This window comes from Schistocerca gregaria, chromosome 1 (assembly GCF_023897955.1).
Source record: "Schistocerca gregaria isolate iqSchGreg1 chromosome 1, iqSchGreg1.2, whole genome shotgun sequence".
NCBI lineage: Eukaryota > Metazoa > Arthropoda > Insecta > Orthoptera > Acrididae > Schistocerca > Schistocerca gregaria.
This window is the reverse complement of record NC_064920.1, coordinates 790,944,734-791,521,449: the sequence shown is the minus strand read 5'-3', so window position 1 is coordinate 791,521,449 and position 576,716 is coordinate 790,944,734. Positions and strand designations below refer to the sequence as shown.

The 576,716-nt window shown below is 43.5% G+C and overlaps 2 protein-coding genes and 1 non-coding gene across 4 annotated transcripts; 2 read left to right on the top strand and 1 right to left on the bottom strand.

Annotated features, from left to right (window-relative positions):
• Window positions 1-35,446: 35,446 nt before the first annotated feature.
• On the bottom strand, window positions 35,447-35,530 carry Trnas-gga (transfer RNA serine (anticodon GGA)). The gene is given in 2 exon segments: window positions 35,447-35,481; window positions 35,491-35,530. It is a non-coding gene; the product is annotated as a tRNA-Ser (tRNA).
• An 82,374-nt stretch (window positions 35,531-117,904) lies between these two features.
• On the top strand, window positions 117,905-154,931 carry LOC126273928 (keratinocyte proline-rich protein-like). The gene is made up of 4 exons (XM_049977070.1): window positions 117,905-118,104; window positions 136,022-136,253; window positions 150,448-150,752; window positions 154,697-154,931. Exons 1-4 carry the CDS (start codon window positions 117,905-117,907, stop codon window positions 154,929-154,931), a joined length of 972 nt encoding a protein of 323 aa, XP_049833027.1.
• A 25,026-nt stretch (window positions 154,932-179,957) lies between these two features.
• On the top strand, window positions 179,958-471,705 carry LOC126269699 (transcriptional regulator ERG homolog). 2 transcript variants are annotated; one of them, XM_049974011.1, is made up of 7 exons: window positions 179,958-180,174; window positions 200,437-200,487; window positions 292,102-292,173; window positions 372,898-372,945; window positions 376,804-376,993; window positions 396,028-396,236; window positions 463,187-471,705. In XM_049974011.1, exons 1-7 carry the CDS (start codon window positions 180,090-180,092, stop codon window positions 463,318-463,320), a joined length of 789 nt encoding a protein of 262 aa, XP_049829968.1. In that variant the 5' UTR covers window positions 179,958-180,089; the 3' UTR covers window positions 463,321-471,705. The 2 variants fall into 2 exon arrangements, with proteins under 2 accessions (XP_049829968.1, XP_049829969.1); XM_049974012.1 differs by lacking the exon at window positions 200,437-200,487.
• Window positions 471,706-576,716: the final 105,011 nt, after the last annotated feature.

Here is a 576,716-nt window from a genome sequence, read left to right as displayed (position 1 = left end):
ATCTGTCTCACATATCTTGCACACCAGGTGGAATTATTTTGTCACGGCTGCCTCTCAGTGTCGTCTATTAAATTCCTTGTTTCCACTTGTCTGTCAAATTCTTCTTGCAGTATCGTTCTCCTCGCCCATTTAATCTTCTCTTTCTATATCTATATCTATCTCCTCAATTTCCTACTGTTTTGCAATTTCCTCAGTTTCAGTTGGCAGTTCATAGCCGCTAAATTATTATCACTTTTAGTGTTTCCAGATGTTTTCCACGTATAAAATCTTCTTTCATGATTCTTAAACAAAGTGCTAGCGATGATTAAATTATGCGCTTTGCAAAATTTCACCTGGTGATTTCCTTTGTCATTCCTTTCCACCAGTCCATATTCTCCCACTATTTTCTCTGCTCTTTTTTTCCTACTACAATATTCCAGTCGTCCAACAAAATTAAATTTTTTCTCCTTTAATTAAGTGAATGATTTCCTTTACCCAATTATACATGTTATCAATGTTCCCATCATCAGCAGGACTATATGGCATATAGACTTGTACTACACACGGGAGTTAACTTCGTGCCTACTTTGACTAAGGTAATGCACTGACTGTGCTGTTCATACGAACCCTTTTTGCGAGCGTGTGCGTTATTTATTCGTTATTAGATCTTCTCTTGCGGTACTCCTGTTTGGTTTTCTCTTGAAGCCCTTTACTGATCTGACTAGAAGCCCCATTTCCCCTGTCACCCATGGTTCATGGGAGGACTAAAACCGTATAATTAGAAAAAAACGAGAAAGTGTCTTCTGACTGAGCAGGGATGTACCAGGAAGGTGAAATGGAAACAAAATCCCTCGTAATTCAATGTGGTGAAGTCAGTAGAGGAGTGGGTTATTCATGGGAAGAGAAGACACTGTACTCTGCACCGTTATCAGGAACTAATCCAACGGACTGGCAGTTCCTAGATTGCTTATAGGAGTAAACACAACTACAGAGTAACTGATATTAGACTTTCAGTAACTAACAAAGTAGTAATCTTCCGTCATAGGATTATTTAAGCAGCACTCCTGGATTCCCTCCCACCTCCTGTTTCTCGTGAAATGAAACACTAATAGTAACCAATACGGCAGACCACTGACATGGTGGCATCAATACACAGGCTTAGAATAACAGCCGCTACAATGTAGCTAAAGACTCTTTTGTGAGTACGTTACTGGTGAGCATGGGGACCTAGCCATTATAATACGTCTTCGTTTCTTATGCCGTAATCTCACTCTCTGATTGCATCTTTTCTCAGACTTTAGGACTTTAGGAAAAATTCCCTGCTAGCAACCTAGCTTTCTCATAGGATGTAAATTATGACTTTCTCCACCCTGTTTTATTATTTACACAACCTATTTCGGTTTACCTATTTTCTTCCCCACGTACGGGCTTCGCCTCGACCTTTTCAAAAATTTTTGCTGATGTGCTGATCACTTGGGGAAGGCAGCATAATACCTATCATGGTATGCTTTTACTCTGACAGTGAATAAACCCTCACAAGGCTCTAGTGACGGAGTAGAAGAAATCTACGACGCTGGCGACCCAGAAAGCGCCAGAGGCTATGGTGGATTCTGTTTGAACCACACTTGTCACAAGATAGCATGTGGAAACGTCTGCATTCTGGTTCGTACAGATATCGTCCGGTAGTGGCTTTCCATATATATCTCACCATCAGTGCCCGCAGACGGCCACGGAGTACTGCAGGTAGCCTTGCACGGGACCTTACCGCAGCCACTGGAGCAGTTGTCTCCAGACACACAATCTACACACGACTGAACAGACATGGTTTATTCGCTCGGAGACCTGCAAGGTGCATTCCACTGACCCCTGGTCACAGGAGAGGTCGTAAAACCTGGCGTCAAGAACACAGTACGTGGTCATTGGAACAGTGGTCCCAGGTTATGTTCACGGACGAGTCCAGGTATAGTCTGAACAGTGCTTCTCACCGGGTTTTCATCTGGCGTGAACCAGGAACCAGATACCAACCCCTTAATGTCCTTGAAAGGGACCTGTATGGAGGTCGTGGTTTGATGGTGTGGGGTGGGATTATGATACGTACACCCCTGCAGGTCTTTGACATAGGAACTGTAACAGGTCAGATGTATCAGGACGTCTTTTTGCACCAATATGTCCGCCTTTTCAGGGGTATTTTGGGTCCCACCTTCCTCCTGATGGGTCATAACGCACTGCCACACCGAGCTGCCATCGTGCCTTGAAACAGAAGATATCAGGCGAATTGAGTGGCCTGCCTGTTCTCCAGACCTAAACCACATCGAGCACGTCTGGGATGCTCTCGGTTCGCGTATAGCTGCACGTCTTCAAACTCCTACGACACTTCAGGAGCTCCTACAGGCACTGGTGCAAGAATGGGAGGCTATACCCCAGCAGCTGCTCGACCACCTTATCCGGAGTATGCCAACCCGTTGTGAGGACTGTGTACGTGTGCATGGTGACCATATCCCATACTGATGTCGGGGTACATGGCAGGAAACAGTGGCGTTTTGTAGCACATGTGTTTCGGGACGGTTTTCTCAACTTATCACGAATACTGTGGAATTTTCTCATTTATATTCTCAGATTTAATGCTTTAAACTGCTTTAGGGACTGGGGTGGGGTGCTTGGTGTTTAGGCGTCTCTTGCCTCGACCCTTCTCCTGTGTCAGCTGCCATACCCATTTCTCTTTTGTTTTGTTTTCATTGCTGCTAGATACCGTTAGTTCCGTCTTTCTGCCACACGTTATTTTCCGTTTCAGAGGTAGGACACCGACTGAATAGTAGGTGCTGTTCGCACCTCTACTTCCCTGACTATAACGGATCGGGTATGGAACGCTCTGGATAACTTAGCTACTGTCGCATGCAGAGCCCTTTTGGGTTACTCGCCTGCTACCCGCCTGCTACCTTTATTTTTCCCCTCACCTTGTTTTTATTTTGAAAAGCCAACTGATGTCCGTAACTTTTTTACCTTTCCCACTTTTACTATTACTATTACTTTTACTATTGCTATTTACTATTTACTATTACAAATCTCCAGGATACTAATCTCCTTCTCTTTAAATCATAAACTCATCGTCGAGCGACCCTAACCAACACACACACAAACACAATAACTTCTCAGTTCAGTATTGCTTTCAGTGCCTCAATCATGCCACTTCTACATACTTTCATAATTCGACCAAAAGTTTTGGCAAACCACACTAACTCCAGATGAACTGTCTTTTGACCGAGGGACTGATGTCTTTGCTGTTTAGTCCCTTAATCCCCAAGTAACCAAAGAAAATTACAAAATAGACCTTTCCTAAGCAACCACCGAATTCGTTCTGAATCCTTGTCACTCAGAGTGTCAACATTTCCCAACAATTCACGGGTCACTCTGTACTGTGAGAAAACCACGTCCGTTTCATTTTTCCAGTACAAGTTGGCAGAGAAATCAATAACAACAAGGTACTAGGGGTAATACAGTGGTTGCGGAAGTACTTAAATATTTACAGGCTATTACGCTATGATCTCACGTATTTTCTTTAAAATCTTATCGTTTCATCCCCATTTCTGAAGCTCATGTTCAGGGGAAAGGGGGGTGATACCTGTAACGCATAACCAAAGAACACTATTCAGTACTGACTGGATGAATTTTCGATTCACTGTAAATCTGTGCAAAACTTGTAGTCACACCCTGGCCTAATTTTGTCGTTTTTAATTGTACACTTTCTCTTCATTACAGCAAACCAGGTGCATTTAAACCTTACAACTTCCAATCTCCACTTTAATTAGTGACATATATAGTAGCCTCTACCGGTTCTCTGAGTTCGCTCCTGGTAGCTCCGCCTTACTTTTTGTTAAACAGAGTACTGTCGTTTCCTTGCTGTAGTGTGATACACTATAACTAGTTCATTGCTTTCGCTTCCTGTAAGTTATTTCTCTGTGCCTATATTAGTTTTTTGACCGTTCTCTTCGCAATACTCACGCACATATACTCGCAGCCCAACAATATTCTATTTTATCCAGCGGTTATTAACTGCTGATAGCGTTCTTTTTTTATATTAGATGCTATTGTATCTGTATGTTGGTTTTTGTATACCACAGTGGTAATCTGTTATTCTAAATTATTTCCTGTGTAGTCAGTAATATATTTAATGAAGTTTAAAAAGATGTTTGATTTTGCAAAGTTCCTGATATCCACATGAAGTCTCTTCATGATCATCGCAAACCCCATTTCCGGACGATGTGGCTGAGCAGTTCTAGGCACTTCAGTCCGGAATCGCACTGCTGCTACGGTCGCAGGTTCGGATCCAGCCTCGGGCGTGGATGTATGTGATATTCTTAGGTTACTTAGGTTTAAGTAGTTCTAACTTTTGTCCGGAGTGACTTACCGCCGTGCTCGCAGCGCCGCGTCGCGATCGTCCCCGCAATCAGATGTTAAGTCCCATAGTGCTTAGAGCCATTTGAACCATTTTGCAAACCCCATCCCTTACTACCAGGTGCTTACCCTCTTTTTCAGAGTGTTGCTGAGATTTTCACTTTTTTGAGCAATTTCGGTTGGCAAATTTTCTGCTCTGTTTAAACAACAAAAAATATAGTTCCATGCCGTTCCTTATAAAGATGAGTAATTCCGCATTTTGAATTGTACAACAGATGTTTCGATGTATTTCATTCCATCAAGGAAGGTCACCAGAAGTGACATAAATGCTTAGGCTGCCTGGGCCGTAATTTACGTTGTGCTCATACATTACTCGACTACGGCATATATTTCAGAGACGTTCTTATTTTAAATATCATTTGGAAGCATCACTAAGGCATGGACATAGAGCACATTCATGAGTTGAAGAGGTGGAAGCGTCTTCATAATGTGAACAGCATCTTCGCACACAAACCTGCCAGAACGCATTGTTAACAAAATTATAGTGTCATACGACTATTGTTTATTACTGTAACTTCTGACAACGGATTCACTCCAACGTAGGCGAGGAAAGCACTCGGAAAAAAGGCCACTCTCCAAGTAAATTGATAGCTCTTCTTTCACTGTTCGCAGCATCGTGTACCTAGGGACAGGCATAAAAATCACAATTGCAATTTCTCGTAACAAAGAAGAGAATGGTCGCTGCGAAAAAAAATATAATACATTAATTGTAATGGGAAAAATTACAGAATAACGCGTAAGACACATAGCAGGAGAGAAAAACAGATCATTTGCGGAGAACAAAGGATTATAAATTACGTACATTTGTTCCGGAGCACAATGGCCGCGAGACGGCTTCATTTTGCGGAATGGCATCGACGGGCGCGCTGAAGACACCTCTGTCCGCCCGCTTTTGTCCGGAGTGACTTACCGCCGCGCTCGCAGCGCCGCGTAGCGATCGTCCCCGCAATCAGCGGGGCCCCACTCGTAAATCTCGCGCCACCCAGCCCACAGCTATCCGTCTCGAGGGCGGCCGGATGGGTGCTGGTATTCCTCCACACACGGCCCCTGCGCCTCCAGCACCGCCGCTTCCGTGGCACGAAAATCGCCTCTCACTCCAAGTGCCAGACTGCAATCCCTAATAGTGGCACGTGCGTACACAGGGCAGCCAAACTTTGGGCATGACACACTGGGTTCAGTACATGGGGGAAACGGACCAAAATGGCAATAACTCGAAAAACAGAATGTAAGTGACACGGAATCTGAGAAAATTATTGCTGCATGGAATTACAGTAGCCAAAGCAGTTACCGAGCGAGGTGCTTAAGGCATTGGACTCATATTCGACAATGGATTTACATGTGTTAGTAAGATATCTACATGTTGTGTTACGACTCTGACACTGTCTAGAAGAGAAATAGAACCACCATTTCAGAACATGGTTTTGGCGATGTTTTTGTCATATTCTAAACGTATATCTAAATGTGAAAGTAGAACAACAAAAATAGAATACCTCTAGTGGTCACTAGCTTATTTCCTTGTCGTAATACAGCACAAGTAAACTGTCATACTTTTTAGTTAAAGATGGCGTCTGGAAACTGCTAGTTGCAAAGAACATATAGCAAAACAAAAACATTATCTCGTAATGCAAAGACTACATAGCAAAACAACACAATTATTTCAGAATAAGTTGTAAATGATTGTGGAGACCTTTCGTTGATTTTATGAATGCATGCATTAGAATAAATATTTCAAGTGGTGTACAAATCCTCAAAAGCTCTTCAGTATTCTTAAGGAAACGTACACATTCAATAATAACAGAACACTTAAAAACACATAAGGATTCACACAACATCTCAAAAACAAAAACTGAGCGATGTGGCGCAGTGGTTAGCACACTGGACTCACATTCGGGAGGACGGCAGTTCAATCCCGCTTCCGGCCATTCTGATTTAGGTTTTCCATGATTTCCCTAAATCGCTTCAGGCAAATGCCGGGATGGTTCCTTTGACAGGGCACAGCCGATTTCCTTCCCCATCCTTCCCTAATCCAATGAGACTAATAACCTCGCTGTTTGGTCTCTTCCCCCAAATCAGTCCAATCAAAAGCAAAAGTTATAGATGGAGCCACGCTTCCCCGTTTGAAATACAAAAGCTTTATTCCTTTGTATAGTAGACACCGTACTACAGATAATTAGTGCCGCCCTACATAAGCACAAAAGATCCCTTCAACTCACATTACTGAATTAATGGATCTGTTGGAAATTCACACTCTCACACAATTATTTCGAGGTCAACAATAAACACATATTTACAAAAAGTTAAGAAGACAAAGTTCTGAGCCCCAATCACCACCTCCTCAAAAACGTAATCTACTACTACAAATATGTAGGTGATACTATCATTTTTATCAACGGCATAAAAGATTATTTCAGTGAGCTGAATCGGTTATTCGACAACTCCCATAAAAATATAAAGTTCACAGCTGAGCACCAAGCAGGCAATGGTATAAATATTCTAGACTTTACTATTAAATAAAGAATAATAGATACCAATTTATTGGAAGCCTACCACACCCACCCACCCACCCATCCACCCACACATCCACACACACACACACAAACTCCACATTCCCCTTCATATTTACCATAAACAACGAGTTATGTCACCATGACATTTCCCAAATGGACAAGAATGGCCTCATTTACAAATATACTACCACACCAACAGCCTGTGCCCCGTTATCAGCTGGAGACTATCTGTTTCTGAATTTCTCTCCCTCCCTCCCTCTCTCTCTCTCTCTCTCTCTCTCTCTCTCTCTCTGACCACCTCCATTCTCCTCTTCATATTTTCCATTAATTAATTAATTTAGTTATTTACTTTTGCCTCCGTTCTCCCCTTCATAATTTCCATGGGTTAATTTACTTATTTGCATGTTTCCTTTAATATTTTCCAAATTAACAGTAGCTTATCTAACTCACAAAACTTAATAGATCCATTGGAATGAAACCAACAGCTTGTATCTCATGCCTACCTGATATTACATATATTTGTTTATATGAGTACATCTAACTGCATATCTTTAATTCGGTATCAATGTGTTACTTCAGCATTTAGCTAGTTATAACACATAAGAGATGTAAGTTCAACAAATCCACAGCTCTAGCATATCAAAAATTTAGCTCTCTTTCTCTTCATCTTCTGTCTCTGAACCTCAGTCGTTATTTATTTATAATTCTACCATTGCCGGCAACATATTTATTTTACTTGAGGTTTGCAACATGTCACCTGATCCTATAAATGAGTATGAAATTTAAGCTGTATAAATTTGACAGAAAAGGTTTTTTACTGTCCTATCACTTAAAATATTTATTGCACCGAATGTATTCATAGACTAAATAAAAAGAGTCCACAATCCTTTAGCACTTATAAAATAATGGTATTGTTTTGATATACATTCATCTCACTTCGAGATAATGTTTCTGTTTTGCTACACACTCTTTGCAAACAGTGGTTTCCAGACATCATCATTGTTTATAAAGTACATATACATGAGACATGTTATGACAAAGAAAGGAGCCTGTGACGACTGGACGTATTCTGCTTTAGTTGTTTTATTTTCACATTTAGATATATACTTAGTTTTCGGTCAAAAACCTCCTGAAGTCCATGTTCTGGAATAGCTTCTTGTTTTCCGATAGGCAGTGCCCGGGGTTATCCTAAAGTCGCAACACAACACTCAAATGTCGTACTAATGCATGTAAATCCACCTGATGGAGGTTCAATCATTGCGGATATAAATAAACAGCGACTCATGACAGTAAACTAGTTGAAACTTCCTAGCAGATTAAAACTGTGTGCCGGACGGAGACTCGAAGTCGGGACCTCTGCCTTTCACCGGCAAGTGCTCCACCATCTAAGCTACCTAAGCGTGACTTACGCCGCGTCCTCACTGCTTTACTTCTGCCAGTACCTCGTTTCCTACCTGCGAAGAGGTTCGCAGAAGAGCTTCGGTAAAGTTTGGAAAGTAGGAGACGAGGTACTGGCAGAAGTAAAGCTGTGAGGAGGGGACGTGAGTCGTGCTTGGCTAGCTTAAATGGTAGAGCACTTGTCGGCGAAAGGCACATAGTTTTAACCTGCCAGCAAGTTTCATATCTGTGCACACTCCGCTGCAGAGTGAAAACCTCATTCTGGAAACATCCTCCAGGCTGTGGCTAAGTCATGTCTCCGCAATATCGTTCCATCAGGGAGTGCTAATTGTGCAAGGTTCGCAGAAAAGCTTTTGTGAAGTTCGGTCCGGCACACAGTTTTAATCTGCTAGGTAGTTTCATACCAGCGCACACTCCGCTGCAGAGTGAAAATCTCATTTAATAAACTAGTTGTTTCATTCGACTTTGTCATCGATGGGATGTTAAAACCGAATCTTCCTTCCTTCCAAACCTGTTGCACTTGAATCCGAACGCATCACTTGTATACGACAGACAGCCGTATTTGTGACACTACAGTCTGATTTTAATTATGCGGCATCCGACATTTAATGGTAAACGTTACGACGTTGTCGCAAAAAGTCCCGTCTGCATGCAGCTGCCATACCGCTCCGTTCTCCGTGGTGATAGGAAATCACATAATTTTTGTCTCCTATAGATATCGAGAGTGCCTGTAACCGCAGCAAACATCATCCCTTAATTTTAGTTAGCGCTACATGTTACTTTCTTTTTAAACAGGTGAAATTTTCCGTCACGTGATATCTGGAAAAGTATTGAACTCAATAAATTAACTTTCTTTTGTTGATTATCAAAACACCTCGCTCAGCAATGGATCTTTCCCTAGTTGCGTATCAGATGCTTTGATGTTTTGTCAATATTACACCTGTAACACATATTAAATTTAAATACTCTGTCGTCTACAAATTATAGTCTAAATCTCTACAGTGTCTCGGCTATGCACCTATTTCGACTAATTTCAGCGCACATCGCAATACACGCGAAATTAAATGCTACACGAATATTCCACTCCAATAGACCCAGCAGGTTAGCCGAGAGGGCTAATGCGGCGCTTCCTGGACTGGGGTAGATGCACCAGTCTCGCATCGAATCCGCCTGGCGGCTTAACGACGCAGGCCGGCCTGGATGTGATTTTTAGGCGGTTTTCCACATCCTGCTAGGTGAATTCCGGGATAGTCCCCACGACCCACCTCAGTTACACGACTCGCACACATTTGTAAGACGCTCGCACTCTTTCATGATTTACGCTAGACGCAGACAGTTGGGGTACACTGATTCCATCCCGAGGGGTAGGTGGTGGCGGCAGGAAGGGCGTCAGGCCACCCTTTAAAATTAATGATGCCAAATCCGATTGTAACCCTGCGAAAACTGCGGGACAAGGCACAAGCAAAAGAAGAAGAAGACTCCACTGTAATAACTCACTGCCATCGGGCGAGTGCAATAATTGTCGCTGCAAAATTTGCAACATAGTGGTAGGTGACATTGCTAGGTTCTCATTGGTGTAATGGTAGTGGGAGGAGACTAGCCTGCTAGCCATTAGTTGACAACTATTTCAGGCAACTGGTGATGTGAAGGTAAGAGAAGAAATCTGGAAAACTGCTATGGGGTATCAGCGACAGATTAAAGGCAAAAAATGACCATACTATTAAAATTTCATATTTTTATCGTTCATAGACAGTAACAATAACATCTAACAACAAAAATTGTTACTAATCTATTTAATGTTTGTCGTTATGAACGAACACGAATGTTGACCTATCCCAACTACGGTATTGACTTGCTGCAGCAACCAAAACGCTAACACCATTGAACATGCTGTATGTCACATGGTGGACGCATATCCCTCCATGCTTTCCCACGGGAAACTACATGTGCCACTGGAAATAAGGCTTGCCTCGTGGACGGATGTCTCCAATATCAAGCAACTCAGGATCAAAATGAATACTGAAACTTAATCCCGTGCAGTATGTTTGGAATGATTGAGGGAAGCATGCGCTGTTCGCCGTCCTTCTCCCCAAAGCGTTCGTGCATTGAGGGCAGTTTTAAAGCAAATGATGCCAACTACTTCGTTTTGGAGCCCAACGTTAAGAGCTTCGTTGTAGTTGCTGTGCTGCTGCTTGCGACAAAACACGTCGATTTGGTGTTACTTTTGTGATACCGAACGGACTTTGGGGAAAACGTATGTAATTTGTTTCCAGTTAAAAGATACATTTTTTGTTCAGAAATTGATTTTCAGTGTTTGAGGAATGCCTTGCTCTTCCATTTACTAATTTCCAGGACACTCGACTCGACTTTTAGACTTATTATTCAATACGCAGGTTTCGGCAGCAGGAGTCAATCTCATAAAAATACATTCGCCTATACTGTCACGTTATCATTTGAAATGAATTACTAAATTAACTGACGTTCAAAATCTGTTGCAATGCCATTCGTCATTGGTGGCTATTTTGCTGGGGTGGCTGCTTCAGTACGTTGCGACTCCCTGAAGATCAACGACATCAACATGGTTGTAGCCTATCCCCGATGTTATTCAATCTGTATATTGAGCCAGCAATAAAGGAAACAAAAGAAAAGTTCGGAGTAGGTATTAAAATCCACGGAGAAGAAATAAAAAGTTTGAGGTTCGCCGATGACATTGTAATTCTCTCAGAGACAGCAAAGGACTTGGAAGAGCAGTTGAACGGAATGGACAGTGTCTTGAAAGGAGGGTATAAGATGAACATCAACAAAAGCAAAACGAGGATAATGTAATGTAGTCGAATTAAGTTGGGTGACACTGAAGGAATTAGATTAGGAAATGAGACACTTAAAGTAGTAAAGGAGTTTTGTATTTGGGGAGAAAAAAACTGACGATGGTCGAAGTAGAGAGGATACAAAATGTAGACTGGCAATGGCAAGTAAAGCGTTTCTGAAGAAGAAAAATTTGTTAACATCTTGTATAGATTTAAATGTCAGGAAGGTTTCTGTAAGTACTTGTATGGAGTGTAGCCATGTATGGAAGTTAAACGTGGACGATATTGTGGCACAACTTATCTAGAAGAAGGGATCGGTTGGTAGGACATGTTCTGAGACATCGAGGGATCACCAATTTAGTATTGGAGGTCAGCGTGGATGGTAAAAATCGTAGAGGGAGACCAAGAGATGAATACACGAAGCAGATTCAGAAGGATGTAGGCTGCAGTAGGTAATGGGAGATGAAGAAGCTTGCACAGGATAGAGTAGCATGGAGAGCTGCATCAATCCAGTCTCAGGACTGAAGACCACAACAACAACATGAAGAATCCACACCTTAGCAAAAAACTATCTACTTAGAGCCATTCCGACACAACAGAAATGTAGTTTATTTTGGTATTTCAGCACTTTGTATATTTTATATGACGTCGAAATGGCACTTCCATACGGAGTTTAGAAATGTGAGTCCGTAGTTCCTATTTGGTGATTTTTGTTTAGCTTATGAAGTCGGTGTATAACGAGTAAACAGTACGACCTCGCCCCACCCCTCCTCATACACACACGTATATATACGTTGATAGCCCAACATTTTGTAAGCACCTATTTCGTAACATTTTGTCATACTTGAAGCGCAATACAGCAGCGATTCTACATGACAGAGATTCGAGTAGTCGTTGGTAGATTTCCGAATGTGTGTGCGAACAGATGTCTATGGCTGGTGGCCGATAGCATCTCAAATGTCTTTCATTGGTTTCACATCAGACGAATTTGGTGGCAAAGACGTCAACGTGAGTTCACTTTCATGATGCACAAACTAAGGAAGGCGCTGAAGTCACGCGTCCGTCACTGGGGGGACAACATTTCTTGCCTGACCCGATCATTGCTGCTCCGACAAATTTCAGCGCTCTAGACTTTCAAAACCTACAATCTTTCCTGCCTCTGTCCTGGGACCGAAACAAAGACCACTCACTGAACTTACCGGCAGACGGTGGACCAACTCGCTTCAAACACTGGACAGAACAGAGAAAAGAGGCACACGTTTCAGTTTAGTCGAGCAAAATCTTGTGTAGACTGCACTGATTCATACTTGCCCAATAATAATAATAATAATAATGTCGTGTGACTAGGGCCTCCCGTCGGGTAGACCGCTCGCCTGGTGCAAGTCTTTCGATTTGACGCCACTACGGCGACTTGCGCGTCGATGGGGATGAAATGATGATGATAAGGGTGCTACGGTGTCATTCCATTCTTAAGTCGATATGATATGCCCTGTGACAGTTGACGGTAACGTGAATCGGACAACGACACATTTTTCAGAAATTGTTCATGCGGCCTGTTTAATACATGACGGCAATTCTGCCTGATATGCCGTAATCGAAGCTGCCCCTTGGCCGATTGGTCGGCTATCTGAAGATGGGCAGGAAGCTGGGAATACAGATACCCGGTGGTATCGAGAAGATTTTACCAGTAAATATCCCCGTGAGATAACGATGCATGTCGTATTCCATCGGCTTCAGGCATATTCGGATTCTTTCACCTCGAGAGTACAGAAAATAACAACTGAAGAATATAAATAGTTGCCACCTGAGGTAAAACATCAGCTTTTCAAACGATCTTCTAGTGGAAAACACGATAGCGACCGTTCTGAAAGTAATAATGACACGAGCGACGAAGGGGACCATGATTTTGATCGAAAAATTTAACATATTGAACAAAACATTTCATTATGGCTATTTGGATTTCTAATTCTTCATCAATGACTTCACAATAATTTATACCTGAAATTTTACTCGAATCCACTAAATTTATAATTTTTGAACCACCAATTTGGATCCAGAAGTTTGACTTTTGTAACTCCGATATTAGATTCCTAATCATCGACCCAAAGAATCTAACAGGAACACAGTTTTGTAGAATTTTATGTCCATTTTTCTGTTATGTCCATGTTTTGAAGCGAGTTGCGCCACTGTGAGGCGAGAGGCGGAAGCAAGCATACGCAGAGACGGACATCAGTGTCTTCAGTGCCGCATCCTGCTATAATATACGCTATATTCCGCCACTCCTATAAGCTAGAATCCCTATCAGACAGGTGCTCACAGGTTAAAAGATTCACAAGTACAAAATCAACGACAGCTTCAAGTTCACGCTGAACGTTATCATTCAGAATATGCGCTTCAGTTTATATTGGACGCATCTTCAGAATATGTTCCCAGTACACGGAGGGGACAAGCCACCCATTTGCTGTGTGTGCACTCCCACGCTGGCATCCACTATGAGAAAATTGACTTGTTACGCGCAGCAAGCCGCCACACTAGGCACTGTCGTTGATCCTAAGTTGCCGTACGCAGACTATTTGTGTGAGGTCAAGAACCACAGAAAAAATCAATGACAAGAGATACGGAACGTGTCCCAATAAACGAAAAGTGATTACTACGCTGTGCTACGATCTTGAACACCTGCAAAGCCGTGGTTTACGAGGACACTTTGCACCGATCAGTGATATGAAGCATCATTCGACTCCGCGTCATCAACGTCTCTTGGACGTTTTGGAGACATTGCTCAACATGAGGTATCACCTCCCTCAGTCAGGTTCTGTCTCTTTCGTTCAGCAAAGACATTCAACTTCATAAATCGAGTGTTAATTACCTTAAGAGTATTGGGGAAAATTTTTATGTCTTGCTTGTGATGCAATTTCCGTAATGGTGTAGATTGATAAATCACAACTGTCTAATTTGCTTCCAAATCTACTTGTTATCAAATTATGGTGGACATAATTATGGAAGAAAGAGCTCTTATATCACTGAATATTAATTTCTGCCTTACAGCATCACTTACCCGCAAAGCCACCAGACGATATTCAGCCTCACGGTGGACAGTAGTATTCAATCAATTTCAAGGCAAAATCCTACCTTTGAGTAGTCAAAAAAAAGTATCTAACCTGTCCAGTATAAAATAACCTTGTTGATCAAAGTCCTCTGTACATGTGATCGGTGACCACAATGACGCAGAAACGAACAATAAGAAATGAAAGCTGAAATATAAATTCTGTCTCCAGAAATTGCTTGCAGGAAGAAGATCACAGAAGAGTCGCTACTTTTATACGCTCCATAGATGCGAAAATGATAGGTATGGAAAGAAGCAAGCACATCTGAAAATGAAATAACGCCTACAAAAGAAAGACTACTAGATCTTACAGGAGCAGCCGTTAGAATTTACGTAAAATATACGGTATAACTAGGCCCTCTTTTAGAGGCAGTCTATCGTAAGTTGCTGTATCAGCAAAGCGTTCTACTTGATAGGATATAGTCGCGGGTCGTTCCAGTCTTTAAGAAAGTTCACAGGACAAATTCACAGAACTAGCGACCTGTCTCAGCGAAGTCAATCCACTGTAGAAATTTGCTTTGTGCTGATATGTGTCTACGTATATCTCATCGTAAAACTCCTTTGTAGGAAAATAACGATCGTGTGAAACTCAGATTCTTCTATTCGCTCACGAGACATGTTGTTGTTGTGGTCTTCAGTCCTGAGACTGGTTTGATGCAAGCTACTTCATCTCCCAGTACCTACTGCAGCCTACATCCTTCTGAATCTGCTTAGTGTATTCATCTCTTGGTCTCCCTCTACGATTTTTACCCTCCACTCTGCCCTCCAGTACTAAATTGGTGATCCCTTGAGGCCTCAGAACATGTCCTACCAACCGATCCCTTCTTCTGGTCAAGTTGTGACACAAACTCCTCTTCTCCCCAATTCTATTCAATACCTCCTCATTAGTTATGTGATCTACCCATCTAATCTTCAGCTTTCCTCTGTAGCATCACATTTCGAAAGCTTCTATTCTCTTCTTGTCTAAACTATTTATCGTCCTTATTTCACTTCCATACATGGCTACAATCCATACAAATACTTTCAGAAACGACTTCCTGACTCTTAATCTATACTCGATGTTAACAAATTTCTCTTCTTCAGAAACGCTTTCCTTGCCATTGCCAGTCTACATTTTATATCCTCTCTACTTCGACCATCATCAGTTATTTTGCTCCCCAAATAGCAAAACTCCTTTACCATTTTACGTGTCTCATTTCCTAAACTAATTCCCTCAGCAGCACCCGACTTAATTCGACTACATTACATTATCCTCGTTTTGCTTTTGTTGATGTTCATCTTATACCCTCCTTTCAAGACACTGTCCATTCCGTTCAACTGCTCCTCCAAGTCATTTGCTGTCTCTGACAGAATTACAATGTCATCGGCAAACCTCAAAGTTGTTATTTCTTCTCCATGGATTTTAATACCTACTCCAAACTCTTCTTTTGTTTCCTTTACTGCTTGCCCAATATACAGATTGAATAGCATCGGGGAGAGGCTACAGCCCTGTCTCATTCCCTTCCCAACCACTGTTTCCCTTTCATGTCCCTCGATTCTTATAACTGCCATCTGGTTTCTGTACAAGTTGTAAATAGCCTTTCGCTCCCTGTATTTTACCCCTGCCACCTTCAGAATTTGAAAGAGAGTATTCCAGTCAACATTGACAAAAGCTTTCTCTAAGTCTACAAATGCTACAAACGTAGGTTTGCCTTTCCTTAATCTTTCTTCTAAGATAAGTCGTAGGGTCAGTATTGCCTCACGTGTTCCAACATTTCTACAGAATCCAAACTGATCTTTCCCAAGGTCGGCTTCAACCAGTTTTTCCATTCGTCTGTAAAGAATTCGAATTGGTATTTTGCATCTGTGACTTATTAAACTGATTGTTCGGTAATTTTCACATCTGCCAACACCTGCTTTCTTTGGGATTGGAATTGTTATATTCTTCTTGAAGTCTGAGGGAATTTCGCCTGTCTCATACATCTTACTCACCAGATGGTAGAGTTTTGTCAGGACTGGCTCTCCCAAGGCTGTCAGTAGTTCTAATGGAATGTTGTCTACTCCCGGGGCCTTGTTTCGACTCAGGTCTTTCAGTACTCTGTCTAATTCTTCACGCAGTATCGCATCTCCCATTTCATCTTCATCTACGTCCTCTTCCATTTCCATAATATTGTCCTCAAGAACATCGCCCGTGTATAGATCCTCTATATACTCCTTCCACCTTTCTGCTTTCCCTTCTTTGCTTAGAACTGGGTTTCCATCTGAGCTCTTGATATTCATGCAAGTGGTTGTCTTTTCTCCAAAGGTCTCTTTAATTTTCCTGTAGGCAGTATCTGTCTTACCCCTCAGGAGATAAGCCTCTACATCCTTACATTTGTCCGCTAGCCATCCGTGTTTAGCCATTTTGCCCTTCCTGTCGATCTCATTTTTGAGACGTTTGTATTCCTTTCTGCCTGCTTCACTTACTGCATTTTTGCATTTTCTCCTTTCATCAATTAAATTCAGTATCTCTTCTGTTACCCAAGGATTTCTACTAGCCCTCGTCTTTTTACCTACTTGATCCTCTGCTGCTTTCACTGTTTCATTCCTCAAAGCTACCCATTCTTCTTCTACTGTATTTCTTTGGCCCATTCCTATCAATTGTTCCCTCATGCTCTCCCTGAAACTCTGTCAACCTCTGGTTCTTTCAGTTTATCCAGGTCCCATCGCCTTAAATTTCCACCCTTTTGCAGTTTCTTCACTTTTAATCTATAGTTCATAACCAATAGATTGCGGTCAGAGTCCACATCTGCCCCTGGAAATGTCTTACAATTCAAAATCTGGTTCCTAAATCTCTGTCTTACCATTATATAATCTATCTGAAACCTTTCAGTATCTCCATGCTTCTTCCACGAGACATAATTGTGTAAATTGTTGGGTACATGCTGATGTCGTGTTTTTTCCACTCTCAAAACTTAGTTTCGCACTGTCACGTTGTTGGATGATTGTTTTGAAATGCAAGAAGACATGAAGATGATCAGCGGCGGTGCACTGATTATTTGTTAATCATCAACATAAAGAAAAGTAATGTAATTCAACGTAAACAGACTAAACAAGGATTTCTCTTACAGTCCAAGGGAGTAGGCAACTGAGCTCGTTTGCACCGTTTCCAGTGTTACAAACAGCAACAGGATGCCTTAAATAATCTTATTTGTTTCGTGAGAATGTGCTCAGAAAGTGTTTCATTATTACCAAAGCAATATTGGCAATTAAAAAAATACCAGCGTAGTTACACCAAAGTCAGAACATTACCTAGATCATATTGAATACAGAATCAAAATCATCAGAAAGTTTCAAGACAGAGGTGTTTTGACCCTACAACCACATGAATCCGTGGCACAAAGATATAAAGTGGAGGAACTTAGTGGGGAGATCACATAACGTAGTCCGTGGCACAAAGATATAAAGTGGAGGAACTTAGTGGGGAAGTCACATAACGTAGTCCATGGCACAAAGATATAAAGTGGAGGAACTTAGTGGGGAGGTCGCATAACGTAGTCCGTGGCACAAAGATATAAAGTGGAGGAACTTAGTGGGGAGGTCGCATAACGTAGTCCGTGGCACAAAGATATAAAGTGGAGGAACTTAGTGGGGAGGTCGCATAACGTAGTCCATGGCACAAAGATATAAAGTGGAGGAACTTAGTGGGGAGGTCGCATAACGTAGTCCGTGGCACAAAAATATAAAGTGGAGGAACTTAGTGGGGAGGTCACATAACGTAGTCCGTGGCACAAAGATATAAAGTGGAGGAACTTAGTGGGGAGGTCGCATAACGTAGTCCGTGGCACAAAGATATAAAGTGGAGGAACTTAGTGGGGAGGTCGCATAACGTAGTCCGTGGCACAAAGATATAAAGTGGAGGAACTTAGTGGGGAGGTCGCATAACGTAGTCCATGGCACAAAGATATAAAGTGGAGGAACTTAGTGGGGAGGTCGCATAACGTAGTCCGTGGCACAAAGATATAAAGTGGAGGAACTTAGTGGGGAGGTCACATAACGTAGTCCGTGGCACAAAGATATAAAGTGGAGGAACTTAGTGGGGAGATCACATAACGTAGTCCGTGGCACAAAGATATAAAGTGGAGGAACTTAGTGGGGAGATCACATAACGTAGTCCGTGTTTCACTCCGCAACGACTCACTAGATACTGTCGTGTTTGTAAGCGAAGCATCCTGATTTAGAGAGAATGTAGAGCGCACTACAACCCCACCTGTCTGAGACTAGCAAGCCGTTGCTTCTGGACAGATGATGTGGGTAATAATCAGTACTGCAGGTGCGTCAACCACCACGCCATAGAAACGGTTCTTCCACCGCCAGAGGACTCAAAGCTATCTTCTCTTTCTTCGCGTGATATAAATTTTAGAAATTCTTTGTCTTTTGTGGTGGCAGTGCTCTTCTGATAGCCATTAGTTGATGGACATCACCCTACAACATGACAGTGTTACTCGTAGACCGCGGCCAGCGTGATATCCCGTCTTATATTCCCTCCCAGCACATCCAGCATTCCCTTGGAAGACATACCACTACTAGACCAGCAAGCACGACGTCCGTTCCAAAGCCAGTGATATCTCTTCATCAGAACCGGCGAAATGCCAGTAAGGAGGTCACAAATGATCTCGTTGAACCTGTGAGGCGCAGGTGTGAGGGGATACGGGAAGTTCTCAGTATTTGGGGATGGTAATTGTCGCGTCGTGTAGTGAATGTTGTAGACGAGAACGAGAAATACGAAGAATCCACACCAGCACATTCGGCTACACTCTTAAAATGCTTGTTTCGTTCACTAGATCCCTTGGAATCGAGGAAACAGGGTCCATTAATCCCAGTAAACAAAGAACGAATTTGTATCACTGAGGGGCAATTTTCTTTGTGTATCATCCCTGGGCTTTGAGCTCAGAAACTGTGAATGAATCATTTACATTGGTGGACAATGTGTTGTTCTGGGACTAAATAAAACTAAAATACTAAATTACAAAAAAAATGTTTGATTCCCAAAATTCTAGGACATATTCAAAGTTAATATTATTTACGTTAAAAAAGCTGAAACAAGTGCAGTACTTTGAAAACGCAATATTAAATGCCCAAAAATTATGAAACCATTGATACTGTAGTGTGAGAGTATAAGTCGTTGCAGAATGTTGACGCAATGCTACGTCGAGAAAAATCCTTTGCTGTAGTTTTGTGATGAAATAAACACCCTCTTTTCGATAGTGTAGAGTATTTTAGGATGTTACAGAACATTATAAACATATTATTGTCCAAAATTACTTTCACGAAGAAATTTCTTTTATGCTGACACTGCGATAAACAGCTTTTTCAAGCAGATGCTGACACATACTAAGAACATACAGAAACACAAGTGAACCACAGAAGGCACGTTGTGTATAGCATGCATAAAAAATAATCATCCGATTCCGCACATCTATATTCTGAAACTAATATACACATACAATGAATTTCGTTTTTTGATGAATGGGAAACTCAAAAAGTTTTTTTTTCACACCTCTTCATATATGTTCAACATGTCTCCCTTGACAACTTCCACAGCTGCTGTTATGCGATGTCGCTGTCACTCATTTTTGTTTGCAATGGAGGAACATAAACAAAGTTTATTTATAAAACCCTACAAGAAATATTCACATATAGTCAGGCCAGGTCATCTTGGAGGCCAATAATTTAAAGCTGAATCATTTGGTCCAGTGCGACCGATCCATCGTTCAGTTATCCTTTGATTTAAAAATTCACGCCTTTCCAGATGCCAGTGTGCTGATGTCCCATCCTGTTGGTTAATTAAGTCTTTCAAATCACTCTCCAGCTGTGGAGAAAGTAATTTCTCAAGCATACCGAGATATGGGCTTCCTGTAATAGTGTTCTTGGCAAAGAAAAATGGACCATACGCCTTTTTCCGTGAAACGGCACGAAACACATTAAATTTTGGAGAGTCCCTCTGATGATGTACAACTTCATGCGGTTGTTTCGATCCCCATATTCTCACATTATGACGGTTCACCTTTCCATTTACATGGAATGTTGCCTCGTCACTAAACACTAAGTGTGGAAGAAAACTGACATCCTCCATCTTGCCAAGAACAAAATTACAGAACTCAACACGTCGTTGTTTGTCACCTTCACAAAGAGCTTTCAGCAGCCAAATTTTGTATGGTTTCATGTGTAAACGCCGACGCAACACGCGCCTGACGGACATCGGCGGCATGTTGAGTTTTCGAGCTGCACAGCGAACGGATTTCTGAGGACTCCTTGTGTAACTATGGTAGATGCTTTCGACGTTTATGTGAGACTCTCGGTGATGGCCCATGAATTGTCTTTACACAAACAACCTGTTTCTCGGAATTATTCATGTCGTTGTCTAATGCTTGTTCTGCAGGAGGATCCACACAATACCTAGTACGAAAGTCAAGCTGTACAGTTATTACTGTCCCGCACTGCGCAAAACGCAGAACACAAAACGCTTTCTGTTGCCCTGACACCATTTTTACTAGAACTGAAGTGGGCGCACACTGCTGCTACCTAGCGGGAACCGTGTAAAACACGAGAGTTTCCTCTTTCGAACAATACGTTGCTCACGCACATATCTCAAATAAAATAATAGTTATGATTTTTTAGTATATGATGATTCTTTTTGATACACCCACAGTGACTGTGTCAGATCGCACTATTTCTGCAGGCAGCGATTACTCATCAGTTGCAGAAGACCCTTGCGGACTGGTAACCTAACAGTTGTGGTAAGTTTTTGTCCAACGCTTGTTTCTCTGTGAGACGAGATTATTTCGCGCTACAGAGTGTCTGAAGCTTGCAACGGATGTGTGCAGGAAAGTGTGGTTGACGGAGAATTCAGTGATCTGCTCACATTTTGCGAGGTCTGACACATGAGTTTGTGTGCCCATTGAGGGTATATTACGACAATGAAAGAGACAATGGTGCTACTCTGTTGCCTCTAGTAAAGATAGTCGAAAGGACTGCAGCCTCTTTGAAGGTTCACTAATACAATGTCGAAAAAGTTTCCAAGTATAAATACTGTGCGGAACAGGAAGATGCTGGTGCGTCTAAGATACGGACACCCATTAAAAAGGGGAAGACAGAACGGGTAAAGAACTTTGACACATTTCTGCGAAATGCTATGGACGGGCACAAACTTCGTGTGCTTGTGATGTGTTCTCTTAAAAAAAAGAACTATTGGATCGTCCAAATTTCAATGAAATGGTGATAGGTTATTTTGCAGCGCAGAAGCGGAAACGAGCAGATTTGATCTATAATCAAATGAATTAAGGTAAGTAAAACGTGCACTAATAGGTGATAACAAACCATTCCTTTTTTTGTAACTAACTATTTATCTTATTAAATATATTGGTAACATATTCTCCACCGGCGTCACATTTTCCAGCATTTTAGCACAAGGAACTGTAATAAAAATGACGCGTTTTGGAGAGATCTTAATACGGTGTCTTATTCAAACCATAAATTTTGATAATACACAAATATAAATACCTAAACGAACAAATAAGGTATGTTAACTTAGCAAATACTTCAACATGCTGGCTGCCTAGTTTGCTTCTGTCAGCCAATTACAGAACAAAGCCCGTTACGTCACGGAAACAATAAAACATTAAATGTCTTAAGTTTAGAACTGAAAAGACGAGAAACATTGTGTATGCGGCGAAAATAGCACACCCGCGTTACAGATATCCCCAAAACGCATCTTTTACTGCAATTTATTGTGATAAAATGTTGAGAAATGTGACGTCAGCAGATAAATATGATACATATAGATCTTATCTTTGGAAGGTACCCTCCACCAAGCATCATAATGTGGCTTGCTGAGTATGTATGTAGAAACCTTGTAATGTAGTTCGAGGTCTAGGTTAGTTCCGATCGGTAAATGTCGCAAATTTCCTCAGTATGGAAACAACGATCCGCACCTGTGTAGACTCTTACTTAGTTTCCTCTTTTTTTTCTTATCGGCTATAGATTTGATTTATAGCTTTCTACCTGAGCAAAAAAAGTCCGTTAGTAAAAATAGTTCAAATGGCTCTGAGCACTATGGGACTTAACTGCTATGGTCATCAGTCCCCTAGAACTTAGAACTACTTTAACCTAACTAACCTAAGGATATCACACAACACCCAGCCATCATGAGGCAAAGAAAATCCCTGACCCCGCCGGGAATCGAACCCGGGCACCCGGGCGCGGGAAACGAGAACGCTACCACACGACCACGAGATGCGGGACTGAGTAGACTTAGAATTACTACAGTATTTAGAGAGGTCAGGTTTTTCTGTAATTGTATGTTCCTGACATTGCCAGTCTGGGGGTGCTGCAAAGTATCATGATTACAGAAAACTTAACAAACCAAAATCGCTAGAAAAGCATTTTATTGGATGACTGATTTTGACAGAGCTGTACTTTCATAATTGGGGCTTATGCTTCAAAATTTTATTTCTTTAAATTTTTTAACTCAGAATGTTTTGTAAAAAATGTAAAGCATAAGTTACTATGATGATAGTATAGTTTTTTCGAAACTGGTCATCCAATAAAACACTTTTTTAGCGAAAATGGCTTGTGAAGTTTTCTTCAGTTACAATTTTCTGCATATGTCACTAGATGGTGATAAAAGGGCACTCAATAAAATTGATTGTGTGAATGGTAATATGAGTACCTCTCATGACACAGCAAGAAATATACAGTAGCTCCTAGTAGACGACGAAGACAGGTGTAACTTGTCTGTATGATCATAGTTTTTTCCTGTAATAAACACAACGGAGTGTTATAGTTTCCTCGCTTTAACAACTTTAGTACAAGCCTTTGAGTGGTGCCCGAAGGAGTGGTCAAGAGGGTAGTTTATGAATCCTTTATCGCGTCCATCGTCAGGTATGAAACACACAGCGTATGGTGAAAATCAAAGCCAAATTGAGGAATTTCGTGGTGTTCCTTCCTGATGAAGAAGAATCCACACGATTAACAGCAGATGGCTATAAATGCTGCGGCAGATCGTAGGGAGCAGCAAAGTTCTTTCTGAACACTGATGATTCATTAGCTATTCCCGATATTTCATGCAGAAGTTTCTCAAGAAGAGGACACACTAAATGGAATAAATGGAAAATGTAATTTTGTCGTACATAATCCATGGTAGTTCGAACAGTACTTCATACAGTCATACACACCTGTATAATAAACTTCCAAAATATCATTCTTCATATATTTATAACAAGTAAAACTATTGGTGTTTGTTTTGTGTTCTTAAACTGTGGAAATGATAAGCACTTTGTGAGCGAGAAAAAGGATAGGACAGTCAAACGTCAAGTAACCGGTAAACGGAACTCAAAGGCGAATTGGTCTCAACGCCTAACGAAAGAACTCTATACATCACGTATACACCACACAACAGAAAGAACACAGGCGTCGTATTCTGTGCAGTACTAAGACTTTGATTTCTGTTATTCCTGTCTCCTTTCGCCTATTGCTGAAATACATTTTTGTTAGTTTTATCGGATATGCAGGATGGTCCATTGATAGCAACCGGGCCAAATAAATATCTCGCGAAATAAGCATCAAACAAAAAACTACAAAGAACGAAACTCATCCGGCTTTAAAGGGGAAACCAGATGGCGTTATGGTTTTCTCGCTAGATGGCGCTGCTTTAGGTCAAACGTATATCAACTGCGTTTTTTAAAATAGGAACCTAGATTGTTATTACATATTCGTGTAGTACGTAAAAAAATATGAATGTTTTAGTGCGGGCGCTATTTGCTTCGTGATACATTACCCGTGTTAAAATGGGCAGTTTACCAATCGCGGAAAAGGTTGATGTATGGCTATTGTGATCAAAATGCACAACAGGCGTTTGCTATGTATGCTGCTTGGTATCCTGGACCCTAACATCCAAGTGTCCGGATCGTTACGTTATTTAAGGAATCAGGAAGTATTCAGCCACATGTGAAACGTCAACCACGACATGCAACAAATGATGATGCCCAAGTAGGTGTTTCAGCTGCTGTCGTGGCTAATTCGTACATTAGTAGCAGACGAATGCACGACAATCGGGAATCTCAAAAACGTCGGTGTTGAGAATGCTACATCAACATCGATTGCACCAGTACCATATTTCTATGCACCAGGAATTGCATGGCGACGACTTTTAACGTCGTGTACAGTTCTGCCACTGGGCACAGGAGAAATTACGGGACGATGACAGATTTTTACATGCGTTCTATTTAGTGACGAAGCGTCATTCACCAACAGCGGTAACGTAAACCGGCATAATATGCGCTATTGGGCAACGAAAAATCCACGATCGCTGCTACAAGTGCAACATCAGCGACATAGGAGGGTTAATGTATGGTGCGTCATTATGGGAGGAAGGATAACTGGCCCCCATTTTATCGATGACAATCTAAATAGTGCAATGTTTGCTGATTTCCTACGTAATGTTCTACCGATGTTACTACAAGATGGTTCACTGCATGACAGAATGGCGATGTACTTCCAACAGGTTAGATGTCCGGCACATAGCTCGCGTGCCGTTGAAGCGGTAGTGAATAGCATATTTCATGACAGGTGGATTGGTCGTCGAAGCACCATACCATGGCCCGCACGTCAACCGGATCTGACGTCCCCGGATATATTTCTGTGGTAAAAATTGAAGGATATTTGCTATCGTGATCCACCGACAAAGCCTGACAATATGCGTCAACGCATTTGCGAACATTACGGAAGGCGAACTACTCGCTGTTGAGAGGAATGTCGCTGCCCGTATTGCCAAATGCATTGAGGTTGACGGACATCTTTTTGAGCATTTATTGCATTAATGTGGTATTTACAGGTAATCACGCTGCAACAGCGTGCGTTCTCAGAAATGATAAGTTCGCAAAGGTATATGCATCACATTGGAACAACCGAAATAAAATGTTCAAACGTACCTACGTTCTGTATTTTAAAATAAAAAGCTACCTGTTACCAAATGTTCGCCTAAAATTGTGAGTCGTACGTTTGTGACTATTACATTGCCACCTATCACAAAGCGAAAAAAGTGGTCCAACTAAAACATTCATATTTCTTTACGTATTACATGAATATGTCATAAAAAATGGGGTCCCTATTTAAAAAAAAAACGCAGTTGATATCCGTTTGACCTATGGCAGCGCCATCTAGCGGGCCAACCACAGCGCCGTCTGGTTTCCCCCTTTAAGTTAGGCAAGTTTCGTTCTTTGTAGTTTTTTTGTTTGACACTTATTTCGTGAGTTATTTGGCCCGGTCACTATCAATGGACCACACTGTATATCAATGGTTAATATATAGTTTTCTCATAGGATGATGCAGTATTTCTTATAGTTGTTTATGTTGTGTATTAAAAGGCTATTACTGGATCTGGAACGTCGTCTATACTCGTGACTTCTTCTGAGGTAGACGGTTACCAGTAGTCGTGTGTGAAAATAATATAGAAGTGGACAACATATATTAGTCTACGTAAACACTTATAACTCGCCAGGCTGTTCTGGTACTGTGTTAACAAGGTACCGCTAGGTATGATTAATATTTTTGCGAGAGACTTAGATTAGCACGTAGAGTTGCCTGACTAACTGCGATCGTTTCTCCACAGGTGTGTCGAGCAGCAAGAGCTACCACTCCAGCTCCAACGCAGACTCGCTGCGCGCTTCGTCCAAGGCCGGTGAGTGTCGTCTGCGTCGTCTTTATTAAGAACTTTTAAGTTGCGTTATAGTATAGCGTAAAATGGCATCCAGCTGTGGTATAGTCCTACATACACTACGAAATTTTTAGGAATTACATCACTCAAATGAAACTACAGTCACAGAGACTTTTCAAGTCTCAAACATCTATGATGTATATATTCAGACTACAAAGACGAAATAAAATGTATATCAAGGCCAGGATTCGAGCTCAGGTCTCTTGCAGAATGGACAGATGTGCAACCACTACGCCATACTGGCACAGTGGGCGGCCATCACTGCGCGGACTACGCTAAGCCCTCTTCCCCCAAATTCCCATTCACATCTCAGCTTACGGGCGTCCCCCTAAACTTGAACAGCATTGCAGAAGCTGCAACAGCATTGGAATAGCACCTCGACACTGAATGAAATAGGGGATCCTAAGTGGAAACCAAGTATAAGTGCTTTGATCAAATGAATTTATATTTCCAGAGGCTTTTTCAGATCTCAAATATCTACGAACCTAAGTCTGCTCGTCAATAGGCAGATATGCTAACCACATGTCACGGTGGCACAGTGATTTTGCACACCTGCATGGACTAACCTAGAACGCCTCCTTCCTCATTACGGGAAATCCCATTTAGTTCGATGCTGAGGTGCTATTCCAATACAGTTGCAAAACCTCTGCAATGCTGTTCGAGTCTAGGGGAATATTAGCGAGCTGAGGCTTGAGTGCGAGCTGGAATTGAGGAGGGTGGCGTGCTAGCGTAGTCCGTGCAGGCGTGTTAAGTCACTGTGCCAGTGTGGTGTAGTGGTCAGCGCATCTGTCTGCTGTGCAAGAGGCCTGGGTTCGAATCCTGGCCTTGAAACAAATTTTCATTCGTCGTTTCAGTCCGTATATATAAATTTCATTTCCGTTTTGTATCAGTATTCATTTAATTTTGCCTACAACTAACGGTAACGTTCGAGAGATACATTTCATGGGAACGATGTCACTTGGACACGAGGTCATTTCCTTGTCACATTCATCTACAAATCAAGGCAAAGTTCATAAATCCCTCTTTACTGACCTGGTTATTACGCTATTACTTCTCTTGTAATAGGTGTAATGATACTCTTATATTCATTTTCACGAGTGAATGGTATGTTTCAGTGATGGAAGAACAGCGGACTATGAAACCAATAGCAAATATTCGCGTCGTCAGTAAGAACGCACAATTAGTAGTTGGTGTACGCGCTGAATTGTCACTAAAAATCCTCGAGTTTTATGTACGTTTACGGGAGTTGTATAAGTCACCTACAAGATACCTCTTGGGGCGAATATCTCTGCAGGGTGAGGTAATTACATAACCAAGTGCATGGCCAGTTCACTGGTAATTTTCACTCCAATCATTTCCTTAACACATTGGTATCAGTGGCAACAGCAGGAGCCATCTACTGTAACAAAATCAAAACAAAACACAAATCTGTCTACCTTGCTAGTAAACAACAAGAATTGGCTAACCCAAGAGCTATGCTCAGCGTCAACAGTCAATATTTTGAAACTATTAGTTACAAAGTGTGGTATGGAGTTTTTGCAGTAGGGAATTTTAGGAGATAGGTCAAGACCTCATTCTGCCACACGTTGAGGCCTTTCTCAGCGTACACTATGGCTAAGAGTTTGTGCTACGCTGATCAGTTTTGTCGCGACTGTTAATCATTTTCTGGCTAACGTTTTAACTGTACAACTCTTCTCAAGGGCAAACCGCGACCAGAGGAGAACGACTCCCGAGCATCCTCAGTTAGCTCAAAGAAGTGGAAAAGTTCACTTACTCATTTGGAGAGTGCATCTCGTATAGCCTATGCCTACCTTCCTCATCGACCGCTAACGATAATCCAGGGATAAATTATATGTTTTGTGCATAGCACTCTCCTTCATAGAGAAGCTGTAGATACTTCGTATGTCGTGATGCATGTAGCTGCCCAAAATATTCGAGGGAGGCATGTCTCATTTGTGAACAGTACCGTTACAAGTGACTAGATCTAGCGTCATTATTAAAATTTTCCATCCGCTTCTAAAATAAAAAGACCGCCTTTCAAGACGACCATGCATCTAGTACAGGTCTCGCAAGGCCATATACGGCACAACTGCTCCCCAAATTGTTCACGCCATCAGACTCCAACTGTCACGGCCAAATTCTGAAGACGTGTATGATCAGAATTTGTCAGTGCTAGCGGTTTTAGGGCTTAGTTCTTCAACAGACTGTGTCCCTTGCAGGTCCGATCAGAATAATCGAAGTATTCATGTCCACCAACTCACCTCTATCGGCTGGGCACTATAATCCAGCGTGTGGTACCCAGATAGTGCACATTAGGCATTTGTTCACGTATAACGTAAAATTATGCGTTTTTCTGAAGGTATTTGTGAAGAGCTTAGAGTTGTACACGATTAAACGTGGACGATTAAATGTCCAGGCAAGAAGAGAATATAAGCTTTTGATACGTGGTGCGGAATTGGTTCTGAATTGAACTGGGAAAAATTTGTAGCAGAATTTAATTAAAAAGAGATTGTCAACATGATAGCGCGCGCCCGTCTGTGTGTGTGTGTGTGTGTGTGTGTGTGTGTGTGTGTGTGTGTAAGGTTGGGTGGAGGGGTTGGTATTACAAACGAGAGACACTTCTCATAAAATCATAAGGACTGGAGTTATTTTTGAAATACGTGGTCCAGCTGATTTAATGTGACCACCGCCTACGTTGAACGTCAAAAACCACTCACAGATGGTAGGTGGCAGCACTGTCAGTGGAGCAAATATAAGGAGTGTATAAATGAGGGGTGGAGGGGATCACCGAAAACAGTACAATCATTCTCGTAACGGGCAACGGCCTTGCCGCATTGGACACACCGGTTCCCGTCACATTAACGAAGTTAAGCGCTGTTGGGCGTGCCCGGTACTTGAATGGGTGACCATCCGGGCCGTCATGCGCTGTTGCCATTTGTCGGGGTGCACTCAGCATCGTGATGTCAATTGACGAGCTACTCGACCGAATAGTAGCGGCTCTGGTCACAGAAAACCATCATATCCACTGGGAGAGCGGTGTACTGACCACACGCCCCTCCTATCCGCATACTCAGCTGAGGTTGACACGGCGGCCGGATGGTCCCGATGGGCCACTTGTGGCCTGCAGACGGAGTGCTTATTCTCGTAACGCGGAAGCGGAGCGATTTAGGTGACGTCTAAAAAAGCATGATCATTGGCTTTTCGGGCCAAGAAAGCATTTCCGAAACGGAGAGACTACTTCTGAAGTCATGGTCTTTTAAGTATTATTTGTTTTACGATGACAGGTTTTGACAGAATCTTACTGTCATCATTTTATCTCCGGAAATATTTCCAAAACCGCTAAGTTCGTAAACTGTTGGCGCGCCCCTGGGGTTAATGCATAACATGCACGACAAAAATGCGCTATCGTTAACCGGCGCTGAGGGAACTGTGGTGCACCGTGGGCTACAGAAGACGGGGGTGAGCAACGGCTGCGGAAGTGTGTACGGCAACTATACGTGCAAGTGCTGAGCACCTGGCCGGCCAGAAGAACCAAGGGGCTGCCAACAGTGTCTTCTCAACGACCGTTCAGCTAACGTTGCTGCGTATGGGCGTCCCCCACCAGGCTCTTGGTTCATGCATATATGCTGATTGCCGTTGATCAGGGACGAAGGCTGGAATTCGCACACCAGTACCGCAACTGGACGTCCGCTGAGTGGCGATAGGTGGCCTTTTCAGATGAATCACAGTTTATACTCTTATCAGACAGATGGTCGTTGGTGTGTACGGCGTAAAAGTCTGATAGCAAAGGGTCCAGACCGGAGGAGGTATCGTTATGGTCTGGGGAATTTTTCCGTAGCACTATACCTGGGTGATATAGTCATTCTGGAAGGAACAATGGATCAGTACAAGTATGCATCTCCCTTTGGGGAGAGGGGGTGGGGGGAGTGTTCACCCTACACGCAGTGTTTGTTTTTCCTCAGCACGACTGCACCTACCAGCAGGACAATGCAACGTGTTTTACAGCTCACAACGTACGTACGTGGTTCAAAGAGCACCTTCGTATAAAAGGAAAGATTGCGTAGAGGTTTCTCATTTAGAAATCGCGTCTGAATGTTGGTTGTTCGTGAGAAAAATGTGCTGCGCCTTTCTTTTATACCGGGATAAGTTTACCGTACTGCCCTGGCCGCCAAACTCCCGGGATTTAAACCCCATGGAGAATCTTTGGGGCTAATTCGACTGGGCCTTTGAGGGCAACCATACAAAGTAGAATCAACGCCATCTACATATCCTAAAAACTAGTACCTTTGATGCTAATTTGAAGCCTTTTGCATCGCGTTTCGTCGGTTTTGCAGCTTTAGTGGCATTAATAATGGATTGTGTGTGTGTGTGTGTGTGTGTGTGTGTGTGTGTGTGTGTGTGTGTGTGTGTGTCTCACATCTCCTCCTGAAACACTGGACCGATTTCAATCAAAGTTGGTACACATATCCCTTACTATCAGACAACAGTCAAAAGATACGGCGTCATCAACAATGAGATTCACGAAAAATTGCTGCATCTTACATGACGTTTAAATGCATTACTTCTGTGTTAATCAGTGTGTCCTCAATACATTTCGTAGTCAGTATCCACATGTGCCGCTAAATGCACCCACAAAAGTATATCAATGGCACCACATATAGCTCATGAGATATGACGTCATAAACACTGATATGTGCGCAAAACTGCCGCATTGTGCACGCCGTTTAAATTTATTACTTCTTTTCTGCTGACTACATTAGCAACACATTTTGCTGACTGTATCCACGTATGCCGCTGAATCGACATACAAAATTATATCACTGGATGGCACACATATCAGGAGATATGACATCATAAATACTCAGACGCAAAAAACCGCCACGTCATTCATAGTATTTAAATTAATTACTTCTTTGCTACTAATTCTATTCACAAAGTATTTCTTATACAGTATCCACACATGCAACTGAACGTACCTACATAAATATATCACTATACGCCACGTAGTTCAAGAGATATGACGTCATAAAGACTGAGACGCGTGAAAAAATTTTACACCACTCATGAAGTTTTAATTCTTTTATTCTTTACTACGAAGAGACTGCTGCAGTCGAGTCAAATGAAGGGAATCCCTAACACCTGGCAACACTTTTGACAGCTTTCAGCTGCGAAGCGCAAACGGCTGTAGGCGAAAACGATACCCGTTTATAGAACTATGAAGAGGCGCAATACTGGGATGTTTACAAGATCCCGTTGCAGACACGCGAAGCAGCCGTGCCCTGCGTACAGTAATTGTCCGACATCATGTTTCTTAGCCTGGATACTGCACTTATACATATGTACATTATGCATATTTCTTTGTGCGAATATTCCATAATTTCGAACCAATTTTGACGACTGCGTGGAAATGAGATTTTTTCCAGACTATATTAGAAACACACATCATTTTTTCGTTTCTTACAGAAAATTGGCAAAATTAGTACTCAGGCAACGCTGGGTTTGTCAGCTAGTCTGAAGTATAGAACTGTGCCGTGGGAAGTTACATATGCAGTTATCTGCTCTAACTTTCGCGTTTAGCATAAACCACTGTAATAATAATAACGGCGTGTGGCGAGAGCCTCCCGTCGGGTAGACAGCTCGCCTGGCGCAAGTCTTTCGATTTGACGCCACTTCGGCGACTTGCGCGTCGATGGGGATGAAATGATGATGATTAGGACAACACAACACCCAGTCCCAAAATCTCCGACCCAGCCGGGAATCGAACCCGGGCGCTTAGGATTGACAGTCTGTCGCGCTGACCATTTTTTTTTCTCATTTTGTTCTACATTGCTAGTTGAATTTGTTCGGGGCGGATGTCCGATGACACCCGTTCAGGTTCTTTGTTAATCCGTTCACTCAATTTTTATATTGCACAGCGTAGCTAACCCTCTGACCGAGCACGCTGAGCTACCGTGCCGGCACCACTTATCTACCGGGGACGTATATAAACCACTGTAAAGCGGCTGAGGACATGGAGCTATAGCTACACATTAAATTACTGAAGTTGTCAAGAATGAACGCTTTAATAAGGAACAGCTACTCTAAAGGGCAAGGTCAAAGAAGTCAGGTGTTAACAACCAGCTAATATATGAACACTACGTAGCAAACAGGGTTTGTGAAATGACAAATATACAGTTCTATGAGAGTCAATCGAAGATCATTGGGGAGTGAGCATAATCCATCTATGTTTTTACACTAGTTGGGATTCCACTGGCACTATGAAAAACAACGAACATCTCTACCAGGTATCGTTAGCCGAATATCGGCGGACACTCAGTAGTGTTCTCCAGAAACAACGAACATCTCTACCATGTAGTGGTAGCTGAATATCGACTGACAGTCAGTAGTGATCTCCAGTGTCCGGGACTCTAGAATTACAAGTAAGACTGCATTTATTAAAGTACAGGCATGACGTTATTCCGTGAAAGTGGCTTCAGATGATGGGGAAAGCAGTGGCTGTTATTTTTTGGGACCGCGGCGGCTTGGCGGTTTCGCGTGTCGGCAGCCGGTGTGAGCCGGCGGCACAGCACGCGGCAGTCAAAACTTGGCGTGGCGTGGCGTGGCACGGCAGATAGGCGCAGACGTCCGCACAAAGCGGCATCTGGCAGCTGACGCGCTATCTGAGCCGACGCGCCCGGTGCCGCCGCCGCCGCCATCCTACATGCGTTATCCCTCAAGATGCCAGCCGCCAAAAACACTGCCTCACTCCCATGATCTCGACTATGTAATTCAGTTCGTTAAATACTAATACTGAGAGCCGTTCGGTCGTAACAAACGCGCATGCTTTAGGAAAAGATTTCATTGCCGGGTTTAGTTTCCTACAACTTTCTTCGCCTCTGTACGTAACCGTCGTTCCCTTCTGAGCATTCTTTGTAACGTTGCACGTTTCAACTCTACGTGCGGAAGTTCCTCGCATGGGAAGCGAACGTCTACAAGCATCACTGCGCGCCACCATATTACACGCGATCCTCTCATATTAAAGTAATCACCGCGTATTTTCGATGTCAGCGCGCAACAACAACCTAAAAATGGCAGGTAGCGGCATTAGTAGTGGAGAGTACGTAAAGTGTGTTGGGGGGGGGGGGGGGGGGGGGGTGCTCGGATAACATTCCAGTCGCAATGCGGAAACGGAGCGCTTTACCTGACGACCATTGAATATTGTAATCCACAAATCCTCGAAAAATAAGCGAAAAATATACTTATTCAAAAAAGCAGACAAAAAATCACTTGACGCCTTCCTGAGAGACAATCTCCACTCATTCCAAATTAATAATACAAGTGTAGACCAGATGTGGCTTCAATCCAAAGAAATAGTATCGGCAGCAATTGAGAGGTTTATACGAGACAAATTAACGAACGACGGAGCTGATCCTCTTCGGTACACAAAACGGGTTAGAACACTGTTGCAGAAACAACGAAACAAACATGCCAAATTTAAGCAGACGCAAAGTCCCCAAGACTGGCGATCCTTTATAGAAGCTCGAAACTTAACGCGGAGTTCAATGCGAGACGCCTATAACAGTTTCCATAACGAAACTTTGTCTCGAAACCTGGCAGAAAATCCAAAGAGATACTAGTCGTATGTGAACTATGTTAGCGGAAGAAACAATCAATGCCTTCTCTGCACGATAGCAATGGAGATACTATCGAAGACAGTGCTGCCAAAGCAGAATTACTAAACACAGCCTTCCGAAATGCTTTCACAAAAGAAGACGAAGTAAATATTCCATAATTCGAATCGAGAACAGCTGCCAACATAACTAACGTAGAAGTAAATATCATCGGAATAGTGAAGCAACTTAAATCGCTTAATAAAAGCAAGTCTTCTGGTCCAAACTGTGTACCAATTAGGTTCCTTTCGGAGTATGTTGATGCATTAGCTCCATACTTAACAATCATATACAACTGTTCGCTCGACGAAAGATCCGTACCCAGAGACTGGAAAGTTGCACAGGTCACACCAATATTCAACAAAGGTAGTAGGAGTAATCCACTAAATTACAGGCCCATATGTTAACGTGGATATGTAGCAGGATTTTGGAACATATATTGCGTTCGAACAAGAAAAGGGTCTATTGACACACAGTCAACATGGGTTTATAATACTCCGTCCCTGTGAAACACAACTAGCTCTTTATTCACACGAAGTGTTGAGTGCTATTGACGAGGGATTTCAGACCGATTCCGTATTTCTGGATTTCCGGAAGGCTTTTGACACTGTACTACACAAGCGGCTTGTACTGAAATTGCGTGCTTATGGAATATCGTCTCAGTTATGTGACTGGATTTGTGATTTCCTGTGAGAGAGGGCACAGTTCGTAGTAATTGACGGAAAGTCATCGAATAAAACAGAAGTGATTTCTGGCGTTCCCCAAGGTAGTGTTATAGACCCTTTGCTGTTCCTTATCTATATAAACGATTTGGGAGACAATCTGAGCAGCCGTCTTAGGTTGTTTCCAGATGCCGCTGTCGTTTATCGACTAATAAAGTCATCAGGAGATCAAAATAAACTGCAAAACTATTTAGAAAAAATATCTGAATGGTGCGAAAAGTGGCAGTTGATCCTAAATAACGAAAAGTGTGAGGTCATCCACATGAGGGCTAAAAGGAACTCGTTAAACTTCGGTTACACGATTAATCTGTCAAATCTAGAAGCCGTAAATTCAAATAAATACCTAGGTATGACAATTACGAGCAACCTAAATCGTAAGGAATACACAGAAAATGTTGTGGGGAAGGCTAACCAAAGACTGCGTGTTATTGGCTGGACACTTAGAAAATGTAACAGATGCCTACACTATGCTTGTCCGTCCTCTTTTAGAATAGTGCTACGCGGTGTGGGATCCTTACCAGATAGGACTGACGAAGTATATCGAAGAAGTTGAGAGAAAGGCAGCACGTTTTGTATTATCGCGAAATATGGGAGAGGGTGTCACAGAAATGATACAAGTTTTGGGCTAGACATCATTAAAAGAGAGGCGTTTTTCGTTGCGACAGAATCTCCTCACGAAATTCCAATCATCAACTTTCTCCTCCGTATGCGAAAATATTTGGTTGTCACTGACCTACATAGGGAGGAACGATCACCACCATAAAATAAGGGAAATCAGAGTTCGTACGGAAAGATATAGGTGTTCATTCTTCCCGCTTGCTATACGAGACTGGAATAATAGAGAACTGTGAAGGTGGTTCGATGAACCCTCTGCCAGGCACGTGAATGTGATTTGCAGAGTATCAATGTAGATGTAGGAAAGTGCATGCTCATTGGATTTCGGGCCAAGGGTGGAGGCATTTCATAAACGGCTAAGTTTGGTTCAAATGGTTGAAATGGCTCTGAGCACTATGGGATTTAACTTCTGAGGTTATCCGTCCCCTAGAACTTAGAACTACTTAAACCTAACTAACCTAGGGACATCACACACATCCATGCCCGAGGCAGGATTCGAACCTGCGACCGCAGTGATCACGCGGTTCCAGACTGTAGCGCCTAGAACCGCTCAGCCACTCAGGCCGGCAACTAAGTTTGTAAACCGTTCACGTACCACCGTGGCTGAAGTACAATGTGCGTGGCAAAATGGCGCTATCCAACACCGGCACCGGGACAACTGTGGTGCACGACGGGTCATAGCTGTCAGGGGTTAACGAAGGCTGCGGATATGTGTACTAGCAAACAGACGTGCAACTGTCGAGCAACTGAACGCCCGGATGAACCAAGGGGCTACCGACAGTGTCTTCTCAACGGCTGGTCATCAGACGTTGTTGCATATGGGCCTCCACAGGAGGCGCCTGTTCCATGCACCCATGCTGAGTGCCGTTCTTCGGCAGCAAAGGCCCGAATTTGCTCGCCAGTACCCCAACTGGACGTCCTCTGAATGACGGCAGGTGGTCTTTTCAGATGAGTCACGTTTTGTGGTCCATCAGGCAGATGGTTGTTAGTATCTACGGCGTAAAACGTCTGAAACAAACACCCTGCAACAATCTACAGAAGGGTCTGGGCGTTAGGGGGGAGAGTTATAGTTTAGGGATTATTTTCGTGGCGTTGCTGGTTGATATCGTCAATCTGGAAGGCACAGTGGATCAACACAAGTGGGTCTCTATCCTTAGGGACCATGTAAACCACTAAATGCGGTTTGTTTTTCCTCGGCACCATCGCATCTACCAGTAGAACAATGCCCCGTGTGAACGTGCTTTGAAGCCACCAAGATGAGTTTTACCTTACTCCCGGATTGAAATCCTATCGAGAATTTGTGAGTCAGTCTCGATCGGCCTGTTAGCGCCATTGATCCTCAATGGAGAAACCTAGCGCAGCTGACCACTGCGCTGGAGTCGGAATGGCTCCACAACCCTGCTGGTACCTTCCAGAACCTTGTTTACTTTCCTCCTGCATGCCTCGCAGCCATACATGCTCCAAAAGATGGTTCTATAGGGTTTTGACAGGTGGTCACATAAACGTGATCTGTACACTGTCCTTCGAAAGTATTGTGTGTACTACTGTCATTTCCCCACTTACCTACCCCAGTCGCAAGTAGTGCGCTGGAAGAACGGTAGAGGGTAAAACTCTGCGTGAGCTCTTATCTTTCTCATTTTACGTTCACAGTGTTTTAGCGACTCATGGGTACGAGGGGGTAATATACTGATTGACTATTCTAGGAACTTAGGCTCTCGGAATTTTAGCTGTTAACCACACCGTGATGCGAAATGCTTCTCTCGTAGCGTCTGCCGCTGGAGTTGGACGAACATCTCCTTGACACTTTTGTCCTTAGTAAACAAACATGTGACGAAACGCGCCTCCCTTCTTTTCATCTCATCTGTTTCCCGTAACAATCACATCTGATTCTGGTTCCAGGCTGACGACCAATGTTCAAACGTCAGTCAAAAGAGTGTTCTGCAACGAAACTTACTCGTGTGTGGATTACACTGCGTGACCATCCTTCCAGTTAATCTCAGTCCAGCATCTTGCCTCTTGTGATTAATTTTATGTGGTCTTTCCGCTTTAAATACTTCGCACACGTACTCCCCGATGTTTCATGTATGCGAATGGTTCCACTGAATGTCCGGCAATCGTGTAGTGCTACAATAACAGACCTTTCCGAAAATGTTTAAATAATACGTCACATTTGTTTACGTTGGCTGGAAATTGCCAATCCCTGCAACAAGTATCGATTCTTTCTAGCTCTTCTAGCATTCCCCTACAATTCTGTAGCATTGCGAATTCCTGTGCATAAAGGTAACATCGGCGAACAGCCTTATGCAGCTTAGGACGCTATCCACTACTTCATTTATATTTGTTCTTAAATTAATATATCCTGTAACGCTACCTTGGGACACGCTCGAAGTTATTGCTACGTTTTAGGATTTCGCTCCGTTGGGAACGAATGGTGTGTTCTGTTTGCTAGGATCTTTTCAGTCCAGTTACAAAGATGGTCTGACATTCCATATTTTCGTCTTCTGTTCATTAGTCAACAGTGCAGAACTGTACCTGACGCCTTCCAGAAGTCAAGGAACTGAACCAGTTGACAACGGCGGTCTTGAGTTCCTCACCATCCTGAAACCACTGTCCAGCAAGGGTTGCAAAAGGGAGAAGAGATACACTGATGGCCATTAAAATTGCTACATCATGAAGATGACGTGCTACAGACGCAAAATTTAACCGACAGGAAGAAGATGCTACGATATGCAAATGATTAGCTTTTCAGAGCATTCACACAAAGTTGGCGCCGGAGGCGACACCTACAACGTGCTGATATGAGGAACGTTTCCAACCGATTTCTCATACACAAACAGCGGTTGACCGGTGTTGGCTGGTGGAACGATGTAGTGATGCCTTTTATAAGGAGGAGAAATGCGTACCGTTTCCGACTTTGATAAAGGTCGGATTGTAGCCTACCGCGATTGCTGTTTATCGTATCGCGACATTGCTGCTCGCGTTGGTCGAGATCCAATGACTGTTAGCAGAATATAGAATCGGTGGGTTCAGGAGGGTAATACGGAACGCCGTGCTGGATCCCAACGACTTCGTATCACTAGCAGTCGAGATGACAGGCATCTTATCCGCATGGCTGTAACGGAACGTGCAGCCACGTCTCGATCACTGAGTCAACAGAAGGGGACGTTTGCAAGACAACAACCATCTGCACGAACAGTTCGACGACGTTTGCAGCAGCATGGACTATTAGCTCGGAGACCATGGCTGAAATTACCCCTGACGCTGCATCACAGGCAGGAGCGCCTGCGATAGTGTACTCAATGACGAACCTGGGTGCACGAATGGCAAAACGTCATTTTTTCGGATGAATCCAGGTTCTGTTTACAGCATCATGATGGTCGCATCCGTGTTTGGCGACATCGCGGTGAACGCACATTGGAAGCGTGTATTCGTCATCACCATACTGGCGTATCACCTGGCGTGATGGTATGGGGTGCCTGCCATCGGTTACGCGTCTCGGTCACCTCTTGTTGACATTGACGGCCCATTGAACAGTGGACGTTACATTACAGATGTGTTTCGACCCGTGGGTCTACGCTTCATTCGATCCCTGCGAAACCCTACATTTCAGCAGGATAATGGACGACCGCATGTTGCAGGTCCTGTACTGGCCTTTCTGGATACAGAAAATGTTCGACTGCTGCCCTGGCCAGCACATTCTCCAGATGTCTCTCCAATTGAAAACGTCTGGTCAATGGTAGCCGAGCAACTGGCTCGTCACAATATGCCAGTCAGTACTCTTGATGAACTGTGCTATCGTGTTGAAGTGGCATGAGCAGCTACAACTATACACGCCATCCAATCTCTGTTTGACTCAATGCCCATGCGTAACAAGGCCGTTATTACGGGCAGAGGTGGTTTTCTGGGTACTGATTTCTCAGGATATATGCACCCAAATTGCGTGAAAGTGTAATCACATGTCATTTCTAGTATTAAATATCTGTCCAATGAATACCCGTTTATCATCTGCATTTCTTCTTGGTGTAGCAATTTTAATGGCCAGTAGTGTAACTGTCGCTGGACGAGAGTTCTCCGCCGGTCGGTGTGGCCGTGCGGTTCTAGGCGTTTCACTCTGGAACCGCGTGACCGCTACGGTCGCAGGTTCGAATCCTGCCTCGGTCATGGCTGTGTGTGATGTCCGTAGGTTAGTTAGGTTTAAGTAGTTCTAAGTTCTAGGGGACTGATGACCACAGATGTTAAGTCCCATAGTGCTCAGAGCCATTTGATTTGAGAGTTCTCCATCTCTTTCTACATACGCTCCGGCGATGATGATCGAGGTGAAGGGCTACGATCTCTTGAGTTACTTGTATTTCCTATACCCACGGATGCTGAACGTATGTTCCATGCGTTAGCTAAAGTTGTTGCATAGTCTGTTCTCGTGACTGTTTGAAAAGTCTTTTATGAAATTTGGGTACATTGCATTTTCAACACGACATTCGAGTGGCTTACGTCCGATGTAACAGAATTCAATTGGTACCACGCTGTGTAAATGTTACCCATCTACAGAATCCGCACAAAGTACTTGCGTCTTCTTTATAACGGAGTTTAGGTTATGCGAATATTTGGCAACTGTGTACTAGGTCTCTCAGGGTGCTATTGGTTGAATTAGAAAACCAAGCTTACAAGTGTTACATCCAACTGCCAACTAACCTATCCTCCATAATTACGAAAGTAATCATTAAATATTTGTGTAGGGTTATTTTATCCATGCTGGATCTCGTGAACTTCGCGGCAGTTATCAACCGAAAATTTTTACAGAGCATCCCAAAATAAATAGTGAATATTTCAGAAAGTTAGGAGTTCTAAAAAACATCTCGTTTTCAGTTATCAATGGTTGTTTGAATTTGACATGTATAATCTCCTTGTGAGGTTGCATATCTGAAACAGGTGCTCACGACTCTAGTGTCTCAATTTAACGATAATTCAAAGCAGTCTGTCTGTTATATTATAAGAATCCACATTGGGTTAAATCCGTGGAACAATCGATTATAAGAAGTTGTTCATCGTAGTGTGGCTACCAGACTTACCACAGAAGATTTTTGTTTTACCCTACATATCGCTTCATTTAGGATGCAAAAACGTTGAACCAAACTTAAATAGATTTTTGAAGTGCAGAAGTAGAGCAGAAGTTAAATGGACGTCAACATATTACTCTGCTAATGACTTAAGTTGTGACGGTGGCGGAGACGATTGTGGGAATAGCATGCTCAAAAGGCTGTTATGAAGTCTGGAGTTCTCGACAGACTCTGTTACAAAATTGGACATGGTTTACAGTGACAACTGAAGGTAATTCTCAAGAATTAATTCGGAATTAACAATATAACGCACCGTCATATTATCACCGCATTGCTGCACATTGTTAAACTAGAGCAGAGAATCATGTATAGCGAGCTACGACGTCGATCTTCTCAGAAGGTTCGATACCAACATTTCATTTCTTTGCTGCACCGTTCGTCGACTGCTACTCGCACATAAAACGGGTAACGGAATCTGGATACGTTAAGAATAACAGATACTGAAGACAAACAAGAAATTTCTTTCAGATTTAGTGAAACCTTAAAACGATTTTATTTCCAGATATTCTTGTTAAGCAGCAACGACAATGTAGAAGTGTTTGTAGTGAATACCATACAAGGTAGAGGGGATCCTACCGCAGTTGAGCATCGTAAGAAAAGTTGGTTTGAGTTCACGACAGAGCGATTTCTATCTTTCTAGTTATATTCTGTTTGTGAGCTCATGGCGTATTTACGGTGTGACAGACAGCGTTATAGATTATATACCGCAGATAATGACTGTGAAAAGTTGGTCTAAGGTCATGACAGAGCGGTTTTAGGTTCCGCACTTAAATCTCTTATGAGAATGTGGTTATAAGAAATAAAAAGTGCATAGTTAACGGGAATTAAACCGCAACAATTTACACAGTTATGTTCTTATGCACACATGGAAACAAAATAAAACAAAATAAACAGGTAAATACAATGGACATAGGTAATTTATTATAACATTTAAGCGTGGCTGACTGTTCACTGAAGTAAAAACAGATGACCCGCCGGTCTGAAACATTATAAACACCTCGAACCTGGAAGCTTACACTCGAGTGCTGGAACTACAAGACATTTCATAGTTTAACCACACTCGTCTAGTCATCAGCTAAAGTAGAAGCCGAGTCTCTACTTACATTTGCTTATGACTTCTCTACAAAATACGATTTACACTCGGTTAAAATTAGCGTCTAGTGAATTGTTCATCATAGGCCAGGATGGCCCTTTGGCCGAAGTATGAAGCCATGTGTAAATGGACACTCTCCATTCCGAGCCACGTCATGATGTCTTCTTCCCTTCGCAGTGTCAGATGTCAAGTATGCCTTGCCTGATATTTGCATATTGTGTACTGTTATGATATTATCCCTGGGCAATCTGAAGAACCCAAATTTTAATAAACTTCCTAGCAACTCGAGGGTTCCCAGTGCACATGTTTCATGTGAATGTGTAGTTGTACAACATTTAGGTAGAGTAGAATCCACGATTTTCTTGCTAGAAGGCAATGATACAACGAAGACAGGAAGAATTATATACCTATCCATCTATATCACACAAAGACGCGATAGGCATTATTTCAATATGATTTGCGGATGTAACACCTACACGAAGGGGATAAAGGTCGTCCATTGACATATTGTCGTGGCGTACTTACTAGTGCACATTAATTACATCTATACATACGTCATTGAAACTATTACCGCGAGTAACTATATCGACAATAAACACATATAAAGTACTGTCAGTTAATTAGATCCTCGCTTTGTGAATCTGTTTTTACTTGGGATAGTGTACTGCAATCTTTGTAACAGAAAAGCGTGTTTCACCGTGTCAGGTCCTCCGTCAGATACGCATTACATATCTGTAATGGGATGCAGTACGTAGGGCGCAGGGCTATTCGCTTGCAACGCATATTCTGAACAGTGAATCTGATCCTGCCTACGACACACTACTCATTGGATGGCAATTTTTTTTTTTTTTGTATGGATGAAGGGGGGAGGAGGGGGGGGGGGGGGAGCAGGAGGGCCATCAGACATCTAACTGGTTTGATGCGGCCCATGTCAGCTTCCTTTCCTGTGCGAACCTCTTGCTCTCAGAGTAACCCCTACTCAACGTCTTCAATTATTTGTTGGATGTACTCCATTCTATGTCTCCCCCTACGGTTTTTTACCTTCTACAGCTCCCTCTACTACCATGGAAGTTATTACCTGATGTCTTAAGATGTCACATCATCTTGACATCTCCATTTATTGTTTTCCACATATTTCTATCCTCGTCCATTTTGCGAAAACCTCCTCATTTTCTACCAGTCTACCTAATTTTCAGTATTCATCTATAGCACCAAGTCTCAAACGCTTCCATTGTCCTCTTATCAGTTTACCCCACGCTCCACAATGACTTCCTTACAATTCCCTGCACCGAACCTCCGTTCTCAAAATTTCTTCCTCAAACTTATGCCAATGTTTGATGCTAGTAGACTAATTTTGACCATGAATTCTTTCTTTGTCTGTGCTGGTCTGCTTTTCACTTTCTACTTGCTTCGTTCATCACTGTTATTTTGCTTCCAAGTTAGCGACTGTTCATTTCGCTTAGTATGTCCTATAATGTTTTGTCGCTTCCACTGAGGATAGCAATATCATTTGCGAATCTTTCTCGTTGATATTATTTCATCCTGAATTTTAATCGCACTACTGAACTCATCTTTTATTTCCGCCATTCCTTCTTCGATGTACAGACAGCAAAATGGGAGAAAGACTGCCTTACATCCTTTATCGTTCTTGGTCTTCCGTTCTTCTTGGTTCTTATACATACTGTGTGTTACCGTATCGCTTACACCTCTTTTTCAAAAATTTCGAATAAATGGCAAATTTATAGCACACTTTTTACTAGAGAAAAATTAACACATCTCAGAACAGACAGTGACTGAAATGCTTGTGGTACCCAATCTACATTTTTCTGATTAGTTCGCCCAACAACTCCATTTTGTATTAGCTGCCTGTTTCTCAATATTAGCCATGGCAGCTTTCAAGTTTGTACGTAATTCATCCTACTTATTGCTGGCCTGATTCCAGTCTATGCAAAGTGTTTCGATTATACTGAAGACAAGTGAAGTTAAATTTCAAACCCATGCTAAACCTGTGCGTATTCCTTGGAAGTTTAAAATAATAGGTCCTCGGAGAATGAAACTAAACACTGACATGTATTCAATCAAGGATTTGAATACTGGTGGCGTATCTCCTATAAGGACAGCAACATCTGATGGAAAAAAAAAGTCATTTCACTCATCTCATTAGGCTGGTGGTTCGTGCCACAACCTAAACTGGAGTTTCTCGGCATCCTCTGATATGCCATTTGTATTCGTTGTCGTAACGCAAATAACGAGAATAATTACTTGTGTCGTATAACACATACTCAATAGGCATGAAACCTCACAGACAGTAAACTGGTCCATTTGTCCGATATCTACATTACATTTCAAATACAGCGTTCGATTACTGATCCCTAACTGCGATAACAGAGACCGCCGATTTGTGTTAAAGTACTTTCATCGACAACTGAAATGTAAGAATTCATCCATTTCGCTAAATGGTTTAATTGGAGTGACCGAGCGAGGTAGAGCAATGTTAAATACATTGGAGTGGAGAATACTCCAATATTTACCTACGATGTTTGCTCCCGGAATATCCGGATGAAGCAATTAAAAGACAAACGTCTAGCAGTGAGACAAATTGTGGTTCGATGAAAGCAGCTTTAAAGGGTTTCATTTAAATATAGAACATTGTGGGATATTTCCAGCAATATCTTCACAATCATTATTTGAAAACATTTTGGGTTTTGAGATACAAATGTTGCAATAAGCGTCGTCAGCATTCTTTCTGTTTTCCTGTAACCGAATTGTGAATCTGTGAGTCTATGGTACAAAGATATATTACTTTTATTTACGTACAGTTACTGACGGATAATTCGGAGCGGAGGGAAGTGGAGTTCCATGTAGATACATGGAAAATAAAAAAAGCATAAAATTTCTTTCTTTGCTATGAGTGAATTTAATGCTAAGAGTTATGCTGACCACAACAATCAATAATAAAATTCCTAGAAGCCAAACTCTACGTTAAGTAGAATCGTAGCGCACCTAAAACCCGGAAAAAGGTGTGAGGACGTTCCTGGCGTCACGGTTAAATATTTGCATCACGTTACTGTTTTCCACTCATCATCTTGCCATCATCGTCATAAGATAGAAAACTGCTTTTTGGAGTGCAGGGTAGGAACGGACCTTTAACTATACTTTTTAGTTGCCAATAGAGTATTATCAAGGAATTAGAAGAATATTAGTCTTCGACAGCGTGTCTACTGCGAAGCTAGAAGCAAAGACCAAACGTAGCCTTTCATCTAAAAAGATGTTAAGAAGAATTGCATATGCCTTACAAACTGACCATTGTAGTCTATATAAAAAATAGATAATTATTATAGAAGATTTCATGCGGAACGAGCAGAGTGAATGACCCAAAAATTTTATTTTGTGATTAGTAGGAACAAGGAAAGAAAGACTGGGACTTTAGTATTTCCTCCATGTGAACATCATTACACAAGGATCGCTAACTCATTTGGAGAAAGACGATGTATCCAGAACCTCTCGATAAAGAGGTCGGAGATTGAAGTAGTGGGTACTACTTACATTGTCATTATATGCAGCCATTCTTCTTCAACTGCTAATTCAATACAGTTTGCTTTAGCAAAAGTTATAAAAATCCGTAACCGACTGTAACTAAAGCCTCTAACTGTTAACACCTTGATGATTATGAATCTGTTTGTTTTGTTCTGTTAGTATTCACAATATTTTATGAAATACAACACATTCCTACTTATTTCGAAGATATTTTGATCATCATCATTGGTTCTTTTGTTGCATCTAAAAGAAAACAAAACTTACTGAAATAATTTAAAAATGACTATTTGCTAATTTACAAAAATTAGTAATTTAATCTCAATTCAGGAGTTGATTATCAGAAAAAGGAGGAGAGCGAAAAATGATGTTGTTGTTATATAGGGTTGCATCCTATGTTTAGTGGAACTGCCTATATTGGAAACATGACGATATGGCATCAGTTAATATTTTTTAATAACTATTTATTTTATACTCTCTGCATATCAGTGGTTTAAGTTACGACTTACGAGTTCCATACTCCGTTTTCAAATCCTTACTGTCGGAATCATAATACTTTGTTGCAGAATTGCATCACAACTTTGTAAGCACTAAGCAATGAACACTGACCTTACATAACTTGCTGCAGTTTTTTCTCAAATACTCCGAAGAATTCGGTTTGTAATTGCACATAATACTTTCACAATTTTACTTCAATATGGCGGATATCCAGTCCATGTAAGGATATCGATTCTGTCAACGTCGATAATTGCGGCTGTAATAGCTACATAATCTTTGGTTTACCGCTGGCGACGCCTACTTCTATTACAACAATTTTGGCTTACAAATACCGAAGAATTCTGTGCACTGAAACAACGTTATTTCATATAGAACATTATTTGCATTTATTGCATTATGAATGAACATTTCCATTTCCTCTGTATTGATATGTGAACAAAATTCACTCACAAGGCCCCGGGAGTAGACAACATTCCATTAGAACTACTGACAGCCTTCTACCATCTGGTGAGCAAGATGTATGAGAAAGGCGAAATACCCTCAGACTTCAAGAAGAGTATAATAAATCCAATCCCAAAGAAAGCAGGAGTTGACAGATGTGAAAATTACCGAACTAACGGTTTAATAAGTCACGGCTGCAAAATACTAACACGAATTCTTTACAGACGAATGGAAAATTTCGTAGAAGCCGACTTCGTGGAAGATCAGTTTGGATTCCGTAGAAATGTTGGAACACGTGAGGCAATACTAACCATACGACTTACATTAGAAAATAGATTAAGGAAAGGCAAACCTACGTTTCTAGCATTTGTAGACTTAGAGAAAGCTTTTGCCAGTGTCGACTGGAATACTCTCTTTCAAATCCTGAAGGTGGCAGGAGTAAAATACAGGGAGCGTAAGGCTATTTACAATTTGAACAGAAACCAGATGGCAGTTATAATAGTCGAGGGGCATGAAAGGGAAGCAGTGGTTGGAAGGGAGTGAGACAGGGTTGTATTCTACCCCCGATATTATTCACTCTGTATATTGAGCAAGCAGTAAAGGAAACAAAAGAAAAATTCCTAGTAGGAATTAAAATCCACGGGGAAGAAATGAACTTTGAGGTTCGCCGATGACACTGTAATTCTGTCAGAGACAGCAATGGGCCGGGAAGAACAGTTGAATGGAATGGACCGTGTCTTGAAAGGAGGATATAAGATGAACATCAACAAAAGCAAAACGATGATAATGGAATTAACTCGGGTGATGCTGAGGGAATTAGATTAGGAAATGAGATACTTAAAGTAGTAAAGGAGTTTTGCTGTTTGGGGAGCAAAATAACTGATGATGGTGGAAGGAGAGAGGATATAAAATGTAGACTGGCAATGGCAGGGAAAGCGTTTCTGAAGAAGAGAAATTTGTTAACATCGAGTATAGATTTAAGTGTCAGGAAATCGTTTCTGAAAGTATTAGTATGGAGTGTAGGCATGTATGGAAGTGAAACATGGACGATAAATAGTTTGGGTAAGAAGAGAATAGAAGCTATCGAGGTGTGGTAATGGCAGAAGAATGCTGAATATTAGATGGGTAGATCACATAACTAATGAGGAGGTATTGAATAGAATTGGCTGAAGAGAAATTTGTGGCACAACGTGATTAGAAGAAGGGATCGGTTGGGAGGACACGGTCTGAGGCATCAACGGATAACCAATTTAGTATTGGAGGAAAGAGTGGAGGGTAAAAATCGTAGAGGGAGAGCAAGAGATAAATACACTAAACAGATTCAGAAGGATGTAGGTTGCAGTAAGTACTGGGGGATGAAGAATCTTGCACAGGATAGAGTAGCATGGCAAGCTGCATCAAACCAATCTCTGGACTGAAGACCACAACAACAACATATCATGTGACTGGTAGCAAACAAAAGAAATCTTCTGATATTTATAAAAACGAATACTAGTTTGTTTGTTCGTCTTCCATGCTTTCCTGCTCAATTCATCCGATCGTGTTGAAACTTCGCTAAATCGTTGTTTGCATGCCCGTGAAGGTTTCTGTGGGGTAAGTACCACCTATCACCTGTAGGTATTAGGGTGAAAATAGGGTGACAGGGAGGCTTAACTCAAGAGCGCCTGGAGTAATTTCAAACAAATTTTGCATATAAGTTACTCATTATTTGTATAATTATTGTCACAAAAATACTGTATAGAAATATACCCTAACTATCTCTTGACTTGGGGAGGGGGGGGGGGGCGGGAGAGGGGGAGGGGGGGGGGGGAAGTCGTGACATACAAAAATATTCGACAACAACAGTTATTAGCGTCAAATCTATAGTTTTCGGAGTCGCTCGCTAGATTTCTTGGTGCCAGTCACGACGACACTTCACCCAAAGAGTTGGGGTTATGAGTGGGGTTCAACGACAGCGATGTTTTAGCATATCTCTGTAACATCTGAAGGAATTTCTCCCAAAACTGGCATACGTATCACTTGCTGTATGGAAAAAGGTACTGAGAGAGTAAGACACCCCTAGTGCTGTGGGTGAACAATTAGGGTGAAGGGGAGTGAGATAAAAAGTAACTCAGGAACACGTGGAGCAATTTCAATCAATTTTGGTGTGTATATGACTCATTATTTTTGCAAAAATACTGCGGGAATAGGATACCCTTACTACCACTAGAAAGGGTGGTGGTGGCGGGGGGGGGGGGGGGGGGGGACGGTGACGAAGAGTAGGGGTTTGATATAGAAATGTTCGAAAACGAGTTGTTGGTATTTCTATCCCGTAAAATGTTGACTTCGAATAGTTTAAAAGTGTGAAACACCAAAGTGTCATCTGTCTCGTATTTATCGTTGTTCGATGCACATCGTGAGAATGAGTATTGCACGGAACCAATAATAGTATTTCGGGACCAAAGGACATGCCACATGGCTCAATACCACTGATACATTTAACGTACTCTCTAGAACATCATGGTGTAAAATAGCGGAGAATCAGACGGCTGCCAGCGACATTCCTTTATCTCAAAACTCCTCAGAGTTCAGGTGGACCTGGCGGATGATATACACTAGAGATAGGGATGAAATACAGGGTGACGCATAATATCGAGCGATTTTAAAAAGCGCACGAATCAAGCTGCGTCGGAGGGAGGTGGATAGGATAGCATCAGTTACGTTTGGTGCGAAATAGCACTTAATCATAATGGAGGGCTGGACCCCGCAGCATCGTGTGTACACTGTCAAAGCATTTTATCAGAACAGTAGTTGGTACCAGGTAGCACGCCGTGCATTCCGCAACTACTTCAACATGAACCGGAATCGCCCAGTGCCATCTACCTGTGCGATTAAAAAGTGGGTTGAGAACTTAGGAGACGGCGTCAACGACAAAGAAGAAAATTGCAGGACCAAAAACTGGGCGCACAGCTGAAAACATCGAACGTGTAAGAGTTGTCATTGAGATAAGCCGTCGTCACTCAGCTCTCCGACATAGCACCATATGCACTTTCACCCCTACAAATTCCAAATTGTTCAGACCCTTAAGGAAACAGATTACGCGAGCCGGAACCGGTTCTGCTTAGAAATTTTGGACATGATGACTCAAGACGAGGACATTGTAAACCGCTTGTGGATGAATGATGCTCAATTCCGTCTCCGGTTATGTGAACAAACAGAACTTTCGATTTTGGAGTGACGTTAATCCTAGAGAACAGCATCAGCAGTTACTGCACTATACAAAAGCTACTGTGTGGTGCGGCATGTCTTCATTGGGTATCATTGGGGCATACGTTTTTGAAGATGGCATTGGCAAGGCTGTAACAGTGACTTCGCAGGCATACGCAGACATGTTGGAAAACTTCTTTACTCCACAACTTGCACACTACGAAGTGAACGAAGAGATATTTTTCCAGCATGCGCGAGTAAGTATGAATATTGTCAATCATTTTTTTTTCAGAATCATGTAATCTCCAGAAATGTGGATACTGCATGGCTCTCTCGTTCACCAGACCCCGCAGCATGTGACTTTTTCTCGTGGGGTTATCTGAAAAGCAAAGTTTACCAAGATAACCCTGCTCGAACAATTGAAGCCCTGAAAGAGCGGATCCGACAGGAAGTTGTTCAAATCCCACTGGCAATGCTGAACAATATGATGAGTCACTGCGATGTCCTGCTGGAGGAATGTGTGCGTCTAAACGGACGACATCTTACCGGAATTATCTTCAAAAAATAACCGATGTTTTACTGTCGTAGAAAATGTTTTTCATGTACTTCACGATCAAAAAATAAATTTTTTAACGAAGTGTTTTTACTTAATAGTCTTTTAAAATCGTTCTTTATTATATATCACCCTGTATGCCTACGAACACGTGTGTCATGTGATAAACCTAAGTGAACTACACAGGACTACTATAAACGAATCAATCGAATTCAAAACTCTATATTTTCAAAAGTATGACATGTGCGTTAACAGAACCTTCAACTCACCAAGTTTGCATTTTGCACTCCATAAATGTTCTATGGATGCCACTTTGATCACACGACACATGCCCACGTGTTAGTCAACTTCGTTCCTTACGTGACGCAGCAACATACTGTCAATGGTTATCAAAACACCACTGATGCGTTCTCTGGGCTGTTCCAGTGTTCCAGGCAATGGAAGTAATTAAAAATGTCCTTAATGTACCCCAAAAGGAAAGTGTCATAAGGCGTTAGGTCACGCAACCTGGGGCGCCTAGGGAAGAGAGCCACATCATCTTCACTACTGCAACCAATCCAGTGATGCGAAAATTCATCTTTTAGATAGCGACGAACATCGATGTTCCAATGAGGGGGTGCCGTGTCTTCTTGGAAGATGAAATTCTTGGACTCAGCAGTCAATTGCAAAAACAACCGCAACTGCGACATATAATGGTAAGAGACATACATTGCAGTCTCCTCTCAAATAAAAAACGGTCCGTAATGCATCTTCTTCGAGATTGCACAGAAAAAATTAACCTTGAGCTGATCTCATTGACGCTTCACAATTTTATGGGATTTTCAGTTCCCGCAATCTAACATTGCGGCTTTTTCCCTTGCCAGATAAACGGAAGGTTGCTTCGTCGCTGAGTATCAGTTTGGAAGAGACATACTTGTCGTCAAGTGCTTCCTGTATTGGGATACAAAATTGAGGGTGTCAGCTATAACCTTCCGGTTTTAATTTTTGCAATAAGCTTCAGACGGTATGGTCTGAAACGTAACCGCCCCGGCCGGAGTGGCGAGCGGTTCTAGGCACTACAGTCTGGACCGCTACGGTCGCCGGTTTCGAATCTTGCCTCGTGCATGGATGTGTGTGATGTTCTTAGGTTAGTTAGGTTTAAGTAGTTCTAAGTTCTAGGGGACTGATGACCTTAGAAGTTAAGTCCCATAGTGCTCAGAGCCATTTGTACCATTTGAACGTAACCGCCGTCGAAAAATCTCCGACACAGTATGCCGCGGTATTTACAGTTAGTGGGTTGCGGGGATAGTTGTTTTTTTTTTTTGTCTTTGGACTGTGTGCAGAGCTTTCCCTCACTCTCTCCACGGTTGTGTCTGACCCATTAGGTCGACTGGTACTTTTCTGTTTACGTAGATAACCAGTGTCCCTAAATTTGTCAATGTCGATTCCACAACGCTCTGTTTGCATGGTGATTATTTTCCGTAATTCTTTATGAAAAGCACGCTACACAGTTGTAACAGATAAAGATCTTGCATATTCCAACACGCGAAAAGTCTTTTCTTGCTTTGTCGACGTTTAGATAGGGTACTGCACTCGCAGCGCCAACTGGTGGGCACAGTGAAAACTCTGTGAGTCCGGTTCTATTCATGTAGCAATTATAATTGCCTAGGCATATTTTGGAAAATACGGAACTTTGAAAACGACTGAATTATTTATAGTAGCCCAGTGCAAAACATACAGCGTGACCCAGAAGTCTGTTAGCATTTGAAAATCTAACACATATGATTGAAATAATATGAGATTTTATTGAAACCAAACAAAAGTGGATAAAATGGCAACATATGGAGCTTCATATGATACTAAAGCAATCATTAGGATAACAGTTGATTTTTAGCATAGACGGTGTTCGTTATAACAAATACTCAGCATGTCGGCCGTCACTCATCAACAATACCTGTAGTCGAGGGACAATGTTGCAAAAAGCTCTGTACAGCATGTTAGTGGTTACGGTGAGAAACTGACATTGGATGTAGTCTTTTAGCATCCCTAATGAGGCCGGACGATCGCGATAGACTTGCAACCTCAGGTAACCTCATAACCAATACTCACACGTAAGGATGTGTGGGATCTGGGAGGCCAAGAATGATGGAAGTGGCGGCTCAGCAGGGGAACGTCGCCAGACGATGTGCGCAAGAGATCGTTCACACGTGTAGCAATATGGGGTGGAGCGCCATCCTGCGTAAAAGTCCTACATTTCAGCAGGGTTCATCAGCCAAGCTTGGGGTTATACGAATCTGTAACATTTCGGCGTACCTCGCACCAGTCAGGCTCACAGTTTGAAAAGCAGCAACCCGCATCTCCCGGAAGAAAAAGTTCCCGAGCACGATTGATGTGGTAAATCCATACCAAACCTTACAGTGGGGTTGCCACGGCAGTTGTAGGATTTTCTGTAGCAAAAATTTTGTGTTTGTGGGTGTTGACAGATCCTCGGAGTGTGAGTGAAAGGGCCTCCTTCGGTCCACAACACGTTAGATATCCAATCGTCAGCATTCCCCATTTTTTGTGGTTCTACATCTACATTTATACTCTGCAAGTCACCCAAAGGCGTGTGGCGGAAGGCACTTTACGTGCCACTGCCATTACCTCCTTTTCCTGTTCCAGTCGCGTATGGTTCGCGGGAACAACGACTGCTGGAAAGCCCCCGCGCGCGCTCGAATATCTCTAATTTTACATTCGTGGTCTCCTCGGGAGGTATAAGTAGGGGGAAGCAATATATTCGATACCTCATCCAGAAACGCACCCTCTCGAATCCTGGACAGCAAGCTACACCGCGATGCAGAGCCCCTCTCTTGCAGAGTCTGCCACTTGAATTTGTTAAACATCTCCGTAACGCTATCACACTTACCAAATAACCCTGTGACTAAACGCGCAGCTCTTCTTGGGATCTTCTCTACCTCCTTCGTCAACCCGACCTGGTACTGATCCCACACTGATGAGCAATACTCAAGTATAGGTCGAACGAGTGTTTTGTACGCCACCTCCTTTGTTGATGGACTACATTTTCTAAGGACTCTCCCAATGAATCTCAACCTGGTACCCGCCTTACCAACAATTAATTTTATATGATCATTCCACTTCAAATCGTTCCGCACGCATATTCCCAGATATTTTACAGAAGTAACTGCTACCAGTGTTTGTTCCGCAATCATATAATCATACAATAAAGGATCCTTCTTTCTATGTATTCGCAATACATTACATTTGTCTATGTTAAGGGTCAGTTGCCACTCCCTGCACCAACTGCCTATACGCTGCAGATCTTCCTGCATTTCACTGCTATTTTCCAATTTTCTAATGCTGCAACTTCTCTGTATACTACAGCATCATCCGCGAAAAGCAGCATAGAACTTCCGACATTATGTGCTAGGTCATTTGTATATATAGTGAAAAGCAATGGTCCCATAACACTCCCCTGCGGCACGACAGAGATGACTTTAACGTCTGTAGACGTCTCTCCATTGAGAACAACAAGCTGTGTTCTGTTTGCTAAAAACTCTTCAATCCAGCCACACAGCTGATCTGATATTCCGTATGCTCTTTCTTTGTTTATCAGGCGACAGTGCGTAACTGTATCGAACGCCTTCCGGAAGTGAAAGAAAATGGCATATACCTGGGAGCCTTTATCTAATATTTTCTGGGTCTTGTGAACAAATAAAACGTGTTGGGACTCACACGATTGCTGTTTCCGGAATCCATGTTGATTCCTACAGAGTAGATTCTGGGTTTCTAGAAATGACATGATACGCGAGCAAAAAACATGTTCTCAAATTCTACATCAGATCAGTGTCAGAGATACAGGGCTATAGGAATCAACATGGATTCCGGACACAGCGATCGTGTGAGACCCAATTCGCTTTATTTGTTCATGAGACCCAGAAAATATTAGATACAGGCTCCCAGGTAGATACCATGTTCTTCACTGCAAATGCTTTCCGCGTCACAAAATCCGACTACCTCCCTCAGTACAACACATTTTGTATACGATTCTCATGAGGCTGTGGGGGACAAACGAGACTGCGGCTTAAATCGCGGGTGAAAAGTGAAGTCCTTTAATCAGAATAGTTATTTAATAAGAATTCAGTTGTAAAAGGCGAGTATCAGTTATTCTTGTCTACAAGATAATCAGCATGATGTGCAAAATGGGCTAAAGCGCTAAATAAAGAGTAGAGCGTCAACGAAATGTAGTCTCGAAGTAAGGAAACTAAAGGATGTCGAGTGAGAACTGAACGTACAATTGAATGTTATTCGGTGTGCAAAGTTTTCCTCCGCGGTTAACGAGGCGCCGTGTAACAGGTTGCGGCGCATGTGTCTCTCGTGTTAAAACGGGAGCTTCGCAGCGCGCCGCCGGCTCGGACGGCGTGAAGATGACGAACGGCGGTCGGCGGCCGCCAGCGCGCGCTGCGCTCCCGCGGCTCCGCACAAAAGTCCTGCCCGCGCTAAGTGTTATAAGGGCTTCTGTCGGCGGGCGATGCGCGCCGCCCCCGCTCTTCCGGTGCGCCGGGGGCGGCCGCTCCCCGGCCCGCCGCCCTATGAGTAATCTGAGGGGACTTCCGGGCTGGAACGAGAGATCCACACGTCAGGGCCATTTCCGGGTTCCGGCGGGCGCGTGCGCCATCTTTGACGAGCGGGCGCGCGCCCGGCCGCTGCCGAGCTTCATAAATCAGCCGCTAGGTGCGCCTGCAGCGGCGGCAACAATGGACAATTGTCGTATCGGTCATTATCCGCCGTTACGGTGCGGCGCGCTGATCGACAAAGGACAGAGCCGCCACAAAGAAGCGGGAGGCCATTGTGCGCGGGGCCGTGCTGGCTGATAGCGAATTTTCTGCTCTAATTATCACAGGGGAGACAAATGACACGGCACCAAAGCCGCGCCGGCTGCTGCAATCTCGAGATCTGAGATTGCTCGCGTGTGGTCTCAAAGGTGCGCGACGTCTACCGCGGAGGTAGGACAAATGAACCGCTGTACTCGTTTGTTACTCTGACAGCTCCATTATATTGCGAGATCTCCGCGCTGCATAGACTACGTTGGCTGAGAGCGGCTGCGTGAAAGGTTAATTTTGTAAGGAAATGTCCACACTAGTTAACGTCATTCATAAATGTGTCTGCCGGTCGTATGAGTGAAATATGTAACGCCTATTAAGAAAAGCAAGGAATCCATTTCTGAAAAAAATTTATTAACATCGAACATAAATTTAAGCCATAAATACACGCAGGTTTTCTGTGAGACCAAGGAGAACAGTTTAGCATTAATACAATGCCTGACAATAGCTTCGAAGAAGTTATCTTCTCAGTAACTTTAAGTGTGCATGGTATTCGAATACTTGTCGAGCATCGTGAGATGGTGTCAGTTTATTATCCGTTTTGCTTAGGTTATTTCCGTGTGCTCATGCTGCAGTGGTGGTCTTGTTTTGTGTTAGAACAGGCTCTTTCTTGCATTGTCCCTTATTATAATGTCCTGTAAGTATTGTAGCTGTACCATGGCATATTCTTAAGAGGCAGAAGAGAAGTCGGCAGGTGGTTCAAATGGCTCTGAGCACTATGGGACTTAACATCTGAGGTCATCAGTCCCCTAGAACGTAGAACTATTTAAAGCTAACTAACCTAAGAACATCACACACATCCATGCCCGAGGCAGGATTCGAACCTGCGATCCTGAGGTCGCGCGGTTCCAGACTGAAGCGCCGAGAACCGCTCGGCCACAGCGGCCGGCTGTCGGCAGGTGACTGGATAAGAGGTGCCTGAAACTGAAGCTAATGATTCCGAAGATTCGAGACAGTGATTATGGTGCGTAAACTGAAATGTTTGTCGGGAAGGACGGAACAGTATGGAAGTCACGGGGTTCGCCACAGAACTCGCTGACGCGTTATCATAACATCGTAACTCATTTATTGTGCGTGAAAAGTGCTGCAAAAAATGCTATAAATCTTCTACAGCCCTGGAAACTGTTTTGTTGTTGAACAAATTACGCACGTATTCCGTAACTGTATTTACAGGTACGTTTAAAGTACCGAGGGTAGCTTATCTGAAAAGAGAGAAGCCCAACAAACTAATAAAGGTGAAATGGAGGCTTTATCGTCATTCTTGTACCACGCTGGTGTAATGCGTGCCCATCGAGTAAGTCAACAAAATTTTTGGCGAAGAGATGGCACAGTATTTGAAATATTTCGTGTCAAGATGGGCATAAACAGATATCGTTTCCTCCTTCGGTGTCTCAGATTTGACGATAAAGAAACAAGATGTGAGCGAAAGAGAACAGATCACATGGCTATGAAAAGCAAGATTTTCAATCTAATTGTTGAAAACTTTCATAATGCTTATACAGAATGTCAGTACGTGACAGATTAATGGAAAACTAAAAGCACTCCGGGGAAGATGCAGATTTGCTAGTACATGCCAAATAAGTCCAAGAGTTATGGAATACAGATTTTTGCAGCAGTGGGTGCCAGAACGCTTTACACATTCAACATGGAGATGTATGCTGGACGTCTTCCTCAAGGCCCATAGAAACAGCACAACAGGCCTGTTCAATTCATTCATAGACTTTACCGGCCTGTCACGAATACATGGCAACATCATTTGCGTCAGTTATTTTATTGGTTACGAAGTTGTAAATGTACTAATAACACACAAGACGACCATCATTGGTACTTGTGAGCAAGAATAGGAGACAAGTCCGCTTGGGAGGAAAAACCGAAAAGAAAAGTCACCTATATTTGGCTTTCTGGAAAATTGCACCTTTGTCCGTTATGTAGCGAAACGAAATAGATTGGCGTTACTTAGCCAAGAAAGATAACTTAGTGGAATGGAGACCTTTGTGGGACGTAAAGTTCTGAAGAGGAATTAACGTTAAGCTCACAGGGATACCGTGGAAACTGCGAGAAGCAAAAACCTAAAAACCAGATTTGTTTATATAAACTGCAAGAATTAAATTTGTCTTGAATATTCTGTTAGTGTGAGCCATGACTTTGTCGACAAAATACCCCACATAATACTTGCTTTATTTTGGCATCAGATCCTTTTTATACACGTCCATTTTGCGTAAATTCCTTTGACCAAAATATAAAATGTTTATGTTATATAAAAGTGATTGATAAGTATACTACTATATTTACTAACATTTCCCTCTATAAAATATATCACAGTGTCAATGAAAGGCCGATGGAAACTCTAAGGGTGAGTGAGACCACCGTTTGTCTGAGTGAAATTTGTAGCACCGGTCAAGAAAAGCAAGAAATTTAGTTCTGAAAAACACAAATTTGTTAACATCGAATATATATTTAAAAGCTAGGATGTCATTTACGAAGATATTTTTCTGGAATGTAGCCTTGTACGTGACGATAAACAGTTCAGACAAGGACAGAAAAGAAGCTTTTGAAATGTTGTGTTACAGAACAATGCTCAAGATTAGAGGGATAGATTGGGTTACTTATGAGGACATAATGAACCGAAATGTTGAGAAAACAAAACTATGCCACAAACTAACTAAAAGAGGTTTCATGGAATACATCCTGAAGTATCAAGAAAGAGCCAGTTTCTTTGCTAATGGAAGGACAAGCCTGCACACCCTCAATTGTGTGTGTGTGTGTGTGTGTGTGTGTGTGTGTGAGAGAGAGAGAGAGAGAGAGAGAGAGAGAGAGAGAGGGAGAGAGAGAGAGAGAGAGAGAGAGAGAGAGAGTTTGCGGAAGGTTGGGACGAGGCACAGGAGGTAAAAATTTGCTGAAGAAGACCAAGGATTGATTGCAGTAAGCAGGTTCGAGTAGCCATAAATTGCAGTAGGTATGCAGAGATGAAGAGGCTTGCTTGCATAGGATAGAGTAGGTTGGAGAGCCGCGTCAAACGAGTCTTAAGAATAAAGACCATAACAACAACAGTGTCAAGTAAAATGATCGTCTTCGTTAGGTCGAGCAAAGATTTCTTCCAGTAATGTTAACAGAACACGAGTAATATCCCATTGTTAAGAACATGCGTGTGTACTATCGGAAAGCTGTGGATTATGAGTGTTTAGATATATTCTTACATTCATATGAACCAGGAACTATAATAATACGATAGAAATAGAGAGCTACTGATGGTAGCCTTCCAATTGTCACGTTATTCTGGATTAGTGTTGGCTAAGGGTGCTCATCATAAAGTGGCCAATTGTTTACGTTGTTTGCTGTAATAGCTTCCGTGTTCAAGAAAAAAAAAACTTGACTATTTTACGTACGAATGAATCTGAAGAAAAGGTGAATGTTCTGACTGCACATGCAAAATAAACGACGAATAAGGAAAACGAGACTAGCTGTTTTGCCAAATGCAAAAACCAAAAATTAGGCCGGCCGGAGTGGCCGAGCGATTCTAGGCGCTACAGTCTGGAACCGCGGGACCGCTACGGTCGCAGGTTCGAATCCTGCCTCGAGCATGGATGTGTGTGACGTCCTTAGGTTAGTTAGGTTTAAGTAGTTCTAAGTTCTAGGGGACTGATGACCTCAGAAGTTAACTCCCATAGTGCTCAGAGCCATTTGAACCAAAAATTAGTGACTGTCATTCTAGACATGTGTTTTTTTAATGTGCTACGTGTTGACTTATTACTGCTATTTACCAAAATATTAGCAGTAATTTTGCAGGGTGGCAAAATTTTTATTAAAATAGGGAGCAAAATATGTAATTTCCTGTATTACGCGAGGGCTGGTCAATAAAGTATTTAAGGGTCATAATTTCTCGGGATAGAATTTAATCTTAAGGTACTCTGTTTGCTTAATACGTAACAAACACGCCGTACTAGTTTCATTGTTGGTACACCTGGTTCGTGCCTATTAGTGGCGGACAAACTGAGACTATGTTCAGTACAGCAACAATGGAGGTGACCCGCGATGAACAATCTGCGGCTTAGAAATATTGCTTTCTTCTCAAGAAATCTTCAGCAGAGGCCTATGCAATGTTACGTGAGATCTGTAGACAGTCTGTTCTTCTCTACAACACAGCTGGATGATGGTGTAATTTGTTTAAAGAGGGGAGACAGTCAGTTTCAAAGGACGGTGAACCCGTCACTCCAGTTATTGATCTTATTGAAGAAATCATCAACACTGCTGCTGTTATTGTGAGAGAGGATCGACGAATGACCTTAAGAAGACTTTCTAAAATAATGAAAATTTTTGATGGGTGCTGCTCACACGTTTGTGACAGGAAAATTACACAGGGAACGTCATTGTGCGCGGAGGGTTCCAACTTCCACGGCTCCAGATTTCCGAACAAAAGGACATTCGCGGGCAAGTCTGCATGCAACTGAAGTTGATGTTAGAGAAAGATACTGAGTTGTTCTCAAAGATAATCACTGATGATGAAACTTGGCTACATAATTTTGATCCTGGGAGCAAAGCTCAGAGTGGAAATCTCCTTCATCGCTACCGCTCAAAACAGCAAAAGTGGTTGATTCTGCTGGGAAAGTTACGGTCACCTCATTTATTAATGTTGCACCTGCAGACACATTAGTAATTTGACAATACTACAGAAATGTCCTGGAAACTCTACAAGTCCATATCAGGTGTAAAAGACACCGTGTTCTCGATTCACTACACCACGATAGCGCACGGGCACATATTGTAAATGTTGTTGCTGAGTATCTTGCAGGTACATCTCCCTCCCTAATTGTAGTGCCGATTTAGCCCCACGTGACTTTATTCCCTAACCTCAAGAAACACTTTTTTAGCAGGCGTTTTCCATCATCAGAAGCAGTAGTGATGGCTGCGGAGGCGATTCTGAAGGACCGTCCCCCCCCCCCCCCCCAAAAAAAGTAATTTGCAGCACGTCTTTGCAGCTGGCAGAAACGCTGGGACAAGTGCATCGCATCCAAAGGAGACTAATTTAAGAAGCACCATAAAAGTATGAGGTTGAGTAAAGGTATATAGTCAATAAAAATTATGATCATTCTTTATTGAACAGGACTTGTATAGTATGTTACGTGGAAATGGAGATCACGAGAAACATACAGAGCTGTAGAAGTTCGAGTGATACTTCTTTGGCAATAAATACTTTTGCTAAACGAACTTTACTGCACTTTACGATGAACTGACTCAGGTCTCGCTAGATGTTCTTGTGAGCTTCTAAGTCATGCTGCATATGCTCTTATTTAGATCAGTTATCAGCACTAATTATGATACTACGACAAAAACAGTGGAGATCAGACGAACAGATGAAAAAGAAAGTTCTAAAATACTCGGAATCAGCCAACAGAGCGAATGTGTTATGCGTGATTATGCAAGACAGTAAGAGGTATGTTTAAGACTCTAACAGTCTCCACGCTTTTTAAATTTTCCCTATTCTACTACTTGGCGTCTAATCCTCGGCTCATGGGGTTTGTCTTGTAATATCAATATTAATTATCTTGCACGTCATTTATATGTTTCACTTCGATGATTCTGTAAGCTATGTTCTGTATATTTTCTTCATTGCGAGTGATCTCTGTAGCATTTCATATTCATGTAAAAGAGTAAGCTTTCAAGGCCACAGTACATTTCAACAAAATACTTCTGGGTATGTTACTACGTCCAATTTGAAGAAACTACCGGCACTGTATCTAAAATGATCACACACCCAGAAGAATTTTATTGAAAATTCATTTTTACTTTTCGTAATTCTAATTATGACTACGTTATTGAGCTCGCTCAAGATCTTATTCATCTGACGAGCTGAAGAGTGTAATTCAGTTATCTTGCAACGTAAAGTTGAATAAGTAAAGTAGGTGATTAGTAAGAATTAACTTTTACTGCCTTATAGGAAGCACCATTGAGTGCGAATGAGATTGAGAGGAACCCTCAGTTTGTTTCCACCTGAGACAGTATGATAGTTACATAACATTATTTTTGAGAATCCTGAGGTACTTAATTAGAACAATCAATTGTTTACTTATAAGGATTAAAAACATTCGTAAATGAAAATGTTTTGTGGCAAACACTAAATACTGATTCTTGTTTAAATCTGTTAAACGACTTCTCTAATCACGATAAAAATATTTTTTTACGTTCCTCAGTAGGTTTTCAAATCCTCATTTTTATCTCTTCTGTGGTCCCATCTGTAATTACCATTCGTATCAGTCATGAGACCTTACACAGCGACTAGCGCAACTGTATTTGATATTAAAACTGCTTCCATACCTATTGTATTATTCAGGACCCTATTTACTGTATAAATCTGAGTTACTGCTTATCACAATAATTCCTTAACGTTTTACATATTAAAAGAAAAATCTTGTTGGAGATGGTAATAATTTTAAATCGTGTGTTTCGCACCCTTTCTGTTTTCGTTGGTCCCATAATTTTAGGTGTAATGTCCAAGGAGCTTCTGCGACTGATGCTGAGAAACTAATCTTGAAACAGTTTAAATCATTTTTTCTAAATTTCTGGTGACCGGCTCCATAGACGATATGTAAAAAACTATGGGCTCTGAAAAAAAAGAAAGGATGTGATGGATGCGGTTCAAAATTACTGCCACCTACAATTAGAGTTTTCTTTTAATAATGAAGCAGCGTTGCCAGCATTCACGTAGTATCCTACACTGGGAATCACTGAGTAATGTAACATAAAGAAGGTTACAACAATGTTGTAAGCGTCACCACCTCCTCACATTTTAGCCTGAATATGGATTAACTGGAACCGGTCACCGGGAATAAATAAAAAAGTGGCTTCGTCTGTTTCAGGATTAGTTCTTCAGAGTCTGTGGTGTCACGTTTCATTTGAAAATATTCGTACAACGTACTTTACACATCCCAATATAACAGAAGCATATGGACCCTAAAATTGAAAGTGATCTCTTTTTACACGTAGTACTGCTTTTATAAACTTACCCTAACATTGAAAATTCATTGTTGCTTCATGTTTACTTACGATATATGGAACAAATTTAAGTCGCGACGAGGAATAGTATTATTCATTTTTTGGTTTATGTTTGTGAAGTCTCTCACTTCGTTGTTTATTTTAGAATTTTAGTGGAAACTTTGTCTTCTAAGATATGTGTGATATTTTTTATTTGTGTTTGATAAAACCCTTCCACAACAGAGAATTCTTCATTAAATTTTAAAAGTTAGCAGCGGATGATAGTAAATGGCATTGTTATCCACTTTTAGTCGACAGTACTGACTGTCATAATTTCATATTTATTGGTATCCTTTTAATTTATGATGTCAGCATTACTCTAGATGCAAAAGTTTGGTACAGTAAATGTCGAGAACATTTTAGTAATTCCTTATTGTAGTCAGTAGTTTCCATTGATTTTTTTGCTCTTAGCATAGATGTAGGGCGTAATGCACATTGTATTTCGATTATGAATCAGCCATCAATCTGTTCTCAATATTTAGCTGCTAAAGGCTTCTCCATTCTGTTGAAGTACTGGCTCCAGACTTCCACGCAACGTGCCTTCACTGAGAACTAATTACAGAATCGTCAACCCTCGTCATTGGAATTTAAATTTGGAATACCCTTTTCTATTTTACGACTCAACATTTTAACATCAATTCTTATTCATAATTTCAATATCATCATCTTCAATTTGTCCGATTTTGTTACACTTGATGCATAAAAAACATGTGTCTCATTTTATAGGCGGTTGCATTTATATCCGTTCCATAAACTCTTCTTTAAGTTGTGCTTTACGGCTTTGATAAATGGCTTTTCCATTATACCAAAAGAATGCTGTTATAAAACTTTATTTTTCTGGGACAGGTTAAATTATTTGGTCAGTATATGGCAGCTCAGAGTGGCAGAAACAATAATGATGCTTACATAATGTTGTCTTTGAGAATCCTGAGGTACCGCATTTGAACAATAATTTGTTGGCGTGAAGACACTGTACATGTAAGGATTAGACTGAATATGGATTAACTGGAACCGGTCACCGGGAATAAATAAAAAAGTGACTTGGGCTGTTTCAAGATTAGTTCTTCAGAGTCTGTGGTGTCACTTTCATTCGAAAATAATTGTACAACGTTCTTTACACATCCCAATATAACAGGAGCATATGGACCCTAAAATTGAAAGTGATCTCTGTTTACACGTAGTACTGCTTTTGTAAACTTACCCTAACATTGAAAATTCGTTGTTGCTTCATCTATACTTATAATATATGGAACAACACGCCAAATACAGCTGAGTAGAAATTAATATGTAATTGTTTGGTGTTCTTCGAAACAAATAAAATGCTGAAGACTGCTTCCTTCGCTTACCCTCAACTATTCATTCTGTCTTCTTTGTGTCTTTTACCTTGTATAATCGTCTCTCCTCGACAGAAGAATTCTTTAACTTGTTCTGTTTTATCAGTCCCTATTTCGAAGTTCAACACATTCCGTACAGCTACGATTAGTCGATGGGAAAACAGGAATCCAGAAATAAATCATCTGTTGTGGTCTTCTAAAAACAGTTGGAAAGTAAAGAAGAGCCGATAACAACTTGTGATGTCAAGTGCTGGGAACCTGTAGTACACAACAACCTCATTGTGTACTGGTGAGACCGGCATTCCCACATAATCATATGTACAATAAATATTTCTAAACTACACCTATAATCCCACCTACTTATGTGCACGACCTGAGTGCATACGTTATCTCGTGTGTTTCCGCGTGCGAGTTGCTAATTGTTTACGTCTCCTCTTTCCAAGCAATGGCACTGTCATACATCGCAAGCCATCCAGGGCACCAGTAAAATTTGTGTCGTGCCCCATGTGGGCAATGGTTGTCCGCAGTGGCAATTGTATGTTAACTTGTACCCTCAACGTCATTTTCACAACTTGATATGGCCCTTCACATCGCATATTAAATGTCTTCCTTTTACCCTTCACTGTACAGGGACTGGCTAACACTACCCATTGTCAACATTGTCCAACTCTTTACTTTTGCAGTTTAACAGTGCGCCATCCCATTTCCTCTTTTGCATTCGCTTCCATATACCTTTTACTGTTTTAGCAAAAGTCCGTATGGGTGCTTCATTTTTCCCTATCTTAGGTTTAATAATCTCAAAAGATGATGGTATCTTTCTTCTGTACAACACCTTGTACTGCAAGAGACCAATGATATCACGCACCTTTGAACTATATGCAGCCATGACAGCCCAATCATAATGGTGACAATTAACATAATACCTCAGCATCTTCCCTATGGTTTGGTAAATTCATTTAGTTCTCCTGTTAGCTTGTCGAGACTGACTCTTAGTTTTCGGATTTACAGCAAGTCACACAGCTGTTTCATTAGCTCTCATGTGAATTTGTTACCCTGATTTGTGATTACTCTGTCAGGGACACCAACCATCAGTAAGCAGTTATTCAGCATTGCTTGTGCTACTGTACTCGCTAGCTGATTTGGAATGTCAACCATTGCGAAACAGCACGAAAACTGGTCTATAATATTCAAAATGTAGTGGCTGCCCATGGATGTTCGGCTAAATATATCCAAGATGTCCATTGTGAGGGACTCATATGGCTTGGACGCCTCTGGTAATGTTTGAAGTAATTCTTGTTGATGACTTTATTCTGCATGTCATGTGCATAGCATGCAATTTCTCACATGCTGGACGATTCTTGTCTTATCATTCTCCCACAACATTATTCAGCTGTCCTTCGTCCTTCATGTTCAGATAGCACCTGGTTATGAGTTTTTCTCAACAGTTCTTCCCACTTTGCAACAGGCATCATGATACCTGCTTCGTTATCCCACATAGCAATCCTTCGTGTACGGTGAACAGTAGCTGTGATTCGAATGGCATGCAGTCTCTGACATCGGTTTGTTCCTTCTGCCATTCCATAAGGCTCTGGAAAACCTATCGTACCACGCCAATGTTTCTCCTTAGTCCATGTGCATTCCCATGCTTCCCGAGCAACTCGTGAGTTACCTCAAAGCCGAATTCGATTAGTTTCAACGGCCACTAAGTCAGCGGGCTTGAATGATCTTTTAACCGTAATAGTTATTTTAATGCTGCACGGTCAGCTATAACTTTGTATTTCCTGTCATATATATAACATCTGAAGTACATGGCTCTGTGTATAAAACTTAACATTTCTTTTTCCATGTTCAAGTAAATTACTTTATCTTTATTCCATTTTCATGACACATAAGGCACATGGTGCTCTTCCCCTTCTCTTTCTGGGTTAGAACACATCCTACATCTTGATAGCTTGCTTCATTTCATAGAATGAATAGCTTTTCATGATTTGGGCATGTTAACATAGTTGTTAGTGCCTCCTTTATCACTGAAACGTCTACTGGAATTTTACTTCCTTGGCCCGCGGTCATGACTGCTGCTATGCAGAAGCGCTATTCAGTCACTGATTATTCTTTATGTTTTACTGTCCCCGTTATACACGTAAATAAAACAAATATTGCTCTAAACTAATTTGGAACTGCACTATCAAATATACAAGTCAAATTCACTTTAAAAATGACTTTGTTTGCAATTGGAAACAAACCGACTGTTCCCATTCACACTGGGCAGCACAGGAAAGACAGAATGAGCAGTTATTTGTGTTGGCTGACTCCAGTAGCAAAAACGAAATTTCACATACAGCATCATAGACACCGCAGTTGACAATTATTACGAGCGACACCCTATATGTGAGCCAGGCTAACTACACTACTGGCCATTAAAATTGCTACACGAAGAAGAAATGCAGATGACAAACGGGTATTCATTGTGCAAATGTATAATACTCAAACTGACATGTGATTACATTTTCCCGCAGTTTCGGTTCATAGATCCTGAGAAATCAGTACCCAGAACAACCACCTCTGACCGTAATAACGGCCTTGATACGCTTGGCATTGGGTCAAACAGAGCTTGGGCGGCGTGTACAGGTACAGCTGCCCATACAGCTTCAACACGATACCACAGTTCATCAAGAGTAGTGACTGGAGTATTGTGACGAGCCAGTTGTTCGGCCACCATTGACCAGACGTTTTCAATTGGTGAGAGATCTGGAGAATGTGCTGGTCAGAGGAGCAGTCGCGGCTGGTCCCGGCGGAGGTTCGAGTCCTACCTAGGGCTTGGGTGTGTGTGTTTGTCCTTAGGATAATTTAGATTGAGTGGTGTGTAAGCTTGGGACTGATAACCTTAGCAGTTAAGTCCCATAATATTTCACACACATTTGAACATTTGGCCGCAGTAGAACATTTTCTGTATCCAGAAAGGCTCTTACAAGACCTGCAACATGCGGTCGTTCATTATCCTGCCCAAATGTAGGGTTTCGCAGGGATCGAATGAAGGGTAGAGCCACGGGGCGTAACACATCTGAAATGTAACGTCCACTGTTCAAAGTGCCGTCAATGCGAACAAGAGGTGACCGAGACGTATAACCATTGACCAATACACGTTTCCAATGTGCGTTCAGCGCGATGTCGCCAAACACGGAAGCGACCATCATGATGCTGTACACAGAGCCTAGATTCGTCTGAAAAAATGACATTTTGCCATTCGTGCACCCAGGTTCGTCGTTGAGTACACCATCGCAGGCGCTTCTGTCTGTGATGCAGCGTCAAGGGTAACCGCAGCCATAGTCTCCGAGCTGATAGTCCATGCTGTTGCAAACGTCGTCGAACTGTTCGTGCAGATGGTTGTTGTCTAGCAAATGTCCCCATCTGTTGACTCAGGGATCGAGACGTGGCTGCACGATCCGTTACAGCCATGCGGATAAGATGCCTGTCATCTCGACTGCTAGTGATACGAGGCCGTTGGGATGCAGCACGGCGTTCGGTATTAACCTCCTGCACCCACCGATACCTTATTCTGCTAAGAGCCATTGGATCTCGACCAGCGCGAGCAGCAATGTCGCGATACGATAAATCGCTACAATCCGACGTTTATCAAAGTCGGAAACGTGATGGTACGCATTTCTCCTCCTTACTCGAGGCATCACAACAACGTTTCACCAGGCAACGCCGGTCAACTGCTGTTTGCGTATGAGAAATCGCTTGGAAACTTTCCTCACGTCAGCACGTTGTAGGTGTCGCCACCGGCGCCAACCTTGTGTGAATGCTCTAAAAAGCTAATCATTTGCATATCACAGCATCTTCTGCCTGTCGGTTAAATTTCGCGTCTGTAGCGCGTCATCTTCGTGGTGTAGCAATTTTAATGTCGAGCAGTGTAGCATTTCTTGTAGGGCAGCTCTCCATGGCTGCAAGTTACAAAATGTTGGGGTGGCCAGACGTAATTGTTGGGAAACTATGACTTCATTTGCTCCGGTTTTTCTGTCTGGTCAGCTCTTCCAGAAATCCTGTTGGAAATGGGAAGTGTCAGAACTTCACTTTCCACAGGCGCTGGTTGTCATTTGCTGTAGCCGCGCGGAGTGGCTGCGCGGTTTGAGGCGTTATGTCACGCATTGCTCGGTCCCTCCCGCTGGAGCCTCGAGTCCTCCATTGAGCATGTCCGTGTGTGTTGTTCTTAGCATAAGTTAGTTTAAGTAGTGTGTAAGTCTAGGAACCGATGACCTCAACAGTTTGGTGCCCTTTGGAATTCACACACGCACACACACACACACACACACACAAACACACACACACACACTAACACATGTATATTTCTGTCATTGTACTGAATACGTGCTCTTGTGTCCTGAATTTGCGTTCTTGTGCCATGGTACATAGTTGTCGAAATGATGTCGTTCTCCTGAATAGACCCAGGATTCATTCCTTACACCTAGAAAAGGCACAGTGCAACACTAGGTATACAAATGTAACGATGATGTCACGGCATGTCACTTTCAGTGAAATCAGTATTGTTTCTCTTGCGCATTCCTTAACTTTCGTGAATCTAAAATAATTATTCATCAACACTCCCTTTCGTCCTTGTCATGTGTGAAATTGATTGGTCTCGTGAATATTTGCCAGCAGAATTATCAGATAAAACGTTCCTGGAATTCTGAAAATACATCTGAGTTTTCCCGATTTTGGTACACTAGAAAACCCGTGTCCTTTCCTCATCGTATCGGGTTTGATTGTTCCATACTTACGTTCTGTCCTCATGTTACACCTGGTTGTGAAATTTATGGAGGCCACCAAGGAAAGTTTGGTGGTTGTCCAGAAGTATCTTCAGAGTATCGTGGTGTAAGGGACCCATGATCTCCACTGGCTCTTTACAGAGGAATAATTTAGGCCTACGTGTGATTTATTTGGTTTGTTATTACCGTTATCGTTGTTTCTGTGGAAAAACCTTCACCGCAATGAAAGAGTATGTAATATGCAAGCACCAAACGCGAACAACGCAAAATAAAGAGTAATGCAATAACCCACACTGTGTCACTGTTGCAGCCGCTGCAGGAATAGTTCACCTTAGCATCTCGGTGTCGATCTTCTATTGTATTCAGTGAAATCGTTCAAGCCCTGGCAACTCTTTATCAGGAAACCTAACCATGCTGCTGTGTATCATTATCAACGCACAACTGACACTCCCGGAACAACAAACAGGATGCAAACTTAAGAGCCAGGAATAAAGCGAGCATTACTGATATCAACAGAAAGTACCGGGTGTGACGAATGGGCTTGTTTCCAAACAGGGCACACAGCACATACCATCGACATTTGCACCGTTGTGCAGATGTATTTAGTACAGGACAGATGCATTAATAAATGGGGGTAAGAAACGAAATGTAATCACGCTGTAACGAGCTACCGGCAATAGGCCCTAATACCAAAATATTCAGGAAACTTAACAGCTGCAAACATTGTTCGGTGAACTTAGGGTTCACCCTCTACAGTTGATATTTTGACATGTGATATCCCACTGTGATGGCGGCGCGTACAGCCATAATGTTAGGGCTGTTCTACTCTTTCGTCCTCCAACGAAACACAACGAGGTCTTTGGCTTTGAAAACACCCTGTCGCTACTTATCCATCCATCCATCCATCCATCCAGGCCTATAATTTCACAATTATTACTCTGACTTGTTTGAAGACGATAGACGGAGGTACTCTTTCGGCTCTTGAGATTAGTATATTATTACCTCTCCATTGATTGTACGTTTGGATTACTAATTTTTTTTTAACCGAATTGTGTTTTGTATCAGTCGTAAGGCTCTCATGATTTATATGGTAAAAATTCAGCTTTTCTTTCCCTTTTCTGGTGGAAAAATTTCTAAATGCTTTATTCGTTTACTACTTTTTGGACTGATTTCCTCGGGTTCTGAGTACTTAGTATGATCATATAATCGGATCAAGTAGTGTGTTTTATGGGAAAGCCATGCAGTAGACAGAAGACACTGCTAATTTTTGGTGACGTTCTTGCAGATGTGGAAAATTGGCTTTACGGTTTCCTCACCACGATGTATTAACAAATTTCGTTACTGTTCACACTTGGTGAATATTGTCAGTTAATTTCTGCACTGTTCTCTCTTTCTTATTGTACTGATTTGTATATATTTGTTAACGAAGTATGTTTACAAGTTAGAAATGTTGTCGCTTTACACAAGAAGTCAAGTGCTGGTAATCTGTGTGTAACGAACAACGTAAACTTGTCTTGTTCCGAGCTACAGCACTTAATTCACTTTCTAGTATGTCTTTAATACGAGATATTGGAAACCAGGTATCTTATCATGACAATAATTCGTACGTAGTGAAGAATACACATTTCTTTGTCTCTTAATACTTGGAGAACCTTTGGAATCTATGATACAAATAACGGTGATTTAAATTTCTCTTGCTGTTGCAAATGACAGATGTTTGAAGTAGTCGCAGCGACGAACGCAAACGAAAAAACCGCGCCACTGTTAACGATTGCATCGATAAACTGAAAAGTAACATCTTTGGAATGACTGCCCTATTTGATTCCCAATTCTGCCACTAGATGGTAGGACAGCCTCCAGTAAGTTCTCTGTATGTCTGGAATTTAAGTTTTCATGCTTGGTTACAATTTTTTTTTTCAAGTTGTGTTTATTAACATTGTGTCATGGTTCATTACGTCCGCGTAATAAAAGATTAAAATAGTCTATATGGCATTTAATAGTAGAAATTGGGAGTGAAATGTAAGGAAGCGTCGTGTATGCAGTTGCCGAGAGATGGCAGCTCCCACTGCAGAAGCTGCATCGATTCACCAGCCTTTGCCAGCGTCCGACAGATGGCAGGCACATGGTGGCTACAGCGCCGCCTGTTTCGACTTGGTGACTTCATGGCTATAAACGGATCGTGATGTCGGTTCTAGCGGGAACACACGTGTGCTTCAGTCCGCTGACCGGCCTTGGGAACCTGGAATGCAGGCCACCATCGCTATACACGTACCGGAACCGCTTTCCTCAAACAAAGAGGCATGACGAGAATAGGCGGCGCTACTCTGCGCGCGCTTACGTCAGAGCTCAAAGCGGGAAGTCCGTTGCGCGGGAAGCTTATTTCTACGTAACGCTAGGAAAAGAAACAGTCATTGTTTCAACATCCATGATTTCACTATGACTGAAGCCATAGTTGAAAGTATTCAGTTGTACTGATGCAGTAAGACGAAATACTTGGAATGACGCGTGACAGCGTAACGGAGAAAATAATAACTGTCTGTTCCATACTTACTTTTAGTGTAACTGCTATGCCAGTGGTTAGCTACATTTCTGAGAAAGTTACCGCTGATCGAGATCAGATACCAGATAAGACCCCCAACGAATTTTAGTCCCAGCATAAGAGATGAAAATTAATAGTTCTGTTTTTAAGTGGTAAATTTTATTCAATGTAAAATAAAAATACGGATCATTGTACTACGTTCCATTCGCGTATGGAGCGCGGGAACGCGGTTACTGAACTTTTTCAATTGATAGTACATCTTTAAGTATCTAGCAGTTGAAACGTGGCAGCGTTTTCATGACGCTGCCACGTAAGAAAGACACACCTATGACCATTCGCGCTTCCATTCTTTCTATACGCTCTGCATCGTTTGTTTGTCTCATTCGGAACAGATCCCACACACTTGTGTAATGTTCTAGCACGAGTCAGACGAGAGTTTTCTAAACAACCTCCTTTGTATACAGTTCGCATTTTCCCCGAATGAACTTAAAGCTACCACCGACCTTACCTAAGAGTCAACCTAAGTGAATATTTCACTTCATATACCCACAAACTGGTATCCCCAGATGTATATGAGTTGACCGATTCCAGTTGTGACTGAATCTTATTGCAATCATAGGAGAGTACATATTGAACAGTTACGGAAACTGCCAAGTTTTGCGCCATTCTGAACTTTGTCTAGATCTGACGGAGTACTAACGCAGCTTTTTCTGACACTGCTTTACTATTAATAACTGCATCATCTGGAAAAAGTCTGAGATTACTGTTCATTTTGTCTGCTAGGTAATTAATATGCAACATGAACAATGAGGGTCGCAATACTCTTTTATGGAACCGTGTTGTAGTTAATGTAAAATGAAGTTTTAATAAACCAAGGCGTTCAGCAAGGCTATAGATTATCACCCGTCCCCTTTATTTAATTTACATATTGACGACTTATGCGTGAACTGGAAAGATGAAACACAGTTATGAATTAAAATAGGATCTAGCGTACCATTAAATACTCTTTTGTATACTGATGACCAACTAATTACACAGCAAATGACAGATAATTTACGAAGAGCAGTATATAGGTAAATTAACTATATCTGCAAATAGGGCGAAGATAACGGATTCAAAGGCGAAGGATTCAATCAGATCGAAAATAATAATAAATGAGAAAATTATAGAAAAAATATCGCACGACAGATATCTAGGATGTATTAGTTGTTTTAGTTATGAAGAAGACATTGAGAAGAAGGTTAATAAATGTCAAGCTATCTGCGGAAAAATTGAAAGAACTTTGGAAAGATGAACAAGAAAGGAAAAAAAGATGAAACGCCACAATGTCACGTCTGTACCTACTCCTGTATATGGTTCCTTATCATGGACAGAAAGTATGTAACGAATAGAGACAGCAGAGATGAAGCTCTTGAGATATGTAAGGGCTGTAATGAAATGGATAAAATAAGGAGTGAATCGAGAACGAGTATATCCCCATTCAAAATAACACGCTGCGTCAATCCTCTAAAAAAAATCTGAATCCAGTCACAATTTTGGTCCGACAAGCCATATTGTCGTCCTTTTGTTACTTAGTGTTGCTGGGATATTGTGTCAAATGTTTTTCGAAAGTAAAGAAAGTCTAGCTAATAGACTTGATCTATGGGTTTCAGGATATCATTTGAGAACAGTCCGTGTTTGATTATCCACGAGCGACAGTTTTGGTCATTCTGTTCGAGATCAGAATACGATTCGACAACATATAAATGCCAGTGATATTGGACGATAGTTCTATGGGTGAGATTTGTGCTATCTTCTCCATTTCCTGGGAAAAGACGTTAGAGGAATCTACGGAACATTATGATTAAAAGTCGGGCTAAGTCGACCGGAAATTCTGTATAGGATCTCATAATAAGTCAGTCGGGCCTGAGACCTTGGTCAGTTTCGGAAATTATAGTTCTCTCTCAACAGTTCACACACTAATATCTATGTCGCCATCTTTTCAGTGGAGCGAGAACTAAACTAAGGAGTACTCATGGATCTTTCTTTATAAAAGAACATTTGAAAGCTGTGTTCAGCACTTCTGCTTCTGCTTTGCTTTCACCAATTTCACCTTCTTTGGCACCTATGAGTGTTTGGTGCCACAGGCAGCTTTTAAACATGACAAGAATACTTTTGGGTTTTATGTGACCTGAGAGGGATGAGGATATACCGTACGATGTCTCATCCTTCTCTCTAAATATTAACGAACAATAGTCGGTCATCATTGTAGAGTTTCACAATCTCTGATAGGATTCTCTGGTAAGAATGGCTTCGTGGAAGCAGTCATCATGTTCATCGCTAACACACACCAAATATGGCGGGAAAAAATCAAGGTGTTACGTAAGAAGCGTATTTTAATGACATTCTACACTACATTATTTTGTAGTTATCCAGTAGTCCATCCAATACAGAAATATGAGTGTCTTCTCTTCTGTTGCCCAAAAAGCCATGAACGGTCGTTCTGAGAGAAGCCCGAGTAACTAACTTAACATTCGTGAGCTCAGAGACAATGGTTCATCAATCAACAATTTTCTGATTTTTCGCCTGTTAAAGACACATTCTTACAACTTAGCCTTGGAGCAAAGTTGATTAAAATAATTGAAACCCACACCATTTGATAAGATCCTTTTCAAATTTCTTCATCACGCCTTAAAAAAAAAAAGTCACCATGTCTACGAAGGACGGGAGATGATCAATAAAAACTTATCATCTATATTATGTATGTAACAGATGATGACCTCTATCGTGCGTTAGGGCAGTGTGCGGCGACCTTATGTATGATAGCTTTACTGACACATTACTATAGGGTTGGTTGTGTTAGTTCTTCTGGATACTTACTGCTCATCTTCTATTGATGTAGGAACGATCTAAAGTACAGCTAAAGACATTGTCGTACTGATACGGCGTGTTAACTGCTCCGCATGCATGTGTAATGTCGTCACTTTGGCGTCTTCATACGACATTATCCTGCTTCTTTTAAATTTGTTGCTTTCGTGCTCGTGGGCGTTTTCATTTTCGTGAAACTGAGTCTCCTTTTTCCACGTATTTTTCATATATTGCCTCATAAAGCAACACTTGTCACCTGTACCAGACGATGATGTATTCACTTTATGTGCTGCTTGCATTATCCATCAAATGCCAGAGTAGTTTCATCACATGTGACCTACGGGCACTATGAGGATGATTCGTTTCTTTCACCCGCCGCAATTAGCGTGTTATTGCCTTTGAGTCATCCAGCTATGCATATCAATATGTGCTTCATTTACATAGGCTCTTACAACATTCGCCTTCGACTATGCAGCTGGAAGTGACGATAGCTTCGCATTACATAAGAGATCTATTCTGAAAGTAAGGTCGTGGAATGAAAACCATGGTGAAAATTCGATGAAGCTTTGCGCAGATAGTTTGTACAGTGTCTCTAGTATGCCTGTCGATCGCAAGTGAGCACACAGCGAGCGCGTGAAGATGCCTACAACAACATTGTCTCCCCTCAAGTAAGGATGCCTGGTTCGAGGTTTTCGCCTGATTTCATGCAATCCCACATAACGTACCTGTCATCCATTTCCTTCTTCATGACCATTCTCAGTCGCACACTGCAGGGGCAATGAGAACGCTCCTGTAGCGTTTAACAGGGGACGTGTCTGATCGCCACCATACAGCCCGCACATGGCTCCCTTTAGTGCTCATCTCTACTCACACGAACTGCTGGCGATGAAGGCAACATTTTGGTACAGACAACGAACCGCAGACCAGTGGCGGAAAGCACGGGCAGCTGCCTTCTATGACGAGGTTACTGGAATCTCGGTTCAACGCTGCGGCAAATGCCTAAGACGGAGCGGCGACTGTATAGAGAAGCGGCTGGAAGGTGTAGTAAACTGTTGCAAATGAAACATTTTGGATTCTCACTGTGGTTTCCATTTCGCTACCGATCGGATCTTACTTTCCGAATAGCTCTCGCATTATTACGCGTTTACCACACAGATAGGTATCAGTAGGCTTGGCATTAAGTGTATACTACGTGACCATTAGTGCCATCTTGTGTAGTGAGATAACATACAGTTTCAGGTCGTGATCGAGTTTACCTCTCTGCGTATGGTGGGGAGGGCTGTATTGATTATTTCAGACTGATAGTATCGCAAGGGTTTTCCTGGAGTGATTTTGTCTTGCGATAGTAATTTACAGTGACTGCAAGCTTGACTTTAATTTTGATCAGTGAATACTTGAATTTTTGTTATGAACTGGAGGGCAGCTTGTAAAAGTTTTGTCTACATTGTTGTTGTTGGGGTTGTATGTTACGTTTGGTGTTACTTAAGCACAATTTTTTCACGTTTTATCTGAAGTAGAGACAACTAGTGGTACTTTGTAGAAAGTCAATGCACATTTGGATTGGCCGGCCAGAGTGGCCAAGCGGTTCTAGGCGCTACAGTCTGGAACCGCGCGACCGCTACGGTCGCAGGTTCGAATCCTGCCTCGGGCATAGATGTGTGTAATGCCCTCAGGTTAGTTAGGTTTATGTAGTTCTACGTTCTAGGGGACTGATCACCTCAGAAATTAAGTCCCATAGTCCTCAGAGCCATTTGAACCACATCCAAATAGACATGTGATTGTGAAGTATACTGGGTCGAGGGTGATAGTCTTCTTTTGTAGCCGTTTGGAATTTATAGTTATTACATACTCTCGATGTCTAACTTGCTTACTCAGTATATACGACTGCCTACTCCTATTAAGTAAAAGACCGGTTTTGTCAGCATTTACTTTGACATTACATTTTTTCTTGGGTGACTAATGCTGTTGTTACATTTGATCTACATAGGTGTCAGATGATGGTGTAGTGTGTCACCGAAATCGTTCACATTTAAATAACGAGATTTAAACACACGGCTGTGTTAGTATTAATTCTCATATACGGACCACCCAATGCCCCGCTATTCATCTGAAATAGAAGAAAGTTATACGAAATTTTGTGGTCTAGGACATTTACTAACACTGCAGAGCTTTCTGATGACTGGGCTGTACCAAAATGCAGACACCATCAGTATTATATGTAATCAGGCTATAAATCTGCAAGTAGTGAACGAACTTGAAACTCACATGCTACAGAATGAATGGTTTTGAAACTGGCACTATGTAACCCAAAATATAATAAAGTAACTTCAAAGTGACATTCTTTATGTTTTGAATAGGCTACATAAAGAAAAAATAATAAAATCGACTCATAATGTAAGAAAATAATTAGTAATTGAAAATGTCTGGAGTGCTTTACGTGAAACCACTTTTCTAAGCGTACAATTCGTTCGACAACCGAACATATAAAGGAACTGAGCTGTCACACACTAGGTGAAAAATATTTGTTCACCATTGACAGCAGTGACACTATAGTATGTCGTACCCCCACCTCTTCCCTTGCAGTACAGTGGCGTTGCTGGTGTTACCACATACTGGCCACTTGCTAACAGTATGTCTTCTCCGTGAGGAGAACCTTCCTGCTCGGACGTCAGCACAATTCAATGTGACCCTCCAGCTCCGCCAACCTCCTCGGTTTCTCAACAGAGTGCACTTACCCGACTCAGAATCAGTTATCGACTTCATGCGGGCTCAGTCGAATCACGCCGACTGCGAGTTAAACAACTTCCTTTACAATCGCAACTGGTTATAAAGAATGAGTCGCCTAGAGGCACTTACCGGACGCAGCTGCTGTCAGCCAACAGTGTTAGCTGATAGTAGAGCGTTTATGTAGAATTATGTCGTACGATTTCATAGTGGCTATGAATGTGTCTTGAGCGGCCGAATTAGGGATTAATCTCATTCCTCGGTTTCTCTCTTGAAGATGAAAGCCAATAAGTTAATGATCGAAAAGTATCTGACTAATCAGCACACTTGGTATACTCGCGAGATTGGATGGACATTACAATATGCTGCCCCTCTTGTGTAAGGCGCAGTTCCCACTGAGGCGATACGATACTCGACTGCGACTTTCGATACGATGCAGAAGTAACCCGCGTTGGTCGAACAGGTAAGACAGTAGCAGGAGCGACTTGACTGATTCACTCTGGGGCGACAGCGATGCGACACCTACACGTATCCCGATGGTATAGCTTGGATCAACAGCGAGTGTTTTCAGCTCCATGCAACTGTGTCATATAACAAAAAATTCAAGTTATCAGATGAGCGAATCTACGTCCATCTATTTACTTAGTTTCCCATTAAAGCTTTTGTTTTTTGAGCAAGTAGGTAAGAACCACGGTTTTTAAATTCGCATGTGTTCTCTGTTCTGCAGTATTTCTTTTTCGAGTCTAGGCAAACTATTCGTATATCGAATTTTCTCCCATTTTCTAGTCCCAGTTTTATAATGAACTGGTTTCCTTTTCCTTGTCGCCCATAGTTACTGCGATACTTTGCGATACTGACCAGTTTATGTTCGGTGCATTTTAGATTGTATTGCTCCATGCGAAATATACATAATGTATTTATATTCTGTAGAAAATGCATGAAATACTCGTATATTGCAGGTTGTCCACGAGGAGAATGGCAACTATGTATGTGTAGCACGCAACGGTACTGCCGTCTTCTCCGCAGTGCTATGTGTAGTGAGGGGTTGCATTGCGTTTCGCTTTTCCACATGCTCCCGATACAAGCAGAAGCTAGAAATGAAAAATTGTGTTGCAGTACTAAGACACCGGAAGTCATTAGCTGATGATACCGAGCGGAGTTTGTTTCAGTCTATGCTCCCTGCCTTCAGGCAACTTGGTGGCAAGCGTAAAAGGGTTCTGAAAGCTAAATTCCTGTTACTTCTGAATGAGAGGCTGGACGAAGCTGAGAAGGACATGTTGAGAGTTTCCTTGTCATCATGCTCATCTTCAATTATTTCAAAAATGTTCAAATGTGTGTGAAATCTTATGGGACTTAACTGCTAAGGTCATCAGTCCCTAAGCTTACACACTACTTAACCTAAATTATCCTAAGGACTAACACACACACCCGTGCCCGAGGGAGGACTCGAACCTCAGCCGGGACCAGCCGCACAGTCAATTATTCCAAACACATTTTCAGCCTCTATGCAGATATCACCACCCATTGCTGCACCAACGATGGTCACTGATCTCACTTCAAATTCAGCGACGTCGATTCTGAATAGTTGTAGAAATACTATTCTCGCTTTATTAGTTTGAAACCAGTATTTATATATGTAGTATATTGAGTTTATTTATATATGTACACTATGTGATCAAAAGTATCCGGACACCTGGCTGAAAATGACTTACAAGTTCGTGGCGGCCTCCATCGGTAATGCTGGAATTCAACATGGTGTTGGCCCACCCATAGCCTCGATGACAGCTTTCACTCTCGCGGGCTGGAAGGTTTCTTGAGGAATGGCAGCCCATTCTTCACGAAGTGCTGCACTGAGGAGAGGTATCGAAGTCGGTCGGTGAGACCTGGCACGAAGTCGGCGTTCCAAAACATCCCAGAGGTGTTCTATAGTACTCAGGTCAGGACTCTGTGCAGGCCAGTGCATTACAGGGATGTTATCGTCGTGTAACCACCGTCCGTGTATTATGGACAGATGCCAGATCGTGTTAAAAGATGCAGTCGCCATCCCCGAATTGCTCTTGATCAGTGGGAAGCAAGAAGGTGCTTAAAACATCAGTGTAGGCCTGTGCTGTGTTAGTGCCGCGCAAAACAAGGGGTACAAGCCCCCTCCGTGAAAAACACGAACATAACACCACCGCCCCCGAATTTTACTGTTGACACGACACACGCTGACAGATGACGTTCACCGGGCATTCGCCATACCCACACCCTGCCATCGGATCGCCACATTGTGTACCGTGATTCGTCACTCCACACAACGTTTTTCTACTGTTTAATCGTCCAATGTTTCCGCTCCTTACACCAAGCTAGGCGTCGTCTGGCATTTACCGGAGTGATGTGTGCCGCTCGACCATGAAATCCAAGTTTTCTCACCTACCACCTGTCATAGTATGCGCAGTGGAGCGTGATGCAGTTTGGGTTCCTGTGTAATGATCTGGATGGATGTCTGCCTATTATTACACATTACGACCCTCTTCAACTGTCGGCGATCTCTGCCAGTCAACAGACAAGGTCGGCTTGTACGCTTTTGTGCTGTACTTGTCCCTTCACGTTTCCACTTCACTATAACATCGGAAACAGTGGACCTAGGGATGTTTAGGTGTGTGGAAATCTCGCGTACAGACTATGACACAAGTGACACACAATCACCTGTCCACGTTCGAAGTCCGTGAGTTCCGCGGAGCGCCCCATTCTGCTCTCTCACGATGCCTAATGACTACTGAGGTCGCTGGCTGATTTGGAGTACTTGGCAGTAGGTTGCAGCACACTGCACCTAATATGAAAAATGTATGTTTTTGGGTGGTGTTCGGATACTTTAGATCACGTAATGTACCATAATGAATAAAGTACCAGCCTTGTCAGTCTTATAAAAAATAAATTTCTCGTGGTGGCAATTTTAACTTGATTTACACTTTTCGTCTATTTATCATATAGTAATAAATAGCTTCTCAGTAGGAGAAATAGTACATCGAAGATTGTGTTCTGCTTTGTAGAATAGCTGATACTAGTTGCTCCAAAAATTGGAAGCTGTCCGCATTCATTCGGTAGAAGTCGTAGAACGTGTGTTCGTGTTGAGAGACGTCATAAGAAACCAAAGCCAAACTTTGATGTTTTTGGCATTGTACGGATACAAAGAAATCAGTAATTCCTTCCTTTTTCAGTTTTCTGATTTTCAAATGATGATAAGCCACAATAACGTTCTCTTCACAAGAGCTCGTTATTGCAACTGAAACAGAAACAGAAACGTTATTCGTGCTGTGTTGTTGCTTTTCTTCTTTTTTTAAATTCTTATTAACAATACATTATAATTATACAAATGTAACCGACCACCTCAGTGATTAATGGGTCCTAAGTGTTACAATATTGTTATTTGCAGCTAATTACAGTTTTACTTGTGAACTACAGACAGTGCAGGTTAATGGGCAAACTTAAGTTCTATGTTAAGCTACACACACTAATACCTACTTATGGCTAATCTCAAGGGCCTGCAGCGTCACAGGTGTGTCAGTGTGAATATAAACCTACTGCAATGCCTTGCTCATCGAGCTAATCCCGATGAGCGTCAGTCCAAGGTCACGTTTGAAAAATCTGCGTCCGGTGACTTGTTAAAACTAGAGCCGCCGGCCGCTGGCACACAGCCAAACTCAATTCAAATTTCGCGCGCAGCCCACACAAAACACACAAATTACACCATAAGTATTCAAGAATGGGTTGTTTGGGATGGGTCATTCATGCTGACCCAACAGGTCTCTTCATTTGCTGTCACGTGTATATTAAAATTAAAAAAATTAATTTAATGAATAATCAATATTTATTACATACTATAATATAATAGTCATATCACCAACTATTTTACATTTCATGTAGCATTTCTTGAAGCACTAGCATGCCGTATTGGTCAGACCATGATGACCGTGGAGGACTGGCATACCGAAGCGCCACACACGCTTACAATAGATGAGTAAATCTGCTATTGTTGAAACTTGCCTTGGCACAGGTCATCCTATGGAATATAACAACACGGAGATTCTGGCGTGCCAGCGCCTGCGTTGTTAGGGAATCAGTTCGAATTAAATTGGCCAGTGACGTTGTAAATAGAGCTGGAGGGTTTTTCTTAAATTCTGCGTGGAATACTACTCTTCCCCGTCAAACGATAACTTCGACGTTGATCTTCTTTGGCTGTGCGCTGGCGCTAGTCTTCACATTGTGTTCATGTTCATAAATGTGTGTGAATTCGTAAGAGACCAAACTGTTGATGTCATCGGTCCCTAGACTTACACACTACTTAAACTAACTTATGTTAAGAACAACACACACACCCGTGCCCAAGGGAGAACTCGAATCTCCGGCGGGAGTGGCTAAGCAGTCCATGGCATGGCGCCTCAAACCGCACGGCCACTACAGGTGGCCGGTGTGCATTCGTCGAAGACGTCACCTGCCTGCATCTCGCTAAGTTAGTGCAATATGATTCTACCACCTGGAGAAAATGAAACTAAAAGTTCTGTGTAAGATCTGCGTTGCCCAAAGGCAGTACCTAAATTAACGTTTGTATAGTTTTAAGAACCATATAATTGATGGTGTGCGCCGATAAATTGATGTAGATAAGACATGGACGTATTGTATCACGCGAGAAAATTCACAGCTCTCAAAATAATACCATTCTATGACAAATGTTTTCAAGGACCTAAAAGGAACTCTTGTTATTGTTTGCGGGTGATGATGATATGAATAACTGACGATCCTTTCCTGACGAGTTAGGTGAAAAGTACGCGTGAAATGGGCGGGATAGTAAAAGAAAATCACTCTCAGAGGACCAATGAAATTACTGTGACATATAACACGAGGTGGTTAGAAAATATGTGGAATTTGTTGTGGGACATCATGGAGTATTCGCGCTTCAGCCCCTATTGTTCCATGAAGTTTCGACTGGTGACAGAGCTCTCCGTAGCTTTCAAAATGGCGTCTGTAATGGAGATACGTTCGAAGCAGAGAGCCGTCATCGAATTTATTTTGGGGAACAACAGAGCAACGCAGATATTTATGGGCGCTTGCAGAATGTCTACGGATCATGACAGTGAACATAAGCACGATGAGTCGTTGAGCGAGGCGTCTGTGATTGTCTGTTCAAGGCCGCGTGCTGACCGACCGCTCACAGGAATGACTCCTGCAAAGTTGGAACGAGCGCACTCTCATTCAAGGTCATCGGCGGATCACAGTGAAACTCCTCGCTGCACAGCTGGACGTCTGTTTTGGTAGTCCTGACACACTCGTCCACCAGTTACGGTACTCAAAGATGTGTGTCCGCTGGGTTGTCACTAGCCTAACATAAGACCATAAAGAACAAGGAAGGATCATCTTTGTGGAACTGACTGCGCGTTACGAGGTTCGTCGTGATAGTTTTGTGTCGAACATCGTCCCAGGAAATGAAACAGGGGTTCATCATTTCGAACTGGAACAGAACGGCCATCCATGGAATAACTCGTCCGAAGAAAGTCGCACCCTCAGCCAGGTAAAGTCATGACGAGGATCTGCTGAAACTCTGAAGAGGTTACTCTACTTGATGTCCTTCCTTATGATGCAGCGATCAACTCCGAAGTGTACTGTGCCACCCTCAGGAAACTGAAGAAATGATTTCAGCGGGTTTTTCGCCACAAGAAGATAAACAAACTTCTCCATGACAACGAAAGGCCTCACACAAATCTGCGCACCTGAGAGGAACTCTCAAAACTTCATTCCTTCTCTACCCTAGCGCCGGAATCTAGTACCTTCCGACTTTCGTCTGTTTGGGCCAATGAAGTATGCACTCTGTGGGAAGCAGTGCGTGCATGATGCAGCAAGACGTTGGCTTCGTCAACTACCAGAAGAGTGGTACCCTGCGGTCATACTAGTTCTCCAAGCAAGGTGGCGTAAGGCCGTCGCACTTGAACGGAGATTATGTTAAAATATAGGATTATGTAGCTAAAATCGTGGGGAATAATATGATAAATTGAAATCCTGAACAGAACCCAACTATCCTCAGAAAAAAATGTGTTGCATTATTTATTGAACGCCCCTCGTACGTTCGAGCATCGTGAAATATCCCGATGAAAACGATCTGTTGATGGATAACCGGTATGGATAGAGAAAATATCTTACTTGTAAAACACATGAGGTAACGAGTGATATCGATAGGTGATCTGAAGTTGATTCCGTATTTCTCAGTTTGCCGAATGATTTTGACATCGTTCCTGACAAGCGACTTCTAATCAAATTGCAGGCGTATGGAGTACGGTTTCATCTATGCGACCTGATTCGCGATTTCTTGTCAGAAATGTCATTGTTCGTAGTCATCTACTAAAGCTGATGGTATATCTGGGGTTATAGGAACTCTGCTGTTCTTAATCTACGTAATCTATGTAAGGCCAATTTGAGCAGCACATCTTAGGCTGTTTGCACGTTATACTGCAGTTTACCATATATCAAAGTCATCTGAAGATCGAAAGTATTACAAAATCATTTAGACAAGAAATAAGGATGGTGCGAAAAACGGCAATTCAAAAAATTGTTCAAATGGGTCTGAGCACTATGGAACTTAACTTCTGAGGTCATCAGTCCCCTACAACTTACAACTACTTAAACCTAACTAACCTAAGGACATCACACACATCCATGCTCGTGGCAGGATTCTAACCTGCGACCGTAGCGGTCGCGCGGTTCCAGACTGTATCGCCTAGAACCGCTCGGCCACCCCGGCCGGCCAAATGGCAATTGACCCTGAACAATTAAAGATGTGCGGTCCTCCACATGAGTACCGAAAAGATTCCGTTAAATTTCGGACACACGATATATAACACAAACTTAAAGGAAAATTAGTACCTGTTCAGTACGGATTGTACTAACCTCACCAATCACTAGACTCGGTAGACTCTCACTGTAGCGTATTTCAACACCTGAAGAAATAAGTATCTGAAAAGCATTTGAATCTATGTCTAGATCTACATCTACATGGGTACTCTGCAATTCACACTTAAGTGCCTGGCAGAGGGTTCATCGAACCATTTTCATACTACTTCTCTATCATTCCACTCTCGAATGACGCGTGGGAAAAGAGAACACCTAAATCTTTCCGTTCGAGATCTGATTTCTTTTATTTTATTATGATTATCATTTCTCCCTACGGAGGTGGACGTCAACAAAATTTTTCGCATTCGGAAGAGAAAGCTGGTTATTGAAAATTCGTAAATAGACCTCGCCGCAAAGGAAACCACCTTTGTTTCAGCGACTGCCACCCCAATTCGCGTATACCGGTGAGACTCTCACCCATTATGCGCGATAACACGAAACGAGCTGCCTTTCTTTGCACTTTTTCGATGTGCTCCGTCAATCCTACCAGGTGAGGATCTCACATCGCCCAGAAATATTCCAGCAGAGGATGGACAAGTGTAATGGAGACGGTCTCTTTAGGGGGGTTGTCGCATCTTGTCCGCGTCATGAGTCCTGTGAATAGGATATGACCACTGGGTAAGTTGCATGCTTTCTCGAATGGCATTTCAGGAATGGAACCTAGTGACAAAGTGCCTTTAACAAAAACTTCATCGTAGAATAAGTGCATTTTTCATACGAAAAGCAGATGCCTTTCTCTTTCTTCTGGCTAACTTGCTATCGCCTGAACTGAAACAAACGCCAGAGGAGGAAAAGAGCCGGTGGCCGCGGCAGCGCTGGGCGTTGGGTTTTTTTGCAGCTCGGCCTGCCCCGTGGCGCGGCGTTGTTAGCAGGTATTGTTCGCAGCCACGAGAGGCGGCCGGCCCGCATAGGCGGCAAGAGCACCCTCGAGGCTGCTCACTTGCTGCTCGACACATCTGTTGCCGTACCGCCGCCGCTGCCACCTGTCCGACAGCGGGGCTTTCCTGTTTTGTCGGTACTCGTGGCAGCCGCTGTGTCGAAAGTGACGGGGTTTTAGTAAGTTTCTGAACGACATACTGAATAACGGCAGTTGTGTTGCCGAGCAACACCTCTTCCATCGTCTCCGATCTGAGTTATTACAGGTCTCATACAAAGAGCGCAGAGACTTTTATATGTGGTACCTTAATATGTACACACAACAGCGTTTTGTCTGCTTTTTCTCTGCATCGAACATTCTTCCAACAAACACGTCACTTAATTCACAATCTGGTGTTTTCTGCACAGTCGTAACAGCACCACTAAGTGATGTCTTTCTGTCAGTACAGGCTAACCATTTGCGTCCACACGTCCGCGCTTCAACACCTGACCTACTGCTCAGGGAAAAACATACCTTGGCTCGCTCTTGCCACATGTACTTGAAGGTACTAACCAACCTAAAAACATACTACTCCTAACAGCTATAATTATTAGTCTGCAAATGAAGTAAATATTAATGTAATTCTGTTCTGTACACTGCTCTGAATCAACAATAAAAATATCTGGACTTATACCCATCACAAACAGTATTTCCAACAGCACAAACATCTAGAAACTTGTTGAACACAGAGTCATACCTTTTCTTGAGTATTTTGTTGTTCTTGCTTGTTTTTGAACACTATCTATGAGGTGGTAGGGACTGGTTGGGGAGTGGTAAGCTGCTGAGTTAACAAAATTGTAAATACTTATAACAATTTCACACTTTTCAATTAGTTGAATACAACTTTTAAGTGCATGTGTTCAAGATGATAATTAAAAAAATCGTCGAAAGTTGGTGGATCCAAAATAAAATCTCCTTCATTTTCTTATCAAAACAATCTAAAGTACTGAAGTGCTTCAAGAAGAACTATTATCTGCTTTATGGCATTGTTCGTTAACAGGCAGTTACAGGTAATGAACTTCTGTTGATGAAACAATTAACTACACGTAGCAACTGCACAAAGGTCTTATTTTTTTTTTTAAATTTGTGGTAAGAGTCTTATGGGACCAAACAGCTGAGGTAATCGGTCCCTAAGCTTACCCATTACTTAATCTAACTTAAACTAATGCCAAGGACAATACACACACACACACCCATGCCCGAGGGAGGACTTGGACCTGCGACGGGGACAGCAAACGGTGTAAGACCAAATGTTCAATGCCTACCAGAGCGTAGCCCTTTCAAGTAATTAAATTTTGTCAGCATTTTCATCATGATGCCTTGCCCCTAAAGACCATCTTACGACAACACTGGCCAATCTTAATTGCACAAACTTTCACTATACAAATAATTTAATATCATTTAAGTGAGATACTGGATAACAAAATCAAATGTCGGCAACCACACAAACAAGTGTACAATGGGCCAAGGTCTTTTAGGATTGACACTAAATTTTATTAAGAACGCGAGATGTCCACTAATAATCATTTGAAGGGACGTGGGCAGGCATGCAGGCTCTCAGGCTTATAAATACAGTCAGCCTTACGGCGCAGTGGCTGATCAAAAACTTCTGGTACAATGTGTGACATTTGTGAGACCTCCACAGCGGACTGCATACAATATAGAGCATGTCGCAAACAGCCGAACCAAACTTTTGCTCCAAGCTGCCTGTAGACGGTGTTGCTTCGATTTACTTCACCAGGGTTTAGAAGGAATAAATTTCACTAATTCCTAAGGGAATATAAACCAACGGCACTGCCAAGTTGGTAACACCGGCTCCCTCCCGATCACCCAAATTAAACAACGGCTTGGATGGAGAACCGTTCGGGGAAAAGCGAGTGCCGTTGGTTTTAAGGACACACAAGTCGCCCAATCGGCATTAAGTTCAAGTACTTGCACCAGATTGAGATCTCACACGACACCTACTTCATTTAGCATAAAAGTAAAACTCCCTGGCCCGTACCACATACAACTGTCCGCCCCTGCTAGCTGAGTGTTCATCTCGACGGAATGTCATACCTAACGGCCCGGGTTCGATTTCCGTCTGGGTTGGAGATTTTTCTCCGCTCAGGGACTAGGTGTTGTGTTGTCCTAATAATCATCATTTCATCCCTATCGACACGAAAGTCGCCGAAGTGGCGTCAACTCGAAAGACTTGCACCAGGCGAACGGTCTACCCGACGGGAGGCCCTAGGCACACGGCATTTCCTTTTACCACATACAACTGAAATATAGAACCCTAAAGTAAGGCAGACACTTAATCTCATGGGGTTTACAGGCAAGCAAACACCGACAGTAGCCGATCAGATATATAGAAACAATTAGCTAAGCCCCGCGGGCAGAAACGGAAAACAAACAAATCACAATATAATTATTACACATGTGCCTAGTTTGGAAAACAGCAAATAACCAGTAATGGGGATTTACTAGACTCAGTAGGCTGCATGTGTCGTAGTAAACCATGCCACGCTACCAGGTAGCGTGGTAAAGGAATCAAAATCGAAAATACAATCCACGTTTTACACAACTCGCGAGTTCGCCTACAGAAAATTGGCTAAACGCAGCCTGGAAGAAAAGCAGAAACGAGCACCATCGCTCACAATAGGATAACAGAGACACAACGACAAATACCAGCTAGATCCGAGAGGAGCCAGGATGCAGTGGTTCACACATCAGGTAAGCACAAAACTTCAGCCCGTTACAGAAAAGGGCTCATCTTAAAGTCCAGAAGATACACACGCGACGGCTCTCCTACCAGATTCGGTTCCTCCAGCGGTCGAGCAGCTGACTGTTAAACTCCAACCAGCGAGATGGCGCCACTAACACTCCACAGGCTAAGCCGCCGCCTTCCAGCTTTGTTCGGCCACCTGAGCGCTCACACATCCGAGGTAAAACCGGATCTCCAACTCTTCACATGGCTGCCGGCGAGTCCCTCTCGTCGTAATTGCCACGCACGCCCCTATACCCGTACATGCCGCTGCTCACGCGCCCCCTTGCCGGCTAGCGTCCTCCTGTTTCCCAGCAACAGAGCAGAGACATTCGTAGGACAGATATTGTCGCTAACTCAGCGCCAGCGACGCCGAAGGTATGCGGAACAATCTACTTTCTGGTAGTTGTCTGTAGTGTGTCACATTTGAATGCAATATCAGTTTCATAAAGTGGAATCAATAATGGCTACATAATGCAAGTATCATGTATGCTTTTAAATAGGAATTAAATACTTAAGAAGCGACATACTGCTTGGTTATAAAGTAATAATACAATAATTCCTAGAAAATACGCTGCACGACAAGGAGTGAAGCCTCCGGAAGAGGTCAATATAACTCCGTACAAATATACATCAGTGTGACAGGTAGAACAGCGACCAGCGTGTATTCGTGTTGTTCGTGTCTGGTGTTGCTACCACGTGTTGCAGGGTATACAGGGTGAACATTAATAAAGTCGACAAACTGCAGGGCCAGATTCCTGATTAGAAACGGAAGAAAAAATGTCCTTTAAACATGTATCCGGAAATGCATCGTTGCCACGATAGATGCCGTTGACGAATCATAGTGCCTTTGACCAAGTGCCGTGTGTTCCTTGCATGTTGTAGGCTGTGTAATTGACGCAGCCTACTCTAAACAGTGTAATGGTCCAGTATTCATGTCGGGAACAAGCAGAGATGGTGTTTGCGCACGGCCAAGATGATGGAAACGGTCGCGATGGAGCACGGCTGTAGCAAAACAAGTACCCCCACGGACACCAACCATGTCACGCAACATTTTAAGGCCTTTTTTGGCATTTGTGCGATTATGAGTAGTGGCGTACTATGCGTACACCAGATTTGGAGAACCGCATTCTACAGAGTATTGAGAAGAAGCCTAGTAGCAGCACCAGGGAAGGGGCCTGCCAACTCCTGCCTGTCAGCTAAAGTACGGATTTTTGTATCCTGCATGACAGCCAGTACTATCCTAGTCACTATGAACATTTGTTGTGCCGCGGACGCGATGCAGCTTTGTGCTGTGCTCCGGCACAATTTGTTGTCTTGCACGCACACCATCCACTTCCGGACAATGTTCATAGCGCATTTCCTCCTCAAATTCCAGTCAGGAATCTGTCCCTTTAGTTTGTCGATTTTATTGATGTTCACCATGTATAATGAACACAATCAGCGTCAGATGTTGGGTGATCACTGTCAAACACGTGGTGATATCGTGTGCTCGTGTTGGACAGCGTTATGGAACCTGGCAGAATTTGAAAAATGCCTCGTTGTGGGGTTCCATTTGACCGGCTGGTCTAATAATGCAACATTCAGATCTGTGGATATCCGGATGCGGCAGCAGCCCGATGTTGGACTGCAAGGGAACGTGAGGATAGGCATGTCCGTCGTCAAGCTTTCAGTCGACCACCTCCGACCACCACAAGGGAGGATTGCTATACTGTGCATCAAGCACATCATAACTCCTTCACATCTGCGCCAGCCAACCTGTGCCGTCTGCACCAGTGGTCGGAGATTAGCAGCAACCGGACTAGGAAATTAATGTCCGATGCGTAGACTGTGGTTAACACAACACAAAAGGCAGTGTTTGGAGTGGTAACGTGACTGGAAAGCATGGACTGATGGCGGAAGGCGCCACACTGTATTCGGCATCGAATCGTGCTTCTGCACTACTCTGAATGATCATGGTCACCGAGAATGGCGGTGACGTGGAGAGAGGTGTTTCAGTGTTTTGGAGAGTCATGGTGGTGTTATTCAGTAATCAGTGAGTGACTCGCTGATTTAGTGAGTGTAGTGGAATAATGTCATGTCTCTCATTATCCAGTCACAGGCTATTACTATGTTATTTTTTACTAAGCCACACATCCCACCGATTCAATTTATCTGCTGCCAGTGCATTTCCCATGAGGATTGTAATCTACATGCACTACGTAACTATACATAAGTATCATTGTATCTACATAACGTTTGAAACGTCCCCTTTGAAAAATTGTACAAGACTGTGCTTAAACTGACACACAATATTTTTAGCGCAACGCAATCTGACTTCCAAAAATCCCTACGAAAGAATGGCCCTGACTAACATTAACCTATACCTTTCACAAATCACTTACCTCACAAAAATCATCCTTACTCAAGCGACTGCAATACAGGGAGCGCCACTACTGCCAACTAAATAAAAGATTCAAACTACTGAAGGCACTAACTACTGATAGGCATAGTTAGCAAACGAAAGATTTTAATACAGAACAAACAATGTATTTACCTTAATAGTCAAAATATATATAGCAGTTCAGGACATCCAATCTTACAAATTTCAAAACTCCGCCATCTCTCTCCCCACGTCCACCACTGCTGACGGCTCACCTCCAACTGCGCAACGCTATGCGCTGTTAACATCCAGCTGCCCAACACTACAATGGCGAGTATTACAACAATGGCAACCAGCCACAGCCTGCACACAGCACAACCAGTGATTTTCATACAGAGCGCTACGTGGCGGTGGCGTTACCAATAAAAAAACCTAAACAGCCCCCATGCTCCCCACAAAAAATTTTACAAATTGTTTTGGGCACTGGCCAATAGTGATTTGATAAAATTTTTCATCATTACAATAACAAAGATATCAAATGCACGCACTTATTGATACGATGTTGGTCAAAAGATAAAATTTTCTCACAGTCCATAAAGACAGTCCTGATCGTTCATCACAGTAAAATTGCAGTTTTTTTCTCAAAGTCTGAGCAATAAAAGAAATTGCACTTGGAAGTAGTAGATTTCTAAGCAGTCTTGGAGAAGTAGTGTTGTCCTTCCAACGGAAAGACAGTGCTGACTCTTGACATGCAGACAGGTAATGGGCCACAACAGAGCAAACCCACAGTAGACTCACTCGAAGTTGAAGACTATTGGTAGGTAGGTCATCACAGAGCAGACCCACTGTAGTTCATACAGAACGCTACTTGGCGGCGGCGTTACCAATAAGAAAACCTAAACAGCCTACTTATACGTTTACGAATACTAGACATTCCCAGTTAACTGTTAAACCAATGTTCGTGTGGTTATTTAAGAAGCAATATGGTCTATACGCCACAGTCGCCCCTATCTTGAATGTAACAGCGCCGGCGATGGTGACGATGCTCTCAATAACATGTTGCAACAGTTGTTTCACCACAGCAAGCAGCGCCTGAGATAGCCCGAACACTGCTGCTCGAAAAATGTTATACGCCTGAGCAAATGCTACACCATGTCATCACACTCATCAAACACAAATCACTTACCCCTCTGTTGCGGATACACGGATACATTCCCATTTTCACGTAAAAGTAGCTTAACGCCGACCATATGCTCCAGTACATCACACATGGAGGAATTAAGAATACAAGTGTCTTGAGAGAGAAACTGCGAGGCTAATTACATGGTGCCGCAAAATACGGCAGCTTGCTAACCTAAATGGAGAACGGTCTAGATAGCCTTAAATATGTATGTCTGATACTTCAGAAACTGAAAAATGTTGTGACTTTATCTACCAAAATCTTCATATTCGGGCATCATTCTACCTGCCGTTACTGGATTCAATGTAGTCTGTGCCCACTGAAAGTAATTATTGCTCTGTTGTAAGCGAAATGATTTCTCTTTAATGTTCCCCTGATGTTTGATAGAACGTTGTAATTTTGTCCTTCCTCATCTGATTTATCCTAGTCCCTATAGTAAGATCTCAGTCTTTAGTATCGAAGCCGGATTTTGCTTCCTGCCCTACTATTAGTGAGACTTGCAGCCGTTACCATGAATCCTTCTCAAGCCAGTAAGAAGGAGATAGGTATCTACCTCCATCACTTGGACGAAAATGTAGATTTAGTTTGGACGGTAAGGGAGAAACTGCGTGACAACGAATCGAGGAAAGGTGGACACGGTACTGCTGTGTGATTTCTCAGCTGAGAACCAGATGTTCCTGTCACTGTGCTCCTGCCCAAGGCAACTTAGAATAAGTGTATGATTGCGTGGTATCTGTTATTTCGAACATATACTTCATTCGCCTAGATGGGCAATGGATGCTCCATCTTCAGTGAGATCCTGTGGGGCCAGCCGGAGCGACCGAGCGGTTCTAGGCGCTTCCGGTCGCAGGTTCGAATCCTGCCTCGGGCATGGATGTGTGTGATGTCCTTAGGTTAGTTAGGTTTAAGTAGTTCTAAGTTCTAGGGTACTCATGACCTCAGATGTTAAGTCCCATAGTGCTCAGAGCCATTTTTTTTTTTTTTTTCTAGGCGCTTCAGTCTGGAGCCGCACGACCGTTACGATAAAAGGTTCGAATCCTGCCTCTGGCATGGACGTGTGTGATGTCCTTAGGTTATTTAGGTTTAAGTAGTTCTAAGTTCTAAGGGACTGATGACCTCAGATGTTAAGTCCCATAGTGCTCAGAGCCATTTGAACCATCTGAACATCCTGTGGTAATCTCAAATGGTGTGGATGGTGACTGCAGGCAGGTGGCACTAACTAGGTGAGAATGTTGGTCTGTCGGGAGGTGTGCCGAGATAGTTAGGGCAATTGTAATGAACACTGTGGATGGATGGCACAAAGTAAGCAGAAGAGCCCGGGTTGGAATCCCGGTCCGGTACACATATTCACTCGTCACCGATGATTCCGCAGGAAATCTCGTTGCCGCTGACTTCAATAGTTCCTTCCCTTTCCTTTCCTCCCCCCCCCCCCCCCTCCAGCACCTTCAATTTGCAAGAAATTAGGAAAAATGGGGGAAAATAAATTTTTGAAACTTTGGGAAAACATTAATAGGGCATGTAGTAGTAAGAAATACAAAAGTTCTTTCATTAGCGGGCGAACACCCCGTCACCCACTCTTTAATGAATTAAGGAATTCTTACTACTACATTTCATACCGTTTTCCCAAAGTTTCAGAGCTTCATTATCGAAAGCGAAATGCGAGGATGAAACATTTGAAATACCTGGTTTCGAGATCCCAGATTACGAAAGAAACACATGGCAAGACGAAGTTGCAATGGGGAAAAGAATGAACGAGGCCTCGTTACTGACAAAATCGCTTAAGCTATTGCTTTACGTTTTCTCAAGTGGGATTGTTTACTACTTTTCTCTTTTATCATACACACGATATACTAATTTTGGTAAAGTTTCAGCGACCATAACATCACCATTCTCAGTCAAATCAGTGATATCTGGATAATCGGCAATACTGTAAGCAGTCATTCTTCTATCTTCACGGATGTTGACTGCAGTTGCTTCCACAATACGTATCAAATATTAAATGTAGAGTCATCACCAAGTGTACAACATTGTAAATGTGCACAGCTCGTTTATATGGACTGTATTGAGACAGACTTTTATGACAATTATATATTTTGGTTGGATCATGTTTGAAGAGAATATATGTTTGATTCATTGACGCACACTATTTTTCAGCTGCATCGTGCTGTCTCGTAGGAGGATATCCCATTGCTATTATTTACACACTAATGATTATGAAAATTTCCACTGACGTTACTGGGAAATCTGAGCCTTTGGCCAGCTCAAGGAAACTTTACCTCTAGGCCTCTGGTAACTTCTCTCGAGAGCCAAAGCATACTCAGCTTTGGGAAAGTTAGCCTCCGTTAAAGGAGATGCTGACGAAGAAGCCAGGTGCCTGCAAATGATCCGGCTGCGTCTTGTGTACGCCTGACAGCCATTATAACGACCAGGAAAATACGTGCGTGCTGCGTCGGTCATCGCACTGAATCTACGTAAAGGAATTCCGAGACAAAAATTTCTGTGTGCGCAGTTCGGGTACGCCCCGAACGTCTTTTGTGGAAACGTCGGGATAAAGTTATAAGAAATATTTCATATGAATACGTACTTTAACTATCGATCTTTCAATACAGTGCTTAGGAAAGAGTGGAGCACTGTGGACAGAAAGCGGGGGGAAGAATTTTCAGATCTTCGTCCAGCTTTCCAGATGTAGGTCTTCCTTGATGTCCTTAAACTGCTTGCGGAGAATGCTAGGATGGTACGTTTCAAAAGGGGCGGTCGCTTTCCTTCTCCACTCTTTCCTTATCCGAATTTCTGCTGCGTTTTAATGGCCTCGTTAAACTCTAATCTTCCTTCCTTTAGTTACAATGACTACACGCAGTAGTATAATGGCTATAGAATAGTTTAATCGCAAGTTTGGACTATCGCTGAAAGCTGTATGTCCGATGGGCCGGCAAGGTAGCCTCCATGCGCCGTTTTTGCATTACCTTCTCGACTCTGCCGTAGCTATCACATTCGCTAGGCACTGGACGTTTTTGGCTTCTTGGATTCCCTTCCACCCGAGCTCTCCTCTGACCTGCGTCTTGTATAATTCCGAGCATATTTACGACTCATATGAGACGACATCTTTCATTATTTTGCACTTTTAGATTTAATACCATTTTTCACTTATATTCTGGCACATATTTTTGTTGTCTTACTTCCGGACCTAGCAAGCTCTTCACAATGAGACCCGCATCAGTCTACTAGCTAAAAACGTTTCCTCGTTACACTGATTTATAATTATACGGAAACTTAATTGGTAACTAAAATGCGCATGCGCCTATGCTAGTACGACGTTGTCACAAGCGAAACAAATACTGCGGGACATAAATGTACAGACATGATCTATCCGTTGTGGACTCTACCATTGTTTACGCGTTATTAGTGTCGCAGTTATTGACGATTCAGAGCTGTCGATATTTTGTCACACAAGAAAGTTCGAGCAACGAGCATGTCAAAAATCAGGATGGAACACTTGCACTACTATGGTAAACTTGAGGCGAGCGCGGTATAACGATCCGGCCTTGGAGGCGGTTATGTGGGAGATTTGTCTCAGAGCTGCATAGTGACAGATGGTGACGCGAGACTGGACGCGCACGTAGTTTATGTATCAGCCGATGGAGGGCAATATTGGATAGGGGGACTGTGATTTTAGTTTCGATTGTGCCCACTAGAGTGCAATAAAGTAATAGAATGTTTTTCATAAACTGCTCTAGTATTTTCATAGAGTGTTATTATGTCTTTCTCTGTATGTAAAATGTTATAAATGTGTTTTAGCAGTATGAATGATGAGTGAGTGTGGTTTAAGGTTAATATGAAGATAACTGTTTAACGAGTTGTGTAGTAGGATTTAGTGTGGGAACATTTCGAAGAAGTATGGATATGGACAAAGGAGATTTTTGTAGAATAGATTTGTATAGCAAGTTTATGGTAAAGGGAAAGTTAATTCCGGTATAAATAACAATAATAAATAACTTTATGCATAAGCAAAACTTCAGCATACTAGATAATTACGTCGGAAAAAGTGCAGTCGTTAGGTTTATTATTTTGCGACTGGTTATTGATGAAAAGCGCGGATTGACGCGGGAGAATGTTGTTTTGCTATTGGCTGTTGAGTAAACTGACCAATGGTCAAGCAATATTGTTCGCGTGCCTTTCTCTGCTGGTAGAGAAGAGTTACAGTATTTTAGAGAGGAGTCGAAGCCTAGCCATGAAACAGATCGGACGTGTGTAGTAGTAGTAGTACGATGGAAATGATAAGCTGCTGGGTCTAACTGTGTTTCATACATCAAAAGTGATGGAAAGTGACGGCATAATTATTCCTATGTGTGTGTAGAAATTTCGGGATTTTTGAGTGAATTTTGTGACGAGAAAAGACACATATTCCGCGTGGCGTATTGAGCAGGTCGGTGGCTAAGAACTGTGACTGCATTTGGTACCGACAGACTTAGTATTTGGCGAGCATTATCAATCAAAAACAATCAGTATTTTTGTAGCTATTAAGTTTTCGGGAATTGCAACTCCATAAACTTGCTAACGTGAGTGAAAGGGATTGTGAGTGACTGTGTTATGGCTGGCACGAGCTTGGCAGTGATACTTGTTCACTTAATTTTCAGAATATATTAATTGAGGACAAAATTTCCAACCTTTCATTTGTGTGAAAACTTCTACACCTACATCCATACTCCGCAAACCACCCGACGGTGTGTGGCGGAGGGTACCTTGAGTACCTCTATCGGTTTATTTATTTATTTATTGTTCCGTGGGGCCACATTAAGGAGAAGTCTCCATGGTCATGGAATGAGTCAATACATGAAATTATAACACGACTGTAGAAACAGATAAAATGAAATATAAGAAACATATTTAGTTGTAGATTGTACAAACAGATAAAATTAAATATAAGAAACATATTCAGGCGACAAGTAGTTAGTTTAAATAAAGAAAATCAAGAACGTAAACTGGAATTTGCTTAATTTTTTAGCTCTTCCAGGAGCTCCTCGACAGAATAGAAGGAGTGAGCCATGAGGGAACTCTTTAGTTTAGACTTAAAAGTGTTTGGGCTACTGCTAAAATTTTTGAGTTCTTGTGGTAGCTTATTGAAAATGGATGCAGCAGAACGCTGCACCCCTTTCTGCACAAGAGTCAAGGAAGTGCATTCCACATGCAAATTTGATTTCTGCCTAGTATTAACTGAGTGAAAGCTGCTAACTCTTGGGAATAAGCTAATAATGCTAACAACAAACGACATTAAAGAAAATATATACTGTGAGGGCAATGTCAAAATTCCCAGACTATTGAATAGGGGTCGACAAGAGGTTTTCAAACTTACACCACACATAGTTCGAACAGCCCGTTTTTGAGCCAAAAATACCCTTTTTGAATCAGAAGAATTACCCCAAAAAATAAACCATATGACATAAACGTATGAACATATGCGAAGTAGACTACTTTTCGTGTTAAAATGTCACTTATTTCAGATACTGTTCTAATGGTAAATAAAGCGGCATTTAGTTTCTGAACAAGATCCTGAACATGGGCTTTCCACAACAGCTTACTATCTATCCGAACGCCTAGGAACTTGAACTGTTCCGTCTCGCTTATAATATGCCCATTCTGTCTGATTAAAATATCAGTTCTTGATGAATTGTGAGTTAGAAACTGTAAAAACTGAGTCTTACTGTGATTTAGCATGAAATTATATTCCACAAGCCACGAACTTATTTCATGAACTACATTATTTGATAATGTTTCAATATTACACACAAGATCCTTCACTACCAATCTGGTGTCATCAGCAAACAGAAATATTTTTGAATCACCTGTAATACTGGAAGGCATATCATTTATATAAATAAGAAACAGCAGTGTCTCCAGCACCGACTTTTGGGGAGCGCCCCACTTAACAGTGCCCCATTGGGACTGAACATCACTACCACTCTCAATATTGCGGAGCATTACCTTCTGCTTTCTGTTCTTAAAGTAAGAGGCGAACCAATTGTAAGCTACTCCCCTTACTCCATAATGGTCCAACTTCTGCAGTAATATTTTGTGGTCAACACAGTCAAAAGCCTTCGTTAAATCAAAGAAAACACCTAACGTTCGCAACCTTTTATTTAATCCATCCAAAACCTCACAGAGAAAAGAGAATACAGCATTTTCAGTTGTTAAGCCATTTCTGAAACCAAACTGTACACTTGACAGCAAATTACGTGAATTTAAATGCTCCAGTAACCTTGTATATACCACCTTCTCGATAACTTTAGCAAACACCGATGGCATAGAAATAGGTCTATAATTGTCAATATTATCCCTGTCTCACTTTTTATAAAGTGGCTTCACTACCGAGTACTTTAATCGGTCAGGAAACCGATCACTCCTAAAGGAAAAGTTAGAGATGTAGCTAAGTATTGGGCTAACAGACATAGAACAATACTTTAGTATTCTGCTAGATACCCCGTCATATCCATGAGAGTTCTTGGTCTTTAGTGATTTAATTATTAACTCAATCTCCCTCTTGTCAGTATCATGGAGGAGCATTTCAGGTAACAGTCTCGGAACACTTTTTTCTACGAGCGCTATATGATTCCCTGTTGAGTCTAGGTTTTTATTTGGTTCACCTGCTATATTCAGAAAGTGATTATTAAATACTGTACATATATGCGACTTATCAGTAACAAGGACATTCCCACTACGCACTGATTCTATATCCTCTATCTGTCTCTGCAGACCAGCCACTTGCTTTACGACTGACCATATGGTTTTAATTTTATCCTGAGACTTAGCTATTCTATCTGCATACCACATACTTTTTGCCTTCCTAATAACTTTTTTAAGCACCTTACAATACTGTTTGCAATGGGCCGCTGCATTTAGATTGTGACTGTTTCTAACGTTTTTATATAATTACCACATTGTTCTACAAGATATTCTTATCCCTCTAGTCAGCCACCCAGGCTGCCTGTTTTGCTAGTACCCTGTTTTGAACGTTCTAACGGAAAGCAACTTTCCAAGAGAATGAGAAAAGTCTTGAGAAAAGCATTATATTTATCGTCTACTGTATCAGCGCTATAAACATCTTGCCACTCTTGTTCCTTGATGAGGTTTACAAATGTCTCTACAGCAACTGAATCTGCTTTCCTAAACAGCTGATGACTATATTTAACACGCGATGCAGCACAAAAATCTTTTAGAGTTAAAATTTGTGCATCATGATCTGAAAGGCCATTCACCTTTTTGCTAACAGAATGCCCTTCTAGTAATGAGAAATGAACAAAAATATTGTCTATGTTTGTTCTACTGTTCCCTTGCACTCTCGTTGGAAAGAATACGGTTTGCATAAGATTATATGAATTAAGGAGTTCTACCAGCATCCTTTTCCTTGCACAATCACTTATACAATTAATATTGAAGTCACCACATATAACTAACTTATTGTATTTCCTATAAAGTGAACCAAGAACCTCCTCTAGCTTTAGCAAAAATGTTGTGAACTCGGAGTCTGGGGATCTGTAAATAACAACAGTAAGAAGTTTAGCTCCACTAAAGTTAACCACATCTGCACAACATTCAAACACCTTTTCAGTGCAGTACTTTGAAACATCAATTGACTCAAATGGGATCGGTTCTCCCTTCTATTCCAGTCTCGTATTGTTCGTGGAAAGAAGGATTGTCGGTATGCCTCTGTGTGGGCTCCAATCTCTTTGATTTTATCCTCATGGTCTCTTCGCGAGATATACGTACGAGGGAGCAATATACTGCTTGACTCCTCGGTGAAGGTATGTTCTCGAAACTTCAACAAAAGCCCGTAGCGAGCTACTGAGCGTCTCTCCTGCAGAGTCTTATATTGGAGTTTATCTATCATCTCCGTAACGCTTTCACGATTACTAAATGATCCTGTAAGGAAGCGCACTGTTCTCCGTTGGATCTTCTCTATCTCTTCTATCAACCCTATCTGGTACGGATCCCACACTGCTGAGCAGTATTCAAGCATCTGGCGAACAAGCGTACTGTAACCTACTTCCTTGGTTTTCGTATTGCATTTCCTTAGGATTCTTCCAATGAATCAGTCTGGCATCCACTTTACCGATTATTAACTTTGTATGGTCATTCCATTTTAAATCACTCCTAATGCCTACTCCCAGATCATTTATGGAATTAACTGCTTCCAGTTGCTGACCTGCTATATTGTAGCTAAATGATAAAGAATCTTTCTTTCTATGTATTCGTAGCACATTACACTTGTCTACATTGGGATTCAATTGCCATTCCCTGCACCATGCGTCAATTCGCTGCAATCCCCCTGCATTTCAGTACAATTTTCGCTTCTGTAGCACGTCATCTTCGTGGTATAGCAATTTTAATGGCAAGTAGTGTAATAAGAAGTGTTTCGTATGAATACGTAATTTAACCACCAATCTTTTAATACAGTGCTTAGGAAAGAGTGGCGCACGGTGGACAAACAGTGGGGGGGGGGGGGGGGGGCGATTTTTCAGGTCTTCGTCCAGCTATCCAACTATCACGTCGAAGTACAGTAGGTTTCACTAGGCTTTCCTACTGATGATCTGCTGAGACAATGTTCACAGTTAGCTGCAGGTTCGTCGTAAAGGGACGGAAAGAACCGCGCCGCTGCAAACTGTCCCAGAATGCTCGGAAATGATATATCGCAAATGTGAAAATCGCATATTTGGCGCGAAGATACAAAACAGAGACTGTGCCGGCCAGACGAAATCCGGCCGCCACTACCTCCCCTGCCTGGAGGAATGGAAGCGAGGGCAGAGTAGGGAAAGGTGCAGGGAGCAGGTGGGGATCGGGGCACCCCTGTTGTGGCACGTAAAGCTGTGTGGGCAGGGAGCAGAGCAGGAGCCACGGCACGCCACACCGGCCTACACTACAGGTCCCTCGGGTCGACACGCACGGTGGGCCAGAGCCCCGCGGGAGCATTTGCGGGCCCGCCGCACCCGGCAGCAGGGGCTGCGCCGCCCTCGGGAGCAAATGATTAAATCCGGCGAGCCGGGGGAGCTCCCGAGACATATGTGCGGGTCGCTTATCTGATGCACGCCAGATTTACTCCCGGCACCCGCGCTCGGCCAGATATGGACTGTTGTTCGTGAAGAAGAGAGCATCGAGAGTCTCCGAAAGTTCCGGAAATTGTCGAGCAGAGTTCCAGGTTTGAAGCGGGACATTTCATACGGTGATGATTTTTCCACAAACATGTTCTCACTTTCACTTACGAAACTTCAGGTATATACAACCGAAGATATACATTTTAACGATGACATGTGCTCAATAGCCGGCCGGGGTGGCCGAGCGGTTCTAGGCGCGGTTTAGTCTGGAACCGCAGGTTCGAATCTTGCCTCAGACATAGATGTATGTCATGTCCTTAGGTTAGTTAGGTTTAAGTAGTTCGAAATTCTAGGGGACTGATGACATCAGATATTAAGTCACATAGTGCTCAGAGCCATTTGAACCATTTTTCTAGGGGACTGATGACGTCAGAAGTTGAGTCCCATAGTGCTCAGAGCCATTTTTGTGCTCAATACAAAAAAGTCAGATGATTTATGACATGTAAGTAACTTGGTTATATTTTGCTCTACTTTTCCCTTACTTCTCTGCTCTTTGTACTATTACTGTGTATTCATTTATCCTAGTTGTAATACCTTTGATGTATGAAATAATATACTGCCGGTAGATTCCATCATTCCATCTTCCTGAATTCCCGTAAGGTGTTCGACAGTGTACCATTTCGTCGAACGATATTCGCAGATCTCTGACTGTCTCCATGAATATTTGACAGACAGAACCCAATTCATTATACTGGACGACGGATTTTGGGCAGAAAATCCGTCTTGTGGTAGTTAGTACATAAATTTCCGATAAAATAGCTCGAATATTTCCCTAAAATCAGGCTACCCGTTGATTGTGCACACATGAGCGCATAAACACACACACACACACACACACACACACACACACACATATATATATATATATATATATATATATATATATATATATATATATATATATATACTCACACCATTTCGTACACAGACAATCAAATGTTCTGGTTTAAATAATAGTTAAAAAAAGAAACAAGTAACACTGCAACAGACAAGTCTGGCCGAGCCATCACTAAACTAAAACAAATTAAGCCAGTGAGCCAGAATAGATTATAACTTCCATCGAGAACGCTTATTGGAAACGTAAGGAAACACAAAACGTTTTAAAGCACACAGCACACTCACTTCGTTGTCAGCTACACAGACTAATTTATATTTAAAGTTAAAATTTGTTCACTGTTCGTACCCTACAGGCATCTCTTAAATCAGATTATATAGTCCATAAGTGGACAATATCCCGTTCAAATAGGTGAGCCCAACGCGAATATGCGACAATCTGTTGGATAAATGCCGCATATAATTAACGCCTTATTTACCCTCGTCATTGTGGCTAGCGTTTCGAGAGGTGTTCCAAACAATACAGCAATTAACTACATGTCAGTTGTGGTTAATGAGGAACTGATCATATTCTTGTTAACAAAAGTCCGACAGGGGATTAAAAAATAGGGGGGGGGGGGGGGGGGGGGAAGCTACAGTGGCTGAATTTTGTAGTTGACACGTGCAGGAATGATAACGACATGTATAACGTGATCCATACTGTAAAGGGCGCTATTGATTTCCCCCCCCCCTCCCACACCCCAGAACCTCTATACTACATATAGTCGTTATCTAATTACCCTTACTTCTGGATGTACTTTCGTTTATTTGCTTTTTAGTGCAAGTTCCAATCACATTCACAATTTTTTAAAGTAATCTCTTACTCTCCATGTTCAGGTTCAAATTTATGTACCTCCATTAAAGTCGAAATATTTGTTTTTTGTTGTGCTTCATGCAACGTCCTAGGCTAGTTTTCTGTGAACTACGAAAGATAAGGTTTAGTCTCCGCATCAAATCATAAGCTCAGTCCTTTGCAGCTATCTCAGAGTTTTTGTCAAATGTATCTTTAATATTGTTGTCAGAATAATCCTAAACTAATATTCTGAAATCTTTGAATGTTAACCTAGTTATATCAGCTCAAACATCTGAATGTTCCACGACTTCCATTCTGGCTCATGAAAAGTTCTTCCCAATCTTCCGAGTGTGTTTATACGAGAATCCTAAAATAATAAGGGTGTAGGGGTACTAATTTTCAGTTTACTTTCACGTAAGTAAGAGTCCCTGTAATAAATATTTTAAAAAACGTGTAGACAAAACTAAACATGAAAGGTCCTCGAATCTCTGAGAGCAGCTCTACTTATTCCGAGCTCCCTCACTAGATGTCGTCTAGTCTTTCCATTTCTCAGGTTGTCTTCTGCAGCTTCCGGAATTTCTGGTAATGTGTGATTTCCGATGAGTATTTCTTTAGTAGACGCTAAAATAATTAAAACTGGAGTCCTACAGTCGGTGTATTTGTAACGCTAATAAACGTTACTAGTTTCATACTGACGATAAAACTGATTATGGTAACGCACGAGGTTAGATTACGCCCTACTAGCAACGGGTCGAGTTGCCCCTAATACACTGCTTCTGATTTTATCTGCACATGGAAACAGTTTCTAGAAATATCGATGTGTCAGTGTATCTTAAGAATGGCAGTACATCGAAATTCATGGCAGTATAGAGTTGAAGTCGCTAAGCTCATTGTTGGCTGAGCTATCACTTACTAGTGCAACACAAATTTTTATTTGAAAGTAACGTAATACTGTTCCCACCGCATCGCACAACGGTTTGCGCCAGGACAGCAACCAAACTACGGTAACAAACAATCAAACATAGAAACTTTTTGGCGCCCAGCACAAGAGTCAACTGCTGTATTACGAGAACAGAGACATACGCGTTGCGCAGTCTTACTCGGCGAGCAGACTTAACTCGCACCCCTCTCTGGACTACGTACATTAGAAATATGACTCGACAACATAAAATAATACAGAGACCCTTAGAAAATTAGGCGTTGCGCCTCTGGGGTGTGACCTGATAGCGAATGACAGAGAGGAACGGCTGTCGCCCCGTGCCGACTTGCCCGTGTGCGGCGCACGACATCATAACATGCGGTGTCCATCAAACCGGAGTGATGTACGGACGTTGCAAGCTACCATTCACCGTTGCAGATCGGAGATAAGAAAATGAAAACCATTTGTCAAAAGGCAGAACGGGGAAACAGTTTTTCTTTCCCAGTGGAGATATATGGAGGAATTTAATGGGCTCCAATATCTGAGAACCCTCATGGCCACTTTTTAACGCTCTATATGGCCTCGTGTATCTCTGCAGCAACTTTTTCATTGTTCCACGGTGGTCCTGACGGGCACCAAATTTACTGCGCTATCTAACTCTTCGGCCATCTCACACAGGGGCAGCAATTTGCACTCCTGCTAAAATTGAACGTATACTAACATATTTTCAGAGCACCCAGTGTACTTGCATGTGATGCTGAGCCGGCCGGAGTGGCCGAGCGGTTCTAGGCGCTACAGCCTGGAACTGCGCGACCGCTACGGTCGCAGGTTCGGATCCTACCTCGCGCATGCATGTTTGTGATGTCCTTAAGTTAGTTAGGTTTAAGTAGTTCTAAGTTCTAGGGGACTGATGACCTCAGCAGTTAAAGTCCCATAGTGCTCAGAGCCATTTTTTTCTTCAAAAAAATATAGACCTATGATAAATGGTACCGTAAACCCCCGCCACACAGCGACCTTTTCAGGATGAAGTGGTACTGGTTGATTTGTGTATGGACTTTCCGTTTCCCATATTCGACAATTCTGTTTATTGACATATCCTGTCAAATGGAAGTGGGCTTCGTCTGTCCACAAAATCTCCCATGGCCAATCATTAACCACTTCCATGCGAGCAAGAAATTCTAAAGCAAAGGTTTCTCTTGCTGGCAGGTCAAAAGGAAGCAACTCGCACACAAGGGTAATATTGAATGGATAGCAAAGAAAAATGCTTAGTAGGATTTTACGCACCGTGATCACGTGTACGTCCAATGTTTGGGCACACCACCACTCGTCTCCTCCTGCATTGCTGTGGCCACTGCTTCCACTGACGCCGAATCAATTCGTTTCCTCCCTCTAGCAGGTTGCACACCAAAACAACCTGTTTTTTCGAATTTCCTAATCATTTTCTCCAGACTCACGGCAGTCATCGGACCAACGCCTTTATTCACCCCTTCAGTGTCCGGAACTTCCCCATTGCGACGTGTGCACAGTCATCATTCTTGTAATACAGCCTTACAAGCAGAGCGTGATCCTGCCATGAGACAGTCATGGCGAATGTCGCAGACGCGAAAGGAGGAAACGTCACGTACCCGCGTGTTTATATCACCTTCAATGGGTCGTGCACATGACAGATGTTTTTATTTACGTATTCTGACACATACAGTGGGATCCACTGATCAATTTTGAAACTATTTTTTTTCTTCTGCTATACGGCCTCCGATAATATTCCGTTGCAATTTGGGGTCGTTTAGACCAATGGTGTTATTTCTACGGCGTTTTGCAACTTTAACTTTAATTATGATCACCCTGTATATTAGTCGTCAAGGTTCGACTATGTCTGACCACCACAAGGTAGGATCGCCGTAGTTTACACTAAGCATGTCGTAACCATTCACATCTGTGAGAGCCATTCGAGAATAAGCAATGGACTTGGAAAATTCTCTGTCACTTCACTCCACTGATTGGAGATTACCAGCACCCGAGCTAGGGTTCAAATGGCTCTTAGACTATGGGACTTAACATCTGAGGTCATCAGTCCCCTAGACTTAGAACTACTTAACATAACTAACCTAAGGCCATCACACACATCCATGCCCGAGGCAGGGTTCGAACCTGCGACAGTAGCAGCAGCGCGGTTCCGGACTGAAGAGCCTAGAACCGCTCGGCCACAGCGGCCGGCTCGGGGTCAGGGAAGTAACGTCCCATGTGTAGGCTGCCGTTGGCACAGCAGTACAAACGGTTGTCTCTGGAGTGGTATCGTGACTTGGAGTCATGAACTGAAGTCCAGTTCTGTGCAGCGATGAATCACAGTTCTGCGTTACCCCGGGTGACTATAGTCACCTATGGAGAGGCATGTTTCGTAGAGGCACAGATGTGGCTTCATGGTGTGGGGAGCAACTGGGTTTGACTTTAGGACAAGGCTAACAGTCATTGAGAGAACTCTGACGGCACAGCAGTACGCCACGAGCGTCCTGCATCCTCTCGTGGTGCGTTTCATGAGACGGTGTCGTAGTGCTAGTTTTCAACAGGGCAATGCTTGTTCACACAGCGGCACGTGTCTCTATGAACTGTCTACGTGATATTGAAGTACTCCTGTGGCCATAAATATACAATATCTAGAATGATATTTTCACTCTGCAGCGGAGTGTGCACTGATATGAAACTTCCTGGCAGATTAAAACTGTGTGCCGGACCGAGACTCCAACTCAGGCCTTTGCATTCGGCGGGCATGTGCTCCACCATCTGCGCTACCCAAGCACGACTCACGACCCGGCCCCACAGCTTTAATTCTGCCAGTACCTCGTAGGAGACGAGGTACTGCCAGAATAGAAGCTGTGGGGCGGGTCGTTTTTGGTACAGCAGTTGCCCGCGAAAGGCAAAGAGACAAGTTCGAGTTTCGGTCGGGCACACAGTTTTAATAAGCCAGGAAGTTTCATGCCAATATCTATCCATGTGTGAGGCCATTTCGAACTCCGTCCGACTACCAGTATCCAGGATAGCAAGGATTAGTTAGAACACCTGTGGGTCAGCTTATCTCGGAGGAGGATACAGTGGTAGTATGACATACCTCCCATCCGAATCGGTGTATGGATCCGGACCAGAGGTTGTCGAAGGTCATGCTGATAAGTGGGCATATGCTACCAAGTTCTTTGTAAATTTGACTTGATTTGGTATTCACATCAGATAATCTTTCGACCCGTGAAGTTTCATTTCCTTTCTTCCTCCCCTTTCGGTGTTTCCCTATTTTTTCCCAGGCAGTGTATTATAAAAGACTATAGAAGCGCTATAAATGAAGGAAAATGCGTGTATACAGAATATTGTGTACACTGGCTACTAAATGTGCCCCGTAAGGAAGATGCTGAGTGTAGCGCGAAGAGTGAACAACGTGTGGACACGAGGCGAGTGCTGTGAGGACGGAGCAGGTGGAGAGTGGCGAGTAATTGAAATGGATGCTGCAGGTTGGCGCGCAGCGGCGCGACGCGGCGTCTGTGCTGCGGATTGCAGGAAGCCGCCTGCCGGCGGAAGCACAATCGATACCTGCCTTACCGCAGACGCGGCCGCCTCTCCTACCCTCTCCTGCCCTCTCCTACCCTCTCCTGCCCTCTCCTACCCTCTCCCGCCCCCTCCCCCCGGGCCCTCCTCAGCCCCACCCTGCTCTGCTCTGCTGCGGATTAAACACGGCGCTCGTGACACGCAGAACGCCCTCCTCCTCTCTCACCAGTCTCACTTAGCTAATGATACTGCACGATAGGGAGGGAAAAACCGACTGGTTAAGACCGATACCGGTAATTAAGTGCTGAATAACCTCTAGTTTTCCGTATTTGTTCTGTCATGGTTACAAAAGGTGCTTTTTTAAATTATTGTACTAAAAACCGAGTATAAAAATCGAACTGTCAAGTAGCCATTGCAGCACCCTAGTAAATTTTGATAGTAAAATTTGCATTGGCTTTAAATATTGGTTTATTATAGACGATGAGATAAGAGGTAAGTGCTATTTTAATAACGATGCCGACAGAAACGAGCAGCAAATACATGGCAATATATTTTTAATTAATATCGTGTTTATACTGGTTGCTGGTGAGGAGGAAAGTTAGTTATTAGTATTTTATTAATGATCTCATTCATAAGCAGCCATATCACAGTCATCACAGTCGCTCAAGAAGTTATAATTAAGCTTTACTTGTTCAATCAGAATCGGACGATGACTCTCCTCGTCCGCAGTCTCGATGATTCGGAGTGATCTGCAATCCTGTGTAAATAAAATGTCTTGGTTTTCTTGCGTTGCGTAGTCAGTCGGGAAACCTCAGATCAAGCGGAAAGTTTGCGTTTATAGAGTTTAATTATCCGATGAAATAATGGAGCTCTTGGATCTAGTAATTGCAGGTTCGTTTCCAATTCTTCGGAAGTTCCCTCCTGATTACCAACGAAACGACACCTGCGTGCAAATTTCCAATTAGAGAATACATATATAATGAAATTCCTTACACACCTTTGATGTAAATGCTCAGTATATATTTTCTTGAGTAGCATACAATATATTTTCAATCCCTTTCTTCCAGTAATCTCGATAGCAAAATTATGATTATTCGATGCGGCTATTCGGCACAGAGAAGAACCTAGAAGTCCTCTCAACATGTTGTTGTTGTTTTATCTTCAGTCCTGAGACTGATTTGATGCAGCTCTCCATGCTACTCTATCCTGTGCAAGCTTCAAGCCAGTACTTACTGCAACCTACATCCTCCTGAATCTGCTTAGTGTATTCATCTCTTGGTCTCCCTCTTCGATTTTTACCCTCCACTCTGCCCTCCAATGCTAAATTTGTGATCCCTTGATGCCTCAGAACATGTCCTACCAACCGGTCCCTTCTTCTTGTCAAGTTGTGCCACAAACTCCTCTTCTCCCCAATTCTATTCAATACCTCCTCATTAGTTATGTGATCTACCCACCTAATCTTCAGCATTCTTCTGTAGCACCACATTTCGAAAGCTTCTATTCTCTTCTTGTCTATTTATCATCCATGTTTCACTTCCATACATGGCTACACTCCATACAAATACTTTCAGAAACGACTTCCTGACATTTAAATCTATACTCGATGTTAACAAATTTCTCTTCTTCAGAAACGCTTTTCTTGCCATTGCCAGTCTACATTTTATATCCTCTCTACTTCGACCATCATCAGTTATTTTGCTTACCAAATAGCAAAACTCATTTACTACTTTAAGTGTCTCATTTCCTAATCTAATTCCATCAGCATCACCCGACTTAATTAGACTACATTCCATTATCCTCGTTTTGCTTTTGTTGATGTTCATCTTATACCCTCTTTTCAAGACACTGTCCATTCCGTTCAACTGCTCTTCCAAGTCCTTTGCTGTCTCTGACAGAATTATAATGTCATCGGCGAACCTCAAAGTTTTTCTTTCTTCTCCATGGATTTTAATACCTACTCCGAATTCTTCTTTTGTTTCCTTTAGTGCTTGCTGAATATACAGATTCAATAATATCGGGGACAGGGTAGAACCCTGTCTCACTCCCTTCCCAGCCGCTGCTTCCCTTTCATGCCCCTCGACGCGTATGACTGCCATCTGGTTTCTGTACAAATTATAAATAGCCTTTCGCTCCCTGTATTTTACCCCTGCCACCTTTAGAATCTGAAAGAGAGTATTCCAGTCAACATTGTCAAAAGCTTTCTCTACGTCTACAAATGCTAGAAATTTAGGTTTGCCTTTCCTTAATCTATTTTCCAAGGTAAGTCGTAGGGTCAGTATTGCCTCACGTGTTCCAACATACCAGAGAGAATATTACAAAGAGAAATTATGCGCTCATGGAATAGTAAAAGTACTGTACTACTTTGCGCATCGATTCTGCGAGTATATAGATGGTCAAGTAGGAAACGTAATTCACTCATAGAATTGTGCAGAGATAATTAGTAGAATATAAAGATATTTACAGCAAAAGAAATGGTACTGTATTGCTGCGACAGTAATGTGCAACAGAGAAACAATTATCCATAGCTGGTCTACACGGTAATTTCTCGCTTTTGCCAAAAGGTATCTGTTGTATTCCAAAATAGCGCCAACCCTATTCTGGAAATATTTTTTAACTATTTTTGTACCTATGAAGTACAATGCTTCATTTGCTTTAAAATGTTAAAGGTTTGTTCCCATTTATGTGAAACAATAACAGAGGAAGGAAATTTTGACAACGGTGATAAATTAACAACTTAAAAACAATTCATTCATAGTATACAATACAAAGCGCAGTAGTTCATATCTTGCTTTTGACTGCATAATACGCCTTTATCTGCTTGTAGACCTTAAAGGCCGGCCGGTGTGGCCGTGCGTTTCTAGGCGCTTCAGTCTGGAACCGCGTGACCGCTACGGTCGCAGGTTCGAATCCCGCCTCGGGCATGGATGTCTGTGATGTCCTTAGGTTAGTTAGGTTTAAGTAGTTCTAAGTTCTAGGGGACTGATGACCATAGATGTTAAGTCCCATAGTGCTCAGAGCCATTTGAACCATTTGATTTAGACCTTGAAAACGGACAAACAAACACGAAAAACCTGACTATTCGTAATGCGAAAATAGCGGTACGATCCCCGATTACAACATGATTTTTGAGCAGAGTTGCAAAAAGTTAGAATCAATAGAGGGATACTGTTGATTCATCACTTATTACTTTTCGACAAAACCAGCAAACAGTGGGCGGGATGAACTTTCTTTTTTTTCCCCCAAATTAATGTAATATTTTCACTATGTATCTTGAAACTAAAAAGAGTCAAATTTTTCAATCTTTGTTAGATATCTACTTTTATTACAAGAAAAAATAGGAATAGAAGACTGAAAATCGGTTACTTCAGAAACCGGTTATTTTTAGCGGCCATATCAAGTTAAATTGGAGTGGAGGAAATCCGATATTACCGGAAACCGGTTGTTTCAGCGATAAGAATGCTTTCAACGGCTGAGAACAGTTTCTCACTCATGTTATATTCTTCACGACTCCCGAATAGGAATGCGGAAAAAAAGAAAAATTAGATTAGATACAAATTTACATCAAAACGAGAAACCACTTGTGTGTTAGCTTGGAGTCAAAAAAACACTGACGGACAAAGCAAGAAAAACATAAGAAGTATACCGACAGAGACTCATGTTATATTCTTCAAAAAAATGGTTCAAATGGCTCTGAGCACTATGGGACTTAACATCTTAGGTCATTAGTCCCCTAGAACTTAGAACTACTTAAACCTAACTAACCGAAGGACAACACACACATCCATGAACGAGGCAGGATTCGAACCTGCGACCGGAGCAGTCCCGCGGTTCCGGACTGTAGCGCCTATAACCGCACGGCCACCGCGGCCGGCTATATTCTTCACAACTCCGTGATAGGAATGAGGAAAAAACAAAAATGAGATTAGATACAAATTTACATTTAAACGGGAAACCACTTGTGTGTCGTAGTTCATGAATTCTGTTACCTTGCAATCAAAATAACACTGACGGACAAAGCAAGAAGAACATAAGAAGCATACCGACGGAGACAAAGAGGGCTTACCTTCCTAAGTGGAATTTACTAGAATCAAACATCGGCTTTAATTTGAGGAAGAAATTTCTAATGATGTACGTCTGGTGTACAGCAATGTACTGAAGTGAATCATGCACTGCCAGACAACCAGAAAAGAGAAGAATCAACGTGTCTGACAAGTGGTGTTATAGAAGGATCTTGAAAACTAAATCAACTGATATAAAAAAAATTAGCAGCTTCTCTGCAGAATCGGCAATGGAAGAAGTATGCCAAAATCCTGACTAGACGAAGGGACAGGATGATAGAAGGTGTTTTAAGAAGTCAGGGAATAACTTTCATGGTATATCAGGAAGCTAGAGAGGTAAAAACTATGGAGGTCGATGGATACGGGAATATATCCAACAAATGGCTGAACACGCTGCGTGTGATGGCTACGTGCTCGGTAGACGAGAGAAAATCATGACCGATCATATTAAATCTTCCAGAGGGCTTAAAAATGTTCCGTACAAACTTAAATATGTAAATAGACAGTTCATACATTCCGGGAAGCAAGAATTTCGACCATTTTTGCCCATTAGCGACATTGATCAGGAAAAAATGACTTTTTTTTGCTCATATGACGCATTTCGGAATTTATCCATCATCAGATATCCAGGAGTGATTACTAGTCTGCTGATGTTTGTTTCACATACAACTTGAAAAGCCATATGCACGTGCAATAATCGCTCCTGGATATCTGATGGTAGATGAATTCGGAAACACGTCAAATGAGCGATAAAATCATTCCTTGCCCGATTTTTTGCTTTTACCATTGCGATCCAGCAAGCCTGAATGCGGTACTACTGATTATTTTAATTTGAAGTTTGACGCCGAATCACAAATGACAACAGAAATATTTTTTCGTGTGATGTAATTGTAAATTAATAATTTTGGAGCTTTAATTTACTTGTACTCTGAAACCGTAGTTCTTGCCAAATTTAATCATTGCACATCGATGGAAGTACCCTATAAGTTCTTACGAGTGAGTTTGCGAGGATCAAAAAATGTGACACATACGGCCGTACCTTTTGGTTGCATTAGCTTAGAAGTTTACATTTAACACACCCGCAACAACTTGATATGTCTTCCCATTCCTGAGAAAAAGGGTTTTTAACAGTCGGACGCACAGATGGACAAACTGACCATACAGACGGGTAAGAAAGCGATTCTGTAAGGGTTCCATTTTTACCGGCTGAGGCACGGAACGCTAAAAATAGACTTCGTTTCTCCTCCTCGTAACCTCTCTTATTCCCAATGCATGCTGGGACGATGCACTGCAAGCTGTCAGTATAAACATTTTAACAAATTCGTGGTTGGGAGGAACGAAGATTATGTCAACAGAGGCTTGGGCTGGAGAAGAAAGCTACTTGGAACTTGCAACAAGCAATGTAAGGGAATCACAGGAAGCCTAGATGTCGAGGACCAGACCAGAATTTAAATCACTGCTCTCCAGAATGTCTAGAGTCTTCTCACTGAATCACCTCGCTTTGTCACACGTCTTATAATGTACGTGAAAATATTGAGTGTGACCTTAATCGTTGCCGACATTACTCCTGTTCATCAAGTAACACCCCGAATCATAGGCGACGATGTTGTTTGCCCAAAAAATGGATGTCGTTCACACTCGTGAAATAAATGTTAAATAGTTTCCACCTGTGTTTCATTCTGATCCTCAGTTAATTTTTGCGACTAAATTCGGGCAGCACATCTGCCTACCCACTACTGCGAATGATGTCGACAATATTGTCGTGTTGTTTCTCAATTACATCACAATTAACACCAGCGACAGCAGCTAATATTGTTCCAGTTGTCGCACTTACTCGGTATTGTCCGTCCTACGATAACAAAGGATAAAAGTTTGAATTCAGTGGTAGAGTAGACGAAGGGAAGATTGAATCTGTTAGGGTTCAAATGGCTGGAGAAAATTACATCGTTTATCGCTTAGTGTGTTCGACGTTACGTGACGTCTCTCTCTCTCTCTCTCTCTCTCTCTCTCTCTCTCTCTCTCTCTCTGGACAATAACAGGCATGAACTCAGTTACCAAACAAGTTGCCTTTTGTTCAGTCCAGTTTCCAAAGTTTAGAGGCACCTTCTATATTTAAAAGTAAATTTTGCCGTAACAGAAACAGAAAGTAAATTTATAGATACCAAGAATATCATCTCTTACACAGTGATGGTTGGCGGAGTGGAGGAAGGCAAAGGAGCAACTGCAGACGTAGCTTTGATAATTGATCAGAAATGGGAGAATGAAATAGACTATTTACAAGTATATTAAAGAGAGTATGATACTAGCTCGTTTTAAGATTGATGAATGACATCTGTGTCTGAAAGGCATTTATGTTCCAGAAGAGGGTAGAGTTGAAGAAACGGATGTCTTCCATTAACAGTTACAAGTCTTCATTCAGCACGATACACGAGACGATATTTTTATAGTCGGAGGTCTGAATGCTAGAATCGCCGAAACACTAATTCAAGGAATAAAGATGCTCTAAAGATTACAGACTTCTCCGTTTTTAGCTCCTTGACGATAACCCGATAACCAACACCTTCTTTTGAACGTAAGAAATTAGTAAATGTACCTGGTGTGCAAGAGGAACTAAATCCGTTATTGATTATGTAATCGCTAACCACAGAATAACACTACAGCAGATAGACACAAATGTTTTTAGCGGAAACCGTGCTAACTCACATCACCAGAATACAGACATGGGCTGATAGGAGAAAATCGATACAGAAAAATATTTCCAAGCATGGAGAAAAATATAGGATACACCTTCCGCAAATGGGAAATATTATATACCTCTATCAGACAAGATTAGCTCATAAATTAACTGCTGCAAGTGCAAGAAATACCAGAAAAAGAATGGCATGGAGAGCTGCATCAGACAAGTCTTCGGATTAAAGACCACAACGAAAACTGGTCTGTGATTGTGTTGGTGTGCTAGCGTGTAGCAGTCATTCGCCTAGATGATGGTGTATCTGGATAGGTCGATAATGTGGAGCAGTGAGAAAAGTGACTCATCCAAGCAGGCGACAAGCTCCAATCTGCAAAGCCCATTCCTACTGCTAACGTAACAGACGTCGGGGAACACACAAGGAGGAGGAAGAGTTTAGTGTTTAACGTCTCGTTGACAATGAATTCGTCGGAGACGGAGCACAAACTCGGATTAAGGAAGGGTGGGTGAGGAAATCGGCAGTTCCCCTTCAAAGGAACCATCCCAGCATTTGGCTGAAGCGATTTAGGGAAATCACGGGACATCTAAGTTAGGACGGCTGGACCCGGATTTGAACCTTTGTCCTTCCGAATGCTAGTCCATTCTGCTAACCACTACGCCATCTCTTTCGGCAGAACACACGGGCGTCGTCTGCTGCTGAACCCCTTGTCTAAGAATGTGTGCTGAATGGTGTGCTCCGAAAAACTCGTGCCGGCACCGACAATGTACTGTGTCGTCAGATGTGTTACAGACTGCCACCTGTCCTGCCTTACAGACGAGCAAAGCGTGGTGTGGTAAACCAACAGCTTGTGGCTAACTCTTGCCTTCACCGTCCTTAAGCCAGTTTCCGTAGATGCTCACGACAGTAGCACGCAAACTGCCTATCAGCTTCGCCATTTCCGAAATGCTCACTCTCAGGCGTTGGTCTATAGCAATTTGCCATTTGTCACGTCCGAGAGAACGACACCACGCATTCATATAATAGATAACGCCTCGATGGGCTACAAATCCACAGAATTGAGCGCAAATGCTCATTTATCTTCGACCACAAGCGGGAATCTAAAAGTAGCGAGCGTAGAGGACTGCCGATGAATATTGGCAGTAACAGTCGGCCGACGAGTGTGCCCAGGTAGTCCGCGCATTTGCGTTTAACACTGTATCCGGTACTGCCTGGTAAAGAACACATCCCGGTTTCGAGTCCCTACCCGGCACACATTTTCACTCGTTGCTGCTGACTCCGCATTAAGTTGCGATGAAGCTGATATCACCAGTTCCTTTCCTTTCCTTTGTATCTGCATCACCTTCAGTTTACATTAAGTCACTTATGTCAATGAATTTCCGTATTTTAGGCCCGATCCACCACTAAAATGATTCCCCATTTATCTCCGAGTATACAGGGTGGCCCATTGATCGTGAACGGGCCAAATATCTCACGAAATAAGCGTCAAACGAAAAACTACAAAGAACGAAACTTGTGTAGCTTGAAGAGGGAAATCAGATGGCGCTGTGGTTGGCCCGCTAGATGGCACTGCCATAGGTCAAACGGATATTAACTGCGTTTTTTAAATAGGAACCCCCATTTTTTTATTAAATATTCGTGTAGTACGTAAAGAAATATTAATGTTTTAGTCGGACCACGTTTTCCGCTTTGTGATAGATGGCGCTGTAATAATCACAAATGTATAAGTACGTGGAATCACGTAACATTCCGCCGTTGCGGACGGTATAATTACCCGTGTTAAAATGGACCGTTGACCAATTGCGGAAAAGGTCGATATTGTGTTGATATATGGCTATTGTGAACAAAATGTCCAACGGGCGTGTGCAATGTATGCTACTCGGTATCCTGGACGACATCAACCAAGTATCCGGAGCGTTCGCCGGAGAGTTACATTATTTTAGGAAACAGCAAGTGTTCAGCCACATGTGAAACGTCAACCACGACCTGCAACAAATTATGATGCCCAAGTAGGTGTTTTAGCTGCTGTCGAGGCTAATCCGCACATTAGTAGCAGACAAATTGCGCGAGAATCTGGAATCTCAATACGTCGGGGTTGAGAATGCTACATCAATATCGATTGCACCCGTACCATATTTCTATGCACCAGGAATTGCATAGCGACGACTTTGAACGTCGTGTACAGTTCTGCCACTGGGCACAAGAGAAATTACGGGACGATGACAGATTGTTTGCACGCGTTCTATTTAGCGACGAAGCGTCATTCACCAACAGCGGTAACGTAAACCGGCATAATATGCACTGTAGGCCAACGGAAAATCCACGATGGCTGCGACAAGTGGAACATCAGCGACCTTTGCGGGTTAATGTATGGTGCGGCATTATAGCGGGAAGGATAATTGGCTCCCATTTTATCGATGGCAATCTAAATGGTGCAATGTATGCTGATTTCTTACGTAATGTTCTACTGATGTTACTACAAGATGTTTCACTACATGACAGAATGGCGATATACTTCCAACATGTTGGATGTCCAGCACATAGCTCGCGTGCGGTTGAGGCAGTAGTGAATAACATATTTCATGACAGGTGGATTGGCCCGCACGTTCACCGGATCTGACGTCCCCGGATTTCTTTCTGTGGGGAAAATTGAAGGATATTTGATATCGTGATCCACCGACAACGCCTGACAACATGCTTCAGCGCATTGTAAATGCATGTGCAAACATTACGGAACGCGAACTACTCGCTGTTGAGAGGAATGTCGTTACACGTATTGCGAAATGCATTGAGGTTGACGGACATCATTTTGAGCATTTATTGCATTAATGTGTTATATACAAATAATCACGCTGCAACAGCATGCGTCTCAGAAATGATAAGTTCATACAGGTACATGTATCACATTGGAACAACGGAAATAAAATATTCAAACGTACCTAAGTTCTGTATTTTAAATTTAAAAAACCTACCTGTTACCAACTGTTCGTCTAAAATTGTGAGTCATATGTTTGTGACTATTTAAAAAAAACGCAGCTGATATCCGTTTGACTTATGGCAGCTCCATCTAGCGGGCCAACCTCAGCGCCATCTGGTTTCCCTCTTCAAGCTAGACAAGTTTCGTTCTTTGCAGTTTTTTCGTTTGATGCTTATTTACTGAGATATTTGGCCCGGTCACAATCAATGGACCACCCTGTATACTTCTCTTATCGCGTAACGTGTTCGCAGCGCCACCAGTGCGTATTCAATTTCACATTGGCCAGTGGTCATAATTTTTCGGCTCATCAACGTATTCGATACTCAAGTCAGTGGCGGATTGTAGCTATACATCCGAAATTATTTTACAAACGGCTAATCGGCCCATCTTTGTTCACTGGAACGTTTTTGCTTCTATTATAGTCTCATTTCACTTCTGTCAGCTTTCGCTATTATCTCTGGTACACATGACGTAAATTACAGTTAATTTGTCGGTGGATGATTAAAGTATCGATATAATGACCGGTATCGTGTCGTTAAACTTAAAATTCAGTCATTCATTGGGATGAATAACAGACTTGCCGCAGTGGTAACACAGGTTCCCGGCGGATTACCGAAGTTAAGCGTTGTCGGGCTGGGCTATCACTTGGATGCGTGACCATCCGATCTGCCGAGCGCTGTTGGCAAGCACATTCAATGGCGCCTGTGGTCTGAGGATGACATGGCGGCCGGTCGGTACCGTTGGGCCTTCATGGCCTGTTTCGACCGGAGTTTAGTTTTTATTGGGATGAATACAAATGTTCCTAAGGGGAAAAAACGGAAGGAAACGTTTATTAAGTTCTACAAAACAAAGGCGTTCCCGGCTTCTCTCTGCGGAAGCTCGCGCGGAAGAGTTCGCTCAGAAGGAACAAACAGTGAGGGCGGCCTCTGCGACTCGTTTTCGCCGCTGGCCGGCACCCTTGCCAAAGGGCTCTCAGGAGGGCGGCAGGAATTAAAACCGGAGGCCCGTATGGGCCGCAGCCCGGCGCTCCCCACACGCTAATGGCACTCGACGCTTGGTCGCCGCCGCAGCCGGGAACGCTCCACTTGTCGAAGCGCGAATCAGCTGCCGTGCCTTGTCCACTGTGTCACTCACTGCTCGTTGCTTCTCCAGCCGTGACAGATGGCATGACAGTCGGAACTAACGTTACGTCACAGATTCTTCATGCATGAAAGTCCCAATAAAACCTTTCTGGTGTTCTTCATGACGGATTACAACTCTTAGAAACGTTAAAAAAATCGAACTTCAAACTAAGGAATACAAAATATTATTCTCACCTGACAGAGGACTCTAGTAAAGGCTGGTACTTGAAACGTTGACCGTCATGTCATAGACTTCCTTTGGGCAGTGCACTTAGGTAAAGTTCCCTTTCCTTTTTTTTTTTATTATTGTGTCGTTTTTCCCCTGCACACTTCTTTCTTAGCATTAGAAAAAAAGTTGTCCTTAAGCTTCTTCCGTTTGTATCACTTCTCATCATTACTTGTCTCTGTTATTTTAGCTTGCAGTTTTTTGTGTCACCTTTTTCAGAAGGAAATGTCACCTAAACTTTATTTTCAGCATACCATGCAAGCTTCTTTCGATAACGAAACTCAGTTTCTAGATTACATCCCTTGTAGTTTAACGACTGAAACCACATACAACTGCGGAATAAACGATCGCTTGTTACGCTTCATCACTTGATATCAAGCCGCTCGTGAAAGCAATGGAGGAGAGATGTTGTGGGAAACTGAACAAACAAAAAACAAAAAAATATTTTGCCCCTACGAAATTTTTAGAGAAAGCATTCCTTTCCCATTACACTACATGAGTAACCTTTTCCCTAATACATACCATGACGCGTTTCAAGAATTAATTCTCATTGTGAAGTGCAAATATTTTCGTTGATATCGTATGTGATATTTAGATGTTTGGTGTTCCGGCTATGCTACGTGGACTCTTAATGTTGTGGTTTTACTGCAATCCGACAATATAAATCCTGTGACTTTTTTATGTGCTAATGTTAGAAAATAGTATTTTTTGTCTGCCTAGGTACACTTACTGTGCTCAAAATAGTATTTTTTGTCTGCCTAGGTACACTTACTGTGCTCCCTTCGTTGTACAGAAATTCATGCTTAAGCGTTTGGCAGACCGTTCATCGAACGACTTAAGCTCAAGACTGAAACCGTATTGAGCTCAGTAAATTATCACAATCTTCGTAGACATCACCTTTGTGACTTTATCAACGTGTATCCCACATTGTCACCATGTACAGTAACGAACACGACGGAATTATACTTACTACATTTTCTACGTGTGTTTTTGACTTGTTTGGCTCTTAGTTCTATGTTAATAATAATAGACTTTATTCTGGAACTGAAGAGAATACGATGTGTGTATGTACAGGATGATTCAGCCGGCACTACATATGGATTTTAAGCAATCTGCAACATCTTCGAAAAAGACGTGTGAGATTTTCATATTATCTCATTCGTAAGGGCAAACTATTAGCCCTACAGAAAAAAAGTTCAGGACCTTTTTGTAGGAAATTTAATCTAGTTAAATTTTGTACTGGTATATGTTATCGCTGGAGGCGAAGACAAACATACAAAAGTGGCCTTCAAACGGTTTTTTCTTTAATAACTCGAAAATCGTAGCCTCCAGCGCGAACGAATCTCAGTACAAAATGTAGCAACATTTAATTTCCTACCAGAAGGTCAAGTTCATTTGTTGTGTAGGACTGTTAGTTTGCATGTTGTGAGCGAGAGAATATGATAATATACCGTGCGATTTCTGATGCTACTGTAGGATGCATAAAACCCATTGGTGGGGGCAGTTGAATCAACCTGCATCAGATGGCATCGACTATTTCCAAAAATCAAGAGCAGCTTAAAATTATACTGTACTTCGAACTATTTCGTAAACTAACTGATAATATGTAACATAAAATTCTGATAAACATATGTAAAACATGAAACTTCCTGGCAGATTAAAACTGTGTGCCGGACCGAGACTCGGGACCTTTGCCTTTCGCGGGCAAGTGCTCTACCACCTGTAATACATTACATAAAATAACCACAGAGAACTGTTTGTGAGGCTAATGTAATCTCAAGATAATGAAAATTAAAATCAAAGGATATTTGCCGTTAAGATACATCACATTTTTCAGCTGTACAGATGACGATACGAAAATCTTTACTACGTTACACGTTGATCATGCCACTTTTAGTGTAACCGCAAAACGGACGACACTATCCACTATTGTGGGCGCTTCACACCAGAAGTGGGCGCACACCACCTATAATGACTCACCAGAAGCAGTGTGACAAACTGCCTCGCCGATACGATAAAGATCGCTGCAGGCGGCCGGGGAAACTGAGCAGCAGAAGTGCGGGCCTCGCGTTCTCCGGAGCCGCCGGTGCTCCTGCGGCTGCATTCTTGTCGCACCGGAAGAGCGAGGCGGCGGCGGCGGCGGCGGCGGCGGCCCCCAATCGATTGCCGATGTGGGCCAATTAGGGAGCCGCGCCTCGGTTTGGCCGGCCGCTCGCCTTGGGGGCCTAATTGCCCGCGGCCATTACCTCGCGCCGCGGCTCCTCCCGGCCGAGAATTGCGTCAATCAGCTCGCTATTCATTACCCCTTGCCTTAAGTGCGGCCCGGCGCCGGGCCAAGTGACAATTGGCCCGGATTACGCGGCCGCCGCCGCCTCCTCCGCCTTGCCCGCCGCCCCCGCGCCCGCCCCCGCAGCCACTCCCCTCGAGAAGACTGACGCCTGCAATCAATACCCGGGTCCTCAAGGTGCATTCAGGCGCGCCCGCTGCCAGACACTGCAACACGTTATTAAAATTACGGCCCCTCTCCGGTCCAGCCCTACGACCAGCAGGCGTTCTTTCATATTTAAAAGGGGGAGCGCCTCCCACTAAATCACCACTCTGAGAATCAGCTGCCGTTGTGTCTCAGCCGCCTGCGAGGACGAACCATTACCATGCGTGCAAAAGTGTAATCTCTGGCCTGACAACTCTACATACAGGTAACGTGTTTCGTCTGACTGACTCTGAATATTACGACATATTCATTTTTTAATAGTTTAATATATTTTTTTCAATTTTCTATCTTAGACACTAGATTAGATGGCCGTCGTGTGACGAGGGCCTCCTGTCGGGTAGACCGTTCGCCAGGTGCAAGTCTTTCGATTAGGCGCCACTTCGGCTACTTGCGGCTGGATGGGGATGTAATGATGGTTATTAGGAAAACACAACACCCAGTCCCTGAGCGAAGAAAATCTCCGACCCAACCGGGAATCGAATCCGGGACCTTAGGACTGACAGTCTGTCGTGCTGACCACTTTTTTTTAAAAAATCTCATTTTGTTCGTTATGGGTCGTTGTATTTGTTTAAGTTCATCGTGTCCGCAACTCGTAGTCGTGCGGTAGCGTTTTCGCTTCCCACGCCCGGGTTACCGGGTTCGATTCCCGGCGGGGTCAGGGATTTTCTCTGCCTCGTGATGACTGGGTGTTGTGTGACGTCCCTAGGTTAGGTAGGTTTAAGTAGTTCTAAGTTCTAGGGGACTGATGACCATATATGTTAAGTCCCATAGTGCTCAGAGCCATTTTTTTAAGTTCATCGTGGACCCATTGACTCAGTTTTTCTTATTACAGAGGGCAGCCAACCCTCTTACGAACACGCTGAGCTACCGTGCCGGCACCTCTCAGCTACCGGGGGGCGGACAGATTAGTTGATGTGGAGGAATGAGACATTGCCAGGTGAATGGAAATTGGCCATCATACAACGAGGTGGCAAAAGTCATGGGATAGAGACATGCATATATACAGATGACGGTAGTATCACGAGGTATAAAACAGCGGTCCATGGCGGAGCTGTCATTTGTACTCAGGTGATTGATATGAAACAATTTCCGATGTGATTATACACGCACGACGAGAATTAGCACTCTGTACGCTGAATGGTAGTTGGAGCTAGACGTATGGAACATTTCACTTCGTAAATCGTTAGGAAATTTGACATTCCGAGATCAACATTGTCAACAGTGTGCCGAGAATACCTAATTTCAGACATTACTTCTCACGACATATAACGGATTGGCTGACTGCCTTCACTTAACGATCGAGAGCAGCGGCTTTTGCGTTAAGTTGTCAGTCCTAACAGACAATCAACACTACGTGAAATAACAGGAGAAATCAATGTGAGACTTACGACGAACGTCTACGCTAGGACAGTTCGGCGAAATTTGGCGTTAATGGGCTATGGCAGCAGGCGATCGACGAGTGTGACTTTGCTTACTGCGCTACAGTGCCTGTAGCGCCTCTCCTGGGTTCGTGACGACATCGGTTGAACCCTAGGCGACTGGAAAATTGTTGCCTTATCTGATGAGTCCCAATTTTACTTCGTGAGAACTGATTTTAGGGTTCGAGTGCAGCACAAAATCCACGAAGTCATGGACCCAAGTTGTCGACGACGCACTTCGCAACCTATTGGTGGCTCCATAATGGCCAATAGGAACCTATCATTGACTGGAAATGGTTGTGTTCGGCTACTTTGGACTCCATTTGCAGCAATTCATGGACTTCATGTACCCAAACACCGATCGAATTCACATGGATGACAATGCCCCGTGTCACCGGGCTACAATTATTCGTGACTGGTTTGAAGAATATTCTGAACAATTCGAGCAAATAATTTGGCCACCCAAATCGCCCGACATGAACCGCATCTTCTTCTAATCGAGAGGCCAAGTCGTGCACAAAATCTTGCACTGGAAACCCTTCCGCAAGACGTCTATAGAGGCAGTATGGCTCAATATTTCTGCAGGAGACTTCCACCGACTTGTTGAGTACGTCTCACGTCGAACTGCTGCACTACTCAGGGCAAAAGGAGGTCTGACCCGATATTAGGGGGTATTCCATGTCCTTTTTCACCTCAGTGTGTGCCCGATATAGGAGAACGAAACCAAAATAAAATGTTATAACAACAGAGGCATTAGCTTGTTGAATGTAACATACAAGATACTGTACAACGACACTAGATCACATTTAAACCCTAAGACAACTATTTGAAAAACACTGGTAATTTGATAAAGATATCTACAGTCTGTTCAACGTGCATATTACAGCATCTACAGAATCAGCCTGTACAGTGTCGTATCTGACTTCAGAATCCATGAGAAGGTAGTGAGAATGGGGCAAACTTGCATAAATGGATCAAAGACTGCAGCAGTACGTTTCCGAGGGGTCACGTCAGAAACGTTCTAGATTGAGACAGGTCTCAGACAGCGGGATGCTGTCTCATGTGTTCTATTCAATGTCATCTTAAAGAAAGCAATATGGGAATAAAGGCAACAGGAGTTGGCTGGAGTACAGATGGATAGCAATTTGAAATGTCTCGCATTTGCAGGTGATATAATAATGCAAAGTGAATAAAGCCGCGACTTGGAAGAAAATGGACAACTAGGCACAGAATATTGGGTTAAAGGTGAATCAAGAAAAAACGCAGGACATGCGGGTAGGAAGAAGACAAGAGCAGCAAGAATTTCGTGAGGTAGATGGCATGAGGTTCAATAGAGTTCTACAAATACTAACAATCTTGATTTACGAGCAACAACAGCGTAGAAATGGACACCAGGGAAAGAACAGTAGTGGGAGGAAATGCATGTTTTCCTTCGGGGAGACGTACAGCTCTAAATCATTTTTAGTGACTACTAAGATATAACACTGTGACATACCCAGCAGTCATATACGGTTCAGAAACTTGGACAATGACTAAACGAGAAAATGAAAAACCGTTAATACCTGAAATAATAGTAGTGAGGAAGTCAAGGGGACCGATCGTAGATAAAGGAGAATGGAGAAGGAGGTAGAATGAGGAAATCTACCTCTTGATGCAACAGGAAACAAGCCTACAGCAAAACAATGCTTTGGTCGAGCCATGTGGCCCGCATGCCAGAACAAAGACGGCTAAAGAAAGCTCTTGAGGGGAGACCAGACACCAGACTCGCCATAGGATGGCCAAGACAGTGCTGGATACACGCCCTGGAGAAGGATTTGGCAGACCTGGGGACTGAAGACACCTGTGGGAACTGAGCAGAAAACAAAAAGGAATATAGGCAATTTGTGGAAGCAGCGCGTGGTCTGTAGGCCTGTGATCAATGTATATGTATACATATGTAGAAATAAGAAACTTAGAAGTCGACAACTGCTATTTACCACCACATCTGAACTTCAACTGGAAACAGTGTACACAGCGCTCCAAATCTTTAGTGTAAAAATTACGGGAATCACAGAGGATTCTAAGCTGAGTACTTTGAGATTTGGAACCAGTGTCGGAAATTATTATCTGAGGTAGTTCTAGGTCGTGAGTGAGTATCGTGTCACTTCCAACAAACGTGCCGAAGCAGATGCAAGACAGCTACCACTCTGACATCATCTACCCGAAACAACACTAACCCTGACAGCCCAAAGAGAACTCCTCAACATATGTACCCAGGAACCAAGCAAGCTCTATGTGCTAAACATACAGGAGGTATCGACAATTCTCCTCATACAGCCGCATTACAACTTTTGTTGACATTCCTCTGACGCCTTTTCAAAACGATTATCCACTTTCACTCAACTGCTCTTCCAAGTCTTTTGCGTCCCTTACAGAATTACAATATTTTCGGCAACTCTCAAAGTTTCTGTTTCTTCCCCCTAAACTATAATTTCCTCTCCAAGTGTCTTCTTGATTTCTTTCTTTGCTTACTCAATGTACCGATTGAATAATATCACAACCGGCCGATGTGAACCGAGCTGTTCTAGGCACTTCAGTCCGGGACCGCGCTGCTGCTACTGTCGCAAGTTCGAATCCTGTGTCGGGCATGGATGTGTGTGATGTCCTTAGGTTAGTTAAGTCTAAGTAGTTCTAAGCCTAGGGGATTGATGACCTCAGATGTTAAGTCCCATAGTGCTTAGAGCCATTTGAACCATTTTGAATAATATCGCCGATAGTGTACAACCCTGTCTGTCTCTCTCTTCTCAACCAAAGATTTCTCTTCATGTCCATCGGTAACAGCGACTTGACGGTAACCTGGAAAAAGGATCAATAAACAGAACAACATCATAATTGAGTTTATTTTTCCGGAATAAACACAATACAAAGACTCTAATGTTTTGAAAACACTTCCATTTTGTACTTAGTTAGGTCTACGTTTGGTACAGCTACACTGTTATAAAAAACGTCAATCCCACATCCTTGTAGGAAGTGTTACTAACATTCACAATTGTGTCCTAGGCGGTGGTTTACCATGAGTATCCCGTTATAAGGCGTTAAGTGTGGGTGCTTGTGCAATATAGCGTTGTTTCTTTTTTCCGTGTTATTTGTGAGTACGGCAAGTGAGAAAAAGAGAGAGTGAAAAACAGTGCTGCTTCACAGACTTCCCAAACAACTCCAATGGCTCACAGGATTTATCGATGTCATCAACGGATGAAATGTAATCTACAGTGCCACATGGCGTCACACCCTAAGACCCTGCAGAGAGGGTGCGTATTAATCCACGACTTTATATATGATCATGAATTTTCATCACCATCGCTACTTGTCTTGCTGGTCAAATACTGGTAATGAGAATTTCTTCCAGTGTTGAAATTCTAACTGGTTACCTGCTTTTACGGCATCTCACTAGCAGCGTACATTAATGGTTTCGGCACCTGACGTGCGAAACAAAGAGAACTGAAGAAATTTAAGTATTTTGGTTTCTAAATCAGATGATGCAGAAAGAACCCATTTGTTAACAGTAACTCACGTTTTACGTATACTATATATATACACTAAAGAGGAGGCAAGACCTGCTGTTCAAATTACCCTGCCGAAAGTAACCTATAAGAACTTCTCTAGCATTATCTACAACAGGTTAGCACCGTATGCAGAAGAGATTCTGGGGGAGTACCAGTGTGGATTTCGGCCTAGAAGGTCAACTACAGACCAGATATTTGTGTTGTGGCAAGTAAAGTTCATGATAAGGTATATAACATTGAGCTTCATAGCCTCTACGTAGACTTCAAGCAGGCCTTTGACAGTCTCGATGGAGCACAAATGCTGAATGATTTGCAGCTGCTTGTTATACCATCAGAGTATGTCTCACTTTTCAAGCAACATTGGCTGGTTCCAAGGCTGCAGTGCAAAAGGATGGGGAACTGAGTAATTGATTTAGCATTAGCAAAGGAGTCATACAAGGGGACACACTCTGCACAATGCTTTTCAATCTGACTCTTGAAGTAGCAATGCGGAAGCTTACATAGGCACAAAGTCGACTGAGATATGCGCATATGCTGACGATGTAGCAATTATTACTAGAAGAAGAGCATCACTAGAGAGGACAATATGGGAGATGAAAGAAGCCATAGAACTTAGAGGCCATTATATAAATGAATCCTAGTTTTAAGTACATGAATTTCACCAGAAAGGAAAATAATAACTTGGATAGACTATCAGCATACGGTTTCAATTTTGAACATGTGTAGAACTGTGACCATTTGGGCTCTAATATTAACACTACAAATTCCATGTCAACTGAAATAAAACTGCGCATCCCAAGTTGTAATAGATGCTTCCATACGTTTAACAAATTGTTCACCTTCAGGTTATTAAATAGGCAGCTCAAGCTGCAACTATATAAGGGTATGATCAGACCAGTTGAGAAGCAGGGATGCGAAACATGGGCGCTAACCTTTGTTGATGAGCAGCAGCTCAAGATATTTGAACGTAGAGTGCTGCGCAAGACCTATGGAGCAGTTCAGGATATTAATTGTTTATGGAGATCTAGGACGAATACTGAGCTGGACCGCCTCGTACAAGGGGCTGGCATCGTAAGATTATAAAAAGTAGAACAGCCTGACTTGGACGTGTCCTCAGTATGGATACTGGAAGAACAACAAAAAAGATTTTTGAATGAAGGCCAACCAGAAGAAGACAGAGACGAAGACCACGAAAAAGGTGAATAGATGATGTGGGAGAAGATATAAGATCTCTCAGAGTCTGAGAATGGCGGAGAACCACGCTGGAGAGGATAGTATGGAGGAAACTTGTCGATGAGTCTAAAAGCCGAATAGGATTGTATTGCCGTGAGAAGAGAGAAGATATTTTGACAATCTACTCACAGCACTCTATGTTTTTTTCTCATCGAGCTAGCTAATAACATGATCGTTTACCAACTGTCGTTTTTGTAAGTTTTTATCTCCCAAAGAAAGAAAATATGAAGTACTAAATAATAGAATGACTATCGGAATTCAAATTTAAGTATATACCAATTAATGATTGTTGAAGGAGTTCCTAACTAGCCACAAATATTTTTAAAGGCAAGCATTATTTCATTTCCATGACTGGTTTCGAGCCATTATGCCATTTTTCACAATGCCACACTTGTTTCAGTAAACATTCCGTATCATCAGCTGTTACCGTCTGCTCCTCTGTTTCAGTTTCCGAACGACATTTCGATCGTCTTTTGTCCTGATGAATTGCTCTGGGACGTAGTGCGGAATATTCAGATGTGAACAACACACACACACTGCGCAGTCGACTGTAGCCCACGGGCACACAATATTCTTCGTGACATTGTCGTTTCAGGAACGGCCTTTACACTCAAAGTATACGAATTTCTCGGAACAAGACGTTGGGTTAGCCTCGGTACTACCTTCCCTCCAGATTATTCTCTATGTGTACGTCTAAAAAGCATACTTGAACTTTTTGTGTACTGTCGAATAGGTTCGGTACATGTATTTACTGGCTACATTCTGCACATTATAGTTCTTCCGTTAACAGCACATAATGGGCTACCGATGCGGAGGCAGTCTGGTAGCGAGATGTTGTCTGCTGCGCGAAACAATGTGGCGAATTACAGAGGCACGGCTATGGGACGTGCTGTATGGGGGTGGTGGGGGAGGGGGGTGGGGGAGGGGTAGGGGGAGGGGAGAGCTTTTAGGAGGCGGCGGCTGCCAGCTCGTCCTGAAAGCGGCCGAGCAGCCGGCACGGGACGGGATGGCTGAGCTCCGCTCTTTTTCACTGGCGAGTCTCGCCTCCGACTTGAATGCCAAGAAAGATAATCCGCAGATACGATTACTCCTCATTGTTTGCCGTTACAGCGGTTATTTTAACCCATTAAGTCCGGAATTGGCCATGAAGTATTGCGGAACACAATGCTCTTTTCTTTCGGGGATTCTTTTCTCTTTCTAAATGACAGCGTGAAATACGTCTCAAAGAACGAAGCAATTAATTCACTGTTGTTTACGTCTCCAGTGGCGGGCGTGTCATTACGCCGTTTCAAACACAACAGCTCCCTTTGTCTTCCACATTCACACCGTGGCTACTGCGGACTCGACACGCGGTCGCCGGGTGCATTACACATCTTTTCTAAATGTAGCTGCATAGTACTTTTCCCAACTTTCGTGCTGCGTGTCTGGGGCCTATTCATAGTTAATAACCTCAGATATAACTGTTAAATAAATTACGCTGCCTAGCAAGGATACTAAAAATGAAAGACAGGTAAATCACTTTCTAACAGTTGCTAATTTTGTATGAATATTTGCTCTGAGTAATAATATCACTAAATTTTGGTTAATTTATTTTCCTCCTAAGACATGTTTATATCTATTAATTGCTTAACGATTTCAATTAGGAAGCTGTTCAGTATTAACAACTACGCCTTACAAAAACTGCTCAAGTTACCATTAGAGTTCTGCATATTAATACTGCTGAAGCTCGCACAAAACACACTTATACAGGACTGAAGCTAGCTAGGATAAAGACTGTTTTGGCAGTAACGAAACAATTCAGTTTCTTATTATGGTCAAAACAAATATACCAACGGACAAATAAAAGGAAGGTATTTAACGTCAACAGGCAGCATATAAAAAAAACTGTATGTGTAATCTTTGAAGCTAATCTTAGAGTACTGGATATTAATGCTGTTGTCGCTTGCACAGAACAAATTTGCGCAGGAGTAAAGCTAGGGAGAATAAGCTCTATTTTGACAGTAATAACCAGTCACATCTAAATTGAGCTTCCTGTTATGACTAAAACAAATACACAGACGAATGAAAGGTTGTGCCATCGATGATCAGAGCATGTAAATCATAAGCATGGGATACTACTGAATGAAATTGACAGACTTCAGAAGTGAAAGAAATGCTTTCTTGTGTAGATGTGCTATGACTACTGACAAGAGCAAAATAGAAAAAATTAATTACTCTGCTACACAATAGTTTTAAGTGCCTCGTCTGATATTTATCAAAGTGACTATCTTGTAAAGTTCTCGGATATTCATGGTAAGTGCAGAAACGACTGCTACTATTATAAATACTCCATATTTATCTTTTGTAAACAATATAATTTTTTCGTTGGAATTTCATTGACCCTCAAAATGTACGGTCATCTTTCCAAACATAGAAGGTAATTCTGAAGGCAGATCACTTGAATTTTCAGGAAGCACTTGGAGAAGCCAGAGAGGGGCTTCAGAATTCTCGTTGAGAGCTGGTTTTAGAAACATTCGGTTCTATTGATGTACTTGTAAGCCAAACAAAAGTTATCACTTACAAGGGAACTTCCCCATCGCACCCCCCTCAGATATAGTTATAAGTTGGCCCAGTGGATAGGCCTTGAAATATGAAGACAGATCAATCGAGAAAACATGAAGAAGTTGTGTGGAACTATGAAAAAAATAAGCAAAATATACAAACTGAGTAGTCCATGCGCAAGATAAGCAACATCACTGCTGATTGTGAGCGCAGGAGCACCGTGGACAAGTGGACAGCGTCAGCAACTGCGGAACGAGAGGTGTTTGGTTCAAGTCTTCCCTTGAGTGAAAAATTTTTCTTTCTTTATTTTCGCAAAGTTAGGATCCGCCCGTTCGTTCACTGACGTCTCCGTTCACTGTAATAAGTTTAGTGTGTGTGTTTTGCGACCGCACCGCAAAACCGTGAGATTAGTAGACGAAAGGATGTGCCTCTCCAATGTGAACCGAAAACATTTGATCGAAAGGTCATAGGTCAACCGATTCCTCCACGGGAAAACACGTCTGATATATTCTATACAACACTGGTGACGACATGTGCGTCACATGACAGGAATATGTTGACGACCTACCTAAGTTGTACACTTGGCGAATGCGTAAACAGATTCTTCTACCTTGCCCGATTTAGGTTTTCTTGTGGATTTCATAGTCACTCCCAAAAAAGTGATGAAAACATAAGAGTTTGTCACATAAACTGCAACAAATTTATGCAACAGTTTCACAGTCGCACAGTTTTCCCTGTGTCTGTCAAAACATATGTTTTTAATGTTTTCAAATTTTTTCCGTGCGCAGACCGTCAAATCCTGCATACGTCCAAGCAAATCTGAACACGTCCTGGAATTTTGGAGAGCGAAGTTGATTATATGTGAGTGTCTGAACTTTGATAATTGTCTGAAAATAAAAAATTTAAACTTTTCACTCGAGAGAAGACTTGAACCAAGGACCTCTCGTACCGCACTTGCTCACGCTAACCACGGGACCACGGCGCTCCTGAGATCACAGCTTCCTGTTATGTTACTTATCTTGCGCATGGACTACTTATTTTGTATCTTTTGCTTATTTTTTTTCATAGTTCCACACAACTTCTTCCTGTTTTCTCGATTGATGTGTGTTCAGTTTTTCAAGGCCTATCCACTGTGCCAACATATAACTAAATCTGAGGAGGGTGCGATGGGGAGGTTCCCTTGTTAGATATGATTAACCGTCACATTAGTCAGTGGATTAAATATCAAAAACCTTCCGAACGATTTATGGAGCAAACTTAAAAGTAAACATCCAACCGACAGGTATCGTTGGTACTGCCAAACCCAAAATGTTGTGTTATTGAGTACAATTTTGCATTTGTGTGTGTGTGTGTGTGTGTGTGTGTGTGTGTGTGTGTGTGTGTGTGTGTGTGTAAGGGTGAATCAATGCTCATTACACACACACACACACTCACTCTCTCACTCTCTCACTCTCTCTCTCTCTCTCTCTCTCTCTCTCTCTCACACACACACACACACACACACACACACACACACACACACAGACATACACGCGAATATACACATATAAACACAGAACTGGTTGCGAAACAAGGGAAACCACAGCATAGTTCCTGTGAAGAATACGTGTACTATATTTCGCAAGATGGAAATAACGTGTAAAGAAATCGAATGAAGGAAACACTGAAAAAGTGTGAACGGTAAGAGAGAAAGCATGTTTAGTGGACTACTGTCTCTGCTAGAACTAGGAAAAGAGTTACCGATTTCAAAATACGTAAATCTGAAGATTAAACACCGTAAGCAAATTGTACACCACGTTCGTAAGCAAAAATTGTTCGTAACCAAAATGTAGGAAGGTTCTATGTGGGGAATATTCACAGAACATCCATTGACGATGGAGAGAAAGCGTTTGGTGTGACAGTGTTAAATTACAGTACGCTTAAGACTGCCAAAAAATAACAGATAATTGATGTATGCTTGTTTTGTGGTATATCGTGCTGCGCACATGAGAATACTCATGTCAAGGCCTCGCACAAATTTCGCGCGCTACATTTGCATCAGTAACCGTTGCCGCTGGAGGAGCAGAAAGACTTCCCGCGGTTCGGCTGACGGGATCCGCACAGACTTGGGCGGATTTGGTGAGGCGTGTCCGCTGGTTAAGAGTACGTCGAGGCCCGGGGACTGCCCGCCGTTCCGGCCGGCTGCGCACCTCCCGGTCGCGTGCGACCGCCGCCCCTCGCCCCCCACCCCGCCTCCCGTGACCCTCCCCCTCACTCCTCCCCCCCTCCTCCCCGCACACAGCGCTATCGATAACGCTTGTCGCCGCGCACGCACAAAAGCCCAATTAAAAAGGTGAGAGAAGCCAGCGTGCGTGCGCGCGCGTGTCCCGCTCGAGTGGCCGCCGCGATTCATTGCGTGTACGCACACACACGCACACACGCACACGCACACAAGGCGCGCCACGCCTCACGGCGTCACAATACGGGCGCTGTCGTTCGGGACCTCCCCAGGATACGTTTCTCATCAAATCCGACCGTGGACACACACACAAACACACACACACACACACACACACACACACATTTGCACATCCTCCTTTCCACTGCACAGCTTTTGCCAAAGTGTAAATGGAAAATAGGTACAACAGGATAAATTTCACCCTCTGCTTTAACACTGACTGTCCACATAAATTACAGTCCGACTTCGTTGATATTTTGTTCCGATGCCGTTAAGACTGACACATATCTGCAGTCAATACGATCGCTGCCCAAACGTGCTTACCTGTAGGATTTGCGCCACGTCGCACATAACTGAAAGTTAGTTCTCCTTGTCCTTCCACCTCGATTACTCGAATTATGCCGTAAGTTATTGTAACACATATCTTTTCGGTAGGCTTTGCGGCTGCTCCCGGCGGAGGTTCGAATCCTCCCTCGGGCATGGTGTGTGTGTTATATAGGTTAGTGGATGATCAGTTTGGATTGCATAGAAATGTTGGAACACGTGAGGCAATACTGACCCTACGACTTATCTTAGAAGAAAAATTAAGGAAAGGCAAACCCATATTTCTACCATTTGTAGATTTAGAGAAAGCTTTTGACAATGTTGACTGGAATACTCTCTTTCAAATTCTGAATGTGGCAGGGGTAAAATTTAGGGAGCGAAAGGCTATTTACAATTTGTACAGAAAGCAGATGGCAGTTATAAGAGTCGAAGGACATGAAAGGGAAGCAGTGGTTGGGAAAGGAGTGAGACAAGGTTGTAGCCTCTCCCCGATGCTATTCAATCTGTAGATTGAGAAGCAGCAAAGGAAACGAAAGAAAAGTTCGGAGTAGGTATTAAAATCCATGGAGAATAAATAAAAACTTTGAGGTTCGCCGATGACATTGTAATTCAGTCAGAGACAGCAAAGGACTTGGAAGAGCAGTTGAAAGGAATGGACAATGTCTTGAAAGCTGGGTATAAGATGAACATCAACAAAAGCAAAACGAGGATAATGGAATGTAGTCGAATTAAGTCGGGTGATGCTGAGGGAATTACATTAGGAAATGAGACACTTAGAGTAGCAAAGGAGTTTTGCTGTTTGGGGAGCAAAATAACTGATGATGGTCGAAGTAAAGAGGATATATAATGTAGACTGGCAATGGCAAGGAAAGCGTTTCTGAAGAAGAGAAATTTGTTAAAATCGAGTATAGATTTAAGTGTCAGGAAGCCGTTTCTGAAAATATTTGTGTGGAGTGTAGCCGTGTATGGTTCAAATGGCTCTGAGCACTATGGCACTTAACTGCTGTGGTCTTCAGTCCCCTAGAACGTAGAACTACTTAAACCTAACTAACCTAAAGACATCACACACATCCATGCCCGAGGCAGGATTCGAACCTGCGACCGTAGCATTCGCACGGTTCCGGACTGCGCGCCTAGAACCGCGAGACCACCGCGTAGCCGTGTATGGAAGTGAAACATGGACGATAAATAGTTTAGACAAGACGATAATAGAATCTTTCGAAATGTGGTGTTACAAAACAATGCTGAAGATTAGATGGGTAGATCACATAACTAATGAGGAGATATTGAACAGAATCGGGGAGAAGAGGAGTTTGTGGCACAACTTGACTAGAAGAAGGGATCGGCTGGTAGGACATGTTCTGAGGCATCAAGGGATCACCAATTTCGTTTTGGAGGACAGCATGGAGGGTAAAAATCGTAGAGGGAGACCAAGAGATGAATACACTAAGCAGATTCAGAAGGATGTAGGTTGCAGTAGGTACTGGGAGATGAAGAGGCTTGCGCAGGATAGAGTAGCATGAAGAGCTGCATCAAACCAGTCTCAGCACTGAAGACCACAACACCAACAACAAGCTTAGGGACTGATGACGTTAGCACTTAAGTCCCATGAGGTTGAAACACATTTGAACATATATTTTTTCGATAGGACACACACACACAGAAAGTGTTTGCCTCCGTAGCTGACAGGTGATGGTTCAAATGGTTCTGAGCACTATGGGACTTAACATCTATGGTCATCAGTGCCCTAGAACTTAAAACTACTTAGACCTAACTAACCTAAGGACATCACACAAAACCCAGCCATCACGAGGGAGAGAAAATCCCTGACCCCGCCGGGGATCGAACACGGGAACCCGGGCGTGGGAAGCCAGAACGTTACCGCACGACCACGAGATGGGGGCTGAGAGGTGAGCCTAGAAGTCTGTCGTGCGGAGGACTGATACTGGATGTGCTCAAGCTTGTAATGTCAACAGAGGAGCTACTTGACAGTAGCGGCTCCACGGTCTGGAGAGTTTTCCAAACGGCCAGGAGAGCGGTGTGCTGATAACATCCCGCGTCTGCAGGACACGCCGGCCGGTAGACATCCCGTGGCCCCTCATCGCCTGACGGGGTTCTCGCATCCACACAAAATTAATCGGATAACAGCTTTTACACCAGCCAGAACAATATGACCACCTCCCTAATAGCTGGTATGTCGACTTTGGCATGTGTAACAGCGGCGACATGTCGTCACTTGGGAGTTGGGAGTTGGCATCACATCTGCACACACAAGTCACCAAATTTCCACAAATTCCGGAGAGGGATCGATGAGTTCTGACGCCACGTTCAATCACATTCCCAATGTGCTCGATCTGGATCAGATCTGGTGAGCTGGGTGGAGGGGGGGGGGGGGGCGAGGGGGTTCAGCACATCAATTGAAACTCGCCACTTTGTTCCTCGAACTACCATCACACACCTGCATATAAGCTATGTTACTATATTTTCAAGTTTTTCATGTTGTTGCTAGCGACAATTCATTATTTTTCGTAGATGGTTAAAAAATACGAACGCAAAACTATTCGTCAACGTTAGTCTGCAGAATACATGGAAGAGGCAGCGACAGCTGTTGTGAAAAAGGAAATGCGATTCAGCGAAGCCATTATGCACTTCAATGTTCCTAACACATGCCTCCAGAGACAAATGCAGAAAAGACTTCAATATAAGAGCTTTCAAACAGACAAGAAAATTTTGTCGTGTTTTCTGGAATCAGCAAGAGCTCGAAGTTGTAGCTTTTATGAAAGGCATCGATGGAAGATTATTTGGATTGACAATGAAGGTGTTCGGAGTGTTAACTTTTCAGATCAAAAATGGTTCAAATGGCTCTGAGCACTATGGGACTAAACATCTGTGGTCATCAGTCCTCTAGAACTTAGAACTACTTAAACCTAACTAACCTAAGGACATCACACACATCCATGCCCGAGGCAGGATTCGAACCTGCGACCGTAGCAGTCGGGCGGTTCTGGAATGAGCGCCTTAACCGCGAGGCCACCGCGGCCGGCTAACTTTTTCAGTTGGCCGGAGAAAACAAACTGAAGCACCTTTTTAATAAAGAACTGAAAATGGCGATGAAGAAGGAATGACAGTTTCTTTTGACGAATCTAACATCCCGCCACTTGTAGTGTCATATGTTTGTTTTTGTAGCTTTTAGGAAATATTGTATTTTAAAGTTAAACTTGTAATGAAACAGAAATTTGTTACGGCTATTATACTATATTAATGTGATGAATACGGTTCCCTTCTCCCTCAGGACTGTGGCGCAACGGACTAATTGTCAGAATTTTTCGATTTTTGAAATTTTTCGCCTACGTGGGCTTTACATGTGATTTCTTTGTTTCACTGTTTAAAGTATTGTTAAACGTCAGAGATATTTTTTTAGCTTTTTTCTTTACCATTTCAATTGGAGTGTGGTTCTTCTAATGTTAGCGTTACCATCCTGCACTGGGTTTCCCTAGACGTGAAGAATAAAGATGTAGAATGTTAATAACGTTTGTTTTATCTAAAATGGCTTTAAGAGTTTTCACATAAAAGATTCGGAGGCGTTACTTTTGAGCAAGCCCTCGTAGTAGGCAACGCTTCGTATCTGCTTAACTGCTATATGAAAAAAAATTGCTAGTTCCCATACAGTTTACATTCGATAAAAATGTGACTGATATCTTTTACTGTTACCCCATCACGTTCGCATTAAGGATTATCTCGAACGTGTATTCGGTGAATATGGCTGGGGAATGACTCATGATTAAATTTCATGCCAAATAAGGAACTTACAACCTTTTTATTCGCCTGGATATTCTGGAACAAAGACTTTGAGCGAATGTTTGGCTGTCCTTGACCTTAGTGTGTTGACGATTGATATTCGTTATTGGTGTCTTGTTCTTGTGTATGATGTAATCTTCTGGTGGTGGTAGTAATATGTTTTTAAATGTACGATTCTGAGCGGTGATCTTCGCTAAGTAATCGATTATATCATTATATTGAATGTTAGCGCGTTTCTTGACCAACATAAACTTTGTCTTGTTCCCGAGATTTTTGTTTTGCTTGGTGGCTTTCATAATACCTGTACCGAGTGGGAAATTTTATTGAGAAGGGTTTCTGCCAGAATATCTTGAGGTTAAGTCCTACGATCTGTTAAAATCAAAAGTTGGACCTTGAGCTTCTGCAAGTAATGTTAAGTCTATTTATGGCTGTGGCTTTTGCAGAAAAACTAGAAGTTTCACTGGGAAGCAAAAACAGTTTCCTGTGACCTGCGACTGGACAGAGGATTCCACATTGCCATAACAAATGGTTTTGGAGACGTTAATAGAGAGGGGGTAAATTTTAAGTTGACAATCCAGAACAACTCGAAAAATAAGCTTCACACGAAAAAATGTGTAGAATCCAAAGTTGATTATTTTCGAGGGGGACATCTGTTGGTACTAAAATTAGCCCGCCACTCCAGCCCCTTGGTGGTGGGGCGGAAAGCAACTTCAAAATTTCAAATGGGAACCCCCATTTTTTATTGCAGAATCAGATTCTACATAAAAAAACTACATACATTTTGTCTTAAACATTTGCTTTGATTCTTGGTAGTTGCCGCTGTAATTCAAGAAAATCCAAGTTCTCATTTTTTCGTGGAAAAAGATTACCGATAAATAAAAAATACTTATTTACTTTGTAAACTCTCCCTCTCAGTCCTTAGGGTGGGGTTTGAGAGAGAGTAATGGCGACTGCAGGGAATCGTTCAATGTGGCAGAAGTACAGCCGTTCCGCAAATTGCTGTAGATTTCAATGCTGGGCCACGAAAAAGTGTCAACGTGCGAACCAGTCAACGAAACATCATCGATATGGGCTTTCGGAGTCGAAGACCCGCTCGTGAAGCCTTGATAACTGCACAACACAAAGGTTTCATTACACCTGGGCCCGTCAGCACCGACATTGGACTGTTCATGACTGGAAACATGTTGCCTGGTCGGACGAGACTCGCTCCAAATTGTATCGAGCGGATGGACGTGTACGGGTATGGAGTCAACCTAATGAATCCATGGACCCTGCATGTCAGCAGGGGACTGTTTATGCTGGAGGAGACTATGTGATGGCGTGCGGTGTGCGCAGTTGAAGTAATATGGGACCCCTGTTACGTCTGGATATGACTCTGACAGGTGACACGTACGTAAGCATCCAGTATGATCATCTACATCCATATATGTCTATTGTGCATTCCAACGAACATGGACAAATCGCACAGGACAATGCGACACCCCACACGTCCACAAGTGCTACAGAGTGCCTCCAGAAACTCTCTCCTGAGTTTAAACACTTCCACTGGACACCCAAGTCCTCAGACTTGAACATTATTGAGCATATATGGGAGTACTTGCTACGTGCGGTTCAGAAGAGATCTCCGCCCCCTCCTACTTTACGGTTTTATGGGCAGCCCAGCAGGATTCAAGGTGTCAATTCCCACCAGACAGCCGGCAGTGGTGGCCGAGCGGTTCTAGGATCTTCAGTCTGGAACCGCTCGACCGCTACGGTCGCAGATTCGAATCCTGCCTCGGGCATGGGTGTGTGTGATGTCCTTAGGTTAGTTAGGTTTAAGAAGTTCTAAGTTCTAGGGTACTGATGACCTCACACGTTTAGTGCTCAGAGCCATTTTGAACCCTTCAGGCGTTAGTCGAGTCCATGCTACGTCGTGTTGGGGCACTTCTGCGCGGTCGCGGGGCCCTGCACGATATCAGGCAAGTGTACCCGTTTCTTTGGCTCTTCAGTGCACATAAAAAACACAATTTACGTAATATCAGTATAGGTTGGAGTCAAAGTGTCTGTCGTTAGCAGTCGTGATAAACTTTCCTTTTACAGCCTATAGTCGACTTCGAAATTATAGCACAGGGGGTACAGTCCATTGTACAGCGTAAGCTGGATTGCTTAGCACAAGTAGATATAGATGAAGTAGAAGCCTTCGGGTACTGATTCCTCTCGATAGCTACACAATCATTTTAAAAACTGCGTCCCTCTTACGAGAATCATTGCAACAGCTAAGTGAGTGGGACACCGGAGACGTGGTGAGGCGGTGATCTCCCAAAGAGTCAGCGAGCAGCTGCCGGCCGGGCCCCCACGAGTGGACACGCGCGTTCACGGCGTGCGACTGTGGCGCCGGAGGGCGCTGCCGCAGATCGGATTACGGCCGCCGTTGCGCGCAACAGACACCGTTTATCAGCGCCGCGCCTCGGCGTGGGAACGGCGCGTGGCCACCCAGCGGAACCGTGGCCCGGCCAGGGGGTGCTGGGCCACCCGCGGGCCGCCCGTCCCACCAGACGTCAGCCGACAGCGCACATATTGCCCCTACAAGTCCCTCCCCTCTCTCTGCTGACAGGCCCGTCGAGTGGCCTTGCTACAGTGTGCTGCAAATACACTCCTGGAAATGGAAAAAAGAACACATTGACACCGGTGTGTCAGACCCACCATACTTGCTCCGGACACTGCGAGAGGGCTGTACAAGTAATGATCACACGCACGGCACAGCGGACACACCACGAACCGCGGTGTTCGCCGTCGAATGGCGCTAGCTGCGCAGCATTTGTGCACCGCCGCCGTCAGTGTCAGCCAGTTTGCCGTGGCATACGGAGCTCCATCGCAGTCTTTAACACCACTGGTAGCATGCCGCGACAGCGTGGACGTGAACCGTATGTGCAGTTGACGGACTTCGAGCGAGGGCGTATAGTGGGCATGCGGGAGGCCGGGTGGACGTACCGCCGAATTACTCAACACGTGGGGCGTGAGGTCTCCACAGTACATCGATGTTGTCGCCAGTGGCCGGCGGAAGGTGCACGTGCCCGTCGATCTGGGACCGGACCGCAGCGACGCACGGATGCACGCCAAGACCGTAGGATCCTACGCAGTGCCGTAGGGGACCGCACCGCCACTTCCCAGCAAATTAGGGACACTGTTGCTCCTGGGGTATCGGCGAGGACCATTCGCAACCGTCTCCATGAAGCTGGCCTACGGTCCCGCACACCGTTAGGCCGTCTTCCGCTCACGCCCCAACATCGTGCAGCCCGCCTCCAGTGGTGTCACGACAGGCGTGAATGGAGGGACGAATGGAGACGTGTCGTCTTCAGCGATGAGAGTCGCTTCTGCCTTGGTGCCAATGATGGTCGTATGCGTGTTTGGTGCCGTGCAGGTGAGCGCCACAATCAGGACTGCATACGACCGAGGCACACAGGCCCAACACCCGGCATCATGGTGTGGGGAGCGATCTCCTACACTGGCCGTACACCTCTGGTGATCGTCGAGGGGACACTGAATAGTGCACGGTACATCCAAACCGTCATCGAACCCATCGTTCTACCATTCCTAGACTGGCAAAGGAACTTGCTGTTCCAACAGGACAATGCACGTCCGCAATATCCCGTGCCACCCAACGTGCTCTAGAAGGTCTAAGTCAACTACCCTGGCCAGCAAGATCTCCGGATGTGTCCCCCATTGAGCATGTTTGGGACTGGATGAAGCGTCGTCTCACGCGGTCTACACGTCCAGCACGAACGCTGGTCCAACTGAGCCGCCAGGTGGAAATGGCATGGCAAGCCGTTCCACAGGACTACATCCAGCATCTCTACGATCGTCTCCATAAGAGAATAGCAGCCTGCATTGCTGCGAAAGGTGGATATACACTGTACTAGTGCCGACATTGTGCATGCTCTGTTGCCTGTGTCTATGTGCCTGTGGTTCTGTCAGTGTGATCATGTGATGTATCTGACCCCAGGAATGTGTCAATAAAGTTTCCCCTTCCTGGGACAATGAATTCAAGGTGTTCTTATTTCAATTTCCAGGTGTGTACACGCCACACCTCAAACCAGACGTGGGGCATCTGATGCCTTTTCCAGCTTTGTAATAAAAACTATCGTCACACTGGCATGGAAACCGTGGGCATTTAATACGTTCTCAGCCAAAGACTCCAGACTTCACTCATCACAAAGGCACCAAATCGACAGATAAGAAATGGGCATAAATTTTTAGAACACGTATTGCGCTTCAGCGGTTACTCAGGGATTTTTTCCTGTCATTTGATATAGGCAGATCAGCGTCCAGTCTACGATACCGAGCAATCGCATTTCCTGAGAAACCGAACGGAAATATTGTACCCAGGAAAACGTTCCTTGAACATATTAACTGAACCTGGTTGTTCAGTGTTAGCACACTAGACTCGTCTTCGAGAGACGCTCCAAGCTCTGCCACGAGGGCTAATTTATACTCTGCCATTTCCGTAAATCACGTGTAGTGAATATCAAAGAGGTTCCTTACAGCCAAAGTCCATACCCGACGGATAAGAGCGTGTTATGCTTCTCTTCTTGTGTCAGTCTTGAGAAAATGTTAAAATCGAACGTTAATTTCCACCATTCTTCCAGAAATGATGACCTATTTGTATATGAGGGTCACTCCAAAAGAAATGTACACTCTTTTTTTTTAAAAATACAGTTTTCATTCTGCATGTGTGAAAGTTTTGTAGCGTGTACATACATCCTACCCGCTTGTTTCCAAACCTGTTCCCGAGAGTGGCGCCGTCACAGCATGTCTTATGTCTTCAAGATGGCTGCTACACTTGACGTTTGTCAGAAGAAACGTGCTGTCATAGAATTCCTGTGCTGTGAAAACGAGACAGTGGGAAACATCCACAAGAGGTTGAAAAAGGTGTATGGAGATGCTGTTGTCGATCGCAGTACACTTAGTCTGTGGGCAAGCAGGTTGCGTGATGAAAGCGGGCACGGCAATATTGAGGATTGTCCTCGCGGCGGCAGGCCTCGTACTGCACACACTGCAGACAATGTGCAGAGAGTTAACGAATTGGTGACTGCTGACAGACGCATCACAGTGAACGAATTGTCACGCTACGTTGGGATAGGGGAAGGAAGTGTTTGCAGAATACTGAAAGTGTTGGCGTTAAAAAAGGCTTGTGCCAGATGGGTTCCCAGGATGTTGACAGTGGCTCACAAATAAATGGACAACACTGAAACACCCGCCTTACGGTCCTGACCTGGCTCCATGTGACTATCATCTCTTTGGGAAACTGAAAGACTCTCTTCATGGAACAAGGTTTGAAGATGATGACTCCCTTGTGCACGCTGCCAAACAGTGGCTCCAACAGGTTGGTCCAGAATTTTACCGTGCAGGTATACAGGCGTTGGTTCCAAGATAGCGTAAGGCACTTGAGAGGGGTGGAAATTATGCAGAGACAAGAAAATATTGTTCCTAACGGACACAGTGTAGAAGTTTCAAACATGTAGAATAAAAGATGGATTTTACAAAAATTTTGGAGTGACTCTCGTACTTAAAGTATGTTATTAACAAAAAACGTGCTCCACCATTTGCCTAATGGTTCGAGTATCGATCGATACATAATCCTTTTTTATTTCTTTTACTTTTGTACAACAATTGTAAGATATAGGAAACTATTCTTCTAGGTGTTCTAAATTTGATGTTTCTTCTGCATGTGAACGAAGTTTCGAACAGTTTACATAGACCGCACGGCCATAGTGAACCATCAATATGGCGTCGAAAGACGCACTCGTTACATGCAGCGTACTATAACGGGTTGCAGGAAAAGAAACTGTGTTGAACATCATCAAACATTTGTGTTGGTAATGAAACAGTTGAGAGAGCGCTGTTGGACAATGGGAAAGCGAGTTAAACGGGGCCGGAATGCAGAAGCAGAGCTCCAAATTTGGCTATGTTCGGGACGTCATGTCACAGCCACTAGTGCCAACATGGCGAAGCACGCGGATGCCACTATTCGTGCAGAGCGTCGCATACATATCGACAGTTGTTGTTACTGCTTTTGGTGAGTTTTGGAACTGCGTGTGCAATGATTGAGACTCTTGGGTATCCAAAGCTGAGCTCGAAATGGTTTCCACGAATGCTCACTACAAGTTTCAAAGTAAATCCTGTCATTTGAACTGTTGGAGCACTTTGAAGTCAACGGAGAGGTGTTAGAGTTGGCTAAACCTCGGTGGGTCACTTTCAGCCTCAAACAAAAAACCAATCGCTTTAGTGGCACCACTACCACAACAAAAAGAGAAGAAATTCAAGGTATCTCCCTTTTCTGACAAAGTCATGATCACAGTCTTTTGAGGTAGTGACGAAGTTATACTCGTGGGTGTGTCGTTAAAATCGTTAACCATTACTTGAGTGGCATATGTCAAGCCTCTGGACAAAGAGCGTTTCCGACGATTTCGGTGTAACAGCAGTCCAAAACAAATCTTACTTTAATACGACAGCGCACGCCTAAACTCGTGTTCGCCCGGCAACGCATGGTCAAAGTGGGTTTAACGTTGTTGCCTAATCCAACTTGTAGTACAGCATGGTGACCGAGTACTTCCATCTACTTGTGCCACTTCAGGATTTTCTGTTTAGGACACGACATACTTCGAGTATGATAGAGCGTTAGGAACAGGAGACACGAGCTTTTACCAAAAAAAATGTTCAAATGTGTGTAAAATCTTATGGGACTTAACTGCTAAGGTCATCAGTCCATAAGCTTACACACTACTTGACCTAAATTATCCTAATGACAAACACACATACCCATGCCCGAGGGAGGACTCGAACCTCCGCCGGAACCAGCCGCAAAGTCCATGACTGGAGAGTCTTAGACCGCTCGACGAAGGCGAGATTTTACCGCCGCGAATACATGCTCTTACACAACACTGGTGTAAGGGCACAGAACGCGATGGCGATTATGTACTAAATCAGTACATGTAACAGAAATGTTGACTAACATCGTCACCAAAATCTACCTCTTCTGAATAAATAAATTCTGAGAAAAAATTGTGGTGTGTTATTTATTTAACGATCCTTCTATTCGTTAATCAAACATTTACGCGAATGTGTTCATTCCTTTACACTGGTAACCAAGTGCTAATTTACAAAACTGCACTCACCTTCAAATGCAGAGATATGCAAATAGAATAGGGCGCTGCGGTCGGCAAAGCCTATACAAAACAAATGTCTAGCGCAGTTGTTAGATCGATTACTTCAGCTACAATGGCAGTTTATCAAGATTTAAGTCAGTCTGAACGCAGTGTTGTGGTCGGTACATGAGCGATGGGACACAGCATCTCCGACGTAGTGATGAAGTAGGGATTTATCAGTGCGACCATTTCATGAGTATACCGTGAATATTAGGAAACCGGTAAAACATCAAATCTACATGAACAGGACCAACGACGACTGAAGAGAATCATTCAACGTGACGTAAGTGCAACTCTTCTGCAAATTTCTGCAGATTTCAGTGCCGCGCCATCAATAACTATCAGCGTGGGCACCATTCAACGAAACATAATCGATATGGGCTTTCGGAGTCGAAGATCCACTCGCATACCCTTGATGACTGCACGACACAAAGCTTTACGTCTCGCTTGGGCCCGTCAGCACCAACATTGGACTGTTGATGACTGGAAACATGTTACCTGGTCGAACGAGTCTCGTTTCAAATTGTATCGAGCGCATGGAAGTGTACGGGTATGGAGATAACGTCATGAATCCATAGATCCTGCATGTCAGCAGGGGACTGCCGAACTGGAGGAGGCTCTGTAATGGTGTGGGGTTTGTGCAGTTGGAGTGAAATGGGACTTCAGACACCTGTAGATACGACTCTGCCAGGTGGCACGTAAGTAAGCATCCTGTCTGATCACGTGCATCCATTCATGTCCATTGTGCATTATGACGGACTTGGGCAATTCCAGCAGGACAATGCGAGACCCAACACGTCCAGAATTGCCACAGAGGGGCTCCAGGAACACTCTCCTGAGTTTAAACACTTCCGCTGGCCACCAAACTCCCCGACATGAACATTATTGGGCTTATCTGGGATGCCTTGCAACGTGCTGTTCAGAACAGATCTCCACCCCCTTGTACTCTTACGTATTTATGGACAGCCCTGCAGGCTTCATGGTGTCAGTACCCTCCAGCACTACTTCAGACATTAGTCGAGTCCATGCCGCGTCGTGTTGTGGCACTGTCGCGTGCTTGCGGTGGCCCCAGACGATATAAGGCAGATATAACAGTTCCTTTGGCTCTTCAGAGTACAAGACTGAGAAAGGAATATTTCTAGCCTAGAGCGTTGCCACATCGCTCATATAAATGATTTTCTATGTTTTGTTATCTTTTCAATTACACACATTATTTTAACTGATAGAATGTGAGAAGGTAACTGGTTCGCATTTAATTTAAAACCAACGCGTCATGGTGCCATTCAAACCTAACACAACAACAGATTTCTGTATAACGAGCAATTGGAGGCCACAGATTTCTTACATAAAAACATTTATTAAACATTATCTGAAAAATCGTTGGATATTTGTTAATGGAATTCAGAAAGACACTGTATAAAATGGAAATACTGAATTAGTTAAATATAGACTGTAACAAGTCATTTAAATGACGGTTATTCCAGTATTCTCAAAAAGAAGAACTTACGTTAGTATTCTCAACCCCCACATTCGGCAAATGAGATACTCAGCAGTTAAAGTCGTGTCTGAGTAAATACAGGGCGTTAGTGATATAAGTGCAAATATTTTTATTGGAAACTGAGTATAGTGTACTGAACAACATTATGTTAGTATTTACTTCTATTGCAACCTAATAAATGTAGCTATTAGAAGTAATATAAAGGGGATTAAAAATAGCGTCCAATGAAATAAAACACATAGCTTGGTCCATTTTCTCCACAGAGATCTTCGTGCAGTCTTGCCAGGGCAAAACTTTTGTGTGGCAGGCTCGATAACGCGAAACAAACGTGACGTGCAAGTGACGAAATAGTCAACTTATATAAAAAGAATCGGCGGGAAACTTTCATCTGTAGGAGTTAACTCCTAGATAATAACGTTACTCTTGTATGCGTTCGTACTGTAATTCCCTAATATTGGACCGTGTTTGGTACAGGAGTCAAATGAAAATCTTAAAAACGTAATAAACACACAATTTCCCGCGCCATTATTTTGTAAGTTGCCAGCACAATTAACACTGTTTTAAAGAGTATCCAATAGGTAGCAGCATGTTTAGATTGCCAGTTACCATGGCTATCTTGCATGCAACAATCACCAAAATCAGTGTTCTCTCATACGTTTGCTGAGCAGCGAAAGTACAAAATGTGCTGAAATACATTGGCGAATAAACGTCGAGTGTGGTGATGGATGTTGATTACCGCTGCCAGTGCACGAGTGAAGTAGAAGACATAGAAATCGCGTGACTTTGTAGTAGATGCTTCTCGCCCAGGTCAGGCACACCGTATTGTGATACAAAACTCTACTGCAATCATGATGTGCCATAACGGATGAAGGGGAAGAAAATCCGGAATCAGTCACGGCTCAGAAAATCACATTACTCATGAGGTGCTTAGGTTTCGCAAAGTATCTGTAAGTTGGCGCCACCGGCATCTTACTCCGGAACTAAAACAGCAACCTGTGAAGAACTTTTGCTGCTTCCTTTCAGGAATCTTTACGGAAGGTAAAATCTGGGCCTACTACCATCAACACGAAACCAAGAAAAGGCATTTCTTAGAAGCAAAATACAAGAGTTCAGGGCGGCAATGAAGGTAATGCTGCTAACCGTCTTCTGGGATAAAGGAGGCGTTATCATGGAACACTAAACGCCTATGGGAAACACAACCAGCAGTGCATCGTATTCCGTTTGGCTAAAAATCATTTTAAACCTGCCATCATACCTTTAGATATGACTGCAGATGCCGTTTTGCAACATGACAATGCTTGACAGCTTAATGCGCGTGCAACAATAGCAGCCAGTAATGACCTTCAGTATGTGTCTGTTTGTTTCTAATTCAAACAAATTCGCAGTTTTATTCTTATACTGTTGAAATTCTGCACGCTTTACCTTCAAGACAAGAGGAAGATCACTGTCTACATAAGATTTCGTAATCTAACTTGAAACATTACCAAACATTACCAAATACCTCTAAAATTTCTTGGCCGATTTACTTCAGATTTCTACATACAGGTGAAACAATGGAGAAAATCTATGAAAAATTGAATGCCTAAAGAACGACATATAGCGCGGTAAACTGACTGTAATTCCAACTGCAAGAATAAATTACAGCGGCAATACCCGTCTTCGACATAGTACTATCACACGACAGTATATCGCAGGACGTGGGAAAACTCGAGAATTTGAAAAGAACATGATTGAAAACTCTTATTTATTGAGTAGTTACGTTTCTTATATATGACATATACCCTAGAAGATATTGTAGTCCGTGTTCCACAGCGCCATACAAACGCCAAAACAAGCTGTAGGTATAGTACCAACGAAAGTCATTAGATCGCAGGCCGATCAAAAAATCGAACAGAACCCGAAATTTCCCGAACTATGGCGTAAACTGCTAGATTAATTCGAATCGTGCTCGAACACAGCCCTGCTTGCAACGGTGAAAACTGAGCTGATAAAATAGAAGGCGAATTCTCCAAAAACTCAGTGAGATTCTTATCGCAAAATGTAACAACAAATGGCACAAATAATTATTTTTTCATACAGGTGAAGACGTATTCATTCGTTGCATTCAGCTGACTCCCAGCGATTCAAAGATGTCCTTCGCTTTAAAGTGACTGAGTTTCCAATGCGGCTTGCATGGCAAAGGGCCAGTCACTTTAGTGGCAGGTATTAAATATCCCAGGCAACGATGAACACTGCAACTAGTATGGGATACTGAGATGACCAAGTGATTACCAAACGTTTGCACCACTCAAAGAGACGACAGAAGGGAAGAAACATCGATCCTATAAAGACGTGCACCAAGCGATGCACGGCTGTCTATGCACACGACCAAAACGTGAAGCACGTTTCATTCGACCTCCAGCGGGGATCACAACATGAAGTAGGTTCCATTCGACCTCCTGCGGGGATCTAAGACAAGCTAGCACGGAGAGCATGGACGGGGACTGCGGATCAGCGGTGGTATGTGGGAATGTGAGTCGTTGCTTCAAAATGTTCAAATGTGTGTAAAATCTTATGGGACTTAACTGCTAAAGTCATCAGTCCCTAAGGTTACACACTACTTAACCTAAATTATCCTCAGGACAAACACACACACCCATGCCCGAGGGAGGACTCGAATCTCCGCCGGGACCAGCCGCACAGTCCAGAACTGTAGCGCCCCCCCCCCCCCCCCCCCCCCCCTAGACCGCTCGGCTAATCCAGCGCGGCAGTGAGTCATTGGTGACCGTGCCCAGGTAGTTGCGCATTTTGCGACAAACACTGTGTCCGGATGGTGCAGTGATAAACGCAACTACCTAGTAAACGGGAGCCCTCTGGTTCGACTTCCGGTCGGACACATATTTCCATTCGTCGGCGCTGATTCTGCACAAAAATCCGACGCAGCAGATATAATTAGTTCCTTCCTTTTTCTTTCCTTTCTCCCCCCTCAACTACATAAAATCTGAAGATATTCGAAGAACGAAACCAATCATAGCACAATAAACGTATAATTACACAGCTGAGGTGATTTTCATCACTCAGTAAACTCCATAACTTGTCAATGTCGTGGTCGTAGGTAACTAGCAGCAATGGAGATCTGTGAAGAAAGATTGCATCGACGCTTAATTCAAGCAGTCACCACCGCACGCATCTCATCTACACTGAGGGGACAAAAGTTGGTTCAAATGGCTCTTAGCACTATGGGACTTAACTACTGTGGTCATCACTCCCCTAGAACTTAGAACTACTTAAACCTAACTAACCTAAGGAGATCACACACATCCATGCCCGAGGCAGGATTCGAACCTGCGACCGTAACAGTCGCGCGGTTTCGGACTGCGCGCCTAGAACCGCTAGACCACCGCGGCCGACTGACAAAAGCGATAGCGATGTACACAGGTGCAGATGGTAGTATCGTAGGCATAAGGTATAAAAGTCAGCGCATTGGTGAAGCTGTCATTTGTACTCGGGTGATTCATATGAAAAGGTTTCCGGCGTGATTATACAAGCACGACGGGAATTAATAGACTTTGAACGCGTAAATGCAGTTGGAGCTAGAGGCATTGAACGTTTCATTTCGTAAATCACTAGTAAATTCAACATTCCGAGATCCACAGTGTCAAGAGTGTGCAGAGAATACCAAATTTCGGGCATCACATCTCGCCACGGACAACGCAGTGGCCAACGGTTTTCACGTAACGACCAAGAGCAACAATCTTTTCGTAGCGTTGCCAGTACCAACATCCAAGCAACACTGCGTGAAATAACCGCAGAAATCAATGTGGGACGTCCGGTGAACGTATACGTTAGGATATTGTGGTGAAGTTGGGCGTTAATGGGTAATGGCAGCAGACGAACGACACGAGTGCCTTCGCTAACAGCACGACGTCGGCTTCAGCGCCTCTCTTGGACTCGTGACCATATCGGCTGGACCCTAGTCGACCTTGGTCTGGCAGGATGAGTGCCGACTTTAGTTGGTAAGAGCCGATGTTACGATTCGAACGTGGCGCAGACCCCACAAAGCCATGAACCCAAGTTGTCAACAAGACTCTTTGCAAGCTAGTGCTGGCTCCATAATGGTGCGGGCCGTGTTTGTATGGAATGTACTGGGTCCTATGGTCCAGCTGAACCGATCACTGACTGGAAATAATTATGTTCGGCTACTTAGGGACTATTTTCAGCCATTAATGGTCTACATGTTCACATACAACAATGAAATTTTTATGGATGACAGTGCGCTATGTCATTGACCCACAATTGTTCGCTGTTTTTTTAGAGAACATTGCGGGTAATCCGAGCGAATGATTTGACTTGCCAGGGGGCATAACCTGAATCTTACCAAACATTTATGGGACGTAATCTAGAGGTCAGTTAGTGTACAAAATCCCCCACCGGCAACACTTACGCAATTATGGACGAGGCAGCATGGCTCAATATACGCATCTGCTGGAGTTCCAATGACTTGTGGAGTCCATGCCACGTCGAGTTAATGAACTACGCCCAGTAAAAGGAAGTCCCACACGACTTTAGGGAGCTGTTGGTTGGAGTGCTGAGATCGCAGTTACTAATAGTCTGCGTAAACCAGTTTTGTTGGCCACTGATGCAGCGTATATATGGGTCTTGATAACACCTTCAGCAGCAACTAAGGCCTAATCGCACTGAAACGCCGAAACTGGTAGCTACACAATTAATAAGATCATAAGGAAGGCTGTAGGCGTTTAGTTTTCTTACAATAGTGAACAGCCGTGGTCTCTAAGACCTCCAGTCAAAAGGATGAGCATACAAAAATTCGCTATTAGTAGATAGGTCTATTGATATTTTGGAAAATATCGGGTCTCCGGTATACCGATATTTAAAAATGTCGTTATAGGTGGTCGATACATCGAAAAATATAATCGATACATTGATACGTAGAAAGAAAAGATAATGAGGTACCGGCCTATAAAAATACCTGCTGCAGATTATAAATATACTGCCGGTTTTAGAGTTGTATGTTTAAGTACCGATTTATGATAGATATTCTGTGCATCAACAGGCTAGCAGCCTGCTTATCTCCATTAGAACAAGAATTGACAGGAAAACGATGCACGTTCACGCTTGGCGATAACCACTTTGTTAACAGTCGTAGCCGCATGTAAGTGGCACAAGAAAAGTTGTCCGATGTGTCCGTCATTCGATTTCGTCACATATCGAATTTGTCTGGAACACTTCATGTTAACTTCCCTGTTATTTCATTTCTTCAAACGCCAGCAGCCTATCAGTTGCAGTGTCAAAACTACGTGGTGAAGTTAAACGTTGCAGTTTCTGCTGGTAGCGCCGAGCGCCGATTACTTCAGCGTTTCCCCTCACACGTCTCCACGCTTCGCAATGACCAATCTTGTCATTTAAATTTTTGTTCACCATTTTAGTAACTGTTTTTGAGGAGTGGCGATGTGCAGAAATAGCACATTAGTTGCTTACAAATTGTTTCTTTTCTTTTTTAATGCAACTGGTGTGCTATTTCTTCACATCGGAAGTAATTCTATCCACACAGCCCCCCCCCCCCCCCCCCAATGCAATCGGACTTCTTCTTTGTGCCTCCTGTAGTTACTTCACACAGTCAAAGTGAAAAGTGAAAGACTGGGCGTGATGAAAGCTCAAAAACTAGTAACACTCCTTCCACATTGAAAGTATAATTATGTTTTCCTACTATTTCAAAAGCACAATTTCAAATATTGAGTTAACCCTGTGGGCTGTTATATAAAAGATTGAGAATGAAGCAAAATTTACTGGAGTTCTAACATTTATTTTTTCAAAGGAAAAAACCAATCACAGATTGTGCTAAACAAGTTATTGATTGAATACCATAAACAACTAATAGTTGGTTTAAGAGTACAATGGACAAGCATCCTGGGTGGCAGAAATGAGCCAAGTACGCTGGCCCCAAAATATGGATAAGAACTAGCGCTCCGTCTTCAGGCCACAAGTGGCCCATCGGGACCATACGACCGCCGTATCATCCTCAACTGAGGATGGGCATAGGAGGAGCGTGTGGTCAGCATACGGCTCTCCCAGTCGTTACGATGGTTTTCTGTAACCGGAGCCGCTACTATTCGGTCGAGTAGCTCCTCAATTGGCATCACAAGGCTGAATGCACCCTGAAAAATGGCAACAGCGCATGGCGGCCCAGATGGTCACCCATCCAAGTGCCGGCCAAAAATGTGGATAACGCAATCTGAAATGATCTGATGCTGAGCAGCCTTTGATTGATTAAATCTACTGTGGTTTCACTACATAGTTTCAGAGTAGAACAAGTGGCGATTAACATCTGTATGCCCTGACAGTGCCGGAGCAGCAGTACGTTACCCTGTTTGCTTCATGCAGAGATGTAACTTGCAGCTAGCGAGATGGGTAAGGCGGATGTGAGACGTGAGGCGGCATCTGTGGATCAATTGCAGCCATGAAAGAAATGAAATGATCTCACGGCCTTGCGATCAGGCAGATGGACCGAAATTTACTCTCTACCAGAGCCCTGAAGTCATGGTAGATTTCAGTGTGTGACACACCCATTTGCTGGTCATACCGAGGATCAATTTGGTTCACTTATATGACAGAATCCACAAGGATACCAAATGTCAAGACTGGCAAACCAAAAACGAATAAATGTGCCCCCGACGAACGAGTAGTCCGAGAAGTCACACTGTCGGTACAGTAACTACTCGCAAGTGAAGTGAGTCTCAGGACCGGTCCCAAGCACCAACCACACATGCCAAAGCTTCGATCAGAAGTCTCTTACCAGACCAAAGTCCAGCACAGGAGTGCCTTGCACCTCCGCAGAAAAGAAAATCCATTTTTCCACAAAGTGCACAAACGACAGACACCACCTTTGCGCCGTCTTGAGCCAGTCATAGGGCTCTAGAGGCGCTAAATCTCTCCTCCCACACAACAGCACAAACTGTTATCAAACCAGTGCAAGAGTTAAGAAACTTGGGTCTCTGTAAAAAAAGGAACCGCCAATTACTGGCTTTTTTAAGTTTTTGCACAGGGGAAGATGTTTTTTTTATCTAAATCACCTGTGCTTGAAGATTGTTCGTCCTAGCGATGAGGTTTAATAAAGGTGTAAGTTTCTCAGACGCCAAAGTTTCTTATACAACATAGGCTGCCAATGGTAGTGGGCCACAGGCGTATTTGTAGTATCGACAAACACGAAAACTTGTGAATTTTTATTACGCGTGGCTCTGCACACAGTTACCAGTCTATGACTCCACTGTGTAGATGCGTTCCCTCAGTCTGTCGCCCCCAGCCCAGGCTTCTGCTGGCGCCAATGCAGGTATCACGACATTGTTCTGCTGGAGACCTGCCTTGATGACAGGCTGCTCTTGTCTGTCCTGTATGGCTGTGAGCTGTCCGGCAAGATTTACTCAGGGATGGGCTCGCCACCAAATGCTTCCAACTCCCAACATGCCATTTCTATGAGGTAAGAACCATAAAAATAGCTCATGCTTTTAGCGTCCTACCAGGCTCTGTCAACATGTGCTCAGATCGTTAACTTTCTAGCGTCTCGCTCAGATGTGTCAGGTTGTAATAAAATCTTTAATAATTTTCCTTATACAGAAAATATATGAGAGAGTAACTTGTCCTCTTCGAATATTACCCAAACTTCCAAACAAATAATGCAAAATAAGAATATCTTCATTCAATATTGTCATTTCGATATTGTTATATCGATATACAACCGAAAAATTGAGTAGATATACATCAATACTTTTTGTTAAAAATTCTGATACATCGATTTTTTATCAACAGCCCATTAGGAAGTGTATTATAACTTGTGTCACCTCAGTGTATTTCAAGAAGAGTACCTACAGTACAGTAGCGCGGTCAAAAGGTGTTCGAATGCGAGTCGTTACAAATATAACCGCAATGTCATTTTAAGCCGAGAACTGCCTCGCTCGGTAACTAGTGAAGACGTTGCGGTCGGCGGCGTCCGGCCAGAGGCTGTGTAGCCTGGAGTGCTGAATGGCCGCACGTGTTGTCACTTGTTGGCCCAGCGTGGAGGTAAACACTGTACGCGGCACGCTGGAGGCGAGGTGCGGTGCGCGCGGCCAGCGCCGGCGGCCGCCCTCGCGTGTCTGATGCGGGGGCAGGCCTCGCCGGAAGTGTCACCATGGCAACGCCAACACATCGATTCGGAGGGAGCGGCGCAGCTCGGCTCGCTAGCTGGCGCGGTCTGCCCGCGGCCGCAGCCGCCGCCGTCACCCGCTCCCCCTGGCTGGCCCGTCGCGAGGCCCTCTGCTGTCGCTCTGTCACCTCCAGCACCTAGCCCGTGTTCTGCACCAGATGTGCTCAGGACTAGGTATCTGCATCTAGGCAGTATAGTTTTGGTGCAGAGCACTCACTCTCTAAAATCATATTGTCTGATATATTATTGGAGACAACTATTTCTGCCACTATTCCCTTTTGTCTATGCTTACCTTTTTCTCGAAAGAAGTGCGTTACAATTTTTGTCTGGTGGAGTGCATCTCATTTAATCTTGAAGGGCCACATATTTTATGGTACATGGTTGAAACTCGTAGAAAGGAAGTACCTGTAAACTTGAAAATTTTATATGGAATATATTGGCGAGAAATTTTTTTTGGCTTGTTTAGAATTCTAAATAAACTTTTTTTTCCCGATTTCAAGGATAAAATGCATTATTTTCAAGCAGAAACTATTCTTCTATTTTACAAACGCTTTTACTTGGTTAGTCAGGACATGAACGACCCATTTTTGCGGTCTTCAGAAGTACTTGGAATTAAAAAAGGTATAATCGATTGACGAAGTTTTACAAGAACGGATCATAGGTACAGTCTCTCAAATCTTCTTCTGGATTATGTGAGCTTCCATTTTGTTTTCTTCTTAAGATCAGACATCAGTGCAAAATTTCACTCGTAGTCCTCCTCTGTATATACCGCTAACAGTAAAGCTGCTTAGTCAATAAATGCTTTATGGATTTACATTTTTGTTAAAATATTTTCTGTATGGATGTTTCAACGTCATATCACATTGATTTAAGTTCGTAGGCTTTCACGAGCAGTGTCATTTTAAATAATATAATATTTCGTATTGCGTCGCGTCACATTAAACTACTAAAACAGCTAAACTGCTGACTTTTAGACCGATTTCTGTGAATAACCCTGAACAGGACAGCAGCAAGTCGATCGAAACATCGGCCTTTTACCTGTTTTAGTAGTTTACAATGACGCGGTCCAGTACCCGTTTCTCTATACAGTATTTTATAGTCATTTCTCCGTGTCCCTGTTTTCAGCTGTCTTCTCTTACGTCGATTGAGAGTGACATGTAGTCGTTTTCTAACTCCTCTCTGTCTTCGTGTTTATAGGTTTGACGTGGGCGCGTATGACCCCCAGTTGTTTTTTTGCGCTCTAAAACAAAACTAACAAACAAATAATATCGTCAGTGCCCTAAAAATGAATTGATGAAAGTACTCGAATATACTTATTATTTTGTCTAACGCACTTTGTGTATGACCCAGCTACATCTACTGAACAATCTAATAAGATATGCAAACTTTCAGAGAGAATCTTTCTTCAATGCGGTATCTCATATGACAAGACAGCTACAAAGAGTGACTCTACAAGATTTGGTCAAGTTCACGGGTGACATAGCTGTTAACAAAACTGACTTCTACAGTACTGGATTTCAAATCCCTATGCACGTAAAAAAATTGCTCGGTTGGTTACTTCTACAATGTCTGTATGGTTACATCGCCATCCTATACCGAAAGCGACACAGCTCAGTCTCTAATAACCTTAATCCATCGTTGACTCGTTAAGATCTTATAGAATACTTGATGTCTAGATAAATAGCGTTTGAGCTGAATCGTTGAACAGTTTCTCAACAGATTCGTTGTTTGCAAACTACCAACGCTGTATCATTTGTACCGACAACAAGGGCAGTATTAATTTCAGTAAATTGTAATACCAGCGTTTAATTGCCTATATTTCTATATGCAGATTCATTTTTTCTTATTGTTAGTATTAAACTTATGATGTTCTATCACAGGGTTACCTTTAAGAGGTAAAATCCATCTTTGTCCACTACATACAATAGAGTACCATGGGATACTTGTGCCCAAATCTCAGTTTTCTTACAAATACAGGTATTAGTATTCTTGATCTTAAAGTTATTTAACAGTTAATAAAAAGCTCTCAGGTCTGTGGATTTAAAATATCCTTCCTAACGTGAAGAAGAAGAAGCAGAAGAAGAAGGAAATGCCGGCCGCGGTGGTCTAGCGGTTCTAGGCGCTCAGTCCGGAACCGAGCGACTGCTACGGAAGCAGGTTCGAATCCTGCCTCGGGCATGGATGTGTGTGATATCCTTAGGTTACTTAGCTTTAAGTAGTTCTAAGTTCTAGGGGACTGATGACCTCAGCAGTTAAGTCCCATAGTGCTCAGAGCCATTTGAAGAAGGAAATATAACCGTGCGACACCTCATACAAGGATAAGCATTGGCAGAAATCAAAATAGAAAAACCAAGAGGAGAAGAAAACTGCTGCATAAGGCGATGTCACGACCTATCATCGTTTTTGTGCTACTGCTTGCAGGACCGACCGAGATGACGTAGTGGTTACCACGTTGGGCGTCTAAATGTTGGTTTTCTGTGGTTTCCCTGAATCACTCCAGGCCAATGCTGGGTTGGTTCATTTAAAAAGAGCACGGTCCATTTCCCCATCCTATTCTTCCGTAATTCCAGCTTGCGCTGCGTGCCTAATGACCGCACTGTAGCTGAGTGGTGGAACTAACAGTGGCTATGTATGGAAATCATTTCTTCTTTGCGCTTTTTCTCTTTATTTGTTCGACGTTTCTCTTAAGGCAGTACATATTTTCGAGGAACAATAGTATTTTTAAAAATATTGTATTTGGCTTGTACAAGTCTAGTCTTCATAGTCTTCAAAGTAATCCCTTTTTCTATTTATTTTTCTATTTCACTTACCCACACAGCTCACGAAAATTTCTTTTGAGGTGCTCGAAACCAATACTCATAACTAACTCCAACAATGGCCACACGGCATCACTTCACCATTGATTTTAATTACGTAAGCAAGAAACGTCACATGGAGCAGTTTGGATGTATAAGATGACTTAGGAAAGACAACCTTCTGACGGTTGCTAACACCCGTGACCAACGTAGGTTATGATATCTGTAAAGTTGCTTCTAAAATGTAACGTGTCCAAAAATGTTTTCACCAGATTCACTCAAAATTTCGTTTCTCGTTATTACTTCGAAGAATCAGGGATAGTAAAAGTCGCCACCATCACTGTATCATCTTTTACTACATCGTCCGCCCGATAGCTGAGTGGTGATCCGAAATATCGAACATATTAAGCAAATTGCCTTGATTGATCCCCCACCCAGTGGGGGTGTCCCGGGTAGGAGAGTGTAATTATTGTCTGTAAGTACCAGAACAAGAAAGGACCAGGGCAGTGGAGGGGATCCACCACCACACGTGAAGACGTACCCGGCACCATCGCGAGGTATAACGGGATTAGCGAGGTAAGCGCCCAAGGAGAGGAACGTGGTCCGTTATTGTTTTGTACTGACAGAAGCAGAATATTTTTTTACTATTATGTGAAAAAGTCCAATTATTTATGTTTCCCAGAAATATTTCAATTTAAAAAGGTCATCGTCTTAAATGAAAAATGATAGAAGCAGTTTATATCCGTTATTGTTACGCCATTATGTAAAAAAAATCCACTTATTTACGTTTCCCAGAAAAATTTTATTTTATAAAGGTCATCGTCTTATTAAAAAAAAGTAGTTGGCGTGATGGATTGGCGTCTCAGGTGCCTGGGTTCGATTCTCGGCTGGGTCGGGGATTTTTCCCCGCTCATGGATTGGAGTGTCGTGTTGTCTTAATCATCATTTCATCTCCACCCGGCGTGCAGGTCGCCCAATGTGACGTCGAATGTAATAAGACCTGCACCAAGGCGGCCGGACCTGCCCCGTAAGGAGCCTCCCGGCCAATGACGCCAAACGCTCATTTCCATTTCCTACTACATAAACCATAGTTCGGAAACTAACGAGGTACGAACAATGCAGTTGCTGCAGAACGTGTGATGTACGCAGTGCTCCAAGCAATATAATTTTGCGCTTGTAGAGCCCTTATCACTGAATGACTGGAAGTTGTAAGGGAAGTGAGAACGAAGCGCCTTCTGCAGTGGTCCCTCAGCGTTCTCCGTTGGCAGAGACAGCGGCGCGCTGACCGTTGAGTCAGCTTGAGCTGCTGTTTGCCCACGGGAGGGCGCTCTCGCCTCTCGCCGCCGTTATGAGAGAAGTGGCGCTGCGGCAATATTCGCGGCGCGGCGCCGCGCCGGAACCAGCAGCCAGAGATTGCGTCACCTCTGTAAACAGCGGCCCGATATGCCGCCGACAACAGGCGCCTCGCCTCGCTCGGCCTCGCCTCACGGCCCGGAATGAGCAGAAATTTCCAGCTCTGTGCCACTGCTCCGTCTCCTCCGGCAGCTCTGCAATATGAGGAGAGCACGCTCCGCCCGCCACCGTCAGTTCAGGTCGTAGTTGCTGCGATGTAAAGGCTCTCTTCTACACACAGCACGAGGAGGACAGGCTCCCCGCATTCCTTTGTTCTGCAGGTCTAACTGCCGCATAAAACGAATAACTTTATGACGTCTTTCTTTTTGCACCGAGAGACGACACGAACAGTGGGTGGGCCCACATGTTGCCAAGGTTGTTTCGAGTACACTGTAAAAGTTTCAGTGAGATGTACTTACACATCCTCCATACATTCCCAGCCTCTCTTATACGATTTCCATATTTTCAGAGCCCTGAGAAAAAGACGATCGTCGGCGCCAATTTTCTTTCGGACGAAGAGGTGCGCAACTGGATATAATTGTGGCTCTGTAGGCAACCGCAAACATCTTCCTATTAAGGCATTCAGCATCTTCTCACACAGTTGGATATATACACTGAAGAGGCAAAGATACTGGTACACCTGCCTAACATCGTGTAGAGCCCCAGCGAGCACTCAGCAACACGACTTGCCATGGACTCGACTGATATCTGTGGTAGTGATGGAGGGAAGTGACGCCGTGAAGCTTGCAGGGCTGTCCATAAACCCGTAAGGATACGAGGGGGTGGACATATCTTCTGAACAGCACCTCGCAAGACATCCCAGATATGCTCAATAATGTTCATGTCTGGAGAGTCTGGTGGCCAGCGGACGTGTTTAAACTCAGAACAGTGTTCCTGGAGCCACTCTGTAGCAATTTTGGACGTCTAGGTGTCTCATTGTCCTGCTGCAAATGGCCAAGTCCATCAGAATGCACAACGGACATGAATGGATACAGATGATCAGACACGATGCTTACCTACGTGTCACCTGTCAAAGCCGTATCTATACGTATCAGGCGCCCCATATGACTCGAATTGCACACACCCCACAGCATTACAGAGCCTCCACCGGCTTGAACAGTCCTCTGCTGACATGCAGGGTCCATAGGTTCGTTAGGTTATCTCCATAAACGTACACGTCCATCCGCTCCTTACAAAGTTCCATCTGATTTTCATAGTGGTTTCCATTTCACACCTAATCGGACGTTACTTTCCGAATACGCCTAGTACATTGAAAATTACTGCTGGATCGAGGCTTAACGCCTGCACTGTCAGCAACCGACACCACATCAGTGTTTCAAAGATGCTGTGGATGGGCATGTGGTCGGGACACCCCTCTCCCTGCCCTTTAGCAGTTTCTCCAGTCCGTGGGGCCCCTACTGCTCAGTCAGGTAGCTCTTCAATTGGCAACACATGGCTGATTGTACCCTGGACCAATTCTCTCGCCAAGGAAAAATCCTTGGCGTTACTGGAAATCGAATCAGGGGCCTCTGCTTGACACCCACCTACGCTGACCACTCAGCTACAGAGGCAGACGTAAGAGGTAGACAATGTGAAAAAATTTCTCATCGGGAAATACAGTGGAAATAACGAAGAGGCTGCATGAAGCAAATACATTCCATAAGGTCTCAAATCACTCCTAGGATTTTTATCTGTCGATTTTTTCTTCTTTCACCTTAGACAGCATTGGTTAAAGTGAAAAATGCCTATTTGCACCGTGCTTCGAAATTCATGTTAACTGTAAGTCCTTTTGTAATAGCCGGGAGAGTCAGTTCAAGGTTCTGAAGAAGACAACGGGATATCACCTCCAATAAGACCATGCACAGGAAAGCGCTGTGGTGTTCAAACCAGTTCTCAAGTTGATAGCAGCTCTACCTTACGTCATTTTATGTCGTAATTCTCTCCCGTAAGTGATAATAAGTTCTGTCAGAGTTGGGAAAAACTCATTTATCTCGACAGGATACAGACGTATATGAAGTGCCATTCATTAGAATACGAAGTTTGCAAAATAAGGTACCCGACTGCAGACTCTTAGTGTGGGTATGAGCATACGAAATAGGTTCCCAGATATGTGAGTGGCTCGAACACTTTTTGAGTAACAAAATCAAGTACGTGGTCCTCGACGACGAGTGTATATCAGTGGCAAGGTTATCGTCGAGAGTGCCCTAGGGTAGTGTGACAGGACCGCTATTATTCTCTATATACCTCAATGCTCCCCCCCCCCCCCCCCCTCCCCATGAACCATGGACCTTGCCGTTGGTGGGGAGGCTTGCGTGCCTCGTAGCATGGAGAGCTGCATCAAACCAGTTCAAAATGGTTCAAATGGCTCTGAGCACTATGGGACTTAACTGCTGTGGTCATCAGTCCCCTAGAACTTAGAACTACTTAAACCTAACTAACCTAAGGACATCACACACATCCATGCCCGACGCAGGATTCGAACCTGCGACCAAAGCGGTCGCGCGATCAAACCAGTCTCAGGTCTGAAGACCACAACTTCAAAATACATCAATGATCTGACGGACAGGGTGAGTAGCGATCTGCAGATGTTATCTAATGAAGGGTATACGAAAAGGTTTTGTCGTTGAGTGACAGCAGGAGGATACAAGATGACTTAGACAAAATTTGTAATTGGTGCTACGAATGGTAACTAGCTCTAAATGTAGATAAATGTGAGTAATGCAGATGAGTAGGGAAAACAATCCTGTAATATTCGAATGCAGCTTTAGTAGTGTACTTCTGCACACTGTCACGCCGATTAAGTATCAAGGCGTCACGTTGGAAAGCGATATGAAATGGGACGAGCATGTAAGGACTGTTGTTGGGAAGACAAATGGTCGCCTTCGGTTTATTGGGAGAATTTTAGGAAAGTGTGGTTCATCTGTAAGGAAGACGGCTTGTGGAAGACTTATGGGACGCATTTTTGACTACTGCTCGAGTGACTGGGATCCCCACCAGCTTGGATTAAAGGAAGACATCGAAGAATTCAGAGGCGGGATGCGAGATTTGTTACCGGTAGATTCGATCGACAAGCGAGAATTACGGAGAATCTTCGAGATCTCAAATAGGAATCCCTGGAAAGAAGCTGATGTTTTATTCGAGCAGCATTATTGAGAAAATTTAGAAACCCGGCATTTGAAGGATTCTATTGCCGCCAATGTACATTTCGAGTAAGGACCACGGAAGTAAGATAAGTGAAACTAGGTATCTTCCGGGGGCATATGGAAAGTAGTTTCTTCCTCGCTCTGTTTCTGAGGCGCACAGGTAAGGAAATGACACTACGATATTGCAGTTCCTGTATTGTTAAGGGGAACGATAAAATTCCCTTCGGACGAGCTTTCATGTCCCAACGAACAGACGCTGCGGCTTCTGCAACGGTTAGGAAATATATGAAATGTATTTTGTAATTTTCATTGTATCATTCCATTACATAGCTCATGGTTCTTCGCATTCTCAACTGCGAATGCATGTCAAGAAAGGAAATGACTAATAGTGGTGTAAGTGACACACCGCCACGCACCATACGGTGGCTTCCGGAATATGTATGTAGATGTAGGAGGGAACAGACGTTCTGTGGTAAAAAAAAGACTAAAAAATGGAAATTTTTGGTAAGGTCTTATGGGACCAAACTGCTGAGGTCATCGGCCCCTATGCCTTCACACTACTTAATCTAACTTAAACTAACTTACGCTGTGGCGAACATAGACACCCATGCCCGAGGGAGGACTCGAACCTCCGACGGGGGCAGCAGCACGGACCGGGAGAAGGCGCCCTAGGCGAAAAGAAAGACACAATAGCAAGAAGGCACTACAGTCTGGAGCCGAGCGACCGCTACGGTCGCAGGTTCGAATCCTGCCTCGGGTATGGATGTGTGTGATGTCCTTAGGTTAGTTAGGTTTAATTAGTTCTACGTTCTAGGCTACTGATGACCTCAGAAGTTAAGTCGCATAGTGCTCAGAGCCATTTTGAATAGCAAGAAGTAAAGGGCAGTATTAAAAGTCTACTGTACATGTCAGTAATAGTGCAGCACACGCGTGAGACAACCATATTCTGAAGCTTTACAAAAAGCATCAGCGCACCACCAAATGGGTATAATAGCAAATATATTCTCTCGGCTTAAATCACTTTCATTGAAAAGAAAGCTTAAAAAAACGATTGCTGAGACGTCTGCAGTAGAATTTAGAGAACAATTCTTGACTCGCGTCTTTTGTGGCGTGTCTTTATCGTGTGCCTCCTGTTGCGCTGCGCTTGTGGTGGTGCAGCGCGCCTGTGGACTCCTTGGCGGGACCTGCCGCTTTGCTGTGGAAGGGGCGGGCCGCACAATGGAGTGCCAAGCCGTGACGTGTGCTGAGGTGAGGCGAGGCGCGGTCCCCCCAGGTTCCCAGGCGGGGCACCCCGGCAGAGACCCCGGTCGCACGCCACGCGCCGCATTAACATACACGCAATGTTTGCAGCCTTCTGACACTTCTATTTGCATTTCAAGTGCTCCTATTGAATAACTATTGTGCTACCAGCTGCTGCGACACATTTAATATCTCCGTAACAGTTATTATTAAATCCATACAACGGCGAGGAGGCTACCAACCGTGACGTAATAACTTATTGCCTTTTGCGAATATAAGCTACAGCACCCGAGTCTCCACAAAAGGTCGTTCTCAAATTTCGATGAAAATTTTCATTCTTTCGAGTATTTATATATACTAAAATTATAATTAGATTCAGAATCTGCTGGTAGCACCTGAGTCGCTGTTGTCTTTCAGTTACTTGATTAAGACCTTTTGAAGCACTTGACCATCACCAGGTGGTACACTGCATTACAAAATAATCAGAATTAAGCTATTTCGCGCAGCGCTAGGGTTTTACACTTTACTATATCCGAATTAAGAAACTTGAAATAAACTCTTTAAAAATACGAGGAGCGTCATATTGGACTAATTTTGTTGTCGTTGTACAGTGCATGTGTTATTTGTCTATATAGTGGCTATATTTTTTCGAGCATTTTTGGTAACCTTACAAGTTTTTCGGAGCCAGTGTTGTACGAGGTCGGGCCCTGTGGTCGTAAGCAGGTGATCATTGTTGATGTGACTTTGTCGTCTGTGTTGAAGTGCTTACTTCAAAGATGATCTTTGAGTTGGGGGAGCATGTAATTGACTTAATCGGAAAAGTTAGGGTGTGTTTGTATGTGCGAGGGGTGGGGTTACTAGATTGTTTAGCGTGGATTGTAAATCATGGTGCTCGAAATACGAGAGTTGTCCAGAAAGCAAATGGAAACCACAGTGAAAATCAGAAACACTTTATTTGCAAGAGTTAGCTACGCTTTCCAGATACTACTCTACATAGTCGCCGCGCCGACTTAGACACTTGTCGGAGCATTATACCAAATTTCCAACACCATCGTCATAGAAGGCAGCCGCTTGTGCTTTCCGATAATTCTCTATGCTGGTCTATAGCGCGTAGCCTGCGCGCAAGAGTTGTCTTTGTATCTAGCGTTTCATGTGTACAGAGATGATACTCGGGACGAGCCAATTAAGGCTGTGTTGTGGGTGACCGAACACTTCCCATCGAAAAGGCTGCAGGAACGTCTTCAGTGCCCCTGCAGAGTTCGGCTGAGAATTTCCATGAAGAAGGAAGTGCGTGGCAGTTGTGTTAGGTGGGCTGCATTCAATAAGGCGAAGTCTCTCAGCGTGTCCTCCTACTTGGCGGGAGACATCGTTGTTCTAGGCACGTTTATTCCCTCACAGTGCACTCACAACTGGAAAGAGTGTCTTGATACGATCTAAGGTCATGCTAGAGACACTACCCAACACATATGTGCAAAGCCTCATCCGGTTTTCACTGTCGTGTCGATTTCAAGATCGATCGGAAATTACTTTCTAGACAACCCTCGTGTAATGGACATAAACATTCGACAAAAGAAAGAACCACAAAACAACTTTTATTCACTTTCAGTTAACTGAATTAGCAAAGATAATAAGTTTTCGCGAGGGTTACAAAAGCTACGAGAATCCAAGCTGTGATCTACCCCAGAACATCTGAGTACTTTCCAATGAATCTCACTGGCATAGCACGATTTCGCGTTCGGCAGGTGGCTGCTCGCTGACCATCCTTCCACTGTTTCTGCGAACTCACTCCATCCCTCCCCTCCCCCCTTTTTCGTGTCACTGTTTCCTCACTGCAACTGTATACACCAGGCTACTGTCACGTCATGTCTGTCTCTCGCGTCTCTTGTTGTTCTCCTTGAACAACTAACTATCTGCTCCCTACTTCTCATGATAGCGCCACCCGAATGGCTCTCTAGGGATTCTTGAAAACAGCCTTACGACTGATGCATATGTTCTCTTTCCTTGCAGAACGTTGAGGACATTATCATTGAGGTACACTCTAGGAGTTCTGTATACAGTACCTCCCGACTGTGGATCTGTCGTAATGGCGGAAAAATTCACGTGCTATAGCAATCGTGTTATCCAGGCTACCTGTTATCGCGTTAGACCCCGCGGCACTCGTTAGCGGCAAATCCTTTAGTACAGCATATCTGCTATCCTATCTCCCGGGGATACTCACAGAACGGAATTCAACACTACAGAAAAGAGTCGCAAAACCTCATTTTCCACTTTTCTCTGATTGCTTCTTTCCATATACCAAAGACATACATATGGCAAAAAGCGGTGTTACACAACTACATAGATGTGCACTGTGCGAATTATGTGACTGGGAGTGGCATATAAGGAAATGTTCCTAATATTCATTTTTATTTAGAATTTGCAGTGAACTTTAACTTGTGAAATTCTGAAGTTTTAATTTTAAATGGCTTGGTTCAAATGGCTCTGAGCACTATGGGACGTAACATCTGAGGTCATCAGTCCCCTAGAAATTAGAACTACTTAAACCTAAACACCCTAAGGACATCACACATATCCATGCCCGAGGCAGGATTCGTACCTGCGACCGCAGCAGTCGCGCGGTTGCTGACTGAAGCGCCTAGAACCGCTCGACCACCACGGCCGGCTTTCATTTTATACAGTCTAATTTTTTCTGTCACTGTTGGTACTTATCGTGCATATTGCTCTTCTTTGAATAACATGCCGCTGATGGTTGATTCGATCAACGTAATACACTAGCTGATCGAAAGTATCAGGACACTTCTGTTTAATACGGAATTGAGCACTGCGTGTCAGGAGAAGCGGACACAGCATTATAAAAGGAGGTGGCGAGTATTGCGTTTTCGGCAGAGGAGCAGTAACACCAGAATGGGTCGCTTAGGAGAGCTCAGTGACTTCGAACGTGGACCAGCCTCTGGATGACACTTGAGTAACAAATGTACGAAGGACGTTTCAGGCCTTTTGACGCTCCCCAATCGACTGTTCGTGATGTCCCTGTGTGTGAAGTGGAAACACGAACTACAATCAAGGCCACGCAGACTTCATGTACTGGGAGCGTCGAACACTGCGTATCGTGGTTGTAAAGAATCACACGATATCAGCAGAAAGAATCACTCGTGAATTACAAAGCATACAGTTACTGAACATCTCCTGATGAGCCGCACATTTCTGTAGCCAGAGTTAAGCGACGCTTGGAGTGGCGCAAGGAGCGACACCACTGGACTGTGGATGACTGGAAATGAGCGACCTGGAGTCACAAATTGCGCTGTAAGCTGTGGCAACCCGAGAGAAGTGTCAGATTTGGCGAATGTCTCAAGAACTGAAGTCGCCATGTGTAGTATCAACACTGAAGTACGGAGGAAGTGGTATCAAGGTGTAGGGGTGTTTCGCGTTGTTTGGATGTGGTTCCCTTACTGCGCTTGAAAAAACGCTGCATGCAGAAGGATATGAACACGTTTTACAGCATCGTGTACCGCGCAGAGTAGATGAACAGATTAGAAACGATGGTGGTTTGTGTCAGCATGACAGTCCATGTTGTCGTGATGCAGCATCTGTGAGGCAATGGTTTGTTGATAACAACACTTCTGAAATTATCTATCCTGCTTGAGTCCCTACGTCAACTCAATAGAACACTTCTGGGATGAGTTAGAACGTCGGCATCGTTCAAGCCCCCAGAGTCTAACACCAGTAACTTCTGGCTTCGGAGGAAGAATGGACTGCCATTCCTCCACAGACAATCAGAGACCCCCCTGAAAGTGTCCCCAGAAGAGTTCAAGTCGTCATCGAAGCAAGGGATGGACGCTCTCCACATTAATGTCTATTAATTATTTTCCGCATACTTTTAATCACGTAGTGCTTATTCAGATGACAAAAGCTTGATTCAAGACTTTTGCCCTTATGATTAGCAAAAGTGTTTTTCTATTTCTTCGTCACTAGCGCTGCTCTTCAGATAGACAAGAGCTCAATAACAGTACAAATGGCTCGGTTTGTTCACATCTGTTCATAGCTAGTCCAATGGAGGCAGCAGGAGTCTTTGGGAATATGAATAACAGCTCTGTTCTCAAATGTGATAGTGCAACCTACTTCTGAAAGTAGATTCAGAATCATCTTGCGCTACCGTTATATTGACGGAGTTAAAACGAATTAACTTACTGACATCTCCAGATCGCATCACACTATCAAGAAATTACTGGACCTCCTGGCTCAGCTTTCATTAAAGTGTAAGCTACAGAGGAAAACCTTCCTGTCGGAGACATCCTCTATTCCTGATACAATTTATTTTAAATAGGTGAGGTGGTAGACCCTCATGTCGGCAAACATATGTAATTTTCTTGCTCTTTTATACACATATTGCATATTGGTGTGATTTTAACCAACATGGTTGAGAGTGTCAGTGTGATAATTAACATTCAAATGGTTCAAATGGCTCTGAGCACTATGAGACTTAACATCTGAGGTCATCAGTCTCCTAGACTTAGAACTACTTAAACCTAAGTAACCTAAGCACATCACACACATCAATGCCCGAGGCAGGATTCGAACCTGCGACCGTAGCAGCAGCGCGGTTCCGGTTGGTTGGTTGGTTGGTTGGTTTGTTGTGGGAGAGGAGACCAGACAGCGAGGGCATCGATCTCATCGGATTAGGGAAGGACGGGGAATGAAGTCGGCCGTGCTGTTTCAAAGGAACCATCCCGTCATTTGCATGGAGCGATTTAGGGAAATCACGGAAAACCTAAATCAGGATGGCCGGATGCGGAATTGAACCATCGTCCTTCCGACGCAGTTCCGGGCTGAAGCGACTAGAACCGCTCGGCCACAACGGTCGGTAATTAATCGCAAAATATCATTCATTTAAAATCACCTGTTTCGCCACATAGAGTAGGCCATCTTGAGATTGACTACACTGTATATTATAAAAGTTATTAGAGAAGTCAATCTTGCATAAAATGTAAAAAGATGAAACTAAAAAGGCATGATATTTTAGCCATTTGCTACAGCTGGCGATGTGCTGACCACCTGTGTGTTGTCAAGCCTATAACTACTACTAGTGGCTGCACTGCCACGCGTTAAATAGTGCCTTATAGCACCCCAGTTTGCTCCATTACGTTACCTGCAGCCAGGGGGTCTTGCTGTACGTCAAATTATTTATGACGCGCAAATAAATCAATAACTAACAGTACTGTTGTATGTGTATCCTTGCACAAGAGCTGTTCCTTAACTAAATAGTGCAGGTCATTAATAAAATTGCTTAACTTTAAATAAACTTTAAATACACATGCACCAGTACAAAAGGTTGTGCGAACGTTGAACATCAGCTTGTGATCCTTTTTGGTACCTCAATTCGACGCCGTTTCCATGGAAATGGCGATGTGTTGGACGTTGCTTGTCAAAGACCATGCTACAGCACGCTGTTGCCTAGGCGATGTTGTATAGTGTCTATTGGCATCCAACGATGAATGTAGATTACGTTGTTCAGTAGGTAGGTCCTCATATTGCCTACCATCTAATACGTGTGGTGTACAATTCACATTCATTTACTACCAAGTCACAAATAATCAGCCCAAATATTTGTCTGAGTACCACAACATTGCACTAGACATTGGTGCTATTTGAAAGTATGTAACCTTGTCTTCTTACGTTCGCATAACTGTCTCACAGAGGAATTTATAGGGAGTCTTGAGTTAAAATTCAAATGACGAGTGAAAGTCACTTCACAGCTACTGTAAAGTAGTCATAGGAGCAAACAGCTACTGCTCAATGGACACTGCAAAAGACTGACGCCTAAGAACGACAGAAATTAATTGCAACTGTAATATGAAGATTTCAAGCCAGGCGAAAGTGGCTCTTAGGGTAACTGGGTCTACGTCAGGATCTTCTTGTTAAATTCAATGGCAACATCCTTCAACAGTATGTGAAAGTGTACTGAGCCACCACAAGGTAATCCATCACAAATATAAGTAATACAAACATCTTTTTCGTCATCATCCCAAAGTTTGGAGTCTCATTTCATGTTGACCTCCTTTCACAGACCAGTAAAGATTGGTAACACTAGTAGTTTCATCATAAGTGCTGATAAAATGTCCTGGTCATTCTGTTAGTCTTCAGTATATTTCGTCAGGTGATCTCCAATGTTTCTGCTCCTGTTAAATGTTAGTCAGCTAATATCCTAACTATGCAGTCAGTAAGTAGATTATTTTTTTCAGATAAAGGTGCGAAATGAATAAACAAGTTTTTCCGTTCTGCTTAACAACAACAATAAAGAAATAATAAAAGTACCTGGGGGCATATTTTCTCCTCAGGGACAGTGTTGGAACCACATATCGGATGGTTGTGGTGTCCAACGTAGACCCGAACATATCTGAATCACGTCAGTGTTTAATAGCAATACAGTTTCTTGTATTCAGAACCGCTGATTTACTGCTGTTGCTGTTTTCCAGTACGAATGCGATGACCGATTTCTTTTTCATATTCTTTCAATCAACATTACATTTGTGATAAACATAGTCAGCACCTAAGATAAAATTAGCTACTTTCTGAACAATTCGTATTGTTTGGCCTTATGACACACATATATTCAAATCTCGTGACAAAAGTTCTGAGTTCAGCGCTACCAATGTGTACTTATTGTTTCTAGGAAAATATATAGGCACCAATAATACTCTCCTTTGGAGGCTGGGTTTACATAAGTGTACCCAAACATGGAGTGCACATTATTTTTTAATGTTGATAGCAACAGGAGTACATTTTAATGGAAAAATATGCACTACTCCCACTTACTGTTCCAATCACTCTGGTGTGGATGTATATACATCTAGCCTTCAAAGAAAAGTATTATTTTTGCCTGTTATAATAACTTGTTGTGAGTTCAGAGCTGTTCAGGAAAAAGGCAAATTTATACTTTCAATTTTGAACCGTATTTCTTCTTTGTTTCATCAGTGTCACTATACGGGGTGATTGACCTAAAACATGCACCGCAAATATTGCGGAAATTGAAAGTGCTCTTGATATACGGTTTTCACATCATGGACTGGTAGTTAGCGGTTCATATTGTTAGCCAATAAACAGATTGTAATAATATTTAGAAAGTGTATGTTTTATGCAAAGTCCAGTTTTTTTAAATGGAACAACGTCTACTGACATTAACAGACTAAAAGCGAGGTAAATTACAATGGCAGTGGTTGTTACAGGACTCAAGTGCGTGTCGTTTACGAGATATCATATTTTGAAAAGTTTCTACGCTTGTTTGTGTGTTTCAGTCTACGTAGTTCCTAGGTATGATTTGCTATTTCTGCTTACAGTGCGCTTATGTGTGCCTTGAGTGGTAGTCAGTCATTATGTGACATGCACGCAGTAGGTTGTGAGCGGACGATGGGATTTACCAATACAGAGGAAGCCGATATGCTCACGGAGTACGGAGAGGGTAGGAAGAATGAAGTTGTACGGTATATGCGGCAAGATATCCCAATAGACGTCAGACATCTCGGCAATTATTTATCAGTCTCTTTAACCAGTTACATGGAAGTGGTAGCGAAACACCGAGACAACGTAACAAAACGAAACAAGTGACGATATAGGAAGGGGAAATAGATGTACTTGCTGCTGTTGCAGTTGATGCGCACGTTAGCTCCCGCACAATCGCACGAGGAAGTGGCATGAGGCAGGCAAGTACCCTAAAAAATGGTTCAAATGGCTCTGAGCTCTATGGGATTCAACTGCTGTGGTCATCAGTCCCCTAGAACTTAGAACTACTTAAACCTAACTAACCTAAGGACATCACACACATCCATGCCCGAGGCAGGATTCGAACCTGCGACCGTAGCAGTCGCACGGTTCCCGACTGCGCGCCTAGAACCGCGAGACCACCGCGGCCGGCGGCAAGTACCCTACACAATCCCCATCGACATAGATTCCATCCCTATTACATCTCTCTTCATCAAGAGCTGTATGGAAACGGTTATCGTGGTAACTTCTGTACTGGGCGTTAAGACAAGATACTGCAGATGTATCATGTATCTTGTTTAGGGATGAAGCCACATTTACCAATCATGGCCAGGAAACCGCCGAAATATGCACTATTGATCCGCTGACAAACCCCATTGGTTTCGTGAAGTGTAACGTCAGCTTCCATGGAGCGGAAACGTGTGATGTGGAATAGTGAACCATGAACTCATTGGCCCGTTTTTCATAGACGGAACACTGAACACGTAGAGGTATCTTAGCCTTCTAGCAGAACATCTTCTACGGATGCTAGACAAAGCTCCGCTGCAGTCTGTGAGGAACCTGTGGTAACAACACGATGGCTGTTCAGCCCATAGTGCACGAAGTACTACAGCAAGTCTTCACGAATCGTTTCCAGATAGGTTGGACACAGAGGACCTGCACCTTGAACGGCACGCTCCCCAGATTTGATGCCTGTCGAGTTTTTTTCTGTGGGGAAAGCTGAAAGACGCCGTTTACGACGTACCAACTACATCCGACGATACAGGTCGGCTGCTGTGGCCGAGCGCCTCTAGGCGCTTCAATCTGGAACCGCGCTGCTGCTACGGTCGCAGGTTCTAATCCTGCCTCGGGCAGTTAGGTTTAAGTTGGTCTAAGTCTAGGGGACTGATGACCTCAGATGTTAAGTCCCATAGTACTTAGAGCCATTGGGACCATTAAAATGAATGATTTATATATACTTTGTAGATTATTATCTGGTAAACCTATACATTGCAATACCCAGTTTGTCAGTGTCCATGGTACACATATACACTACCTCCCCCTACCTTCCCTGCTAAGTTGTAAGCTGCAATGTTCAGTTTTCTGTGTTCATGTCACGTTCGTTCTCTTCGTTATAGATATTATCCTGCATTTATCCACCTTTAAAGACAGCTGCGAGTCACTGTACCAAGTTAAATTTCCTAAGTTACCTTGTGATGGTCCAAAGACGGTACTTTCCTGCAGACATGAGCAACGTCGGCAAGCCATCTTAAGTTGCTGCTGATATTATATGATAAATCGTGTATATACAGGGTGTTTCAAAGTCTTTGCATCAAACGTCTGAGGGTGATAGATTACGCCATACGGAACAACTCCTGTCAGAGAGAAATGTTCGCTAACGCTTCCCAGCGAGGCTAGGCGCCCGGTAGTATTGGCCGGCTCAGGGACGACGAGATTGCACCGATATATCTCGGTCCCCTAACCAAGTGTGGTGCATACCGCCTTCCACAGTAAACTGATTGAGTAATTTTAAAGGAAACCTCACGAATGAGTTTTTACATGCGAAGACAGATATTTCAGAAGCGATTCAAGAGGTTTAATTTTTCTGGACCTACCAACTTCCACAAGGAACAGGTGACTGTGTCGTAGGCACGCTACAGATTGCCCACGCTCTGCCACCACTCAAGTGCATAATTTATACAAAAGAACGCCTAGCGTCGGCGGTAAACGTATGTTAATTTTTGTCTCTTACAAGAATTGTTTCATCTGGCGTTATCTATTATCCGTAGATGTTTTATGCAAAGGCTTTGAAATACGCTGCATACTGAGAACATTGAAGATGCTGTTATTCTTCTTTGGGTAGCATCCGATATTACTCTCGTTCCTATTGTACATTCGCTGTTCTGTAAAACACAGTGTGTCTCATTAGTCAAATATATATCGAACAAATCACGTAACTACAAATACGATGTTCTTCAGTATCGAGTGGATGTTGGAAATATAGGAAGGTGGTATCTGCATTTTCACTTGCATCAACTTTTTGTAAAATATCGAGCATGAATAATATAAGATTTGTTTAACAGGAGTAGTCTTTCCTTTGCTAGAAGCTTATTTTCCTGCAGAAACTTCATAATGTTTGAGGTTAGAATATGCTTTAGACCCGGAAACAGACTGAATGCTTTAAAATGATTCCTTTTGTAGTTCTTTTGTGCATAGGAGTCACTCGCAGTCTTTTTACAGTCAGGCGATCTATTCACTGGTGAAGAGATTCTAGATGAATTGTAATAAGGAGAGGGACTAATTACGCTTCGTGAACAGTATGAAATTTACCTGCAATACGGATGTCGGATGGTATCTTGTTCGTTTTGTGAAGTGTTCATTATTTTCCAATACTAGAAGTATCTATCATTTTTCAGGCTATGCAGCCTCCAAGCATCAGTTCAATAGTATCCTCATGCGTAACGACCTTCTTAAAAGCGAAATTTGATATTTCAGCTTCTTTTTCTACTCTCTTCAATTTCAACACTGGGCAGAGTCAAAAGAGACTGAACGGGAGATTGGGGACCTTGCAGACGATAGTGACTTCCTACGTTTTTCTTGTAGATATTTCTGTGGGATCTGATCGTGAAAATTTTTGCAGTCTTCTTGTTTGGTCTTCTTACAGTTGCACGAGTTGTTATCAAGTTTTCTCCATAAGGTTCCCTACAGTCACATTTGTAGCTACCGCGTAGTAGAGTCTGTTTGCAACGCTCTCCGAATGATACCTTTTAACCAAGTTGCATTTTTGTCGTCTTTTATTACTATAATTGTTATGTACTTATCTAAACCATGGCTTATAACGGCTTTCAGCTTTATTCGCAATTGTTCTGCATTTGCCATATCTGAAGTAAGTGTTCTCAGATCGTCTTTTAAATAGTTTGTTAGTGGCTCTGTCAGTTCGAACAAACACAAATATTTTCATAGCTGACTTAATGACCTTTTTGCATATGGACACCATCGCTCTTGTAGAATCGTAATGGTTTGTTAGTGGCTCTGTCAGTTCGAACAAACACAAATATTTTCATAGCTGACTTAATGACCTTTTTGCATATGGACACCATCGCTCTTGTAGAATCGTAATGGTCACTGATCTCTCTGTCAGTTCTGACACTATCGAGATCTAATCTGTTTGAAGATGCGAGATTTAAAATATTTTTCTCTGTGAACATAAACGCGTGACTTAGGTTACCTAGAATCATTCATAGTGAGTTATTTTTTTATTGTGTTACTCACCGTACTAAAAACAAAACGGCTCTGAAATGGTGAACTGATTATTAGTAGACTCATCAGTCGAAGTTCTTAAGAGTTCTTCAAGTATTAGCCGAGATGTCACAGAAATTTGGTAAGTCCTGAACTTCTACGGTGTTGAGTTAGGAGCTGGTGGTTCCAGACACGCTGGCAGAACTGGCAGCCGAAAGCAGAGCAGAGAGAATGTGTACTCCGGGTTGCAGCGCGCGCCTTACTTTGGTCCTTCCTCATGCGGCAGCTGTCCTTCCGGAGGCAGCTGTCCCGTATCGTTTCCTGTAGTGTAACAAATACTTGTGCTTAAAGAAGGTATGGTACACTAAACATACCGACCCCTATAAACAGTACATTCAAATGAATTAAATCTCTAACTTTGTTACAAAAGCTTATCGTATCAAGATGTCAGTATCTTCTGACATGGTTGTGTTGCCTATCAGTCTTTTCCTCTTTTTATTTTACTCAGCCAACATACACTTCGTGTCAATTGCTCAATAAATCCTAGTTTCCACAGAGTTATATAATAGGCTGACGAGAAATAAGCGCTATGAATTCGAGTGTAAAGCGATGTTTTCTGTGTGTCTGCCGCGCGGGGTAGCTGTGCAGTCAAGGGCGTCTTGCCATGGTTCGCGCGGCTTGCCCCTTCGGCGGTTCGAATCCTCGCTCGGGAATGGGGGTTTGTGTAGACATGGCATAAGTTAGTTTATGTTAGATTAAGTAGTGCGTAAGCCTAGGAATCGATGGCCTCAGTAGTTTGGTCCCATATTCATTACAACAAATTTCCAAATTTTCTGTATGTCTCTCAACGGATTAGTCTTTAATTTCATTTGGCAGTTTATTGATCAGATAAGATGGATAGTTTTTATGAGGCACTCAGTGATGTAGTTGTTAGAGTAAAGGACAAGGACAGTTTTCTGCTTATGGGTGATTTTAACGCCAGGATTGGAAATCGAACAGAAGGGTAAAAAAAGGTTATGGGTAAATTTGGAGAGGATATGGAGGCCAACAGGAATTAACTGCTTCCAGTTGCTGACCTGCTATTTTGTAGCTAAATGATAAGGGATCTATCTATCTATGTATTCGCAGCACATTACACTTGTCTACATTGAGATTCAATTGCCATTCCCTGAACCGTGCGCCAATTCGCTGCAGAACCTCCTGCATTTCAGTACAATTTTTCATTGTTGAAACCTCTCGATACACCACAGCATCATCTGCAAAAAGCTTCAGTGAACTTCCGATGTCATCCACCTGGTCATTTATGTATATTGTGAATAGCAACGGTCCTATGACACTCCCCTGCGGCACACCTGAAATCACTCTTACTTCGGAAGACTTCTCTCCATTGAGAATGACGTGTTGCGTTCTGTTATCTAGGAACTCCTCAATCCAATCACACAATTGGTCTGATAGTCCGTATGCTCTTACTTTGTTCATTAAACGACTGTGGGGAACTGTGTCAAACGCCTTGCTGAAGTCAAGAAACACGGCATCTACCTGTGAACCCGTGTCTATGGCCCACTGAGTCTCGTGGACGAATGGCGCGAGCTGGGTTTCACACGACCGTCTTTTTCGAAACCCATGCTGATTCCTACAGAGTAGATTTCTAGTCTCCAGAAAAGTCATTATACTCGAACATAATACGTGTTCCAAAATTCTACAACTCATCGACGTTACAGATATAGGTCTATAGTTCCGCACATCTGTTCGACGTCCCTTCTTGATAACGGGGATGACCTGTGCCCTTTTCCAATCCTTTGGAACGCTTCGCTCTTCTAGAGACCTACGGTACACCGCTACAAGAAGGGGGGCAAGTTCCTTCGCGTACTCTGTGTAAAATCGAACTGGTATCCTATCAGGTCCAGCGGCCTTTCCCCTTTTGAGCGATTTTAATTGTTTCTCTATCCCTCTCTCGTCTATTTCGATATCTACCATTTTGTCATCTGTGCGACAATCTAGAGAAGGAACTACAGTGCAGTCTTCCTCTGTGAAACAGCTTTGGAAGAAGACATATAGTATTGCGGCCTTTAATCTGTCATCCTCTGTTTCAGTACCATTTTGGTCACAGAGTGTCTGGACATTTTGTTTTGATCCACCTACCGCTTTGACATAGGACCAAAATTTCTTAGGATTTTCTGCCAAGTCAGTAGATAGGACATTACTTTCGAATTCATTGAACGCCTCTCGCATAGCCCTCCTCACACTACATTTCGCTTCGTGTAATTTTTGTTTGTCTGCAGGGCTTTGGCTATGTTTATGTTTGCTGTGAAGTTCCCTTTGCTTCCGCAGAAGTTTTCTAACTCGGTTGTTGTACCACGGTGGCTCTTTTCCATCTCTTAGGATCTTGCTTGGCACATACTCATCTAACGCATATTGTACGATGGTTTTGAACTTTGTCCACTGATCCTCAACACTATCTGTGCTTGAGACGAAACTTTTGTGTTGAGCCATCAAGTACTCTGAAATCTGCTTTTTGTCACTTTTGCTAAACAGAAAAATCTTCCTACCTTTTTTAATATTTCTATTCAAGGCTGAAATCATCGATGCAGTAACCGCTTTATGATCGCTGATTCCCTGTTCTGCATTAACTGATTCAAATAGTTCAGGTCTGTTTGTCACCAGAAAGTCTAACGGGAAACAACTCTTGGATTTCTGTGTCAGTATGGGCTTAGTAATCACAAACTCCTTTTTTAAACATAAGAACATTCACCGGTATACTTGGGAAGGCAGGGGAATCAGATCTGTCATTGACTATATAATAACAGATCAGGAATTCAGAAAGGCTGTGAGGGACACAAGTGTATTCAGGGGATTCTTTGATGACACTGATCATTATTTAATCTGCAGTGAAATTGGGATTGTGAGGCCGAAAGTGCAGGAGGTCAGGTTCATATGTAGGAGGATAAGAGTGGAGAAACTTCAGGAAAAGGAAATCAGGCACAAGTACATAACAGCGATCTCAGAAAGGTACCAGTTAGTTGAATGTAGTCAATTAAAGTCTTTGGAAAAGGAATGGACAAGGTACAGGGACACAGTACTAGAAGTGGCTAAAGAATGTCTTGGAACAGTAGTGTGTAAAAGTAGGATGAAGCAAACAGCTTGGTGGAATGACACAGTCAAGGCAGCCCGTAAAAGGAAAAAGAAGGCGTACCAAAAGTGGCTACATACTAGAACTCAGGTAGACAGAGAAAGTTATGCTGAAGAAAGAAACAAAGCCAAACAGATAATTGCAGTATCCAAGAAGAAATCTTGGGAAGACTTTGGAAACAGGTTGGAGACTATGGGTCAAGCTGCTGGAAAACCATTCTGGAGTGTAATTAGCATTCGAAAGGGAGGTAACAAGGAAATGTCAAGTATTTTGGATAGATCAGGAAAACTGCTGGTGAATCCTGTGGATGCCTTGGGCAGAGGGAGGGAATATTTTGAAGAGTTGCTCAACGTAGGTGAAAATAAGATCAGTAATGTTTCAGATTTCGAGGTAGAATGGGATAGGAATGATGATGGAAATAGGATCACATTTGAGGAAGTGGAGAAAATGGTCAGTAGATTGCAGTCCAATAAAGCAGCTGGGGTGGATGAAATTAAGTCGGAACTCATCAAATACAGTGGAATGTCAGGTCTTAAATGGCTACACAGGATAATTGAAATGGCCTGGGAGTCGGGACAGGTTCCATCAGACTGGACAAAAGCAGTAATCACACCAATCTTTAAACATGGAAACAGGAAAGATTGTAACAACTACAGAGGTATCTCTTTAATCGGCGTTGTGTGTAAAATCTTATCAAGTATTGTTGAAAGAAAAGTGCGAGTATTAGTTGAGGACCAAATGGATGAAAATCAGGGTGGGTTTAGGCCTTTTAGAGGTTGACAGGACCAGATCTTTAGCTTACGGCAAATAATGGAGAAGTGTTATGAGTGGAACAGGGAATTGTATCTATGCTTTATAGATCTAGAAAAGGTATATGACCGGGTTCCTAGGAGGAAGTTATTGTCTGTTCTACGAGATTATGGAATAGGAGGCAAACTTTTGCAAGCAATTAAAGGTCTTTACATGGATAGTCAGGTAGCAGTTAGAGTTGACGGTAAATTGAGTTCATGGTTCAGAGTAGTTTCAGGGGTAAAACAAGGCTGCAACCTGTCTCCACTGTTGTTCATATTATTTATGGATCATATGTTGAAAACAATAGACTGGCTGGGTGAGATTAAGATATGTGAACACAAAATAAGCAGTCTTGCATATGCGGATGACTTAGTTGTGATGGTAGATTCGATTGAAAGTTTGCAAAGTAATATTTCAGAGCTAGATCAGAAATGTAAGGACTATGGTATGAAGATTAGCATCTCCAAAAGGAAAGTAATGTCAGTGGGAAATAAATATAAACAGATTGAGTGCCAAATAGGAGGAACAAAGTTAGAACAGGTGGACGGTTTCAAGTTCTTAGGATGCATCTTCTCACAGGATGGCAATATATTGAAAGAACTGGAAGCGAGGTGTAGCAAAGCTAATGCAGTGAGTGCTCAGATACGATCTACTCTCTTCTGCAAGAAGGAAGTCAGTACCAAGACTAAGTTGTCTGTGCACCGTTCAATCTTTCGACCAACTTTGTTGTATGGGAGCGAAAGCTGCTTGGATTCAGGTTACCTGATCAACAAGGTTCAGGTTACGGGTATGAAAGTAGCTAGGATGATTGCAGGTACTAGTAGATGGTAACAATGGCAGGAGGGTGTCCACAATGAGGAAATCAAAGAAAAACTGGCAATGAACTCTATAGATGTAGCAGTCAGGGCGAACAGGCTTAGATGGTGGGGTCATGTTACACGCATGGGAGAAGCAAGGTTACCCAAGAGACTCATGTGTTTAGCAGTAGAGGGTAGGAGGAGTCGGGGCAGACCAAGGAGAAGGTACCTGGATTCGGTTAAGAATGATTTTGAAGTAATAGGTTTAACATCAGAAGAGGCACCAATGTTAGCACTGAATAGGGGATCGTGGAGGAATTTTATAAGGGGGCTATGCTGAACGCTGAAAGGCATAATCAGTCTTAAATGATGATGATGATGATGATGATGATGATGAGTTTATTGATCGAGAGTTCGATCGTGTATTGTGAGTGATCTACTCATTCCGCAATGCATATTGCTTCAAAATGGTTCAAATGGCTCTGAGCACTATGGGACTTAACATCTGAGATCATCAGTCACCTAGAACTTAGAACTACTTAAACCTAACTAACCTAAGGACATCACACACATCCATGCCCGAGGCATGGTCGCTCAGTTCCAGACTGAAGCGCCTAGCACCTCTCGGACACACCGACCGGCGATGCGTATTGCCCGTTAAGGGAAACTATACTAGGTTTTCACTGTGTATCTTCTTTTAAACGACGGTACACAAGTTTACCATAACTTCCTATCTAGTAATTAATAAATAAAGTTCTAAAATTTTTGTATTCTTCGACTTATGGCCAATGAGTCGTAAGCCATAACGTATTAATTACTTGACGGGAGAATTTTACATTATTTGTCCAGAACTGCGACTCTGGTATCAATAAACTGCACATCGAGCTTTAATGGACGATAAATCTTTTTCTTTTTCTTTTATTTTGCATTAATAATCTATATCAGAGTTCCCACTGTACTTAAGGTTTGACTATTTTAAAAGATTTGTATTGAATTTCATGTCTCCGCAGTTACCTCAGGGAGGGGAGTCGTGTGTGTCAGTTGTCTGTGATTTGTGTAAATGCTGTCCTGTATGTGATCCTGTTTTAAATGTCTATGTATCGTATTTTCTAAGGCTGAAGTTAGGGACTACCCCAGCATTCGCCGTAACAAGCGTGGGAAACCGCCTAAACCCACATTCAGGCTGGCTGGTGCACCGACCACAGTCGCTAATACCTAGGTCAGATTCGATTTCCTTATTGTTTCGCAAGCTAGGACGCTGCGCATTACGTTGTACGAGCAGGACGCGATAAATGGTAGATAATGTCCTAAAATTTTGCAGTGGAACGCACGTCTTCAGACGCTATCAAGGTTGTGGGAGCAGCTATTTGTATATCTAGAGTATACAGATAGGGCGTAACCGGTTTGCTACATGCATCGCAAAGCTTGCTCAAATTACTCGATAGGAAAAGCGAAGTTCCTGATATCTAAAGAACCTACGTCACTGAACAGTCTCTGAAGAAGTTTGGAAGGTAGGAGACGAGATATTGGCGCAAGTAAAGCATTTGCCTGTGAAAGGCAAAGGTCCCGAGTTCGAGTCTCGGTCCGGCACACAGTTTTAATCTGCCAGGAAGTTTCAATCTCTGAAGAGCAACCCCCTCCCCTGTCCCCTGTCCAACGACAAATTTCCTCAAGTCTATTTTGAGAAAATTTCGGTGATTTTTCTTCGAATGCTTTATTACAAATGCGCTGGTGGTTCGAAGTTATAGTTTGATAGTTGTGTGTGTGTGTGTGTGTGTGGTTGTCTACGTACGGGAATGAGTCCCTTGAGACGTGACTTCACTCCGAAAGCGGTTGCTCGTCCACTGGAATCGAGTCGTCCCACAGAGAGCCAGTGGCACGGCGGTGGCGTGCGCCGCAGCTCCGCCTGTTGCGGCAGTTGGCCTGAAGCCGACAAATTGCCTTCGATCGAGACTCGGGCGCCCAGCTTAATTGGCAGGCACTTTTCCCCGAAAACAGTATCCTCTAGCGCGGAAGCCGCGGCCTCTTCTTGCGCGACAGCCGCCTCTCGATGCCACCGGGAACGGTGGGAGGACGGAACGAGGGTGGTGTGTCAGGTAGCGCCACGCACTTGGGAAATAAAGACAAGTTTGGAAGAATGCTGTGTTTCTCAACTTTGTAAAATGTGCTCTCTTCAAAACACAGCAGCTGAAGCACCAAAGAAATAAAGTATGTCTACATCATTTCAGAAACAAAGAGCTTACTGCAGCTTTGATTGACATTCGGTAAAGCACACCCTGATCCACCTCAGGCAGGTCGCCTCGGTACACGTCCGCAGCTAGTGCAAGGTCTAAAGTTGGTACAAGTTTTCAGCGATGGCAGTAGCATTGCCCTGGCGACGTATAAAAACACTTAAAATTATAAAAGAAGATACTACACCCTTTTAAATACGACATAAAAATCCTAGTAGGACATGACTCATCTAAGAGCTGTGTTGGCAGAACTGCATGGAAAGTGCATTCTTCGCGTAGCGATACACAAGTACGAACACTATAGAGCAAAATAATGTAACCATACCCTAAAATAGTCTCTACTGCAGCGCATGATGGTCTGTATGGAACTGTTTAAAACTCACTACAGTTAAATGTATTTACCCCTAGGTCCCTCATAAAAGCGAGTGTTTGATTGTTTCAATGATCACCTGTGATATTTTGAAAGGAAACAGAGCACATTTTCTCAAATTAAACGGACCGATTTCGGTTGCAAAATCAGCTTCAATCTAGACAGGATGCCTACTCATTTAAACTGGACCTATAGACTTGAAGCTACAAAAATGCATAAAAGGCGATTCTACATAAACGTTAACAACTTCAGTGGCTATATGAATACTCCTCTAATGAAAAAAAAGAAAACGATAACAAATAAATAAAATCATTTAATAAGCTTGTATTAGCGCACCGAAACTGTGACGAGTAATCATTCATAAACATACAGCACTTATAAGGTTACTAACGATGTGTCAATAGAAGAACAGAGTAACAGCAAGAAATGCTTCGCGTTGTTGATTCTTATACTGGCGTAACAACGCAGTAATAATCGATCACAACGTAGGCACTTTATTTTGGAAAAAATTAAAATATCGTCTCATTAAGCTTATCCATTACGGATATTTTAGAAACCGTGACTGTTAATTGAATGTAAATAAGTTGCATAAAACTTCAACCAGGCACGGTTTTGAATAATTATGTTTTATTCCATGAACCTGTTTTCCAAACTTTTCAGGTTCATCTTCAGATGGTTTCTGGAGATTAAATCATTATTTTTCGCATAATGCTGAGTGCTGGCTTGGGACAGTATGGGCGTCTTTTTTCGTTAGTGTCCATGTGTCTACCTCCATTTGATGGGTTTTCCAAAGAAAAAGAAATTACAGATATGAAGATTTGAGGCTTTCTACGATGGTCTGATATTTGTACAGCACATACTGGATGCTGGCAAAATTTCGCCTTCAGAGTGTAGATTAATATATATTGTGTTAAAGTGTGTGAAGTGATATACCAACTGACCATCAAAATGGAGGCAGACATACGGACACCAACGAAAAAAGCCGCCCATACTGTCGCAAGCCAGCACCCAACATTATGCTAAAAATCATGACGTAACCTCCGAAAACCATCTGAAGATGAACTTGAAAATATTCAAAAACCGGTTCATTTAATGAAACGTAACTATTCAAAAAAGTGACTGGTTGCACTTTTATGTAACTTATTTACAAAAATATCGTCTTGTACAGAAAAGATCTGCACGGGAAAAAAGTCAGATATGAACATCGCAGCATACGAAAAAAGACTTTTTTCACCTGGCTTGGTTTCTACATTCATTTTTTGTACCATTTGAACATATACCCTCAATGTGCTCATTTCGCTGTGACAGTAATAAAGTCTGTTGTGGTTATAACACCTGTCGGAGACAACGTGCAAAATGAAAAGTACACCTGGATGTCTGAAGAGTTTAGGATACCTATCACAGAGGAAGAGATCGAAATTTCACACAAAATTATGTTGACACAAAACAAACATATCTTTATCAGAGAATGTAAGAATAATAATTAAGACTCATTGAATGATTTATTATTGTTTAGTAACACAGTTACTCAGTAACAGACATGCAGAATTAGCAAGTTTTGGATTTTCCAAAGAGAAAGAAATTACAGATATGAAGATTTGAGGCTTTCTATGATGGTCTGATATTTGTTGTTACATATTTCATGAGTTAGCTTATCCCGGACTAAATCTGAGCCTTTCCTTCATCTTCCAAAACTACTTTTATCTATTGTTAAATTTGACAGATCCTCATATTGGGTGCGTCGTATGTGACTGATTCTCCATTTCTTTTTTTTTTTATTTCTCTTTTAACAAGAGCTTGAATTTTGTTCTTATTGCCTAATTACTCATTCACCATAGTAATTGATTCTTCTAAGAAAGTACTATTCTTACAATTTTATACTTAGCACTGCATTAATAGCTTAGTGATTAAAAACCACGGTATCCTGTGGGGAGCGCAAAAACTTTTTTCAAAGTTAATTTTCTCTGTATATAATAACATCGATTGCGTGAAGGCGGTTGTAGCTGATGTAAGAAAGTAATGGGAACAGGGATTTGGGAAATGTCTAACCACGCCTGGGGCCGACACGCAACACGTCACGGAGGTGCGTGGCGTAGTGCGGCGTCGGCTTCGGCTCGGAGGTGATTAACTCTTTGGGCGGAGGGGACGCAGGTCGTCGGTTTCTTGCAGCTGATCGATGCCTGCGAGAGAGTGTGGGCGGGAGTTGTGTTTGAGGGGTGAACAGGCGGGGACACTGCCGTTTCCTATCTCTGGAGGGCCGAGGAAGGAAAGGAAAGGTCCGCTATCTCCATAACACGGCGCGCCGAGGCCGGCGAACGGCGGGTGGCGGCGGGGCGCCGTTTGTCGCTCGTTTCCCCCGCAGCGTGTGCTCTCCGCCTTCGCGGGACGGGGGTGGGGGCGTCAGCATGGCGCCGCGCGCCGCCATTGGCCCGCGCGCCGCCGGCCCCGCCCCCCACCCCCGCGCCCCCTCCCCTAGCCGGCGGCGCTCGCCTCGCGGCGCTGGCCGGCGCGCCGGCACTTGCCGCGTGCGATGTGCCGCGAACGGAGGCGCCGCAGTCGTCTCCCGGTGGTGACGAGGGTAGCGCGAGCATAGGCCAGCCGAGCCGAGCCGAGCCGAGCGCAGCCGAAGCCAGCAGCCGGCAGCCGTCATGCTCGACATCAAGACGTCCGCCGACTACCTGTCGCGCACCGCCGCGGGCACCTTCACCAACTTCTCCATGCTCTTCGCTGCCGGTAAATATCACTGCGCTCCGCCGACAGGTGCTCTTTGCCGTGACTGGCACCCTGCTCGACCCATCGTTTTCTGGTCAACTACTTTCGTGCAGCAAAACTGCAAAATATCACCAGTGCCAGTCGGAAGGTCATTTCTACCATCTTTGGGTCGTGCCTCTTCGATGGCATTATGACTAACACAGTTGTCTTCTATTGGGTTTTCTAAGTTAGACACTTTTTAGAACTTCAGAATGGACAACCTTACAACAGAGGCTGTCTAAAGCGAAAATAAAAAATAAAAGATAGAAAACAGCATTTGGAGAGAAGAATATGGCATGTGTTCACGCTATCAACGTTGCTTGTTTGCTTGAATTCTACAGCAGCATATTTGTGGCTGTGTGGAGCTGTTTCAACGACCGTGAATTTGCCCCGTGTTTAGCGATACAAATTTTATGTCTTTTAATGTTGTTACCTAGAGCAGAAAGCATTCACCTTGGGGTAGTTCTCGAAACTTGTGCAGCAGCAAGAGCAAGAGTAAGAATAGAAAATTTCTTTTACTCATTAAATGACCCAAACGGTCGCTTTAGTGGTGCAGTTCGACGACGTAGTTCCGTAATTGTTAATGCGCGTGTGTTCCTTTACATAAATCATGTAACTACTCCCACTAGCCCAAAATTTTCCCTATTTTCATAGTTAACATCCGCATTTGCAATCGCGATAACATTTGTTGAAACACCGAAGTTAAAAACAATTTCCGAATTTTTCTCCTATGAAATGAAATGCAGATGAAGGAAAAACATAATACATCATACAAGCTGTACTTCCTTTCTTCGTTATTCTGTGGGATGATATGCAGGTCTGTATTTTTATAAATTTATGTTTGAGAGTAGCGGAGTCTTCTTCCGCACATGACGGTATTCTACAGTAACCTTCAGGAAACAACACAAAAAGTTTATCCTTGTTACAAGATACAAAAGTAATTACAATATTGTCAAAAAATGGGTAACTCCAGTTGTATGGCAATACATAATCTTCGAAGCATGCTTTCATATTATTATTTTCAATCTAGCCGTGAAACTAATTGCTGCACATGAAGTTTGTCTTGCCAGTAAGCACGAGTCACACAATTTCTAAACTGGAGTTACTCATTTATTTTGCTAATTACACTATTCTTAAATTGTCAACCTCGGGCACAAATTCACCACCCTACTTGCGGGACTACATTTTCCGTGAATAAATATGGAGGAATTGTGGATATGAGAGTCACATTTAGCAAAAAAGTTTCATCAATTTCCGCGACTTATCATCAAGGATCCTAGAACACATATCGAACTAGGTGTCGCGTACGAACGAGTTCAGTTGAGTGATACAACAAAAGATTTAGCTTTATGAGAAAAATATATAAGTCTCCTCGTGGGTCTCATAGTCTTATTTCCACTTCCTTACAGGTTCAGTTCCGTAACACTGATGACAGAAGACTCCAGTTATGTGTTCTTGTAGACCAGAGAAAGATGTCTATGCTATTCTCAACAACTCCAAGCTCATTTGGGTAGGGGAGAGAGGTGCATTGTTGGTGTTCGTTACAGAAAATGTAGTCTCGCAGAACGCTGAAAAGACTTCCACTTAGTCTTGACTATATGACCAAAAAAGTCACTCACAGTAGTAGTAAAGTGAGTACCATCGTTCACTCAAGATACCAAATGGGACGACGGGATTAAGAAACCAAATAAATGTTAAACGAAGAGAGCAATTTCCTTCGATATTACAGTCACATAATTCCTGAATCTGATGTGATGGTGAATTGCTCATTCATTTTGCTAGTTACACGAAAGATACATTCTCTGAATATCAATCCCAGGCACAAATTCTCCACCTTGAATCCGGAATCACATTGTCCATGTGTAAATGTGGGCCTATGGATGACGGATGAAGTGACTACCACAGTTCTCTCAAGATACCAAATGTGCCACAGCCAACAAGAAACCAAATACGAGTGGATTAATTTCATTTGCAATGTTTAGTACCTCACGACGGCAGATAAAGCAGAAATCGAAAAGCAGATAACACTGAAACATGTTTTCTTAACAGTCATGTAAAGGTACACTACCCGAACTGTTGCACACAAAGATTACGCCCTAAAAGTAGATTATGTATTTAACAATGAAGCGATTTTCTTAAGAACATTCCGCATTACTGCGAAATGCTGATTTTCTTGATATTATTCTTAAGTGGTTTACTTTAAATTGAAGCAAGATAAAAGATTTTCAGTTCGAATGAAGATATAGGCCACAGAGAATCTCTTACTAAATAGTGATTTAATTTCTTTTGTCGTCAACAGTTTTCCAAGTTTGTTTATACGCAGTAGCTCCTGAACATTTCCGTTGATGTTGCTATTCAGACTGGAGAAAACACTAGACTATCTACGGCTTACAGCGACTCAACGATCAAGTTTCGAGTGAAACTCTGAGTAGTTTTCATGCATCAACAGTTCCCTCAAATGAATACTCTGCTTAATTACTATGAAACCCTATGTCTGGTAATGATTAAACAGGAAAATGCATTTTCTTTTATTGTACAGTTCGATTTGCCTACTATCTGGAATGTTAAAAGCCGTGCAGTATCACTCGTGTAAAAGTGAGTTATAGATTAAGTGCAAATAGCACGGAGGATCTGTTCTGTTTGTACTAGCTCCTCTAGTATGCATTCGTCTCCTTATGTTGTCGACTTTGAACATCAGAGTTCAAGAAGGTTGGTAGATGTCTTTGCTATCTGAAGTTTAATATTTAAAATCTGTCTCCCCAAATTGTTCGACTATGTAAAGCGACCCGTTTCCATAAAGTAAACATAAAGACGGTTCAGCGAAGTTTTATTATGGAGCCACGACAACTAGGATTAAAGCCGCTTATTCCATCAGCCGATTAGCTTCAAAAGATTTGGTAGACGGTTTATTACTAGTCTCAGCTTGTCACCGTTACGTGTGACGCTCAGACCACCAAAACGTTAGATAATTTTGGTATTATGTTTACCAGTGTCAACTTCTTGCCTAATAAAAATGTTGGACAGTTCTGATTAATATTTGACAAATCTGAATTGCTATTTAGGAAATATACTTGGAATTAGAACTCAATAATTTTGACTAAGTACATGCAATCCACGCATATGTTTCTCCATAGTTCAAAACAGGATGGATCTAGCAGTATATCGTTATTGTTTCTTTACTGAGGTAGTTTTTCAACAATATGAATACGTCAGCTGTTTCACATTGAACTTAGAAGTCTGTTCTGTTGCGCAGTTACACCTTCAAAACAATTTTCGTACAGCCTAAGTAAAATTTTTGTCAATATTTAGAATACTTGCCCTCTATGAAGCACACAAAACAACATTCTGAACACTCATAAATTCGCTCAGTCATTTTGTAAATTTTGTGCATGAAATACATGAAACTACTTTGTGTAAATTCAGCACTCAGGTTCCAGGAAATGCATCATTCATTTTGAGAGCAGCAAGGACTTCGTAATAAAAATCCAGTTTGACAGCTTGTTTCTAGACCTTCACTATCTGGTATTCACTGCTTCTTAGTACATCTTGATTTTGTTAGATCTTAGTTTACTTCCTTAACAATTTGATTTTCAAATAATAACATGATCGAACGATTCGAGTGAGTGGATCAGGAAAGCAATAAATTTAGCTTAACACAAATCAAAAGCAAGTCAAAATTAAGATAGAACACGATGATGAATTTCTGGTGAAACCAGATGTTGTAGCAAAGTACGAAATACCTGTTCGTTTCATCTACCTTGGGTCCGCTGTCTGTAAGGATCGCAACTACATCTAGAAAATACAAAATAATACCATTTACGAGAAAAGCAACACCTTACTGTGATAATCAGACAAAATTAAGATGAGTAAGATCGGAGATGTTTGCGAATTTAGTGAATTTAGAAAGAAGAAAAGAAACAAATATCTGAATTCTAAAAGAATGAAAAGGTGAAATGAGACTGTTGATAATGTGCTATTACATCATTCTATAGCTAACTTATCACAAAATTTGGAGCCAAGGCGTCCTCTTAGAGAAAATCATCCTCCAAGTGAAAACCGAAAGCTGAATAGCGCGAACAAGACGTCCTCGTCGATGGGTATGCTTAACTGATAAGAAGACCAGCCAAACATAATAACAACTGATTTGATAAATGGAAGATTGTAATCACCGGTGAGAAATTTGTATGAGTTACTTACTTTCAACATCGGAAGGAAAGCATAAAAATACAAACGGAAGTATCAATTATTTAATGATGATGTTTTACTAACTAGTTATTACCACAATGTTGTCACCATTATTGTGAATGAACAGTTCCTCTCCTTATTATAGTATCCAGTAAGTATCTGTATCGTGTGGGCCATGAGAGACGGAGGAAAAAGATAGACATTAACCCATGACATTGGCATAACGTCTGATTATCAACAGCATAATCTCGTGCTATGGAGCTTTTCGCCACTACATTTCCCGCCCTTGCTGATCACATTTTCGCCACCAGGGTGAAAAGCATCGACAGACTAGATGCATCACTGAATTACAGGTATTAACCACTGATCATTCGTCAGAGCAAGAGCAATTACTCATATACCACGCGAAATTCATTTCATCTTTTTACTATACATTTGCACAATTCCCTGGTTGTGGTTGCTAAACTGTAAAACTGTTATTTTTGTCCATAGAACTTTGGCCATTTATCACCAACGGAATTTAGAAGCTTAAAAGCTGAGTGTTGAGGACATGCAGCTACTTCCGTCCATTATAATATGATGGAATTAATGCACCCAACATACATTGGTGGCTTAAGTAACTATAATATCTTTGGGATACTTACATTGCGCTGCCTTTTGGTATCCCTAAGAAATGCATTCCGTTAATGTACATTTTACCAGGTTACACACCCACCAACCTGCCCACCCATTCAGGCGCTCAGTCCGGAACCGCGCGACTGCTACGGTCGCAGGTTCGAATCCTGCCTCGGGCATGGATGTGTGTGATGTCCTTAGGTTAGTTAGGTTTAATTAGTTCTAAGTTCTAGGGGACTGATGACCGCAGATGTTAAGTCCCATAGTGGTCAGAGCCATTTGAACCGTTTTTGAACCTGCCCATCCACCCACCCACTCATACACATATACACATAAGCACGCATTAGCTCATATACACAAATGCACACGCGCAAGCGAACTAGAACATAGTATTTATATGCACTTTGTTTCATTCACAGTAAACAAACATTGAACGTATGTACGATGATTCATGATGTCACGATATTTGATATGAGACACTTGTAAGTAATTTATTCGTAATTTAAGATACGTGTATCATGTGAAACATCGCAATTTGTCAAAGTATGACATTTCACATCTTCCACGCTATTTAGGAGCAGTAGGGTTTATATTAAACACGCTGAACTCAAACACAAAGTGTATGAAAATGCGAGATGTTGTACTTTGACACTTCGCGATGTTTGACATGATATCAGTGTCTTAAATTGCGGAATAAATTACTTACACGTGTCTCATATCAAAGATCGTGAAATTATGCATCGTCATACTCTTTGTACATACGTTCAGTGTTTGTTTACTAAGAACGAAACAGAGTGAATCTAAATGCTGTATTATAGTGCGTCTGCGCTTGTGCGTGTGTGTATGTGCGCCATCACGCGCTTGTGTGTGTGTGTGTGTGTGTGTGTGTGTGTGTGTGTGTGTGCGATAGACAGAGAGAGAGAGAAAAACGAGAGACAGTGTGTGTGTGTATGTAAGCCAGTGCAATATAAGTATCCTAAAACACAAGGATCTTCTCGTTTCGTGAAAATGCCATTCACTAAATTTCTGTTATTTCCGCTAGAATCGCGGCTCTAGCATCTATCTGCGCCTCCATCAGATAATGAGTCGGTAGTGTTTTGAAAACTAGTGGTTATGTTACTATGAAAAGTATCAGACTAAAAAAGCAAATGGTTGGATATTATACCAATATATGATGTCAGTTTAAAATGCAACTAAAGTTCCTCATACCAATGGAATAATGAATGTGTTGTATGGTCATCACGTCTCCTACTCTCCACAGGTGGACATTTGACACTGACTGGAGGGGTACAGAAACGATAACCTGTAAGGCTGCAGAACGATAATTTGTAGGACCATCTCGAAGTGACGGTGTGTGATTTGGCCTTGTTATTAACAGTTTCTTCCCAAGGCTTGTGGTTCCCGTTTACGTCTATCACAAACGAGGGTCCTCGAGAGAGCAGTAGGCACTTGAATCAAGCAGCTATTGCCAACAGAATGTATATTTTGGTCCTTCAGCGAAATATCGGAATTTGATCAGAGTAGCTCATCTCAATAGGATTGAAATTCGAACTGAATATATTAAAACTTGTAACGTGGAAGAGGTTGTGTCGATGTAAGAAGCCTAGTTGTCGCAAAACACCTAGATGGTTTGCATTGCCGCACAAGTCTTAGGTGTTCTGCAATCTCGCGCGCTGAGCTCTACGGACGTGAGCGGCCTGTGTAGTGAGGCGCGGGGCGGCCATTGAGGAGGAAAGGTGTGGCGAACAAGTGGGGCGAGCGAGGCGTGGTCGGAACAAGCTGGGGTCGCGGGCGACGCGCCACCTGCGGCCGACACGCAGAGCCACGCCAGCAGGGGCCGCTTATGCTTGCCCGCTGCTCGCGACCGCTGGCAGCCACTTCACCCCTAAACAGTACCCCACACGCCAGACCTTCAGCTTGTGCATGGCCCAGAACTTCTGTTCCGATGAACCCACCTTAACTTGTGAAATGATATGACTTTGAGGGAGCAACGCACGTCTTACCTGATTTGATATTCTTTTGGAGAAGCTATTAGGGGCCCTACACACGGGAGACGGATTGATAAAGAAGACGGAAATGCTAATCTACAAAACTGCTTTTGAAACGATTTTATTGGGAACTGTGCACGACCACCCGGGTCCAATTGTTGGTTGCCTACCGAACCACTTCTAAGTGCAACAAAATTTGATTTTCAGAATTTCATATAATTACAGTTCTAATTTAAAAATTTAAGATGAAGTCATAATCTACTCAAATGATATAATCTTACGTTAAAAGTTTAACACATTAAGACAAGTATTAAAGTTACAAACTGTCAGAAACAGTGGTTTTGTCCAGGCGCAGCGTAACACACCATGCGCAAATAGCAAGTTTATATTCATCCACTATTTGAGGTTGAGAACAATTAACAACATTCTACAAATTTTACACGTAATTTCAAAACTTATGAAAATTTTCTCTTTCAAACCGCATCCCACAAAAGGATGTCTCTGCAGTAAAAATGCAGTATCGGGCAAGACGTTTAAATTTATTATTTCGTCACTACTAACTCCATTCGCAACAAATTTTCCACTCAGCATTCGCTTGTACCACTGAAGAACAAAAGGTTCAAATGGCTCTGAGCACTATGGGACTTAACATATTAGGTCATCAGTCCCCTAGAACTTAGAACTATTTAAACCTAACTAACCTAAGGACATCACACAACACCCAGCCATCACAAGGCAGAGAAAATCCCTGACCCCGCCGCGAATCCAACCCGGGAACCCGGGCGTGGGAAGCGAAAACGCATCCACACGATCACGAGATGCGGGCACCCCTGAAGATACCTGCAAAATTATATTAGTGTGCGACACATAGTTTAGGAAATATGACATCATAAACATTGAGATGCACGAGAAACTACATTGTGCTTAAGTCGGAGCTCAGATTACCAGGAATATACTCGCTCAGGATTTGATAATGAGAGCACTAAGCAACTTACAAGAAACCTCAATGAGATTTTCACTCTGCAACGGAGTGTGCGCTGATATAAAACTTCCTAGCAGATTAAAACTGTGTGCCAGACCGAGACTTGAACTCGGGACCTTTGCTTTTCGCAGGGAAGTGCTCTATCAACTGAGATACCCAAGCGCGACTCACGGCGTGCCCTCACAACTTCAATTCCGCCAATAGCTCGTCTCGTACCTTCCAAAGTTCACAGAGCTCTTGCCCGCGAAAGGCAGGAAGTTTCTTATACAACAAACCTTTTCTAATTAGGGAATACATTACATTGTTCAGCGATGTCAGACATGTTATGTACATATTTCCAATCTGTAGTTCGCAAAGAAATCTTAAACTCTCCAGTTTCTCTTTCATTTAGTAGTCTTTTAGTAAGACTGCAAGGAATTACACAGTGATTTTGAAATCTTGATGTTCCTTTAGAAATATTATCGAATGTTCCATTGTTGGTTTCCGTAGCTCTTGTACTGAATTGTACGCCGGAGAGTTAGATTATATCAGATGACAAGGGACTTAAGTACAGTTATAGAACGGGTATGCCCAGCACACCTAAGTTAAAATGTACATTTAATATTATCCCTTACAGATTCGAAGATAAAACATTAATAATGCTTTTAGCTGTTTCATGAGGAGTTCAAAATGATCAGATGCGGCCCTGTATAACGTGAATATTGCTTTGAGCTTACCATTTATTTCCACTTCTGAAGCACAAGCTTCAAAATGATAATCACTGTAAGGTCCGATGGCATCAATTTTTTCATATTTCTGTTCCTTTTTAGTATAAGTGGGAAAGTCACCTTCAACTTCACCTTTCAGTGTGACTGTGCTCATTCAATAACTACAAATTGTAGCATGATGTTCTAGGTCTACATGACCACAGAAAAATGAAACAGTAGTACACAACCACACTTTATGTCTAGGCAAGCGAGTCCATATCGTCACGCGTCGCGTCAGGAATTTTGAGAGATCTGTGATCGTCAGCTGCGATCTGCAATTTGCCCACACTTGCGCTGTGGACAGATCGTGCGACATAGTCACGGATTGCTGCAATCCGTCCCTGAATGTGGGGCTCTTACTAGATCAACATGAAATATCCTTGGCCAACCTCAGAGATATTGCTGGTACAAATTATATATTTTGTCTTTGTTATGCAAGTATACGTTCCACTATGAGCTCAAGTGTCATAATGACTTGTGAACTACGTTTCTTCCTAGTGCTTTTTTAAATTAATGGAAATGAACTTCCTTCTCTCAAATGGATAAACTAAATCGGATGCTGACATAAACGCCTATGTTGTAGGCGCTTTATTGCCAACGAAACATTAACTGCAATTGGTGGTTGTTTATGAACTTGTTTCTTCATTCCCGACAGTTGGAACACGGACAGCTTAAAATTATCCTAAACTTACTTCTTTACATGCGTAAAACAGATCAAAACTTGAAGGAAGTGCAAAGTACGGTATTGAATGATAGACGCATAAATATATATGAAATAGCTAATATCATAACCATATAATAAGAGAGAGTACCGTACATTATTAACTATAACAAAAGTTTCTGCAACATTTCTGCCACACTTAATGAATATTGACCACAAGAAAATGTGGATCACATTCCGAAATGTCTGGAATATTTTGAAAATAATCTAATGGATTTTGTGTTCCTATTTAATTCTGTGGATGAGACGTGGGTCTACCACCTAACAACAGTAACGAACTAACAGCCAAATAGTCGGTGGAAATCATTTGACTGTACAAAGATTAAGGTCGATTTCCTCTGTCTGTTTCAAAAGGAATTCTTGTTATTGACTAATCTGTAAAGATTAAAATAGTAACTGACAACTGCGCAAGTCATCTGGATCGACTGGAAGAAAAAATTGTGGTAAGACGTCCGCATTACAACGGAAACCATCGGAATAACGCCCCTGCACCAGGGGTTTATGACATATTGTTGAAAATTCAACCTATTTACCAGATTTGCCTACTAAATTCCACCTACATCAGCTTTTGACGAAATTTAGGACCTGCTGATGTTAAAATGTAATAAAGAGATTATGACAGCCACAGTCGAAAACCCTAGACTCTTTTGAATATCTGACTCATCAATGGGATAATCTAACTCGGAAAAGTAGGATAATACACAATGAGCTATAACTTAACAATGTGAAAATTAAGTGGATTTCTGTCAAGAAACACACAGTACTTCTCAACCACTCAGGATTTTCAATACTTGCTTGTTCACATTGTCACAGAGTTAATAGGTGCACACTGGTTGACGTTCTTATTTTAGTGTTATCTATCGACTCGACCGTCTGAAATACTGAGACGGTATAAATAAGAAAGTAACAGACTTAATTCAGAGAACCTATTCATGCAGCTTAGGAATGAAGCTACACTAAGTGAAAGCTTGTATTTTTGGGAGTCATGTAACTGCATGTTTTCTTTATGCTCCCCATACTGTTGTAACAGCACTAGACCTTTGTATTACACTAGTTACAGTTTTAAAGAGTGTGATACGTGTGGTTATCTTTGTTCTCAATGTTCAATAAGACGCGACAAACAGTCAAAACAGATGAAACGCGAATTATTTGAGATTTCTGGCCCTGTGGTAAAATGCCACATCAAATCATCAAAACAATACGGCAACATTTTTTTGATAAATGGACTGTATACCATCGGAAGATCATCCACTGATAAAACAGAGAAAATGTTGCACAGTATATTCACAGATAATTTATAGATTTCATTTACATTCCATCTGATGATGAGACACGTTAACAGTATTATTCATCGAGTGTTTTGTGTCAGATATCGAGAACATGTCTACGAGGATCCATCACTTTGTGGAATTAGTCTCAAACTCACTCACATCTTTCAGGGCTACTATCTGACACTACAACGCTTATTATAATTTGTGTTTCATTCTGAAGGAAATATACAAGCTTCAAGTCGATTATACATTAACGTGTTCACGGCATTAGCTCATGAATATGTCACTTTGAAGATGAATACGTAGTTCAACCATCTGCTCTGTTCCCATCCATAATGACAATTGCTTCCATTGTAATGAATTTATGGTTCCTGTAATTTATTCACTCCGGTGCTACCCTATTCCACAAAGGCAGAGACGTTTACCATTCCATAAGCTATCTCCGGTAATTGTGTTTCGTCTTTCATAGTGAGTCGTACTTTATGTGCCGCTAAGCCCACTTGTCACGCATGTTCGTTACATTTAATTGCATAAACGAACAAACGTAACGATATTTATTAAGCAATAACTAAACAATTTAATTCCTCTGCAAATTTTTCCACATTCAATTACACAAACTGCGCATAGGAAATTAATGGAGAGTAGAAAGCTCCACAAGTCACATGTGTGGCTTAGTTTGCTAAGTTATCGGTACCATTGTTATTTGTGGATATCCAAAGCGAAAAATAATCTACCGTCTTTTAGCATCTGATTTAAAAAAGAAAATTTCCGCATACCTTTAGTACCTTTAGTATCACATGCAACCCAACATCTAATACTGTAGGCATGTGAACATTGTCTGATGATTCCGGACGAGTCTTACTATGTGAAGGCTTTAATTCTTCTCCCCAAAATGCCCATCGAAATCCCCTTGCCCACGGAGCGATGCCGACAGGAAATTGAAGTACCTCTTCTTTTTTTTCTTTTCACTTCCATCGAGTCATATGGAGGCGATGCCGCAGCAATCATCTCTTACCCTCCTCGTCAAGAGGAGCAGTACATCCTGCACCAATGAAGAGTTTTCCCACTCATACATTTGGCCCCTTAGGCCAGTATCTTGCCGAGTCATAAATAGCTGGATTTTAAGGAGCCCAAAAAGTTATATATTTAAGGAAATCGAATGGAAGCACATAAAACTTGGTAAAATGACGATTCTGCGATCGGGATTTTATCCAATAAGTGGATAAACGTCACTACCCTACCATTGGAAATTTTTTAACCTTTCACGAATCACACAATCTACATAAGCAGATAAATCACTTGAAGGTTAGGTTTAACCTGAACAGAGGGGCTAGAGTACAAAGGATCCCACACCATGCTTTACTTGAGTAAATGAACTTTTTGAACAAGTCTTAAGTACTTTCAGCACGGAGAGGAACCGAAACACGACTCAGGAGAGTATCCACATACGTAATACTCGACTCAATGGCGTGAACACTCAGGCTACTTCTCTGAGCCAACGACGCTGTGTACCAATTCACATGTCAAGGGAGATCTCAAAGTTGCTGATGCACGCAGAGATACAGTGTCTTTTACCTTGTTGCGCACCTCAACTACGTTTGGACTCCAAATGACACAGGAGCATATGTCGCAGATGGTTTGTGATTCGTCAGACCAAGCAGTCTGTCATTCCATTCGTGAAGTGTGTGTGAGAGAAATAATTGCTTGTTTGGATCTATATGAGCTTCAAACTTACCGTTTGGTCACTATGGGAATTGTAAGCGGGGAGCAGTGATATGTTCGCTAACCGATCGAGAGAAGGGCTCTCAGAATTTTAACACATGTTTTCCTCGCTAGGCATACGTGCTAAGGCTGGGACGTATTTTATTTTAATTTTGTCTTGAGCATAGCTGCTCTGAATTCCGACTGCTGCTTTTGTACAATGTAATTTTGCGATTCTTCAAAATTTCATTCTGGTGAAGATACGCTTAGTAGGTGTCGAAACTAATTGTACCAAACAGATATTTGCAACCAATTGGCTGTAAAATTCCTATGTTCGTTTTAAATGAGTTGTTAAGAAGACATGTTCTGCCCGGATGCAACGAGGTGCGGGGTGTTTGTACGAGGTCCTTTAACCACTGAAGAACTGGTGTCAGTAGGGGGAAGTTCTCATTTAAAATATGGGGCTTCTGGACATCCATTGTGAGTGGCAAAAGAGGAAACTGTGCAACACCTGTGCCGTTGCTCTCCTTGTCCATTTACCTGTTCAGCGCAGGAGCTTATGCTTGAAAAGGATAGTTCTCGATGTGTGACTGATTTTTTGACAAATGTCACCTGATTTGTAAGTTTGTAATATGATATTGCTCAAAATTCCTATTTTGTGAATACGTCTTTATAACACTGTATACCGTAAATGTAGGCCTCAGACACGAGTAAATATGAGGGGCGTTCAGTAAGTAATGCAACACTCTTTGTGAAAGTAGGTTGGTGTCAATATAATCTCCTTTCAATGCGACGGCCTTACGCCACCTTACTGCGAGGGCCTCTATCCTTCATGGTACCATTCTATTGGTTGACGTCGGAGCCAACGCCTTGCTGTATCAGGAAGTTCCCCAGTGTCCACGTACCTTTTTCACGCAGAGTGCATCCTTCATTGCCGGCCGGTGTGGCCGAGCTGTTCTAGGCGCTTAAGTTTGGAACCGCGCGAACGCTACGGTTGCAGGTTCGAATCCTGCCTCGTGCATGGATGTGTGTGATGTCCTTAGGTTAGTTAGGTTTAAGTAGTTCTAAGTTCTAGGTGACTGATGACCTCAGAGCCATTTGAACCATTTGAACCATCCTTCATTGGGCCAAACAGATGGAAGTCGGTGTATGGTGGATGAGGAAGAACAGTCCATCGAAGTTTTGTAAGCTCTTCTCGGGTCCTCAGACTTGGGTGAAGCCCTGCGTTGTCATAGACAAGAAGAAATTCATTTGCATTTTTGTGGCGACGAACACGCAGTCGTTTCTTCAGTTTCCTGAGGGTATCACAATACGCTTCAGGGTTGATCACTGGTCCATAATAGAGGACATCAAACAGTATAAGCCCTTCAGAGTTCCAGAAGGCCATTACCATGATTTTGCCGGCTGAGGAAGCGGATTTGAACTATTTGTTCGGAGGAGAAATGGTGTGGCGCCCCTCCATGGATTGCCGTTTTGTTTCCGGTTTGAAATGATGAACCCTTGATTCATCTCCTGTGACGATGTTCAGCAAAACACTGACACGATCAGCCACGTAACGCGCAAGCAGTTATTCCGCATAGACGATCCTTCGTTGCTCTCTATGGTCTTCTGTTAGACAGGAAACCCAGAAGGCACACTCGTTTGAGAACCCCGACTGGTCGACATGTGTGCCCGCACTATCAACAGAGACATTCAGTTTTGCAGCGAGGTGTTTAATTGTGATGCATGGATCACCTCGAATGAGAGAGCTTGCAGGTTGCAACATTCCAGGAGTCACACCTGTGTGCGGCCGGCTGGCACGCTGGAGAGCGGACGCGTTGGCGCGATCTTGTTGCGATGACGACAGACGCCTTGGCCAATGATTCACCGTGCTTTTGTTCACTGCCAGGTCCCCGTAGACATTGTTCAAGAGCCTATGAGTGTACACGATGATCTGTCTTTCTAGCAAAAGAAATTTAGTGACAGCTCTCTGCTTGAAAAGTACCTTCTTATGGACGGCATTTTGAAAGCTATATATGGCGCCAACACCTACCAGAAATTCGTGAAACTATAGGGTTTGAAGCGGGAATATTCCACGATGTCCCACGACAAATTCCTCATTTTTTAACCGGAATTATCTGATAAAAATGAGTTGCTTTACTCATTCAACGCCCCTCGTTGACAAATCCCGTAATGGTCAGGTTCAACCTGAAGCAGAGCGGTCAGTTTACAAAGGATCTCCGTGCTTCACTTCGGTGAATGAACTTTTTGAACAAGTCTTATTTATTTCAAGAGAGTATGTATGAAAGCTGAAAAGCACCTCCACGTAAGGTATGTTCGACTCACTGGTGCCTATATTCACATTATACGCATGAAGCGAGCGAACCTACGTGCCACTTCGCATGTCAATGGAGATCTCAAAATTGCTGATGCACGCAGGATTACGGTATATTTTAGCATGTTACATGACGCAGTCACATTTGGTCTCTAGAGTACCACAGAGGACCATGAGGTAGATGGTTAACGATTCATCAGAGAAATCTGTCTGTCCTTCTCCCACCCATGAACTGCTCATATGATACGCAGTTGCTTGTGTGCACGTGTGTCAGTTATAACCGTCTGGTTTCTATGAGACGTGTAAGTGGGCAGTAGGACAGTAGGAAAAACTTCGATAACCTCTGGAGAGAACTTTAAGATCGACGCTACTGTGAAGAATCACGTGACTATTTTCAAAATTATCAGCCCGATCTTTTAAAAGTAGCCTTCTTCGTAGATAATTATTAGCGTCTAAGCAGTTTTAAAATCATATATTCTCTTTTCAATTGTTGTTAACTGTCTTAGCTTTTCCATCTACTGATGTCTCGATTATTCTAAATGAGTTGTTACAAAACCGCTAGATTCGTTCGGCCCGGTCGCAACGAGGAGTGGTGTGTTTGGAGGCCTTTTAACCACTGAAGAACTGGTGTCTGTAGGGAGAAGTCTCCCTTAAGCTATGAGGTTTCAGGATAACAAGTGTAAATGCCAGAGTAACAAACTGTGGAACACCTGTGCCATTGTCCTTGTCTATTTACCTGCTCAACACAGGAACATATGGTTGAAATCGATAGTGCCCTAGATATGGCTCAATTTTGGAGAAACGTCGTATCATCTGTATATAACTGTGTATAATGGTGATTACTGTAAATGTGGGTTTCTGATACGAGTAAATAAAATAAAATAAATTGTTTAGGTTTTTAATAGTATTCGGAAGTTCTGGAAAAGGTAGTACATCGTCTTGTTAAACATCGCGCAAAATAAATGGGAAACGTGTTGAAAGAGAGCTAAAGATATCGGAAAAGTGCAATTTTAGGTTTGTTATGCGATGTTTACATGACACTGCAGGTGAAACTGCGCTGTGGCAGCTGCCATATTCTGTAACTGTAGCACGTTATCCGGCAATCGAGGAAGAAAATTTGTAATTAGAGCCCTAACAACCATAATATTTCTGTACTTCTTATTCCAAGAGCTTGCCACTGACTAGCAGAATTGATGTCCTCCCGAGGTATATCGTGCCAGATTCTGTCCAATTGGCCCCTCAGACCGTCAAAATCCCGAGATGTTCGGAGGGCCCTGCCCATAATGCCCCAAACGTTCTCAAATGGGGAGAGTTGCGGCGACCTTGCTGTGCAAGTTAGTGCTCGGCAAGCACCAAGACAAGCAGCAGAAACTCTTGCCGTGTGAGGGTGGGCATTATCTTGCTGAAATGTAAGCCCAGGATGGCTTGCCATGCAGGGCAAGAAGTCGGACTGTAGAATATAGTTGACGTACCGCTGTGCTGGAAGGCTGCCGAAGGTAACAACCAATACGGTCCTGCTGGCTGTTGGGCCGTATGACGGGCGACCGTCAGTTTGGAGCGTATCCACATACGTCTCCAATGGCCATAGGGCTCAGTTTGAAGGACTAATCACTAAAGACACATCTACTCCAGTTATTGACATTCCAGGCTCAATGTGCCCAGCACTAATGCAAACGTGCTTCTTGGTGTACAGATGACAATGGCAGTCGCCTATTAACCGCCATTGTGGTCACTGAAGCACCAGATACACGTTGGCTCGATGACGATAATGGCTCTGAGTGCCCCTCTGACGATTGCTCGGTCCTCACTTTCTGTCGTCTCCCAAGTCTACCGCTTCCTTCTTGATACTGTGTTCCGCCTTGGTTCACCCATTCCTAACAACCTCGTCGAATAGTGGCATCGCTTCTGTTCAAATTTCGAGCGATTCGCCAGTTACTCTAACCAACTTTTTTCACCTCAACTACATGTCCTCCCTCAGATGCCGACATCTGAGTACATTTTTCACGCGCCTCTCTGAGACGCATAGTTACTGCCCAGATGAGTACACGGAATGAAACTGCGTAGACTTCGTGCCCTGGTATCGACTTGTCCCCTGTATACTATCCGTACCAGCTGCGCCATGAAACTGCGCAGGAACGCCCACATTCATCCATTCGCAGTCAAATTTAACAATTTTGCATTTTCCTTCGATACCAGTATGAATATCTATTTGCGACCAATTTGCATAACTCATTCGTGGTGCGTCGTTTTTCCATCGTAGAGTGTATAATACATGAGCTTATGTTGCTGGGATATATTCCAAACTCTTTCTGTTTGGACCCACTCCATGTAAAACCTCTCCTTGTACTTGGAACAATGACTTGATGGACAACTGTTGTAAGATAACGAGAAACTTAAGACTATCGTTGTCAATTGGTTTGATTCTCCAGACGGAGAACTTTTAAGCAGAGGTTACTGGACGTCTGCTCCACCTATTACGGGAACTTGTTTTTTATTTTGTCTTATTTTTTACTGCATCAACACAAATATATAACTTTTATCTTTAGAAAACACACTGTTTATACTGCTGCTGTGTGTCCAGTCCATCTGGGACACGGCAGAAACATCAACACTGTGTTTTGCGAAGTGCAGAAGTGTTATTTACGAGTGAAGTTGAGCAAAATATGTGTGCTGTTTGCGCGTGGATTTCAACAACGGATGACACTGCAGATGAGAAAGGATATTTCGAAGCTAACTACGACAAGCTGCCAATATCCAGTAATGTTCAGGGGGTCCTAAGCAATAATTTAGAAAAATTTATAACTGAATGAAGAATACCCAATGTCTATGACACAAATGTGCTGAAAAATGTAGCTACAGAAGCAGATGTTTCATACTTATGGAGAAGGACTGAATAAACTAGTGAAACCTTACAAAAAGTGCTTACAAGTGAGCAACCAGTACTAGGAAAACTGAAGTACACTTACAGCAAACAAAAACCACTGATAAAGTCCTTTTATAATAAACATGTTTTTTATTACTCAATGGGCCTTACTTTTTGCTACGCCTCCTATTATCTAAAACACAAGGAACAGCGCACCACTACCCCTGTCAGACCCTGGTGCGTAGTTCACAATGCAAACCAAACCACTAGAACCAGAATAGATTCTTTCTTAGCGACATTTTTACCTAGTGGATCCAAAAAATCAAACGCTTTCCGATATTTACGATGCGGGATTGAAAACACGAAGCGACAAACTGTGTACGGCAGGCCTTGAAAATTTGAACTTGTTGAACAGCAATGTCTATATCGTCATCGTCGACATCCATCACACGTAACCCTCGTAAGGTGCACGGAGGCGGGTACGTAACGTTCTATATTTCTTCTACCTTCACCTCCCCTTAGCCGTTATGACTGTTCTGTTAGCAGATGCCACACAGGAAGAAGGATTGTCTGTAATCATATGTCTTATTCCGAATGTATTAGTTTATTAGTCTCATTCTGCTATCTACCTAACACATTGTCAGATTTGTGTGGTTGTGCTATCTGAAATTTCCCCTGGCTGATACTCCTAAACATTTAATAGCTGTGGCTGATTGCCGTGACTCAGTTGGGCCTATATGCACCGCCGAAAGGAATACGTAATAGCCGATAGCGTAGTGAAAAGATGCCGACTCTTTCCTTATAATTACGCGCATTACGTGACGGCTATTTATGTTTGTCAGTTTCCTGTTGATGTACCAAGTGCTAACTATCTGCAAGTTTTATTGCAGTTTATAACCACTTTCTAACGACGTGGGCTCTCCGCACACAACTAAATATCGTTAAGATCTGTATGTTGGTAAATGAAACTAATGTTATCAGCCATTGGGGCGTACATGTAAGGAAGAAGGGGGAACAAATGACTTACTTTCAGAATGCGTTAAAATAATTATTCTGCATTTTCGTACAAAACCTTATTGCCGTCAATAAAGTAAGATGACAAAAAAATTTCGAGACGCATGTACGGTAACGAGAACATAAAAAGAAAAATACATGCGATTATTAGTGGAAACCGGATAACTGAAATAAATAAATCCCTAGAAATATACATCTCTTCATAGTTTCTGTCACCTGGACGCCACGTTGTAGAGAACGAAATTTATTGGGTGTAAAATGTTAACTATTTGATACTCTGCTGGTCTCGTTTCTATCCGACAGATGCATTGTTCGTCAGTTCAAAGGGAAGAGGAAATGTGAAAATCAAACGGAAGTACGAAACCTTTGTTGTTGATAGACCATACAAAAATTCAGCTCTGACAAATGAGATATAAACGCCCCATTGAGCTCCTGCTGTAATGTAGTACCAACATTTCTTATTTTCATTACATGTTTGGTCACCGATCAATGGATACACGCTACTATAAGCGAGATAACTATTGTTAATTATGTTCTCCTTAGATACCTCACACGATTTCATAATGACTTATACTACCTCCAATGAATATAAACAAACGAATACTCAACTATCAAAACTACAAATTTCGTCTAACTTAGACATTTTCTTTAGTTTTGTCTTTTGATTTGATAAACAAAGTCTTCCATTAAGTTAATAACGGCTGTCACTCTAGAGGATATGCCCAGACAGAGAAAGCAAGGCTTTTTCGTCTATTTCTTACACTCAAGAAATCAATAGTGTCACAAACATTTTCTGAAACCTCTGTCAGCTCACTATTACGTTATTGCTGCTCCTTATGGAATGGTGCCATCGACATCATGGTAAGTGACTTAAATGCAACTGCTCACAGTATCCAAATTCATGGAGCAATGAGAGACTTTATAACAGTCAAGAGTTTTTCCTTTTACCAAGAACGCCCTTTTCATGCTTCTTTAAAATAGTTTTCCCGTGCAATCATACCTATAATTTTGAATGTAATTACTATCGTAACTAATTAGTGACTAACTGACTAATTTTACGTTTTAACAGAAGTCTCTTGTATAATATTAAATGATGCACTGGCTACTGCAAAGGTTAAATACGCCTTGTGGCACAGAAATGGCTCAAAAACAGTATTGCCCTTTATATATGACATCATTTAGTTTTCTGATTCATAAAGAGGCTTGAAAACTGCAGCAACGTGCATGATACCTAATATTAATAAAAGACGTTAATGTTATGACATACAAAGCAAGCTATCCGGCAGTTAATTCTCTTTATAATTCACTTTGCGAAATATCATAGTTATCTATTTCCCTCTTACAACTCATAATCCCTTATTGTTTCACTTGAGATCACAAGTACAAAAAATAACCTAATTTGTATTGCATACTGCAGTCAGTTTGTCTCATTATGCCGGAGTTTGGGTAAGGCCATATGAAATAAAGCTGCAAAACTTGAACTCCGAACGGAAAAAACACAAAGGAGCTAATATCCTCGTAAGTTCTTAAGTTCTGAATTAAAATTTTAATTATTCGTGGATCTGACGTAGGATTGAAAAGTCACAGGGAGTATCTTTTGAATAAAGTTGACTGATGAACACTTAGATTACGGTTTGGTCTTGCCAAAGATGATGCAGACCCAGAGATTATTTCGACAAGGAATACATGTTTTCTCTTTGGCAATAATAATTTGTTGCTCCATGAACCTGGAGTATTGTAAGCTGGAATAAGTGCCATTATATTTTACAGATAGTATTGCTCATTGCTCCATGAAAATGGACAGTATGTGAGCGCAGCCGTAACTACTTGTTATTGTTTTGCAGACACGACGTACAAGGGATCATGGACGACGCATTCGGCAGCGCAGACTCAAGGTAAGCATACACCAAGCTTCCCACAACTGACGGGCTGCCCTTGGTTGTGTACCTGCAGTTACTAATGTGTAGAACTGAGAAACTTTTTAAGGTATACGTTGGGACTTCTGTAGACATTTTGCCTTATACTTTCAGCGTTCAATGAGTAGAACTGTCTTTGTTTGGTTCCATCCCACACCTGAAAATAAAATCCTAATCTACTCTGCCAACTGCTTTCCAAGAATATGTAAACTGTAAGAGATTTTCTTTGGATTCGTCCCACAAGAATTCTCTCTCAGCAGCAGTATACTTATAAAGTGAATTTTAACTGCTTTCAGTATAAGCTCAGCACAAGTCACGAATCGCTAATAATGAAGAAGAATCTTTGAACACAGAGCATTTTTTAGTTTTGTAGTTACTCTTCTTGCAGTGGCTGGCGTCTTTCAAATGTTGTGAATTGCTGAACAGCATACTGGGATCGATTTCCACCATTTTACTTACCGGTTTATTGATATATATTCCTACAGTAACTATTCTCTCGTAAGAGAAATAAGGCGACGGTCTTTTCAAAGTTCTCTGAATGGTTGTTTTACTAGTTTTGTCACTGACACATTCGAAAAATAATATGACGCGCTAAATATTACTGACCAAGCTTTAGTGTCTATTCAAGAGATTATAGAAAAAAAACGAAACTCTTTAATCAGTGTGTTACTGCTAGATTATGTAATGGTTCAATATCTATTTATGAAGAACATATTCTTTGTCATTTTTGTACACAACCACTAGGAACTTTTGGAAATAATAAATAAGAAAAATTCACGATGTTCTACATTCTCCTTTTCCCCTTTCCTGCAAATTATTATTACTATAAATGCTGTTATAAAGTTAAAAACATACTTCTTGCACACGAATGTTCCTTATAACACACATCAAACAGTTTCACATTTAGGGTATTCCGTTACTGTTGACCTCAACTTACATCTGTTTTCGTTCCTCGTAACAGATAGGATCTATCCATGTCAAGTGGACAATTAACGCAACGAAATGGCTCATGTATTGATAGCACGTTATCGCGAAGTAAAAGTACGCTAGAGAAAAAATATTACACTCCATGGTTAGCACTGTTACCTTGTTATCTGGTAACATATTCAACAACTGCCAGTTTTCCTTTCAGTGTGCTGTTCTTGAGAAATTTATTTGATAGCTGTAAAAGTGAGAAATATATTGGTAACAGATGTAAAAAAAAAAAAGACTCAGAGTTGGACGTGATGTGTGTCATCTTTTGCCATATGACGTCATGTGGATGCTATATGGAGGGTCATTGGATGAGTATACCTTTCTTCCGTTGTCAACTTTCCAGATCTTGGATTCTTCCGATTAAAAGGCTCCTCAACTGGCATTTCAAGGCAGAGCGCATCTCGTTCCAGTTCGCTCCAATAAGGAAAAATCCCTGGCACTTTTTGGGTCCTTCTCATAGTAGCCAGAAACGGTGAACTCTCGGCTACAGAGGAGGATATAAGGGTTTTCACTGACCGTTAACACACAAATCACAAAAACAGAGCCGGCCAGTGTGGCCGAGCGGTTCTAGGCGCTTCAGTCTGGAACCGCCCTACCGCTACGGTCGCAGGTTTGAATCCTGCCTCCGGCATGGATGTATGTGATGTCCTTAGGTTAGTTACGTTTAAGTAGTTCTACGTTCTAGGCGACTGATTGTGCAATGTCTTACAGCAAGCTTCTGCATTGATTGTCTCATTACGAGGCAGAAATTCCACAAGCAATACTCCTTTTCTGTCCCAAAAAACTGTGCACAATATTTTCCGGGTATAAATTGTTTGCTTAAACTTCACTTTTCTGGGTGAATCTGAATGCCGCCCTTCCATGGACTGTTGTGACTGGTGTGACGTAGGCCACCCATGTTTCATCTTGAAGAAACACCTGGGCGGTCAGCGTCTTCAAGACGATGACGAGGTCAAAACAGTAGTGATGCAGTGGTTAACAAGTCAGGCGGCAGACTTCTATGAGGATGGTATTCAAAAACTGGTACAACGTTATGACAAGTGCCTCAATATTCACGGAAATTATGTAGAAAAGTAGGCTAAGGTACAGGCTTTCATGTAAAAATAAATCTTGCACGTCTTTTTTTAAATTTCAGAACGGTACTTATTTTAAAAAAACGCGCCTCGTAATAAAATATCTGTATTCAAGACGTGTCATTTCGAATAAAATTCTCGTGATTTCCACAGCTAGCTTCGCCTTTGTCTTCAACAGTCAGTCTCACGAGGAGTTTCATAGCGTCTCAAGCAGTACAGTTTACAGGGCATTTTACCCGTTATTCCAGTACGGTTTCAGGTGGAGCAGCCGCAGTGTAGCTGCCGCCCTCGTAGCTAGTATGAAGTTGCAATGTTTGGACAGTAAAGCCGACAAAACAGCTGTTTGCCGCGTCCCCAGTGAAGTGAAGTGGAGAAGTTGAGCGTTTCCCTTAGAGGGGCGCGCCGCCAGTGGCTCCCCACAGGCCGATGCGGCGCCAGATAGCGGCACTACTTCTTACCTCCCCCGCACCCCCCTCTCTCCTCACCCCCGCGCCGCTCCAGCACCCTGGCTGTCCCTGATTAACGGCGACGCCTTGCGTGTCCGCTGCCCGCCTTACCGGCGCACCGCGTCGTGACCTCACACTCTGATTCACCTCCCGCGCCCCAGACACTTCCCAACCCACTGGCTCGTGCTTCAAAATGTACAGTTGTTGTCTCCATACGTTTCGCATATTTATTACTGCGGTTGAGGCGTCGAAAACAGGGCCGATTTAGTAACGTGCTCTGTACTAAATTCGGTTTATCTCGCGATATCAGCGTTGCCGCAGTCCGAGTAAGTGCATTCCTTTTCACATGAAGTAACCTGCTGGTGCAAGGTGATGCACTGGAAAAACCTGAAAACGAAAGTTTATACTTTCTAGAAAACAACGTCTATTACCGGCTGCAGCGTTTTGTCAGCGAATTCGTTTCCACTCTAGCTTGCTGACAAATCGTGATACCATCGAACATGCAAAATAGTTTGGAACCTCTCTGTTTTATTCACTGGTTTTTCAGGTTCAACAGGGACGCTGTAGTTCCTCTCTTTTAGGTGATTAAGCGTGTATGTTAATTTTTCTGAATCATTTTAACGCCGTTTTGACACATGTTATTATAAGAAAAACTTAAAGCTGCTATTGGGTCGGACATTGAGAATGTGTTGCACTAAGTTCTCCTTCCGGCAAATTTGGTATATTCCGCCCTGTTGTGCAAAACCTGGGGACGAATGTAATTTGCGCATCATGTATCACCGCTAACTCACATAGCTCGGTGGATCTTGGACCATACATAGAAGGAAAGGCTGACTGAACGGGTGACTGAAAGAAGTACGCAATGGAACGAACAGACATGACATTATTGTTCAAAGACAATAATTACACTGAAATCACCACGATTTTTGGTAGTGCTCCGAACATTAGAAACGATGGAACACGGTTCTTAATATACATTGTGATCATCGCGACTGGCAATGAATACTCTGCAAGGTGCTCCTATGCTGGGTGCAATACTTACAACGAATTTTTGCGGAGAGCGTTCCCCTTCTTTCACCAGCGCGACTGGTAACCGCTGAATGGTCGGTGTAGCATGTGCCCAGAAATACATCTCCCAGCACATCCCAACGCGTTCGAAGCGATTTAATTCGCGGGAACGGGCAGGACATTCCTTTGCCGAATACTCTCTCGTTTCAGAATTACGCAGTTCGATGCGGTCTCACGTTGTCATTGATAAAAATGAAATTAGGGTCGAATGCACCCTTAAAAAGACATATGTGTGGAACGAGATCAGTGTCACCGTAGTGTTGACTGGCGAGTGTACCGTTTTCAAAGATTTGGGGTCAGTACACAAACGCAACATTGCGCCTCCCCACAACATAAAACCTGGACCACGAAAACGATCATGTTCGATAATTTACCTGCATTTTTTATGTACCCTCATATGGCAAAAAGTGGGAATACGTAACAGAGCATCAATTTTAGAAGCAGTGAATATAAGGTTTGTCGAGACATCGCCCTAAAAGCCGAAGGAGAAAAAATTATTAATTGAAAGTATTTGACGGTAATGACGGTGTTGCTATATGCACCAAACTAAGCTGTTTGACAATTGCTAGGCTACAAGTGACACTTGCTAAGGAACAACTGACACTTGCTACGGCACAGCATCCAATCTCTGCGGAACACCCGATCGATGATTGTAAAGTTAAATGTAGAGGGCGGCAAGTGTTAACGAAGTGAAGCCTGTGCAAGACCTCTCTGTGTGCATTCGTAAATTCATGAAGTTGCGGCATTTGGACGAGCAGTTGGACTGCTCGAAGCCGGTCAAAGTGTCAGTACCGTAGTTGTATCCAAAAGAGACATCTCGCAATTAAAAACTGCCTACGAAGGTGCAAATGCTATGCGAAAGCATACCAGTAGTCGTAGACTAACTACCACATGTCAAGAGGATGGATACGTAGCCCTAGTGGAGATAAGTCATCTCAATCCTCGCCAGATCGCTAAAGACCTTTAAATTGCTACCCGTACATGTGTCTCTGCCAGAACTCTTCGTGGTGATTAAATGAGGCTGTTTTGTATGCTCGGAAGCCTGGTAAATGCATCCCACTTCAGCAAAGCCATCGTCGTGAAAGAGTTCGGTGGTGATGGGAGCATGTTTGTTGGAATCCGCAATAGTGGTCCAGAGTGATGTTCTCCGACGAATCCCGCTTCACTGTGACAAGTGATTCTGGCCACCAGTTAGAGTGAAGAGAGAGGCGAACACTTTACCATAGAATGTTCATGAACGTCATCGGTATGGCCTCGGCGTTATGGTGTGGGCAGGCAGACATTGTGCACAATGGCCGAACACAGCAAACGTTACAGTACAGTAATATTGCAGGAAGTTTTTCCGTGGTCACGTCAGTCTGTTCATGGACGACAAAACTCGTCCACACATGGCCGCTGAGGTCTCAGACACACAGGAAAGTGAAGATATTGAACTTATAGAACGGCCTGTGAACTCCCCGGACCTAAATCCCTTAGCTCATGCCTTGGATGGTCTTGGCAGACTTCTTCCACAAGGAACACACCCTCTCTTAACCGCGCAAGAGCTGGAAACCGCCTTGCGAGATGAGTGGGTCAACATTCCTTCAGCACCACTCAACAGTTTCGTAACCAGCATGAATATCAGACGCAAAATATGCGTTAGTGCCAGAGGAGGCCATATTCCTTGCTGAGAGTCCGATATCGACCTTATATACTGGGAGCGTGACATTTGCCAGACACGAACGTCATTTATGTCTGTTATCGTGCTGTCCATGGGCTGAAATCGGAACATTTTTTGATATAAATACACAACTCCACTTGTATTACGTGTGTACTTTGTTTCATGTCGTCCATCATTGTCTATGATTATTCCTGTCCAATAATGTCTCTGTTCGCTAGCAACTGTCATGTGGTGTAGAATGCTATTAACCTACTTATTCAGTCACTTATGTCAAATCTTTAACTATGGCGCTGGTATTAAAAGCTGGCACCAGATGATTCACATAACCGCTTCACAAAAAATTAATTCCTTTTAGACTCAGAGAACATGTTCCTCATACAAAAGCTTTCAAAGTCAGCTCTAGTCACCTGTACTTTCTATACCTGGTCCACAACACAATGACTGGTGAGAGACTTGAAACGGCATCGATAGAGCGCTGAGTTGCCGGTGGAAAGTAGCACTCCGAGAACCGTCTTCACAGCAAGAGCTGAGACGGTGGGTGAATATCCTTGAATTTGCCCGCAGATTTGGATGTAGAATTCCTTATTCGTTTCGTTACTTTGCTGCGTCTCCTTCGTTTGGTTCTACTCTGCAATTTAACTTCGTCTTACTATAAGTGCTCTGGTTTGTGCCTGTTGCATGAAATCAAAAGACAAATGAAGTCCACGTTGGTACCTGTTCCCAACACGGAATCACAGTGCTGTGATAACTTGTAGCCAGTGCGCTGAGCACCCAAGTTCATCATCCCTCAGCTACCTTCAAATGGCTGTGAGCACTATGGGACTTAACATCTATGCTCCTCAGTCCCCTAGAACTTAGACCTAATTAACATAAGGACAGCACACAACACCCAGTCATCACGAGGCAGAGAAAATCCCTGACCCCGCCGGGAATCGAACCCGGGAACCCGGGCGTGGGAAGCGAGAACGCTACCGCACGACCACGAGCTGCAGACCAGCTACCTTCAAGCACCACACGCTATACTACTGATTTTCTGTTGAAGTCCCTATTTCACTTTGTGTACGTAGGTCATCTGCATTTGACGATGAGTAGCGACTGTGAATGAGTTTAAAACAACTACTTTCATCAATATTGCACGCTAATGAAAAGAAAAAATTTTAAGCCTACGAAAAGATAGCTTCCACTATCATGCCATTATACATACCACCACGCCACAGGTCCCAACAGGGCAAGTGGTGCTCTGCTGCAAATATTGATTGGTTAGATTTGTCTTTAATTTAGTTCTGCGATACTGACTGGTCCCTTCAGTCATGCCTCACTATTACGGAATGATATTAATATTTAAAACAAGCAAAAACTTCAAGCAACTGTTGTGTAATCATACTGTTTCTTCGATTCAGCATGCATGGACTGAGACGAAAACACACAGGACACCACCAGAGGAAGTATGGCGTGGTTTTACCATAGATACGGCTTTTGAGGACAGGCACGATGAGCGCCCGGCAATTTTAAGACGTATCAAGCCCCAAGGAAAGTAAAAGCTTTGATATGCTGGGAAACATCGTCCATAAATCGGGACGAAATCGACAGATTTAAATGTTATTTCCAGTGAACTCCGATGGACAATTATGAGCTTTTTATCGATTACAGTCTACAAAAATGATATACCGGATAATTCTGAAACTACGAAAAGCATATCGCAGACGAGTAAGATAGCAACGCCAGCAGACGTGCAAAACATTGATGACTGCTGTAGAAGCTGACAGTCGACCGCCAAAGTAAATGAGTGTGGTGTATTGCGCACAAATAGGCGAACTACAATTGTTCGATGAATGTCTTGAAACAGTAACAACTGTAAAATACCTAGCAGTTGTTTGAAAAGAAAGTCTCAAGAATAACGGAAAATCAGAAAAGAAGTTCTAGTTGACGAAGATTTGTTGTTGTGTCCACTGACAGAACAGTAAGTTCTGGAAATCGTTCCTACGCAAGCTTGTTGTAAGTGGTAACAGGGACCGAAATGGTCAACAGTAAGAAAGTGAAAAAAATGTGCGTGAAATCTTATGGGACGTAACTGATAAGGTCATCAGTCCCTAAGTTTATACACTACTTAACCTAAATTATCCTAAGAACAAACACACACACCCATGCCCGAGGGAGGACTCGAACCACCGCCGGGATCAGCCTCACAGTCCATGACTGCAGCGTCTCAGACTGCACGGCTAATCCCTCGCGGCTTAGAAAGAGATGTGCATTTGTTTTACGAATACCAGTCTCCTGTTCAACCTTGTGTGCACTCACGTGCGGATTCATTGCAACACAGCCGACAACAGTTGACTTTCGAGGCTTCGTCCGTTCGAGTTCTTCAGCGATTGCGTTGCCTTGGGCTGAAGCTTCCCGTTTCCTGAAGCATCAGAACAAGACGAGAAGACATACATCGGGAAGAAGAGTTCCTGTCAGGTTATCACTTTCTGTAGACTTCCTCTGTCTGAGTGTCATTATGTACGTACTCCGACCGTACAGGCCTTGAAGGCCCAAATGCACCGACCGACCGCCGTGTCTTCCTCAGTCCGTAGACATCACTTGATGCAGATATGGGGGGGGGGGGGGGGGGGAGCAAGTTGTCACTCTCGCTCTCTCGACCATTCTCAGTTTTCGCGAATAGAGCCGCTACTTCTCAGTTAAGTAGATTCTCAACAGGTCTCACAAGGACTAAGTGCACACCGCTTGTCAACAGCACTCGACAAACCCGGATGGTCACCCAACCAAGCCGGCCCAGGTGGCCGAGCGGTTCTAGGCGCTACAGTCTGGAACCGCGTGATCGCTACGGTCGCAGGTTCGAATTCTGCCTCGGGCATGGATGTGTGTGATGTCCTTAGGTTAGTTAGGTTTAAGTAGTTCTAAGTTCTAGGGGACTGATGACCTCAGAAGTTAAGTCCCATATGCTCAGAGCCATTTGAACCATCACCAATCCAAGTGCTAGCCAAGCCCGACACCGCTTAACTTGGGTGATATGACAGCAACCGGTGTTACACTGCAACAAGGCTGTTCGCCTAAGTATCCTGAGTCTACCTTTAATCTCAATAAAACAAAAATAATTAAGAAAATTTTAATAAAAAGTAACTTTACTGTAACAGTGGACAACGTATCATTGTACTACCTGGGGGCCTACTGTACGTACCCGTCTATATAAATAAGAGAACATTATCGTGATTACTTTCTTTGTTAAGTTACGTTTTCCATAGATGCGTAGCGCTTCCACCTTCTCTTCGTTGGCTTACATTTTACTCACACAAACCCTCAACGGTGTAATGTGCAACCAGTGTGTAATGTCCTTGTGTATCCAGTTCGTTTACTATCAACTTCAGCAAGTGGACGCGTAACGTTATCTCTGGCACTATTGCGTGGTATTACAAGACAGTCAGTTCAAAATGGTTCATATGGCTCTAAGCACTGTGGGACTTACCTGCTGTGGTCATCAGTCCCCTAGAATTTGGAACTACTTAAACCTAACTAACCTAAGGACATCACACACATCCGTGCCCGAGGCAGGATTCGAACCTGCGATCGTAGCGGTCGCACGGTTCCAGACTGTAGCGCCTAGAACCGCTCGGCCACCCCGGCTGGCATTGTCAGTTCAGTTTTATGTTACTTTTTCAAGTTTTGTTTACGTGAATACTGCATTGTGATATATTTTTGAACATGTTTTGATGAGAGGAAATGGACTGGGGAATAAAAAATATATGAAAGGCACTGTTTTAAAAAAAAGACGCACTGTATGTTCATATCGTCGTAACGGAGAAAGTGACAAAAAGGTAGTCATGATGGTTAGTGGAGCTAGGCTTACTTAACATTATCTGCTGGATATATATATATATATATATATATATATATATATATATATATATATATATATATATATATATTATTTTGCTTTTGGACTAAAAGTTATTTTAGTGGTCAAGGTCAATGAGACACGCTACATATGATGCTGTAAACAGCTCTCACGGCACTGCATTACATTCATTCGAAATTTCTACCTTGGTCTTTATAAATGAAATAATGACAGCCTTTGATGGTAACTGCATGAAAAATGAGATGGTGTTAAGGCGCCAGTAGGGGCGGCCGCAGCGCATTCCACGGCTCTGTGGGACGCGCTCGGTCCATGCAAATGTGTCGGGCGTGGCCGGGCGCTTCCCCGCACAGCGGGCGTAATGAAACGTTAATAACTGCCGTGAGCTTTATTTGTGATGGTAATTGATTGGTTTATGTTTGTAATGCCGTGCGCCGCGCGCCGGGCGGGGGCGTGGTAACACGGTTAAGCGGGCGCTCTCTGTCGCCGCCGCCGCCGCCGCCGCCGGGAAATCGACTGCGAATTGGCGCCAGCGCGCGGTGCGCGGTGAGCGCCGGGCGGCGGCGCTGGCGCCAGCTCCCGCGTCACCCTAACTGGATTGCAGCGCCAATATGTGTGCCCGGCGCCCCGCGTCGCCCGTTAATAGCCTCAAAAATAGACGCGAGAGACAAAAAAAGGACCCCGGTCGCCTTTTATTTCAGCGATCGGGGTATAACATCCGGTGCAATTTGCTGAACCGAGCAACTGCTATCCCAAATATGGTCGCCACGGTTTTTCTCTTTCAGATGTCCCCTCGTAAATCTCCACCGTGTCCCTCATCGTCTGCCCTTTGCAAATTATTGCAAGGTTACCAGGGGACTGCAATTATAGTTCGCCACAAAGTCAAACTTGACATTAGAAATAATTTTGTACTTTCATTAAGTTGTTTTCATGTAGGGTGACAAAGCCACAAATTTATTAAAAGACAATATCCGTTTTCTACTCCGCTGTATTACGACCACAGTTGTCCACCTCACGCGACCAGCTGATTTCGGTGACGTGCCATTTTCGGTGGTTACTCGCAACCTGTGCGCCTGTCATTCAAATACAAGGCGTGTTGAAAACTAATGCCTCTGGATTTTGGATGTGAAAATGCTCCGTTTCAGTCTCCATTTGCTACTTGTATACTTCTTCGCCTGCGACAGGACCAAGCACGGGTTCGTACATTTTAGACAAGACCCATCTTAAAAAGATGATGGGTAATTTTTCTTCCGAATGCTGTCATTTTTGTCCAACTTTGTTAACCTTCAGCGAAGCAGGGAGAAGATGGGAAGAACCATCTATGTGTTGTTGCCAACACTGAAATGTCTGTGCGTTGATTTAAACACTCAGAATATCACAGTCTGAGGGATGCATTCCAGGAAAATACAAGGGTTGGAACTTTAATAGTGGCAACTATTTATTTACAGCTCGTACAAAATACATAATTGTTTCAAAGTTTTACTGACATTCAAAGTAGTCACCAGCATTGTGTATAACCCGTTGCTAGCGATGAGGAAGTCGTAGGATACCCTTAGCAGTTCCAGTTGTGTTGACAGTTCGAGCGGCGCGGTCTATTGCCCGACGAATTTGTGGCACTTCTGAAGCGAATGCCGTGAAGTGTTTCCTTCAGTTTATAAATCGAGTAGAACTCACGAGAGATTAAGTCAGGGGAGTGCAGTAGGTGGTATAGCACATAGCAGCCCCATCAGCCAATCAAATCAGTAACAGCTTACACTGTGTGTGCTTGAGCACTGTCCTGCAAAATGATGGTCAGGTCCTGCAGAAAGTGTCATCACTTCTGTCTCTATGCTATTCATTTTTGGAACACAACCTACAACCAGCTTACAGACAGAAATGATGACACTTTCTGCAGGACCTGTCCATCATTTTGCAGGACAATGCTCAAGCACGTACAGTGCAAGCTGTTATTGATTTGTTTGGCTGATGGGGCTGTTAAGTGCTATACCACCTACTGCACTCCCCTGACTTAAGCCCTTGTCGGTTTGAAGGTCAGTAAACTTTCAAACACGTATCTATTTTGTACGAGCTGTAAATAAATAGTTGCCACTATTAATGCTCCAACCCTCGTAGACTGCGATTTTCAAAGTACAAACTTGAAAGTGATACGCGAAATACTTCGTAGAATTATTTTGTTAACTGTAACTCATCTCTGTCTCTATTGGACACCCTACTTAACAGTGTGTGAGACAATCTGGGCCTACAGCCATTCACTAAAAAAACCACTGTGAAGTGCACGGCAAAGTCTATTTCCCATTTAGCCGCATATTATAGTTTCTTCCCCGCGCATTCGCGGTTGCGTCGTGGGAAGAATGCCTACTTGAATGCCTTCGAACGCGCTGTAATTAGCCTAATATTGTCTACGCGGCTCATACTGGGTCGATAAGTGAGGAAACTGTAACATACTTTTGCATTCTTCGCTTAGTACTGGTTTTTAAGTATTATAAATTGGATTCCGCGGCACAGATTGCATGTTTACTCCTCTGGCATTTCAGGTTCTTCAGTATCTGCGTAACGCTATCAAGGGAACCCTTGAGTGAAACACAACTGTGGTCATTCGCTCTGTTCGTCTTTGAATGCGTTCAGTATCGTCGTTTAGTCCTATCTCGTACGAGTACCACATACTTGAGCAGTATACTAGGATAAGTCCCACAAGTGCTTTGTAAGCAATCTTCGTTGTAGACTGGTTGCCTTCTGTCAGCACTGTACCAATGAACCGAAGCCTACAATGGAACCGTCGTGATCATTTCAGTTCATATACACACACATTGTTACAAGCTGGTATGTGTATGACTTGACTGACTCGTTTTGTGACTAACTGGTATTGTTGTCATGTAACACAGTGTTTCTGCTTCTTCTGAAAGAAATGCAGATTTATATTTATGAACATTTAAGGCAAGTTGCCTATTTTGGCACCAATTTAAAATCGTGTTAGGAAGTGACTGGATATTTGTGCCGTTTTTTTCAGATAGTACATCATTAGAAAACACCATGCGTAACAGATTTTCGGTTGCTACTAATCTTGCTTGAAAAGTAATTAATATGCAATACAAGTAATAGCAAAGATTCCAGTACACATTTTTGGGACACGCCTGAAGTTACTTCTACTTCTGTCGATCACTTTCCATCCAAGATAACATGCTGCGTCCTCCCCCTACCAAGAAATTTTGAATCCAGTCTTGATACTACATATGATTCTAATTCCGTACCTTGTGAATGTCAAGTTTCCTTCCCCACTATTTCGGGACGAAACACGACGTCTCAGGTTTCATTGCTTCTGAGGAATAATGCACACAGTTCAATGAATGATATGAAGGTCTAAAATGTACTGTAAGTATGGAAATACATTAAGGGGAACAGTGGAATAGTTCTTTGACTGAAGGGTGGTATACAATATCTTACAGAAGAATAAGCTTATAACAGTAGCTGCAGCGGCAAAGAGGTGTAAATGACATTCAAGACATCTCTGTGCAAACGGCCTTGTCACCGAAGTTAAGCGCTGTCGGGCTGGGCTAGCACTTGGATGGGTGACCCTCCGGTCTGCCGAGCGCTGTTGGCAAGCGGGGTGCACTCAGCCCTTGTGAGGCAAACTGAGGAGCTACTTGATTGAGAAGTAGCGGCTCCGGTCTCGTAAACTGACATTCAGTTGGAAGAGCGATGTGCTGACCACATGCCCCTCCGTATCCGCATCCAGTGACGCCTGTTGTCTGAGGATGATACGGCGGCCGGTCGGTTCCCTTGGACCTTCCAACAGCTGTTCGGAAGACATCGCTGTCGTAGACAGCTCAGTGCTTCTACAGAAAAGAAATAATGCATGGTAAAATGTATAGATAAACGCTGACACTTGTAGTAATCTCATTATACCACTCATTGGGGTCAAACCCGTTGGCAGAATATGTGCATTACCTATTTACCTCGTTGTCCAATCGTTTTCCTTATGAGAATTAACCTTGAATCTTTTTTTACCTTACTGACAGAGGCGACTAAGGCATTTGTCATCCAATCGTGAAGAGTGGATAAAATCGATTCTTGTAACTACGTGGGGACTCCAAAGTTTGCGACTGTAACATTTTCCTTGATCTGAGAACCAATACCCACCAAGCAATCGAGATTTATTTTTTTGTGATTTGTGAAAATCGATTAAAACGAATGCTGGAGTGGTTACTTCGAACGTTGCGTGGGCTGTGTCTTTTCCCGTGATTGCGCTGTTCGAGGTAATGTCCAGACCCCAGTAGTTTTTCTTAATTACATACTGAATATCACAATCTTGCTTATGTTCTCTGAACGTGAAATGTGTTTTCGTTTTCCGGAGGTGACAGTCTTTGCTGTGTCACGGTTTGGAACCAATACCACTTCCGGATGCCGAGCGCGACGCCCGCGGAGCGATGCTCTGTACAATAATTTCTCGGAGCTATTTTAGTTACTTATGAGTTCCATCAAATTAAATCTGGTATTCAGAGTTTAGGAGTTATATGAGCGTAATCTTTCGCAGAGGAGGAGGGGGGAGGGAGGAGGTGGGGAGGGGGGAGTCGGTTTCAATCATTCTGGACGTGCGACCTCATCATGGTATGATAAAACTGCCGACTTTTCGGCTACGACTGCTAGCAATCTTCATCTAGGTAGTTTTATCATATTATGAGGCATTCACAATTGATGAAAAATCTTGGTGAAATTTGGACATTGTATTTATGTTGATAAAGTATTTAATCTTATCATATCAGCGCAACTCGTTGTGGAGACGTCCCAAAGCTGTGGTTAAGCCATGTGTCCGCAATATCGTTTGGTACAGGAGCGCTAGTCCTGTGAGATACTCATTTTTGTGAAGTTTGGAAGGTAGGAGACGGGGTGCTGGCGGGAGTAAAGCTGTGAAAACAGGTCCTGATGAATCTTGCTGGGGTAGCTCAGACGGTAGAGTACTTTCCGCGAAAGGCGATGCTCCCGTGTTCGAGTCCCGATCCGGCACACACTTTTAATCTTGCAGGATGTTTCATTCAAAGAATGTAAAGTTGTAAACTCTGCTGGTAGATGTTTTTCAGGGGAGGAATGTGGGGAGGGGGGGGGGGGGGGGGAGCGAGGGCAACGGATGCAGTGCACTGTGTTCTAAGGCTGCAAGATATTTAGCGTGGTCTGCAATCGCCCAAGTGATGTAAGAGTACGTTGTGCTGGGTTTACTGTCAAGCATAATCTGGCACCGCTCGAACAATTCATTCAGCGTTTCTCCTAGGGCGCAACAGTTTTCTTTATGCATTAAACATTGCATCCGGATATGTTAATGAACTGTGCGGCTGTGTTTCGTTTCGCTCAGTGCGCTAAAGCGGCGATAAAAAGCGCCTCCCGCGAGCTGCCGGCCCTCTCGTGACAACAACAGCAACCGCGACGCCGAAACACGGCGTGGGCTGTGGCCGGGACGCGCGACTGTCACGCAACGCCCAGCGCCTGCGTGTCCCCGGGACACGCGCTAATTTGCCTCCCCAATTTCCTCCCAGGCGCCATCCTTTCACAGACCGTATTCCGGCGCAGATTGCTTCCACGGCGACCACTGATTTGACTTTTTGTTTGACAAAGCTGCCACTTTTCCCGTCCTGATTTCGATGAGACTGTTGACGTTGGTACAAGTGCCTAGGAAAGTACTTTGTTCTAGTATCCATAATAATTCTACTCGTCCAGACGTAAACCAGCAACAGCTACTTTTGTCTCTTTACATTTAAAGTAGTAGTAAATCAATATAATTCCACGCTTGCTTTTCTGATTCCTTTTAAGGGGGACAGGAAGACAAACGGGACGACTTGGAACTGGAGCGACACCACAGGACAGTTTAATTTCCACTGTCTATACTTTTAAAAATAAATTCATATAACTTTGTCAGAATGGCTAGAAAGGAGACAGGATTTACACTTATAATGGTGGAAGTTCAAAAATATAAGAATTTATTTTTTTGACGTTTGTATTTCACCTTTTTTCACATACCATTGGCTGAATTTGTTGCTACAGGTACACTTTTCTTCATAAGTAAGGAAGATTATTCTATGAATTTTCCACAACATACAAACCATACTTAAAGGTGTATGAAACTATAGAATTTTCGAAATCTATAAAAAACTGTGATAAAAATTGAGATAATTAACTATAAAATTTGAGTTTTTTCTAAACATGAAGTTTAAAATATAACAGCGTACTCATTTTTCATAAATTAAATAATTTCTAGAGTTTCATACACCTGTAAATATTATTTATATGCTGTGCAAAACTCATCGCAGAATCTCTCTTACTTATGAAGAAACGTGTACCTATGGCAACAAACGCAGCCAATAGAAGTAAAACAAAAAAAAGGATGAACTTCCACATGCAAAAAAAAATTTTTTTTTGAACTTCCGCTGCTATGATTGTCAATTCTAAATTCTTCCTTGTCATGCTGACAAAGTTTTATAAATTTATTCGTAGGAGTATAGATAGTGGAAATTAAAATGTCCTGTGGTGTCTCTCCTGCTCCAAGACGGCCCGTTTGACGTCCTACCCCCCCCCCCCCCCCCCCCCTTAACCATTTACCTCCAACCAACTACGTACAAGAGCAAGAGTCTTCGGATCGCGCTTGATGTAGTTCCAATGACACCTTGTGCTGCTGTTGCAGCGATTAATGCACGGAGGAGATAACTTCCTCCATATCCGAGTTTGATAACGTACGTCTCAGCTGACACGGAAATAACCGGCTCCAGTTCTGGCGGTAGAGAAATTTTCGCCAGCCGTGTTTGGCCGGCAAGGCGAGGAGATGAGGTAGTGCAAATTCCCTTTTGAACAGATTTTCGCAGAGACTTCGGGTTAAGCCTCTCGGCAGTGTCTGACAATTGAGGGCATGTGAAACTTTTCATGGTGATTTGTCCGTTGGATGAGGTATTAAGCTAGGCGGTTCTCTTGGCATTACTGCAGATGCGTAGGCCTTGCGCCAGCACCAGGTAACATCCTCTTCGTTCTTCCGCTTGCATACGACTCAGTCACCAGACTAAACACGTAATACCAGGTGATCAAAAATTCAGTATAAATTTGAAAACTGAATATATCACGAAATAATGTAGATAGAGAGGTACAAATTGACACACATGCTTGGAATGACATGGGGTTTTATTGGAACCACAAAATACAAACGTACAAACGTTCAAAAAAAAGTCGCCCGCATCTCGTGGTCGTGCGGTAGCGTTCTCGCTTCACACGCCCGGGTTCTCGGGTTCGATTCCCGGCGGGGTCAGGGATTTTCTCTGCCTCGTGATGGCTGGGTGTTGTGTGATGTCCTTAGATTAGTTAGGTTTCAGATTTGTGAGCACGAGGATGACTGCCACAACCACCGGATCCCAACATTATGTCTTTGTGGTTTGCTTTCTGGAGAAGGGTTAATGATCACTACCAACTTTCATCTTCGTTACCTGAACTTGCCACTATTTTGCAGGGAAAACGGTATAAGATTCCCTTGGAAACCACACAGGACCTGTGTTCTCCATTCCAGGAGGTCTGGTAGCTGCTTTGAGCACCAACAGTTTTCCTACAGGTCACGTAGAATATTTCAGTCGCATATGGGAAAGATGTTCAAATTTATTCACCGTTTCTGGTACTGTTTTCACATACACCTTTGTGCGCCAGTTCCAGTCTTATTAATAGTCTGGGGTTCGACGTGACGGAGTGGTTAGCACACATGACTCATTCCGGGGAAAGGTGGTTCAAATCCGCTTCCGACCAGTTATTGTTCGGTTTTCTGTGATTTCGTTAAATCGCTCCAGGCAAATGCCAGGATGGTTTCTTTGAGAGGACACAGCCCAATTCCTTCCTCATCTTTGAAACAATCCGTCTCTAGCGACCTCGATGTCGACGGGTCGTTCAACCCTAATCTTTTTTCCTTCTTTTTGAGTAGCAATATTTTTATGACTGGGCGTAAGAAGATATGTATTTCGGTTAATGATAGTCGTTTCAAAACTGTGTTCATTGACTTTCACCTTTGTCAGCACTTGCACCAATTGTAGCAAATACTCTGTTAATACATAATGACTCAGGTTCCTTGTTTCCGCGAAAAACCATCGTTCGACAATTGTGAGTGTGGAATAAAACTGAATATTGCATTCACATTGCCGCACTAAAAAAATCTGACATGAAGTCATGTCTTCTTTCCCTTCCGTTCTTTCTCTCATTTTCTCCCGTTCATCTCTGCCTACAGTTAACTGTGAAACCATCATTCCTCAGCTCATCGTATTCTAGTAAACTTCGGTGCTCAAAGGAAAACTATTATTTTTTTAGTTTTCAGGCAACTGTTGCTTAATTTTAATCTCTTAGCAAATTTAAAATAAGTGTCATAGATATCAGATTCTTGCAGTAGGTTATACATACATCAATCGTGCTGCTCCACTGGTTTCTCTCGAAATAATTAAAAATATTTTTAAAAGTTTATTTGTTCGAATGTAATAGTTCACTGCTCCTTGAGTTAAGATTTCATTGCAACTATCTGTTACGTAAAACTCAATCAGTGCGTGCAAAATCTGAGTGCAGTAGGAGTAATATTTTTGGAAGTATCCAAATGCATAAAGAAGGGATATCAGTATATTATTCTGTTGAGTTATTATGTTTAGAAATATATCTGATACAAGGCAGAAACAACGCGAAGGGTCATTAACAAATTCCTTACAGCTATAAAATTGGAAAATTTAGTAATGTGGCGAAAATTTACAAGTAATATTTAAAATGTATTTTGTACACGTGAAACACTTATCAGAAGCACTCTCAGCGTTACGTTGAACGATAAATAACTTCAGAGTGAAACACAAAGGTTAATGATTGGCAGAATCGGAGTACAGCTGTCGGCATGAGACCCGTAACGTAAGAAATAAACCCATTAAGGCAATAATAAATCGAAGTAGAATACAAATCGGGGTAAAATCAGTATATGAGCGTCCTAAGTATTATATGGAGAGTGGTCATAAACAGTCTCAAAAGTCTGTAAGGGTGTTACGGCGTAGACTGTGCTGAGAAATAAATGTTTAAAAAAATTGATACGTTGCGCCGTTTCCGAGTTAATTAGGACTGAAATTTGCCGATCAGGCCGTTGGGCGCGCAAATTCAATCGGTCCGCCAGAGATGGTATCACGAAATGTGTTCTTCCTTTGGTTTCCTAAAACCGACTATGGGACCAATATCAAAGGTGAATATGGGACGGTAGTAAAGACCGAATGCGATCCAAAGGCTGAGCAGTCTCATGCGCTGTCATCTACGCTACGATGACAACTGACACTAATTGTATCTGGTGGGCCGCTTGAATTTGGCGCGCCCAACGGCCTGATTGGCTAACTTCAGTGTTAATTAATTCGGAAACTGTGCAAAGTATCTGTTTTTGTTCTTAACAATTATTTCTCAGCGCAACCTGCCCTGTAACACCCTTACATGCTTATGAGACTGTTTCTGACCAGCCTGTATGAAGCACCAAATTATATTGGAGCAGATACAGTCGTAGAAATCGAACTTACAGATATACTGGAAGTGGTTCTTTGTTGTCTTCACGAAACCCTGTTAACAGCCATGACAGCTTCAGAGTCAAGGGGGAATCCGCTGATATACACTACTGGCCATTAAAATTGCTACGCCACGAAGACGACGTGCTACAGACGCGAAATTTAACCGACAGGAAGAAGATGCTGTGATATGCAAAATGATTAGCTCTTCAGAGCATTCACACAAGGGTGGCGCCGGTGGCGACACCTACAATGTGCTGACATGAGGAAAATTTCCAACCGATTTGTCATACACAAATAGCAGTTGACCGGCGTTGCCTGGTGAAACGATGTTGTGATGCCTTTGTGTAAGGAGGAGAAATGCGTACCATCACGTTTCCGATTTTCATAAAGGTCGGATTGTACCCTATCGCAATTGCGGTTTATCGTATCGCGACACTGCTGCTCGCGTTGGTCGAGATCCAATGACTGTTAGCAAAATATGGAATCGGTGGGTTCAGGAGGGTAATACGGAACGCCGTGCTGGATCCCAGCGGCCTCGTATCACTAGCAGTCGAGATGACAGGCATCTTACCCGCATGGCTGTAACGGATCGTGTAGCCATGTCTCGATCCCTGAGTCAACAGATGGGGACGTTTGCAAGACAACTATCTGCACGAAAATTTCGACGACATTTTGCAGCAGCATGGACTATCAGCTCGGAGACCGCGGTTACCCTTGACGCTGCATCACAGACAGGAGCGCCTGCGATGGTGTACCCAACGACGAACCTTGGTGCACGAATGGCAAAACATTAGTTTTTCGGATGAGTCCAGGTTCTGTTTAGAGCATCATGATGGTCGCATCCGTGTCTGGCGACATCGCGCTGAACGCACATTGGAAGCGTGTATTCGTCATCGCCATACTGGCGTATCACCCGGCGTGCTGGTATGTGGTGCCATTGGTTACACGTCTCGGTCTCCTCTTGTTTGCATTGAAGGCACTGTGAGCTGTGGACGTTACTACCCGTGGCTCTACCCTTCATTCGATACCTGCGAAACGCTACATTTCAGCAGGATAATGCACGACCGCAAGTTGCAGGTCTTGTACGGGCCTTTCTGGATACAGAAAATGTTCGACTGCTGCCCTGGCTAGCACATCCTCCAGATCTCTCACTAATTGAAAACGTATGGTCTATGGTGGCCGAGCAACTGGTTCGTCACAATACGCCAGTCACTACTCTTGATGAACTGTGGTATCGTGTTGAAGCTGCATGGCAGCTGTACCTGTACACGCCATCTAAGTTCTGTTTGGCTCAATGGCAAGGCGTATCAAGCCCGTTATTACAGCCAGAGGTGATTGTTCTGGGTACTGATTTCTCAGGATCTATGCACCCAAATTGAATGAAAATATAATCACATGTCAGTTCTTGTATAATATATTTGTTCAATGAGTACCCGGCTGTCGTCTGCATTTTTTCTTGTTGTAGCAATTTTAATGGCCAGTAGTGTATTGCGAATCAGAGTCTCTCTGTTGTCGACTGTGAAACCGGTAGCTCATGGAGGCTAAAAGCCATCAGTACTGTCACAATCCTGACGGGTTTTCATAACGGCGACTACTTTATGACGGGTATGGGTATACAGGGATTAGCAGCCAGTGAAAAATGTAATGAACTGAAACTCACTCATCTTTGCTCCAAGTAAGGCAGTTTTACCTAAAGCCACATTGGATCATTTGTTAATAGATAGTTAATGCTACCAACAGACAATAAAATTAATGAAATCCGTGTATAGCTGATGAGCCACACTCTTCAGCTAGGTAAGTCGCTCCCAGTGGAATGAGACGGCCTCGTGAGGCTGCGCCGGGGTGCCCCGCTGGATGTGGTGAAAAACATGTTGGGTCCCTCGTCGGCTGCTGCTTGCATACTTGCCCCCTCACCCTCCCCTGCCCTCCCACGTAACTCACTCTGAACGAGCGCGGGCCGACGCTCGCGGCGTCGTTTTACGGCATCGTGATCTGGTCGGCTGCCAGGGCAGAGGCTCGGGGCCCGCGCTAGACACACTAGATTCCCAGTAATGACGCACTCATCGTGTTCCGTTTCTAACAACTCTTGTATAACAGCGGCTCATGTCAAGAAGCTCTAATGGACAGCCACAGTGCCGGCCGTCACCGTCCACACAGGCTCACACGCACACACACACTCGTGTCACACACTCTGCTGCTTCCTTCGTCGTTGCCAAGGCCCATTTTACTAAAATCTTAGTTTTTATAAGGACATGACGAACTTGCACAAAACCTCAAATACACAATAAAATTTTACTACAATCTTATCTTTTATAACGACATTACAATCTTGCACAAAACCTGAAATATACAATAAAATGATCGATTTCCGTATTGGTGAATTTTTGCTCAGTCTCCCCGTGTTTGCGTGGGGCCATTCTAAAACAGAACATTTTTCTATTTTTTTTCCCAAGCCCCATGCGGATCACCTTATTATCAAGATAAGAATCACATATTCTGAAAAAATATATTACTAACAATATACGGTTTCGTAAATTCCAGAAATTTGCAAGGGGCTGGTGTGCTTCTTAGAATAAAATTTCCAGCTTTGTTTCATTAATGTTGAACAAAATTTTAATAACAAATGTGTGATTTAAATTTCTGTTGATATCTAAATAACTGTCACTGCGTTCAGGGTTCTGACTTGATCTAGGATACAATACCTTTCGACAACTGCACTTACTACAAAATAGCCACTAGTTTACATACGCTGCTCTGTAAAACTTAAGGACGAGATGGATAAAGTACCACAAGACATTAACTACTTGTTATAAATGATTGAAAGGAGCGATCGGGGATGGGTGTGTGTGTGTAGGGGACCAAGTTGCCAGATGTCTCCCTGTCGTGCTACAGATAGCTGGACGTCACATGTCGTGAGGTCAGCGTGACTATAGCGCCAAACGGGGATGGCCTCGCAACTCAAGGCAGTTAAAGTAACTGGAAAAGACAATATGTGTTGCTCAGGGAGCAGTTACTGTGCACTGCGGCGGTGCTGAGCATTACAAGATGAACCAGAGACAATGTCTGAAGGACTTCACACCAGGAAGAATCATCGGGAAACTGGCAGAAGAACGAAGTGTGGCGAGTACAGTCCCGGATTGTGGTATTACTGACAGCTAGAAACTATTCAATAGCCAAGATCGCATAAAATAATTTTTCAAATTTAGGACAAGCGGTTTCAACAGACTATGCTGTCATCTTCAAGTTTTAAGATCTTTCGTTGTAAAACATGTTCATTTTACGCTTATGTAACGCACAAGATGTCCGCTTGATATCTTGTGCGTGAGATCCGCGTAAAATGAACATATTTTACAACAAAAGGTTTTAAGGCTTGAAGATGACAACATAGTCTGTTAAATCAGCTTGTGTTAATTTTTTTTAAGAAAAAGTTATGAAGTCCTAGCTGCTGAATGGTTTTCAACAATTAAATCCCACGCCCGGGTTCCCGGGTTCGATTCCCGGCGGGGTCAGGGATTTTCTCTGCCTCGTGATGGCTGGGTGTTGTGTGCTGTCCTTAGGTTAGTTAGGTTTACGTAGTTCTAAGTTCTAGGGGACTGATGACCATAGATGTTAAGTCCCATAGTGCTCAGACCCATTTCAACCATTTGAACAATTAAATAGACCCCCCTTCAGTTCTCTCAAAATCAGAACATTCAGACACTCAGAACTTTGTTTCACTTGGATGCGGAACGTTCCGAACCACAGGCAATGGTCAATCACGGTAAACTTCAGCAACTGAAATGATGACCACTACATAGTGCAACAGGCGAGAAGGAATTTACGTCAAATAAGGGGTGCAATTGGAACCATACTTATTAGGACTGAAAGGGTCCTAATTTCAAGCTCCACTGGGGCACAGCGACTGCAGGGGGCTGCTCAGTTTGCCCGACGACGGCCCCGTTGTGTTCCTCAGATCGGCAGCATCATTTGCGATAGTGCCAAAAGTGCAGGGACTGAACCAATGAGAACTGTATTCGCGTGCTCTTCTCGGATGAGACCAGATTCAGTCTGATTAGACGTTCTGGACGTACCCTCATGTCACGAGAGGTGTGAACATGCAATCTGGCCAGATAGATTGTCGATCACGATCGTCCTGTTCGTCAAGTTATTATGGTGTGCGGAGGCATAATGTTGCATGGGCGTACTGACTTCTCAGTGTTTAATTACAGTACACTCAGAGATCAACGTTATTGTGACACTGTACTCTTTGCCATGTGCGTCTTTTAAGGGGTGCATTCGGCCCTGACTCCATTTTTATGGATGACAGTGCGTGACCTCATGGAACAGCGTTGCTACAGGAGTTCTTGGAACGACGGGATATTAGGCTAATGGAGTGACGTACTCTTTCCCTTAACTTAAATCCCATCGAACACGTGTGAAGTGCGTTTGTAGAACGTATTGCACAAAGTTCACATGCACCAATGACCAACTAACAGCTGTCAACTGCGCTGGTGGAGAGCTGGCACGCCCTACCACAAGAATTTCTCACCAATCTTGTAGCGACCGTGGGAGCACGTTGCAGAGCATGAATGCAATGCTGTCCCGTGGTTGCCACATGCCCTGTTAAGAACTGTGTCCCGCCTTTTCTAATGTATAGAGAACAATCATAAATATCGGTGACTTCAGTGTAATTATTGTCTTTGAATAACAATATGAGTTCTGTTTATCTCATAACGTATGTCCTTCAGTTAACTTCTGTACTGTAGCAGTTATTTCTATGTATGGTCCAAGTTTCATGGAGCTACGTTACGACGCAGTGAAACGTCATGCAAAAGTTACTTTTGTCCTTAAAATTTACACACAATAATTTTTGTACACACATCAAAAAAAGTTTTGCATCACCTCGGTTACGAGAGTTCCGGAACCTGTACAGAAAGTTGGAATAGAGATTGACATAAACATCATTTCTGCCTTTTTTTATTGCTCATGAAAACCACACATTGCATCTTGTACCGCCATACAGCGAGACCTTCAGAGGTGGTTGTCCAGACTGCTGTACACACCGGTACCTCTAATACCCAGTAGCACGTCCTCTTGCATTGATGCATGACTGTATTCGTCGTGGCATACTATCCACAAGTTCATCAAGGCACTGTTGGTCCAGATTGTCCCGCTCCTCAAGGGCGATTCGGTGTAGATACCTCAGAGAGGTTGCCGGGTTACGTCGTCCATAAGCAGCCATCTTCAATCTATCCCAGGCATGTTCGATAAGGTTCATGTCTGGAAAACATGCTGGCCAATCTAGTCGAGCGATGTCGTTATCCTGATGTAAACTATGGAGGCGCAAATTGTCGTCCATGAAGACGAATGCCTCGCCATTATGCTCCCAATAAGGTTTCACTATCGGTAGGAGGATGGCATTCACGTATCGTACAGGCGTTACGGTGCCTTCCATGACCAGCAGTGGCGTACGTAGGCCCCACATAATGCCACCCCAAAACAACAGGGAACAGCAGGGACCTCCACCTTGCTGCACTCACTGTGTCTAAGGTGTTCAGCCTGGCCGGGTTGCCTCCAAACACGTCTCCAACGATGGTATGATTGAAGGCATATGCGAGACTCATCGGTGGAGAGAACGTGATGCCAACCAATCCTGAGCGGTCCATTTGTCATGTTGTTGGGCCCATCTGTACCGCGCTGCATGGTGTCGTGGTTGCAAAGATGGACCTCGCCATGGAGTCGGGAGTGAAGTTGCGCATCATGCAGCCTACTGCGCACAGTTTGAGTCGTGTCACGATGTCCTGTGGGTGCACCAAAAGAGTGGGGGTTGCTGTCAGGATTCCTCCGAGCCGTAGGTTGCGGTCATCAACTGCAGTAGTAGCCCGTGGGAGGCCTGAGCGACGCATCACATCGACAGTTACTGTCTCGCTGTATCTCCTCCATGTCCGAACAACATCGTTTTGGTTCACTCCGAGACGCTCGGACACTTCCCTTGTTGAGAGCCCTTCCTGGCACAAAGTAACAATGCTTACGTGATCGAACCGCGGTATTGACCGCATGGTTGAACTGTTGACAACACTAGCCGTGTACCTCCTTCCTTGTGGCATGACTGGAACTGATGAGCTGTCGGACCCCCTCTGCCTAAGAGGCGCTGCTCATGCAGGGTTGTTTACATCTTTGGACGGATTTAGTGACGTCTCTGAACAGTCAAAGGGACTGTGTCTGTGATACAATATCCACAGTCAACGTCTATCTTCACGAGTTCTGGGAACCGGCGTGATGCAGAACTTTTTTGATGTGTGTGTGTTGGGACTTACAATTCTAGTTTCTGTTTAATTTATATTGTCATCAAGTCTGAAATCGTTGTCATAGCTTTACAAAAATTTGGGAGAACTTACAAAAACATGGATAAGCCGAGAATATATTAAGGAACTTATCGAAAGTTGTGTTTGCTGTCACTAGTACAGCATTGCATGAAACCACAACATTTAATCCATTATGCCTATAGTCCACTTAAGCCATCTGTACAAGCAGGCAACTTGATGTGTGACCATAGGAACGCAGTTGCTGCCGTAGGCAGACAGAGCTGACCATATGGTTGAATGGTGGTCCATTTTTCTCTCACAGTTCTTTTCAGCAACTTCGGGTTTGAAAGAATTTATCGGAGGAGGGTCACAACTTAGGATGCACGCCGATGAAGTGTTTTAGCTAAAAGATAAGGACAGTATTCTCCCCCACATACGTTCTTCCAGTTCTTACGCCACAGGTAGTGGGTACCATCGGTTACTGACCACACAAGGTTTCAAGAAAGCGGTAAACGGAGCGTTTCAGAAAAGGGTTTTTCTCCTCTGTAATTTACGAAATAATTGAAAGCAATATTTATCTAGATAGAGACACACAAGAAACGTTATTTTTTTTGCGGACTTATGGACCGTTTATTTGAATATTTTTTTCCTGAGACGAGTTACAATTTTTAATTGAATATTATTTTTTCCATTATTTAGGTAACGTATTTAAACCAACTGTGTGCAGATCTATTTTAATCTAATCTTTATTAGTTTTACGTAGGTAGTTAGAAACGTTTAAAGTTTTGGTAGTTGATGCAATATACTGTACATAATTGGCTGAGTTCTGATGGATGTCCTGGTGGCGCATTATTCATTTAAGTGAGATGTTCAACTCAGTGCCCATTCACCTGCACAACTTAGGGCGACTTCTAAACCACCTGCGGAGGAGATTTAGCTGTTGGCGGTGTTACGGTGTGAAGCTTCCTCGATGAGCTGTTTGAAGTCACGTTCGATTACATTGCATAATATATCCTCACACTGTCGTATGCAAGGAAAAGCTGAATGAACAAACAATCAACGTTCGGTATGACGTGGATAATGACGTGGAATAAACGTGGAATGCCCATCCAACGAATATGTTGACGTGTTGCTAATGCTTGGCAAATGTCGACACGATGTCGGTGAATCACATATGGCTTATGCCGTAATATTTCCAAGTGGCAGAGTTTCTTCAGTCATTACTTTTTTACGCACTGAAAACCGACGTCGAGAAACAAATTGTTAGGAAAGACGTCCGTCTAAAAGACGACAACCCGCAAGAAGCGAGAATATGAAAGTGTCAGTGGTAGCTGTAGTACACCACAGTACAACCTTGCGAGAAAGTTGCTGCAGTCACTGGTATCAGCCTTACAGCTGTTTGACGAATAGTAGACGGTCAGATGTTTTACCCGTACAACCTGTCATTTACACAGGAGCCGCGTTGGAACAGTTTCGATTGAAGAGTTACTTTCTGCAAATTGCCTGTGAATAATTTCATTCTACACGCGTTACATAATGTTATGTTTTTTAATCAACACACATTCACGAATTATTGTTCGGTGAACCACCGTAATATGCATTACGGGGCCTCAGAAATTCCTAGGTTGGTACGTCATGTTGGTCGTCAAACGAGGGAGTTCATTAATGTGTGGTGCTTAATTCCTAGAACTAAAATCACTGGTCGACACTATTTCGGTGGTACTGTGACAGGTGAGACGAGCCGAAATTTTACCGTCGATAAATTAGATCCCCATCTCGAAAATGTCAGTAAGGACAGTACAGGCCAAATATGTCTTTCTTTCTTTCTTTGGGGATATCTGAAGAATCGTGTTTATTCCAGCGAACCCACAACTCTAGATGACTTCAAACAGCGCATTAAGGAAGCTTTTAGCTGTGTGACACCAGCAACTTTACATCTCGTCCGTAGGTCGTTTGTAAGACACATTGAGTCGTCCATTACTTAAAATATGCTCTCGTTTGAGAACATCACTTAAGCAAATAGTCCGCAACCACAACATCCAGCTGATCAGAGGCAGGTTTGTACAGTATGTTGCATCCAGCTCTAAAACTCAGAACTATTGTAGTGCTCAAACTAAAATTGATATAAATTTTATTCAAGCTGATTTGTATATAGCTTGTGGCTACAGATGGTGGACAGAAATATGGAAACACCAAAAAATTCAGCACATTACCATGCCTAATACTTTGTAGAAACCCGTTTGGCTTTCAAAACAGCTTCCAGTCGTCTCGGAATGGACATACGCAGCCCTTGTATTGTTTCAAGGAATCATATGTCCGCAGGTCGTTCTCTGCTGGCTGGCGTTGCTTCCTCTGGATTACGGGTTGTTGGGTTCGATTCGCGGCCTGGTTGCAGATTTTCTCTGCCTAGGGACTGGGTGCTTCTGTTGTCCTCATCATTGAATTATCATCTTCGTGACAGTAGCTAGCTAGGACTGTGTTCAAAGTAGACTGTGAAAAAAAAGGGACTTTTTATGGGCGCTGATGAGCGCGCAGTAGAGTTCCCCAAAAACCCAACATCACCATCATCATCATCAAGGAATCTTATACTGTTCTTCCTGCAATGTAGTGGCAAGTCCAGGCAACGATGACAGAAGTAGATAGCGACCACGCACCACTTTCTCCAAAGCAAACGACAAAAGCTCAATAATAGTGAAATCTGGCGACTGTGTTGGCACAGAGGAGATGCGATAGTGCTTCCCCGTTCTCCTGGGCGATGCGATCCATGTGAACAGGGGTTCTGCCGTCCTGGAACACAGCATCACCATTGGGGAATGGGATGGACCTGGTCACGTAATCCTTCACAGTAGTGTGGCCTCGCCAAGTAGCCACGGGGCACAGGGAATAAAACGACATGGGTGCCCAAATTTAGAAGACTAATTCGACCAAATGAGATTCTCTCACTGCTCCATAGCCCAGGTTTGATGGTTTCTGCACCATATTCTCCTTTTATGGGCATTTGTATCATTTATGAGCGGTGTTGGAATTCGAAATCGCCGTGAAATTTATAGCTTATGGAACTGCGTGTTCTTGTGGTCCCAGCAGGTTTCAATAGTGCGACATTCGGTTGTGCAGTGCAGTGACTTTTACAACTTTCGTCCTCTTGTCTTTCGTCAGAATTCTCCTCAATGACCGTCTGTCACTATCACTCAACAAACACTTTTGTCCACGTTGTTCCGCTTTAATCTTGTATGCAGTATAAATATTCCATATGATAACACCAAGCACTTCGGCTTCCTTGGTTATGGAAGCACCCACCATACCAACGCCAACAATTTGTCCTAGTTCGAATGCACTAAGCTTCGACATAAGCACTCACATCTACACAGGACACTTTTCTGACGACGATTGACACTTGCAACGTGTTGTGTCGTTACACAGCTGGTCCAATACAAGAATGGAATCTGCGGGTTCTCCTGTCATCTGTATTTATGTTGAAGCATACTTTTCTCGCGGTGTTTCCTTATTGTTGTCCAACTCCTGTACATGAGATACAATACATAAAATATAATTTTTTTTAATGTAACTCCTTGCCGTAACTCTTTGGAAAATAACGAAACAAATGGTGTCCATAACTGCTCAGGAAGAGTAGGGTATGTTATGCCAGGCACTTAAATGTCATTTGCAGAGTATCCATGTAGATGTAGATGAAACTTCCTGGCAGAACAAAACTGTGTGCCGGACCGAGACTCGAACTCGGGTTCGCAGGAGAGCCTCAGTGAAGTTTGGAAAGTAGGAGACGAGGTACTACGGAAGTAAAGCTGTTAGGACCGGGCGTGAGTCGTGCTTGGGTAGCTCAGTTGGTAGAGCACTTGCCCGCGAAAGGCAAAGGTCCCGAGTTCGAGTCTCGGTCCGGCACACAGTTTTAACCTACCAGGAATTTTCATACTAGCGCACATGTAAATAAATATTCCTTTCAGTTATTTTTTGAGTTACAGAGAAAAAAATACGTTATCTGAGAAAGCCTACGTGTGCGAGGCAGCCAGTCCCGTGTTTGCCGCTCTCCTACCCTCAGAGAAGGGAGCGTGTGCGGTTGCTACACCAGCTTGTACACTGCAGTGCATACAAGTGGTACTCCATTTCCTTCAAAGGCAATTTCCGTGATTTAATTTATACAGAAACCAGAATCAGCTGGAAAAGGGACTCCTTCAGGTGAGCCACTGTGTGTTTGAGTGCGTGGCGTGGTGTCTTTATATTCGTCGGAGAATGTACGAACTTCTCAGTCTTCCTGTAAGCATTCGAACAGTGGTAGACTGCGTCAATTACGTTTACGGGCGAATTTGAACAAAAGTAAACAATACCGTCCTGTTCGTGACCTCTTCTTCCTCTCTAACTTCTGATCTGAAATCCTAAAGGACGTCTGGATCGCTCGCAGGAGAGCCTTACTGTTCGTATTCCTCTTCCCTAGAGCTTCTAACAGTTACTGGTAGGCCGGCCGATGTGGCTGAGCGGTTCCAGGCGATTCAGTCTGGAACCGCGCGACCGCCACGGTCGCACGTTCAAATCCTGCCTCGGGCAAGGATGTGTGTGATGTCCTTAGGTTAGTTAGGTTTAAGTAGTCCTAAGTTCTAGGGGAGTGATGACCTCAGAAGTTAAGTCCCATAGTGCTCAGAGCCGTTTGAACCAAGTTACTGGTAGACGAAGCAAAGGTGTAAATACTCATAACACAGTTGTTTTAATTCTGTAAGAAATAACCAGGATCCTGAAAAGGAAATGAGGAAGAGAATTTCATGCTGAAAGAATGACAAGCAGATGTCGAGGAGAAAGTAGGTGGCATGTTCCTTGTTCAAGAGTGCTCGTTACGCGTCGGCTTGCAGATTAGTTCAGGATGCGTAAGAAAATTGCATTGCCCCAAGAGAAAACGAGGTTGCCGCCGGCCGGAGCCAAATTGACTGATGTGGGCCGCATTTCCGAGATTGCGCGGGCCCGCCGGGTAACGACAGGAAATTTGCCCCGGCGGCGCGGGGAACCCCAGGCGCTCGCGGCCCCTCCCCCCGCCCCGCCCCTCCCCGTGCCAATCTGCGCGCCCAATCAGCCCCTCATTACCAGCTGGCCGCGCCGCGCCCACGCCTCCAGACGCTGGCCGCCTCCACGCCACGCAGAATCACTGCTCGCCCCGTCTCCCCGTCACCCTCACCTTACGTGTACTCACATGCATGCCTGTCCACACTGGGTCGCAGATGAATAAATTTCCTGAAAATTTAAAACTGTGGACACATACAGAATTCGTGTCTGTACTCTTTCTCTCCGTGGGAAACACTCTTACCATCTGATTTACCCTGGCACTTGGAGAGCGTGCCGAACTAGCACTCGCGCCAGGAAGAATACTGCGGAGGAGGGATGTACCGGCCTGGTCGTGACTCATGCCTGAGGGCTCAGCTGGAGACATAACTCTCCTCCAAAGGCAAATGTCCAGTTTAGTCTCGGTGCGGCGTATGCTTTTAACCTACCAGTCGGTTTCAAAACAATAAAAAATCCTTTGCTTAGTAGAAGATTACCTGTCGTAAAGAATGTCTTATCATCTTTGTTTGTTACGTCTGCCACAGACGGCCCTTGCCAGGCAGACTACACTCAAGACACCACTGTGTACCATATAACATCCACAAGCACTTGCAGGCGCAACCAAGAGGAAAACAATTCTTCAAAATAAACAGAACTTGCTAGAGACTAATGCAAACCTTTTTCTGCAGAGGTCGCCTCACAGACACAGGGAAAGTTTGAGTATTCCGCCGACCTCCGCCGGCTTTATAAGGTCAGCACAGCAGCAGTACAACCAGTTCCTCGCCGACAGACCTCACCGACGCTCTTGATGAATAGTCGTCTACATGTTATTTGTTTTCTTTGTGTGTATATAGTGATTGTTCGAGAAGTGCGGTTCAGTTTCAATAAACTACATTATACTGAGTGTTCTACGATACTGAGTATTTTTCAATATTTTATTAAAATTAGCGACCTGTATTTTCCCTACGAAATAAGGACACAATGTGCCTTGAACTTTAAAGTAGTTTACTGTCAGGGTGGCCGCTAATTCTAGACTAAAGGAATACACATTAGGTGATCTGATCAAAAATATCAGGATACCCCTATGTAATGCGGAATTTACCACTAGATGTCACGAGAGGCGAAACTACCATGTATAAAAAAAGGCAGGAAGTAATCTGTTTTCAGTAGAGAAGCAGAATGTGTCGGTCAAGAGAGCACAGTTACTTCGAAAATGGACTAAACATCGGACGACTCGTGAATGATAAATCCAACCCCTCCACAGCCGCCCAAGTCAACTGTTGGTGGTGCCACCTGGATAGTGGATGACTGGAAACGAGTGAATTCGGGTGATGAACCACGCTGTATCCTGCAGCAATCCGATGCAAATATTTGGGTTTGGCAAATTTGTCGAAAATATTACGTGCCATTATGTGTAATGCCAAGAGTGAAGTACGAGGGAAGTTGGGTTATACGGTGTGGGAGTGCTTTGCGTGATTAGGGTGTTCTCCCCTTATTGTGTTTAAGAAAACACGAAACGCCGAGGAGATATTAACACTCTTTACAGCGTTGCGTACAGTAGAGGCGCAGTTCGGAGGCTGCTATTGTTTCTATCATCATGACAATGCATCCTGTCATTAAGCAGCGTCTGTAAGGAAATGATATTCGGATAATAACTTTCCTAACCTGGACTAGTCGCTCCAAAGTGCAAACCTAAACCCAATGGAACATCTTTTGGATGAATATTTGGAAGAATCAGTCTCAGTTGCGCAAATTTTCTGGTCTTCAAAATATTAGTCTATCACAGTTGCTGAGGGGGCTGCAACATACTAAAAAATTTTATATCTTTGGGATGCATTAAAACGTCGACAACTCTCCAGACCACAGTGCTCAATGTCACTACCTTCCTGGTTTTGGTTCTTGAGAAAGAATGAACTGCCATTCCTCTGGAGACGTTCATACAGTGCCCCGCCAGATTTCAATCTGTCACAAGGGTGAAGACTGAAAACACTCCCTCTTAGTGTCCAGTAATAGGTGCCTAGATACTTTTTATCAGGTAGCGTATACGAAAAATTCTGACTAGATGAAGTGAAAGGACGATATCAAGTGTGCTAACATATTAAGGAGTAACTAGCATGGTTCTAGAAGCAGCAAAAGTTGTAACGGAATTTGGGATTCGAATATACAGAACAAATAGTTTTAGAATTTGCGTGAAGGCGCTATTCTCAGACGGAAATATTCGCACAAGAGAGGAAATCGTGGGGGCCCACATCAAACCAACTGGACTGAAATTCATGAGTTGTAACTATTAGAGGATGTCCACGGCATCAGATAATGCCTATCTACATAGCGGCCTAATGCGACCAAAGTCAGAATTTAGGGCTCGTACGCAAAAAGCAATTCCTGTTTGGAGTTTAGGATGATGCTGTGTTGCTTTATTCCAAGGGTGTGCATGTATGTAGACAAGTGGGAGCACTTAGTGAGAAGATTTGTACCTGACGATAGCAATGCAGCCTCTTTTGGATTAAAATAGTGTCGCAGAAAATCGATATGCCCGAAACGTGAAGTGCACTCAGGTGCCATGGTACTTAGTGCACATACACTGGTCAGCCAAAACATTATGACCACTGCGTTGCGGGCACGTGATGCAGTAACAGAAGTACGTAACCAGAACAGGCACGGACGGGGGACCATGGGCTACAAATGGGGAAATCCATTGAGATAAGCGACTTTGACAAAGAGTAAATTGTTATAACGCGGAGCCTGTGAACGAATACCTCAAAAATGGCGAAGATAGTGGAATGTTCATGTGCTACTATGGGGAGCATCTACGGAACGAGGTAGAAAGACAGTGAAACTACCGCTAAGCACTAAATTGTTGGTCTTACACCACTCTTAACAGATGAGGCTTGTCTGCTTTCTCTGCTCTGTAAAGTAGGACAGGTGGTGATTTATGGCATCTCTGCCATAAGAGCGCAATACAGGTGCACGCATAAGTGTTTCGGAGCACACCATTTATCGTGGATTGTTGAACATGACGTTCCGTAAAGACTACCCTTACGTGCTCACACATTAACGCAACGACATCGTCAATTACGATTGCAGATACGACCGTCGTTCAATGGAAACGTGTCGGTTCTTCGAGTAAAACAGATTTTTGCTACACTAGTTCACGACTTCGTTCTCAATAATTAAACGGGCCACCTCACGATGCGCTTCTCCAGTCAACTGGGCGAAACAGCGACACGAGATATACACCGCCGTGGTGAACGACGGTTCGAAAAGTGCAGCGTGCCACAAGCGTAGGCTGGTGGGAGCAGTACCATGCTGTGGGAGACGTTCTGGTGCGCTTCCATGGCGCCTGTGGTAGTAATCGAAGACACGCTGACAGCTGCGAACCATTTGCATCCCTTTATGCCTGATGTCTTCCCCGACGGCGATGACATCTTTCAGCAGTATAACTGGCCATGTCTCAGAGCCAGAACCCAGTTACAGCTGTTTGAGGAGCATTATAGTGGACACACGTTGATGTCACGGCGACCCAATTTGCCTGATGTAACTCCTCCATCTGGGTTGCTATCAGGCGCTACGCAGCGTACGCAAATAAGCGGACCGTTATTTACGCGAATATCATGATCTGTAGATTTACCAACAAACTGTAGGTTCCCAAATACGCAGAATCAGTGGTGTGTTTCGTTCCACAGACAGACAAACAAGCTATTAAGCAGTTGGTGATAATGTTTTGGCTTGTCAGTGTAGTCTACCAGCTGCTGGAAATCACCTCGGAATTTTTGGAATGGCAGAATGATCATGACTGAGTGCATTGTCCGGTACGGAAATGGGTGTGGCAGTTGAACAAAGTTTGGCATAAACTGCATTATAAAAATGCGGTGTGAGACTCTGGTGAGAGACTAATTGGTCAATGCTGTAGAATAAAACTGTTTACTGGATAACTTTGCTTTAATTTTCCCACAAATTGCCCCATGAACTTGTGCTGGACTGACAGACGTACGTAAACTGTGTACTCACATGAGCCGATGTTCCCTGTCAGAAGATTGCCCAAAGTTTCGAGTGAGACGGTTAACTGGCTATTTTATCGCATAATGGAGATGAAACATGAATGTTGCAAGAAACTTCGGAAGGAGTGGAGTTAAGGTACGTATGTACCATACATAAAAATGCGAGTATGGTTGTAACCATTCGGAAGCTTTTGTCCGCTGTGCCTTTGGAAAGGCAAGGTGTTTCAGATGGCTGTGCAATGCTACCATGAACGCCAACACTTATTGTCACACTACAAAATTTGCTTCAAGGTGTCTAAAGTGAGTGCACAGGCTGATTCACAACTAGGCCTGTACAAGCGAAGGTGACTATCTGGAAATTGAACAACGACATAGACATATCGAAAACAAGAGCTCTTCCAACTGAGAGAGCTGTCCGAATTCGCCCTATGAACGAGCGGACAGCTTAAAATTTAGTATACCTTCAACGCTGCAGTCGAAGCTCTGGGTAAGTCCAGAAGATGGACTCTAATACCTAACTGGCGATGTTCCGGAAGGGAGCTCACAAGAATTCAGACGTTGGGGGGGATAGATGCTAATAATCAAGCAAGTGAATAAAGTAATCGCATAGTGACCAGTGATTGTTGGAATGTTAATTGAAAAGAGATAATACTACAGAAGAAAATAAATCGCACCTGTAGTCTTAGTTGAAAGTAGGCTGTTGATTCGTGTTAAAATACAAACTCTCAGAATGAGCCTGCAGTAACTGACATGACATGTAACAGCCTACATCGGCTCACGGTTGCAGTTAGATCTCACCACAGCTGCTGAATCATTTATTGGCAGAAACAACGACCCTCGTCATCGGCTAAGTGCAGGTCAGCCTGAAATTTTTCTATGTCCGAAGTACATTGACTCATACGACGCAGCGAGTGGAGTCGACAGCTGCCCTCAGTGAGGAAATCTGGTGGTGAAGGCTCCTGAAGATCAAGTGATTTCTGATCAAATGTGAATTAAAAGAAAACATGCAGTGCCGAATTTTGCATCTCTCACTAAATTCAGTTTGTCTGGCCCCCCGATCTTCCGAGTGCTGACATATAAAAATGATCCTTAGAGAACATTAGTCCACTTCACCTACCTGGCTAATCAAAAACATTCATCCTACAACCTTCTTCAGAAAGAAGTCGGTTCCCTCTCTCTCTTTGTCACCAATGAGGTTCAGCACATTCAGTGGTCTCTCGAGAAGTTTATCTCTGGTGTATGGTACTTTTTGGAAAAACTGTCGACTTTCTACATTTGAGCCCAATAGTGCCTTCCGCTAAAAAGCCAACCTTCTCATTCCACTCCCAGGTCCTAGAATATTTTCACAAGGAGTTTGCGCTATGGGAGACCATATATGTGTTTCTTCAGAACAAAACTGTATGTCCCAGTACGGCAGTAAAAAAGCAAGGCCGATGGCTAATGGCCTATTGAATCTCGCCTCTGCCTTGGCAGGTTTTCTGTGAAATGGCTATGGGGTGGCAGCCGGTTCTACTATTCGTGCCGACCTACGTGCTTTTTCCACTGTTGAGAATGCATTCAACGTTCTCTCATTTCTACAAGGCATGCAAATTCGAATCAGGAGTAAAACAGCATTAAGGTGGAAATAATCAGTTAGCGACAATCACTAGTGCTGCTGAAACTTCCTGGCAGATTAAAACTGTGTGCCGGACCAAGACTCGAACTCAAGACCTTTGCCTTTCGCGGGAAAGTGCTCTACCAACTGAGCCACCCAAGCACGACTCACGCTCCGCCCTCACACCTTTACTTCTGCCAGTATCTCGTGTCCTACCTTCCAAACTTCACAGAAGCTCTCCTGCGAACGTGGTCTAGCGGTTCTAGGCGCGCAGTCCGGAACCGCGCGACTGCTACGGTCGCAGGTTCGAATCCTGCCTCGGGCATGCATGTGTGTGATGTCCTTAGGTTAGTTAGGTTTAAATAGTTCTAAGTTCTAGCGGACTGATGACCAGAGTAGTTAAGTCCCATAGTGCTCAGAGCCATTTGAACCAATCTCCTGCGAACCTTGCAGAACTAGCGCTCCTGGAAGAAATGATATTGCGGAGACTTGGCTTAGCCTCAGCCTGGGGGGTTCAGGAGAGCTTCTGTGAAGTTTGGAAGGTAGGAGACGAGGTACTGTCGGAATGAAAGCTGTGAGGACGGGGCCTGAGTCGTGCTTGGGTAGCTCAGTTAGTAGAGCACTTGCCCGCGAAAGGCAAAGGTCCCGAGTTCGAGTCTCGGACCGGCACACAGTTTTAATCTGCCAGGACGTTTCATATCAGCGCACACTCCACTTAGAGTGAAAATTTCATTCTAGAAACTAGTGCTGCTGTTTATTATATTCCTCAGTGTCAATTAAATATTCCTATCAAATGGGTCTCTAAATATAAGTTTGCGTACTTTATATCATTGTTTTCAGAAAATTCTACCACGTAAAAAAGCAAACCTCAGAAATCTAAATTAGTATGCCTGGGCAAGGTTGTGAACAATATTTATTTCGATTCACCAGACAGCTATTACCTCAAGGAGGGCACTAAACCAGATCTTAAATAAACCATAATAAATGAGTATATGTCCCTATTTACAGACTCGAGTTGGCATTTCGCTTCGTATGTCGCGGCGACAGGAGTGGGGGGAAGACTTTATTGGAAATATTTGCAGTCTTTTTTTGTGTATATTTGACTTCCACAGGAAGAACGCCTTCGTTTACTTCTCTTTTGTGCAAGTATTAAATCCTCCATTTGTACGCCCCCGGCTCGCGGCGCGCCGGTACCTTTGAGGCCGGGCCCCATCCGAGCGAGAGAGCGGCCTCGGGAGTGGCGCGAGGCGGGCTGGCGAGGCGCCCGGGGCTGCCGGCTGCCGGCTGCCGGCTGGAGTGCTGGGGCCGCCAGTAACGGGATTTGCGCCGTTTGATCCGCGCCACCGGCCGCCCAAACTCAGTTTGCAATCAGCGCCCGGTCGCCTCCTGCAGTGACCAATCAGGCGGCCGAGCAGATCGCGCGGAAAAGCTCGTTTGGCCGTTGTCATGCAAGGAGGCGAGCGCAGACTTTTGATGTAGCTGCTGCTTGTTAGCGCCGCACTATAAGTGGCTGGTTTCCTCGGCCTGCGGCTGCTACGTGAGCAGGGCGCCAACCGACGAGTCCTGCCGCGTCCGTCGCAGTGGCGTCTTTTGTATTTCAGACAAAGCTATACCGAAAATAATAGCCGTTTCCAAGTACGAGTTTCTACGACATCTGATCACCGTCAAAGAACGTCGAGAAAAAATGTGTTTCTACTCCAGTGAAGAATTTTTGTTTCATCCAATAAGCGTTTCGACGGTTACCCATCATCATCAGGCGTCTCTTACGTGGTAGTTATTAGTCATAAACACTGGCGATTTTGTGCAGTAGTATGCGATGCAGGCGAAAGGTTGATAGTGACCGGAAAGTGCAAGAAGAGCAGTAATTGTTCTGCATTCCGCTGCTGAAATTCCAATATGCTTCTGACTGTATACCAATCATACAATGTTGTTGTGATGTTGGTTATAGTTGTTTATGTTTTTGAAGGATGTCCATAAGTTGGCAAGGTTCCTCGCTTTGGCGATAAATATGTAGAACTACTTTCAGAAGATAAATATTTTGCTAGATTTCCCGATAATATACGCACCTATCGTTCAAACAAAAGTGAGAGAACAGTGGACATAGAGATGGTACAAGGAACAGCTCTGCCATTTTCCATGGAAGCAACTACGGTACTAGAACAGGTATAGCGTTTAAGAGGTATTGGACGACACGGAAATTACACACACACACACACACACACACACACACACACACACACACAAACACACACACACACACAGAGGAAAGTTCGGTTGGTTTAAAGCAAATTCGATGTCAAAATCATCATACAGGAGGCTTTCGTTTAACTGCAAGAGGATGGGTTCCTAACCAAAGCTGTAACGGGGGGCAAAATTGGTTCAAGTGGCTCTGAGCACTATGGAACTTAACATATGAGGTCATCAGTCCCCTAGAGCTTAGAACTACTTAAACCTAACTAACCTAAGGACATCACACACATCCATTACCGAGGCAGGATTCGAACCTGCGACAGTAGCAGTCACGCGGTTACGGACTGACGCGCCTAGCACCACTCGGCCACCGTGGCCGACTAACGGGGAATCAAATGAAAACGAGACAGATGGGAAAAAATAAGTTAACTGTTTATCATTTCAAAAGTAATGACTGTAATTGTTAATACGTTTATCGTGCTGTGAGGCAAGACGGTCAACGCCTTCATGGAAAGATGTTGCGGTCGCCTTCGGAACCATTATCGTACCCATGCGTGCACTTCTTCGTCCGAAGTTGATCTATGGCCACCAACATCTTCCTTCAGGGCTGAAAAAATATGGAAATCGCATGGAGAGAGATCTTATGATGGATGGGTAAGGGCTCCTCAGCGAAATGTCTGCTGCGTAGCCGAAACAAACTTGGTAGCGTGTGAAGAACGACATTAGTCGTCGTCCATTTGCTTAGGAAGAAGAGGTGCATCCCTAGGTACAATTTTGGTTCTCGAGGTAACCGCGAACATTTTCCCACGAAGGCGTTGCCGACTTGTCTCAAAGTCGACGAAATGTGTGAACACATAAGGCGATAGGGCGTTTGCGTTTTATTAATGTCTTCCCCTTATATTTTACGAAACCGTCTCAGCGTTAAACTTAAATGGTTTGAGGAAATCGCAGTAAATTTCATTAGATTTTCTGAGCAGGGATCCCACCTTTGTCTTCAAGAATACGAGTCCAGTGTCCTAACAGAAGCACCACATATTGTGGTGACTCTACACGGAACATCTTCAGAAAGACAGAGAGTGTCACTAAAAGTTTTAACAAACGCCAAAGGAATAAACTGAAAGAAATTGTTAGTCTTAACAATTTTGTTAGTCTTGTTTCAGTTGTTGGGTCTGTCTTATGCCAGTTTCAGTTTGGTGTACGTTATCTTGAAAACGACTTTGTCATTACTGTACCATCGGCAGTGGTATTTTACTATTTATTCTGGAAATAATTTTAATAATTATTACGATTACTTCATACTTTGTCGTTACAGCAATTTTTGTATACCAAGCAAACAATGCATTTGTTCCAGCAACTCTTAATATTCTTTTCATAATAAACAATAAAACCCTAGTGACGATGCCATAACAGTGCCGCAACATGTTTAGATGAACTAAAATAAAACTTTGTGTCTGCCTGTACAAGCCTAAGAACGAACTGCTCGCATTAAAAAGAAAGTAAGGCAGGAATATATTTTTATCCCACACTGTTCAACTTGCGCACCAAAGAACAAATGACGGAAATAAAGACAGGTTCAGGATAATATTCAAGGTGAAAGGATGTCAATGGTAAGAGAAAGTGAGACAGAATGATACCACATACTGAATGAAATGGACCGTGTACTGATCACCTACTGTGGACTGAGAGTAAACCGAAGAAGGAGGAGAGCAATGAGTAGGTAGCAGAAATGAGAATAATGTGAAACTTAGCATCAAACTTGAGGACCACAAAGTAGACGAAGTTAAGGAATTCTGCTACCTCAGAAGCAAATAATGCATGACGGACGAAGCAAGGAGTGCAGAAAAAGCAGACTAACAAAGGCAAATACGACATTCCAGGCCAAAAGAAGCCCACTAGCATCAAGCATAGACTTCAATTTGAGGACGAAATTTCTGAGGATGTACGTTTGCAATATAACATTGTATGGAAGTGAATTATTGGCTGTGTGAAAACCGGAAAAGAAGAAAACCGAAAAGTCTGTGATGTGGTGTTACAAAGGATGTTGAAAATTAGGTAGACTGGTAAGATAAGGAATGACGATTTTATATGCAGCCTCGTGGACTTTCAGTCATGATGAAGTTCCTGAGAAGAAGCATATGCCACATAAATCTTCATTAACGATAAATGAGTGCCGTTGCCATAAATATGAATCCTTAGTATTTCAATCTACCATTCTGAACGAAATATACACAATATAATTCCCTTAAAAATCCTCAAAATTAAACTTTTCCATGCGTAAAGTTGATACACGTACCAGTACAAGAAAAACGAAAGCTCATTAACATCGACGGCATCGCTTTGCTAGGACGAATACGTTTCACATTACTTTTGTACAACCACATATTAAATACAACGGTTTGAACTTTCAATTTTGCCCAATTTATCCGGCCGCTGTGGCCGAACGGTTCTAGGCTCTTCAGTTCGGAACCACGCTGGTGCTACAGTCGCAGGTTCGAATCCTCCCTCGGGAATGGATGTGTGTGATGTTCTTAGGTTACTTAGGTTTAAGTAGTGCTAAGTCTAGGGGACTGATGACCTCAGATTTTAACTGCCATAGTGCTTACTGCCATTTGAACCATTTGCCCACTTTATATTTACCTGCAGCAGTTGTTCTTGGGATCTACATGCCGTAAAGGCTTTCGATAAGCCTGTACTGTTGGAGAACTAAGTCCAATAGGATTATGGTTTAATACCTGGTAGATTACAGTGTCGTGAAAGATGAAATACTATAGTTTGATTAAAATAACGTTGTAATTGATAGTTCAGAGAGCCAAATGGTAGGAGCCAGGTGGCAGCCAATTGTTGTTTCTCAACCGCCACGTGGTCGCAGTATTGTCTGCTGTGTACATGCATCCAGAGCACGCTGGCTGTGCTCCACCATTGCAATCCGCCAGTCATAAAGTAATATACATGACGATAGTATCTGTTCCCGAAAGAGCAGTTACCGTAGATGACCATGCAGCTTTGCTAGAAATGAAACGATAATTAAATGGACACCTTGGCTGCAAACAGGCGCTGATGTACTTCATTAGGGACATTTTGAAAGTGTGTCCCCCGACCGGGACTCGTACGGGACTTGGTAGATTAATCTGCCACGAGTAATGAGTTGATGGGCAAACATCTCTTAGGTGCACTACGAATGTAGTGGTGTGGACATGTTGGGAATGTGGGTCTCACGGGGAGCGTGCAAGGGATAAGTCCCTGCAGTCGCGCTATCCTCTGTGCCCCCGGTGGCCATGTAAGCAAGAGATCCTGGGTTCGAGTCCCGGTCGGGGCACACATTTTCAACATGTCCCTAATGAAGTACATCAATGCCTGTTTGCAGTTAGGATGTCCATTTAATTATCGTTTCATAAAGTAATATTAATCGAACTATGTATAAATTAAATAATCACTCGATCATGACCTGTTTGAAGTAGCCGTATTGAAATCCGAATAAGTAACTAAATATAGGCGAAATCATTGCCTTAACTAAAATCCTGCTTGTTCCTAATGTTAAACAACTGCGCCATATTTTCCTCTCATATGAAATGTTTCTGTTTCTAACGATTAGCAAGACGCCTAGGTGCTTATCTGTTGATCAAACTCACGAAGACAATGTGGCGATTTTCAGCAATCACGCAGTATTTTTCATTGGCGAAGTAGTAGCCAAACTTGCTCGTTTCTCGGGAGTAGAAGGAGGAGTGAGGACGAGATCAATCGAACTCAGCGATCCTGCTCTGAGTGGAACGGTGGCTATGTGATGGCGTGCCCGGTTGCCATTGAAACCTGAGGTGGAAGGGCTCGAACCGGGCCGGCGTCCTCCGTAATGAGAACCCGGCGAGACTGCGCCCCCGTTTTCCATATCCCAGCGGGCGGCCTCCGCGGAGACCAGCTATTGGCTGGCCCGGCTCATTGGAGGGCGATTACCATAGGCGAGTGGGCCCGAGCACGCCTCCACCCGCCGCATCGGCCGGCAGCGCAGCCGTTGGACTGTGGGGAGCGAAAGGTCGTAGCGAGCCTCGAGTGCTTCTTCCATCACTTACACGCCTACTATACTGTCAGTTCAAAAATGACCAACGGATTGTAAAATTAAATCTAACTTATTCGATAAAATTTCTGTGAGTGTCAATTTAATGATTTCTCTTATGCCTTCTTGTGTTTCCTTGCAGCTAAATCTTTTCTATCTCTACATCTCCGATGACACTGTAATTCTGTCAGAGACAGGAAAGGACTTGGAAGAGCAGTTGAACGCAATGGACAGTGTCTTGAAAGGAGGATATAAGATGAACATCAACAAAAGCACAACGAGGATAATGGAATGTAGTCGAATTAAGTCGGGTCATGCTGAGGGAATTAGATTAGGAAATGAGACAGTTAAAGTAGTAAAGGAATTTTGCTATTTGGGGAGCAAAATAACTGATGATGGTCGAAGTAGAGAGGATATAAAATGTAGACTGGCAATGGCAAGGAGCGTTTCAGAGGAAGAGAAATTTGTTAACATCGAGTATAGATTTAAGTGAAAGTATTTGTATGGAGTGTAGCCATGTATGGAAGTGAAACATGGACGATAAATAGTTTGGACAAGAAGAGAATAGAAGCTTTTGAAATGTGGTGCTATTGAAGAATGCTGAAGATTAGATGGGTAGATCACATAGCTAATGAGGAAGTATTGAATAGTATTGGGGAGAAGAGAAGTTTGTAGTACAACTTGACTAGAAGAAGGGATCGGCTGGCAGGACATGTGTTGAGGCATCAAGGGATCACCAATTTAGTATTGGAGGGCAGCGTGGAGGGTCGAAATCGTAGAGGGAGACCAAGAGATGAATACACTAATCAGATTCAAAAGGATGTGGGTTGAAGTAGGTACTGGGAGATGAAGAAGCTTGCACACGATAGAGTAGCATGGACAGCTGCATCAAACCAGTCTCAGGACTGAAGAGCACAACAACAACATCTAAATATGTACTCTGCAAACCACCATATGGTACGTGGCGGAGGCTATCTTGTACCGCTATGAGCCTCTCCCTTTCCTGCTTCACTCGCAAATGGAGCGAGGGAGAAACGACTGTTTTCACACTTTTGTATGAGCAGTAATTTCCTAGCGAAATGTAGAGCTGGTGGCAGTGGAATCGTTCTGCAGTCGGCCACAAATGCAGCTTCTCTGATTTTTCTCAGTAGCGTTTCGCGAGAAAAACGTCGTCCTTCCTCCAAGGATTCCCATTTGACTTCACGAAGCGACTCCATAACACTCTACATCTACATACGCATCCATACTCCGCAAGCTACCTGACGGTGTGTGGCGGGGGGTACCTTGAGTACCTCTATCGGTTCTCCCTTCTATTCCAGTCTCGTATCGTTCGTGAAAAGAAAGATTGTCGGTATGCCTTTGTGTGGGCTCTAATCCCTCTTATTTTATCCTCATGGTCTCTTCGCGAGATATACTTACGGGGGATCAATATACTGCTTGACTCCTCGTATGTTCTAGAAACTTCAACAAAAGCTCGTACCGAGCTACTGAGCGTCTCTCTCGCACAGTCTTCCACTGGATTTTTTCTTTCATCTCTGTAAAGCTTTCGCTATTACTAAATGATCCTGTAACGAAGCGCGCTTTTCTCCGTTGGATCGTCTCTATGTCTTCTATCAACACTATCTGGTACGGGTCCCACACTGTTGAGCAGTATTCAAGCAGTGGGCGAACAAGTGTACTGTAACCTACTTCCTTTGTCTTCGGACTGCATTTTCTTAGGATTCTTCTAATGACTCTCAGTCTGGCATCCGCTTTACCGACGATATTGACCCAAATTACTGGTAACAAGTCTGGCAGCACGTCACTAAATTTTTTCGAATACGTTTGATAGTACTGTCGTACAGCCAAGTATTAAAGACCACTGTTTGAACTTTTGATTTTGCCCACTTTACCTGCAGCAATTGTTATTGGGAACTACATGGTGTAAAGGCCTTCGGTAAGTCTCCAGTGTTGGAGGATTATGGTTTGATACCTGGTAGGCTCCAAATTCTTCCTGTAATCCTATCTGGCGGGGAACGCGAGGAATGGTACTAAGTGATGTCACTGTCTAAATGGAATTCTAGCAACTGCTTATCCGCTCTCTCAAGCAGAAATTCTAACCTTCATGAGTGATAGTCGCCATGGGCACTAATCCCAGTCTCTACAAAGACGCCGTCAATAGGATCAAGCCTGTTTGTAGGTACAAGGTCTAAAATATGTTACGTATGGGATATATAACTAGCTACTCAAGGTAGTTTTCGGGAAACATTGCCAATAGTACTTCGCAAGGCTGTCTCTCAGTACCTCCTGCAATGAATCCACAAGCGTCCCAGTCTATAGTCAGTAGGTTAAAGTCGTCTGCAACTTGTATTACATGATCTGAGTATTTCTGTCATACTGACAGTAGATTTTTCTTTGAATGACTTTAAAACTATCACAGTGGAATTGTGTGGCCGGTAAAACACCCAAAAATTAACTTTATTTCAGCTAGACCTGTTATATGTGACAGATAAATGTCACACTCAAGCTCGACCTCAAGAGAGACAATATTTTTGTCAACTGCAATGAACATTCCCCTTCCTATAGTGTCTACTGTGTCTTTTCGACATTCGTTACATCAATCGCTAAACTTCTCAGAGCTTTCTACTTCATTTATGCGGGAGAAATTCCCTGAAGGGCAATAAATTCGGGAACTTTCTTAGAAATACTTCGACATTTTAGTGGTAAAATTACTACCGTCCTAGAGTGTTTGTTCTATTTCATATTGCGCTACAACGTAAGCCTAGATATTTAATCGAATGACTGTGTCAAGGAGCACTCCATTAACTCTGGATTCGAACATTACAGGATTGTTTCCCCTATAAATCTGTACTGGTTTAAATTTTTCTGCACTCAGAGCAAACTGCCACTTGTCACTCCAAATAGAAATTCTGTCCAGGTATCGCCCTACAATCACTCAAGGACAACACTTTCCCATACACTACAATATCATCGGCAACAGATGCGGGTTGCTGCTCACCCTGTCCATCAGACCATTTACACATAGAGAGAAAAAGAGCGGTCCTGTTACAGTTACCTGTGGCACTCCTACGGTGCCTTTGTCTCCGGTGAATAGTCGCCGTCCATGACAACGTACTGAATTCTATTACTTCAAAGTACTCGCGGTACTCATATGTCTGACGTGTATTCCGTGTGCTCGTGTCCTCGTCAACAATCCGCAGTGTGGCGCTGTATCAGACGCTTTCGGGATATCTAGAACTACGGAGTCTGCTTTTCTCCTTCACCGATGGTCCGCGTGATTTAGTGATAGAAAAGGGCAAACTGAGTTTCACATGAGCGATAGTTTCTAAACCCTTGTTGATTTGTGGACAGAAAATTCTTTCTCTCATGGAATCTTATTGATATTCGAATTTAGATTATGCTGAAGAATTCTGCAGGAAACCGATGTTAAGGATATTGGCCTGTAATTTTGCTTGGCTGTACTTTACCTTTCTGACACACGAGAGTCGCCCTCGCTTTTACTGCAGTCGGTCTGGACTTTCCACTGGGTTAGAGATTCAAATGGAAGCGTCGTATGGGGCCAATACTGCACAGTGCTTCGCTATGTCTTATTCGACATTATGGCGTCATAAAACTCGAGCAGCAGCAGGTGTAGGTTTTCTTCCACGTCCCGTGTGAGGACGGCTTGATTTACTATGATCTCTAGAGGACTGGTGGCTTACAACACCCGTGGAGGAAAGAGATGTCAACACGTTACACATGGCTGCGGAACCAAGCTACGGAACTTATACGTTTAGAACAGAGTGTTCTAGGGGTGGCCGTTATAGCTGAAACAACACGTTGTCGGTTACATCGTTCTTTTTTTTCAACACCATTTTAACCTGTTAGAGCCGCTCAAAATAACCTGTTCGTAAAATACCCAATATCCGTTTTCTTTATTGCTGTAGTTTCCTGTCATAAACGTAGAAATCGAACATAGGCGAAAATGTTAACTTTCTCAGTTTCAAGATATATAGAACCAAAATATTAAATTGAACAGACAAATAAAATAAAACGTAGTTCTCCTCTAAAAATGATAAGCGTTTGAATATTACAAAAAATCACCTTCAGTCTCCTCTTGATTCTAATTTTTCTAAAGTCTGCTGAAAAATAATGTTGTAATCGAGCATCATACCACTATTTGTGCATTACCAGTGGTCACTGCTAAAGGGTGAAAACTAAAATTGGAGAACTCAATTTTTTGTCTTAATTTGTCTGTTTTCAAGTAGGTAAAGGCATATTATGTAGACACAGGCAACATATCAGCTAATTTCATGTCTCACTGTAAACTATGGATGAACTGCTAAGATTTAAATATTTTTCTTCTATGATGTCGCATGTTTGTTGTCGTTCCTCCAGTTCTTAATTTTTTTAAAGCAAATGGAGCATTGATTATTTCAATGATACACCACTTAATAAAATACTCCCAGACAAGGGATGGTGACATACTGTAATAGAACTAATGTCGGACGACAACAGCAAGAAATTACCATACAGGCAAGACAAGTCTCGCACACTACATGCAGATACCTGCCATCCAGTAGGCCACGATACAGGGTAACAAGTACATTATTGTCTCAGCAGTGCTGTGCCATTTCTAATGCCATCTGTTTATTGCTCATTCCTGTTGGGATTGTTACTGCAATAGCACCGATGGCTTTTCCAGTTTTCTACACTACTGGCCATTAAAATTGCTACACCAAGAAATAATGCAGTTGATAAACGAGTATTCATTGGACAAATATATTATACTATATCTGACATGTGATTACATTTTCACACAATTTGGGTACATAGATCCTGAGAAATCAGTACCCAGAACAACAACCTCTGGCCGTAATAACGGTCTTGATACCACTGGGCATTGAGTCGAACAGAGCTTGGATGGCGTGTACAGGTACAGCTGCCCATGCAGCTTCACCACGATGTCACAGTTCATGAAGAGTAGTGACTGGCGTATTCTGACGAGCCTGTTGCTCGGCCACCATTGATCAGACGTTTTCAGTTGGTGAGACATCTGGAGAATGTGCTGGCGAGGGCATCAATCGAACATTTTCTGTATTCGGAAAGGCCCGTACAGGACCTGCAACATGCGGTCGTGCATTATCATGTTGAAATGTAGGGTTTGGCAGGGATCGAATGAAGGGTAGAGGTACGGTTCGTAACACATCTAAAATGTAACGTCCACTGTTCAAAGTGCCGTCAATGCGAACAAGAGGTGACCGAGACGTGTAACCAATGGCACCGGATACTATCAACGCCAGTATGGCGATGACGAATACACGCTTCCAATGTGCGTTCACCACGATGTCGCCAAACACGGATGCGACGATCGTGATGCTGTAAACAGGACCTGGATTCATCCGAAAAAGTGACGTTTTGCCATTCATGCACTCAAGGTTCTTCGTTGAGTACACTATCGCAGGCGTTCCTGTCTGTGATGCAGCGTCAAGGGTAATCGCAGCCATGGTCTCCGAGCTGATAGTCCATGCTGCTGCAAACGTCGTCGAACTATCAGTGCAGATGGTTGTTGTCTTGCAAACGTCCCCATCTGTTGACTTGGGGTTCGAGAGGTGGCTGCACTATCCGTTACAGCCATGCGGATAAGATGCCTGTCATCTCGACTGATAGTGATACGAGGCCGTTGGGATCCAGCAAGGCGTTCCGTATTACCGTCCTGAACCCACCGATTCCATATTCTGCTAACAGTCATTGGATCTCGACCAACGTGAGCAGCAATGTTGCGATACGATAAAGTGCAATCGCGATGGGCTACAGTCCGACCTTTATCAAAGTCGGAAATGTGATGGTATACATTTCTCCTCCTTACACGAGACATCACTAAGTTTCACCAGGCTACGCCGGTCAACTGATATTTGTGTATGAGAAATCGGTTGGAAACTTTCCTCATGTCAGCACGTTGTAGGTGTCGCCACCGGCGCCAACCTCGTGCGAATGCTCTGGAAAGCTAATCATTTGCATATCACAGCATCTTCTTCCTGTTGGTTAAATTTCGTGTCTGTAGCACGTCGTCTTCGTGCTGTAGCAATCTTGATGGCCAGTAGTGTATAATGACGCAATATTTCGAGGCAACGGAAATTTTATGAATTAGACTTACTGTTTTTTTTTTAACAGGTTTAAGTAAATACCAACAATTTTAGCACTCCTGCTATGGCTAGTTGATATTTCGGTTTTTTACCTGGTTATTAGTAAAAATAAAAATAAAACCCTGTTATAAACCGAGGACAAGCAAATACCGAAAAATACCGGTATCGCCTTTAACCGATCGGTTTCTCCCACGTTTAGAGTGTTCGCCGTAGTCTGTCGGCCCCGCCAGCGCTGGCTGTTGGCTTCTCGCGCCGTATCGAGCGGGGGCGGCGGTGGCGGCGGCGGCCCAGAGCACGCCACACCAGCCGTGGCAGGGCGGGGGCGGCTGGGCGGCTGGGCGGCTGGGCGGCTGCTTGCATATTCAGCCCGCGCCGCTGCCGCTGCCGCTGCCGCCCCCGCACCCATCCGCCGCCAATATAAAACAGCCCCGCTCACCGCTCGCCGCTCGCCGCACCGGCTCCTGTTGACACATGCAAATTGCCGTATATGTTCCCCGATCAAACACCTCCACCGCCATGCACCGCCCTGAAATTGGCCCATATTTACGCTCAGGTGCGCCCTCGCGTGTCGCGGGCGACTTTCCGCACCTCCGGCGCCGCTTCTGGAAACTTACCCTGCATAAATCTATAATCAATTGGCGCGCGATAAGCAACGACGCGCCGCAACCTATTTTCGGTGTATCGGCTTAACGACCGTCTTTATCAGAGGTTTTAGTCCGCGAATTGTACCCTTGATATGTCGACCTGAGATTGTACAAATCATTCTGCATTCCTTAATTTCTCAGATATCTCGCCTGCCCGTTGTTATGGAGAGGTAAAGCTTTTGAGAATTCTCCCACGTCATTGCCCGTAGAACAGTTTTCAGGTGCTCCCATTATACAAATTTCTTAAAAAAGAATGCGAACTCATATAGACAAAGTGGAAGTACTAACACAGAGAAGTTGTCTTCAGTTTCTCTGTGTCTCATCGGAAGTCAGATTTATAGCAGATACCTCCAGCGTCTCACGACCGATTATGCAGTGTTATCAAATAAGCCATCCAGAATTTCGGCCGCTTACCGTGCTTGGCAAGTGACATCTGTAGAAGTCGGTATTGATGGTTGCGTCCAACACCGTATCAAATGTGCCGGTAAAGCATTTTGAATGCTGCCAGTAAGAATGTGCAGACGTGGTGTCAACGTCTCTTGAGGTTCCTAATGTTCATACCGGCTGAACAAAGACGATGCCATACAGAGACTTCCCTTCCTCGTCCCTTCTAATGCTTTTTGTGTTGTTTATCACCCCATTTCTGTTCGTTCATTTACTATGTCCTAAACTCATCCAAAATTTGAATCTCCAGTCTCTTGAGGTTCCTAGTATACATAGCCGCTATGCTTCCGACATTCTTATATGAGTAATTTTTGAGAATACTTCTCCTGGAGTAACAGCGGTCTGGCTAAAATTATTAAAAAATTGGGTAAAAACAGTCTCGACCGAAATAAAACGTTTTTTTCCAGTGGCTAGCGTTTTCGCTCAGAATGGGACCATGTTCAGACCATTTGTATCATGATGGTAGGCGGTTGCGGTGAACGGAACTGGTGTTGTGACTCCTCGAACGTCAACTGCTGAGCAGTTGATGGCCACATACTGACCGAAACCTGTAACCATTGTAAATAAATGTTTCACTGTGGGCGAGACTGAGTTTGAGACGTGAACAGCTTACGGATACCAAATTAAAACGCTTGACCAATAATGTCAAGAATATTATCGCAATGTCACAAAAATGTATGAAACTTCCTCGTAGATTCTCAGTTGTTTTGGGCAATGACGCTGTCATAGAGAGATTTCCTTTCCTTATCCCTTCTAATTCTTTTTGTGTTGTTTATCACCCCATTTCTGTTCGTTCATGTACTATATCATAAACTCATCCAAAATCTGAATCTTCAATACGTCAGTGACTGAGGAAAAATTTACTGACTCTCCTATACTGTCCTATTTCCATCGTTTACGGTTTGTGATTGAACACATTTGCCTAGGAACTTTCCTTGTCTGAAGTAATATAGCCGTTATTCTCTCTTAGAATAAGACAAAACTATTTGTCAATAGTGAAAAACTTATTGAGATATCACGAATAGATAGTTTTCGCCTGTGAGAACGCTTCTACATGTTATAAAGTGTACGTGTATAACTTGAAACTAATTGAGGTAACTGAGTTCACGTTTTTTTTTTTTTTTTAAATATTCGTAGTCCTGGAGCAACATTGGTTTTAATCTTTAACATTTGTCCAGAGGCTAGAAGTTAAGAATTAGAATATCAGTACCTATTTTTTTTAAGATTGGAATATTGTCAAGTGGAAGTGTGCGACCATTGTAAATGTCTCTATATTAATTTATTGTGTTACGAACGCTTAAATATACAGGGTGAAGTAGAACTGCACCGTCAAACTTTTAGAGATGGTGACATGGGAGAGAACGAAAAAAAATTCTAATAAACATGGGCTTTAATGTGGTGACCTTAAGAGCTGTGAGCACTTCTTCATCTACGTTCCTATGAAACACATCTCTACTATTGAACAAATGCACAGTGTTCTAAAGGTGTGCATTTACAGTTCATGTTTACGAAACAGTTTGGCTTGTTTCGACCCATACTCCCAACTCTGAAAGTTTGTTGGAGCTCTGTTTCACCATGTATATAGAATATTCGCATTCCCGGGTTCGGCAAGTAATTTCCATCTTTACATGTACATAATCCACTAAAAACCATATATTTATGTAACAAATACAGTTAAGGTATCTAAAATACTTCAATGAATATACATCATGTCGTCACCTGTGGATAATTTAAATTCATTGAAATGTTTTAAATGACTCAATGTTTTTTCTTTTGTTTCTTTTATATTCGTTATAGTAGATTAAATACGTCTGAAGATGGCAACTACTTGCAGAAATCGGTAATGTGAATGTTTTGTATAGGACATATAAGTTTTGTGAATATAATACTGCCTCATAACGTATAAAGTGTTCTGGAGAAGCCAACGTTTCGGTCAAGGTTACAGTGGCCATCTTCTGGGTCTACTCGACTCAGAAGAAGGCCATTGTAACCGTGTCTGAAACGCTGGTTTCTCAAGTACAGTTTTTTTATAATGACGGGGTTCCATTCTCAGTGAAATTTTATGTCATTTGATTCTGGTCAAGGGAAGCCTATGCAATTATATTTTGTGTATATTTAAGCGATCATGACGCAGTAAATTATTATACAGTATTATATTTGAGCCAACTACTTCTGTCACGTTGAAGTGGTCTGGGACGTGAGAAACATAGTCTGAGGTCTTGTACTTTTTCCTCTGCGGATGTAATACCAGTATTCGCTCAGGGCAGTGACTACCGCTACTACCATTTGGCATCACTTGCGGACTAGGGTGCCTTTTGCTACTGGTGAGATTTTGCGCGACTCTTCAGCAAGACCCGTGTGCCTTGTTAGTACGATCCGTGTTTCACACATTCCGTCACACTCTTCATAAATAAATTTGCTATTTTATTTCAGGATACACGAAATTTTTTTTTCGTACGTTTTTTCCGCTACTGCCAACGTTCATGTTCTACGAAGGGTGTTATTTAGTGTTGTATCCTTCAGCTTGGGCGCTTTGTTTCACACGTTTCCCAGTTGTTAGTAATGTTGTTTGCTTTAGGTTAGCTTTGAGGATGTCACTGCACTTCTTATTCTGACGTACGAATAGTAGCCGTTACACGTTAGCTTTTTCATACGTCAGTATGCGATAATCCGTTATGCAGGCCTTATGTCCAATCTACTGTGGCCTCAATTGGCCTCCTCCAGATCACAAATACCTGTGAATCTGATACGCCATTACCCCTAAGATATTTAAATTACTCATCAAAGTAATATAAAAGTTTATATCTTTCCTTGGAGCATCAAACTGAATAAAAACTATTATTTTATCCATTTCGGTTAGCCGGCCGTTGTGACCGAGCAGTTCTAGGCGCTTCAGTCTGGAACCGCGCTACCACTACTGTCGCAGGTTCGAATCCTGCCTCGGGCATGGATGTGTGTGATGTCCTTAGGTTAGTAAGGTTTCAGTAGTTCTAAGTTCTAGGGGATTAATGTCCTCAGATGTTAAGTCCTATAGTGCTCAGAGCCATTATTTTCCATTTTGAGTAAAGAACACCGCAGCTGTTGGCTGGTTGCAGCATTTCCTACAGTGCAATTCAATAAAAACTATTACTTCCGACTTCCTTCCCGTATCATCATCGTTGATGTAAGCCACTCATAAAGACAGATTATGTCATTGAGTGAAACACATATACCTTTTTGCATTCTGTAACTAAACTTTATCGCGTAATTATCCATGGGGCAAAATTTACATTACATCATAGAAGACACTGATAAAATTTGGTTGTATAGCATTTTGCCTCTTTTCTTGACGAAGCTCTCTGGACCACCATCTGTAGCACTGTGGCAAGACACTAGTATATTATGAGAATAGCAGCCGATATGTACACATACACATACTGAAAACAGCTTTTGATAATCCAACAAATTTTCACCCTTATTTGTTTTAAAGGAAAAGATTCATTCCAATGAGTCTACGATTCCAAGTTCGGAACAAATTTTAGTCCAGTGTGTACGTTACCATTATAAGTCATCGGACATTCCTATTTTGTCATTCATATCTGTAAAACCCCTATTGCGTCAGACTGTAGTCATAATTTTTGTGACTATTTAAGGTCATGTATTAGAAGAAATGTACACTCCTGGAAATTGAAATAAGAACACCGTGAATTCATTGTCCCAGGAAGGGGAAACTTTATTGACACATTCCTGGGGTCAGATACGTCACATGATCACACTGACAGAACCACAGGCACATAGACACAGGCAACAGAGCATGCACAATGTCGGCACTAGTACAGTGTATATCCACCTTTCGCAGCAATGCAGGCTGCTATTCTCCCATGGAGACGATCGTAGAGATACTGGATGTAGTCCTGTGGAACGGCTTGCCATGCCATTTCCAACTGGCGCCTCACTTGGCCCAGCGTTCGTGCTGGACGTGCAGACCGCGTGAGACGACGCTTCATCCAGTCCCAAACATGCTCAATGGGGGACAGATCCGGAGATCTTGCTGGCCAGGGTAGTTGACTTACACCTTCTAGAGCACGTTGGGTGGCACGGGATACATGCGGACGTGCATTGTCCTGTTGGAACAGCAAGTTCTCTTGCCGGTCTAGAAATGGTAGAACGATTGGTTCGATGACGGTTTGGATGTACCGTGCACTATTCAGTGTCCCCTCCACGATCACCAGAGGTGTACGGCCAGTGTAGGAGATCGCTCCCCACACCATGATGCCGGGTGTTGGCCCTGTGTGCCTCGGTCGTATGCAGTCCTGATTGTGGCGCTCACCTGCACGGCGCCAAACACGAATACGACCATCATTGGCACCAAGGCAGAAGCGACTCTCATCGCTGAAGACGACACGTCTCCATTCGTCCCTCCATTCACGCCTGTCGCGACACCACTGGAGGCGGGCTGCACGATGTTGGGGCGTGAGCGGAAGACGGCCTAATGGTGTGCGGGACCGTAGCCCAGCTTCATGGAGACGGTTGCTAATGGTCCTCGCCGATACCCCAGGAGCAACAGTGTCCCTAATTTACTGGGAAGTGGCGGTGCGGTCCCCTACGGCACTGCGTAGGATCCTACGGTCTTGGCGTGCATCCGTGCGTCGCTGCGGTCCGGTCCCAGGTCGACGGGCACGTGCACCTTCCGCCGACCACTGGCGACAACATCGATGTACTGTGGAGACCTCACGCAACACGTGTTGAGCAATTCGGCGGTACGTCCACCCGGCCTCCCACATGCCCACTATACGCCCTCGCTCAAAGTCCGTCAACTGCACATACGGTTCACGGCCACGCTGTCGCGACATGCTACCAGTGTTAAAGACTGCGATGGAGCTCCGTATGCCACGGCAAACTGGCTGACACTGACGGCGGCGGTGCACAAATGCTGAGCAGCTAGCGCCATTCGACGGCCAACACCGCGGTTCCTGGTGTGTCCGCTGTGCCGTGCGTGTGATCATTGCTTGTACAGCCCTCTCGCAGTGTCCGGAGCAAGTGTGGTGGGTCTGACACACCGATGTCAATGTGTTCTTTTTTCCATTTCCAGGAGTGTAATTGACATAATAGATTTTAAACCGGCTTCTTAATTAGACAGAAGTTTTTTCCCCCGATATTCGCTTAATGTCAGAGACGTCGCGGCACTGAAGCACGAAGCATAGCCACCGCAGGAACTGGCGCTTCGCGTGCGGCCTATCTCGCTGGTCAAACGGAACCGCGACCTCCGGCCTCGTCAGATCTCCATCAGGTCTCCTGTTGTAGTGGGGATAGGCGTATCGACCTGTCCAGGCACCTCCCCGTTGAGTAGAGGCTCTTGGGGCTGCACGATCCAACAGTGGCTGCCGCGACACCCCATCGATTCTACTGCTACAGTACATCAGAGCCGAGTCTCAGCTGTGTTAAGCAAAGTAGATTTGGGAGGATTGACTGTCCCGTACACAATCCTTTCACTGTCTTTTGAAGATACGTCATATTTTAACATACACACATCAACAACATCTTACATCACCCCTTTATTTCTAAGTTCGTGATAAAGAAACAAAACTGAGTCTGAGGCATGCGTATATACTCATTTGCAATGTGTCCAGATCACCAAACAGAAAAAAAACATACATTTGCGCAGCGACAAAATCGTCTGTTTCCCTTCACAGCGCTTCCGAGCAACGTTGATACGTGGTGGAACGTTCCCAGCTCGAACGCAGGCTTGACTCCGTGGCGACTCCAAAGATGAGATCATCAAGCCTGTCCTGGTCCCAACTGGCCTACTCTTCAAAGGCAATTCTGCGTAAGGCGAGCAGAGTGCGTGGTCGGTGAGGACGTCCAAAAACAGTTAGTTTCAGTCGGTCTCACATATGTTTGATTGGTTTCCTGTTCGAGGAATAAGCAACAAAGTGTTCACGAGAACAGCACGGTGAGCACGCGCCTGATCATCCAATAAGATGAATTTTTCACTAAAATGTTGGCTATACGGTTCCACTACTGGCTGCAGAAACTCGTCCCTGTTCCGTAGAGGAGTGAGACTGCCACGAGAGGTCTACGGTGGCCCCATGTAATCCCATCCCAGAAAATCACGTCGCTACCACCTTGTTGCTCATGTGGTACACAGTGTCGGAGGCGTTCGAGAATGCCGGGTTGTCTCAAGACCTGTTGACTGCGATTATCAGGGTACAAACAGGCCCTAGCCGTAAACACCAGCAGACATAAATGCTGGAGGGCCCATTGAACGTGATTTCTTTCCCGTCTGTTACAGACTCCACCGTGTTGCGTGTTGTGTTGTACAGGGTGGTGATCGCCAGCTCGCCATTGTCGTTGGAAATGGAGATTCGAATCATACAATCGTGTCCTAACAGGTTGACACGATAAATGACGCTCTGTAGCCTCTTATAACGCCGAATTCAGTTCCGGAGTACTCAGCTCACGGTTCCTTTCACTTAAAAGTCGTAGATATCGATCATCCTGTATAGCTTTCGAACCTGGCCTCGCGCTGTATATCTCCAACACTGCCTGTCGATAGGGTGCAATTCTATGTCCACGATACATCACCTTGACTCCGGTGCAGACGTCAAGTAACTTCCCTGGTTTGCAAGCCTTATGCGCGTGACGTGGCAATACGGACCCGACATTTGATGCCGTTGCCTTCGAGGCTTGGTGAATGTTCACTCTGCTGTTCTACAGCCGTCTCTGGTGCGTCCCATCTGGTGCTCTACTATCAACTGAAATGCAGCAATTCATTCTAGTGTGGCGTTGTACCCGCAGTGTTTGTTCATTAACAACTTCAGGGATGACATTTCGATGGGTACAGGAAAGTTCGTAAAAGCAACACACCTGCACTACATGTCGGTGCGATGCAAATGTTTGTTGATGTGCATATCTTTCGATTCTTCTTGTGTAGCTCTTCTTTTTGTCTTATCTGATCGTATCTACCACAAGAAAGATACTTTTACATGCAGTCACTTCCTAGCTGAGAAATTTACTCATTTCTTAACAAGTCGCGTTTCTCTTCTTTAGATACCATAAGGAGTGTTCAAACAAAGAGCTGATATGAGACAGAAAATCTTATGTATATAATTGTCTCGTAATGCTAACCTCAAAAGCTTTTTTAGTTTGCAGTCAATTCATACTTTTTCACTTTATGCGGTAACGGTCCAATGCAATGAGTTCCGCAAAAATGGACGTGCGGTTCATCGTGTAAAAGAAATTATATTGAATTATCAGTTCAAAAACTCTGTGCACAAAAAGTTTCTTCTGACTTCATCTAATGAAGTCTTGATCTCTAATATGATTGGTTCTAATGACTCTAAGCACTATGGGACTTAACATCTGAGGTCATCAGTCCCATAGACTTAGAACTACTTAAACGTAACTAACCTAAGGACATCACACACATCCACACCCGAGACAGGATTCGTACCTGCGACCGTAGCAGCAGCGCGATTCCGGACTGAAGCGCCTAGAACCGCTCGGCCACAGAGGCCGGCTCACTCGGTCATGTCCTGTTTGAAGTAGCCATTTCTAAATATAATGTACTTGTATCCAAGGCGACATTTTATGTAAAAGACGTCTCCTGATGTAAAATCAGTTTCCTATCCTGGCACGACAATATTCCTGGAAGAATCCTTCAGGTAAATGTAGCTACAAGGAGATTGTTATTACACTTATCTGGTTTAGAAACAAATGTATCACGGCAAGGCTGACTGATGCGAGGCTTCGCTGCTAATTTGGTGAGGGGCATTCAAATGAAACCCGGTCACTAGTGTAAAGTAACGCTCACGATTTTATCAACTCAAAAATGTAGTTATACATAGTACATATACTCAAAAATAGTCACAAAAATGGTTGCCACATTGATGCACTTCGATACTAGCCGGTCGATTCCATCCTGAAAGTAGCTAGTAGGCTGCTGTCGGATCCAGGTCTGGACACAGTCACATACTTCGTCGTCCGTTGCGAATCGATGTCCGCGAATAGCTTGTTTTAGAGGTCCAGACACATGAAAGTCACACGGTGAAAGGTCGGGACTGTGCGGTGGATGTTCCAGCGTTTCCCACCGAAACTGCTGCAATGTGTGGGCCGGCATTATCATGCAGGAGGATAACGCCATTGGACAACATGCCTCGGCGTTTCGACTTGATGGCTCGTCCAGTGTTCTGTAAAGTGGCTTGATAACGCTGGGCACTGATGGTGGTTCCCCGTTCCAGAACATCGACGAGCAGTCGGCCCTTGTGGTCAAAAAAGTACATCATGACTGCTGTGCACGCCCTTTGATTTCTTTGAAGGTGGTGAAGTCGCATGTTTCCACTGCTTGCTCTGACGCTTGCTTTCCGGTACAAAATTTTTTGTGGCACCATGTTTCGTCACCTGTGACAATACGCGCAGAAAGCCGTATTCCTCCTCATGATAACGCTGCAGATGACTCAGAGACAGCGCCATTTGAGTATTGCGCTCTTCGGCGGTCGGTTGGTGGGGAACCCACTGCGCACAGATTTTTCGAAAGTTCAAGTGTTGATGCATTATGGACTCGTCCACGGTCATTCTGCGTGTGTCCAAGACTAAAAAATTCACTTCCCTAACGATGAGGCTGTCCAGGATCAGCATCGTCTCCCAGTGATTCGCGCCCCTCAAGGAATCGTTTGCGCCATTCCACAACACTTGAACGACTCACTGTACAGACTCTTAATCCGTCGATACATATCACAGCCTCCAACTCCCTCCGCCACCAAACATAGAATCACTCCTTCTTGTTCGTGCTTACTCGCCTGCATGTTCGATAGTGGACGACAACTCGTGTGACCGCCTTCTCTTCGACTTGAAACCACACTGGTGCTATGCTACGTCAAACTGTGCGAGCGCCTCAGTCGCTCCACCGATAGATGGCGGCACTATACCCGCAGTTACGTGGTGCGCCTTACGTGTAAGGCAAAGGTAGAAGCACTGACCAGGTCTTATTTGAATGAACCTCATATTTGCTAAATATTTCACCCGGCTTTATGGTGCGGCCTTTATTTTTAATATTTTCTAAGACGTGTAAGGCAGTTGCTGACAAAGGCACTGAGTGTAGGGCAAATTGTAGCAGTGCATGTGTTACATAGTCATCGAACTGCAAAAAGCACCACAAACGGAGACAACGGCACAGATTCACAAACAGCCGCATAAGCCTGAACGAAAACGACCCTATAAAAACCGGAAACACGTTGAGACAGCAGTCTGATAGATGTATGCGGTTAACAAAAGGTATAAAATATCACTAACTACAAATAGCGGTTAGCAGATCGACCATGTTAAGCAGTCATTAATTGAGGTGGTGGCCGAATGATCAACGTGTTTGAATCTAGGAGCTGGCTGCAGAGTTTATTTTTCTGTATTTTTCGTTTTGAAGACACTACTGTCTTATGAAAGTTTGGCAAGTAATCTTTCTTATACGGCCACACGCATACACACTCACATAAATAAAGTTGTGTTGGTAGTTACGGTGGTCATTTCTGTTATGAATAGTTAACTGAGTGGTTCATGTGTCAATCCAGTGCTGTTGGTTGCGATCTCCTAGCACATAATATCCAAAAAGTTATGGAATTAAAGTATTACAGAGAGGGAAAGAGGTAGATGGATGGATAGAAAGAGAGAGAGAGAGACAGAGAGAGAGAGAGAGAGAGAGAGAGAGAGAGAGAGAGAGAACAGAGACCAGCAATTATTGCGTATATTTGTAGTATCTTATAAGGATACGTATTTTGTAAGAAATAACGCTGAGGAACGCACATAGTATACCCAGAGAATTTACCCCAAATCGCCGAATTTCTCAGAGACGCACAATGTTTACACCAACCATACTGCTGGGTTCGCAAAACAACACTGCGCTGTTGCTCCGACTAAGGCGACACCTTCACTGGTTCCGTGTTTCTCCCGATTCGACGCAAAGCGATTATGCAACCCCATGTCGTCCTTTTTGAATGCCTACAATGCCTTCAGTTGACGTCCGATCGGGAAGCAGTTGCAGTTGTGTTGTGGGAATACCATAAGTAACTGTGAAGCCTGATCCTTGTGTTTCCTTCTGCTAGAGGAAAACATTCTCCTTAATATGTGACTTAGAAGAACAGGTACGGCTGCACCAGTTTAAAATAGATCTACTGTGGAGTTTCTTGGAACCTACCAACCTTATCCAAATTACCATGATAAATTCAACAACTGCTATTGTGTAACTAGAGAAACGAGCGATTAGTCAGATGTTCCTACTTAATGCAGAACTTAATTATTGACTATGATGGGCTTTACACGGAATTAAGAAGTTGTTCTATCGAATAACCAGCTTAGCGAAATAATTCAATAAGAACGTTCAAAATGGTTCAAATGGCTCAGAGCACTATGGGACTTAACATGTGAGGTCATCAGTCCCCTCGACTTAGAACTACCAAAACCTAACTAAGCTAAGGACATCGCACACATCCACGCCCGAGGCAGGGTTCGAACCTGTGGCCGCAGCAGCAACGCGGTTCTGGACTGAAGCGCCTAGAACCGCTCGGCCTCGACAATGGCCAGGGGAGGCCAAGTGCAATAATACCGCAATCGGATAAGATAGTGTATAGCCTTGGTGACTGTTTTCCTTCCGATGTCATGCGATGGTCACAGGTAGCATCAGTACCTCCGCAAGCGGCGCAAGATAGAAATAACAAATTCTGTGGTTTCTCTGAAGTTGTTACGTTACCGACATGCACGCATATCTGAAGGAACAGATATAGTAAAAATAAATATAGCAGCCTATACGCCAAACATGTTTCTCTGATTAACCCTGTTGAGGGAATCCGGGTAAGGGCATGAACAATAGACACTGTGGCATATGGTGGTTTCGATCGGTCCTGGAGTGTGTACGAATAGCTGAGTGGTTAAGGTGACCAACGGGACGAGCAGGAAATTTGGTTTCGAATCCCAGTCTAGTACAGATTTTCATGCATCACCAACGTATTCTTTCAACATCTAATGCAGCTGATGCCAAAATTATAAATGGTGAGGCAAAAAGATGTTAACATTAAATAGGTGTTTAATTACGTCAAACTACACGGTAGGGACCTGGTTGCAAGATTTCAGTTTGGCACCCTTCCCGCTCAATTGGGTGACCATCCGGTCTGCCATGCGCTGTTGCCATTTTTCGGGGTGCACTCAGCCTCGTGATGCCAACTGAGGATCTACTCGACCGAATAGTAGCGGCTTCGGTCAAAGAAAACCATCGTAACGACTGGGAGAACGCCCCTCCTATCGGCATACTCAGCTGAGGATGACACGGCTGTCGGACGGTCCCGATGGGCCACTTGTCGGTCCATTGTTGATTGAAAGGTCCACTGCACCATTTGGGTAGGAATAGAAGCGATGACCTCAGAGATGAGGCGCTTCAGGTCGTAGAAACTGCTGGGATTGTTGGCATAGATGCGATCCTTGACCTGCCCCTCAGCCAAAACATCGCATGGTATCCAGTCGGCTGAACGCGCTGGTCATGGGAAAGGACCACCACTACCAATGCCACGTTTACCGAACGTGTCGTTCCGGTAATCCGTGATTGCAATGGGCAGGGCTGCCGTCTTGCAGGAAGTACTGTCGCTAAAAATGGCAAGTGGCGCATTCTCCTCCACGAGCGTGCTGAGCGTGGGAAGGTAATTCTCTCCGCTGAAGGTCTGTTCTTCAAAAAAGAAGGTTTCGGTCACTCCAAGTACGCTCACTGCACACCAGACGTTGACCTTGGGAGAATCCCGCATATGCTCTACAACTTCCAGGAGTGCGGGACGACGAAGTTATGCTTCTTCGTACGACCGCTGATGAGAAATATTGCCACATCAGGAGACATGCAACAGAATATCAGGCCCCGTGTGCACCCTTTCAAAGATAACTTGTGGAACACTCACACGTGCTTACTCGTCCGCGTTTGTCAGCTGCTGCACAATGTGCAAGTGGTGTGGCTTCATTCCTAGATCATGGTGCCACAATTCTAGCCACTGACCTTTGCGAAATGTTGGTCTTTAGAGAAAGCCTGAGTGAGGGCTTGTGGGCCGGCTACCATCGTTCGGTTGATGAGGATGATATTCTCTTCAGCTGGGAGAGATCTCTTTTTACCACTGTTTCCCTTGCAGCCGTCTTGAATGGACCTCGTCCTTGCAAACATCTCGTACGTACCACCAATTGCCAAGCACGATGGTGCGTCCAGTCCGGTGCAGACATTCTATTTTTCTTGTACTCTGCTTCCGGATAGGAGGCAGCTATATTCCTTAGTTCCTCAATGGAATATCGGGACATCATGGCTTGATCTGTGAAAAAAAGAAAAAAAAAAGGAACACGCATTTAATATTGACATCTTTTGGTTTACCCTGTAATTTACTTATTTTCAGTTTTCTTTGAATTTTCCTTGGTCTCAGAATGTATCCTGCGTTATTAAATTCGACGTCGATTCTTCCGGAGAAACGGAAGCGCAGTAATCTAAGCGGACTACTTCTCTTATCCGTCTAGTACGCAGGATCTCGTCTAAAGCGGATTGCGGTCTCCTCTCGTGAGCAGACAGAGCGTCGGTAAGCAAGAGGCGTCGCCGTCAGAAACAGTGGCAGGGCAGAATGCAAATAGCGGCGGAGGAGTGTTCGCAAAGCGGAATCAGAGCGCCGGCAGTGGCGCTCTCGCCCGCGGCGGCGCCTCGCTGTGTCAGCTGGCGCGACGCTCATTAGGCGCCGTAATGAAACTGTGCTCCGCGGCGCGTGAAGCGCGAGCCGGCGCGCCAGCGCCGCGGCGCGCACCGGCGCCGGGATCAAAGGGCGCCGCGCCGCGCCGCAGCGCCGCGGGCGGCCGCCTCAAAGCGCCGCAAAGTGCCCGCCGCGCACCTCTTGTCACAACACTGTCTGCGGCGCGCCGCCGCCAGATTGGATTTGCACAGAGGCCGGCGTGGCCGCCATCGGCCCCAGGGGGCGCCGCCGCCGCCGCCGCCGCTCTGCGCTCGTTTGTGACGCGGCGCAAGCCGCCCGCTGGCCAGATTACGGCGCGCTCGCTCGTGGGGAAATTCACTCGGAACTTGTTAAATTTACTTTCCAGTCCCCGCCCCGCCGCCCCTGCCGGTCGCGCCTGCCTGCTCCCTCAACTATTAAAACAGATATACAGAGGGAGCAGCGGCCGTCTTTTGTGCGAGGCGGCCGCCGGTGCCGCCATGTGTGAACAGGGCGCTGATACCGCGCCTGACCCACATACTCGCCCCGCCCCGCCCCGCCCTGGCGAAACGGAGCGCAACGGAAGGCTCGGATTTAAATCTTCCCCACTGCTTTCCTTCTCTCTCACCGTCTCCTCCTCCTCCTCCTCCTCCTCTTCCTATCTCTCTCCCTCTCACCCTCACCCCCTCTGTTTCTCTCTTACACGGCACGAACGGAGCCCCGGGAAGCTGTCTCAGCTGATGGAATATTGCGAACGCTTTTTTTTGTTTATTTTTCGAGCAAAAACGTATGTTTGCTCGTCGTTCGAAAGTTTCATATGTGAAAAAAAAAAATCACTTCAGTCTTGGCTTCCTAATACTTGCAAATACATAAACAACAATTGAACCCATATTAAAAGAAATGTATTGGCCAGTGAAATTTAAATATTTTACTGATACAAAATAGATAAAACGTAAAACTAATTTTACGCATCAGACCAAAGTTTACGCGCAGAAGTGTTTTTCATGTGCTTCAGAACTACAGCATGGGGTCCGCAGATGATAACGGAGACACTAAACAGTATATTTCTCCGTGCTATGTCACTTTATAAACTTCGTTTTCGCTTCACACTGGATTTTACTTGCGTATTTACGTGTGTAAGTAAAGTAACTTTGAAACCCTTATATCTCGGGAACCGATGAAGATACGAAGAAAATTTTCAAAAATGGCTCTGAGCACTATGGGACTTAACATCTGAGGTCATCAGTCCTTTTAGTCGGGAACAGCGCGACCGGCCAGTCTCGGTGGCCGTGCGGTTCTAGGCGCTACAGTCCGGAACCGCGGGACTGATACGAGCGCATGTTAGAATCCTGCCTCCGGCATGGATGTATGTAATGTCCTTAGGTTCGTTAGGTTTAAGTAGTTCTAAGTTCTAGGGGACTGATGACCTCAGAAATTAAGTCCCATAGTGCTCAGAGCCATTTTTGAAACTTTTCTTCGTATCTTCATCGGTTCCCGAGATATAAGGGTTTCAAAGTTACTTTACTTACACACGTAAATACGCAAGTAAAATCCAGTGTGAAGCGAAAACGAAGTTTATAAAGTGACATAGCACGGAGAAATATACTGTTTAGTGTCTCCGTTATCATCTGCGGACCCCATGCTGTAGTACTGAAGCACATGAAAAACATTTCTGTGCGTAAACTTTGGTCTGATGCGTAAAATTAGTTTTACGTTTTATCTATTTTGTATCAGTAAAATATTTAAATTTCACTGGCCTATACATTTCTTTTAATATAAGTTACGTGCCCCGCTGGAGTAAGGAAAAGATGGAAACCATAGGAAAAATGCTCCTACTGGGGCACAAAAATTTGAATATGTTCATGCTTATTTAAAAGATTGAGTGAAAAGTGGTTACCAGTTGCCTCATTCTACTTTCTTCAGGTCATTAAAAATATTCCTTAAACTTTTGGTACGCTAACATATTCACTGTGGCAGTGGCAAAGAATCGAGAAAGTAATAAATACCGGAAGATAGTAGACAGTGGTTCTGCTGTAGAAAAAGAGAAGGAGACAATGGTAGTGCGAGACAAAGAGAGGGACACAGTGGAAGTGGAATGTAGTTGACGATGACAGAATAGTGTTAGGAAAAGAGTGAGAAAGACAGTGCCAGGGAGGAGGAATAGAGAGAAAGGTGATGTGAGTGAGAACTATTAGTAATGAATGACAGAGTATATGCCAATGACATCGAGGAAAAGAGAGGTAGTGTCAAGTGAAAAGAGACAGCAGCAGTAGGAATGAAGGAATGAGAGAGTAGCAACGAGAGAGTGCAAGAGGAAAACAGTGACAGTGAGAAGAGACTATAGTAGTAGGACAGAACGAATGAGACTGTGGCAGTTACACAGGAGAGAGTGACGGATAGAGAGCTACAAAAAGATACTGACAAAGCGTTGAGCTGAATGAGTGAGTGAGAACAGGCGTCTAGGACTGGACAGGTAAGAACGACTTGCAGCGATGTAGTGGGTTTGCGTGAGTTACAGTTAAGGTGCTTGAGGGAGCTTGAGGTGAGTTGCGTGTTACCAAAAAGCACGAATATGTTCGCATGCCAATATTTTCGGAAAATTTTTTGAAGGTGCTGAGGAACGTAGAATAAAGCAGCTCGTATCCCATTTTGCAGTCAGAGTCTTTTAAACAGACAAGAACATATTCGCATTTTTTGTGCTCCGTTAGGCGCATTCTTCTGCTAGTTTGTTTTGCCTGTGATGTCATCATAGTCATCTAGGTGCGTGCATGTGATTGTTACAAATAATCTCTGCGTGAACTTATAAATTAGTGTAGCATGGAAACGTGTTGACCTAGGACATTGATTCGCGTGTCGCTGTGAAGCGCTTACGAGGAAAGCTCGCATTCAAAGGAGTCCACAAAGCCTACCTACGGCAGTGTCGGGGAAGAAAAAAATACAATAATAATAAAAAAACAAAAGTATTAAAGAGACTGAAAATTAAATTACGTATTATTACGAAACATTTATTTATGGTTTTATACAGAAGTTTTTTTAAAAAGTCTACGGCGCGGATACGAAATGCGCACACAGAAAATTATGTGTATTCTTGATCTACGAACGTGTCCCCTCGCCAGAGTATAGTATTTTATGAACTTGACGCCACAGAGCATTTCATGTTACATTAAGAGACAGCACAGCCACTACTTTTACACGTGTGAAGCACCACTGTTTGTGAATATTTAAAGAACTTTACGACAACCAGGTGTCTACTTACTATCATTTTCGATCACACAGATCGTTATCTTGTCCGTACAAAATCAAGTCAATGTATGGGAGCTCCTCGTGGCAGTTGTGACGTTTTATGCGTAATGTGTTATTTATTCGTATGTTCTTGCAAATATCTTTGTCTTTTTAATTCATTGGTTTACAAATTGTCTAGTCACCGTTCTGTAAACTATATAGATCTCATTCTATATAGATCTGATGCCTCGTTCCATGACCAAATAGCTTTGGTTCTCATGGTCCAACAAAAAATTTGCCGGCCTATGTGGCCGTGCGGTTCTAGGCGCTACAGTCTGGAACCGAGCGTTCGCTACGGTCACAGGTTCGAATCCTGCCTCGGGCATGGATGTGTGTGATGTCCTTAGGTTAGTTAGGTTTAATTAGTTATAAGTTCTAGGCGACTGATGACCTCAGAAGTTAAGTCGTATAGTGCTCAGAGCCACAGAATTTTATAAGTAGGTAAGTCAATAGTCTGAGCGATTCTTTTGTAATCATATCCAATAGAGAAGCATATGGTGTCATAGTTATAATGGACAAAATACATCTGACTGACTATGTACATTTACACTTGTGATATCTTGTTTTCTATTCGACATGATTAGAAGAGAACCACCCAGATTAAATTATATTACTGATTTAATTCCACTTTGTCCCATGTTAAGTGCACTGAGATGACTTTTACCTTTGAGTTTATGTTTGGAGAACATACTGGCCATTCTAGTCGAGCGATGTCGTTATCCTGAAGGAAGTCATTCACAAGATGTGCACGATGGGGGCGCGAATTGTCGTCCATGAGGACGAATGACTCTCCAATATGCTGCCAATATTGCTGCACTATCAGTTGGAGGATGGCATTCACGTATCGTACCGCCGTTACGGCGCCTTCCGTGACTACCAGCGGCGTATGTCGTCACCACACAATGCCACCCCAAAACAGCAGGGAACCTCCACCGTGCTGCACTCGCTGGACAGTGTGTCTAAGGGGTTCAACCTGACCGGGTTGCCTCCAAACACGTCTCCGACGATAGTCTGGTTGAAGGCATATGCGACACTCAATCCTGAGCGGTCCATTTGGCATGTTTTGGGCTTATCTGTACCGCGCTGCATGGTGTCGTGGTTGCAAAGATGGATTTCGCTATGGACTTCGGGAGTGAAGTTGCGCATCATGCAGCCTACTGCACACAGTTTGAGTCGTCACACGACGTCCTGGGGCTGCATGAAAAGCATTATTCAACATGGTGGCGTTACTGTCAGTGTTCCTCCGAGCCATAATCCATAGGTAGTGCTCATTCACTGCAGTAGTAGCCCTTGGGCGGCCTGAGCGAGGCATGCCATCGACTGTTCCTGTCTCTCTGTATCTCCTCCATGTCAGGACAACATCGCTTGTGTTCACTTCGAGACGTCTAGACACTTCCCTTGTTGAGAGCCCTTCCTGGCACGAAGTAACAATGCGGACACGATCGAACCGCAGTATTGGCCGTCTAGGCATAGTTCAACAACAGACAACACGAACCGTCTACCTTACTCCTGGTGGAATGCCTGGACCCCCTCCGTCTAATAGGCGCTGCTCACGCATGGTTGTTTACATCTTTGGGTGGGCTTAGTGTGTTCTCTGAACAGTCAAAGGGACTGTATCTGTGATACAATATACACAGTCAACGTGTATCTTCTGGAGTTCTCCGGGTTCCCGGGTTCGATTCCCGGCAGGGTGATGGATTTTCTCTGCCTCGTGATGACTGTGTGTTGTGTGATGTCCTTAGGTTAGTTAGGTTTAAGTAGTTCTAAGTTCTTGGGGACTGATGACCTCAGAGGTTTTAAGCCCCATAGTGCTCAGAGTCATTTTTCTGTAGTTCTGGTAACCGGAGTGAAGCAACACTTTTTTATGTGTGTAAATTTAAATGCTAGGGAGTCTTTTGTGGAGGTAGGCGTATTTGTCTGGATTGACATTGCAGGAAATTGTAAATTTTAATGTAAGCAGTTCAGACAAAAAGACATTGGAGGCTTTTGAAATATGGAGCTAGCGAAGAATGCTGAAGATTAGATGGGTAATCAAGGCACAATTGAGGAAGCGCATCATCGAATTGGGAAAAGTTAAGTGTATAGCGCAACCTGACTAAATAAAGGAACTATTTGATAGGACATATTCTGAGGTGACAAGGGACCGTCAGTTCGGTCATGTAGTGTGTGTGTGTCTGTGTGTGTGTGTAGGAGACACCAAGATATGAATACAGGAAAAAAGTTCGTATGGGTGTAAGTCGCATTGGCTGTTAAGAGATGAAGGGGCTTGCACAGAAACAATGGGCTGGAAAGCTGCATCATACCATCTTCAGCCTGAAGGCCATAACGACTGACATAATGAAAACTGCAGTGAAAAATAAGCTGCTCGTTGTTACTCACTGACAACAATATACCAAAAATGAACAAACAGATTTTCCTGTGAACCTGATCGTAACTGATCGAAAAGGGCAGTCAATGTATTTTTTTAATCAAGGATCCACTTACTCAGGTGGTCTTGACGTTCTTACCTATTTACAAATGGTTCAAATGGCTCTGAGCACTATGCGACTTAACTTCTGAGGTCATCAGTCGCCTAGAACTTAGAACTAATTAAATCTAACTAACCTAAGGACATCACACACATCCATGCCCGAGGCAGGATTCGAACCTGCGACCGTAGCGGTCGCTCGGTTCCAGATTAGAGCGCCTAGAACCGCACGGCCACTCCCGCCGGCTATCTATTACAACATCAACATGTGTACTCTGTAATCCGTAATACAATGTGTGTCGGCGTTCTTAGTAACTACTTTACCTGCGACGTCCTGTTGTTTCAAATGGTACGAGGGAGATGCACACCTAGAATTTCGGACGTATAGCAGCCTGCGATGCAAAAGATATGTCCTTCCTGTCGTGTCTACTACTGGAGATTTTTGAACACTGCTGACAGTCTCTCGCAATGGCCAAACAAACCTGTAATGAAGCCACAGTACGTCTTTGAATCTTCTCTCTGTCTTGAGTTTATGTAACTATTTAAAGGGCTTCACCGATGAATTATGTTCAGTAAATTGTAGAACGAGAATTTTGCACACTTACTTCCAATAAATCTCATTATAGCATCAACCTTGCCTTCTGCTAGGTTTATTTGGTCATTCAGTCTTACATAACCCCAGACAAATACTTCTAAATATATGACGTTAGCGACTGATTTCAGTGACTCGTCACCCAGCATAGATTTAAACGATATCTGGGCTTTATTATTGTTTACGTGAATTCCGTTTCATTCATTTATGTTGAGGGTCATCAGCTAAATATTACACGAAGCACTGATAATCTGTATTTTCCAACGCTTGACCTCTTGTTACACACCAATATTGTCTGTGAACCACTATCAAGGTAATCCGTATTCCATACGTATTATAAAAATGTATGTAGGTATGTATGTGTGTATGTATGTAGGTGTTCCACGCCTACTCCTAAACCACTGGATCCATTTGACCAAACTTGGTGCACATCTCACTACTGTCTGGAAAGAATCGCTGTGGCAGTGAGAACCGCTTACCTCTCAAGGGGGTGGGGGTGGGCATGAAAAAGCAGCATAGTTGACGACGCGCATATTGCCAGACAATATTCTTCCAGTATTTGAGAACAACCGCGCTTAGTGATTGCAGCCAGCTTTACGAGACTTTTTCTCGATTACACCCCACACAAAACGCTGAAAGGAAATAAGTGTATCGTTTATTACATTTTCGCTGTGCATGCAGTAAAGCTGCCGCATAAGATATGAAATTTTATTTTATTATTTCTTTATTCCTAATGTTATTTCCAATGTGTTGTACAAACAGTATTCAAATATACCATTAAATGTACCTCCAAAACTGTGTCATTGTACGACACATCGTTCAGAAGAAATGACGTCATAAACATTGAGTTGTGTGACAACGAAGCTGCAGTGTGAAATTCGTTAGAGATACATGTGAAATATGTGTTAAATGTGGGTGACATATGCGTATGTCAGAAAGCTACAGGTAAACAGCTACTTATAAACACCTATACTGATTTCAGCGAAACTTGTCACATTACTTACTGTCTGGAAAAGAGACACTGTGGGGGTAAGAGACAGCGACAACGTACTGGGGAGGGGTGATAATGTGGAAAGAGGAGAGGGGAGGAAAAGATGGACAGAGAGAAAAGGGAAGAAGGTGATGGACAGAGAGTGGTAAGGAGGACATGGACACAGATAGGGGAGGACGAGATGGATGCAGAGAGTAGAGTGGTACATGGACAGAAAGGGAAGAGGAAGGGGTGGACACAGAGATTAGAGAAGAGCAGATGGACAAAGGGAGGGAGGAGGAGTGAATGGTCAGAGACAGGAGGAGTAGGAGATGGACAGAGAGAGAGGGAGGAGGATATGGACAGGGAGAAGAGGGAAGAGGAGGTGGACAGAGAGTGGGGGAATGGAGGAGATGGACAGAGAATGGAAAGAAGTGTAGATGGACAGAGAGAGAAAAGAGAAAGGAGGAGATGGACTAAAAGAGGGGCAGAAGCAGACAGACAGACAGTGGAGTATGGAGAAGGTGTACAGAAAGAGGGGGGGGGGGGGGCGGAGATGAGGAGACGGACAGAGAGGGAAGGAGGAGGTGAACAGAGATTGGCTAAGGAGAGATAGGTAAGGAAGAGACGGCTAAGAGAAAGTTGGAATAAATGCATACCTAGGCAACGCCGGGTACTTAGCCAGTATTTTATACATTGTACTGCCGTTATAGCGACTCAGACGTATGATGAAGAAAAGGGATGAGTCCGTCTCTGCGCCTTCTCATCCGCTATTATTACACATTAATGACGGTACTTCCACAGGTCTACAAATGATTCTATGAAACGCATGGTGTCCCTGACACTAGTTGCATTCGTCTGGCAGTGTTACTTGTCTACGGCCAATCTGTGGTTTACAGAACGATAAAGAACGAACTGCACACGTGATTACCAGTGATGTACATTTCCAGCAGATTTCACTCCGTGTGCTACCTTGCAGATGCCGAAATTAAACAGTTAATTTAGATTTTAAATGTCGTTGTTTCTACAGCGTTTGAAACTGGTGATGCAGGTGTTAAATATTTTGTTACGTAGCATATAGGCTATTCCCATACAATTTTTTCTACTCTCAGCTCTTTTTAATTTACTTCATATCAATTTCTAAGCATTATCTTCAGGTACATTAGCGTTGTGATCGATCTGATACGCCATCGGAAGTATATGCTGCTAGTGTACTCCAGCATAATTTGGCGTGGTAACTATGAGACTTAAGTTGCGTCGAAATCGATATATATATATATATATATATATATATATATATATATATATATATATAACAAAAACATAGCTGATAATAGAAAAACTAGTAAGGGAATTCCTTTACGTAACTGATAAGAGAAAAACTAGTAATTCTCCATACCAAAATTACACCCGAAAGTCTCGACGTTATAACGTCCACCCCTTTCTGGGTAAAATTTACACCTCTTCTCTGCAGTTCTACAACACATGGTTCATACTTGACCTGTTGATTTGTCTTACATGCTCACGGCAAGACATGTATAGGTCATGGTAATTCTGCTGTTGTCTTCCCACTGATCTAGGTGAAGAAATTCGATTATGATTCAAGCAAGTGGTTAAGCAATACCCTGGTCCGCCTCTGGTAGCTGAGTCCCCAGCGCAACGGAATGTCATGCCTAATGGCCCGGGTTCGATTCCCGGCTGGGTCGGAGATTTTCTCCGCTCCGTGATTGGGTGTTGTGTTGTCCTTATCATGATCATTCCATCCCCATCGACACGCTAGTCGCCGCAGTGGCGTCAACTCGAAAGACTTGCACTAGGCTAACGGTGTACCCTCGCCACACGGCAAGCAATACCCTAGAAAAAGTTTAGCGCCTCTTCTTCTCTCATTACACAAAAATATTTATTTTGCGTAATGATGTATTGGTTTTCAACTAAAATTATTTTGACGACAAAATATTAATGTTCCTCTTCAGCGTCTTACATTACCTTGAACAACAGGCGGCATTAATTCCGAGTTTCTAGATAATTCCTTCACGATTCTGCAGTTTCTGTAGTCATCTGTATAAATAACTGTTGTATCTAATGTTAACGCTGTATGGGAAGAGTAACTTGCCCGAGGATTAAATCACAAATTCTGAAAGTAGCCAATAATTACTTGTGACGGGAGCGTCAGTCTGGATATATACATTGGTGTCCAAAATTAAAGCAACACACCGCTATATCCGCTTCCTGCTTCTAATCCAATATATAATCAGGCAGAATGTCAATAGATGTCAGTACGGTCGTGCTCCTAACGGTAGGTGGCATTCCGGTCAACGGACAACCATGCCAACAATGACGTCAGGGCACCCATCAAACGCGGTAGAATTTATAGGGTAGTCCCACATCCACACTCGCTGTGTACACTGCCACAGTCGGCACAGTATGACACAGGAAGACTCCTACCAGACTCTCTGCAGTGGAGAGCCATAGAAAGAATGGAAGCTGGACAGTCGGAAACTGATGTGGCCACATGGCTTACTCTTGAATCGCTCTGTTCTTCTCGTATGTGGCGACAGTTTGGAGAGACCGAAACTCTATCCCAAAGACCAGAGCAGGGCCGAACACGTGTGACATCAGAAAGAACGAACCGTTATTTGGCTGTAATGGCACAACGGTACCGCCTCAGTACTGCACGGCAACTGGCATCTGACTTCGCAGCACCCATTGGACTTGTTACATCGAGGCATTGTGTAGAGAAGGCTTCAGCAGAGTGGCTTCTGCTGTCAGAGACTTGCTGCCTGCTTACATCTGAACTTCTAGAGTGGGATTCTAAACATGCCACCTGCACAGTCGAACAGTGGGCCGATGTTCTTTTCACGGATGAGCCTCGATTTGGTATGGAGCGTGATTCTCGACGGATTCGCATCTGGAGGAAACGTGGAAGACGATTTCTGGACACGAACATTGTGGAAAGGGACCGATATCGTGGAGGATCACTGATGGTGAGCGCAGGAGATATGCTGACCACTCGAACAGCTCTTCATGAAATTGTACGGGTGAATCGGCAAGGTTTAATTTCTGTCAGGTATCGTGGCGAGAGTTTGGGACGTCATGTGTGGTCGTTGCGAGGTGCTGTAGGCCCAGACTTCGTATTGATGGACAATAACGCTCGGCCTCATAGAGCCCGAGTGGTTGATGTTTTCTTGGAAACGTAAGATATTGCATGCATGGCGTGGCCAGCTGCTATTCCGATTTGAATCCCATTGAACATGTCTGGATACTCTGCGGAGATGGGGTGAATCACGTCAGCATCCACCAACCACTCACCAAGACCTGCGAGCAGCTCTGCAGGAAGAATGGGCGTCAATGACTCAACGTGAGATTTATGACATCATTCACTGCATGTCCCGTCGTTTTCACGCCCGTGTTACTGCCAGAGGTGGTCACAACCCATACTGAGCACAGTAATCAGTTGTCGGAAAGTGTGTGCACGAAGAACATTTTTGTCTACCGTTATGCATGTTGTAGTTGTTTACGTTCTGTATTCTTTACATTGTTTCTGCTTTACTATCATCTGTTTATAATGTTTTCTGGCAAAGAAGATCAACCTTGTAAAATTTCCGTTTGTTGCTTTAATATTGGACACCAGTGTAGATTTACGCGTACGAATGATTACTTTTGGAAAGACGGAAAACCACCTAGCAGAGCACAGTGCTGGTTGTTTCGTATACAGTGTGTTATAGAATGTTGTTTTGAAAAGTTGGGAGATTGTAGAAAATGAAACAAGGAACTTGTAGGCGAAATTCCGAAATGAAGTTCCTACAGGAATAGGAGTTGTTTGATCTCCTATCACTTGGACAGCTACCCTTCCATTCACTGACCTTACGTTGCTCCTGCGGATGATAGATAGTAAACACACAACTACAGAAGTCTGCTTAAGCCTGCATACAGGAGATTGTCTGCTTAGCACTTGTCGTCCTAAGGTTCACCTATTTCATGCACTTCTGCTGTGCTGTAAACACACAGCTGGTCAACGTGACTCAGAGTATATTTGTACGCTTACCATGCTTTACGTAGTGTAGCTAAGTTCTGACTTCGTGGAGGGTGATTAGACATTTGAAGAACTTGTTGATATTCATTTGCGTTCTGGAAAAGCTATCAGGAATGCCAGTGCAGCTTGCTCGTTGCACACAGTTAGGTGCCCACATTGACAACTTGCAAGGTTCCCATTGTTAACCAGTGTTGACCGCCGACTGAGGGAGGAAGGAACCGTGCCGGATGATATAGATCAGACCAGTGCAAGGAGAAGGTTACAAGTTCCTGGCGGTATGGTAATATGGGAATAACTTGTGATTAGTCACTGCCGCGGGCTGACCCTTGTCTCAGAATTACCCTTAAGAAACTGTATTGTAATCTATGCACAACGAACTGCATAAACGCGAATTAATAAAGTGTCTTACCCTAGTATCGAATTATAAGTTGGCGTACTTGTAATAAAACAATAAATAATGTTTAATATCCCACAGAAAAAAAAATGTTAAGTAATCTAGCTATACTAACTTATACGAACTGAAACTCTATTCGCCGTGACAATGGCTTAATTGAACAAGTAGTGGATGTAATTTGACATTTAAACACAAAAGCAAAACAAAAAACAAAAAGAAAGAACACATCTGGAATTGAAACACATTTATATCAAATTTAGCTTGATAAGTACCAGTGAGGTTGACAGAGTTGGCACGAAGGGGTTGAAATCTCTGCAAGATGCCTTCCCTTTTTCGAGTATCAACATTAATGTTATCTAATTGTTTCTGTATTGAGCGATAGTCAGTGTGAACCACTGAACTGTAAGAATATTGTACACGCATCAACTAAACAACACGCTGCAGAAGGTGACAGCAGACTTGGGGAATACCTCACGTGCCTGGTGCACCCCCAACACAGAGGCTTGCCGCCTAAAAGTTATAGACACCCGCCATAGTCTTCTTACACCAGCATCTAATTTCAATCACGTCTCTTATTTTATGCTTGGACGGGAAATCGTTTGGAGTGAGAAACTGAGGAACTCTAAAAAAAATATACTGGCTGCGCTGGCTGCGACTTTAAAAGGTGAAATACATTCAGGGGAGAAAATGTTTTTCTTAAAAATATTCTGTTCATCTTGCTGCTTACTTCACGAAAAAGTAAATGACTAATGGTGAAGTTATTAAGTGTTGCTGTAACCAGAGTTCGGCTTATGAGCCTCCACGTACGTCAGCACAAAAAAAAATTAAGTAAAGCAAAAAAGTGTTCATGGAGCTTTTCAATGCGTGTTTGGATTTCAAAATATTGGCTTGATCATTGTATTCGGGCCAACCAATGCATACATCGCGTTTAACCCTAAATGAAAGCAGACACAAGATAAATAAAGTTGCAGGCAAGAATTTTCAGTGAAATAATATTCACTTCTCGCTTTTCAGACACTGAATTTTATTCCAGAAAAACAAACGAAATATCCTTTCACACTGTTCACAACAGTTCATTATTAAAACAATATTTGTCACTGCGAGCATTACGTGTTGGCTTTCAGAAAATCCACTAAAATTGTACAAAGTGCTTCATCTCACTTCCTAGCTGAAGTTCATGTAACCAGGAACTAACGATATTTTTAATTGCAGATTACCATGAACATCAACTGCAGAACATAATGTTTAGACAGTCACATAACCCAAAATTATTGAGAGCCCAAACGCTGAACAATGTTTCAAAATCTTTGTGATCGACACTTGAGAAATACTTACGTCCACGAAAATGGCCGCCAAGACTTATAACCTCGAACTGAACGTGAGTTAGCTCAAGTACTTCCGACTTTTTAAAACATAAACCATAAATTTAATTATATATGTTATGCCGCTCTTAGTTTTCGTGTAGCTTTAATATCTCGCTCACAAATAGTGTTATCGGTCCTAAAGACGCCATTTTGCGTCGTTATATCGCTAATGAATACTAGTCATAGATCTCTAGTTGCCTCTCTTTATTAATGATGTCATTATTTTCAGTTTTACATGTTTTATTTGCTAGAAAAATCACTTTTCCATGCGCAAAGTATACGTCACGAGAGGTATTTTGAAATACACAATATTCACAGAAAATCTATTAGAATATTTCGATAGTGCTCATTGAGTCCTATCCATTGACACTGAATCACTTTAGGAATTTGTGGATTATTAATTTTTGATATTATTTAATAACTTTTAAATTAAATCGCACAGCGAACGCATGTCTTCACTCACTCAGTCTTCTGATTTTTGTCTTCAAAACCATGTGACTGCTTTCTCTGTCACTGGTTTGGCTCAGTTTTTATTTCGAGTGTCACGTATTTCGCATGCTCTTCATTTAGTTAGTTCAGCAAGGTAGGCTACCCTCCGCAGTTCGTTCAGACTGTCAGGTCTTTCCCGCCTCGTGTTCAGAGCGTCAGGCCAGCTGTCCTACACTCAGGATAACTCATACTTCTGGGCGGGGACAATCATTGCGCCACAAAGGTGTCGCCACCATGGCCCACAGCTGTCATATCGCGCTCTCCTGGCTGTCTCAGCACCCGCCCACTTGGCTGCTAGTGTTCTGACAGGACGTGCGCGCGCGGCCACGTCTGTTGCTAAGTTTTTCTCAGGCAATCTCTGGATGTACCGACTCACGGAGACAAAGTGTCGGGCGCCCAGCAGCGTTACGCTTATTCGGACTATGAGAAGTAATGTTTTACGAGTCGAACAGATACGCTTCTCTGAAAAAAAAAAGGGTCGTCTGAAACCCAGACCGCAAACGCCGGCAAATTCCAAAGAAGCTGTTTGTGCTAACAGGGAACATTTTCTGGGCAGTGGCCGTCGTGCGCCAAGGCCTGAAAGCTGTGAAAAAGCCCTGCAGCTAGCACCAGGAACAATGCGTGGCAGTGTCAGACGTTCCTCAGGGGCTGGCCGACTCCCCGTCGGCACGGCTCTTGTGCCACTCACCCTCCTGATGCTCAGGCAGCGACCAGATCCCGCACTGCCCCTGGTGATTTTCCTGATCTCTCCGTTTCCGCCTTCGCAGAATTGCGGCCTGTTAAGGCGTCCGTGCGGTGACTCTCCGAGCAACGTGTTTCGCCCCACACAGTGCCGACACAAACGCTTCTCAAGAAAGGAAGTCCAGTCACCTCTAATTACCAAGAGTAACTAGATGCCGTAACAAGCAGTACGTAACCACTTTCCACCCAATGTCATAGTGGCTCCGTTTTTACATAACTGTGCATTAAATGTGTATATACTGAATTAATTATTAATAAAAGGGCGCAAACGCCGGCCGCGGTGGTCTAGTGGTTCTAGGCGCGCAGTCCGGAACTGCGGGGCTGCTCCGGTCGCAGGTTCGAATCCTGCCTCCGGCATGGATGTGTCTGATGTCCTTAGGTTAGGTTTAAGTAGTTCTAAGTTCTAGGGGACTGATGACCACAGATGTTAAGTTCCATAGTGCTCAGAGCCATTTGAACCATTTTTAAAAGGGTGCAAACCTTCATGACGTGTCTCCTTTCAAAGCGAATTTGAAGAAGAGGATATGGAACATGCAGCTGTCAATCCATAAACAAGGACTTGTGCAGTTCCCCATGAAATGCACATAAATCACATGAGTGTCTCTTGCAGGGAGTGCACTTTCATCGACTCCATGGTCATTTACTTCAAACTATGTGACTGCCTGGTCTTGAACCAGTGGTTCTCTCGTCAGTGTAGTGCTGTCCTTGGTTTTCCACACCTCGTGCTCTTTACTGAGGAGTCGGTTTTTACTAGCGAGGATATTTTTAACTCAAGCAATAGCCACCAATGAGCTGTTAAAAATCCTTGCATTACCCGTACCAGAAGTAGTATCTCAACTTTCTGGAGAATTGCCTCAACCTCTGGAGAATGTTCGATAGCAACTGTGTTCTAGCTTGTGGTTTCAGCACGACGGTGCTTCAGCGCACTATGATCGTTGGGCAAGGGCGTATCTCACGGACAACGTCCGATGGAAAGTAATCGGAAGGAGATGCCCAGTCTGTTAACCGGCACCCCTCTCTGACTTCAGCCCTCTCGACTTTTCTTTCTGGTTGCAGGCTAAGTCCCTTATGTACTAAAGAGAGCTGCATCCTACCAAAACCACGGTTCGGTAGTTTTGGTACATTACTTAAATGACGTAGTGAATCGTACGATTACCGGTAGTATTTCGTAGCATTTTTAGAGAAAAAAAGATAAATGAATGTGTTTGAGGGAAACTGGGATCCGGCGGCTTCTCTTTGTTCTTTAGTTTGCATATAATTAGGACCACACATTATTCAGTGTTAGTCCACTGTGAATTTTATATTCTTACAGAATATAAATCACATTTGGTAAGTAGTAAAAATTGGTGAGTACATAACTTCTGGGCTTTTAGAAAGCAAAGCAATAACTTTTGACGCAAATACAATTTACATGCACTTGTTATTTTGTACAAAAATAGAACGTGAAAGGCAAGAGTTTCCTGTCATTATTGATAAATGCAAAAGTTGCTTAAGAATGACAGAAACATATTCTACATAAGTCCGACAAAGTATTGAAGCGATGTTTGATGTATTTTCGTTTTTCATTTTGCGGTTTTTTATATTGCATTTTTGTTGGGAAAATTGCATTTTCTAGCGCTGTATGATAAATTTGAATTGTTTTCTTTAATTTTACTATAACATCCCTCTGCTTCACGTTACAAATCGACAATTTTCGAATGAAACCTGAATAAACATGAATAATTTCAATTTCGCTATAAATAATAAATAAATATAGTTGAGATATGAAATCCCGTAGGAGGCAGGGGAACATGGCTGTATTATAATGTAGCACTGTACTAGAGCTGAATAGGTCGCTTCAAAAAAATCTTACAGACGGTGAAATAAGCCCATATTACTCAAATTGCCACTTGACTCAATTCGGTTTCCATCCGTTGATCGAAATAAATCCGAACTGCATCAAGTGAGCAGTGTTAACAGTAAAGTCGTTTCCTACTGGCTGCTGATTTTTTTTGAAGCTACCCCTTCAGCTCCAGTACAGTACTACATTGGAAAATACTGTTTACTTTCAAGTAGCAGACAAGAGGATTACCATGAAGAACAAAAATGTTCCACAGGTTTCCTGGCCCTTCATGTGTCCTAATTCAGTTTCTACGTGGATCACCGCTTCCGCTCGTTAGGGGAATCTAGTATGACACTGTCCGAATACGTAAAGCGAGTAATCGTCATGAGGTAACGCCCGATACGTATGCAACACACCTACCGGTCGAGTAAAGCGGATACAATCACAACTGATCGAGTCTACGTTTACTTACTATAGTGTACAGTAGCCTACAGTAGTTTTGTAACTGTAGCCACCAACACCATTAGGTACTCTACCTCAGCTTATAGTATGTATCCGTACAGCGTTTAATACTATTAGTACAGAGCTCGAAATTTTCCGTTGACCATACACTCTAAAGTATGGACGCCACACATTCGGTTCACAGTATTTGATTGTGCTGTAGGGCAGCGAGGGACTTGTTGTAACAGTTTTCATGAAAACTAATATATCTTGAGATCCATTCATGAAATTGCTACTAAATACAGATTGATGGATGCTGTAACTCTTCCTCTACCAAATCAAGTAAAAATAATACCATAACTATTGGTCATTATTTTACAAACAATATTTTGCTAGAAGAAGTGTGGTGTTACAACTTACCTCGTGATTGGGGCAAGTTGCAACGTCTAACGGGGCAAATAGTAACGACACAAAAAAAAGCAACAATGATATTTCTAATCATTTATTCTTTGTTTTTTGTTAACAAAACTGACATCTTTATAAAGTAGGTGTTATGTAATTCTTATCAAAAATCAACTTAAATACACTTTTTAATTAGTCAAAACCTAAAAATTAAGTAATTAACAGTTTTATTTAGTTGAACACTACTTATAATCATCATGGCACTTTTCAATCACAATAAGTAATTAAACTATTTATATCTAAGGTATGCTTCGTATTTATCTCTTTTTAATGCATATCTAACAAAGTATTACACTTATATATTGGTGGGTTTCATTATAATCATCTGAGCTACAATTAATACAAATAAAAGATATAATGTCTCCTGTAACGCATCCTACGTGTGCCCACATCTTACAAATGCAACACTCGACCCAATCATCTTGATTTGAATCTGTGTAAGCGTCACCACATACCAGACAATACCACTCTTCTGATTCAGTTTCTGAATCTGACTTTCTTTTATACACCCTCATTCTAGAAGAAAGGAAAAAAAAGTGGGTATCTACATTATAACGTGGGGCATGTTGTAACACGTTACAACAAGCCCCAGGATTTTGTTACAACTAACCCCATAGTATGATTTTTAACATTTATCGAGACAACTATTTAAACAATTTAGCAATCTGAAAACCTGTTACACATTATTAGAGATAGAGAAATTTGAATGTAAATAAGATGTAGAAAGTTTGCAATTGCACGATAATAATAACGCAAACCAAAATGTTACGACAGTACAATTTTACAATTTTATATTACCTGGCAAAAGTGAAGCGCGTGCATACTTCCGCTCACAGCGCCGGCAGAGCGGAGGGGGGGGGGGGGGGGAGGGGGAGGGGAGACATTGGCTATGGCAACATGATGCGGTGTGGTTTATAGGTCAAATCGAGTCAAATAAATACGCTAATAAAGTTTAAGATCCTAGTGAAAAGAGCCTGTTGCTACTTACTCCTGTTGCAACAAGCCCCACGCTCCCTTACTGTTTTGTCAATACGAGTTTTCCGAACAAGAGGCTGGCGTTTCGCTTAACCTACCAGTGTAGAAGGTGCACAGAGCTGGAGAAGCTTTATTTCTCATTTCCTGCCATAAGTTCCTCACAGAAAAGTGTTTCGATTTTCATCCTCTACAATCTCCAAATTTATCAAAAGTTTATTCTGTAAGGCGGTGTACAGGGTACTGTTTTAAGAACGGGCCAGCAGCCGTGCATCTGTGCCTAAGCATGTTGCATGAGCAACAGCCGTAACGCGGCTAGCGGAAGCACGCGAACGGCGCTGGGTGGGCTTTTTGGCTGGGCGCTGGTGTTGGTAACACTGGAGGCGGGGGCGGGGGCGGGGGCGGCGTGTACGTGAGCCTCGGCGAGGTGGAGAGCATGCGGTGGCGGCGCGGCGCGGCGAGAGGCCGGCCGGCCGGCGTCGCCTTCCTTCCTTCCTTCCTTCCTTCCTGCTGGGTGGTGTTCGCGTCCGGCCGCCGGCGCTCGCCTGTTTCCGGTGTGGCCGCAGCGTCGGGGGCGGGGCCCACGCCGCGCCGCGCAGCGCCCAGCCGCGCATGCGCACTGCCGTCCACCCGGACCGTCTCCATCGACACCGCCCGGCCTCGCCGCCTTCAAACTAGCTCCTCTCGCCAGCGGCCAAATAACGCCGCATCGAGATTGCACGCTTCTGAAAAGATCATTTTTTTAACACTTTTATTACAAGACCAACAACGACGAATTATAAACGGGAACTTACATTAAAGACATAATGTACACATTATTAACTTCGATAATACATCGTTTCTTTTTTTTTCCTTTTTACGCTTTAATCTTTCGGCTGTTTTCATACCGCCACTACTGTACTCAACATCTTCTATAACCTGGTATCAGTATTCTAATCTTTGCCTACCTACCCCATTATTTTTGCCACATTTTACTTTCTTATATGTCCATCTGTTCAGGGCAAAATTTACAATTGATTTTAAACTATCTTCGGGCTGAGCAAGAGACTTTAAATTTTACACATGTGTCGGAACTGGATGGCAATGCTACATTAAGTCACCTTGCTTGCCGGTCTCTTAGGAGAGGGTGAGGGTGGCGTTGAAAGAGTGCAGTAATGCCTAATATGTAGGCTGCCCCTCAAGAGCAGCGTGTAGTACCAGAATGCATTCTAGAGGGTTTACATGCAGTCGAGCTCGTCGGAGGAGGAGGAGAGGGAGCAGGAGGAGATGAAACAGAGAGGGAGAGGAGGAAATGGACAATGGACAGAGAGAGTGGGGTGGAGGAGGTGGACAGAGAGAGAGGGTATGGAGATATGGACGGAGAGGGCACGTCAGGAAAGGAACAGAGAGGGGATGAATATTTAATAGCTATGAAAATACCTTTAAGAATTGAAATGAAAACTTTGGGTACTTACAACACATAACTGATGCTCCAATAGTTTACCTCCTACCTATTATCTATTACCTGCAGCACACGTTTATCGTTAAAAACCTCACAAATCTTTTCTATTAAAAATTATGTGTTTGGTGTTAGGAATCAGTATGACACTAGGAGCAACAGTGTTATACTTCTTATGCTAATTTTAAAATGTCTTACATTAAAAGTATATTTTTTATTCAAATAAATATTCCCCTCTGCTGGTGCAATCAGTGAAGTGTCATTCCTGGATGTCATAGCGGATGCCCCGTGAACCTGTCCTTCCTTCTGTTAGTAATAGTCCTTCGCAGAGTTCTTTCCTTTTCTGTTATTTATTCAATTCGTACTTTCCCTACCCACTTAACTTTTAACATGCTTCTATGTGCCACATTTCAAATTACTCTAGTTCATTCTTCTCTGAATGTGCGATGGTCCTAGTTTTACTTATATCCAATGTTGTGTTCCAGATGTACGCTCTCAGGAACTTTATTTCCATATCACTATCTGAAACGGTCAGAAACCCTTCTTTGCCTATACCAAAATGTCTTTGGCATTTCAAGGCTTCAGCTAACCGGAGTGAACTTGCTTCCTAATTGGGGGCATTTGCTTCATTCCTTAACTACGTCGATCTCAATTTGTATTTCGAGCAAGTCGATATTCTCCTTTCTACTACTTATCATGAGTTTTGTCTTCGTTTCGCTTATCGTTAAGCCAATTTTAGTATAATGTTTGCAGCCCATTCTCTGTACTTTACAGGCAGTGTCTTCGGCGGTCCTCAGTATTGGCTCTATTCCTCTTTCACTTTTACTTCTCTTCCGAACTTTTCGTTCCATCGTTGCTTCTATGAGCACAAATTGAAGAATAGCTGTGATATGCTTCATCTCGGTGTTATTTCTTGACAAGAACGTTTCTTTCTTAATATTCCAATTTGATTACTCTTATCTAGGTTCTGTATATAATGTAGACTTTTCGTCTGTCTCTGTAATTTAGACACAATATTCTCATTTTACCCACTCTGTCGAATTATTTATGTGGATCACAAAATACTGCGAAAGTATTCTGAATTTTGTTCAGTAATGTTAGATTTAGCTCTGTGGTAAGTCTTCCCTTCGCTTCTCTTCTTTCTTTGGTAATGTGAAGGCATGGTTTTGTTAAATATAGTAGTAGATCGTCCGTTTCATTTTTTCTGACTCCAATTAAAATAATCATCTGGTTCTTTTACTTCTTGCAGATTTCAGTATCTTCTAAGGTATTTGATCGACTCTAACTACTTCTTCGAGCGAAGTTATTAAAACTCTGTCAAACTCTGATTTACTATGACAGGCAGGAGCTGAGAAAACTTGGATTTCATGGTCGAGCGGCTGCTCATAAGCCACACATCACGCCGGTAAATGCCAAACGACGTCTCGCTTGGTGTAAAGAGCGTAAACATTGGGCGATTGAACAGTGGAAAAACGTTGTGTGGAGTCAAGAATCACAGTACGCAATTTGACGATCAAATGGTTCAAATGGCTCTGAGCACTATGGGATTTAACATCTGAGGTCATCAGTCCCCTAGAACGTAAAACTACTTAAACCTAACTAACCTAAGGACATCACACACATCCATGCCCGAGGCGGTATTCGAACCTGCGACCGTAGCGGTCTCGCGGTTCCAGACTGGAGCGCCTAGAACCGCTCGGCCACACCGGCCGGCTTTGACGATCCGATGGCAGGGTGTCGTTATGACGAGTGCCCTGCGAACGTCATCTGCCAGCGTGTGTAGTGACAAATTCGGAGGTGGTGTTATGGTATGGTCGTGTTTTTCACCCCTTGTTGTTTTGCGTGGCACAATCACATGCTCTTAATTGATGTTCTAAGCACCTTCTTGCTTCCCACTGTTGAAGAGCAATTGGTAATGCTCGGCCGGAGGCGGAGTAGTTACACGACAATAACATCCCTGTATCGTACTGGCTTGCACAGAGTCCAGACCTGAATCCTATACAACACCTTTGGAATGTTTTGGAATGCCGACTTCGTGCCAGACCTGACCGACCGACATCGATAATCGATACTTCTTCTCAGTGCAGCACTCCGTGAAGAATTCGCCAAGAAACCGTCCACCACCTGATTGAACGCATGTATGCGAAAGTGAAAACTGTCATCAAGGCTGCCTTGGGCCAACACCATGTTGAATTCCGGCATTACCGATGGAGGGCTTCACGAAGTTGTAAGTCATTTTCAGTCATGTGTCCGGATACTTTTGATCGCATAGTGTATTTTGTGTGATTTGCTGCTGAACGGGCTGTCTAGCGGCAGGGATCGGCTTCTGAAGTGTCGGCGCTTTGTAACGCCATTTTATGACATTTCCGTACACTGGTTCTCATCCTCAAGATCTTCTTTACAACCCCTAGAAAACTTTCGACATCTTTTTGTTATACACTGCATCTGAACTGATTAGTCCACTTACACTAAAGCTCCGACTAAACTCGTACGTAACTTTGACTAAGTTGCATGGTTTTTCTTACACGCTTTGTATTTCGCCCTCTCCTATTTCTCTCGGGAATGGAATCTGCTCCAGGTACTGCTGACTGTAAGAAGAAAAAGTCATAAATGTCTAGAACATATTCAGATGCTCCCTTAAAGCTAATCGTTTACTGTTGGAGTCTTTCCAGTACTGATTAGTTGTGGCCTTCTACAATTACAGTTCTGGATATGGAGATATTTGCACCAGATAATATTATTCCGTCCTCAACGTTTCAGCATTCAGAACATCATTACATACATCTTTTTATTAACCTGAAGCTACAACGGTCAGTATAATCTGTCACTGATTCAGACTCTGCTATCTGCATTATTTGCTTTTACTCCAAACATGTCCTGTAGGAGTCTACCCAGGTTCATGGTAGACTAGATTCTGATGCTTTGTTGTTCAAATTTTGCTTCAAATATTCTGCAAACGAGCCTTGTGATAGAACTATAGCTTTTACTCTACCTGAACTTGGAGCTGTTAATCCTATAGTTCTTTATCTTCGTACAGTTGCATCTGCTGTAATTTGGAATGTGACCATTGCATGACGAGGAGGTGACTAATACGTTGACCACCATAATCACCCGTCTAAGTAATAATTAGTCTTTTATAGATTTGCTGACCCAGTGAAAAAGTCTTTCGAGGAAGCAGAAAGCCTCTAATGTCCACGTATTTATCATTTATTATTTACGTTCGCATCTACATCTACATCTAATCTACATCGGTACTCTCCAAATCACACTTAAGTGCCTGGCTGAGAATTCATCGAACCACCTTCATAATAATTCTTCAGTACTTCACTTGCGAACAGCGCTGAAAATAACGAACGCCTATATCTCTCCGTGCGAGCTCGGATCACCCTTATTTTATTACGATGATCGTTTCTCCCTATGTAATGGCCGCTATCGACAGGGGATCTCAAGTTGATTCCGTATTTCTAGATTTCCGGAAAGCTTTTGACACGGTTCCTCACAAGCGACTTCTAATCAAGCTGCGGAGCTATGGGGTATCGTCTCAGTTGTGCGACTGGATTCGTGATTTCCTGTTAGGAAGGTCGCAGTTCGTAGTAATAGACGGCAAATCACCGAGTAAAACTGAAGTGAAATCAGGTGTTCCACAGGGAAGCGTCCTGGGACCTCTGCTGTTCCTGATCTATATAAATGACCTGGGTGACAATCTGAGCAGTTCTCTTAGATTGTTCGCAGATGATGCTGTAATTTACCGTCTAGTAAGGTCATCCGAAGACCAGTATCAGTTGCAAAGCGATTTAGAACAGATTGCTGTATGGTGTGTCAGGTGGCAGTTGACGCTAAATAACGAAAAGTGTGAGATGATCCACATGAGTTCCAAAAGAAATCCGTTGGAATTCGATTACTCGATAAATAGTACAATTCTCAAGGCTGTCAATTCAACCAAGTACCTGGGTGTTAAAATTACGAACAACTTCAGTTGGAAGGACCACATAGATAATATTGTCGGGAAGGCGAGCCAAAGGTTGCGTTTCATTGGCAGGACACTTAGAAGATGCAACAAGTCCACTAAAGAGACAGCTTACACTACACTCGTTCGCCCTCTGTTAGAATATTGCTGCGCGGTGTGGGATCCTTACCAGGTGGGATTGACGGAGGACATCGAAAGGGTGCAAAAAAGGGCAGCTCGTTTTGTATTATCACGTTATGGGGGAGAGAGTGTGGCAGATATGATACACGAGTTGGGATGGAAGTCATTACAGCATAGACGTTTTTCGTCGCGGCGAGACCTTTTTACGAAATTTCAGTCACCAACTTTCTCTTCCGAATGCGAAAATATTTTGTTGAGCCCAACCTACATAGGTAGGAATGGTCATCAAAATAAAATAAGAGAAATCAGAGCTCGAACAGAAAGGTTTAGGTGTTCGTTTTTCCCGCTCGCTGTTCGGGAGTGGAATAGTAGAGAGATAGTATGATTGTGGTTCGATGAACCCTCTGCCAAGCACTTAAATGTGAATTGCAGAGTAGTCATGTAGATGTAGATGTAGATGTATGTACATCGACGTCAACAAAATATTTCGCATTCAGAGGAGAAAGTTGGTGATTGATATTTCGTGAGAAGATCCCGCCGCAACGAAAGACGCCTTTTTTTCTAATGATGTCCACTCCAAATCCTGTATCACGTCTGTCACATTCTATTCCCTATTTCTCGGTAGTAGAAAACGTGCTGCTTTTTTTTGTATTTTATCGATTTACTCCATTAACCCTATCTAGTAAAGATCCCACTCGGTGCAGCAACACTAAATAAGAGGACGGTCAAGTGTAGTGTAGGCAGTGTCTCCAGTAGATTTGTTGCCTCCTCTAAGTGTCCTGCCAATAAGTCGCAGCCTTTGGCTCGACTTCCTCATAACATTTTCAATGTGTTCTTTCCAATTTAAGTTGTTTGTAATTATAATTCCTAGATATTTAGTTAAAGTGGCGGGCTGTAGATTTGATTGATTTGTAGTGTAGCCGAAATTAAACGGATTCCTTTTAGCACTCATGTGGATGACCTCACACTTTTAATTATTTAGCGTCAATTTTCCATATTTCGAACCATACATATATCGTTTCTAACTCGTTTTTAAATTTGTTTTGATCTTCTGATAATTTTACTACGCGATAAGCGAAAGCACCATTTGCGAACAACCTAAGACGGTTGCGCAGATTGTCTCCTAACCGTTTATATAGATGTGGAACAGCTGAGGACCTCTAACACTATTTCGAAAACGCCAGAAATCACTTCTATTTTATTAGATACATTTCCGTCAGTAACAACGAACTGTGATCTCTCTGATACGAAATCAAGAATACATTCGCATAACTGAGACGATATTCCATGAACACACAATTTGATTACAAGCCACTTGTTAGTTACAATCTCAAAAGCTTTCTGAAAATCGGGAAATACGGAATCAATTTGAAATTGCTTGACGATAGCACTCGATATTTCGTCTGAGTGAAGAGCCAGTTGTATTTTACAAGAACGATGTTTTCTAAGCCCGTGTTGACTGTGCGTCAATAGACCGTTCTCTTCCAGGAAATTCATAATGTTCATCACAATGTATGTTCCAAATTCCTGCTGCGTATCAACTTTGATGATGTGGACCTTTAATTTAGTGCTTACTCCTACTTCATTTCTTGAATATTTGTGTGACCTGTGCAGCTTTTCGGTCTTTGGGTAATGATCTTTCGTCGAGCGACCAGTTTTATATGATTTTTAAGTTGTTGCACCAGCATACTCTGAAAGGAACCTAGTTAGTATACAGTCTGGACAGGAAGACTTTCTCTTATTAAGTTGTTTAAGTTGCTTCACTATTCCGAGGATATCTGCTTCTAAGTCGGCAGCTGTTCTCGATTCGATTTATGGAATATTTACCTCGTCTTCTTTGCTAAAGGAATTTCGGAAAACTGTGTTTATAAAAACTGCTTTAGCAGCAGTGTCATAGATAGTATTTGCATTGCTATTGTGCAGAGAAAGCATTGATTGTGTTTTGCTGAAGCTGTGTTTAGATACACTGCTTTAGCAGCAGTGTCATAGATAGTATTTCCATTGCTATTGTGCAGAGAAAGCATTGATTGTGTTTTGCTGAAGCTGTGTTTAGAAACACTGCTTTAGCAGCAGTGTCATAGATAGTATTTCCATTGCTATTGTGCAGAGAAAGCATTGATTGTGTTTTGCTGCTAGCATACTTCGCTAGAATTTCTTTGGATTTTCTGGCACGTTTCGAGACAAAGTTTCGCTGTGGAAGCTGTTGTTAGAATCTCGCAATGAAGCCCACGCTAAATTTCGAGCTTCTGTAAAAATCGCTAATCTTGAGGATTTTGTTTTCGTTTAAATTTTACTTGAAAATGAGTTGACATAGTTCGGAATAATGATTTGTTCTAGTCTACCAACGGGAGCATCAGACCTGTTTGATCACGAATTTTGATGAGTTTTTGGTGTGTTTTATGAGGACCTGTCCTTAGCACCTTCCTAGCAGCTTTCCATGCGAAGGCCCCCAGTTTCCCAGAGAATCGATGTTTAAGTTTTGTGCGTAAGTCCTAGACTAGTAAGGTTACTCAGAGTTCGACCAAGCGAGTGAAGCGCAGGGCCTCAAGTTAATGTCTACTATCCTGCGGAACTGGTTCAGACGCTATCCGTGCAATTTTTCTTTCAGTTTCCATCGTATAGATTATCATTAAATAGTAACAGAATAGCCTAGAATCTTAGTTCACTGCCTTAATTTATATGATTAAAAAAAAGAAAAGGTTACGTTGAGGGGATGACCAACTGCTGTTGCCACTGTGAAGAACAAGAATCTCCGTTAATTCCTAAAAAAAACGGGGGAATGCAGCTGAAACTTTCCAATCGTGGCATGAAAAACGCATATTAAAAAACACGATGTTAGTACTGGGATGTGGAAGTGTCTACTCCATTGGTCAGCCCCCTTACACAAAGCACGGCGGTAAGGCGACTCATTTCGATTTGATGGTCAAAATTTTGGAGCGAAAGCAGTCGTCTTTCTCCCACTGGCAGTGTGGTATCACCGTGTCTCACTCTTTGGTGTTCGTGCAGAAAAGGCAAAATTGTCACAATAAATTATTCTCCGGGGACGGTAGTGGTGGATCAGCATCCGCTGTCATCAGCCAGGCCAGGTGCCATCCCTGCTCCCAAAGGCACGTAGACTAATGTCTTACTTCCACGAAAACTGCCTCTCTCCTGGGGCACCCCTGCCCTCCTAATGAGGTTCACCGACTGCCTTCTGCCTACAAAGAGGACCCAAAGATGACACTGGAAGTCCAGCTTCCCAGCGTGAAAGCTGCAGAACTTTGCTCCTAGCAAATGTGCCCAGTTCACTTGAAACCTCCCCTTTGGAAAATTATGAATGTCTGTGCTGGTAAACCTCTTCCGTTATTTGATTTTCAAACAGCTGAGCAGACTGAACGTACTCAGACATTTCTCTCTTTACTTATTCTGATCAACACTAAACTGACACACAATATTTTTAGCGCAACGCAATCTGAGTTTCAATAACCCCTACAAAAGAGTGGCACTGACTAACAATAACCTACACCTTTAATGAATCACTTACCTCACAAAAACCTTCGTTACTCGAACTACTGCAATACAGCGAGCGCCAATACTGCCAGCTAAATAAAGGAATGTAACTACTGAAGGCACTGTGTTCAAATGTGTGTGAAATCTTATGGGACTTAACTGCTGAGGTCATCAGTCCCTAAGCTTACACACAACTTAACCTAAATTTCCTAAGGACAAACACACACACCCATGCCAGAGGAAGGATTCGATCCTCCGCCGGGACCAGCCGCACAGTCCATGACTGCAGCGTCTTAGACCGCTCGGCTAATCCCACGCGGCACTGAAGGCACTAACTATTGATAGGCATAGTTAGCAAATGAAAGATTTCGATAGAGAACAAACAATGTATTTACCTTAATAATGTTCAAAAGTCATATATATATATATATATCAGTTCACGACATCCAGTATTATAAATTTACTCTTTCTGATGGACACACGTCCAGATCGTCCGCTCTCAAAATTCTGGCATCTCTTTTCCCACATCCACCACTGCTGGCGGCTCACCTCCAACTGCGCAACGCTACGCGCTGTTCACATCCAACTGCCCAACACTACAATAGCAAATATTCCAACAATGCAAACCAGCCATAGACTGCACACAGCACAGGCACCGATTTTTATACAGAGCGCTACTTAGCGTTACCAACATAAAAACCTAAACAGCCTACTTACACACTGCAAACAAAATTAACCACAAAACAGTAACAGGAATGGAACAACATTACATAGCAATATGCGACATTAATCTGTTGCATAAAATCAGGTACACATCAAGATAGCAATTACGTTTACAAGTTTTACAAATAGATGACCCTCTTGTATGTTAAATTTCACCTGTGGCAGCTGGGAACCTAACATTAAAACTGCTGGAATCATGACACAAAATAAATTTCTTGAAAATGAGAAAACGTTAGGAGGAACAAGAAGACATGCCGTGAAAGTGTTCATTGGCATGTCCAGATATATTTAAATATTACCTAGCTCTTTCTAAAATGACAAGAGAATAAGAATTAAAGGTTCGTAGTGCACGTGTATCAATTAACTGTCCTCCAGATCCCAGATACAACCTGATTTCAACGGTAATTCAGTTATGTTCTAAAAAATCCACGATTGTAATCATTGAAATCATTGAAAATGAGAAAACGTTAGGAGGAACAAGAAGATATGCTGTGAAAGTGTTCATTGGCATGTCCAGATATACACTCCTGGAAATGGAAAAAAGAACACATTGACACCGGTGTGTCAGACCCACCATACTTGCTCCGGACACTGCGAGAGGGCTGTACAAGCAATGATCACACGCACGGCACAGCGGACACACCACGAACCGCGGTGTTCGCCGTCGAATGGCGCTAGCTGCGCAGCATTTGTGCACCGCCGCCGTCAGTGTCAGCCAGTTTGCCGTGGCATACGAAGCTCCATCGCAGTCTTTAACACTGCTAGCATGCCGCGACAGCGTGGACGTGAACCGTATGTGCAGTTGACGGACTTTGAGCGAGGGCGTATAGTGGGCATGCGGGAGGCCGGGTGGACGTACCGCCGAATTGCTCAACACGTGGGGCGTGAGGCCTCCACAGTACATCGATGTTCTCGCCAGTGGTCGGCGGAAGGTGCACGTGCCCGTCGACCTGGGACCGGACCGCAGCGACGCACGGATGCACGCCAAGACCGTAGGATCCTACGCAGTGCCGTAGGGGACCGCAACGCCACTTCCCAGCAAATTAGGGACACTGTTGCTCCTGGGGTATCGGCGAGGACCATTCGCAACCGTCTCCATGAAGCTGGGCTACGGTCCCGCACACCGTTAGGCCGTCTTCCGCTCACGCCCCAACATCGTGCAGCCCGCCTCCAGTGGTGTCGCGACAGGCGTGAATGGAGGGACGAATGGAGACGTGTCGTCTTCAGCGATGAGAGTCGCTTCTGACTTGGTGCCAATGATGGTCGTATGCGTGTTTGGCGCCGTGCAGGTGAGCGCCACAATCAGGACTGCATACGACCGAGGCACACAGGGCCAACACCCGGCATCATGATGTGGGGAGCGATCTCCTAAACCGGCCGTACACCTCTGGTGATCGTCGAGAGGACACTGAATAGTGCATGGTACATCCAAACCGTCATCGAACCCATCGTTCTACCATTCCTAGACCGGCAAGGGAACTTGCTGTTCCAACAGGACAATGCACGTCCGCATGTATCCCGTGCCACCCAACGTTCTCTAGAAGGTGTAAGTCAACCACCCTGGCCAGCAAGATCTCCGGATCTGTCCCCCATTGAGCATGTTTGGGACTGGATGAATCGTCGTCTCAAGCGGTCTGCACGTCCAGCACGAACGCTGGTCCATCTGAGGCGCCAGGTGGAAATGGCATGGCAAGCCGTTCCACAGGACTACATCCAGCATCTCTACGATCGTCTCCATGGGAGAATAGCAGCCTGCATTGCTGCGAAAGGTGGATATACACTGTACTAGTGCCGACATTGTGCATGCTCTGTTGCCTGTGTCTATGTGCCTGTGGTTCTGTCAGTGTGATCATGTGATGTATCTGACCCCAGGAATGTGTCAATAAAGTTTCCCCTTCCTGGGACAATGAATTCAAGGGGTTCTTATTTCAATTTCCAGGAGTGTATTTAAATATTACCTCGCTTTTTCTAAAATGACAAGAGAATAAGAATTAAAGGTTCGTAGTGCACGTGTATCAATTAACTGTCCTCCAGATCCCAGATACAACCTGATTTCAACGGTAATTCAGTTATGTTCTAAAAAATCCACGATTGTAATCATTTTCGAGCGAGCATGTAGAAAAAAAATCTGTTTTTCGCACCGTCAGCGCTGATGCAGTGTGATGTGCACTGTTGCAGGTTACGGCAGCAACTCGCTGAGCAGCATGTCCAAGTCGTCCCTGGACCCGCACTCACATCTCAGGCAGCCCGGTGAGTTTTGTCTCATAAGTAGATTAGTAATTAAACGCGTGTACACAACACTATTTAATCAAGTACACCGATGAGGCAAAAACATTATGACCAAATGCTAAACAGCGTCTTGGTCCACCATCGGAACGCAATACAGCAACGACTCTACGTGGCACAGATTTCTCATGTTCTTGACAGGCTTCCGCAGGCTCAAGATGTCTACGTACAGGTGGCGCAGTACTCATAAATTGCACGCCGGTGTTTTGGGGAAGCGGTTCTGGCCCCTGGCAGCGTCCCAGATACGTCCATCGGATTCCAATCAGGAGAATTTGTTGGTTAAGCCATCAACGAGAGTTCCTTATCGCGTACCTCCAAACCACTAGCCTTATCGTACCGACAATTGCCCTCCTTGCAGTTGCCATCGCCGTCGGGGAAATCGCCAAGCAGAGATTCGGATGACCCGCAGTAATGTACACGTAGTCAGCAGCTCTCATATGCCTTCGTTAACTAATACTGGTCCCAAGACCGCCCAGGTGAATCTTCCCTATCGCATGATACTATCCGTATCAGCCTACGTCCTAGCAGCAATGCGTATTCGAGCAGCCATTTGCGGGGTAAATGCATATCCGGACACAAGCATAGATCTGGTGCAACAAGAAATGTGATTCAGGCGACTCATTTACACTGAAACACAGTCCATTCCCGATGATAACGTGTCTTCTATAATCATAAGCGGCGATGTCTTTGTGTCAACATACACTAAATGATCAAAAGTATTCGGACACCTGGCTGAAAATTACTTACAAGTTAGGGGCGCCATCCATTGTCAATGCTGGAATTCAATATGGTTTTGGCTCATGACAGCCTTGATGACAGCTTCCACTCTCGCAGGCATACGGTCAGTTAGGTGCTGGAAGGTTTCTTGGGGAATGGAAGCCAATTCTTCACGGAGTGCTGCACTGAGGACAGGTATCGATGTCGGTGGTGAGGCCTGACACGACGTTCCCAAAGCTGTTCTGTAGGATTCAGGCCAGGACTCTGTGCAGGCCAGTCCATTACATGCATGTTATTGTAGTGTAACCACTCCGCCACCGGCCGTGCATTATGAACAGGTGCTTTCTCGTGTTGAAAGATGCAATCGCCATCGTCGAATTCCTCTTCAACAGTGGGAAGCAGGAAGGTGCTTAAAATATCTATGTAGGCCTGCGCTGTGATAGTGCCACGCAAAACAACAACGGGTGAAAACCCCCTTAATGATAAACGCGACTACACCGTAACACCACCGCCTCAGAATTTGTCACCACGCACGCTGGCTGATGACGTTCACCGGGCATTCGCCATACCCACATTCTGCCATGGGATTGCCACATTGTGTACCGTGATTCGTCACTCCACACAACGTTTTTCCACTTTTCAATCGTCCAATGTTTACGGTCCTTACCGTAAGCGAGGCATCGTTTGGCATTTATCGGCGTGATGTGTGGCTTATGAGCAGCTGCTCGACCATGAAATCCAAGTTTTCTCACCTCCTGCCTAACTGTCATAGTACTTGCAGAGGAAGCTTATGGAGTTTGGAATTCCTGTGTGATGGTCTGGATAGATGTCTGCCTATTACACATTACAACCCTCTTCAACTGTCGGCGGTCTCCGTCAGTCAACAGACGAGGTCGACCTGTACGCTTTTGTGCTGTATGTGCTCCTTCCCGGTTTCACTTCACTATTCTAGGGATGTTTAGGGGTGTGGAAATATCGCGTACAGACATATGACACAAGTGACACGCAGTCACCTGGTTCGAAGTCCGTGAATTCCGCGGGGTGCCCCATTCTGCTCTCTCACTATGTCTATTGACGTCGCTGATATGGAGTACCTGGCTGTAGGTGGCAGTACAATGCACCTAATTTGATACACGAATGTTTTTGGGGGTGTCCGGATACTTTTTGTCACATAGTGTACGAGATCGTGGACGTTCTCTGCATATCCAACAACGTGCGTTGAACGGTGTGCTGCCTGCGCGAGCATTTACTTCGTCGTCAAATCTGCCGAAATCATCACCTACCCTGCTTTACACAGGTGACAAACCTTCGTCTTTCATGTACTGAGATGATACGTTGACTTCCAGCTCTTTGTTACTTATTCGTGGTTTTACCATCATTAACCACTTTCCGTAACAAATGCTCAGACAACAGCGCGCGTACAACCGGCAAACTTCGGCGTTTCGGGGTGCTCCTTCCTAGGCGCCGGGACAATATAAGATGTCAACGTCGCTTATGGCAGAGTATATACCCATTCGCGGGCCGCATTGCCGCTATAACGAATCCTCGTTCGTCCCCGCTCAGCTTATATACGAGGGTTATACAATAAGTTAGAAAAGAAGCATATGTGGTAAATAGAACGCCTAATTCGTGAAACTGAAACTTTTTTAAGCGTTAGTTGCCAACCTTGGGAAGAGTTTTACTTACCTGTTAAATTAATGTTTACGCAAATTTAACGTCTTAAGTCTTACTTAGGATGGCGCGTCAGCTAAAGAAAGTACATTTGAAGAACAGCGTTCTGTGATGTGACGTTTACTTTCGGAAAATGTAAATTCGTCACAAATATTCTCTTATATCAACAAATAATACAGCAGTATTTGCATGAACCGTGTGAGTGGCCACGAAAGAATAACCGACGAGCACCTCACCGGGCGTCTAGTAAGGGTATCGACCTCGGCCCTGCAAACTCGTATTGATTAAGTTATCCAAGAAGGCCGACGACTCACAGTTGGAGAAGTTGCTGAAAACTACCGTGGAAATACTAGCGCTTGCGCGACTTCATAGATGAGTGCAAAATGTCTCTGGTTATCCTATGATCCGATACCACTGAAATGCGTTTTGCACGACACATAACCTAGTGATGGAGGTCTTAGGTATTACAACTGTCTACCATAGAGTACTTGGTGCACACATTTGCCAGTAAGCAGACATGCAGGACGGCCTGTTTCACTTGATTCTTTGTTTAGGAGTCTAGAACGGCACCCACGAAATAAAAAGACTACACTTTTCTGTACATGTCGTAATTTTCCTTAGCTTATTTTCATTATCTCTACGTCAGACAACTTTGCGAATACTGAATCTCTTAATTTACCCGGGAGCATTATGTGAAAACAATATCACAATTTCTCCAGATATATCCATTTAACTTGCCTGAGCATCACTGTTATAATTTTGTACGATCTGGGTCGATGTGTTAAATCCTAACAGTATGTCTCTGATGTTATTTCTCTGACCTCCTTCGACATCTTCTCTCAGCTTAACATAACAAAGATCGCAAACATTGCAAACACTAGTATGTTGCATGGGATCTTCTTAACAGATGAACGTTGCCATCAACCAACAAATGTAAGACATCCATTCACCTACGCTACCAATGATTTCACATGTTCATGTCAACTGGTACTATTACTCCTTGGTATTTATACACTGTGGTAGACTTTATAAGTTTACCACTAACATTGTAATCGATAAAATCGAGTTATTTTTCTTGTTTACACACATTTTCTTTTAATTATCCATATTAAAATACGGTTACCATTCGGCTTATGAAATGGAAATATTCTTTAAGAAGCTCCAAACTTTCTTACACTGATTTTCCTGCAGATAAGAGCATCGTCAGAAAAGAACCTGAGATGGCTGATGATTTAATCTGGTATATTGAGAACATTAGCAGTCCTGTTGTATTTTCTTGGGCACAGTGTAGCTTTTGTTTCTGCTGAAGATTTGCTGTCTACTGCAGCACATTGCGTTCCGTCAACTAAAAATTCTCTGAGTCAAAATGTTTGAGAAGATACTTCTTATGTATTCCAAATGGTTCGAATGGCTCTAAGCACTACGAGACTTAACACCTGAGGTCATGAGCCCCCTAGACGTAGAACTAATAAAACGCAAGTAACCTAAGGACATCACACACATCCATACCCGAGGCAGGATTCGAACCTGCAACCGTAGCAGCCGCGTGCTTCCGGACTAAAGCGCCTATAGCCTCTCGGACACAGCGGCCGGCTCTTATGTATTCCCAATATGATGTACACGCTACTCAAAAAGAAGGAACAGAGTTCAAACATTCATTGCTTCCAAACTAATTGAGCACTATGGAACTTAACATCTGTGGTCATCAGTCCCCTAGAACTTAGAACTACTTAAACCTAACTAACCTAAGGACATCACACACACCCATGCCCGAGGCAGGATTGGAACCTGCGGCCGTAGCAGTCACGCGGTTCCGGACTGAGCGCCTTAACCGCGAGACCACCGCGGCCCGCACACAATTCCAACGGTCGTGGAAGCAGAAAAGTTCAAATTTTTATGGATTAAATGTGAGCACCATGTTAGACGACAAATATCAAAAAGGTGGCTCGTTTCCTGTCCCACACTTATCGAATTCACAGCTTCAACAACGTGATGTCGCAGAGTTCCAAGAGCGTCAGGCGGAGAGGGAACAAAGACGCGATCTTTTACGTAACCCCACAGATAAAAAGCACAAGGTGTGAGGTCTGGGGACCTGGGACGCCACCGTGGTTGAAGTTCATCTTCTATTCCTCCTCTTCCAGTCCAATGTCCTCGAATGGTGCCATTCAGGTAACGTCGGACGTGCTTAGAGAAATTACTACGTTCAAATTGTGTGGGTTCCTCAGTTGACGTCGTCTTCTTACTTTCGTCTTGCACTTGATACACCACCAGTGCACGTAGTACTGTAGGCAACATGCTAACATTTGCCAAAAGTTATGTTGTTCTGCATTACTTGGAAGGGGGGGGGGGGGGTAAGGGAAGGCTGCGTTTCGCCAGGCCGCTTGCTGCGCCACCATGGCGAGGGGAGTGTCGCTCTGCCTACTGCAGACTCGAAAGAGGACTTTTTTTCTTTAGAGACTGGGAGGGAATCGGATGTTCAGCCAGCCGAAGGAAAGCCAGGAAACTTTGCTTGGTAACAATCATGATGCTTAAGAATGTGGTGGCAGAATATTTCAGGATAGATAATATTATTTCCAGTCATGTGACTGAGCTTAAAGTTACATGCTTGGATTTTGACTAGCATTCTTGCGGGGTAGGAACTTCACGCCTGCGCGATAAGTTAGAGGGGTGAGTTTAAAGGCGGAACTGCTTCAGGTGGGAGAGCACTCGACTGAATCCTCTGTGGTGACTATTATGGTGCGAGTTAAATATTATTGCTAGTTATTTTGAATTGAAGCGGCGTCTTGTGTCTAACTTGCGACTGGTTGTGGCGGAGGAAAGGATGAAATGCTATGAACTCGGGTGACGAATCCATGAAGAGTGACTTAAGTGGAATCCGCAGAGAGAACTCGTAGAGCAAGAGCACAGTCCTGCTTGTGGGGAGCAGTCGCTCATCTCCAGACTCGGGAAGTTTCCAGTGCACAGTAGCTTTCCATGATCTGAGATAAAAGTCTTCCACCCAGCACTGGCCTTCGACTATCCGAGACGATGGCTTGCGGACTCGAGTCTGCAGTAGGCAGAGCGACACTCCCCTCGCCATGGTGGCGCAGCAAGCGGCCTGGCGAAACGCAGCCTTCCTCCACCCCCCCTTCCAATTAATGCAGAACAACATAACTTTTGGCAAATGTTAGCATGTTCCTACAGTACTACGTGCACTGGTGTTGTATCAAGTGCAAGACGAAAGTAAGAAGACGACGTCAACTGAGGAACCCACACAATTTGAACGTAGTAATTTCTCTAAGCACGTCCGACGTTACCTGAAAGGCACCATTCGAGGACATTGGACTGGAAGAGGAGGAATAAAAGATGAACTTCATCCACGGTGGCGTCCCAGGTAGCAGATCATCTACATACGTTACTTGCAAATGAATCGAAGGCTCGTAATGCAACCGCATACCATCGCCTGCAGCCCCAGTCATCGAGCCAGCTGCAGTGAAACGGAGTGCAATGCGAAATACTAAGCTAGCAGCGAGCAGCAGAGCATTTAGATTTCAGGTTAAGCAGTGTCGGGGTTGTATTGAAAGTAATATGTATTTGTGTGGATCACAGAGCTTAGGCTTGTAGTTAATGATCTTTTGGACTTTTCCACTTGAACTGCTTGAGTCGAGCAATCACTCATTTTAGCAGTAAAAGTAGGGTCATTACGTGTCGTTGAGTCATGAGGGATAACTGAATTCGTTTTGTTAACCGTAAACACTATGATCTACCATCGCCGGCCGTTGTGGCCGAGCGGTTCTAGTCGCTTCAGTCTGGAACCGCGTGACTGCTACAGTCGCAGGTTCCAATCCTGCCTCGGGCATGGATGTGTGTGATGGCCTTAGGTTAGTTAGGTTTAGGTAGTTCTAAGTTCTAGGGGACTGATGACCTCAGAAATTAAGTCCCATAGCGTTCAGAGCCATTTGATCTTCCCTCCACAGATTTCAGAAAAATATAATTCATGTGTTTATTTGTTGTGTTGTGTTGTGTCATATCTTGAATTAGAAAATTCGATGTATTTTTTTGTTCCTTTCAAGCGCGTTTTTTGCTCGTAGCGATCTTGTTTTCTTGTCTTTTTAGAAACAAATTAATATTGTTGGATGACTGATTATCATTTAGCAGTACATTGGTGCATAATTACGTAGAGGTTTTGTTTTGTATGTTGGTATTCTGGTTGGTATGAGTTTATTTATCGATAGTATTTTTTTCTATTCCTTCGAGTTTGCATATTGCCATTTTTCATTTTGGCACGGTGAGCGGAGCTGTGGACGCTGGAAAATGGAGTGCCAAGTGGAGAAATCGGAAGATTGTCGACATATTCTTCTGAGTTCAGTAGAGGGGCAGCAGTAGCGGGGGTAGCCAGGAACATCTGCGCCGTGCATGGGGATAATGCTAAGGGACAGAGCACGGCAGAAAAATAGCTTTCTCGTTTTAAGGAGGATCGTTTTGACATTGGTGACGCTGCACGTTCAGGAAGAGCTTCGTGGTGTGACAAATATCGTTTAAATGCATTAATCCGCAATGTTCCATGGCACTGTACTCGAGAACAGGAAAATGTGACGAACTGTTATCTTTCCACCATCGTGCGACATTTGCAAGCAAGGACTAAGGCTTAAAAATTGGGTGTATTTGTACAACATGCTCTAAGCCAAAATCATCATAGTCAGTTGGTGGTCGTGTGTATATCTATACTTGCTTGTCATCAATTGGTTCGTAAAGAACACCGACTATTCCTATCATGTATCGTTGCTGGTGACGACCAATGGTATCTTTACGGCAACGTAAGGGAAAGAAAGGCATGCTTGAGACCAAACGAAGCAGCAACCCTACGTACAAAAGACTTGAGTGTATTTCTAGAAAATAATGATTTGCATCTGGTGCAACAGCAACGGTATGGTGTACTACAGAATGCTCCCACTTGGTGTAACCATCACTGCTGACATTTACCGTCCACAACTGAGACGTCTTCCAGACGCATTACAGCATTAACGACCAGGAAGACTACGTGAAGTGTGCTACTTCATGGTAACTCCCGCCCACATTCTGCTAGACTGACAAAAATCTCTATTCACGCGTTGGCTTGGGAAGTCATTCCGCACCCACCTTATCAATTGAACTTGCTCCATCAGATTTTCTTCTTTTAACCACTACGTTTTTGGGCGCTCTCTGCATCACTAGGTCTAGAGTGTCAAGTAACAATACCAACTTTGCTTCGTCAGCCCAGGGGGCAATGTGCTCATCAGTGTATTTCATAATGGGGGAAATGTTTTCTCATTCGGAATGAAAATTTGGGAAAGTTTGTAAGTTTGACTATTGATTTGATATTGAACTATTGCTGTGTACTGAATCGATACGTGAGGGAGCAACTTGCTGACGCTCGACCGTGGGGTGAGGCTGTGACAGTGCCCGGTGGCAGGGAGCCTGCAGATGGTCTCCCCAGCGCCACGGCGTGCGCGGCGGGGCGCTCGCTGTATTGCTCCTAATTGGAGGAGGGGCGTCTATTTAGCTCCGGCGGGCGGTCATTATAGAAAATTACTTAACAGCACGATTACGTTGCAATTTTCGCAGCATAAAGAAAGTTTGTCCGAAAGAGCGGATTTCTGGTACCTCCGGCTTCCGTACAGTGACTCAGCGTGCGCTCTGGGCGCTACTGTGTCGTCAGAGGGGGGAGTGTCAGGGCTCTGGTAAGAACTGAAGTGAAATCTTACAGCTCCGGTACAGGTTATTTCTCGGAGTATAAAGTCTTTCGGCATCTAGTCCCCAGCATTTATGTCGAGTCCGCAACAAAATCACGGATATTAATGTGTTATAGCTTGTAAATGAATACGCTCCACATGTGGGACACTGCGAATATCATATAAAAAACACAGCAGAATTTATCAGGAGAATCAACCGTCTACGGCTTATTGAGGATGATATGATGGTCAGTTTTGATGCAGTGGCACTGTTTACGAATGTGCCTATCAAAGACGCTTTGGACCTAATTTCCCATTACTTTGTAATTGACATGGTCGAGCTATTTAGGCACACTCTTACGTCCTCCTATTTCGTGTACGACGGCCAGTATTACGATAAGACAGACGGCGTAGCAACGGGTAGTCCTTTGGCTAGGGCTATTGCTAACTTCATGGAGAATTTTGAGGGCATTGCCATAGATACTGCGCCATTGAAGCCGAAGTGTTTCTTTCGATACGTTGACGACAAGTTCGTCATTTGGCCACACGGTCGCGAGAAACTAGACAAGTTTTTGCAACATCTCAATGGCATCAACAGTAATATCCAGTTCACCATGGAGGTGGAAAAAGATAATTCATTGCACTTACTCGACGTCCTTATCCACAGTAAACGAAATGGGTGCCTCGGCCACAGCGTCTACAGAAAACCCACCCACACAAACCTGTACCTGCATGCCACCAACACCCTTCATGCAGCACAGAAGCTCAGAGTATTACAAACATTGGTGCATCGTGCAAGAGTAATATCAGACGACGATAACCTGCCCCATGAACTGAGTCACCTACGCAAGGTTTTAACAGCTACAGCGTCCATCAAACGAAAGAGGCGATTTCTGAGAAATATCAGAGTAGGACCACCGACGAAGAGCAGGAAACGAAACTTGCTTTGCTGCCATTCTGTGGCTCTGTGTCTGGCAAGATAAACCTCCTGTTGAAAACTCACAACATCAAATCAATCTTCAGGCCTGCAACGAAAATCCGTCAATTACTGAGACCAGTTAAAGACGCAGTAGGTCTCAGAGCACCTGGAGTCTACGAAGTACCTTGTGAGTGTGGCCAGAAGTACATCGGACAAACAGTGTACACTGTGGAACAACGCAGGAAAGAACATGAGAGGTATTATCGCCTACGCTGACCAGAGAAACCTGCGTTAGCTGAGCATGCGTTTGAAAACGGTCGACACATGAAATTTGACGATACCTCTGTCGTGGCTCGCACTAACGGCTTCTGAGACAATTTAATAAAGTTAGCTTTTGAAATAAAAATTACCGCAAACACCCTGAATAGAGACAGTGGCTTGCAGCTCAGCGCTGCGTGGGGTCCAGCGATCGCCCCGTTGAAGAGGGCACGTCGAACGCCGACTCAAAACATGCCCATATATGGCAATGTCACGGGCACCAGTGACGTCACAGCCGGCAGCTAGCGTACATAAGGGCACACCAACAGCCCACTGGCAGTCATAACACTTGACAATGGCCAAGGAGTGCTTGGCCAAAAGCTCGTGTAGTTTTCAGCAATTGACGCGATTGGAAACCCGAGAACATTTTATTCACAGTTAGTCAAAGCTCCTGGCTTTCTTGCAGAAAGAAAATTTAAAATTCATTATCGCAGCTTATATTGTATTCTTAGAGGTTTTAATAGATTTAAGTTTGATGGAATTTTGTAGATCGCTGCAATGACACTACAAGCGCCCACAAGATACTTGCTGCCTTCAGTCGATCGTTTGAACAGCTCTCCCTGACTATTGGTTAGGTTGCTAGACACTGCCAAAACATCAAACAAAACAAATAGTGATAAACCTCTGGACGAGCGTTCATGACAGACATAATTCCTGCATCAATACCACAATGCTAATTTAAGTGTTTCTTGATTGTCACAGCATAGCACATACGGTTCCTTCGTTTTTCCTTGTCTGTTTGTTGTGACCTTGATACTGACACTCAAAAGACCGTAACAGAAGTACCACAGATTTCTTTTTCTTCTCAGCATTAGTAGATGAATGAAACATTGCGATTACAGGGTCCGGTACAGCAGTAAGTGTTTAATTTTTTTACGCAGTTAGCGTACCAAAAATTAATAATTGTAGACTGACAACAGGAAGTACAAAATGTTGACCAGCTCGGGCTCATGACAGCGAAAAATGATAGAAATTAAAATAACATTTCATTCGTTTGATATATCATAATGTAGTCTCAGGAAGGTGTTTGTGTATCAAAATTAATACCCTGATCACATTTAAAATTTATCTGCCTCATACGGAGCGGCCTTAAAAAATTGATAACGCACTAATAATTTCTAAAATGTTAATGTGCATTTCATCAAAAGATACAGAGAAAACATTCTAAACAAACTTGACAGACTGACGTTAAATATAAATGCACTGTGTTACAACGGTGTGCACGTTGGCCACACCTCATAAGCCGCTGTGTGCTGCTGGCTCGTGCGTATAACCTTGCACAGTAAGTCTTACGGTGCGGGAAAACTCCCCACCGATCGAAGTGGAGAAGCCTATTCTTGCTCCCCTATAGTCTCATCTTCACTGTAATTCGATTTGCCTCTGCAGTTCGGTATTATTGACCTCGGGACTGAAGAGATCAGCCCATCACAATCTGATCTCACCCCACATGTTTCTTCGTGACGTCTCTGGTCATAACGGAGGTCACCAAGTTATCGATGTATGATTTCCCTGAAGAAGAGTTACTAAATACACATACTATATGTTGTTGAGAAACTGCACATATATTATGCTGAAGGCAGTGTTTCGGTATGCTGTCTTCAAATTTTTAACCAAAAAATTTTGGGAAACTGATTATTAAAGCAAATCGAAGAAGTAGGGTAAGGTATTCTCTCTAGAAGTAAACGTGTTTCATTTTGTTACAAAAAGTTCTACCTGTCTCTTTGGAAGAATTTACGAGCATCGAAGATTTCCTTATAACAAACAGGCACTTCGTGAGCTAACCAGTTTTTGCGAAAGACTATCCTATCTTCATTTATGTATTGTCTCATTTCACAGTTATCTCAACTGAATGTTCGTCTATTTTTCTTCTCTTTCGCTCAGTTGCTCACACGGGCTGATAAACAAGTGTTTCTGTTCAGTGTTGAAATTTCTCACAGTTTAAAGCACTTCTAAAATCTCGCATTCGTTCGCCGCAATCCATCTGTTCGTGGTACGCTAGCAGAAGTTCAGATTTCACCACTTTACATAAATTTGTTATTATTCACTTTCAACAATATAAACTCACGGTATGAAAAGCGACCAGAATAGCCTAGCTACAAAGTTTGTGGTAAAAGCTTTCCTTAAAAACCATGCCATGCGCAAATTACATTTCTTCCTGCTGCTAAAAGCAAACACCTAAAACAGTAGCAAAAAATGGTGCACTGTCGACTGAAAGATACTTCAACACTCTTAGGCGACAGCCCCTTGCTATGTTCCAGCTTTCATATATTTCGGTAACTGTCGTCTGCCTCTGGCAGTCAGAGTCGTAAATCAGATACAAGCGACATTTAGCGAAGCCTTGATTCATAGTGCTTAAAAATAAGTTCTTTGTAACAGAAAGCGAAAATAGCAGTCACAATTAAACAAACATTTTTTTTCTTTTTCCTTTTGAGTAGTGCTTAAACGAAATCAGAATCTGACTCAATAACTTTCTTAGATATTACGAACAGGGTAGACACAGAACTGTTTCACAAAACTGGAATGAAGAATTGATGGAATGCTAATGACTTTGATATCATTAGACATAGCATCAACCTAGCCACCTACCTACGAAAGGTAACCCACTGCGGCCTGTTTTATGAGACTGTCCCGGACATCATCTGAAGGTCGAATATAATAAACTTAAGACTAAGAAACTTATGTCCACGAATTAGCGCGGTTTTAGAAAGCATTGCTAGTGCAATACTCAATTTCCCCTGTTCTCACGTGATATACTGCGAACTATGGATGAAACAGGCAGATTCCATATTTCTAGATCTCCGGAAAGCATTTGACATGGTGCTGCATTGCACGCTGTTAACGAATGTGCGAACATGTCGAATAGGTTCACAGATATGTGAGTGGCTCGTAGATATCTTAAATAATAGAACGCAGTATGTTGTCGTGGAAGGCGAGTGTTCGTCAGAGACAAGGATATCGCTACGAATGACCCCGGGAAGTATGATAGCACCGCTGTTGTTCTCCATATGCATAAATGATTTGGCAGACAGGATGGGCAGCAATCTGCGGTTGTTTGCTGATGATGCAGTGGTTCACAATAAGGTGTTGAAGTTGAGTGACTGTAGCAACATACAAGACGATAAAGACAAAATTTCCAGTTCTAGCCCTAAATGTACAGAAATGTTGCTTAATGACGGATGAGTGGGAAGAAGAAACCTGTAATGTTCGGATACAGTGTTACTAATGCCCCGCTCGAAACAGTCAAGTCGTTTAAATATCTTGGCTTATGAGTTGGAACGAGCATGTGAACGCTGTGTTAGGGAAGGGTAGTGTTCGACTTCGGTTTATTCGGAGAATTTTAGGAAAGAGTGGTTCATTTGTTAAAGAGACCGCATATGGGACGCCGGTAGGAACTATTCTTCAGTACTGCTCGAGCGTTGGGGATCCGCACCAGGTCGGATTGAAGGAAGACACCGAAGCAGTCCAGAGGAGGGCTGCTAGATTTGTTACCGGTAGGTTCGAGCAACACGCAAGTGCTACGGCGATGCTTCGGGAACTCAAATAGGAATCCTTGGAGGGAAGGCGACGTTCTTTTCAAGAAACACTATTGAGAAAATTTAGAGAACCTGCATATGAAGCTGACTGCTACACGATTCTACTGCTGCCAACATACATCTCGCCTAAGAATCACGAAGATAATACACGAGAAACTAGGGCTCATATGGAGGCGTACAGACAGTCGCTTTTCTCTCTCTCTGTTTGCGAATGGAGCAGGAAGGGAAATGACAAGTAGTGGTACAGGGTGCCCTCCGCCACGCACCGTACGGTGGCTTGCGGAGTAGCTATGTAGATGTAGTAGGCGTAGACGTGATTTGGGCAAATTGTTTAAAACTTAACTCAAGATGACCCGTTGGGATTTGAAGCTCATTAACATTTAATATGAATCTACGATCAAAGAATTTGCTACGTCACTCTGTTTAAAGGTGCAGCGACTGCGAAATCGACCTTCGTATTACGTTTCCTGTCTCTGTGGTCGGTTACCCTACTACAGAAGCATAATTTGTTCTTTATTTTCTGTTCATCGTTGTGGGATTTTCCGAGCAGTACACTCGAGAACGTGATCTTAACAACGTAGTTCGCTACTACGTAAACAGCATATGATTTACCTATGCTTCACTTGGACAGATATGCTCGCAATGTTTCTGATGTCATCTTGAGCTGTTGTGGCAGATTTTATAAAGTTATCCTAGCCCTGAAATTCACTGTAAAATCTTCCTTACTCTGAGTTTCTGCTTCGTCTCCAGCAACATCATCGTCGACGAGTCGCTACAATATATAATTATTTATTTTATCGTAACATATCGAACAGGATCAGCAGTACTGTAAAATGGGTCGCTAACGATGGCATGTGTACGGGAAGGTATCATCGATGGACGACCGTAAGGAACTGCAAAAAATTCGGACAACATTTCGAGTTGGTGTTATGAATAGCAGCTATTCTTAATTGTAGATAAACATAAGACAACCCATATAAGAAAGAGAAAGAGCTGCATAGCATCCGTTCACAAGATTAGAGTTGAAAATCTTGGGCACGTGACATCACACTATATTTACGGGTAATAGCTCGAGTTATTCTGTATAAATCACTCTTTTACTGGAGGAACTTCCTTAATACCAAAAATAAGAAACCAACCCGAAACAAGGCAATCCGGAAAATTGTTGATATTAGTTGGGGCGCTCAAACCCAGGTGATCCGTACTTCCGTTATGTCACTGTTTCTTGGGTGATAAACATTTCTGCCAAGTTGTAAATATATAGAATCCGACGTAGGCTATATGCTTCCGGCACGAGTTAAAAAGTACTTAGATGCGATACGAAATAGGACGATCACATAAAGTCAGTATTAGAGAAGATGAACATAAGACTTACGTTTTTCATCAGGTTTGATTCTATGGAAATAATTGTGATCCATGACTATGATTTACTCTAGGACAGAAAGTCAGCATCGTTTGTGATTATCATCTGCATTTTATTACAGCTCTAGACCTCAGCTAACAGCGCAGCTATCACTAGTGTATTACAGCCAGTCTAGTAGACTTATCACAGTCAAACTAACTGTAGCTCGTACACGCCGAAGTTACATTGTAATATGTATCGTTATAATTATGCTGTTATAGATGACTATCTGTAATAAAATACACATGCGGCCGGTGTGGCCGAGCGGTTCTAGACGCTTCACTCTCGAACCGCGCGACTGCTACGGTTGCAGGTTCGAATCCTGCCTCGGGCATGGATGTGTGTGATGTCCTTAGGTTAGTTAGGTTTAAGTAGTTCTAAGTTCTAGGGGACTGATGACCTCAGATGTTAAGTCCCATAGTGCTAAGAGCCATTTGAACCAAATACACATGGTATTGCGACCAATGGTAATCTTCTGTCTGCCCTATTCTTATATTTGTTGGAAGAGTACTGGAAAAGTGCGGTTCAACTGTAAAGAACGTTGTGCGCAAGACACTAGTGTGAGCGACACTAGAGTTTTTTCAAGTGTCTGGAGTTCGTACCAAGTATGCATGAAAAACTTGCTGTTATGACTGTTTCAAGTCGGTGGAGCTCATCCAAAGTGTAACAGAATTGTTCCGGGGACTTAAACGGTAAACGTTGGAAGAAAGATGACATATTTCTCGTGAACTTCTGTATCTGAAGATGGCTGTACGAGCATTATGCTGCAGCCAACGCATATCTCAAGCAGGGATCATGAGAATAAGATAAGGGACATTAGGGGGGAGGGGGGTACATAGGCATATAGAGAGTGTTTCTTCTATCGCTCAAAACGCGAATGGAGTAGGAAAGAAGATGTACCCTCCACCATGCACTATGCAGTGGACTGCAGGATATTTACGTAGTTACAAATTTATAACATTGCTGTCAGAGGAAAAAATGACTGAATAGGTAACGATCAGAGTACAGAATATTCGGGAAATTATGTAACTTACATAGTAAGTGAGAGCCGACACGCAAGGGTTGAGCCTCCTCCGGTTGATGGATGTGAATTTTGGATTCTTATCCAGACAAGGAGGAGGACACGTCCGATGACTTGATGGAATAAGAAGCAAAAGTCGACAGGAAAGAGATGGGGAATCCAGTATTAGAATCAGAATTTTGAAGAGGTTTGGACGATTTGGGCCAAATAAGGCAGCAGGAGTAGGGAACATTTCATCGGAATTTCTAAAAAAAAAAAAAAAAGGTTCAAATGGCTATGAGCACTATGGGACTTAACAGCTGTGGTCATCAGTCCCCTAGAACTTAGAACTACTTAAACCTAACCAACCTAAGGCCATCACACACATCCATGCCCGAGGCGGGATTCGAATCTGCGACCGTAGCAGTCGCACGGTTCCGGACTGCGCGCCTAGAACCGCGAGACCACCGCGGCCGGCCGGAATTTCTAAAAAATTGGAGGAAGTCGCAACAGGACGATTATTCACATTGGTCTATATAATGTATGAAACTGGTGACATATCCTCAGACTTTCGGAAAAATGTCATCCACACAATTCCGAAGGCAGTACGAGCCGACAAGTGGAAGAATTTTCGCACAATGAGCTTAACGGCCCATAAATCTAAGTTGCTGGCACGATTAATATACAGAAGAATGGAAAAGAAAACTGAGGGTCACTTAGATGACAATCAATTTGGCTTCAAGAAAGAGGCGTTTGTGACGCGCTTGATAATGAAAGGAAGGCAACAGAAGGATGACGACACGGTCTTAGGATTCGTTGACCTAGACACAATGTAAAGTGGTGGAAGATGTACGAAATCCTGAGAAAAATTGGAGTAAGTTATATAGAAAGCTGGGTACAATATGTACAATGGCCGAGATGGATCAATAAGACTGGAAGACCAAGAACGAAGTGCTCGGTTCAGTAGGGTGAAAGACAGAAATGTGGTCTTTCATCCGTACTGCTCGATCTAACCAACGAAGAAACAATGACGGAAATAAAGGAAAGATTCAGGAGTAGGATTAAAATTCAAAGTGACAGGAAATCAACGATAAGTTTCGTTGATGACATTGCTATTCTCAGTGATAGTAAAGAAGAATTACAGGATCTGTTGAAAGGAATGAATAGTCAATGAATACAGAATGCAATGAGGAGTAGCAGAAATGAGAACAGCGAGAAAATTAACATCAGGATTGGTGATCATGAAGCAGGTGAAGCAGGTGAATAATCCATGCTGGACGGAGCAAGGAATATATAAGGATCAACTAGCTGTGGTAGAAAGGACATTCCTGTATCAGAAAACTCTAGTTATTATCGAATATAGACCTTCATTTGATGAAGAAACTTCTAAGAATGTACATTTGTAACATCGAATTGTATGGTAGTGAAACATGTACTGTGGGAAAACTGGAACAGGTGAGGATAGAAGCATTTGAGATGTGGTACTACAGACGAGTATTGAATATTGGGAAAGGAATATATGGAAAGGGCTGACAAGAACTGGGGACAGGATGATAGGACATCTGTTAAGACATCAGGAAATAAGTTTCATGTTACTAGAGGGAGTTTTAGAGGGTAAGAACTGCAGAGAAAAACAGATTGGAGTACATCCGGCTGTAATATAGGACTACGGTGCAAGTGCTACTTGGAGATGAGAATATTGGCACACGAGAGGAATTCATGGCGGTCCGCGTCAACCAGTCAAAAGACCGATGACTCAAAAAAATAGTAAATAATTCCAGTCCATAGACTTCTGAACCAAAATGCTCAGAACCTCTTGTTTAGCTTAGTCAGTTGAAGGCGCCTTCTCATTAACATGTCAGTGTTTCAGCCGTGACGGTAAGCTGACCCGCGCATCGGAGGGTGGCTGGTCCCACGGGTTGCCCGTATTGCCGCCGGGCCAGCACACTGAGAGAGGAGTCAGTGCATTAGGACCCCGCCGGGGGCAGCAAATCTCGTGTCGCGGCGCTGATGACTTGTCGTCGCCGGCCGAGCACAATTACGAGGGCCGGCCCCGTGTTTGCTCTGGCTCCCCTTCCAGGAGCCGCCGGCAGGGGCGCGCCCTGGCCAAAGAGTGCCTCCCGCTGTCCAGACGGCTCCGCCACTGTTGTGGCACAGAGGAGAGCAGATATCACCAGCTCGAGCATCTTACCGCTCACCAACTCAACGGTCCTCATCTCTGTAGTGGCTTGTGTACCACGTTCGTTGTCTGTGACCAAGTGTGCCAGTTTAGTAGCGACAGCTCGATCTCCGTCTTCTCCCACATTTTTTATAGCTTGTAGTTTTCTTTCTGACAGGATGGTATCTATGCTCTGCTTCTGTTTAGTAGGACTTGGCACTAACCTCAGACTCGTCATCCACCAAATCCACTATTCACTTCATCTAGTCGCTGAGTGCTGACGGCTGTTATTTGACGTTGCAGGTCAAATTTTATCAACACCAAACGTCTTCCCTTACTTGTACCGGGCTCGTGACGCAGTTTGCTTTCCTATGAAGTCTACTACTGACGATGGTCGATGGGGTAAGAGGAGCGGAGCGGGGGAAGAGGTCCGAGCGAGGTGGCCCAGTGGTTAGACACTGGACTCGCATTCGGGAGGACGACGGTTCAATCCCGCGTCCGGCCATCCTGATTTAGGTTTTCCGTGATTTCCCTAAATCGTTCCAGGCAAATGCCGGGATGGTTCCTTTGAAAGGGCACGGCCGACTTCCTTCCCCGTCCTTCCCTAATCCGATGAGACCGATGACCTCGCTGTCTGGTCTCCTTCCCCAAAACAACCAACCAACCTCAGTAAACTTTATGTCGATTATACATCACTAGTCCAGTAAATTAATAGGGAGACCATCAGACGTGTTAATCACGGATTTCGATGAGTCTTCAAAAAATGGTTCAAATGGCTCTGAGCACTATGGGACTCAACTGCTGTGGTCATTAGTCCCCTAGAACTTAGAACTACTTAAACCTAACTAACTTAAGGACATCACACACATCCATGCCCGAGGCAGGATTCGAACCTGCGACTGTAGCAGTCGCACGGTTCCGGACTGCGCGCCTAGAACCGCGAGACCACCGCGGCCGGCGATGAGTTTTAGATTTAATGTTAAGGGACCCATGCTGGGTACCTCTCTAGCACTTTTTCATGCTACGGCCTCTAGTTTCCGGAGAAATCGATACTGAAGTTTTATGTTCCTATAGCTGTAAAGTTAGACACATTTCGACAACACAAAAGTAGTGCAGTGGCTGAGGTTCCAGGCTCTCCCACTGTCGGCACGGGTTCAAATCATGCCCATATGCTCTTTTTTTTTCAATTTCATCTTGTAGAATGTTATTAAATAGTATATGTCACGCAAGACTATTCAAAAATTGTCACTTTGGCCGTTGTAATTTTATTAATAAGTTAATCATTTCAGCAAACATTTTTCTAATGTTTATTCCGCATGTGGTTCACAGCTACAATTCAAAATATCTGTAAAGCGACCGCTTTATTGGTGGAGAGGGAGGACTGATCATGAACTTCACGATAAGATGTTTGTAGATGAAAGAAAAACCTGCACATGGGCCGTAATAATTATCTCGCCGAAACGTATTCCACTTTGACAACCTTGTGATGTTTATTTTTACAGGCAGGTTAAATTTTTCAAGGAATTCAAAATGCTACCAACTTCCTACAGAGTAATAGAGAAATCTTTTCGAGTGAAGATTCCATAAAAATACATTCTTTAATTCCGCATACGTTTAGTCCACTTGCTTTCCCAGGAATGTTCAAACACTCGTGGTTCGTGTCGATTTTGATCAAAGAAAGAAAAATCTCCTTGAATTTAAACGAACTGTGTTTTCCGGCGTCGCTTCTGAACGGTTGCAGCAAGGCAGTGGCTTTCATTAAATGCGCGTTTTTGGTTACCTCTACAACAGGTAACAGCCGGAATTCTGTTCTAGCACAGCAAGCGATGAAAGCGAAACCGTATAAGACGACTTTGTAATGTATACACATTGTAAGAAAGTATGCTGTCATGATTCAATTATTAATGAAAATACAACCATGAAAATGACTGTTTTTCAATAATATTACATGACTATACTAGTTAATGATTGTCTGTGCAATCAGCTTGAAAGAAAAATGAAAACGGCCCGGGCTTGAACCTTAGCCGCTGCGCTGCTAACAGCCGAAACACAAGTAACGTCACTGGCACAGGTCAAACTGGAACATCGATTTTCTTAGAAACTAGGCGCCGTCGCTCGAGAATCCGCTAGCCACGTACTCAGGATAAGTCTCTCCACAAAATCCTTGAATAACAGGTCTGATGGTACCCTTGTAAACTCAAATGTAGCTAGATGAAATTCTTTTCTGCTGGAGTTCATGGATAACATCATAAGTAGCTGATGCTCCCCAGCGTATAGGTCACTCTAAAAGCTTCAGTTTAAGCGAGGAAGGCAGCGCAGCAATAAAACAGTAAGTCCATATTCGTTGGAGAATTGTTCATTTATTTTCTGGATAACCAGATTTAACCCTTCCTTTGCTTCACAAATAATTTAAGGCGATTATCATACTGCAGGCCTTGCTAGTGTCCCGCCCTTCCGCCTCCCTTATTAAATTCCTTGGCACATTACATCAAGGTGATAAAAAGTTTCGTAGCCAACAAGAATGTTTCTCAGGAAACAACGTGGCATATTCTTAACTCGTTCTACTGCTTTCGACATACTGATGACACGAAATTCTACATTTCGTATGGGCAGGATTAACCGCAAGTCCCAATTAGAATCTCGAACATTTATTTGTTTAAGATATTTGTAGCTTTGCTTTCCAACCATATATTATGACGATTCGGATGGAAATATATTTGTTTACCATTCCTGGCAACTTTTATAAATTTCTTCACTAACCTCTCACGTGTACTATTTTGCAATCAGACTCCTCGTTCTCCTTGCTAGGCGAGTGCTTAGTATGACATATTATTTAATCAGCAATCAAGTGCCGTAAATTCCAGATTCTCGAAGAGAAATACGAGGGTCGGTCAAAAAGTAATGCCTCCCATTTTTTTTCTACTTAAAAAAATTAAGTTAAGTGAAAAATTTGAATTTGGCGCCATTCCTCAAACCTTCTTCTGCAATCCACTGCAGTAGTAACTTTCTGTGTCAACAGGTGGCAGCACAGCAGAAGTATGTAAGATGGCCGACATCGATGTTCGTTTGAGACAGCGTTGTGTGATTGAATTCTTGAATGCAGAAGGTGAAACGCCCAAACACATTCATGAAAGACTGAAGAAGGTGTATGGTGTTGTGACAGTGGATGTCAGCACTGTTAGACGATGGGTTCATCGTTGTAAGGAAGCTGAAGGGCAAACACCGTTGACTGACGAAAAGCGGAGCGGCAGGCCGGTGAGTGCAGTGACTCCACACAACATTCAGCAAGTTGATGACATCATTCGTGGTGACCGTCGGGTGACTGCAGATGAAGTGTGTCGCATTATTTCTCTTAGTAAAGGCAGTGTGATCACGATTATTAAACAATTGGGTACTCAAAAGTTTGTGCACGGTGGGTTCCAAGAATGTTAACCGATCAGAATAAAGAGGCAAGGAAAACAATAGCCTCCCAACACTTGCAGCGCTTCCGTTTGGAGGGAGATGAGTTTCTGAAAAAAATTGTGACCGGGGACGAAACATGGGTGCATTTTTTGGAACCCGAATCAAAGAGGCAGTCAATGGAGTGGCGTCACACAAGCTCGCCGAGGAAGAAAAAATTCAAAACTGTGCGATCGGCAGGGAAAGTTATGGCAACAGTTTTCTGGGATACAGAGGGTGTGATTCTGGTTGATTTTTTGGAGCAGGGATGCACAATAAATTCTGTTCAATACGTCACAACCCTCAAAAAACTTAAAGCACGTCTTCAGCGAGTTCGCCCAACAAAATCAATGGCAGATGTTCTTCTTTTGCATGACAATGCAAGACCACACACCAGTCGTCACACCTCTGACGAGATTGTCAAAATTGGATGGGAAGTTTTGCCTCATCCCCCATACAGCCCTGACCTGGCACCATCAGACTTCCATCTGTTCGGGCCACTAAAAGAAGCTCATCGTGGGATTCATTTTGAAGATGAGGAGGCCGTCAAAACATCCGTGCGTCAATGGCTTAGGAAGCAGAGCTGTGATTTTTACCGTGCTGGGATACATGCCCTTGTTCAAAGATGGACCAAAACTGTAGAGATGGGCGGAGATTACATTGAAAAATGACAAAATGATCCTCAATGTTGTGGTTTTCAACCTATGTAATTGCATTTAAATTTCCTGACAATTAAACGTAGAAAAAAAATAGGAGGCATTACTTTTTGACTGACCCTCGTAGCTCTATCTAGCGAATTGTATGTTTCGTTATTGGGATTTTGTGTGCCAGTTAGAGGAAATCATTTCCATTATCGCCTTATATGAAACAGTCTTCTGTGACACTGTACGTATCCAGTGCCTTATCATTTATTTCTCTGCCGTGCATAGAGAGTTTTCTCTGTCACTCAGAATGATTTTGTGGGGTGGAGGGGTGGCATTCCGTGAAATACACAGGAGCGCGCATGGATGCACGGCACTGACGTCACAGTACTCCTGGAGGCAGTATAAAGAAAACAGTTACTGTACACACTGACTGGAGAACATTATCCCACCATGCATATGATTTTACAGATGGTTTTCCTTAATAAAATGTTATAAGGCAGGAAGTGTATTTTGAATATCAGTCGCTGTTTACGTGCTATTTTTATAAGCCAAAACGTACTCCTGTTTACATGTAAAGGTCCTTTCAAAGATTTATTTTAGTTTGAGTTCATTCATTACGCTTAAATACACTGATGAACATCAGCATGTTTTGGTTAATATGTTTAGTAAACTAGCATAATTTATGTCAGACGTCATCTTTAGTCGGTTTCTACAGAACAGCAAACGTAATAATACACTTGAGAAGATGTCTCGGTTTGCCACTTTCACCAAGCTTCCTTTCAGTATATAGTATTATAACTGATACCTACTCTGGCGTAATACTTTTTTTTCTTCCTTAATAATCGGGCGTGGTGAGAAGGTACAAGCGACGCTGGTTATAAACTAGTTTGGTGAGATTTTTCGTGTCGTGTAATACGTGTTTTGTTATAAACAAAACCGTAAAAAGACCATATTTCGCTGTGTTCTCGTACAGTTCATGGCTAAAAGAGTCTCTCAATTGAATCAAGGACAGATACTCTACTGTACAAACAGAGCACGTTACGACTGACCTCTACACTGACAGAGAGATGATTCGCGTTCATGCAGTGTACATCACTCTTCCTTTCCTTATTTATAGTCTGGAAAAATCCTCTTGATCTTGTTGGTGTCCTGTTTGTAGAGCTGCTCACTCTTCCCAGCGTGCGTACAGAATGAAATGTGAAAAGAATGGGCCCAGCTGGCAACTTCAAGACTACAAAGTGCGTCAAAAGTATTCGACGACTGGACCGATATGTAGTGGCTACGCGTGTTAAGAATGCGCAAATGCGAGCGCCCAAGGACAGACATTTCGAGAAGTCTCACATAGAATAGAAGACACTATTCTGAGAATTGCTTACCTATTCACGACAGTGCAGTATAGCGAGTGCGAATGTCTCTACGACAGTGCAGTGCCGTAACGCATAAACATCAAACGTGGTCATAAACAGAGGTAAACAGTAATTGAGACACTGACAGAAGTGTGCGGAACAGAAGCTGTAGAAAATAAACAGGGAACAGCGCATAAATTCTTTGCGAGTTTGATTCTGTGCACTCAGTTGGGAGTAACTAAGTATCGGAGGCAGGCGCGTAAACAGTATACGCAGATGTCATCGTTCGTAAGAGAACGTGTAGTTGGGCTCAGAAAAATCGGTTGGAGTAATCAGCAAATCGTTCGATATTTGAAAAGTAGCGATGCCACTATTTGACGATGTTGGCAGGAATGGTTTAACCGTGGCCGAACACAGTAGTAATAGAAAAGCAGTCGAACTAGTGAGATGACATTAAGCATGGTTCGAACAATCGTTAGAGAGGCATTCAGAGCACACTACTGATAGGTGTACACCAACAAGCCCGTTTGCAGTGGTATCGGACACATTCATCCGAGAATTTCATTGACTGGAGCAGAATTGTCTTTAGTGATGAGTCCAGCTTCGAACTAAGCCCCGATGACAGGTGAAGACGTGTCTGTAGATGCTCCGGGCAGCTGTGACATAACAAGCTGAGTGTCGCCCTCCATAAGGCCCAACAATCAGAAGTCATGTTCTGTGGTGACATTTCTTTTCACAGCAGGACCCCTTTGGTTGTCATCTGCAGCACCCTTACTGCACAACGGTACGTCGACGACATTCTTCTGTCTGTTTTGTTGCGCTTCATAATAGGCCATCCTTGGCTTGAATTTCAGCAAGATAATGCCCGCCCGCTCACGGCGAAAGTTTACACTGCTTGTGTTCGTGCTTGCCAAAACCTACAGCCAACACGGTCGTCAGCTCTCTCACCAACTGAGAACGTTTGGAGCATTATGGGCAGGGCCTTCCAACCAACTCTCAACTCTGACGACCCAAAGCGCCAATTAGACAGAATTTGGCATGGTATCCCTCATAAGGACCTCCAACAACTGTGTCAATGAATTCCAAACCGTATAACTGCTTGCACAAGGGCCAACGCATTAGTGCATTATTGACTTGCTCAATTTGTGATGCTCATTCTCGTCAATATTTATTTATTTATTTATTTTGCCCGACTAGTTAAAGCGATTCAAGAGCGGAATGGAAGGGAAACCACAGATGTCAGTGTCGGTTAGTGTCGGTGGTCAACGAACAGCAAGAGTGACACATACTGGCACAAAGTCCATGACTGTCCCCGAGCCAGATGTCTTAGTTACTGGAGATTAGCCGTCTTTCGATGGGCTATCAATGGTGTGGAATATTAGTTTGAAATCGATTCCAAAATAAGGATTCAACTGACGGTTTCCAGCACGTTTATGAATATTACCTCAAGTATATTGTGGCTAACGGTCATTACTTATGAGATTCTTTTCTTTATTATGCTGTTCACTGACGTTGCAAGGGATCCTTTAGAATATGTTAGTATGTCTTATTCGTATGTGTAGTAACCAAAGCCAGTAGGTCAATTTAAACACCACAGTGCTTTAAAAGGCATGTAGGTACCAGAGGTGCTACGTTCTTGTCTCTCTCCGAACTGGGACTGATTTGTCTACCCAGTTACAAAAAGACAAGAACTTTAAAGGCACGACGAATCGCAGCGCACTGGTGTGTTTTCACACATTTAAAAATCAATGCCAGAGGTGAAATAAGCAACAAGTGACAAAGTCGTAGAACTAAATGAAGATCGAATGCGGAGCCTTTGAGATTTGTAGTCTTTCACCTATTGCGACAAGAGAAATTGTAAATGTACCTCTCTGTATATGCGCTACCGATTTAAAAAATTCTAGTGTGTAGACGACATTTAGCAATTCCAATTTTAGCCACAGCTTAGGATCCACATGTAGCCCACCACAATAGGGGCAGGTTGCTACCGATGGGCCGGCTCGATTTCTCTGCGGATACTGACAATATAGGCATTCGAGTGGTCAATAAGAGTACCCCGTGCTACCAAAGACTAACCACCATGGTGATGTGTTTATCCCGAAAGAGACAAAGTAACAGCGAACTGACGTAAAATTTCCACTACATTCTTGCAAATGTCTAATATTAATGATGGAAACGTTGTTCTATGTCAACAGTGATTCAACTTCTGCACCCACCAAGGGAAAATACGAGCAGTTCACTCCATTTTGTCATATTCATTATATAGGGTTGTACACGGAGACAGCATGTTGTTAATAGATTCCGTGCGCGTTACCTTGAATGAATCACGTTCAGTTTTGTCTGATCTTATCCCTAGCTAGTCCAATTTAAGTAATGGTTTTCATTACATTTTATCTTACAGATTGCAGAGCCAGAAAAACTTGTACATCTGCCTAACATTGTGAACGGCCCTCGCGAGCTCACAGAAATGCCGCATCACGACGTGGCATGAACTGGACTAATGTCTGAATTAGTGCTGGAGGGAACTGACACCATGAATCCTACAAGGGCTGTCCATAAATCCTTAAGAGTACAGGGGGTGGAGATTTCTTCTGAACAGCACGTTGCAAGGCATCCGAGATATGCTCAATAATGCTCATCTCTGGGGAGGTTGGTGGCCAGCGGAAGTGTTTAAACTCAGAAGCGAGTTCCTGGAGCCACGCAATAGCAATATGGACTGTGTGGGGTGTCCTATAGTCCTGTTGTCCAAGTCCGTCGGAATGCATAATGATTGTGAATGGATGCAGGTGATCAAACAGGATTCTTACTTACGTGTTGACTGTCAGAGTTGTGTCTATACGTATCTCGAGGCCCATATCACTCCAACTGCACACGCCACTCACCGTTACAGAACCTCCACCAACTTGAACAGTCCCCTGCTGACATGCAGGTTCCATGGATTCATGAGGTTTTCTTCATACCCGTACACGTCCATCCGCTCTATTCAACTTGGAATGAGACTCGTCCGACCAGGCAACATGTTTACGGTCTCCAGCTGTCCGATGTCGGTGTTGACGGGCCCAGACGAGGGGTAAGGCTCTTTGTCGTGCAGTCACCAAGAGTACACGAGTGGACCTTCGGCTCCGAAAGCCCATGTCGATGACGTTTCGTTGAACGGTTCGTGTGCTGACACTTCTTGATGGCGCAGCACTGAAATCTGCAGCAATTTGCGGAAGGGTTGCACTTCTCTCCCTTTGAACGATTCTCTTCAGTCGTCGTTGGTTTCATTCTTACATGATCTTTTTTCGGCCACAGCGATGTCGGAGATTTGATGTTTTACCAGATTCCTGATACTCATGGTACACTCGTGAAATGATCGTGCGGGAAAATCCCTACTCCATCGCTACCTCGGGGATGCTATGCCCATCGCTCGTGCGCCGACTATAACACCACGTTCAATCTCACGTAAATCGTGATAATCTGCCATTGTAGCAGCAGTAACCCATGTAACAACTGCACCAGACACTTGTCGTATATAGGCGTTTACATATCTCTGTATTTGAATACGCATGCCTATACCAATTTCTTTGGCACTTCAGTGTAGTTCATTCGTATCTGATTATTCTACCTTCGAAGGCCACATTCCTACTTTTAGCTTCCTTGCTTTGGAATGCACGTTATTCTGTTTCAGACACCAACAAAAAATCCTAAAGTTTAAAAAAATATATGAAATATATTTGACACGTGTGTACAGTATTTAATAGCTGTTACAGTCTAAGCTATTTATGGAAAATGCCTGTCGTAATGAAGGAAACCTGTCATTTTCATTGGTTCGAAGACACATGTTTTTATATTCCAAAAACTTCATGAAACATGAATATTTATGACTTCGGTATCTACTGTAGCGAAATACAAAATATGATGTTCACTTTTACAGAATACAAAATATTTATAACAATATCAAAGGATATTATTACACATTTTTAGGTGACTTGTCGATAGCATCCTTCCCCTAACACAAATTCGTTTAGGCACTTTGGATATCTGTCTCGGTTTGTGAGAGTTAAATTAATCGGATTATACGGTTTCTTTATCTGACAGTTTCCTCGTGCCAGTACGCTCATGTCAAATCAGCACGGATTTGAATTATTGATACGATCACGGTAAAGTTGCTTGTGCCCCGGGAGATCTTATCGGTCTCGATAAGCCGCTGACACAATGTGGGGGCAGTAAGACGCGCGTGTAGTCTAACTTGGCGGCGCTCGCGCGGCCGGGATCTGGACAGAGGCGGAGCCGCCGGGCCGCCGCGTGGGGGAGCCGGCAGCTTCCGGCGGAGTGCACCGAGCACAGCCAGAAAGTACTGCTGAGATAAGCGGTCGCTCGCACTGTGGGCCGCGTGCGCTTTTGTCCCCATTGAAGCACGGCCGCCGGAAAATCGATAATTACACTTGCCGACACCGCGTCGCCACTTCACAGGGACCGCCGGCCACAAAGGCGGCGCGAGTTGCCACCAGCCCAGCTGTGCGACGTGTGTGAGAGCAACAGTCAAAGGGGAGCACGTCACGGCAGACAACATTGTTCGTCGCGTCACTGGCGCACCGACGTGACACTGAGATACAACTTCTAGTTCACTCTCCATTTTCCGATAAGACAGCTGGAGGGCCGAGTGAGCATTACAGGCTCCTTGAAGCCTGCCATACGTGATTCAACACCGAAGAGAACTTAAATATGACAGGTCCGTAATGAATGAATGAATCGATAGCAGCGAGAAAATGCTCCTACTGGGGGCAAAGAAAGTGCGAATAGCTTCCTGTTTATTTAAAAATACTGACTGAAAATTGTGGTAGGAGCTGCATCATTCTACCTCCAGCAACTTGAAATATTTTTACAAAAATTTTGACATGCGAACATATTCGGCGCTCTTTTTAACGTGTAACGCATCTCAAGCTCGCACAAGATCCCATCACAGTACTCACACCCACTGGTGCTGTAAATCGCCCATACGCATCCACTCCTAGTTGCCCTTTCTCACTCACTCATTCAGCGCAGTTCATTGTCATTATCTCTTCGTGTCCCTCTGTCATTACCTCCTGTGTCACAGCCAATGTCTCCTTCATCGTGTCCTATTACTATAGTCTTCTCTTACTGCCACTATCTCCCTCTTGCTCTCTCTTACTGCTTCTGTCTCAGTCAGTCCTCGTCACTGTCGCTGTCTTTTCTCACTGTCACTATCTCTCTCTTCCTCGTTGTAATTGTCATATCCTGTAGCTCTCATTATGACTGGCTCTCACCCACTTTCCCTTTATCTTTCTCTTTATTCCTCCCCTCCGGGCACAATCTCTTCCACTCTTTTGCCAGCAGTGTTCTGTCATTGCCAACTATGATAAATTGCAACTGTCGTCCTTCCTTTGTCTCAAACCGTCATTGCTTCCTTCGTCCTTTCTATAATACAGCCATTGTCTACTACCTTCCAGTATTTATTACTTTTCCGTCTCTTTTCCATCTCCACTGTCTTCGTCTCTCTCAGCATGAAAAAAACGCGAATATGTTCGCATTCCAAAATTCATGGGAAGATTTTTAAAGGATCTGAGGAAGGTAGAATGAGGCAGCTGGTATCCCTCTTCGCAGTCAGAGTTTTTTACACGAAGAGGAACATATTCGCAATTTTTATGCTCCGATAGGAGCGTTTATTGGCTGCTGCAGCAGGGCATGTAATTCATATGAAAATCAAATTATTTGTCAGTAAAATTTAGATGGTTTACTTATGTGAAACTGAAACGAAAAAAATAATGTTACACCGCACACCGAATTTTACTCGCATAACAAAAAAAAAAAAAAATCTTATGCTTTAGTACTACAACATGGGGTTGCCAGATGATAACAGAGATACTTTAAAGCATATTTCTCCGTGCTAAATCATTTTATAGACTACGTATTCGTCTCACACTAGATTTTACGTGCGCATTTTACGTATGCAAGTAGTGTAAATTTGAATAAAATATGAAATATGAATAAATTTTTTAAGGTTGTTCGAGATCGGGATCTGAGGAATACATTGTAAAAATTACAGTCATCCGCTGTACGTAGGCGTCTCGGTATGTACGGCTGGGTTTTGGTACCCGAAAAACAAGTTTTTGGAGTGTTTCCCGATAACGGAATAAGATTTTAGGAAACAGAGAGATGGCTCGTCTAGATAAATGCCTAGAAAATACACCGTTAAAATGTGAGCAGCTTTCCACGGTTATTTATGACTAAGATTTCGCTTCATATCGTATTTTACTTGTAGAAGTAAGCTAACATTAAACGCCTGTGTATTGAAGAATGAGAAATATATCGGAATCTTAGAAAACTGACACACAAATTTCAGCCGTTTGTTGTACATTTTGGGATCTTCGGCCGGATTTTGGACCTCTGATGACGGCGAAAGTATAGAAAAAAAAGCTCTTTTACGGTTTTCCGAGGACCTGCCTCCGTAAGTCTGATCAAGCCCATCGCAGACCACATCAAATGTAAAAAGAACCAACCGATTTGCTCCATTTGCTTAGGCAGGACTAAGAAGTGTGAAATATTCATACTTTGGCCCTATGCTGTAGGACAGTGACACTAAGAATAAACAAATGGTCCCGAGCCCAAGGGCTGCCCAAAACACTTGAACCTGCCTTTTCATCTCAAATAGAATCCGAGGTATGACTATGGAAAATCCCGATTATGTGCGTGGTGTTTTGCTACATATAAGGTACCCATGCTGCCGCATTCATAGCGATACTGTAAGCCAGAGGCGGTGCCTTGACTTTTATTGTCTGGATTCCTCGGCGCGTTACGAGAGGGAGGGAGCTCCACATGCGCCGCTTTGAAGACGGTGCGCAAGTGTGGTACGGGGAGATGGACTTACGAAGTATGTTGACCATGGTGACCTCTGGCAGCAGCTAGCACGTCAATATAGCCGATGCACAGTGACGATTACCATCTTGAAAGATGATAGGTTTTTCAATTTGGAACTGTGAAAAAAATCGTTATGTTGTACTTAATTTTTCTCTCTGGGACCAGTCTTCAGCACATCAAGGACGAACTCAATACTTTGCAACGAAACGTCTTCACAGTGAGAAGATCAAATCAGAAATGCGGGGACTACATTTCTTTTTACACTGAGACGCCAAAGAAACTGGTATAGGCATGCGTATTCAAATACAGAGATACGTAAACAGGCAGAATACGATGCTGCGGTCGGCAACGCCGATATAAGACAACAAGTGTCTGGTGCAGTTGTTAGATAGATTACTACAGCTAAAGTGGCAGCTTATCAAGATATAAGTGAGTCTGAACGAGGTGTTATAGTCGGTACAAGAGCCATGGGTCACAGTATCTCCGAGGTAGCGACAAAGTGGGGATTTTCCCGTACTACCATTTCTACAGTGCACCGTGAATATCAAGAATACGATAAAACATCAAATCTCCGATATCGCTGCGGCTGGAAGAAGATCGTACAAGAACTGGCCAACGACGACTGAAGAGAATCGTTCAGCGTGACTGAAGTGCAACCTTTGTGCAAATTGCTGCAGATTTCAATGCTGGACCATCAACAAGTGTCAGCGTGCGAACTGTTCAATGAAACGTCATCGATATAGGTTTCCGGAGCCGAAGGCCCACTCGTGTACGATTGTAACAAATGGAAACAAAGCGTATTCACTTTAGGAGTCGTCGAATACATTAATGTTGCGAAATTAATTTCTGGACGGCTCGATAGCGATAACCAAAAAAGTTAGAGTAAGGTCCGCCAGAATGTCGCGATTATCCGATGCACTAATGGCACGTCTTAGCACAGGCCCGAACTGACTACATTCGTACCAGCGTACCAATTTCGTTCATTATATGTACTGAGGAATACACACACATCGTCTGCAACGGATATCTTAGGGTATGAGTAAAAGAAAGCAACGACAGATGACTGCTGAAATGACTGTGTGTTAGGGAATGAATGAAACCCCATTGTATTGTGACAAAAGAACCAGAATCCACCAGTAACTGTTCATTGTTATCTGTCAACTATATGCTGTAACCGGAACAACTAACAAATCAAAGAAGTCCCGCTGTCGTTGTTGTGGTCTTCAACCCTAAGACTGGTATGATGCAGCTCTCCTCGCTCCTCTATCTTGTGCAAGCTTCTTCATCTCGAAGTACCTACTGCAACCTACATTCTTCTGAATCTGCTTAGCGTATTCATCTGTTGGTCTCCCTCTACGATTTTTGCCTCCCACACTTGCCTCCAATACTAAATTGGTGATCTCTTGATGTCTCAGAATGTGTCCTATCAGCCGATCCCTTCTTTTGGTCGAATTTTGCCACAAATTCCTTGTCTCCCCATTTCTATGCAACACCTCGTCATTAGTTCCGAGATCGACCAATCTAATCTTCAGCAATCTTCTGCAGAATCATATTTCGAAAACTTCTTTTGATCTAAACTACTTATCGTCCATGGTTTACTTCCATACATGGATACGCTCCAGATAAGTACTTCCAGGAAAAACTTCCTCACACTTCTATTTTGATGTCGACAAATTCCTCTTCTTTAGAAATTCTTTTCTTGCCATTGGCAGTCTACATTCTATATCCTCTCCACTTTCACCATCATCTGTTATTTTGCTGCCCAAACAGCAAAACTCGTCTACTACGTTAAGCATCTCGTTTCCTAATCTAATTCCCTTAGCGTCACCTGATTTAATTCGATTACATTCCATTGTCCTTGTCTTACTTTTTATTATGTTCATCTTATATTCTCCTTTCAAGACACTAGCCATTCCGTTGATCTGCTCTTCCAAGTCACTTGTTCTCTCTGGCAAAATTACAATATCATCGGCAATCTCAGTTTTCATTTCTTCTCCGTGAACTTTAACCATAACTCCAAATTTTTTTTTGGTTTGCTTTACTGCTTGTTCATTGCACATAATGAATATCGTCGGGGTTAGGTTACAAATCTGTCTCACTCCCTTCTCAACCACTGCTACCTTTTCATGTCCCTCGGCCTTTATAACTTCAGTCTGGTTCTGTACAAATTGTAAATAGCGTTTCGTTCCCTGTATTTTACCCCTGCTACATTCAGAATTTCAGAGAGTATTTCAGTCAACATTGGCAAAAGCTTTCTCCAAGTCCACAAAAGCTATAAATATAGGTTTGCCTTTCCTTAACCAATCTTCTTAGACAAGGCGTAGGGTCAGTATTGCCTCGAGTGTTTCTATATTTCTCAACAATCTAAACTGATCTTACCCGAGGTCTGCTTCTATCAGTTTTCCATCCTTCTGCAAATAATTCGTGTTAGTATTTTCCAACCGTGTCTTATTATACTGATTGTTCCATAATTTTCACATCTGTCAGCAATTGCTTTCTTTGTATTGAAATTACTACAGTCTTCTTGAAGTCTGAGGGTATTTCACTTTCCTCATACTTTTTGCGCCCAGATGGAAGAGCTTTGTCGTGGCTGGCTCTCCCAAGGTTATCAGTAGTTCTGACGGAATATCGTCTACTCCAGGGCCTTGTTTCGACTTAGAGCTTACAGAGCTTTGTCAAATGCTTCTCGATGTATCGTATTTCCATGTCGTCTTCATCTACGCTCACTTCCCTTTCTATAATATTACTTTCAGCTTCATCTTCCTTCCTCCTTTCAGTTTTCCCTTCTTTGCTTAGGACTGTTTTACCATCTGAGATGTTAAATTCATCACAGCTGCTTCTATTTTCCCCAAAAGCCATTTTAATTTAGTTCCTGGATATCCGTTTTATACTTCCTATCAGTCTCATTTTTTAAACGTTGATATTCTCTTTGGCGTGCTTCATTTGCTGTATTTTTAGATTTTCTCCTCTCATCAGAGTTAAATTCAATATCTCTTGTGTTATCCAAGAATTCCTACTACGCCTTGTATTTTTACCTACTTGATCCTCCACTGCTTTCACTATTTCATCCCTTAAAGCTACCCATTCGTCTTCTATTATTTTCCTTTCCCTTGCTGTAGTCAACTATTGTATAATGCTCCTTTGAAGCTCCCAACAACCTCTGGTTCTTTCAATTTATCCAGGTCCCATCTCCCTAATTTCTTACCTTTCTCCAATTTCTTCAGTTTTGATGTACAGTTCATAATCAATAAATTGTGGTCAGAGTACACATCTGCCCCTGGAAATGTCTAACAATTTAAAATCTCGTTCCTTGATCTCTGTATAACCATTATATAACCAATCTCAAATCTTCCGGTGTCTTCAGGTCCCTTCGACGTATACTACCTTCTTTTATGGTTCTTAGACCAAGTGTTAGCGATGATTAAATTATGTTCCGTGCAGAATTCTACCAGGCGGTTTCCTTTTCCATTCCTTTCTCCAAGTCCATATTCACCTGCTATTTTTCATTCTCTTCCTTTGCGTACTATCGAATTCCAGACACCCATTACGATTAAATTTTCGTCCCCTTTAGCTACTTGAATAATTTCTTTTATCTCATGATACATTCCTTCATCTCCCCACCATCTGCGGATCTCGTTGGCACGTTAAGTCGTACTACTGCCGTTGGCGTCAACTTCGTGTCTACCTTGGCTACGATAATGCGTTCCCTACGCTGTTCATGGTAGCTTACCCGCATTCACATTTTTTTGTTCATTTTTAAACTCACTCCTACAATAATCCCATTTGATTTTGTATTTATAACCTTGTATTCACCTGACCAGAAGTCCTGTTTCTCCTGCCACTGAACTTCACTAATTCACACTCTATCTAACTTCAATGTCTCCATTTTCCTATTTAAATTTTCTAACATACTTGCCCGATTAAAGGATATAATATTCCTCATTCCTTTACGCAAAATTCCAGTTTTGTTTCTTCTGATGACGACGTCCCCCTGAGTCCCCGCCTGAGTGTCCAAATGAGTGACTATTTAACCTCCGTAATATATTATCCAAGAGGGCGCCATCATCATTTACCGTTTCAGTAGAGGTGCATGTTCTGGGGAAAAAATACGTCTATAGTTTCCCCTTCAACCGGAACAAAAGAGAATCGAAGCATTTGGGATGTGGTGCTATAGACGAATGTTGAAAATTAGGTAGACTGATAAGGTAAGGAATGAGGAGGTTCTACGCAGAATCGGAGAGGAAAGGAATCTGTGGAAAAAACTGATAAGGAGAAGGGACAGGATGATAGGGCATCTGCTAAGACATGAGGGAATGACTTCCATGGTACTAGAGGGAACTGTAGAGGATAAAAACTGTAGAGGAAAACAGAGATTGGAATACGTCAAGCAAGTAATTGAGGACGTAGGTTGCAAGTGCTACTCTGAGATGAAGAGGTTAGCACAGGAAAGGAATTCGTGGCGGGCCGCATGAAACCAGTCAGTAGACTGGTGACCAAAAAAAAAAGAAAAGTTTCCCCTTGCTTTCGGCCTTTCATAGTACCAGCACAGCAAGGCAGTTACAATAATAAAACATAATATCTCCTTGAACATTAGAATCATTATCCAAGGAACCACCACTCTTACACCATACATATACAGCTTTCAAGTTTACGACAAACACGACTTCTTAAAACCAGTGGCTCATCACTAGACAGATAACTCCCTCCATAGGCTTTATTAGATTGGTGTACAATATTAAATGTCTTCCAAGCAATTACATCACGAGATGGAAACGAATCCAAAGAAATCTTCTTAGCATCACTAGAACGAACGAAAGCAATAGTAATCCAACGATTACCCGTTCCTTGCACAGACATAGACAAACTAAATCTTGCAACAAAACCCATCCACCTGTGGGCACCAGGTAGTATAGAAGGCAGTTTTCGTTGATGTCACAAGGTCAGATCAGTCAGTTATCCAGACTGTTCCCCCTGCAACTACTAAACAGGCTGCTGCCCCTCTTCAGGAACCACGTGTTTTTTTCTGGACTTTCAGCAGATACCTCTCCTTTGAAGATGTACTTACAGTAGGGCTACTTGTATCAATGAGGAACGCAAATCACCCCACCGACTGCAAGGTCCATAGTCCATGGATGTTGGGAAGTCCTGCTACACAAGGCCGTATACGGGTGTGTCGAGTCTATGAAGTTTGTGTCAGTAGGGAGCCAAACCAAAAAGGGAAGAACACCCTAACGTAAATGGCAAATACTTTCCCGACTACTGACATCAGTTACTCTAACATGTATAGTAATAATTTCTTTCTAAATGAATTTTAGTGGCTCGCTGTTCACTTTCTTGGAATAATTGTAGTACTTCACTGTGCTCACAAAGTTGTCTATAGAAATTACTTAAAACATGTGTTTAAGGACCTATGTGACGAATGGTTACTTGGTTATGAAATTAAAAGCCTATGAAAATCACTCTCTCGCTACCTAACATGTAAGACAACGTTGCGCTATCTCACGTCACCCGAGTTGTAATAAATGGTTTGACGAACACACTACGACCATTAAGTGGTGTCACAGATGCTCGTACGTAGGACATTTTTGTGATCCGTCTCCGCAAGCAGTAGAGAACTATTTGGTGGCCATGAATCACCACAGATTCTCAACGTTTCCAGGGACCACGTCTGTCGTCGCAATGAAAGAAGATACTACACAAGTTAACTTCCGTGAGTACTAGCACCGAGTACTTTGTGAGAGTAGCACATAAATTTTATAGATAAAGTCATGAAGGTACGGTGTCGGCTCCATATTGTTCTTTAATATAGAATCATCTGCTCTTGGATGCTGTTCCAGTCGCAGTATTTTCTTGACTCTCGCTGGCGTATCAAACTACTGTTGGCTGGTTTTCACAGAACAGTTTGCTTCCTAGGCAAAAACTATCAAGGGTATTTGGAATATGAGACATAGATAAGCGTCTAAATATATTGTTGGTCAATTATATCTCATTTTGTTTCATGCGCAACTGATAGTGGAGGCACTATTGCCGGAGAATATTCTGTATTATTTGGATTTCAGTACTCTCATATGGCGATACGTAATGTAGAAAAAGTTGAGGCAATGTAATTATCAAACGCGCACCTCTTGTCTTACTTTTTGATTTAGCGTTGTCTTCAATCGGCTTTTTTGTTATCCAGACTTCGGACTGCACTAATAGCTATGGATTACAACTTCAACGAATGCCTTAAATCAGTTCGGCATTAACAAGATCACTTAAAATTTCTATATCTTTCTTTGTCAAATTGATCTTACCCAATGTCTCAGCTGATGCAATACTTGTAACGTCCTTCCGTTTTAAGCCAGTTGGTCTTTTACTTTCTTTTACCTTACATGTTCCTTACGTTAAATAAATACAAAATAGTTACTTCACTTTTCAGAGGGAAATTGTTACAGTAATGACTTCCAACAGATTTACTTGTTTTATTGCTAAGAAGATTAGCTTCGAAAACCGCATTTTTAATTTCGCACTGCCCACTGAAGTTCAAACACATGAAACACATACCTCTTTCCTTAGATCCTCTACAGAATCAACATTTACTGCTGTTGTAGTTAAAAGATGACTACCTCAAGTTGAAGATGCAAATAAATCTGGGCTTTTGAGTGAAGAATTCTATATTGATCGTTGAATTGGTTCGGGGCGGACGTCCGATGACACCAGTTCAGGTTCTTCGTTGATCCGTTCACTCAGTTTTTTTATTACAGAGGTAGCTAACCCTCTGACCGAACACGCTGAGCTACCGTGCCGGCAGTCCATCGAAGCCACCGAGGGCACAGAGGATAGTGCGCCTGCAGAGACTTATCCCTCGCACGCTCCTCGTGAGACCCACATTCCCAACATGTCCACACCACTACATTCGTAGTGCTCCAAATAGATGTTTGCCCATCAACTCAATACTCGTGGCAGATTAATCTACCAAGTCCCGTACGAGTTGGAGCATAGCGTGTGCGCTCGCACAAGGTCAATGGACGGGAAGCCATATTTTAACTGTATATGAAGGTAGTATCTGTTCTCGAAACAACAGATATCATTGATGACCGTGCAGCTTCTCTAGACCCCCCTGTGGGTTCGGGGGTAAGAATAGGCCCACGGTATTCCTGCCTATCGTAAGAGGCGACTAAAAGGAGTCTCAAACGTTTCGGCCTTATGTGATGGTCCCCTACCGGGTTTGACCTCCATCTTCTAAATTCTTCCGAAGAGCGAGCTGATTGGGGAAGGGCGCCTTACAAGGTGCAATGTGTCCATCGCTCATTACCATCTCTAGCTTGGTTGGTCGTCGTCGCATAGCTGTCCCGCCCACTCACCATCTCTAGGGCGTGGCTTTGTTCTTGGGTGCGGTTTTTGCAGTCTGCTCTGCTGTGTCGCTTTATGCGCCAATGACGATCATGGGCTACATTTCACCTGAAATCCAGCACGGTAGCCAGTCCGTTGTGGTGGGGCCGCCATGTACCCTGTTGGTTGTAGCCCCCTGACAACACAGGGATCGCTCTACTGATGCCTGCGCCGTTAACTCCCCGCGTATGCCAAGGAGTAGATGCCTGTCTCCTTGGGGCATCGGGACTCCCGGCAATGGCCATCCCGCCAGGTGGTCGTTGCTGAGGCTGGGTGGCGCCCGTGGGGAGGGCCCTTGGTCGGAGTAGGTGGCATCAGGGCGGATGACCCGCGATGAAGCGTGGTACATCATCTCTTGCTGGCGGCCAGCCGCCAGCAGTCTCTAAGCGTTCTCGGCCTCAATACAACGCTCAGGCATATGATCCACAATCGTTCCCCTCCCTGGCCACACCATGGGAGGAACGAAAGGCTACGGTTGGCAGCGAACCTTATTCACCTCGCTATTTAGTCTGTACACGAGTCGATGGGGAATCGTTTATGGCGACCAAGCCTCAGTTTTTTGTCGAGCACTTGGAGGACAAGTTTGTGGAGGTGGAGGGCTTGTCCAAAATGCGCTCTGGGGCAGTATTGATCAAAACGGCATCCTCTGCACAGTCACGGCGGTTACTCGCTTGTGACAAGTTGGGGGATGTTTCCGTCACGATCACACCCCATAAGAGTCTCAACATGGTCCAGGGCATTATATTCCATAGGGACCTACTCTTGCAGTCAGACGACGAGCTACGCGCCAATTTAGAACGGCGGGGTGTTCACTTCGTCCGGCGCGTCCATCGGGGTCCGAGGGATAATCAGGTAGCCACCGGTGCCTTCATCTTGGCCTTCGAGGGTGACGTCCTACCCGAAAAGGTCAAGGTGATGGTCTACCGATGTGATGTGAAGCCCTATATCCCTCCCCCGATGAGGTGTTTCAAATGCTGGAAGTTCGGCCACATGTCATCTCGGTGTACTTCCAGCATGACATGCAGAGATTGTGGACGCCCTTCACATCCTAATACTGCATGTGCGCCGCCTCCCATCTGTGTGAACTGCGGCGAACACCATTCCCCTTGCTCGCCAGACTGCAAGGTTCTACTGAAAGAACGAAGGATCATGGAATATAAGGCCCTGGACCGCATGACCTATACTGAGGCTAAGCGGAAATACGAGAGGCTACATCCTGTGGCTCTGACCAGCTCCTATGCCACCGCTGCCAAAACAGTAGTTTTGTCATCTGCTGCACCAATTCCACTGAACACTCTGAGCCGGAATACTACACCTGCCCCCTTGATGGTGGGGGGCACTTCCCCATCTGTTGCTCCTGCACCACCTACCTCAGGAGCAACGACCCCCCAACCATCGGGGACACAAGTCCCCAACTCTAAGCCGGAGAAGCGTCCGACTTCTTCGGCGACTCTCTCTCTCGCAAGGGATCCCTCGGGTCCCTCCCTTCCCAGGTTTCCACCTCTGGGAAGGGTGACGTCAGCCAATGGCTGAAAAGCAGGCCAGCGGCTGGTCGCAGGGCTTCCCGCTCCTCCTCCGTCCCGGAGACTGACTCGGTGGAGCCCTCCCAGCCAGTAAAGCCCAAGGAGCAGAGAGAGAAGACGAAGAAGAAGAAGGCCTCTAAGGCCAAGGAACGCGCGGTGGCATCCACCCCACCGCTCCATACAGGCTCTGCGTCTGAGGATGAGGTGGAGATCCTGGCGTCCGCTGAGGACCTGGATCTCGCCATACCCTCAGACGCCAAGGACGCCGATTGTACTGGTCCTCGATCGGTGACAGCAGGTGACCCAGTGACGTGATCTGCCTCCTCGGTCCCTTCACGCCTATTTCGCCCATGGACAAAGTGATTCTCCAGTGGAACTGCAGCGGTTTTTTCCACCACCTTGCTGAGCTCCGCCAACTGATCAGCAGTCACCCTTTCTTCTGCATTGCCCTCCAGGAAACGTGGTTTCCGGCAATGCGGACCCCTGCCCTACGAGGGTATCGGGGTTATTATAAGAACCGGGCAGCTTATGAGAGGGTGTCTGGTGGAGTCTGCGTCTACGTCCTTAACTCTATCTACAGCGAGTGTGTGCCTCTTCATACACCCTTAGAGGCTGTCGCTGTAAGGATGTGGACGCCTCAGCCTATTACTGTCTGCAGTTTGTACCTTCCGCCGGATGGTGATGTCTCTCGTCATGTGTTGGCTGCATTGATAGGACAACTGCCGCCTCCCTTTGTGTTGCTGGGCGACTTTAACGCCCATAACCCCTTGTGGGGTAGCGCCGCGATTACTGGCCGGGGCAGAGATGTCGAGACTCTTCTGTCACAGCTTGACCTCTGCCTTTTAAACACGGGAGAGGCGACCCACTTTAGTGCGGTCCATGGCTCGTTTTCGGCCATTGACCTTTCTATTTGCAGCCCCGGACTTTCACCATCCATCCACTGGAGGGTCCATGACGACTTATGTGGTAGTGACCATTTCCCCATCTTTCTGTCACTGCCACAGCGTCACTCTTCTGAACGCCCCTCCAGATGGGCTCTGAATAAAGCTGATTGGGACTTATTTACATCTGTCGCAGTGATCGCACCTCCTTCCACTGATCCGATTGATGCGGTGGTTCAGTCGGTCACCACCAGCATCGTTTCTGCGGCGGCATCTGCGATTCCCTGTACATCCGGGTCACCTCGGCGGAGGACTGTGCCGTGGTGGTCGCCCGAGATCGCAGAGACGATTCGAGATCGCCGGCGGGCTCTTCAGCGCCATAAGCGGCACCCGTCGTTGGAGACCCTCATTACTTTTAAACAGTTCCGCGCCCGAGCCCGACGCCTTATTCGCCAACGGAAGCAGGAGTGCTGGGAACGTTATGTTTCCACCATTGGCGTCCGTACCTCTGCATCGCAGGTTTGGGCCAAGATTCGGCGACTCCAAGGCTATCGGCCACCTGTCTCTGTCCCTGGGCTTTCGCTGAATGGAGCAGTGTGCACCGACTCCGACACGATTGCGGACCGGTTAGCAGAGCATTTTGCTCAGTGTTCCGCGTCAACGAACTACCCGTTGGCCTTCCGCTCCCGGAAAGAGCGGTTGGAAAGTCGGAGGCTTTCCTTTCACACGCGCCACGCGGAGTCGTACAATGCTCCTTTCAGCGAATGGGAATTCCAGAGCGCACTTTCTGCTTGCCCTGATACGGCTCCTGGACCAGACCGCATTCACAGCCAGATGCTGAAACACCTCTCAGTGCCTTGCCAGCGACGCCTCCTAGATCTTTTCAATCGCGTCTGGGTCGAGGGTGTTTTCCCGTCTCAATGGCGGGAAAGCATAGTCCTCCCCGTATTGAAACCTGGCAAGAACCCGCTGGAGTTGGACAGCTATCGCCCCATAAGCCTCACCAACGTTCCTTGCAAGTTGCTGGAACGTATGGTGAGCCGGAGGTTGAGTTGGCTCCTCGAGTCTCGGGGCCTTCTGGCTCCGTCTCAGGGTGGGTTCCGTAAAGGCCGCTCTGCCGTCGATAATCTGGTCTCCCTGGAGTCTGCCATCCGTACAGCCTTTGCGCGCCGCCAACATCTGGTTGCCGTCTTCTTCGACATGCGGAAGGCATACGATACGACTTGGCGCCATCACATCCTGGCCACACTTCATGGGTGGGGCCTTAGGGGCCCGCTCCCGATTTTTATTCAGAATTTTCTTTCGTATCGTTCCTTCCGCGTGCAAGTAGCTGCGTCGCATAGTTCCTCCCGGGTCCAGGAGAACGGGGTCCCACAGGGGTCTGTCCTCAGTGTGTCCCTGTTTTTAATTGCCATCAATGGGCTCGTTGAGGCGGTGGGGTCGTCCGTCGCGGCTTCTTTATATGCGGACGACTTCTGCCTATATTACAGCTCCAGTGGCATCGCCGCTGCTGAACGGCAGCTGCAAGGTGCCATCCGCAAGGCGCAGTCATGGGCTGTAGCGCACGGCTTCCAGTTTTCGGCCGCGAAGACCTGCGTTATGCATTTCTGCCGGCGTCGCACGGTTCACCCTGAGCCGCGCCTTTACCTTGACGGTGAACCTCTTGCTGTGGTCGCGACGCATCGGTTCTTGGGACTGGTGTTCGATACCCGGTTGACTTGGCTGCCCCATATTAGGCAGCTGAAGCAAACATGCTGGCGGCACTTAAACGCTCTCCGTTGCTTAAGCCACACCAGGTGGGGTGCCGACCGGTCCACCCTCCTCCACCTATATCAAGCGCTGATCCAGTCCCGCCTTGATTATGGGTGTGTGGCGTACGGTTCTGCCTCGCCTTCAGCATTGCGATTGCTGGATCCCATACACCACTGCGGGATCCGTCTCGCCACGGGAGCGTTCCGGACAAGCCCCGTCGACAGCATACTTGTGGAGGCTGGTGTCCCTCCATTGCGGTTCCGGCGTGACCGCCTTCTGGCCGCCTATGCCGCGCACGTTTATAGCATGCCAGGGCATCTAAACTACCGTCTCCTGTTCCCGCGCTCGATCGTCCATGTTCCAGACAGGCGGCCCCGGTCAGGGTGTCCCATTGCGGTTCGCCTCCGGGACCTTCTCCGTGGCCTTGACTTTTTTCCTCTGCCGCCTGTTTTCCGGGCCAATCTCCGTCTGCCCCCGTGGAGTGTGCCCCGACCGTGCCTTCGGCTCGACTTGGCACAGGGTCCGAAGGTCCCAGTGCCTCCGGAGGCCCTCCGCCGCCGCTTTCTTTCCATCCTGGCCGAGTTTCCGAACGCGGCGGTGGCCTACACCGACGGTTCGGTGGTCTCTGGTCACACTGGTTACGCTCTCACTCTACGGGATTATTGTGAGCAACGGTCATTGGCAGCTGGCTCCAGTGTATACACTGCCGAGTTGGTTGCCATCTATCGTGCCCTAGAGTTTCTCCGCTCCCGCTCAGGTGAGTCCTTTGTCATCTGTAGTGACTCCCTGAGCGGTTTACGAGCTCTTGACCAGTGTTTCCCTCGTTCCCGTCTGGTGATGGCCATCCAGGAGTCCCTCCATACTCTCGTCCGTTGCGGCCGCTCTGTCACCTTTGTTTGGTCCCCGGGTCACGTCGGCATCCCGGGTAACGAGCGGGTTGACGAACTGGCGAAACAGGCGGTCAGTTCCCCGGCCATGGAGATCGGTCTTTTAGAGAGTGACGTCCGATCCGTATTGCGGCAGAAGGTCCTTGCTGCTTGGCGTGATGAGTGGCGCACCCTGCCCTCTCCCAACAAACTTCGGGCAGTCAAGGAGACAACCAGTGTGTGGCGCTCCTCCATGCGGGGGTCTCGCAAGGACGCTGTCGTCCTCTGCCGGCTCCGCATAGGACATACCCGGCTCACGCACGCGTATCTCTTGTGCCGTGACGACCCGCCTCTCTGTCGCTGCGGATTGGCCCTGACCGTGGTACACGTCTTACTAGACTGCCCACTTTTAACTGCCCTCAGGCAGACGTTCGCGCTGCCTGATACACTCCCTGCTCTTTTAACCGATGACTCTACTATGGCTGACTTAGTTCTCCGTTTTATTCGAGCAGGGGGTTTTTATCATTCAATATGAGAGTCCCTTTTTATTTTTTTTAGCGTCGACTGTGGCTTTTGGCCTGGGGTTTTAGTTTGTGGTGTTTTAATGTGTCCCTTGGTTGTTGGCCTTTCCAGTTTTATTTTCATGGTCGGCCAATGACCGTCGCACTCTGTGTGTCTTTTAATCTCTTTTCTCTGGTCTTCGTCTATGTCTTCCTCGTACTGTGTCGTCCCTTGTCGTCTCCGTTATGTGTTTATTGCTTGTTGGACTTTTCTTCGTGTATTATTATGGTCGTGGAACAAGGGACCGATGACCTAAGTAGTCTGGTCCCTTTAACCCCCACAAACCAACCAACCAGCTTCTCTAGAGTGAAATGATAATTAAATCGACACCCTAGGTGCAAACATGCGTTGATATACATCATTGCGGACATGATGAAAATGTGTGCCCGGACCGGGACTCGAATCCATGATCTCGTGCAAAGGAAAAGTCCCTGCAGGCGTACTTTCCTCTGTGCCCTCGGTGGCTCAGATGAATAGAGCCTCTGCCATGTAAGCAGGAGATCCCGGATTCGTGTACCGGTCGGGGCACACATTTTCATCATGTCCCCACTGATGTATATCAACGCCTGTTTGCAGCTAGGGTGTCGATTTAACTATCATTTCATTCTAGAGGATCTGTACGGTAATCAATGGTTTCTGTTCTTTCGTGAACAGATAGTACCTTCATATGTAGTGTTTGGAACCATCTACATTAAGAACGCGGAGCACTGTAGCCATGACGTGAAACAAGAACGTAATCTGTAAATGTGTGCGATGGGTGACGGGATCGCTTCTGGCGAATTGCTCACAGTCGATACGAAGCAGGGAACCATAGATGCAACTTCACTTCTATGGTTCGGTCCTATGCGTATTCGGCTCCTCAGAAATCCGATGGTCGCTAAACGAAAAAAAAAAAAAAAAAAAAGAGTTCAGACGCATTCGACATATTGAAACTGCAACTATTAACAAAGTGTTACTTTCACTGATGAGTATAATTTCGTGCTTCATCGCGTAGATCGACGCACTGTGAAGTATCACTTGTAAGTGCCGATACGACAAGTGTTTAGTTGTCTCAGTTACAAGAACCAGTGGTGGAGAGTGCCCATGCCGCCGTTACATTCTTTTGTTTAATGTAAGTGAAGAAAGGGCGCTTTGCCCGTGAGGGGTGGTGCTCATTTGCCTCTCTCTCCCATAGGCAGTTCATTCAAACACATCGGCCATGGACGATCTGCGTCTGCAGCCATCGGAACGCTGTTAGTAACACATTAATAAATTACACTGCTTGACAGTTGCTAAGGGACAACTGACACTTGTTATGGAACAATTACCAGGTGCTGCGGAACAACCGATAATTGCTACGGTACACCCGACCAATGAGGTCGGGTAGAGGGCGGACGTGTTTATTGCAGCGAAGCCTGCGAATGAACGCTCTGTACGCGTTCGACAGTTCATACAGTGTGATGTTCGAAGAAGGTTGTGGTGGAACCGATTAGTGCGGCATTCGTGTGGAACGGTAACGTGTCTGAAACACATCATTTGATTGTTAACGATTGTGGACGAGCCGCTGCACGGCTCAAATCCGGTCAAAGTGTCACTGTTGTGTCATCTCGAGATTAGAAAAGGCCACTGAAAGTGGAAGTGCGATGAGAAAGCATATTGGCGCTCGTAGACGGACCATCACACCGTAAACCCTAGTAGCGAAAAGGAACAGACATCTCACTCCCAGGTAGATCGCCGCAGATCTTGCAACAGTGTCTCTGCCGGAACCATTTTGCAGAGATTAAATAAGGTAGTTTCTGTGCTCGAAAGCCTGTAAAATGCTTCCCGCTTCAAGCACGCTGTCTTCGAGAAAGAGTTCGTTGGTGGAGGGAGCGATTTTGTGGGGCTCAGAAGCAGTGGTCCAGAGTGATGTTCTGTGACGAATCTCGTTTCACTATTGCAAAAATGATTCTGCCCACCAGTTAATGTGGAGCGAGAGGGGAACACGTTACGTACCACAGAGTGTTCAAGTACGCCATCGGTATGCCCTAGGCTTTATGGTGTGGGCAGGCAGTATGCAACATGGACAAACACCGCAGCATACCATTGCGTGAGGTACCACTACAGCACAGTGATACTGCAGGGAGATTATGCTGTACCAAGCCGGTCTGTTTAGGGGTGAGGTGTTCATTGATGAGAATGCTCACTCTAAATGGACAACTGAGGTGTCGGACACACAGGAAATAAAGATATTGACCGTAAGGAATGGTCTGTCTGGGATGCTCTTGACAGACATAATTCTCAACGAACATCACTATCCCGAACTGTGAGAGAACTGAAAACAGGCTTGAGAGAGGGGTGGGACAAAATCCCCCGAGAAATCCTCAACTGTTTGGTAGCCAGCTTGAATAACAGGTGAAAAATAAGCATTAGTGGCAGAGAATGGCATATTCGTTAGTGAGAGTCCGATATCTACATCTATGTTGGGAGTCTGACCTGTATCAAAAATGAACGTTGTTTATGTCTGTTATCCTGCTTTCTCATGTGATGACCTCTGTTCCATATCTCGTTTTAAATGTACCGCTCCACATCTACAACGTATGTCCTGTCTTCAAGGTCGTCCATCATTGCCTGTGATTATTCCTGTCCATCAATGTCTCTGTGCCTTAACAACTGTCAAGCAGCAATGGTTGAAAAGAAAGATTCTCTCACTTCTCTATCGCCATTACGGGTTAGTAGTCTCCATTTCACTAAGTAGTACCTTGGTTATGAAATAAATGTGACCAAAAATCAAATGAGGGAACACGAATGCTAATTCTCGGATTTTAAGCACTTTCTGCTGTCCAAGGAATAAGGCTTTTACACTTGAAGGTTCTGCCACTTACATGCCAAGTTATGGCTGGTAAATATTTGCTCTGGGTGCAGTCTGAGAATTATGGAGTTATCTTTAGATTTTTGTTATTAATATTTCGTGAATCTGTTGAGTCACTTTTGTTTGTTAATACAGAGTGTAGAAGAAGGCATTACTGAAGTATGTGTTTGTTTGACGGTGTATAGTATGAGATTTCCCATAGTTTTGCATTTCTTAAGATAGTGGGACAGCATAATATGACTTGTCTTAAGACGTCAGGGAGTAATTTCTAAGGTTGTATAGGAGGAGTACTGATTAGTAAGTGTAGGAGAAGGCTAGGCAGAAATCTGAATACCGTCAATAAATAATTGAGAAAATTAAATGTAAATATTATTCTGAGATGAAGAAGTTGACAAAGGGGTTGATGTTGTGATGGAGCACATCAAATCAGGCAGAAGACTCATGAAAAAGGTAATACTAATAGCTTGTGCCATTTTCAATGAATGTCCCATATTCAGTTTGCAGATAACCGCGTTCTTATTCTAATTGTTTCCCAGTGGCAACCATATCTTCATTCACATCACCGAGTAACATGTTACCTCTCCTGTTAAGAGCAGATCTAGTGTCACCCCAAGAGCAGCCCTACTGGAAGGCGTGCTCTACATATTTGACCACGGCTCCTTATATCGATACGCATGAAGTGCCGTACAAGACAGGAAATCTGCCGAAAAAGACATATCACACTTTAACGGTAGTTGGAAGGGAACCATCAAGCACTCAATTACGATTATAGCCCCTGATTTCCAGGTACTGAAGGCAGCTTACCTATTGTGAGTATTTACATTACGCTGTGAGATGCACTGCATGTACCATGCCTCCGCATGTATGTGTCTTTCTTACCCAGTTACGGTTCCCTCCGAGCACACGACTACGCGAACAAAAATGTGTAGTGGAAGAGGACGGCATTTACAACCTTTACGCCTCGAACGAATTCAGGTGTTATCAGATACGCGGTCAATCGCGATGTGGTCACTGGATGCTGGAAGCATGTGGCAGTGGTACGACAAGCGGTGCTGCCGCCTGGTGGCAACCATCGACCGCGAGTCGGTGTGGGTGCCGTATGACGTCACTAGAGCACGGCGAGGCCCTCTCACAGCTGACATCAGAGCGCCGCCCACGTATCGGCTTCCGACGTGCCCGCGTCTGACACTCCAGCGGTACAGTCTAGCGACGTCCGGCACAGCCCAGTTCCAGGCAACCGCTGTTAACGTACTGGAAACTGTATTTTGGACTAGTTCCTAATCTTGCCAGTCTTATCTTCTTATGCCGTATGGATGAATTCCAAGGATCAAAACAGTTCTTCTTCAAAACTGAGGTGAAGTTTAGAAAATGTAGGTCGTGGAGTGAAACAACTCGGTCTCGTTTTGTTCACAATGAAACATACAGGGTGAGAATTAGTACAAGCGATAAACTGCGGGGATGGATTCCTCAATGGAAATGGAGGAATTATGGTGCTATAAACACGTGTCCGAAAATGCATCGTTGCCGTGGTAGATGGCGCTGACGAATGAAACTTCCTCTGATCACGTGCTGTGTGTTCCTTGTGCGTTGCAGGCTGCGTGCTATAAGCAGTAGAATGGTCCGGCGTTCATGTTGGGAACAAGCCGACGTGCTCTTTGCGTACGGCCAAGCAGATGGAAGCGGTCAATAGGAAGCACGGCTGTACTAATGCAAATACCCTAACAGACTCCAAACACATCACACAACATTTCAAGTCCTTTATAGGCGTTTGTGTGACCATGGGTGTCTCAGACAGACGAACGTGCAGAGAGGCGGCCGACTGTGCGTAAACCAGGTTTTGGAGGAGCAGGTTATACAGGATACTGAGACGACCCCTAGCACAAGCTCCAGGTAAATGGCTCGCCAATAAGGTGTTCGATTATGTGTATCCTGCATGAGAACCACTGCTATCCCTATCACCTGTAATCACATTGAGGCCACTTTGAACATATGTTGTGATGTCGATCCTATGCAGCTCTGTACCATGTTCCGGTAAGTTTTGTTGTTTGTTGTATGCATATCATCCACTTCCGGACACATGTTACAGGGTCTATTTGCCTCCATTTCCTGCCAGGAGTCCGTTTGTAGGTTTATTAGTCTTCACCCTGTATATGGAAGACCCGGAAGGAACGCTGTGCAAAGAAATCGGCGAGACCCGCTGAAAGAATCGCTCCTTTGTAGTCACCTTATGAACGTGTCCGCGCCCGGTAGCTGAGTGGTCAGCGTGACAGAATGTCAATCTTAAGGGCCCGGACTCGATTCCCGGCTGGATCTGGGAATTTTTCCCCTCAGGGACTAGGTGTTATGTTGTCCTAATCACCATCATTTCATCGCCATCGACACGCACTTCTCTGAAGTGGCGTGAAAACGAAGGACTTTCACCCGGCGAACGGTCTACCCGAAGGGAGGCCCTAATCACACGAGATTTATATACCTTATGGAAGTGTATCTAAGCGAGAATGATACCGTAACACTTTGAACTCCTCTTCTCCAGAAACAAAAGAACTAGCTACTCACTGCCCGTATCGCGTGAATTACAGGAAGAACAACTTCAACTTCTATTTGCTTTAGCCAAAAGAAGCATTTTTAATGGCTGTAATTCTGTACATTTGATGTAATCGTTGCAATAATAAGGTCGTATAAATATTTAAACTTAAAGTGCCACTTTACAAACTTCTCACAATCACTTCTATTTTCCATGCAGATATTATATAAGAGAGTATATTTAGTTTTTGAGAAAATTTCTGGAAAGAAGAAATAATAGACAGCATCTATAAAAAAACAACTTGCATTTTTGTGAGATAAAAAACCAAATGAGTCGTTGTTAGTATGAACGACGTGATCACATCGTGCATCTACCGATAGCAAGTTGTCGGTAGATACACGAACTGATCACGTCTTTCATCTCAGAGATATGTGGTCTCCAATTCTCTTATTCTGGCCCTTAGAATGACTACACGCAATTTTAATTTTGTCCGATCTTCTTTCGTCAAGGTGCTTGATGACGATTTAATGTATCATCGAAACCCGTAGCTTAGTAAAGAATTCAAAATTTACTGCTGAAGGTGCACTGCTGTCTACACCAAATTGATCAGACGACGTCCAAACCATCATTTTCTACAAAGATGGACGTACCAAGATTGGATTTCATTCTGTTTACATTGATGTCTGCCAAACAGACAAAACATGTGCATGTTATATTACATACGACGAAAGAAACAGAATGAAATGGCCGGCCGTTGTGGCCGAGCGGTTCTAGGCGCTTCAGTCCGGAACCGCGCTGCTGCTACGGTCGCAGGTTCGAATCCTACCTTGGGCATGGATATGTGTGATGTCCTTAGGTTAGTTAAGTTTAAGTAGTTCTAAGTCTAGGGGACTGATGATCTCAGAAGTTAAGTCCCATAGTGATTAGAGCCATTTGATTTGAACCAGAATGAAATCCACTTGATAATGATAGCAGGAGCTTTGAAACACTCATTGTACTTTAAAATGAATACCTACAACAAGAAGTCTATTTTATTTTGCAAGGTCTGGCCCCGACAGACAGGGACAGTAGTGGTTACGTGTGGATGAGCTGCGTTTGCGTGAATGTGTGTGTCTTTTTGTTGTCTATTTCGGAAGAAGGCCTTCTGCTCGAAAGCATGAATGTTCAGTAGCCTTTCCGTTGTACCTGTCTGCGACTCAACATCTCTGCTATATGGTGAGTCGCAATCCATTCTGGATTTTCCATTGTTTGTTTTATTTTGCATATTGCTGGGTGATCAAAAACTTACTATAAATTTGAAAAGTGAATAAATCACGGAATAATGTAGATAGAGAGGTACAAATTGACACACATGCTTGGAATGACATGGGGTTTTATTAGAACAAAAAAAAAAAAACAAAGTTCACAAAAAGTCCGACAGATGGCGCTGGACAGCAAAACTTCAGTAACTGCTACCGTGACGGGTGGGAGGTACGCCGATATGTTACGGCATCGCATCGTCCCCAGCCTGGCTGATAAACACCTGCTGGAACGTACGATGTTCATGCAGGATGGCGCTCCACCCCATATTGCTAGTCGCGTGAAAGATCTCTTGCGCGCGTCGTTTGCTGATCGTGTGCTCAGCCGCCACTTTCGTCTTGCTTGGCCTCCTAGGTCCCCAGACCTCAGTCCGTGCGATTATTGGCTTTGGGGTTACCTGATGTCGCAAGTGTATCGTGATCGACCGACATCTCTAGGGATGCTGAAAGACAACATCTGTAGCCAATGCCTCACCATAACTCTGGACATGCTTTACAGTGCTGTTCAGAACATTATTCCTCGACTACAGCTATTGTTGAGGAATGATGGTGGACATATTGAGTAATTCCTGTAAAGAACATCATCTTTGCTTTGTCTTACTTTGTTATGTTAATTATTGCTATTCTGATCAGATGAAGCGCCATATGTCCGACATTTTTGAACTTTAGTATTTTTTTTGGTTCTAATAAAACCCCATGTCATTCCAAGCATGTGTGTCAATTTGTACCTCTCTATCTACATTATTCCGTGATTTATTCAGTTTTCAAATTTATACTGTCTTTTTGCTCACCCGGTACTTATCCAGCTTGTTGCAGAGTTGCAGAAACTGAACTCAGCTGAGATCAACAAGTGCCCTGGACAGGGAAGCGCGATCGCTTGTTAGCATTACGGTGGTTTTACTGGCACAAGTAATGCACTTGCGCCGGAGCCATCCGGCGCCAGTGGTGGGCGGCGGTGACAGCGGCAGCGGCTAATTTCCATCATTTCGGTCGGTCTGGCGCGCGCCGCTCTTTGTGGCGCGAGTTCATTAAGCTATCCGATTCTCTGGCGTATCTGACAGTGGCGGCGCGCGGCCTGACAGGCGCTCTGTGGCCAGCGGCCAGACATCCTGCTCCAAATAAAACGATAAGGCGTGACGGCGCATCCCGCGCTTTCACGGCGACTGTAAAACCCTGCGCGCCATACACGGCGCTTCGTTTCAAATTTATGCGCACTCGCCTTTCAGGCGGCGCGCCGCCTGACACGGGATGACGGCGTCACTCGCCGCAATCTGCGCCGGCCATCTCGGCCGCGCACCGGCGCGTTCCGAAAACCTGGCATGGAGGTTAAAATAACGAGATAAAGAACAAAAAGCCGGCGGGGGAGCGAAGTTAGCCGCGGGGGAAGGGGCCCCGCCACAACAATGATATTGCAGCAGAAAGACAGCTCATCCAGGAAATAGAATTCCTGGCGGCGCGGTGAGTGGCCCGCCCGCCCACAGGGGGACGAGCGCGCCGGCAGGCAGCCAGAAGGCGGCTCGCTGTGGGTTTGCGCAGCGGTCCGTGCGCCGCTGCCCAGGGCGTCTACACCGAAACGTGTGTTTGCTTCGACGATCATCCGGTTTTATTTGCGCTAACCCCCCCCCCCTCCCCGTCTCCTCCTCCTCCTCCCCACGCTTCTGTCTTTGATTTCTCAATCTGAAAGCTTAACAACCACTGTAAACTGATATGGTCGCTGCGCGGGAGACGCTGAGACGATAAATGAAGGACACGACTACCGACTTGCGTCAGTAACCATTTTTAGGATACCGTACCTCAGTCGGTAAAAACGGAACCCTTATTGGATCACTGTCCGTCTGTCTGTCTGTCTGACTATCCGACTGCCAGAGCCCCTGTTTCTGAGGAACGAATACATCTATCAAGTTGAAATTTATGTCACGTTATAAGCCAACCGTCCCTAGGCTATGCAAAAAACAAAGTACATACAATCAAAAGATATGGCCATTTATGTTGAATATTGTCATACTCGCAAACTCACTCATCAAACATCTGGGGTATTAATGACCGCTTCATCTGTATTTTGTCCTTTATTACTGGATCAGTACCGCTTCCGTGGCGCTAAAAGTCACCTCTTCAAAAAGACGGTATGTCATAGATTGTCTTTTGGCGGTGATTTGTTTTGACGGGCAACGAATGTTCGGTGAAAACATTACGAGTTCTTCCGCTCTAATGTCTTAATCATATATTCACCCGAAGATGAGGCTTTTAGCGCTACATAACCGGGCTATCTCCTTACGGAGAATACAGAGGGAGCACGAAGAGAACATTTGAGTTACACGAACGAAGATATCCTTACATTCGGTGTACAACAAGAATGACAGTTCACCACATAAGCAGAACAAGGTTCTTCTAAGGGACCTTAAATACTATGGAGAAGCGGAGCGAACAAAATATTCCGGTATGAAGTCTAAGTTCCAACGACCAAACAGGATTTAAAATATTACATGAAAAGATATCGAATCAATCGCTTTATTCTGCCGATAAGTCCTCGAATCAGCCACTGCAAAGGTGTACTGAAGTAAACGGGGGGCATTGGAACACTGGTTCATGTGAATGGAACTTCACGGAGGAGTTAACGACCACGATCTTTTTCACGATTCCCAAATCCATTCAATATTTGAAGTGCACCTAACTTGAAGACTCTGGCAGAAACAAGAGCAGAACTGTCACCATACTTAACTGGTAGTCTAAGACATTGTCAGGTTTCCCGTCCTTTGCCTTCCAGTTGGTGTGTCAGTTCAGCCACGTTTAGACAAGTGTGATTAGTATCAGCTTTAAGTTAAAGTTCACCCCACTATTCTTCTTTAGTAAGCAGAGTCTCTTAACTGTGCCAAGCTTAAGCGTCGCAACAGCCTGGTGTGACAGTTACATATGACAGCAAAAACTTCCTCTTACAACAGCTATCTGTTTCGTATTCACAGAAGATATATCCTAAGTTATGTCTATTGTAGTTCCTCCGAAAACAGTAATCGGATATTTAAAATTTAAACGCCGTTGAGTTCGTCGCTTTTACATTTATAATACTAGCAGCGGAAATTACTATAGTTCCATCTGAAAACGTGAAGTTGATTCCGTCACCTCTGTAATCAGTACAGCTGTGAAATGAGACTATATGTCGTTAAGTGAAGCTTTTTTTAACAGTTCTTTTGGGTAAAAACATAAGTACGATGTTTGAAATGGTTTACAAAATGTCTCAGATGAACATCTTGGAATAGTTATTTTGTATATAGGGTGCCGCAGAAATGTTGCGACAAACTTCGAGAGGCCGTAGAGGATGTCTTGAGGAACAAATCGAGGATAGGAAACCGCGACCGCAATAGTCATCTAATGACGCTACGGAGTGTCGAAGTTACAGTCACTGGAGGCTGCCACTAGACCATCACTTCGGCAGCGAACGTTAGTTTGTACGGTGACGGACAGTAGAGAGAACGTCTCGCTGTGCTGTTTCTTATTCAGTGATTGCGACTGACTGCAACGATCACCAGTGGAGGAGTTGCAGCTAACTGCTGCGTAGAAAGGGCTTTCCTACTATGAATGCGATGCTCTGCTGCCTTGGTAGATGACGGTTTAGGACACAGTTCTCCATTTGCAGTTTATTTTTCTCTTGTATACCGAAAAACAAAGGAGATCCTAGAGAGTTTCAGGAGGAAAATAAACTGCAGATGAAAATCGGTGCCAGGTGATATGGCCGAGAGGTTCAAGGCGCTTCAGTCCGGAAACGCGCTGCTGCTGCGGTCGCAGGTTCAACTCCTGCCTCGAGCATGGATGTGTGTGATGTCCTTAGGTTATTTAAGTTTAAGTAGTTCTAAGTCTAGGGGACTGATGACCTCAGATGTTAAATCCCATAGTGCTTGGAGCCATTTGATTTTGAAAATCTGTACCCACAACCGTCATCTTCCAAGGCAATAGAGCATCGCATTCTTAGGAGAAAAGGCCTTTCTCCGCAGCACCTAGCTCCATCTTTCAAACTGGCGATCGTGGCAACCAGTAATGGCAAGCGCTGGTGCCTTTATCTAAGATACTCTGTAGCGTCATTGGTTGACATTCCCTAACATGGGTTCCTAACCTAGATTTGTTCGTCAAGACGCCCTCTATACCATCTCGAAGTCTGTAACAACATTATTTGCACCATGTACATAACAAAAAGTAAGATTAACTTTTCCATATTTTGAAGAAATAATCACTAGACTTGGCCTCTTACAAAACTGACTACTGTTTTTGACACACATTTCAAGTATCTTTTGTGTGGTTTGGAAACGAAAGGTATGATTCATTTATTGTGTTCTTCTAGAAGATTTCAGTCTGCAAGGGAATTCAACATTAGAAACACTAGGCTGTTTCAACATGGATCATCCCTTAACTTTCTTTTAAAATATCTCATTCTCAATCCGAAAAGGGCCAACTGATCTGTCAAAAGAGGGTAAAAAAAAATACTGGGTGGATTTCTGTTGCTGTTGTGGTCTTCAGACCAAAGCCTGGTTTGATGCAGCTCTCCGTGGCAGTCTGTTCTGAGCAAGCCTCTTCATTTCTGAATAACTGCTGCAGTCTACATCCATTTGATCCTGTTTACTGTCTTCAAGCCTTCGTCTATCCCTACAATTTTTGCCTCCACACTTCTCTTTATTGCCACACTGCCTATTCATTAATGCCTCAGGACGTGTCCTGTCAGCTGATGTTTCTTTTAGTCCAGTTGTGCCATAAATTTCTTCTCTTCCCATTTCGATGCTTAACCTCCTGTTTAATTATTCGATTTACCCGTATAACCTTCATCATTCTTCTATAACACGATATTTCAAAATCTTCTGTTCTCCTCTACATCCTTCATGAAGTCTGACGCTATTGCTCTTGTCTCATATAGCTTGCGCATTATGCAGAAAATCCGGTCATAACTTGCTCTCCCAAGGATCTCAGTAAATTTTAGCGAATGTCATCTATTTCATCTATTCCAAAGGCCATATTACCACTTAAATCTTTCAGTGCTCTATCTTATCTTCAAATCCTTCCTCTTCTCTCTATATAATATTGTCCTCATGTGTGTTTCGCGTCTATGGGAATACACATCTCCCAACATTCAGCTTTCCCTTCTTTGCTTAGAACTCGCTTGCCATCTGAGCTTGTAATATTCATACAGTCACTTCTCTTTTCTCCAAGTTATCTTTAATTTTTCTACATGTTTCTACAGCCCCGAATTTGTTCTCTAGATAGTTTGCATTATCTGTCAGTCTCATTCTTTAGACCTCTCTATTACTTTTGTCTGCTTCATATACTGCTTTTTTGTATTTTCTCCTTTCGACAGTTAAACTGAATACCTCTTGAGTTATTCAACGATTTTTACTACGCCACGTCCTTTCACATATGTAATCTTCTGCTGCCATTCTTATTTCTTCTCTCAAAACAATCCATTCTGCTTCTATCGTGTTCCTTTCACCTCTTTCATTAAACATTGCCTAAAGCTCCCACAGAAACTTTCGACAGTCTCTGTTTCGTTCAACTTATCCAGGCCCCGCTCCTTGATTTCGTACCTCTTTGCGATTTCTCAAGTTTTTATCTACAGTTTATGGCCAATAAATTATTTTCATAGTCCTACTCCGCCCCTGACATGTCTTACAGTTTACACTGTGGCTTCAAAGTCTGTGTGTTACTATTATGTAATGGATAGGAAAGTTTCCAGTGACCCAGTTCTTTGCTTTCCTGATGTAGCTATCCTACTCCGCCCCTGAAATGTCTTACAGTCTTCAAAGTCTGTGTGTTACTATTATGTAATGGATAGGAAAGTTTCCAGTGACTCTGATCTTATCCTTTTCTGATGTAGCTGCTGTTCTTCATAAATTAGATTAAATCTGCTATTCGTTCTAATGGTGTCCGTAGTGAGGAGATTGTCAAGGGTGTATAACATGTCAGGAAACTGTAACAGGTTTTCACAGAATATCTATAATGTAATACCTTCCTATGTGTAATTTTCTGCAGCAGTTCGGTCTTAGACTGCATAATTCTCTCTGTCAACACGCCCTTACCCCCTCCGCCACCACCCCCCGCCTTCACAGCCAACTCCCATCCCTTCTAAACACGGACACAGTTTTTTTTTGCATATGATGCAAAATTGCAATAAATAGCAAATCAACTGAAGTCTTAGAAAGATGGGTTGATGAAATTTCCATGATTATTATCCAAGGTTTTTGTCACTAGTTTTTGGGAAAACACACTAGATGCAGTTCAAAACTTGTAAGAAGTTTCCCACCAGTATAAGCCTAATACTGTTGTGTTGTTGTGGTCTTCAGTCCTGAGACTGGTTTGATGCAGCTCTCCATGCTACTCTATCCTGTGCAAGCTTCTTCATCTCCCAGTACCTACTGCAACCTACATCCTTCTGAATCTGCTTAGTGTATTCGTCTCTTGGTCTCCCTCTACGATTTTTACCCTCCACACTGCCCTCTAGTACTAAATTGGTGATCCCTTGATACCTCAGAACATGTCCTACCAATCGATCCCTTCCTCTGGTCAAGTAGTGCCACAAACTTCTCTTCTCCCCAATCCTATTCAATACTTCCTCATTAGTTATGTGATCTACCCATCTAATCTTCAGCATTCTTCTGTAGCACCACATTTCGAAAGCTTCTATTCTCTTCTTGTCCAAACTATTTATCGTCCATGTTTCACTTCCATACATGGCTACACTCCATACAAATACTTTCAGAAATGACTTTCTGACATAATATATATGGAAAAAAGATGAAACTAGTGGACAGTGTTAAATTCTTTTGAATTACAGCTTGATAATAAACACTCCTGAGAGGAGCATACAACAGGACTGCTGAAGAACCTAAGCGAATCTCTGTTTGTGTTGCGAATGTTGTCAGACAAAGGGGACTTAAAAATGAAAAAGCTGGCATACTATGCTTACTTTCATTCCATAATGTCATATGGGATTATTTCTTGGGGTAACTCACTAAGGCAAGTTAAAGTTCACCGGGTCATAAAAACGTGTAATAAGAATTATTTGTGACGTAAGGCCTTTTTTACGGATATGGGGATATTACCTATTGTTTCCCAAATATATTTATTCCTCAATGAAATTTGTGATTAACAATATATATGTTTTTGAAGCCAACAGCTCAGTTTATGGAATCAATACTAGAAATATGAATAATCTTCACAAAGATCAAAAAGTCACTTACTTTGTTCCAGAAAGGGTCCATTAATAAGGAACACAAATTTTCAATAACCACCTATAAAAAGTTCATCTACCGATAAAGTTCAGTTTAACAGGAGTCAAAAGGTGGCCAACTCCTTCCACTCCATTAATTAATTTCTTAGTAGAAACAGTGATGCATATGTGATACTAATTGTATCAAACAATGCTAGTATTAGTGCAATCTGACTTCTGTACAAATTCAGTGCACTTTTGCAAGCAATGTAAATAAGAGTTGCAAAATTATTTTTTATTTGTTGATGCACGGCTACAACAGCCTAAGAATTATCAGTACACCTCAGTGTATTTAACATTCACGCGTTTTCTGGCAAGTTATTTATTTATTATTAACTTTTTTATTTTTCTACATTTTTGACGACCATATCACTTGGGGTCTGAGGAAGGTATATTATCATATTTGCTTTTCTTTGTATTTATTGTGTATTCTTGTTTCCCTGACATGTCCTACGTCCTGGAAGCTCTCCTCACTATGGATCTATTGGAACGATGAGGACATCGGATCTAATCAACACACACACATATATGTTAGGGAGAGGGAGGCACATATTTCAATAACATTTCGAGCAGCCAAACATTTAAAACATCGCCGAGGCATACATAGCTTTGTTAGATTTGTGTATGGATGTTGACGCAATATATTAAATGGAAGGAAAAGTTATATTTTTCATCAGGGAAACATTTCATTCTGATTATTTTCATATTTAAACTGTGTAAAAGTAGGCAAGTGCTCTACCACTGGCAGAAGTAAAGCTGTGAGGACGGGGCGTGAGTCGTGCTTGGGTAGCTCAGTAGAGCACTTGCCCGCGAAAGGCAGAGGTCCCGAGTTCGAGTCTCGGTTCGGCACACAGTTTTAATCTGCCAGGAAGTTTCATATCAGCGCACACTCCGCTGCAGAGTGAAAATCTCATTCTTGTGTAAAAGTAGTTTTGAGAGTCTGATCAGTGGATCAACGGCTGAACTGTTTGCATTATTGGCAAGCTATGGAAGTATACAAGCTTGCTGCACCGATTCTCACAAACTGTACCCTTTTCTGAGGCGGAGAATTGTACGTGTCCGTGATTTGTCTACCTGTGTGAGGGAAACTGCCTACAAACCACTCGTAGGATGGCTGGTGTAGTGGAACAACGGAGGTTGCAGTGGCCAGCGTCAGTCTCTTTAAACCCTACTGGGTGTACTAAGGCGTCATCTTATAAAATACTAACTTCGTTAGGGCATAGGAGGCCTGAGTGAGGCCGCTGCAAGATAGCCGAGAGGTCGGTTATCTTACTATTTTTAATATTTTAAGTAGTTCTTAAGATGACGCATCCGTACACGTATTTTACTAAGGAAGGTCAAGAACGCTGATGACAGAGGTTGTTAGTACGACTCAGTTGTGTTGAGTGAGTCGGGCTGAAGCTTTCTTGCGATACGCAGTGACTCGTTGACCAAGAGATCGCATTCACAAGCTAACAATAACATATACGTGAATCGGTCCGTTAGCCTAGGCAAGCTGCCAGCCTGTACATGGCAGGGAGGAAATATTACTTTCATTTCTATGAATCATGAAGAAATAAAGGAAGGAAGATCTAGAGTTTAGCTTCCCATGAACGACGAGGGAATTTCGTTGTAAGGAAGGAAATCAATCGTGCCATTTACAGAGAAACAGTCCCAACATCTGCGAGCAGCGATTTAGGGAAGTCACGGAAACCAAAATCTGGATGGCCATACAAGTATGTGAACCGTCATCCTACCGAATGCTAATTCAGTGTGCTAACCACTGTCATATCTCGCTGGGTCTATGAATTATGAAAGAAATTTCTAGTAACGTAACTCTTACGAAGTTTGTGTGGCCTTTTGTAGTGGTAATAGTCAACGTCCGTATGAATTTCAACTTAATAATTAAAGCAAATTTTTAAACACATAAAATTACATAAGACACAGAATTTATGAATTTCTATGACAAATAAGTTCGTGACATCCTAATATGTTTTGTTTAGAAGTAACTGAATAACTTTAACTATACACTTTGTAATTAAATAACTGAGTAAATAGTATTTTGATTAAAAAACAAAAATGTTTGTAATAGCTTCAGTTTTAGGCAGCTGCTGTTATTTTATCCCTTGCATAACATTATTTTCATATGTAGTGTTGTCTGAGTCAATGAGAGAGAGAATGTGGAATGTATGTGTAATGCGAATCGTTAAAATCGTTAATAACTAAAATGAGTGACTTTGCTTAGCAAATTGTGCAACCTCGATGTGAGTCGTACGTGAAAAAGATATAATCTTGGAAGTAGGCAATTTTCGTTACTTCAGAAATATGCTTGGGTCCTTGGGACGGTTAAAGACAAGGTTATTTTAATGTGTTTTGCTTTATGGAATATACTAGTCTGTATACAGTGTGATCAAAAAGTTTCCATTCGAAGGCCGTGCAGTCGAGAATCGATGTGCCAATCAGGCAAATCGCCGTGAATATTGAGACAATCACCCCGTCGAGACACCAGGTTGTAGATACCAGTTTGGTAAGAACACCGTACCCTGCTGCGCGAAGAAGTCCGTAACTACCTGCTGTACATCCTCATAGGAATCGCCGATTTTTCAACGCCTTTTCTAAGGAACCGACGCCGTGATAATACCATGGGGAGAGACCAGGACTATAGGACGGATTCTCGAGTCTCTTCCATTTGTGTTGGAGTAACTTCTGTGTTACGACATTTGCGATGCGCGACTCACTTTCTCACGAAGCAGCAGCAACCCTTGTCGCTGTTTTCGTTGACGGTGACTTTTGACAGACACGCTTTCATTCTTCGATGGCTATGTACCGGTGTTTGTCCTTCGGCATCGAAGAAAAACAAAAAAAAAACAAAAAAAAAAAAAACATCGCTTTGGTCGTGTTGGGAGACATTTGGTAGTAACGTCGCTAAATTTCGCGGTTCCTCATTCGTTGCACGTCCAAAAAGGAGAATACTACGCTAGTCGCTTGCCTACATGTTGGAGCTTATATACACTACTGGCCATTACAATTGCTACACCAAGAAGAAATGCAGATGATAAACGGGTTTTCATTGAACAAATATATTATAATAGAATTGACATGTGATTACATTTTCACGCATTTTGGGTGCATAGATCCTGAGAAATCAGTTCCCAGAACAACCACCTCTGGCCGTAATAACGGCCTTGATACGCCTGGGCATTGAGTCAAACAGAGCTTGGATGGCGTGTACAGGTTCAGCTGCCCATGCAGCTTCAACACGATACCACAGTTCAAGAGTAGTGACTGGCGTATTGTGACTCACTATGGACGAACTGCCCCGTCTGCCCTGAGTGCTGCAATAAATGCCATTCACCACTAGGAAACAGTTGGGTCCATTTTCTATCAAGTCGCTTGCAAAAGAGGATACGTCCTTACGGTCGGCGGCCTCTAGCGGCATTTGAGTCGCCTCGTGATGGACGGTCGGAGCGTGGCCGTGTGACTTCCGGAAAATTGTCCCCTGTCTGCTAGAAATCTTTGAAGCGCTGGTTTGATGTTGGATGCTAATCACTGCAGGTGTTACGCCTTACTACAGTAGACTTTCCTTGATTTACCAGTTATAGCCAGTTGTCGTGGTCTTCAGTCCAGAGACTGGTTTGATGCAGCTCTCCATGCTACTCTATCCTGTGCAAGCTTCTTCATCTCCCAGTACCTACTGCAACCTACACCCTTCTGCATATGGTTAGTGAATTCATCTCTTGGTCTCCCTCTACGATTTTTACCCTCCACGCCGCCCTCCAGTACTAAATTGGTGATCCCTTGATGCCTTAGAACATGTTCTACCAACCGATCCCTTCTTCTAGTCAAGTTGTGCTACAAATTTCTCTTCCCCCTAATTCTATTCAATACCTCCTCATTAGTTATGTCATCTACCCATCTAATCTACAGCCGGAACCAAATGAAACTAACTCGCTTTACGTGTATAAGACTGTTTCAGAAGTGTCTGCACCCTACTGACATGTGTAGTGCAGCTTGTTAGCAGTTTTTTCAGCTGCGGGACATTGTGTCGCTTCAGAGCGAGTCGTACTTCTGAAGAACTCAAATGTGTGTGAAATCTTATGGGACTTAACTGCTAAGGCCATCGGTCCCTAAGCTTAGACACTAAGCTTAGACACCTAAATTATCCTAAGGAAAAACACACACACACCCATGCCCGAGGGAGGAATCGAATCTCCGCCGGGATCAGCCGCACAGTCCATGACTGCAGCGCCTTAGACCGCTCGGCTAATCTTGCGCGGCCTGAAGAACTCACGAAGGTGCATAGTTTCGGCGCTAGCAGAAGGAAGTAAGAGGTCGTGAAAGCACATATGGCTCAATTTCATTTCTCTAAAACTACCGCTTCAGTCTTACGCTGTACGACAACTTTCCTGAAGCCATCTGGAACTGAAATTTTACTAGCAATGATTTAGAGATGGTGGAATGTTTTACTACTACTTTCTGGTATCATTTGGACGTTCGGCTTTACAAGTTAGTAACCTGCGATTACGCCACATTTGCGTCGAAGAATGTCAGTGCGGGCTGCAGCTCGAGGGCATGAGTAATCCTCGGCGACGTTTAAGAAAGCGCGGGCCACTTAGCGGTCGCACAATGCGCGGCATTGACGTGCAGCCGGCGGCGGCGCGCATTATCGCTCCCCGGGTGGACGCGCGTGCCGCCCGGCCGGCCGAATCGCCGCCAATTGTTCACTTTGTTATGGATCCCCGTCCCTAGGTTTGCTCACCCTCACTCAATATAGAGGACATAATTGTGCGCCTCCCCAGCTACGCTGCGGGCGAGTCCACCCTCGCCGCAGGGAGCGCCCCTGGCGGCGGGCGGAGTAACCTGAGAGCGCGGCGCGCCGGCCGCCACTGTACCCGTAATCCCCGGCCACGCTGCGCCGCGCCGCCCGGGTCGGCAAACACGCCGCGAAGCGCAGAGCCTGCTGTTTGGACGCGAGCGACCGCGCGCCGGGCCAGAACCGCTTTTAATTGTGCTGCGACGGGCCGCGGCTTCGCTGCCCAAACAGATCAACAGGTCTAGTGGCCGGCGCTCCGCATGTTGACGCGCCATACGAGACCCACTCACCGCAGTCTCGCCGAGACGCGCTCGTTAGCAGCGGCTCGTCAGGGATCGCAGTACTATCGTTTTCCTCGGAGGGATCAATGGCGTCATGGGCGGCGTGGTCAAACACCGTCAAATTCCCGCACATTAATCCGGAAGTACACAGCAGACGAACGAGAGAATCGCCTAGGCCGGCCTCGTTGTTCTGTGCTGTCACTGGTACGCTACGTCATCAGTACGTATCAAGCAGTAAAGAATTCTTTAAGAATATCTGAAGTGATGACGTTCACCTCTAGATTTGAGCAATACCCGTCAAAATGATTTACTAATATCACCAACACGATGCATTCATAGCTTGCACGCAATAATCAACAATACGTTCCTGAAGACACAAAAGGCAAATGACAGAGCGAGATTGATTGGAAGAGTCCTCAAAAAGTGCAGTCTACCAACGGAGAAGATGGTGTGCGAAACCCTCCATCGACCAGTGCTTGAGTATTGCTGCTCAGTCTGGAATTCTTACAAGATAAGATAGCCGGCAGTGGTGGCCGAGCGGTTCTAGGCGTTTCAGTCCGAAACCGCGGGACTGCTACGCTCACAGGTTCGAATCCTGCCTCGGGGTTGGACGTGTGTGATGTCCTTAGGTTGGTTGGGTTTAAGTACTTCTTAGTTCTAGGAGACTCTTGACCTCAGATGTTAAGTCCCACAGTGCTCAGAGCCATTTGATCCAGATAAGATTTTTAGAGGAAATAGAAAATTTTAAAAGAAAAGCAGCATATACCTAATCGTCATGGATTCGTTTCGTAAGCGCAAAGGAGTAATGGAAACGCACAGTCAAGTCCACTCTCAAACGCTACAAGAGAGGCTTTGTGCATCGCGGAAAGGTTTACGAGGTGTTAAAAAAAAAAAAAAAATGGCTCTGAGCACTATGCGACGTAACTTCTGAGGTCATCAGGCGCCTAGAACTTAGACCTAATTAAACCCTTACTAACCTAAGGACATGACACACATCCATGCCCGAGGCAGGATTCGAACCTGCGACCGTAGCGGTCGCTCGGCTCCAGACTGTAGCGCCTAGAACCGCACGGCCACTCCGGCCGGCAGTTCACGAGGTGTGGTGATAAAGTTTAAATTATCACTTCCAAACATTAAAGTTACGAAGTTTATTTCTCGTTCATTTCTAACTACAGTTTGGCACACATGGTACATATTCAATTCTCCGCGCCACAATACCGTAGGACACCGCTAGATCAGGGAAAATAAATGTTTGTTCAAATGTGTGTGAAATCTTATGGGACTTAACTGCTAAGGTCATCAGTCGCTAAGCTTACACACTACTTAACCTAAATTATCCTAACGACAAACTCACACACCCATGCAAGAGGGAGGACTCGAACCTCCGCCGGGGCCAGCCGCAGAGTTCAAGACTGCAGCGCCAATAGACCGCTCGGCTAATGCCGCGCGGCAAGAAATGTTTGCGTACTCGAAAAGTCGAGCTGCGCAATAATACTAAAGAATTTAAAATAATTTCCTATTGGTTTTAATGATCACTTATCTCTCGCTTTTCGCAATGTTTGACTCTAACGTGTCTTTTGAAATTCTGAGGGTTGCAGTGATAACAGACAGGCAATTGAAATTATTTTTTGTAAGAGTTACGACATTCGAAGAACCTGAGAGGAAATCGGTAGTTGAGAACAGGGCGGGACAGGATTGTGACCTCTCCTGGTGGTGTTTAATCTGTGCATTAAACAGGTCTTAAAGAAACCCAGTGGGTATGTGGAAAGGGAATTAAAGTTCAGAGAGAAGAAATAAAAAAGGAAATGGAAGAGAAATTGAGCGGATTGAATAATGTCTTCAAAATATGTTATAAGATAAACTTCAACAAAAGTAAAACGAAAGGTAGTCGAATCAAATCAGATGATGCTCAGATAACTGAATTAGGAAATCAGTTTCTCTAATTGGTTATCAAAATAATTGACGACAACCTAAATGGAGAGGATATTAAAGGAGGAGTGACAACAACAAGAAAATGATTTCTAAAAAAGAGAAATTTGTTGATATCGAAGATAAATTTATATGTTAGGAAACCTTTTATGAAAATATTTGTAGGGAAGTCAATTGTGAAACAGGAACTATGCAGACAAGAAAGTAGTTTTTGAAATGCAATGCCATAGAAAATGCTGAAGATTCGATGGGTAAATCGAATAACGAAGGAAGAGGTGCGGAATATAACTAGGGAATAAAGAAATTTATGACACAGCTTGACAAAAAAAAAAAAAAAGGAATCGGTTGATGGGATACATCCAGCTGCATCAAGGAATATTGAGTTTCGTAATGTAAGGAAGCGTGGTGGATATAACTAATAAAGGAAGACCAAGTTTGAATACAGTAAGCAGGTTCAGATGGACGTTGTTTGGATCACTTATGAAGCGATAAAGTGGTTTGCATGGAAGAGACTACCCTATAGGGCAAAATCAAACCACTCTTTGAACTGAAGACCAAAGACCACTACAAAATTTACCTCAATGAACAATTGTGGTTACAGAATTTACAGCAACTCTTCGAGTAGTTATCAGAGTCTGTAACCTCTGTCTAAGATAAGACAGACGTCAACAATTTCAAATTTTTAGCAGCCCCAGAAGATATCTGCAAATTTTCTGTTTGTTGTCTCAGAACAGACGCCATTGTCAGGCCGCAACTCTTTGCATCCACAAAGATGAAGTTGAAACATTCTCAAAACAACCACGTCTTGAGTAGTGAAGTAGCAACTGAGGAGCAATGGCTGCAAATATTAGGAACATTATTTTCCCTGCTCGACCCTTTATGTCAAAAAATCGCATGTTCGGAAGAAACTGATGAATCTGTTACCAATTGTGCACTTCGCTCTAAGAGCCGAACAAGGCTCCATAATGTTTAAGGTACTGCATTCACATTCTGAGGCAGCGGAGTTCAAATCAACGCTCCTCTGGTTACACTTAGGTTCTCGCGGTTTTTATAACTCGCTTGAGAGAAATTGTGTGATGGCTGCGTCACTGGATCATTGCCGGTCCCTTTCGCGCGCCCTTTCACTACACAACTTGTGCTCTATCTCTAAAGGCCTCTACGTCGACTGGGCCTTAAACTCCAATCTACGTGCTTTTGGTTCAAGTGCTGCGGTTCACATTTTGATTTCGGAGGAGTTAAAGCAAACTGGCAGTACTGATGTAGGTTTTTGGATTGTTTACAAAAACGTTGAGACAACCGATTCTCAATGCAAAAAGGTGTCGGCGTATATTTGATGCTGTTCTTTTCCGTGCGTGTTCCACCTATAATAACGTCACCGTGGAACCTCATTAGCTGGCCGCTGTTGCAGAGCGGTTCTAGGCGCTTCAGTCCGGAACCACGCACCTGCTACGGTCGCAGGTTCGAATCCTGCGTCGGACATGGATGTGTGTGACGTCCTTAGTTAGTTAGGTTTACGTAGTGCTAAGCCTAGGAGACTGATGACCTCAGATGTTAAGTCCCATAGTGCTTAAAGCAATTTGAACCATTTGAACCTGATTAGCCGCAGATAAAACGATGTCCCGTTTAATGTACGCTCATTCGAACAGTGGTTGTGTTGAGATACGACTGTATGCGCCAGAGATGCACCGATCCCTCGCTCCTGCCCACCCACGATCTCCAGAAGCGACTGAGGGCTGCCTCAGCAGCGAGCGGCGCCACCACTCCCCCCCCCCCCCCCCCCCCCACTCCCCCCTCCTACTGCCTGCTGGCCGGTGATTGATCTCCTGAACACGATACCCCGCGGGGAAGACGACTTTCAAACACATTTCACGCAAAGTGGCTCGCTTTCCTGTCCGCAAGTGAGGGGCCACTGACATTCAGTGTTTACAGTCGCTCCTGATTTTGCGGCAGCTGCCGGCAGGAGTCCGCTCCAAAGCAAACCGTACAGACATGAACCGCCGAAGGATCTCTTTTCAAGGGAAAAAGATAACAGAACTTTCGTCGAAATGCTGGCACCATGGCGAACGGTGATTTTGTCACAAACAAGATAGTTCGACAATTTTTATCTTTGCTATCGAAAAGCGAATTCTTTGATGTAAGTTAGGGATATTAATGACGAAATTAAATCAAATTTAAACTGTCACCTAAATAAATAACTTATCAGAAGAATAGAAATATCGGTTATTCGAAATAAATATACACATCAGCATTAACTTACAGTTTACACCAAGCGACTTGTAGTTAATTTGTCTCCACTGTACAAGAATTAACATAACGGATGTACGAGTGCAAGTTGTGGACATATGGTTGACGATATACGGAACTTTGGTTTCGCCCTGAGTCGTACGTACTCGGAGAGCCTAATAGCAAGTCGACCCCTAGCGATAAGTTCGAAATCCCGATTCGCGTCCCGGTCTGCCACAAGTTTTTGTTCTCGTTATTCCTTTATACAGCTGGTGGTTGTCCATATTTGCAACTATGTATAATTTCATATACTGTATAAGAGCTGTAGCCGTAGCAGTGCCTGTTCCTTCAGATATGATTGCATACATTGCATCGTCCTTCTGAACAACACGGCACTGAAATTTGGTATGTATCTGCCGAAAGGGGCAAGCGATTTTCATATCTACATTTTACTGGAATATATGTAATGGATGTAAGAGTGCAGGGTGCAGCCACATGGTTGACGACGAATCGAAGTTTGGCTCTGACTATTGAGCGTGCTCGCATAGCCTAATGGTAAAGAAATTGAGATTGACTTCGACGAAACCGAAAATAAGTTGAAGAGAGTAAGTACAATGGAGACCCGAAGGTTCAGATTTTACCAATAGGCTGCACAATTTTTAAATAAAGGACGAGGTTACGCTGATTAAATAGTGAGGAGTGAAGTATGAAATATACTCATGGGTCAGCTGCCGAGAATTCTTCCGGATTGCATGGCCGTTGTCCATGGAACTCTTCTATCCCTGACGTTTCGTACAAAACTGCGTTGGACATCTTCGGAGGTGCTCCTGGTTGTGCTGAGACTGGACGTCGAAGAACGGCCTAAATACCGTGGAAAGTGGGCGTGGTCTAGATTTCACGCGAGAGCAGAGATAAACCTTGTCAAGGATAAAATATAACTGTCGATTACAATACGTCAAACATAAAAACTTCTCATCGATTCTGTAGCGACACTGTCCACATATCGCTGAGTTTCATAGCTTCTTCTTTTCCGTTGCCTTCCTTTATGCCAATTCTGCAGAATTACTGAGTGCTAAACAGACAGCAGTGGGCCGAGCACCGACGATTGATGCTCGCCGACTAAAGTCATCGCGTTTGCAAACATTCTTCTGTGTTGTAACGTGGAAGAGCCTCCTCCCAGAAAGAACTTGAAGAAACTCATGTCGCACAGAAAACATTTCTTTTTGTTTTGTTTTTTTCTTGAGAAACGTGTCTTAGAGCTCTGATAGTATTTTAAAAAGAAAGTTCACGTTATCGCTTTAAACTGAATAAAGATTTATTGACGACTAGCTCTGGTAGGAAGTAGCATTTCCAGTTTGCTTGAAAATTCTGTAAAAGTCAGACTCGTTGATGTGCGTCGTACAGCTGTGACAGATCTATGTGCTTATGTGATCTGGATAACACATAGCAGAAGTACAGAAGATGTTGATCGAAATTTTAAAGTGTTAACTTGGATATGACGTTTTACTACCTGTAACACCGTTTTTATTGTAAAATATTTTTATGTCGACCGGAGAATATTAGTTCCTACCAAACCAGTCGTCAATCAAACAGTATCTCCTAAAAGCAGTTTATTTCTTATGACACGTGAAAGATGTATGTAGAGAATCCCATCGTGCTACATGGAATTCAACACTAGGGTGGCGTCGACAAGTGCAACCCTGAAGTATTTCCAAGCAGTGCCTTTGAGGACAGCGGCGAGAGGGTGTCTGGGTGGTAGTTTCTTGATACCCGGGATAGTTGACAGAGGTTATATGTCGTATTTTGCCGCACCGGAATATAATAGAGTGTAGCATCTAATTGTGCGGCCTTGGCCGAGATGGTTCGTACGCTTCGGAGGAGATAATATCCGCGGATGACAGGATGACTGTGTCACGAGCTACCCACATCAGTACATTCGTCTTAAATTGGAGCATCGGCAACTATTAAAAATTTTTAATGTTTTACATGTGACGATGAGGCAATTATCGGCGTAGCATGGGCTTAGATTGCACAAGTCGTTTTCAAACCAACCTTTCCGTGTTTATCTTAATCGATTCAGAAAAACAGAACCTTCCCGCCTAGTGGAACCGTTCCAGACGAATTTTGACTCCAAGACCTTAACCACTGCGCAGCTTGGCGGTTCTACTCTCAGGCTTAATGATACTAATTTTCGTATTGAATCTCATTCTACACTAACAGTGCAATGCTGCCCCTCACAAATAAAATATTTATATCCTCGATGATATATCCGTTTTCTGCAAATTACGCCGTGGTCAACTGGGAGTTTTATGCCCGACATTTCGTCTCGTACTGTGTGTGTGTGTGTGTGTGTGTGTGTGTGTGTGTGTGTGTGTGTGTGTGTGTGTGTGACGCCCTCAAAACCAATGGACATGCCGCTAGTTGATACTTCATCGGAAATTGCTATAAAATACGAATTAGTGCACAGAGTAATTGTTCAGCTGGCCAAAATTGCTAGATTGTTTATTCGTAACGACGTAACGTTTCAGTCTGGACGTCACCTGCAAGCTGGCAAAGAAAAATGGGAATTTTTCAGGCACGCATCGGCTAACAATCTTGTTCTTCGAAAATGATGGAGAAGATAGCGAAAGACGTGCTATAGCAGAGTGATTTGAATGGGGCTGCGGCGGTTAAAGGTATTGCAATGAACGAAATATTATAATATAAAATAATATCTATAAAGTTTCAGTAGCTCCTGACAAAGACGATGGTGATAATCGCCGAAAGCTTGATATTTTACCCAGAATTGACGCTCAAGAAGTTCGAGAATGTTTTACTCAGAGCAGTCGCGAGAAAACTCATTCCCATCTAACAATAAGAAAATCATCACCGTACCCCAACACTGAATAGGTCTTAAATACCATTAAAAATCATTGTGCATGTATTGTGTATTAAACCGGGGACCTAGAAACGACAGAGGCTTTGTCCTGCCGTAGCCCCCAGTGGTTCACAACCTCGCAACAGGCCACAGCAGTCTACCCACCCCACCGCCGCCCCACACCAAACCCGTGGTTATATTAAAAATCATAGTTTCTTCAACACTGACAGAAAAAACTCTGATCACCAAGAAAGAGTTTTGCGAGATAAACGAAACATGACGTCTATTCAGATTTCTTGCCAATCACATAAGAGTGGCACTAGTAGAGCCAATATAAGAATGCAGGTTTGCCTTAAATACACTCTGTAACGGTCTTGAGCGTTAGTTTCCTTTGAGACTGGACGTAGTACATTGATGTGAGTCAAGAATGCCTTTGAACGAGGTGGTGTAGAAGGATATTCCTTTCCTTTCGCGATGTTGCAGAAAGACTTGGCAGGAATGTAGCCACTGTCATGATTGATGGCAGCGGTGGTCACAGGAAGCCACTGTCGCAAGAAGACCAGGTCCAGACCGCCAGGTGGCACTACTGTGAGGAAAGACTATCGTGATTGGCGCATCGTCCTGAGTACAGGAGCAATTAGAGCATCAGTTGGCACCACAACCACACAACGAATGTCACCGATCGCTTACTTGAAGGGCAGCTCCGAGCCAGACGCCCTGTAGAGAGCATTCCAATGGCCCCAAATTACCGCCATTTGCGACTTCAGTGGTGTCAAGCTAGAGCTTACTGGCGGGCTGGGTGAAAAACTTGTATTTACTGATAAAAGCTGGTTCTCCCTCCGTGCCAGTGATGCCCCTGTGGTGGTTAGGAGGAGGCCAGTTGAGGGCCTGTAACCAAGTTGTCTGCGTCCTTGAGACACTAGACCTACACTGGAGCCATGAGCAACTCGTATGACAACAGGAGTACTCTCGTGGTTCTCCCACGCACCCTGACTGCAAATTTGAACGTCACTCTGGTGATTCGATCTCTTGTGCTGCCATCCATGAACAACATTCCATAGGATGTTTTCTGACAGGATAACGCTCGCCCACTTACCGCTGTTGTAACCTAAGATTCTCTACAGAGTGTCGGCATGTAAGCTTGGCTTACTCGATCACCAGACCCGTCTTCAGTGGAGCACATCTGGGGCATCATCCGACGACAGCTCCAGCGCTGTCCGCAACCAGTATTAACCGTCTCTGTATTGACCGAGCAAGTGCAACAGGCACGGAATTCCATCCCACAAACTGACATCCGGGATCTGTACAACATAATGCATGCACGTTTTCATGCTTGCATTCAACTTCCTAGCGGTCACGCCGGTTATTAATGTACCAGTATTTTATCATTGCAATGGCTTTTCCTCCGCTTACATGTACCCGTGTACCTGCAACGTTAATCACTTAAATATGATACCTACAAAAATGTGTTCCCGAAATTTTATTACTCTTCATTAAATATTTCTTTTGTTTGGATTGACTCTCTTCGTCCAGTTGTTATCTTTGGAATTACAAAAGGCCACAACTCTTAAAAGATCAGGAAAAAAACAGTCTAATGTATACAGCCATGGCTGTTACATTGCGTGGATACTCCGCATACGCAAGAGTAGCTCACCAGAGTACTTCGTAGTTATTACCATCGAAGTGAAACACTCAGTAGTGATTTTCGATGTGGCAGCGTCTCCTCACTGTTTCACAGCACTGAAAGACAAGTAAATCTCGTGTTTGTGAATATGATGTGAGGGATGGCAAGTTGGACAGCGGCAGCCCGCTCCGCTGTCAGTGGTGCCTGCCGGGCCCCCGGCGTGTGTGTTTTGGCGCGCGTGTGCCGGTGTCGACTGGCGGCGCGTGGCGGGCTCGTTAATCAACGGGAGGCGGCGGGGGCGGCGGGGGCGGCGGAGGCGGCGCTGACGGCCCGGCCGCCCTTTGTGTCGCCGAGACTGATGGCCGCGGACCACCACCCAGCGCCCGCCGATACCCGACAATCACACGTGCTCCTCTGCGTCGTCACCACACACCTAACGACGTCAGCGCCAATACCTTGTATTGCTCTCATAAGCCCGCCCCGAGCGCTAGTACAGAGACGAAACGGACTTTACATCTTTGGTATGGTATAGAGATGCATTGAGATAGCTTACGGTAGTGGCATACTGACTCGCATGTGTCATTTTGTGGAAAACAACCTCAAGTTTCACATAGAAGCGTCAAATGCCATTTTGATTCGATGTGACTACCCTTTGTGATGCTACAAACATTCCACCGGTTATCAATTGCTTCGCACACTCATTCCAGAAAATCGGGCTTAACTTGTGCATCGGCAGCATAGATTCGATTTTTCAAGTCGGCTAAATTGTTCGTTAGGTTAGGAACATACACACGATCTTTAATGAAATCCAAAAGAAATAAATCCAGTGGTGTCAAGTCTGGGAAGCGAGGTAGCCATGCGATTGGCCCTCTCACAGCCAATCCACCGACCTGGGGAAGCGATTGTCGAGGGCATCTCGAACTTCCGTGAGGAAACGATGTGGTGCACCATCTTGCGGGTAGTAATCCATCTCATCTCGGTCATCTTCATAGATATGTGAAATTGAAAAGTTTTCAAGTATATCCAGATACGCAATACCAGTGATAGTTTTGTCCAGAAATTTTCTAAGGGCACGAAACGCATTAACTTTGGGGCTGTCACGAATGTGTTGCAGATTTGGATGTGAATTTTTCCTGCCCCATATACTGCTTACGCAGAACAATTGTTTCAGAGTTCGTTTCACGAAAGCAACACACACAACGAGCACGCTTCGCACTAATGAAAGTAGGTATTTTAGCTGTCCAATATGCCGGCGCTTCTGCTATCGGAATGGCTACTGATACACTACGTGAATCAAACTTGAGGTTGTATGCTACAAAATGACACATGTACTGATTCTCTCTTAGTTATCTCAATTAATTTATGTATCATTATGAAATCCTTTTTGACTCGCCCTGTACTATGAATGGTATTTATTGCCGTGCTTATCATTCAGCTTCGGTAAAACATTGCTTTTAATGAGCCTGATTAAAAGTTTTTGGAAAAACTATTCTTACCAGCACGAAATATAATATCTGATCAAACGTATCCGGACACCTGTTAGTCGACGTAAGTACTGAGTATCCCCACCCTTAGCTTTTGTGATGGCTTGAACTCTGCTGGGGACGTTTTCAATGAGGTACCTGAATTTCTGTTGAGGAATGGGAGCCGAAACCAGAGAATAAAATGATGCCGGACGCTGAGGTCTGGAACGGAGTTGACGTTCGAACCCTTTCCAGAGGTGTTCCACTGGACTCAACTTTAGACTCTGGATACGCCCGACCATTTCAGAAATCGTATTGTCTACTAACAACTGCATCACAGGTGCTGCTTCTTAACACGGTGCATTGTCACGCTGATACAATCATTGTCTCCCAACAGTTCCTCTATTGACCGCGGTACACAGTGCTGAAAATGTGTTCGAATCCAATCACATTTAGCGGTTTCTTAAAAGTAATGGGAGGACCACATCTCAACCACGAAAAACGCACCACCTCCTCAGTACTTCACTCCTCGCCCTACACGTGATGACAGGTAATGTTCTCCAGTCATTTGCCGAAGTCAAAGTCTTCCGCGTCTTGCAAAGGGTGTAGAGTAATCCATCACTTCCAGTCTCTCGTTTTCACACATTCACCGTCCAGTGGCGCCGCTGTTTTCATCATCTCAAGCATCGTTTGGCACTCACAACATAAGTATGTGGCTTGTGAGGAGCTTCCCAACCAATGAAGCCCCTTCTTTTTATCCCTCTACGCGCAATGATTGTGCTAGCAGCTCTGCTGATAGCACTTTGGAACTCCCGAGCGATTCCTTTCCTTAATTTCATGCTATGTTTTACAACCATCCTCCGCAATGCCTGACGGTCCCTTAGCTGCGGTTCTTCCTTCGTGTTTCCCCTTCACGTATCCGACAGTCGACTTGGGCAGTTTTAGAGAGGTTGAAATGTTACAATTGAAAGAAAAACAGCCCTCGGTCACTATTTTTAACGAATTAACTGGGCTTCAACACTGCTAGGAGTGTCTTCCGTAGAATTTAAATCAAAGGATGGTCTATATTCTATAACATGGTCACAGAATTATGACTAAAAACATATGACAGAGTGTAAGTACGGAATCATCTATCATAAGTTTTTAGTCACAATTCTGTGACTATTTTATGGAATATTGACCATTCTTTGATTTAAAGTCTGAGGAAGACACTCCTAGCAGTGTTGAAACCCGGTTAATTCGTTAAAAATAGTGACCGAGGGCTGTTTATCTTTCAATTATAACTATTCACGGTCTTTGAACGTGCAGCCATGTACAAAATTTTAGGTTGAAATGTCCTTGATGGAGCTGTTACTCGGTGACATCCTATGAACAATCCACATTCGAAGTCGATGAGTTTTCCTTATCGAACTGTTCAACTCTTACTGCTTTTCTCTTGACAACATTATAATGCCCGCCTCTTTTTATACAGGTAGGTTCACCTCTGGTGGTCAATTTTTGCTTCACACTGTAGTGTCCGGATGCTTTTGATCATATAGCGTGCAACACTGAAGCTCTAAAATTCGTCTAAATACGTACTGACAATATTCCGCCTATCCGCACACTCCATCCGAAAAATTAAAGAATCTGTAACTAAACTGAATGTCACATCTAGCTGTCGAAGCATGCCGAGCAAAGATTTTCACACTTAGAATGCCGCCAGCCTCCAATATGGCGGTCACGAAGTGACACTAGAATGGAAATGAATACTTTCTAATTCTGCACTCGCATGTGCCTGTTACATGTTCAACATCTCTAGAATAGATAGATAGTTTCAAGACTAATGGAAAAAATAGAGATAAAAAAATCAGTTACTATTGGTTTTCACCTTGAGCTTACTGCTATTTAATTAAAGAGAATTTCACCATGCAGATTGAGATGTAACCTTCCAAACTTCATTTGGAAATGCATGACAAGGTGTCCATAATACGTTTGTTTGCATCGCCATCTTCCGCAGCAGCTGTCAAAATCAGTTATTATTGGTTTTCCGTCTTGAGCTTACTACAATTTAATTAAAGAGAATCACACCATTCTCTTTAATTAAACTGCAATAAGCTCAAGACGAGAAGCCAATAATAAACTGATTTCAGCAGCTGCTGTGGAAGATTGCCATGCAAACAAGCGTAGAAATCGAGAAGATTGTGGCGATTATGCTGTATTATTTTAAAACTCTGCGGTCACGAAACGGATTATACTTTTTTTCACTTAAATTAAACTTATACACCTTTCTTGTTACATCAAGTCGATGATCGAGTCTGGTTGCTCCGTCATCCAGACGAACCACGCACCGCGCTACGGGACATTCTCATGGGCTTTCATGAGAGCTGAAGTGTATTACGTGAACACTGTTCTACATCTACATTCATACTCCGCAAGCCACCCAACGGTGTGTGGCGGAGGGCATTTCACGTGCCACTGTCATTACCTCCCTTTTCTGTTCCAGTCGCGTATGGTTCGCGGGAAGAACGACTATCTGAAAGCCCCCGTGCGCGCTCGAATCTCTCTAATTTTACATTCGTGATCTCCACGGGAGGTATAAGTAGGGGGAAGCAATATATTCGATACTTCATCCAGAAACGCACCCTCTCGAAACCTGGCGGGCAAGCTACACCGCGATGCAGAGCGCCTCTCTTGCAGAGTCTGCCACTTGAGTTTGCTAAACATCTCCGTAACGCTATCACGGTTACCAAATAACCCTGTGACGAAACGCGCCGCTCTTCTTTGGACCTTCTCTATCTCCTCCGTTAACCCAATCTGGTACGGATCCCACACTGATGAGCCATACTCAAGTATAGGTCGAACGAGTGTTTTGTAAGCCACTTCCCTTGTTGATGGGCTACATTTTCTAAGGACTCTCCCAATGAATCTCAACCTGGTACCCGCCTTACCAACAATTAATTTTATATGATCATTCCACTTCAAATCGTTCCGCACGCATACTCCCAGATATTTAACAGAAGTAACTGCTACCCGTGTTTGTTCCGCTATCATATAATCATACAATAAAGGATCCTTCTTTCTATGTATTCGCAATACATTACATTTGTCTATGTTAAGGGTCAGTTGCTACTCCCTACACCAAGTGCCTATCCGCTGCAGATCTTCCTGCAGTTCGCTACAATTTTGTAATGCTGCAACTTCCCTGTATACTACAGCATCATCCGACACTACCTACTGGGTCATTTATATATATTGCGGATGACGCTCGTCTTCATGCTTGCTGTCTTCCCCAGGCGGCATTGCATCTTCCAGCAGAACAACTGTGCGTATCACAAGGCCAGAATAGTACTGCAGTGCTTTGAGTTGCATGATAGTGAACTGATGTTGACATCTTGGCCATAAAATTCTCCTAATCTGAACCAGAGGATAATTATCTGGCGCTATCAGAAGCCAGCAACGTGCCAAAAAACCACTAAGCGTATTTCAAAGAAATCGCGTGACGCGTGTATAGACATCTGATGTCAGTTACTTCCGGACACGTACCAAGTACTTCTGGGATCCATGGGAAGCACAATCACTGCTATGCTGCTCTCCAGAGGTGGACCAACACGCCATTAATGAGACTGTCGTAATGTTTTGGCTGATGAGTGTCTAAATGTTAATGAAGACTGTTGTGTTGGCAGAAGAGCCAACACCGTGGTATTAGAGGAGACCGAAATGCACGCGTTTTAGCTCACACAGGGTCGCGTGAGGAGGGAAGAACTATACTGACGTGAGGTCTGGAACATGACAAGGAATTAGAATTCAGAAAGCGGACGTAATTAGTTCGATACTTATCTTAAATCCATTTATGATGAACGTCGCTCTTGACGGTACATGATTCACAGTATTATCAGTTCAGAATACATTCTTGAAGAATATGGCGCCTTGCTAGGTCGTAGCAAATGACGCAGATGAAGGCCATGCTAAACTGTCGTCTGTGCAAATGAGAGGGTATGTAGCCAGTGAACCATCGCTAGCAAAGTCGGCTGTACAACTGTGGGAGTGCTAGGGAGTCTCTCTAGACTAGACCTGCTGTGTGGCGGCGCTCGGTCTCAATCACTGATAGTGGCGACACGCGGGTCCGACGTATACTAACGAACCGCGGCCGATTTAAAGGCTACCACCTAGCAAGTGTGGTGTCTGGCGTTGACACCACAAAGACAAACTTACCTAATTTTGGAGATGTGACGCACTTGTGTGAATTTAAACGCTCGGTGATACATTTTTAAAGTTAAAAATTGTAACTGTTTAACGTTTTTTTTTTTCCAGTCCAGCGCTAACAGCATTCCTTATTCTTTATTTTTTATCTCATCGCAGATTACTTTTTTGTGTCTATCCCGCTTGATCACTCTCACAGTTACGATAAACGTTTATCTGCCGTAAGACCAGCGTATGTACACATACTGTTAATCCATTGTTAGAGCGACGAACACTAGCACAGGACCATCTTTCTGTGTTCAGAGAAAGTTTGCGTCCTGCCGCAAATTCAACGAAGCACCAATACACTTGTCTGGAAAATTGGAAGGCAGAACGCTGGAGTATTTTTCGGAGGCCGCGTCTCCGCGTGTCGAGTAAGGCGACGTGACGCTCGCAGCCGTGCCGCTGTTGGCTCGCTTAGCATACGGAGGCGGCACTCTGCGTGTTTGCCGACGACGCGTGCGTCTGACGTGGGGAGACACTGGCTGTCGCCCGCCTTCCGCCCGCCCGCTCGCCGCAACCACATATGAGCTCCGCGTACGTGGGCCACCAGCTGCCGGACACCCACTTACACTTTCACACACACACACACACACACACACACACACACACACACACGTAATCACTGAGTTTGAAATGTTTATTCAGCCGTCAGAAACACAATAACGGTTTCGTATACAGAGTGGCCCATTGATCGTGACCGGGCCAAATATCTCACGAAATAAGCGCCAAACGAAAAAAAGATGCCTAGCTTGAAGGGGGCAACCAGATAGCGCTATGGTTGGCCCGCTAGATGGCGCTGCCGTAGGTCAAACGGATATCAACTGCGTTTTTTTAAAATAGGAACCCCAATTTTTTATTACATATTCGTGTAGTACGTAAAGAAATATGAATGTTTTACTTGCACAACGTTTATCGCTTTGTGATAGATGGCGCTGTAATAGTCACAAACATATGGCTCACATTTTTAGACGAACAGTTGGTAACAGGTAGGTTTTTTAAGTTAAACTACAGAACGTAAGTACGTTTGAACATTTTATTTCGGTTCTTCCAATGTGATACATGTACCTTTGAGAACTTACCATTTCTGAGAACGCATGCTGTTACAGCGTGATTTCCTGTGAATTAATACAATAAATGCTCAAAATGGTGTCCGTCAACCGCAATGCATTGGCAAGACGTGTAACGTCATTCCTCTCAACAGCGAGTAGTTCGCCTTCCGTAATATTCCCACATGCATTGACATTGCGCTAACACATGTTGTCAGGCGTTGTCGGTGGATCACGATAGCAAATATCCTTCAGCTTTTCCCCACAGAAAGAAATCCGGGGACGTCAGATCCGGTGAACGTGCGGGCCATGCTTCGACGACCAATCCACCTGTCATGAAATATGCCATTCAATACCGCTCCAACCGCAGGCGAGCTATGTGCCGGACATCCATCATGTTGGAACTACATCGCCATTCTGTGATGCAGTGAAACATCTTGTAGTAACATCAGTAGAACATTACGTGGAAATCAGAATACATTGCACCATTTAGACTGCCATCGATAAAATGGGGGCCAATTATCCTTCCTCCCGTAATGCCGCACCGTACATTAATAAGCCAACATCGCTGATGTTCCACTTGTCGCGGCCATCGTGGATTTTCCGTTGTCCAATAGCGCATATTATGCCGGTTTACGTTACCGCTGCTGGTGAATGACGCTTCGTTGCTAAATAGAACGCGTGCAAAAAATCTGTCATCGTCCCGTTATTTCTCTTGTGCCCAGTGACAGAACTGTTCACAACGTTCAGAGTCGTCACCATGCAATTCCTGGTGCATAGAAATATCGTACGGGTGCAGTCGATGTTGATGTAGCATTCTCAACACCGACTTTTTTGAGATTCCCGATTCTCGAACAATCTGTCTGCTACTGATGTGCGGATTAGTCGCGACATCATCTAAAACACCTACTTGGGCATCATCATTTGTTGCAGGTCGTGATTGACGTTTTACATGTGGCTGAACACTTCCTGTTCCATTAAATAACGTAAGTGTCCAGCCCGTTGGGCATTTTGATCAGAACTGCCATACATCGACCTTTTCCTCAGTTCGTAAACGGACCATTTTAACACGGGTAATGTATCACGAAGCAAATACCGCCCGCACTGGAGTAATGTTACGTGATACCACATACTTATACGCTTGTGGCTATTACAGCGCCATCTATCATAAAGCGAAAAAAGTGGTCCAACTAAAAGATTCATATTTCTTTACGTGCTACACGAATATGTAATAAAAAATGGGGGTTCCTGTTTAAAAAAAAAAAAAAACGCAGTTGATATCCGTTTGACCCACGGCACCACCATCTATCGGGCCAACCATAGCGCCATCTGGTTTCCCCCTTCAAGCTAGTTTTCTCGTTTGATGCTTATTTCATTATATATTTGGCTCGCTCACTATCAATGGACCACCCTGTATATCGTACTTGTGAAACAAAACTAACTCTTCGTTCGCACTAAGTAACGAGTACTATCGATAGCGGTTCTCAAGTCGATGCCACATTTTTAGGATTCTAGAAGGCTTTTGTCACCGTTCCGCACAAGTGAATTCTAGTCAAATTGCGCAGTTATGGAGTATCGTCTTAGTCGTGCTACTGCATTCGTGAATTCCTGTCAGAAAGGTCAAAATTTGCAGTAAATGCCGGTAGCTGACGGAACTGATGTCTGGCGTTCGCCTAAGCCCTCTACTGTTCCTAATCTATACAGGGTGTACCAGGTATAAGTGCAGATTAAATAAAACAACAAGTTTACTGTTACCAGTCACTGTTTATTTATCTCCACGGCGCGTTTTAAAAGGTTTAAACCTCCATCATCAGGTGGATTTACATTTCTTAGTATGACATTTGCGTGTTTGTTGTGTTATGATTGTTTGGAGGAAATTGTGGCACTGCCTAATGTAAAAAAAAAAAAAAAAAAAAAAAAAAACACTGTTTTAGAACATGGTTTTGGGTTTCTTTTGACAAAAAATTATACGTATATCTAACGGTAAACACAAGATAAGTGGTCACAGATTCCTTTCGCTGTCGTAACACATCACACGTATACTGTAATACTTTGTAAACAACTATCATGTCTGGAAACTATTGGGTGCAAGGGTCGTATAGCAGAAGAGAAAACATTATCGCAAAGTATAAGGAATATACATCGTAACAACATTATTACAGAATTACTTTTTTAAGGATTTCGAGGTGTTTGTTTTGAGGTGTAGAATAGATGCGTTGGAATAAATACTGCAGGTAGTATATAAATTTGATTTTGACAAGTTAATATAGGTTAAAAGTTCAAATGTATGTGAAATCTTATGGGACTTAACTGCTAACGTCATCAGTCCCTAAGCTTACACACTACTTAACCTAAATTATACTAAGGACAAACACACACACCCATACCCAAGGGAGGACTCGAACCTCCGCCGGGATCAGCCGCACAGTCCATGACTGCAGCGCCTAAGACCGCTTGGCTAATCGCGCGCGGCTTAAAATAGGTTAAACGTGTTTATACTAGCAGGTGAAATGTTAAAACAGCTTAAGTTTCATTCTTGTTTATACAATCAGGTGAAATGTTACAAACTTAAAAGTACAGTAATCATATTGGCTACAGCGGTAAAGGCCGAGCAGTTCTAGGCGCTACAGTCTCGAACAGCGCGACGGCTACGGTCGCAGGTTCGAATCCTGCCTCGGGCACGGATGTGTGTGATGTCCTTAGGTTAGTTAGGTTTAAGTAGTTCTAAATTCCAGGGGACTGATGACCTCAGAAGTTCAGTCCCATAGTGCTCAGAGGCATTTGAACAATTTACAGCCGTAAAATTACACATAAATAACAGTTCTGAATGGGATTCATAGATAGATATGAAAGGCTGGAGGTAGAGGAAAAGCAAGAGACATTTTTTCTACCAATGCTAGCGTGAGACAATGTTGCATTCCTGTCCAGTATTGTTCAGTGCATTTGATGAAAACGTTGTCGGGGTGGTTCTCGAGAACTGGCATGAGAGCATCGTTGTAAATGGCAGAAAAATTAACATCTCAGGTATGCAGATGACGCTAATAATTGCAACAGATGAGCATCAAATGGAAACCATCAGGCGAAAGTTTACCGAACCAAACAGAGAACAAGGTCTTGAAATCAACTACACAAAGACCAAAGTGATAGTTGCAGATTGCCATAATGACAACAGACCTCACATCGCACCACTGAGGCGGATAGACTAAATGGCTCTGAACGCTCTGGGACTTAACACCTGAAGTCATCAGTCCCCTAGAACTTAGAACTGCTCAAACCTAACTAACCCAAGGATATCACACACATCCATGCCCGAGGCAGGATTCGAACCTGCGGCGTAGCGGTCGCGCGGTTTCATACTGAAGGGCGTAGAACCGCTCGGCCACATCGGCAGGCTTAAATTAAGAGTCTAGCCGGAACTGGCTTGGAGCAAGCAAGTTACCCTGCCCAAAACAGAGCTTCGTGGAGGCAGCTCTGTGAGGGCTTACATGTGATACTATTCAAAGAGAGAACATCACTGCCTGTTAAACGCAGGGGTCAGAGTTCGAGTCTCAGTTGTGGTATACAGTTTTAACTTGTGTCTATGAACAACTTGATGAGGAAAATTTAACTAATCAAACTAAAATTTTTCTCAGATTCACTGAACTTTAGCACGTATCATGTTTAACTCTAATGAGGCACTAATAGCTACTGTCTCCTTCTTTTGCAGACCCGTATCAGATGTTCGGGCCCACAAGCAGCCGCCTCGCCAGTTCAGGTAAGTCAGTTTAATGTTAACACAACTATCAGTTCCATCTCTTCATGCAGATGTAAGGAATGAAAATTTTGCGAAGCGTAGAAGGTGTGTGGGTTAGGTTCTACGACCCAAAGGTGCATGTAATCAGCAAAATATTGTGCCCAGGGCACAGTGTCCAATTTTTAAGCAAGCATCTGACATGAGACTCACTTCTTCCACGTTTTGGGTATTAGAAGGAACTTCTAGCAGTAGAAGCCGAACGCCGTAAAAGAAGTGACAAACAACGTTCACCGGTAATACTGAACATTCTGTCAACAGGTAATTATTATTACAAACGTAGGAAATGAATTCTGGAACAGTCGTGGGTGTTAAGGAGCTCATTTTCATGTTACGAGACCGAGCAAAATTTTCGTTACAATAATGAGCAACGGCAATGGAGTTCATTAACGTCCTCTACAGAGCTGCAAGGTGACACAATACTGTGTAGCTTCGTCTCAAGCGGTACCTGGGCTCCACTTTTTCAGGCACGAAGAGATCACAATGACAATGATTTTGAATCATTACTATTAAATTATGTATTCATTTTCTGCATTTGCGCTGCACAAGTTTTTAAACTTTACAAAGAATGTTTCAACAAGATGGGGCAGTGTTACGAGTACACACCTACTGGTAGTTGTGCAAAACACGTCTGGTAACCTTCCTGTCTCAGAATTCTGAGATATTTTCATGACCGACGACGTCATTGAATTTGTCAATTTATGACATTTTCCTTGCGAAGATGAAAGTCAGATATACCTGTGTCGGTGAAGGGAACAAGACGGAAGACATCGGCCGCTAACATAGCTCAAAATGTGAACGCGAGGAAATTGGAACCAACGGGCAAACGTATGCGAAGAAGGCGCTTTATGTAAGACACAGTCTTCAAACACAATTATCCTTACGGATTCCCTGTCCGTTGTGGCCGAGCGGTTCTAGGTGCTTCAGTCTGGATCCGCGTGAACGCTAAGGTCGCAGGTTCGAATCCTGCCTCGGGCATGGATGTGTATGATGTCCTTAGGTTAGTTAGGTTTATATCTGTCTCGCGTGTGTGCGACTGATGACCTCAGATGTTAAGTCCCATAGTGCTCAGACCCATTTGAACCTTACGAATTCATAGAAAATTTTCCTTTCGTGTTCCGACAAAAGTTTTTCATTTTTAGCACTCTACGTCGAAGTAATTAGCATAATCAGAGGCAAAACTTTTGTAGGGTGTTTGGGAAATATCGAATTTTTGAGCGGCTCTGAAGAGACGGGAGGGACAGAAATACCAGCAAACAGTGGCGAACGTATTCCAGGCACGCCTTTTGTGTAGCAAGTAGATGGGACTAGTAAGAATTCGTGCCCACGTAAAAGATCAATCATTTCTGCTATTTTACACTCCATCATAGCGTCAAACAGTAACGTGACAGCAGGGGAGGGCGCCGGGCCCGCCCCGAGGGGTCGCCGGAAAGCGAGGGTTGCGGAGGGAAAAGTTGGGAAAAAAGTCATTGGCCTGGGCGTCGCTTTGTCGGCCCCCGGCGCGCCGTCCATTAGCTTAGCAACAGCCTCTTTGCCGGTCCCGTGAAGCCATTGTCCTCGCCGCGGCCTGGCCGACCGTCCCCTTACTGCGGGGGCGTCTGACTGCGGAGACATCGATGAGTGTGCCTGCCCGCGCTCATGTCGCGTGGGGAGGAATCGACGGCAGCTCACGTATCTGCCATGAATCTAACAGAGATCCGGAAAGGCGCTGCTCCACATCTGTTCTCAAGCCGTTTCGTTGCGCACTAGAGATTCCATAGCAGGTTTATCACTTACGTCAGGCCGAGCGGTTCTAGGCGCTTCAGTCTGGAACAGCGCGACCGCTACGGTCGCAGGTTCGAATCCTGCCTCGGGCATGGATGTGTGTGATGTCTTTAGGTTAGTTAGGTTTAAGTAGTTCTGAGTTCTAGGGGACTGACGACCTCAGATGTTAAGTCCCATAGTTCAAAAATGGCTCTGAGCACTATGGGACTTAACTTCTGAGATCATCAGTCCCCTAGAACTTAGAACTACTCAAACCTAACTAACCTAAGGACATCACACGCATCCATTCCCGAGACAGGATTCTAACCTGCGACTGTAGCAGCCGCGCGGTTTCAGGTAGTAGCGCCTAGAACCGCTCGGCCACATCGGTCGGCTTTTGCCAGTTCTCGGAGCTCTGTACTGAGAGAATAATTTGTGAATGGGTATTTGAATTGAGGAGGGATGTGTGATAGGGTAGACCGCACAGTTGTGCGAAGCATCTGTGTCAGCTTGGTTGGTTGTTTTGGGGAAGGAGACCAGACAGCGTGGTCATCGGTCTCATCGGATTAGGGAAGGATAGGGAAGGAAGTCGGCCGTGCCCTTTCAGAGGAACCATCCCGACATTTGGCTGAAATGATTTAGGTAAATCACGGAAAACCTAAATCAGGATGGCCGGGCGCGGTATTGAACCGTCGTTCTCCCGAATGCGAGTCCAGTGTCTAACCACTGCGCCACCTCGCTCGGTCTCTGTATCAGGCTGGCGTAGTGGTTAGCACATATGGTTAGTGAGCAGGAGACATGGCTTCGAATCCTGGCCTTGATACGAATTCTTGTTCGTCGCTTCAGTCTGCATACATATGTCATAAATCTTTGAGACTTGGAAGGGTCCCTGGGACCATATAGTTTCATTTGATTGTAGCAGCTATGCCTGGGTTTCAGGCAGGATTCCCCGTTTCGTTCGATACTGAGGTACTATTGCAATACACTTGGAAAGCCTCTGTAGTGCTGTCCGAGTTTAGGGGGAATACCGTGTGGGCTGAGGTGTGAATGGGGGTTTAGACTGAGGAAGTAAGCACGCAAGGGTAGACCGTGCAGCTATGCAAAGTCACTGTGCCAGGCTGGAGTAGCGGTTGGTGCATCTGTATGCTAAGCGAGGGACCCGGGTTGAAGCCCGGCCTTGGTACAAATTTTCATTTGTCGCTTCAGATATATAGCATAAATAATCTTCAAGGCAGAAAATATGAAAAACAGTATGCCTCTTTGACGACAAATAGTTCTTTAATATTTTCTGTTAACATAGCGCCTGGTTGGAAGAGAATATGATATAATTTTGTTAGAGCACCAGAGCTATGGCACAACTGCACGAAAACATAACTCTGGAATTTCCTCTGCCGATGTCCTGCCATAGACACATGTCAGTTTCTATTTAAATGTCACCAACGCGTATTTATTTGTTCAGTGCTTTATAAATAATATGCAGCGTTCAGTATCATACTGCACCAATCAACACGGACTTATGAAGAGTGCTGAAGTGCCGGAGACAATGTGGACAAGATATAGCAGGAGCAATTTAAGTTACAATGCACAACCAGAAACTCGAAGTCTTAGCGAAACGATAAAAGAATTGAACATAGAAGCATAGAAATAAAATAGTAGTACATAGATGGGGTTCACTTTGTGTAATGTAGTTTGCGGTGGTTTAATACTAATTTCATTTCATATCGTTTTATTGTGCTCACTATGTTGTATTGGTCATTTTCCTTTCTCAAAGTAACTTCGTTATTTTAATTTGAGCAATCCTGGGTTACAATACACTGAACCTTAATTTTGTAAGTACTTGCGTTTAGGATTCAACAGGGTAGATCTATTTGAAATAGCAATAAATTAAAAAATTAGGAAATGGAAAAAAAGGAGGAATCCATGGAAAAATTGCAGAGGTTTAGGTTATGCGAAATCCGAAGTCCCCGATTTGATCTTTTCTTTTACTTACGTGTCAGTTTGTCCATAAATTTAGAGTCGAGTGTGAGCCGGTAGGTGGCGACGGTGGACGGCAGGTCTGAGCGCTCGCCGCTGTTGCAGGCTCCGGGCAGATCCAGCTGTGGCAGTTCCTGCTGGAGCTGCTGTCCGATTCGAGCAACGCCAACTGCATCACGTGGGAGGGCACCAACGGCGAGTTCAAGCTCACCGACCCGGACGAGGTGGCGCGCCGCTGGGGCGAGCGCAAGAGCAAGCCCAACATGAACTACGACAAGCTGAGCCGCGCGCTCAGGTCAGCAGCCGCACCCTGCCCGCCTTCTTCTTCCTCTTCTTCTTCTTGTTTACTGTCATAGCTGTTGTTGTTGTTCTTGTTTTTGTTGTTGTGGCTTCCGTCCAAAGACTGGTTTGACCCAGCTCTCGCCGCAACTCTACCTTTTACAAGTCTTACGTGTTTACATAATTTCCATTTCGACCTGCCAAGTATATTCAAGCCTTAGACTCTCTCTATTATTTTTACTCTCCACCCTTCCATCCATTACCACACCAACAACAGGCTGATGCCACGGAATGCCTCCTATCAAAGTATCCCCCTTACAGGCAAACTGAGCGATAAAGGCATTTTCTCCCCAGTTCGATGTCGTACCACTTTATCACTTACTGAGTCTATCCATATAATCTCTATTCTTCTTTTTCGCCACATTACAATAACTTCCACACTCCTCCTGTCTCTGGTACTTATCACACTTCTGCACAAATACTTTCAGAAGACTCCCTAAACTTTAAATATATATTAGAATTTAACAAATTTCTCTTTCTGATTTTATTGTGTTTCCCAATTTCCATTTTATATCTCCTTTACTTCTACCGCCATCATTTTACTGTTCTGTTAACAAAACTCTTTAATTTTCAGCGTCTCATTTTCTAAAGCAACTCCGTCATCACTGCCTGTATTAAGTCGCATACATTCTGTGGTGTCACCGCCAGACACCATACTTGCTAGGTCAGAGCCGGCCAAACGCTGCACAGTGTGCAGACGTGCGGAAGTGCTGCACATGTGCGCACGTGTGCGACAGCGAGCGACAGCGACATCTGTTATTAGACATGTGTCCTAAATGAACGGCGGCGTCTCCGCTTCCCTGTTTATGTGGTACAAGTGAGAGCGCAACATACCCAGTCTCGTTTAGCTCTGGTGACCGTAACCTTAACAGAGAAGTACTGAGAAATGTCAGGTACTGTGAAAAAGCAAAGGACGGGAGATCTGTGTTCTCAGTCGTTTAAAAATGACTGGGAACTGCAATTCTTTTTTGTTGCCATTGGTGAAAACTCCCAGTGTTTGCTGTGCCGCCAAATAATAGGCGTCCAGTCTAGGTTTTCAATTGAAAGACGTTACAGTACGTATCACAAAGACGAGTGTAGAGTACTCAACAGTGAAACACGGCAAGCAAAATTAAATGTCCTTCAGAAAATGGATGAGGCACATCAACTCGATTTTACTGTACGTCAAAGTAACTGAAACTTCTTGAACTCTTAGTTTCTTGTGTTACATTTATATCTGTCTTACTGTAGGGTGTACAATGTACTGTTTTCAGTTTCTCAGAATGACAACCAAACTAAATCTTCACTGCTAGAAAGTTTTAAAATCGCATTAAGAATTGCACAATGTGGGAAACATTTTTCCGAAGGGCAGTTTGTGAAAGGGTGGCTGACTGATGCTGCAGAACTTGTGTGTCTCACGAACGTTAGCAGGTTTCAAGAAATCAGTCTATCCAAACAAACAGTGACAAGACGTATCAGTGCTATGGCCGCCGATCTGCACAGGCAGCTAATAAATAAGGCTAAATACTTTGTTGCTATCTCTGTTGCGCTCGATGAAGCAACAGATCTTACAGATACAACCCAGGTTGTTATATACATACGAGGTGTCGATGACGCACTTTGTGTAATAGAGGAGCGACATCTGTGCGTAGAAACATGCACTACATGAACGCTGACGGCTGCGGCGTGCACATGTGCAAGAGCACTGCACGCGTGCAGAATTTCTGGCCAGCCCTGTGCTAGGTGGTAGCCATTAAATCGGCCGCGGTCCGGTAGTATACGTTGGACCCGCGTGTCACCACTAGCAGTTATTGCAGACCGAGCGCCGCCACACGGCAGGTCTAGAGAGACTTCCTAGCACTCGCCCCAGTTGTACAGCCGACTTTGCTAGCGATGGTTCACTGACAAAATACGCTGTCATTTGCCGAGACGATAGTTATCACAGCCTTCAGCTAAGTTATTTGCTACGACCTAGCAAGGCGCCATATTCAGTTACCATTGATATTGTGGATCATGTACTGTCACAAGCGACGTTCTTCATTAAAGCATTAAAGTTAAGTATTCCACAAGCTACGTCCGTTTTTCTCAATTCTAATTCCCTTGTCATGTTCCAGACCTCACGCCAGCCTGCGTGAGCTGAGACGCGAGCATTTCGGCCTCCTTTAGTAATACGGTGTTGGCTCTCCTGCCAACCACAACACATTCCATGTTACGTTCGTTTTACTGTGATTTATATTTATCTTTTAACCTCTTTTCAAGACACCATCCATTCCATTCACATTATGTTCTAAGTCCTTTGTTGTCTTTAACAGAAATACAGAACCATCATCAAACTTTACACACTCAATTTCTTCCTACAGCACAGGACCCTTACATCTTCAGCTATACGGCTTAGAGCAACGTGTCTTACTGTTCTCAGTGACACATTAATACTCTGTTATGAAAAAATTAAGGAACAGATAGATAAAGTAAGCTAACATACCAATCACTCACTGGAAATGAATGAAAGTGACGGAGCTTGTTGCGAGAGGTCTCCAGTCGTACAAAGAAAGTTGGACGTCGCATAGCCAAATGGGATTGGCCTCGCAATATGAGGCAGCTGAGGAAACGGGAAAAGATAGTGTGTATCGGTCAGAGAGGAATTACGGAGCAGTATGGTGCTGTACTTCATTCCAAAATGGCCCGGAGACAACATCTGGTTGCCTTCCTACGGAAAGAGACACTGGGAAAATAGACGAAGAACATAGTATGACGGAGAGTTTGGTATTGCTCACAGCACTGTTTCACTTGCGTGGGATGGAGAAGAGATTGTCGACCACGGTCAACTGCAATAACAGATGACACTACACAACGCAACGGACAATAAGAGATCCGCATTAAACAACAGCTGCAATTGCAACCACATTTGATACGGCTGCAAAGCAGGCAAATCTTTCGCCAAAGTGGCACAGCGACTGCATGGGTGTGGTCTCTTCGATTGACGGTCAGCGCGTTGTGTTCCGTTGACACCAGCATATTAGCGGTAGCGTCTGTGGTGCTGCCAAAAGCGTAGCTACTGGACTAACGAAGAGTGCTGTTGTGTACTCTTCTCAGATGAGAGCAGTTCAGTCTAACTAGTAATTCTAGATGCATCCTCATATGGCTAAAGGTGGGAATACGAAATGCACCCAGAGGCATGGTAGAACATGATCGTTTTACTGGTGGGGTGTTATGGTGTGGGGATGCATAATGCTTATGGATGCACTGATCTGCAAAACTTTGAACACGGTACACGAACCGGTGAACGTTATTATGACACTGTACTCCTTATACATCGGCGTCTTTCCAGATTTACACTCTGCAATTCCATTTTTATGGATTTCAATGAGTACCACATCGGAGAGCGCAGTTGGAGGAGCTGTGGGAACCAGATGTTAGCCGAGTGGACTGATCTGCCCGTTCCCCCGACTTAAATCCCACCGCGCACATGTGGGATGCGGTGAAGAGACATGTCACAGCACATCCAAATACACCAATAGCGGCACAGCAGTTGTCAACCGCTCTGGTGGAGAAATGGAACGCCCAACCACAAGGACTCCTCACCAATCTTTGGCCAGCAAGAGGACGCTTGCAGAGCATCGTTGCTGTACGTGACGATCACATACCCTATTAAGAACTATGTGCCGTCTTTTCTAATGTCCAGAGAACCTTCATAAATCGCGGTGACTGCACTGTAATTAATGTCTTTGAACAAAACTGTCATTTATGTCGTTTCCAGTATGAATTTTCACCCTGTAGTGGAGTGTGTACTGATTATAGGCACTGCCAGAAGTATTGCTTTGAGGACCGGTCGCTAATCGTGTTTGGATATCTTAGCCGGTAGAGCACTTTGGCGCCGAAGGCAGACGTCCCAGGTTTTAGTCACGGTTTTAATCTCACAAGCAGTTTCAAATCAGCGCACACTCCGCTGAGGGGTGAAAGTTAACGCACAGCGTCATACGTTTATAAGCTGTTTACTTTCTAATGAGAGCTTCATATTTTCGTCTTGCGAGTTAGGGTGTGTACATGACAAACACCGAAATGCCTATGGAATACCACATGTGCACAATGAAGCCCTTGCGGTTGCCATCCAGTTTGAGGGCGTGTAGAACAGGAACGTGAATCTGCAGCTCTCTGCAGAGAAGCGGAGGACGCAGTGAAGAGCAGCCGGCATTGGTATGCGGTGTGGCGGCAGGGTGCGCTGATCCAGACCGAAGAGGGCCCTGTGGGCTCCACTTGTTGCTGCGGCACATGCGGCGACGCTGCGCTTCTGACCTATGCTGCGGGCGGCTAACTACCTTGTCACATCATCACTTTGACCACGATACACTGCTGGCCATTAAAATTGTGACGCCAGGAAGTATTGCAGATAGCGAAATATCACTTATTGTGAATAAACAGTATAGTAGGAAGAGTACGTGATTAAGTTTGCAGTTGTTTTGGAGGTACACATGGTGCGAAATTTGATACGCAGAGCTGCTGACTCTGCCAGCAACCATAGTTCTTCCCCGGTTGGGCAACGAATCGAACTGAGCTTGGATGACAGATACGGGTGCATCATTCCATGCTGCTTGAACTTTGTAACAGAGTTTACCAAACATAGTGGCTGCTGAGCGATGGTGTACCAGCCTCTGGGTAACCCATGGTCAGACTCTTTCATTGGATGAGAGAGGTCGAGAATGAGTCCAACACCCTCTATATGTAGATAGATCAGGACAAGACAGGTAATACGAAATCTTGCGTAATCTTCTTGCAAGAACTTCGAGGACACCCCGAAGAGCACAACAGCCAGCTCTAATACGCCAGAAATACAATGACTTTGGCCCTAATTACTGGCTACGAGAACCGCATACCATCATTCCAGTTGATGGTCGAGTATGACTATGATGAATACAATCTAGAAACATTCCTTGTCATTGGAGCGTCCACAGATGGATCGTGATGCTTCTCGCCGAACCAGGACTTGTCTGAAATGGCTACGTGCTACTACTCAACAATGGTCCCCATCCTGACAGTTCATGATACTCTGGACGTTGTCGCACCGCTTTTGTTTTGCTGCAAACCAACCCATTTTCTCAATTCAAGCTACGATCCTCCGTGATCGAGCGAACGTACGAGTGTTATACGGAAAGTAAAGTCCGATCACCGGTCGTTGTGGCCCAGCAGTTCTAGGCGCTTCAGTCTGGAACCGCGCGACCGCTACGGTAGCAGGTTTGAATCCTGCCTCGGGCATGGATGTGTGTGCTGCCCTTAGGTTAGTTACGTTTAAGTAGTTCTGAGTTCTAGGGTTGTGATGACCTCAGATGTTAAGTGTCATAGTGCTCAGAGCCATTTGAACCAAGGTACGATCGGGCGCGAAATGGAAACTTCGCACAGATTCTTTCGGAGGTGCACCCGTTGATAATGTGACGTTCCTAATTTCAATTTTACGTGCACAATCAGCACTTGAAGATGCCTAGAAAATAATGTCTCCCACCAAGTATGAGGGCGTTGTGAGAGATTTTGCCTGATGCCGTGCAGCCCACATAACATAATTGTTATGCGTTTCCTTCTTCATGGCAATTCACGGACGCGCTGTACAAGGCCAGTGGAGATGCTTCTGCACCATGTTTGATGTCAAGTGTTTGATCACCCACAATACAGCCCGTAATTGGCTCCGCCTGAGTTTCATCTTTGCCTGCGTGAACCGCTGACTATGAAGACAACATTTTGGCACAGGCAACGGGCTACAGACCGCTGTAGAGAACTGGCGGAAAGCACAGGCGGCTACCTTCTTCGACGAGGGTACTGGGAAGTTGGTACATTGCTATCACAAAGGTCTAAGTCGAAGCGGCGACTGTGTAGTGAAATAGCTGGAACGAGTAACTAACTTTTGCAAATAAAACATTCGTCTTTTTCACAATCGTACCTTACTTTGCGAACAGTCCTCATATGTCTGTCATCGCGGGCGCTAGTCGCATGGGGGAGTTAAAATCCTGCATCGCGTTGAGTACGGCGCTCCTGTTACATTTCTAAAACCAGTGCAGTAGTAATACCGCGGAGCGATTAACTGCATTCTCGACAGGCCACGATCTCGCCGGCGTGGAATGCCAGCAACTGCTGGTAGTCGCCGGCCGGTGTGGTCGTGCGGTTCTAGGAACTACAGTCTGGAACCGTGCGACCGCTACGGTCGCAGGTTCGAATCCTGCCTCGGGCATTGATGTGTGTGATGTCCTTAGGGTAGTTAGGTTTAAGTAGTTCTAAGTTCTAGTGGACTGATGACCTCAGATGTTAAGTCCCATAGTACTCAGAACCATTTGAACCATTTTCGCTGGTAGTCGCTTCTCCACCTTACACGAGGTTTTCTTACAAACAAGATAAAAATAAGATTTCTGAATTCTTTCAGAATGTAGGTTGAATTACTTATAAGTGGGTTGAACTGAAATGATAATCGTTTTAATATCCAAGCGTAAAGATTAGCCGCCTCCTAAAGAGGCATATGAGCGATTCACGCTTTAGGCTTCCAGCAAAAGGTTCACAGCTCATGATGTCGATGAAAGATGATGTAGACCACAGCCGACAAGAATATACAAAATACGGTATGGTTGTGGACAGTTTTACGAGTATGATTGACACATTCTGGCACAACTGAACAGCGCCGTATGGATCAAGAGAGCTGTCTCCGCCTACGGTATCTTGAGGAATCAGCGGCAACAGAACATGCTGTGGAAAACGAACGCCTAATTGAGTTCGACGAAATATCTGTTGTTAAACGGAAAAATGCTTTGACGGGTAGCATTATAATATAAGCGATCGGGACTAACGTTTCTGGCGACACCTCCAGTATAGGCGGCGGTCTGTACTTACACACAGCTTGGGCCCCGGCCATCGGAAGGATGAAGCGGACGCAGTGCTCTCGTAGCAAAAACATTATATTATGTGGCGCTCGGCGTGACACCACGTGAAGTCACAGGTTGTATCGCGGCTATACAGGGTGAACGTTAACAAAACCGACCAACTGCAGAGACAGATTCGTAACTGGAAAATGACGAAAAAATGTTCTGTAACATGTGTATGGAAATGCACAATGTGCGTGCAATGACAACAAATCGTCCCGGAACACAGTACAGAGCTGCATCTGGAGCAGGTCACAACAGGCGTCGTCGATTGCTGCACTTCCGCACGTTTCGGCGTCTCTCTGAATAGCGTCACAGCTATGGTGAACACGTTGCTGAAGGGTTTGCACATCAGGAAACGATTCAGCATACAAAACGTTTTCCATGTGCCACAGAGGTAAAAGTCCAAATAGCTTGAGTCCGGTGATCTAGCAAGCCATGCTACAGGACATATCCAATGTCTGGGGAAGATGTTAGGTTGTTGCCGAACCGTAATGTGGAAGTGGGCTGGTTCTCTGTCATGAAGAAACAACGTAACCTGTCGTATTGCCAAGCCGCCCAGGCAGTACATTCCACAGGAAGCCCAGAACCCTCCGTCGAGACGTTGTGGAATAATGACCGGTTCAAGTATGTAATCGCCAAGAGTCCCTGCCCAAACATGGATGCTGAACTGATGCTGGTGAGAGGCCTCAAGCATTTCCCGAGGTTTTTCTGTAGCCCATATATGACGATTATGCAGATTGATGGTGCCAGTTCTGGTAAAGGTTGCTTCGTCCGTAAAAGAGGACTGATGATAGAAATCCCATAACTGTAATGGTATGATGCAAAATCCATCTTCAAAATCCTTCCCGTAGAGGGAAATCCCCTGCTGGTATTCCTTGCACTCGTTGCTGGTGATGGAATAGTAGCGGTTGTCATGCAGGATACACATAATCGTACTTAGGCCTACTTCATGTTGGCTGACCACTGGCCTCGAGTTTGTACCAGGGCGCGTCTCTAAATACTGTACAACCCAATTCCTCAAATCCGGTGTACGCACAGTCCGCCGCCTCTCTGCACGTCCATCTGTCTGAAAGACCTCATGATCAAATAAACGCCCACAACGGGAGTCAAATGTTGTCTCATGCGGTTGATGTCTTTGAGACTACTTGCTTTGGTGTACTCGTGCCCCCTCCCGATTGTTTCCATCTGCTTCGCCGTACGCAAATACAATCTCAACTTTTTCCCGTCATGAATACCGGATCATTCTGCCGCTTACAGTACGCTGCATTAATTACACAGCCTGCAACTCACAAGGAATACACCGCACGTGGAGTGTTTATTCGGCAGCGCCATCGATGGATTTCCATACACATATACATAGGACCATTTTCCCTAAATTTCCAGTCAGGAATCCGTCCTTGCAGTTTGTCGGTTTTATTAATATTCACTCTGTATAAGGACGTCAGCTACAGCCACAAGACATTTGACAATAACGGAGGAATACCCAGCCGAAAGATTTTGCGTTTTAAACCACTTGAATTGGCTGCAAGCTCCAGAGAGTTTTCTCCACGTTAAGTAAAACTCAGCTGTCATTGAAAATAAAACAGGCTATTATTTTAAAATTCCTGACCTGCTGTACTGTCACACCAAAGCCTAAAATTTTCTATAGACCTTACACCAAACAGTTTCCTGCGTGTCCAAGCATACTGTCTCTGTTACCGCAGAATGAACGACACCATTGCCTCTTATAATCATAGGTAACTATAACAAACAACGGGAAGATATTGCTTTACCTATGTCTTGAGTTCGTAGCACTAGTCACTAATAGTACTACTGGCTGTTTAAGGCTCATAGTTTTTCTCAGTCGGGAGTCCAAAGACGTCGTCGTCATCATTAGCGCGTTAATTTCGTGGAAGTTTATGTCTACAGCTCTTAATTTAAAGTTGAAACAAGTCACTGACGTGCAGTGTGATGTACGTAATACTGCATCTTGCTGCAAAATACGTATTCTATTGTGTCACAGTAAACACTAAAATCTTATTGATTTGTATGGAAATCCGTAGCTCTGATTAGACATTTTAAATAATCCTTTCAAAACTGAGTTGGTCCTTTTATCCACTGAATACGCATAAGGCACCTGAAAGGAAAAAAGTTTCCATAATGACCAAAGCAGAGCCATTCATTAAGAATTCTAAAAGTTCTCGTTACCGATCTCATTAATGTAATGACCATTAGAGTGAAAGTCTTTTTCTCACAATTTCCTGCCTCATTACCCCCAAATTTTGATTGGAATGAGGTTAACCCATCACCTTCATTACTGAGTGTCTTCATTAAATGAAAGAATATATGATACAATGCACACATATGAATAAGAAAAATATTCTGCTTGTTTTCTGAATATCGTGCTGTTGCTTTCACTACTGCCTAGTGGATGCTAGGGTACCGATGGCCGACCTAGTTCTTTCACCATTACTGTTGTTTTGTGACTCGTTATGCCTGCGCCCCGAGGTGCTGTTTTCTGTGGGCAATGAGTTTGTCAGAACGAGCGACTGAGAGAGACGCCCATGAGGCAGCTCCATTTTTGCAGTTATTATTGACAAGCTATCTTGAAATTACTCGTATCCATTACTTCAGTGCACCGGTTCGGCTCTTACAATTTCAACACAGGAAGAACTGTAATACATCCTTCTAAGTGATGACGATGATGATGTTTGGTTTGTGGGGTGCTCAACTGCGAGTTCATCAGCAACTGTACGAAGTCACAATTTTTACACAGTCCAATGTTTTTCACAGTCAGTTACTGGAGAATATCTTCAACCCGGCCGGGAATCGAACCCGTGTGACCCTGAGATCTAGAGGCAGCAATGCTAGCCTCTAGACCACGGACTGCTGACACATCTTTCTAAGCATTCTGACTATGACATTCGTGCTTTCCAATAAAATATATTCAGGATGTCTGTTAGGTATCAAGTAACATGTCTGTTGCTTAAGGGACTCTCATTGTCTCTGCGAAAGAGGTGCCCTCTTTTCTTCATTTCCTACGTCCTTAAACGCTGACACAGGTCGATAAGGTTTATTTAATATACCACGTTTTTTATATACTGACTGTGTTCCATTCACTGTAGTCTGTAGATCAGTATACTGAACAGGCAACTTTGGGATTAAACTTAACTTTACATGATATGCTTTGGATGAATGAGCCTCCGTAACCATCAATTTAAAATGTCTACAAACCTTCAGCAAAACTTCCTCATATATGTGTCCTAACTAATGACAAGGTCGAATGATGTTGCTGAAACATTTCCAATAGCACATTACGACTTAAAATAAAATGGGATTTAAACTAAACTGAAAGATTTCCAACTTGCAGCTATAATCAGTCATATGTGTAAAGCAGAGTACATGAGTGTATCTCCAGGATCTCCTCCAAAACCCCTGGATCGATATCAAGAAGGAAGGATCAGGTCTTATGCATATCAGCATTGTGGCGGTTATAACCTCCTATCTCCAATAAGGAGGAAGATATGTGCAAAAATGTGTTTATTTTTTTGGGGGGCATATAGGCTGCCTTGCATGACAGGCATGTTTTGTGGGAACAGTATTGGCCTACAAAATCAATGTGCTTTGCATGGTAGCCTACATATCAGTGGCGAGAAATGGTTTCCTGGGCACTGACATGTAGGCTGCCTCCATGATACATGTGTTTTGTTGGAGCAATTTCAGCCTGCTTTATCATTCTGCATTGTATGTCAGGGGAAAATAAGTGATTCTTTTCAATCCCCTGGTGTTTCGCCTGCCTTGCATGGTAGGCATGTTGTGGGAGTAGTGTCAGCCTGCTTTACTGAACTTTATTGCAGAGACTACACATACCAACGAGCATAGCAAGAGAGAGATTGAGATGGACAGAAGAGGGGATGAACAGAGCGAGGGGGAGGAGGAAATGGACAGAGAGGGGGGAGGAGGGAGAGATGCATGGGGCAAGTGGAAGGTGTAGAGAGGTAGTGAGCAGTTGGAAAAGGAGGAGGCAGAGGTGGAAAGGTAGAGGGGAAGGAGAGTACAGTCAGAGGGAAGGGGGAGGAGGAAATGGATAGAGAGAACGGGAGGAGAAGATGAAGAGAGAGGGAGAGGATGGGCAGAAGGAGATACACAGGTAGCAGTGGGAGGATGACATGGACAGACAAAGCAGAGAAGGAAGGAGGAGATGAGCATCGAGAAGGGGGAGAAGGGGGTAGAGGGAAGTGTCTTCAGCCACATATGCTGGCAAAGTCTTGGGGAAAAGGGTAGTTTTAATATAATGTTTAAGTTGACTAATGTACTTTACAAAATCAAAGATCATCCTTTTCGTCGTGCTAACTACTCCAGACTACCTGTGCCGGACTGGGATATGAATCCAGAACGTTGCCTATCACAGGCAATATTCTTACCGACTCCGACTGACCTGTCCAAGCGAGACTCACGATCTGTTCTTATAGCTTCACTTCTAACAGTTTCCGAATATATATTTGTCCTCAAAAGTCAAGTTTCAATGATCGTGTACTAGTCAATCACACAGTTTTAATCTGGTTGGTAACTTTGGAACAACGTACGTTCCACTGCAGAGGGGAAGATTCATTCCACGTCATAGTACACCTTTAAGTTAGTGGGGCAGTCTTCATTTGTAATGGCAGTCAGACACAGATTCAATCCACTAAGCAGAATAATGCCACTAGCATAACATGATAACAGTCGTGAATGCCTATTATTGACTGTTTTTTCACTGAAATGTGACAGCGGCACTGGTGCAGTTTCCGTATCGCGCCTAGTGCATACATTCGATCGTGAAAAGAGGTAGGAGAGAGGTCGAGATTGCCTGTTTTCCTATATCAGTTAAGATGGTATGTAAACTGCTGAAAAACCGTTTTGTGCCAGCGTTATGAACTGCACAGTTTATGTGTGTCTGCGTTTTTTTTAAATCGGAAACCTCTTACACGACACTCGTTTGACCACAGAAAATCAGTGCGTTCAGCGACATGCGCAGTCGAACTGAAACCGAATCTCCATTCGCAGTGCATTTTAATGGAGCACTTTTGTCTCCAACCGTCGACGGCACAATGGAGCTTGGGACACCGTTCGGTCTGTCAACATACCTCGAAGGGTCACAGACTGCATCACAGGGCAGTTCCAGCATCGGAAGTTGGCCGCCGACGAATTGGCATATACCAAAGTAACGAAATTTGAACATCGAGTAGGCGTATTTCGTTATAAAACTCTGAAGAATTGCTTGGTAGTGATCGCCTGAGGTTTACAAAACCAGTTGATGGCTGCTGCCTATAAATATGGCTGACACACACCCAGAGAAGAATTCAACAGTATTGCACTCTGCATTTTTGGGGCAAATGGGAGGGCTGTGTCGAGTCCGACAGTACGAAATCGTCTTTACACGATACGCTTATGTCCCAGTCGCTTCTTACGAACAACGTACAAATCCCCCAGCACAAAGGACCCGAACAAGGCAGGTAAAGGAAACTGTAAAATTGGACCAGGATCACTGACACTGCAAAATTTGAAATATTTATCTGACATCTGACGTTCGTCTTAGAAGAGTGTTGAGGTAGCGAGATACCAACGTATCTCTTAGGCATGAAGCTGCTTAGTTTCTTCAATAAGTTGAGTCAGTCAAGATTTGTGTCCGATGCCCCTCAACGCTAACGAGGGTAATTTGATGGATGTGGAGCTCCTGGACAGGGTCATCCAACATAATGTCCAGTCCTACGAGTTCGTCTTTCAAGACGATAATACACAAATACACAGCGCCCAGCAAGCGAACACCTGTCTCCAGTGGGCATTAACCAGTGGAGTGGAACATGCAAGGGGCTGATAATTCTCCGGACCAGGAGGAACTTTGAGTGCGTCGTCGCACGAGCTCCTCTCAGATACTGGATGTCCTGAGGAGAGTCATCGTCGACAACAATGAAAGTAACGTACTGCACGGCATCGGCTGGAGAAACACGTTGCGGAATGTTACCAAGTCCTAGATTTTGGTTTCACATATGCACACTTTCAAACAGATTGCTGTAATTTTGGTTATTGCTTAGTTTTTACTTCACAGTAGATTCTAGTCTTTCATTCTTTGCTCCGCTTGAATCTAATGTGGCATATGTTTACAGGAATGTAGGTGATGCAAAACGGTTTTTAGCGATTTGTTTAGGCTGGGAACCAAAGCAGCCCAAGTGGCTAATTAATGAGGCATTTGACTCATAAATACGAGGGACATTTTATAAGTAATGCAACACAATTTTTCCTGGAAGCAAGTTGGTTTCATTCATGATCGCAAAACACCATATTATTCCATACTCTTTTAGTTACAAGGCCCTCCGATCAACGCGACGGTCTTGCGCTATGTTACTGCGATGGCCTATATGACCGCCTTGCATCACTCTAACGGTCAACTTCGAGGCCAGCGTCTTGCTGCACCAATAACCTAACCATCATCCACGTGCTGCTTTCCGCAGAGCACATGCCTCACTGGCTCAAACAGATGGAAGCCGGAAGATACCAGGTCCCGCCTGTAGAGGTGTTTGAACAGTCCAATGAAGTGTCGTGAGCTCCTCTCGGGTGCGTAGATGTGTGTAAGATCTTGCATTGTCATGGAGAAGTTCTTATGCATTTTTTGGGGGGGAGGGGGGGGGGACGAACACACTGAAGTCGTATCTTCAGTTTCCCGAGGGTACCACAATACACTTCAGAACTGATCGTCGCACTATGAAGGAGGATATCAAACAGAACAACCATTCCAGAGTCCCAAAAGACCACTGACATGACTTTATCGGCTGATTGTGTGGCTTTGAATGTTTTATTCGGAGGACAAAAAGTTGTCACTTTCAGCCTCGAAACCAGCAAGCAAGCGCTCATAGATGGTCCTTCACTGCTCTTACGGTCTTGTATTAGGCGGCGAGAAACCCAACGGGCAAACACCTTTGAGTACCCCAACTGGAGGACGAATGTATCAGCACTACCAACAGAAATGTGCAACTGTGCAGTGAGGTGTTCGATTGTGATGCACCTACCACCTCTAATGGGAGGGTCCACACGTTCCAACATTGCAGGAGTCGGAGCTGTGTGTGGCTGGCGTGCACGTGGGAGATCGGACAGGTTTGCGCTACCCTGTTGCGACGTTGACAGGTGCTTTCCCCAACGACTCACCGTGCTTTTGTTCACTGCCAGGTCTCCATGGACATTCTGCAAGGACCTACGAATATTTGAGATGCTCTGGTTTTCCGCCAAAAGAAACTCAATGACAGCTCTGTGCTTGGGACACTCCTCCGTTACAGACACCATTTTGAGCGGTACGCTTAGTTCCGCTAGCTATCGAAACTTCATGAAACTGTAGGGGCTGAAGGTGTTCCACAACAAATTCTCCATTTTTTTTAACCGAAACTGGCCGATAAAAAAATATGTTGCATTGCTTATTGAACACCCCTCGTAATTCGAAATCGTTTCGAGGTTCATAACGTGTTTCATTTCGTATACAAGTCTCCTGGAGCCTGAGAGAGGAGTATAAGAAGTAGCAATGATGCGAATCGGATGTTATAGATACGAATGCTCAACAGATGGAGGAGATGAAGGGGAAAAGAGCTCCGTAGGGGGAAAGTTAAAAAGGGCGGACATCCAATCGTCCACTGCCAGCGCCGGTCGGGGAACGAAGCAGTCGCATCCGGATGCTATTAGTCTCAGCGGTCGAGCAAGGGGCACTCGAAGGCTTAAAAGTTGCCTGGGCGACACGTGCTCTCGAAATAAGTCGCGCGGCCCAGCGGTGGCGTGGCAGCGCGAGGTGGCACTTAAAAGTCCATCACGGCGCGGCCGCTGGCCCGGCTGCACACGGCTCGCGCGCGTAGGACCAGGCGCAGTCCGACGCAGGCCGCGCCCCGCTTGATTGCCCATTAGCCGGGCTAATCGGATTGAAGCGGCCGTTCCCGGGGGCGGCGCGCACCAACTGCAGATAAACAAGCCGCGGCGCGAAAAATACGGCGCGCTCGTTAGCGGCCGTGATTGGCCGGCCCTGCCCTGGTGTCGGTGGCCGCCTAATTGCGACGGAAGCGACGCCGCCAGGAAATTGCTCCGCTGCATACGCCGATACGCCGCCGGCACAACGGGCCAGCCGCGCGCGTCTTCCGATGGCCGCCGGTGGAGGCACGTGTCTCGGTCAGCTCGCGACGCAGCGGCGGCGGTGGCACCCCTTAGCTGGACGTAGTGGCGTAGCACTGAACAAGTACACTGACGAAATCAAATCACAACGCCGAGAAACAATTGATGTAGAGTATGAGATTTCTGGATGCAACATATTTAAGTGCTTAACAATGCAAGATCACAGGTACTGTTCAAAAGGGACCGTCGCTTGGGGTATATTACTTGAAACAGATTCTGGCAGACGTTGGCTTCATGTGGCTGTGTGGAAATTACCTAGTCTTAGTTACAGGTATGTTTAGGGATATTTTACTTTTTTCTGTCACAGGTACTCAGAAACCTTCTTCATCTGTATTACAGCCCTCTATGGGTGTGGATATGAACACGAATAATGCGCAACGCATTCTTTTGGAGAGATCAATGAAAGAGTTTTCCGTCATAGAACGCAGCATACCTATTGGCAGTCTGTGCCATTAATATTTATAATTGTTAAAGGGGTATCGGGTTTGTTCAAGCATAGCATACTGAAGTTATTCTGAGTAAATTGGCTTTATTTCTTTCATAATTTAATATAATGTTAGGTGGAGGGGAGGCCTCTTATTATTTTACACAACTGCACGCAACACGCACGCTATTTCTGGGAATGGTGGAATTCTTAACAGACGGGATTGCAGCTCATCAGCCACTAGTAATTTTCCCGCTACTTTAATATTAAAACACATACGACAGGATAGACAAGAGCTGAAGCTTGCACCTAGTGCGCAGATTCAATACTAGCATGCAAATGGGGGGAGGACAGAGACTCGGCTTGACATTTAGACGATGAAGCTGTCTTTTCTATACTCCTGTTCTGTACTGTATAACAACGTCAGTCAGAATGTAGCCAGTATCAAAGGATACTGCATGTTCACGTGGTGGCTATGGCCACGTGGGTTCAAAGTGGCTTTCCCAATGCTTACAAGATTTTAATCAAACGGTTGAAACTGTGTAAATGCCTGTACCGTGCGTCGGTAGCAGTTTATTTAAATAATCTATTGCTTCTACTAGAGTTTCTCTATAGGTGAGCGTAGCTGCCTTGTTACTAGTTCGTCACACGTGGAGCACGTGGTCCCTATTCGTATTACACAGGAAACACACATTAAAAACCAATAAACCCTTCGAAAATTTCTAACACACACAAATAAATTGAAAGTCACACGGTTTGTTACCTAACTCTATCGTATAGATGGACAATTTCGCTATCCGAGCCTAACGTTGCCTACCACGTGGCCTGAACACAAAAACATACATATATCAATCTCCATACACAAAAATCATACAGCAGATAATAATCAAAATAACCATGAACGGAATCATTGGTTTGCCTATTCATCGCTGTGATGAAAAAGAGTAGGTCAGTCAAAAATATGTACTATTCCAATACCTTTTTTCATTACCAATCGAGACGAACATGCTGAAGGCACGTCCACTCACTTACCCTTTCTTCGCAAAACAGCTCCTTACCATGGCGGAGCTCCCGAGAGCCTCTGGTATTCGGTGGACGGGGTAGCCTGACCAATCTCTCCCCGCTAAACCCTATGTTCTCACATTCTCTTTGACAAAGTTTTGCCTGTGGTCGATCTCGGCCACTCAAGCCCAAGGAAACAAAGTTGGCACTACTACAGTCTACCAAGAGTTGTCTGCTTCTAAACTAATGGCTGACATCGCTTCAGGAAAGATGAGAATAGGTTGTAAAGGATATTTCACGTGCGTGAACGTATAAACATTAAATAAATATTCTACAACATAATAAATCAACGTTCCATCCTACATCATGGGAGTTTCATTTCGCCCGCGGTGGGGCCGCGTTACGATTGAGAGAAAAACGGCAAGTGGCCGCACCCGTGAATATCTGTCGATGATGCTGTCCTTTTAAGAAGGTACGACTGCAAAACATCGAATTTTATCATGGAACGGTACACACAGTACCGTTTCAATGTAAACGCGATATAACCCATTGCAAATGTCAAATTGCAGTACATTAATAACCGGTGTAATCTTCCGTATGTTGAATGCAAGCATGCAAAGGTGCATGCATTGTGCTGTACAGGTACCAGATGTCAGTTTGCGGAATGGAGTACCATGACAGTTACACTTAGCTCTCAATACAGCGACGATTAATGCTGGTTTGGATGATGCCAGAGTTGTCGTCCGATGATGTCCCATGTGTGCTCGACTGAAGACAGACCTGGTGATAGAACATACCAAGAGACATGTCGACACTCTGTGGAACATTTTGGGTTAACAGCGGTATGTGAGCGGCCGTTATCCTGTTGGAAAACATCCTCTGGAACGCTGTTCATGAATGACAGTATAACTGGTCGAATTATCGGACTGACGTACAAGTTTGCAGTCAGGGTGCTTGGGATAACCATGCGCTCGCTTCTGTCGTCATAAGAAATCGCAGCCCAGACCATGACTCCAAGCTTAGCCCCCAGTATACCTATCACACAGACAGGTTGGTTGCAGGCCCTCAATTGGCCCTCTTCTAACCAACAAACTGCCATCGGTGGCACAGACGGAAAACCAGCTTTCATCAGAATACACGACAGACCTCCAATGAGCCTCTAATGAGCTCTCTCTTGACACCACTGAAGTCGCAAATGGCGGTGGCTTGGGGACACTGGAATGCACGATACAGGGCGACTGTCTCGGAGCTGTCCTCGAAGTAACCGATTTTTAACAGTTACTTACGTCACTGTGCTGTCAACTGCTGCCCTAATTGCTGCTGCAGATGCAGAGCGATGGGCCAGAGCCATACGCCAAACACGATAGTCTTTCCTCTCGTTAGTGCCACGAGGCCGTCTGGAGCCCGGCCTTCTTGCGACTGCTCATTCTCGTGACCACCGCAGCCAGCGATCATGTACAGTGGCTACATTCCTGCCAAGTCTTTCTGCAGTGTCGCAGAATAAATATCCAGCTTGTCGTACTCCTGTTACACACCTCGTTCGTACTCAGTGACGTGCTGATAAGGACTTCCTTGTCGCCTTAAAGGCATTCTTTACTATCGTCAACTCGCCACGTCCAACCTCAAAGGTAACTAATGCTCACGACTGTTACGGCGTGTATTTAAGGCAATTCTGATGTGAATCCTCTTAATGGTACTACCAGCGCCGCTTTTACGCGACTGTCTGCAGCTCGTGGTCGTGCGGTAGCGTTCTCGCTTCCCACGCCCGGGTTCCCGGGTTCGATTCCCGGCGGGGTCAGGGATTTTCTCTGCCTCGTGATGACTGGGTGTTGTGTGATGTCCTTAGGTTAGTTAGGTTTAAGTAGTTCTAGGTTCTAGGGGCTGATGACCATAGATGTTATGTCCCATAGTGATCAGAGCCATTTGAACCATTTCAATCGTACGCGCCTGCCTCTAAATCGGAATAGACACCGTCTTTCAGATGTATAAACACGCTTACCACCTTTCATTTATAACGCACAACTCCTTCTTGATGTTGAGATTTTTTTTTTTTCCTGGCAGTGCACTTCACAAAACTTTGATAAGCTGCACGTAACTGCTATCCCGGATCTAAATCCTATTGAACACCTCTGGGACGGATTGGATCGACGTGTTCGTCGTAGATGAACCTCAAATATAGGTAGGTTTTCTGCTGCCTTATTGGACGATCGGTTAAAATTCCTAATTGATGTATTACATAAGCTTGTGGATTCAATGACAAATAGATGTGCTGTTGTGATCAAAACCCATGTGCATGCATCCAAATACTGACTTTTTCTTCAGATTGCAAAACGGTTTTGCTTTATTCTTACGTACTTAGACCTACCAATTACTTTTGAGCGAGAAGAATTGTCACTACTGTTATGATATATGATGGCCTATTTTGAACTAAATGTACAGAGAGTACAGTGGCGCACGACGCCGACAGTGAGACAGTGGTGCCCAGTGACTGCGAGTGACAGCGTGTTGCCCGCGTGGTGTCGGCAGGTACTACTACGACAAGAACATCATGACGAAGGTGCACGGGAAGCGGTACGCCTACAAGTTCGACTTCCAGGGCCTGGCGGCGGCGACGCAGCCCGCGGCGGCCGACCCCGCGGCCTACAAGTACCAGTCGGACCTCTTCATGTCCAGCTACCACCACAGCACCAAGCTCAACTTCATGAGCCCGCACGCCGCCATACCCTCCTCCTCGGGTACGTACGCTCGCCGCTTCGCAGCGTCACCAACTCTGCAACACCTTACCATTGCTCACGTCTCTGAATATTTCTGTTGTATGTGAAATCACGTTAGCAACTGTTACAAGTTTTAAGAAAAAGAAAAAAGTCTGGGTTGAAAAATAATCATTTTATTACAAACAAGGCTGTTTTACACACAAGTTTTTTTAGCGTGGCCATCATCCGGAGCAAGCACAGATATATTCGACTTGTGAACAAAAATGTACACTCCTGGAAATTGAAATAAGAACACAGTGAATTCATTGTCCCAGGAAGGGGAAACTTTATTGACACATTCCTGGGGTCAGATACATCACATGATCACACTGACAGAACCACAGGCACATAGACACAGGCAACAGAACATGCACAATGTCGGCACTAGTACAGTGTATATCCACCTTTCGCAGCAATGCAGGCTGCTATTCTCCCATGGAGACGATCGTAGAGATGCTGGATGTAGTCCTGTGGAACGGCTTGCCATGCCATTTCCACCTGGCGCCTCAGTTGGACCAGCGTTCGTGCTGGACATGCAGACCGCGTGAGACGACGCTTCATCCAGTCCCAAACATGCTCAATGGGGGACAGATCCGGAGATCTTGCTGGCCAGGGTAGCTGACTTACACCTTCTAGAGCACGTTGGGTGGCACGGGATACATGCGGACGTGCATTGTCCTGTTGGAACAGCAAGTTCCCTTGTCGGTCTAGGAATGGTCGAACGATGGGTTCGATGACGGTTGGGATGTACCGTGCACTATTCAGTGTCCCCTCGACGATCACCAGAGGTGTACGGCCAGTGTAGGAGATCGCTCCCCACACCATGATGCCGGTGTTGGCCCTGTGTGCCTCGGTCGTATGCAGTCCTGATTGTGGCGCTCACCTGCACGGCGCCAAATATGCATACGACCATCATTGGCACCAAGGCAGAAGCGACTCTCATCGCTGAAGACGACACGTCTCCATTCGTCCCTCCATTCACACCTGTCGCGACACCACTGGAGGCGGGCTGCACGATGTTGGGGCGTGAGCGGAAGACGGCCTAACGGTGTGCGGGACCGTAGCCCAGCTTCATGGAGACGGTTGCGAATGGTCCTCGCCGATACCCCAGGAGCAACAGTGTCCCTCATTTGCTTGGAAGTGGCGGTGCGGTCCCCTACGGCACTGCGTAGGATCCTACGGTCTTGGCGTGCATCCGTGCGTCGCTGCGGTCCGGTCCCAGGTCGACGGGCACGTGCACCTTCCGCCGACCACTGGCGACAACATCGATGTACTGTGGAGACCTCACGTCCCACGTGTTGAGCAATTCGGCGGTACGTCCACCCAGCCTCCTGCATGCCCACTATACGCCCTCGCTCAAAGTCCGTCAACTGCACTTACGGTTCACGTCCACGCTGTCGCGGCATGCTACCAGTGTTAAAGACCGCGATGGAGCTCCGTATGCCACGGCAAACTGGCTGACACTGACGGCGGCGGTGTACAAATGCTGCGCAGCTAGCGCCATTCGACGATCAACACCGCGGTTCCTGGTGTGTCCGCTGTGCCGTGCGTGTGATCATTGCTTGTACAGCCCTCTCGCAGTGTCCGGAGCAAGTATGGTGAGTCTGACACACCGGTGTCAATGTGTTCTTTTTTCCATTTCCAGGAGTGTAATAGCAATGTATTTTATTTCTTCCAGACGCGTTCCGCCGCTTACTACACGGCATCTTCAGTGGAATCTAGAGTGACACAGTTTTGTTTTGAAATGCTATGTTTGACGATTATAGAACAGTTCACGTCTTTTTTTAAGTAAATAAGCGATTATTTGCAGTTATTCGCTTTTTAAATCACAGTTTTCTTTAAAATACCTACACCTAGTGACAGGAGACTAATACGGCTGTACAGCAACTAGCGCAAAAAATACGTAAATTGTGAAGAAAAAAAGTTAGTAACATGAAATCGTGCTTATTTTTCGTAAGTGAAGTTATAGTGCGACCTCCAGCGTGTGGCAAGATGACAGGAAACGCAGATGCCAGCCAAGACCGCGAATAACTGTAACTAATCACTTACTTACGTAAAAAAACAAGACTTGAACGTTTTACACTCAACAAATATCGCATATCAAAACAAAACTGCATCATTCTAGATTCCACTGAAGATGCCTTAAAGTAAAACGCGAAACGCGTCTGTAAGAAACAAAATACATTGTATCAAGAAAAGGTAGTTTTTATTTACAAGACGAGTAATACTGTTTTCTTTTAGAATTATTACCTTGTACCATAAGCTGAAACGTCACAGTAGTAACGGTTAGCAATAGCCTTAATGTACATAACGCTGGTCTTATTAGATTAGATTCTTCTTTATTTGCTGACTACATTAGGTTGACATTTCTGCGATACCTATTTCCATATAGTCATGAATGATAAAGTTTTCTTTCTCAATAATCGGCGTACAGATTCATTGAATTGGCGTAAGCAGAGTAAGAAAGACCTTATGCTCTTTCTTAATGGACCTCAGCCATTGAGGAACCTTCTCCGGTAGACAAAAGGACAGTTAGGAATTTTTAAATACAAAATTTCTCCCCCTTACTGAAACCAAGACTCAGCCAAATATATTCATAAAACAACTTCTGGGAACAGCATTGCCAGCTTGTTTTCTGCGACACGCAGTCTGAATAGTATCGTCGGCACCTACAAAAACAATAAAAAAAATTTAATACAATTTTTACAGTCAAACGTTTTCTTAATGAAGAATAAAGAAAAGAACAAGTCTACGACAAATATTCCAGATATTCATATCTTTCTGACAGGAGCTCAAGTGCAGTTTGATTTCCGATAGTCTCGGAGATGAAGTAACAGACACAGAAGTGCGCTTCAGGCCAACTACAGATCTGATCATTAAATGAGGTCAGTTTCGCACACAGGACTCTGCACCGCATTTTTTTTTTTAAATTTAATGATGGCTGTAAAGCCAAATTCGGTTATCTGTCACAAATAAATTAAAGACTGCGAATTCCACAGTTCACAAATCTGAATCTGTGGGGTACGAGTACAGATAGGAAAAGATGGGTGCACGATCTTGTCATCACATACCGTTGACACACAGCCATTCGCTATTGGAAATTAAAGCATAATTTACGATTTAAAATGTGTTCAATACACCGTGCCGTTTATTCAGTTTCTTTGCTAACAAGACTAGTTTGAAAAATATCGTATCATATTGATCGAGTTATTCCCGAACCTTTTGTGCTTGTGACTGCGTCAAGTTACCGATATTATTTTCAAGAAATGAATGATAGACTGCGTACATTTGAAGAATTCGACTAACACAACACCACTGATTTCACACACTGGTTGCACCTTAGACTCCACAACTTGAAACTTTACATGGTCTTCTTGGAGTTACGCGCTTATATTGTTATTCTACCATTTACAACTGTCAACGTTTTTTACTAAAATTTTTTATGACTTAGACAGTAGGGACATTGACGCAGTTTGCTTCTTCCCATAATTAATATAAATATCCTATATTCGTAGAAATAAATTCAGAGAGACAAGGTTTTCTTCCTTTCAGATACTATTATTTTTATTTGTCGACTTTTTTTTAATTCTCCGAAGTTCAGCACTACGACATTTCTTTAACATCTTCTCATTCTCATATCTGCTCCTCCTGAATTTACTGAATTATCTGTGTTTTATTTACTGGTGGGTGGATTGCCCTTAGCTCAAGGTGTATTTCCTCTTTTCACTCATATTAGGGCGCAAAGACAGGTTCATTGTTGACTAGTATTTGTTACGGATTTCTGATGCGTTTGCAAGCTTCAGCCAATAGCAGAATGCTAGAGATGGCGATGCAAATTTTGCCTCTTTCAGTTGTGCAGTTAGTTTAAAAAACTATTAAGTGTCCGCGTATGTTCGACAGGAAGTAACCAGTACATGACTCACCCATTACAAGCAAGCGGGAAGGCTCCGTGGTTAAAGGCACTATCATTTAGGTTTTCCGAAATTTCCCGAAATCAGCTTACCCGAATTATGGAAGCAATCCTCAAATAACTCTCTGCCAATTTCTTCTTGAACTCTGTAATACCTTATCTTATACGTACTTTAACCATTCTTCCTCATTCTTAATGCATCGTAAATTCGTAGTTATATTAACTACTGCAACACTGACGTATCCTTCTCTCATATGTCTCGTTGTTTAACAGAAATTACGTGTAAGTAACATTGACTAAGAAGTAACATGCAATAAATGTAGCTAAGCGATTTTCTGCGTTTTCTTTTTCATTACACGTCACGTAATTTCTTCCCTTCACCTGTGGCAGAAGCATATGCAGCAATCCAGGCACGCCTGAACTGCTTCTGCTCACGTCATTTGCCGCTTGACCTACTTCAGTGCAATAAGCTTCGGTTAAAAGACTTGCGGTGAATGAGCCATAACCATCATCGCAATATAACGCGTATAAGCTGTTGCGGTTACCCCTGGTCCTTGGATAGTAATCAGACGTGTTATAAAACACCAAAGAAAATCTCAGTAGTAGACCTTTATGATTCATCTGAAAGAAACTGATGCTTATTTTGAGATAGCTCTAGGTAAATGAATCATGCGGTGCATCGTATGAATGTGATTCCTAGGCCCTAGCTTTATTCGCTTCTTCACGGTAGTAGGAAATTTCTACTGTTGATAATAACACGAACTCTAATATTATGCAAAGTGAACCGTAAGATAAAGTCAAGATCTACAATAACGAATCTGGAGTGGGCGAGTTAAAGGAATACAGTATTGAATGCTGGCGATGCGAACTGCTCGCAGTTTCATTAGTTTAACAGTTATATTGATTGACTTACTACAGACGATAACGGATAATTTTGTATCTCACATCATTTACTCTGCGTAAGAGTCACCAACCTAAGAAGTGTTCAGAGCATCTGCACTTGATCTGCCGGCACCTTCTTAAAGATCCGATTTCGTCCATCCCGATTTAGGTATTCCGTGATGGCGCTAAGTCGCTTCAGGCAAATGTCGGGATGGCTCCTTTGGCAGGGCACGGCCGATTTCCTTCCCTAATTCTATGAGACCGATGACCTCGCTGTTTGGTCTCTTCCCCTTTTAAAGGGTGCAGCTCAATACCTTCCCCATGCTTCCCTAATCCGAGCTTGTGTTCAATCTCTAATGACTTCGCTGTCGACGGGACGTTAAAAACTAGTCTCCTCCTTCTCCTCAAGATAACATCTATACAATCACAGCAACGAATCTGGCTACATGTGCCGATGCTTCTCAGTGCACACATAAGGAAGAATGGAGTGACATGGCTTCCCGGGAAATAAGGCACCCTTTCGCAGTATGGGATAGCAGACAATGTTTTGAGAAGGAGAGGCGTCCTGCAACAACATAAGAGAACTGAGACTAACCAATTGGTTGTAGTGATTGTGGAGAAACACAGCAACACGGGAGTAATGCAAAAACGGACTAAAGTGTCTGCGATTACGAGAACTAGCACGTAGGGACTTCAGAAATTAAGTTACACATGTCGTTCCACTCTAAAACCTTTGCGTAACAAGAGGGCGCACTGCTAGAGGAGAGTAGATGCTTTGGGTTTCCTGCAGACACAATTCTGCTGTGGTATGGATAACAAGTACTCCACGGTGAGCGAGTGATACAGCGCGATAAGTGGGAACTACTCCTCAGCGCAAGTGCACAAGAGAGTGCGATTTTTTGTGAACAAAATGTCTAAATTGCACACGAGCGTATATTGGACTTCTGGCGGTGTGTGGACCAAACGCAGTGTCACCGTCCTGCCGTAGTGAAATTGTGCCAAGGTGTGAATGATACTGATCGGAAGGAAGGAAGGAAGGAAGATCTTGAACCACACGATTTACGTCTGTCCATCAAGTTGAAAGAACATCTAAGGGAAAGGAGATTTTCCAACGATCAGAACATTCACACAGCGCTTGTCGAATAGCTGCGTCACCAAAGAGCGGATTACTACTGTCGAGCAATAGAACGATAACGACAACTTTCCTTGACTTGTTTGCAGAGTGTGTTTATAAATAGAGGCATCTATATTTGTCAGTTTGAAATTTAGTGCAGCATTCAGCGATAGTTATTTGGTCTATCAGAATAATGTACCCCCCCCCCCCCCGCCCCGTTCTTTTAACCTCTGAGTTGTTCTTGACGAAATAATCTCTTTAACACTCGACATGACACTTTCTCTTCAAATGTTTTCCTAACCAACTTTTGAAACGATATTGTTAACAGGAAATAACGGTCTAGTCAAAGAGGGTGGAGGAGCGGATAGAGGTTCAGGGCACTCTCTTGTCCTAGGGGTGGGAAATTGCCCCTAAAGGCGGAACAATCAGCAATGATCAACGACATGAGGATGCAGAAGGCAATCGAAACCACTGCATTAAAGACACGTAACGTGTGGCCTGTAGTTGAAGAAGTGTCATGATGATCTCTCCATTGGCAAAAGATTCCGGAATAGTCCCCCATTCGGATCTCCGGGAGGGGACTGCCAAGGGGGAGGTTACCATGAGAAAAAGATTGAATAATCAACGAGAGGATAATGTTCTACGAGTCGGGGCGTGGAATGTCAGAAGCTTGAACGTGGTAGGAAAACTAGAAAATCTAAAAAGGGAAATGCAGAGGCTCAATATAGATATAGTAGGGGTCAGTGAAGTGAAGTGGAAGGAAGACAAGGATTTCTGGTCAGATGAGTATCGGGTAATATCAACAGCAGCAGAAAATGGTATAACAGGTGTAGGATTCGTTATGAATAGGAAGTTATGGCAGAGGGTGTGTTACTGTGAACAGTTCAGTGACCGGGTTGTTCTAATCAGAATCGACAGCAGACCAACACCGACAGCGATAGTTCAGGTACATAAGCCGACGTCGCAAGCTGAAGATGAACAGATAGAGAAAGTGTATGAGGATATTGAAAGGGTAATGCAGTACGTAAAGGGGGACGAAAATCTAATAGTCATGGGCGACTGGAATGCAGTTGTAGGGGAAGGAGTAGAAGAAAAGGTTACAGGAGAATATGGGCTTGGGACAAGGAATGAAAAAGGAGAAAGACTAATTGAGTTCTGTAACAAGTTTCAGCTAGTAATAGCGAATACCCTGTTCAAGAATCACAAGAGGAGGAGGTATACTTGGAAAAGGCCGGTAGATACGGGAAGATTTCAATTAGATTACATCATGGTCAGACAGAGATTCCGAAATCAGATACTGGATTGTAAGGCGTACCCAGGATCAGATATAGACTCAGATCACAATATAGTAGTGATGAAGAGCAGGTTGAAGTTTAAGACATTAGTCAGGAAGAATCAATACGCAAAGAAGTGGGATATGCAAGTTCTAAGGAATGACGAGATACGTTTGAAGTTCTCTAACGCTATAGATACAGCAAATAAGGAATACCGCAGTAGGCAGCACAGTTGAAGAGGAATTGACATCTGTAAAAAGTGCCATCACAGAAGTTGGGAAGGAAAACATAGGTACCAAGAAGGTAGCTGCGAAGAAACCATGGGTAACAGAAGAAATACTTCAGTTGATTGATGAAAGGAGGAAGTACAAACATGTTCCGGGAAAATCAGGAATACAGAAATACAAGTCGCTGAGGAATGAAATAAATAGGAAGTGCAGGGAAGCTAAGACGAAATGGCTGCAGCAAAAATGTGAAGACATCGAAAAAGATATGATTGTCGGAAGGACAGACTCAGCATACACGAAAGTCAAAACAACCTTTGGTGACATTAGAAACAACGGTGGTAACAAAAGTGCAACGGGAATTCCACTGTTAAATGCAGAGGAGAGAGCAGATAGGTGAAAAGAATACATTGAAAGCCTCTATGAGGGTGAAGATTTGTCTGATGTGATAGAAGAAGAAACAGGGGTCGATTTAGAAGAGATAGGGAATCCAGTATTAGAAACGGAATTTAAAAGAGCTTTGGAGCACTTACGGTCAAATAAGGCAGGAGGGATAGATAACATTCCATCAGAATTTCTAAAATCATTAGGGGAAGTGGCAACAAAACGACTATTCACGTTGGTGTGTAGAATATATGAGTCTGGCGACATACCATCTGACTTTCGGAAAAGCATCATCCACACAATTCCGAAGACGGCAACAGCTGACAAGTGCGAGAATTATCGCACAATCAGCTTAACAGCTCATGCATCGAAGCTGCTTACAAGAATAATATACACAAGAATGGAAAAGAAAATTGAGAATGCGCTAGGTGACGATCAGTTTGGCTTTAGGAAAAGTAAAGGCACGAGAGAGGCAATTCTGACGTTAGGGCTAATAAATGGAAGCAAGGCTGAAGAAAAATCAAGACACGTTCATAGGATTTGTCGACCTGGAAAAAGCGTTCGACAATATAAAATGGCGCAAGCTGTTCGAGATTCTGAAAAAAGTAGGAGTAAGCTAGAGGGAGAGACTGGTCATATACAATATGTACGACAACCAAGAGGGAATAATAAGAGTGGACGATCAAGAACGAATTGCTCGTATTAAGAAGGGTGTAAGACAAGGCTGTAACCTTTCGCCCCTACTCTTCAATCTGTACATTGAGGAAGCAATGATGAAAATAAAAGAAAGGTTCAGGAGTGGAATTAAAATACAAGGTGAAAGGATATCAGTGATACGATTCGCTGATGACATTGCTATCCTGAGTGAAAGTGAAGAAGAATTAAATGATCTGCTGAACGGAATGAGCAGTCTAATGAGTACATTGTATGGTTTGAGAGTAAATCGGAGAAAGACGAAGGTAATGAGAAGTAGTAGAAATGAGAACAGCGAGGAACTTAACATCAGGATTGATGGTCACGAAGTCAATGAAGTTAAGGAATTCTGCTACCTAGGCAGTAAAATAACCAATGAAGGACGAAGCAAGGAGGACATCAAAAGCAGACTCGCTATGGCAAAAAAGGCATTTCTGGCCAAGAGAAGTCTACTAATATCAAATACCGGCCTTAATTTGAGGAAGAAATTTCTGAGGATGTACGTCTGGAGTACAGCAGTCTATGGTAGTGAAACATGGACTGTGGGAAAACCGGAACGGAAGAGAATCGAAGCATTTGAGATGTGGTGCGATAGACGAATGTTGAAAATTAGGTGAACTGATAAGGTAGGGAATGAGGAGGTTCTACGCAGAATCGGAGAGGAAAGGAATATGTGGAAAACACTGATAAGGAGAAGGGACAGGATGATAGGACATCTGCTAAGACATGAGAGAATGACTTCCATGGTACTAGAGGGAGCTGTAGAGGGCAAAAACTGCAGAGGAAGACAGAGGTTGGAATACGTCAAGCAAATAATTGAGGACGTAGGTTGCAAGTGCTACTCTGAGATGAAGAGGTTAGCACAGGGGAGGCATTCGTGGCGGGCCGGATCAAACCAGTCAATAGACTGATGACCCAAAAAAAAAAAAGAAAGAAATTGAATACATGATTAAATTTAGGCTGCGGGGCTGAAACCCCCGTTAGGCCATCCAAATGTAAGTTTGCCTTCGTTAAAATAAAATATTCTTCTATGGGTCATTTCAAAAAGCTTTTGTTTCGTCTATACCCAGAGCTAGTGCTCCCGTTCCTAGTTAACATCGTCCTTTGGTTAGATGTATAGCTTAACACTGTTCGAAACGCGTTACATTTACAAAATTATGTTACAAAGTGAATTAATTTACTAATAGTGACTACTAAATGATATTTATCAATTTTATTAAATAGTGGCGGCCGAAAAACAGCTGGTATGGTTAGACAATAAATATAATGCAGATTTCTGGGTGAATTGTTACATGTCAAGCAAATTGAAACGTTTGGAGTTCGATCCTAATACTGTGTCCTGCGACTGAACGTTACTTTCAACACTGTTAATGCTTTTTGGATGTGAATACTGGTAAGGTGCAATGCACCTTTCGTCCCTTCTTAATCTATAATCCCTTCGTAAATAGCCTGTGAGCCTATTCGTCCATCAGAGGAGAGCGAATATCAACTGTTTACAATGAGACGATGCTTATAAACGCGCCCAGACCTTTACAGTGTTTGAAAAAGGCCAGCCCACATTTGAAGTTAACTTATGTGAATTATATAAGCTAATAACATACATAAAAAGTAATTGTGCCAACTGTAATGAAAAGAAATAGAGCACATGTAATGTTTTGCCTTTGTTTCAGTTAAGTATTTTTTTTTTTTTTTGAATGAGGGGTGAGGAGACTAGAGCTGCTGTTTTGGAAAAATTATTGTGAAACAATTAAATTTTTCCGTCAGGCAATACCATTAAAAAAAACGATAATACGACCATCGTATTGATGGAAGAATTTGAAGCCATTTTGACTATTTTTCGACCGTGACTGTCTTAAGAAATATGTAATTTTTTTTTAATTACCGCTACCAGTCACAAACTTTGTCAACTATTGTATTAATTTTTTATTTAGCGACGTTTTTCGATGGTTATACCTCATCTTCAGGCTAAATGGCATTAGAAAAACAAATTTACAAGAAGGTCATACTGATGTTACACAGTCTCTTCGTAAATGCTGTGGTCGTCCTGTGGAAGAAGACAGAACTTAGTAAGATGTCACTTTGGAAGCTGGACATGTTCGCACGAAAATGTTTTGTAACGGTCACTCACTGTGTTCTTCTGGCGTGGCAGTCTCCTTGTGATGCGTTGAGGTGTTTCCATTCACCACAACGCATCTTACTAAGTTCTCTCTTCTTCCACAGGATGACCACAGCATTTACCAAAGGACTGTGTAACATACGTATGACCTTACTGTAAAGTTGTTTTTGTAATCCCATTTAGCCTGAAGATGAGGTATAACCCTCGAAACATGTCGAAAAATAAATACGTAATACAATAGTCGACAAAGTTTGTGACTGGTAGCCGTAATTAAAAAAAACCTTTACATATGTATTGATGGAAAATTTTTGGATTTTGGTAATTGTGTGGAGACAAAGAGAAGATTGGCAGGCGTACTTTTACTGCAATCTTCTAACGTGTGTCATTGCCAGAGGATGTGTGTGATTTGGCACAGACAAGGACTCATGACGCCGTGCTCTTGAGACGGCAACATTTCTGAATTGGGCCACGATTTTACCACCAATGATTCACTGATTGTCCTTGTGCTCAGAAGAGAAGTCTTGAGCGACCACCGACCAATAGCTGAGGCACGCCATGTAAGACCTAATAGCAGAAGTGCCCCTCATGTTCCTCAGTAAGAACGTCTCACTCTCGCACCTCTGTAATTTGCTATGGATGTGTCCATACACTATTTTGTCAGCTAGGCTTTTCAGTTTTGCCAACTTTTGTTGAAATTATGTGACACACTCTTTTCAGGTCTAAAGCGAATACACTTGACAAGAATGTTCCTCTCTAAATTTTCAAGCAAACTCTCGAGTACTTTTACTTTGCCAGTATCTGCAAACCTCCGTGCCCTCTTTGGTGTTCAACTTTTCCGTTGGCTTCGGCAGTCTTCACTGTACGGCTGTCGCCAAGAGGGAAAGATTTGGGTTGAGCTCCTTGGATCCGAATCTATAACGGCCTACTGAAAGGCGCCCACAGCGCTACGGTCTAGTCAGCATGTTCTGTCCGTCTGCAGCGGTATTCTTCCACGAAAAAGCTTTGTCTCGCAACGACTCGGGGTGGTTAGTCACTACATCTTCAAAACAACCTTTGCTTTAGGACTGTCGTACTTTTATGTAGTATTAACAGAAGTTAGAGTGCGCTCTTTTCAGTGTCTCGTCGCAGTTACAGCCCATTTCCAAAAACGTGTAAATAACCCGACGGTATGGCGCTCGGGCAATTTTTCGCGAACTCGACGCGGCAAATTCGGCGGCTAAGGCGGCGGCAGTTTTTCACGAGGCGATAATGCCGGGGGCGCCATTCTTGCGGCGGCGCCTTATCTGAGAGCCGGGGGCGGCGGGGGCGGCAGGGGCGGCGCTAACGGGGCAGCGCTGCGCGGCGCCTAACTTATACTGCGGGCCTTTCAATCTGGCGCTCATCACGCGCGCTCCGGAAATTGTCTCGCTCGCTAGCTGGAGCCAGCAGCCGCGCCGCGATCCTATCTGGCGAGGAAGCGACAGCGGCCGCCGCCGCTCGCGACCGCTCAACCGCCTCCTCCTGCGCCTGCCGCTGTCAGGCCGCTTCAGGTACCGTGCAGTACTGCAGAGCGTAACACACAGTACCGTAACAGCCTAGGGCGCAAAGGATGCTCCATTTCAGATCCTCTGAAAATGTTTATCCGCTACAATGTCAAATCAAACACCTTTCGGCACTCTAGTTTCCAAACTTACTTTATTTGGCTACCTGTTTTGGCGATTTACTACGCCGTCTTCAGGAATCTGACCGTCGTGTAGGAAGATTCCACCTCGGTTCTGGTCGAAACAGAAGCCACCAATACTAAAGACGGCGTAGTAAATCACCGAAACTGGTAGCCAAATAAAACAAGTTTGGAAACTAGACGGCTGAAAGGTGTTTGATTTGACATTCTGTACCGAACAGGCGAGTACCACTGGTCATACAGAGGCTTCATACATTAGGGACGTGGAACTCTGCTACTGTGATGAGTAAACGTTTTCAGAAATGACTGCAACCAGTCGCCTTTTGTGAGGGAAGAAGCTTTTAGTTTTACTATTACCGGTTTTATGTCGCTTGGAGACTAATCATAAGATAGTATACAGTTCTTTGCGATTATATGTGATCTCGTGTGACTAGGGTAGACCGTTCGCCGGGTGCAAGTCTTTCTATTTGATGCCACTTCGGTGGCTTGCGTCTCGATGGGGATGAAATGATGGTGATTAGGGCAACACACCACGCAGTCCCTGAGAGAAAATCTCGGCGCCAGCCGGGAATCGAACCCGGGCCTTAGGATTGATATTCTGTCGGGCTGACCAGTCAGCTACCAGGGGCGGACAACGATTACATGCAGCATTTAGGAGAGGTCGTTGTGTAGACGTGATAAGAAAAAGAAAAATCGAAATAACAAAATACTGTACTAGGGAATTATCTGGAATTACTTACATTACGAGGTCGAGTTTTTAGTACACAATGTCCTTACAGAAGGGATGAATCGTCCGGAGGGGGGGGGGGGGGGAGAGGGGGGGGTTAGCAGTGTCAAAGGTTGCCAAGAAGGTCGTCCTCTCGCTCAGCGCACTGCTAACTGTCGTTTCCGAGAGCGAAATGTGTAGTAATCATTGCCCCAACGAAAAGGATGGTTTTTTACCATCCCCTTAGGACTTTTTCGTGTCGATTCTGAGCAGCAGAGTGTCTGAAACGTTATCCTCAACCACCCACCCAATAGAGCTATTTCAACAACTAGGCGTTACAGGGGGTGTGACGACCTTCTCGTAGTATGACACTGTGACACGTTCACGGTTGCGTTGAACAGAGTTGTGGTGAAATTTGGTGCGAATGTGACAGCGTTAACCCACCTAACACGTCACATGAACTTTTGAACCCTGGCCTTGTTTTCGAATGTGTCAACATCTTGCTGTATGAAGCGCCGCCGAGCCAGAGCATGATGCGCATGGCGTCACTCTTTTGCACCGTTACAGCAGGAAGCTGTAGATAGCTTTGGGTCAAATTTAAATTCTCAATCCGAAATCGGAGGTAGTTTTGGCATTTCGAAAAAGGATCCTTCAACTGTGTTGCGTAGTGCGTACACAAAATCCCCCTGTCACACACCATAAGCTGAACTGTGTAGCACAGAAGCAGATATAGATGTAAAAAGCAAATGATATGATCACATCCAGAGCTACTGCTCAAGAAAATGAGGGCACTCTTCTAGTACGCCTATTTGGAAGAATGGTAATTTATACATTTCTTGCAAATTTTAGTTTTAATTTCGATGAAAGACGCTGCAGTGCGACACAAGAGCTCATTTTTATTTTTTTCAGTAGAGGGCGCAACTTCTCAGTAACAATCACAAGAGGTGACAAATAAGCATGTTCGTGTAAGGTACAGTCTTTCCCGTGCTCATTTTACAAATTTTGAATATTTTGAAAAGTTTTATTGAAGGTATTGCCAGCTTTCAAGGCACAGCTCCTTCCTGCGAAGAATACTTTCATCCTTTAATGAACATGTTTAAATGAACAATCTGTATCCTTACTAACATTTATCTCTGAATTCATTGTGACTATGGAAACCACTTACTTAGTTTCCCTTTGGTTCTTTGTCTAGGGAAAATCTGTCAACTCGTCGTCACTTCAGAGGCTTGCATTTGCAGCGCGTCAGATATGATACTGTCTGTGGATGTGATGGAGTTTGGAGAGTACTATTGTATGCCTGCTGTTCATAATGATTCACAAATAAACTAAATGAACGGTCATTATCATGAAACAGTAACAGGAGGTTGAAACCCGATACTAGCAGACCGCCTACTCCTCGAAAGCAGCATTAACTAAGAAGTCAAGCTGTAAAGTTGGTATACTGCGATAGATATTCAACTATACCACAGGAGAGACTTTAGATATTTGAATTCAGTCTCAGCGCGCAGGTGCAAAGTCTGATGCAAAGCTTCCGTCTGTCCTTTCAAGTATGCTGACGGTGCAGATCTTTCCACCATCAGAAATGGAACGTGCTACATCCGAGTTCAGCTCGAGTTAGTGACCACGACTACCTATGCACTGAAAATCACATTAAGTCTCGCCAAACTACTGCACAGACAACACCATATTTCATAACTGAAAGAAGACAACCCCCCGCTGGTGCTATACGCACGTGTTGCGGTCGGGGAAAATGTAAAAAACATTTTCAGGTCACATTACTTGTTTCTAGTGGTCAGTTGTTCAAGAAACGCGCTCCAGTACCAAAAAGTGGACGCATGAAAGATATAAGTAGCAGCACAAACAAATAGGGCATTCCTGCCCAAAGTAAATCTCCTACTGCCCTACATTGGTTTCAGTTTTAGGAACAAATTTCTGACAATTTACGTTTGGAGTACAGCGTTATATGGAATTGAATCAAGGAGTGTGCGAAAATCGGAAATGAAGAGAATTGACACGTTTGTGATGTGTTGCTATAAAACGATATTAAAATTAGGTGGACGGATGAAAAGTGAGGAAGTTCTCCACAGAATCAGCAAGAATAGGAAGATGTCGAAAATATGTACTAGAAAACAGGGCAATAGGACACATGTTAAGAGGTGAACGAATAACTACATTGTTACTTGAGCTCTAGAGGGCTATAACAGTGGGGGAAGATAGAGACTAAAATTCATGCAACACATGTTTGAGACGTTGAGTTCACGTGCTATTGTGAGATTAAGAGGTCGGAACAGGAGATAAATTCGTATCGGGCGACATTAAAGCAGTTAGGAAACTGATGACCGAAAAACAGAAAAAAAGATTTTTTCACTGTTATACGAGGGTGAGTCAAATGAAAACCTTAAATATTTTTTTGAAATATTATTTATTGTGCAGAAGTGGTACAAAGCTGTGTCACGTTTCAACATAATCTCCCCCATGCTCAATGCAAGTCCTCCAGCGCTCACAAAGTGCATAAATTCCTGTTGAAAAAAATTCTTTTGGCAGTCGGCGCAACCACTCGTGCACCGCGTGGCGTACCTCTTCATGAGAACGGAACTTCTTTCCTCCCATTGCGTCTTTGAGTGGTCCAAACATATGGAAATCACTCGGGGCAAGAAGTTCTTCACAAGCATCAAGACGTCGTTCGCTCATTTCAGGAGTCAGCTGCCGTGGCACCCACCTTGCAGACACTTTGTGAATCTGGAACACATCATGCACAATGTGGTGTGCTGATCCATGAATAATTTGTAAACATGCTGCAATGTCATTCAGTGTCACTCGGCGGTTTTCCTTCACTATGGCTTCAACTGCTGCAATGCTCTGTGGAGTCACAACTCATTGTGCCTGACCTGGGCGAGGAGCATCTTCCACTGAAGTCACACCATTTGCGAACTTCCTACTCCATTCGTAGACCTGCTGCTATGACAAACATGCATCACCGTACTGAACCGTCATTCGTCGATGAATTTCAATAGGCTTCATACCTTCACTACGCAAAAATCGAATAACAGACCGCTGTTCTTCCCAGGTGCAAATCGCAAGTGGGGCGGCCATCTTTATACTGATACTGCGACGGTATGTGTGCATCTACACAATGCTGCGACCTACAGGCCCTTCCGCACGCTGTTTGTAGCACACTTACCAATTTATAGGATAACGGAGGGAAATTTCGATTTGTTTTTACAAATTTAAGATTTTCGTGTGACTCACCCTCTTATGTTTAGTATCTGGATTTCTTCCTTGAACTCTTTCGTATATTTTGAAGCCAGTAAAGCTGAACATGGTGGCAGATCAATACAAATACCTTCGTACTGGCTTCTCTGACTACAACAAGAGATGTCAAGTGCAGAAAAAGAGAAAGAGAGAAGGAGAGAGAGAGAGAAGGTGACGCCAATGCATTACGAGAAGTCAGAAAACAAGCTTCGGAAATTAGATGTTTATTTTTGGTCGTACGAATTATTTGCTGCCATGGAACACAGCTGATGAAAGACACTGAATGGCTTGTAATCGAATGGTGGAAAGCAGAGCTGAGATATTAATGCTAGTTTCAAGAACTGTGCTCCTGCTATTACTTATGACGTGTGGAGCGCTAGGATCTGGATATGCGGAATGTTGAAGATCGGCGTGGTGACTGACGAAGCTGAGCGTAGTCTGCAGCATTGCATCTCGTCGCTTTCGCTTGAAGCCAGGCCTACGGGGGCGGTGGCAGGCGGGAGTCGGCAGCCGATATCTGCTGGCGTGTCCCGATTCCACGGCCGCCGCCGCCGCCGCCGCCGCCGCCGCTGTAATCTTCCCCGTCATTACGCCTTATTCAGGGACGAGGGAGCACGATAGCTTTGTAGCGGGCGCGGCTCCACGAAATGACTATAATTCTTCTGGCTGCGTCACGGGAGCGCTCGCTGCGCTTCAGGCAGCCGGAGGTGAGGTGGCCGCAGCAGCGTAAACGTGGCCCCCGGCGGTGCGCGCACTCGCGTGCTGCCAACGTGGGGTGTCACTGGAGGGAGGGGTCGGGCATACACCCATCCGAGACCAGTCTGTAGTCCTCTGAACTTGCAGATTTTCTGTGGTTTTCCTCACTCCCCTGTGAGAATATCGCGTCGTTTTTCAATTCTCATGCGAGAGATTCTTTTTTACAATATCTCTGGTGACAACAATGCATTTTTTCTGGGATTTCTAACCCTATCAATTAAACACGGATACATGGTAGTCATGCCACCTTTAAGAGGGAGCATAGAGGTCTGTACTTTGAAATTTGATCGCACTTTCCATCTAGCGGGAAACAAGTTCGTTGTTGTTGTTGGAGAGCGTTACGTCTTTACCGCGCGTACTTTTTGTTAAATACGTTAGGAAAGACTGTGTTTTTAAGCTTCTGCTTTTTAAAGACAATTTTGATGTCTTTCGTGTCCTACACCAATACGAAAGTAGAACAAATAATTTAGTGGCGGCGAATGCATCTGTCACTCAGGAAAAGGAGTCCAAAACTAAGTGAAGATTCCGTCGATAAAGTTTCCTGCAGAGTCGATCTAAATCAGCATGTGGAAGCAAACCATAACTTTCAATTATCAGAATTCACTGTGAGGTAGCTTCTACGGAAGGAGATCATATTCAAACTTCCGAATAACACGACAATTTTGGGAGAATTTTAAGACCCTTAAAGAACTGTACCGTCTTTTGGCCAAACGAGTCATCTTGAGTGATGAAGTACCATAGAATTTCCCTCGAAATATTACTTGGCACAACATCCGTTTATTGTAATCCCAGATACTGAATTTTGCCACTTGTAAGTAGCTAGCGACTTGCACATATTTTAGCACTGAGATAACTATCACTGGATATACACTGAATAGACAAAATTCATGGGATAGCGAAATGCACACATAAAAATGGCGGTAACATCACATACACAGGGTATATAAGGACAGTGCATTGGCGGAGCTGTCATTTTTACTGAGTTGATCACGACCAGACGAAGAGAATTAACAGACTTTGAATGCGAAATGGTTCTTTGAGCTTAACGCATGGGACATTCCATTTCGGAATTTTCCACGATCCACAGTGTCAAGAGTATACCGAGAATACCAAATTTCAAGCATTGTCTCTCACCATGGACAACGCAGTGGCCGACGGCCTTCACTTAATGCCCGAGAGCAACGCCGTTTTTGTAGAATTGTCAGAACAACAGAGAAGCAACAATGGGGGAAATAAATGCATAAACAAATGTGGGAAGTTCGACGAACGTATCCGTTAGGGCAGGAGGCGAAACTGGGCTTTAATGGCCTACGGTGCAGACGACCGATGCGAGTGCCTTGCGAGCAGCACGACGTCTCCTGCAGCGCCTCTCATGGGCTCATGGCCATATTGGTTGGACCCAAGACGATTGGGAAACCCTGACCTGGCCATATGAGTCCCGATTTCAGTCAGTAATATCTGGTGGTAGCGTTCGGGCGTGGCGCAGACTCCACGAAGCCACGGACCCAAGTTGTCAACAAGGCACTGTGCATGCTGCTGGTGGCTCCATAACGATGTGGTCTTTTGTTTGTACATGGAATGGATTGGGCCCTCTGATTCAACTGAACCGATAATTGATTGGAAATGGTTATGTTCCCAAACTAAGATGAAATTCTTAATGGATGACAATGCTTCATGTCACTGGGCCACAGTTTGTTCAAGATTGGTTTAAAGGACATCCTGGACAATTCGGGCAAATTATTTGGTCACCCAGCTCACTTCATCCTTTAGCAACAACACTCTCGCAATTACGGACGACTATGGACGCAACAGACTCTCTATTTCTACAGTGGACTTCCAGCGACTTGTTGAGTCCATGCCACGTCGAGCTGCTGCACAATTACTGGCAGAAGGAGGTCCGACACGATATTGGGAGGTATTCCATGGCTTTTGTCACATCACTGTGTACACCTGTTTATGTCGGAAATTGTTTAATATTACAACTCATGGGGGAGGAAATGACCAGGGGATCCTATCCCAGGCGTACGAGGCATCATCACATTGGAATACGGACGTTAAAGAGTCCATAAACCAAAACTACTATTTCCTATTCAATGCTCGGCTACAGACGATTACATTTCCCCATTTTTCAGCGATAATTCCCTGCAGTACCACCTACAATATCGCAGGAGACTAGTCTAAGAAACGTACACCAAAGTACGACTGCCAGCCATACATTTCTCTTACTAGCCGTGCACTGCGCGTCGATTGTACCTACAGGGAATATAAAAATTTAGGAGCCTCATTTCTGAGATGTTGGGAAGATCATAGCCTTACGTTGAGTTCTGGTGAAATTATAGCATTATCAATTCGCCCAGTAATTTCTGATCTCTTCGTCTAGACAGTACTGGCCTCTCATTCCAAAATGACAGTGTCATTTATTTATCTTACACGATGCAGGAAAATGACATATATTGTTCTGGTAATGTGATATAGCATAAGCTTGTAAATTTACACATGTACGAACAAATATCGCTCGTGTTTCTTCTGCTCCATCTTCGTTAAACGTACCACACAGTGCCGAGTCTGAATGCGTCTCAAACAGGAAAAGACTATTTTGGATACAAAAGGGCAAAGCGCCTGTATTGTTCAAATTCTGTTAAAGACCTTCTGTATCACATAATGGCGGTTCTTAGGTACCTGCCCATCGACAACTGCTGAAGTTTGGAGATGACAGATTAATCTGTAGTATATATAATTATTGTGTAAATACTACAGTAAAAGCTAATACCCAAATGCAGTCTACAAAGCATTTTTTTTGGAAACGATGGTTTTGTATTTTGAAAAGAGTTGCCCAGAAACTTTCTAAAACTATATCAACGTAATAATTCATATGGGGTCTATTAGATAAAAAATATGCGGTTAAAACTGGATTACACTTGTTTCATCACTCGAAATCCACACTAGTTTTATCTCGCTTACGGGTCAGACACTAGTAGACGTTTTTGCTAAAACGTACCATCGATTTCATGAAAATATTTTATTCTTCCTCCCTCTATTATACAGAAGGCTAGCCTTCAGGTAGCGTGTGAACTTCCTTCAAAACCAAATTTCTGTGCGCCAACAACTTTATGTTATTTTTCATAATTTTAATTACATTATTCATTCGAAGTCCTCAGTTAATCAAGGATTATGGCAAGTAAACACACACACACACGCACACACACACACACTCACACGCGCGCGCTCATACACACACGCAAACACACGTGCGCGTGTATACATATCTACATACATATAAAAAGGGTGGCTTACTGGTGTTTTGATAGAACTATTTGGACGCTGCTTTGTAAAGGCAAAATTAATTCAGCCCCCAATGGCCACACTCTAATTCACGTTTCGTATTTCTCAAATATTATGAGGCAGATTTCCACCAGTTGCTGTGCCTCTTGCGACTTTCTCTTCTACGAGACAAAGTCCGTCATCACACTGTTGCCAACTTTAATGGTACCGTATATTGTTCAAAAGTACGAGAAACAAATTAACGACATTCCGTCATGGGTTGAACTAACGTGATTCTTGGGATAATGACAGTCAAGTTCGCCCCGGTACCGCTAAATGAGAGCAAAACGTTGGATTGTCTATCCCAATAGTTAAACGGTGACGATCGCGAACTCCGTTCCATAGTTCCACATTACAAATACATGACCTCCGAAATAAAGTAGACTCTGTTAATTTGGTACTACCGAGTTCGGAACTGACGTTACAATTCTGCTATTAGCTCTGTTTTCCGAATTGCATCCATTATTAGAAGTAGCACTTTTGTCACCAAATTCGTACCTCACGTATAAGCAGTTAGCAACACTGCATTGTGCAATTGTAAATAACATAGCATGGTATCATAACGTAATCCGACACATCTTCTGCTCGTATTCATCACATGATCAGCGTCGTTATGGCAAGATAAAGGTCTCCACTTCTTAAGAATTGTGACAGTTCAAGTGGTCGTGTTTTAAAGCTTCTCCAAGTTTGTTTACGAGAACTGTATCGGAATTTACTTCTATCACAAAACCAACTATTAACAAGCACATAAAGCAATGCCTCATAAATGTGTCAGTAATGCAGATAGCTTTAGCTACATCTGCCGTGAAATGGCAGTGACTTCGGCAATGTTCAATTATGCCTCCTACATTTAAAAAAAAAAAAGCGTGTTTTACATTTTCACTTTTTGACAGATGTTCGGGACAAAAAAAATATTGTCACCGCCAGTGCGCTGTAGTACATATCAACAGCATTGGAGGGTTACTTGAAAACAGTGATTCGTGCCACTTCGACTGTAGACGGTTCCAGAGAGTCGTTATTAAATCTGTATGATCCCTCCTATGAACAAATGAGTCTCCATTAAGAAACAAATCAGTAAGTAGAGATTCTAATATATTCTCTAGAATTCGCCCTATACCTCAGTGCAAAGAAAGCCCTGTTTATGAACCTCTAGGAATGGTGTCTGTGTTCTCTAATGAATCTCAATTGACACTGTAAAATCATCGAATTTAAAAAAGTACTCTTCTGTCCGAGCACATTTTTATCGATGTACAAGGTGACAAGTAGAGCTCAACAACTTCATCAGACATATACAACTTCCTGAAAATAAAGAAAATCGTTTGATATATCCTTTAAAACATTAATATGAGCGATGAACAATAAAATAAAACAGTGAAGAAGCAGTGCGACTGCGGTTGTGGTGTGTACAAAGCCGCTGGAGAAATGACGCAGAGGACCCCAGACAGCCTCCTGCACAGAGAGACGCGGCCCGGTGTTAAGCCGGGTGAGCGCACTGCTCGGAAGGAAGGAAGCCGCGGACCCGGCGCCCGATCGATGCGGTGGGTAGGCAGCCCGCAGCGCACTGCGCGCCGCTCAGCTCAAAGCCTCGCGTAGAGAGGGAGGCAGAGGCCTCGTATCACAACAGGTCCCGGAGGCCCAGCCACTTGCCAATCCGCGCACTCCGAGGCACAAGCGAGTCTTCGAGGTTATCAGTCACCAGTATTGCTGTTAGGTACAATTATAATAAGTGCAAGACGTAATTTTTGTTTTAGTTAATATTGAGGAGAACAATTCGTAAATTTTTGATTATCACATCGAAAACGTCAGGCTTCGACCATGAAACTTTTTAATGGTGTCGGTCCGTCTCTATTTATTCACCCGTAACGCGACACATTTTTCTCAACGATGGATGACTTGGCGGAGACTTAAGGTCTAGAAGTCTGCATTTCGGCTACTCAAAACAATGTTCCACCCCGACAGACACTACGTCATCGTTGCTTGCTGCGAAAGGGAAGGGAAAGGAATCACTGGGTAATGTGTCAGGAGGATACAGGGGCTGAGGCAAAATAGAACTGCCTGTGCAACTGTGCAGAGTGAGCTGCGGGTTGTCGTGGAGGAAGAACATTCGTTAGACAGCCTCTCGCCACTCCGCGTCTTGAAAGCCTCCCGCAAGCTCGTCAGACGATTTCGCAAATATGCACCTGTGACAGTTTGACCCCCACCAGTGTAATCTGTTGGCATTGCGCTATAGCTGTCCCCCCTCTCCCCAAAAAAGCGCTCTGTGTTAGCTCATCCGATGATGGTTGGCTCGTCGCCATTTTCGGCAGCGGTGAATGCACATGTTTCCACTGATTGCTTCGTTCCTTTCTCTCGAGGTCATGTCGAAACACCCAGAATTCGCCCACGATCACTAGGCGGAATGAGGAAGTCACCTGGAATGGCCTGACAAAGCTATAACACTCCCGCTGCTGGTTCCTTACGACGGGTTCTTCGAAAGAGCGCGTGCAGTCGCGGCACCCAGCAGGCAGCGATGTTTATCTTGTCCAAAATGTCGTGCAACCTTTTGAAAACTGGTACATGACTAATTTTTTACTTTTTTTCCATTATCGCTTTTGTTTTGATATGCCGGTCTTAGAACACTAAGGCTTCCAATCCCCTTCCTGTACCGGTGCTTCGCATAGAGGTCCTGCACTTAGTTCCCGTCATTTGGACAAGATTAACCAGACTGAAAACGTCTGTTTCTCTTAACTATCGTCTCAAATTATGTTGCTGTGTTGCGTATGCTTGCCGGCCAGAGTGGCCGAGCGGTTCTAGGCCCTACAGTCTTGAACCGCGCGACCACTACGGTCGCAGGTTCGAATCCTGCTTCGGGCATGGATGTGTGTGATGTCCTTAGGTTAGTTAGGTTTAAGTAGTACTAAGTTCTAGGGGACTGATTACCTCAGAAGTTAAGTCCCGTAGTGCTCAAAGCCATTTGAACCACTTTTTGTTGCGTATGCTTAGACTAAATCAACAGAGACTGTCGCAGCGTTGTTCCCAGATGCATAAAAAGAATTACTGAAGGATACCCCACTTAATCAAAAGATTACGCCATTTTGTTTTGTCGCTTGTAGCTGCGTCTTTGGCGTGGGTTTTCAGTGCTTGTCAGGATTGCAGACGTATATTTAGAAACAGTAAAAATATTAATTGTGTAACTTTCTTTCCAAGGTGATAATTAAAACTCTATTTAAATATCACAATCAGCTTTGCGTGTATAGCGGCATATCCAGAAGGCTGAAATTGGCGCTAGTAGGCTGGACCAGCACGTAATACTCGTCCCAGTGAGTGAAAGATAAGGCAGTTGCTAATCACCATGAAAGCTATAAGATAAAAAGCTGGAAAACAAAGACACAACGTCAAGAACTGTCTGTTTTAGCCGCTAAGGAGCACTTATAAAAACTATTCAGCACACGATAAACTTATCTACAGTCTGCAACGCCAATCGGTCGGAGTGGACTCATATTAGGGAGTACTGCTACTCAGACCTCCTTCCAGCCATTCCAATTTAGATTTGCCGTAGTTTTCCTAAATCGCTTAGGGCAGATGGTGCCCAGGTACTTTGATAAGGACACAGCCTATTTCCTTGTGTTCCGTCTTCCAGTTGACTGGACGTTAAAAGCCTACTCTTCCTTCTTCCTTTAGATCATCTTACAAGTAGTGAGTAATTAAGCGTAGAGGCGGCTCTGAACTGCAACCATTTCGTGATATAAAGGGTGTACTTGATGTAAGTGTAGATATTTTTACTTGTGGTTCATTAATATCTATAGAGTTGGTAGAGCAGTTGCCCGCGAAAGGCAGAGGTCCCGAGTTCGAGTCTCGGTCCGGCACACGGTTTTAATCTGTCAGGGAGTTTCATATCAGCGCACACTCCACTGCAGAGTGTAAATCTCATTCTGGAATATCTACACACTTCACCTGTTGGTTGTTTTTCCTCTGCGTCGAACAGTCATCCCTCAAATACTAAGTTATATTGGAACAAGTAAGCCCTCGGTCACAAATATTAAGTCAAAATTGACCTGGTTTCGACGCTACTATGAGCGTCGTCTTCAGAATTAGACTAACTGTTCTAAAACATATTAGGTATATAGTACATTAACAAAATTAAAGTTTGTACTGACTGGAAAAGGTGCAGTACTTACAAGTCACTCGTACGAGCAGCCCTTAGCGGCTCGCAATCTCACAACTGTTCATGACGTCACCCTTCCGGCTCAGATCTTTTTTAATATGTGACTTGTAAGTACTGCAACTTTTCCAGTCAATACAAACTTTAATTTTATTAACGTACTATATACCTAATATGTTTTAGAACAGTTAGTATAATTCTGAAGACGACGCTCATAGTAGCGTCGAAACCAGGTCAATTTTGACTTAATATTTGTGACCGAGCGCTTATTTGTTCCAATATAATTCTGACACGGTCACTGAACCTTAGCAGCTATCTTCAAAATTATGACCTAAGGTTTTCTGCGGGGCTGTAAGTACACCACTAAATGGATTACGCCTGTCAGTATAGACAAACCGTTTTGCGACCATGGATCCACAATTCAACACCTTACCTGATACCCAGGGGAAAATCAGCATTAATGGCTTGCTGATATCACACGTTCTTGGAGGTAGACTACTACCCAACCTAAAAACATATGACTTGTAACAGTCATAATTATTAGCCTGCAAATAACGTATATACTGATTAATATTGTTCAGTGAAATGTCCTCACTCACCAACAGAAATAGCGGCGCTTCTACTCGTTACACCATGTTTCTTTATGATGCAATACCAAAAAAGATAGGTGATGCTAAGCAGTGTTTTAGTAGTGAAAATGCATTAACAAAATCAAGGTTTTTTAAAATAAATCCATCACTGTTATACCAAAATCCAGGCATTGATTGCGTGATGACTACTGCTCTCAGCATGCTTATCATTACTAAAACGTTTCTCAATGTCATTGTGAAGGATGGATACGAAGAGGTGGTACAGTTTAGTGACAAACTTGTAGACCCGTTCTGGGGAAATATATTTTCGTTCTGTGAGGTCGTGTGACGGGCCCACTGTATAAAGCATCTCATGAGACTGAAGTGAATCACCCGTCGAGAATTCTATTGGCTTTTGACGTTGTTCCGAGAAATCGGGGTTGTTTCAGTGGGTACCACAGAAATTTGAGTGACGATATCATGCAGTCACAGACAATGAGGGACGCCACTTTAACAACTGTTATTAATGTAGCACCTCGTACAGGTCATGCAGGTAAATAGAAATGTGTCTACTTTTATTTTCATTATCGTACACAGAATAATAGTGAATCAGAAATTTTCACTTACAGCTTTCGACTCTGTCGTATCCGGGCTACTTTACCCTGTCTTAAGTTACTACAAATGTCCATCATCGCTGAAATCATCACGGAAGCACACTGTGTTGAGGAAATTGCACCTCAAATGAAAAACTGGTCATTTCCTGTACAGTGATCTGTCATCCTCTATCTTAAAGCTGCGAGAAACTGCTTTTTCTTTGCTCTCTCTCAAGAAGTGTGCATCTGGTTGGACGCAGTATACAAGCTCTGAAACTGTTGTTTACTACCCAAGAAAAATTCTGCAATGGGGCTGAATAAGCATACTTCAGAAACTATTTATGGTAAATAGCTAATATGTCGTGTCATTTCTCCCTCCGGCTATCCATAGTCGGCTATTTTTTGGACTATACTATTTATTACTCGCAGGAATCATCCTAGGAGCATTTAATACGTCCGCCGAATAGTAATGGCGTCGCGTGCCAAGAATTCAATTATGCCTGCATTTCCGACGATCACTCAACACGCTACAGCAGAACAGATGCTGCATCTGCTTTGGAGAGAGGCCATATCTGGAATATTCTTGCTAATGTGCACACAACTCATTCTTTTTCATTTGTCCGGAGCCATATTACTTCGGCCGAATGCTTCCACCAGTCTCCATGTAAATTAGAGGTCGTATCATTTCGAAGGAGGAATTTCATTTTCGTTAGTTAGAAAGCTGTAAGGACTGTGCCATAACATAACAGAATATTGAATTAAAATGCAACCATCATTAATCCAATTACTAGTTATTTTTTAGTCTGAAATTATATGAGCATTATATTTCCTTAATAGAGAATAATGTAGTAAACTAACTGGAAAACTATCTGCCGTACTTAACTGCGTCTGTAACTTTAATTACCAAAAGGCGTTTGAAGAGATTTGTAACGATATGAACAAGTATACAAACTAACATAAACATTTAGAAAAGTAAATATATAACAATATAATCCTTTCTTTCACATTACATTAGATTTACATGTGGGATATTTTAGCTATACTTTTTATTTAAATTATGGTGATAAATAGTAGTTTACATGTTTGACCTCATATGATTGGTTGAGACAAACTTAGCACACAAACCAGTTCACCAACTGGCTCTGCTACGGATTGCTAGCGTTAGTTACTTACAGTCTCTTCTTGCGAACGGTGTATCCGAAAAAATCTGTCAGCTGAATTCATAATGAATACTTTTCTACTTGATACACTTTAAGGTCGAAACTATTCATGAAAACTGTTTCTGCTAACTTTTCGTATGGAATGAAGTGATCAGATTGTTTCCACTTTTGCAGAGTGTGTGAAAAAGGATTCTTAATATTTTAGTTTGTTGCGTTATGAAAAATACACTACCAGTAAAGCCAAGTGAAGAAATATAGTTCAGATACCTAATGTAACAGATTTTAATGTTTGACGATTTAGTATTATTAAATACTTTAAATTATAAAGTTACAAAAATTTACGAACAGACAAGCTACAATGTCAGTTAAGACAGTTACTTATTAGACATACTGATTATCATGGGCTGACACGCTTACCATAGAACTTTTTTCACATATGTAAGAAAACATAGCTCTTGGTTGTATATTTAACAGCTCATGTTCAAATGTTCAAATGTGTGTGAAATCCTATGGGACTTACTGCTAAGGTCATCAGTCCCTAAGCTTACACACTACCAAAGGACAAACACACACACCCATGCCGGAGGGAGGACTCGAACCTCCGCCGGGACCAGCCGCACAGTCCATGACTACAGCGCCCCAGACCGCTCGGCTAATCCCGCGCGGCTAACAGCTCAAGTGCGAATGGTTGTATTCCTTATTATGCTTGTATTCCCTTTAATGCGTGTATTCTATTTTCTTAGGTGTGCAGTAATGAGCGTTCACTTCATGGTTATTCGTGACTAAATATGTTTCATCTCTTCGGGCAACGATAAAGTTTTCACCTTTGAGCCAGCATTAAATTTAGCGTCGGAGGATCAGTAACAGTGTGGATTGCGAGCTCGAATTCGTGCAAATGGCAATGGATGATAACACTTCATGGATTCTGAACTTACTACTCCCATACGTGGTACAGAATTCTGCATTATAACATTCTACATTCGACACTTGAGCCATGTGGGATGCAAACCACAGCATCTCTAGTGAGAGGTAAGCCAGAAGAGTGACTGGTCGGGGTCTACCTGCAGCCCACCTCACCTGGCAGCATATTTCTCTTGACTAGTCATAGTAACGGTAGATTGATGACCGTTAAATTTTCTACATGTATCGAAGTAGTTATGGTGAAATTCCTGTAATGTGTCTTTATTCATAATCAGTTTCAAGCCACAGTTTAAGATTAGCTCGAAATCGTTGCCATAGCCTGGAATATTCTGTAGTGTTAACGACTCCTGAGTGAGAGTCGTACCACGAAAGTTTTCTGTGGCATATCTGCCTTCTTCCGAAGCTCATTGTTTTCGTAATTCCTATGTTTCGAATGTTTTTAATGTCGATATCATCCAAGGAAATGCGCCAAACCTTCCTGTGGAACAAACATAGGGATAAAAAATCGAATTTCGAACACGGCTGTAGAAATGAGAAACCGCAATGTTAGCCAATATGGCACCATTTCGGCTGAAATTATAGCTCTCTAATAGGCATCTAGACTGAAGAGCCACTCGTACACCTGCCTAATATCGTGTACGGCCCACGCGAGCACGCAGAACTGCCACGACACACATGGAATGGACTCGACTAATGGCTGACGTAATGCTGGAGGAAACTGCCACCACGAATCCTGCAAGGCTGTCCATAAATCCGTAAGAGTACGAGAGGGTGGATGTCTTTTCTGAACAGCACGTTCCAGGGCATCCAAGATATGCCCAATAATGTTCATGACTGGGGAGTTTAGTAGTCAGTGAAGTGTTTAAATTCAGAAGAGTGTTCCTGGAGCCATTTTGTAGCAACTTTTGGCGCGTGGAGTGTGTTTGTCCTACTGGAATTGCCCAAGTCCACTGGAAAGCTCAATGAACACAAATGGATGCAAGTGACCAGACAGAATGCTTACGAACGTATCACCTGTCAGAGTCGTATCTGGACGTATCAGGGGTCCGATATCACTCCAACTGCACACGCCCCACACCATTACAGAGCCTCCACCAGCTTGAACAATCCCCTGCTGACATGCAGGGCTCATGGATTCGTGAGGTTGTCTCCAAACCCGTACACGTCCATTAGCTTGATACAATTTGAAACGGGACTCGTCCGACCATGCAACATGTTTCCAGTCATCAACAGTCCAATTTCGGTGTTAACGGACCGAGGCGGCGCATAAAGCTTTGTGTCGTGCAGTCGTCAAGGATACATGAGTAGGCCTTCGGCTCCGAAAGCCCTTAACGATGATGTTTTACTGAGTGGTTCTTAAGCTGACACTTGTTGATGACACAGCACTGAGATCTGCAGCAACTTCCAGAAGGGTTGGACTTCTGTCACGTTGAACGATTCTCTTCAGTCGTCGTTGGTGCCGTTCTTGCAGGATCGTTTTCTGGCCACAGCGACGTCGGAGATTTGATATTTCACCGGATTCCTGATATTCACCGTACACTCGTGAAATTGTAATACGGGAAAATCCCTACTTCATCGCTACCTCGGAGATGCTGTATCCCGTCGCCAGTGCGCCTACTATAACACCACGTTCAAACTCACTTAAATCTTGATTGCGATTGTAGCAGCAGCAAGCGATCTAACAACCGCGTGAAATGGTTGAAATGGCTCTGAGCACTATGGGAGGCAACTGCTGAGGTCATTAGTCCCCTAGAACTTAGAACTAGCTAAACGTAACTAACATAAGGACGTCACACACATCCATGCCCGAGGCAGGATTCGAACCTGCGACCGTAGCGGTCTCGCAGTTCCAGACTGCAGCTCCTAGAACCGCACGACCACTACGGCCGGCCAATCGCGTCAGACACTTCTTGTCTCATATGGGCGTTTCCGACCGCAACGCCGTGTTATGCCTGTTTAAGTATCCATCTGAATACGCTTTCCTATACCAGTTTCTTTGGCGCTTCAGTGTAGATTACGATGAAAATTTTGACCGTCGTTTTCTCAGATTCGGTCAAGTGTCTACAGATAAGCCGAAACACGATAACTTTTATTCTAATTGCTATTGCATTGAGTGAAGGTTCTAGGAAATCTGATCGTTGCACTTGCCATGTTCCCTTAGTTAGCAGTGTGGAAGATGTTGTTGTTGTTACCGTAAGAAACCAGGTTAGCCCTGAGCGAGCCAGCCAGAGCCTGCCCGGTGCGTGGGGCGAGCCGACGTTGCTGGCGGGGAGAGGCGCGCCGGCAGCTCGTTGTCGCGCTCGGCGACGCCTTTCTGGGGAAGCGAGGCTCTGCCGCCGCGACTGCCACGGCCGCTGCCGCCAGCATCGGACGGCGAGGCATAAATCGCGGGCCGCTACGGCCGCCAGCCGCTGGAAAATACGCGCACACACAATTGAGCGGCAGAACAATGGGCCGTATGGGGCGGCCGCCATTACCCGCCCCCATATATAACTGCCCCCGGCCCGCCGCCTCTCCACTCGGCGGATAACAAAAGCGCCCAACTTTGCCGCTAGGCCGCGTCTGTCGGCGGCGCAGCGCGACTCTGCGCGGCCCGGCGCGGCGCTTTGCAGTAACTCGCGGCGTATCGCGGCCGCGTAATGAGGCGGTGTCGTTAAACAGCGGGCCGGGCCATAGCAGTGCTTCACGGCACCTGCTGGCGCCGGATAAGCGCGCCGCCCCTAACTTCCTCCCGCGCGCCGTCGATTTCCCGCCGAATGGCCGCCGCATCTCCGATCCCGGCGCGGCTCCTCCGCGCTCTGACGCACTCGGCCGCATTAAAGCGAATGACTCCCGCCGCCGCAGCGTATCAAGCGGAAACCGGCGCGTCTGCTCCGCAGGAAGTCCCGCGATACGGACGCGACCCGTCACCTGTCACCTTGCGGGGGTATTAAGACGAAGCACCGAGCACTCTTCCGCGTGCTCTGTCGTGTCTCGTTATTACTCGCACCCGTTAATACCCAGGGTAAGCGCCGTTTACAGCACACTCACCAGCCAGGCGAAATGACTGTGATAAAACTAGGCGCCACCGGTATCTGGAGCCATCGTGTCTGCAATTGCTTCCCGCACGTTTTCGACCGAGCGAGGTGGCGCAGTGGTTAGACACTGGACTCGCAATCGGGAGGACGACGGTTCAACCCTTGATGTACGTTTTCCGTGGTTTCCCTAAATCGCTCCAGGCAAATTCCGGGATGGTTGCTTTGAAAGGGCGCGGTGACTTCATTCTCCGTCCTTCCCTAATCCGATGAGACCGATGACCTCGCTGTCTGTTCTCCTTCCCCAAATAACCCAACCCCAACTCCCATGTTCAAAATGGTTCAAATGGCTCTGAGAACTATGGGACTTAAGATCTGTGGTCATCAGTCCCCAAGAACTACTTAAACCTAACTAACCTAAGGACATCACACACATCCATGCCCGAGCCAGGATTCGAACTTGCGACCTCAGCGGTCACGCGGTTCCAGACTGAAGCGCCTAGAACCGCACGGCCACAACTGCCGCCAACCCCCATGTTTTCGACGGTCCACCTGCGACTCGATACGACGATCTACATCATCCTGTAGTGGTTTCAGTTGAGTTTAGATCAACATAAACTGGATATCAGACATCTTTTTCATCATGTTTCTACTGTCATAGTTGCAGAAATGACATAAGCGATGAACTAAACTAAAACTATGAAATCTTAAACACAGCTGCAACTTCAGCAGCTGTGTGACAGTAAAGTTGGAGAAATTGAATGAATCAGCCACCCAGTTGCAAACAACTGTTTATTCGAAACCTTGACCTAGTTTTCGACCAGTTTAAAACTGTCTTCTTCAGAACGTATAATGGACCTTGTTAGATCAGATGCTGATTTAGTACATTAAATAAAGCCGTCAGGTACAAATAATGTGTTCTTAAGACGGATATCGAATATTACAAGAGCCATTTGGGTTTATTTATTGCACTTAATCGTTATCTGATGCAACAAGCTCCATTTCACCTCTTGAAAAAAATAGTTTTAAATTGGCTGAAATCTAGGTCAAAGGTTCCAATGAACTTTTATTTATTTCCAATTGGCTGGCTGTTGTTTTAAAGCACTCCAAGTTATCTAAAATTAGTGTCTACGAAGTAGATAAGGTAGATTCTCCTACCCTAAAAGCAAGATGAACCTAAAAAAGAGAGTATCGTAGGCAAAAATGGCATCCCAGACCGAAGACAATCTGCTAGTCTCAAACCTTGGCCTTAGTTCGAGAAAGAAATTTCTGAGATCATACGTTCGGAGGGAAACAACATCGTATGGAAGGGAATCGCAGACTGTGGGAAAGAAGACAGTAGAAGCCCTTCCGATGTGGTGCTATTGAAGTGAAACTACCAGGAGCGATAAGATAAGAAATCAGCAAGATCTCCGCAGAATCGCGTATGAAGAACACTGACAAGAAGAAGGGCCAGGTCGATAACTCACGCGTGAAGACATTAGGGAATAACTTTCGTGTGCTAGAGGATAAAAAATCGTTTGAGAAGACAGAGATTAAAATACATCCAACAAATAACTGAGGACGTAGGTACTAGCCCTGTTCTGGACTATAGAGGTTGACAAAAGAAGATAATTCGTAGGGGGACCCATCAAACCAGTCGGAAGACTGGTGACCACCTCCCCCCCCCCCCCTCCCAAAGAAAAAACGATTTATAGAAACTAAGAACTGAGTAACAAGGTCTGTTATTCGGCATTAAGTTCCTGTGCTTTCCGGAGAAATCGAAGTAATAACCGAAAATGTCTGTATAATATAATCACTCAACGCAGCCTTCTTCTATTAATGACAGTACAGAATACCATGAAAACATTCCACGTTCCTGGCATGGGTGCAGTATGTGGGTACTTTGTTCCAGAAATTAGATTAGCGGTAAGCTAAATGAAGTTGATGTCCACTAAGTAGATGTAGATTCTACTACCTTGGGAGGTGGAACACACCGAGTACGCGAACGTCCACCTGCACCATAAAGCTCAAGATGTGACTTGCTGAAAATTCCTCCTAATTCCACGTTATAATGTGAGGCAAATTCAAACTTATCCCGTTCAAATACCGCCTTAGATTAGGCTATACTGCTTAGCGGGCACCCAACCCCCAGTCACAGATGGTTAAAACGGTGCGGGAGACAGAAGTCACCCTGCCCCTGGTATTTTATTTGGATCACTTCCAGTGTAGCTTGTTGACTGGCCATCGCGATTCCTCTCTGTAGACATAAGCTGAACATAAAACTCCACAAGTTTCACAGCGATTAGTGGCAGTAGTGCCAATGGTCCATTCAGCAGAAATTTTAGCACTGAAACGATTACACACGTGTTCCATCAGATAGGGAATACTACCACTCTGAGTTGCAAAGCATACGTTCATTCTGTTTTGCTCTAAAAGAAGTGGCTTCTTCTAAGAATGGAAGTGGATAATGGCAGCATATCTACTGCCTCATTTAAATCGGCCAGTGTACATGACGATGTACATGTCACGCCTAGGAGGTGGTCATAACGCTATTACTTGCTGTCCTGTTACTGTTGCCACAGGCCACCACATTCACCTGCAGGTTCTGTATGTGCCGTGACTTGCACTCGCAGACTGGCGACCTGCCTTCATCAAAGATAGAGGTGAAAGAAGAGATAAATCATAGAAAGAAATCCTGTCACTACATAAGCATTCGGTAACAAACTTTTGAATTTATGCTGGATGGTTAAATTTAAAATACAGCTACTCATGGACGCTCAGTGTGGACAATAGTTGTCATATGGCATCAAAATTTGATAAATATTCTAATGCATAAAAGCGGAACCGATTTAAAATGAACAAAATTAGTTCCAATTTTGGTCACCAGGTGCAAATTTGGCGTTGTACAACATCTCGTCGACGTCTTGCGACGGGTCAGGCTCTTATCGCGCAGTTTCCTTTCCCTGAAAGAAAATCCACCTACCTCGTTTCTTAGGTAGTTGCTGCACTCGCCTCTCCTGATAGCAGCTACTGGAAAAATTGCAGAAAAGCAGTGTTGAAGAAACTGCAATTTAATAGCCGCTCACCGGAGGCCGCGATACATGTTTGCTGAAATACAATCTATGAGCAATCTTCCTAAATAAATTGAGTTATTGGAATGGTAGTAATTGTTTACTCAAACGAGAACGCGAAGTTGGTAATTCTATTTAAGCTCTTTATTGTCTTTAAGCCTGATCATCAGCCCGCTAATCTACGTTTGAAGAAAGTTCAGTTCCCAATTCTATCCACACTCAAACCCCGCCAGAATTAGCTTTCAAAGTTACGGAATTTACTTAACTGCAACACAGACGATTTTCTAACATACACGTTTGCAGTCGATGTTCAATAATAGTTCGTTTTTTAACGTTAATGCTCGCCATAAGCACTTAGTAAAAGTTTACGAAGTACCGCCACGCTTTTAATTATTAAAGTTACTCGCGTCTTTCGCGGAACGAAAAGTCACAACTCGCTCAAACTCACACTACGCGTTACTGGACTCTTCCAGTCTCAAATCGCACAGTACCGAACCGATGAAGCTATTTTATGACTTCATTTTACACATTATTCGCGAGGACACATCAAGCATGTCTCTTCTCGATCACAGTTCCTTCGCGACTCCTCATCCACTCGCGACTCACTCTCCTAGTCTGCTAACCGTCCTCGCATCTCATTGGCTCACACATCACACAGCCAATCAGAATTAACTCTTTGGGTGCGCCTCGCGCCAAAATCTAGCACGCACCAGTCATGACTTCTGAATCATTTACGTCATGATTTCTTGTTACACAAAATTTACTGTATAATTTAACAAACCGAAAGGAAAACTAGACTTTACTTTATTTCCAGAAATTATTTAAATACTCGCGAACGTTCTGGCTGCTTGTACAATACCATACACTCTTGGACATCCGACATTCACTAAGATGGGGAACCACTGGCGACTCTGTTCCCACGGTTACATCGTCTGAACACTTGCGAGTTCCAACCTAGATTTTATACACTTGCAAAGAATGGCGAATGTCCCTCTTTCATTCACTCAGGCACACTCATTCACTCTCACCTACTCATATAAAATAACTGTTCACAAAAATTCAAAACATTTATGGTTTTAACAAAGTTATAGGTGAATTTCTAAAAGTAAAATTCTCAAAATAAATACAAAAGCACGGAAGGTGATTTTGTTTCATAGTTGGATGGTCACTGAAGGTGATCTATACAGAATGGTATTTATTTAGACTCGAAAATTGTAGAAATTTGCGTTTTCTGTAAGATTTTTCTAATTTCCAAAATATGCAGGTTTCAAAGCTCAAATTTGGATGACTTATTTTTATTCATAACAGAAACTAGTATATTAACTTTTAATTTCCTCAGGTTCCTCAGTTAGAAGTTATTAAAGATGAAAGTTCCACGTTATACACGCGGCTAGTTAGCGCACAGGTCTTACATTCTCACGGTACAGACATGCCATATGGTCGTGACGTCAGACGAACGGACACCGGTAATCTGCCCGCTACAGCACATATGCTAATCTGATGGCTACTTTACAGTCTGTCTACATTTCACAGTAAATATTTGATAGAAAACTGTGCGCTCGCACTAGTTGCGACGCCACACACCTCCTGAGGAAACTAAATTTTTTCATTCATGACAAACTTTTAGTTTTCTAAAAAAATTTCTATTAAAGATTTACTCAAACAGCTATTTAACATTTATAGTTCCTGTACATCAATCATCCACTTATACCTAGGGCTGACGACCTACAAAACATCTTATATCTAAACATGCACTTTTATCATCATTCAAAAAAAAATTTTTCAGATTACAAAATTCTATTTACAAATTCCTGAAAGAGAAAACAAACCTAAATACTATCTTGATGTACGTCACACGCACACTAACACTACTATCGCTATGGTGAGCATCACTTTTTTACCACTTACACTTAAGATTTTGATAGCACTCGTAGTTCGACCGGGTCCTGCTTGGGAGGTCCATTTCAAGTCTCGTGCTACCACCTCTGTTTACTTCGGCGCACCTGAAACATCAGCTGGCCTCAGTTCCCTTTCTAACTGCTACGTCTTAACCTACAGCAGCGATAAATGGCGCTATCTGCTTGACTCTAAAGTCTCATATTTTTGATAAAATTTACTTTACAGTATGTACAATTTTCAAAAATTTTTTTTTTTTTTTTTTTTTTTTTTTTTTTAAGTGAAAAGTGAATTGACTTTCCTAATGCAGTACCGAAGTGGCACATTTACTCTTTAATTACTTCTTCATCTCATAATCAAACAAGTTATGGTTACATAAGAAATACTAAGAAAAACAATTCCTACAAATAGTTCACAAATACATAATAAATCTCCGCCAGCACTGGTGACTCTCCAGTTCCTGTACAATACACAACAATATAAAATATACACAAAATTATCAATATTACAATTCTGTCTCCAGGCAATCTCCTGTAGTCCTGTATCATAAATTAAACACTGAAAAATACATATTTACTTATTCATTTATCAACACTACAATCCTTATACTAATCTCTACGACAAACTTGGGGAGCTTTGTGTGTCTCTGGTCAAAAATGGAATCGATGTCATGGGTACTTTCCTCATCTCACATATCTGGAGTTACTTCAATTTCTTGTCAACATCAGGTTTTCTCTAGTCACATTCGGGTTTAATTTACAATTCTCATACTCATACTTCACACACTCAGGTTAGTATTTGTTAAAGCGTTTCCTACTAATCTGCGAAACCTCGTTACCCATACTTTCTAACATACATCCACCTCCTGAGTTACCAACGTCGCCTCAGCTCTGTTTACATTCGTAGCCTCACTTCCTTTTGTTTACAAACATCTCCTCTGTTTACCAACAAACGCCACCTCTGGTTACCAACATTAAGCTTTTTATTTACTCACCTTCGTAGCCTCACTTTTTCCTAATATCGAGCTAGCCAAACACTATGCTCATTCTTTCTCCTTTTCTCACATATTTCTCTTCATTTGACAGTCAGTCCTGCTGCACTGTCCCTTTAACTTAACTTCCTTTACCCCTTTGACAGTCAACCTTGTTGCACTGTACCTTTACTCATTTTACCACTAAATCACCTCCTGAGGCTCTGACTTCATTGAACAGACAGTTTTGCTGTACTGCTCCATTTCCTTTCCTAAACATTAGCTTAATGCTACGTCTTAACATATCGTTCTGTTACTTAACAAACAGCTTCAATGTTCGTCACCATATTTTCTGAGGCTCTTACATTTCTTAGTTATTTTACCTTTCTAAGGGCATTACTCACACCTTAGGCCAAACATTTACTTTACTGAGACTTATTACTTATCTGAAGTATCTTAATCCTTTTTGATTTTCTCTTACACTCATTCCTTACGCTTAACCTATACTGCACTGAGGTTCTTTCCTACTCATTACTTAAACACTTTATCACTTAAAAACTACGATAGAGAAGAAGGAAAGACGATAGAATTTTAGTTCTGAATGAAAGAAGAGGTAGGTTGACAATACGGAAAAGAAAGTGGAAGAAATATTGTCAAACGACTCGAGACCTAGTGCTCGTCACGCACTTAGCTCTGCAAAGAGTGCAAAGCTCTCTGAGGTATCTTAATCCTTTTTCCTTGCTTCATCAATATCAATTAATTCTAGTAATTTCTCCTCGATCCTATTTCTGACACTCACAAGCTCAGACGGATCCTCTACTTTTTTGCCACCGTACTCATTATAGCCCTCCAAGAATTTCTCTGTTTTACAAATACATATAGGAAAATCATTCTGCTCAGGATCCTCACATAGCTGCTTACCGATGAAAGGTATAGTAATTAGTTTACCCTTAATTTTTACCATAACATCATTGGTAGAAAAATTCACCCATCCTTCATATTTATTCAAAAAGTCAGCCCCCACCAATATGTCTACACTCAGTCCATTTATAACTAAGAAGTTCTGTCTTATTTCTACTTCCTTAAATGCTATGGGTAGAAACACTTCCTGTTTTACTGTCTTCTTAGTCTTACCGGTTGCTACTACAATGTTCAAGCCACTTACTGGCATCTTAACAATCTGTTTACTGTTAGGGAGTTCATTTACCAAGTTCTGGGATACTGCACAGACTTCCGATCCAGTATCTATCAAACATTTAACTGGTTCATTTAATACTCTTAGCTCTACTATCGGTTGCCCTAAGTACTCTTTATTTATTTTGGGTTCTGCTTCCTCCAATAAATCTTGCACAATTTCTCTCCTTTCGAAGCCTGTCTTTTGGGTGGCAATCACATTCACACTTACAGGGTTTATTTCATGCTTATTATCACCCTCAATTCTAGTGGCAGCTCCTATCAGCCTATCCACTATTGCTAAGTCAAAACATTTTTCCAATGTTTCCCCCTCTTTCTCATTAACCTCCTTTTCTACGACCCTATCCAAGGCGTCGTCATTAACCTCTACCTCCTCCTCTAATCTATCCTCTTCTTCGTAACTATCTACAACATCAATTATCTTATCAAGCACAGTCACAACCCTGCCATTATTACTGTTCTCACCCCTATCCGACAGCTCTTCATTAGTTTTACTGTGCATAATGTCTTTCTGATTATTACCCTTATAACTAGTACTTAGTTCTTCAATAAGTGGCTTCTTATGATTATTCTTACAGTTAATTGGTTCATTAACCTCCACTTGACTTAAAGCTACTATCTCTGTCTGTTTTACGTTATCCTCCCTAAATTTTGTAGCAACAACATTTATGTTAGGTGGTCGTTCAGGCTGCTTTCTTATGAATGGTTTTGCCAGCAGATTTAACTTTAAACGCTGTTGCCTACGATCGCCAGCACACTCGTAGACAATTAATGGTTTTCCGAGCGCGGTGCGTCATCACTATGCCTCCAGCTGACCGCCTCACCTCCTGACATCTGTCGGCCGCTGTCATACTGCTCGCGTTCATTGAACCTGTTAACATATGTTCTTCCTCTACCACGTGAACTGCCACGGTATCCGCCGCCTCTCTGAACACCCATCCTATTAATGTTTACATCCGCGCGATTGTCATTCTGCCTAGCAGGCGGGCGATGCTCCCTCCTCATGTTTTCTTCTTCTTTTTGGACGGATTCAACCATTTCTAAATACTGTACGAACTTGTCAATGTTATCTCGGGGCGCAGATATGATCTTAGTTTTCCAGTTCCACGGTAGCTTATTTTCTACCCCTAATATGATCTGTTCTGTTTCTAACTTATTACTAAGGTAGGACAGAGTTGTTACCCACCTTTGAACAAATCGTTTGATGCCCTCTCTCTTGGGGTCATACTTCTCTCCCGACCAGAACCGATTAAGAACATCCATCTGCTTTCTCTTTCCCCAGTATTCCTCAAAGAACGCTAATTTAAATTCTGACAATTTCGCGTATTTTTCAGAGGCTAAATTCCCCCATACTCTGGCCTCTCCCATCAAATTTGAAGTGATAAAGCCTATCTTTTGTTTATCGCTCCATACTTTCGGCAAAACGTCTTCAAAATCGTTCCAAAATTCTCTGGGGTGCATGTTCTTACTTGGGTCAAATTTTAAAAACTGTCTGTGGGTAACATACGCAACCTCGGTAGATTCAATTATTCCACTGGAAATTATACTACCACTATGGTTAGAAACACACTGTTCTACTTTGGTTAGTCTGCATTCATGCCCACAAAGTTGCTCATTCACACTTTCACTGAAATGGCTTATGTGAGTCTCTAAATTATTGACCTTATTTATAACTTGCTCTCCAAGTTTCTCACACCGAATTTTGGTATCATTTACTTTACATTCTAAGGCGGCATGATTAATTTCATTGGAATTCTCTACCACTTTTATGTGCTCACATACTTTATCTAATTCTGCATCAACATGGGATTTCAATTGCTGTTGATCCTCAGTAACCTGTTCGATTCGTGTCGTCAATTCACTTTGCACTTGAACAATATTTTCTGTACATTCTAGTTTAACCTGCTGTATTTCAACATTTACTTTACTACTGAGCACTGCTAAATCTTGCTTCCAACAGTCTCTGAGATCGGATATTTTGGAATCTAAATCAGCGCCCATTTTAGTCATCTCATTACTTAAATCAGATCCTAATTTAGACATTTTTGAATCCATTTTACTTGACATATTAGTTTCCATTTGTGACATATTAGTTTCCAATTTTGATATACTGGAATCCATCTTACTTGACATATTGGAATCCAACACGTTCATCTTAGTTAATAGATTCATCAGCATACTGGCGACATTATCCTTCGCCCCCTCATTTGCTGATACAATGTCCCTATTAACATTAACTACCGGCATGGGTAACTGTAACTCACTGGGCACTGACATATTTGGATCTGACTCCAAACTATAATTAACATAGGATGAATCAGTCAAACTACTACTGAAATTGGGTTGAGACACGTCTAAACTAAAATTCATGGGGTCATTTTCCCCTGTCTCCATCCCACTATCACAACTTAGTTCCGCCTTTTTGTCACTTGGTTGAAACTCAGCCATTTTTCTCAGTTTGACTCCACAAACACACAAAGTTTTCAAAAGCACTGTACTTAACTTTGTGCTTCGGCGTGCTGCGTTGCTGCTAGATGAAACTGCGCGTCCGTTCACCATACACTGCAATGCTGTACCAGTTTCCGGGCCCCCGCTCGAATCAGCGCTGCCAACTGCCACTGCTATCGTCGCCTCTGCGTAGTCTCCGTAGCTCGTCGTCTGCCAGACGCCGTCGTAGACTGCTATTCCAATCGGCGCGTAGTCACCGAAAAATTCTTCCGTTCCGTACAACACATTACAGTTCACGGACACTTTCACTGTCCTTCCTATTCACGTGGCGATATCAATTTGTACGCTACAGTTCCTACACATAGCGAGCACTTCTGTATTGTCCGGTAATTGTCACTACTGCTTTTTTTGAAATTCACTGGAATTTACTATTTTTATTTCCCGGCCGATGCACCACTTGCGACGGGTCAGGCTCTTATCGCGCAGTTTCCTTTCCCTGAAAGAAAATCCACCTACCTCGTTTCTTAGGTAGTTGCTGCACTCGCCTCTCCTGATAGCAGCTACTGGAAAAATTGCAGAAAAGCAGTGTTGAAGAAACTGCAATTTAATAGCCGCTCACCGGAGGCCGCGATACATGTTTGCTGAAATACAATCTATGAGCAATCTTCCTAAATAAATTGAGTTATTGGAATGGTAGTAATTGTTTACTCAAACGAGAACGCGAAGTTGGTAATTCTATTTAAGCTCTTTATTGTCTTTAAGCCTGATCATCAGCCCGCTAATCTACGTTTGAAGAAAGTTCAGTTCCCAATTCTATCCACACTCAAACCCCGCCAGAATTAGCTTTCAAAGTTACGGAATTTACTTAACTGCAACACAGACGATTTTCTAACATACACGTTTGCAGTCGATGTTCAATAATAGTTCGTTTTTTAACGTTAATGCTCGCCATAAGCACTTAGTAAAAGTTTACGAAGTACCGCCACGCTTTTAATTATTAAAGTTACTCGCGTCTTTCGCGGAACGAAAAGTCACAACTCGCTCAAACTCACACTACGCGTTACTGGACTCTTCCAGTCTCAAATCGCACAGTACCGAACCGATGAAGCTATTTTATGACTTCATTTTACACATTATTCGCGAGGACACATCAAGCATGTCTCTTCTCGATCACAGTTCCTTCGCGACTCCTCATCCACTCGCGACTCACTCTCCTAGTCTGCTAACCGTCCTCGCATCTCATTGGCTCACACATCACACAGCCAATCAGAATTAACTCTTTGGGTGCGCCTCGCGCCAAAATCTAGCACGCACCAGTCATGACTTCTGAATCATTTACGTCATGATTTCTTGTTACACAAAATTTACTGTATAATTTAACAAACCGAAAGGAAAACTAGACTTTACTTTATTTCCAGAAATTATTTAAATACTCGCGAACGTTCTGGCTGCTTGTACAATACCATACACTCTTGGACATCCGACATTCACTAAGATGGGGAACCACTGGCGACTCTGTTCCCACGGTTACATCGTCTGAACACTTGCGAGTTCCAACCTAGATTTTATACACTTGCAAAGAATGGCGAATGTCCCTCTTTCATTCACTCAGGCACACTCATTCACTCTCACCTACTCATATAAAATAACTGTTCACAAAAATTCAAAACATTTATGGTTTTAACAAAGTTATAGGTGAATTTCTAAAAGTAAAATTCTCAAAATAAATACAAAAGCACGGAAGGTGATTTTGTTTCATAGTTGGATGGTCACTGAAGGTGATCTATACAGAATGGTATTTATTTAGACTCGAAAATTGTAGAAATTTGCGTTTTCTGTAAGATTTTTCTAATTTCCAAAATATGCAGGTTTCAAAGCTCAAATTTGGATGACTTATTTTTATTCATAACAGAAACTAGTATATTAACTTTTAATTTCCTCAGGTTCCTCAGTTAGAAGTTATTAAAGATGAAAGTTCCACGTTATACACGCGGCTAGTTAGCGCACAGGTCTTACATTCTCACGGTACAGACATGCCATATGGTCGTGACGTCAGACGAACGGACACCGGTAATCTGCCCGCTACAGCACATATGCTAATCTGATGGCTACTTTACAGTCTGTCTACATTTCACAGTAAATATTTGATAGAAAACTGTGCGCTCGCACTAGTTGCGACGCCACAGTCTCAAGCACCCATATTGAACCAGTTGCCCAAGTGGCGATTAATAATGAAGTCAACATTATGCCTTTCTCACTTTTTTCACCTTTTCGGCTTATGTCCTGCACCTAATCCATTACATGTGAAAATATTTCTTGTATTCACAGTACCAGATTTGCATTTGGTGACCTAAATTGGATCTTTTTTTTTTCAGCGTAAATCGGTGACATATTAAAGCATTTAGAATATCTACTACGTTTCGCTGCCGAAACTGGACCCCTGTAAGTACACTACTGGCCATTAAAATTGCTACATCACGAAGATGACGTGCTACAGACGCGAAATTTAACTGACGGGACGAAGATGCTGTGATATGCAAATGATTAACTTTTCAGAGCGACACCTACAACGTGCTGACATGAGGAAAGTTTCCAACGTATTTCTCATACACAAACATCAGTTGACCGACGTTGTATGGTGAAACTTTGTTGTGATGCCTCGTGTAAGGAGGAGAAATGCGTACCATCACGTTTCCGACTTTGATAAATGCCGGATTGTAGCCATCACGATAGAAGTTTATCGTATCGCGACATTGCTATTCGCGTTGGTCGAGATCCAATGACTATTAGCAGAATATGGAATCGGTGGGTTCAGGAAGGTAATACGGAACTCCGTGCTGGATCCCTACGGCCTCGTATCACTAGCAGTCGAGATGACATCCATCTTATGCATGGTTGTAACGGATCGTGCAACCACGTCTCGATTCCTGAGTCAACAGAAGGGGACGTTCGCAAGACAACAACCATCTGCACGAAAAGATCGGCGACGTTTGCAGCAGCATGGTCTATCAGCTCGGAGACCATGGCTGCGATTACCCTTGACGCTGCATCACAGACAGGAGCGCCTGCGATGGTGTACTCAACGACGAACCTGGGTGCACGAATGGCAAAACGTCATTTTTTCGGATGAATCCAGGTTTGTTTACAGCATCATGATGGTCGAATCCGTGTTTGGCGACATCGCGGTGAACGCACATTGGAAGCGTGTATTCGTCGTCGCCATATTGGCGAGTCACCCAGCTGCGCTGGCCAGCACATTGTCCAGATCTGCTCACCAATTGGAAACGTCTGGGCAATGGTGGCCGAGCAACTGGCTCGTCACAATACGCCAGTCTCTACTCTAGATGAACTGTGGTATCGTGTTGAAGCTGCATGGGCAGCTGTACCTGTGCACGCCATCCAAGCTCTGTTTGACTCAATGACCAGGCGTATCAAGGCCGTTGTTACTGCCAGACGTGGTTGTTCTGGCTACTGATTTCTCCGGATCTATGCAACCAAATTGCGTAAAATGTTACCACATGTCAGTCCTAGTATAATATATTTGTCCAGTGAATACCCGTTCATCATCTGCATTTCTTCGTGGAGTAGCAATTTCAACGTCCAGTAGTGTAAATAGTGCCTGAACTGCCATATACGAGAAGTGTGCTACCATCTAGCACGATTTATGCCAAGCGAACGAGGATAGAAGTCTGCTGCAGTGTACTACCACCTACTGGCATTGGTGTAAACTTGTGCTTGAGTGGTAAGGCCTAGCTGTGCACGCCCTGTTGTTTATAAAATCCGTACGTATTTGTACCATAAGGCAATGACGTCACGCCAGTTGCGCATGCTTACAAGCTCCTTCAAACTTGCACAACTGAAGATGTGCTAGCGACCCTGATGCCAATTTCTACGAAGTCTAGAGGAGTAGGAATACCTATCACGGTAGAATTATTGCCGTGTATTTCCGATGACCGCATCTACGTTACGTTTAATAGCATTCCAAAAAAGTAACCAACAAATCAGCTACATGTCAAAAGCTACGGTGTTCACGTGCTCTTGTGCTCTTACACAGCAGCCGCCGATGTTACTACGCTCAGAAAATTGAAGAAACGACTTCAGAGTGTTCGTCACCACAAAGACACAAACGTACGTTTTCTTCTCCGTGAGAACACAAGGGCCTCACGCAAGTCTGAGCACCCAAGAGGAACTCACAAAGCTGTTCTTCCTCATCCACCCTACAGCCCGGATCTGGCACCTTCTGACTTCCGTCTGTTTGTCCCAATGAAAGGTGCACTCCACGGGAAAGAGTACGTGGGTGATGGGGAGGTTGTTGACGCAGCAGTACTTTGTCTCCAACGTCGACCAGTAGAGTGTAACATCAGGAAGTACAGGCCCTCTCTGCAAGGTAGGGTGTAGTCGCATTGAACAGGGATTCTGTTTGAAAACGGGGTTTTGAAGAGAAAAGAGTAGGGAATAATACGGTGTATTGGAATCTTGAATAAAACCAATCTGCTTTCAGATAAAAGTCTCGCATTACTTATTGAACGTCCCTCGTACATAATTAAGTTTGTGCGGAATCCTCGGAGAGCGAGTTCTAAACGCAAGTGTCCGGTTTTATTTACATTGTCTCACCCTTGCATATTAACCGCAGGCAGCAGATACAGAGGCAAATAATAGTATCTTTGTTAGAGAAAAAAAGAATTTAAAGTGAACTGTTGTCCATAGGACTTCCACGAATAGTATCGCTGGAAGAAACCGGTCGGTGAACGAAACAAGGAGGCTGAAAGATATGAAACCATTCATAATCTCCTTCCTTAAACAAGTGAAAACTGCCGACACACCCTTCTTGGACATAGCTCCGCATACCCCTCTGACACGATCACAGCGTGCTGCTCTACGTACATAACAGTTTCATGAAAGATATGTAATATGTGGTGATGCTTGTACAAATGGGTCACTCTGCTCTTCATTTGATCGTACAACCCTAAAACTTTGTGTGAAAGTCACCGACCAGTGCCACACCGTTCATTAAGTATTGATCGAAATACTGTATCACGGTTGCTGCCGTATGAAGTTGTCGACAGAGATGTTCTACAGAAATTTAAGGAGTGATTATAAAAAAGTGGCTCCAAAAGTACACATAAAGGACAACTTTCTTGCTTCAATTATTCAGAAAAAGTAATTTTCAATTTTAATTGCTTCTGTGAAACAGCGGTGATTGTGACACGACAGAAACAAAAAAAAAAAAAAAAAAATGGGGGAGGGGGAGAGCATGGACGCTTCCATAACTGCTTAATTAAGTTCAGTCAGCGATCACCAGAGATATGATAGCAAATTAATTGCGGGGGGAGCGGCCGTGGCGGGCGGGCGCGAGTCGCTTCGCCGCGCTCGTCTCTTGTTTGCGGAGGCGACGCCAGCGCCGGCGCGGCGAGCGCGCGAAATTATCGCGTGCCGGCCTTTGTGGGGCGCGCCTCCCGCGCGGCAGTGAATAACTTGAAAGGGATGTAAAGTTTATGCTCCCGGCCGCTCTAAAGCGACTCCCAGATAAAGACTGCACTTTAAAAACATCAAAAAAAAGTTACGGCCGGAGTTATCGTTGTCATTGAGCGTATGCACTGGCTGCGTTCTTTACGACTCTGGGCTCTGCCTCTTTTTCCTTTTGCAGCTCCGGTAGCGAAATGGATTTCAAATTATTTTTCGCCTTTACTTAGCTTATCGAAGTTTACCGCGTGACGGGCGGTGTGATTTAGTACCGGCAGCTGTGGGAGAACGCCGCCCTCAAGTTGGCGCTGCTAGCGGACTCCCTGTATCTCGCACACAACGAGCGTCCCGGCGTGGGCCACGTCCTCACACACGACTGTTTCCGCCGACTCTCCTTTTCATCTTTGCACAGACATCAGTCCCAGCCCCACTAAAGCTTCGATGGATAAGTTATTCCGCACGTTGAGCGAATGATATTCACATCAAATGATATACACGTCAAACACCCCCTTCCACGTCTAGAGACATTAGCACTTCTCACTTCTGATTCTCTGGCTGGCTGGCAACTAAGTATTAAGACGACAGTCTACTTACAAAAGGCTCCCGCCGTTCGTCTATTCGTTGCTAAAATATACAGCGTGTTTCAAACCTTTTGGATCAAATTGAGACACTTGATAGTGGATCCACAAAAGATTATATTGAGATAGGGAACCAATGATCGGAAATGCATGTTTAGTGTAGTGTGCTCATAGTACTTGTTCAAAGCGAAGACCGCCAGTCTCAGTGCATACAGGGTGTTTCAGAAGTGATCATCAATGTTCAGGAATATGACAGTAATGATCATTCATGGCAAAAAAGTTAAATAAACATGGACTCTAAAACGCATACCTTAAGAGCTGTGAGCAATTGTTGATACCGGAGACTGTGAAACAAATCTCTTCTACTGTAAGCTCTTTGCTTTCCATATTTTGGGAAGTGGTAGTATGGACTAAAACAAGAACAATATGTCCAGTAAACATGTGCTCTAAAATGCACACCTTAAAAGTTATGAGCTCTTACTTATTAGAAGAGTTGAGTTTTGAATTAGCGAAGATAAACAAGTGCGCATAGCTCTTAAGGTATGCAGTTTTACAGTACATGTTTACTGGACATGTTTATACGGACGTATCAGGAATCCCACATCACTCCAAATGCACACGCTCCACGTCATTACAGAGCTTCCACCAGCTCGAACAATCCCTTGCTAACATGTAGGATCCATGGATTCATGGGGTTCTCTCCATAGCCGTACACGTCCATCCGCCCGATGCAATCTGAACCGCGACTCTTCCAACCAGGCAATATTTTTCCAGTCATCAAGAATCTACTGTCGGTGTTGAAGGGCCCAGGTGAGGCGTAAAGCCGGCCGGGGTGGCAGAGCGGTTCTAGGCGCTACAGTCTGGAACCACGCGACCGCTACGGCCGCAGGTTCGAATCCTGCCTCGGGCATGGATGTGTGTGATGTCCTTAGGTAAGTTAGGTTTAAGTAGTTCTAAGTTCTAGGGGACTGATGTCCTGAGAAGTTAAGTCCCATAGTGCTCAGAGCCATTTGAACCATTTGAGGCGTAAAGCTTTGTGTCGCGCAGTCATGAAGGGTACACGAGTGGCCTTTCGGCTCCAAAACCCATATAGATGATGTTCCGTTGAACGGTTCTTACGCTGACACTTGCTGATCGACCATTATTTAAATATCGATGGCCGGAGTGGCCGTGCGGTTCTGGGCGCTACAGTCTGGAGCCGAGCGACCACTTCGGTCGCAGGTTCGAATCCTGCCTCGGGATGGATGTGTGTGATGTCCTTAGGTTAGTGAGGTTTAAGTAGTTCTAAATTCTAGGGGACTGGTGAACACAGATGTTAAGCCGCATAGTGCTCAGAGCCATTTGAACCATTAAATATGCAGCAATCAGTGGAAAGGCTGCACTTTTATTATGTTGTACGATTCTCTTCAGTCGTCGTTGGTCCCGTTCTTGCAGGATCTTTTCCCGGCAGCGGCGATGTCGGAGATTTGACGTCTTACCGGATTCCTGATATTCACGGTATACTCGCGAAATGGCCGTACGGAAAAATCCCCACTTTATCGCTGCCTCGGAGATGCTGTGTCCGATCGCTCGTGCGCCGACTGTAGGACAATGTTCACTGCTAATAACTGCGCCAGACAGTTTTTGTCTTATATAGGCGTTGTGGAATGCAGCGCTGTATTCTGCCTATTTACGTATCTCCGTATTTGAATACGGACGTCTATACCAATTTATTTGGCGCTTCAGTGTAATTGTCAATAATTTACTGTAGTCCATTAATTTCCTCACTTGCTTAATGAGATTCGGTGACTGTTTAGCTGAGCTAACCACACGTGTTGGCGACGCAGGAAGCCAAAGATTTTCCTCGATACCGAGACCTGAATGGGACCCATTTAGCTTTTTAGGTGAAGTAGGAGCCTCTTGACGGCAAAGTAGCAAATTTGTTCGCATCGGTAGCTGCGCGATCTGGGCTCCAGACTGCCGACCGAAGTTGTCGAGGATCGATACGCGGCCAGGGCGGAGGTTTTCTCCACTCGTGGACTGGATGTTACGGAGACCTCACCCTCGTACTGTTATAATTGGCATTCCATTATGGAGATGGGGCACATCCCGAAAGCTAATAAATAATAACAACAAAAGTAGCACATTTTAATTCATCTTAGGACGTTAATGACTGGGAAATGGGCAGATGGATATTCTGATCAGAGGGGGTTGAGTTGTTTGGGGAAGAAGACCAGACAGCGAGGTCATCGGTCTCATGGGATTAGGGTGGTGGTGAGTGTTTAACGTCCCGTCGACAACGAGGTCATTAGAGACGGAGTGCAAGCTCGGGTTAGGGAAGGATTGGGAAGGAAATCGGCCGTGCCCTATCAAAGGAACCATCCCGGCATTTGCCTGAAACGATTTAGGGAAATCACGGAAAACCTAAATCAGGATGGCCGGAGACGGGATTGAACCGTCGTCCTCCCGAATGCGAGTCCAGTGTGCTAACCACTCCGCCACGTCGGTCGGTGGGATTAGAGAAGGATGGGGAAGGAAGTCGGCCGTGCCCTTTCACAGGAACCATCTCGGCATTTGCCTGGAGCGATTTAGGGAAATCACGGAAAACCTAAATCAGGATGGCCGGACGCGGGATTGAACCGTCGTCCTCGCGAATGCGAGTCCAATGTCTGATCAGAGGCCCCTCTATTTTTGCCGTGCAGTTATAGTTTAGAGTAGAAGATGAGGTAGCGATCAATCAGGGTCGCGCTATCTCCTGACCTTATTCGTGAGGTTGGTTAGGTTTTGTGTATTTAGTGTGGTGATTGGACTGGTGTTTAGGTGCAGTAGTAGCCTCTGTATTTGCATAAATCTCGATGTAATGTTTCCTGGTGTCAGGATTGCCTGGAGAAGTGGTGGTGAACACAAAAACTGAACGTCAAAATGTGAAGTTGGAGTCACACTCCACAAGTTGAAACACAGAGAGGAGAGGGAGGAGTGATGAGTATCTGTGCGGGCGTCGCAGCGGCAGTCGCCGCCGCAGCCGGCGTGTAGTGGGAGCGTGGAGGGCCAGCGCGGCGCGGCGCGGCTTCCTGTTTATTCTCCAAAACGAGCAATTAGCGTCGCAGGTGGCGCCGGTGCTGCGCCGCTAAAAGGCCTCTCAGCGCTGCTATTGGCCGCGCGGCGCAGCGCAGCGCCGGCGCCAGAGCCCCTCCGCCGCGGCCGCGCTTTCTGGCCGTGACAGGCGCCGCGCGCTCTGCTCGCCGTCATTGTGCGCCGGGGATTAGCAAAACGAGCCGGTGCGCCGCCATTACGGCGCTGATACGTGCATTAACAAGCGAGCAGCCACCAGCGCCTCTGCCGGTGACGCCCGCCACTTCCCCGCAGACAGCTGCGCCCAGCCTGCTTGTTTGCGCAGTCGCGTGTGTCAGCCCCTTTCACTCGTGCTGGTCTCCAAACGTGCGGGCGCTAAGTGCGTACATCTCAGCACTCCTGCAGTCGTTACTCACAAGTGCCACACACATCCTGCGCTGAAAAGTCGGAAAAGCCACTGTGCTAACGAATATCGACGCAACAACAGAAAACGTATTCCCTCGCCCTCCGTCCGTGAATGGGAGCATTATGAGCCATTACTCGCTCTTCGTCCCGAATGCCATCAATATTCGGTCCAGCCACATTATTGTCACCACTACCTATGTTCGACATGTCATACCCTTTATAGATGACAGGTGGCATCTCAAGCACTGGAAGGTATACAGAGCGATTCAGCTTCCCCTATCTAAGGTTCAAAATGGCTCTGAGCACTATGGGAGGTCATTAGTCCCCTAGAACTTAGAACTAGTTAATCCTAACTAACCTAAGGACATCACACACATCCATGCCCGACCGTAGCAGCAGCGCGGTTCCAGACTGCAGCGCCTAGAACCGCAGGGCCACTTCGGGTGGCCCCTACCTTTGGGTTTTACGCAATACACAAAGTATTCGAATACGACGCTCAAAATTTTCGTGTTCTCTCCCTCGCTTCATGAAAACTATTATTTCTACTGAAAAATGACATTTTTCTAGGAAATGTAATGTGGTTAAATTTTATACTAGGATACGTTTTCACTACAGCCATCAATATTCGAATTCTTAAAAAAAATTATAAAAGCACCCTCAAAACGCGCTTTTCTTCAATAACTATACTACTGGCCATTAAAATTTTTACACCACGTAGATGACGTGCTACAGACGCGAAATTTAACCGACAGGAAGAAGCTGCTGTGATATACAAATGATTATCTTTTCAGACCATTCACACAAGGTTGGCGCCCGTGGCGGCACCTACAACGTGCTGACAAGAGGAAAGTTTCCGACCGATTTCTCATACACAAACAGCAGTTGATCGGCATTGCCTGAATGAATTGGTATCATTATCACTGAGAGGCTTGAAAAACGAGCTTTCTTTAAAAGAGAATGCGAAAGATCGATTCCTTACAGAACCGAAGCCTCGTACATAAAACAGACTCAAAATTCTGATTACTCTCCAAATCAGTTTTTGACGTGTCAAGAGTTACACTTTCTCAAAACACACAGGTTGAGTCAAGAGAAAAGGTATTAGTGATTCTCAACTAAAACTTCATATGAAACATTTTTGTGTTCTGAGGCAGAACATCTGTAATGGCAGTTTTGTACTTTTTTATTTAACAAATCTAAAACCGCACCCTTTAGCGAAAAGGTGTTGCATTACGAAATTAAACTACGTTAAATTTACTACAAAAAGACCCTGTTCATTTCTTCTTGGGCTAGTATTTCTCCCTAAGTGGGCGAGATATTATTGAAAACCTTGCGCTAGGCGCATGCGCTGTAGCTTACGCCGCTTTTGTAGGCCAATTTGAGGTAGTTTCCCGACTTGATGGACCACAAGAGCCCTGCATCAAATTTTTCATCCTGAATTCCATTAAACTACTGTGGTGTATTGTAAACAATGACAACGTATTGAGTAACACAGAAAATAAATAACAATGTCTATTAAACGTGTTCTCCCTTGGAAACCATTCGGAATATGGTATACGTCCATATGATGCTTTTTGCTCAGAATCACCAATACTATTCACCAATACTATCGCACCTCAAAGCATGTACCTTTCCTCCCCACTCACCCTACATGCAGTTTCTACAAGATCATAAATTATCTTGTTATGTTAACTCTTTGGCATAAGATTTCATCTCTTGATGACTATATTACGTAAACATTTTTAATTTTGAAGTTCGGGATATAATTATACGAAGTATTTCCCGTGCAGCTAGCGAGGCGGCGTTGTCCTCGTCCTCGAAGGGACATTGTACCCTAGTCTTTCCACCCTTTCTTACAATACGATCGCTTTACATGTGAAATCATCATCAACATCATCATCAACTTGAACAGTTTCTAGCCCCAAGATGTGTCTGTTTGGATCACAAAGCTCGCCATCTAATCCTCTTCTCCCACAATTTTTCTGTATTCACTCTGGTCCAATCCTCGCCTCTTTTTGCAACACATTCCTTCACATCTTTCAGCCATCCATCCCTTGGTCTTCCTCTTGGGGTTTCCTTCGCATCTGCATTTCGTGTTTCTCCTTGGGAAGTCTCTTGTTTTGTATTCTCTTTAAGTGTCTATACCATCTTAGCTTTGATGTTTCTATCCTGCTCTGCAAGGCTTCCTCTTTCACTATTTTCCTTCCCTTTCATTCCTCATCCTATCTCTCCTTATTACTCCTAACCTACTTCCTACGAATTTCATTTCACAGTCCTGTAACCTGCTTACATCTCTTTTCTTCGTTAACCAAGTTTCAGATGCACAGATCAATACTGGGATGTAAAACTTCTATATATCACTTCGTTGCTGTTTTGTGTGACGTCTTTGTTTCAAACCAGGCTCCTAACATTTGGCAGGAGTGCTTCCGCCTGTCTTCACGTTCACTGATCTCTCTCGCGTTTCTTCCCTTTTTTCTGTCATACTTCCAAATACTTGACACTTTCCACCTTCTTCACTTGTTCACCTCCAATCCTTATTCAGCCAGTTGGTCTATTTTTGTTTCTAGGTGTACTAGGAGTACCCCCGGGTACTGTAATGGAACTGCTATTATTTTCTATATACATAAATGATCTGGTGGACAGTGTGGCCAACAATTTGCGTTAGCTTGCTGATGATGTTGTGATGTACGGGAAAGTGTCAAGTTAATGGGGATCTACGCCACCCACGGTACGGGTGCTTGCCGAGTATGCATGTATATACAGACGTAGATTCTTCCATATTATGGTTTTATAAGTCCCTAAAATTTCCTCTGCAGTGATAGTGTGCGACTCAGTTCGTCATCAGATCAATAAGGCCGCATAAGTCGCTATCCTAGAGCACCTGCTAAAGGTATTACTTTAGTTTTTCTTAATGAGCAATCTGGATTATAAGACCAGCAGTAACAGTGGATCGAAGATATGGTAGCAAGCAGAACTGAGGACATCGCTCTGAAGCGAAGAAGCCTTTAGATATGAAACTATCCTCGGACGTTCGTCGAATAAATAATATGCGGCAAACTTCCTGGCAAATTAAAACTGTGTGCCGCACCGAGACTCGAACTCGGGAGCTTTGCCTTTCGCGGGCAAGTACTCTACCACCTGAGCTACCCAAGCACAACACACGACCCGTCCTCTCAGCTTCAATTCTTCCAGTGCCTCGTCTCCTATCTTCCAAACTTCAAAGAAGCTCTTCTGTGCTGCATAGTGAAAATCTTATTCTGGTAAAATGAGGCAGTTACTGTTCCCAGTATTTAAAAATATATTTGTGAACGACGTCGAAACACCTTGAGCGTTTTGACGTACGATACATTTCTATACAGTAACGTCCCAACGCCAGAAAATTATACTGCAATAGGTAGAGCCCCAGAGGGTTCGACGATTAGTATTGCGAACTCGCAGTTGACGACTAATTGTAACAAGTATGATGCCTTGAGCATAGGTCTGCTGAATGGCAACTGCATCATTCACGACCAATTCTTTGGAACATTTGCAACCGTGAAATTTCTAGGTCAAAAGTGGTATAACGTGAAAGGAACACAACGTCTAATTGTAGAAATGGCAGGCGCTAAACTGAGATTCACTAAATGACTGTAACGAAAATATAATTAATCCACTAAACAAGCAGCTTACTAAACCTCCGTTCGATAGATTCTTCAGAACTGTTTGTTATACTAGTACACTTACCAGACAGTATTGATATAGGAGATATAAAATATTTAAGAAAGAACTAGACATTTCGTTATGGATTCGTTAACACAGGACGGATATTTGGGTTTAATGGCCTTTAGAGACTACACATAGGAGACTACACGTAGGTTTACAGACAGCCGGTTCTCCTGCGCATCATTCTAGCACACATCTACATACATACGCCGGTACCCACTGTGAAGTGGCTGGCAGAGGATGCTAATTACTGTACCCCATGTTAGGGTCCCTCCTGCTCCGACCGCGTTTAGAGCGCGCTAGGAAAGACCGCTTTGTGAGCGCCGTAATTAGTTTGAATATTGACTTCACAACCCCTACAGGAACGATACGAAGAGGACTGAAGAGTATATCTAGATTCTTAATACTCGTATCTGATACGCTGTTCTGCCAATCAAACAAACCCGTATACCGTCTCACTACATATGCGCTACCTGACCAAAAGTATGCGGGCACGCTATGAGACGCGGAATTGACCACTAGTCGACACGAGAAGCCGACCCGCCAGTGTAAAAGGACGCGGGGCTGTTGTGTTATCGCAGAGAGGCAGTAGCAGCGGAAAGGGTAGAACAGAAGAGTGCAGTCACTTCCAACGTGACCTAATCACCGTATATCACCCGAGTAACAAATGCGCGGGTGACATTTATGTCCCTCTAAAGCTGCCCGTGTCGACTGCTCCTCATGTGATTGTGAAGATGCGAAGGTTCAGCCACAGACAAACCGAGGCCAGACACACCTGATGTACTGACGGACAGGCACCATCCATCTTTCCGGGGGGTCGTTGTAAAAAGATAGCATCAAATCAGAGGAAGGAAACACCCGTATGTTCCAAAGTGCAGCCAGAAGTCCTACTAACACAATGAGTATGCGTACGGACTTTAAAAAAAAAGGGGGTACAGTGGTGGAGCAGCTTCACACAAGCGACGCATTTCTCTGTTCAGTGCCAAGGGACGTTTAACGTGATGTGGATCACTGGAAACGGGTGATTTGGAGCGATGAATCACTTTATATTCTGTGGTAAACCGATGAAATGGTTTGGGTTTGTCGAATGGCTGAAGAACATTACACGGCATCGTGTGTAGTGAGAACAGCGGGGTACGGAGGAGGCTGTATTAAGGGTAAGGGAGTGGTTTTCGAGGATAGTGTGTTGTACTCTTATCGCGCTCAAGAAAACGATATATGCAGAAGGATATGAGCGCATTTTACAGAACTGTGGCTCGCTTACAATAGCGTAACACTTCGGGGACGATGATTGTATCAGCAAGGCAGTGCACCCTGCCATAAAGCAGCATTTTCGAGGCAATGGTCTGTCGATAACAACATGCCTGAAATGAACTAGCCTGCATAGAATACAAACTTAAACCTAATGGAATAACTTCAGGATCAGTTAGAACGTCGACTTCGCTCCAGACACTACCTTCAGTTCTTCAGGAATAATAGGCTGACAGTCCTCTACAGACATTCGGAGACCTCGTCGAAAGTCCCCAGCTAAGTAAATCATGGACGCTTACCATATTAGCGCCTACTGGTCGGGGTCCGGATATTTTTGTCCAGATAATATATGTCCACGTCTACACAGACACTCCGCAAGCTATCTATACGCCCTAATTTCTCGTATTTTATCTTGGCGTTCCTTGCGTGTAATGTATGTTGGTGGAAGTACAATCGTTCAGCAGTCACCTTCAAATTCTGGTTCTCTAAATTTGAGACGATTTCATATGAAGTGTTAGCCCCTCTTGGTAGAGGTCCGACACAATTCAGGAATTGGTTAGGGGAGAGGGAACCAAAGAGGAAGGTCATCGGTCCCATCTGATTAGGGAAGGAAGTCAGCCGTCTCCTTTCAAAGCAACGATCCCAGCACTTGCCTAAAACTATTTAAGGAAATTGCGGAAAACCTAAATCAGGACGGCTGGTCGCGTCTTTGAAGCGTCGTTCTCCCGATTTCAAGTCCAATGTGGAAACCACTGCGCCACCTCGATCGACAATTGAGTAATTACGTAACTTGAGACACACTAGTGTTTTGTGAGCAGTCCATTGCATCTTTCCAGTATTCTGTCGTTGAATCAAGTCTGCCGTGTATCTTACCTACGATCACGTCATCATTATATTTCGTATCCCTAGAAATTGTAACGTCTAGATGTATGTGTGGGTTGACTGATACCAGTTGTAACCATATGATACTACTTTTCTGAGTTTCGTGAAACGCGCAATTTTACATTTCTTGAAATTTGCCGGTTCGATTCCCGGCGGGGTCAGGAATTTTCTCTGCCTCGTGATGACTGGGTGTTGTGTGATGTCCTTAGGTTAGTTAGGTTTAAGTAGTTCTAAGTTCTGGGGGAATGATGACCATAGATGTTAAGTCCCACAGTGCTCAGAGCCATTTGAAATTTTAAGCAAGTAGTCAGTCTTTGCACCACTTTTAAATCTTATTAGAAATTGAGTAGATATTTGAACAGCTTGTTTTAGATAGTACTTCATGGTAGATAAGTGCAGACGTGTGGAGTGGTTGTGAGGGGGCGGGGAGGATATTAGTGGTAAGCTACAAAATATGGTTATAAAATAATGGGACTATTGTTGTAAAATACTTTATTTCACACGTACAACACACGTACTACTATTACCCTAACCTACAACGCTCTATGCCAATTTTTCATTGATGGAAAGTATTCCACTGTGAGCTCGTCGATGACACGTGCTACTTTTTCTTTCGCTGATTCAGTGGACTGAAATCTTGTTCCTTTTAAGCAGATTTTACCTCGGGGATTAGATAAGTCACATGGTGCTAGGTCAGGCGAATAAGGTAGGTGGTCTAACACTGGGACGCTGTATTTTGCTAGAAACCTATTAACGGACAACGCGCTACGTGTCGGTGCGTTCTCTTGATGCAAAACCGCTGACTTTTTCTTCGACAATTCTGATCTCTTTTTTTTTCTCACTTTGTCGTGGAGTTGAGCAAGAACCTAAAGGTACTAATGTTAATTAATAGTTTGACCTTTAGGAATCCCGTGAAGATGCAGAGTTCCATGACAGCGAAAAAAATTATAATCCTGATTTGCTAATTCGAGCTTTTTTGTCTCGGTAAAGTTGGCCCATCCAGTGCCGGGACTGGCCCATAGTCCGAATCATACGTGAAAAACCAAGATTCGCCACATCCTATCACGCTTGCCAAGATATTAGGATCGTTTTCAATAGCCTCACTGCCATTAAAAGCGTTTTAACGAGCCTCTTTGCGTTCGATCGTGAGAATTTTACACACAAGTTTCGCACCCAATTTTCGTACCTTAAACTGGTCATGTAAAATTTGCTTTACGCACCCTCTGTCAACTTCCGCAGTGTCAACAATCGACCGAATACACAATCGATGGTCAGGTCTAATCAGATTACCCACTTTTTAGATATTTTCATTCCGTCTTTGATGTTTCAGGGCGTCCCCCACGTGAGCCATCTTCAACTTCTTTTCGGCCGTTACGTAAATTCTTGAACGAATAAAAATCTCGCATATCTCATATCAGTCTTCACTATACACCTTTTTAGTAACAGATAGGTTTCAGTGGCACTTTCTCGAAGTTTCATGTGAAACGTCACGTCACTCGTTGCACTATTATTACTTTTATAATTTTTTCGCCTAAACAAAACAACAGCTCCTACACAAACGAAGGCCACGGTCACATTGATTTTCCTACAGACACCTCAGATGCTGCTTTCGACTGAGAAGGCTTCAACGTCCACAGCTATTGGCCCTTTATCTTTGGTGCATAGTGGTAAGTTTCTATGGGACCAAACTGCTGAGGTTTTCGGTTCCTAGTCCGCCCCTGGTGTTGAGTGGTCAGCGCGTCAGAATGTCAGTCATAAAGGCCCGGGTTCGATTGCCGGCTGGGTCGGGACTGGGTGTTGTGTTGTCCTAATCATCATCATTTCATCCCCATCGACGCTCAAGTCGCCGAAGTGGCGTCAAATCGAAAGACTTCCACCCGGCGAGCTGTCTACCCAACGGGAGGCCCTAGTCACATAACACTTACTTATCGGTCTCTAGGCTTACACGCTACTGAAACTAACGTACGCTAAGGACAAAACACACATCCACACACGATGAAGGACTCGAATCTCCGACAGGGGGAGCCGAGCGAACTGGCAAGGCGCTCTAGATCGCGCGGCTACCCCTCGTGGCATCTTTAATGCATGCGTACTTACTGTGTCGCAGCATCGGTCCCGTTATTTTATAGCAACATCTCGTTTGTACCTACCGTCACAATCGTGAGGTGACCGCAGTCCTCAGTGTAAAGAGCATTTGAATCGAGAGCCACCACACTTGCGTATCTTATAGTCAGAGTCCGCATGGCGTGCATCTGCAACCTTCTTGTGAGACTACAATCTGGTGAAGGTTGTTAACCAAATATCTGCCGTAGTGCCGGCCGAAGTGGCCGAGCACTTCTAGGCGCTATAGTCTGGAACCGCGCGACCGCTACTGTCGCAGGTTCGAATCTTGCCTCGGGCATGGATGTGTGTGATGTCCTTAGGTTAGTTAGGTTTAAGTAGTTCTAGGGGACTGATGAGCTCAGAAGGTAAGTCCCATAGTGCTCAGAGCCATTTAGACCTTTTTTGTTTTTTGCCTTAGGACATGGATACAAAGGTTTGTTGTTTTCCTGAAGCAAGTGCTATGTAAAAAGAGAGTACAACAGGTTAGCGGGGTGGGGGAATGGCGGTTCAGATATTAACAATTTTAACGCCGGGTATTGGCTTCAGCCGTCCAGAGCGAGTTTAAGTGCGTGGAAATGAAGAGGTATGTGGGTGTTTGGCAGTGCGAGGGCGTCCCTAATGACCAGCGGCCAGGGCGCGGGGAGCGACGAATCGAGAGCAGGGCAGGCAGGCAGTCCAGAGCAGCGTGGCGAGACGAGAGGGGAGAGGGGGGGGGGGGGCACTCAGCCCGCCGCCGCCCACTTGTCAATCGATAATTTGCAATTTAGAGCGAGGTGAGGGCGCTGGGTCATCAGGCGGCGGCCCGCGGCCAGCGGCCGACCGGGGGAGCCCGCCAAATGGCTCAGAAGAAAAACACCCATTTCGAAAATAAAAGGGAAACCTTTGACTTTTAGTCGAGCATTAAGGCCGCGCATCACACCCCCCGCGCAAACTGCGCTCCAAACGAGGGCTGATGCGCCTGAGCCGGCCGCCGCTGCACACGAGCTCCCCTTCGCTTCTCCCCTCGGCGGTCTTTTGTGTCGTCCAGCGGAACCGTGCAGAAATGCGATTTGCCAAGAAATATCGTATACGCTCCCAGGAGGAGGGACAAATAGGCGTAACCGTCGCTTTATCCTCGCGGCGGAGACGCTAACGAAGGTGTAACTGATGTCAGACTGCCAGTTACGGTCCCGAATGGAGGAACACAGCTGCGTCAATACAAGTATCAGTTAATAAATGGAAATGTGCATTATGTGGACAAGGTGAAATTTCCTCGACCTTGTACGGGAACCGTGTTCACGTCAATTAAAGTACACTACTGGCCATTAAAATTGACACACCCAGAAGAAGTGCAGATGATAAACGGGTATTTTTTGGACAAATATACGATACTAGAGCTGACATGTGATTATATTTTCACGCAATTTTGATGCATAGATCCTGAGAAATCAGAACCCAGAACAACCACCTCTGGCCGTAATAACGGCCTTGAGTCAAACAGAGCTTGCATGACGTGTACAGGTACAGCTGCCCATGCAGCATAAACAAGACAACACAGTTCATCAAGAATAGTGACTGGCGTATTGTGACGAGTCAGTTGCTCGGCCACCATTGACCAGACGTTTTCAATTGGTGGCAGATCTGGAGAATATGCTGGCTAGGACAGCTGTCGAACATTTTCTGTATCCAGAAAGACCTGCAACATGCGGTCGTGCATTATCCTGCTGTAATGTAGGATTTCGCAGGGATCGAATGAAGGGTAGAGCCACAGCTCGTAACACATCTGAAATGTAACGTCCACTGTTCAAAGTGCCGCCAATGCGAACAAGAGGTGACCGAGGCGTGTAACCAGTGGCACCCCATACCATCACTCCGGGTGATACGCCAGTATGGCGATGACGGATATACGCTTTCAATGTGCGTTCACCGCGATGTCACATAAAAACTGATGCGACCATCATGATGTTGTAAACAGAACCTGGATTCATCCGAAAACATGACGTTTTGCCATTCGTGCACCCAGGTTCGTCGTTGAGTACACCATCGCAGGCGATCGTGCCTGTGATGCAGCTTCAAGGGTAACCGCAGCCATGGTCTCCGAGCTGATAGTCCATGCCGCTGCAAACGTCGCCGAACTGTTCGTACAGATGGTTGTTGTCTTGCAAACGTCCCCATCTGTTGACTCAGGGATCGAAACGTGGCTGCACGACCCGTTACAGCCATGCCGATAACGTGCTGGTCATCTCGACTGCTAGTGATACGAGGCCGTTGGGATTCAGCAAGGCGTTCCGTATTATCCTCCTGAACCCACCGATTCCATTTTCTGCTAACAGTCATCGGATCTCGACAAACGCGAGCAGCGATGTCGCGAAACGATAAACAACAATTGCGATAGGCTACAATCCGACCTTTATCAAAGTCGGAAACTTGATGGTACGCATTTCTCCTCCTTGTGCGAGGCATCACAACGCTTCTCCAGGCAACGCCGGTCAACTGTTGTTTGTGTATGAGAAATCGGTTGGAAAATTTCCTCATGTCAGTACGTTGTAGGTGTCGCCAACAGCGCCAAGCTTGTGTGAATTCTCTGAAAAGCTAATCATTTGCGTATCACAGCATCTTCTTTTTGTCGGTTAAATTTCGCATCTGTAACACGTCATCTTCGTGGTGTAGCAGTTTTAATGGCCAGTAGTGTATATTTTGCTGGATTGGTAGAGATCGCTCTTATCACACGAACGTGTCGATGTGTCTGCGGAAAAAAATGTGAAGCACCCACAAAATATGGTCAGTTGAAATGTACGGGGGCCGTTGAATGAGTATGTAACACTTTTTTCCTGACAGTAGATTGGTTTTCTTTAGCATTCCAATACATTACATTAGTCTTCACCCTTTTGGCTACAAAACCTTATTTTTCGCCATAATCTCCGTTCAGTGCCGCAACCTTACGCCCCCTTACTGGGAGGACCTGTACTCCTGCGTGGTACCATTCTACTAGTCCACGAGGGAGCCAAAGTCTTGCTGCATCAATCGCCTTCCCATAATCTTCATACCGCGGAGTGCATCCTTCATTGGGCTAGACAAATGGAAGTTGGGTAACGCTAGATTTGGACTCTAGGATGGATGAGCAAGAAGTCTTGTGAGCTCCACTCTGGTACAGAGATTTGTGTGAGGACTTGCGTTGTCATGGAGAATCAGAAGTTCGTTTGCGTTTTTCTGGCAACGAACACGCTGAACTCGTTTCCTCAATTTCCTGAGAGTAACACAATACACTTCAGAGTTGATCGTTGCACCATGAGGGAGGACGTCAAGCAGATCGTTGCATCATGACGAAGGACATCAAAAAGAATAACCCCTTGAGAGTGCCGGAGGACCGTCACCGTGGCCTTACCGGCTGAGGGTGCCTCTTTGAACTTGTTATTCAGAGGAGAGTATGCGTGGCGCCACTCCATGGATTGCCAATTTGTTTCTGGTTCGAAGTGATGAACCCATATTTCACCGCCGTGCTGTGCCGATGTTTGACAAAAAAATTGTCACCTCGAGCCTCGTAACTTCCAAGCAATTCCTCACAGATGGCCTTTCGTTGCTCTTTATTGTCTTGTGTTAGGCGGCGAGGAAACCAGCGTGCACACACAAGTACCTCAATTGATGGACTAGTATGTCAGCACTCCCAACAGTGACGTCCAGTGTATCAGCGACGTGTTAAAGTGTGATAAGTCGATCACCTCGAATGAGTGTGCCTGCGTGTTGCGACATTGGAGGAGAGACATCTAAGAGCTGCAAGATGGCACGCGGAGATCTGATAGGTTTGCTTGACTTTGTTACGATGATTATAGACAACTCGCCCAACGACTTGCCTTGCTTTTGTTCACTACCAGGTTTCAGTACACATTCTGCAAACTCCTGCCAATATCTGCGAATTCAATGACAGCTCTCTGCTTGGAATGCACTTTCTTTACCGACGCCATTTTGAAAGGCACATGTAGCGCCGCCACTTATCGGAACTTCAAGAAACTGAAGCGGCAGTATTCCACGATCTCCCACAGGAAATTCCGCGTTATTTCAATAGAAACTGGCCGAGAAAAAATGTGTTGCACACACTGAACGCCCCTCGTACCTTGGTACACGTGCACATCAGTGGTGAGTATGTAAATGATTAGAGTTGCATTTCTCTTTCACTAATAAAACAGCTACCAGAGTGCACTCTGGTGTTGTCTGTGTTTTGTGTTGTTACCAGGTTTGGTACGGTGTTTAAGGGGCTGAACGCTGTCAGATGTTGAGTGATCGTTATGAAAGGCATATGAATGTCATGTACTCGTGTGAGACTGTCTTATTAGCAGGTTACCGTTTCAAAGGAGCATCCATTTGGGTGGCTGGTCGAATCGCAGAATATTCAGATTTTTGTCTCATTCGGATGTGACAGTGGCCCGAGAGGTTATCCCCGTTAAGAACCTTCTGACACTTTTCGCACAATATTGTAAGAGCTTATTTGAAATGTAATTGAATTACATCCGTAACAAGGACGATTCTTCAAGTTTTACTATAAGTGATACCGAAATCCTTGCGGCAGTGATTAGAAATAGTATTGTGCGGTTGCTCGACAGAAAAATGGAGAACACACTATGAATAACTGATTCCACAAAAACCTGCCTACGGGCAGATCACTGAAGATGGCGATGACTTGAAAATGAATATGAACAGTCACAACCACAGTAAACACTTTTATTAATTATCAAAAAAGCTTATTGCCGTTGTGACTAAATATTTATTTTTTGGTAAAAAATAAACCGTGTACTCCAGATAGGCAAGATTTCAAAAATTACGATGACTTAAACTGATATATTCCATCCTGTTCTGGCTGTTTTAGTTCTTTGAGAAATGCATCTTTATGAAGTGTTAAAAGGGTTCACATGGCTCTAGGTACTTTGGTACTTAACATCTGAGGTCATCAGTCCCCTAAACTTAGAACTACTTAAACCTAACTAACCTAAGGACAGCACACAAACACATGCCCGAGGCACGATTCGAATCTGCGACGGTAGCAGCCGCTTGGTTCCGTACTGAAGCGCCTAGAACCACTCGGCCACCTAGGCTGGCGTTAAGTGTTATATATGTTACAAATTCTCTCTGGAAAAATGCAGCTTTGTTGTGAAGGCAGCTGTCGTAGATAGCTGTTTATAAACTTTGTAAATCATCTTTTAGTTAGACAAATCATCTTTTAGTTAGCCAATTGCAAATTTTTAATGCCCCTCTTCTAGATTGATATCCATGTACGAACTATTATTTGTCTTCTAAGAGTCACAAAGAGTTACGGACAACATGACAACGAGTGACTGTACAGCTAAACGCAGAATACGTTTAGTTCCTTGTGACCAGCACTAGCAATCGGTCTTTTATATATACTGATGCGTTAAAGAAACTGATATAGGCTTGCGTATTAAAATACAGAGAAACGTAAATAGGCAGAATACAGCGCAGCGGTCGCCAGCGTCTATATAAGACAAGTGTCTGGCGCAGTTATTATATCGGTTCGTGCAGCTACAATGACAGGTTATCAAGGTTTAAGTGAGTTTAAACGTGATGTTATAGTCGGCGCATGAGCGACGGGACACAACATCTCCGAGGTAGCGATGAAGTGCGGATCTTCCAGTACAACCACTTCACGAGTGTACCGTAATTATCAGGAATCCTGTAAAACATCAGTTCTCCGACATCGCTGCGGCCGGAAAACGATCCTGCAATAACGGGATCAACGACGACTGAAGAGAGTCGTTCAACGTGACAGAAGAGCAACCCTTCCGCAAACTGCTGCAGATTTCAATGATGGGCCAACAACAACAGTCAGTGTGCGAACCATTCAACGAAACACCCTCGATATGGGCTTTTGAAGCCGAAGGCCCACTCGTTTACCTTGATGGCTGCAAGACACTCCTGGACCCGTCAACACCGACACTGGACTGTTGATGGCTTGGAACACGTTGCCTGCTTGGGCGAGCCTCGTTTCAAATTGTATCAAGCGGATGGACGTGTGCGGCTATGGAGACAAACTCATGGATCCATGGACCCTGCATGTCTGCAGTGCAATGGTCAAACTGGTGGAAGCTCTGTAATTGTGTGTGGCGTATGTGTTGGAGTGATAAGGGACCCCTGATACTCTAGATACGACTCTGACAGCTGACACGTACGTAAACATCCTGCCTGATCACTGCATCCCTCATGGCCATTGTGAATTCCGACGGACTTTGGCATTTCCAGCAGGACAATGCGACGCCCTACACGTCCAGAATTGAGTCCATGCCACGTTGTGTTGGTTTGCGACACTTCTGCGTGCTCGCGGGCGCCGTACACGATATTAGCAGGTGTACCAGTTTCATTGTCGTCAAAAGGGTACGACGCACCACACAAAGGAAGACACGTTTGTCACTCTCATCTCATACAACGGGTTCGTCTGTTCTTTTAAATTCAGTTCTGATTTAACATAGCCAGTAAGTGTTTCCATTGCATCGTGGTCAGATGTTCCCCATCACTGCCTCGCTACAGTAAACATCTATCTCATACTTACGACCCTGCGATCGTAACGTTAGGGGCTGGTCGGAGTGCTCCGCCGAGAAGCGACGAGGGAGTGGGTGGAGACCGCGGGGCAGACATCTGCCTTAACAACAGGGCCGCTGCTCGAGCTTTAGGGCCACTAAAGGGCGGCGGCAGGGTGGAGCATTTTACGCAGGGCGTCTCCTCGCCAGGCTACATCACCACGCTGTGCTTTGCACTCGCGGAGGATGGAGCGTCAATGCAGTGCACAACTCCTACGCCTTACAAGCGTTCGCAGTAACTACTAGGAACACAGTCGCGAGGAACATACAATGGAAAATTTTGTACGTGGCTGCACGTTCAGAGACCGTGAATAGTTACAAATGAAAGACAAACAGCCCTCGGTCACTATTTTTAACAATATCACCTGGTTTCAACACTGCTAGGAGTGTCTTCCTTAGAATTTAAATCAAAGAATGATCTATATTCTATAAAATGGTCACAGAATTATGACTAACAACGTATCATAGGGTATAAGTACGGAATCATCGTGAAAGACTGGCGGTACTTATATGTCATTTATAAAATAATAAATATGCCAAAAGGGCATTAGTCAGAAAGATATTTAAGATAAAGAAAACTGTGATGGCGAGCCACTAAGTGCTGCTCGTTACTTGCGTGATGCCCTTTTGGCATATTTATTATTTTATAAATGACATATAAGTGCTGTCAGTCTTTCCGTACTTATACTCTGTCATACATATTTAGTCATAAATCTGTGACCATGTTATAGAATATAGACCATTCTTTGTTTTAAATTCTGAGGGAGACACTCCTAGCAGTGTCGAAACCAGGTTAATTTGTTAAAAATAGTGACCGAGGGCTGATTTTATTTCAATTGTAGCTATTCACGGTCTCTGAACGTGCAGCCATGTACAAGATTTTGCGTTTAATCATTCTTCGACGGTCGCAATCCATCTTGAGTCCCATAAATACAGCAGACAGCAGCATCGCTGTTTTTTTGGGAATTTTGATGCCGGGTTATGTTCGGCTTACTGTCGTCCTTCCGTGCTTCATGGCACGCGGACCCGTGGTTTCTGCTTACCCGGCGAATCGCCAACTGCGTGATTATTGACAGACACGGAGTGTTCGGTCCCATACATGTCGCAGTTCAGTGTCGTCATTTAATACATCTAACCTCATCATATGGCTTCTAAACTACAAAACCGGTCTTTAATTAATTCGCAGGAGCAGCCAAATAATTATTACACTCAAGAGGCAAAGCAACTGGTACACCTGCCTATTATCATATAGGACCCCCGCGAGCACGCAGAAGTGCCGCAACACGACGTGACATCGACTCCACCAATCTCTGAAGCAGTGCTGCGGGGAATTAACACCGTGAATCCTGCAAGGCTGTCCCTAAATCCGTAGGAGCACGAGGGGGTGGAGATATCTTCTGAACAGCACGTTGCAAGGCACCCCAGATATCCAGATAAGCCCAATAATGTTCATGTCTGGGGATTTTTATGCCCAGCGGAAGTGTTTAAAATCAGAAGAGTGTTCCTGGAGCCATTCTGTAGCAATTCTGGACTTGTGGAGTGTCGCATTGTCCTGCTGGAATTCCCCGTCTCAATGCACAGTGGGCATGAATGGATGCATTGATCAGGCAGGATGCTTACGTACGTTTCACCTGTCGGAGTCGTATCTATACGTATCAGAGGTCCCATATTTCTCCAACTGCACAGACCCCACACCATTACAGAGTTTCCACCAGCTGACACGCAGGGCCCATGGATTCATGAGGTTGTCTCCATACCCTTACAAGTCCATCCGCTCGATACAATTTGAAACGAGACTCTTCCGACCAGGCAACATGTTTCCAGTCATCAGCTGTCTAGTGTCGGTGCTGACTGAGGCAGGTGAGGCATAAAGTTTTGTGTCGTGCAGTCATCAAGGGTACAAGAGTGGGCCTCCGGCTTCGAACGCCCATATCGACGATGTTTCGCTGAATGAATCGCACGCTGACAATTATTGATGGCCCAGCATTGAAATCTGCAGCAATTTGTGGAAAGGTTGCACTTCTGTCACGGTGAACTATTCTCTTTAGTCGTCGTTGATCCAGTTATTGCAAGATCTTTTCCACCCCGCAGCGTTGTCGGAAATTTGATATTTTGCCAGATTCCTGATATTCACGGTACACTCGTGAAATGGCCGTACTGGAAAATTCCCTACCTCAAAGCTATCTCGGAGATGCTGTATCCCATCGCTCGTACGCCGACTATAGCACCACGTCCAAACCCATCTTAAATCTTGACAACCTGCGATTGCAGCAGCAGTACCGATAAAACAACTCTGCCAGACACTTGTTGTCTTGAAACTTCCTGGCAGATTAAAACTGTATGCCAGACCGAGACTCGAACTGGGGACCTTTGCCTTTCGCGGGCAAGTGCTCTACCAACTGAGCTACCCAAGCATGACTCATGACCCGTCCTCACAGCTCACAGCTCGGTCCGCCACACAGTTTTAATCTGCCAGGAAGTTTCATATCAGCGCACACTCCGCTACAGAGTGAAAATATCATACTTGTCTCATATAGGCGTTGCCGACTGCAGCGCCGTATTCTGCCTATGTATTTGAATACGCATGCCTATACCAATTTCTTTGACGCTTCAGTGTGTTTCCCTTACAGCTAGTTGCTGGCGTACGCAGCGAGTGGTTAATAGTGGCGATGATCTTTGTCCGCAGCGAGCATCTTCCCGTCGCCGGGCTCGTACTGGAGCAACCCGGGCGCCAACCTGTACTCGAACATCGCGGCGGCGTCGGGCCACACGATGACGCACCACCCCGGCCACCTGGGCTCGTACCCGCACTACGCATGACCCGACCCGGCGTGGGGCCGCGAGTACCGCCGGCTCGCCATGTAGCCGGCCCCCGCCGCTGCCGCCGGCAGCACCCACTGCCACGCGCCGCCAGACGCGGCTCCAGACTCCGGCAGCCACCGCCGCCGGCAGCTGGACGGCCAGCTGGAGGCTCCGGAGGCGCCGCCCGCGCCCCTGCTGACAGACTGCGTCCAGCCGGCGCACCTGCCTCTGGGCATGCACATCATCGCCGGACTCGCGGGGAACGCCTTCTCGCCGACCGAGGCGGTGCCCGTGGCTAGAATGATGGCCGTCTCACAGACAGACGCCAAACTATGAAGCGACCGAGCCGCAGCCGCGCGCTGTGTACACCTGGCGGGACAGTCACCACCCGCCCCACAGTGGTTGGGACTATTCTCTGTGGTGCTTAATTACTCAACTACGTGTATTTTCCGTATAGGGCGACACTTTGAAGAGTGCCCGAAAGCGTAAGAAGGTCCATAACCTCAATGCGAAACCTAACACAGAGAAAGAAGTCATTGCATTATACTACTTGTCTAATACACCAAATTAATTTCCTGTACGTACTAAATCATTTCTAGGCGTAGTCGTCATGTCCTCCTAAAAGATTTTAGCTAACGCAGAGGACGGCACATTTTAAGCCGTAAGTCGACATTTTCCTTGTAATCAGATACGTAAAACTGTCTACGTATGCTAATTAAACTACTTAGGAACAATTCTTGGAGCCACTTACACTCTGCTCCTAGTCGTGAAATTTTCCTTATTCTGAACTTGAGTGACTGGTATAGCCCATTCATTGCAAGTAACAAATCACGAATATTTTAGCACTTTGTCCTATTATTTTGTAAAAATCAACTTCCAAACATCCATTTGTGGAAATTTATGTATATATCAGCAAAGCAGGTAGTCTCGTTTGTAAATCACGCCCAATACCAAACCAACTGATCCAATAACGCTGCTTGCAAAGTTCTTGTGTGCTTGCTGCTTTTTATGCATCAATAAATGGTAAATTATGTCATGCTTAAGAGTGTAGCTTACACGGGATCTCGAAGACAATACTCATTTTTATAGGATAAGCTATCTCCGTGCCCCACCTCGATTTTATGACAGTTCCTCTTATTGTTATACTGTAACAGAGGAATAATTTTTGAACTCTTAGAACGATCGAGGTATCTATAACAACGTCTCCACTTGGATGAAAATGGGAAATTGATTCAGTAATGTGCCATGTAGCTTTCTTTGCAACACGCACTGTAGTGCCTCATATTTGCCGTGCAGCACGTCTTTTAGGTGGACATGTTACCAAAACCGACATGAGCGAATTTTCCCATCGAATTCAGGTTGTTTGGTTTTCGCAAGTCTCTATATGTAATACCGTAATTAAAATAATTCAGTTACCTTAATGATACAAGAAAGTAGTAAACTGCAATGTAAACCCTACATCATTGTACTGGAGTTACAATACACTATTGTTGTAACAACTTCTACACCAAGTATTCGAATTCATAAACCAATGCAGTTTCTTCAGACTCTACCGAAACTCAGGAATTAATGGGTTTTCTTAAACACTATAAATCTGTGTAATTTACATCTGATGATCAACAGTGTAAATATTGTTTCCAGAAACTAGTTGCTATCGACATGTTTAAAATAACTGATCGAGTGAGACTAAAATTACCTAAATCTGACTTTGGGTTGATGCCTCCTGGTTTCACCCACATCGTATGCAACTGAAATGCAAACGTTAACCTAAGTTCAGTATAACTACGCGCACGTATGAGATTAGAACCTGTTTTGTATTATAATGCTGAGAAATGTACATACGTTCACGGTTATTTTGTGTAAAGAACATTTGTAACTGAGGTTATGTTGAACGGTATGACTGTATTACGATCTCCACACGACCCGAAGGGTATTGTAAAAGTGAAAATACTCTAGTCAAGTTGTGATATAGACACTGGTGCCGCACATTTCCTAAGAACATTACAATAATATTGTGGACGTGTGTGCTGTTACAGCGAGAAGAAATGTACTTTGTATCAGTGTTGTGATATTCTGTGTGTCTTGATCTTCCAGCTGTTTGTAGTGGCACTGCCAGTGAATCAATGGCATTCTAGTGACTTAATACCCTGTCTGTTCCACAAGTTCACTGTCACCCTACACACAAAAAGCTGCTTGTGTGAAAAAGTGTCTAGAAGGATCTCATTCATTGTCAACGCTAACTGTTGCCATGTATATATTATATATATATTTAGAGAAAAATTGTACATACATTCCGACAAATAGTCAGGAGCACACGAGCAAGTAAGACGGTCGTGTGTTCTTGATGTTGGGTCGTATCGGTGTTGTAGCGTGCTCATTGTTTGCCCTGTACCCAGTACCGTAAACACAGAAACCCCTCACGTCGCTTTTTGCGCATGCGCAGACCGCTAAAGAAAAGTAAATCCTCCATGGATACTTGTTACACGCCGATAGAATTGTGATGTAGATTTAAAACGAATCAAAGAAGGAATGTAAAACGAACGGGAGGGAAGTTCATTTCATATTCTAGTGACTCTCAGTAAATGTTTTTATTTAATGTAGGAGCAGTCAGTGAATGAAATGTCTCTGCGTCCTTCCAGACTGATGATAGCCAATCTTCCAGTGAGATTTCTGTTCGTCATTTGTTTTCAGGACTAATAGAATGAGTTATTCCTTGTATTTACCGCCAGAGACTGGACTGATATCTGACTGCTGTCTACATCCTCTTCTAGAAGCAGCTAGCCCTTTGTGATCTCATTTTTTATGATTTAATTGTAAACAATGTGTAACACTGAGTTACATCGTCGACACATTCCTGTCTTTCACTCTATTCTAGTCATCTAAATGCTTATTTTTTTAATTATTTGTTAACGGACGGCTGATAAATGGAAATGCGGTACAAATAAACACGAGCAAAAAACTTCATTTGTTAATCGTCTAACAATTTATGACTAGGTTGAAGATGATAAAGTACATGTCGTCTGTATGAGGACGTACTGTATCATCGCACCACTGAAACACCGTTTTCGTGGTAGTATCCTGATTAATCACGGAAACCTGAAGTTGAGTTGTTGAGATTTTATTTAGTCCCAGTCATGTCAAACCTTACGTCGAACGCCTCACCTTTTGTGGTTTATTTTTATGCACTACCTTCCGATTAAGCGCCCTATTTTTAAAATTCGTTTAAAATAAAACAATATAGATTCGATAACCATTTGCCAAGGTATGTCGCTACTTCTTCACCACGTAGGTCCTGCTACTAAACTCACCTCCTTTCGCTCCTTTGACATTCATGTCGTACCTGAAGGGAAATTAAGAGTCAGTAACAGCTTCTACTGACATTTTTGGTTTGCAGCAAATGACCCTGGAGGAAGAAAGGTATTGGGCATTTGATAACTGATTTTTATTACCGATTTTCTAGTAAAGCGTCCTTGTCGTATCCGGGCAAAATTTAATCGGCAGTTGCTCTCCCATTAGACGGAGAGCTCTTTTGAAGCATCTGCATATCGTCATACCTTTCAACTCACAGTCTTATCATATTTCAGAAAAGTACCGGAAAGTACGCTAAGAAAAAGGTTTTTGCTAACGGAGACTCCTTTTGCCAAAATATATATTTTGGCAGTCGGCACCCACAATATTGTTATTTTGCGCGTGACGCTGTAACTAGAGTCCCGTAACATACGAGACGTTTCACTGCGTTGCAGAAAGAAAACTTCTCTCTACTTAGGAGTGTGTCACTGGCATGATCCTTCCTGAAATATTTAGAGTTTATGCAAAAGTAGGATTTGAGCCCACTCTCAACCTGTCAAGTGAAATCTTCTATAAGAGTTTTATCCTAAAGTGAACGTTGCGATCATGGTTTACGGAGCTTTAATCTATCGGGTGGCTGATTTAATTTGGTAATAGTTTGGTAGTCCCGTCCGTAAGTACATCGACATGAATGTTAAGTGTCAGAGTAAGAGTTTTTGGCAGCTATTTCACAAATGACATGTACAGGCCGTCCATTTATTTTTACACAAGACACATTTTCACATAAATACTGAAAAATGATTCAAAACTACTAATAGAGTTTCTTGTCCTTATGAGGTGGCTGTAAGTAGCTATAGTTAGTTCTCGCAACGACGTATGAAGTCTTAGACCACGTTCGTGTCACTGAAGACGTGAAACGGTGACTGCTGAGAAGACGAAACTGTTCCTTTATAATAAAGTCTAAAGTCACAGCACGTTCGATCACATTAACGCGTCGTAAGGCTTTCTTCTTTTAGTCAGTATACAAAAAGCTGCAGTCACTTATCAGAGAACGTGAACAATTAGCGGAAGCAGCCATGATAGCAGCCATACACCGAAATTTCCACTATTTAGGTTTTTGTTGGCAGCACCAGCTCAGACACGGTGTACTCGGCGGGCTTTTGCAAGGTAAGATGTTTTAATAAAAGAGAACACGGTGTTAAGCACTTCTTATGCAGTAGAACATAAAGGTATCAAAAACAATAGTGGATTATCACGTGTATAGAATTTACTGTAAGTGAATGTACTTTCTATTCGCTAAGTTTCGAAAACCAATGCTACAAATCGATGGTGACATTTCGAAGCTCCAGTCTTTGCTATTTCAGCGAAGGAGTGAAAGGTTACTTTCTGTAACACTGAGCCTCTACCTACAGAAATCAATACTTGTGAGGCTCACTCCAACTGGAGCGTTTCGTCACCTGTATTTGCAATGGTGTTCTGTCAACCTCAGTCACGTATTCGCGATATATCAGTGCTTTCCTTTTTTTAAAAAATGGTTCCTTTGAAAGTAGACAGTGTTCTCTTTGTGGATGCGGTTTGCTGGCCATTCGCTTTCATTACCTCGCGTCACAAGTTTCGCCCCCGCGATGGCGTCGCGTGTCAGAACGATCGGCCGCGTGTTTGCCCAGGCCCGCGATGTGGGATGCGGGATGCGGGATGTGGCCGGTAGGCGCCGCGACCGCGACACGCTGTTGCGGCTTCCGCCGGCCGGATCGGCGCGTTAAAGCTCCGCGGAAATCGCCGGCCGCCCACACATCACATCACTGCGCCCGTGTCCGCTGTCCGGGCTGCCCGCTTCTTCAAACCCTTCACACGGATTACAGCTCTGTCCAGTGGAGGTCCGTAGTTAACAACTGCCAAATACACAGTGTCTACGTGCATAGCCTACCAGTAAAAATTCGATACGTAACAGGTTTACGTTAATTTCCTGTCTTCACTCTTTTTCTCTTTATTGCACAGGTTTGTGATCCCTGCAACTTTTTCCCCAATCTGTACAAGTCTCTTTACCCCCTCATCCTCCATACCTTGGCCTCACCAATGAACTTCCTTCTTCCCCTCATTGTTTTATCTTTCCATTTTACAAATAAGGCGATGCGTTCTGGTGGTTAGGGCAAGAGCATGAATTATTTATCGTAGCGTTCCACTTGCGCTGGCTTCTGTAAGTTGCTCCCCATACGAGGGGCACTCACAGATATTTGATTATCAAGTCAACAAAATATTTAGGCAATTATATTTTTGTTTATATGCAGAAACAAATCACAATTCCTCGTACTCATTAAAATTCCCGCGACATAATGCCGTTTTACGCCGCTAGAGGAACGAAACCAACATGGTGCTGCCCATCAATAGGGTGATGTATCGTTATCATTATCTCCTTTCAAGGGTTAGGTGTTGTAATCACTTTTGTCTATCATCCATCCATCTCTTAGGAGGTCTACACAATTCTCTCTTTCCAGGCGACCGATAATTTATTATCGTTTTGGCAATCTGTTTTCTATCATTCTATCATCATAGCCCTCCCATTTCATTCTATTCTGTATTGTCATTAACGGAAATGATTTTTAAATCTGATCTTATTGTTTCATTCCTTATTTTATCCATTTTATCACAGCCTCTTACCTATCTCATAAAATTCATCTTTGCTGCTTGTATACACCATTTTTCTTTTTCTGTTACCGGTGGTGTATCGCCTGCTAATTCGTCTTTGGCGGCTGTGGAAATGCTGTAACCCTGTCGGGGCAATCCAGATGACTTCTTTATCCGTTTGGTTTGGCCTGCCACAGTTCTAGCATCTCCGCTCGATTCAGGGGATAACAAAGTGTGCCGCGAATGCTGACCTGTTCCTGCAAATAAAGTAACAGCTGATAACGTAACTTTATTTTCTCGAGGTAGTAATTATAAATTTGACTATCCGTCACATATCATTCCCGGCCAATAAGACTCTTCAACAGCCACAAAACAAAAGCTTTCTTTCACTCTCACTGGGTGAGAACATTCGAAGTTAACCAGTTTCTCTCACTAGCTTCTATTTTCTAAGCTTGAGATACTTTACTCTTTAGTGTTCGTACGTTTCTCTTACACAATACTGTAAAACAGTCTAAATATCTGTCACTGGAAACTTCAGCCAATTTCCCTTAAAGCCTCACCGCAGCCTTTTGTTTGCATTCTGTCTGACTATTTATGTCGTTATTCTTACAGGTTTTATCCACTTGCCACATCTTTAATGAATCAGGTGATACATTTTCATCTAACGTGACAACCGCACTTTATTCCACACGTTGCCTCTACTATCACCAAAAAAGCCATTTATTTTACGTTAGCCACCTTCTGAAATTTCCAACTGCCGTATTTTCTAAATTCTATCTATTGTCGAACTCTTTTGTTGTCTATAGTCCCTCACAAGTGACAACCATTCTGATTCGCTTACCTCCTCGGATTCTTTACGGATCTTCACCATCAACCATGACCGAGTTATTTGCAAAAAAAAAAAAAAGAAAAAAAAGCCAAAGAACTCAGAGTATTGTTATTGTGGTCTTCAGTCCAAAGACTACTTTGATGCGACTCATCCCGCTATTCTATCTCGTGGAAGAATTTTAGCTCCGAATAACTACTACAATTAACACCCTATTGAACGTACAATATTCGTCTCTTGCTCTCACCCTGCAATTTTTACCGCTCCCCTCCCCTCCCAGGACCACACACACACACACACACACACACATTTCTCCCCAATACTAAATTGATGATTCCTTGATGTCTGAGAATGAGTTATATTAACGAATCCCTCCTTTTAGTCAAATGATACAACATTTTTTTTATCTCCAATTTATTCAGTACCTTGTCGTTAGTCACACAATATACCTTCTAATCTTCAGCATTTTTCTGTAGCGTCACCTTCCAATAGCTTATATTCTCCCTACACACCAGACAAATACTTTGTGAAAAAGACTTACAAACACTTACATTTACATGCGCTATTAAAAATTGTTCTTCTTCAGAAACGCTTTTCTTGCCTTTGCCGTTTACATCCTCCATACTTCGGGCATCATCAGTTATTTTATTGTTCACGTTGTAAAAGTCTTGCAATACTTTTAGTGTGCCATTTCCTAATGTAATTCCGTCAGCACCGCCTGACGTAACTCGACTACATACCCTTATCCTTGTTTTGCTTTTGTTAACGTTCATCTTATATCCGCCGTTCAAGACACGATCCATTCGGCTCAGCTGCATTCCTAAATCCTTTGCTGTCTTTGACATCTTTACAACACCGTCAGCAAACCTCAAAGTTTTTATTTCTTCTTTGCGGACTTTAATTCCTTCTCCAAATATTTCTTTGGCTTCCTTTACTGTATGCCCAATGTACAGTCCCCATACTAGCATCAAATCAGCAGACCGTTTCGCGTACGTAATCATTTGTGGTGCAAGCGGAGTTATTTTATTTGTCTGTAATTTAGGTGCCGCATTTCCATTTAGTCTCGATTGCGGTCAGTATCCTGCATCGTATTGAGTTCCTCGTGTTTATCTGATAATAGCCAAAGAAGCATTACAGTCATTAGTTTGTCTCTTCAGTATTATATGCTATACTCCAGTGTGATTTGCCCGTCTCAAGTGTTGTGCAGCGATTACGCACGCCTCCTCACAGAGGCGTGTGTCTGGACCCTGCAGTTTCTCCTGAAGATGAGAACGGTGGGGGTCGCTGCAACTGCGAATACTGGCGAGACGTAAGCTGGCAGCAGCGTCGCATGACTACTGTTCTGTCCACGGGGAGGCGGGCGAAGGACAGCAGGCCAGCGGGCGCCCGCGGGTAGTAGGTGTCTGCTGCAGCGGGTTCCCGAGGGTAGCAGGTGTCTGCTGCAGCAGAGCGCCGGGGCGCTGCCAGCCAAGACGCCGCTGCCCGCTGTCTGCACGACTCAGGTCACGCGGTGGCCTCAACCGGCGTATACGCTGTACATAACCCAATAGTATCTTTGTGATTTTTAATGTGTAAATGTTATGTATATGCTGTTAACCAAAGAAATTGGCATAGAAATAACCATAAAAAACCAGCATTATTTGGTTTTGTAAAATACAGTGTGTTTTATTTACTTAACCGTGTTTTATTTGAACGTTATCCTACTTCCACATTACTATAGACAAACATGAAACTACGAAACTGTAGTAAAGCTGTCTTCCTTTTTCCTATGATTCATCTAATACCAGGTGTGCAAAAAGAACAAATAGAAACAAAGCCTTGTGAGATACCTGGAGAGTACTCAGTATTGTAGAACACTCAGTATAATGTCGTTTATTGAAACTGAACTACACTTCTCGAACAATCACTATATACACACAAAAACAAATAACTTGTAGACGACCATTCATCAGGAGCGTCGGTGAGGTGCGCCAGAGCTGGTCCTAGCTCGGCGAGGAACTGGCTGTACTGCTGCTGCGCTGGCCTTATAAAGCCGGTGGAGCCTGGCGGAGTACTCCAACTTTCCCTGTATCTGTGAGGCGACTTCTGCAGTAAAAGGTTCGCATTAGTCTCTAGCAAGTTCTGTTTGTTTTGAAGAAATGTTTTCCTCTTGCTTTCGCCTGCAAGTGCTTGTATATGTTATATCGTGCACCGGTGTGTCTTGAGTGTAGTCTGCCTGGCAGGGGTCGTTTGTGGCAGACGTAACAATACCAACAAATACTTTTATTGAAATAAAGTGAACAAAATGCAATTTACTGTAAAAGCTTCCATCAATGGATTATGATAAAAAATGGCTCTAAGCACAATGGGACTTAACATCTGAGGTCATCACTCTCCTAGACTTGGAACTATTGAAACCTAAGTAATCTAAGGACATCACACACACCATGCCAGAGGCAGGATTCGAGCCTGCAACAGTAGCAGCAGCGCGGTTCCGAACTGAAGCACCTGGAACCGCTCGGCCACATCGGCCGGCTGGATTTTGATGAATACATCACTCAGATGGGGGCTTCCATTGTTGATACACTGATTGAACCTCCCTCGGAAGTTTTCCACGACTCTGCGAGTCATCTCGGGTTGAATGGCAGCAACCGCATTTGTTATTGCTTTCTTAAGAGCTTCTAGGGCTATGAGGCAATACTGAAACGTCTTGGACGTTAGATGACTCCACAGGAAAAAGTCGCGAGGTGACAAGTCGGGTGAGCGTGGAGGCAACACGATATCATCTCGGAAGGACACAACGTGCCTAGGAAACAAATCTATCAGGATTTTAAGTGAAGGACAAGGTGTGTGGGGTGTTGCACTATATCCCTAAAGCCCAAAGTTTTCCGCACCCTGTTCATAAATAATATCACGCACCTTTTGGCCGGAGAAAATTTTGCAACGTCGCACAATAACGGTTGCTATTCACTGTAACTGTCACACCGTCTCCTTAAGGGAAGTAGGGACCCAACACACCAGACGATAACAATTGGACATCACACTGTTACTTTCTGCCTATGAAGTGGCCACTGCTGATAATTTCGGGGGTTGTTTTCAGACCAGTATATGAAATTTTGTTTATTTACTGCACTAGAAAGATGAAAATTGGTTTCGTCTGTAAAGAGATTAAGATCTGTCCAGCGCACTTTTCGAAGAATGTCTTGGAATAATCTCGTTTGGGTTTCAAAGTCCCTGTCACTCAATTCTTGAGTCATCACAGCCTTATAAGGATAAATCTTTAAATCTCGCTAAAGAATTCTGCGAGCACTTCGTTCCGATAAGTGTAGGGCTGTCGCGCGCTTTCGTGCTGAGCGCCGTGTAAATTACTGTACTGAATGCATTACTGAAGGCACATTTTCCGGTCCTGTTGCAAAGCGATGGCGGCCAGGAGGTATCGGTTTTAAAGCAGAACCCTTCTCTAAAATAACGGATCCGTACGTAAATCATTTTCTTATGCCTAACAGGGTCATATTGACCAAGCGCAAAGTGGACGCGGAAATATAGCTCCGTTGCTATTGGTGATCCGCGATTTTTAATGAACTCCTTGACTACGTAGGCACGATGCTTACCTGATAAAGCCGCGGCTGGCACTGACAATGGTACATGCATAGCAACTGAATCACACAACTCGCACCACTCTACACCATTCCTTCGCATAGCTGTGTGGTTTCAAAATTTAGCGGACCCTATTCAATTGTAATTCTGTCAGAGACAGCAAAGGACTTGGAAGAGCAGTTGAATGGAATGGACAGTGTCTTTAAAGGAGGTTATAAGATGAACATCAACAAAAGCAAAACAAGGATAATGGAATATAGTCAAATTAAGTCGGGTGATGCTGAGGGAATTAGTTTAGGAAATGAGACACTTAAAGTGGTAAAGGAGTTTTGCTATTTGGGGAGCAAAATAACTATGATGGTCGAAGTAGGATATAAAATGTAGACTGGCAATGGCAAGGGAAGCGTTTCTGAAGAAGAGCAATTTGTTAACATCGAGTATAGATTTAAGTGTCAGGAAGTCGTTTCTGAAAGTATTTGTATGGGGTGTAGCCATGTATGGAAGTGAAACATGAACGATAAATAGTTTGGACAAGAAGCGAATAGAAGCTTTCGAAATGTGGTGCTACAGAAGAATGCTGAAGATTAGATGGGTAGATCACATAACTAATGAGGAAGTATTGAATAGGATTGGGGAAAAGAGAAGTTTGTGGCACAACTTGACCAGAAGACATGTTCTGAGGCATCAAGGGATCACCAATTTAGTACTGGAGGGCAGCGTGGAGGGTAAAAATCGTAGAGGGAGACCAAAAGATGAATACACTAAGCAGATTCAGAACGATGTAGGTTGCAGTAGGTACTGGGAGATGAAGAAGCTTGCACAGGACAGAGTAGCATGGAGAGCTGCATCAAACTAGTCTCAGGACTGAAGACCACAACAACAACAACATTCAAGTCCAGTTACGTATTACGTAAAACAGTTTTTTTTATTTTTATTTACTTTTATATTTGATAAATTAAGGTCATGTTCCCTTTTATTACATCTTAACAAGCCATCTTTCACATAATTCTACCAACATAATTGAACATTTGAAAAAACTCATACACGAAACTCTGTCAGTTGCTAAGACGAATCCTTCAATTTTGATACGAGTTTCAAAAATAAAGGGTGATCCTCAGCCACCTTCCAAATTCAGTACCAAAAAGTTCACTCTTAACAAATAAGGGTGACAGACATAGTAAGCAGAGTGAACAAATTATTAGTCATACCCCACACCCAAAAGACACCACGCTAATATCGGATAACACAGACTCCAGCCTTGATACTGGACACACTTTTGCGAGGAAGGGCGCCCATAAGTTTGTTTAGGTATGCCATGTCCAGCTGAAGCCACTCACACAGGGGTCGGAAAAAAATATGGGAACGTCGCAAGAATTGCGTGATTGAACATAATCGCATATTCTAGCCAAACCTGCACTTTGCACTGTTGTATGTGTCTTCGAACGGGTCCTGCGAAATGTCCTCAGTACGTTGCAAATGTCAGTCAAGACTGTTCTACGTAGTGGTGAGTACATTATTTCGAAGTTAACTGAGTTCGAGCATGGGCAAATTATTTGTGCTTGTGTGGTGGGTGCTTCCGTAACCTAGGTAGTCGAAGAACATGCTGTTTCAAAAGGCAGCGTATCAAAGATTTACATCAAATATAGGAAAAGCGGAAAAACATCATCCACTAAACCACAACACGGACGAATGTGTGTGCTGACTGATCGTGACAAACAGTCATTCAAGGGGATTGTAACGAAAAGCAGCTGCAAAAGTTGCTGTAGATCCGAATGTCGCACTCCCGAATAGTGTCAGCACGAAGGCAACACGAAGGGGCCTCCATAAGCCGGATCTTGCACAGCGAGACGGGATTCCGAAACTGCTCATCAGTTATGTAAAGGGCCGTGGTGCCGAAGCGATAAAACCTGGACTACAGATAAATGGAAGAAAGTCATTTGATCAGGTGAGTCATGTTTCACACTGTTTACAACTTCTTGCCGAGTTTACGTACAGAGAAAGAAATATTGCAGGGGTTCGGTGATGTTTTGGGCAGCCATATCGTAGTATTCTATGGGACCCTTGGTTGCACTGAAGCAACGCATTACTGCCAAGGATTGTGTGACGATATTTGCTGATCAGCTCCATATCGTGGAACAATATTTGCCCCTCAGTGGTGATGCTGTGTTCTATGTAAGACAAGCTCACGACTGGTTTTGTGAGCACGAGACGAATTGTCGCATCTCCTCTGGCCATCACTATCAGTAGCTCTCAATATTATTGGGCCTTTCTGGTCTACAATGGAGAAATGAGTGAGTGATCGCTATTCACCTCCATCATCGATACCTGAACTTTCCACTGTTTTCCAGATAGTATGGTATAACAATCGCGTGAAAACCATACAACCCCTATCTTTGTAAATTTCGAGGCCAGTGGAAGCTATTTTGAATTCCAACGGTTTTTCTACACCGTAGTAGTCTTGGTAATGTGCTTTTTTATGTGATTCCCTGTTTTTGTCCAACTCCTGTGTATGACTGGATCCCGTAGAGCTGCAACTGCGAGAGGTTGAGTGCAACGTTTCACTTGCTGCTCAGACGAGTTCCAGACATTTCTGTGCGATTAATATCGGGTGTTTTATGAGGCCAGGGCGCTCGGAAAACCAGGGATGTAACTTTGAATTACTGTGAACACGGTTGGAAGATGGGAATCCCTACAGCCTGCTTGTCAGGAGTATGTCGAAGAAAGTGCAGCACTTAGTGGTCGAAAATATTGAAATAAAAATCCAAGTTCATGTTCACGGTAACCTGATGTATGGGCCCATACCGGCAACGTCACTGAAGAACCTCCAACCTGTGCTGTGACCTTTAGACGCTGTGGCTTAAAGGCCTTCGTGGGCCGTCGCTGCACTCGACGCTTTCCATAACCTGAAAAGAGATAAAATCATGACTTGTCCGACCACCCCACTCGCCTCCAGTCAGCTGTTATCCACTTTCTGTGTTGTTTCGTCCACTGTAGACGTACAACTTCACGTTCTGCTGTCAGGAATGGCATTCTGCGAGATATCCAATTAAAAATACCCATCACATGCAGTTCCCTTCGCATTGACCGCTCAGAAACTAAGATGGACCGACGTTCACTGAAAACAGGAATTCGTGATGAGTTTTCAACCGATTTTCGTTGACAAGTCGAGACACTCTTTCCTGGATCCTGTCAGTTAAGACACTTTTATCAGCAGTGTCACATTGCTACCCGTAGTACACCATTCCTTGAAGAGACAGTGTACGGTCCACGTCGATACATCAAAACATCGTGCAGCTTCATTCAGAGTGTGGTTACGGACACGTTTAGGAACGGTAGCTCCTTTCTCATATTCTGTCTCGTAGCCACTCCAGCACATTTTACTGTGTTCATTCCATGGCGCCAACTAGTGCGTATACCAATTCATCCCCATGACTTTTGCCAGATATGGAAAGTAAGACGACCATCCGTTAACAGTACCCTCAACGGCGTCCCGAAGTTACAAGAGTGCTGTTTTAAGGAGATGACTAATATTTGTCCGGTGCAGTCGTATTAGGTATTAATTATAACTCTATCTTATTTTACTGTATTTCACAAAATTATAACTTTCATGACGCCTTAATATCTCGGCTCTAACAAAATTCTGGCAACCTGAAGTTATCGTTTTAAGAAGGTCATATAGGGAACACCGATAGAAGCTATGAAAAATCATTTCCATTGGTAGCGGTCATGTATGTTTGAGGTGTGCTGATCTGTTTGACAGTGTTTGTGTTCTTTGCTGAGGAAGGCTTTGGGCGAAAGTTATTAATGTATAACAGTCTGTTCTTTGTGCTTGTCTGCAAGTCAGTGGGTCATCTCTGTGGTGAGAATCAATCCAACCTTTTCCTAATATTGTTGATTCCAACCTGGAATTTCCATCACCTGATTTTTTTTTATTTTATTTACCAGTTTATTTCATAAACTATAATCCTCAGAACCAAAAAATTTATCTACGTGTGGGAGATGTAATATATCATACGCTTATTGGTACTTACAGAAACAATTGTCTAAGGATACTTACACGCTATCAATCATCATCATATCGGAAATGACCATTATATCTCCCATTAGCTGCTATAAGTTCACACATGCTTTAAAATTCCTAACCTCTAAAATATTTGTAATCCAACATAAGTTGAAACTGTCACGGCCGTAATTTAATTCTTAATTCATTATAGAAGACAAAACCTATAAAACAGTCATGATCACAAAAATAGCAACGGCGAACATGTTATCAGAATGTGATTAACACTTAACCATATCTCCAGCGCCATATGTATACCAAACGTTTCTGTAATTGACACGTAGCTAATATTTCTCGTAAAACGAATAAGTAGCAACGGCATCAGTATTTCGAATGTGTTCAGTTCAAATCTACACCTAAATCATATTGTGCAACACACTTCACGTCCAACAACATTTGGCAGGGTACAAGAAATCTATGTAGCAAAGACAATCAACATTTAGGTATCGATCTTTCAAAGAAATCCATAACTTGTTAGCAACTTCATTACTTCAAAGCTCATAAGGCAATTTAAAAAATATTATAACAACGCCAAAGTAAGGAATACATCACACATTTTAAACATAGGAAATACATAATTAAAGTAGTGAGACTAACGAGTGTGAAGATAAAATATTTACAACATTTAAATTCAGTTAAACAATTCTTAAGATTGAAATTGTGCTTGACAACATACAAAACATCTGAAAGTTTCCCATGTTATTACCGCTTATGACTTGTGATTAGCTAATGTAATGCTCAAAAACTTACGTTGATCGCAAGTTGTCAAGAAAGGGAAACATGCGAGATGTTTTAAATCTACGACACAAATAAACTGTAAAAGTTCTGAACAACCACGGTTCCCCAAATACCAAGTAGAAACAAAAAACTAATATGGTATCTACGATAGTTACATAGTACATTAGACGTTTCATTAATTTTAAAATTTAATTTCACTATTAATGTGCTTACCACTCAAATTAGGAGAACAAATTTCGAAAACTCTGAATTATATGTAATTATGTATAACAACTTCTTTAGATCAATTTGGACTAGCAGTTTCCTGGTGTTAAGTACCTAATTATGACTATACATTAAGACGTTAAACTAACTAATATATTTAAATGTGATCAGTCGTTAGTAAACCTTTTGTTGGACTGTGAGAAAAGTAATTTTGTTGTTACAACGAGGAGCTGATACAACAAAGGCAAAAAAGTTTGTTTAAATATAGCAGTTGTATACCAGGTTGTGAAAGATTTGTGTTGAAAAGGAATGTAGTGAGTCTTCGTTTGCAAAGACTGAATAAGACGACAATTACAATTACATTAGCATACATTCCTGGATGAAACAACCAACAGATAAGACAGTTACTGGGTAGTTAGGGGACAATGCCAATTGATAGGCGTGAAGTGGAGGCTTTCCACCACACTTAATCTTCTGTTATGGCTGATGTGAAATAAAGATGAGTTTAGAAATACTAAGTTACAACAACTCAACTTAGGATTTCTTTTTTTCGCAACTGGAGACATTCAACTCATTCAAGTGCGTACCTGAATAATAGGAAAACATTCATCAGACATATGGTACAGTAACAGTAAGTTTATATTGTCAAATAATTAAAATAGACTGATCTTCAGTAAATAGGTAATACATTACTGAAAATACATTTCGGATGCTAACAAAACGCACACGAGGGAAATATTAAAATGGCCTAACTAAATCCAGCATCATTACTTAAAGAAACACGGCATACCAGATCCAAGTGTATCTGGGAAACAGAAGTATTTACAAGTAATTCATTACTATTTTTAGCAGAAAATATTATTTACACCACATCAAAATAAATAACAGCTTATGTTAACATTTGCATATTGCATTAATCCGTACAGAAAGTAATCTAGAAAGATACGAAAGAACTATATAATCTACGATGCTTTCATTTCATAGGTTAGCAGTTGCAAATGAATTCCGCGTATTGAACAAGCCGTGACATAAAGGATTTCCAGATTGAAGATGAAGTGGGTATATGTAATTTAATATCCCTATTTTACAATACCTGCTGCACCCAATCATGGTGATAAACTGATTGCTGTAAGGTTAGTTTCCTCTAACGTCGGGAAAATCAGAGATATTGGAGCTCAAAAGGAGCTTTACTAACAATCATTCTTCCCAGATGTCCATGAATGGACAGGAGAGTGCCCTACGCCACACACCGTCAGGTGTATTGCGGAATACATATGTAGATGTAGAAAGGAGATACCAAACAACGTTGTCATCTATTCAGCCAGTTTAACGTGCACACAGTAAAACAGGCCCTATAAAATTTGTAGCTACTGTTACACAAAATAAGCAGTCTTGCATATGCGGATGACTTAGTTGTGATGGCAGATTCGATTGAAAGTTTGCAAAGTAATATTTCAGAGCTAGATCAGAAATGTAAGGACTATGGTATGAAGATTAGAGTCTCCAAAACGAAAGTAGTGTCAGTGGGAAAGAAATATAAACGGATTGAATGCCAAGTTAGAACAGGTGGACGGTTTCAAGTACTTAGGTTGCATATTCTCACAGGAAGGCAATATAGTGAAAGAACTGGAAGCGAGGTGTAGCAAAGCTAATGTAGTGAGCGCTCAGCTACAATCTACTCTCTTCTGCAAGAAGGAAGTCAGTACCAAGACTAAGTTATCTGTGCACCGTTCAATCTTTCGACCAACTTTGTTGTATGGGAGCGAGTGCTGGGTGGATTTAGGTTACCTTATCAACAAGGTTGAGGTTACGGATACGAAAGTAGCTAGGATGATTGCAGGTACTAGTAGCTGGGAACAATGACAGGAGGGTGTTCACAATGAGGAAATCAAAGAAAAACTGGGAATGAACTCTATAGATGTAGGAAGGTTACCGAAGAGACTCATGGGTTCAGCAGTAGAGGGTAGGAGGAGTCGGGGCAGACCAAGGTGAAGGTGCATGGATTCGGTTAAGAATGATTCTGAAGTAATAGGTTTAACAACAGAAGAGGCACCAATGTTAGCACTGAATAGGGGATCATGGAGGAATTTTATAAGGGGGCTTTGCTCCAGACTGAACACTGAAAGGCATAATCAGTCTTAAATGATGGCAATGATGACTGTATTTAAGATCTGGATAAAGATTGCCTTTATTTGGTCACAAAATTTTCATCTTTCCCTTACATGATAACCTTACATATTTAACAAGACTTAACGTGTTACTACTATACTAAATGGTACAAATGAAATAACTTAATTTTTTTATTCAGAAATGTATTAAAGAAGGAAATTTTGTTCATATATACAGATGAAATAAAGTAAAATAAAAATATCGACATAGTAAAACGTAGCAGTAAATTGCTTTTTTACATGCGTACGTGGTATGCAAGGATGTAAAAATAAAGAAAATATGTATAATGTTCCCCATGGCACTGAATTAGATTTTAGATGCCTAAAATCGCATTGTATCTGAGTAAAACAGAGAGCAAAAATTTCTAAAATTTTACCAGCTTTTTAAAATTTTTAGAGTATGTAGTATGCAGAAAACTTAAATATACATACACACAAGGACTAATGATGGCCACCTGCTTAACAATGTGTTGGTTCACTTTGGAGACGCAATACTCCACGAATCTGCGTGGCACGGACTTGATATGTTCTTGGTAGCTTTCCTGAGGTATATATTGTAACATTTATATTAGATAACAGGTATCTGGGATTGTGTGAGATTGTGCAGTACCCAGTAAGGCCTACTCTCTACATAGGAGGACAACATGGTTCATAATGATGTAGAGTCTCCAATGTGGCACCTGCGTGACGCAGATACCCTAGAAACTTGTGATTGGGGCGTTAGGCCCCAATATTTGTAACAAAACGAAATTTCCGCGACTGATATTGGCTGACGCAGAGGCTCCCCCGTTTAGGCAGGCCTGAAGGTCGAGCAGGTAGTGGCAGTTCGGCAGAGGGGCCCACTGTAAAGGGACATATCAGTAGTAATCGTTGCCAGTTATGTTAATTATTGCATGTCAAAAACATTCGAAAATAAGGGCCACTACAAATGGACGTATCGATGGAGGCTCTCGTCAGTTTTAGAAATATCGTTAAAAACAATGTTCATAATTCCATAGTCGCTGGTCGATCGATTGTGCGATTGTGTAAAGGTTGTCGAAAGTAAATAAAGTGCCGAATATATTTAAAGTGTAATCTGCGTACGATTGCTGACTGAAATTGATGCGCGGTGTCATGCATCATGTTAAATGTACTGTAGCTGCGATGTGAATAACCGAAAGAATCATTAAATGGCATCCCTTTAAAAAATCAAATTGCGTGTTCGTTACTGAAATTCAAGCACAGGGCGGAGCGCGGGAAATTGCTGATTTTGGGAATGAAATAAAATAGTAATGAACACTTTGAAACTTACATTTTTATTTTTCTCATATTGGACAATAATGTAAGTTTAGATTTACACGGTTTAAACAGTATATCTGGCAAATATTTACCTTCACAATCCATAAACTGCCGCAGTCATTTTTTGAAATTCTCATGCACTCTTGCAAGCATGTCTTCCGGTATTCTTGCAATTTCAGCCTTAATATCGTTCTTTAGGTTTTCCAAGACGTTGGGACGGTTGTAGTACACCTTTGACTTCAGGTACCCCAAAGAAAAAATCTCATGGTGCTAAGTACGGCGATCGTGCCGGCCAGTTCAGATCTCCCATGCGAGATATAAGCCTTCCAGGAAACGTTTACCTCAAAAAATTATTGGTAATGCACGCTGAGTGTGCAGTGGCGCAGTCTTGTTGAAACCAGGTATCCTGCAATTGCATTGCCTCAAAAGCCGGCTGGAAAACTCTTGCAGCATAGTTAAGTAACGATCGGAATTCACAGATAACCACTACTATTTTCCTGGAAAAAGTAAGGACCAAAGATTCCTACTCCTGATATGGCGCACTACACAGTCACACGGTCTGAGTGCAGGGGTCTCTGGTGAATCTGCGTGGGCTTCGTGTCGCTCCTGTACCGCATATTCTGTTTGTTTACACACCCACTGAGGTGAAAATGTGCTCACCAGAAAAGAACACATTTGCATCACGGGGTATGGTTGCAAGTAAGTCTTCACAAAATGCTCTTCGTGTTATATAATCCCGCACTGGCAATTGCTGGACCACGCACATTTTATACGGGTGAAAATGCAGTTCATTATGAAGAATCCGGTGGAGAGAACGTCCTAAAATGCCAAGAAGAATGCATGTTTCCGAGTTGAGCGTCTCGAAGATTGCATTGCTGCTGCTCTATTTCGTTCCACATTTTACGGTGTTGTTACGCTTCTCTCAGATCCTCTTCGTACAGATGATACATGCCCTGTTGTTCTGAATGCATTTACCCAATTTAAAATTGATTGCCGGTCAGGAACACGCCCGCATGGGGTTACTGAAAATCTCAAACGAAAAGCACGCTGCACTGCAATGATCGAGTGGGAATTCGAGAAATACACTTCAACACAAAATCAGCGCTCCTCACATGTCCACTGCATTATCGCAACTGAACAACTATTGAATACCAACCTCCTGTCGGTCACTATAAATCGCGGGGACTCTGCCCTCTATTTGACAAACAGTGTCGCCACAACGTGAATACTAGAAAAGCAATTTACCACACTCCACCCTGTAGTGAAGGATTTCTTCCAAATATCACCATAACAGCACTACTTCCGCCAAATCTGTACGAGACAACCAGCGACTCTGTCTCTGAAGACGCAAGGTGACTTTCATAAAAACTGCGTCATGTGATTACTTATACATCTCCAAGGACAATCTTGCGTGCACCGTCACTATATTAAAACTAGAGGCCGGGTCATGTCTTGTCAAACCAAGGAAAACACTGTAATCTGTCCCAGATGCCTACACACAGGCTACCCATTTCCCTTATATTACGAGCCTGCGGTTCGTGGCTGCGGATCTGGCAACCAACAGCGGCTCGGATGTGTCCCATCTGGTTCAGATAAGAACTATTTGGTTATCGAGATGTCAACGAGAGTTCCCTATGATACCCTATGAACGACCTTAGCACGTTTTTGGCTTTGTATCACTGACAATTATCTTGATATAGGGGAAAACTCCAAGCACAAATGGATTCAGGTGGTCCGCTACGATGTTAATGTAGTCATGGATATCATGACCGCTACAATGTTAATGCAGTCGTAGCTGTCAAGGCCCCGTAAGTTACGACGTCAAGTCCTAAGGACGCTCAGATGACTGTAAGAGGTTGCCCATCAGCCTTTACACGTGGAGTGGCGCATGTTTCGATCATTCGTTCACCTGGATGACGGTGTATCAGGCGCAACAAGAAACATCACTCGTTCGAGCAGTATCCACTTTTTCAATAATCCACGGTCCACTCTCTATGATCCCTCGCCTGTGCATAAGTACCAAACCTGTCTAGCTGATGTCATGTTTTTTCAGACTGGGTAGCAAAGTGAAATATTTAATATAGGAAAAAAGATCTCATTTACGTAGGTTGCGATAAATCACAGGGCATCTTCACCGCTCACTGCCTGCGCAGACGAAAGTGAACTGGTATCGCACAGTAGGACGTATCTCACATTGTCTGAAATAATGCGATACGGAGTACTTATGTGAAACCTGATGTGCCCTCGGGACATCCGTTCCCATCCCACTGAAATTACAAAAAAATTAACATTGCTTGCGCGTTCCAAGGCAGAAGGGATACGCAGTCAGAGCAATGACGTGTCAAAGTAAGCAAATTCCATTGATGTCACTTAAAACACGAACACGTGGAATGAGTCATACAGTAGCAAACGCATAAAATTACAGATAGAAATATACACTCAATTAATGAACTAAATAGGAAATAGACGCAAGAACTACAGCTATAAAGATGTTGTGCGGAGCGAATGAAGCAGCAACTAAGACAAAAAAAATGACACAGCATGTAAGCACCGACAGATAGAACGAAGGAGAAAGAGATCTATTTTTTCATACACTACTAATCAATTCGGCTCTTAATTGCATCATATGCGTCGTGCAGGGGAATCACTTTATTAACAGTCTGAATATATTGTGCAACTATTTGGGACCATTTCTTATCCTAGCGCCAATAATACATTCTTCAGTACTCATTAAAAAGAACCTATGAAAACTGTGGCAACAGTCCTGTCAGTCCAAATAAATGCGTTAATAGAGTATATAAAAATGGAATTCTTCAGTTACAAGTGTAATTCAAAAATCAAGTGGAGTTGATTTTAAGCGAGTGCCATGAGCTACAGTTGATTTGACGTATGACATTCGTAACAAGATACTGGTTCTGATGATGACTCATTAGAGTTAACTGTCACAAATCCACCATAAGCGTTCAAGATATTTGTCAAAAGTGTGCTTGAAATAGTTCGAGTGCTGCAATTTTACCGTGTCGAATTTCATTGAACATATTGTTTTTAATGGATAGAAATCTTGAGACGTAGACATAGCTTCGCAGATACTCCAAAGGACTGTTATGGGACCATAACTGTTCACAACATATGCAAATGACTTAGTGGGTAACATGAGGAGCTAAATGAGGATACTCGTAATGATGTTACTGCAACAGCGATATCTCAACGCTACAAAATACAAGATGACCTACGGAGGATTCACGCTTGGTGCAAGAATTGGTGCGTTGTCCCTCAACATAAACAAACGAAACGTACCGTGCGTAAATAAGTGGAAAGCACTGTTATTGTTTGACTACACCACTGACGGCTAAGCAGGCAAATCAGTCACATCCATTAAGTATCTTTGAGGATCCATCCAAATTGTTTAAAAGTACAATTACCACATAACACTGATAGCAGGAAATTCATACGCCAGGATGAGATACACTGGAAGAACTCTTAAGTAGTGCTCCCACAAATTAGGTAGCCTCCAAAGCCTTCATTCTACCGAGTATTGAATACTGTTCATGAGTGTGGAATCCTTACCGGATAGAAAACAGTATATTTGTCACAGGTTCATTAAAAAGGGTGAAAGCCTCCAGAGATCCTCATTCAGCTTCAGTGACAGACCGTACAACGTAGTCGTTTTTTATCACGGAAAAGTCTAGTCAAAATGTCGAGAAAGTACGTTCTTACAAGAATCTACCAATATAGTTAGTTTCGTGAAAAGACAAGAAATTATAAACAGAGAGACTCCAGTTCTTATGGAGATTTACCAGGAGTGGCTCTTTCCTTGCACCACTCGTGACTGGAAGAGGGAAGCAGGGTAACGAGAGTGTTTCGCCAAGTGCCCATCGCCTACACCCTGAGGTGGTTTGCTGGATAAAGATTTAAATTTGGACGTGAAAAATTCTTAGTATTCAAATGTGACAAAATAACCTGTCGACAATTAAAGAATCTCCCAAAAGTTAAAAAAAACAGTTAAGTACCATAACTGGTATAAAGAATAGTTGTTTTTAAAATGAGTGATTTTGCTAGATCTGAAAAAGTATGACGGTCGCTCCCAGGGAAGGGCAGGAAATACTGGCTCCTGGCGAATATGCGACTCCAAGTATACACTGGAATACTACCGCCCTAACAGGACTGAGAATAAATTGACTAGAGCTAAACTGGAGAAGTATATAAAGAATAGCTGCAAGACATACGATCCAACATATGTTATGTTGTTCATGGTAATGGGAATTTACCTCAATGAAAAAAATTTCGTCGCATCTAAGAACTGACAACGTTAATTACTGTAAACAGCTGTCTGCGATCCGTAGCAATGTTAATTTTTTCCCTATATTATTGTAAACATACATCATACGCTGTATGAATTCACTTTTTTCTTTTCGTTTGCTTGTGACATTACGTGATTTGGTCATAATAAATCTCTTTGACACTCACCATACTAAATAAAAAAAGCGAAAACTACAAGGGAGTAGAAGATTGTATTTATACTGAGAAAGTATTAGTTATTTAACGAAAATACTATAGTTCCTTGAAGACGACCTTTTTTGAACAAACAATCCCATGTTAAGGTGCTACAAAATGTCAGCTGGTGGCCAACCTAGACAAAAACGTATTACTGATAGCGATCACCGTTTCAAGAAATCAAACATAATTCCTTCTCATGTGAATAAGGAACTGAACTTATGGGTGAATTCAGGTATCGGAAACTTTGTTTTTGGTATTTTTTACACTCACATGACTGTGGGTGATTCACAGATCTGCAGCTCAAATTATAGAGACAAAAGCTTTGGAATAAAATAAGAGTAGAATTTTTAACAACCAGACCAGCGGAAGAGGTGATGATGTTCAACCAAACATCCCTCGCCAGTAGATCGAACAGTAGGGAAATTTATCTGTGCAATCAATCTATAGATGACATATATTGCATCGAATATGGAAATATACAATTTTTTAAAAGTTTTCGGCTCTTGTCACTACATCAAGTTACATACTCATTCTTTAGATCTAGTTTCCTTTATGATGATAGATGTGTACCTAGTTTAGAAACTCAACAAGGAGTAACCATCGTCTGACTGATTCAAAGTTTGCAAGGAGACAAAACTGTGTATGTAACTAGACAAACAGGTCCGAACTAATGAGACTGTTCTCGTTCAACCACTGTCAATACGTTTGGTCCTACCACTGAACATGAAATGCCCCTCTCAAAATATCATATCCTTAGACATTCGTGATGAAGGTACATACGTCATGATAAATAAAGAAACAAATGGATGACACAACGAAATACACCAGAAAAACGTTTATTTGCTACATTGTGGAACAACGTATTCTTAAGTGCACTCACTACCTTCAGTAACTATTTTCACCTCTTACGTGGTTTATGAGTCCAAGAAAGACATCATCCAGCTGAAAAGAAGGGCATGCCATATGTGTATAGCAGGATTAAACCCATGGCGCGTGTTTTGCATATATTTCTAAAGCTTTTTTTTTTTTTTTTTAATATTAGCGGACTAAGGTGCCTGAAGCTCAGAGCGATTCTTGACCTGCAGAGTGACGAGTCAATAGCAATGCAGCGCAACATTAGATGCGTTTAAAAAAGGTTTGCATCACCCTCATTGCTTGAATAATTCGCATTTTTTAATCGGAAATCACTTTTTCAGTACTTTTTGACAACAGGAAACCGATATGGCTGTTGATATACTTTCCGGGATGTGAGGTCGTGGTCCAAGAACTTTTCTGCAACTTACGTTTCGTCCAGGACTGCGCTGGACTTCCTCAGAGGCGCTGCTCCGCTGAGTCTTGCCGACTGACTGGTCGGGTGTCTGAGAGCGACTTATATATTGTGAGAAAGGGGGGCGTGCTTCAGGTGACACGTAATGAGCAGTGATAATCCATAGCAAAGATAAGGTTGGCTAGCGATTACCACCTTGTCAAAGATAAAAATTGTTAGCAATTTTGTAGAGCCACTGTCCATATATCGCTAAGTTCCATAGCCTCCTCTTTCCTATTAAAATTATCGTGATGTTTATAAATGTCGATAGCTTCTCTATGTAGCCGTGGATAGTAATTTAACGTTGTAGATAAAACTTAGGTATCCGAAAGCTTCACTTGGTGGTTGCCTGGTTGAAGAGCATGTTCCGCTACAGCTGATTTTTCTTTTTTTCCAAGTCGACAAAGAATTTTATGCTCTTTCAGTCGCGTATTTTCCGGATACCGAAGTTTTATCTACAACGTTAAATTACTATCCACGACTATATAGAGAAGGTATTGAAATTTATAAACATCACGATAATTTTAATAGGAAAGAGGAGGCTATGAAACTTAGTGATATATGGACAGTGCGCCACAAAATTGCTAACAATTTTGCCCGCATCTCGTGGTCGTGCGGTAGCGTTCTCGCTTCCCGCGCCCGGTTTCCCGGGTTCGATTCCCGGCGGGGTCAGGGATTTTCTCTGCCTCGCGATGGCTGGGTGTTGTGTGTTGTCCTTAGGTTAGTTAGGTTTAAGTAGTTCTAAGTTCTAGGGGACTGATAACCATAGATGTTAAGTCCCATAGTGCTCAGAGCCATTGAACTATTGCTAACAATTTTTATCTTTGACAAGGTGGTAATCGATAGTCAAAATTACCTTTGCTACGGATTATCACTGCTCATCACGCGTCACCTGAACCACGTCCCCCTTTTCTCACAATATATAAGTCGCTCTCAGACACCCGACCAGTCAGTCGGCAAGACTCAGCGGAGCAGCGCCTCTGAGGAAGTCCAGCGCAGTCCTGGACGAAACGTAAGAAGCAGAAAAGTTCTTGGACCACGACCTCACATCCCGGAAAGTATATCAACAGCCATGTAAACCGTTCGTGAAAGCCTTCATTCTACAATCAGGAAACCGATACATATGGCCATTTGTACGATGGAGCTAAATGTAAACCTGCATCCTCAGTGTTGACGAGCGGAGCACAGGAAGTTGCTCCACGAAATGACGTACAGTACACCGATACCATCAGTATCACTCGGGAGAAACAAAACGTAGAGATCTGGCCCGTAATTGCTGACTGCAGTCAGCAGCAGATGCTGGCAAGAGGTCAGCACGTCGTGGTAAGCAGAAGACAATGTAATAGAAAGCCACGCTGCGATGTTGAAGACGACTGGGAGGCCTATGTCGATGCAGACTGATTACTTTATGCCGTGGTGCGCGAAATAGGGGGACAAGGAACTTTTGCAATGGACCTGAATCAGTGACGAAAGGTTCTCACCGACCAATGCAGAATTTGTCTGACGCCTGGTGGTTATCGTTCCAGGTTGTGGACAGGCCCAACATCGAAGTACTTCTCAGGCACGCAGCCCAGTGGTTTCTCTGGGGAGATGCGTCAGTCTTGTTTTGTGTCGGAATCATGGCGTAAAGACGTCGGACGCCGTTCATCGCTACCGAGATAAACTTCAGGCCACTGCAGTAACAGGACAGGTTCCTCCAGTCTCTTGTCCATACTTACAGTCAAAACTTTGGCGAAGGGTGTCTCTTTCAAAAGAATAACGTATGATACACTTCACTCATCTCGTAAATACTTATACGTCTCTTTAGGAGGCAGAAATCGTCAGGATGATATGGCCTGCGGTACTTATTAAGATGAATTCCACAGAGAGTGCTAGAAACCATCTGATGTCTGCAGTGCGCCGTGGCGGGAACACTCCTCATATGGCACGGCATGTAGCAACTCTACGTTGAACGTTACCAGCAGCAGAGTTTAATGTTATATGGGTGCGGAACAGTGTGCACTTCCTTTCTCTAAAAATCTATAATAATTTTCAGCTGTCAGATGATCCATTTTTTTCAATAGAAGCTGCTAGGTTCCGCTTCAATTAAATCATCTTCTACGTCATTGCTTTTCAGTAATGCGATAATTTGTAATGACAATACAAATAAATTTATATACAACAAAATTTTTCATACCACACAAAATAAACATTAAACTAATTACACACGTGAGATATCTCGTTTGTTCCTAGTGCCAGAAGCTAAATCCAAGATAACACGCGGATGATGCTTACTAAACCACTACTTTGTTCCAGTTCGTTCTCATACTGATGAGTATGAAGGCCATTTCACAGCTCGACTACATTGTTGTAACTGTCTATCACTGACCAATGTAAACTGCACTGATCCTACGGAAAAGTAAATCATGAAGATCGTTAAACACAAAAACGACATAATAATTATAGCCGGCAGCTTTCATCCCTTTAGAGGGGTAAGTAATAACTCTCATCTCAGCCCATAATAGGTTCGCCTGCGAAATCGCTCAGTACTACCGATATATCTCCACAGTAAAACGACTGCCTATTTGATAAAGAACTGAAATATTCTCAACACCTCTTACTGTAGAATCGTGGCCGATCTGCATAAGCATGCAATCTGAGCTGTAGTCTAAAATAACTAAAAATATACGAGGGTTATTCAGAAAGTAAGGAAATGGAAATCACAGTGATAATCTGATGAAGTTTTGCACAAGTGTGTTGGTCGATGTCTCTAGTACGCCCGTTGATCGCGTTACGTCGTTCTTTTCAGTTTTTAGCACACACGGAGCACATAAAGATACCTAGAAAAACAGTGTCTCCCGCCAAGTACGAGGGCCTGGTGAGAAATTTGCCCTCAAGCTATGCAGCCAACATTACATAACTGTCTTGCGGTTTCTTCTTCAAGACAATTCTCAGCCGCATTCTCAGGGCCAATGAAGATGCTCCTGCATCGTTTCAATTGGAAATGTTTGATTTCCTACAATACAGTCCGTAATTGTCTGTCTGAGTTTCATCTCTGCTCACCTGAACCGCTGGCTATGAAGACAACATTTTGGCACAGACAACGAGCTGTAGGCCAGCTTAGAGAATTGGCGGAAAGCACTGGCGGAAAGTTGGTACAACGCTATGACAAACATCTAAGTCGGATCGGCGACTATGGAGATACGTAACTGGAAGTTATAGCTAACTGTTGCAAATAAAACAGTTTTGGTTTCCATTTTGCGACCTATCGTTCCTTACTTTCCTAATAGCCCTCGTATTACCGTCAGGTAGGAGTTGATTGTTAATACCAGAGATAAATAGTTTTGAACACTATGTAGTTTACGGGATATTGGTGTTCCATACATGTCTTCATCTTACATTTACATGTAATCCACCATATAAGGCGTAAACGAAGTAAAAACAAATAGTATTACGTTACCACTGGTAAAAGCTGGTATACGACCACAATAGTACAGTTGTGCGGAACACGTATTATTTATTTGACAACCACGGTGTTTCCATCAGTTTTTTGTGGTCGCAAGACGGAGTATTGGTGAAACTTGATTGAATTACCTGAGCTACACACACCTTGCTTCAGCCCGCCGCTTCAATGGGCCATTAGTACAAGCTGATTTTATTCTCCAGCCAAAACGATAAGGGTTTTTACGCACCAAATCGCAATAAACACATATATGGTCGCCTCGTCTTTGGCATCAGAAGCTACTTCCATTGTTAAACGCACTAACACATAAACATACTTGAAAATACACAGGGAAAAAATATATCATTGTTTCGAAACATAGTAATTCTCTCCTGTTTCGACGAATAAGATTGAAATTTGGCTCGAATGTGCCTACAACGTCCTCTGTGATGGTGGTAAAGCGTGGCGCCCTGTGACGTCAACCTGGGGCGCCGCGACACTTTAAGCAGCAACGTGCAAGGTGGACTGATGAAATTACATTGGCACCAAATTTCATCGTTGTGCTGCCCAACGCCACGGTGGGTGAGTCACACGACGGGGAGGTCATTTCTCGCTCTCTTATCCGTATTTCACCTCTTCTTTTGATGGCTCTGCGACAGAGGACAAAACGGCGACACATAGATTTGAAATCACGCGATTTTACTAAGGATAGCCGAGGGAAACGTTTGAGGCACCGCTCAGAATCGACATGAATATCCCTCAACAGGAGGCACAAAGAGCGTCGATGAAACAACGTCTTCTGTTGGGGCGTTGATTCCTACACTTTTCGCGATCGAAAATGAGAGTTCGCAGTGCGATGAGCGACAGGACGACGTTCTCGACAGCCTTCGACACTGCTGACACCCTCTGGGCGATTCTACCCAACTCTAAGGACACCGGAGGGCCACAGCCCCACTGAGTATACAGAGCGGTATACAGAGTGGAAGCTGTAGGGACATTTCAAAACCATTCGACGAAATCTGAATGTGATCCGAAGCAGAAAAGTTTATGCTTTTTCAGCCCTCCTGTCTCGCACCTTCTTATGACACCACGAAGGGGTGAAAGACCGACGTATACGTGAATGAAATGGCGAAGTGGCTCTCCAATGCCCCCAGTTTGGCAACGCTCTCTGCGCCACCCACGTACCTCTGTCAAGATGTTAAAAATGTACACGTCACAGACTTCGACAGCCATCCAGCTAAGTTGTGCCTCGTGGCTGTTCTAGCAACTGAGGACAAACAACCCCTTCGACGCCCTCTGGAGCTAGAGCAGCCCAGTCACCATTTACATCTATATCTACATGACTACTCTGCAATTCACATTTAAGTGCTTGGCAGAGGGTTCATCGAACCACAATCATACTATCTCTCTACAATTCCACTCCCGATCAGCGAGCGGGAAAAACGAACACCTAAACCTTTCTGTTCGAGCTCTGATTTCTCTTATTTTATTTTGATGATCATTCCTACCTATGTAGGTTGGGCTCAACAAAATATTTTCGCATTCGGAAGAGAAAGTTGGTGACTGAAATTTCGTAAAAAGGTCTCGCCGCGACGAAAAACGTCTATGCTGTAATGACTTCCATCCCAACTCGTGTATCATATCTGCCACACTCTCTCCCCTATAACGCGATAATACAAAACGAGCTGCCCTTTTTTGCACCCTTTCGATGTCCTCCGTCAATCCCACCTGGTAAGGATCCCACACCGCGCAGCAATATTCTAACAGAGGACGAACGAGTGTAGTGTAAGCTGTCTCTTTAGAGGACTTGTTGCATCTTCTAAGTGTCCTGCCAATGAAACGCAACCTTTGGCTCGCCTTCCCGACAATATTATCTATGTGGTCCTTCCAACTGAAGTTGTTCGTAATTTTAACACCCAGGTACTTAGTTCAATTGACAGCCTTGAGAATTGTACTATTTACCGAGTAATCGAATTCCAACGGATTTATTTGGAACTCATGTGGATCATCTCACACTTTTCGTTATTTAGCGTCAGCTGCCACCTGACACACCATACAGCAATCTTTTCTAAATCGCTTTGCAGCTGATACTGGTCTTCGGATGACCTTACTAGACGGTAAATTACAGCATCATCTGCGAACAGTCTAAGAGAACTGCTCAGATTGTCACCCAGGTCATTTATATAGATCAGGAACAGTAGAGGTCCCAGGACGCTTCCCTGGGGAACACCTGATATCACTTCAGTTTTTCTCGATGATTTGCCGTCTATTACTACGAACTGCGACCTTCCTGACAGGAAATCACGAATCCAGTCGCACAACTGAGACGATACCCCATAGCTCCGCAGCTTGATTAGAAGTCGCTTGTGAGGAACGGTGTCAAAAGCTTTCCGGAAATCTAGAAATACGGAATCAACTTGAGATCCCCTGTCGATAGCGGCCATTACTTCGTGCGAATAAAGAGCTAGCTGCGTTGCACAAGAGCGATGTTTTCTGAAGCCATGCTGATTACGTGTCAATAGATCGTTCCCTTCGAGGTGATTCATAATGTTTGAATACAGTATATGCTCCAAAACCCTACTGCAAACCGACGTCAATGATATAGGTCTGTAGTTAAATGGATTACTCCTACTACCCTTCTTGAACACTGGTGCGACCTGCGCAATTTTCCAATCTGTAGGTACAGATCTATCGGTGAGCGAGCGGTTGTATATGAGTGCTAAGCAGGGAGCTATAGTATCAGCGTAATCTGAAAGGAACCTAATCGGTAGACAATCTGGACCTGAAGACTTGCCCGTATCAAGCGATTTGAGTTGCTTCGCAACCCCTAAGGTATCTACTTCTAAGAAACTCATGCTAGCAGATGTTCGTGTTTCAAATTCTGGAATATTCCATTCGTCTTCCCTGGTGAAGCTGAATCGGCGTCGAAGTCTCTGGTAGATACATTCTTAACGTGCTCAACAAAGCTTGTTGCCAAACCGGGAGCATTGGAGGGGCCCGTTGCAATTTTATTCAAGCACATGTCGGTGTATCATCCCTCTGCGATCAAAACACAGAAGAGCGCGAGAGAGGGGGCTGAAATAGCATAAACAGCCTTCGGATCACGTTCAGATTTCGTCGAATGGTCTTGAACGGTCTCTAATGGTTCCACCCTGCGGCACAAACTCCAATGATACATAAGAGAGGGTGTGATCGCCTTACATTTCACATGAACTACTGACCTTGTTTGAAGGGTCGTGCAGACCGAGGTAGACGTCACAGGGCGCCACACTTGTGCAGCTTTACAATCGAAGGTTGTAGGCACCTCTGAGCCAAATTGAAGCTTATGGGTCATAATGAGAGACAGTTACATTGTTTTGAAAAAGGTATTTTCTTTATTTTGCGCTGTGTATCATGCTCTTCATAAACAAATGATAACACTACTGCTCGTCATAAGAATATGAATTAGTGAATATTAATAACTTACGAATTTTCGTAATCAGCAGAAAAAACGAAAGACGCAGATAGTAGTATCTTAATTTATTTCTGCCAAATAACTGAAGTATAGCCATGACAAAGGTTGAAAGAATACATAGATCAACGTGCTACAGCTTCTTCATAGAAATGGATTGTTGCCTCCAAAATACTTTAACTATTGTACTTCGCAATGAAGTTCATTCGAAATGCAGTATTGTCCAAATTCTGATGATAACAAGATTTTATGCCGCCGGCTTCCAATGAATAGTATGTTAATTACAAGGAAACGCGAATCGAATACATCTGCTGATATGAAACCACGTACCATTTTCTCTTCTCGCCGCATCCCTGTCCAACTTTTGAACACATTATCCGAGAACTGTCTTGAGCAGCTAAATCGACAGCCAACGCGTAATGGAAATATTTTAGATCTGGTAGCCATGAAGAGACCAGACATCATCGACGGTGCAGTGTTGAGACAGGGATTAGTGATCATGATGTTGACGTTACGACTGTGGTTACGAGAGTTAAAAAGTCTGTCAAGAAGGCTAAGAGAGTACTCTTACCAGAAAGAGCAGATAAGCAATTGTTAGCATCCCACTTAGTAAATGAATCGACTTCATTTTCTTCCGGTGCAATGGACATGGAGGAATTATGTGCAAATTTTAACCACATTGTAAATCACGCATTGGACAAGTATGTGCCGTGGTTTAACAGCGCAATTCGGAGAATGCAGGGTGTTTCAAAAATGACCGGTATATTTGAAACGGCAATACAAACTAAACGAGCAGCGATAGAAATACACCGTTTGTTGCAATATGCTTGGGACAACAGTACATTTTCAGGCAGACAAACTTTCGAAATTACAGTAGTTACAATTGTCAACAACAGATGGCGCTGCGGTCTGGGAAACTCTATAGTACGATATTTTCCACATATCCACCATGCGTTGCAATAATATGACGTAGTCTCTGAATGAAATTACCCGAAACCTTTGACAACGTGTCTGGCGGAATGGCTTCACATGCAGATGAGATGTACTGCTTTAGCTGTTCAATTGTTTCTGGATTCTGGCGGTACAACTGGTCTTTCAAGTGTCCCCACAGAAAGAAGTAACAGGGGTTCATATCTGGCGAATAGGGAGGCCAATCCACGCCGCCTCCTGTATGTTTCGGATAGCCCAAAGCAATCACACGATCATCGAAATATTCATTCAGGAAATTAAAGACGTCGGCCGTGCGATGTGGCCGGACATCATCTTGCATAAATCACGAGGTGTTCGCAGTGTCGTCTAAGGCAGTTTGTACCGCCACAAATTCACGAAGAATGTCCAGATAGCGTGATGCAGTAATCGTTTCGGATTTGAAAAATGGGCCAATGATTCCTTTGGAAGAAATGGCGGCCCAGACCAGTACTTTTTGAGGATGCAGGGACGATGGGACTGCAACATGGGGCTTTTCGGTTCCCCATATGCGCCAGTTCTGTTTATTGACGAAGCCGTCCAGGTAAAAATAAGCTTCGTCAGTAAACCAAATGCTGCCCACATGCATATCGACGTCATCAATCCTGTGCACTATATCGTTAGCGAATGTCTCTCGTGCAGCAATGGTAGCGGCGCTGAGGGGTTGCCGCGTTTGAACTTTGTATGGACAGAGGTGTAAACTCTGGCGCATGAGACGATACGTGGACGTTGGCGTCATTTGGACCGCAGCTGCAACACAGCGAACGGAAACCCGAGGCCGCTGTTGGATCACCTGCTGCACTAGCTGCGCGTTGCCATCTGTGGTTGCCGTATGCGGTCGCCCTACCTTTCCAGCACGTTCATCCGTCACGTCCCCAGTCCGTTGAAATTTTTCAAACAGATCCTTTATTGTATCGCTTTTCGGTCCTTTGGTTACATTAAACCTCCGTTGAAAACTTCGTCTTGTTGCAAACAACACTGTGTCTAGGCGGTGGAATTCCAACACCAGAAAAATCCTCTGTTCTAAGGAATAAACCATGTTGTCCACAGCACACTTGCACGTTGTGAACAGCACACGCTTACAGCAGAAAGACGTACAGAATGGCGCACCCACAGACTGCGTTGTCTTCTATATCTTTCACATCACTTGCAGCGCCATCTGTTGTTGAAAATTGTAACTATTGTAATTTCGAAAGTTTGTCCGCCTGAAAATGTACTGTTGTCCCAAGCATATTGCAACAAACGGTGTATTTCTATCGCTGCTCGTTTAGTTTTTATTGCCGTTTCAAATATACCGGTCATTTTTGAAACACCCTGTATGTGCCGTGGTTTAACAGCGCAATTCGGAGAATGCTCAGGAAGCAAAGACAGTTGTACTCGTGGTACAAGAAAGATCGGGAGAATGAGCACAGGCAAAAGTTAGTAGAGATTCGTGCTGCTGTAAAAAGAGCGATGCGCATTCAACCACTACCACCGTCAAACCTTAGCAAAAAATCTTGCTGTAAACCCAAGTAAATTCTGGTCTTACGTAAAAGCGGGTCGAAGGCTTCCATCCAGTCACTCACTGATCAGTCTGGCCTAGCAACGGAAGACAGCAAAACTAAAGCTGAAATTTTAAATTTAGCATTTGAGAAACCTTTGAAGCAGGAGAATCGTACAAACAAAACGCCGTTTGAGTCTCGTACAGATTCCCGTATGGAGGACATAGTGATATACATCCCTGTGGTTGTGAAGCAGCTGAATGGGTTGAAAATAAATAAATCGCCAGGTCCTGATGGGATTCCAATTCGGCTTTACAGAGAGTATTCTTACTGCATTGGCTGCTTACTCAGCTTGCATTTATCGCGGATCTCTTGCTCAACGTAAGGTCGCGAGTGACTGGAAAAAAAGCGTAGGTGACGCCTGTATATAAGAAGGGTAGAAGGACGGATCCTCAAAATTACAGACCAATATCCTTAACATCGGTTTGTTGCAGGATTCTCGAACATATTCTCAGTTAGAATATAATGAATTTCCTTGAGACACAGAAGTTGCTGTCCATGCGTCAACACGGCTTTAGAAAGCATCGCTCCTGGGAAACGCAACTCGCCCTTTTTTAATATTATATCTTGCGAACCATGAATGAAGGTTATCAGACGGATGCCATATTCCTTGACTTCCGGAAAGCGTTTGACTCGGTGCCCCACTGCAGACTCCTAAGGTACGAGTATATGGGATTGGTTCCCAAATATGTGAGTGGCTCGAAGACTTCTTAAGTAATAGAACCCAGTACGTTGTCCTCGGTGGTGAGTGTTCATCGGAGGTGAGGGATTCATCTGGAGTGCCCCGGGGAAGTGTGGTAGGTCCTCTGTTGTTTTCTATCTACATAAATGATCTTTTGGATAGGGTGGATAGCAATGTGCGGCTGTTTGCTGATGATGCTGTGGTGTACGGGAAGTTGTCGTCGTTGAGGGACTGTAGGAGGGTACATCTACATCTACATCTACATGACTACTCTGCAATTCACATTTAAGTGCTTGGCAGAGGGTTCATCGAACCACAATCATACTATCTCTCTACTATTCCACTCCCGAACAGCGAGCGGGAAAAACGAACACCTAAACCTTTCTGTTCGAGCTCTGATTTCTCTTATTTTATTTTGATGATCATTCCTACCTATGTAGGTTGGGCTCAACAAAATATTTTCGCATTCGGAAGAGAAAGTTGGTGACTGAAATTTCGTAAAAAGGTCTCGCCGCGACGAAAAACGTCTATGCTGTAATGACTTCCATCCCAACTCGTGTATCATATCTGCCACACTCTCTCCCCTATAACGCGATAATACAAAACGAGCTGCCCTTCTTTGCACCCTCTCGATGTCCTCCGTCAATCCCACCTGGTAAGGATCCCACACCGCGCAGCAATATTCTAACCGAGGACGAACGAGTGTAGTGTAAGCTGTCTCTTTAGTGGACTTGTTGCATCTTCTAAGTGTCCTGCCAATGAAACGCAACCTTTGGCTCGCCTTCCCGACAATATTATCTATGTGGTCCTTCCAACTGAAGTTGTTTGTAATTTTAACACCCAGGTACTTAGTTGAATTGACAGCCTTGAGAATTGTACTATTTATCGAGTAATCGAATTCCAACGGATTTCTTTTGGAACTCATGTGGATCATCTCACACTTTTCGTTATTTAGCGTCAACTGCCACCTGACACACCATACAGCAATCTTTTCTAAATCGCTTTGCAGCTGATACTGGTCTTCGGATGACCTTACTAGACGGTAAATTACAGCATCATCTGCGAACAACCTAAGAGAACTGCTCAGATTGTCACCCAGGTCATTTATATAGATCAGGAACAGTAGAGGTCCCAGGACGCTTCCCTGGGGAACACCTGATATCACTTCAGTTTTACTCGATGATTTGCCGTCTATTACTACGAACTGCGACCTTCCTGACAGGAAATCACGAATCCAGTCGCACAACTGAGACGATACCCCATAGCTCCGCAGCTTGATTAGAAGTCGCTTGTGAGGAACGATGTCAAAAGCTTTCCGGAAATCTAGAAATACGGAATCAACTTGAGATCCCCTGTCGATAGCGGCCATTACTTCGTGCGAATAAAGAGCTAGCTGCGTTGCACAAGAGCGATGTTTTCTGAAGCCAAGGGTACAAGATGGCTTGGACAGGATTTGTGATTGGGGTGAAGAATGGCTGCTAACTCTAAATATAGATAAATGTAAATTAACGCAGATGAATAGGAAAAAGAATTCCGTAATGTTTGAATATCCCGTTAGTATTGTAGCGCTTGACAGTCACGTTGATTAAATGTTTGGGCGTAACATTGCAGAGCGATATGAAGTGGGACAAGCATGTAATGGCAGTTGTGGGGAAGGCGGATAGTCGTCTTCGGTTCATTGGTAGAATTTTGGGAAGATGTGGTTCATCTGTAAAGGAGACCGCTTATAAAACACTAATACGACCTATTCTTGAATACTGCTCGAGCGTTTGGGATCCCTATCAGGTCGGATTGAGGGAGGACATAGAAGCAATTCAGAGGCGGTCTGCTAGATTTGTTACTGGCAGGTTTGACCATCACGCGAGTGTTACGGAAATGCTTAAGGAACTCGGGTGTGAGTCTCTAGAGGAAAGGAGGCGTTCGTTTCGTGAATCGCTACTGAGGAAATTTAGAGAACCAGCATTTGAGGCTGACTGCAGTACAATTTTACTGCTGCCAACTTATATTTCGCGGAAGCACCACAAAGATAAGAGAGATTAGGGCTCGTACAGACGCATATAGGCAGTCATTTTTCCCTCGTTCTGTTTGGGAGTGGAACAGGGAGAGAAGATTCTAGTTGTGGTACCCTCCGCCACGCACCGACTGGTGGATTGTGGAGTATGTATGTAGATGTAGATTTTTCCACATTTCACTCGCCGGACAAAGCCAGGGCGGCCTGTCTTACATCTGATTCGGTACTTCTCAGCCACATCGCAGCTAGCTGGGAGTGATGCAGACGGGCTCTCATATGGGTTTATTTGGGAGGCGATTGCCAGTTCCAGAATATATCTTAAAATATTTTACAATATTTTACAATAAGCTGCAATTATGTCTCTTCTTGCTACTCCCATATATTTAAATGACGGGACTGTGTCAAGCGGCACACTGCAAATGCTTCATCCGAACATCATGAGTTTGTTTTTCGTAGTCATCCGCATTAACTGACATTATTCTTCATTTATAGCTAGCTGCCATTTGTCACACCAAATAGAATTTTGTTTAAGTCATCTTGTAACCTCCAACACTCACTCAACTTCGACGCTTTACCGTACACCACAGCACTCCTAGCAAACAGCCGTCCGCCTTGTCATTTACGTATACAGAGAATATTAACGGTCCTGCCCCACTTCCCTGTAGCACTGCTGACGATACCCCTGCGTCCGATAAACACTCGTGTCGAGAACAAAATACTAGGTTCTATTACTTAAGAAATCTTCGAACCACTCTCATATCTGTGGTCTATCCGTATGCCTGAATCTTAGTTAACGGTCTGCAGTGGGACACCGTGTCAGATGTATCCCGGAAATCCATAATTATGGAGTCTGCCTGTTATTCTTCTCCGTATTTCGCAGTATATCGTGTGAGAAAAGGGAAAGCTGAGGTCGCACAAGAGATCCTTTCTAAAACACTGTTCATTCGCGGACATAATCTTCTCGGTCTCAAGAAAATTTATTACCTTCGAACTGAGAATATATTCAAGGATTCTGCAGAAAACTCAATGTGACTATCCACCTCTGACGCAAGTCAGGAGACTGAAATAGTGTTTTCCGGTCGGCGGAGTGGTTTCAGCGCAGCAAAGTGTATTGAAATGCAAGAAGTTACAGAATGGCAGAGAGGTTCATACAGGCAATGAATTTGCCTGCTTTGTTAATGTATCATAGACTGCCCCTTAATGGTCATAAAAATGTTCTGACAGAGACAGTAGATGAATGTCTCACTTTCTCAATGTCCGTCGCTTTCAAACATAACAGGAATTTCTCATGTTAGCGCAAATCCATCTCTTTCCGGTTCAGACAGTGCTGCAAAGGGAACTGCATGAACTGAACATTTTCAGTCGGGAGGCAAGCAGAAGACCGTTGCTCAGAGCAGCTAATAAAGTTACGTGTGTTCAATAGGCTAAACAACATAGATATCAAATGGTTCAAATGGCTCTGAGCACTATGGGACTTAACTTCTGAGCTCATCAGTTCCCTAGAACTTAGAACTACTTAAACCTAACTAACCTACGCACATCACACAAATCCATGCCCGCGGAAGGATTCGAACGTGCGACCGTAGCGGTCGCGCGGTTCCAGACTGTAGCGCCTAGAACCGCTCGGCCACTCGGGCCGGCCATAGATAGCAACGATCCAGTATGTGGAGAGTGTAGCTCTGGCTGGAGGTGCATCTGCGGTGTTTCTGGGGGGAGTTTTTCGTACGACGACTCTCGTACACTCATTCAGGTTACGGAACGTGAAACAGGATATTTACTTCAACATTGTCTGTGACAACGGTTGCCCTTATTTCTGCAAGCTCCTAATGGCAATGCTATGGACAGTCCCGCTTCTAAAATCACAGCTTCCGAGTTTACAGAGACGTGTGCATACTAAAAAGCAGCTGTGCATATTCGCTTTAAACTCGCCAGCGAGACCTGCGACGTCATCTCCGAACTCTCCAGTCTCCTTCTGCCCGTACACTGGACTCATGAGTCTCTGCCACAGCCCGCTCGTCACCTGAGCCCCTGAGTGGTCTCGCTCTGACAGGAGAGCGAGTACACGAGTCCGCAAGTGTATGCTCGCATTCGTGGCATTCCCGTTGCATGCGCAATCATTTTCAAAGAAATTAAACTGTAAATTACTATTCATACAATCATCATTTGGCTTTGTAGCCATTCTCAAGTGCAAGTTGACATATCACAAAATGTCCTATGTGCCAAAATTACAGAAGTAAGCTACATTCAATATAAAGACTGATCGGATAGCAGTGAATATTGTTCTATTTATACGTACATTTATACGATGCAACTTTTTCGAAGATTGCTGTAAACTTATTTTAATATTTAATATCTGTTCAGAGAATGTCGCTGACACAGACACACTTCAGAGGCGTTACCGAGTCTGTAAGTACAGTACCAGAAAACTCGACTTCGGGATGAAGTTCTGTCTCTGAATGAACGATAAGATACACAGATCGCTGTTAGTCAATAAACATAAGTTGCCATGACCAAATGAACACAGAAGTAGTGTGCATCTTGTCGCGTGGATCTAACAGTTTTAGTTCCACATGGTACGTATGTTTACACATGGTGAAGATTGAATGAACAGGAATACAACCATTTCGTTTGCGTTGGACGGAATCTGTATTTTGTGTGTGTGTGTGTGTGTGTGTGTGTGTGTGTGTGTGTGTGTGTGTGTGTGTGTGAAGCGTGGACTAGGGCGTGAAACCTATTCCAGATATGACTCCTCCTTTAATAATACACATTTGTAATAGCATATTTACATCAATTAATTTTCGTCTTACGCCCTCCACAGCCTAAAAAAAACCCACCTTCCCTAAAGGTCATCTGCTCTGACAATCGATCATTTCGCTTTTTAGTGTTACTGAACTGTAGCAAGACGTATACTTATTCTCGGTACTAAGTCACGACTAATCTTACACTCTTGCGTATGTAAGAGAGAACGAATCGACAATTACAAAACGACGGCAGCGCCACCTTTCCAAGACTCGTCATACTTGCGGAACTACGGCGGGAGCGAGGGAAGCCGGTACAGCACTGATGTAACAGCGGCGCCTTTACTTGTGAAGTATGCAAACCGTAGAACTGGACTCGTATTCGCTCCGTTTCCTATCTCTTACGCACACGTTACAGGTCTGACGAACACTTGGCGTCGTAACGCACCGTGACTGTCCCACTGAATGTCCCTACCGTAACCCTGTAGAAATGTCTGTGACTATTTGGAATAGCTGGCGAAACGTAGTATTCAACGTCCGCGCAGTTCGATAGCTCTGCAGGATCTAATCATCAATGACTACTTTCACACAGGTAGGGCACATGCTACCTAAAGAAACTTGTGGATTATCTTTTTCGCCAGATCAAGAACATTATCAAAGCTAGAGCATGTGTTACCTGATATCATCGCGACGTCTCCTGAGACTGACTAATTTTCTGTTCGGTGTGCTTCTAACGCGCGCCGTTTGACATTACTCACTTCGACTACAAGAAAGCAGCAGCTAAGTGGGTGGAACGTTAGTACAATGACGATTGCGCTGCAGCTGAAAAATCACGGCGTGGCGTGGCGTGTCGTGGCGTGGCGTGTGTGTGGTGCGGGGCCGACTCCGGCACGTGACACGTGACGGGAGGTGACGTGACATTAGCATATCGCGCGCGCCGCCACGTGCCGCCTAACGACTGCGCCGCCACGCCTCGCCCCCGCACCTGATGACTCAAGGGCTGTTTTTTGCCGGCCGCGGGTCAAGAAGTGTCGCCTGGCGCCCGCCCTGACCCGACCCTTTCGCCAGAAATGACCAGCTGCTAAAGCCCCGCTCGACGCGCAGTTCTGTCGCGAGATAACAGCTAGCATAATACACTGTAACCGCTTCTAATGACTCCTCAGGTTGCAGTGGGCACTATTCTACGCACCATTGGTTAGTGGCATGGTACTCTGGATTCAATTACCTTTTTTCCTTGCTCATTGTTTTCTTTGTGTACAGTCCAGCTAATACTGGGAAAAGTCGCTATTTTAGGCTCAACAGGAACTTGTGGTACAATCGTGTTAACGCCCCTGACAAAATCAGGAGTCAATACGCTGTCGACGATGAAGTTGCACGTGATTGCATTGGGAAAGATTGGAGAAGGAAATCGGGCGTGATTTTCCAAGGGAATCATTCCGGCTTTTTGTTGAGGTGAGTTATGGAAGTGACAGTGTTTGCATCTGCTCCCTGTCATTGTCCAGCGTCTTACAATTGTTCCACCTAGCTCGGTAACCATTCATCAATTATACCATTTTCGTGGGAAGATCAACGCAACGTTGGCAGCATGTTTTTCCGTGAATGGAATAGGTGAATTGTTTGGGCCTTGAAAGAAAAACAATTAACTAAAAGAACCTATATAAATAATGAACTGATAATGACGCGACAGAACTACTCCCGAGTTTACACGCTTTTGAAAAGTGCTCAACTTAACGACATGTCGTCACTGGGTGACGCGTCTACAGAGTCTGCCCATAGCTGGAGGAAAACCGTCCATCAGCTAATACCAAATATGCTTAAACTGGTAAAGCCGTATGTAATTAGAGACTGATAGAGCTCGAGGGCTAAGTTCAACTGCGTAATTGAAGAAGTTTCTTCTTTCGCTAATAGTAGCATACTTATCGCGAATTCAGAGTTGTTTCTTCATTATGTCTGTGGAGTGTGGGTGAGTGTGGTGATCTTAGGTGGAGCTTTTTACAGTCGTGTTTCTGTTGTTGGGGATATGAAGGAAATATTTGAAAAGTACCACCTATACACAATCTCCTCTTCTCGAATAGTACCAATGGATCCTTCGAGCTAAACGTCTCAGTGCGTCGAATGGATAACCATCAACAATGACACATGCTGTCGCTTGAAGAGACACTGTACAGATATTTAGGATTTAAGCGTGCGTCACTCATGCAAGGTCTAGTCACCAGCAAATTTACTACCCATCCTCCACTTAGCAGCCAAATGCTGGCTACAAAAAGCCCAGCAGAATTCACACTGGGGAACTTAAAGCCAAGTTTAAGTGAGCGACTGTGCCTTACAGACCTTCGCTAACGCGACAGGTGTCAAGATTTACATGAATTTTACATATCTGCATAAGTTTCATTGGAAGAGCAGGATTTTCTGTGTGTAGTACGCCAATGAGGCCCAGGAGACAAAAACATAGAAAGTTTATGTTGCAGCACAGCTACACACACATGCACCTACAACTACACACACACACACACACACACACACACACACACACGCACGCACGCACACGCACACGCACACGCACAGCGCAGCACACACAGGTATAAAAACGTAGTACCAATCCTCCGATTCCGAGAATGGCTTTGGCGAGATTTCCCGTGGTTGTAAGGCGACTGGCGGAACTAGCAATCACCATGCTATTTTTTTCCGGTCTTTGTCGTGATGTATGATGTATGTGTCAAGAGATCGCAAAGATTGTCCAGTACCTGTTGTGCTAGTTCATTTAACGTTATCCAGTTTTCTGTTATGGTCGCGAATTATCTTTGCACCACTTACCTTAGTTGTGTTTCCCTGTATTTTGTGGTTTTTATACATTTCACGTATTTTCACATCTACAAATATTTTTTCCTGCGTCCGCCAATCAGCTCGCTTAAAAACTGACTGATAAGGACTGCGATTCAATAAGGGGCCAGATCTACATCTACATATACATTTATACTCCGCAAGCCACCCAACGGTGTGGGACGGAGGGCACTTTACGTGGCACTGTCATTACCTATCTTTCCTGTTCCATTCTCGTATGGTTCGTGGGAAGAACGACTGTCTTAAAGCCTCCGTGCGCGCTCGAATCTCTCTAATTTTACATTCATGCTCTCCTCAGGAGGTATAAGTAGAGGGAAGCAATATATTCGATACCTCATCCAGAAACGCACCCTCTCGAAACCTGGCGAGCAAGCTACACCGCGATGCAGAGCGCCTCTCTTGCAGAGTTTGCCACTTGAGTTTGTTAAACATCTCCGTAACGCTATCACGATTACCAAATAACCCTGTGACGAAACGCACCGCTCTTCTTTGGATCTTCTCTATCTCCTCCGTCAACCCGATCTGGTACGGATCCCACACTGATGAGCAATACTCAAGTATAGGTCGAACGAGTGTTTTGTAAGCCACCTCCTTTGTTGATGGACTACATTTTCTAAGGACTCTCCCAGTGAATCTCAATCTGGTACCCGCCTTACCAACAATTAATTTTATATGATCATTCCATTTCAAATCATTCCGCACGAATACTCCCAGATATTTTGCAGAAGTAAGTGCTACCACTGTTTGTTCCGCTATCATATAATCATACAATAAAGGATCCTTCTTTCTATGTATTCGCAATACACTACAATTGTCTATGTTAAGGGTCAGTTGCCACTCCCTGCACCAAGTGCCTATCCGCTGCAGGTCTTCCTGCATTTAGCTACAATCCTCTAATGCTGCAACTTCTCTGTATACTACAGCATCATCCGCGAAAAGCCGCATGGAACTTCCGACACTATCTACTAGGTCATTTATATATATTGTGAAAAGCAATGGTCCCATAACACTCCCTTGTGGCACACCAGAGGTTACTTTAGCGTCTGTAGACGTCTCTTCATTGATAACAACATGCTGTGTTCTGTTTGCTAAAACCTCTTCAATCCAGCCACACAGTTGGTCTGATATTCCGTAGGCTATTACTTTGTTTATCAGGCTACAGTGTGGAACTGTATCGAACGCCTTCTCAGAGAATCTACTATGCTCTTTGGAACAGACTATAAAAAATTAAAGAAAAGCTTGCACATAAGCAAGTACGAGTACTTACACAAGCACTACTCCTTTATGCAGTGACGAAAATAGAAGTTGTAACATAATGAGCACTCTGGTTGAACGCTGGCAAACTGACACTCCAGTATTTCCAAGTTTGTGGTGTATATGGATTGGAATTTCATGAACAAGGGATGTTATTTTCATACAAAACAAAGCCATTCCTACAGATGAAGATGAATAAGTGCTGTCGACAGGGGATGTCAAATTGATTCCATATTTTTAGATTTCCAGAAAGCTTTCGACACCGTTCCTCACAAGCGTCTTCTAACCAAACTGCGTGCCTATGGAATATCGCCTCAGTTCTGCGACTGGATTCGTGATTTCCTGTCAGAAAGGTCATAGTTCGTAGTAATACAAGGAAAGTCATCGAGTAAAACAGAAGTAATATCCGGCGTTCCCCAAGGAAGTGTTATAGGCCCTCTATTGTTCCTGATCTATATTAACGACATGGGAAACAATCTGAGTAGTCGTTTCAGATTGTTTGCAGATGATGCTGTCATTTACCGTCTTGTAAAGTCATCAGAAGATCAAAACGACTTGCAAAAATGCTTTAGTTAAGATATCTGTATGGTGCGAAAAGTGGCAATTGACCCTGAATAAGGAAAAGTGTGAAGTTATTCACATGAGTACTAAAAGAAATCAGTTAAATTTCGATTAAGCGATAAGTCACACAAATCTGAAGGCTGTAAATTCAACTAAATACTTAGGGATTACATTTACAAATAACCTAAATTGGAACGATCACATAGATAATATTGTGGGTAGCGTAAACCAAAGACTGCGATTCATTGGCAGAACACTTAGAAGGTGCAGCAGGTCTACTAAAGAGACTGCTTACACTACGCTTATCCGCCCTGGAGTATTGCTGTGCGGTGTGGGATCCGCATCAGGTGGGATTTGCGGATGACATCGAAAAAGTACAAAGAAGGGCAGCTCGTTTTGTATTATCGCGAAATAGGACAGATAGGCGTGATACGTGAATTGGAGTGGCAATCATTAAAACAAAGGCGTTTTTCGTTGCGACGGGATATTCTCATGAAATTTCAATCACCAGTTTTCTCCTCGGCTTGCGAAAACATTCTGTTGGCACCCACCTACATAGGAAGAAATGATTATCACGGCAAAATAAGAGAAATCGGGGCTCGCACAGAAATATTTAAGTGCTCGATTTTCCCGCGTGCCCTTCGGAAGTGGAACGGTAGAGAGACAGATTGAAGGTGGTTCATTGAACACTCTGTCAGGCACTTTATTGTGAACAGCAGAATAATCACGTAGATGTAGACGTAGATGTGAGGACATGCTCTCTTTTGGTTGCATAAAACGCTACGGGAAATTTTCAATTAGAGTTCGCAACCCAGCTTGTACAAAGAAAGTGCACCTGCAGCTTATCGCCATCTTTCACCCTTCGTGAAAAGTCCAACCACTGACTTGAGTATCATGAGAACACCATACTGACAGATGGCACAAACATTTTACTGTAGTGCTGCAAAGGGTTCATCTGTAATGTTATAGGTGGGATGTTTATTTATCCCGTTGCGGAATGCGATGATGAGGCAGGATTGTTGCTGAGGCAGCAGGTATGCAGAGTCTCTGAACCGCCGTCGTAAAGTCTAGAAGCAATGAGAAACAACAGTTTACCTATCCGTGGCGTACAGTACAGCACTCGAAATGTTGTGTTGCCGCGACCGACCCCAGGGGTGCAGGCTCGCCCTGGTCTGTAGCGTGCCTAGCTCGGCACGAGGCCTCCAGAGACGCCGGTGCAAAGAGAAGCCGCGCCAGGCGGATGAGAACATTGACGAAGTTACGTTGTCAGCACCTTTGTGAGTGTGCTGCTGCGTCGGCCCCGGGCAGGCGGCAAGCGCGCTCCGATTCGACGGTGAGTCAGACCCAAGTGCGAACTATGGATCCCTCGTCAGGCGCCCTGTAATCGGTAGAAGTGAACCAGCAGGTGCCTCCCCCACCTCCCCCGCTGGAAAGCATCAGCTCAGGTCCTGGAGACACCAGCTAGCAGAGGCGGCGTCCAGTAGCAGTAGTTCAGTGATCCACATCAGGTCGACGACTGTCGTCGAGTACCTCCCTGTTATGACAGGACATCATTCTACCTCACTTAGGTCAAGCAAATAGCGCAGTGCAAGGCTCGGACGTGTGAGAGTTCACATCACCGGAGGGACGGCCTGGCCTCCGTACTTTGCTGTGTCGACTATATTCCAACCGAGGCAGCAATGTTGAGGCTGGACATGTGGTTACTAGCTCTGCTCTAGTTCCAGGGCAGAGCCTTCCATCACATCAGCTCGTCCTCTCTAAAGCTTCTTGCATCAGACTGCGCAGACAGCTATTCCAATGGATTAGCCGCAAAGTTAGAGACGCCAGGTTGAAAGGCAGTTGCATAATGGGGAATGGCTGCAGAACGACTGGTAACGTAAGGAAGACAACATAACGAGCAAAAGGCCTCGTGATGTAGCCCTTCCAGAAGGACTACATCACGAGAATAGCTTACAACGTTTTGTAAGTAGGCGTAAGTCCTTCCAGAAGGACTACATCAAGAGAATAGCTTAGATGTTTTGTACTGGTAGATCGAGGACCAAAATATACGTACAAATATTATTTTAGCCAGAGAGTCCGATATACATTGATCAATGTTATAAAAAAATGGTATCCATATTTGTACTCTTCGTGTATTACATCTGACGCACCTAATCATATTACGTATTTAATTCCTGTTAGCACAGTAAAAAGCACATTTCATAAAATCACCAAATAAAATGACGCTCCGTGTCTTGCTGTATGTGACAGTATTCCGTAATTTTGTTCTGTGCACACAGACAATATTTTCTAAACACAGTTCCAAAGCCTGTTCCTACTTACTCAGATCAGATGGCTGCAAATGATGGGCGGCACATGATTGTAGTCAAGGTTGAAATATATTACATTGTGACTGTGACATAATCTTGTACTGATTTCCAGTAACTAACTACACTGCTTAACAATTGCTAAGGAAAAGAAACATATTGGACGGGAATAATCACGGACAGTGATGAACGACATGAAACAGTATTGTTTATAGCATACTGTAGTATATATACTGTCTATATACTATAGTGTATAGTATAATATAGTTAACAGTGTAGTATATATACAGTATAGTATACAGAAACGTAATAGTGGTGGAGTGCTATATTTATAACGTTAAGTAGCGATATGATACAGCAGAAACCACCATTGCGTCATTTTGCAATATCTGAAGATTTTGTGGCACTGAATACAACAATTGTGTACATTCGCAGAAACTTCTATTACATTCTTGCACTATCTAAATCTATTTCAAACACGTATATAGTTGAAATGTTACTTTCTGTGCTCATTTAATGTCGGTCGAAGGTGATATTCCCGCAATATGTTTATGTCACTTCTTTCTCGTTCCACCAATGTTACATCTTTAATACGTAATTACTACGAAAGTAAATCTGTTTTTTCCGATTCACGCATCTGTTCCTTCACGTAGGTTGATAAAGTGAAAAATGTACCTTTCCTTGTAGATTAGCAAAATAGCGCATGAGACTTGTACTTTCAGTTTTGCTTTCCATATCGAGTGCCAGTGTATTTCTCATAAAAAGTGATATGGTCTGTAGAACTCAGATCGAAAACTGCTGTAAAATCATGTGAATTGAATGATCTATAATTCCTCGACAGTCACAGCACTACCAGTTGATCCTCTCTAGGCGTGAGTGTTGATCACGCCAGTTATTTTCAAAAAGCTGAAGATAAACTGGTGTACTTTCACTATTATCTCTGAAAAATTTCCACAGTACTTGCTCAGGACTTTGTTATCATCATTACTATACCTACTTCTGGGCAAGCTTTTACCTGACTCGTAAAATTCCACTCTCACAAGAGAATAATACTCGATCGTCAAGAGGGCTCATACTCGTATTATGGCTCGGAGTAACTCTCTTTGTTCCAGCAAAGCACTGCCCTTAAGGCAAGTACTGGCGATTAAAGTTCGCCTACCAGAGCCACAGAGTGGATTATTTGGCGTAGAAGGTTGGGGCAGGAGAATTTTGGAGGGGGAACACATGGAAACAATAGATATTGATCAGCACTGCGTTCGCAATGATTTGTGCCTTTGTTGTGCTCTACAGCTTGTGCGACCAGAAATTCCTTTTGCTGTTTCCTTTAGAGAGTTCACGCCTAATTCAGAGACTTTTTAATAGATACATTACTCAATATTTCAGATCTGGATACCAATCGTAATTGAGAAACGTAAATTTTTAAAATATTAGGCATTCGAAGTTCTCTCGTGTTACATGTTTCTACGTTGAGATTTGCAGAAACTTTAATTACGCTAGTTCTCTAGCTATGAGCTAGCAGATGATGTGTATTTTATTGTATTTGTCCATTTCCAACAGTAACTTGAAGATTTGTACCTGCTACGTTACACTTTATCATAAGCAGGACACAATACGAATTGATTGGTTTGCTGTAACTGCTGGGTATGTATTGTGGTCACGAAGATTGGGAGACGTAGTCCAACTGGCGAACAGAAAAATTTTGTAACTCTCAACAGTACATATATCGTTTCCAGACGTGGAAAACGCATACGACAGCAGCATAGGAAACGACTGTGGGCTTCTGACGTTACTGCACACGCTGTAATCACATCCACCACAACCAGTAACATATATAGAACTGATTTCAAGTTACTAAAGTAGATATTACTTGTTCTCAGCGCTACACAGTTAGAACACGAATAACACCTCGCTGATTTATACTTCAGTACCCAATAGTTTCACGATCGCTCTGTTACCGATCTGCTATCCATCAACTTTGTTTGTAACAGCGGTGTTCACGTCAACTGTTCCACAGTCAGTAAATGAATAAAAAGTCTACATATTCTTCGAGTTTATTCTAAACAATATTAGTACGATTCTCCGCCCAAAGCAAGATTTTTTTTCCGAGATTTAAAATTTGACTGATAGCAATCTGAGATTTTCATCACAGTCAGCTTTTGAAATCATTACTAAACTGAGAACACCAGCTGTAGGTTCACACTTTCATTAATTTTACAGGCCTGAAATACTGTACGCACACAGTTTTAATCCGCCAGCTCGAGAAGCTTTCGTACGTCCGCAGCTCGTGGTCTTGTGGCTCTTGCTGCCTTTCGGTCTCTGGGTTCCAGCTTCGATTCTCGGCCGGGTTGAAGATTTTCTCTGCCCGAACACTGGGTGTGACGTGATCGACCCGCGGTATCGACCGTCTAGGCATGGCTGAACTACAGATAGTATGAGCCATGTACCTCCTTCCTAGTGGAACGACTGGAACAGTTCGGCTGTCGCATCCTCCCCGCCTAATAGGCACTGTTCATGCACGGTTGTTTACATCTCTGGGTGGGTTTAGTGACATCTCTGAAGAGTCAGAGGGACTGTGTCTTTGATATAATATCCACAGTCAACGTCTATCTTATGGTGTTCTGGGAACCGGGATGATGCAAAACTTTTTTTGATGTGTGTATAATACTATGCGAGCTATTCAATATTTGAGCACGAGAGCACTTAGTCTATTGCAACAAAGTCTACACCTAATTTCAAACCCTTACGATTTTTTTTCTTGCTCACATCCCTTCACTCCGCCCTCCGCCCCTCCCCCCCCCCCCCCCCCCCCCACCCAACCCCAATACAACGCGAAAGGAAAAAAGTTTATCGCTTACTACATTTTCGCTGTTCGTGCTATATAACATGCATCAGACATGGCAACATGACGTTAAAATGTATTATGTCCTTGCTGCTAAATCTGTTCCCAATATATTTAGCATACGAACACAGCTGAACATACTTACTAAACCGAATCACTTGACAACACATATTTCAGGAGATATGAGGGAAGGAGGAGATGGACAGAGGGGGGAGGGGGGGAGGTAGACAAAGAAGGGGAGGAGATGGACAGAGAGATGGGGGAAGAGGAAACAGACATAGAAAGGCAACAGGAGGTGATGGATAGATTGGCGGGCGGGGGAGACTGGCAGAGAGGGAGTTTGTAGCAGAAGGATAGAGAAAGGGGGATAGAGGAGCTGGACAAAGAAAAAGTGGACAAGGAGATGGACAGAGAGAGGGGGAAGAAGGAGATGGACTAACGCGATTGAAATAAATACATACCAGGGCAACGCTGTTGTCTGACTAGTTCAGTGGAAAAGAAACAATTCTCACAACTTCTCAGGTTTTTAGGCAGATAACTCAAAGGTCTGCTTACGGGTTTCGATGGAAATTTGAGCAATGTGCTGAGAACCAGTTGAATAATCACCGAGATATTTTCTTGCAGAATCACTTCAGAAGTGTTCATACAACTCCATAGACCTTTTCATTAAGTTCGAAACGACATCCGAGGGTTTCATACAGAGCAAATGTTATGCTTGAGTAAAACACATTCTACCCTCGGAAATGTAAATCAAATTGGTAATGATGTTTATAAATAAATATTGATCTTGTGAAAATAGTGATCACTAAACCCGCAAGTGATTAAGTATGTACGAGGGGGCGTTTGAAAAGTCCGTGCAAAGTCTGAGAGATGGCACCCCCAGCGCGTATCAAGGTCATGTTTAGTATATAGTATCTTTGGAAAGAACGCACACCAAGTTTCAGCCATATTGGTCTATTTCTTTGTGTTTGGCATTCGTGTGAATCAAGGAAGTAGATTGATTGTAAAAAAATGGACGAAAAAGGATTTCGTGTGGTGATTAAACATTACTTTATGAAAGGCAAAACGCCTCAGAAAACTAAACCGAAGCTTGATAAGCATTACGGTGACTCTGCACCTTCGATTAGACCATTTTATAAGTGGTTTCAAAATTTTCGGACAGGCCGTACGGACACAAGTGATGCTGAACGTTCAGGACGCCCTGTGAAGGTTACGACTCCAGAAATCATTGATAAAATTCATGATATGGTGATGGATGAAAGAAGAGCTAAGGTGCGTGAGGTTGCTAGTGCTGTGGGCATCTCGAATGAACGGGGAACACAATATTTTGCATAAACATTTGGACATGAGAAAGCTATCCGCAACATGGGTTCTGCGATTGCTCACTCTTGACTAAAAACGGAATCGTGTGAAGTGTTACAAGGATGGTTTCCAGCTGTTCAGGAAGAATCCGCAGGACTTTAAGCGTCGTTTCGTCACTGATACATGGATACATTACTATACTCCACAAAACAAACAGCAATCTAAACAATGGGTTACCAAGGGAGAATCTGCACTGGAAAAGGAGAAGACCATTCCTTCGCCCGGAAATGTTATGGCGGCTGTCTTTAGAGATTCGCAAGGGATAATCCACATTGACTGTCTGGAAAAGGATAAAAATATTACAGGCGCATATTATTCATCGTTATTGAACCGTTTGAAACCGAGCTGCAAGAAAAACTCCGGCTATTGGACCGTAAAAAAAAGTATTTTCCATCACGACAACGCACCAGCACACATCTCGGCAGTTGTGGTCACAATATTATTGGAAATAGGATTCCAACTCGTTTCACATCAACCGCATTTTCCAGCATTGGCTCCCTCGGACTAATATTTGTTCCCCGATTTGAAAAACTGGCTTGTGGGGCAAAGATTTTATACAAGCGAGGAGGTGATTCCAGCAACTAATAGCTATTTTGCAGACTTGAACTATTCCTATTATTCGAAAGGGATCAACAAATTAGATCAGCGTTGGACGAAGTGTATAAGGCTAAAAGGAGACTATGCCGAAAAATAGAAAAGGTTTACCCCAAACACGTACATAGTTTTTATTTTTGCACGGACTTTTCAAACGCCTCTTGTAAATGGAACTGTCACGCTAGGAATTTATAGACTCTGCCTGACAAAAAGAAGGGGATGAGGAAACGAAAAGAGTCAAATTTACAAATAACGTGGCAGGATGGCCACTGATCTGTATTAAGTTGATGCGCATGCATGCGCTGATTCTGTTGGGAAGGGAGACGTAAAGGCGTTGTATTCTCTCCTAGGGCAAGCTAGCCCACAATCGCTGTTACTGCTCCTTCGTATCCCGGGCACTGGCACTAGAAAGGAGTAGACATTCGAGCTGGTCCCATACATGTTCTGTCGGTGACAGATCTGGGAATCTTACTGGGAACGAGAGTGCAGACACATCGCCCAGACAGTTCATGGAGACACGTCCCATGTGTGGATAATCACTGTCCTTTTGATAAACCGCACCACTTTACTATGGTGTGAGAGGTAACACATGAGGACGTAAGATGGCTGTGTTACCAATTGGAAGAAAGCGACCTTTCCCCTGGTCGCCGATGGTCATCTGGGGTAGCGTAGAATCGCTGTTGACCGCCATTCATCCACAATCCATTCTCCTCGGTGACGGGACCATTCCAAACACAGCCGCCGGCCGCTGTGGCCGAGCAGTTCCAGGTGCTTCAGTTCGGAACCGCGCTGCTGCTACGGTCACTGGTTCGAATCCTGCCTCGGGCATGGATATATGTGATGTCCTTTGGTTAGTTAGGTTTAAGTAGTTCTTAAGGGAAACCGGATTCTAAAAATGATGAAACTTTGGGTTTTCAGTTTATTGTGAAATAAAATACTACAGATCTTCCTCTTTAAAGTGACATATTAATCTTACCTGTAGCTCAACTCCAAGTATTGAAAATATTATTATCAATAATGTGCTGTAGAGGGCATGTCGCGACATTAAATTTCCATGGATACATGTTCATTGGAAACATCGTTTTTCAAAACTTCCGGTCTTTCTAAAGACTTAATATTATGTTGGCAACACGATTTGATAGGCAAGTTTGTCTTCGTATTGTAGTCTTTCGATACTGTTGTTTACATTGAGCATTTGGTGGTTATTGCACGATTTGTGTTGTATTTCTATTGCGTAACTGGAACTTATCAAATATGCCTCGATTTAGTAATAGAGTTTACAAGAGGAAGAAGCCTCCTCCGAGGTACACTAGTGGAATTGTGACTATTTCTCCGACAATGGGAAATGATTCTGAAAATAGTGAGGTTATTCATCAAGTGAAATCTACTCCTGTCTCTAGCACAAGCAAGAAGTTGCGTGGATCAACTGAAAAATACTGCAGTTTATTGGAGAAGGGTGGTGAGGATAACGTTAACGAAATAATTGTTCTCAAAGGTAATTGAGAGTTCAGTACTGTGTAAGGAATGTTGCAAATTGAGTATGTCAGTAAATGTCAAGCGGCACATAGGACTTGCAGCAGAAATCTCTCTCCATTGTACTAGTTGTCATTACAGTGTTTCATTTTGGAACTCAGAATATGTCAAACAGGCCAAGGTGAAACTGATAGTGAGAAAAGCAAGTACTAAAGTGTAAATATTGGACGTGTTTACGCTCTAAGGTCAATCGGTAAGGGATACTCTGCTAGTCAAATATTTTGTGGTGTAATGAATCTACCACCACCACCAACGAAATTCTCAAAATATAACTCGGTTGTTGGATCCTGTGTTAAAGATATTGCCCAATAATCCATGAAAGAAGCAGAGAAGGAGGCTGTGGCGGTGAATGAAGAATTTCCAGATGTTCAGAATCCTCGGGACCTGACTGTCACACTAGATGGTACGTGGCAGAAGCGCGGGCACACTTTACATAAAGGGGTAATAACGGCAACACGTGCTGATACTACAAACGTTATAGATGTTGTAATTAAATCCAAGCACCGTAGGTGTCCTGAAAGAGTGAAGGGTGAGCATGCAGAAAACTGTCGAAGGAATTACAGTGGGTCTAGTGGGGCCACGGAAGTTTCCGGTGTGAAAGACATTTTAGGTCGTTCTCTTCTGTGGTACAAGGTCAGATACCTACAGTTCCTGGGTGATGGTGATTCGAAGTCTTCTGCTGCTGTATCTGAGCTGAAACCTTATGGAAATGATGTTACCATTACTAAAAAGGAGTACATAGGTCACGTTCAGAAACGTATGGGAACAAGGCTGGGTCGTCTGAAGACCATAATGAAAGGCCAAGTACTCAGTGATGGAGAACCTTTGGGTGGAGCTAAAAGATTGACAGACGAGGTAATCAACAGACTGCAGAGAGACTATGGACTGGCAATAAGACAAAATGCTCACAGCGTTGACGCAATGGAAAAGGCTGTAATGGCGCTTTACGACCACACCTTATCGACTGACGAGGAACCACTACATGGAATATTCCCACAGGGACATAATTCCTGGTGCAAGTACAACAAATATCAGGGATCTGAACGTGTGTACAAGCATCATCACAGTCTGCCAGAAACTGTCATGAAGGCTATGAAACCAATTTTCAGAGATCTTTCTGCAACCAAACTTTTGAAGAAATGTCTCCATGGACGTACACAAAATCAAAATGAGAGTGTGAATAATGTAATTTGGACCAGAATCCTAAAAAATGTGTTTGTGGAAATTCATACTCTTCATTTTGAAGTATATGATGCCATTGCTACGTACAACAAAGGTAACATTATAAAGTGCAATGTGCTGCAGAAGTTGGATGTGATGCCCGGAATGTACATGGTGAGTGCAATGATGTCGATAGACAATAAGAGGAAACAGGATGCTGAAAGGAAAGAAAAGGAGTGTGAGAGGCAAGCCAGACAAAGAATGAAAGGTGTGAAAAGAAGGCTAGATGGGGAGGTGTCTAGTGTCAGTGAAAACCCCTCTTATGTTGCTGGACTCCACTAAAATGTTAGTGAAACTTTGAAACTCGTTTTCCACAAGTGCACTTTTTTGCCATATAAGGAACATTTTCTGCTAAACTATTAGAGATAAAGACTTAAAATTTTCAAGGAATGTAAACAGTGCCAATATACACCTTGTATCATAGCCTTTTTGTGATACATAATTGATAACAGATTTTATTCCAAAGATACTATGCCCAAACATGTGTCAATTATTTTCAGTAACAAAATAATTAATATCTTCCCAAAAAACACCAATAAATTAAATTCCATATGGTACATGCCATTAATTATGTGTAATATTACACTGTAGAAGTTTCATCATTCTGGTGTTATTAGTTCATAAGAAAATGTTCCTTACATTTAACATTGGAGGTATAAGACGTTCCGGGTCCCCTTAAGTCTAGGGGACTGATGACCTCAGAAGTTGTCACATAGTGCTCAGAGCCATTTGAACCATCTGGACAAAGGGAGCTGTTTGTGTTGTGGTGTTAACGGCAGCCTACGTATAGTACGGTAGTTTCCTAGTCGACACGGAATGTTGTAGGGAGGCGCTGGTAACTTTGTGCCACACAAGCACGGGTCATGTCCGTGACCTTCACAGTGATCAGCCAACATCTGACGCTGTTCGTGTCCCTTGTATACCGTACCATACCTGGTAACAACACTAGTCACGAATATCACAAGTGCACTCTGGCAGCTCTTCTACTATCCACAGAAAATTGCAGCTCTAATGATTTACGTAGTCACAGATGGTATGTACGTGTACGAAGTTACATTGCCATCCGACCATATCTTGTGGGTGTTTCACATTTTTATCAGGCAACGTAACTTCTACGCAACACCATTCTGCGAACCGTAAATGTGATTTTTGGTGACACTGTCCTATAGTTGTAGCGCTCTTCCAGGACAGGCAACTTAATTATCACAAGTCTTTCTCGTTCTTAAGTTTACAGCCATACTTTAACTTCTTTCGTGGATTACTTACACTTTCTGAGTATTAATGCCATAAAACTCAGTCAAATATTCTAAATACGGAGTAACTGATAGTACGCTACAGAATAACACAAGAAAATAACAAAAATAATCCCAATATCTCTGCATCGAATATATTGACAGAAGCAGATGCAACAAAAATAGAAGCTGTCTGTGCGAGTCTGTGGTGCCAGTCCAAAATGATGCTTCTGATTGACCCAAAGTTCTTCGTCGAAAATCTACCAGACCTGCAGGGGATCGTCGATTGGCACACTACGAAACCCACTACGAAACTAGATTCAACGTAATGTGCATAAATAAGGGAAAGTACCGTTACTGTTCGATTAATACATTCATGATAAATCACAGGGAAAAGTAACAGCCACACCGTACCTAGAAGTAGCCACCCCGAGCTGGATGAAAATGGTACAGTCAATTAGCCTATTCGTAGGAAAAGCAGGTGCTAGGTTGAGGTGGCTCGGAAAAATCTCAAGGAAATGTAGAGGTGTTGGGCAAGAACGTGGAAACACCGTGAGATATGCATGGCTGAACATAAATGCAGATGCATTGCGCTGTTCTATTTGAGGACGAACGGCACCTGTGAAATGTCCCTAAATAGGTTTCAAGAGCCAATCGTGGTCAGAACAGTGTTCTGTAGTCGTGAGTGCATTAAAAATGGTTCAAATGGCTCTGAGCACTATGGGACTTCACATCTGAGGTCATCAGTCCCCTAGACGTAGAGCTACTTAAACCTAACTAACCTAAGGACATCACACACATCCATGCCCGAGGCAGGATTCGAACCTGTGACAGTAGCAGCAACGCGGTTCCGGTCTGAAGTGCCTAGAATCGATCGACCACAGCGGCCGGCGTGAGTGCATTATTTCGGAGCTAAGTGAACACGCACGTGGAGAGATAGTTGGTGTTTGTATGTTGGCCAAGGTATTTTGTGTTTCAAGAGGTTTGTAAAACACACAGGGAAAGAGGAAAATCATTATAAGTCACAACGCGGACGAAATGGTCTGTTGAGTGATCGTGATAGACAGCCATTGACGAGCATTGTGATGAAAAATGAAGACACAGCAGCTGCAAAAGTTACTGCAGAGCTGAATCTCGCACTCGCGAAACGTGTCAGCACCAAAAAAACACGAACCGAGGTCCATAAATAAAGAATTTCAGGGTGAGCTGGAACTGAAAAACCACTCATCAATGACGCACATGTCCGTAACAGGAAAACTTAGTGCCAAATCCTTATAATCTGGACTATACAGCGATGGAAGAAAGTGATATACAGCGATGGAAGAAAGTGATTTGGACGGACGAGCCTTGTTGTAGACTGTTTCCAACTTCTGGCTCAGTTTACATTCCAAGCGTGAAACGCGGGGTGAGTTCGGTGAAGATTTGGGCGTCCATATCGTGGTATTCCATGGGCGCCATGGTTACTCTGCAAGGTAGCAGTACTAGCAAGGATTATGTGACCATTGTGGCTGATCGGGTCAATCCGATGGTACAAAACTCGTTCCCCAATTGTGATGTTATGTTCCGAGAGGACTGGACACTTGTTCGCACAGCTCGCATCGCCCAGGACTGGTTTTGTGAACACGATGATGAATTGTCGCATCTCCCCTGGTCACCATAGTCACCAAATCTCAGTATCATTGAGCCTTTGCCATCTACTTTGTAGAGAAGGGTGCGTGATATCTATTCATCTCGACCAGCGCTACCCGAACGTGCCACTATCTTCCAGGAAGAGTGGTACAAAATTCCCTTTAAAACCATACAGTATCTTCATTATCCATTCCGAGACGACTGGAAGCTGTGTCGAATGCCAAAGGTTTTGCCACACTGTACTGTATATGGTAATGTGTTGTGTTTTTGGTGTTTCAATATTTTTGTCCAAACGCTGTAATTCAATCACGAAAGAAGTGGCTTACAAAACACTCGTTCGCATGATCATTTAATGCTGTTCGTCAGTATGGGACCTTTACGAGGTAAGATTAATGGAGGATGCGTAATCAGCTGTTAAGCGGAGAGTGACGCGGTGATGTTCAACAAACACCAGTGACATACCCTGCAGGAGAGGTGTTGAGCACGATGAAGGAGTTTTCTGTGGAAATTCCAAGAGGAGTCTGAACACGTATATTAAGTATCCTATACGTCCTGCGAAATGTTCACGCCAAGAAAATCAGAGACATTAGAGTTCACACGAGGGATTAGTGCCAACTGTTCTTCACACGATGCATCACGAATGGAATAGGGAAGAGGCGAAGTGATAGTAGTACTAGAAGTTCCTCTCCATCAGGCACCATAACGGGCCTTATGGACGGTAGATGCAGATTTAGAGCTGATTTAACCACATCTTGAGACTGGTGACTGAGAGGAAAATATCTGCTACGATATTTTCAGATGCCAAGCAGTATGGATCTGCAAATCTTTTGTATTCTATTGGAAGCCAATTAGAACGGGTCGGTATAATTTATTGTATTACTGAAACAGATTTAACTGAACGAACACTGTTTTCTGCCTTGTTTCACATATTTCATTATGGTTACTGCTCGACACATGAAGGAAAACGCACCCAGTTATAAATTCTAGAGTTAAGAAAAACAAACGTGTATATACCCACACTTATTATGAAATCAACAAACCCAGTTCAATCAATCACCTCATTTGGAAGATACCACAATTCCTAGATAGAAGTAAAACTTTGGGCTTCAATCCATGAATAGATAAAAAGTTCTACGCTGATGCATTACTTTATCTACATCTACATACGTATTACGCAAGCCACCGTACGGTGCGTGACGGAGGATACCCTGTACCACTACTTGTCATTTCCTTTCTTGTTCTATTCACAGACAGAGCGAGGGAAAAACGACTGTCTGTAAGGCGTCGTATGAGCCCGAATTTCTCGTATCTTATCTTCGCGAGCCTTACGTGCAATGTAAGTCGGCGGCAGTAGACTCGTCCGGCAATCAGCTTCAAATGCCGATTCTCTAAATTTTTCAACAGTGTTTCTCGAAAAGAACGTCGCCTTCCCTCCAGGGATTCCTATTTGAGTTCCCAAAGCATCTCCGCAACACTTACGTTTAGTTCGAAGCTACCAGTAGCAAATATAGCAGCCCGCCTCTGAATTGCTTCGATGTGTTCCTTCAATACCATCTGGTACGGATCCCAAACACTTGAGCAGTACTCAATAATAGGTCGCACCAGGATCCTATATGCCGTCTCCTTTACATATGAACCACACTTTCCTCAAATTCTCCTAATAAACCGAAGTTGACCATTCACCTTCCCTACCACAGTTCTCACCACCTCATATCGCTTTGCAACGTTATGCCCAGATATTTAATCGACTTGACTGTGTCAAGCAAGACTCTGGTAATCAGTATCAGAACACATCAGAACATTAGAGGTTTTATCTTAAAATTACAAGGAGGGTCAGCGTTGGCCGTAATTTTGATGATTTATTAACAGCAAAATCGATTTTCTATCACATTGTGATCACCTTCAATGCTGGAAGTTAAAAATTTGCACATAGCGATCAGTGAATAAGGAACAAAAGACCACAAATACCCCTGAGTATAAACCAACTGTTGGTAAGAACATACCTTTAGCGTACAAATTAAAGCTCGTAGGCACTGGCGTCTGACCTTCCTTCTAATTTTATTTACCATATGGTCGTTGTGCACACAAGAGTCTATAGGTTTAATCTTCCTACGCCTATGCATTAACTTACATTTTTCCACATTTAGTGCTAGCTGCTATTCATCACACGTACTGGAAATTTTGTCTGTCTTGTATCTTCCTACGGTCACGCAACTTCGACACCTTATCATACACGTCGGAATCATCAGCACACAACCGCAGATTGCTACTCACCCTGTCCGCCGAATCATTTGTGTTTGCAGAGAACAACAGCGGTCCTATCACTTTTCCCTGGGGCTCGTCTGACGATAGCCTTGTCTCTGATGAACGCTCGCCGCTGAGGACACCATACTGGGTTCTATTACTTAATAAGTCTTCGAGCTACTCACGTATCTGTGAAATTACGTCACATACTCGTATCTTCGTTAACAGTCTGCAGTGGGGCACCATGTCAACAGCTAACGGGTTGAGATGTTTATCTTTGCCTTATCTTTGGAATCAGTAACGTGCTTGAAAATGGGCTTATAATCCAAAACCTAAGTTGTGCTGTAACCATAACGAAATTTGTAAAACAAGGCAAAAAACAATGTTTGTTTAGTTAATTTACAATGTTTCACCAAGAACCCACAGCTGATTCAGTTAACATGAAACATATTTAGTTAGTTTTTTCCAATCGTCGTTGTGTAACAGATTATTAAACATCTGTAGTCCGAATGAATTATGATACAGACTAAAAATTTCCAGAACTCAATTGCTAAATTTTAGATCTACCAGATGTTTTCCATTACGCGACAAAGCGTTTTGTATGCCGTGTGTGGTGCCAGCGCGCTGTTCAGAGTGGTTCGCAGTTTTCGGGCCTCTGTGTGGAGAGCAGTTCGACCTCTCGACCCGCGCTGTGCTCCGCTCGATAGCTCGTTTTTGATTTGCAACCGATGGCCGCGGTCGCCGCTAATTGGCCCCCGGGTACCGAGTTTGCTCTTTTTTTGCCTTTTTTGTTTTTTGTTGTTTTTTTACCGCTCACAGTTCGGCTACCCTAGCTCGCTACAGGGCGCAGTCGCCGCGACTGCCGTGAAATTGGACACACAAAAACGCGATATATTTTTTTTTTATCGCCCCGTAGCTAAATTAAAGCCGCAACTCCTATGCTAATGAGTCATATTTAAATATGTTACGGAATAATCATATTTAAACTGCAACGTTTGTGTGATTTTTCGAACAGCGCGAATGCGACTCGTAAATGCGTAAAAATGAACGGTAATTATCGATAGCTATGGCGCCCGCTTCTCGCAGTAATTTTTGCGCAGCGGTTTTCAATGAGCTTCGCAATGGCGGCGTGTGCGCGACATTTGTGTACGGTGCCTCACGGAACGCTGCAGCCACAAAAAATTCCGCTGGTCAGCGGAACACTTTTTTTCCCGCATTATACGGGTGTTAATGCGCGTCCATCTGTAAAGCAGTTATTCCGTCAAATGACATTTAGAGGATATCCTGCATTACCATGATGGGGAGTCGTTGAAAACAGCCGTAGCGTAGCAACTTTTAAAACAGTAGCAACGTCAGTAATTGTTTAATTACAACTTGTTACGAACTTTCCAGATTGTGTGATTGCACTCGTTATAACACGACACTGGTCAGTTCTGAGTCCTTATTGGTCTGACGATCTAATTATTGGCGATAGCGAACAAACTACATGAATGCCCGGTGGGTGTGCATTTCGTTTCGAGTTGTTTTTAATTCCTCCCTCCCCCTATTTCTAGCTATTTACTGTCTCTCATTAATTTCTTGAGTGTTTATCGCACCATGTTGTAGGTTCCGCTAACTGAATTCGTTATCTCCGCTTTACACGATTTTGCTCTGTGCCGAGTTAAATTGGGCCACTGTGCTGCGAGTCTTTGCAATCTGTTACTGGCTGAGCCATAGGACTCTTTCCATCATAAATGGTGTTTTTGCCATCGACTTTGAATCGATGCAACACGGAAGAGTTTGCTCATGTGATCATTTAAAGCTAAAAAGACTGTAAAGACTGTACAAAGACTGCTAAAAAGACTGTACAAATACACTGAAGAGCCAAAGAAACTAGTACACCTGCCCAATACGGTTAGGGTCCCCGCGAGAAAGCAGAAGTGACGTAACACGACGTGGCATGCACTCGACTAATGTCTGAAGTAGTGCTGGAGGGAACTGACACCATGAATTCTGCAGAGCTGTCCATAAATCAGTAAGAGTATGAAGGGGTGGACATCTTATCTGAACAGCACGTTGCAAGGCCTTTCAGATATATTCATTAATCTTCATGTCTGGGGAGTCTGGCGGCCAGCGGAAGTGTTTAAACTCAGGAAAGTGTTCCTGCAGCCACTCAGTAGAAATTCTGGACGAGTGCGGTGTCGCATTGTACTGCTGGAATTCCCCAAGTCCGTCGGAATGCACAATGGACAAGAATGGTTGCAGTGATCAGACAGAATGCTTACGTAGGTGTCACCTGTCAGAGTCGTATGTAGGCGTATCAGAGGTCCCATATCACTCCAACTGCACACGCCCCACCCCATTACATAGCCTCCACCAGCTTTAACAGTCACCTGCTGAGATGCAGGTTCCAAGAATTCATGAGTTTTTCTCCGTACCCGTACACGTCCACCAGCTAGATACAATTTGAAACGAGACTCGTCCGACCAGGCAACATGTTTCGCCTCATTAACAGTCCAATGTCGGTGTTGACAGCCCAGGCGAGGTGTAAAGCTTTGTGTTGTGCAGTCATCAAGGGTACACGAGTGGGCCTTCGGCTCCACAAGCCCATATCGATGTTGTTTCGTTGAACGGTTCTCACGCTGACACTTGTTGATGGCCCAGAATTTGGACCATAAACTATATCAAACAGGTTAACAAGTGTTGTGTATCCCCCATTTCTGCGCGACGAATTACCAGCGTTACTGGAGAACGTTACCCTTGTAGAAAGACAACGACTGTAGTTCATGCACAAGTCATCACCCCATTTACTATGCATCTTGCACCAATACTTTACGGCGTAGTTTGAAGAGCAATGGGTTGGCATTGGAGGTCCCGTAGGATTCACGGTCGCCCCGTTCACCGGACCCGAATTCGTTGGATTTCTAGCGATGGAAATATTTAAATTCATTGGGGTATGCTTAACCCATCGACAATGTGCAGAAGTTAGAGGAACATGTGATCGCTCCAGATGACACAACGCGAATGGAGCCAAGTGTATCTGAAATGAAGTGAAGATGGTGTGAGAGATGTATCAGGACGTAGTAACCACACGCAGCACTATCTGTAGTGTCTGCTTCTACGTAAAAAATAGATGGAAATGAGAGGACGATCGGCCCCAGGCTCAACAGGAGGTATTGGTTTCCGGACACATCTTTATAGAAACTTTGCTTTTCGCTATGACCAGTAGACCTACTACCTCCACGATGCTTTCTTTTTTTAAACAAACACCCTGTATGAACGACTTGTTATTAGAAACTGCTTTACGGGCCAAAAGATGATCAGCGTGTGGTGTGAATATCGTAGCTGACTCTAAACATGATCATATTCCTATATCGCTCATAAATGGACAAAAACTTCTTGTGACTAAGCGATCGGATATCAGTCACTAACAACAGTCACAACCTTGAAGCATCTAGCAATATCTATACGAAGCGATATAAGGCGGAACGACCTTGTACATCTACCTGGGGCGCTACGGTCTGGAACCGAGCGACCGCTACCGCTGCAGGTTCAAATCCTGCCTCGGGCAAGGATGTGTGTGTTGTCCTTAGGTTAGTTAGGTTTAATTAGTTCTAAGGTATAGGCGACTGATGACCTCAAAATTTAAGTCGCATAGTGCTCAGAGCCATTTGAACCATTTTTAAACTTGTATTTACTGAAAGAATCATAAGGATGATTAACAAACGAAAGAGCTCGCTTAGAAAAATACTCAACCAGTTCTTAAGAGTTGCACGTCAGTTTGGGATGCTTTTCATGTTATATTAATGAAAGGGATGGAAGAAGAATTGCATGATTCGTTACAGGTCTCTTCACTTAGCATGAGAGGTTTGCCCTAGTGTTCGATCAAATTCTGTTGGGAGACAAGAGAGACGAGACAAATCGCGAAAAGCCCCACTCATAAAACTGAGAGTCTATTTTCCAGAGTTGATTAAGAACCGTACTGCTTCTGAACACACACGTGACATAGTTAACTCAAAGCCAAACTCAAATTCCAGACCATTGGGAGGAGCACCAACAGTCTTTTGTCCGGCTTATTATTGAGAGGTAGCTGTGGTTGTCATTATATTTACACGAAGTGTCTCGTACCTGATCACACTAGTGGTGTTGATCTCTTTGGTAACCAGAGTCTTTAGGAGTAGCAGATACCAAGGGCTTCTTGCCTGTGAAGTCTCGTGAGATTGTGCAGCTGGCGGATGTAGTATGTAGAGACCGGCTTTCAGGGTACTGTCGTTCCACGTTTGTGAAATATTGAATGAGGTAATATGCATCAATGCTTTTGCTTTTGCTGTGAACGCTAATATTCATGTTAACGTTCTTACAGAAAATTATTCATGCTGTGAGTAGTTACGTGGAGACTAAATCACGAGTAGATAATCTTTGTCTTGGTAGGCCGGCCTGAGTGGCCGAGCGCTTCTAGGCGCTACAGTCTGGAGCCGCGCAACCACTACGGTCGCAGGTTCGAATCCTGCCTCGGACATGGATGTGTCTGATGTCCTACGGTTAGTTAGGTTTAAGTAGTTCTAAGTTCTTGGAGACTGATGACCTCAGAAGTTAAGTCCTATAGTGCTCAGAGCCACTTGAACCATTTTTGTCTTGGTAGCTGTTTCTCGATTGCCACACATGTGTTGAGGAAATCTTTATATAATAAACATCATGCTTTAAATTATATGTACGGTTATTTTGTTTACAAAATTTAACTGGCATAACAGTACAGCTTCTTGCTTCCATTCTTGGGTCCAAGTGATTGTTAAGGACAGTATTGTTTACGAGAGGCATGTAGTACTTTCATTCATATATTAACTCTTTAACGATCCATACAATGTAAAAATTAACTTGAAATAGGTGTCTATTCATTTCATTCTGAATTCCCATATGTCCCATTGATTATTAAAAATTTACTTACCCTGACATCTCTTACATACATTTCACAACAGCATTATTTAGTTAATAGCAGCAGTTCGCTTTATTTGGTGCATGATTTATTTCAGGTCCACAAGCAGCAACACGATTAGCTTCAGGTACTGTTTCAGAACAGAGTAAGTATGTCGTTGCACAAGTAAAATTTTATTCTTTGATGTGTTTAGGGAGCGGAGAACAGTTTTGTATTTCTGTGTAATTACAGAGCACCTGCATGTAGGTTTAGAATATCACAGTTAACATTGCAAGGATTTTATTGTTGAAGGGCAAGCTGTAGAGTGTGTATCACAAATAGTCACTTCTCTTGTTTAAAACACTAATTATTAAAGGCAAGAAACAAAAGGAAAAATACCACTTTTAGTTTAATGTACGAGTTTTGATAATGAGCAAACGATCCCTAAGCTGTGTCGTAATAGTTCCAGTACATGCAAATCACATGTTACTGCAAGAGAACAGCAACCATTAATAAGGTTTCGCAAGAACTAGTTGTAACTACCAACTTTTGATTTGTAGTTAGAGAGTTTCACTATCGCATTCCACATTTGAAAGTCACATTATACTTAGAAAGTTACAGCTTAGAACATTTCATGTAAGTACATCACAATGTGAACAAAAATATGGAAACACCAAAACCACAACAAATTACCATGCCTATTATATTGTAGGAATACAGTTGTCATTCGGAACAGCTTTCACTCGTCTCGGAAGGATAAATACAGGCCCTGTTCGGTTATCAAGGAAATCTTACGCCATTCTCCCTGTGAACTAATGACAAGTTTAGGTAACAATAATGAAGGTGGACAGCAATCACGCAACTTTCTCTCCAAACTAGACCACAAAGACTCAACAGTACTGAGACCTGTTGAGTGTGATGGGCACTGGAAATCTGACAATGGACCGTCGTTCTCATAAAACTAGTCCTGAACGACGCGAGCTGTTCTATTGCCACTGTGGAACAAACATTGTAACGTAGAATGAACCTGATCGGCAAAAATTGTCACAGAATCCTTTGCAGTAATGTTACCTTGCAGAGTACCCGTCGGGCTTCCGGAATATCCATATATGGCTGCCAAAAGCATCAATGATTCCATGCCAAGTTTCTCTATTGGAACGTAAGCTCGGCCAGAAGTTGGAAACCGTGCAGCAATATTCATCCGACCAAATGACATTCTTCCATTGCTTCCCAGTCCAAGTTGTATGGCTTCGGCACCAGGCTAGCCGCAGTGGTCGAGCAGTTCTGGGCGCTTCAGTCAGGCAACACGCGGCTGCTGCGATCGCAGGTTCGAATCCTGCCTCGGGCATGGATATGTGTGATGTCCGTAGGTTAGTTAGGTTTAAGTAGTTCTAAGTGTAGGGGATTGATGACCTCAGATGTCCCATAGCGCTTAGAGCCCTTTGAACCATTTTTGCTTCGGCACCACTTTTCCCTGCGAGTTTCTTGTTATGGTGCTATCTTCATGTTGTTTTGGAGCTGACAGGGTTCGCGAATTCTGTAGTGACTCTTGCATTTGTCGTTTCCTTACTTTCCATCACAATCCTCTTCAATGAACGTCTGTCACAATCACTCAAAGCACACTTTCTTCCGCTTTGTGACCTTACAGAAGCGCGCAATATACGAGCTCCAACAATTCTCCCACGCTCCAACATCACTTAATTCCGACATAACGCACACACAACTACACAGAACACTGTTTTGACCACGGCTGACACTTGCAACGTGGTCGAATACAAAAGCGCAACCTGTTACATAGTAAAAATATCAAAATATGGCATTTCAGTCTTTGATCGCTTTTTTTTTTCAATGACCGGTTTCAGGCTAGCTGCCCATCTTCAGATCTGTTACACAAAGTTAAAAATATAATTAACGAGAGAGATACAGTTACTGATAGAAAATCTTAGTTTACAAAAGAAATTTTGGAATGTATTAAATGCCAACTTACCATATATTGCAGTTACAGAGTAACTTGTCAGTACAGAACTATCGGTTCGCTGTCATAACTAAGGTAAATTTTCATCTGTTAAAACCTTATATCGCAGTTTTGGAGAAACCTGATTGGTAACAGTAAAAAGTGCCCTCTACCTATAAGAGTTGTGCATATGTTATTGTTGCACCGTACATGTTAATAGCGAATATACTATTTAATAAAACTATTTTTAAAATAATAACATATGAATAATTTTTTTGGAGTGGACCATGAACCGAAGTAATTTACACTAATTTAAAAATATTTTTATAAGGAAACTTAATAATATAATTAAAATGTAGATATTCTTTCGAAAATGTGCGTTTCCTCTTATCTGAATTGATTGGTGGTGGAAAGGATTTGCCTGTTAGATAGTGTTCAAAAATGAATTTCTCGCGGTGTTTCCGTATTCTTGTCCAATTCTCGTATATTTCCACGTAAAAGCTGAGCATAGAAGTTACACTGTCCGTTAATGGAATGGCAGAGGAAATGAAGAGAAAAAATTGCGGTGCGGCAGCAAACTAGCTAAAGGAAAGGAAGGGAGCCTTGCGTAAGTGAAAAGCAATGACGTGCAACTATTATAAGTATCGTGCATCACTTTTAAGCACCTGCGTTCAGCTCGTTGTAATGCAGCGACCTTTAGCTGAAAATCCAAATTTCGTGAGGAGACGTTGGAGGAAATTAAACTTTCTAAACGACTAAAAGAAACTAACTTTTGAAGAAACTGTGTTGTCAATAGGCCAATGAAACTCATTCTGTGACTGTACTATCATCTGTACAAAAATTACTTCTTATTTAATAATATTACTCTAGCATAGTGCTTAATTATTGAAATGGTAAAGTAGTGGTAAATCATAACTTTTGAGTATAAACCATCTGACGGATAACTAGACTTAATCACTTCTGAAGTAGCTTGCACAAACCAACGAAGCAAAATCCCACCTAAAATTTCCCTCTTCCAAATACATCGAAAGCAAGCAGTGCGGCAACAACAGAACCTGATGATCTTCGCTTCTTGAATTAATCTTTACTAAATCATATTCCAAAACTCAATATCATCTGTACCCTTCAATCTGTACTCTGGAAACTATTTCACAACTATCAGTAGCACACCCGACACCCGACTCCGTCAGTAGCTTCTCTCAGAATGCTACTGCGACGGCTATGCCACTGACAGCTAAAGATCATACTGCTTCTAATGAGAACCTCTCTGGCGTAACATATCGACTATTGAAAACTTTCGTTTGAATGTGTCAAGAGCAGAGATATGAAGTTGAAATCGAATTCACATTCCGTGAAAGGTAAAATAATCCAGAAACGTTACAATGTGTGTGTAGAAGATAATCGGCGCTCATAAAGTTTCCGTCTGAGAGCGTTACTGCAGTGTACGTGCAGTGCATCGAGTCAGCGATGCTGGTATGTAAACACCGACATGTAGGTAAGGGATTACGCTCTTCTCACTCCGGCCAGGCTGTTCAAGGTCACGTCACTTTATCTTCACTCCCTACATCGTTGTGGGCACACTGCACTGTCAACAGCTATTGCCGCTTAAACAAAGGTACCAACAATAGAAAGCATTGTCGTTTTTGGAATTAATTTATTGCCCTTTAATGAACTTTGTTTCACCCCTTTCAATATGTCTTTACCCAACTGTAGATATTATTAGTCTAAAATAATTATATCCAAAAAATGTCCAAATGTGTGTGAAATCTTATGGGACTTAACTGCTAAGGCATCAGTCCCTAAGATTACACACTACGTAACCTAAATTATCCTAAGGACAAACACACACACCCATGCCCGAGGGAGGACTCACACCTCCGCCGAGATCAGCCGCACAGTCCATGACTGCAGCGCCCTAGACCTCTCGGCTAATCCCGCGCGGCATAATTATATCAATTAAGGGGGAAGGAAGGGAAAAGTTTAAATTTAACCCACTAAAAAAAATTACAGCGGATGACATCATCTGCACTATCTTCGTTGCCATCGTCGTGATTCGAACTGTCGTCATCATCTTTAATGTAATGTACTGAATGCGTTCATCTCGAAGTCCATTCTTCACGAATTATTCTTCCTGCAGTCTCTCCGCAAGGGCAACGCATCTTCTATCGTCACGGGTTTAATGGTATCCTCCAGTAATTTTCTCACGTCTCTTATTTTAAATAAAGAATTATTGTCTCCTGCCTCTAGCTTTTTTTGAAGCCATATTCGTTCAGTGGGATTATGCTGACGGGAGGAAGCTGTAGAAGCGGTTCGGCTATTGTGTGTTGTATCTGTAGGTAAACTTCTGCTTTGCTCACATTCTAAAATGTCAGTTTTCTTGGAATCTGTCTTGAGAATGTTTCGTTGAGCATGGAATGGTAGTCTGCATTGCCATGATTGTCGCACCTCCTGTCCGCCTGCTTAGCTAAGTGGTAACGTGCTTGCCTCTCGTGCGGCGGGTCCGGGTTTGATTCGTGTCCGGGTTGGAGACTTTTCTCCGCTCCTGGACTGGGTCTTGTGTTGCCCTCCTCATCGATTCATCCTCATCACCGGCTCTCAAGTCACCCAGTGTAGCGGCGACTGAAATAAGACTCGGCGACCGTACTTCCCCAGACAGGGCCTCCCGGTCAACAATGCCATACGCTCATTTCACTTTTTATCACACATCCTTCTTCCAGGCTTCGGAGGAGCTCGCTAAGCCATTCCCTAAACACTACATATTTCATCTCTGGGTGATAATCAGAACCACTTTTACACTGAAACACAAATTCTGACTTCTCTATGAAACTGTATTTGGCAATCCGGCTTGACAGATTATCAGATGTGATCCTTTCCCTACAATCTAAACCTGTGACAGGTTTTTGGTGTGTAATTTTTTTCTTGAAGAGAAAAACCTTGGTCCGAGAGCATCTTCATTTTCGATTAAACTTTTATTGGCTTCCTCACAGATCCGTTGCACTGCCTTTACCGAAACCTGATGTGCTTCTGTGGTTGTTTATTGCTTTTCTCTGAAAAATATCACAATCCTTTTCTTGACACTTTTACAGAGCTTTGTAGAAATTATACACTTTTACACATGTCTACCGACTGTCATCTAATAGACCTACCACTCAGATTCGACATTATGCGCTATATAAACGTAAATGCGTAGATTCACTTCCGTACTTTTGTTGTATAGCTCCAGAAGGTCTGGATATTAGACTGGAAGGGAGAGCAAAAGCCATTGTTGAGTGAGTGGTCACGTGAGGTGCGGAGTGTGGGATGAATGACCTTATGACCTTGACCCTCCTCCCGAGTGTGAAACGAGTATATTGTGGCATTCGTATCCTTAAGACAGGAGTTCGGTAAATGTGGAAACGTGAACTATGCGTTGTTATTACCAAACGCAGATAAACAAGAGCAACACGCTGGTATTCTTTTCTTGACTGCCGGAGGACTAACACCGATATCATCCATCGGAGAATGGAAAGAAACCGCCGTTGTGGAATGGTACGCCAAGTTCCGTTCTTGTCGCAATTCGATGCAAGACGTTGGTCGGTCTGGGAGGCAAGCCTCATCCATTATGGACAACAGCTACTTAAGTGAGATATACTCGAGCTCCTGCCCTGTAGTGCTGATCTGTCCCGAAGTGATTATCATGCCTTCGGTTCCGTAAAAAAGACCTTCAATAGTCGACAATACCTGCCACACGAAGAAGTGCAACAGGCAGTTAAGGACTTTCTCACGCAGTAGGACATGGTGTTCCACCAAACAGATACCTTCAACCCGGTGTATAGGTGAAATGATTGGCTCAATGCTGGCGGTGATTTTGCTTGATTAGCATACCGATTCTGGACTGATGGCATTCGAACAGAAACTTTTCGCTCTCCCCTTATACCAACGAGCATGTCGTATATGCATAACTCATTAAGGACGTGTTAAAACTGATGTAATGCTTAAGAAAAAGGCGAGAAAAAACGTGGCTCTGTGATCTATCGTCTGTCAGAGCTTGTCGCCGAAGTCCTGAAAGACGAGTAGAGGTGTTGCTAAGATAAATGCGTACGCGACAACTAGCGTGAGGCGTGGTCCCGGGGAGACAGACTCGCTCCTCTTTAAGAACGCTCCCCGAGCAGTGAAAAAGTGACGGACGAGCGGCGGCGCCCCGTCTCCCCCCCGACGCCGTGCCCGAGGCGTCGGCGGCGTCGCCGTCGTCGCCGCCGCCGGCGTCGCCCGCCACTTCCGGCGTCCACCCCCGTCATTAATCAGCGCACGGGCCGCAGGAGGCTGCAGTCGCGGCGACTTATTAGAGACAAAAGGCCGCTTCCATATTCATAAGTCCTTAACGACGGCCGCAGGCTTTAACGGCGTGCCACTACGGCGCGGCAGTGACGCCCGGTTAGGCAGCGCCGCCGCTTCCTGGCGTCATTACGGCCCGCCGCGGCGCCGTACGTCTTCCTCTGACGCGCGTACGAGCTCGTACGTGCGCGCCGCTGCACCGCGCCGCCCGGCGTGGGAAGGGCTCTGTTAAATACTCCCCCTCACCCCTGTCCACCATGCTTCCACCGTCCCTCTTCCGCAGGCGCCGCCACAGCCGCTGTCCTTGTTCTTTCCCAATTGAGCGCATAATGAAGAAGGAGCGGGCGGCTCCTCCCGGCTAATCCCCCGACTGCACCGACGCCGCCATTACGCCGGCACGTCACGCGCGTCTCCAGAAAGAAAGAAGAAAGAAAAGAAGTTTAACCTCTCGGGTCTCCGTAATGGGCATGTAGGATTTCCGGGGCCGCCAGCCGCTGGCATTTTTGCGCCGAACTTAACGCCGTAATGGGCGTTGCCGCTGCCCTGTCACTCCTCGCTTTGAGTTGGAAAAGGCCCCTCCCTCCTTCTCCCCTCCCCCCACCCACTTCCCCGCACCTTTTCCCACCCCCTCCTCTTTTTTTTCTCGCGCTCTCAACTTGGCTTCGCAACAAAGACGAGGACCGTTTTGCGCGAGAGAAACGCCGCGCCGGGGCTGGGGTACCGGCGGCGCAGCGGGAATTCTTTTGTTAACCGCGCCAGAAGAACGCGTCGTAATAGAGCAAAGTGTTTTTAATTTCGCGCCGGCCATTCAGCGAATATGAAACTTTCCTGTTTCTATTAACATTTCGGAAGCGACGTTAGCCGGCGTCCCCTCCCCCTCCCCAACCCTGGCAAGAAGGGGCCGGGACGGGAAACGACAGTTAAGGAGATCTGCCCGGCCTGCCGGCCCCTGCTAATAAACACCGCAAGCGGCCGACTCCCAGCTGCAGCGACCAGGCGCGGTAGACACGTAAGCCGACCCGAAACACACGGCGTGCCACCGCAATCTAAGCAACACCCCCTTTTTTTAAAAATTCTCATTTCGTTCGTTGTATGTGCTCGGGGCGGACGTCGTACGACATCCGCTGGAGTTCGTCTTTGATCGGTTAACTCAGTTTTTTTTATGACAGAGGGCTGCTAACCCTTTGACTGAACACGCTCAGCTACCGTGCCGGCAACCTAGACTACAGGCCTGTGCGCACACTTGTAACGTCGCATACTGATGGCCGGGTCTGTATCGGAACGCTCCTGTTAAGCACTCGGCAGGTATACGAACTTTACGAGTTATAGAGCTGAGACCGCATAGGGATTCTCGTGCTTTCCTCTTCTACATAGCCTTGTAATGAAAGCATGGAAATTTACGTAATTGCGCAAAGTAGCTGAACAAAACTGCCCTATGATATTTCAAGATGTAAAATTATTTCGACGATTTGCCTTAAATACCCGTTTCTAGGCTCGAATACAAACTGTAATTTTAAATTCTGTCTTTTACCTCAGGAGCTATATTTTCTTGCAGTAAAAAATCGGCAATATGCAATAACAAGCAGACGTTTTCGATTTTAAATAGAACAGTTCCAGCTTAAAAATTTGTTTCCCTAGTTATTTTCGTAAATTTTCTTCTCCACTTCAAAATTTGCTGACCTCACACGAAACTCAAATCATTCCACGAAATGGAGCACCTCCTGACGTAATGTTTAACAAATCGAAAAACCCGAAAAAATATTTTATTTCCCAGTTTCTCCAGAACTTTAGAACCTTAAACATGAAAAGATTGTTTCCCCTATATGCTTGACTGAAATTCGTGTCACAGAGTGTTGTTAATTTAATCACAATGCACTTACATCGAAATTCTGCTTTCTATACTGCTTAATGTGTCGAACATTGAATTCATTCAAGCAATTTTCTAAAGTAGTTTACTCAAATTGAAATTATTTCCGAATAGCTGTATAAGTAAAACTGAACAAAATCATTCTGTAGCTCTTCCAAATAAAAGTACTGGAAACTCAATAATCTGGTAGGAATGATAAGGAATACTAAACATTTTCGAGCCACACCAATTAATATAAATATTCTGTGTGACAATAGTTACTTCGTATTAACCTCGCAACAATGGTCCAGAATTAAGAAACAAATTATACTGGTACATAGTACATAACTGCTTTTAAAAACAATTGGCAAATGTGGTGCAACAGAAACAAATAACACGCTATAAATTTTTTGTCACTTACTTACCCTTGAATGATGCGTAGACACAAATTCCTGTCTGGGAATAGCTGCAACCCACCGATTTCGCAACTTCACACATTTGGGAAATCGGAACATGTGCACTGTCATGCCTTTTTGGGATTTATAATTTTCCTGGCAAAAGGGAACGCAACACTTGTATCCCATACTTCGAAGAACTGTAGGCGAATACTTTATGAAATATATATCACTTTCACGTGGCACACACTTTCAACACAACATACACGCCAACAGGACTGCCGACTACAGATAAGATGGCCAACAGTTTGTGACGTCACGTGCCAATATGGCCGCTGTGCGTAGGCCTTGCATCTAGAAGGCTTTGGTCTAACCCACACAGTCACGACACTCCTGCACATTTTTGTTACCCACTGCGACGACAACGCTCCAAGGGGATATAAAGCTACACTTCAGAATACGATATCAGATGAGTGCGAACAGTATCGCTTATATTGATTTGATAGGGAGCGCATTTAGTACCGTAAATATCGGAAATAGCTAAAAAACTACACCACGTTTGTCTTTCATTAGTTTCTTAACTACGGTGGGAGGTGTGAAACAGTGCATTACAGGACATTCTATTCACGATTCACGGGTAACCTACAGATATTTAACGAAGAAAATGGTTCAAATGGCTCTGAGTACTACGAGACTTAACTGCTGAGGTCATCAGTCCCCTAGAACTTAGAACTACTTAAACCTAACTGCCCTAAGGACATCACATACATCCATGCCCGAGACAGGATTCGAACCTGCGACCGTAGCGGTCGCGCGGTTCCAGACCGAAGCGCCTAGAACCGCTCGGCCACACAGTCTGTTCCATCACCGCTCAACTGATGTCTCTGAAGTCCGTTATTTAAGTATATTGTTACTCGATATTAATTTAACAGAAAAAAACACGACGGTTGAGGGCAAATGCCTTCTGAAAGCAGATTTACGAGCCTGTGGCATTCTGCCCGTCGACCATCAGGAGATTGAACACTACAGTCAGTGTTATTAAGTCTGTTCGCTTTCCAGCTTCCCGAACATGGACGCGTAAAGATTTTAAGACCTGCAACAGATGCAGGGCCAAATAAAGGGGCCTAAGATAAATCCCTCACGAAAGGATTAATGAAGAGTACAGCCCCGATAAAAAAAGTTTATCTAATTGCTTCAAGTTAAAGAACGATGTTGCTTACAATTGATGAAGGTTCCAGCCACATGGAAATTAGATAGATTCCTAAGAACAACTATTGCACTGCAGAAGGCACGTAATTAATATCTCTCCAAAGTAGATAATCTGTTCAAAGCTAAACTCAAATAAACATCACTGCCAACAATATCATTTCAACAAATACCAATCTATAAATCACAAGCTGTAACTTAAGAAAGGACATTCTTGCTAATTCCATTTCAATATTGTGTCTTTTGACCGCCTGACTAACCTACGTATTTCCAGTTAATATAAATTCATTGTTGATTAAACCAAAATCTTGTCTTTCATAGATACAATTGAAGCATGAAATTAAACATGTACAGTCATCATTTCAAGGGATTCATACTGCTGCACGCGGTAAGCCAGCCGTCGTCGTTCACGCAGCTTTCGCTACATACTTTTCTCTCCTTCAGCTCCTCAGGATGCAGCATGGCACTCCGATACAAAATGTTTCTGCGACGTTTTGCATAACATTAATACATGGTGGTGTAACACCATAGCTTAGATACTACATACCTTTTGTTGATTCATTTTGCTTTCTGTTTTGTTCAACATTCCATCGTTGAGTTTCTGTAAATGTTGTTGGATTGAATCGATAACACATAATTGTATACTCCTTTCTTTGTAAAATCTTTGATGTCTCGATAAAATACTGTGCAATGTATTGTCTTTATCATTTAAATTCTTTGCCTCATTTGGACGGGACAAAACTTACTGTATATAATTGTAATTTCTGTGCGAATAATTTTTTGTGGAAATGTCAGTATGTGCAAATGTTCTGTTTTATTAAATTTGTTTGGTAGCTGTTATGTAGTTGCTGATCCTCACTTAGGGTATTTAGTTATGTTGTGGATAAAAGCTGGTGTGGTTCCCCTCGGGAACGGAACTGTGTAGCGCGCGCAAAATGTGGTTGGCATGGATAGAAAGGTAAAACAAAGAGTCAGTCGGAGACGAGCTACTGAACCGTTAACAGCTCATGTAAAGATTGTGATTTGTGCTGGTGACGAGAGGGGCTTTTAGTGTCGTTTTAATACGCATCAAATTCTCGGATGAACGGAATAATATACTGGCAATACTCTGAAATTAATAACTATCTTCGCCACCAAGAAATGACAGAGTCTAGCTTCTCTACCTGCACCTCCATCCAACAACATGCACTCGCCACCACGTTGCGAAATCACTTAACGGAACCAAGGAATTGTAGAAGTGTACAATGAAGGATCAGCTCATGTGGATGATTTATTTGTTTTCATATAAAAAGACTATCTATGAAAACTTACCTTGATTTATCCTCTGTCACGTATCCACTTAGGGTCCTTCCCATGCTAAAGTGCTTACCGAGTGTCCTTATTGAAACAATACTAAAATCCCAGTGTTTTACTAATTAATGCCTCTTGAACATAGTAAAAGAATGAGAACGTTAAAGTTAATGTGGCAAAAGAGTGTGCTAAAGAAAATAATGTTGCTAAAAGTAATTCTGCAATCGAAACTGCTTATTAAAAGTTTGTGGGCTTGCTAAGAAACTAAATTGAAAAATAGAATTTAAAGTAATAAAGTAGTTCAAACAGGTATTAAAATAATTTGCGTTTACTTTTAAAAATTAAAAGTTTTTAAAACTGAGGCTTATAAAGTTTTGCTTAGTTCACGATTATAGTGCTGCCTGTTGTAAATTTCGAAAGGTGAGTCAGTATCTCATAAAATGTCAACTTTGTGTCTCATTGCAGTAAAGGTTGAGAATTGTAACAGTGGGAAGTTATATACTCATGCTTGCTAAGTGCTTGTTCCTGTTGTGCATTGAAAGTGCATATTAATAGTGTAACAAAATCCACAGTTTGTACATTGTGATCATTGATAGGTAGACGACTTGTTATGATGACAGTGGCTGCTTTCAGTCATAGATCAGTGAGAAAGTATTTGTCAGTGTATTTCATTTAAATTTTATTCTAAGTAGAAAGGTATTTAGCTGAGAGAGACCTTACCTATGTCAAATTTCTGATTCTATGGTGAATATTAATAGTAATATTGATGAGACCATCCTGTTTGACTAAGCACTGAAGACAATAGTGTGTGTCAGTATCTGTTGTACTTAGGCAAATGGTTTGTTCTGCTCTGACTATTAGCTGCAACCTTAACGTTAACGTATGATTGTGCTAGAGTTCATTGCACTCTCGTGTGCCAAAGTATATGTTGCGTTTGTGCCTTAAAGTTACCCATATCCATTTTCTTGAATAGGAATCTTGTACCTAATTAGGCTCGCGACCGTTTTCTTTATCATTTGTACAGTGTGGATAGGTAAATTTTGTTTGTTACCGTTTAAACATTTACGTAATTCTGACATTTCCTTCCGATAAGCCACTTCCGTTAGGTACATCACGGTCAACATAACAAAATTTCTTCCGGAGGGTAACACTGCGTTGCTTCTTGATACTGTAACTGCTTTGACTAATAACTTTGTGATACAAATTGCCTCCAGTTCTGAGGTTATGGTAGTGTTATAGGGGGGGGGGGGGGGAAGAAAAGAGGAGCGGAGAACAGAGTTCCAGGTTACAGAGAAAAACAGCAGAGGAAACGAAATACAGTACTAATCTATACTACTGTGGAAAGTGTCCACCGTTCACCTATCTGCTCTTTTGGGTCCTGTTCAGTAAGCTGCCGAAGACGGATCGAAGGGCTGCTGGAATTGCTGCAGTCTCGTACTAAATGTTCTGCTGCAGTTCTTAAAGACTATGAGCGTTGTCGCGATACACCTTTGACTTGAGGGCTCCCCACACAAAGCAATCGCACACTGACAGATCAGATGACCCGACTGGCCAGCCAGGGCCTCAATCAGACTGACCTGTGATAACAGCTCAGTCAGGCGAGAAGATTGTGTAAAGGAACTCGAAGGTTCGGCCGGCTCTATGGGCAGTTGCTCCGTCCTTGTGGAAGTAACTGTAGGTCTTGTCCTCCTCCGTTAATGCTGACACAAACGGTTTGAAAATGTTGCCAATGTAACGCATTGAATTCAGATTTGATGTAAGAAGATGGGAACAATGACGCGTCGTGCAGACCCTCCACGCTAAATCCCAACCTTCTGATCATGCAATAGTACTTTGCCGACGTTCTGAGGATTCTCCGCTGCCCAGAACCTGTGATTCTGTGATTGACACAACCAATCTCATGAAACCAGGCTTCATCAGATAGATCCATGTCCAAGCCACTCCCTGTTATCTTATTGAACACCCACTCAAAAAACTGGAGGCGCTGAGGAACACCTTCTGGTTTTAATGCATGAACAAGAGACACTCGGTAGGGATGCATGTGCAGGTGGAGTATCTGCCCGCATGATCTACGTGACATGCAGTTCTCTTGCGACAAGCGGCGAGTTGATTTGGTAGGACTCTGAAGCATTTTCTGGTGAACTGTACCCACATTTTCCGGCGTGCGGGCGTGTTTCGGGAAGGTTTTTGACTTGTTGAAAAGAAATCCTGTCTGACGCCATTTTCGGACTAAGCGTTGCATGGCACTTTGAGACCTTTAAAATTGTCAGCAAACAATTGACCACACCACTTCCACGACTTTGTTATCACGTAACTATCCGCAACGAACAGTCGCTACTCCGCTGTGAGTACCATTGTCTCCTTTGCACTACTCCACACAGACTGACACAGCCCGTACTACGCTCTGAATCCCTGTGGATCACGTGGCGGGCGTTCACGTGGTTTTCGCGTCACAGGATGTGGCCATATGCATAAATTCACGTCCAATCGTAACTACTCCTCCGAGCCGCTTTGATTTGCCCCACGCTGCAGAAGTACGTTCCCCACGCTCGTAGCAAGCTTGCCCGCTCAACAGTTATCATTTGCAAGAAATCTTCTAGACTTACATGAAATGCCGGCCGTTGTGGCCGAGCGGTTCTAGGCGCTTCAGTCTGGAACCGCGAGACCACTACGGTCGCAGGTTCGAATCCTGCCTCGGGTATGGATGTGTGTGATGTCCTTAGGTTAGTTAGGTTTAAGTAGTTCTAAGTTATAGGGGACTGATGACCTCTGCTGTTAAGTCCAATAGTGCTCAGAGCCATTTGAACCATTTTTGAACTAACATGATACTGGAGGTACAATACAAATGTTGGCGGACGCACTGGGCGGTCCGTATTGGCATTACGCTGACCAGACAACATGACTTTCAGAAAACTTCGTTATCACTACGAAGAGGGTTAATGTTCAATCAACGACAACGTCGTTAGAAATAAAGCACAAGCTCGGACAGGGTAAGTATGAGGTAGAAAATAGGTCGTTTTATTTTCAAAGAAACCATTTCAGCATTCTTCTTCGTGTATTCAAGGTAACTATAGAAAACCTAGATATGGATGACTGGATGGAGATTTGAGAACTGGTACTCCTGATCCAAGCCCACTGCCTAAACCACTGGGGCCCTTACTCGGTGGCGCTCGATTCCACCAGTTTGAGCGCCATGACGCAAACGCTTCTAAATACGCGTCTGAGTGATTTATGTCACTATTATATATGCGACGCCTGTCTATTAACGGTTAACTTTTACGCCGTTGTATGGTAAGCCGCTGGAGTCGCAATCTTCAGTTGTATTCTGTCCATTCATAAGATTCTGCAAAATTTCGTGCTACACCAACCACAGACTTCTTTTTTTCCGGCTCCTCCAAGCGTCTCTCTACTAGGCAGCGTAGTAAGTCCTGATGCCCCTCCGCCCTCTCTTTCCCTTGTAGTGAGAAACTGCCGATAAAAGAGGAATCACCTGTAGTGGTCAGTAGCGGGAACTGTAGCAAGTGTGACAACCGGTACGTTACTCTATTCGGTACCAAGGGTTCGAACCAATGTGACGCAAAAAGAGAGAGAGAGAAGCATCGGTAGAGCGTAATAATGTGTTCTTTCCCGTGTTTATGTGAGTGTTGGTATTTGATACTTACCAGCCATAATACTCCAGATATAATTTTTTGTACTGACGCAGATGCTGATGCTGTTCTCATCCACGTATAAGAATGCTTGAAATATTTGCATAATTCTGTACACGGTACTTAATAAGAATTCACAGCCTTACAAATATATCGAAAATCACTCGGCAAAATTAACCGAAGTAAATGTCTTTCTATTACCATAAAAACTGCAGAGCTTGTACGAAGATTGTCCTACGCAGATGCTGATGCTTGAAGACTAACTGCCTATACTGACACAGTTGCAAGCTTTTGTCATGTACTGTAAATTAAATTAAATCATATATGGGAAATATTAGGATGAGAAAATAATTAATTTACGTCTATGACCAAGAACACAGAATCATCAGAGGGTTTTTGATGCTTTAAATGACAAAGGAAACATTTTTCACAGAATTTTGCAACTGATTTCAGTAAGTTGTAGCAGGTGCAACCTTCGAATCTGTGAAACTAATATTTTTACTAAAAGCCAGGATGGAAAGAAAAATATCAACTGTACTATGTAGATGTATAACAGTGCTTTAAGTCAAATAGTGGCTGAAATGAGACAGAACATCTGCAACGACCGAATAGGGTCATAATCTGTTAATGCTGAAGAACGGCCTGAAAATAAAACAATGTAGTAAAGAGAACGTATATTGTTCAGTGCAAAATAAAACTAAAACAACGATAAGGCGAAGCCCCAATTCTCACATATAGACGTTCATAAACTACTCTACAAACGTAGGTCTTTATAAACGTGCGAACTATTTTCTCACACATAACAGAAGGCACAAGAAAGATGGAGGCAGAAACGCCGTGAGTCACAGACAAAATACTCCTGAGCACGATGGAAGAAGGAAATAAAAAAAATGGCTTCAAGCACTAGGGGACTAACATCTCAGGTCACTCAGATCATCAGTCCCCTAGACTTGGAACTACTTGAACCTAACTAACCTAAGGACATCACACACATCCATGCCCAAGGCAGGATTCGAACCTGCGACCGTAGCAGCAGCGCGGTTCCAGACTGATGCGCCTAGAAACGCACGGCCACAGCGACCGGCAAGAAATACAAGAAAGCACATAACACGAAAGAAACCATGCGAGGCAAGTAGCGTAGAAACGCAATCAGCAGAATGTGTACAGAGGTGAAATGAAAGTTCCTGGAAGATAGCCGGCCGTTGTGGCCTAGCGGTTCTAGATGCTTCAGTCAGGAACCGCGCTGCTGCTACGGTCGCAGGTTCGAATCCTGCCTCGGGCATGGATGTGTGTAATGTCCTTAGGTTAGTTAGGTTTAAGTAGTTCTAAGTCTAGGGGACTGATGCCAGCCGGCCACGGTGGCCGAGCGGTTCTAGGCGCTGCAGTCCGGAAACGCTCAACTGCTTCGGTCACAGGTTCGAATCCTGCCTGGGACATGGATGTGTGTGATGTCCTTAGGTTAGTTAGGTTTAAGTAGTTCTAAGTTCTAGGAGACTGATGACCTCAGATGTTAAGTCCCATACTGCTCAGAGCCATTTGAACCATTTGACTGATGGTAGATGTTAAGTCCCATAGTGTTTAGAGTCATTCGAACCATTTTTGAGCGTGGAAGACAGCGTGTAGAAACTGAGAAACCGGCGTTCGTAAGAAGAAATGGAGCTGAATAAATGCGCATATAAAGTGCACTGATGTCCATTCAATTTGCAGCACCATGAAGGTGGTATGCAGAAACGTCATATTGCCATTCGATATGTGGATCTATTCACGGTGTACAGAACTTAAGCAGGAAAGTAACTTTCGCATGATTTTGTCACTGGCAACTAAAAGGTTCAAATGGCTGTGAGCACTATGGGACTTACAACTACTTAAACCTAACCAACCTAAGGACATCACACACATCAATGCCCGATGCAGGATTCGAACCTGCGACCGTAGCTGTCATGCTGTTCCAGACTGAAGCGCCTAGAACCGCACGGCCACAATGGCCGGCACTAACGGCTAACATACACTGGTAAAGCAACAAAACGTGATTTTCAAGTTCTGTATCTAACTCACGATATTATCATACACACTGTCAACCAGATGTCCACACAATCGTGTTCTGCACGGATGAAGGCATTCCGATCAACTGGCAACCACGCCAACGATGACTGCAGGTCACCTATGAAACGAGGGAGTGTTTCCCGGGTAGCCTCGCATCCACAATCGCTGTGTACACGGTCACAGACGCTGCAGTGTGGCACAGAGAGGTTGCCTATCAGACTCTCTGCGGTGAAGGGCCATAGGAAGAAAGGAAGCTGGACAGTCGCAAACTAATTTGGCCCGATAGCTTAATGTGAATCGTTCTGTTGTTTCTCGGATGTGGCAACTGTTTATCGAGACGAAGCTGTATCCCGAAGACCAGGGCAGGGCCGACCACATCTGACTTTAGAAGAAAGGGCCGTTATCTGGCTGTAAGGGCACGACATTACCGCCATAGTACTGCAGGTAGCTTATGACCTCGCAGCATCCACTAGACGTGTTGTATTGAGACAAAATGTGCCCACAAGGCTTCGGCAGAGTGGTATTTTATGTCGGAGGCCTTCTGTATGTGTACGTCTGACGCATCAACAGAAGGGAGGTCTAGAGTGGAGTCATCGACTTGCCAGCTGGGCGGTTGACAAGTGGGCCAATGTTATTTTCACAGATGAGTCCCGATTTAGTCTGGAGAGAGTGATTCTCGACGGATTCGCATCTGGAGGGAACGTGGAACACAATTTCGGGACCCAAACATTGTGGAAAGGGACCGATATCGGGTAGGATCCCTAATGGTGTGGGGAGGGATTATGTTTATCACACGAACCCCTCTTCATGAAATTGTATGGGTGAATCGGCATGAGTTAGTTGCTGTCAGGTATCGTGACAAGATCTTGGGACCTCATCTGCAGTTGTTGCGAGGTACTGCGGGCCAAGACTTCGTAATGATGGACGATAATGGTCGGGTTTTCCTGGAAACGGAAGATATGGCACGCATGGCGTGGCCTGCTCGCTCTCTCGATTTGAATCCGATAGAGCATGCCTGGGATGCACCAGGGACACGGGTTGCATCACGTCAGCATCCACCAACCACTCTCCAAGACTACGAGCAGCTCTGCAGGAAGAAAGGGCCTTACTGCCTCAACTAATGCCATCATTCGCAGCACGTACCATCGTTGCCAGGCCTTTACTGCTGCCAGAGGTGGTCATACCCCACACTGAGCACATTAACCAGTTGTCGGAACAAGTGCGCAAATCCGTTAAGTTCGAAAAAAATGAAGAACGTTTTTGGCTACCGTTATGCATCTTTCAGTTGTTTACTTTCTGTATTCTTTACATTGCTTGTACTTTGCTATCGCCTGTTTATACTGTTTTGTGTCAAAATGAAAGCAACATTGCAAAATATTCGTTTGTTTCTTTAAGTTTGGACACCAATGTAGTTCGATTAATCTCGCACCATACATAGAAAGAAATGCTACAGTATAATACAGTAGGAAATTGAAAGAAATAGGCAATGGGAAGAACATAAATGGCACTTTTATTCAAAGACAATAATTACACTGAAGTTCATGATGACCCCTGGTTTTAATAAGTAGAGGGACATGATTGTTGATGTTTGATCACCGCAAATGGGAGTGCATGTTTTGAAACGTGCTCCCATGCTGGTCATAACGCTCGTAAGTAGCTCTTGTGGTAGGCCGTTCCGTGGTTGGCAACTTCTGAATGGTCACTGGTGCAGATGGACATGCTGGAGTACGTCTCCTCAACGCATTCGATACTTGCTCGATGAAATTTAAGGCTGAGAAACGGGCAGGCCAGTCCATTCGCCGAGTATCCTCTCGTCGCAAGGACTCCTACACCTGCACTGTTTGATACAGTCGCGGATTGACATCCATTAAAATGAAGTCAGGGACGAATGCACCGCTGAAAACACGAACATGGGGAAGAATACAGTGTATCGATAAGGTTGGCTGGTGAGAGCACGACGTTCAAAGGTTTGCAGGTCAGTACTGTGACGTCCCTTTCCTCCTTCTGCCCTCGTCAGGAGGAGACGCGACTCGTAATGATGTTCTTCCCCGTCAGTATGACGTGGAACAGCACCTGTAACTCTCGTAAAACACAGCTCCTCGAGTAGTTAAGAAATATTCTATTGTTCATCCGTAACAGTCTTATCAGTTTGTGTTAACTGATCATTTGTTTATCTTTTATCTTATGCCTGGTTAGTTTCGTTGAGCAGTGAAATCTTGGTTCTTAATTCTATCATTACAGTCGTTTCTCACATCATCCTTAGCGACGATTAATAATTGCTGTTCGTAGTTCCGTTGCTATGCCGTTGCTACGTCAAATAATTAACATCGCTCCAACGTAACTCCGGAGATCAGTTATGTTGAAGTAACGTCCTTGTAACAAGCCGTAATGCAAATTTTTATATTATTCACCTTTCACTGTCTGTTATTCCTGTCTTCACACAGTCACTTAAAATGTTTAAAAGACTCAATCACTAGTATGAACATACATAATATGAAACGTCCCCTTAGAATAATTATATAAGACTGATCTATGTGAAACGTCCTCTTTGAACAATTATACACGACTGTGCTTAAACTGACACACAATATCTTTAGCGCAACGCAATCTGACTTCCAAAAATCCCTACGAAAGAATGGCCCTGAGTAGCATTAACCTATACGTTTCACAAATCACTTACCTCACAAAAATCTTCGTTACTCAAGCTACTGCAATACAGCGAGCGCCACTACTGCCAGCTAAATAAAAGATTCAAACTACTGAAGGCACTAACTACTGATAGGCATAGTTAGCAAATGAAAGATTTTAATAGAGAACAAACAATGTATTTACCTCACTAGTCATAATATATATAGCAGTTCATGACACCAATTCTTACAAATTTCAAAACTCCGCCATCTCTCTCCCCACGTCCACCACTGCTGGCGGCTCACCTCCAACTGCGCAACGCTACGGGCTGTTAGCATCCAGCTGCCGCTGCCCAACACTACAATGGCGAGTATTACAACAATGCCAACCAGCCACAGACTGCACACGGCACAGCCAGTGATTTTCATACAGAGCGCTACGTGGCGGCGGCGTTACCAATAAAAAAACTTAATCAGCCTACTTACAAATATTATTCCTTGAATCATGTAGGTGACACATTTGATTTATCTCTTGACTAATAGTTTATTAATCTTTTTGTAATTAATTGTTTGTCCCTATCACGCACACACACCGATATGTCATTCAAGATTAACGTCTCATCGGTCTAGTAATCGTGACGTCGACAGCAAATTTTGATTGGACGGCGTATTGGTTTTCCTTGATGACTTTGTATTATTGTGTCCTACTGAAGACTACGAATAGTTTTCGTGTCACTGGTCCACTACTATCACGTTCGCAACTGTTCTTCAGACTGAAGGTTAAGTCCAGTAAATCAGTATCACTGAAAATCACCGTCGCGTTGATAACGGTAAAGATTACTTCATTCAGTCGAATGACTGATATGACTTTAGTCTCTCTCCCCCGAACTATAGAACTTTTACAACTGTAACAGCTTTTGCTTCCAGAAGACTATCGCAATAGTGCTCTAGAGCCACTCAAGAGCAACTAACTAAACATTTCCATAGCCGAGTTGCATTGTAGGTGCATTGAATTTCCTTTTCGATGCCGCTACAACTCTCTTCCATAGTAAATGTTATTTTTAACCGAATTGCCCCCTTGGATTTAACCTTCGTTCATATGAATTTAAATTTATTCTGTTGATGTTTAAAAGATAATGCATGACAACCCTTTCCTTTTATCTCCTCTTCTGTATGTTACTCTCAGTGCTTAAGTGTTATAGTTGTTAATCAAAACATTATCAATGTATGTAATTTTTTATCACCAATAGTTGTTGTTACTGTTAAGATGACTCACTTCCCTACTTTAAGTTTTCACAAAGTTTCTTAAGTGGTGATTTCTGTCCTTAGGGCTTTACAGTACTCTCAGTCAACATTATTCATTCCCACACCTTAACACCTGGACCACCAAAACGATAATGATGTACAAGGATTTGGGGTGTATTACATGTTCCCACCTCTCTCCATATGACGGTAGGTTTGAAGTTTTCGAACATGATTGCTTTGGTGATCCAGGTGTTACGGTGTGCGAAGGCCTAATGTTGCATGGGCGTACTGCCTCCCCAGTGTTATTGTGATGATGTGTTCCTTTCACATGTGCCTCTTTTCAGGGGTGCATTTGGTGCTTACTTCATTTTTATGGGTGACAGTGTGCGACCGCATCGAAAAACTCAGACAGAGGAGCTCATGGAACGAGAGGATATTCGGCAAATGGACTGGCCTTCCGTTTCCCCGACTTAAATCCCGTCCAGCACGTGTGGTATGCTGTGAGAAGACGTCCAAATGCATCAACGACCATCTAGCAGTTGGCAGCTACACTGATGAGGAATGAAATGCCCTGCCGCGAGAACTCCATACCAATATCGTGGCCAGAAAGGGCGCGAACTTGCCTCTTGCGGTCGGAGGTGGCGGCTGTCACAGGAGCGAAGTGCAGCATCTCTGAGTCACTGTCGATACCCGCTGCAGGCAGAGATACTAGACCTGACCGTTCAAAATCTCCTTTCCAAAGGATCCTGGAAAATTTTGCCGTCAGGAGAACGTCACATGACTGTAACCGAGCCTGACAGGGCAAGGCCAAAACTCAGGATTATGGAGAGATCGGTCCGTCACCACGAGGTTGAACAAAAGCTCCCATTACACTGATGCTGGAGACTGGCCTTGCCATCCACAACAGAGAAAAAGCGAGTGGTCGCAGCCAAGAAATTATTAGTTACAAATAGAGTTGCGCTTTACCAAAACTACTGTTCGGTAGTTTTGGTACACTACATATATGACACAGTGAATGGTAGGATTACCGTTAGTATTGGTAGAATGGGCAGGAAAAGAAACATAGATGAATGTCTAAGAAGAAAATGAGAACCGTCAACTTCTCTTTGTCATACAATTAAGGCTTTCACGAGCGGATGTTTCAGCTGCAGAGAATTCTTTCGAGTTGTATGGCCGTGGTCCTTGGAACTCTTCTATCCCTGACGTTTCGTCCAAAGCTACGTTGGACATCTTCGGAGGTGCTCATGATTGTATTGAGTCTTGCAGACTGACTCAGCACAACTAGGAGCACCTCCGAAGATGTCCAACGTAGCTTTGGACGAAACGTCAAGGATAGAAGAGTTCTATATACCACGGCAATACAACCCGGAAAAATTCTCCACTTCTCTTTGTGTTTTGTTTGTTTGGTTGACTATTTTGCACATAATTAGAACCAAACATCATTTAGTGTTAGTCTGCTGTATATTCTATATCTTTACAGAATAAAATTAAATTTTATAACTAAAAAATTAGTTAATCGCGTAACTTCTGTACTTTCATGTAACGAAGCAGTTACTTTTGATGCAGGTACAGTTTACATGAACAATCATGAAAAGTTTATATAATTATTGTTGTTGTTTTGAACTCAACAGAACGCTCTTCATCATGATCAAAGGCAAGATTTTCCTGTTATGACTGATAAAAGCAGAAGTCGTTTATGAATAAATGAAATATATTTCATGTAAGTTCGTCGAAGTATTGAAGCGTTGTTTTGCATATTTTTATTATGTGTTTTTTTATCTTACCTTTTGTTGAGGAAATTACGTTTTCTAGCCTATATGATAAATCTGAATTGTTCTCTTTACTTTTCGACAACATCCCTCTGTTTCGTATTACAAATCAACGATTTTCGAATAAAACCTAAATTAAATATCGTCAGTTTCAGTTTTGCTATAAATACTGCTTATTCTTAACTGACAGGAGGATAACTATGCAGAACAGAAATGTTCCAAAGGTTTTATACATTGTCATCACTCTGTTTCTAAACGGTTCACCGCTCTGGGGAATCTTGTAAGATACCGATGATATACGTAAATAAAGCACTCATTATGCGGTAACTCCGACAGATATGCAACACACCCAATGTACAAGTAATCCGGTTACGACCTTAACTGACCAAAAATCCTACGAAAATTAAAGCGGTCTACTCTTACTTGTAGTAGTCTACAGTAGCCTATGGTAGTTTTACAACTCTAGTTACAATGCTAAATTCATCAAGAATATTCATTATTAATTTTGTAATTGTACTTATGCATCTCCACAACCATTACAAGTTCCTTTGTGGTTTCGGGGCCAAAAGTCCTCCGGGAAAAAGAGTACGGCCACGGACAGGTGTCACAGGCTGTACCTGGTGTGACACGAAAGAAACACACCAACTGAAAAGAGAACACCACCGAAGAAGAAAGCAAGAAACTTGTGCTTTTGCCTTTCTGTGATACAGTGTTGGGAAAGATTAGCCGGATCCTGAAGAGATATAACATTTCGTCGGTGTTGAGGCCATCAGCAAAAATTCGTCAGTTCATGAGGCCTGTGAAGGACGATCTAGGGCTTAGAACGCCTGGAGTGTACAAGATACCATGTCAGTGTGGCTGTTACTACGTATGCGGAACAGTACGCACGGTGGAGTAACGCCGTACGGAACACGAGAGGTGCTTACGTCTTCGCTATCCATAAAAATCAGGCGTGGCAGAACACGCCTTAGAGAATGGACGCCGAATTCTATTCGACGAAACATCTGTCGTTTTGAAGACGAAGGGATTTCGGGATAGCGTCATAAAAGAAGCTATTGAAATAAAAACCTCTGAAAACACCATCAGCAAGGACGGAGGTTTGCAGCTCAGCAGAGCCTGGGACTCAGCTATCGCGATGTTAAAACTGGCGCGACAGACGCGGAATGAAAACGTTACCAAATATGGCGAGGAAGAGAGCGCCAGTGACGTCACAGCCAGCAGTGCGGCTGTATAACGACGCGGCCACGGCGACACAGCAGTCAGTCTTACCACTTCACAATGACCGGGGAGAGCTCGGTCGAAAGCTCGTGAGTTTTTAACGACCTGACGCCGCTGGAAGCCCGAGAAAATTTCATTAATTCATATTGCCGCGAAACCATGTATTCATAAGTACAAAGTAGCGTTTGTGACACAGTGTACATTGGGTTCTAGAGGATGTATGTGGGTCAGTGTGGAAGGTGACTTACGAAGACGCTCGTAGCAACCCACTCGAGGACTATGTAGTGTTCCAGCAGGACGGAGCCGTGTTGCAGCTGACGTCACCAGCGCGCTCTGAGATGGTGAGGTTTCTGGAAGACGGCGGTTGGGAAATCTCGTTTCCTGCCGGAGGACGCCGCCGTTCGCCGAGTAACGACATTTTCCGGCCAGGAACCGGGAATCACGCTGTCTGTAATGAGTTTTCTACTGATGTCAGCCGACGTGGGCGCCGTTTATGCAAACGACGGGACGCTATCCTGGGCTGGGCTGGCTGCCGGAAACGCCAGGCCGCGATTGGGAAACGCATTCACTTAGCTGCGGGGAGGACGGGGCCATCGCGCATCGACTTCAGCGGAATGGTCCAGGTCATGGCCTGGTGGAGGCGGCGGCGAGCCTTGTGGTGCAGAGATATGACGAAAATTTTAGATTGGCACGTAATTTTGTAGCCTTTCTGTTTTGCATGTTGATATTCCGATTGCTACGGGTTTTGTTTGTCGACTTTCATTTTTGATTTGTGGTTCACTGATGCTATTGGAGTTTACATATTGCCATTTCGCCATTCAGAGATAGTGAGTGAAGCAGTGGACGCTAGAAAATGGAGTACCAAAAGGAGAAATTGGAACATTTCCGACTTATTCTTCTGTTTTAATTTAGTAGAGGGGTGACAGCCAGAGATATTTGCACCGTGTATAGGGATAATGTCTCTCGGGACAGAGCAAGGGGACCGGCCGCTATGACCGGGCGGTTCTAGACGCTTCAGTCTGGAACCACGAGACCGCTACGTTCGCAGGTTCGAATCCTGCCTCGGGCATGGATGTGTGTGATGTCCTTAGGTTAGTTGGGTTTAAGTAGTTCTAGGGGACTGATGACCTCAGATGTTGAGTCCCATAGCGCTCAGAGCCAGTTTTGACAGAGCACGGGAAGAAAATGGTTTTCTCGTTTCAGGGAGGATCGTTTTGACGTTAGTGACTCTCCACATTCAGAAAGACCTTGGGGGTTTGATGAAAATTGTTTAAGTAAATTAATCCACAATGTTCCACAGCAGTGTGCGCAAGAACTGGCAAATATGGTGAACTGTGATCATTCCACCATCGTGCGACATTTGCAAAACAATGGAGGAGCTACAAAAATCGAGTGCGGGTAACGCATGCTCTAGGCCAAAATCACAAAAATGAGCACTTGGCCGCATATGCATCTCTGTTTGCTCTTCATCAATTGGCTCGTGAACAACGCCAACCATTCTTGTCCCTTACTGGTGACGGGAAATTTTTCCTTCGTGCGAAGATAAGGAAAAGACAGGAGTGGATGACGCTAGCAAAGTAGCAACTGCCCATACAAAAACGTGCATGCATCACAAAAAATAATGCTATGCATTTGGTAGAACAGCAACGGTGTGGGTACAGCGACAGTGAAGTGTACTTCGGATTACTTCCCCGACGTTATGCTGGCAATTGAGGTCTCCGACTGATGCAATCCAGATGCAACGACCAGGAAGACTGCATGAAGTTGTGCTACTCTATGATAACGTCCACCCGCATTCTGCTAGACTGACAAAAAACACTAACGAGAGTCTGGCCGGGAAGTCATTCCGCACCTGCCTTATTCACCTGGTCTTGCGGCTGCAGATGTTCACCTTTTCCAGTCTCTATCGAATAATCTTCAAGGAACTTCCTTTCCAGACGGAAATGTTCTCTGAACATGGTTCGACGTGTTCTTCACCTCAAAATCACGTGATTCCTTCAGTAGCGGAATCGAAACATTACTCCAGCATTGGCAAACAATTGTAAATATTTAAGGAGACAATATTATAGACTGCTTAAGTCTCAGTTATGTGTACGCTATGAACTTATGCACCAACCTAATTCAAATGATTTAGTGTAGCACAACGACGAAGTCAGCTGTCAGTTTTGACTGCAGATGACTTCACCCTTTTAAGTAGCTGTGTGGATCGTTCAAAGGGACTGGCTAAAATATCGTGTGATTATAAAATTCTTTGTTTTGGGTTGTCCATTTCTAATGAAATTTCACCAGAAATTAGTGAAAGCTTTTAAGGAGATCGCTTCTTCGTTTTTGGTAGGTAAAAAACAGGAGAATAAATCGTGTTAGTGCTTGAAAATGATCCATATGTTGAACGAATCGGAACTTCAACCTCAGAAGCTAGTATCGAGAAAGAGAACAGTCAGTTCAGGGCGATCAGCCGTTCAAGGTATACGGTGTTTAAAGGGTATGAGTGCAGATTTTTCTATTTGTGACTGAGGACGGTATATTGAACAATATCACATCAGTATTTACATCATCCGAAGACTAACAATTGAAGCTTTTAGAAGTTTTAGTACCTTCAAGCACATGTGGCAAGGCACTAATGGTAATTTTCCCCTAGACAGCAGGTAATACATAGAAGTGTGGACGCATAGGCGCAAAATGGTTAATCTATACTTACAGACGTAGTCCACTTAGTGGTGCAGTTACGGGCTTGCAGAAAACATCAGGCAGTAAAGTTTGGGACGATTTTGGGGAAGACTGTTTGATGCAGCGAACTAACAACCAACACACTGATGTGTGTATAATTAAGGCACCACATGTAAAATATCTGCTGTTATACACCTTACACCCATTATAAAGTAAATGCACCTATAGGTGTAACAGAATACTGTACATGTCACAACGTTTGACAAGTGTTACTATAACTATTAATTATTTTATGCAATTCATTCTCTCCTACCAAAGCTAGAGCGTTCTGGAAGTTCTGGTACTAACTGTTTGATCATTCACCTTATTCATCAGAATTGGCAACTTGTGACATCTAACCATTTCGACATTCCAAGAAAGCTGTTAGCTGCAAAGTATTTTAGTACAATCTAGATCTGTAGATGGCAGTTTCATTGAGATCCAGAATCTGACTTCGGGGACGAAACATCCATACTGGAAATATCCTGAAGGTAGTGCACTGATCTAAACGGAGACTACGTCAAGAAAAAGTTCATTTAAAATCTAGAAGTCGTTTTTAAAAACAGTATTTCACTGCATGGTCTAAATCTTTTCATTTTGCATCCGTGCATGGGGCAGATACGGCGATACGTTGCATTTATGAAACACCAAGATGCAGGGTTAATGATGTTTCTGATAGGGGTGAGACCATTGTAAGAGACACAATGAGATGACCTACTTATGCCGTCTGGCAGCGCTACAAATGAAGCGCTATAAATACTGCTCGAGCAAAAATTATCTGAAATGATTGCGAATTTGCTATAAGAAACACAAACACGACTTTCTTTCTCACATACATCTCCACCTCGTTTTCTACGTAACACCAATTTCTCTACTCAGGATGTCTCACCAACAGCACCCATTCTGTCGATTCGGTCACTCATGGTGAAGATGACTCTTCTTTGCGTAGGAGTATTACGATAATAAATTTAAGTGTTATCAAAATTCGAAAAAATATTGAAAGACGTAATGGCTGTCGAACGTGGGTGAACCGTCTTTCATCCTAATACTTAATTATTGGAAGTTTAGGTCGCGATTTAACAATTAAACAGCACTTCATTTGGTAACAGTAATGCATACCGTCACCTTTCCAGTACTTATGAACCGTGGAATGTCTTATCCAAATTAACAATTTGCCTCTCACACTTAGATCATAAAAAAATCATTTATGCAACCAAATTCTGTCTTTGTTTCGTTAATTCTTGCCTGTTTGTATGATCCCATATTATCTCACAAACTCAATAATTTATTTGTTTGTGTTTTCGCTCTCTTTAATGTGTCAGTTTTTGTTATTCGTAATATACAGGGGGGTCAGAAAATGACTGAAAAGATTGTACTGATGTTGCTGGGAAGGCTGTACTGAGACATTAGTGTTAAGAAAGAAATTCGATACGTTGCGCCGTTTCCGAATTACCTACCATAGAAATTAGCCAATGAGCGCGTCGCTCGCTCAAATTCAAGAGGCTTGCCAGGGGCGGTGTCACCCAATGAGAGCTTTGTTTGATTAGCTGTAACATGAAATGCGTGTGCGACGACCTGAATAGCTAACTTCCATGCTAAATAACTCAGCAACGGCACAACGTTCGGAATTTTAACATTTATGTCTCATTACAACCTGCCCTGCGGTACCCTTATAAGCGTTGTATACCTCTTGCAGGTAAAACCAGCCAACATTGATATTTGCTTGCACTCACCACTGCAATGAAGAGACAGCGTCTTCATGGAGATAGTGAGTAGAACACTCTTCTTCATTTCCGGAAATTTGACTCACCACCGTGATATATTTTACATACAGTCACCTTACAACAGTACAACACCTTTCAAGCACAGTCCTTTACCTTTTCTGTCGCCACTCTCCACTTTTCTCCTCTTCTCGTCAATAAACTTAATAATACCAACAACAGACGTCCACTTTCAGTAGCACTATATATCTAATGTCCTTGTCTGCTCTGGTTTTAATTCTAAGTTTTTAACTGTTCATATAAAGTCTAATGAAAGTTGCAGCAATGACATATACGTTTCTTAGTATACTAATTTATGTTGTACCAATGAGCGGATTCACATTCATTCGTCCATTCTACAGGGTGTTATAACAAAATATGTCTAATATCCTCACAGCATTCTTATCTGATAAAATCTAGAACAATTTCCCGTAGACGTATGTCGGGAAACAAATACTTGTTAATATGTAAGCAATTTTACTTGTGTAACAAACCAATCAATCTACATTGTAACTAGTAGTTATTTATTCTGGCAAGTATTTCAGTCGAAGATGACTATCGTCAGACCAATAACTCCTTGGTAACATGTGGAGCCCATATATGGAGCTGCTGTACGTACCAACAGGTGCCAGACAACAACGCTTGGCAGTTCAGCATTTGTTAACTGGTAACTATTGGTAATGCAGCAGCTCCATGTACTGGTTCAACACATCACAAAACATTCAGTGATCTGAAGATGGTCTTGTTTGACTGAAATTGATTACATCAATAAAGAAATATTAGCTTTTGATGAACTGTTCAAGAAGATCTCTGCAATTTCAACATGACTTCGAACATTGTCATTTTACTTGTATCGAGAGCATTCAGTATTTAATGGAGTAGGCAGTAGTATTTATCTAGTGAGAGTACGAGCTGACATAAAAATCTTATGTCAATATCACTTTCAATGTTAGGTTACATCTGAGGCAATGGATGAGGCCAAACCACTCACCTCCTCCCACCAGGGAATCACCATCCAGCCCATGCACCTAAGGCAATTGAATATGACACATTCAAGATCATGACATAAGATGATACTTGTCACGTAGTCTCCAGGCCCTTGTGTGATGTAAAATTGGCAAGAATCACCTCACTCGGTCAATGGGAGCACGTTAAAATGGCAGGAAACCCATCTTTCACATCCTTTGTAACTAGAACGTACGTGTAGGCCTCTTCATTTGACGTCTTTACATCAGGGTGAGAGGACCAAGTTTGCTACAAACAAATTATTGTTAACAGTTACATTTTCTCTATAATTCAGCAGTCAAAGGGTCAAAAACAATAACAATAATACAACAGAGTAGCTTATTGTTTATTAATGACAGTTTTTTGCAACACAGTTTGTGACAAAAAAATTTTATGTTTATTAGCAAATTCCTCAATTTTTTGGGGATATATTTACAAATGTTACTTGACACAACTAGCTTGGTAATGACTTATATTTATTAGTTTATAATAAAGTTACTTCTTTACAACGTTTTCTGATGATATATACGCATACATACATTTCTTAAAACTAATACTAAAAGGTTCATTTATTAACGTTAAAACTAGTAGAGGGAAGAAGAACTTAAACTAAGGTCCCCACTGAATTTGTACTTTGTAACTTTTTTTCATACCATACACACTTTTACTCTTTTATACAATATTTACATTTCAGTCAGTTTCTTTCTGATTGGTTTGATTGTTCTACGTACAATATCAACATTTTAATACTTTATCTGTCTACAGTATACGGAAAACAGTGATCGGCAGCAGCAGATGAAGAAAAACCACACGCACAAACACACACATGCACACAAACGCTCAGATATATACAATATTTACATGAACACATACCGTACAGTCGTGTACATAATTTTCATGGACGCATAATATCCAGTCATTCACACAAACTTATACACACAACTAGGGCAAACAGTTAACTTAGATTCGCTCACACATAACCACCACTTACGAATAAATTTACCAACCGCACACTCAGTAACTCAGTGAACAGTGTTAGCATGGCACGGTTTCGATCCCATCCGCACAGATGAATCATTAGTCGTCCTGACACATAAGCCCCACTTTCAGCTGCAGGGCAGTATGGACCTCGTGCCTTCATGATCAAAAGACTACGTGGCGCACGATATGTGGAGGGGAGCTAGCACTTTCGAAAATCCACCTTTTATAGCACTCTATTATGAGAGCCTTGGAGGCTGCAAGACTCGCTTAGTCCACTTCTGGGTAGCACCTGCACCTATGTGGTATGCATACATTTTCGTTCTGAGCCCCACAACTCCACAATCTGAAAACCATTCGCCTCTCATCAGGCCGATAACTTCCTTGTTTTGAGGTGTTATTCGATAATGATTATCAAGCCCATACACATAAATGTCGAATACTTTGGTATTGTACGTAATTACGTCATACGGATTGCAGACTTTCACACAGTAGATGAAACTGTCTGTATTCGTATAAATTAATTTGGAATTAGCGAAGTTTGGCTTCACAAACTCGTACTGGAATAGGAATATGTGGAGTTTGGAGAGGTTCACAATACAATTACTGATACAGACATGCTTTGTGAACTGCACTGAAACCTTAGCCATCTCCACCTCGACTAGTCCTTAAGTTAACACGATGACCCACTTAAGGACTGGGCTGGCGATATGATCTCTTACGCCAAAATGGCCACCCAAATGTAAACTAATTAATTTCGTGGCACCCTCTAATCTTTCCCATTGATGTCCTGAAAACTGAACAGTTAATAAATTTATAAAAATGTATTTCATAGTCACACGTCGATAGAGCTCTCTGTTCGATGTTTACATCAATGTACTCCTGCAACAAGAGATGCTGCTTGAAGGAGATGCCGCGGGTGATTCTAATAAGTTCCAACCACAAACTGAGACATTACAGGAGATTAGTGTAGAATATATCCCTCCTTATTTCCCAGAGTTTTCATCAGCCAGGGGCAGAACAGTTTTGCGAAACTAGGTGCTCCGGTCGAAGTGACAAGTCGCTCTGTATGTCATGCAGATAGGTGGAACATGTCCGTTCTAAAAGCAGGACATAATCCTAACGAGTATCAGCACCCACATTTTGAATCTCCACTTCCATTCTGACGATTTCCTCTTTGAACAGCGATTGGAACCCTCCAAGCAGAAGAGATTATACATGGCGTGCCCTTTCACATCCAAGTAAAGACTGTAACTTAAATCATCAGATGGCCTATACTCCTCCTCCCTCATTCGTGGGATATTCGCCAAGACGTAACTGTCCACGCCCTGTCAAAGTGCCTGTGGGTTCCACTTTCGGGGAAGAGTAGCATGTCAAAATCAGTCATCAGCTCTACGCTGACAGATACTGTTCTTAACTTTGTGTTCCACAATAGCCCCGGAACAGTGTAATAGAAGGCAGAATTCAGAGAGTGTGTGCCCACTCTGGGATTTCTCAAAACCGTTTTCGAGCAATCGTACATCGGTATTCCTGTACAATCTACCGTTTTCCTTTAAAGTCAGGAATGTCAAATTCCTGTCAAACATTCACTGTGTGCTTAGACTCCGCATCCATTATGGTAGTGCCTGTCATATTGCTGGAGAATACGGCTGTGGACACAACGTGGTTTCATGGAGTCTCTCCTCCGAATCAAGGTAAGACGACCTCTCTTCATCAAAGGCTAAACCATTGCATCATCGGGATATACAGTTCTGGTGAGTGCGTATCCACCTGAAGCATTATCTCAGCAAGGTTCTGAAGAGGTGCCTGCAAGAAATGTAGTGAATCAGATAGCGAAGGGTTATTTTTTGAGTGATTCGCTTGGAAAATGAAATTTCCTTTTCAGATATGACAATGACCTTATCATCGTTCAAGCCGAAATCACTCAAGTGATCACCATACCCGGTCAAATTATAGAAGAAAACAGGAATGTGTCATAGCAGTGGGTGCTTCAAGTTGTGAGCTGCGCCATCCAACTTCTCAGTTAGATGACAGTGGTCTCTAAATGGAGTTTCCGCTATTCTATCAAACATCAGCCCACAAATATGACATCAATTGACTGCTCGTATTTTCCTGTAAGTTGATCATGGGAATGTTTGCGTTAAATGCAGTTTTCGGAGCTCAGATAGCAACCATTTAGCAAGACTATACCCGACATATGTTGTCATAAAACGTAATACACTGTTATGTATGATACGTGCTGCTTTGGGAAGATGGCGTGAGAGGAATTGGGGTTGCATTCAGAATGTGCCACAGGAGCTAGGAGGCACTCAAAGTCATCGAATACGATGAAAGGACATCACTCCTGGTGGTGGACATTCTTAAAAATTATGAGCTTTTTATCCTTGGTAGCCATTTCCGCATGTACCGGTTCCTGTCTCGAATAGTCAGTGAGGTGCTTTTCAAGACACATTTGGTAAAAGAGTTGAGACATCTATATAAAAATACTTTGCACTGTTAAGTTTTTACTGTTCGGAAGATAGTAGGCTGGACATGTTTTTGATCTGGATGTAGTGTTGCTTCTTGCCCTTGGAGAACAGCAACAAATCTACGCGTATTGGGTCCTGACTGGCTAATTCTGGAGAGTAGAGGATTGCAACTGGTTTCTATCATCTACATCCAAACCTCAAACGTGAATTGGAAATAATTTCTAAGACTTTCCCAGTGATTCCCTGTCATGTCATAGAATCGGATGCACTGTCAGTGGTCCACGTCTTCCCAACACGATATTTCACGTTATAGCTTGACGTCTTCATCACGTGTTTCCTGAGACTGGTCACTTTTCTGATCCGGTCCCCTGTTTATGCCTGGGTGGTGACTGGTGTTCACTGTGATTTACACGCCTTCTGCGACTCTTTCTAGTGGTGGTATCCATCTCCACATGTTCCCTCTTCCGTCAGCGCCCATTGCGGCTGTCTTCAAACGATGCGGCCATCCCATGGCATTATGTATTAGATCTGTTCCTTCCAGACGTACTCCTAGCACCATCGAGATGCTGTAGATGTTTGTTGTGCTGTTTACAGCAGCTGCGGCTTTCTCTCATGGCCGCGTCTCTTCCTGGCTTTCTCAGTTCGGAATACGCCTGCAAAGTGCACTTCCTGTAGAATCAGGCTGCTGCAGGAGTTGCATATTATCTCCACGCACACTGCAGCAGCGTCTTCTGGCGGTTTCTGCCGTCTGGTGGTCCGTATTATGTCTGCTCCCATATTGTGTGATGCCTGAGGTTTCAGGTGGTTGATTTTCCTCCCTATTTTATCTGTGAGGACTATGGCTGTGTTCTAAGAAGGTGTCTGCTTCCCGGTGCTACACATGAGGTCTGATCCCGTCAATTACGCTCTGGCCGTCTGAGGTTTATTGCCGGAGAAGGAAACTTTTTTCTGGTGTTTCTATGGTAGTTCCAAAGCTGGATTTCATGCTATTCTGAGCTGGCATCCTGCTTCCCGTTGATCAGGTTTTCCGCCATCTTGGTCTCAATAGATTCACTGATGACACTATCCCCGAATCTGGGGGCGGTTGAAGTCAGGATCCTGATTTTGTCATAACGCATGATACGTTCAAGTTTAAGGCAATGTTTTGCTGTTGCTAATTTAGTGACGATGGTGTTCCTTAGCTCTTATGTCTACTGTTCTGGTGGTCTGACCTATGTAAGGCACACCAGATTCACAAGGTGTATGGTAAACACCAAGTTTTCTTAACCCCAGATCATCCTTGACCGTTCCAAGGTGCGCCCTGACCTTGCTGCGCAGGCAGAACACACTTTTGATTTCGTGTTTCTTTAGGATTCTGCTGGTCTTAGCAGAGATAGGCCCTGCATACAGTAGAAACGCAACCTTTCTGCTCTTTTCTTCTTGTTTCTCTTTCATTGTGTTAGCTCGTCAGGTTTGAGGATTACCATAGTTGAATATCCATTGTCTGTGAGCGCTCATTGTGTATGTTATAACTGTTACCAAACTGTCTGGGTCGGTGAGTTTCTTGGCTCAGTGTACAAGCATTCTGAGCACCCTGTTCTCCTGTGCTGGTTGGTGACAGCTGTCAGCTTGTAGATATAAGTTGATGTGTGATGGTTTCCTATACACACTGTGCCCGAATTTGCCACCTGCCTTACTAGGACATCTAGGAACCGTAACTGACCGTCATTCTCTACTCCCATGGTGAACTCAACGTTGGGACAAGAATAAGAGACCAGTAGAGTCAGGTACATTTGTTTACACCCTACTAGTATAGAGAAGAAGAACTTAAATACTTCGTTTCCTGCTTCATTTGTTTTGTAATTTTTTTTTCATTCTATATACACTTGTTTCTCTTTTATGCAATATTTACGTTTGAATCATTTTCTTTCTGATGGTTTGATCATTCTGTATGCACTCTGTCTTCAGGCCACAAGTTGCCCATCGGCACCATCCGACTGCCGTGTCATCCTCAGTTGAGGATGCTGATAGGAGGGGCGTGTGGTCAGCACACCGATCTCCTCGGTTGTTATGATGGTATTCTTGACCGAAGCCGAAGCTCCTCAATTGGCATCACAAGGCTGAGCGCACCCCGAAAAATGGCAGCAGCGCATGGCGGCTAGGATGGTCTCCCATCCAAGTGCCGACCACGCCCGACAGCGCGTAACTGCGATGAACTCGCGGGAACCGGCGTATCCACTGCGGCAAGGCCGTTGCATTCTATACGCGGTCAATCGTTTTTCAACATACAGTATACGGCAAACGCGTACTAACAGTAGCAGGTGAAGACAAACCACTCACACACACACACACACACACACACACACACACACACACACACACACAAATATTAACCGTTTGTACACAGATACACACAGTGTGGAGTCGTGTACATAATTTAGACATACAAACACACACACACACACACACACACACATGGTGTGCGGTCATTCACGTACACTCATACACACTCCTGTGACAAGCGGATTATCCAACCAATCCACATACACTAGCACACGCAATCACTATTTACAAATAAATTAACCAACTTCACACTCAATCAATTAGTGAATAATGTTAGTATGGTAGGATCCTGATCCCGTCCCCACAAACGAATCGTTTGTCGTCATCACGTGGCAACCATACTTTCAGCTGCTGTGTAGTATGTAAGAACATGTATTTTCTGTGAGGATGTGGGGGACCTTTTCGTAAACATCCAGTAAAATTTGATTCACGCCCTCCAAACAATCGCATATGCTGTATCAACTATTAAAAGACGAGAATTTCCTTCTTGAAGATGTTTGCAACGCCAGTCATTTCACTGAAGCAAGTGCCATGTATCACTGTGAGTGCCCTCTGCTCCGAATACACATGAGGTCTCATCTCAGTTGAACAGAATATGAATTGCATGGGAAATGCGAAGATATGCTGCATGTTTTTGAAATAGTCACGTGAAAGATAAACAAACAGTTCTACTCGTGACACAACAAACATATACACTGTCCAGACACATCAATGTGCTCACCTCTACAAGTCTGAGCTGTCAACGTTTGAAGCGCAAAGGATGCAGGAAGAGAGTCAATGAGGTTCTGGATCTTACAAACATGCATGTGGAACCATGTCGACTCCAGTGCAGTGGACAGCTGATGTAGGTTTATTGGTCGAGGGTCCATGACACGAACAGCCCGATCAATATGGTCCCACGGATTCTCAATTGGGTTTAAACCTGGAGAGTTTAGTGCCCAGAGGAGTACGATAAACTGTTTCTGGTGCTCTACGAACTACGCTCGTACACTGGTAGCTTTGTGACAGGTCGCAATCGCCTGCTGATAGATACCACCATGACGAAGGGAAACAAATTGCAAGTAAAGTTACCGGGTTCGATTCCCGACGGGGTCAGGGATTTTCTCTGCCTCGTGATGGCTGGGTGTTGTGTGATGTCCTTAGGTTAGTTAGGTTTAAGTAGTTCTAAGTTCTAGGGGACTGATGACCTAAGATGTTAAGTCCCATAGTGCTCAGAGCCGTTTGAACCCTTTTTTTGCAAGTAAGGGTGGACATGGTTCAAATGGCTCTAAGCACTATGAACTTATCATCTGAGGTCATCAGCCCCCTAGACCTAAAACTACTTAAACCTAACTAACCTAAGGACATCACACACATCCATGACCGAGGCAGGAGTCAAACCTGCGACCGTAGCAGCAGCGTGGTTCCGGCCTAAAGCGCCTAGAACCACTCGAGAACAGCGGCCGACGGGTGGAGATGGTCCCCAAGCATCAAAGCATACTCGTGTTGATCTACTGTGCCCTTCAGAATGACTAGATCACCCAGGGAATCTCATTACAACATTCCCCAGACCACCATGAAGTAATGAGTGCTATCGACAGGCGATGTAAAATTGATTCTATATTTTTAGATTTCCAGAAAGCTTTAGACACCGTTCCTCACAAACGTCTTCTAACCAAACTGCGTGCCTATGGAATATCGCCTCAGTTCTGCGACTGGATTCGTGATTTCCTGTCAGAAAGGTCACAGTTCGCAGTAATAGAAGGAAAGTCATCGAGTAAAACAAAAATAATATCCGGCATTCTCCTAGGAAGTGTTACAGACTCTCTATTGTTCCTGATCCATATTAAAGATATAGGAGACAATCTTAGTAGCCGTCTTAGATTGTTTGCAGATGATGCTGTAATTTACCGTCTTGTAAAGTCATAATTTGACCAAAACGAATTGCAAAATGATTTAGATAAAAGATCTGTATGGTTCGAAAAGTTGCAATCGAACCTGATTAAAGAAAAGTGGAAGTTATTCACCTGAGTACTAAAAGAAATCCGCTAAATTTCGATTACGCTAAAAGTGACACAAATGTGAAGGCTGTAAATTCAACTAAATACTTAGGGATTACGATTACAAATAACCTAAAGTGGAACGATCACATAGATAATGTTGTGGGTAGAGCAAACCAAAGACTGCGATTCATTGGAAGAACACTTAGAAGGTGCAACAGGTCTACTAAAGAGACTGCTTACACCACGCTTGTCCGCCCTATTTTGGAGTATCGCTGTGTGGTGTGGGATACGCATCAGGTGGGACTGATGGATGACATCGAAGAAGTACAAAGAAGGGCGACTCGTTTTCTATTCTCGCGAAATAGGGGAGATAGTGCCACATACGTGTTACATAAGTTGGGGTGGCAATCGTTAAAACAAAGGTTTTTTCCGTTGCGACGGGATCTTCTCATGAAATTTCAATCACCAGTCTTCTTCTCTGATTGCTATAACATTCTGTTACCATCCACCTACAAAGGTAGAAATGATCATCACGATAAAATAAGAGAAATTAGAGCTCATACAGAAAAATTTAAGTGCTCTTTTTTCCCGCGCGTCCTTCTAGATTGTAACGGTAGAGAGACAACTGGAAGGTGGTACACTGAACCCTTTGCCAGTCACTTTACTGTGAAGAGCAGAGTAGTCACGTAGATGCAGATAACGCTCCCTCCCCCTGCCTGGATCCTTTGCTTTCAGAGGTTGCACGCCGTACACGCTGACGGTAATCTGTCCGATGTTGCATAAAAAGGTGATTGGTTTGAAAAATCCGCTCTGTGGACATACAGTTGCGGCATTGCCCAAATTCCAGCCTTCGTCGACGTTGAACAGTAGTGAGCATGGGTGCGTGAACCAGTCGCCTGCTGCAGAGGCCCGTGGATCTACATCTCCATCTACATGGATACTATGCAGATCACATTTAGGTGTATGGCAAAAGGCTTATCAAACCACCTTCACAATGATCTCTATTATTCCACTCTCGAACAGCGCGCGGAAGAAACGAATACCAATCTTTTTTTGTGCGAGTTCTGATTTTCCTTATTTTATGATGATGATCGCCCCTCCCTATGCAGATCGGCATCAGAAAAGCATTTTCACATTGGGAGGAGAATGTTGGTGATTTAAATTTCCTGAGAAGACCCCGCCGCAATGGAAAACGCATGTATTTTAATGATGTCCACCCCAAATCATGTATCATTTCAGTGACAGTCCCTCCTCTGTTCCGCGATAATACAAAACGTGCTGCTCTTCTTTGAATTTTCTCGATGCAATCTATTAATCCTATCTGGTAAGGATTCCGCACCGTGCAGCAGTACTCAAAAAGAGGACGGACAAGAGTAATGCTGACAGTCTCTTCAGTAGGTCTGTTGAATGTTCTAAGTGTTCTGCCAATAAATACATGTCTTTGGTTCGCCTTTCCCACAACGTTTTCTAAGTTTTCTTTCCAATTTAAGTTTTTCGTAATTGTAATTCCTAGGTATCTAGTTACATTTACGCCTCTTACATTTGATTAATTTATCGTGTAACCAAGTCTAACGGATTCCTTTTGGCACTCATGTGGATAATATCATACTTTTCATTATTTAAGGGTAATTGGGATTTTTCGCGCCATACTGATATCTTCTCTGAATCGTTTTACCATTGCTTTTGATACTCTGATGACTTTGATAGACGATAAACGACAGCTTAATCTGCAAATAACCTAAGACGGTCGCTTAGATTGTCTCCCAAATCGTTTATGTAGATAAGAAACAGCAGAGAGCCTATAACACTGCCTCTGGGAATGCCAGAAATCACTTCTGTTTTACTCGATGTCTTTCCGTCAGTTACTACGAACTGTGACCTCTCTGACAGGAAATCACTAATCCAGTCGTATAACTTAGACGGTATTTCGTAAGTACGTAATTTGATTAAAAGCCGCTTGTGATGCACGGCGTCTAAAGTCTTCTGGAAATCTAGAAATACGGAATCAATTTGAAATCCTTTGCCGATAGTATTCAACACTTCCTGTGATTAAAGACCTAGCTGTGATTCACAAGAAGGACTTTTTTTTAATCCGTGTCAATAAACCGTTGTCTTGGAGTTAATTCATGATGTTCGAACACAATATAGGTTCAAAAATCCTGCGGCATGTCGACGTTATAAAATGGGCCTTTCTTGAATATTGGCGTGACCTGTACAACTTTCCAGTCTTTGGGCACAGATCTTTCGTCGAGGAGTGTGTGTGAAATCTTATGGGACTTAACTGCTAAGGTCATCAGTCCCTAAGCTTACACACTACTTAACCTAAATTATCCTAAGGACAAACACACACACACATTATCGTGGGAGGATTTGAACCTCCGCCGGGACCAGCCACACAGTCCACGACTGCAGCGCCAAGGGGATCAGCTCCGTCGTTTCCTAATTTATATGGTGTAAATTTCTCAGTTCCTGTCGATACTATTTCTTTGAATTCAAGCCACATCTGGTCTACATTTACATTGTTAATTTGGGAGGAGTGGAGATTGTCTCTCAGGCAGGCCTGAAAGGAATTTTTATTTTCTTTTTCAATAGATATATTTTTCGTTTATTTTTGGTGGAATTAGTATTTATGATATTCAGTCCCGCTACGACAAATCTGTGTTCACTTATCTCTCAATCCGTTTTGATGCTCTTTATTAGCTCAGGACAGCTACGTTCGCTGAACCGTCGTTGAGGAGATCCTGTTGGTCATTTGCTCAACAGCTGCACGTCTGTTCTCTCGTACAAATTTCCATAACCGTCATTCCTGTCATCCATGTCATGTATGGCCCGTGGTGTGCCGCAGTTGCCTCGGCGCTGATTTTGATAGTGCTTTATAATTTAACCACAGTAGCACGAGAACAGTTACCCACTTCGCCATTTCGGAAATATTTCCATCCTTGGCTCGAAAACCATTGATCATGGCCTTCTGCACGTCAGACAAATCTCTTTGTTTTTGCATTATGAAGAATTATGAAGACTGCAATTTTCTTCCGCTTCCCACCGACACGCATTATGTACCCTCCACCGCTAGCAGCCGCCTGCCATCTGTGAGTGGTTATTCCACGTTAAAGTCGAACGTAGACGTCGCGGCGGTCGCTTTAATGTGACTAGATCGTGCAGTATCGGTGCAAGCACAGATCACACCCACTGCTGCAGACGGGACCGTATTAGCGATCTTTGATCTACGTCGCAGCTACTTTAACGTGAAAGACGGAGGTCGGCTAAGTGCTGGTCTTCGGCTGGTCGACAGATCCTTGGTGACTACGGCGATCCATCCGTTTATACTGTAATTTCGCGATCCTGTTGCCAACACATTGGTCTGGAGATCAACAGACTAGTGTTTCCGCACAACTCGCGCCGTCTTTAGGCAGGGAGTGCGGTGTGATCGGTAGCGCCCCACCTCGCGTGCACGCGTCTGCCAGTGGCAGGGGGAGGGGAGGGGCCGTGTGTTTGCGCTCCCCGCCTCGCCCCTCGCCGCTGTGACAGCGGCCGGCTAATGGAGTGACAGCGATCCACACTTATCGCCACATATGTGGGCCGCGTGGCGGGCGAGCGGCCGCTCTTATTAAAACACAGCCGCCGTCTGGTGGAGCGCTGCCTGCTCTCTGGAGGGACGGCGCTGGGTTGTGCCGACAACACTGCTGCCGCCCTAAAGCTTGCCGCAACGGACGTCAGATGTGCGGAACGGCCATGGCAGCTCTGTCATACTGCAGTGTCCCTGAAGCCATCCTACAGACAGAACATGGTTCGAATCCTGGTGGTGAAAGAAATTTTCGTCGTCGGTGTTGTTGGGTCGTACAGGAGTGCAGAGTTCGTGATGCACAGTTCTCATTCACCTGACTGACTGGTTTAAGTTTCTGAACTCTCCTCCGTATCTCCTGCATCTCCCAATCTCCACACCACAGGCGAGGTGGCAGCACAGCCCCTGAGAATGCAAAGTTGGGCGTCGGCGCGACTGGGGCCACATCCACGAAATGCAACTCTTGCGAGTTCGGCAACCTTACAACTGTTGTCAACTGTTACAACACGTTGACAACAGTTTCAAACTCTTGCAAATATACACATTCGGAGACTTGTTTTTTTCTCTTCTTTTTTTACAGAAAATAAAATGTGTTATGACTGTGAAGATGCATTAGCACTTCGTGCTATAATTCATGGTATCGCTTGCCATGAAAATCAACATAAAGAAATGAATGTGGAACTTAGTGTTTTTGTCACAAAGAGAAACCCATGGACCTATTCCGGTGTTGGAAGAGCTCTATACTGAAGACAAGCAAGGTTTATTAGAATTTTGGCTAAATGGCATGTAGGCAATCTGAAGAACTCTTGAGGTTAGTAGCACCACATATTCAACGGAAAGACACAAATTTCTCAGCTGCAGTATGACCAACGGAACAACTTCTTGTAACTCTTAGATTTTTGGTAAAAAGTACAGTTCTACAAATTTCATGTACTCTCATCGATTAGCACCAGCCAAGGTTACTGAAACTGTACCTAGAATTCTGGCTATCGTAAATGTACTCAAGGATTTTGTAAAAGTGAAGTACTGTTATTCTATTTTGTGTATATTCTTAACTCATCGGCACAAGCACTTATCGGCATGTATTACATACTCAGTTCCATCCCAGTATCCCACTACCTGAAGACAAAGAACTGAAATTTATTGTTAAGGTATCCGATTACCACAATAACTGGCGCATACTTCCAACTTTAAGTAAAAAATATAAGTTACCGGAAACGCTTTAAATAATGCAGCTACACTCAGATACATTCTATCTTGTCAGCATTTCCCTCTGAAAGGAAACAGCTAAAACATGAATGAACTAGTATATGCCACTGCCTAAAACTAAACATAAAAAACTAGTTAAATGGAAATAATTTGTTCTTCAAATTCCTGAATCAGATGGACCCCACAGGGGATTTCTTATTTTAGTTTTTAATAAAAACTGGATAATTACTTATGTGAATCACTCAGGAGCCGACATTGTAAAAACACAGGATAGAAATAAAGCAGACGACATGGCAATGCGCGTGCGCCAGGCACCAAACGCTGCCGTATTTTTGCTCACTCGCCGTGAACTACGAGCTCCAGACAAAACTTCCCTCAACCAGTTTTTCAAACGCGCGGTTTCAAACAAATGTTGACAACAGTTGAGAAATAAGTCAAACTTCGAGTGGAAAACAATTGTCAACCGAGTATGCTGGTATTGGTTTTGTGAAGATACCTTAAGAACGTACCACAACGCAATTTTACTCGCTATTGCGGGCTACGGGTCGAGTGTTTTGGCTCATAAAGCCAGAAAGCTACGTACAGTACATCGTCTGGAAATGTCTCATTAGACAAATTGTTACAGACCAGGATACGGACGTGTTTGGTAACAAACAGTCTATAAAACGAGTTCTGTTCGGAAAGAAAGGTCCAATGGAGAGCGAAATGGATACCACAGTGCAAATCCGATGAAGCTTTGCACAGATATGTTGGCCAGCGTCTCTAGTATGCCCTTCGATTGCATTACGTCACACTCTCCGTTTCTGAGCGCACAGTGAACACCTAACGATGCGTAGATAAATCGTGCCTCCCGCCGAGCACAAGGGCTTCGCGAGGAACTAAGCCGGATGTCATGCAGCCCACATAACATTAGTGTCATACATTTTCTTCTTCGTGACATTTCTCAGCCGCACTCTGGAGGTGCAATGAAGATACTCCTACAGCGTTTTCAATGGTAAGTGTTTGATGACCCACAATACAGCCCGTAACTGGCTCCAACTGTGTTTTATCTCTACTCGCATGAACATCTGGCTTAGACGACAACGTTTTGCCACAGAGAACGAGCTGTAGACCAGCGTAGAGAACTGGCGGGAAGCTGCCTTCTATGGCAGGAGTATTGGAAAGTTATACAACGCTACGACAAATGTTTAAGTCAGAAAGGCGACCATATAGAAAAGTAGTTGGAAGTTTAGCTGAGTGATGCAAATAAAACACATTTTTGATTTTCACAGTGCTTTCCATTTCGCAGCCGATCGGACCTTACTTTCCTCGTATAATACGGAATAAGGAACTGTGGCTAGAGATGAACTCGCTGACAGCTAAAATATCAGATTTCGAAATGTAACCCTATGATAACGAGACACCCCAAGGCAGAAAATCCACAACTAACAACTTTCTGGTAGCACTGTGGAGATGTGCCTCGGAGAGGACCAAGAAGGATTTCCTGAGATACTGACAGTCATCTATCAACCTCTTCACCTTAGGAGGCACAGCAGCACAGCCTCAGTGAATCCTGAGTTGCATCTCAACGTCCTGGGAGTTAGCCATCCAAACAAATGAGAAATACGACTTGCTTCTGAAACCAAGTATAGTAGTGTAGCTTAGTGTTATGAAATGTAGCGCTGTGTAGTGTAGTGTTGTACAGTAGCGTAGTCCGGAATTAGATTAATTAGTGTGTAAGCCTAGGGACCGATGACCTCAGCAGTTTGGTCCCCTATTCCTTACCACAAATTTCCTGTGTGTCTGCCACAGGGACAAAGGCGTACTCCCCGCCCCAAACATTTGATGTGGATACTCAAAATCTTCACTTGCAACTTTTGGTACCGTATGTCTTATTATCTATGTAACAGATTAAAAGTAAACAGCTAGTAAATAAACAAACAACCAATGTCTGATGCAGTGAAGTCATGCAACACGGTTAGTGGTTATCCACCTGTCAGATCTGTTGATTCTCTAAACACGGCGACCCTCTTGATGCTATACAGGAGTAAGAAGCAGCATGCCGGTACCAGCTTTTCGCTACTCCTTTCTCTCTCATTGTCGTCTGTCGCATAAATACGTACAAATCCTCGTCCACTCATTCACTCGCCAGTCACTTACCTTCAACAGAATAGATTAACACATTCTTCATATCTCTAGAAGATACGAAACTTTTCCAATTGGGCGGCAGTAATTATCCAACGGCGTCCACCAGCCAACATTGTTATCCAATTTTCAAATGGTTCAGATGACTCTGAGCACTGTGGGACATAACTGCTGTGGTCATCAGTCCCCTAGAATTTCAAGCTACTTAAACCTAACCTAAGGAGATCACACACATCCTCGCCCGAGGCAGGATTAGAACCTGCGACCTTAGCCTTCACGAGGTTCCAGACTGTAGCGCCTAGAACCGCTCGGTCACGCCGGGCGGCTTATCTAATTTTACTCTTCTTTTTATCGCCTTTCACTTCGGAAGCGAACAGTTGGATCCTTAATGCCACTTACCAATTTAGGAGAAGGGAAGATTGAAATTGTATCCACCTAGTCTCAAAAAACCGGCTGAACAGCTCTTGCAGTAAATAAACGTTGACACAAACATTCAAGCCTCAAAAGTAACGACAGATTAAAATGCATGTGAGCTGACTTCACTGCATAATCTTGGTCTCCTGCAGTACTTTAGAGCACTAGCTCAGAGTATAAATAACATACGAGATTGAAAACAGAGGGTCACTCGCTTGAGTCTATTCAAGTCGAAAGCTAATTGTTAGCCAAGAGTTGTCAACAGTTCAATCACCAATAATACAAATAGAGTCCGTGAGCAAAGTCCAAGTAACGTAGCAGCCTCTGCCGCCATAGAATGATTCCGGTAGCTCTTGGAGGTAAGCAGTGGACGGGATTAGTACCGAAACTCCGACAAGATGATAGTGGCGCTCTTTTGCCTGTAGTGCGAAGCGACTGGCGTGGCCACAGAGGTGGAGCGTGGCCTTATGAACTATTCTCCTCGTCCTGGTCGCTGTGGCCGAGAGGTTATAGGCGCTTCAGTCTGGAACCGCGCGCCTGCTACGGTCGCAGGTTCGAATCTTGCCTCGGACATGGATGTGTGTGATGTCTTTAGGTTAGGTAGGTTTAAGTAGTTCTAAGTCGTAGGGGACTGATGACCACAGATGTTAAGTCCCACAGTGCTCAGAGCCATTTTTCTTCACCTCGTGCTGCCTCATCGTGAGTGGCCGCAGCCTGCTGCATGGTGTAACTCATTTAAAGACAAAGATATAGTCATTTTTCCGAGACGTAATCACTAGAGTACATTATAATCTTTGCAAAAAAAATTCAAGTATCAGTTGTTTTCAAACAATCGATGTACGATTGAATCTGGAATAAACAGTTCTATTTCGCTCCTTGTTAGGTCTCTCGAATTGACATGCTGAAAAGGAGGTCATGTATTTCATTTTTTGTAATACCTGATGTGTCAGAAGAAGAAAGTGAAGTGGATGGTGTTGACATAGGGGATTCATCATTGAGTCAGGATTTAAAAGAGCTCTGGAAGACTTGCGATAGAATAATGCAGAAGACATAGATAACATTTCGCCAGAATTTCTAAAACCGTTGCGGGATGTGGCAAACAAACGACTATTCACGTTTGTATGTCAAATCTATGAGGCTGGCGACATACCATCACACATTCGGAAAAATATCATTCACATAATTCCGAAGATAGCAACTATTACACCATTAGTTTAACAGCTGATTGTAGCCAAGCTGCTATTAAGAGTAGTATACAAAACAATGGAAAGACATAACTTAGGATCAGTTAGATGACGATGAGTTTGACGTTAGGGAAAGTAAAGGCAATAGATGGGGAGTTGTCACGGTGCTCTTGATAATAGAAGAAAGACTAACGAAAAATTTAGACGCGCTCATAGCATTCGTCGATCCAGGAAAGTGTTCGACAATGTAAAATCGTCTACGTAGATCGAAATTCTTGGAAAAATAGGTGTAGTGTCTAGGAATCCTGCGTTCTCGGCTATATAGACAAACAATCAAACAACTCGTATTAATGAGTTTTATTACAATAAGAAAATTACAATACTTAACTTTGGCAATTAAACAGATGTGTCGCAAGCAAAGGGCGATAGACGAAATAACTAGTTTTTGCGGTGACTGCTAATCTCTAAGTGACAAAAGTCTTTCCTGAGCTGCTATCGAAGTGTCTAACGTTGACGCTGCTATCCAAGTCACCAGTCTTGAAGCTGCTGCTGAAGTCGCTATCGTTGACTCTGCTGTCATACTGGGTCGTGACCAGTCGGTCGCGGCGCTTACGTGCTCTTCACATAGGGCCCGCTGCTGTCGCGTTGTCATACTGGAGGGAGGTCCTGGCAGCATGCGAATGGATGGCTTCTTCTCACGGCCTTCTCTTCCCTGTCGTTCCCGACTGGCGTGCTGGCGTTTGACTTTACGCTGTAACAATAGGAGCAAGGTGAAAGAAAAGACGCGTAAAGTAGTAAGTACAAGAACCGAGAGGCAACAATAAGATTGGTACATACAGAAGAAGTTCTCGGATCTACTCTTCAGTCTATACATGAAAGAAATAATGATGGAAATGAAAGAATGGTTCAAGGGTGGGGTGACATCAGTGATAAAATTCGTTGAAGACTTTGCCATCCCCAGTGAAATTGAAGAACAGAATCTGTCGAATCTAATGAACTGCCTCACGAGTACAGGATATGGACTGAGAGTAAATCGAAGAAAGACGAAAGTAATGAGAAGCAGCAGAAATGAGAATACCGATAAGATTAACATCAAAACTGGTGATCACGAAACAGATGAAGTTATGGAATTCTGCCACGTAGACAGAGCAATAACACATGACGGGTAGAGCAAGGAGAACATAAAAAAGCAAACTAGCACTAGGAAAAGGGTATCCCAAGCCAAGAAAAACCTACTAGCATCAAACATACGCCTTAATTTGAAGAATACATTGGAGCACAGCATTGTATGGTAGTCAATCATGGACAGTGGGAAAAAAGAGTAGAGAATAGAATCGAAGCGTCCGAGATGTCGAAAATCATATGGACTGATGAGATAAGGAATAAGGAAGATCGACGAAGAAAAGAACGTGTAGCATACACCGACAAGAAGATGACAGGACATGTGCTAAGGTATCAGGGAGTAATCTCCGTGATAGTAGAGGTAGAGGGTAAAAACAGCAGAGAGAGACAGAGAGTGGAGTACGTACAATAATTGAGGATGTAGGGTGCCAACGCTACTCGGAGCTGAAGTGGTTGCTACGGCAGAGGACTTCGCGGCGGGCCGCCAGTCAGATGACTTAAAAAAAATATTTAAAAATCTTCTTGGTACCACATTAGAGACTTTTGATTTTGAAATTAAATATGATAATATAATTTTTCGTCATACACAATTATTCAGGTGACAGCTAAATCGTTACCTTGTACTTATTAATTAGAAATGAATTTGTTTCAAATCGCTATGATCCCGTCCTAGTAGCTGTGAACCTTTTATTTGCTTCTAGCTAATTAAACCGTTGGAAGTGGTCGGTATTATGAAGTGAAAATCGCGTCCCATCAGTGCGCCGTCGAACGTAAATTTATATTTCCACAAGTCGAGTCTGCAATCTAATTTTCTTTTTAAGATGTCCGATTATCATTGCTTTTGTCATGCAAATTGTTTATTACATTGCGATTTTACCAAACTGCGGTCCTACGTCACCAAACTTTTCCGCTCTCCGTCGAGGACTTCTGCACTTGACCTTCATCAGAACATGAAATTTCAGCTAATATGTTTAATTCGACGCAGCAGGAAGTTTATTTTAACCATAAACCTAAAAATCCTACAGCTTCGTGTTATTCTTGTTATACCCCTGCTGTCGTTAATGTGATGTGCCCCCTCCTCTCCAACAATTATCATCCAAAAATTTCACTTTATTCATTTTATTTTCATTTAAGGATGAATTACAATGGATAAAACAAACTGTAACGCACGTTTACCTCTTTTTCTCGTACGACAAATCTTTCTCGTAGCATGTAAAGCATGTGCACTCCAAGTATACTCTTTTTGTTTTACGACAGATCTGCGGATTTCTGGCTGCAGAAACGCGTAATGAGAAACAATAAAGTGAGACAAAGACACAAAAATTCCTGAAGAAGTGCGTAAAAATGATCGCTGACCTGTACGAAGCCGTCCTGCCTCCCATTAAACAGAACATTATTGAACAGACCATCGGCCACTTGGATTTTAACAGCCTTCTTTAGCTCACAGTCCCAAAAACGACGATGTCAGTTCTAAAACTTCCGCGTTAGCTACGCAGTGTCACGCAACCAAAGATTTTGTTGGTCGGAAACAATAAAATGTGTCTAAGTCAGGAAAATTTGTCTATAAATAAGGACAGTGGCATCACTCTCGGGAATGCGTGGTATCGAGCGCTCAGCCTGCTGAAGTCACAAAGTCGGCTGAGAGGGACTTCCTCACACGTCGCGCCCAAAAATGGTTCAAATGGCTCTGAGCACTATGGGACTTAACTTCTGAGGTCATCAGTCCCCTAGAACTTAGAACTACTTAAACCTAACTAACCTAAGGACATCAGACACATCCAACCCCGAGGCAGGATTCGAGCCTGCGACCGTAGCGGTCGTGCGTTTCCAGACTAAAGCGCCTAGAACCGCTCTGCCACACAGATCGGCGGTCGTCGCGCTCAATATCACAAATCTAATAGGGCTGTTCAGACAGACTCCTAAATCTGTTATATGAATTAAGAAAAGCAGAAAGCCTGTAATGCTTCCCTGGAGATGCCCAGATATCACTTCGGTTTCATTAAATGACTTCTTATCTGTTACTGCTATCTGTGTGGTTTCTGAGGAAATCACGAATCTAGTCGCACAACTGAGACGATACTCAATACCAATGTGCTATTCCGGTTCCACTATTACCATGAAAAATGACGGCATCATCCCTGTCAGGCATGTAAGGCATGATATCATTGATGACCTTGAACTGATGACGTCATCATCCTTGTCAGAGGGAGGTCATGCCCTCCTTGTCAGCAGCCAATCATAACGTAGAATTGAAAACAACAAGACGGTGGATATAGCCCCAATCCATAAGAGGAAAATCTGGAAACCCTCCCCTATCTCCAACCTACCATATGTAATTTTAAAAAGGAAACAACCAATGAGACATCCAAGATGGAGAAAATAGCCCAATTTCATTAGTGTAAAATTAAAAGCCATGTTCTCCTCCCTGTATTTCCCAATAATCACAATGCAGTACTGCTTATCTCCGCCATTCATAGCACAAGCTTTAAAAAACTCAAGGTGGCGGAAATAGTCGAATTTTGTCAATGGAAACTATAAAACCCTACTTTCCTTACATGGAACAGGCCAATTATGCGCACCGCTCCCCATCCCATCAGAGCATAATATTTAAATGGAATCAAATTACATTATTTCCCACATATACTTCTCCATCTCAAATCAATCAGATTGGAGTACTAAAAAGGTGCCAAATGTGCAGTAAAAATTATGTAAACAGCAGATTAAAGTCAAAGATACTCATTATTTGCGAAATACATTTACATCTGGCATAAAATAGTGTCAAATGACATGGTTTATTTGTACATACAGTATATGCTTCTGACATAAAATTAAAATGACTTCAAGGACTAAGACATGGGTGGACACACACACACGCACACACACACACACACACACACACACACACACACACACACATACACACACACACACACACACACACACACACACACACTGCATAGTGTTCAACCTGCCTCTCCTTTTCTCCAGTCAGACGCTAGTATTAAACCTCATCTGGGCTGTGTGCTCAAAAGTATCCGAATGAGCTGTGTTATTAACAAAAAAAAAAAGCAAAACATCACGTCCTCCAAACGAAACCTTATATTAAAATGCAAGAGCCAATTACAATATAACCTCATCATT

What these genes read in the sequence shown, in the direction of transcription:
- LOC126273928 (XM_049977070.1), top strand. Translation starts at nt 117,905, where the DNA reads ATGACTCACCAGAAGCAGTGTGACAAACTGCCTCGCCGATACGATAAA. An exon ending in GGCCGCCCGTCCCACCAGAC is followed by an intron (nt 136,254 to 150,447) that starts GTCAGCCGACAG and finishes TTGTTGGCCCAG; the next exon opens with CGTGGAGGTAAACACTGTAC. An exon ending in CCAGATGTGCTCAGGACTAG is followed by an intron (nt 150,753 to 154,696) that starts GTATCTGCATCT and finishes TGCCCACGGGAG; the next exon opens with GGCGCTCTCGCCTCTCGCCG.
- LOC126269699 (XM_049974011.1), top strand. Translation starts at nt 180,090, where the DNA reads ATGCTCGACATCAAGACGTCCGCCGACTACCTGTCGCGCACCGCCGCG. An exon ending in CTCCATGCTCTTCGCTGCCG is followed by an intron (nt 180,175 to 200,436) that starts GTAAATATCACT and finishes ATTGTTTTGCAG; the next exon opens with ACACGACGTACAAGGGATCA. An exon ending in AAGCTGAGCCGCGCGCTCAG is followed by an intron (nt 376,994 to 396,027) that starts GTCAGCAGCCGC and finishes TGGTGTCGGCAG; the next exon opens with GTACTACTACGACAAGAACA.